The sequence below is a fragment of the Tachyglossus aculeatus genome, chromosome 2 (assembly GCF_015852505.1).
Source record: "Tachyglossus aculeatus isolate mTacAcu1 chromosome 2, mTacAcu1.pri, whole genome shotgun sequence".
NCBI classification, from domain to species: domain Eukaryota; kingdom Metazoa; phylum Chordata; class Mammalia; order Monotremata; family Tachyglossidae; genus Tachyglossus; species Tachyglossus aculeatus.
This window is the reverse complement of record NC_052067.1, coordinates 74,487,557-74,917,809: the sequence shown is the minus strand read 5'-3', so window position 1 is coordinate 74,917,809 and position 430,253 is coordinate 74,487,557. Positions and strand designations below refer to the sequence as shown.

The 430,253-nt window shown below is 42.7% G+C and overlaps 1 protein-coding gene and 2 non-coding genes across 7 annotated transcripts; 1 reads left to right on the top strand and 2 right to left on the bottom strand.

Moving 5' to 3' along the window:
- Positions 1 to 108,067: 108,067 nt before the first annotated feature.
- On the top strand, positions 108,068 to 416,790 carry AIG1 (androgen induced 1). Of its 5 annotated transcripts, none has more exons than XM_038768294.1 (6): positions 108,068 to 108,222; positions 187,924 to 188,079; positions 225,761 to 225,862; positions 364,098 to 364,213; positions 409,428 to 409,591; positions 414,913 to 416,790. In XM_038768294.1, exons 1-6 carry the CDS (start codon positions 108,082 to 108,084, stop codon positions 414,948 to 414,950), a joined length of 717 nt encoding a protein of 238 aa, XP_038624222.1. In that variant the 5' UTR covers positions 108,068 to 108,081; the 3' UTR covers positions 414,951 to 416,790. The 5 variants fall into 5 exon arrangements, 4 of the variants coding, with proteins under 4 accessions (XP_038624222.1, XP_038624231.1, XP_038624240.1 ...); XM_038768303.1 differs by lacking the exon at positions 414,913 to 416,790 and adding an exon at positions 411,275 to 411,597; XR_005456464.1 differs by lacking the exons at positions 364,098 to 364,213; positions 409,428 to 409,591; positions 414,913 to 416,790 and adding an exon at positions 161,900 to 161,928 and having other exon boundaries at positions 225,761 to 225,846.
- On the bottom strand, positions 219,803 to 219,940 carry LOC119924479. Its single transcript, XR_005449191.1, has one exon. It is a non-coding gene; the product is annotated as a small nucleolar RNA SNORA7 (small nucleolar RNA).
- Positions 373,890 to 374,027, bottom strand: LOC119924713. Its single transcript, XR_005449409.1, has one exon. It is a non-coding gene; the product is annotated as a small nucleolar RNA SNORA7 (small nucleolar RNA).
- Positions 416,791 to 430,253: the final 13,463 nt, after the last annotated feature.

Genomic DNA, 430,253 nt, shown 5'->3' with positions numbered 1-430,253 from the left:
TGATGGAGCGCCGACTGTGTGCAGAGCACTGGACTGAGGGGAAGTACAGACAGCGTGGCTCCGTGGAAAGAGCACGGGCTGGGGAGCCGGAGGTCGTGGGTTCTAATCCCTCTCCGCCACTTCATTCAATCGTATTTATTGAGCGCTTACGGTGTGCAGAGCTCTGTACTAAGCGCTTGGAAGCTGTGTGACCTAGGGCAAGTCAACTTCTCTGGGCCTCGGTTCCCTCATTTGTAAAATAGAGATGAAGACTGTGAGCCCCACGTGGGACATCTTGATTACCTTGTATCTACCCCAGCGCTTAGAACAGCGCTTGGCACATAGTAAGCGCTTAACAAATACCAACGTTATTATTATTATTATTATAGTAAGCGCTTAACAAATACCAACATTATTATTATTACAAGTCGGCAACAGATAGAGATGGTCCCTACCCAACAACGGGCTCACCCCCTCCCCAGCCCCCTTTTTATCCCTTCCCCTCTATTTTTCCACCACCCTGGGTGATAGGTTTTTTTTTTTTTAATTGTTTCTTGCCTGGTCAAGATGAAGTTATCCATCAGGAAGAGCAAATACGACCGTGGATGCGTTCTGCAACCAGTTTTCTCCCTGTTCCTGTTTCTCCCCCACTTCACCATCCAGAGGTCGATCGGGAGAGTGGGAGCCCACTGTTGGGTAGGGACCGTCTCCATCTGTTCCCGATTTGTACCCTCCCAAGCGCTTAGTACAGCGTGGCTCAGTGGAAGGAGCCCGGGCTTGGGAGTCAGAGGTCATGGGTTCAAATTCCTACTCAGCCGCTTGTCAGCTGTGTGACTTTGGCCAAGTCACTAAACTTCCCTGGGCCTCAGTTACCTCATCTGTAAATTGGTGATTATTATTAATAATAATAATGGCATTTGTTAAGCGCTTACTATGTGCAAAGCACTGTTCTAAGCGCTGGGGAGGCTACAAGGTGATCAGGTTGTCCCACGTGGGGCTCTCAGTCTTAATCCCCATTTTACAGATGAGGGAACTGAGGCTCTGAGAAGTGAAATGACTTGCCCAAAGTCACGCAGCAGACATGTGGCGGAGCCGGGATTCGAATCCACGGATCATGAACCAATAAATCAATCGCATTTACTGAGCGCTTACTGCGTGCAGAGCACTGTACTAAGCGCTTGGGAAGTACCAGTTGGAATGCCCTCCCTCCCAACATCCGCCAAGCTAGCTCTCTTCCTCCGTTCAAGGCCCTACTGAGAGCTCACCTCCTCCAGGAGGCCTTCCCACACTGAGCCCCCTCCTTCCTCTCCCCCTCGTCCCCCTCTCCATCCCCCCGTCTTGCCTCCTTCCCTTCCCCACAGCACCTGTATATATGTATATATGTTTCTACATATTTATTACTCTATTGTACATATCTATTCTATTTATTTTATTTTGTTAATATGTTTGGTTTTGTTCCCTGCCCCCCCCCCCCCCCCTTCGAGACTGTGAGCCCACTGTTGGATAGGGACTGTCTCTATATGTTGCCAACTTGGACTTCCCAAGCGCTTAGTCCAGGGCTATATATGTTTGTACATATTTATTACTCTATTTATTGTACTTGTACATATCTATTCTATTTATTTTATTTTGTTAATATGTTTGGTTCTGTTGTCTGTCCTTCGAGACTGTGAGCCCACTGTTGGGTAGGGACTGTCTCTATATGTTGCCAACTTGGACTTCCCAAGCGCTTAGTCCAGGGCTCTGCACACAGTCAGCGCTCAATAAATATGATTGATTGATTAAACATACAGAGACGGTCCCTACCCAACAGCGGTCTCCCATGCCCGACGAAGCCCTCTGCCCTGCTGCCACCCCGGCGGTGATGTTTTCGGACTGGGCTAGTGGGCAGCTTTCCGGGCCAAAGCCTCGGGGCGACGCTTCCTTGCCAGGTGGGCAGAGACAGATCCAAAAAACAGATCCAACTCCCACCCCCATCCAAAGAGGGGGGCGGTGGGGCTCCTCCCTATCGCAGTGTTTGTGCCCACCCCCCCTGGATGCTGAATTTGGGGGGACAGTGAATATTCCGGGGGGGCTTGCATGCACGGCTCCCGCTGCAGATCCCGGGTGTGGGCACCGTGCCCTCCCTCCTCCCTCCCGCCCTGCGCCCAGGGAAATAAACACGAGCTGCCCGAGGGTTGACCTGGAATGACCCGGCGTCCTGGCCGGGCTTCCCCCGAGCAGGTGACTCCGGGCCGCCCGCAGAAATCAATCAAGCAATCGTATTTATTGAGCGCTTACTGTGTGCAGAGCACTGTACTAAGCGCTTGGGATGTCCAAGTTGGCAACATATAGAGACAGTCCCTACCCAAGAGCGGGCTCACAGTCTAGAAGGGGGAGACAGAAAGCAAAACCAAACATACTAACAAAATAAAATAAACAGAATAGATAGGTACAAGTAAAATAGAGTAATAAATATGTACAAACATATATACACATATACAGGTGCTGTGGGGAAGGGAAGGAGGTAAGATGGGGGGATGGAGAAGGGGAGGAGGGGGAGAGGAAGAAGGGGGCTCAGTCTGGGAAGGCCTCCTGGAGAAATCAGGCGGGTGGCTGGCTTTCATCCCAGGCATCTCACCAAACGCTGCCTTTCGCCTCGAGCCCACAAATTCTGAGCAGTTCTGCCCCAAAGTGAGCATACGTTAAGAAAAAAAAAAACAGATCCAACTCCCACCCCCATCCAAAACAAAAGAATTTAGCGGGAATGGCCGGCGACTTCCATCACTGGGGAGTCGGCGTTCCTTTTCACTCCATGTTTCTATCCGGCTCCATATAAAGCAAGACCGAAGGTCTAGAGAAGCAGCGTGGCTCAGTGGAAAGATCACGGGCTTTGGAGTCAGAGGTCATGGGTTCAAATCCCGCTCTGCCACTTGTCAGCTGTGTGACTTTGGTTGTCACTTAACTTCTCCGGGCCTCAGTTCCCTCATCTGTAAAATGGGCATGAAGACTGTGAGACTGCTGTGGGACAAGCTGATCACCTTGTATCCTCCCCAGCACTTAGAACAGTGCCTTGCATATAGTAAGCGCTTAATAAATACCATTATTATTATTATTATTAAGGTTGCTTGATTTTAATGTGTTCAATCCAGTTTGGGGTTCATACGACCAAAGATGGTTCATTCATTCATAATAATAATAGTAATAATTGCATTTGCTAAGTGCTTACTATGTGCCAAGCACTGTTCTTCAATCCATCGTATTTATTGAGCACTTACTTTGCACAGAACACTGTACTAAGCACTTAGGAAGTACAAGATGGTTGGGTTGGGTTGTATTTTTTAAAAAAATCAGATTTGGGGAAAGTAGTCTAGGCAGTAAATTCCCCAGCACTCTTTTAAATAACATCAAAATTTGCGGCCTATGCCAAACTGACCCTCTGCCTCTATCCTATCGTCTTTCTAGCCCTTTTTAATGTGGGGACATCCCCATCTCTTCAGGTACCCCTTTTTGAAAATAAATCCGCTATTCCTTACACCAAAGATAGCTTTCGAAAGTGTTATTTTATTTTAAAAACGAAATGACTCACCTGACTCACCTGCCACCACCTCCCACATCATTTTTGCTTAATAGTTTAATTGGGAGGAGTGAACAGTTTCTTTTAAAAAATCGAATTTTGCCTCAACATATAATACAGTTAATAATATAACTGCATATAATATAATAATATGCATCTGCTACTGTTCCTAGTACTCTAGCAAGGGAAGACAGAGTCGTTATTTTTGCTCACCTGAGTGATGGTGAGCCAAAATCTTGAACATCACCTTTAAAAATTTTTAATTAAATGGTGTAGTCTGTATAACAAAACTATCGTTTAATTTTCCTAAATCCTTCTTGTTTGCAATAATTAAAAAGAAACCCAGCCACTGACCTGTGAGTTCCCGTGAGTGCTGGATCATCAGCGAGTTCAGCTTCCAGGGAAAGAGGTTTCACTGTTGTCCCACAGGGTGGGAGAATGTTTTAGGAATTTGGGGAAGGGAGACAAGCACTTTCTTCGGTCTCAGTGGAGGGAGTAGTTGAGATTTTTAATGTAAAATAAATCTGTGGCCAGAATAAAATGCGTTTGTGCTCTTAATGCAGTTTCAGGCTTCATCTCTCAGAAACCACCATCACGTTCAGTTGGCTTAAAAGGCAAAAACTGGCTTCTCATCTCCAACCACCATTATTCCAAGTTCAACCGTAGAATACACTGCCAATTTAGCATAGGGAAGCCGTAGCCTCACAACAATTCTTAGACTTTTGGAGGGGAGGAAAGGGAAAAACGGTTTCTGATTTTCATTGCTGTCAAGGAGACAGTTTTCATAAATCCAACTGTTTCGGGAATTTATGAGGGGAAAAAAACAAAATATCACACTGCTCGTCTACCTAGTGAATAACTCTGCAGAACCATGGAGCCAGCCCAATTTGGCACGGCATTCCTGCAAATAATTGCAGATTAAGAAATGAAATCAGCTAGATTTTTTTGGCAGGGAAAAGCCCAGCCTTTGGTGAGATGTGAGAGTGGTCTCCCTAATGTGATCTTGCGTAGGCACACCCTCTCCTTCATCATCAATCGTATTTATTGAGCGCTTACTGTGTGCAGAGCACTGTACTAAGCGCTTATTCCTTATCCTTTAATGGTTCATAGCCTTGTGAAAAATCATTGGTCCAGTGGAGCCCAATTCTTTAGAGGAAGATTAGGTTGGTGAAAAGATGGGCTTTGACCAATTCCCCAGCTCTCAATCATTCAGTGGAATTTACCAAGCACTTACTGTGCTCAAAGCACTAGACTAAGCATTTAGTAGAGTACGATAAAGTAGGTAGACACAATCCCAGCACTCAAGGGCCTCACATTCTACTTCCTACACAGCCCCCAGTGTCAAGCAGGAGACCAGAGCAGCACCAAACCAGTAATGGTCAGAAAAAAACTTCACTTTCTGGGGTTACCCCAAGGGATAGTGGTCCCAACAGTATCAGCAGCCTTCAGTGTAACTTCTCAAGGCTCCCAGCAGGTAGTGTCTAGCACTTAGAACAGTACTCCAGCACTTAGAACAGTGCTTTGCACATAGTAAGCACTTAATAAATGGCATCATTATTATTACTTAGGGTGACACATCACTGCTGGAAGTGATGCTAGGCAAGATTGGCAAGGTGGACCAGGCCCGGTCCCTAAATACAGGTTCTACTATTTTCCCGCACATATCCTTAAGCTCAGATGAGACTTTTGACCCAATGCAGAAGTAGAATTTTTTTTTATTAATACCTCATTTCTTAGTTTCCGCTAAAAGGAAGGCTTTTCCGGGAGAAATGTTTCTGGTTGTTGAGAATCAAGGTAATTTGCACGGGCTGACAGGAGGGGAGGGTGTAGGCACAACCATAGCAAAAATTATTTTTTCACTGATTTTGAAGGGGCCTCCATAAGTGCCACATGTCTTGATTTCTTGACATTTTCTTAGGGAAATAAAACCCTTTTAATGACAAAAAAGTTGGTTCTCACTTCTAAAATACTCCAGCCTTACAGAAATAGTTTTTCCATCATCTCTTGACCTGTCTCAACCTTTTACAGGCATTTTTCTCGAGTTTGATCTGAAAAAACTCAGTTAAGTAACTCCTAACCAGGGAATAAAACTCCCTTTTAGCAACAGTCTTAGTATTGTCACAGTAATGGGGGGAAGAAGAGAAAAATCCCCACTGGTGGAATCCTGTACAGAATATAGAACTCAAGTCACTAGCTCCCATTTCCTGTTTTGTTTCTGAAAACATATTTTTCCAACTGTTCTCACTGTGATGCATTGTTGTGACTGAAGATGTTAAAAATAATAATAATAATTGTGGTATTTCTTAAGTGTTGACACTATGCCCCACACCTCTAAGGTAGGTACAAGATAATCAGGCCTGTCCCTGTCTCACATGGGGCTCCTAGTCAAAGGGAGAAGAAGAACAAGTACATATTTACTATTCTACTTATTTTGTTAATGATGTGCATCTAGCTTTATTTCTATTTATTCTGATAACTTGACACCTGTCCGCATGTTTTGTTGTCTATCTCCCCCTTCTAGACTGTGAGCCTGTTGTTGGGTAGGGACCGTCTCTATATGTTGCCAACTTGTACTTCCCAAGCGCTTAGTACAGTGCTTTGCACACAGTAAGTGCTCAATAAATACGATTGAATGAATAATAATAACAATAATAACTATGGTATTTGTTAAGCGCTTACTATGTGCCGAGCAGTGTTCTAAGTGCTTGGATAGATGCAAAGTAGTCAGGTTGGACACATTCCCTGTCCCACATGGGGTTCATAATCTTAATTCCCCTTTTAGAGATGAGGTAACTGAGTCACAGAGAAGTGAAGTGATTTTCCTGAGGTCACACAGCAGACATGTGGTGGATCTGGGATTAGAACCCACATCCTCCAACTCCGGGGCCTGTGCCCTTTCCACTAGGCCACACTGCTTCTCAGCATGAAGATAGGTCCTAATAGGTAGCAATGGATTCTTAGGGAGGAAGGGGTATCTTTGTTCAGTGATGGCAACGAAATAAACCAGGGTAGGAAACTCCCGGAATCAATCCATCCTACACTGGGGATTTACACAGCATTTTCTCATAAAATTTGGCATTGCCGCTACATCAAGAATTCTGTGTTGGCTCAAGTTCATCACAAAGGAGCTCTATACTCAATTTCTCACTTCTTAACATTCTTGAGGAGTAAAAGAAGATCAAGCAAACTGGTAAAAACCAGTGTTCTTTCCCTCCAGCTTGATTATATTTGGCTGGAGTTGCAGCTACATACGAGCTATGACACCTCCACTAAAATGTGAGAAACTTTTTGGGGCAACTAAAAGGCGTTGTTGGTAGCCAAGGTAGCTATGGGTTAGTAGGATAAATACGTGGGCTCGACTATGCCACCTGGTTTGTATGTGATCTTGAACTTCCCACACTACAATCAATCATCAGTCCCCTATCCCCACCTACCATTGTTTGCCAATGGCTAGAGGTTACCACCCAAGGCACTTTGGGATTCCTACCCCAAGTCCCACCCACAAAGATCTAGCCAAGCCCATATACATGAGAACACACCCAGAATGGAATGCTGGGGTAACCCATGTTAGAATGCTGATGTCAACTGCTTGGGTAGAAACCTGGAGCTAAATTCCAAGATTTCGACCGGCTTTAAGGTAAAAATAATTTTCCTGAAAGAGGACAGACCCAGGGCCTCAAGCACAGTAAACAGCTCTCTGCTCTGGAGTCTTGAACTACTCGTTTCTGAAGAAAAACTATCACTGCCAAATCTATACCTTTACTTTAAACCTTAACCCAGAAGCAAATAACTTTTTCAAGTCTATTTACTACTTGGTGTGACTTGTAACTGTTTGTCAGGTCAGCTAGGAAAGCATTCCAAAAGGATAAAATTTTCTGAAAGCATAATTACATGTATTGAACATTTCAGAAGAAAAACAGTTTTTAAGGCCCTCAAATCCTGGAGAGGATCTGGGTAATGTGGTTCTACTCTTCACATTTTTCAAGGCTAATTAGTGAGCTGGGTAAGAAAATACACAATGCTGTCTATAAATCCTGCCAAACCAAGAAGTGCACTTCTAATTTAAGATAAATGAAGCCCTTGAATACTACCCCCCAGCTGGTCTTGGAGAATGCATTCACTCCCATGACAACAACTACCATATCTAAACTGATGATTCCCAAATCTACCTTTCAGTCAGTCAGTCAGTCATTCGTATTTATTGAGAACTTCCAGTGTGCAGGGCACTCTACTAAGAACTTGGGAGAGTACAGTATAACAGTGAACAGACACAATCCCTGCCCACAACAAGCGTACAGTCTAGAGGGCCTCTCATCTTCTCTGCAGTCTCACATCTCCTCCTGCCTTCAGGACATCTCTACTTGGATGTTCCCCTATCTCAAATTTAACATGTCCAAAACAGAATCCTCGTCTTTCTACCTAAACTGTGTCCTCCCCTTGTCTTTCCCATCACTGTGGACAGCACCACCACCCTCTCTGTCTCCCAACTTTGTGACCTTAGCATTATCCCCTACCCATCAATCTCATTCAACCCACATATTAACTCTGTCACTAAATCCTGTTGGTTCACCCTTTCCTCTCCATCCAAACTGCTACTATGACGCTCCAAGGACTTTATCTTACTCCACCTTGACTACTATATCAGCATTCTCACTGGCCTCCCTGCTTCCTGTCTCTCCCCATTCCAGTCCTTACTTCATTCTGCTGCCTGGATCATTTTTCCAAATAATGGTCATTCCATACCTCTTCATTCCTCAAAAATGTTCAGTCGTTTCCCATCCACCTTCTCATCAGACAGAAACTCCTCGCCATCAGCTTTATATCATTTAACTAGCTCGAGGCCTTTTAATTCACCTTGCTGGTTTCCTACTACTACCCAACCTGCACATTTCACTCCTCTAACTCTAACCTACTTATTGTACCTCAATTTCGTCTGTCTCACCGCTGACCCCTTGCTCAGATTCTCTCTCTGTCCTAAAACTCCCTCCCACTTAATATATAGCAGACCACCACTCTCCCCACCTTGAAAACCTTATTTAAATCATATAGCCAAGAGGTCTTCCCCAACTAAACCCTAATCTCCTCTACTCCCACTCTAATCTGAGTCACCTAGGTACTTGGATCTGTACCCAGCATGGCCCAGTGGAAAGAGCCTGGGTTTGGGAGTCAAAGGTCATGAGTTCCAATCCCAGCTCCGCCACTTGTCAGCTGCGTGACTTTGGGCAAGTCACTTAATTTCACTGTGCCTCGGTTACCTTATCTGTAAAATGGGGATTAAGACTGTGAGCCCCACGTGGGACAACCTGATCACATTATATCCTCCCCAGTGCTTAGAACAGTGCTTTGCACATAGTAAGCTCTTAACAAATGCCATTATTATTATTATTATTGTTATTATTATTATTATTACCCCTTAAGCATCCTACCCTCCCTTCCCCAGCACATTAACATATCTGTAATTTACTTTACTGACTGTGTCCCCTTCTAGGCACTAAGCTCCTTGTGGACAGGGAACGTAACTACCAACTCTGTTGTACTGTACTCTCCCAAGTGCTTAGGACAGTGATGTGCACACAGTAAACTTTCAATAAACACTAACTTGAGTGAAGCAGCTTGGCCTAGTGTAAAGATCATGGTCCTGGGAGTCAGAGGAACTGAGTTCTAATTCTGGTTCTGCCAACTGCTTGCTGCATGGCCTTGGGCAAGCCACTTAACTTTTCTGTGCCTCAGTTCCCTCAACTGTAAAATGGGGATTAAATACTTGTTCTCCCTCCTACTTAGACTGTGAGCCCCAGGTGGGACAGGGACCATGTCTGACCTAATTAACTTGTATCCCAGCACTTAGAACAGTGTTTGACACAGGGTAAGCGCTTAACAAATTCCATAAAAAGTTGTGGGGAGGATGGTGATGCTGTCTAATGTGATGGCAGAGTCAGAGTTTGAGTGAGAAGATGAGGAATTCTGTTCAGAACAAGTTAAGTCTGAGGTGTCGACAGGACATCAATCAATCAATCATATTTATTGAGTGCTTACTGTGTGCAAAACACGTACTAAGCACTTGGGAGAGTGCAGTATAACAGAGTTGGTAGATATGTTCTCTGCCCTTGATGAGCTTAAGTCTAGAGGGGGAGACAGGCATTTATATAAATAAATATATTATAGCTATGTACACGTGTGTGAGGCTGATGGAGGGATCAATAAATGGCATAAATCCAAGTGCAAGAGTGATGGAGAAGGGAGTGGGAGAAGAGGAAATGGTTTAGAGATGTCCCGAAGAAAGGAGGAAATGCAAGACTGCAGAGAAAGCAAGAGGTCAGGGTTGGAGATGGAGATTTGGGAATCATCGGCCTATAGATAGTAGTGGAAGTCATGGGAGTGAATGAGTTGTCCTAGGGAGTAGATGTAGATGGGGAATAGAAGGGGGTAAAGAACTGAGCCTTGAGGGGCTTCCACAGTTAGGGAGTGGGAGGCAGAGGGGGAGCCTGTGAAGGAGATTGAGGAGAAGTGGCCAGATTGATAGGAAGAGAACCAGGAAATGACAGTGTTAATGTCAGGTGATCTCCTTCTTGCCAAATCAAATGGCCTCTTCTCCATCCTAATCCTCCTCGATCTCTCAGCTGCCTCTGACACTACTGACCAGCCCCTTCTCCTGGAAACATCATCCAACTTGGGTTTCACTGACTGTTCTCTCTTGGTTCTCCTCCTATCTCTCTGGCTGCTCATTCTCAGTCTCTTTCATGGGGTCCTCCTCTGCCTCCTACCCCTAACTGGGTGTTGGGGGGGGGGGGGTCCCCTCAAGGTTCAGTTCTGGGTTCCCTTCTATGCTCCATCTATACCCACTCCCTTAGATAACTCATTTGCTCATATTGCTTCAACTATCACCTCTATGCAGATGATACCCAAATCTACATCTCCAGTAATGATCTCTCTCCGTCTCTGCAGTTTCGCATCTCTTCCTGCCTTCAAGACATCTCTACTTGGATCTCCTCCTGTCACCACAAATTAAGCATGTCTAAAACAGAATTAACCTTCCCACCCAACCCTGTCCTTCCTCTAACTTTTCCACCACTGTAGATGGCACCACCATCCATCCTGTCTCACAAACATGTAACGTTAGCATTCTCTTTGATTCTTTCCTCTCATTCATCTCACATATTCAATCTCTCACTAAATTCTGTTGGTTCAATCTCCACAACATTGCTAAAATCTGCCCTGTTCTTTCCATCCAAACTGCTACCAAGTTATTCCAAGTACTTATCTCATCCCTCCTTGAATACTGTATCACCATCCTTGATGAACTCCCAGCCTCCTGTCTTTCCGCATTCCAGTCAATACTTCAGTCTGCTGCCTGGATCATTTTTCAACAAAAACATGTTTCTCTACTCCATGTTCTCTACTCCATGTTTCCATGTTCTACTCCATGTTCTCCATGTTTCTCTACTCCATGTCTCCATGTTTCTCTACTCCTCAAGAACCTCCAGTGGTTGCCCAACCACTTCCTCATCCAACAGAATCCCCACCATCAGTTTTAAAGCACTTAATCACCTTGCCCCCTCACTGCATGGCTTAGTGGATAGATCATGGGCCTGAGAGTCAGAAGGTCATGGGTTCTAATCCAGGCTCTGCTATTTGTCTGCTGTGTGACTTTGGGCTAGTCACTTAACTACTCTGGACCTCAGTTCCCTCATTTGTAAAAATGAGGATTAAGACTGTGAGTGTGAGCCCCATGTGGGACAACCTGATCACCCTGTATCTACCCCAGCACTTAGAACTGTGTCTGGCACGTAGTTCACACTTAACCAATACCATAATTACTATTATTACCTCTCTTCACTACTCTCTTACTACAACCCAGCCCACACACTTTGCTCTTGTAATGCCAACCTACTCACTGTACCTCAATCTTGTCTATCTCACCGCCGACCTCTCGCCCATGTCCTGCCTCTGGCCTGGAATGCCTTTCTTCTTCATATATGACAAACAATTACTTCCCCTCATTCAAAGCCTTACTGAAGGCACATCTCCTCCAAGAGGCTTTCTCTGACTAAGCCCTCTTTTCCTTTTCTTCCATTCCCTTCTGCATCACCCTGACTTCTTCCCTTTATTCATCACCCACTCCTAGCCCCATAGCACTTATGTAACATATACATAATTTCTTTATATAATAATAAGGGTATTTGTTAAGTGCTTACTATGTCCCAAGCACTGTTCTAAGCACTGGGGTAGATACAAAGTAATCTGGTAGGACACAACCCCTGTCTCTCATGGGGCTCAGTCTTAATCCCCATTTCACAGAGGCAACTGAGGGACAGAAGTTAAGTGAGTTGCCCAGGGTCACACAGCAGCCACTTGTCAGAGCCAGGATTAGGACCCACATCCTTCTTGACTCCCAAGCCTGTGCTCTTGCCATCCACCTTCAGCATTAATGCATACAATATTAATTAATGCATACAATGTATACATTAATATTGGGAAGTAGTGTGGCTCAGTGGAAAGAGCACGGGCTTTGGAGTCAGAGGTCATGGGTTCAAATCCCGGCTCCGCCAATTGTCAGCTGTGTGACTTTGGGCAAGTCACTTAACTTTTCTATGCCTCAGTACCTCAGTTACCTCATCTGGAAAATGGGGATTAAGATTGTGAGTCCTCCGTGGGACAACCTGATCACCTTGTAACCTCCCCAGCACTTAGAACAGTGCTTTACACATAGTAAGTGCTTAATAAATGCCATTATTATTATTATTATTATTATTATTATTATTATTATTATTATTATATTAATGGAGAAGCAGAATGGCTGAGTGGAAAGAGCATGGGCTTGGGAGTCAGAGGACGTGGGTCCTAATCCTGTCTTCGCCACTTGTCTGCTGTGTGACCTTAGGCAAGTCGCTTAACTTCTCTGTGCCTCAGTTACTTCATCGATTAAATGGGGATTTTGACTGTGAGCCACATGTGGGACAACCTGATCACCTTGTATCTCCCCCAGAGCTTAGAACAGTTCTTGGCACATAGTAAGTGCTTAACAAATACCATAATTATTATTTATTGCACATATTCAATGATTCATATGGTCACTTCACCCCAATATACTGATGTTACTGACTATGACATCCTTGTTCTTTCTCCTGCTGTACCTACATGATTGACATCAGCTGTCCCTGCTATGTCCACAGCAGGGATCATGGTTTTTGCAAAGGCTTGCGCTTACCAAAACAGTAAGCACCAGAATATCATTGACCGATGATGGCATTTGTTAAGTGCTTACTATGTACAAAGCACTGTTCTAAGTACTGGGGAAGATACAAGGTGATCAGGTTGTCCCACATGGGGCTCACAGTCTTAATCCCCATTTTACAGATGAGGTAACAGGCACAGAGAAATTACGTGACTTGCCCAAAGTCACACAGCTGACAAGTGGCGGAGCTGGAATTTGAACTCATGACCTCTGACTCCCAAGCCCGTGCTCTTTCCACTGAGCCACGCTGCTTCTAATAAGACTGATCTGACTAACAATTATGTCAGTACAGACCAGTGCAGCCAGAAGGTCCTGCCTGGTTAGAACATTGCTTATGAACTTAATCTTTAAGATGTGTGACCTAGATAACACTGTAGCATTACTTTTAGTCACAGCCATTTTTCTCTTGGCCATGTCTTGGCAAAAATAAATCCCCAGTTTTCTCTTCACCCATCTATGAAGCCCGCTATGTTCAGCTCTTGGGTTTTATGCAGGTAGTATTAAGGAGCTTCAGACCTGACCTAAACTCCAGATGTGTGCCGCAATTAACGATGATGCTGATGATAATGGCATTTATTAAGCACTTACTATGTGCAAAGCACTGTTCTAAGAGTGGGGGCGGGGGTTACAAGGTGATCAGGTTGTCCCATGGGGGGCTCAAAGTCTTAATCCCCATTTTACAGATGAGGTAACTGAGGCACACAGAAGTTAAGTGACTTGCCCAAAGTCACATAGCTGATAATTGGTAGAGCCGGCATTTGAACCCATGACCCCTGACTCCAAAGCCCGTACTCTTTCCACTGAGCCAAGCTGCTTCTCCAATTAGCATCTTCTTGCTTTAGAGGACCAAGTCACAGCCCCTGGTGAAGGGAGATTTGATTGCCAGAAGCAGCCTTCCAACATGGCTCGGCAAATTCCACCAACATTCAATGGGAGCAAGATGACCTGCTGAAATAGCATACAACTGTTTTGAGGAGAAAGATCCTTGGAAGATGAGAGCAAATCAGCCACTGGGCAATCTTTCTACTTGTGTTGGACCCATCTTCCTACATTTGGAGGACACCTGGAGAGAGTTGAGTTGCCTCCAGAAAACCTATTCTTCCCAAGTTCCAATGAACCAAGGGACACCACTGACTGGAGCAGGTTCTCAGCCACTCAATGAGTGACCCAGGCTGGTGACCTGACGCAGCAAATTGATGGCCCTTTGGAGTTGGCAAGGTTTTACACCTCTCCACATACTGGTTAAAAGAATTGTAAACCTTACCCAAAGAATTTCTCCCCGAAGTGCACTGTAGTCTGACAGCTAATGCAGTACTGATATTTACAAACATCAACAGTCATTATGACTAGTGTAAACAACTTTACACTAACACAAACAAAAACAACAAAAGGCAGTATTGATAAAGATCAGCAGTCATTATGACCTATTGTATGCGTCTTTACACTAACCCAAACAAAAACAGCAGCACAAAAACCCACAGGTTGTTTTCTATGCCTGGATTGCAGATCTAGCCTAAAACTTAATGCCCCAAAGTGGTTGGTTTAATTTGAGTCATCTATCACACCACATCAGAGGTCACAGTGGAACTTGGGAAGCAAAATGACTTAGTTTAGTAGAAGTAGATAATGGATTTCTTCTTATTATATTTTATTGAAACCATAACATTATCCACAGGCCTCATAATTTGTTTCAAGCAGTGTTTAGTACAGTGCCTTGCACACAGTAAGCAATCAATATGATTGAATGAATGAATGCAAGATAAAGCCTGCCCCTCAAAAGAAGAACAGTTTACTTCAGATAAAGGCATTTGTTAGGGAGATCAATTAGTTTCCAAGCATATTTCACCTCTGGTGTGAAAGCATCCTTGGGTTGCTATTACTACTACTACTACTACTAATTATGGTACGTGTTAGCGTATTTTTTTTTTTTTACCAAGCACTCTGTATTAAGAGCTGGGGTAGATACAAGATAACTCGGTTGGACACTTTCCCTTGTCCCACATGGGGGCTCAAAGGCTAAGTAGAAGAGAGTAAACTTTAAATAATAATTATGGTATCAGTTAAGCGCTTACAATGTGTGCTGCACTGTACTAAGTGCTGGGGTGAATACAAGCAAAATCGGGTTGGACACAGTCTCTGTCCCACGTAGGTCTCAATCCCCATTTAACAGATGAGGTAACCGAGACCCAGAAGTGATTTGCCCAAGGTTACATGGCAGACAAGTGGCAAAGCCTGGATTAGAGCCCATGGCCTTCTGACACCCAGGCCCATGCTCTATCCACTAGACCATGCTGCTTCTGTAAAAATCCCACTACACCATCTGTATAAAGTCCAATTTACAGATGAGGAAAATGAGGCCCAGAAGTTAAGTGACTCATCTAAGATCCCACAGAAGTGATGGAGCAGGGATTATAATCCACATCCTTTGACTTCCAGGTCTGTGCTCATTCCACTAGAGCATGCTCCTTAAACAACTTGAGGAATTTGAGAAATTGAGGAATTTCCATAAAAAGGGGACTTAACCTACATAGAACAAGAGTATCAGTTATTGGCCCAGCTCCCTAGAGCATTTAACTGCAGAATTAACTTCTGTTATCTGCCAGATTTTAACATCTAATAATAATAACAATAATAATGGTATTTGTTAAATGCTTACTATGTGCCGAGCACTGTTCTAAGTACTCTAATAGATGCAAGGTTATCAGGATGTCCCACGTGGGGCTCACAGTCTTAATTCCCACTTAATTCCCCCTAATTCTGAGAATGATTGTGACTCACTTCTGATGGTAAATTATGAAATGGAACAAGGTTTCAATCCACATAACTTTGTTTGGTCCCAGACCTCCTGTGGTCCTGCCCTGTGTTTCATGATGAAGTGAGGCGGGGGCAGTCCTTATTGGTATTTTGAGCAGTCTAGCTTGGCCTTAAAATTCTCCTTCTCTACTCAAGGAATCTAAAAAGTTTACTGAGCCAAGTGCAGTTGTTCAAATACCTAGGTGCTTACCCAGTTCATCACTGGCACTGAGAAGATACTTAAAAATTCAAAATGAAATCACATAAAATTTCATATTTTTTTGTTACAGGAGGCTACCCACAGACAGGAATGTTATATTCCATAGACAATAGCCTGGGAAAGAACTGAAGGTTTGAACCCAAGCAATTCTAAATTGGATAGAGTTACTAACACAGAAACAGAGCCATACAAGCAAGAAAAATACAGATTCCTATGCATTGTGCAATATAGATGGTTTTGGCACAACCTCAGATGTTTCTTCTTAATTTTTGTGTTCCATGAAACGAATGGGCTCCTTTACCACTATTTTCTCTGCTTGTGTATGTGTGCATGTGTGTACACTTTCATCAATTAACTATAAAGTACAGAAGAAACTACCACAATTGTTGTCAAAACTTGTTAAACACTGCTAGACAGTTTCCTGTGGTTTTCTGCATCAAATTACTATGAACAATACATCGTTCCAACAAATAATTGAAACTTTTAACCTTTTGAATTGATAATGGCTTCCAAGGAAAAGTTTTCTGTCACCCAGAACTGTATCTTGTTCGGGCAATTTCAAAGTCTGCTCTTGGTCAGCTTTGAACAAACATCAAGAAGAGGCACTCAAAACAATTTTTCCTGAAGATAAATGGTAAATAGAGACTAAGTACTATTTTTAATACTGCTAGGTGACCCTTCTATGGGGACAATGTAGGTGGGGATCCTGCACCTTTTTGGGCTGGATTCCTAAGCTTGCTCATCCCAGGTTTCTGAGAGACTGAAAGTTTTCAAATCAGGATTGAAAAGATCCAGAATGGTGACTTGGTGATCTATTAGCCATTTAAGTCCTGTCTCTTCCCCACATAAATTTTCTGCCTCCTTTGTGCCCTCAAGGTCAAAATGAAAAGTTGGCTAGCGCACCCAGTTCTCTCATAACATGGGGTTATGTTCTTGAAAAACATCATGTCAGGGAAGCATCTGATGTTAGAAAAACCACGAATGCAGTGGCATTTGAGGCGCTGGTGGATACATGGTTTGAAAATAGCAACATGAATGACAGTTTGCAATACGAATTCCTGAATTAATGTTCAGAACACCATTAGCAGAACAGTTAATATTCTTGCCACTCCATTTTATTTTGCTGTATTGAATTTTATAAAGCCAAAACAATACAAAGAAACCCAAAGTACTGTACAGCACAATACAGTAAGGCTAAGTGAATTCATTCATTCATTCATTCAATCATATTTATTGAGCGCATACTGTGTGCAGAGCACTGTACTAAGCACTTGGGAAGTACAAGTTGGCAACATATAGAGATGGTCCCTACCCAACAATAAGCTCACAGTCTAGAATCTGCATCACATTGTGATAGAGGCCACATGCATGAGCACCAGTTTCTTCGTATACCACATGTACCTGAACCAAATTGTAAAGAGTGTTATACCCAAACAGGATTGTGTCGTGTGAAGAATGTTCCCTCATTCTTCCCAGACTGAGCCCCCTCCTTCGTCTCCCCCTCCTACCCCTCCCCATCCCCCCGCCTTACCTCCTTCCCTTCCCTACAGCACCCGTATATATGTTTGTACATATGTATTACTCTATTTTACTTGTACATATTTACCATTCTATTTATTTTATTTTGTTAATATGTTTTGTTTTGTTGTCCGTCTCCCCCTTCTAGACTGTGAACCCACTGTTGGGTAGGGACCGTCTCTATATGTTGCCAACTTGTACTTCCCAAGAGCTTAGTACAGTGCTCTGCACACAGTAAGCGCTCAATAAATACAATTGAATGAATGAATTATGTTTTAGTTAAATCATATAATGAAAATGTATTATAACAAATCCTGTAATTATGGCCATATTCGATGCTATGTGTTGGCAAATCCTGTAATTTGTGATTAGAAAATATGAGGATCTTTTAAGACTAAACACAATATTTCATCTCATCAACCTTCTAGCTACCTAAAATTGCAATGTTTTCTTTGGGTGACCTAGGGAAACAATAAGGTGATGTTAGCTTGTTTGATTGTCATTCCTAGAAAAGTGGCCAAAGATTAAATGAACCATGGAGATTTGCTCCTCACCCTGAAGACGCTTGTTCTAGTTCAAGGCAAAAGCATTTTCAGTTTGTTCATACTGAAAGTTTATCTTAATACTTTCCAAGCCCTGCTGCTTTGGGAGCTCAGTTCTCAGGAACTTCAGTACAAAACCTTTCAAGAACATTACATGCTGAGTATATTTTAAACAATTAAAACTCACTGGTGTCTTTTACCCAATACCATTGAGTCACAATTCTTACATGACTCACCCCAAGATAAGACTGCTGAAAACATCTTACCTCCTGGTTCAGCTGCCTTCTGTACCCTTTCCTATTACCTAGGGCACCAAAGGGTGCCAACTCTAATTCCTTGGAAGGGACAAGAATGCGGGGCTGATATTTATATGGATACTTTACATTTTTTAATGGTATTTCTTAAGTGCTTATTATTATTAGGCACTGTATTAAGCGCTGGGGTAGATACAAGATAATCAGGTTGGACACAGTCTCTATCTTACATAGGGCTCACAGTCTTAATCCCCATTTTACAGATGAGGTAACTGAGGCAGAGAGTAATTAAGTGATTTGCCCAAAGCCACAGAGCAGACAAGCAGCGGAACAGAGATTAGAACCCGGGTCCTCTGACTCCTAGGCTCATGTTCTTTCCATTAGGCAACACTGCTTCTCAAATCACATTAACCCCTGTGATTTGCTTAAACGGGATCTCTCTCATCTGAGCTGATTGCTAGAGTTACAGGCAATTTGTGTTCTGTTTGGTAAGTGAAACATAGAGTCACGGAGGAGCAAACTAATGCTTTAGGAAGTGAGTCCACTCACTTTGCAAATTCATGTGGATTGGGTAGGATTGATTTTTCCATCTTAAAAACGGACATTTATATCTGTAATTTATTTATTTATATTAATGTCTGCCTTCCCCACTCTAGGCTGAAAGCTCGTTGTGGGCAAGGAATGTGTCTGTTATATTGTACTCTCCCAAAAGCTTTCCATCTTAAAAACGGACATTCTGGTCTTAGCTGAATGCAGACATACTTCATAATTATCACCTTATCACTGATCTAAAACACACAGTTGCTTTTATAAATAACCAGAAAAAGATGACAGTGTTTTATCCTAGGTCCATTGGAAAGCAATTACATTTCTTTTACTGCTAAAAAATGTTATTATTTTCAATCCACAGAATTGTATAAAGTACATTACTTATTGGAAGAATGCTTTTACCCCCACAATTTGAACATTTTGTAAACATTTGGCCACACTGAATCCTAGTTTTACTGGGACTGCCTTTGTTGATCCATTTTCAAAAACCAAAATCCAAAATTCAAAATATTTTAAAAAGATAAAATTGGTTTAAAATATGAGGCACAAAATACCAACAGGATAGGCTTCAGGCATTCAGCTGTCCTGTGACAAAAAAAATAACCATAAGCAGTTGCCACTTTCCATAAAACAGGATTACGTTACTTCAAACTTTAAGGCATCGTAGGAAGCAGTATGCTATGTTTTGCAGAAAAGCAATTCTCCACCTCTTCCCACACAACCTCCCCACTCCCGCCACCCCTGCAGTTGCCTCTGGAATCAGGACCCTGGACATTTCAGCTCTGTAACCCCAACTTAGACCCTGCTAATGCAGCACTTCTGTCCCACCCTCATCTTCATAAAGGGCAGCAGAACTGCCATCTTTGAAATGGGCAACACAGTAACCATCTTTGTGAAGGGCCAGGCAGCTAACATCTTTCTGAGGAATCAGGCAGTCGCCATCTCTTTGAGGGGTGGGCTACCACCCTCACTCAGCGCACCCTGAATTTTTTCCTCTTCTCCCTCTCCATTCTGTGTCACCCTGACTGGCTCCCTTCATTCATTCCTTCTCCCAGCCCCACAGCACTTTATATCCGTGATTTATTTATTTATATTAATGTCTGCCTTCCCCACTCTAGGCTGAAAGCTCGTTGTGGGCAAGGAATGTGTCTGTTATATTGTACTCTCCCAAAAGCTTAGTAATAATAATAATAATGATGATGGCATTTGTTAAGCGCTTACTATGTGCAAAGCACTGTTCTAAACACTGGGGGGATACAAGGTGATCAGGTTGTCCCACGTGGGGCTCACAGTCTTAGTCCCCATTTTACAGATGAGGTAAGTGATGCTCAGAGAAGTTAAGTGACTTGTCCAAGGTCACACAGCAGACATGTAGCTGAGATGGGATTAGAATCCATGATCTCTGACTTCCAAGCCCAGGCTCTTTCCACTGAGCCACACTCCTTCTCTAGTACAGTGCTCTGCTCACAATAAGCACTCAATAAATGATTGACTGACTGACTGACTGACAGTTGCTTATCTTGCTTATGTCCAAAATAGCCAACTGATTGCAAGCCAAGATAAAGTATTCCACGTGAATTTTGTGTGTCATAAATACATAGTTATCCTTCATACTCGAAGGTGCCCCTGTCAGTGGAAGTTAACTATGCGAGTACCTTACATCTACAGTAGTCCCCTGGCATTCGCAAATTTTTGGTACACAGTTTCAGTGACTTACATTTGGTGGTAACCAATGTTTACGGCCCTACCTCCAACCCCTGATGCCAGCTCCCTTTGTTCACCTGCAGATGCAGCTCTTCACTGGCTGACTCTCTGGCCCTCCCTTTCCCTCAGGAAGCATGAATGACCCTGAGTGCTTCAAGTGTAGCTACCATTAGGTGCAGGTGGAATCTGTGGTTTCACCTCATTGGTGGGGGCGTCTCTAACCAATCCCCATAGACTAAGGGACTACTGTATATATATATAAACAAGTTTATTTATATATAAACTTGGAAGTGTCTCTATCTTGGTTATTATTATTATAATGGGATTTGTTAAGTGCTTACTATATGCCAGGCACTGTACTAAGCACTGGGGTGGATACAAGCAAATCAGGTTAGACACAGTCCCTGTCCCTCATAGGGCTCATAGTCTCAATCCCCATTTTACAGATGAAATAACTGAGGCACAGAGAAGTTGTGACTTGCCCAAAGTTACACAGAAGACAAGTGTGATCTTAATGTGACCTTATGTGTGATCTTAGTAATAAGACAAGGATCTTATGACCTCAGAGATTTACTCCAAATTAGTGCATTCTCCCAAGAGTTTAGAACAGTTGCTCTGCACACAGTAAGTGCTCAGTGAAGGCCTAGGACCCGACAGACAATGACTCTCCCCCTCCTTCAAAGCCTTATTGAAGGTGCATTTCCTCCAGGAGGCCTTCCCTGACTAAGCCCCCCTTTTCCTCTTCTCCTCCTCCCAACTGCATCACCCTGAATTGCTCCCAGTTGCTTTCTGCACAAGCTCTGATTGAATTGGTTAAGGTCCCAAGTAGTGACTGGCTGGTGGGGCACTTCTGCACCAGTTAGGGTGTTGGTGAATATATATGTATTTTAGTGGGTATTTGATCAGTCAATGCTATTTATTAAGCACCTGCTGTGTGAAGAGCACAGTACTAAGCCCTTGGGACAGCACACCAGGAGCAAACATTAGAGTACCTTTTTTCAGGGATCTTACAATCTAATGGGGGAAATGGGCAGACATAAATTACTTACAAATAGAGGGAGCATTATAAACAAGGATATAACAGGTAGTAGTGTGAGTATATCAGGATGAATTAGCTAAATAAATAACTGAATGTAAAATGAAAATATAGATTGTGTGTGTGTGTGTGTGTGTGTTGAGAATGGGTGTAAATACATGTGTCAAGGGGGGCTGTTGGGCTTGTGTGACTTCAGGAATTGTCTGAGTGAGTTCATGGGTATTGGTCTCTTTCTTTGTATATTTTTCAGAGTGTTCCTTTAACACACATAAGTTTGTTTCTCTCACATCTGTATGTTGCACTGGTCTTTTTGCTATTTTATATGATATAATACACGTGTAGTTTGGTTGTAATGAAGAAGCCTAAAAGGTTATATTACTCATTTACAAGAAAGTTGATAAATGGTCATGGGTAAACAGCTTGGCATAAGTAGCAATTTGTTACTCAAGTAGTGTTTAAGGGATAAATATGTTAATAGCAATTTTATTGCTTAGTTGCATGCTAAATGTTAAAGGTAAGCTATAATGAAAATTCATCCTCGCACACCCTGGTTAAATGTGTGTGGAGCTTTGGAAGGCCAGGTTGAAATCTGGGGGAAATATGTCTGCATCTTAACAGCATCAATAGCATAAACGGTACCTGATTTGTCAGCTAGTGGTAGGGAGATTTGCTTCCAGAAATTTTTATTGAAATTCAGCCTTAGGGTCATAAAAATGGTGGTTTTAGAGTGGGACCTTTTTTGTGGGCCTCTCAGCCCAGAAATATACCCAACTGCCACCTGTTTTTTGGAGGAGCTAGAAGACCTTCACTCCCCATCGTAGCTGCCATCACCCTTTGTGGACTTTGGGGACAGGCCTGAGGACCCTCAGGGTGACAGCGGGTGGAAGAAGACATTCCATGGTGAAATGCTCTTTTTTGATCAGAGACATGCTCACATCAATATTTTGGGGAGAGAGCGGTGATCAGATGTGGTGCCAGTGAAAAGGTATGTTTTGTCTGTCCATTTAAGACATGGCCGTAGATGTCAACTTTTTTTTATTTGGGGGATAAGGATCAACTTGGGTTGGGGATTCACGAAGAAGAGGCTTTAAGCATGCATGACTTGGTGTGGTCTGACCTGCCCTGACCCCCTAGCTAGTCCAAGAATAATAACAATAACAATGATAATAATAATAATAATAATAATGTATTTGATAAATGCTTACTATGTGCCAGGCACTATACTAAGCATTCATTCATTCAATCATATTTATTGAGCGCTTACTGAGTGCAGAGCACTGTACTAAGCACTTGGGAAGTACAAGTTGGCAACATATAGAGATGGTCCCTACCCAACAGCGGGCTCACAGTCTAGAACGGGGAGACAGACAACAAAACCAAACATATTAACAAAATAAAATAAATAGAATAAATATGTATAAGTAAAATAAATAGAGTAATAAATACTTACAAACATATATACATATATACAGGTGTTGTGCGGAGGGGAAGGAGGTAAGGCGAGGGGGATGGGGAGGGTAGGGGAGGAGGGGGAGAGGAAGGAGGGGGCTCTGTCTGGGAAGGTCTCCTGGAGGAGGTGAGCTCTCAGTAGGGCTTTGAAGGGAGGAAGAGTGGACATAGGAAGGAAGGAGGAAGCACTGGAGTGGACATAAGCAAATAGGGTTGGACACAGTCCCTGTTCTACATGGGGTTCACAGTCTTAATCTCCATTCTACAGATGAGGTAACTGAGGCACAGAGAAGTGAAGTGACTTGCCTAAGGCCACACAACAGACAAGTGGCGAAGTCAGGATTAGAACCCACGGCCTTCTGACGCCCCAGCCCAAGCTCTATCCACTACTGCCATGCAGCTTCCCATGCTACTAGACTGTAAGCCTGTTGTTGGGTAGGGTCCGTCTCTATATGGGGCTGATTTGTACTTCCCAAGTGCTTCGTACAGTGCTCTGCACACAGTAAGCGCTCAATAAATATGATTGAATGAATGAATGAATGAATGAATGAATTTACCTAAAGCCAAGAAGGACAGGTATTACAAAATAAAAGACCCCAGGCCTTGCCCCAGACCCTAGCCAGGGCCAGGAGCTATGGTAGGGTAAAGAGTTGCAACCCAGGCCCTGGAGCCTACTACAGCTAAAACAAACCTCCAACTGACTCCCTCGGGCCCCGACTCAGTTCCAGGGCTGGGTTGGGGTCAGGTCCCCCTAGGCTCTCTGGCTGGAGCAAGAAAAGAAAATCTGTGGCCTGGCTCACCCTCACCCTTGGCTTCAAGGCTGTCCATCACCTCGCCCTCTCCTACTTCACCTTCCTTCTCTCCTTCTCCAGCCCAGCCCGCACCCTCTGCTCCTCTGACGCTAATCTCCTCACTGTGCCTTGTTCTCGCCTGTCCCACCGTCGACCCCCAGCCCACGTCCTCCCCCTGGCCTGGAATGCCCTCCCTCCGCACATCCGCCAAGTTAGCTCTCTTCCTCCCTTCAAAGCCCTACTGAGAGCTCACCTCCTCCAGGAGGCCTTCCCAGACTGATCCCCCTCCTTCCTCTCCCCCTCCTCCCCCTCCCCATCCCCCCGTCTTACCTCCTTCCCCTCCCCACAGCACCTGTATATATGTGTATATGTTTGTACGTATTTATTTCTCTATTTATTTATTCTATTTGTACATATTTATTCTATTTATTTTATTTTGTTAATATGTTTGGTTTTGTTGTCTGTCTCCCCCTTCTAGACTGTGAGCCCGCTGTTGGGTAGGGACCGTCTCTATATGTTGCCAACTTGTGCTTCCCAAGCGCTTAGTACAGTGCTTTGCACACAGTAAGCGCTCAATAAATACGATTGAATGAATGGCTCAGCAGTCGAAAGGAGCTGGAGGACCACTCACATCACCTGCAAACTGGTCAGTCTTGGGGCAGGAGGAGTCTCCATCTTGTCCTCACACTCCCTGCCAGGTTCCAGGGACAGGAGGGTGGAAGAGAAACCACCATCTCCTGGCACGAAGGAGTGGCGTGGGCAGGAGGAGAGGGGCTAGAATGGGATAACAACAGCTGTTAACTGTGCCCAAAAGACCATCATGGCAAAGCTAAAAGCAATGCCCCACAGGCCAAATTCTGGGGAGCAAATGAGGTAATGACCTCCACTGCCCCCACGTTGTCATCTCTAGGCACTGATAACAGTAAGATGGGGGTTTGCTGGAAAATTCAAAAAACATACTTGCCTAAGCAGACATTTTCAGCATTCCCTCTGGACATTGGAACCTCCATCTTTTTGTATATTTACTCTTGTTTTCTAAAAGACACTAAAATAGGCAATGAATTACCATTGAAATTGCTTTTTCCTGGTTTTATAAGTGTGCTGAGAACATGCAATACTCCAGAATACATGTTCTGGGCATGCAAGTCTTTCATATGAGAACCTCAAGGCAGTTTGCAAATAATAATTAAGTATATTTTATAACACCTTTATGAGATATGAAAGGATTATTATCCCTATTTACATATGGAAGCACTCGGGCAAATGACTCGCCTAAGGCTACAAATCTAGCAAACAAGGAAAGCCTATAATCCAGCTCTACCTTCTCATTTAAAAGTGAACCATTCCACAGTCTGGCTAAAAGATTATGTGAAATGTTGTGTTGGTGCATGGACTGATACAGTAAATTCCCCTTCTTTCATCTTGGGAACAGCAAGTTTCAAATTAGGGTTTACAGGAAGCAAGAAAGCACTTAAAAAAAAGAACCTAGGAAATTGAAGTTCTAGTCCTGAGATTTCTGGTGCAAATGGACAGGTGCTTTAAACAGAAAATGTGTAGGTGGAGTGTATGCTTGTATAGGAGAAGACAAATAAAACAGGGTATTCTCCCCTGAAGGATCGCACAAATGTGTCTTGCATTTTTTACAGTGTTTTCATTCAGGGGGCACTTTACAAATCCCACTGATGGTGGTCATCATCAATGAATGAAGAGACACCAGAAGTGCAAGTGCCCTGCCGAACTGGAGAACTGGGCCTCAGAGAGAGGCCCTGGAGAGAATTCCCACTACTCCCCATGAGCCTGGGAATATTCATTCATTCATTCAATCATATTTATTGAGCGCTTACTGTGTGCAGAGCACTGTATTAAGCACTTGGGAAGTACAAGTTGGCAACATAGAGAGACGGTCCCTACCCAACAACGGGCTCACAGTCTAAAACGGGGAGACAGACAACAAATCAAAACATATTAACAAAATAAAAGAAATAGGATAGTAAATATGTACAAGTATAATAAATAGAGTAATAAATCTGTACAAACATATATACAGGTGCTGTGGGGAGGGGAAGGAGGTAGGGTGGGGGGGGATGGGGAGGGGGAGAGGAAGGAGGAGGCTCAGTTTGGGAAGGCCTCCTAGAGAAGGTGAGCTCTCAGTAGGGCTTTGAAGGGAGGAAGAGAGCTAGCTTGGCAGATGTGTGGAGGGAGGGCATTCCAGGCCAGGGGGAGGATGTGGGCTGGGGGTCGATGGTGGGACAGGCGAGAACGAGGCACAGTGAGGAGGTTAGCGGCAGAGGAGCGGAGGGTGCGGGGTGGGCTGTAGAAGGAAAGAAGGGAGGTAAGGTAGGAAGGGGCGAGGTGATGGAGAGCCTTGAAGCCGAGACTGAGGAGTTTTTGCCTGATGCATAGGTTGACTGGTAGCCACTGGAGATTTTTGAGGAGGGGAGTAACATGCCCAGAGCGTTTCTGCACAAAGATGATCCAGGCAGCAGTGTGAAGTATAGATTGAAGTGGGGAGAGACAGGAGAATGGGAGATCAGAGATGAGGCTGATGCAGTAATCCAGTCAGGCTAGGATGAGAGATTGAACCAACAGGGTAGCGGTTTGGATGGAGAGGAAAGGGCGGATCTTGGCGACGTTGTGGAGGTAAGACTGGCAGTTTCTGGTGACGGGTTGGATGTGAGGGGTGAACGAGAGAGCAGAGTTGAGGATGACACCAAGGTTGCGGGCTTGTGAGACGGGAAGGATGGTAGTGCCATCTACAGTGATGGGAAAGTCAGGGAGAGGGCAGAGTTTGGGAGGGAAGATAAGGAGCTCAGTCTTGGACATATTGAGTTTTAGATGGCGGGCAGACATCCAGATGGAGATGTCCTGAGGGCCGGAGGAGACACGAGCCTGAAGGGAGGGAGAGAGAGCAGGGGCAGAGATGTAGATTTGGGTGTCATCAGCATAGAGATGATAGTTGAATCTGTGGGAGAAAATGAGTTCACCAAGGGAGTGAGTGTAGATAGAGAACAGAAGGGGACAAAGAAGTGACCCTTGAGGAACCCCTACAGTAAGGGGGTGGGAGGGGGAGGAGGAGCCTGCAAAGGAGATTGAGAATGAATGCCTGGAGAGATAATAGGAGAACCAGGAGAGGACAGAGCCTGTGAAGCCAAGGTTGGATAGTGTGTTGAGGAGAAGGGGGTGGCCCACAGTGTCGAAGGCAGCTGAGAGGTGAAGGAGGATTAGGATAGAGTAGGAGCTGTTGGATTTGGCAAGCAGGAGGTCATTGGTGACCTTTGAGAGGGCAGTTTTGGTGGAATGTAGGGGACAGAAGCCAGATTGGAGGGGATCGAGGAGAGAGTTGGCATTGAGGAATTCGAGGCAGCGGGTGTAGATGACTCGTTCAAGGAGTTTGGAAAGGAATGGTAGGAGGGAGATGGGGCGATAACTAGAAGGGGAGGTGGGGTAAAGAGAGAGCTTTTTTAGGATGGGGGAGATGTGGGCATGTTTGAAGGTGGAGGAGAAGGAACCAGTGGAGAGTGAGCGGTTGAAGATGGAAGCTAAGGAGGGATGGAGGGACGGGGCGAGAGATTTCATAAGAAATCTCTTATAAGATGAGAGGGAATGGGGTCAGAAGCACAGGTGGCTGGAGTAGCCCGAATACTGAGGTAATAGTGGCAGTGTGGGGCCTTCTCAAACTGTGAAGGCTGTGGCTGCAGCTGTGGAACTTTGTGGCTGTGGAACCCTGAGCCATGAGAGCCTGTAACTCTCCCTCCTCTAACCACATTGCTCCATCACTCATATTGTATTTCTAAATGTCCTTGTCTTCTGTGTTGCTTTTATGATTTCACCTTTCCTTGTGTTGTCTGTTACCTAATTCCCCTGCATATTCTTAGATCATAAACCCCATGGGGACTGGGGGCTGTGTCTCATTTCCAAACTTGTACTTTTTCAAAGTTGTAGTTGTACTTGTCTTCCCCTCTAGACTGTAAACTCCTTTGGCCAGAGAATGTGTCTACCAACTGTATTGTATTGTACTCTCCCAAGCACTTTGTACAATGGCCTGCACAAAGTAAGCACTCAATAAATACCATCGATTGATTGATGGATTTTTTTCTCCCAGAACTCAGTACAGTGTCTTACTTCACATTATTACTACCACATCTATGATGGTAAGGAGGATTTTGCACCATGAAGGAGAATTTCTGTTCTGAATGTGAACCTCACCCTGCAAGGAAAGAAAATAAATTTGTTTCTATGTAGGGGGCTGATCCATCAAGAGAGGAAGATAGTGCGACGATGGGCACCCACTCCATGGGAGCTATGGAGGTCATGACCCCCATGGGCATAATAATAATTGTTATTATGGTATTATGTGCTTACTGTGTGTCAAGCATTGGACAAACTGCTAGGGCACATAAAAGATATTCTGATTGAACACATTCCCTACCCAACATGGGGCTCACACTCTAAATAGACAGAGTAGGATTTAATGCCCATTTTACAGATGTGGCAAAGAGAAGTTAAGTGACTTGCCCAAGGCCACACAATAGGTAAGTGGAAGAGCTGGGATTAGAACCCCGGTTCTCTGACTCCCAAGATCATACTCTCTCCATTAGGCCACACTGCTTGTTACAGTGGGGGCATTGCTTTTGGCTCAATACACAGTTTGAAACTAAACATATGCTGTGGGGATGGGGAAAGGGTGAGCACTCAAGTGTTTAAGGAGTTGATGCTCAAGTGCGTAGACAACACAGTAGGGAGGGATATGGGAGATTAGTAAGGAAAAACTTCCTGAAGTTCGTGTTATTTTAGTCCTCAGGTGATGAATAAAATTAGCCAAAATCCTGGGCTAAAATATTGCAGTGGTTATTTATGTTGAGCTTTACTTCTTCCCCAGAGTACAGGGAGAACAAGGCCACTTATAAACTATTCCTGGGGTAAATACCTTCAAAGCCATGCTTTAGTGATTTTAAGCTGATGTAAGTGGGAGGAAGCTCAGGATCACACCCCTTACCTAACCTCCTGAGGTAGTAGCCGGGGTCCATATGACTTGGATTCCTTGAGTCCAACTTGGATTCCTTGAGTCCATCAGGCACAGCATTGTCAGGGCATGTGGATGCATCTTGCACCTGAAAGGGGCTTCAGATTACTTGAATATTCTGGTTTGGGTGGCAGGTGCCCCCAGAGGGGATCATAAAAACTTAAGTAATGCCATACTGGGCCAGGTCAGTGGTTCATACAACTTAGTATTCTGTCTATATCAGAGCAACAAAGAATGTTTGGAGGTTCTCATTTCGATGATTAATGGTAATGCAATCATCATGTCTAAAGTTTCCTCATTGAATTTGGGAGGAGTCGAGCCAGGTAGAGCCATCTTCCATCTCTGATCCATTACCATTGCCTTGCCCTTACATAGAACTCCTTCCCGCTTCAAATTGGCCAGACTACATCCCTTCTCACCTTCCAAAATTTCCCAAGATCCCTCTTTCCCCAGGAAGGGAGACTAACTAATCCTGACATCCCCTGGTCATCCCATCTGTCATCCTTTAGCATGAACTGTACATTAATTTATGAATATGTATATATTAATATGTGCATGATATAGTTTAAATATAACAATGTATGTATTAATGATAATGGTATCTGTTAGGTGCCTAATCTGTACCATTAAAACCATCTGCTAAAAAAACAATTTAAGTGTGAGAACTTAATAACTTCCTCAGTAGAGACTGACATAAATATTTTGTTAAACTTCTAAGCCAGCTCATTTTCATCCCTGAGTGTGCTTTCTACACATCACCAAGGGAATCCACCAATTCTCTATCCAACTTCCTGCTTTTCATGTATTTGAAGAATTTTCAGTATTAGTTCTGGCATCCATTGTAAGTGGTCCTCCACAAACCCTTTGGACCAATTTAATTCCCCTCTTCATGGCATTTCCTACTCTATTCAAGTGGTCTTCCATTTTTGAGGGCTGACTTTTTCTGCCAATGACCTCTTTTCTTTTTTCAGTTCTCCATCTAGAGTTTCTTTTACATTACCTGTTTTTTTGTGATTTTTGTTATCATTCTGTGATACACATTTTAATGGGGGCTCAAATATGGTGTTTTTATTCAGTCACCAGGCTTCTTTGGTATTCAATTTGATTTAATATTCACCCCAGCCCCACAGCCCTTATGTACATATATTTACATGTATATATGTACATATATATATATTTACATGTATATATGTACATGTACATATCTTTAAATTATTTATTATAAATTATTTATTCATATTGTAATAATTATGATATTTGTTAAGTGCTTACTATGTGCCCTGGACTGTACTAAGCGCTGGGGTGGATACAAGCAAATCAGGTTGGACACAGTCCCTGTCCCACACGGGTCTCACAGTCTCAATCCCCATTTTACAGATGAGGTAACTGAAGCACAGAGAAGTAAAGTGACTTGCCCAAGGTCATACATCAGACAAGTGGCAGAGCAGGGGTTAGAATCCATGATCTTCTGACTCCCAGGCTTGTGCTCTATCCACTATGCCACGCTGCTTCTCCAATTAATATCTGTCTCCTCTCTATACTCTAAGCTCATTATGATCAGGGAATGCGACTGCTAATTCCATTGTACTGTACTCTCCCAAGCTCTAAGAAAAGTGTTTGGCACATAGTAAGCACTCAGTATATATCATTGATTGATGCATTGGGCTGAGTGGATTTTATTTTACCTTCTCCTTTCAGCTTTTTCTAAAATGAAGTTCACACTTTAAACTGCTTGCTATTTCTAAAATTTAATAATCGTTTGTTGGGTTGCTTTTGGCCCCTTACTAACAATAATGCTAAATATAATCATATTGACATTGCTTAATCTTCTATAAATACCCCCTGCATCAGGGTCTGCCTGTTTCGAATAATGAAATCAAATATGGTATCTGTTTTCCTGGTGGGTTCTAAGAATAGTTGTTAAAAAAAATCAGCTATTTATCCTATCCTTAAAACTTACCTATGCCTTACTCTGCTGAGTTATTCAGCCGATCAACTTCCCCTAACTTAGAAGCAGTGTGGTCTAATAGAAAGAGCACAGGCCTGGGAGTCAGAAGTTGTGGGTTCTAGTCCCGCCTCCATCACTTACCAGCTGTGTGACCTGGGGCAAATCAGTTAACTTCTCTGTGTCTCAGTTCCTCATCTGTAAAATGGGATTCAATACGTGTTCTCCTTCCTACTCAGAATGTGAGCTCCATGTGGGGACCTGATGATCTTGTACCTATCCTCAGTACTTTGTACAATGCGTGACACATAGTAAGCGCTTAACTAATAATAATAAATCTAACATTTCTTGTTTATATAAGGCCTATAGTGTAGTCTGACTAAAATCTTTTTATATAAGAATTAAATATCTACCCGTAGAGATTCTTTAGTATTTCTGGTAGAAATTTTGGAGTATTACTGTTCATAACTATTCTTCAGTGATATAGTGCTGACCTCCCATGTATCCACCATTTCTGTTACAGTTTATAGATTGGCAGTACTATATTTCATGGTTTTCTTCCCTCCAAGTCTCAGAGATATTAATTATATCAACATCCTCACTAGCTGTCATGCATTCTGTTACACCCATTTTAGTTTTTGGCTTTTAACTGCAATTTTCTTTCTCTCTCTCTCGCTTTCTTTCATGCTCTCTCTCTGCCTCTTTCTATCTCTCATTCTCTCTGTCTCTTTCTGTCTCTCTCCTGCTCTCTCTGCATTATCTCTGTTTTTCTCTTTCCCTAATAAGATGAGAAGCAGCGTGGCTCAGTGGAAAAGAGCCCGGGCTTTGGAGTCAGAGGTCATGGGTTCAAATCCCGGATCCGTCAGCTGTGTGACTTTGGGCAAGTCACTTCACTTCTCTGGGCCTCAGTTCCCTCATCTGGAAAATGGGGATTAAGACTGTGAGCCCACTGTGGGACAACCTGATCACTTTGTATCCCCCCAGTACTTAGAACAGCGCTTTGCACATAGTAAGTGCTTAACAAATGCCATTATTATTATTATTATTATTATTATTATTATTATTATCATGAGAGGGAGAATAAGTTGAGGAAAGGAAAAGAAGGTGAGAGGACAAATTGGAGATGTTAAATCTCTAAAGACATAAAACTAAAAACACATGCAATAATATCAGAATAGTTAGCACTTCTGTGGATAAAATAGATGTTTAAAGTTACTACACCATTAACAGTAATGGGAAATGGTCACATCTAAGTCAGCTGGTTTCCTGCATTTAAAAAAAATTTGCCTTATAGATATCCTGTCTTATACTGTCGAGTCATTTCCAACCCATAGCAACTTCATGAACACATCTCTCCCAGAAGACCCCACCTCCATCTCCAACCATTGTGATATTGTATCCATAGAGTTTTCTTGGCAAAAATATGAAAGTGGTTTACCATTACCTCCTTCTGCACAGTTAATTTGAGTCTCTGCCCTCGACTCTCTCCCATGCTGCTGCTACCCAACACAGGTGAGTTTTGACTTGTAGCAGATTGCCTACCATTCACCAACCACTGTCCAAGCTAGGAATAGAATGGGTATGCCTCTGTTTCACTCTCCCTCCTGTAGCCAAGAACTGGTAGAGTACTGGAAACTCTCCAAGTGCGATCCCGAGTGGAGGCTTATAGCTATAAAGTTGAACAAAATAAATTGTCTTCTTAATGCAGAAAAAACAAAGAATGATGTTTCAAGTTGAATAAGATTTCTTCTTCTAAAGAGGGAGTTTGAAGAGACAGATGAAAAGTATCAAATGGCCAGCCTCTTGATAAAGCAGAAGGCAGATGAAGGAGCCAAGCACCTAATCAAAACTCCCAAAACTCCTCATCTATATCAGTCTCAAATCAATTCTAAACTATCCCAGATTTTTATGGCAATATATGCCATTTCCTAATGACTTGGTTTGGAGTGAAAATGGAACAGGATATAGTTGCACCATTAAACCCTAGCTGCATTCTGGAATTAGGGGAAAATTAGTATTGTTTTTGACCCATACACACATCAATCAATCCATCAATCAGTGGTATTTATGGAGCACTTACTGTGCTCACAGTACTGTACTAGGCATGTGGAAGAGAACAATATAACTGAAGTGGTAGACAAGTTCCCTGCCCACAAAGAGCTTAGGTCATCTGTTGCCCAAAACATATTCCTTGAAGCTTAATTACTTTTGGCTGAGCAAGACCTAATGGAAAGAACATGGGCCTGGGAATCGGAGAACCTGGCTTCTAATCCCAGCTCCCCCAGTTGTCTGCTCTATGAAGTATGTCATCTAACTTCCCTGTGTCTCAGTTACTTTGTCTGGAAAATGGGAATTAAGTCTTCCTCAGTCCTCCTCCCTCTGACATACTGTGAGCACCATGTGAGTCAGGCATTATGTCCAACCTGATTATTTTGTCCCTACCCCAGCACCTAGCACAGTGCTTTACACATAGTGTTTAGCAAGTATCATTAAAAAAAAACACCCTAGTTGTTGCAGAGACCCTGCTGTGGTTCTAGTGGAAAGAACACTGCTCTAGAAATCAGAAAACCTGGTTTCTAGTCAAGGTTATTCCTGTAGCTGGCAACTATGGGTAAAGGCCAGTTGTACCTTTTTTAATGTGCTGCATCCCTAACTGTCTGATCGCTCCTTGCCCACTGCGCCTTGACAGGAACACAGACTGGCAGGATGGAGAAAGAGCGCAAATGGCACTCCACAAACCACTAAGACTATAATCAATTCCTCAGTGTAGGTTCTCAGTTCTGCAGTCTCAGGACTGAGGCTTCCCCACTGGTCTTGACAGGAAACCATATCATGGTCTTGACAGGAAACTGCATCAGGTGCTGCAGACACAAGCAGCCTCAGTGATCTCATTTGGCGGTCCTCTTCCTGTAAAATCAGTATTAGGACAGTCCCCCAGGGCAGAGATAGGAAGCATTTGGTAATGGGAGTGGCGTGTGTCAGACATAGTATTAAACCCACTTTCTGCTTATAAACTAGTCTAATACTATTTTGGCAAGAGAAGTGTTGCCATGGCTGTTTAAGTTGAACATCATTTAATGCAATTTAAGACTCAGGTTACCGTAAATTCCTTTCTGAGGCCTCAGATTACCCTTCCCTTTCCCTCTTAGTAAGAGTTGTTCAGCTGGTAGTATGAAAGTCAGCACCATCTTCCTAGATGCTCCAGGCTTTCCTGAAAACATTCAGTTGATAGATACTATTTCATTAATATACAATGACTGTTATTCATCAATAAGTATTTTATGGAGCTCACGATGAACGCTTAGGCTACAACGTTCTTTTTTTGAATGAGGGTGCTTTTTCCTAAAATGCCAGATCTGATTTTTAAAGACCCGAAATACTGCATGCTGTTTTTGAAATCGTAAGCTCTGATAAATCCAGGGAAGGTATGGATGTGTTTCATATTTCAAAATACCTAAACAACCGAATTTTTTCAAAAATCCCCTTTTTTTCCTGGAACTACGGATGGAAAACTTCAGTCCATGCCATACCAATTCAAGTAGCAGTAACCTTAGCCACTGAGGAGTTCCCCCTTCCAGGGAATGCTTCCCAGTGTGGTTTCCAAGCCTACTGAGATGTATGCAAATTTCTGACACACCCCGAAGGGCTTGGCAGCCCCAGTCAATGAACCAATGATACCTTCCGTCTATTTACATTGTTGCTTCCAGAAGACATTTTTCTTTCACTGTTCTTAGAGTTAATATTCTCTCTTGTCATATTTTGTTGCATTTTAAATTGGATTCTATCTTCAGTTTCAAAACCGAAAGGAAGCAAGGAAGCGATTATTTTTTCTTCCTTCGAAAAAAATGTAAAAGTAAATGAATTTCACATGAACAGTGATAGGGAAGCTAGCCAGCTAGATAGATTTACCCAATCTTTTGCTGGCCTAAATGACACTTGGTGACCTTGATGGTTATAATTTCCAAGCAAAATAGATACATTCACTAATTTGTTGTGTTCTGAATCGGGACCTGTACAGAATAAGCTTTGGGCCAAGATCATAGAGTTGTCCTTTGTACTTGAAGAAGATATCATGAAGCCGAAATACAACCCTGGATGCAACGAGGGACTGAAAAGGCCAATAAAGAGCTCCCACATCCCAGCTTCAGTGTGCATACAAAAAGGTTGTCCCTCGTTGGGTGGTCAGGCTTGATAATGATAATAACAATAATATTGGTGGCATTTGAAGACAGCTAGCTCTCTTCCTCCCTTCAAGGCCCTACTGAGAGCTCACCTACTACATGAGGCCTTCCCAGACTGAGCCCCTTCCTTCCTCTCCCCCTCGTCCCCCTCTCCACCCAGCATCTTACCTCCTTCCCTTCCCCACAGCACCTGTATATATGTATATATGTTTGTACATATTTGTTACTCTATTTATTTATTTATTTATTTTACTTGTACATATCTATTCTATTTATTTTATTTTGTTAGTATGTTTGGTTTTGTTCTCTGTCTCCCCCTTTTAGACTGAGAGCCCACTGTTGGGTAGGGACTGTCTCTATATGTTGCCAACTTGTACTTCCCAAGCGCTTAGTACAGTGCTCTGCATACGGTAAGCACTCAATAAATACGATTGATGATGATGATGATGATGATTTGTTAAGCACTTACTATGTGCCAAGCAGTGTTCTAAGCGCTGGGGGGGATACAAGGCAATCAGGTGGTCCCAGCTTGCAGCACTTGACTATGCTTTCTTCTTTGCCTTTTTCGTGGATGATCTTTAAAGGGCTTCAGCTCCTTTCCTAATTGCAATGGGCCATGCTGGTCTATTAGCTTTCAGCTATGATGTAGAGCAGCAGTGTACAGTAGTGGATAGAGCACGAGCCTGAGAGTCCGAAGGTCATGGGTTCTAATCCCTGATCCACCACTTGTCTGCTGTGTGACTTGGAGGAGTCACTTCACTTCTCTGTGCCTCAGTTCTTGTCTTGTCTTATGCCATCGAGTCGTTTCTGACCCATAGCGATACCACGGACACATCTCTCCCAGAATGTGATCTCCTTGGATCTATACCCTTTAATGACTTTTTGCTCTCCATCTGCAATCATTCTGGTAGTATTTCCATAGAGTTTTCTTGGTAAAAATATGGAAGTGGTTTACCATTGCCTCCTTCCATGCAGTAAACCTGGGTCACTGCCCTTGACTCTCTCCCATGCCGCTGCTGCACAACGCAGGTGAGTTTTGACCTGTAGCAGGTTGCCTCCCAATCACTAGCCACAGCCCAAGATAGGAATTCACTCATTCAATTGTATTTATTGAGTGCTTACTGTGTGCAGAGCACTGTACTAAGCGCTTGGAAAGTACAATTCGGCAACAGATAGAGACAATCCCTATGCAACAATGAGCTCACAGTCTAGAAGGGTATGCCTCTCCTTTCCTCTCCCTCCTTTAGCCAAAACTGGTAGAGGACTGGAAACTCTCCAGGTGTGACCCTGAGAGGGGGTGCCTCAGTGACCTCATCTGTAAAATGGGGATTGGGACTGTGAGACCCACATGGGACAGGGACTATGTCCAACTTGATTTGCTTGTATCCACCCCAGTGCTTAGTACAGTGCCTGGCACAAAGTGAGCACTAACAAATACCTTTTTTTTTTTTAAAAGCCCTCCATCCTCTTACTTACAAGGTCTCCCTGGCTTGGAAATCCCTCTTTTGCCCCAAATTTCATGGACCACAGCAATCCCCATGTTCATTAGCTCTGTTAAAGTCCCACCTCCTCCAACAAGCCATTCCTGATCAATTCCCAACACCCCAAGTCAACTCATATAAACCAAACAACCACTCATTTCTAAGACATATTTATGTATACCTATGCTCAACACTTGTATTTCTATGTTTATTCCAATTGTACATTCAATCATTTATAGTTTATTTGTAAATAGTGTTATGTGTTTTTCTCTCATTAGAGTACAAGTTCCTTAGGGACAGGAAAGGAACGTGTTATTTCTTGAAGAAGCAGCATAGCCTCATGGAAAGAGCACAGGCCTGGGAGTCAGAGGACCTGGGTTCTAATCCTGCCTCTGCCACACGCCTGCTATGTGACCTTGGGCAACTCACTTAACTTCTCTGTGCCTCAGTTACCTCATCTGTAAAATGGGGATTAGAACAGTGTACAACCTGATGATCTTGTATCTACCCCAGGGTTTAGAACAGTGTCTGGCATGTAGTAAGTGCTTAAAAAATACTATAAAAAATAGTTTCTTTCTGTTCTTCTTTCCCAATTGTTTAGCGTAGTGCATCGCACCTATGTCAAGTCTCCTACCTCCATTTTCATAGCCTCCATATCCCCCATATCCTCTACCTCCCACCTGTTCCTTTCACCCCTTTCCTTCCACCCAACTAACAGCTCCACTCACAAACACGGGGAAATATTTACCAGAGTCAAACCATTCCCTTGGATGGGGAAGAACAGCAACAGCTGGAGCAGGTGACATGAGAAAATGGCTTCCAAATCCCTCCAGGGCTATAAGGCCTGAGTAAATCACTCCCTTCTCACCTCCTCCTATCCAGATCTTTTAGTGGGGCTCCCAAGTTACTCTTGACTGTTGAACCTCCTCCAGAGCTTTGAAGTGCCCCTAGGGGTATCTTATTCATCCAATCGTATATATTGAGTGCTTACTGTGTGCAAAGCACTGTACTAAGCACTTAGGAGAGTACAATAAAACAACAAACAGGCACATTCTATGCCCACAACGAGCTCACAGTCAGGATGGGGAGTCAGACATTAATATACGTACATAAATGAATAAATAAATTACAGATCTTGTTGAAAATACCTGGTTTAGAATGTTAATGCCAGTCTGTTTACTGTGTCTCAATCTTGTCTTTCTTGTCACCTAACCCCTTGCCCAGATCCTCCCTCTGGCCTGGAACTTCCTTTCCCTTAAAATCCAACAGATCATAACTTTTTCCAACTTCAAAGCCCTGCTAAAATCACACCTCCTCTGAGAGGCTCTCCCTGACTAGGCCCTCATTTTTCCCATTCATTCTCCCTTCTATCTTGCCTATGCACTTGCTGCATCTCCAGCTCATCTATCTTGCCCCTGGCCCTTGTCCTTGTCATCCCTCTGGCCTGGAACTCACCTTCAAAGCCAACCTAAAATCACACCTCCACCAAGGGGTCTTCTATGACGAAGCCCTCGTTTTACCTAGTTGCTCTCTCTCGTGGCCTGCCTGTAGACTTGGATCTATAATCTTTAAAGACTTTTTCAACCCACCCGTAGTCCAACAGCACCTTTGCAAATATCCTTATAAGCTGTCATTTCCCCTATTTGTAATGTCATTTCCCAATCTGAAATTTTTTAATGTCTGTCTCCCCAACTAGAATTTCAAATCCTTGAGGATAGAGATAGTGTCTACCAACTCTGTTGTATTATACTCTCCCAATAGTTTAGTATTGTGATCTGTACACAGTAAGCCCTCAATAAATACCATTGATTTATTGATTGAATATGTTCTCCTGAAGAACTTGATATTAACCCTATGCCCACAGTACTTGAGTGCATACCCCTATTCACTCCCATTTCCCCATCAGCAATTTATTTTAATATCTGTCTCCTCCTCCAGACATTAAACTCCTTCAACTCTGTTGTTCTCTCCCAAGTGCCTAGTACGTATTCAGCATGTATGTGCTCAATAAATACCATTGATTGATAAAATACCATTGATTGGTGGTTTGTCTTGCCTTGTGAAGTACCACTGAACAAAAATTCCAACTCATTTAAAATACCAATCAGTCATTTGATAGCATTTATTGAATACCTATTGTCTAAAGAATCCAGTAGTAAATATTTTGGAGAGTACAATAGAATTAGTACATATGATTACCAGCCCTCAGAAAGCTTACAACCTAGTGGGGGACAGATGATAAAAATAAGTTGCAGCTAAGTGGAAGTAATGAAGTATGGACATAACCCTAGTTACAGCCACTCCGTGAAACTCGGAGATACAACTATTACGTATTCACAGCTTACCTCAAGTTAAAGCCACCCCACAGTGCATACAACCCAGGGGTACAGCCATTACTGATTGATATCTCACCAAGCTAATGCATCACTGCAAGATCCCGGGGCAGATATGGAATAATAAAGATAACTGAGGTAATTTTTAAGGGCTTACTATGTGCCAAGCAATATATTAAGCATTAGGGCAGATATAAATCAGTTAATCACTCGTATTTACTGTGCACTTACTATGTGCAGAGCACTGTACTAAGCACTTGGGAAAGTACAATACAATAGAGTTGGTAGACGCAATCCCTGCCCACAAAGAGTTAACAGTCTACAGGGGGATAAACGGTTGGATGCAGTGCTTGCCCCACATGGGTCAACAGTACAAGTAGGAGGGAGAACAGGTAACAAATTCCCATTTTATTGATGAGGAAACTTAGGCACAGAGAAGTTAAGTGATTTACCTAAGGTCACACAACAAGCGAGTGGCAGAGCTGGGATTAGAACCCAGGTCCTGTAACTGTCAGGCCTGTGCTCTTTCCACTAGACCCCACTGCTTGTCATGAGGCTATGATGAAGCTATGGTCTCTCCACCACCCACTAAGACTTGGGGATTAAACAATCTTGGATTCATTTTTAAAAAAAGCATTCAAATTTATAAAAAATGACTGAGAGAAATCTGATGGATAGAAGAATTCAAAGGTGTTCAGGATTCAGTGTTCAGGATTTGGTCTGGTTCAGTGTTCAGTGCTCAGGATTTAGTGTGCAACAAGATACATTAGAAAGGCAAAACAAAGGCTGATGTCCAGTCTAAAGCCAATTATTTACAAAAGTTGAAAAATCACCCTGACAGCCAGTCGAACAAGCTTCTATTTTCATGTCCACCTGCAAAGATTCTTAATTATACTATAACTAATTTAGTTAATATTATGTTTTTCTTTTAATTACTTATACCACGATTAAACAATAATTTAATTCTTAAAGTAACAGTTTATAGCACATAAATAAGTTCCATATTGTTTTTCCAGAGGTTTTGGAACTGACTCTAATTCATAAGAAGTAAGTGTATGGGAAAAACAGACCCCAGTGATACAGTCATCATGATAAAGCCATTCACGACACAGCCACATTTTCAAGGACCATAGCCCCACTATAATATGAAGGATGTCTACTACAACAGGGTAGTGGGGGACCTAGGGGAGGAGGGTGTCAGGTTTGGGGTGCAGGGGAACAAAAAAGCCCTTTGGATTAAGGGAGGAAAATAAATAATAACTATAGTATTTGTTAAGCACTTACTATATGACAAGCACAGTACTAAGCACTGGGATGGACAGGCAAATTGAGTTGTACAGAGTCCCTGTCCCATGTGGAGCTCACAGTCTCAATTCTCATTTTACAGATGAGGTAACTGAGGCACAGAGAAGTGAAGTGACTTGCCCAAGGTCATATAGCAGACAAGTAGTCGAGCTGGGATTAGAACCCATGACCTTCTGACTCCCAGGCACATACTCTATCCACTATGCCATAAGATAATATAAAGGGATTCACACTGCAATTTTTGCTTACCTATAGGACCCGGTCACCATGTCATGGCCAAGTATGCAGTAGAACCTAACAAAATGTACACCAAAATATATGGGAAAATGTACTCCATGATACAGTAGTTCATGATACATGTTTTCTAGAAATATGTCATGGCTGTATCACAGACTACATCTGAATAAATAGATGTATATAAGTGTCTTAGGGGAGTTGTGAATTCTTAAGTGCTTTGGATGGGACAGAAATGCTGAAGTGACAGTTGTGGGGCTATAATGTGGAAGATTAGAAATTTATCATGGAAGGTCTCCTGGAGCTGATTTGATTTCAGAAAGGATTTGAAGATGGGGTAAGTCATGATCCGCAGATATGCAGAGACAGGGAGTTCCAGGTAAGAAGATATTGTGAGCAAGAAATCGACAGCAGGAAAGATAAAAGCGGCAAGGGAGAGGACAGTGAGTTAGTTCATTTGAGTGGAATGGACCGTATGAGTTGGACCATATGTCCAGAGAGAAGAACAAGAATAAGTAGGAGGAAGAGAGCTGATTGAGTGACTTAAAATCAGTTATCAGTATTTATTACTTGATGCAGAGAGGAATAGGCAACCATTGGAGGCAGAATGATGTTCTAGAAAAATGATCCAAGTAACAGAGCAAAGTATGGCCTGAAGGCAAAGAAGACCAGGGAGGAGGCTAATGCGGCAATGGGCAGGGAACGTGTCTTCTAATTTCTCTTGTATTGTACTCTCCCAATCACTTAGAACAGTGTTCTGCACATAATAATAATAATAATAATAGTAATAATTTTAATAATAATAATAATTATGGTAGTTATTATGCACTTACTATGTGCCAGCAATGTTCTAAGCACTGAGATAGATACAAGTTAATCAGGTTGGACACAGTCCCTGTCCCACATGGGGCTCACACTCTTCAGACACGTGGCAGAGCCGGGATTAGAACCCAGATCCTTTCGACTCCCAGGCCTATGCTTTATCTGCTAAGCCATGCTGCTTCTGCACTCAATAAGCACCACTAATTGATTGATTGATTGATTGATTGAAATAGGTCCCTATACCCAAGGGGTGGATTCTAGAAATGTTGTGGAGGAAAAACCAACATGATTTGGCAACAGACTAAATATTGGAGATGGGAAAAGAGGGGAGGACCAAAGATACTGCCAAGGTTACAGGCTTCAGGTATGAAGAGAATGGTGATTTTGTTGACTAAGATGGGAGAGTTAGAGGGAGGAAAGGATTTGGGAGGTATGGTGAGGAGTTTAGTTTTGGACATATTGAAACTGTGCTTCGGGCAGGAAATCCAGGTAGAGATGTTCTGGAGGAAGAGGAAATTTGAGATTAAGTAGAGAGTGGTCAGAGCTTGCAAAGTAGATTTGGGACTCATCTGCATAGGGATGGTAGTTGAAGTCATGGAAGAGGGTAAATTCCACAAGAGGATGAATGTAGATGGCTAATATAAGGAGACCCAGAACTAAGCCACCTTCAGGGAAACCCCACAGTTAAGGAGTGGGAAATAGAGGATAAGCCAGCAAAAAAGACTCTGAAGGATCAGAGAGACAGGGGAACCAGGAAAGAACTCTGTCAGAACCACCATCGTGAGACAGTTTTTCCAATGTATGCGAGTGGTCTAGTGTCAAAGGTAGCTGACAGATTGAGGAGTATTAGGACAGAGTAGTGTCCATTAGATTTTACAAGAATGAGGTCATCGATGACGTTGGAGAGAGCAGCCTCAGTGGAATGGAGAGAGCGGAAACTATATTTTAGAGGTCAAGAAGGGAATTGGGGGAGAGTAAATGAAGGTAGTGGATAAAAACCATATGTTTGAGAAGGATACTTGAGCATGAGACATCCCACAAAGCTGAAAAGAATGCTGTTTTTTTTTCTTTTTTTTTCTTTCATATCTCCTTGGGGAGAGCTGGGCAGACCAAAAGACTATGTAGAGTAGGAATTGTTTTTTATTTCTACAGGGCCTGAAAATGATGCTTTGTAGAGCAGCAAAAAATCATCTAAATCAGTGGTATTTATTTAGCACTTACTATGTGCTTTTAGACTTTTAGACTGTGAGCCCACTGCTGGGTAGGGACTGTCTCTATATGTTGCCAACTTGTACTTCCCAAGCGCTTAGTGCAGTGCTCTGCACACAGTAAGCGCTCAATAAGTACGATTGATGATGATGATGTGCTGAGCACCATACTCAGCTAAGCATACTGAGCACCATACACCATAGCTGGTAGACATAAACGCAGCCCTCAAAGGGCTAAAGGTCTAGTGGAAAAATTTACAGTCTATACTATACCATGAATCTATTTAGGAGGAAAAGCTGAAACTGTTGGTATAAATACAGCCTGGGAGGCCAAAAATGGGACTGATTTACCTTAGGTTATAGCTGCAGTCAGTTAGGGATGCTCCAAACAAACAAACAAGAGAAGTGTAGCTCACTCAGTTCACTCTCACATAGCACCTGGTAAATCCAAATCCAAATTTCATCCAACTTCCTCCTCGGTGGCTCTCTTTTAATGGTGATGGATGACGGGGCACCTGAAATATGTCAGGGGAACAGATGGAGCAGCAGGAGAAAGGGGGACTGAAATGGAAGGGGAAATAGTGCTCCCTAAAATCTCCCCTTTCCCTCCCCAATCCCTCCCTCCTCCTGCTTCTCTTTCAACTCTCCCATCTTTCCCAGTGGTATATCAAGAAGAGATCTCCTGCCTTCTCTCAAAATCCATCCATCCACCTACACATCTGACCCCATCCCTTCGCACTGTATCAAACCACTTGCCCCTTACCTTTCAAGCTTTCAAGATTTCAAGGCCCTACTGAGAGCTCACCTCCTCCAGGAGGCCTTCCCAGACTGAGCCCCCTCCTTCCTTTTCCCCTCGTCCCCCTCTCCATCCCCCCCGGCTTACCTTCTTCCCTTCCCCACAGCACCTCTATATATGTATATATGTTTGTACATATTTATTACTCTATTTATTTTACTTGTACCTATCTATTCTATTTATTTTATTTTGTTAATATGTTTTGTTTTGTTCTCTGTCTCCCCCTTCTAGACTGTGAGCCCACTGTTGGGTAGGGACTGTCTCTATATGTTGCCAACTTGTACTTCCCAAGTGCTTAGTACAGTGCTCTGCACACAGTAAGCGCTCAATAAATACGATTGATTGATTGATTACCTTCTTCCCTCCCTAACCACCATATTCAACTGTTTGCTCTCCAATGTCTTCTTCCCCACTGCTTTCAAACATGGCCATGTCTCCCCATCCTAAAAAATCCCTCCCTGCACGCCACGACTCCCTCCAGTTATCATCCTGTCTCCCTCCTACCATTCCTCTCCAATCTTCTTGAGCAAGTAATCTATACCTGCTGTCTCAAGTTCCTCTCCTCCAATTATCTCCTTGACCACCTCTAATTAGGCTTCCATTCTCTTTGCACCACAGAAACCACCCTCTCAAAGGTCACAAATGATGTCCTTCTTGCCAAATCCAAATCCATTCTAATCCTCCTCCACCTCTCAGCTGCCTTCAACCTCACTAACCACCCCTTTCTTCTGGAAATATTATCCAACCTCAGCTTCACTGACACCGTCCTCTTCTGATTCTCCACCTGTCTCTCTGGCTGCTCATTATCAGTCTCTTTCGCAGGCTCCTCCTCTGCCTTCCACCCTCTAACTGTGGATGTTCCTCAAGGTTCAGTACTGGGTCCCCTTTTATTCTCTAACTACACCCACTCCCTTGGAGAACTCATTTACTCACATGGCTTCAAATATCACCTCTATGAGGATGATCCCAAATCTACGCCTCCAGCCCTGGCTCTGCCATTTGTCTGCTATATGAGCTTGGGCGAGTCACTTCATTTCTCTGTTCCTCCGTTACCTCATCTGGAAAATGGGGATTGTTATTATTAATAATTATTAGTATTGTTATTATAATAGTGGTATTTGTTAAGCACTTACTATGTGTCAGGCACTGTTTTAAGCACTGGAGTGTATACAAGCAAACAGGGTTGGACACAGTCCCTGTCCCACATGGGGCTCACAGTCTTAATCTCTATTTTACAGATAAAGTAATTGAGGAACAGAGACATGAAGTGACTTGCCCAAGCTCATATAGCAGACAAATGGCAGAGCCAGGATTAGAACCCAGGTTCCTCTGACACCCAGGCCAGTGCTCTATCCACTATGACATGCTGCTTCTATATGGAATAGAAGACTGTAAGCCCTATGCGTGACAAGAACTGTGTCCAACTCAATTACCTAGTATCTACCCCAGCACTTAGTATAGTGCCTGGCACATAGTAAGTGCTAAACAAATACCACAATCATTATTATAATTATTATTATCATTACTTAGATATCCTGCCACTACTTAGAACTTACCATGTCAAAAACAGAACTCTTTATCTTCTCTCCCAAACCCTAACCTTCCCCTAACTTTCTCATCACTGTAGACAACAGCACCATCCTTCCCGTCTCACAAACCTGTAACGTTGGCATTATTCTTGACTCCTCTCTCTCATATAACCCCAAAATTCAATCCATCACTAAATCCTGTAGGTTCAACTTCCACAACATCTCTAAAATCCATCCTTTCCTCTCCATCCTAACTGCTACTATGTTAATCCAAGCACTTATCCTATCCCAACTCGATTACTGTACCTGCCTCCTTGTTGACCTCTCTGTCTCTTGTCTCTCCCTACTCCAGTCCATACTTCACTCTGCTGTCCGGATCATTTTTCTACAAAAATGTTCAGTCCATTTTTCCCCGCTCCACAAGAACTTCCAATGGTTGCCCAACCACCTCCACATCCAACAGAAACTCCTTACTATTGGCTTTGAAGCACTCAATCACCTTGCCCCCTCCTACCTCACCTCACTACTCTCTTTTTTTATGGTATTTGCTAAGTGCTTACTATGTGCCAGGCACTGTTTTAACCACTGGGGTAGATACAAGGTAATCAGGTTAGACACAGTCCCTGTACCACATGGGGCTCGCAGTCTTAATCCCCATTTTATAGAAGAGGTTAACTGAGGCACAGAGTAGTAAGGTGACTTGCCCAAAGTCACACAGCAAATAAGTGGCAGTGTCAGGACTAGAACCCAGGTCCTTATGACTCCCAAGCCCTCGCTCTATCCACTAGTCTCTACTGCTACTCTTTTACTACAACTCAGCCCACACACTTCACTCCTCTAATGTCAAACTACTCACCATACCTTGATCTCATCTATCGCTATCCTCTAATCTGACAATTACTCTCCTCCCTTCAAAACCTTATTGAAGGCACATCTCCTCCAAGAGCCCTTCCCTGACTAAGCCATCTCTTCCTATCTTCCACTCCCTTCTGCATCACCCTGACTTCCTCCCTTTATTCATCACCCCTTTCCAGCCCTATAACACTTATGCACATATCTCTAATTTATTTATTTATTTTTATGAATGTCTGTCTCCCCCTCTAGACTGCAAGCTCATTTTGGGCAGGGAATGTGTCCGTTATATTGTTATATTGTACTCTCCCAAGCACTTAGTACAGTGCTCTGCATACAGTAAGTGCTCAATAAATACAATTAATTTATTGATTCAGCACCAGCAAAGTAATAGGTATGGATATTGAGGGAAAATGATAGAACAAAGGACACAAGAAAGGGCCAAATATGGAGGAAGAATGAAAAGAAAAGGCTTAGGCAGCCTGGCTTAGTGGAAAGAGCCCAGGCTTGGGAGTCAGAGGTTGTGGGTTCGAATCCCAGCTCTGCCACTTGTCAGCTGTGTGACTTTGGGCAAGTCAGTTCACTTCTCTGGGCCTCAGTTACCTCATCTGGAAAATGGGGATCAAGACTGTGAGCCCCACATGGGACAACCTGATAACCTTGTATTCCTGTCTACTTAGCATTTCAATTCCCTGACTCTAATAGGTTCAGTACATTTGTGAGTTTGTGTTTCTTAACTGCTGATGTTTAACATGGACTGACTGTTCAAAATTTCCTGGGCACGACATGTAATGGACATAATTACACGGACCTTGCTCTCTAGGAACTTTTAGTCTAACCCTTGAGAATGATGAGATGAAACAAGGGAAACATAATAAAAAAGCGGGGGAAGAAGTTGAGACAGGAAAAAAACAATAGAGAGGACACACCAGCCGTGGGAAACAGACATCAAGAACATAGAGGCTGGGGGAGAGGAAATAATTTGGAAAAAAAAGAGAACAGGAAAAGAACCACATGCAGCTGAAGAAAAATGGGATGAGAGAAGAAGACAGTGGCTACCTGATATTATTTTTTGTATCTTCCCCTGCACTTAGCACAGAGCTTACTACATGCTTAAGAAATATACCTGTTATTATTATTATTATTATTATTATCCTACATGGCTTTACTGGCAGCATGATTAAATCATCAGGGTAAAGATGATGTTTCAAGAAAAGTCAAAATGAAAAAGGCAGGCATGATAGGGAATGGGCCAATCATTTGATCTATACCAAGACAACTGTAAACCATGAAGGCAGAAGGGAATATCACTGTAACTTCTGGCAAGAAAACAAAAGAAATGTCTTTTAGGGTCTACCTCCCCTGCTAGATGGTAAACTCCCTGAGGATCAGACTTCGTACAAGAGCATGAAGGACAGTATGAAGGACAAGCACTTGGTACAATCCTGTACAAAATGTGTTTTGTGCTCAATTAGTGCTATTGATTGATTGCCCAAGTGCAGCAATTGTTCAGATTTGCAAGATGGAGACCCCTTAGAGATTATCCATTCCCTCCCCCACCCAAGTTTCAGCATGAAAACTCTAGGAAATTCATTTTTTTTTCTCTTGGCAGCCCTTCTCTTCTCCATCCACCCCCACACATTTCCCATTTCATCTATCTGTTCTAACAAGAATCTTTATTTCAAATCCTTGATAAACTCTTCCAAAAAAAAGATTATAGTGCACAAGTGTTGACTTCCAAAACTCAAAAAAAACTGATACATTTTATTCAGAATGAATAATTAATTAAAAGTGGCTTTCCATGACAAAACATTTATGAAAATGGTTTATTTCATGAAGAAACTCTTGACAGATGGTCTGAGGAGTGGTTAGGCATTCAAAACAGTACAAAGTTTCCTACTGTTCTGTCAGATGTTTCCATGCTCTGTTCCATCCATTAAATGCTGACTTTTTTTCTTCCACAAACTTCAGCTTGGCCTTTTAAAATAAATAGTGCTTTGGTTATGTGTTTCAGATTTCTTTCTCTATGCAGCATTAGAAACTTTATTCTGACATCTACCCTTAACAGGGCATGGAACGAAGAGGTCTGAAAAATTTCCTTCTGCAAGACATTTAAATACTGAACAACATGTTATAGATAGGCAGTTCATTGTCCAGGGAGATATAATTAAATTCACCTCGGCCATTTAAAAATATTAAATGCAAAGTATGCTTGGCACATAAGCATTATGTAATGATTAATAAATGAAGTTCAATAAAAAATTCCAAATATCCAATCATGTTAGTAATGGTTTGCTAAAACAATACTCATAAACAATTATATTACTTGAGGGATTAGGTTATATGCAGTCTTTTGGTATACAGTAAATGGCATTCTGACATACATAATTGAGATCAATTGACAAGCAGAATGTTTTAAACTGCAGTATTCATAAAAGGTTTTTTAGGACATTGGCATTAAACTGTAATTATAATCAATGGTTAACTTTATCTTTACCATCTTTTATGTGTTCCAGATTTTCCAAATACTTAATCCTCTCCTACTGTGAAGTTTGTTTTTGTTAATTTCTGCTTTTGTATGTTTTGTATAACATATTGGATTGAGAAACAAACATTAATGTCTATCAGAAAACTTCCTGAAAAGGGGAAAAAATGATTTAAAAATTCTCATCTTCCTTCCTAATGCCTCCCCACAACTTGCCCATCTCCATTGTCAACCCCACCATCTTTCCTGCACCTGAAGCCCACAACCTCAATAAATATGATTGAATGAATGAATGACTCTCATCCTTCACTCTTCATTGTCATTTAGACTGGATCAACAAATGCAGTCCCAGTAAAACTAGGATTCAGTGTGGCCAAATGTTTACAAAATGTTAAAATTGTGGGGGTAAAAGCATTCTTCCAATAAGTAATGTACTTTATACAATTCTGTGGATTGAAAATGAAAATATTTTTTAGCAGTAAAAGAAATGTAATTGCTTTCCAATGGACCTAGGATAAAACACTGTCATATTTTTGGGGTTATTTATAAAAACAACTGTGTGTTTTAGATCAGTGATAAGGTGATAATTATGAAGTATGTCTGCATTCAGCTAAGGCCAGAATGTCCGTTTTTAAGGTGGAAAAATCAATCCTACATGAATTTGCAAAGTGAGTGGACTCACTTCCTAAAGCATTAGTTTGCTCCTCTGTGACTCTATGTTTCACTTACCAAACAGAACACAAATTGCCTATAACTCTAGCGATCAGCTCAGATGAGAGAGATCCCGTTTAAGCAAATCACAGGGGTTAATGTGATTTGAGAAGCAGTGTTGTCTAATGGAAAGAACATGAGCCTGAAGTCAGAGGACCCGGGTTCTAATCTCTGCTCCGCTGTTTGTCTGCTCTGTGGCTTTGGGCAAATCACTTAATTACTCTCTGCCTCAGTTACCTCATCTGTAAAATGGGGATTAAGACTGTGAGCCCTATGTGAGATAGAGACTGTGTCCAACCTGATTATCTTGTATCTACCGCAGCGCTTAATACAGTGCCTAATAATAATAAGCACTTAAGAAATACCATTAAAAAATGTAAAGTATCCATATAAATGTCAGCCCCGCATTCTTGTCCCTTCCAAGGAATTAGAGCTGGCACCCTTTGGTGCCCTAGGTAATAGGAAAAGGTACAAAAGGCAGCTGAACCAAGAGGTAAGATGTTTTCAGCAGTCTTATCTTGGGGTGAGTCATGTAAGAATTGTGACTCTTAATGGTATTGGGTAAAAGACACCAGTGAGTTTTAATTGTTTAAAATATACTCAGCATGTAATGTTCTTGAAAGGTCCAACCTGATTAACTTATATCTACCCCAAAGCTTAGAACAGCGCTTGGCATATAGTAAGGGCTTAACAAGTACCATTATTATTATTAGTGCTTTATTGGTTTCATCATTCCTTAGGGTAAGGTGAGGACTTCTTCATTTTTAGAAATGTGGTTGTGGTCATGGCTGAATCCGTGAACTATTGTGACTGTTGGACTTCATATATCATGGAGCTTGAAATTCTGCTCCCCTAGACACAGTACCCTATAGCACATGCCATATTTAGTTTTTGGTTTTACTGTTTTTCTTGTCTTCTATGTGGTCTTTTATATTTTTATTGTTTCATCCTACCTCATGTCACAATCCACCCTCCCACCCCTGCCCATTTATTCGTAGATTATGAGTCCCTTCAGGTCTAGGAACTGTGTCTAATTTTCAAATTTGTAATTTTTCCCCGAACTTAGTATAGTGTTTTGCACACAGTAGGCAACTAGTAAATACTATTACTAAGACTGTCACTACTACCACAGTAAGTGGGCAATAAATTCAACTGTTGCTATTATTTAGAATGGAATTCCAGATGAAAAGGATATCTTGTATTTATCCTTCCTGCTGAGATAGAGCACAGCTAGAACTGAGTGACTGAACATATGCTGACTTGCTAAAAGTGGCTTGGGTTTAGATAGATACTCTGAGGGATTTGCATAGGAGAGGTCAGAGAGGATTTTTTAAAAATCATCTTTAAGGCAACATATCTCCCAACTATTAGAAATCAAGGTTATTAGGAAAACAAATTGGCAGTTTTTGGCAGTTGTCATGAAATGGAAAGTACTGCAATTTGTACTGCCAATTTTCTTGTGTGCAACTGCCCGATGTTAAATAGGAACCTTAAACCAAAAAATTCTGTTTTGAATTTATCATGCTGATGAGAAAACCAATATACATGAGTTATTTTATTTCCTACCATAGAGGCACGAACTATTTTGATGCCAATAGCTTAATTTAATTGTGTTTTGCAGTTTGCAGTAGCACTGTAAAGTAATTTTGCTTGGAAAAGATTCTAATTACAACAGTCAAACCCTGTAAAAAATCAAATAATTAGGATTCAAGTCACTTGAAACTATGTTCTAAGAGAAGTTGCAATAAAACCGTGGGTCATTTACAACTGGTTTATACTAAACTCAGTTTCCAAATTCATACATTCTAGATACGTTATTTGAAGTTGCCCATCTATAGTTTTCCAAACTGTCCAATTTGGGATGCAATTATTCAGAATAATTACAGTTTGTGATCAAGTTTATGTTACAATAAAAGTTTGGAAACAAGCAAATCAAAAAATGTACCTTGGCTGTATTAATAGGTGGGTATGGTTTCGATTGCTGTGATTGTTGCTGTGTGGTGAGATTTTTTAAAAATGAATACTAAGTGAAATTTAGTTTGTGAATTCTTCTAATTGCTTGGTATTTGTTCAACCCATAACCCCAATCATTCATCCTTCCCACCTTGCCAAATGCTATATGCTTAGCACTTAGGGGTACGCCTTTATGCAGCTGCAGTTGGTTTTGTATGTGTTTATGATTATACACATCAGAGGGGGCCCCCACAACATTTTGAGCCAGATTTTCAAACTTTATCATCCCAGGTCTCTGCCAGGATTTGAAAGTTTCCAATCATGGCTGAAAGACACAAAATAGTGGCTTTCAGGGCTATTGGTTCTTTGAAGCTCATTTCTTCTCAATACTCACAGAATCCTCTCAATCCAGGAGCAGCATGGCCTAGTGGATAGAACATGGGCCTAGGTGTCAGAAGGACCTGGGTTCTAATCCCAGCTCTGCCACTTGTTTGCTGTGTGACCTTGAGCAAGTCACTTAACTTCTCTGTGCCTCAGTTACCTCACCTGTAAAATGGAGGTTAACACTATGAGCCCCAAGTGGGACAGGGACCATGTCCAACCCCGTTTACTTGTACCTACCCCAGCGCTTAGTACAGTGCCTGGACATAGGAAGTACTTAACAATTACCATAAAAAACCCTAAAGTTGCTGTTTCCTTCTCAAGCCTAGGCTTAAAGTGAAAAGTTGGTACCTTCGAATAGAAATTAGCAAAATCCTCTGGACTGAAGACAGAGCTCAAGCTGGAGAAAAACAGTGGGATTACAATAAGAAGTAGGGTGCCTAGTAAAAAGAGCACGAACCTGGGAGTCAGAGGACCTGAATTTTAATCACAGCTCTGCCACTTACCTGCTGTGTGACCTTGGACAAGACCCTTCACTTCTCTGTGCTTCAGTAAAAGGGATTCAGTGCCTGGTCTCCCTCCTATTTTGTTATCCTTTATCTCCCACAGTACTTAGTCAGTGCTTGGCACATCATAAGCATTTAACAAGTAGGTTGGTAATTATTAGAACTGGGACTAGAATCCAGGTCTCCCGATTCCCAGAGCAGGTGTGACAACAGCAGGGCTGCCACACCAAACGGCTAACCGGCTGGTACTGTCAATAGGATGGACTTCCAGGGCCATCGGGAAGTCTTACAAAATTCCTCTGGGTGCCCAAGCTCAATTTGGGATTTTTAAGTCCTTCACCTTGTGGCATTTCACCAGTACTCTAAATCACCGCCCTGCTGAGGTTATCCAATGTCCAAGTGCCCTCTGTTTATTTAAAAAAATTTTATGACTGAGGCTGGGATTTTCTTCGAGGCTCAGACTAGAACCCAGAGATGGTCTCTGAAGTGAGCTGCCACTATCCCCTCATGGCTTTTGGACTTTACGCCCCTACGGGACATGGGAAGCCCCCGGGACCCAACTAGCCAAGCCTGCTCCCTCAGGGCTGCTTGCTGACCCTTGAGAAAATGGAAATTCTCATTCCCAGTCACCAAAACAATCTCTATGAGGCTCCCAAGTTACACACATACACCACCCCCCACCACAAGACAATAGCATTGTTGATTATAACCAGAGAGCCAGTATTTACTAGTCTAAAGAATCCACGATAACATTAATTGGGCAACAAATCATTAAGCAAATCAGGGATTAATCACTTTCCTTAATACTAGAATTTATTCCAGGAGTACCTTCTTTTTTTAAATGGTATTTGTTAATAATAATAATAAGGGCATTTATTAGCACTTACTATGTGCAAAGCACTGTTCTAAGCACTGGGGCAGTTACAAGGTGATCAGGTTTTCCCACGGGGGGCTCACAGTCTTAATCCCCATTTTATGGATGAGGTAACTGAGGCACAGAGAAGTTAAGTTACTTGCCCAAAGTCACACAGCTGACAGTTGGCGGAGCCAGGATTTGAACCCATGACCTCTGACTCCAAAGCCTGTGCTCTTTCCACTGAGCCACGTTGCTTCTTTCAGCTCTTACTGTGCTCCAAGCACTGTCCTAAGCGCTAGGATAGATGAAAGCTAATTTGGCTGGATAAAGTCCCTGTCCCAGATGGAATTCACAGTCTAAGTAAGAGGGAGAACAGGTAGAGAATCCTCATTTTTAGTTGAGGAAACTGAGGCACATAGAAGTTAAATGACTTGCCCAAGTGCACATAGCAGACATGTGAAAGAGTCAGAATTCAAACCCAGGTCTTCTGGCTCCTAGTCCCATGCTTTGTCCACTAGGCCACAATGCTACCCTCCTCCAAAACCAACTGTACTTCCCTGCAAGTAGCTCTTCTGGGGTCACCGCATTCAAAGATCTTCCTGGGCAGTTCTCCCTGCCAATTACAGCCTGCTCTATGAACTCTGGCTTGGTAAATCCGTTTCCTGGTTCCTTCCCTCAGGATCCCAAGATGGTGACTGAGCTCTGCCTTCAGTCTCACCTTTTCCCCATCTTTGGCATGCAATTAAAATCATATCTCCTCCAAGAAGCCTTCCCTGATTAACCTCTCCTCCACATTCTATTTGTCCTCTCTATGCACTTGTCCATACCCCCTGAGCACTTTGATACTCACTCCTCCCCAAACCCCTAATACTTATACTCTGTAACTTGCCCTATCTGTAATTTATTTTAACATCTATATCCCCCATTAGATTGTAAGTTTCTTGAGGGCAACAATCAGGTCTACTCAAAAGCACAAAATGCTCTGTGCACAGTAAGCACTCAATACAAAACACTGACTGACTGATTTGCCTCACAGGTGCCCAAAATGGCTCTGAAACTTCTTCCCCATATTGCTAACCCCACTTTTCTTGCCCAAATCCCCTATAATTGGCTATGGTTCAACTGATATCGACAGTTGAGTGATTGACACCTGTGTAAATTAGCTTTCCCTTTGAAAGAAGAATACTAAGGAGGGGATTCTAGAAATTTCTGTGCTTGCCCCTGCTTCTCTAGGGGTGAGATTAGCCTCACTTGACTGTCAGAACAAGTCAAGCAGCATGGCTAAAGCACGGGCCTGGGAGTTAGAAGGACCGGGGTTCTAATCCTACCTCGGCCACTTGCTTGCTCTGTGACCTTGGGCAAGGCACTTAAGTTCTCTGTGCCTCAGTTCCTGCATCTGTAAAATCAAGATTAAGACTGTGAACCCCATGTGGGACATGGATGTGTCCAACCTGACTATCTTGTATCTACCCCAGTGCTTAGAACAGTGCCTGGCATAGAGGAAGCATTTAACAAATAGCATTTTAAGGAAAAAAAATGACAAAAAAACAAAAATCACTCTCAGTTATGCCATTTTGTGTGTTTTTACTAAGCATTTTAGTTTGAATGTGATTAGAAAATTAAGAAATGTTCTTCTGACAGGACAAGCCTGAAATCACCTTATGACTTCTCCAGTTACAGTCTAAGCTCCTCTAGAGCAAGGGTCATGTCTTTAACCTCCATTTTACTCTCCCAAGGTCTAAATAGTGTCCTACACACAGTCAGCTTTTAATAAATGCTGCTGATTAATTGATGTTCTGCATTATCGAAGTGCTTAGTACAGTGCTCCGCACAAAGTAAGAGCTCAATAAATACCAATGATCGATTGCTCAAAGAAATGTTTATGTTCCCTAGCTCTTGAGCTATGTGGCAGAAAGGGTAGATAGTACAGCGTGTTTTCTTGATTTAGATTTGCAAGAATGCCATCCCTGTGTTATAGGAGACCTGGGTGTTCTGGTAGTTCCCGGGGAACAAGTGCCATTAAGAGATGGTGGATTCTAAGAATATCTGTTAGGATTTCCTTCTGCAGATGTGGCCTTTTGACATGGATTTCCATGTTTTTCCTTTCTGGTAATTTTCATAAAGATTTACAAGACATGGCTCAATTAACCTATTGTTACTGTTTCTCAGTGTTCTAGCTACATCACATTGCCCAAGGCTGTGTTTCAGGGATCCTTAGTGTTCTTCTTATGGCCATTATGTTGGTAGCCACATCACTTTAGCTATTTGGGGTTCTTATGCCCAGCCCAGCAAAGTTGTGTTATACTGTGTAGCATTTGCAGAACCTGGCTATTGGAGATCCTATCTTGCATTTATTGCTGGATATTGCTCCTAGGTGACCAGAGTAAAACTGATCAAGTGCGACACTAGTAGCAATAACAAGTCTCACAGTCTTCTAGAGGGCATGCTCACTGTTTTTTTATGGTTTTTTATGGGTATTTGTTAAGCACTTGTTATGTATTAAACACTATTCTAAGCTCTGGGGTAGATATAAATTAATCAGGTCGGACACAGTCCCTGTCCTATAGCCAGGGCTCAGAGTCAAGTTGGAGGGAGACCCTGTGTTGAATCCCCATTTTACAGTTGAGGAAACTGAGGCACAGAAAAGTTGTTAAGTGACTTTTCCAAGGCCCCACAGCAGGCAAATGGCAGAGCCAGGATTTAAAACCCAGGTCCTCTGGCTCCCAGGCCTGTGCTTTATCCACTAGGTCATGCTGCTTCCCTAATCTTCTTCATCTTGGATCCACAATGTATGCATGTCTCCCAGAGGACATCCTGTTTGTCTTAATTTAGTTTCTAGTCCTTTGACCATATATTATCAGACAGCAAAATTTAGTGATTGTTCAGTTCTATATGTCATGTCTGGGATTGCTCAGAACCTACTGGATCATTACTTTCATCTCCTTTAAGGTTATTATCAATCTAGTGAACCAAAACTGTGATGACTCGGCAATGGGTTCCAGAATTTTCTGTATACACTTTTCCATTCATTCATTCATTCAATCGTATTTATTGAGCGCTTACTGTGTGCATAGCACTGTACTAAACACTTGGGAAGTACAAGTTGGCAACATATAGAGACGGTCCCTACCCAACAGCAGGCTCACAGTCTAGAAATACTCAGGGACTCCTAATAATAATAGTAATTATGGTATTTGTTAAGTGCTTACTATGTGCCGGGCACTGTACTAAGTGCTGGGATGGATACAACCAAATTGGGTTGGCTACAGTCCCTGTCTCAGTTGGGGCTCCTGCTTTCAATCCCCATTTTGAGGATGACGTAACTGAGGCACAGAGAAGTAAAGTGACTTGCCCAAGGCTACACAGCAGACAAGTGGCAAGGTTAGTGCCTGGAATTGGTTCTGTGACAAGAGAGTGGAAGAACTCTGAATGGTGGGCCTTTGTCCTGTCTTTTCCACGTGGAGATGTTTTTATGCTCGTGTCACTGCCTACTTGGTGGGGCTCCTCAAGGATGATGACCCTCCGCTCCCCAGCGTGATTCTCCAGTGCTGCGCTGCCCACCCCCATGGCTGCCACAGTTACATACAGTGCTAAGTGTTAGCTTAGTACAGTGCAGTGTGGCTCAGTGGAAAGAGCACTGGCTTTGGAGTCAGAGGTCATGGGTTCAAATCCTGCCTCCTCCAATTGTCAGCTGTGTGACTTTGGGCAAGTCACATAACTTCTCTGGGCCTCAGTTCCCTCATCTGTAAAATGGGGATTAAGACTGTGAGCCCTCCGTGGGACAACCTGATCACCTTGTAACCTCCCCAGTACTTAGAACAGTGCTTTGCACATAGTAAGTGCTTAATAAATGCCATCATTACAGTGCTCTGCACACAGTAAGCTCTCAATAAATAAGATTGAATGAATACCCCGATTATTTCCTCTGTTGCTTCCTGCTCCACCCACCACTGGAAGCACTGCTGTCAATTGCTCCAATCAGCACACTAGGGATGGAAGATTGAGCATTATTGCAAAGTGAACAAGTGCTGTAAGAAGTACTGGCACTTAATTTTAACAGTGCTATTGAAAAAGAGTATTAAAAAAAGAGCATTATAATAATGGTATTTGTTAAGCGCTTACTATGTGCAAAGCACTGTTTTAAGCGCTGGGGTGGATACAAGGTGATCAGGTTGTCCCACATGGGGCTCACAGTCTTAATCCCCACTTTACAGATGAGGTAACTGAGGCACAGAGATGTGAAGTGGCTTGCCCAAGGTCACACAGCTGACAAGTGGCGGGCTGGGATTCAAACCCATGACCTCTGACTCCCAAGCCTGGGCTTTTTCCACTGAGCCATGCTGCTTCTGAAAGTATTATAGCAGGGGATTCACATATATCCTAAGAGGGTGGCTGCATTCAGCAGTTCCTAGATTTAGTCTCAAGCACTCGAGGCATTCCCAACCTTCTGAAAAGAACAATCTCCCAGAGAAGCAGAAGCAAACTCTAATAATAATAATAATAATAATGATAAGCATTTGGTAAGCACTTACTATGTGCAAAGCACTGTTCTAAGCACTGGGGAGGATACAGGGTGATGAGGTTGTCCCACGTGGGGCTCACAGTCTTAATCCCCATTTTACAGATGAGGGAACTGAGAAGTTAAGTGACTTGCCCAAGATCACACAGCTGACGTGGCGGAGCCGAATTCGAACCCATGACCTCTGACTCCAAAGCCCGTGCTCTTTCCACTGTGCCACGCTGCTTCTCTGCAGTTTCCAGTTTCCAGCAGTTTCCAGTCCCTTTACTTGTTTAAAATGCATTAAATACGCCCAGATTCATTATATTACCCTGCTTCATTCAGGGGTGATAAGAAATGGGTTGGACAGAGCTCCACAAATTCTCATGTGAATAGACAGTTTTATCAGAATTTATGGAGCTCTGTTCAAACAGTGCAGATCTTGTGAGTTTCTATGAGTGCCTTAACTTGCTAAGACATTGCTTGATCCCTGGCCTACTTACCGGCAGGATCAAACACTTTTGGGAGACAGATTCACATATTGTAGAAGGCATGTTTTGATTGCATCCCCTATATCTACTTTGCCAAAAAAAAAACCCAGCGTGCTAGTAACTGAATGTGGCCAGAAAAAGCCAACTAAATTAGAGCAAAGTCCACATTGGCATATATCTTGAAAGGCTTGCCACTCAGCCCATCTGTGTTGGCAGTTGGTTGGCCGCTTCATCATCAGGAAGTCCCATTTCACTCAGTACAAGGATGTTAACTCCATGACTGGACTGTTTGTATGTGACCACCACGGTGCCCTTCTTCCATCCTGATGACTGTTGTTCTCATTGTTTCATAGTGTCCTGATGTTCCGTAACACAACGTGTTCTATTCTTTGTGTACATAGCTCTCCATTTGTTTTTACAAAGCCGAAACCTATTTGGCACGGCAAGCCCGTGAGTCTGATTTGGTGTGAGGCAGGCAGATTTTAGGAGAACTTTTCCTAGCTCCTTCCCTAATCGGAGCGAGCAATGCCGAAAGCATTAATCATTTGCTAGATGGCCGTTTTGTCGTTTGATGTGGAGGAGAGGGGAAAGGAATAAGAGCCAAATGAGAAAAGTTATGAAAGAGATGATGTGGCCAGAATCGTAAGAAAGAGTAGAAGGAGACAGGTGATTACTGGTTAGATAAGGCCAACATAAATGTGGACGAGGAATCGGTGGGAGTGAAAGAATCCATTCATATGTTGTCAGTTTGCAGATTCCTGGGGCAAATGCCTTCTACATGTTTGGCACATTAGTCGATAAAGCTATAGATATAGATTCATCATCTCCTTGTATAAATTAATCACCCACATGTTCATGGCACTGAGCTAAGTGCTATACAAAGCAAACTAGGCAGCCAAGTTCCTATCATCTATTACTGTTCATTAAACTTTCAATATTCATTCGGTGAACACAGTTTGTGTCATTTACTACCGGCATACCAATTACCCTGCCCTCCAAAAAATAGATTCTCACTTGTATTTCAGTGTAAAGCTTAATTAGTCAAATATTTTCAAGTGTCTCCTTTCTTCTAAGAGATATATAATATATACTATTTTTTCTCATTAAGAAAAATCTGCGACAGAAAAGTAAACGTACGATTGATTGGTCAAATAATAGAAAAGGACTGGTTTAAACAGATGAGGGGTAATACTGACTACAACCATTATTGGGTCTTATTGGAGCAAACCAACTCATTTATCTGGTTTTACATCATCTGTTATAATCAAAGCCTCATATGCATGGCCAGATTAAGGCTCTAGTGATTTAGTACAGATGTTCCCCTGGCTAAAGCTCACTTTCTCTTGACCTCCCCACAGTGTAAGCATACCTGAGGCTTTTTGTCTCCTCCTTTCTCTACATCTGTGAGGCTATATCTTATCCCAGAAAATGGTCACAGCAGAGGTTAAGCTGGGAGCCATAGAGGGGGTGATGGTGATGTTGAGAATGCAGAGCTGGGGACCCTGAGAGCTATGGCCCTGGACCAGTCCCCCATGTTGCCCAATGTTCAAGCAGCCCAGAGATTAGCAATATTATCAATTCAAATCTTAATTGCCCAGTTGTTTTTTTTTACTCCTCTGAATAATTTTGAAAACTGCTACAGACTCACAATACTAACAACCTGACACTCTCAACTGAATTTGTAGGACTAATTCACAAACTTTCTTAAAGAATTTTAGTGGTGGGCAAGGAAGAATTGTTAATTTTCTTTCTCCCACCACTGCTGCAGCTCCTTGGATAGTAAGGAGAAACTCCCAAAATGCCCACTTTAGCTTCCAGTAGACAAGAGGGCACTGTGTGGTTAGGACTTCTTCTGAAAAGAGTTAGCCAAACCCATCTGTGAGAACATTTTAAAATGAGACACTGCAAATTCACACATACATACAGACATGTACACACGTACATACACACAGAAGCAGCCTGGCCTACAGTATAGAGCACAAGCCTGGGAGTCAGAAGTACCTGGTTTCTAAGTTCCATCACTTGTTTGCTGTGTGAGCTTGGGCAAGTCATCTAACTTCTCTGGGCCTCAGTTAACTTATCTGTAAAATGGGTTTAAGACTGTGCGCCCAATGTGGGAAAGGGATTGTGTCCAACCTGATTAGCTTGTATCTAACCCAGCACTTACAACAGTGCTTGACACATAGTAAGCGCCTGTCTACTTGTTTTGTTTTATTGTCTGTCTCCCCCTTCTAGACTGTGAGCCCGTTGTTGGATAGGGAGCGTCTCTATATGTTGCCGATTTGTACTTCCCAAGCGCTTAGTACAGTGCTCTGCACGCAGTAAGCACTCAATAAATACGATTGAATGAATGAATGAATGAATGAATGAAGAGCTTAACAAAATCCATCATTATTATTCCAAGCAAACACAAATGCAGAGGCATTTCTGTGGTACCCTCATTGACTAATCCACCTCTGCCCAGAGCTAGTGGCCACCATCACTGACTGTACTGAGACTCAAAGCCTCTTCTCCAGAGAAGAAATTGCTTGGATCTGAAGGGAAAGAGATCAGGAACCATCATCTCCTGGACTTGATGTCCAGCTATTGACAGATCTGCAGGTACTTGATAGGGATTGCAATACTGTACCTATTCCTTCTTCTCCTGTGCTACTGCTGCTTATACCTTTGTTCTTCCTCCTGCTCCTTCTATTATAAATCATTCTTCTATCCCTCTCTAGACTGTAAAGTCCTTGTGGGCAGTGAACATTATTAATAATAATAATAATTATTATTATTATGGTATTTGTTAAGCACTCACTGTTCTAAGAGCCGGGGTAGATACAAGGTAATCAGGCTGTCCCACAAGGGGTTCGCAGTCTTAATCCCCATTTTACATATGAGGTAACTGAGGCACAGAGAACTTAAATGGCTTGCCCAAGGTCACACAACAGACAAAGTGGCAGAGCCGGGATTAGAACCCACATCCTCTGACTCCCAAACCCATTCTCTTTATGCTAAGCCACGCTGCTTCTCTATCAACATTCCTATCAACTCTACTGTACTGTTATCTCACGAGCACCTAGTACAGTACATGGCTCTAGACTGTAAGCTCATTGTGGGTAGGGAATATGTCTGTTTATTTTTGTACTGTACTCTCCCAAGAGCTTAGTACAGTGCTCTGCACTCAGTAAGCTCTCAATAAATATGATTGAATTAATGAATGAAAGGGTTTGGCACACAGTAAGCACTCAATAAATACCATGTAAACTCTCTCTAGACTGTAAACTCGTTGTGGACCAGAACCATGTCTACCAACACTGTTATATTGTACCCTCCCAAGCAGTTAATGCAGTGCTCTGTACATCGTAAGCTTAATAAATATTGGTTGATTTATTCTACCTCCCCATTAGATTGTAAGGTCCTTGACAGTGTAGAACATGTCTTTCTAAGTGGTACACAAGTATTTGATTCAGTGCTTTGTACTCAGTAGGTGCTCAATAAATACCATTGATGTATGGACTGTACCATAATCTGTGATCTCTGGGTCACCAAACTCTTACCTTCTTCTTCTTTCTTTTTCTTTACTCCCTGCCTCTTAGGCCCACTGTTCTCTAGAACCAAGAACCTGAGGCTAAATGACATAACTTGGAGCTGAGAAAGGCATGGGGGGAGGATGCAGAAGAGATTAATGATCCTGGGTGAAAGTCTGAAAATAGGGAGTTGGAATGAGGAGAAGAGAAGGAATTTCCTTCACAATGCCTTTCCTCTGACATGGCAGATTTTGGGAGTGCTTTACTTGGAGGATGTCATTTCCCAGTCCTGAAATTCAAAAGGAAATACCTGCGTTTTTTCCCCCCTGGGAACTGACTGGGAGGTTTGTAGTCTCAGAGTGGGACTGTGGGTTATTATTATTATTAAGTGACATCGAGTCATTTCTGATTCATAGTGACTCCATGGATATACTTTCTCCAGATCGTCCTGTCCTCTGTCATAATCCACAACTTTTCTAATGGTTCTTCAGTTATTGTTGTCATGGTCTCTATCCATCTAGCTGCTGGCCTGCCTCTTCCACGTTTTCCCTGGACTTTTCCTAACATTAGTGTCTTCTCCAGAGAATTAGTCCTCCTGATTATGTATCCAGAATATGCTAATCTAAGTCGAATCAGTTGGCCTTCCAAAGACCACTTTGGTTTAATTTGCTCCAAAATCTATTTGTTTGTTTTTTGGGCAATCCATGGAATTAGCAAAAGTCTTTTCCAACACTGCATTTTAAAAGAATTGATGTTCTTTCTATCCTGTTTTTTCACTGTCCAGCTTTCAGATCCAAACATTGTCATTGAAAACACCATAGAGTTGACAATTCATATTTTTGTGGCATACAAATTTTGTGGATTGTAGGTAGGTTGGTGTTAATATCCCTGTTTGTCTGGGGTTAATGAATTTTATGCTGGGGAGCGGGGAGGCAAATGACACGATGTCACTATATCATACTGCATATGTTAACATTGTAACCAGCTACCTGGTTTAATTGATTGAACCCAGCAAGGAGCCACCCCATTTCCATGCTGGCATCCCCACATCATTCTCCCACACCAGCCCGATCCCAAGTGGTTAGTACAGTGTTCTGCACATAATAAGTGCTCAATAAATATCATTGATTAATTGATTTCATATATCACCTTGGCATGGATATGTACCCCTGTGTTGATCTCATTAACAATCACCAATCTCCCTCAGTTAGCACTTGCTAATTCCTAGGGTTATTAGCTAATTACCTATCAGAGAAGCAGTGTGGTTCAGTGGAAAGAGCACTGGCTTTGGAGTTGAAGGTCATGGGTTCAAATCCTGGTTCCACCACTTGTCAGCTCTGTGACTTTGGGTAGGTCACTTAACTTCTCTGGGCCTCAGTTACCTCATCTGTAAAATGAGGATTAAGACTGTGAGCCCTCCATGGGACAACCTGATCACCTTGTAACCTCCCCAGCACTTAGAACAGTGCTTTGCACATAGTAAGTGCTTAATAAATGCCATTATTACTATTTATTATTATTTATTACTAATGGGGTTATTAGCATTTCAGCCCTGGGGCAGGGGTGCCACAATGCCTGGGTCAGGTCCCTCACTGCTAAGGGTTTGGGGGGCCAAGGAAGGGAAGAAGGGACAGATTTGTGAGGAGAATCCTTTGACCCCACTGATCTCCCTTCCTCCAGTCAGGTAGTCAGTCAATTGCATTTATTGAGAGCTTACCATGGGCTGAGCACTGAACTAAGTACTTGGGAGAGTACAATATAATAATAACATCTGGGGCTCTCTCCCCTTTCTTAAGTATCAAAGTGGAGCTGGGTTGACCTGGACTTCAGTTCACCGCATGACACCTGTAATGTAGGACGTGTGGCTCACATGACTGGGAGTTGCAGTTCCCATAAAACTCCTGCATGCTGTTTCAGACAAAGGGGCAGAGTTGCAGGGAGGGGAGGGGCAGTGATTGGGGTTGAATTGTGCTCTCTCAGGCTGCACTGGGGGATGGCTTTTGGTAATAATAATAATACTGATGGCATTTTTTAAGCACTTACTATGTGCAAAGCACTGTTTTAAGCACTGGGGGATACGAGGTGATCAGGTTGACCCACGTGGGGTTCACAGTCTTAATCCCCATTTTACAGATGAGGTCACTGAGGCTTAGAGAAGTTAAGTGACTTGCCCAAGGTCACACAGCAGACATGTGGCAGAGCTGGGACAGCTTTTGGTAGGGACAGAGGTTGGGGCGGTGGTGATACATTTCCACTCCTTTAATCTAGGGCCCCTGGACTCTAACCCCAGAAGCCCCTCTGTTAACCCAAACCATTTTGTGAAGTTGGGGGATAAGTCCCAAGAAGAATGGCCTAGTGGAAAGAGCATGGGCCTAGGAAGCAGAAGACCTGTATTCTAATCCCAACTCTAGTGGGTGACCTTAGGAAAGTCACTTAATTTTTCTGTGCCTCAGTGCCTCATTGGTAAAATGGGGATTAAATCCTTCTCCCTTCAATTTAGACTGGGAGCCCCATGTGGCACAGGGACTGTGTCCAACCTGATTATCTGGCATCTATCCCAGTGCTTTGTACAATGCTGGGCACATAGTAAATGCTTAACAAGTACCCAAAAAACAAAAAAAAAGGAAAAACCCTACCTTATAATAATAATAATGGCATTTGTTAAGTGCTTACTATGTGCAAAGCACTGTTCTAAGCGCTGGGGAGGATACAAGGTGATCAGGTTGTCCCACATGGGGCTCACAGTCTTAATCCCCATTTTACAGATGAGGTAACTGTGGTACAGAGAAGTTAAGTGATTTGCCCAAAGTCATATAGCTGACAAGTGGCAGAGCTGGGATTAAAACCCATGACCTCTAACTCCCAAGCCCGGGCTCTTTCCACTGAGCCACGCTGCTTCATAATTGCCTATATGTATTTTGGGGAAAATAGGATGTCTATATTATACTACTTGTCTCTTCACACGAGAATTTCTGTGTGTGCATACTCATACTCCTTGCAACTACTGAATCTCTTCCCCTGAAAATATACTTTTAGATTAAAAAGGAAGAAAGATAAAATTCACACACCCTATATCATACCTGCTTAATTTTTCCCTAACAGTGCAAAGATCTCTTCTTCACTACAAACTTCAGAGGTCCTAAAATCTATAATTTAGCTGAAGATAAAATAGGGAGACTTGTACGTAGTACTTAGAGTTAATACTGTTGTCAGAAAAAGAAAAAAAAAATCCATTTAATCCCAAACCTTTTCTTTAGAAGCACAGAAGCACAGACTTCAACCAGATATGCATAGTACAAAATGAAGGTTAAGAGGGAAAAAAACAAGCCAAATATCTCATTTTTTATTTTTCTAACTGAATTACCCAGGAAATTGCAGTTCTTTACACCTGGCCTTGATTCATAGCCAGTTTGGGTCTTTTTATTTCATTTTCATTGAAGTTCTTTCAGTATTTAGATTCTGAGAATTCATTTCTATAGTAGCATCTACTTGTTGTAAACTAACAATACAAGATAACTGTAGTTAGATCTGGGGAGGTGAGAAAAGGGAAAGGAAAAATCTGAAATGCCATCATATTCATTCATTTAATCGTATTTATTGAGTGCTTACTGTGTGCAGAGCACTGTACTAAGCGCTTGGCAAGTACAAGTTGGCAACATATAGAGACGGTCCCTACCCAACAGTGGGTTCACAGTCTAGAAGGGGGAGACAGACAACAAAACAAAACATATTAACAAAATAAAATAAATAGAATAAATATGTACAAGTAAATTAAATAGAGTAATAAATATGTACAAACATATATACATATATATAGGTGCTGTGGGGAGGGGAAGGAGGCAAGGCAGGGGGGATGGGGAGGGAAAGGAGGGGGAGAGGAAGGAGGGGGCTCAGTCTGGGAAGGCCTCCTGGAGGAGGTGAGCTCTCAGAAGGGCTTTGAAGGGAGGAAGAGAGCTAGCTTGGCATATGTGTGGAGGGAGGACATTCCAGGCCAGGGGGAGGATGTGGGCCGGGGGTCGACGGCGGGACAGGCGAGAACGAGGCACAGTGAGGAGGCTAGCGGCTAAGGAGTGGAGGGTGTGGGCTGGGCTGTAGAAGAAAAGAAGGGAGGTGAGGTAGGAGGGGGCGAGGTGATGGACAGCCTTGAAGCCGAGAGTGAGGAGTTTTTGCCTGATGCATAAGTTGATTGGTAGCCACTGGAGATTTTTGAGGAGGGGCGTAACATACCCAGAGCGTTTCTGCACAGAGATGATCCGGGCAGCAGCGTGAAGTATAGATTGAAGCGGGGAGAGACAGGAGGATGGGAGCATAGGGAGCAAATGCTTATTTATGCAGTGGAAAATTTTGCCTAATTTTTGAGAGTTTATGAATCTGGGACAATTATGAAATGTGATGGTTTTTAAGAAAATCAATAGCATTACCATGAATGTCCAAGGCAAAATCGTGCAACTGCATAAATGCCCCTTTTATTCATCTTGAGAGGAAAAATAGATTGTTTGCTTGTTACATGAACATCAGATTACAATAGTGGATTTTATTCTTATTTGTATATGTCATGAAAATCTTCTAAATGAAATTTAACTTTTTACCCAGGATACTGAGGACTGAAACAAGTGACTTTCTATTTCTAGTCTGCACCGTAATTTAAAAATTGTGTATAATGAACTATATTTAGATATGACTATGAACTAACCTATTAAAAAGTGAAATGCAGTGAGAATTTGAATGCTGTGAACATAGTGTGCTACAAAATTTGAAGGAGTTGTTTCCCAAAAAAGTGTTATGCAAATATAAACCTTTTTCTTGTTGCTTTAATGTCACACTATTGTTCTCATAACACGAACCTCAAATATTTTTGACCAGCTTTCCATCTCATTGAAGTCTGGAGACTATAAGCAGTACACTTATAAATACCCAGGCCCTAGGTTCTAATCCCAGCTTCCCCACTTGCTTGCTGTGTGACACACAAATTTGTGAAACGCTCCATATTTTTAAAACTCCTCACCATTGGCTTTAAAGCACCCAGTCACCTTGCCCCTTCCTACCTCACCTCACTACTCTCCTGCTACAACCTAGCCCACACACTTCACTCCTCCAATGTTAAACTTCTCACTGTACCTCTATCTTGTCTATCCTTCACCCATGTTCTATCTCTGACCTGGAATGCCCTCTCTCCTCTAATCTGACAGACAATTACTCTCCCCTCCTTGAAAACCTTATTAAAGGCATATCTCTTCCAAGATACCTCCCTGGCTAAGGCCTCCTTTCCTCTTCTTCCACTCCCTTCTCCGTCACCTTGACTTCCTCTCTTTATTCATTCCATCTCCCAGCTCCACAGCACTTATGCATATATATATATATACATATATATGTAAATGTATATGTATATATATATATATACATTTATTTATTTATTTATTCATTCATTCATTCATTTATGTTTATCAATGTCTGTCTCCCCCTCTAGACTGTGAACTCATTGTGGGCAGGGAATGGGTCTGTTTGTTGTAGTGTTGTACTCTCCCAAGCGCTTAGTACTGTGCTTTGCACACAGAAAGAGCTCAATAAATATGATTGAAAAATCTGTAATTAATTTATTTATATTAATGTCTGTCTCCCCCTCTAGACTGTAAGCTCACTGTGGGCAGGGAATTTGTCTGTTTATTGTTATATTGTACCCTCCCAAGTGCTTATTCTCTACCCACAGTAAGCACTCAATAAATATGACTGAGTGAATGAATGAATGAATGAGTGACCTTGGGCAACTCACTTCACTTCTCTGTGCTTCAGTTATCTCATTTGTAAAATGGGTATTAAGATTGAGTCCCATGTTAGACATGGACTGTGTCCGATCTGATTACCTTGTACCTACTCCAGTACTTAGTACAGTGCCTGGCACAGAGTTAGCACTTAGCAAATAACAGAAAAAACAAAACAAAATGATAAAACCTTATAAATAGGAGCCCATGAAAAAAGTTTGCTTTTTAAATCATTTTTTCAGCTACATAAATGCAAGTAGAAAAGATGTTCTTTCATAAGAATAGGCAAGTCCATATAATAATAATAATAGTTATAATATTTGTTAAGCGCTTACTATGTGCCAGACACTGTACTAAGCTCTGGAGTAGATATGAGCAAATTGGGTTGGACACAGTCCCTGTCCCAAATGAGGCTGAAACCACTGAGGGAGGGAGAGGATGGTCCAACCTCACCCCGTAGATTTACGACAGTGGACTTTTATTTTTGAAATTTTCGAATGGCAATTTGGGGAGGTTTGAAATTCCATTGGAATTTGTCAGGAACCCATAAGAGATGTAAGGCTTTCAAAAGGTTCCCAACCTAGTATCGCAAAGCCTTTAGGAGTATTTTCCCCTGTCTGATGATATTTCCAATCCTGGGATCCCTAGTCTTCTGGAAAAAGGAAAAGTAGGCCAATTGCCACCTTTGGACTAAGAGAGGTCAGCTATATGGACCTGCTGACAGGCCTGGGAGAGCCCATTCCAGGCTGCAGGAGGGAGCGTGGCCTAGTAGATAGAACACGGTCCTGGGAGTCGGAAGGACCTGGGTTCTACTCCTGGCTCCACCACTTGTCTGCTGTGTGACTTTGAGCAAGTCACTTCACTTCTCTGTGCCTCAGTTATCTCATCTGAAAATGGGGATTAAGACTGTGAGCCCCCGTTTTGGACAGGGACTGTGTCCAACCCAATCACCTTGTATCTACACCAGCACTTTCATTCAATCGTATTCATTGAGCACTTACTGTGTGCAGAGCACTATATTAAGCACTTAGTACAGTGCCTGTCACATAGAAGGCACTTAACAAATGCCACATTTAGATATAGCTACAGCTATATTGTGGAACAGTGATTACAGTAACAGAGATGATCAGTGCTGTCCAGAGCTCCCCAGAGTGCTCTTATCATTCATGGGGGAGAGGACCAGTCAGGGCAAGTTCCTGTTGCCAATTCCCAGAGCAACAGTTCCCAAGTTCCCAGAGCAATTCCTCCAAATCTGAAGCTATACTGTGGACCTGGACGTGACATCCCCACCCTGGAAATGCCTAGTGATGCTCTTTCCGTGGCCAGGCCTAGTGATGCTCCCTCCATGAGCAGAGGCTGGTGCACCAACCAGAATGGCTCAGTGAGATGATGCTAAACCTAATTTGTGCCTTCCTGAGCCTCTCTGAGGTTAGTCTCTTCTCCTACCAAACTGAAACCAGGGAAACAGTTCCACCTTGTTTGAAACAAGGGACATTCTTTCCTCTTTGGAAACCTGCTGCAGTATAATACTGATACACCAGAGAAGCACCACTATGGTGCAGTGACTGTGCCCCTTGACAGACCCTTCTCCTCCCTGGGTCGAGCCCCCTTTCTGACAATTTTTCATTCAGGTATCAATCAATCAATCAATCAATCAGTTAATGGTATTTATTGAGCACTTACTGTGTGCAGAGCACTGTTCTAAGCACCTATGGATATACAACAGAGTTGGTAGACACATACCCTGCCCACAAGGAGCTTAGAGAAGCAACGGGGCTCAGTGGAAAGAGCACGGGCTTAGGAGTCAGAGATCATGGGTTCAAATCCTGGCTTCACCACTTGTCAGCTGTGTGACTTTGAGCAAGTCACTTAACTTCTCTGTGCCTCAGTTGCCTCATCTGTAAAATGGGGATTAAGACTGTGAGCCCCATGTGGGACAACCTGATCTACTTGTAACCTCCCCAGAGCTCAGAACAGGGCTTTGCACATAGTAAGCACTTAACAAATGCCATCATTATTATTACAGTCTAGAGGGGAATAGACCTTAAAATAAATTAGGGATATGTACATAAGTGCTGTGGAGCTGAGGGTGGGGTGAATGCCAAAGGTTTAAAGGGTTCAGTTCCAAGTGTAAAGGTGATGCAGAAGGGAGAGGAAATAGAGGAAAGAAGGGCTTAATTGGGGAAGGCCTCTTGGAAGAGATGTAATTTTAATAAGGCTTTGAACTTGGGGAGACTGGTGGTTTGGGGTATGTGAAAAAGGAGGGAGTTCCAGGCCTGAGGAAGGGGCCTGGGTAAGCAGCAAGGCAAATGAGATCCAGGTACAGTGTGAGTAGTTTGGTAATAGAGGAGTCAAGTGTGAAGATTGGGTTGTAGTAGGAAATTAGCAAGGTAAGCTAGGTGGGGATGAGCTAATTGAGTGCTTTACAGCGGATGGCAAGGAGTTTCTGTTTGATGGGAAATCCATGGAGGTTCTTGAGGTTGGGAAGATGTGGGGTGAATGGTATAGGAGAGAGGGACAAAGAAAGATACATTCTTTTTCTTGAAAAACATAAATACATGTAAGGATATGCACTCACCCTTAACACCTTTCCACTGGCTCCTCCCTCCGGGCCTGGGGGAAAGAGAATTAGACCCCCCAAGTGTAATAACATTTTTGTAGCTATATGCAATTGATTCTTTTAAATATTTATAGATTTTTTTTTCTACTTCAATTTTCGTTTGTTTTGCCCTGACACTCTACTTTTGTTTTGCCTCGAAGGGCTTTATGTAAATGTTTGGGCAGATAGAGATTTTTATTCATTTTTATGTTGTTTTAAATTCAGTTCTCATTCCCCCATACACAGTTTTCATTACTCCCCTGAATATCATTTTCCCAGAACGTTCCCAGAAATAAGTAGGCAGTCTGAAAGAGAATGCTCAGTAGCATGAAGAACAATCAATCAATCAATCAATCGATCGTATTTATTGAGCACTTACTGTGTGCAGAGCACTGTACTAAGCGCTTGGGAAGTACAAGTTGGCAACATGTAGAGACAGTCCCTACCCAACAGTGGGCTCACAGTCTAAAAGGGGGAGACAGAGAACAAAACCAAACATACTAACAAAATAAAATAAATAGAATAGATATGTACAAGTAAAATAAATAAATAAATAGAGTAATAAATATGTACAAACATATATACATATATACAGGTGCTGTGGGGAAGGGAAGGAGGTAAGATGAGGGGGATGGAGAGGGAGAGGAGGGGGAGAGGAAGGAAGGGGCTCAGTCTGGGAAGGCCTCCTGGAGGAGGTGAGCTCTCAGTAGGGCCTTGAAGGGAGGAAGAGAGCTAGCTTGGCGGATGTTGGGAGGGAGGGCATTCCAGGCCAGGGGGATGACGTGGGCTGGGTGTTGACGGCGGGACAGGCAAGAACGAGGCACGGTGAGGAGATTAGTGGCAGAGGAGCGGAGGGTGCGGGCTGGGCTGTAGAAGGAGAGAAGGGAGGTGAGGTAGGAGGGGGCGAGGTGATGGACAGCCTTGAAACCCAGGGTGAGGAGTTTCTGCCTGATGCATAGGTTGATTGGTAGCCACTGGAGATTTTTGAGGAGGGGAGTAACATGCCCAGAGCATTTCTGTACAAAGACAATCCAGGCAGCAGCATGAAGTATGGATTGAAGTGGCGAGAGACAAGAGGATGGGAGATCAGAAAGGAGGCTGATACAGTAGTCCAGACGGGATAGGATCAGAGTTTGAACGAGCAGGGTAGCAGTTTGGATGGAGAGGAAAGGGCGGATCTTGGCAATGTTGCGGAGCTGAGACCGGCAGTTTTTGGTGACAGCTTGGATGTGAGGGGTGAACGAGAGAGCGGAGTCGAGGATGACACCAAGTTTGCGGGCTTGTGAGACGGGAAGCATGGTAGTGCCATCAACAGTGATGGGAAAGTCAGGGAGAGGGCAGGGATTGGGAGGGAAGACAAGGAGTTCAGTCTTGGAAATGTTGAGTTTTAGGTGGCGGGCAGACATCCAGATGGAGATGTCCTGAAGGCAGGAGGAGATGCAAGCCTGGTGGGTGGGGGAGAGAGCAGGGGCAGAGATGTAGATTTGGGTGTCATCAGCATAGAGATGATAGTTGAAGTCGTGGGAGCGAATGAGGTCACCAAGTGAGTGAGTGTAGATCGAGAACAGAAGGGGACCAAGAACTGAACCTTGAGGAACCCCCACAGTAAGGGGATGGGAGTGGGAGGAGGAGTCTGCAAAAGAGACTGAGAATGAACGACCGGAGAGATAAGAGGAGAACCAGGAGAGGACGGAGTCTGTGAAGCCAAGGTTAGATAGTGTGTTGAGGCATGTTGTGTTGAGCTTAAGCCACCACAACTGTAGTTTCATTAATCAGTTAGTCAACTGTACTACTTACTGTGTGCAGTTGTACATATTTATTACTCTATTTATTTATTTATTTATTTATTTTACTTGTACATTTCTATCCTATTTATTTTATTTTGTTGGTATGTTTGCCTTTGTTCTCTGCCTCCCCCTTTTAGACTGTGAGCCCACTGTTGGGTAGGGACTGTCTCTATGTGTTGCCAATTTGTACTTCCCAAGCGCTTAGTACAGTGCTCTGCACATAGTAAGCGCTCAATAAATATGATTGATTGATTGATTGATTGATTGCAGAGCACTGTATTAACCACTTGGGAGGGTGCAATAGGATGATTTCTGCTCTCCAGGAATTTATAATCTAGTGGGGGAGAACCGCTACTCAAATAAATTTCAGGTAGAAGGAGCCACAGGGTATAAGAATCTATATTTAAGTATTGTGGGGTAATTAGAATAGAATGTCTCAAAGTATATCTGGTTTTTACAACTCATCTGGCATAGGGAAAATGGGACCACCACCTCACGGAAAGCACGACACTGAGAATCAGGAGACCCTAGTTCTATTCCCAGTTCTGCAGCTGGCCTGATGCATAACTTTGAGGAAGTTACTTAACTTCTTGGTGCCTCCTTTGTTAAATGGGAATAAAATACTTGTCCTCTCTCCCTCCCTATCTCTTGGGCTGAGTTCAATGGGACAGAAACTAAATCTGATCTGATTAGCAAATCAGATTAGAGAAGCAGCTTGGCCAAGCGGATAGACCATGGGCCTGAGAGTCAGAAGGACCTGGGTTCTAATTTGACTCTGCCACTTGTCTGCTGTGTGACCTTGGGCAAGTCACTTCACTTCCATGTGCCTCAGTTACCATATCTGTAAAATGGGGATTAAGAAAGACTGTGAGCCCCATGTGGGACAGAGATTATGTCCAACTTGATTATCTTGTATATATGTACCCCAGCACTTGACACATAGTAAACACTTTACAAATCCCATTATTATAATTATCTTGTATCAACCCCAATCTTAGCACAGAACTTGGCACCAATGCCTAATAAATACTTGTAAATATGAATACCATTCTTATTAGTATTAATATTATTATTACCACTTAGAGTGCAAGAATCTGGAAATGGTGTAACACCCCAATAAAACAAGGTTTGCCAAATTCATGCATATGGATTAGGGGTGGCAAATTGTTATTTGATTGTCAAGTTGCAGCAACTCTGTGGGTTTATTTCACATCACTGTGGTCTAAGGGATTCATGTGGGGAAATTTCAAGATTTTATTTTATGATTCTTTGCCTCACCCAGGGAGGGCTTTCTTCTACTGATGAGGATAAAAAGGGGTGGAAGCAGCCATGTGGAGTTTCATGAAAATTTCTAGCCACCTAAAATTCAAATGAAAAAAGTTGAAACCTTGGCTAGGATAGCTTTTTCAAAGGGAATTATAGTGAAGCAGCTGATCTCTGTCTCTGTCCAATAACTTCAAAATAAAACAGATACCCCATTTCAAGTCCAAGATTAACCATAGTTAATAACAATAATAATAATAATAATGGTATTTGTTAAGTGCTTACTATGTGCCAAGCACTGTTCTAAGCACTGGGGTAGATACAAGATAATCAGGTTGTCCCAGGGGCTCACAGTCTTAATCTCCATTTTACAGATGAGGTAACTGAGGCCCAGGGAAGTTAAGTGACTTGCCCAAAGTCAAACAGCTAAGTGGCAGAGCCGGGATTAGAACCCATGACATCTGACTCCCAAGCCCATGCTCTTGCCACTAAGCCAAGATGCTTCTCAAGTTAATTTAAGTTAATACTTACAAGTTATCAAAAAATACCAGGCTGGAATCTTGGGTCTGAAGGGGGCATCTCTCCATTCTGGTGAATCCTGATAAATTTCAAATCTGTGAGAGAACTACTCTGGAGATAGTTTATTGCCTGTTCCCGAAAATCCCTCTTTATATTCCTGCCTGAGCTTCAGTGAGATGAGAGGAGAAGAGGAAAGAGTATGTTGTAATATGAGTAGTGGCAAAGCTGCAGAGATGCTTGAACTGGCAGCCAGTAACTGGTCTTGCAGTGTAATTGTGGTCTGCCTTCATCTTCACCCACTTAAACGTACCTGATGCTTTAAGTTCCAGTAAAGGGCCACTGAAGACAAGAACCCTATACAGGGGTAATTGGGGCAGGGCCCTGAGTTAATTTAGAGTGGTGTCTTGCTGGCTTCTCCCATAAATTTCTCAGACATTAATCATATGTGAGACCACACTGCTAAATTGGATCCATAGTAAAAATCTGGGCACAGACTATTGGGAAGAGAAACTGACCTGCAGTGAGTCAATGAGTGAGCTACTCGATGCCCTGTTTGACCTGCTAATAAGGAAATAGCTCATAAAAAGACATGGCAGAGACCTGGCTGAAATTCAGCATCTCCTGAATGTGAATCAAGCCCAAGCTCTTTCTTCAGTCTGTTTTTCACGGGCCCTGAGGGATGAATTTAGAGTGCTAAAAGGTCTCTTCTCTTTCTAACGTCTAAGATTCTGTCTGTTAAAAAGCGAAATTTAGTCAGGACCAATTAAAAGAATGACTATCAGGTGGACTGTTTAGCCTGGCACAGGCTCAATTTTCAGTACCATAGAGCTGCTCTCAAGTGTATTTTTTCAGGGTTTTAAAGACTATTTAAAGGTAATCCAAATCCTTTCAGCACTGAAGTGCGCATTAACATTAAGATTAGTATCTGCTTAACTGGACTTACATGATGGGACCAGTTCCGTTTTTACTTCCGTAGCAGTTGTGCTGGGCCTCTGTGGAGAACAGAAAGTACTCCTTAGAAGGGAGGCTGTCCAAAAGCCAGCTTCATTTGGACCCCAAGCTGGCCCAGGACATTAGGAGGAGGAGCCTAATCAGTGTAGAGCAGGAGGCCAGATATGTCATGTTCTTATCCCATGACTCCCCTACATAAGTTTCCTGGACCAATGGTTCTCAAGTCTTCGGGAGAAAGTGTGGCCCAGGGGAAAGAACGTATGACTGAAAGCCAGGAAACCCAAGTTCCAGTCTCAGCTCTGCTGCTGCCTGTGGCATGACCTTGGGTAAGTTACTAAACTATTATTATTTTTCATTATTAGGATATTTGTTAAGTGCTTGCTATGTTTCAAACACTGTTCTGAGGGGTGGAATAGCTTACAAACTAATCAGGTTGGACACAGTTCCTTGTCCTGCATGGGGCTCGCAATCACCATAGGAGGGAGAACAGGTATTAAATCCCCATTTTACAGATGACTTAACTGAGGCACAGAGAAGTTAAATGATTTGTCCATGGTCGCAGAGCAGGCAACTGGCAGCCTCTCTGAAATTCACTACTTAAAATGAGTATGATGACACCTATTTCCTTTACTTCCTGGGCTGGACCTCTTGAGTTGCTTACAATCTAATAGGAGAAGGTAAGAAGACAAAAATTGCCCATATTAATCCATCAGTAACAAATAAATCAACATATATGCCCAAGACTGCAGGGATGGCTGAAGGGTTGACGTGACCTGGATGGTCAGAAACTCCACCAGCGTATGCTTCATGGAGGGAGAGACATTTTAGAAGGTCTCTGAAGAGGGAGTTCATGGATCATCAAGCCTGAAGTGAGTCACAAACCTGATACAAACGTATGGGTGAGCAATGGATTGAAGGCAAGAGTAAGTGTTGCCTAGTAGAAAGAACACAGGGCTGTGAGTCAGAGGACCTGAGTAGAGAAGCAGCATAACTTAGTGGAAAGAACACACGCATGGGAGTGCGAGGGCATGGGTTCTAATCCGAACTCTGCCACTTGTCTGCTGCGTGACCTTGGGCAAGCAACTTAACTTCCCTGTGCCTCAGTTCCCTCACCTGTAAAATGAGGATTAAGACTGCGAGCCCCAAGTAGGACAACCTGATTACCTTGTATCTACCCCAGCGCATAGAACAGTGCTTGGCACATAGTAAGCGCTTAACAAATACCATTATTATTATTAATCCTGGTTCTGTCACTTACCAGCTGTGTAAGCTTGGGCTGGTCACTTAGCTTCTGTATCCCTCAGTTTCCTCATCTGCAAAATGGGAATTAAATACCTGTTCTCCCTCCTACTTAAACTGTGAGCCCCATGTGTGACAGGGACTGTGTCTAATCTGATTAACCCCTGCATTTAGAATCGTGCTTGACACATAATAAGTGCTTAAAAAATACCTTTTTTAAAAAAAAAATGAAGTTAAGAGCATGGGATGGGTGGGATGGGATGGGTTGGGAGACTTGCTAGGTATAAACAAAGAGCACAAACTGGGGTGGGGCAGGCTAAGGGACCGCCACTGGAGCACATTGAAACCATTTGTCAGGAGTTCATAAAACAGCCAAGTATAAACAAGAGTAGCCTGGTTTTGTTTTTAACCCCATTACATCCTTAATGGCATAAGATTTTTCTTCCTCTGAGTTATCTGCCTACTGAAAAATAAACTGCTTCTAATGCTAAAATCTTGAGAAATATGTGGTCCCAGCAGCAAAATGAAATGCCAAATGATTTTTTTCACTGAGTTACTCTGCTCATGGGGAGTTTCCAGCAGGCTAGAAGTCAGCCATCCCCTGGGAACTTACCACCAGTTCTCTTGAACAATTAATAATAATAATTGTAATGATGATAATGAGATTATTAAGGGATTACCATGGTCCAAGCACTGGCTTAAGTCATGAGATACATTCAAGTTCACCCCTCTCCCTTCTGGGTTATCTATGAATTTGGATCTAGTGATGTGTCCAATGATTTGTACACAAATCATTGGATTTGGATTAGTGCCAGGCACTGTTTTAAGTGCTGGGGTAGATACAAGGTAGTCAGGTTGTCCCATGTGGGGCTCACAGTCTTAATCCCCATTTTACAGATGAGGTAACTGAGGTACAGGGAAGTGAAGTGACTTGACCAAGGTCACACAGCAGACAAGTGGCAGAGCCAGAGTTAGAACCCATGACCTCACTCCCAGGCCCATACTCTATCCACTGTGTCATGCTGCTGCTCTACCCAGAACCCTTTGGGCACTTGGTATTCACCCAACCCTTAGCCCCACAGCATTTATGTATGTATTGGTAATTATTTATAATGCCTGTCTTCTCCTCTAGTCTGTAAATTGTAGACAGGGAACGTGTCTACCCACTCTGTTGTAGTGTACTCTTCCAAATGCTTAGTATAGTGCTCTACACTCAGTAAGTGCTTGACTATTTATTGATTGACTGTTAAAAAAACCTCCTGCCAGCTTTCAAAATATTCCAGCTCCAACTTTATCTCTGACCCTATTCCTTTGAACCTTCTAAAAATACTTGTGTCCACTCTTCTTCCCTTCTTTATCTCCATCTTCAACCATTGACTCTCTGATGGCTCCTTCCCTCTGTCTTCAAACACAACCAGGTCACTCCTACCCTAAAATAAACCTTCTTTGGTCACACTCCACTCTCTGGCTATCACCTCATCTCCTTTGTCCCATTCCTGTCCAAATTCCTCTAACAAGTTACATAAAGACACCCCTTCCACTTTCTATACACCCGCCACTTCTACTTCCTCTGTTCTAACTCCCTTCTTGACCCTCTTTAATCTGATTTCCACCCCCCTTCATTTCATTTAGTCCACGCTATCCAAGGTCACTAATATTTCTTGCCAAATCTAATGTTCTCTACCCTGATCATCCTCAATCTCTTGGATACCTGCAATTCTGTGGTCCTCACCTTTATTCTGGAAAAACTGCCCAAGTTTGATTCTAAAGACAAAGTTCTGTCTTCATTCCTCTTTCACGTCTTTGGCCTGACCACTCATTCATTCATTCATTCATTCAATCATATTTATTGAGCGCTTACTGTGTGCAGAGCACTGTACTAAGTGCTTGGGAATTACAAGTTGACAACATATAGAGATGGTCCCTACCCAACAGCGGGCTCACAGTCTAGAAGGGGGAGACAGACAACAAAAAAACCATATTAACAAAATAAAATAAATAGAATAAATATGTACAAGTAAAATAGAGTAATAAATATGTACAAACATTATACATATATACAGGTGCTGTGGGGAGGGGAAGGAGGTAAGGTGGGGGGAGGGGGAGGGGGGGAAAGGAAGGAGTCTTTCTGCCATCTCTTCATCTGCCTCTCATCCTTTTAGTGGGAGTATACTTCAAGGCTCTGTTCTGAGACTCCTCTTTTTTACTTAACACTCTCCTGGGGAGTCCATCTGCTCCCATAGCTTCAAGTACCACCTTTAAAACTATTTCTTTAGCCCTTGTTTCTCTCTTTCTCTGCAATCTTACATTTCCTCCTGCCTCCAGAACATCTCTACATGGATCTCCCCTGACAGCATCTCAAGCTCAGTGTTTAAAAATGAATCCCTCATATTCTCTCCCAAGTCTTCTCTACCTAACTTTTTTTTAAAAATGGTATTTGTTAAGTCCTTACTATATGCCAGACACTGTACTAAGTGTTGGGATACATACCAGTTAATCAGGTTGGACACAGTCCATGTCCCACATGGGGCTCGCAATTTTAATTCCCATTCTATAGATGAGGTAACTAAGGCACAGAGAGGTTAAGTGAATTTCTCAAGGTCACACAGCATCCAGTTTTCCCACCACAGATGACACTGCACTAATCTTGACCTCTCCTCTCTTCTAACCTCCATATTCAATCTATTGCTAAATGTTGTCCTCTACTTCCCCAGAATCAGCCCTTTCCTCTCCATCCTGACAGTCAACACACTGGTCCATGTATTTGTCATACCCAAGCTTGACTACTGCCTCAACTTCCTCACTGACCTTCCTGCCTGAAGTTTCTCCTCTCCCCTGCCTGGTTCATTATTCCAAAACATCATTCTGCATACATCCCCTCACTCCCTAAAAACCTCAAATGGTTCCATACCTCTCCTTGTAAAGCAGAAACTCTATTATTTGTCTCAAGCTTACCAACTCACTGTGCTTCATTCTCTACTCTCTTCAAGCACACCCATGTCTCTCCTTCCTTGCAATAAACCTTCTCTGGATCCCATGGCAATTTTAAGCTTTCACCCCATCTCCTGTCCAAACTCCTCTAACAAGTTGTTTTATATATCATTCCAACCAGTACCTTCATGCTCACTCTTTCCCCTCCTTCCTGGAGCTCTCTCCCACTTCAAATCTGACAGATCTCAGCTCTCTCCATCTTCAAAGCCCTTTTAAAGATTATATCTCCAGTAGACCCTTCCCTGATTAATTTCTAATCTCCCCTACTGCCATTTCAACACTCCCCAAGCACTTAAATACTCACATCACATAGCACTTAAGTACATATTTTACAAACCCCACTTCTTAAGCACTAACTCATGCACATATCCCCCTTTCCTTCTTTCTCTATCTGTAATTTCTTTTAGCATCTGTCTCCCCAGGTTGACTGTAAACTCCATGAGGAAAGGGATCCTGTCTATTAATAATATTGTAACTCTCCAAAGTGCTTGGTACATTGCTGTGCACATAATAAGCACTCAATGAATGCTATTGATTGATTGATTGACTATTGGATATGGACTTTCTCTAGGCATGTCTTAATCTCTACCAGAATTTTTTCCACCCACTTCACAGAAACGGTGACTTTAGGCACAGGGAAAAGGGTAATGTTGCTCTGGGGAACGTGCAGAAGAAGCTCCACCTATCAACTTTGATGGCTTCCTGAGATGGAACTGTCTATTTCTGCCTCTAGACTGTAAGATCCTCCTCTAGACTGTAAGCTCTTTGTGGCCAGGGAATGTGTCTACCAACTCTGTTATATGGTACTCTCTCAAGTGCTTCGTACATGGTCTGCACACAGTAAGTGCTCCATAAATGTGATTGATTGATTGATTGATTGCCTAAAGTCTACTACTGACCATCAATTCTCAGGGTTAATTTCCATTTTGGGGGTTTTGGACACCATCCATTTCAGGCTTCCAGGGAACTGGTGACTAAAGGTGACAAGCTTCATCCAAAACTTTTGGGAGGCAGAAGAGGACCCATCTGTGGTCTATAGTGAGAAGCAGCATGGCTCAGTGGCAAGAGTAGGGGCTTGGGAGTCTGAGGTCATGGGTTCTAATCCCGACTCCGCCACTTGTCTGCTGTGTGACTTTGGGCAAGTCACATCATTTCTCTGGGCCTCAGTTACCTCATCTGTAAAATGGGAATTAATACTGTGAGCCCTACGTGGGACAACCTAATCACCTTGTATCCCCCCAGCGCTTAGAACAGTGCTTTGCACATAGTAAGCACTTAACAAATGCCATCATTATAGTCACTCATTCCCTCTCCCTAGTGCTGCCTCCATGTGTCCTTTCCTGGATTACTGTCTTGATACCATAAGGGAAAAATAGTTCTTTTGGTTTCCTAGTACCTAAGATAACTTTTTTTGAATCCATCTTTGTCATTCCTTCACTATTTATCTCCTTGCAGATGCCCCATTTCTAGTTCGTTATTCAATTCCACAGGAAATTGAAGAATATTTTTATGGTATTTAAGTGTTTAATATGTCTCAAACACTGTTCTAAGCACTGGGATAAGTAACAAGTTAATTAAGTCGGACACAGTCCCTGTCTCACAGGGGGCTCAGGGTCTAAGTGAATATTGAATTCAATGTGCCTATGCCTTGGGGTTTCCTAGAAGGCTGAGGAGTTTAAGTTGATTGCATCTGCCTATATGCCTTTATGTTTCATGACAGGATGGGCTAGAAAGGGTTTGACCTTTACTGGGGATAAAGTGGAACAGACTTGGGAGTAATAGAATTAATGGGTCAGCAATAATAATAATGATTATAAAGGTATTTGTTAAGCACTTACTATGTACCAGGCACTGTTCTAACAGCTGGACCCCAATCACGAGACCCATGTTTGCTGCTTTTCAGCCCTGCTTGGAAACTACCACCTCTTTACAGCACTGTTCAGGTCTTGTTGAAGACCAGGGATCAGCAAGACTGAAAGTCCAGTAGAAGTTGAAAAAACACTGAACATCATCATCATCATCAGTTGTATTTATTGAGCGCTTACTATGTGCAGAGCACTGTACTAAGCGCTTGGGAAGTACAAATTGGCAACATATAGAGACAGTCCCTACCCAACAGTGGGCTCACAGTCTAAAAGGGAGAGACAGAGAACAAAACCAAACATACTAACAAAATAAAATAAATAGAATAGATATGTACAAGTAAAATAAATAAATAAATAAATAAATAGAGTAATAAATATGTACAAACATATATACATATATACAGGTGCTGTGGGGAAGGGAAGGAGGTAAGATGGGGGGGATGGAGAGGGGGGCGAGGGGGAGAGGAAGGAAGGGGCTCAGTCTGGGAAGGCCTCCTGGAGGAGGTGAGCTCTCAGCAGGGCCTTGAAGGGAGGAAGAGAGCTAGCTTGGTGGATGGGCAGAGGGAGGGCATTCCAGGCCCGGGGGATGACGTGGGCCGGGGGTCGATGGCGGGACAGGCGAGAACGAGGTACGGTGAGGAGATTAGCAGCGGAGGAGCGGAGGGTGCGGGCTGGGCTGTAGAAGGAGAGAAGGGAGGTGAGGTAGGAGGGGGTGAGGTGATGGACAGCCTTGAAGCCCAGGGTGAGGAGTTTCTGCCTGATGCGCAGATTGATTGGTAGCCACTGGAGATTTTTGAGGATTAATACTGTGTGCTGAGCACTGTACTAAGCATTTGGGAAGTAGAATAAGTAGAGGGCAATGCCTTCTCTTGCTCCATGTAATTGGCACATTTTGTTACATCTTTTTCAGATCACTGGAGCAAGACACAAGTTCAAGCTCTTGTGAAACTTTCATCGGAACTTCATCAGATGAAGTTCTGATATGATCTGAAGTTAAATTTCTGTTGCCCCTTGAAGGACTGAATCTTCAATAAAGTCTCACTGCTCTACCCACTCAGAGCTCCACTTCCAAATCTGGAGAACCAGTAGTAATCACTCAGTGAGTGGTATTTGTTAAACACTAACTGTGTCCAGAGGACCATACTAAGTGCCTGGAAGAATATAATATAACAGAGATAGTAGACATGATCCCTGCCCAAAAGGAGCTTACAGTCTAAAGGGGGAGACAGACATGAAAATAGATTATAGATAGGGGAAATAGTAGAGTATACATTTTAGTTAAATAGCTAGGAGTGGAGGAGAAAGGGATGTATGTACATAAAATGTTTTATGTTATCATTTTACCCCACTACCTGACAGAACAACAAATATGTGAACCACATCTACCAACTCTGTTTTGGTGTACCCTCCCAAGCACTTAGTAAAGTGCTTTGCACACAGTAAGCACTCAATAAATACAATTAATTCTGTGGAATTATACTTTATTTGAACAGAAACTGGTCAGTGACCTTGATATGCTAATCAGAGGCTACCAATAACAGATTCTGTTCCTCAAAACATCATAGAATCATAGAGCTGGAAGGAATCTGGAGAAAATATGGGATTGAGTGCTTTGCCTGTAAGAGGTGCAACTTGAAACCCCACAGTTCGGAGAGTGGCCTATCCTTTCCTTAAAGCTCTCCAAATAGTAGTAGTAGTACTAATATCAGTAGTATTTACTGCATACTATTACTACTACTGCTATTATTAATTTGAGAGGAATGTAATAAAGGGCTGGGAAAGAATACCAGGAAAGAAAGGGGTCTCCACAATTTATTTTGGTGTCCTATTTCAGTATTTTATCACCTTGACAGTCAAGTCAGCCATTCATCCTCTTCAGGCAAAACAAGTCCCAATTCCTTTAACCTTTCTCATAGCACGTACTTAGCTCTTCTTGAATAATTTTCTATGCTCCCTTCTCTAGTCCTTCTGTTTCTCAGTAGCCTTTTTAAAGGGTAGTAAACAAAACTAGACACAATTCTAACTTCTGGCCTCTCAAGTGTGCAGAGTAGAACAGAAAGATTAATTCACAACCTTTGCATGTTATACTCTTATTGATCCACCACAGTACTGTGTCAGCACTGATAGCCCTGTTATTATATTATTGCTCCATATTCAGTATATTGCTGACTCGGAGCTCCAGGGTTTTTTTTTTTCTGTTGTAAAATGTTACAAGGTATTAAAGACAGCAATTTCTGTGAGATTCCTCCCTCATCCCACTCATTGTTCTGCTTCCGGACATAAAAGTACTTTAGCATCTCCTGTCACAGGAGGACAAACTGTCATCCTTGCCCCCAGAATGTAGGTTCTACCCCCAGCACCCCCTATCAATCAGTCAGTAGTAAAATACTAAGCACGTACTATTTGCAGAGCACTGTACTAAGAGCTTGGGAAAGTATAATGCAGTTAGGGGAAACAATCCCACGCCGCCATTCCCATGCATCATGCCTGGCTGAGCTGCTTGATTTCAGGACAAGATCAGACTCCTTTCCTTTGAACCGGGGATGGCTGGATTAGACTTGAGTTATTCCTGATCCCAGGGAACCAGATTGGTCCTGTGGCCTCCCTAGGATTCAGATCCTGGCCTCCACTGATTTGATCTGGGATTCCCTAGGACAACTTGGGCTTATCAAATCCCTAGTGGAGGGCACCAAGATGAGACGGGAAGGAAGAATAAACCTTTAGGAGAGCCCCAGAGGCCTCTTCGTTCCCACAAGTCTTTGGCACCACTGCTGATTAGAAGTCAATCCCTCTGGAGTGCTGCTGCCGTCAGCTGAGCCAGAGCCTCAGGGGTGCATCTGGAACGAGAGAATCTTTGGTATTTAATCACGTTTTTCTCATTGGACCTATCTATCCTGTCTCATTAATGCAAATGATGGAAATCAAGAAGGGATGGTATCGCAAAATATCTTCAGAGTGCACTGGCTCCCAGCAGATGCAAGCTTTTATTTTCTCCCAGTGTATTTGTGAGATGATGAAAATGATCCCATTTGAAATTGATCATGGAACCCCATTCATTTTCATTTAAGCAATGCAAAGTGCAAGAGACCAATGGGATAAGTGCTAACACAAGAATGGAGAGTATATGTAGTGGAGAATCAATCCACTACATTAACAGCTAATGGCACACTAAGTATTTATCCATTATTTATCACATAAATGAGTGCACACTGTCTAGACTGAAAAGAGGTACTTTTATAAAAGGAGGTCGATAATTACACAAAAAATTAAAGGAGCTAATTTTAATAAATGACCCCAAATTGTGGAATTTGAAAAAGGCAAAGTGTAAAAAGGCTTCCAGTTTATATATTCCTTCCAGTGAGAAGCAACTTATTATGGCTTATCCCTTGCTCAGCTGCTGATAAATCAGAGTTTCTGGAATTATTCAATGAAAAACACTTCAATTTCAAACTTCAAAAATGGTTTTTCAAATGGGAGACTAATTAATCTTATAACTACTGATATTTTTTTCATGAGCTAGACCCTTTCCTTCCCCCCAGTTTGCGTTGACTGGCTGTGTGTGTGTGTGTGTGTGTGTGTGTGTGTGTGTGTGTGTACACAATATATGGATACTGTGAAATGCAGTTTCCTAATGGAAATTAGGAAATTGTCTTCATCTGCTTTTGGCAAATCCAGTGTAGTTGACAAACTAAAGGTTATGGAGTATTGTTTCTTTCAGACAAGTTTAACATTTTGGGAACCTCATAACACTAGTCCTGCCTTTCATCTTGCCTTGGGAACCCTGACATTAGCCCATCAACCTGAGGGACAGACAGTGATTCAGGCTTTTTTCAGTCTGACAGCCTGTTCCTTTGCTCTACCCTGGAGAATCATTGGGGGATGTCCTCAGAGTCTGAGCACTCTAGAGGTGCATGAAGGAGACAGAGAGTTGTTACAGCCTGAGCAGCACTATGTGTTGGTAATAAGTTTGAAGAAGACGGGTCATTTATGTACCTGCACCACAAAAACCCCACCTGCAGCTATGGAATTATGAAGGTAATCCAAACCAAAAACCAGTCACCAACTTCTGATAGCTGGGCAGCACATCACTAGCAAAAAAGAGTGAAATCACAGATAAATGGATCAAGAAAGAAATGGGAGGGGTATAGATGAAAACAAGATAGGGTGCGTTCAAATGGGAAGAATGCAAACAATCTGTCCTCTAATAATTTCTTAGATCTGTCAAGCAATGATAACCTGCAGCTGCCATTATATCTGCTAAACTGTAAAATCCTTGAGGTCAGGGATCATGTACGCTAATTCTACTGTACTCTCACAAGCACTACAGTGCTCAGATGACAGTAAATACTCAGTAAATACTACTGATCAATTTCAACTTTATCATCTAGGAGTCAAATAGATTTTTATCTTAATCCTTATTGCACTAATTTATAACCCACATAAAAACAAGCATTGAGAACTGCTGTGGATTATTTTACTTGAATGTTGGCACTATCTAGTAAAAATAGTAAAAATAGCTTTCCAAAGATATGCCTTCCCAGCCTGTAAATCCACATACAGATATAATATACACTAAAACTTTACCAACTCATCCTTCTCATCAGAAGAAGCAGAGGTAGTAAGATTACACAAAATCAGCATTACTTACTACTCGGTTGGCACAAATTGGCACAACCCTGGATGAATGGCCAAATGACTATTAGTAAGATTGCTTTGATTCCATGAGACCTGAAGTTCAGAACAAACATTTATTGGCCTCTGAAGAGGAATGTGGATTAAGGCCAGTCACAATTTTTGTGGTGAAGTTCCAGGAAACCTGAACTTTTTAACTCTGTGGCCTTACCTGTAGTCATCCTACTTACTTTTCATTTATATGTTATATATTCATTCATCGTTTACCTTTTTAAAAACTGAATCCTTTTTTGACTAGTCTTACAAATATACTGAATACTAATAATAATAATAGTATTTGTTAAGAACTTTCTGTGTGCCAAGCACCATGCTAAGTGCTGTGGTAGATACAAGATAAAACAATCAGATGAAGTCCCTGTCCCACATGAGGCTCCAGCCCAAGTAGGAGGAAAAAAAGATATTTATAGATGAGGAGGCTGAGGCACAGAGAAGTTAAGAGACTTGCCCAAGGTCACAAAGCAGGCAAGTGGTGCCGGCCTTAGAATCCAGATCTTCTGACTCCCAGGCTCGTGCTTTTTCCACTTTTTGTGCAGTACGTTAGACCCGAGAATCATCCCATTTTAAAAATCAACTCAGACTGCACTAGTAGAATGCTAAAAGATCCTTTTTAGAACAATCAAACCAGATATTTCCTCAAACAATTTCCTGCTTTTGGAGAAACTAAAAGGATCTAAAATGAGGAAGTACAGATTTCAGACCAATATAGCATATAGTATTACAATTTTTCAGGGAAAGAAAATGCAATTCTGCCAGTTTTTAATACTTTATCCAGTTCAAATAACAAGAGGCAGACTCTCTCTTTGTTCTCCTCTCAATATTACTTTGGCTTTTTTGTCTTAATTCCAGGGGTCCCTTTAGGTTAATGAAGTCATGCCACCTACATACTTCCTCACCCACATTTTCACTGAACAGCCCTTGCAGCTATTTGTAAAACCACAAGATTGCAAGGCTAATTGCTCCTCATATGGCGAATGGTATGAGGTTTTCAAGAGAAATCATTAAACACAAGCCTGGTCCTCCAAGACAGCCAGGTCCCTCCTGTTCTGGTTGGGTGTTGCAGAACCCTTGTTATTCTCAATCCACGTAAAATTTTGCTGTATTATATTAAATCAGAAATATCACCCAGGGGTAGAGTCACCAGACAACAAATATGCATAAGATTATCCCCGATTTCACTGCCTTACCCCGTTTCCCCAAAAAATGTCTGTTGCAGAACTGTCCCACAGTAAGTCCCTCATTGACAAAGCAGTGTGGCTCAATGGAGAGAGCCCTGGCCTTGGAGTCAGAGGACCTAGGTTCTAATCCCGGCTCTGTCATTTGCCTGATCGGTGACTTTAGACAAGTCACTTAACATTTCAGTGCCTCAGTTTCTTCATTTGTAAAATAGCTTCAATACCTGTTCTCTCTCCCACTTAGATTGTGAGCCCCATATGTGACAAGGACTATGTCCAGCCTGACTATCTTGTACCTACTTCAGTGCCTAGCATAGTGCTTGGCACATAGTAAATGCTTAACAAAGACTACTGTTGTTATTATTATAATTATTGTTATTTTCACAAGCTGTCTCTCCACAGGAGTGGAAACTGGAATTGATGACCTTCTAAGTCCTATGATAATAACAATAATAATTGTGGTATTTGTTGAGCGCTTACTACGTGCCCTGCACAGTACTAAGCGTTGGCGTGGATACAAGCAAACCGGGCTGGACACAGTCCCTGTCCCACATGGGACTCGTCTCAATCCCCATTTTACAGATGAGGGAACTGAGGCCCAGACAAGTGAAGTGACTTGCCCAAGGTCACACAGCAGACAAGGGGCAGAGCCGGGATTAGAATCCATGACCTTCTGACTCTCAGGCCTGTGCTCTATGCAGTTTGCCACACTGCTTCTCCAAAAAAGTCAACTTCACGACGTGACATTCCCTGATAACTTCTTTCACTTCCCCAGACCTTGTTATTCCACCAATAACCTGAGCATTCATGTATTTCTCTAGTTATTTGTTTTATCCACCTATTGTATTGTTTTTAAATCAAGTACCCATCAACCCGTGTTTGTTCTTTCTTCTTTTAGAATTTCCATTCTCATTCATTCATTCAATTCATTCAATCGTATTTATTGAGCTCTTATTGTGTGCAGAGCACTGTACTAAGCGCCAATGGTCTTTATTTGGTGCAGAGCACCAAAGAGTCGGTAGACACGGTCCCTGCCTTTCTTGCAGAGTGTTAGGGAGGGGTGTTACAGAAGGAGGGGCCTCTTCTTTCTGTCAGGTATTTGGGTGGAGTCTCCTTGAGGGTCCATCTCCTTGAGGACAGAAATCATGTCTTCTTTATTTGTATAATCACCAAATGACTAGTTCAGTGTTTTGCACATTAAGCACTCATAGTACTACTGATACTAATATTGTTAATATTCTCAAAAGAGAAATCTTGCCTTATATAATGATGATGATGATGATTGTGGAATTTTTAAAATGCATAGTATGTGCCAAGTGCTGTACTAAGCACAGGGTTAGATATAAGATAGTCAGGCCAGAAATAGTCCCTGTCCCAAATGGGGCTCACAGTCTATATAGGAAGGAGAATGATATTTAATTCCCATTTTACAATGAGGAAACCAAGGCACAGGGAAGTGACTTGCCCAAGGGGTGGAGCCAAGATTAGAACCCAGGTCCTCTAACTCCTTGGCCTGTGATATTTCTACTAAGCCACACTGCTTCTTTGTACCTATCGATCAATCAGTAATATTTATTAAGCACTCACTCTGTGCAGAGCAGGGTGCTAAGTGTTCTAGAGAGCACATTAGAGTTAACAGACATAATTTCTGTCCTTGAGGATTTTATAATATAACAGGGGAGAAATATTCAAAACTACATTTCAGGTAAAGGGAAGCATAGAGTTTAAAAATGTGCACACAGGGAGGGACGGACACACACACACACACACACGCACACACTCTTGATGCTAATGTTGCTAATGATGACGTTTCATCCATGGGTTGTGAATGTAGCTAAAAAAAATCTTTTGTGTGGATCCCAGTTCCATAAATTCCTGCCGACCGCCCACAACTTTCAGAGGTGCTGAGGGGAGCCAGCACGCAGTGGTAGCTGAGGTGACTGCAAATGCACCTGCATTGAACCTGCTGTGAGGAGCTTGTCTCCCCTTTTTGCTGTTGGCAGTAGGCCAACTGCCTTGTTTTTCCTTTTCTTAAGGAAGGTGTCCATTCTCTAGTCATGCTCTCTGTGCTCTGAAATTGGTTCCTAACTCTCCCTACATCCTACACTTAGCATATAAGTAGATGCAGAGGCAGACTAAACTAGAGCGTCTATATTCAAAGCTGTTAGACAAAATGATCATTACAATATTTTACTGGGGGAAACTGAAATCTGGTCAACTGGCACATTGTAAAGTGCTTATGCAGAAACCCAAGTGCTGATTTCTGAGGCTCGCATTCTAATTAGCTAGCAAGGAGCATATAGAAGAAATTTATGAAAGTTTAAAAAATGCAATATGCAATGTGAGATAGAAGAAAAAAGCCTTTTGAAAAAGAATAGCCAACTAATCAATTTACATATAACAAAGAAAATTATACAGTTTGGGGGAGGTAAGGTGAATCATCCTTGTGAATCTGGTAGTAATTTTAAATTCCTTCTGGAGGGATAATGAGGAAATAGCACTTAACACGATATTGGATGATTTGTGTATTTTGATGAGGACCCAGCGTCTAGAGAAACGATCGTTTAAGGCCAAATAAATTTATTTTTAGAAGTATAAGTTAAATGTCTCTGTGGAAGAATTTGAAGGTCATCTGTTTACTTGTGATAATACTAGAAAATGCTGCCTTAGATTAAAAAAAGATGTTTGGTTTTGGATTTTTTTGCAACATATATTTGGTAGTTTTCCTTTAAACTAAAAATGTATGTGATACTCTGAGGCATTTTCCACTTAGATTATATAGAGTCAAAACCTCCTAACCGATATATGACCAATTTCAGAAAAATCAGGCAAAACCTCATGGTGGTTCCATAAAGATTAGATAATTGGATAATTTCATTTTTTACAAATTAAGTCAATTCATTTATAACTCTGAAAAAACACACTTTTGTAAATTGACAAAAATTTCACAACTCCAATGAAAACGTGCTAAGTGAAGAGCCGTCTCTTTTCCTTCCCAGTCTGGTCCAGAAGAGAGTCCAATAATATAGCAGCGTGGCTCAGTGGAAAGAGCACGGGCTTTGGAATCAGAGGTCATGGGTTCAAACCCCAGCTCTGCCAATTGTCAGCTGTGTGACTTTGGGCAAGTCACTTCACTTATCTGGGCCTCAGTTCCCTCATCTGTAAAATGGGGATTAAGACTGTGAGCCCTCTGTGGGACAACCTGATCACCTTGTAACCTCCCCAGCGCTTAGAACAGTGCTTTGCACATAGTAAGCGCTTAATAAATACTATTATTATTATTATAGCGTTAGTTTGTGACCAATGAGAGACTCTGGAATCATCACCTGAAATAAATTTCAGCCTCTTCTCCCATTCCCTGTCTGCCCTCTAGTGGAGGTGCTAATGATCCGGAAATGACCTTGGGGTGGGCAAATGAGGAGAAATGAGAATAATAATAATAGCGAGGAACCTGACAAATCCCTAAACTGGATAATTTACTCCTGAACAACTGAGTTGTTTGGGGGTAGTTTAAGAATCGTGCCAAAACTCAGTCCAATAAATAACCACCGTTCAAATGTTGTTTGTCCAAACGTTGGCCCAACTCGAAGTTCTGGAAGTGTCAAAAATCAGCTGCGGAACACAAGCAATGCAACAGCTAAAAACTGAGAAGGCAGAGGACTTGGGCTAGTAAGGGAAATGGATAAAGTTAAGGTTAGAACAAGGGCCTATACCTTGACCCAACTGGAGGTCATCTAGAGGAGCAACATGGTGTAGTGGATAGAGAAGGTGCTTGGGAGTCAGAAGGTCATGGACTCTAATACCTGCTCTGCCACTTGTCTGCTGTGTGGCCTTGGGCAAACCACTTTGCTTCTCTGTGCCTCAGTTACCTCATCTGTAAAATGGAGATGAAGACTGTGAGCCCTGTGTGGGACAGGGACTGTGTCCAACCCGATTTGCTTGGATCCATCCCAATGCTTAATACAGTGCCTGCCACATAGCGCTTAACAAATGCCATAATTACTATTATAATAATTATTATTATTATTAAGTGATCTCAGTGTCTAGGCAGACCCAACCCTCTTCATCAGAGAAAGGGGAAGAAAAGAGTGGAGAGGCATGGGTTGAAAGAGGGACGTGGCAGACATGGAGACATGGAAAGAAATTGGGAGGGCTATGGGCATAAGTGCCATTGTGAGTGTAGAGGCAAAATGGGGACCGGGATTTTAGAGGGCTGAGGTCTGAGAAAAGGTAGGATTTAAATAACAACTGGACTGGAGAACCACTATTTTGGCTTCTTCAGCCTTTAATGAAAATGCAAAGGTCTTGTCAGAGAACTGGAAAGAGCAAATCTGGGAGCCTGGTTTAGAAAGCTATGGAAGCATTGTTCCCAGGAAGTGGAATACCTGCGGCTATTAGATGTGACAAGATCAAGGTGAGACACAGGCAGACAGTGAAACAGAGATGGATAGGGGAGAGGCTTAGTGATAGGTGGGGAGGTAACAGCAGAAACATTGGAATGTATAACCCTTTCCATATGGGCCAGGCAGAAGAATTGAAGCAGAAACAGAGTACAAGCCCCCCAGTGCAAAGGGACTGCTTTCGCCTACACTTACCAGAAGCTATTGGGACATTCTGGGAGGAGTTTAGCTTGTCTGCCAATGCTGGGAGAGATCCACCCCCACTATGGAAGGGGTAAAATTTTTCTCAGGGAGAGCTTAGAGAAGAAGGCTGAGTTTAATCTCTTTTGTTGTGCTATGCTCAACTGTCTGCTCCTCTGGAACTTCATTCATTCACTTATTCATTCAATTGTATTTATTGAGCGCTTACTGTGTGCAGAGCGCTGTACTAAGCGCTTGGGAAGTACAAGTCGGCAACATATAGAGACAGTCTCTACCCAACAACAGGCTAGAAGTTCCACATGGTGAGGTACTTTCTATTTGCTTAAGGTCTATCTAGGGTAAAAGGGAAGCTAGGCTGTGTTAAATTAAGGATGTTTTGTCTAAACTCTTTTCCAGCTACTTTCCGCAAGAAAAGATTTAGGGTGAACATGCAGCCAGGCAATTGGTGGCTTCTGGTAAACAGGGTATCAAGCTTTGCATTTGTAGCTTTAAACCTCGGTGACTTTAGATATCATTTATAAGCTTCATCTTTTGAACTTTCTGTTGCTATTCTTTAAAACTGGTCATACTGATTAAATCTCATTGTTGGCCAGTATTCTGTTTGAAATCTGGTTTGGTTATGCTTACTGGGAACTTCACAGACCCTCTTGGCTGGAGGGTCTAATTCATTCATTGATTCCTTCAATCCTATTTATTGAGTGCTTACTGTCCCACACTTTCCTTGGACTACTCCATCTGGTCCATCTCTCAGGTCTGCAACCTTAACATTTTCACTGATTCCTTTCTCTTTCAACCGTATATTCAGACAAGTCACCAAATCCTGGCAGTTCTGTTATCTCAACATCTCCAGAATCCATCCCTTCCTCTCCATCAAAACTGCGACCCACTCATCCAAGTTCTTGTCATATCCTCCTCACAGACCTCCCTGCCTCCAGCCTCTCCTTTCTCCAGTCTATACTTCATCCTGTTGCCCAGAACATTTTTCTAAAATATAGTTGGCACACATCGCCCCACTCCTCGATATTCTCTGATGGTTGTCCATCTAGCAGACAATCCTGACTACTGGCCTTAGGCATTCAATTAGTTCTCTCCCCCTATTTACCCTCACTCAACTCTCCTTAGAGTCCCTTTCACAAATTTTGCTTCTCTAAGTCAACTTCATTATGCCTCATTCTCATCTCTCTCTCTGTTAACCTCTTGTTCACTCCCTCTCCCCTCTCTGGAACTCCCTCCCACCTTCACATCCAGCAGACAACTAATCTCCCCACCTTCGAACCTCTTGTAGAAATCACATTTTCTCCAGGAGGCCTTCTCTGATTAGTCTCTCATCTCTCCACCTTATCTCCACTCCAGCATTTCTGGGTCGTCACCTAAGCACTTGGGTTCTCATCCACGTACCTCATAGCATTTAGGTACATATCTTTAAACTCTGTTGCTTTGGCCTACCTGAATTAATTTTAATATCTGTATCCGTTGCTAGACTGTAAACTCTGTAAGGGCATGGATCAAGTCTACTAACTCTAGTGTACTCTCACAAGAGCTTAGTACAGTGCACATTCAATAAATGCCGTTGTTTGCTAGATTGCTCTGAATACAAGATAGTGAACTTTAGTCCTAGCTTGGCGTTATGCAGCTATGGGGCCTCAATCTCAATTTGTGCTTCTAAGACTGATATTTATCTTCTAAAGTTTTTTTCATTTGTGACTTTCTGTGAACAGTAATGTATATTTACAGCCTTTTAAAGTATCAATCGTTAAGCACAAGTGTAACTTTTCAGATGGCTTTTTGCCATGGTAGCCAAAAGTATAATGGATTTACTGCACACCTATATAAACACAGTGAATAACAGACCTAAATATAGTTAGAGTTCAACCTGGAGCATGAATCTCAGGCCTGGAACCTCTTTTAGCCATTGTTTTTTGAATTTGAATAGTGCCTTTATTTTCCCAAAACATCTTTGTTTAACTTTTCTTAGTCCTCTGAAATAGGAATAGGGATTACATTCCCCATTTTCCAGCTAGAAAAACTGGGGCTCCGAATGTTCAAGAGGCTGTCCTTAAGATACACAGCAGCTCATTCTCAGAACAGGGAGTAGAACACAAGTCTCCTGACTTCCAGCCTTGGGCACTATGCATTTGGCCATATTGCTTCACGGGAAGGAGGGGCTAGGAAATAAATTGGTGGAAAAAGGGATTCAGACCCTACCATTTTACCAATAAAGCCATAGCATGGCTCAATGGAAAGAGCACAGGCTTAGGAGTCAGAGGTCAGGGGTTCAAATCCCAGCTCCCCCAACTGTCAGCTGTGTGACTTTGGGCAAGTCACTTAACTTCTCTGTGTCTCAGTTACCTCATCTGTAAAATGAGGATGAAGACTGTGAGCCCCACATGGGACAATCTGATCACCTTGTATCCTCCACAGTGCTTAGAACAGTGCTTTGCACATAGTAAGTGCTTAACAAATGCCATTATTATTATTATTATTATTATGTGCTCAGTGAAAGTAATGATGGGAAGCAGCATAGTCTAGAGGAAATAGCATGGGCCTAGGATTCAGAGGACCCGGTTCTATTCCCAGCTCCTCTGTTTGCTGTGTGACCTTGGGCAAGTCACTTCACTTCTCTGTACCTGATTCCTCAGCCGCAAAATGAGGATTCAATACCTGTTCTCCCTCCTACTTAGAGGGTGAGCCCCCTGTGGGAGAGGGACTATGTTCAACCTGAGTATTTACCCCAGCATTTATAACAATGCTTAACCCATTTGCTTAACAAACATAATAGTGAGAATAACAATAATACTAGCGCACGTCAATCAATCAGTGGTATTTAATGAGTGCTTACTATGTGCAGAGCATTGTACTAAGTAAGCGCTTGGGAGAGTACAATAAAGCAGAGTTGGTAGACATGTTCCCTGCCCACGACGAGCTTTCAGTCTAGACAGGAAGACAGGCATAAATATAAATATTTACGGATATGTACATACATCCTGTGCCAGGCAAATGGGGAAGAATATAGGTTTCACTTTATTTCCTCTCTTTCTAGAAGTAGATGTACTAGTACAATTTTTATGGACAGGAAAATATTTTGCACTGAACAGTTTTTTTAAAGTCCTGAATACCAACAGTCATTTAAACAGTCATTTATTTCCTCCCTTCAAGGCCCTACTGAGAGCTCACCTCCTCCAGGAGGTCCTCCCAGACTGAGCCCCCTCCTTCCTCTCCCCTTCGTCCCCCTCTCCACCCCCCATCTTACCTCCTTCCCTTCCCCACAGCACCTGTATATATGTATATATGTTTGTACATATTTATTACTCTATTTATTTATTTATTTTACTTGTACATATCTATTCTATTTATTTTATTTTGTTAGTATGTTTAGTTTTGTTCTCTGTCTCCCCCTTTTAGACTGTGAGCCCACTGTTGGGTAGGGACTGTCTCTATATGTTGCCAACTTGTACTTCCCAAGCGCTTAGTACACTGCTCTGCACACAGTAAGCGCTCAATAAATACAATTGATGATGATGATGATGATGATGATTTATAGGGTCCCCTCTAGGCTGTGATTTCCTTGTGGGTAGGGAACATATCTTCCAACTCTACTGTATTGTTCTCTCCCAAGAGCTTAGTGCTCTACACACAGTAAACACTCAATAACACTCAATAACACTCAATAAGTTGATTGAGGCCATCCTATCTCTGTACTCACTGAACTTGGCAAAACCAAATGCATTGTCAATCATGAATTACTTGGAGTTTTATTATTCTGTTTGTGGATTATGTATGTCCCTTGCTTCCCTTCCTTTTCCTTCCTCTTGAAGCATTTTAACCGTTGCTCACAGCTCCAGCAATAATATAGGGAAAAGAATGGAAAAAAAAAGCTGTGAACTCAAACTTGTTAGTTTTGCTAATTGTAAATTATGTTAATCAAAATTTTATTGTGGAAAGAGATTGAAACTCTCAGTTAATTTTTTTTAGTTAAAAGTGTACTGTAATTATCCATAATAATAATAATAATGGTATTTATTAAGCACTTACTAAGTGCAAAGCACTGTTCTAAGTGCTGGGGAGGTAACAAGATGATCAGGTTGTCCCATGGGGGGCTCACAGTCTTAATCCCCATTTCACAGATGAGGTAACTGAGGCACAGGGAAGTTAAGTGACTTGCCCAAAGTCACACAGCTGACAATTTGTGGAGTAGGGATTTGAACCCATGACTTCTGACTCCAAAGCCCAGGCTCTGTACACTGAGCCACACTGCTTCTCATGATACATTTCCACAGTTACTGCTAAAAGATCAGAGATTGAGTTGAATATATTTTCAAATTTCAAGCTACTCCTTACTGGGGGAACAAAAAACCAATCTAATTCACTTTATTTTTCTCCATGTTCAGTTTAATTGTTCAATGCAATAATTAATATCCTGACTTTAGGAGCTCTAAAATACTAAGTCCTCCTTCTAAGAGCACATACTATGGTTGAAGCTAGCCTTTTCTCTACTCATTTCCCAACCCTCAATCCCAAACCCCAATTACTATTTTAAAAGGATTACTAGTGCTCAATTGATTCGCTGCAGTTTCAGAGTAGGGGAGAATCAATCAATACTATTTACTGAGCACCTACTTTGCATTGAGCACTGTTCTAAACACTTGGGAGAATACAATAGAGTTAATAGATATGATCCCTGCCCTCAAGGAGTTTACAATATAAAATCTAAATTTTAGATTGTAAGAAACATAAAAAGGAAATATGTACATGAGTTAGTATTAAAATAACAGGGTATGTATGGTTATGTGGAAAAATGCCATAGGAGAGAATAATAATAATGATGGCATTTATTAAGCGCTATATGCATAGCACTGTTCTAAGTGCTGGGGAGCATACAAGGTGATCAGATTGTCCCACGTGGGACTCACAGTCTTCATCCCCCATTTTACAGATGAGGTGACTGAGGCATAGAGAAGTTGTGACCCGCCCAAAGTCACACAGCTGACAATTGACGGAGCTGGGATTTGAACCCATGACCTCTGACTCCCAAGCCCACGCTCTTTCCATTGACCCACGATGGTGGAGAAGTGTTGATCAAGCAGAAAGGGGTATATAAACAGGGGAGCTCTCTGTGGGTAGGGAATATGTCTACCAAATGTCTGCACGTAGTAAGGGTTCAATAGATATGACTGATTGGGGAGATTAATTTCAGGAAAGGCCCACTGTAGGAGATGGAATGTCAGAAGGGCTTAGAAAATGGGGGGAGTGGCGGGGGGGAGGAAGGGTGTGGGTTGTGTCTCCAACTTTGTTACTTGTGTCTCCACCCTCCCACCTTCCCTTCCAGCCTTAGCAAGCAGAGTATGTGGTGCAGGGGGAGGGAGGGAGAGAAGGGAGGCAAGGAGAGGTGTGATAGTGGTAATTGGTTCCTGCCTAATTAGTCTTCCCCTTCCCTACATCTTTTTCAGGAGATGGTCTTCTTCAGAGAGCCAGGGAAGGCTCTTTGCCACAATTTCCAAGTCTTGTCATGGCTATGGACACCCGCCTCAGGAACATAACTGGACACCAGAAGTGGAAACATCAAAAGTATCGACAGGAACTCACACTGTAATGAAGTCTTTCTTTCATTTTTCCCTGAATTTAAGTAGGTGAGTCATTCTTTGAAGGCTGTGTCTTTGAACATCACACATAATGTACATATCTTCCCATTAAGGCATGCTTTCCTTTTAAAGTAAAAGAAGTCACCTTGATACTGAAACATAAAATCCATCTGCAAAAACACTGACGACTCATTTAGCTGTACATGCATTGTACCCCAAGAAAAAGGGAACAAAATGACGAGTGAATTTCAAGAGCCGAAAACACAGTTGCTACTTCTACAAGCTTTGTAACTGTATGCCTATGTTACAGACATAGCTACCTCTACACATTGTAAAATTACTCACTTTAAGCAGAAGTCCATCTTCTTAAGGACAATATTGTTGTTCAGAAATATGAGAACAAGACTATTAGAAATGAGCTAATAAGCAGAGAAAAATACTGCCAAATTTTTAAGATGTTACTGGGAAGTTGCACAACTGTAAAACAAGTGACATTCTGCCACAAAACAGAAGCTACATATTTTATACAGATGCTCTAGTTTATATCATGAAATTTTCCATTTTCGAACAGCTGGCAAATTACAGCATAAAAGCAAAAACAAAGATCAGAAAACATGTATTCACCAAAATTACATGTGCTTAAAGAAGAGATCACTTGTGTAATAAAATGTTGAATAAGGTGTTTTTGGAAAGGAATCAACCCATAGAAAATGTTTTTTTTTAATTTCCATTATTGAAACCATGCTATATTTCAACACAGGAAGAATGCATTCAACATTTTTTTTATTTTACTATAATACTTTTGTGGATGGTAAAATATAGAGTACATTTAGGTCTTAATACCTGTACCAGTAAATGCAAGTTTGTCTGATTAACAAAGAAAACTATTAGGTGCAGAGGAAAGCCATTACCAGTTATTTGAAAAGCGGACCCTAAAATTTAATGCAATTTAGCTTAAAGAATCATTCTCTGTTTTTTATAATGGAGGAGTAAGATTCACTTCATCAGTCAATCAATCTTTTTAATTGAGCACTTACTGTGTGCAGAGCACTGTACTAAGCAATTGGGAGAGTACAATATAAATTAATCTATTTTTTATTAATCTTGCTTGTTAGTAGTACTGAAAATGTGTTCACTTTAAACTGTTTTTTGTTCCACTGAAAAAAATGCAAGTTTTGTCTAAGAATAAAATGTTCTTCAAGAATGTTGTGTCCATTATTATTCATTTTCCCAAGAATTTTTCTATATGTGTCCTGCCTTCCAGAAGAGGGTACATTTCTCAGAGGCAAGGGCCATAATTTGCTCTGTAACATCCCAATACCCTTCTTTATGTTAGGCACTCAAATTACGTTGACTCACTGACTTCTGCCGTTGTTATTTCCAAAGCAGTCTCTTGCTCCAAAAAGAAAATAGATTGGGTCCCTATTTTTAAAGTGTGTAAAATTTTCATATTTTCACTACACAATACATTCCACTGCTCTTAAAAGGAGAGCAACAGATGTTTGATCTTTCTTGGTTCACATGAAAAATAGCCGCGTGAGCCTTCTGCTCTAACAGATTTGAGAACTTGAAATTCCAGAATGCTCAGATCTGGGCTTTATTTTCCCAGACTTCTGTATAAGGTATGGCCAGGCATATAAACCTATCTTCAGTAGCAGCAACATCCCCCACACACATAAACCTTCTCTCATCCTCTCTTACACACATATACATTCCCACACCCACGTACATATTTTCCCCTCTCCCCTCCAGCCTCTTCCTGTCTAGCCCTCATTCCCCTGGGATTTGAATCGTACGCTGGGTTTTCACTCGCTCACTGTTCCAGTTGGCAATGAGCTTCAAAACCACAGAGATGGTGGGCGGTGGCGACAAAATTCTGACACTTCATGGTCCCTGGTGTGGAGTGGCCAGGGCACTGTGGGAGCCAACGCTCTGACTTTCTGTCTACTCATCTTTTGCCTGACAACAATTCTTGTAACTGGACCTGGACCTTATTTTTCTAGATGCTTTTTCTGCTTGACTTTTATCTGTTACCTGACATTTCCCCAGGGTCAAGCGCTTAGTACAGTGCTCTGCACATAGGAAGCGCTCAATAAATGCGATTGATGATGATTTCCCCGGGGTCTCTTCTCTCCCCGACTTGTTGGTGGGTGGATGAAAGAGGGAATGGTCGGTCCTTTTACCAGTCCTACTACACCTGGGGATGAAAATGACTTCTTGGGTCATGCATACCAGGTTCCCGCCCATCACAGTCTTTTAGACTGTGAGCCCACTGTTGGGTAGGGAATGTCTCTATATGTTGCCAACTTGTACTTCCCAAGCGCTTAGTACGGTGCTCTGCACACAGTAAGCGCTCAATAAATACAATTGATTGATTGATCAACTCATTTCTGAAAAGGGAGGGGCTTCCTCCCTGGTGGGAGATGGAGAATGGTTCAGGTGAGAAGCAGCATGGCCTAATGGGTTCGGGATTGGCAGGATTTGAGTTCACACTTGTTTGCTGTTTGATCTTGGGCAAGTCATTTAACATCTCTGTGCCCATTACTTCATCTGTAAAATGGGGAGTAAGACTGTGAGCCCCATGCGGGACATGGACTGTTTCCGGCTTGATTAGCTTCTATCTACCCCAGCGCTTAGTACAATGCCTAGCACATGATAAACACTAAAAAAATATTTAAAAACATCCACTGCATGGGGGAGGCAGGAGCTTCATTTATGAATTTAGTTAGAGCCATCATCAGCATTCTTGAATGTTCCATTATTCAATTCGACTATTCTGGTAAGCATTTTTATGTTTATCTCCCCTGTTAAGAGTGTAAACTCCCTCCTGCTTAGACTGTGAGGGACTGTGTCTGACCAGATTATCATGTACGTACCTAGCGTTAAAAGCAGCATGGCCTAGTGGGTAGAGCACGGGCCTGGGAGTAAGAAGGTGATGGGTTCTAATCCCAGATCCACCACTTGTCTGCTGTGTGACCTTGGGAAAATCACTTCTCTGTGCCTCTCTGTTCCCTCATCAGTAAAATGGGGATTAAGACTGTGAGCCCTATGTGGGGTGGGGTCTATGTCCAACCCGATTATCTTGATTATCTAAGCGTTTAGAACAGTGCCTAGCACATAGTAAGTGCTTAACAAATACTATTACAGTGCTTGGTACTTAGTAAGGGATTAAGTGCCATTAGAAAAAATGCTCCTTGCATGAAGGAAATGTATCCTTTTTTATTCTATACTTCTCAAGTGGCTAGTACAGCAGTGTGGCTCAGTGGAAAGAGCACAGGCTTTGGAGTCAGAGGTCATGGGTTCATATCCCAACTCTGCCACTTGTCAGCTGTGTGACTTTGGGCAAGTCACTTAACTTCTCTGCATCTCAGTTCCCTTATCTGTAAAATGGGGATTAATCAACCAATCAATCAATCGTATTTATTGAGCGCTTACTGTGTGCAGAGCACTGTACTAAGCGCTTGGGAAGTACAAGTTGGCCACATATAGAGACAGTCCCTACCCAACAGTGGGCTCACAGTCAAGACTGTGAACCCCCTGTGGGACAACCTGATCACCTTGTAATCTCCCCAGCGCTTAGAACAGTGCTTCGCACATAGTAAGCGCTTAATAAATGCTATCATTATTAGTACAGCGCACACCCCCTCTAGACTATAAGCTTGTTGTGGACAGGGAACGTGTCTACCAACTCTGTTATAGTGTACTCTCCCAAGCATTTAGTACAGTGCTCTGCACACAGTAAGTGCTCAATCAATATGATTTATTGATTGATTGAAGTGGGCATTCAGGAAATGCTACTGCTACTAGTATTTGGAGGGGAGTGGTCCTCTCAAACTTCTGCCAGGGTTAAGCAAATAATTGGCTCCTCCATCTCCCATTCCCCAGCCACTACAATGGCTTCCCAGACTCCACCTTCCTTGTCATTTGGTTGCTCTGTTGGGACAAGGCGGAGGGCACCGCACCAGCATACTATTGGGAGTCCAGACAGCAACCTAGAATTTTTATACCCACTATAGTTCAATCCCAAGCACGACTTCTGTGAGTATGATTACAATACAATGTCTAGGCCTCATTGAAATCATCATCATCATCAATCGTATTTATTGAGCGCTTACTGTGTGAAATGAAGGTGATAGAGTCTCTCAGGGCAAACAACTGCTGAGAGGTGGCCCAGTGCTGAACAGTAGGATCCAGACTTGGGGGAAGGAATGGATTTTCTGGTTAGTTTGCATAGCGACTCTTGCGGTCTTTATGTCTGTCCATGGTAATCCCCCTGGAACGTGGAATGCAACCAGCCAGTCAGTGGGTAGAGGCCGAAAACTATTCAATCCTGCATTTTTTTTTTCTAGCTGCTTTTCTCCCTTATATCTTCTTTGGGCCGGATTTTTTTTGAAGGGTCCCAAAGGGAAAAATCGCCATTCTACCTCTACTTTCCCTCCCTCATCTATTTCCTCTGACTCAGAGATTATTTGGAGAGGACACCTGTTTTAAATGGGTCCACAGGAAATATCTACGTCGGCTTTTCATAATTTGATCCTGCATCTGGTTAGGTGAAACTCGATCTCCTGGCTGAAAAAAAAAAAATGACAACCCACAATCCGGAGATGTTGCTGCCCACAGTCTGATGCAATTTCTTCTGCGTGACGGTGTTTACTGGAAGGCAGAGTGCATTCAGTTCATGTTTTCCTTCCATGAAAAAAACCTAGTAGGGAATCTAACAAAATAAACAGTTCATTCAAAACTCCAAACACTCCGATTTAACGATGGTATTTGCTAAGCACTTACTATGTGACAAGCACTGTTCTCAGCGCTGAGCACTGTTCTAAGAGTTTGCAATTTGAGTTTTAACGCCCAAATCTATGAAAACCTTCAGCAATTGTTTTTAAGTGACGCGAAGCCCTGGGCAGATATTTCCAGTGGCTGACTCAAGACATCTGCAATATTCAGGTAGTCAGAGAACACTTTTTTCAAATGATTTTTGACCTCACATAATACAATTTCCACAAAAGAAAGAAATCTACATTTTAAAAGAAAGGTCTGATAAATATATTATTACAGTGTTACTATACTTCTTGAAACAATAAATTATTTTACTTTAAAGCTCAAACTTGGAACACTAATCTGCTTAAGAAAATACTGAGTTTCTTAACAGATACTACTCAGTTCAATTAGCTACTAATGTTCTTCTCTCTATGTTTTGAACCAAAGCAGCATGGCTCAGTGGAAGAAGCCCGGGATGTGGAGTCAGAGGTCATGAGTTCAAATCCCAGCTCCACCAATTGTCAGCTGTGTGAATTTGGGCAAGTCACTTAACTTCTCTGGGCCTCAGTTACCTCATTTGCAAAATGGGGATTAAGACTGTGAGCCCCCCCGTGGGACGGCCTGATTACCTTGTAAACTCCCCAGCGCTTAGAACAGTGCTTTGCACACAGTAAGCGCTTAATAAATGTTATTATTATTATTATTATTATTATTATTATTATTATTATTATTATTATTATTATTATTATACACCGGCTATATGACGGAGTTTGGGCACATCATCAGGAGGACTAATTCTCTGGAGAACACACTAATGCTAGGAAAAGTCTGGGGAAAAGGGGGAAGAGGCAGACTGGCAGCTAGACGGATAGAGACCACGACAATGATAACAGAAAAACCATTAGAAAGGTGGTGGATTAAGGCAGAGGACGGGACGTTTTGGAGAAAGTCTACCCACGGAGTCGCTAGGAATCGGAAATGATGATGATGATGATGATTATGGTATTTGTTAAGCGCTTTCTATGTGCCAAGCACTGTTTTAAGCGCTGGGGTGGATACTCGACGGCACTTCATAATAATATGGAGATGACCCGATAGCCTAAAACAAGACGATTGAAGCAGCGTGGCTCAGTGGAAAGAGCCCGGGCTTGGGAGTCAGAGGTCATGGGTTCTAATCCAAACTTCACAACTTGTCATTCATTCATTCAGTCGTATTTATTGAGCGCTTACTGTGTGCAGAGCACTATACTAAGCTCTTGAGAAGTACAATTCAGCAACATAGGTCGGCTGTGTTACTGTAGGCAAGGCACTTCACTTCTGTGAGCCTCAGTTCCCTCATCTGTAGAATGGGGATGAAGACTGTGAGCCCCACGTGGGACAACCCCCCGGTGCTTAGAATAGTGCTTGGCACAGAGTAAGAGCTTAACAAATACCTGCAGCGTGGCTTAGTGGAAAGAGCCCGGGCTTGGTATTCAGAGGTCGTGGGTTCTAATCCTGCTCTGCCACTTGTCAGCTGTGTGACTTTGGGCAAGGCACTTCACTTCTCCGTTCCTCAGTTACCTCATGTGTAATATGGGGATGAAGACCGTTAGCCCCATGTGGGACAACCTGATTACCTTGTATCTACCCCAGCGCTTAGAACAGTGCTTGGCATATAGTAAGAGCTTAACAAATCCGCCAAACTAGCTCTCTTCCTCCCTTCAAAGCCCTATTGAGAGCTCGCCTCCTCCAGGAGGCCTTCCCAGACTGAGCTCCCTCTCCTTTTTCCTCTCCTCCTCCCCATCCCCCCACCCTACCTCCTTCCCCTCCCCACAACTCCTGTATATATTTGTACAGATTTATTACTTCATTTTACTTGTACATATTTACTATTCTATTTATTTTGTTAATGACGTTCATATAGCTATGATTCTATTTGTTCTGACGATTTTGACGCCTGTCTACATGTTTTGGTTTCTGTCTCCCCCTTCTAGACTGTGAGCCTGTTAATAATGATGGCATTTATTAAGCGCTTACTATGTGCAAAGCACTGTTCTAAGCGCTGAGGGTGTTCAGGTTGCCCCACAGGGGGCTCACAGTCTTAATCCCCATTTTACAGATGAGGTAATTGAGGCCCAGAGAAATTAAGTGATTTGCCCAAAGTCACACAGCTGACAATCCAGGTGGAGCCGGGATTTGAACCCATGACCTCTGACTCCAAAGCCCGTGCTCTTTCCATTGAGCCACGCTGCTTGAGTAGGGACCATCTCTATCTGTTGCCGACTTGTACTTCCCAAGTGCTTAGTCCAGTGCTCTGCACACAGTAATTGCTCAATAAATATGATTGAATTGATAGAGAAGCAGTGTGGCTCAATGGAAACAGCCCGGGCTTTGGAGTCAGAGGTCATGGGTTCTAATCTCACATCTGCCAATTGTCAGCTGTGTGACTTTGGGCAAATCACTTAACTTTTCTGGCCCTTGGTTACCTCATCTGTAAAATGGGGATTAAGACTGTGAGCCCCCTGTGGGACGACCTGATCACCTTGTATCCTCCAGCGCTTAGAACAGTGCTTTGCACATAGTAAGTGCTTAATAAATGCCATTATTATTATTCTCTGTGCCTCAGTTACCTCATCTGTAAAATGGGGATTAAGATTGTGAGTCTCCTGTGGGACAACCTGATCACCTTGTATCCCCCAGCGCTTAGAACAGTGCTTTGCTTGTAGTGAGTGCTTAACAAATACCATCATTATTATTGAAAGAATGGATTCATTCATTCAATCGTATTTATTGAGCGCTTACTGTGTGCAGAGCACTGAACGAAGCGGATGGGAAGTACAAGTTGGCAACATATAGAGACGGTCCCTACCCAACAGTGGGCTCACAATCTAGAAGACTGGAGGCCATCCCAGACTGAGCCCCCTCCTTCCCCTCCCCCTCTTCCCCCTCCCCATCCCCCCCGCCTTACCTCCTTCCCCTCCCCACAGCACCTGTACATATGTATATGTTTATACGTATTTATTACTCTATTTTATTTGTACATATTTATTCTATTTATTTTATTTTGTTAATATGTTTTGTTTTGTTCTCTGTCGCCCCCTTCTAGACTGTGAGCCCGCTGTTGGGTAGGGACCGTCTCCCATCTGTTGCTGAATTGTACTTTCCAAGCGCTTAGTCCAGTGCTCTGCACACAGTAAGCGCTCAATAAATACGATTGAATGAATAGAAGATGAACACATGGATGGATGAACAAACACCCTTTATTATTATTATTTTCATTAAATCGTATTTATTGAGCGCTCACTGTGTGCAGAGCACTGGACTAAGCACTTGGGAAGCACAAGTTAGACTGTGAGCCCGCTGTAGGGTAGGGACCGTCTCTATATGTTGCCAAGTTGTCCTTCCCAAGGGCTTAGTATAGTGCTCTGCTGCACACAGTAAGTGCTCAATAAATACGATTGAATGAATGAATAGAAGATGAACAAATGGATGGATGAACAAACACCCTTTATTATTATTATTATCCATTCAATCGTATTTATTGAGCTCTCACTGTGTGCAGAGCACTGGACTACGCTTGGGAAGCACAAGTTAGACTGTGAGCCCGCTGTTGGGTAGGGACCGTCTCTCTACGTTGTCAAGTTGTCCTTCCCAAGCGCTTAGTCCAGTGCTCTGCACACAGTAAGCGCTCAATAAATATGATTGAATCATCATCATCATCATCATCATCAATCATATTTATTGAGCGCTTACTATGTGCAGAGCACTGTACTAAGCGCTTGGGAAGTACAAATTGGCAACCTATAGAGACGGTCCCTACCCAACAGTGGGCTCACAGTCTAAAAGGGGGAGACAGAGAACAAAACCAAACATACTAACAAAATAAAATAAATAGAACAGATATGTACAAGTAAAATAAATAAATAAATAGAGTAATAAATATGCACAAACATGTGCTGTGGGGAAGGGAAGGAGGTAAGATGGGGGGATGGAGAGGGGGACGAGGGGGAGAGGAAGGAAGGGGCTCAGTCTGGGAAGGCCTCCTGGATAGAAGATGAACAAATGGTTGAACAAACAAATACCCTTTATTATTGTTATTATTATTCATTCCACCGTATCTATTGAGCGCTCACTGTGTGTAGAGCACCGTACTAAGCGCTTGGGAAGCACAAGTTAGACTGTGAGCCCGCTGTTGGGTGGGGACTGTCTCTCTATGTTGCCAAGTTGTCCTTCCCAAGCGCTTAGTCCTGTGCTCTGCTGCACACAGTAAGTGCTCAATAAATACGATTGAATGAATGAATAGATGAACAAATGGATGGATGAACAAATACCCTTTATTATTATCCATTCAATCGTATTTATTGAGCTCTCACTGTGTGCAGAGCACTGGACTAAGCGCTTGGGAAGCACAAGTTAGACTGTGAGCCCGCTGTTGGGTGGGGACCGTCTCTCTATGTTGCCAAGTTGTCCTTCCCAAGCGCTTAGTCCAGTGCTCTGCACACAGTAAGCTATCAATAAATACGATCGAATGAGTGAATAGAAGATGAACAAATGGATGGATGGATGAACAAATACCCTTTATTATTATTCTTCATTCAATCGTATTTATTGAGCACTCACTGTGTGCAGAGCACTGTACTAAGCACTTGGGAAGCACAAGTTAGACTGTGAGCCCGCTGTTGGGGGGGGACCGTCTCTCTACGTTGCCAAGTTGCCCTTCCCAAGCGCTCAGTCCAGTGCTCTGCTGCACACAGTAAGCGCTCAATAAATACGATTGAATGAATGAATAGATGAACAAATGGATGGATGAACAAATACCCTTTATTATTATTATTCTTAATATTATTGTTATTATTATTATTCAATCGTATTTATTGAACGCTCACTGTGTGCAGAGCACTTTACTAAGCGCTTGGGAAGTACAAGTTAGACTGCGAGCCCGCTGTTGGGTAGGGACCGTCTCTGCATGTTGCCAAGTTGTCCTTCCCAAGCGCTTAGTCCAGTGCTCTGCACACAGCAAGCGCTCAATAAATACGAATGAATGAATGAAGCTGAACAAATGGATGGATGAACAAATGCCCTTTATTATTATTATTATTATTCATTCAATCGTATTTATTGAGCGCTCACTGTGTGCAGAGCACTGGACTAAGCGCTTGGGAAGCACAAGTTGGACTGTGAGCCCGCTGTTGGGTAGGGACCGTCTCTTTATGTTGCCAAGTTGTCCTTCCCAAGCGCTTAGTCCAGTGCTCTGCGCACAGTAAGCGCTCAATAAATACGATTGAATCATCATCATCATCATCATCAATCGTATTTATTGAGCGCTTACTATGTGCAGAGCACTGTACTAAGCGCTTGGGAAGTACAAATTGGCAACATATAGAGACAGTCCCTACCCAACAGTGGGCTCACAGTCTAAAAGGGGGAGACGGAGAACAAAACCAAACTTACTAACAAAATAAAATAAATAGAACAGATATGTACAAGTAAAATAAATATAAATAAATAGAGTAATAAATATGTACAAACATATATACATATATACAGGTGCTGTGAGGAAGGGAAGGGGGTAAGATGGGGGGGATGGAGAGGGGGACGAGGGGGAGAGGAAGGAAGGGGCCCAGTTTGGGAAGGCCTCCTGGATAGAAGATGAACAAATGGATGAACAAACAAATACCCTTTATTATTATTATTATTATTATTATTATTCATTCAATCGTAACTATTGAGCGCTCACTGTGTGTAGAGCACTGTACTAAGCGCTTGGGAAGCACAAGTTAGACTGTGAGCCCGCTGTTGGGTAGGGACCGTCTCTCTATGTTGCCAAGTTGTCCTTCCCAAGCGCTTAGTCCAGTGCTCTGCACACAGTAAGCTATCAATAAATACGATTGAATGAGTGAATAGGAGATGAACAAATGGATGGATGGATGAACAAATACCCTTTATTATTATTCTTCATTCAATCGTATTTATTGAGCGCTCACTGTGTGTAGAGCACTGTACTAAGCGCTTGGGAAGCACAAGTTAGACTGTGAGCCCGCTGTTGGGTGGGGACCGTCTCTCTACGTTGTCAAGTTGTCCTTCCCAAGCGCTTAGTCCAGTGCTCTGCTGCACACAGTAAGCGCTCAATAAATACGATTGAATGAATGAATAGAAGATGAACAAATGGATGGATGAACAAACACCCTTTATTATTATCATTTTCATTCAATCGTATTTATTGAGCGCTCACTGTGTGTAGAGCACTGGACTAAGCGCTTGGGAAGCACAAGTTAGACTGTGAGCCCGCTGTTGGGTGGGGACCGTCTTTCTATGTTGCCAAGTTGTCCTTCCCAAGCGCTTAGTCCAGTGCTCTGCTGCACACAGTAAGCGCTCAATAAATACGGTTGAATGAATGAATAGAAGATGAACAAATGGATGGATGAACAAATGCCCTTTATTATTATTATTATTCTTCATTCAATCGTATTTATTGAGCGCTCACTGTGTGCAGAGCACTGGATTAAGCGCTTGGGAAGCACAAGTTGGACTGTGAGCCCGCTGTTGGGTAGGGACCGTCTCTATAAGTTGCCAACTTGCACTTCCCAAGCGCTTAGTCCAGTGGTCTGCACACAGTAAGCGCTCAATAAATACGATCGGATGAATGAATACGGGAGCGTTTATTTTATTTTATTTTATTTTATTTATTTCTCTCCTTTCCTCCTTCCCCCCTTTCTTTCCCTCCCTCCCTCATTTCCCCCTTTTAGACTGTGAGCCCACTGTTGGGTAGGGACCGTCTCCATACGTTGCCAACTTGTACTTCCCAAGCGCTTAGTCCGGTGCTCTGCACATAGTAAGCGCTCAATAAATACGATTGATGATGATGATGATTTCCTCTTTTATTTATTTTGTTAGTATGTTTGGTTTTGTTGTCCGTCACCCCCTTGTAGACTGTGAGCCCGCTGTTGGGTGGGGGCCGTCTCTCCATGTTGCCAACTTGTCCTTCCCAGGCGCTCAGTACGGTGCTGTGCACACAGTAAGCGCTCAATAAATACGACCGAATGAATGACTGACTGACTACGTATTTATTACTCTATTTATTTATTCGTTTATTTATTTTGCTTGTACATGTCTATCCTACTTATTTTATTTTGTTGGTATGTTTGGTTCTGTTCTCCGTCTCCCCCTTCTAGACTGTGAGCCCACTGGTGGGTAGGGACTGTCTCTGTGTGATGCCAGTTTGTACTTCCCAAGCGCTCAGTACAGTGCTGTGCACATAGTAAGCGCTCAATAAATACGATTGATTGATTGATTGACTAAGGGAGCGTAGGAGGCCTCCACGGCTTCCCCCACGCCTCGCTGGTGCGCGTGCCCGCGGATCCCTCGTCCGACAGCAGCGTGGCCGTTGCCATGGCAACTCCCCCCTCCCCCCCCCCCCGCTCCGCGCCCGGATTCGGCTCGGGGCAACGGCACGAGCGGCCGCGACGACGTCGACGTGCGCGCCCCCACCCACGTGCGCGCGCGCCGCCCTCCCACCAGGCCGGGCGCGCGCCCCGGCCCCGGTGTGCGCGCGCCCGCCCGCCCGCCCGCCCTGGGAGCGGCGCTGGCCCCCGTCGGATCATGGCGCTCGTCCCCTGCCAGGTGCTGCGGGTGGCCATCCTGCTCTCCTACTGCTCCGTCCTCTGCCACTACAAGGCCATCGACATGCCCGCGCACCAGACCTACGGCGGCAGCTGGAAATTTCTCACGTTCATAGACCTGGTAGGCAGGCCGACCCGACCCGGCCCTCGCGGGCGCGCGCGCCGGTCTGTGCCCGTCCGTGCCCGTGCCCGTGCCCGTGCCCGCCTGCCTGTCCCCGGCCTCCGGCTTCGGTCCCCTTCCCCCGGCGGGGAGACGAGCGGGGGGCGGAGCCGAGCCGAGCCGGGGGCGGGGCCCGAGGGGGGTGGGGGCGGGGCTGCACGGGAGGATTCCCTTCCCTTCCCTTCCCTTCCCTTCCCTTCCCTTCCCTTCCCTTCCTTTCCTTTCCTTTCCTTTCCTTTCCTTTCCTTTCCTTTCCTTTCCTTTCCTTTCCTTTCCTTTCCTTTCCTCCCCTCCCCTCCCTCCTGCCCTCCTTTCCCTTTTCTTTCCTCTCATCCTCCCTCCCTTTCTCCTTCTCTCCTTTCTTTCCTCCTTCCCTCCTTCCTTTTCCTCCTTCCCTCCTTTCTTTCCTTTCCCTCCTCCCTCCTCCCTCCTTCCTTTTCCTCCTTCCCTCCTTTCTTTCCTTTCCCTCCTCCCTCCCTCTTTTCCTTCTTCCCTCCTCTTTCCTCCCTCCCTCCTTTCCTCTTTCCCTCCCCTTCCTTTCCTTTCCTTTCATTTCCTTTCCTCCCTCCCTCCTGCCCTCCTTTCCCTTTTCTTTCCTCTCATCCTCCCTCCCTTTCTCCTTCTCTCCTTTCTTTCCTCCTACCCTCCTTCCCTCCTTCCTTTTCCTCCTTCCCTCCTTTCTTTCCTTTCCCTCCTCCCTCCTCCCTCCTCCCTTTTCCTCCTTCCCTCCTTTCTTTCCTTTCCCTCCTCCCTCCCTCTTTTCCTTCTTCCCTCCTCTTTCCTCCCTCCCTCCTTTCCTCTTTCCCTCCCCTTCCTTTCCTTTCCTTTCATTTCCTTTCCTCCCTCCCTCCTGCCCTCCTTTCCCTTTTCTTTCCTCTCATCCTCCCTCCCTTTCTCCTTCTCTCCTTTCTTTCCTCCTACCCTCCTTCCCTCCTTCCTTTTCCTCCTTCCCTCCTTTCTTTCCTTTCCCTCCTCCCTCTTCCTTTTCCTCCTTCCCTCCTTTCTTTCCTTTCCCTCCTCCCTCCCTCTTTTCCTTCTTCCCTCCTCTTTCCTCCCTCCCTCCTTTCCTCTTTCCCTCCCCTTCCTTTCCTTTCCTTTCCTTTCCTTTCCTCCCTCCCTCCTGCCCACCTTTCCCTTTTCTTTCCTCTCATCCTCCCTCCCTTTCTCCTTCTCTCCTTTCTTTCGTCCTACCCTCCTTCCCTCCTTCCTTTTCCTCCTTCCCTCCTTTCTTTCCTTTCCCTCCTCCCTCCCTCTTTTCCTTCTTCCCTCCTCTTTCCTCCCTCCCTCCTTTCCTCTTTCCCTCCTTCCTTCCCCCCTTTCTTTCCTCCCTCCCTCTCTCCTTTCCTTCTTCCCCCTTTCTTTCCTCCCCCCTCCTTTCTTTCCCTTCCTCCCTCCTTTCCTCTTTCCCTCCCTCCTTCCTTCCTCCTCTTCCTCCTTGCCCATCCGCCAAGCTAGCTCTCTTCCTCCCTTCAAGGCCCTGCTGAGAGCTCACCTCCTCCAGGAGGCCTTCCCAGACTGAGCCCCCTCCTTCCTCTCCCCCTCGTCCCCCTCTCCATCCCCCTCATCTTACCTCCCTCCCTTCCCCACAGCACCTGAATATATGTATATATGGTTGTACACATTTATTACTCTATTTATTTATTTATTTATTTATCTTACTTGTACCTATCTATCCTATTTATTTTATTTTGTTGGTATGTTTGGTTCTGTTCTCCGTCTCCCCCTTTTAGACTGTGAGCCCACTGTTGGGTAGGGACTGTCTCTATGTGTTGCCAATTTGTACTTCCCAAGCGCTTAGTACACTGCTCTGCACATAGTAAGCGCTCAATAAATACGATTGATTGATTGATTGATTGATTCCCCACAGCACCTGTATATATGTTTGGACATATTTATTACTCTGTTTATTTATTTTACTTGTACATATCTATTCTATGTATTTTATTTTGTTAGTGTGGTTTTTGTTCCCTGTCTCCCCCTATTAGACTGTGGGCCCACTGTTGGGTAGGGACTGTCTTTATATGTTGCCAACTTGTACTTCCCAAGCGCTTAGTACAGTGCTCTGCACACAGTAAGCACTCAATAAATACGACTGATTGATTGATTCCTCCTTCCCCCTTTCTTTCCTCCTTCCCTCCCTCCCTCCTTTCCTCCTTCCCCCTTTCTTTCCTTTCTCCCTCCTTCCTTCCCGTCCTCTTTCCCTTTTTTCCTCATCTCTCCCTCCCTCTTTCCTCTTTTCCTCCCTCCTTCCCCCCTTTCTTTCCTCCCTCCCTCCTATCCTCCTTCCCCCTTACTTTCCTTTCTCCTTCCCTCCCTCTTTTCCTCCCTCCTTCCCTCCCTTTCTCTTTCCTTTCCTCTTTCCCTCCTTTTCTCCTTCCCTCCTTTCATTCCTCCTTCCCTCCTTTCTTTCCTCTTTCCCTCCCTCCCTCTCTTTGCTCCCTCCATCCTTTCCTCCTTCCCTCCTTTTCCCCCCTCTTTCCCTCCTTTCCGCTTTCCCTCCTTTCTTTCCTCCTTCCTCCTGCCCTTTTTCTTTCCCTAATTCCCTCCCTACATATGTATATATGTTTGTACAGATTTATTACTCTAATTATTTATTTTACTTGTACATATCTATTCTATTTATTTTATTTTGTTAATATGTTTGGTTTTGTTCTCTGTCTCCCCTAGACTAAACCCCCCCTTCTAGGCTGTGAGCCCGCTGTTGGGTAGGGACTATCTCTATAGGTTGCCAACTTGTACTTCCCAAGTGCTTAGTACAGCGCTCTGTGCACAGTAAGCGCTCAATAAATACAATTGATTGATTGATTTCCTCTTTCCCTCCCTCCCTCTCTTTGCTCCCTCCATCCTTTCCTCCTTCTCCCCCCTCTTTCCCTCCTTTCCACTTTCCCTCCTTTCTTTCCTCCTTCCTCCTGCCCTTCTACTTTCCCTAATTCCTTTCCTATATATGTATATATGTTTGTACATATTTATTACTCTATTTTACTTGTACATATCTATTCTATTTATTTTATTTTGTTAGTATGTTTGGTTTTGTTCTCTGTCTCCCCCTTCTAGACTGTGAGCCCACTGTTGGGTAGGGACTGTATCTATACATTGCCAACTTGTACTTCCCAAGCGCTTAGTACAGTGCTCTGCACACAGTAAGCACTCAATAAATACAATTGATTGATTGATTGATTCCCCCCTTCTTTCCCTCCTTCCATCCCTCCCGCCCGCCCCGCAGATCCCCTTCATTAATTCATTTATTCAGTCATATTCATTGAGTGCTTACCTATGCAGAACACTGTACTAAGCACTTGGAAAGTATAGTTCAGCAATAAAGAGAGAAAATCCCTGCCCACACTGGGATTACAGTTCCCTGTCTGGACGGGGAGATGGCCCAGAACTGCAACCCCAAAATTGGCATCATCAGCAGGACCTGCAGACCACTAAAGTTAACATCACGGCGGCAGCAAGGACCCCGGGCCTGGGAGTCATGGGTTCTAATCCCGCCTCTGCCACTTGTCTGCTGTGTGACTTTAGGCAAGTCACTTCACTTCCCTGGGCCTCAGTTCCTTCATCTATCGAATGGGGATTCAGACTGTGAACCCCAGGTGGGCCCTGGACTGTGTGTGACCTTGGACAAGTCACTTAAGGGGCCTCAGTTCCCTCATCTGCCGATGGGGATTGAGAGTGTGAGCCCCATACGGGATAGGATCTAGGTCCAACCCCATTTGCTTGAATCCACGCCAGTGCTTAGTACAGTGCCTGGCACATAGTAAGCGTTTAACAAATACCACCATTATTATGATCATTATTATTATTATTAGAGAAGCAGCATGGCTCAGTGGAAAAGAGCATGGGTTTTGGAGTCAGAGGTCATGGGTTCAAATCCCGGCCCTGCCAATTATAATAATAATGTTGGCATTTGTTAAACGCTATGTGCAAAGCACTGTTCTAAGCGCTTGGGGGGATACAAAGGGATCAGGTTGTCCCACGTGGGGCTCACAGTCTTAATCCCCATTTTACAGATGAGGTAACTGAGGCTCAGAGAAGTTAAGTGACTTGCCCAAGGTCACACAGCAGACATGTGGCGGAGCCGGGATTCGAACCCATGACCTCTGACTCCAAAGCCCGTGCTCTTTCCACTGAGCCACGCTGCTTCTCAGCTGTGTGACTTTGGGCAAGTCACTTCGCTTCTCTGTGCCTCAGTTACCTCATCTGTAAAATGGGGATTAAGACTGTGAGCACCCCGTGGGACGACCTGATCACCTTGTAACCTCCCCAGCATTTAGAACAGTGCTTTGCACATAGTAAGTGCTTAGTAAATGCCATTATTATTATTATTATTATTATTATTTCCCGGTCCCCAGGAGCCTCCCCAGAGAGAGAGGAATGCAAAGGCCGATGGGGCAATCCTCAGCCAAATCCCATTCTCGAGCTTGCCCGGGTTCCCCCGGTTCCCGCCGCGCCCCCCACTTTTTGTAATTGCATTTGCTAAGTACGTACTATGTACCAGGCTGGGGTATCCACTTAGAACAAGCACTAAATATCCACTTGTGATACAAGCAAGTCGGGTTGGACCCGGTCCCTGTCGCACGTGGGGCTCACAGTTTCAATCTCCAGGTTACAGGTGAGGTCACTAAGGCACGGAAAAGTGAAATGACTTGCCCAAGGTCACGTCCCTTTCCTCTCGCACCTTGTATCCTCCCCTAGGGGTCTTCTGCGACCTCCCCAGGAAACACATTTCTGCAAGATCCTTTTACACATAACCTTGGGGTTGACAGCAAGTTAAATCCAATGTACTCAGCGGAATCTATAATGGGTCAGTCGTCGGGTCTATATGGACCCTTGGCTTGTTGCAAGCCCAAGGAGCCCACTTGGAGATGAAAGACCATGGCTAGTGGGAAAGTCCTTGCCTCGGGTTGATGCTCCAGGTTTGCAGGGTGAAACGTGTCAGCCAGTCAGTGGCATTTATTGAGCGCTTCCTCTGTACAGAACACCGTTCTAAGCGCTTGGGAAAGTACAGCGCAGTAGAGTTGGAAGAGATGATCCCTGCCCACACGGAGCTTACAGTCCAGAGGGGAGACGTACATTAAAAAATAAATTATAGCTAGGGGAAATGGCAGGGTGTAAAGACAAAGACTGAAGCAGCGTGACTCAGTGGATAGAGTATGGAAGTCAGAAGGACCCGAGTTCAAATTCGGGCACCACCACTTGTCTGTCACTTCACTCTCGGCCCAGTTACTTCATCTATAAAATGGGGATTAAGACAGTGAGCCCCTTGTGGGACGGGGATTGTTGGGGATTAAGACTGTGAGCCCCTTATGGGACAGGGACTGTGTCCAACGTAATTGACTTGTATCTACCCCAGCACTTAGTATAGTCCCTGGCACGTAGTAAGCACTTAACAAAGAGTGTTTCCTTAGTCATAGGAAGAAAGCCAGATCCGCAGCACCCACCTGTCATTCTGGAAATAGGCATTCTTTACTTTAATCCTTGGTTGCCAAAGAAGTGTTCTTTTGGGCCGAAGGGAAGAATCTGGGAATCTGCTAACAGAAATGAATTAAATTCCCATATGTTGAATTGACATATGGGAGGAGTGCAGCGTACAAAGCACAGGGAGAAAATGCACAGGCAGGAATAAATGCCATCCCTTTCCTCGTGGGGCTCACACTGTACAAGGACAAGTGCATGCCCAAGGTCATACAACCAGTTGCACTTAGAATTTTTAAGTTCCTTCCCTCTGCTGTGCCTGCTACTGCCCAGATATTCACATATGGTGCATGTTTTCCTTTGTGCTTCTTGTATCATGTTTTACTAACATCTGCTAAATTCTTATGTTTTGTGGTGGGGACAACCCTTTCATCTTAATTGCCTTGTTTGGGTTTTTCTTTTGGCACAGTGTATGTTTTTGTAGAGGAGTAATATTATGAAAAGCCTACACGCATCTACGATGTCTTTGTTTACCGTATACTAAAACTTTAACAATAGCATTTTTAAAAGCCATCTGATCAACAGATCTGAAGTGGCCTACATCATCTTGTATTGGAAATCTTGCTAGATCTCCTAAAGCAAGCTAAACTGAAGAGCGTTTGTTTAATTATTTTCAAGAATGGCCTATATGGAACTTTTCCACCAACAGACAAGAAGAAGCATTTTGGTTTTTTCTGCCTTCCAGGAGGCACAGTCCTTTGTAAGTCAGCCGGGTTTTGGGGCTTCTGCTGTCAGTGTGAGTGTAAATTCAAGATGGGATGTGTTAAGAATCAATTCTACTTTTCAAATTTTTCCTCCGCAGTTTCCCATTTGCCAGGATCAGTGGCCCCGGAATGAAACACATTATTCCAGTCAGTTTTCTGCTGCTCCAGTGGGAGAAAAGGGATTAATGTAGTACAGTAGTCGTATTCTCTACCCCAACCGCCTGGAACACCACTGGGTTCATATGAGTTGTCCTTTCTTTTCTGCTTCCCACTGTTGCTAGCAGCGTTGCAGATCGGCACTATGCTTCCGTTGCTTGTCTTAACATTAATTTCAGAACAGGAGCAGCAGACAAAAGCCATTGCCTAGATTTACTTCTCTTTCCAGTTCTGCAGGGGCAATAGGAGCATAATATGGTTGTGTAATTCTAGGGGAGAAAAAAGGCAACCCCTTGCAAAGTATTTTTTTTAAGTATTTTAAAAAATACTATATATATGTATATATTTATACATATATATAGTGGCATCTATTAAGCGCTTACTATGTGCAGAGAACTGTTCTAAGCACTGGGGAGGTTACAAGATGTTCAGGTTGTCCCATGTGGGGCTCACAGCCTTAATCCCCAGTTGACTGGTGAGGTAACTGAGGCCCAGAGAAGTTAAGTGACTTGCCCAAAGTCACACAGTTGACAATTGGCAGAGCTGGGGTTCGAACCCATGACCTCTGACTCCAAAGCCCAGGCTCTTTCCACTGAGCCACGCTGCTTCTAGAAGCCGCGCTTCTATAGTATAAATACTATATATTTATATGTAAGTATTGAGAAGCAGCGTGGCTTAGTGGCAAGAGCACGGGCTTGGGAGTTAGAGGTCGTGGGTTCTAATCCCGCTCCGCCACTAATCAGCTGTGTGACTTTGGGCAAGACACTTTACTTCTCCGTGCCTCAGTTCCCTCATCTGTAAAATGGGGATGAAGACTGTGAGCCCCATGTGGGACAACTTGATTGCCTTGTATCTACCCCAGCGCTTAGAACAGTGCTTGGCACATAGAAAGCGCTTAACAAATGCCATTACTATTATTATTTTAGGAATTGTAGAACCCAGTCTTTAAAAGGAGTCTTTAATGCTCTTGACTCCTGAGACATATTGAAAGCCTCTGAAATTCCATTTTGAAAAAGATGCCCATTTCTAGGAAGTAGAATAAATAATGGACATGAAGTTGTGCATTTGGATTTATCTTTGCACTTTAAGGTAAGAAAAAAACTATTCCATTTATAAGCTAAAGGCTTCATCTGAAACCGAGTAAAACCAATCCCAAGGTAAATGCCTCGGCCATGATGTTATGTAGCTGACCATTTCTTCTCCGAAAACAATGGTGACTAGGATACCCAATTGTACTCTCCCAAGCACTCAGTACACTGCTCTGCACAATTTAGAGACTCTGTAAATGCAATTAATCAATTGAGTGATCTAAACTATGCTACCATGAAGGAGGCAGGAAGCCTCAGTAACAATTTAGTGGCTTCTCTAAAAGTCTGTGTGGATCTAAAAGGAGTATATGGGCCTTGGGATGGCTGGACTCAGTGATGCTTTACTCAGGCATTCCCTTGCCTAGAGGCCAATGTTACTTAAATTGCAGAGCTTAAACTGAGTATTGGTTGAGGTTTCCTCTCTCCCTCTCTGTATGTCTAAAGTAACATTTAGACAAATTGGTAGGTGCATTTTAAGGTTTTCATTTGTTTTTCCTACATTCACTTGAAGTGCTCGCTGTTGCTACTAGAAACGAGAAACTGGTAGAGATTAAACAATGGTATGATTTTTTCCCTATTGAATCACATGTTCCAGGGCCCTTGGCAAGCTCTGAAAAATCCTGCTGCCCGGTTTTCTAGGACACGATGGAGTTGCTGGGAAGAGCAGTGCTAAAATAGTGCTGGGACCCTTTTCTCAATTGGTGGATCACCTATGCCAAGCTAATGCCAGGATAGCTCCCTTTGAAATTAAGTGCCTCCTTGGCATAGAACAAGATGCAAGGTAGGCCCTTGAGTGGATGTAACAAATTTCATCTTTGGGTGGGTTGATATCTGCCAAATATTAAGATATTGCATATATCCTTGTTAGGATTGCTTTGGGCCGCTATCACTTCCAAGCAATCAATTAATTATATTTATGGAGTGCTTACCATGTGCAATGCCATGTACTAAGCTCTTGAGAGAATACAGTATAACACAGTTAGTAGACATGTTCACTGCCCATAAGGAGTTTACAGTCTGGAGAGGGAGACAGACACTGAAGTAAATTATGGACCTATGCATAAGTTCTGTATGCTGTGGAATGTAAGAATTAAGATTGTATTTTCACAATAAACTATGGTCTGGGGGTAATAAAAATGATTAATATTGGTATGTTTGATCATGTATCAGTGTTTTCAACAAACTGAGTATTGGTAGAATAATGGGAAGCATTTATTAAGAATCAATCAATGGCATTTATTGAGTGCTTATTCTGTGCAGAGCCCTACACTGAGTACTTGGGAGAGTACAAAGAGTTTACAGTCTAGTGGGGGAGATAGAAATAAAAATAAATTACGGCTAGGGGAAGCAGCAGAATATAAGGATATGGACATATGAAATGTGGGGCTGGGGTTGGGATGGGTATCTGAGTGCTTAAGGGGTACTGGCCCAAGTGCATAGGCAATGCAGAACTGAAGCCAGATATGGTGGGGAAATCAGAGGTTAGTTAGGAAATGCCTCTTAGAGGAGATAGGATTTTCCAAGGGCTTTGAAACTGGGGACAGTAGTAATCCGTCGGAGCTCCCCGAGGGCAGGGAACGTTTCTACCAGCACTGTATTCGTACTCTCCCAAGCACTCTTCCAAGCTCTGCACACAGAAAGCACTCAATAAATACACACACGTGATGTAATGAATGAATATTGCTTGCAACTGATAGCAGCCCAGAGCAGTTCTAACAAGCATATATGCAATTCCTTAATACTTGGCAAATATCAAACCGCCCAAAGATGAGGTTTGTTAAATCTGTGGAGGGAGGATGGAGTTCTTGGCCAGAGGGAGGTTGAAAGCAAGGGGTCAGTGGTGAGAGAGAGTAAGTGGGTCCCTGGACAACTGTATTCAAATCATTCCTAGGTTTCATGGTTACCACCAAGTATTATGGCTGAAAATCAGAGTTCTGCTTTTTGCATCTCAGATGTTCAGGTTCCTATTAAAACAAGTATGGTTTCATTCCATTGGCTGAAAATGGTCCAAACCTCCTCCTTCTTCATTTCCAAAGAATTCTCTTGATATCAGCAATTCTTTTTGGGCAATTTGACTCTTTGTTTTTTAGCTAATTAAGTGGCAGGAGGGCACCAAAGAGGTAAACGCCCTCCCTCTTTGTTCTTTTGGTTTATTCTTTTTTTCTTTTGACCGCCGTGGCCCTCCACTGCCTTAACCCAGGAAAAGGGCAGGGTGATTTCCTGCGTCTCATGTTTGCTGGTTAAGATGAAGAAGAGCATGAAGTTGCTCACAGATTCCACTTAGGTTAAATTCACGTTTTGCTTTTACACCCTTTTTACTCACTGCAAACAGTGCCTCCATGACCAAAATCTGATTGATTTTCAAAAGTTAATACATTGCAAGGGATAGTCTCCCTCAGTAATGTATGAACTGGACACAGGAACAGGACATTAGGCAGGCCGAACCACTTACATGTTGGTGTCCTCTCAGTGGCTTAACCCACCGGAGGGAATTTGGGGGAATTGTGATTTCCCCCGTTCCTGGCTTCCCCTCTGCTCGTTAAATGTCTACAACAGGCACTTCCAGATGCCGCCTCTGGCTGGGGCAGGGCATGGTCATGGAAATGTAATCTCCCAGAAACGATGGCACAGACTAGCCTGGTGTGGAATTGATTTCATAGTGCTGACGGGGGCTGGAAAGGGTGAGTGAAGAGTGGCTCATGGAGACAAGATCTGGAAGTCTTGTTTCAGAGAGGTCTGTGCACACCAGAGTGGACTCTGATGTCCGGGCGGCCTTGCAATCAGGTGATTTCTGAGACTGGATTTTCCAGACCTGGCCTGAGATAAAGATTCAGACTGAGTGCTCCCTGCAGCAACCTCCTCGCTCTGATGCTCCTGCTCTCTTTGAACTCCCATCTATCAAGCTATGCAGAGGACAACTGTGTATTTTACTGTTACTGTTGTCCTTTTATTTACTTTCCATTCCTTGTTTTTTGATTTCCCCCGCCCCACCCGGTTTTGGCAAGAAAGTGGAAAAGACCCTGTTCCAATCTTTACTAAGCCAATCCTATTCAGTGATGGCTTAAATGAGAGAGAGATATAGTGGTGTTTGCTGCTGTTGAGGTCTCAGAGATAGTCTGTTCTAGGCTGACAACAGGCTGTACCCATCCTTCCTACCACCTGTTTCACATTGAGTCACCCCTGGGCAAAGAGGAACCCAGTGAAAGTGTGGATGATGTGTACAAACCAACATCACTACTGCAAAAACAACTCAAGCCCAAGTCCTGCTGACAGTAGGATTTTTACCTTTCCCCTCTTCATCATTGGCATCGAAGCAACGCTTGCCCAAATGTCCAGGAGCCAGAATAGGGCCATGACTGTACTTCGTCAACAGAAGTCAAGAGATTCTCTCCCAGTGACATTGACACTCACAGATGAAGTCTTACCAACAACAATGTCCTTCTTTGAACTGTTGGATAAACTTCTTTTTGCTATTCCAAGTGATTTTTTTTGACAATCAAGTTAGCCTCAAGTAACCATAAATAGTATGTCATCTAGAAATGATGGAGTGTTTCTATAAGAATGTCAGTCAACAGAAACTCTCTTTTAGTTTTTGTGTGCCAGAAAGGGATATTAGCTATAGCCCTCAATTCAGTATTGGCTGAGGTACTAGGGGTACCCTAGGTGTGGCCAGTTGGTACACCATTGGAATTAAGTAGGATGGTAGAGTGAATCCTGAATTATTCCATGTATTTGACAGCCAGGCTTAAAGGGATGGAGAAATAGAAAGCTCCCAAGACTGGAGATGCCCTTATGATATTTGCCCTACCATCCAGGCTTCAGATCCTCATGTACCAGACTGAAGAACTCCTCCCCACCAAATGATCAGTTGTCCCTGCCCCTTACTTAAAGAAATAGGTGAGATAAAAAGACCTCCCAAATTTTGGAAGATGTGGAGGCTGTGGCAGTTGGCTCCTGGGATTCTCTATTGGATGGTTGCTCTCCTTACTTTTCTTCCCTCCTTCACATCCCTGTTCTTCCCTCTCACTGCTGTCCCACACCTCCCATTCTCCAAAATACCATTTAGCAGCTCACCTCATCCCTTTGTCTCCACCCATTATTCTTCCACTTCCTTTATCATTTCTCGAATCTCCATTTTGCTGTAGGGTATGGACACCCTGCCCTATCATGGATAAACTTCCTTTCATCCTTGACCTGTTCCTGGACCACTCATTGTTCCTCCTCTTCACTATCACTAGGATCTGGCTTACACCTGATGACCCTTCTCCCCTGCTGCTCTCTCTCAAAGGCGCCTTGTCTTTCTTACTTGCCCCTCCTTTCTAGAAAAGGAGGAGGATTCGACCGGGTTCTTGCCCAACCAGTGTCATTTTTGCTGTATCTCACTCCTTCCTTCCTCTTCCCCGGCCACCCCTTTCTCCCTTCTTAATCCATAGCATCCATTTCAGTCACCCCACACCCCCGTGCCACCTCCTCTTCTGCTTTCTTGCTGTTTCTCAGGAAGATGTCGCCCGACTGCTCTCTAAATCCACTCCCTCCTTCTGCGTCTCTCTGCTATTCCAGAAACTTGTCACATTGCAACTAGACCATTGGGTCAGCATACTCACTGGTCTCCCTCCCTTTAGCCTCCTCCCTGTTCAATCAGAGCTCTACTCTGTGTATGGATCTTCTTGAATCATTGTTTATTTCTCATCTCCCCCTTCCTGAAAACCCTCCATTTGCTCCCCCTGTTTGCCTTCACAGTAAGTATAAACTCTGAATGATCGGCATCGAGGCTTTTCACCAACTCTCCCAATCCTACATATCAGCTTAATCAGCTTTCTTCACCCACTACCTCTGAGCTCACTACTCCTTGTTTCTTCATTACTTCCTGAACCAAGGTATCTAACTGTACCTTGTTCTAGGCTTGTCCATCTCTGTTCTTCTCCTTCACATGGTTTCTTCCTCCTGCCCCAAGTCTGGAATACTCCCCCTACCCTAATTCTACAGTCCACAGCTCTTCTCACATTTTAAAGCTCTCCTAACTCCTATCTCCAACAGTTAGTCTTCCCTGATGAAATCCTAACCTCCTGAGACATAACAGCCCATTAATCACCACTAGCATTTAAATATGTACTTGTACTGTTCCTCAACATGTATGCATATATGTATGTATAATCAGTCATACAGTCCATTCTTTATGCTGATTTATTTACTCAATTTGTTACCATGTTTATGTCTGTCTCCATCAATATTAGAGTACAAGCTGTTTGTGGGCAGGGAATATTACCTTGTGGTTCTGTTGTACTCTCCCAAGTGCTTAGTACCAGTGCTATGCCTTGTGCTTGCTCAATAAATACCATTACTTTGTCAGCTACATCATATGGTACCTGAAAAGTGATTTTAGAATGTACTTTCTGACTAGAATCTTCCAGCAAAGCAGAATACAAATATTGTCAACTACTTTTGATTGTCATCCAATAGCCTTCTATATTGATGACTTACTGGGAAAGGGAATGCTCAAGAAGACATCCAAATGATCAGTAACTGCTATGCGGAGTCACTCCAATGTAATGGATTGACTATGAACTTGAAGAAGAAGGAAGCTCTGCATCATTCTGTGTCAGGGAACCCCTGCATGCAGCCAAAAATGGGCAAAAATGGAGCACACTGACTTATCGATGCCCCAGTTGACAAGTAGAAAATTGAATCAGTACTGTCAGCCCATCTTTTTGGGTATTGACACAGAGTGGGGCCAGTGTGGCATCAATCTCCAGTTCAAGCTGAGAGTCAAAACAATAGTGGTGTCCACTCTTCCATACTGAGTTACATATAGCCCTATCGTAAATGTTACATCAGACCTACTGTGTGCTTTCATCAGTGTGATCTACAAGCTGTGCTCGGCAGGAAATGATAGGACAAGATGACCAACAAATTCCTAGAATTTAGCCAGTCCCCAACCATTGGAGCATTGCTTGTTTTGACAGAACTCGTCCAGGCAGGACGTGTGAGAAGAATCAATGATTACATGATGTCCAAATAACTGATGTGAAACAACTGCAAACAGGACTAGCTGAAGATACCAACAGCAAACAATGCAATAAAGATATGGGTTGCTAGGAGACAACTAAAGACAGACCTGTTTTGGGTCAGTCAAGAATGGTGAGAGACTTTTTTGGCGTAAAGACTTTGGATAGATCATCGATGAACAAAAGACAAGTCCAAAACCATGCTGGACAGCAGGATCCAAAAAGCAGAGCAGTCTTAACATCTGCACAGCACGAGGAAACGTTCAGTCATTTCAGGCCCATATGCATACTCAGTTTCACTGTGGGTCAACTTTCTCCACCAATGTAGCTCTGTTCTGACTGGAAAAAATCTGAAGTAGTAATTGAAAATCCTGTATGTCCAGATCACATTGGAAGAAAATTAATATTAAAATTAAAATTACTATTTTAAAATTAAAAATTACCATTTTAAAGTTAAAATTGATATTAAAATTACTTGGTGTGATTGGGTTCTGAAAATCAAATGTGTCCTGGAACCCCTGAAAAAGTGTGTATTTATGGTTTCCTTTGGAAAGATTAATTTTTCAAGGGGCCTCATTTTAAACTTCTAAATCTCTCATGAAGTAGGCCCAGAATGATTTGAAAGATGCTTTTCTCCACAGTAAGTTTTGACAGTAGATTTTTGAACTGAATTTAGTGTTAGGACTAGAAAACCAGGTATACATAATTCTCATAGCAGGTGTACTCATTTAGGCATTGTGGGGGGTCAACAAAGACCTGGAAATATCAAGTGTGGTAATCTCCTTTAAGGACTTCTTCCTTTACATAATAAATCTTCCTCCCTCTGTGGCTCCTCCTATCTCTTGCTGCCGTTTTCTCCTCCCCCACCATACCACCCTCATCACTTACCTCTGATCTTCCACCTTCCAGCTTCCCTTTGCTCTGTCAAGGTCTCAAGTGCCATGGCCAAAGCACTTATCAGTAGCAAGTGCCAAACAGTAGTTCGATAGTTCATCAGGGCACTATATCCATCATTGGTACTAACTGAACATTTGCTCTGTTAAGAGCACTGTACTATTCATTCATTCATTGTCGTATTTATTGAGCACTTACTGTGTGCTCAAGTACTAAGCACTTGGGAAATACAAGTCGGCAACATATAGAGATGGTCCCTACCCAACAACGGGCTCACAGTCTAGAAGGGGGAGACAGACAACAAAACAGAACATGTAGACAGGTGTCAAAATTGTCAGAACAAATAGAATTATAGCTATATGCACATCATTAACAAAATAAATAAAATAGTAAATATGTACAAGTAAAATAGGGTAATAAATCTGTACAAATATATACAAGTGCTGTGGGGAGGGAAAGGAGGTAGGGCTGGGGAGGGGAGGAGAGGAATAAGGGGAATAAGTTACTAGGCACTAGGGAGAGTAGTTGCATTTTACGATGAAGCTGTTTGAGCTGTCCCATATCAGGACACTTTCAGGGGATTTCAAGGGCAGGTTCAAGAAGCTTTGCATTCCCTAGGAAGATGAGGTATAAGCTTTTTGTCAGTTGAGGGGTAACAACCCTTAGCCCTAAACTCTGTCTATTTGGCAGTTTGTGATAATTTTAACTGCTGTAATGTTAGGATACTTGTGATTGCCAGCCTCAGTTCGGACAATGTTATTTATAAAATGAATGAATGAATGAAGGAATGAATAAAAGAAGTATCATAAGGATACGTATATAAAAATAAACATTTTCAAGGGGATAAGTAAAAAAATACCTGGATTTTTGAAGGTTTCTTTGTCTTTTTTATCCTAGAAAGTAAAATTCTTAGTGTGTAATGATCCCACCTGTCAGAGCATCTGGGTACAATGAAATCAGAGGTGATATACAGGTTCTCTAAAAGGTAATAAAATATATTTCCCCACCAGAATTCCTACTAGTGAGTCATTATCCGTTCCATTCATCAGTTGCAATCCCCCCTGCATATGTGCAGGCTGTTATTTTTCCATCTTCATTCCTTTTGAGCATTCCTCCCTCAAAATAAATGTTCTGTGGAATTTGAAGTGGAACATCAATCAGTGGTATTTAGTGAGCACTTACTGTGTGTACTGGCCGCCACCACTGCACTCTCCCACTAGCCATGGGTGCAGGGAGGAATGGATTAAGATAGTCATTTAATGATATTTATCGAGTGCTTACTCTGTACAGGACTGCACATAAGTAATTGGGAGCATACAATAGAGTTGGTGGACACTATCCCTGACTAAAAGGAGCTTACAATCCTTGTAGAGGGGGACCAACTCACTTGTGACCAAGGCCTACTGCCTTTATAACAGCCCACTGGTGATGGAGGACACTCCCTATATTAATTCCTCTTTTGTGACTACTGTTCTGAGTTTAGAATTGTCTCTGGCTCCTCAGAGCCAATGTTCCTTCCTTGGGTTTGAAGCCACTATTCATATTGATGTTTAGCGGGCGGTGGAAATAACCAGAAGAATTAGAGTAATGAAAGAAGAAGCTGAGGGAAGTGCCGCAGATTCATGGGTGATTATAGACGTGCCACATACATAGCCCCACACCCACCTCTGGCAACCTTTATAGTTTCTCTTTCCAATTTTCCAGATTGTATTCATTTTGTTTGGGGGAACTCGCAGGCCTGACTTTGTTCCAACTCTGGACTTAACTGCATGTTACAGAGATGGAAGAGGAGGGAAGAAGTTGAAAAATAAAGGCCTTTGTATTTTCCATTCCTCTTCCCTCTCTGCTGAAACATTATGGACTCCACTCACCTCTGACCTAGAAGTGGCTGACCCACGAAGCCATTTTCGTTCAGGAAGAAAAACCTTCTCTTCTTTCTCTTCATTGTTTCCCCACCTTGTGTCTCCTCTCCCTTTTAATTCTCTCTGGACTTCATCTCTACTTCTCTTTTATTTCCCTTCCCAGGGTACACGATAAAGATGTACCATTGCTAAGCTACATTTGATTGATCTACGTGTGTCTCCAGATGACCTCTGATTGTATGCCATTCAATTGAAGGGATTGATTTACACACATTCACAGGCCAAACTGTGATTGGTTTCTGCAGACCAGATCTGATTGGTTTGGAATTTCTGCCACTCTTTTGATCTGATGCAGATTTATTTATATTTGTGTCTGCTTATTTGTATTGATGTCTGCCTCCCCACTGCCAGACTGTGAGCTTGTTGTGGGCAGGGATTGTTGCTCTTTATTATTGTATTGCACTCTCCCAAGCACTTAGTACAGAGCTCTGCATACAGTAAGCGCTTAATACATTTGATTGATTGAATGAATGGGATGGGGGATCCAGAATCTTGGGGCTGACTTTGTTCATTCTTTCATGATTTCCCACAAATATTTTCTTTTGCAGCTTTATTTCTTCTGTGTCCGTATCCTCTGCTATCCACCTCTTTTCTCTCTGTCCATCTCTGTCTCTTTCTTTTCATTCTTCTCTGTTTCTTTTCCCAAAAGCACTATTGCCTTCCAGGAGTTGGGGAGAGGGGGGTGGTAGGTAGACCCACTCTGTTCACCAACTGAGGTCTTGTAATAATAATAATTATGGTATTTGTTAAGCACTTACTATGCGCCAAACACTGTTCTAAGCACCAGCGTAGTTACAAGGTAATCAGGTTGTACCACGTGGGGCTCACAATCTTAATCCCCATTTTACAGATGAGGTAACTGAGGCACAGGGAAGTTAAATGGTTGCCCAAGGTCACACAGCCAACGAGTGGCAGAGCCAGAATTAGAACCCACGTCCTCTGACTCCCAAATCCGTGCCATTTCCACTAAGCCATACTGCCTCAAAACCCTGGGGATTGGTGGCCTAGTCAGGCCAGGCAGAAGCCATGGACCTCTGTGTTTTGGATTTTGTGTATTTCAGAATGTCATGTAGAACCGTTATACATAACAGGTTAAAAGTTACCATCTGGGAGATTATTTTGAGGAAGTTACTGCTTATGGTGAAGGAACTGTGGAAAAATTCATAGTCACTCCAGACATTTTCAGAACATGCAGTAGTCATAGACATGGGAAGTCTACAGGGAGAGAAAAAGAGAGGCTAAATTCAAGTTCTTACAATTTATTAATTAAGCAAATTTGCTTTATTGGGAACACCTGTGCCTAGATGTTTACAGTTCTGCCACGTAGAAGAGACCCATTGGCATAGGGAAAGGGAAGAGTGTGGGCACTAGCTCTAGCCTGGTACTCATTAGTGGAGGTCCTTCAACCTCCTGTTGGTGAGACTCCTTTCCTTCCAGAAGGTTCCAATTCTCTGAGGATTTTGGGAACTATAGTCCCTAAAAGAAAAGAGTCGATGAAAGAGGTGTCCTGTTGTGAAGGAACCAAGCCCTGCCTGTGGTCTATTTCTGATTATATAGTTGCCATGGCTCCTCCTTCTGGGAGCTCCCTCAATTATTTTCTCTGGTCTGAAACCCACTGGGGATGCTGAAGAGGTGAAACCCAGCCTGTCGCCTTTGCTGTCTCCTGGCTCTTGTGATTAGTAGGTTCTGCTAACGGGGAGGCTTTTATATCTACCCTTGAGCTGATTCTGTTTTCTTTCCTCCGCTGAAGATGTACTGGGCTAAATTCTGGAGCAGAACTGTTTTTTGTATCCAGTGACAGGGAATTCTTTGTGGGGTGTGCAGGCAGATTTCCACAATTGTCAGTGCGCCTTAGCTGTGGTTAGCAGGCTGGGTTTCTATTATGCATAGGCTGTTCCATTGGAGGAACATTAATTCTGCTCTCCAGGCAGAAAAAAATCACTGGTCACCGGTGATGACCAGATATCACGCCCAGGACATAACACTGTATAAGGTTATATATTTTTTCATTTTCATTTTCTTCCACATTCATAGAAGAGAAAATTCCTACAGTCATTTTTGTGAGCTGCATAACAATAACATTCAATATTATTTAAAGTGTGAATAGCCACTATAAATTTTACAACAAAAATGGGAATTTACAGGCAGTCCACTGCCTGCCCTTTAGGCCTTCACACTATAATGTCATTTTACCTGCATCAAGTAAAAATTCCTGACCATTGGCTTCAAAGCTATCCAACAGCTCTCTCCTTTCTACTTATCTGCAAGCAAAGCAAGCTCCCCAGCAAAACTTTTCATTGTCCCTACTCTCACCTTTCCTGTGTCTTGCTCCTTGTTTCTGCCCTCTCCTGCTACTCAGAGATCCCTCCCCTTAAATCTGTCAAACCACAGCCCTTCCAATTATGAAAGCCCTCCTGAAATTCACCTCCTCCAGGAGTCCTTCTTGGATTAACTTTCCTCTCTCCGGGGCGTACTCTCTTCACTTCCACCTCAGCATTTATGTACTTGAGGCCACCCAGAGCACTTCTGTATTTATCAGTTTAAATAAACTCGACTATTTACAGACATATTTATTCACATATTCATTCCACATTTTTCCTCCTAACTCTAATTTTGTATTTTCTTCCCCTTTCAATTATAAATTCCTTGAGGGTAGGGATTCTTTTTAATCCCCTTGTACACTTCCAAGTGCTTAATATAGTGCACTGTGCATAGTAGGCACTCAGTAAATGCTATTGATTGGGTGACATATTCTGGGATTGGGAATTAATCTCCATCAAAACTGTTGTGGGCAAGGAAATGTGTCTGTTTATTGTTTTATTGTACTCTACCAAATGGTTAGCACAGTGCTCTGCACACAGTAAGCACTCAATAAATATGATTGAATTAATTAAATGGGGTGGGATGGGATGCACAGACTGAGAGAGACAAAGAATGTGTGGGCAGTGGAGATAAATTGTAGCTGAGAAAGAAGGGCCTCTAGCACCTTTTCCCCCAAGTGCTTGGATGGGAGTGAGGGGAGGAAATGGGGTGGCTTTTCAATTTGATCAGTGAGAAGCTCCTCAAGCATTGTTGTCCATGATAGATGACCGTGTGAGAAGAAAGGACTCGCATAATGGATGTGAGGTCCTTGTGGGCAGGGAACTATCTACCAACTCTACCATATTGTTCTCTCCCAAGCGCCTAGAAGGGCTCAGCACACACAGGCACTCAATAAATCCATTAATTGATTGATTGATCAAGTGTTCTTCCCTGGAGGGAAGTGGGGATAGCATAACCTAGATTGGCAGGTGAGTGATAAGGGGAATGAAGAAATCATTAGCACACTTTTCAGTCTTGAGGAGAGAAGAAAAGAAGGAAACTTGTAGGAAAAGACAGCCAGAAGGGAGGGGGAAACACCCAAAACTGTTCTGTGAGAAAAGAAATGGTGAAAGAACAAAAGAAGGAGAAGTTTGGATTTCCTCACTGTGTGTCTTTCAGGAAGTCCCAGAAAGGATAGAAGGATGCCATGGGAGAAATGGACAGTTTATAAATTATAATACTAGATGCTTGGTGCAAGTAGTGAGAAGCATGAATAGGACTTATTTGGGATAAACCTTGACATGGGTAAGGAGAGGAACAAACACAGATGAGCTGAAGAAGGTTAGAAGAGAATGTAAAAGTTTTAGGAAAATGTGGGTGAAAAGAGAGACTATGGAGATTAAGCTCATGAGCTTGAAAAGGGAAGGGGTGATATGGATGGAGGAGAAGGTAAAGAATGAAGGATAAGCGACATCATAGTTGGGAGGAACTTGGGAAATCATAGGCTTGAACCAAATATATCTCATTTGCAAGTCTTGACCTCGACTATTTAATTCTCCTCTCCCAATATCAATATGTTTCTACTATATTTGTGCTGCCAAATATGTCCTCTGTACTGGCAAATTTACATGAAAGGGTCCTTACTTGGCTCTGAGAAAAACTCTGGGTAGCTTGTTGAATAAATTTGTTTATTTTGGTCTGGAGGAATGGTTGAGTTCTGTTTTCATTAAACATGTATTATTCATTTCTGTGTTTTCCTCTCAGTGTGATATGGATAGAAATGTCATCACTTATTTTCTAAAGAAACCAAAAAAAATGACATTTGATCAGAGCTTTAATGTACAATACGAAAGCAGTTATGTTAGTAAAGAATAAGGTCAGCATTATGAAAATGTGATCACAGTAGGATGCTGAAGCTGTAGTCAAAGGGCCTTTAGGTCCTTCATTACAGAAGGCAAAGTGTAATGGTTTTTGCTTAGGTTTTACCATCTCTTGGGAGGCATCTTGGTCTAGTGGAAAGAACACGGGCCTAGGAATCATCGTCATCATCATCAATCGTATTTATTGAGCGCTTACTGTGTGCAGAGCACTGTACTAAGCACTTGGGAAGTACAAATTGGCAACATATAGAGACAGTCCCTGCCCAACAGTGGGCTCACAGTCTAAAAGGGGGAGACAGAGAACAAAACCAAACATACTAACAAAATAAAATAAATAGAATAGATATGTACAAGTAAAATAAATAAATAAATAGAGTAATAAATATGTACAAACATATATACATATATACAGGTGTTGTGGGGAAGGGAAGGAGGTAAGATGGGGGGGATGGAGAGGGGGACTAGGGGGACCTGGGTTCCAATGCCACCAATGTCAGTGGCCTGTGGTATGACTTTGAACTGTGCGTGATTTCTATGTACCTCACTTCCCCATTCGTAAAATGGGGTTAAAATATCTACTCTCCTCACTTCCGGGACGTAGGCCCCGTGTGGTACAGGGACTGTGTCTAATCTGGTTATCTAGCATCCATCTCAGCTTTTAGCGCAGTGCTTTGTCACGAAGTGCTTAATAATTACTGTGGTTATTGTCCACACTTGAGTGGACAATTCATTTGTCTCATTCAAATGTGAACATTCAGGTAACCTGGTGGAAAGAATGTGATCATGAGCCTGAAAGTCAGGGAACCTAAATTCTAATCCTGGCTCCTCCACGTACCTGCTGTGTGACCTTGGGCACATCACTTAACTTTTCTGTGCCTTGGTTCTCTCATCTGAAAAATGGGGATTTAATACCTTGCTCTTCCTCCTATTTAGACTGCAAGTTCCATATGGGATCTGATTATCTTGAATCTACTCCCAGCACTCAGTACAGTCCTTGGCACATAGTAAGCACTTAACGAATTCCACGGATATTATTAAAGACATTTATCGGTTCTACTATTTGCCCAGTGGCGCTATTTCAGTGTAAATAGCATTACACCGAATTAATAAAATGTGCATTTTATTTTCATAATTCTCATTTTACTAGTAGTACATTGGAAGTACTATGTGAAGCATTTCTAGCAGAATGGTGGTTTTAAGTATAATATGATCAGAAATATTTTGTAGAGGAATATTGCTACTTTAGGGATTTGGGTAGGACTGTTAACAAGTGAATGCTGTAGCAGGAAAAAATCAATATACTGTAAAAAGCATATCTGCATTCATTTTATCCTGAATACTTAAAAGAAGGGCATCCCACATAAAATAATGTTTTTTTGTTTTGTTTGGTGTGTGTGTGTGTGTATTGGTGGGTGGAGGATGGTTTGGAAAGTACAGATTAAGTGTGTCTGATAGGTAACAAATTTAAAATCCCAGATATTGTCTAGGACACACCAACAGAGCTGTCTGATGCTGTAAAGATAATAGGAATTGTACATTTTGCTACACTTCACAGGAGATTTTATAGTTGACCTAATTTATTAAAAGGAATGAGTTACAAATAATGTGTTGTGGCATATGTAAAAACTCTGTACTAACTGTGTATTTCATCTTACAAAGAAATTAAAATGCCATATTCCCAAAATGGGCTCGTTTTCATCCTGCATTGCCATGTGAGAAGTTATGACACAGGACGGTCCAGATCTCACAACCATGAAGAAGGTTGAACGCAGCCATGGTTTTGTGGACTTTCAATTTGGTATGAAGTTTAATGACCATTTATCCCTAAACTCTGACTGTCCAAAAGACATGCTGGCCTTCTATACTTGGTTATCTCAGTGGAAAGAGCACAGACTTTGGAGTCAGAGGTCATGGGTTCAAATCCCGGCTCCGCCAACTGTCAGCTGTGTGACTTTGGGCAAGTCACTTAACTTCTCTGTGCCTCAGTTACCACATCTGTAAAATGGGGAGTGAAACTGTGAGCCCCCCATGGGACAACCTGATCACCTTGTAACCTCCCCAGCACTTAGAACAGTGCTTTGCACATAGTAAGCACTTAACAAATACCATTATTATTATCTATTTTTGCTACTTTTTCATTGCTAGATGCTTTTCATATCTTTTCAGCCACGTTGCTGGTCTCCATGCCTCCAGCCTCTCCCCTTTCCAGTCTATCCTTCACTCTGTTGCCCAGATCATTTTCCTGAAACGGCATTCTGCACATCTCCTGAAATGCCTTCAGTGGTTACACATTCCTCTCTGCATAAAACAGAAACACTAGAATTTTTGATTTAAGGCACTGAATCATCTCTCTCACCCCTATCCATGCTCTTCTCCCAAACAACTCACCTCAAATTTCATTCCTCTCAAGTTAACCTATTCAGTTTCATTCATCATTCAGTCATATTTATTGAGCTCTTACTGTCTGTAGAACACTGTACTAAGCATTGGGGAGAGTACAATACAATAAACAGATACATCCCCTGCCCCCAGTGAGTGTACAGTCTAGTGCAGGGGAGAAAAACTTCAGTACAAATAAAATTACAGATATGTACTTAAGTACTATTCAGTTTGTCACACCCACCCTTTCCCCTACTCGGAACTCCATCCCTCTTCATATTTGCCATACCACAGCTCTCTCCATTTTCAAAGGGCTCTGAAACCACATCTCCTGGAGACATTTCCCTTTTAATTTCTCCTCTCACTTGTTTTTTTCTCCCCAGCTACTACCATGCACTCAGGTACTCACAGAAAGTTGAAACATTTTTATAAATGCAGTATTAGTTAAGCATTTAGGTAAATATCCACTTCCTTCCTTCATTGTACATATAAATTAGTAATATCCTCCCTCCTCACCAGATTGTAAGCTCCTGGGAGGGCAGGGATTGTCTAATTATTATGATGATGATGATCAATACTATTATTGTTACTAACTGCACTGTATTCTCCCAGACATTTAAGCACAATACACCGTAGGCTCTCAAGTAAACTTTATCACGTTTAAAATGAGAGGAGAATGGATAATAGCAGGGTACCCATGACAAACGGGGACTTTGTCAAGCAGGAAGGACATAACAAATGTTTTAAAGGCATTTTGTAACCCAATCTCCAGCAGTGGGCTTAATAGCAGATTTCTGGGAGAAAACATCAGCAGACAGACCAGCCTGGCAGGTAGGAGAGGGGTAGCTCTCCTCGAACAGATACTTCAGGTTAATCAGTAGACCAAGAAACCAAGCAACAGGTAAAAGCAGCAAGAGATAATGCAAGAGTCAGACACATCAGTGGGGCAGAGGACTCCATAGGCATGTCGTGTGAAGGGAGTATTAGTAATTGTAGTATTTATTAAGTGCTTACTGTGTGCCGGACACTTTACTAAGCGCTGGGCTGGACGCAAGCAAATCAGATTGGACACAGTCCCTGCCCCACGTGGGGCTCACAGTCTTAATCTCCATCAGTAGTCATGTCTAGGCCTTTACAACTATATCCCCAAATAGATAGGGGCTCTCCATTAAAAGCAACTTTGAATACCAAGGCAGCTATATATAGAACATCTGAAGTCCTAGAAGTGTGCAGGTATGTTACATAAGGCACAGGTACTTTTAGTTATGTTTTCAAGAAATGAGCTCTTAGTGTACATGAATCACAAGAAAATTTTTCCTCCAAATTTGGCCCAAGCAGCATGTGTTCAAACTGGCACTTAAGAAGACTAAAAATGGCTGGCAACTTGTGTGGCGGGTGTCACAGAACACTCGTGCCTCTCTCTAATTATATGGCAGATAGTTATTAGATATGTTCCACATATCGGGATCATAGAATCACTGCTCAGAAAGGGACCTTGCAAAATCATTTGGGGCATCCCCCCTGCCTCCATGATCATTCAAGACTATGTTTGGACAGATGTATTACTCTATTTTACTTGTACATATTTACTATTCTATTTATTTTATTTTGTTAATATGTTTGGTTTTGTTGTCTGTCTCCCCCTTCTAGACTGTGAGCCCACTGTTGGGTAGGGACCGTCTCTATATGTTGCCAACTTGTACTTCCCAAGCACTTGGTACAGTGCTCTGCACACAGTAAGCGCTCAATAAATACGATTGAATGAATGAAAGACTAATGGCTGGCTTTCCTTAGGGAACTTCAGGAACGGAAGCTCAGCAACTCCCTTTGATAACCTTTTCCATTATTTTAATCCCTGAGAACTGTTTTTTTATGTCCAAATGAAGTTGCATGGCCTAGTGGAAAGAGGGCAAGCCTGAGAGTCAGAGGACCTGGATTCTAAGTAAGATTCCGCCACATATCTGTTATGTGACCTTTGGCAAGTTACTTAGCTTCTCTGTGCCTTTGTTACCTCATCTGTAAAATGGGAATTAATAATAATAGTAATAATTATATTTGTTAAGTGATTACTGTACTAACTCTACAGGCCAGGCACTGTAGTAAGCACTGGGGTTGATACAAGCAAATCGGGTTGGAAACAGTCCCAGTCCCACATGGGGTTCGGCAGTCTCAATCCCCATTTTACAGATGAGTTAACTGAGGCATAGAAAAGCAAAGTGTGAGCCCGATGTGGGACATAGATTGTGTCCCACCTGATTAGCCTGCACCTGTCCCAGCACTTAGTACAGTGCTTGGCACATAGTAAGTGCTTAACAAATACCATTAATATATATATAAATATATTTATCTCACCAGTGTTAATTTAAACCCATTTCCTCTTTTTCAGTCCTTAGAGAATTTGGAGATGAACTGGTCAGTATGTTTCATGTAAAAAATTTCATAAACTTGAAGATCATTATTAAGCTACCTCTTAGTTTCTCTTCTCTAGGTTAAATGATTTTAGTTCCCTTAACCTGCTTTGTAGAAAATGTCTAATGTCCCTTCACTCATTTTTATTGCTCCTCTGTCCCTCTTCTAATAAGGGACTGAATTGTGTAAAGGTATAAAGAAATTACTATTACATTTAAAATGGAAATTTTGATAATACCAGTTATTTTTTAGAAAGTAAAGGTTATTATAGTTCATTAAAGGGAAAGTTGAAACATATAGAAAAATAAGGAATCCAAAAAGTCAGAATTGCATACACCCACACCGTGTATATTTGATCCTATTACTGAGGAAAAAGTACATAGTTCATTCCAGAGGTTCACTGTTCTTTTTATGCCTGTATGGTACCCTGTTCATTCAATCGTATTTATTGAGCGCTTACTGTATGCAGAACACTGTACTAAGCGCTAAACACATATGTGTTTAACACACATATGCAAGGCTTCACCCGAGTCCTACAAAACCAGGTCATGAATGACTTCAGACTTCAGAGCAGCAGGAAACCATTTGGAATATGTTCAGATAGCTCCCTTTGCCAGTTAACACAAAAATAGCGACTATGTGTGGCTTCAGACCTGTCCATAACAAGAGGCGGTCTTCTATTGGTTAATCAATCAATCAATCAATCAATCAATTAATCATATTTATTGAGCGCTTACTGTGTGCAGAGCACTGTACTAAGCGCTTGGGAAGTACAAGTTGGCAACATATAGAGACAGTCCCTACCCAACAGTGGGCTCACAGTCTACAAGGGGAAGACAGAGAACAAAACCAAACATATTAACAAAATAAAATAAATAGAATAGATATGTACAAGTAAAATAAATAAATAAATAGAGTAATAAATATGTACAAACATATATACATATATACAGGTTATTCATCTTCCCAAATCCCCTTGAGACACATGGTAAAAGTTATCAGTGATCCTGTGCATGCAATGAGGAGGGTCCCAGGAGCATCTGGCTTACTTGTACTTATTTTGTTAATATGTTTTGCTTTGTTGTCTGTCTCCCTCAGACCAGGAACTGACTCGATGCACAGTCAGTTTCCCCATAAAATGGGGTTTTGTTCTTGAAGACGCTCACATTCAGCCTGATCAACGCTGCAGGCATGCACAAAATAATTTCTTCGGGCACTGTAATGCCCCGACAGACAACTGTTATAATAATAATAATAAACATGGTATTTAAGTGCTTACTATGTGCCAGGCACTGTACTAAGTGCTGAGGTAGACACAAAATAATTGGGTTGGACACAGTCCCTGTCCCACATAGGGCTTTCCAGTCTTAATCCCCCTTCTCCAGATGAGATAACTGAGGCACAGAGAAGTGAAGTGACTCACCCAAGGTCACACAGCAGACCTGTGGCAGAGCTGGGATTAGAACCCAGGTCCTTCTGACTCCAAGGCCTGTGCTCTAACCAGTAAACCACACTGCTTAGCATTCTATCCACAGCACTTACGATGAAACATACATTATAGAAGAACAGACTGAATGTAAACTCGTGAAAGTGAGCTGCCATTAAGTAACGGAAATCAGGAGGTTCTGTGCAGAGGATTAAGCGTGGAGCGAGTTGCCATTCAACAAATGTAGTAGGGAAGAGTGAATCAGTATTTATGATGATCAACTGGTGCCTTTAGCCACTTGGGAGTCCTCTGTATTTGCCCCTAATTCAGCAGAATTTGAGAGGGAATGAAAGCATAAGAATGGCAGATAGAGTTCCATGAAGTAGGCTAGACATTTCCACTTGATTTTTGTCATTCCAACAGCCATCCTTCCCATTATGTAGGGAGCAGTTTACTTACCATTTATTCATTCATCGTTCCATCCTTTTGTTATTATCATTGCTATGCTGCTGGCTGCCGCTCTATGTATACAATTTATGCCTGCCAATTTTAAGCTCTTCAAGGACAATAACTGTGACTTCTATTGTATGCTCCCAAACACCTAGTACAGTAGTCTAGTGGATGCTTAAAAGAATCAAATCTCTCGAAGATTAAATTTTGCAACATTGTCCAGAAGGATCCATTTGTGCACATTATTAGAGAAATGGAAAAAGTAGCAAGATTCATAATAATAATGACAATCACTGTGGTATTTAAGTACTTATTATGTGTCAGGCACTGGTCTGAGTGCTGGGGTAGATGCAAGATTGTCAATAATAATAATAATAATGATGGCCTTTATTACTTGCTATGTGCAAAACACTGTTCTAAGCACTGGGAAAGTTGGACCTAGTCCCTACTCCCCATGGGGCTCACAGTCTAAGGGGGAGGGAGAGCAGATATTTAATTCCCATTTTACCGTTGAGGAAATTGAGGCATAGAGAAGGTATGTGACTTGCCTAAGGTCACACCGCAGGCAGATGGTGGAGTTGGGATTAGAATCCAGGTCCCCAGACTTTTAGGCCCATGCTCTTTTCACCAGGCCATGCTGCTTCCTTAATTTACCTCTGCCACTAAATAAAATCGGCTAATCATTTAACAGCGAATTACAGCAGGAAAGAGACATGTTTAAGTGTAATAAAATTACACTTTTATTTATAAAAGTGCATATATATATTTATATATATTATATATAATATATATGTATATATATTTATATATAATTTATAAAATTACAAAAGCAGCATGACTCAGTGGAAAGAGCACGGGCTTTGGAGTCAGAGGTCATGGGTTCAAATCCCAGCTCTGCCACTTGTCAGCTGTGTGACTTTGGGCAAGTCACTTCACGTCTCTGGGCCTTAGTTACCTCATCTGTAAAATGGGGATTAAGACTGTGAGCCCTACATGGGACGACCTGATCACCTTGTAGACTCCCCAGCACTTAGAACAGTGCTTTGCACATAGCGCTTAATCAATGCCATCATTACTATTATTATTATTCTTATAAAATTCAAGCGCAGTGTTGGAGCAAGCTACTCCTGAGGAAAAAGTGGAGTTGCTCTTCAGCCTTTGGTGATTTAACTATCACAGGCCTCACCTCCATCGGATGAGCCCAGGGGTGAGGGTGTGGGGGCAGTGGGAAGAGGATTTTTTTGAGCAGCCATAGCTAGTTTGCGCCGTGGAACTGAAAGTGACTAGCAGGAGGAACACGCCACAGCCACCACTGCCTTTCTCAACATCACGGGACTCCAAGGCAGGGCTCTAGCCTAGGTGTTCAAAAGCAACGAGGCTCAGTGGAAGCAGCCCAAGGCTGGGAGGTAGGGGACCTGAGTTCTCATCCTGGTTCAGCCATTTGCCTGATGTGTGTACTGGAGCAAATCGCTTACCCTCTCTGGGCCTCAGTTACCTCATCCGTGAAATGGGGATGAAATATCTGCTCTCTCTCCCCACGTAAGGTCGTTGTGGGCAGGGAATGTGACTGTTTATTGCTATGTTGTACTCTTCCAAGCGCTTAATACAGTGCTCTGCACACAGTAAGCTCTCAATAAGTACAGTTGAATGCATGGAATTAGACCATAAACTCCATGTGGTACAGGAATTATCAGCTCCTGACTGTTTTAGCACTTAGCAGTTGACCCATAAGTGCTTAACAAAAACCGCAATATGATGATAATAATAATTATAATGGCATTTATTAAGCGCTTCCTATGGGCAAAGCACGTTCTAAGTGCTGGGGAGGTTACAAGGTGATCAGGTTGTCCCCCGGGGGGCTCACAGTCTTAATCCCCATTTTACAGACGAGGTAACTGAGGCACAGAGAAGTTAAGTGACTTGCCCAAAGTCACACAGCTGACAAGTGGCGGAGCCGGGATTTGAACCCATGACCTCTGACTCCAAAGCCCGGGCTCTTTCCACTAAGCCACGCTGCTTCTCGAGGTGGTCCATGAGGACAGGCCTTCCCCCTGCCCGGACCTGGGAACTCTGCGGAGAATTGGATGGGGGTTGTGGCTGAAGCAGCAGGTAACTGGGGCAGCTGGCCAGCCAACCAATTCTGGGTGTTCTGAGGGGAGGGGCTCAGATAAGTTGGCCTTAATGCTGCAGACTTTAGAACATTCATGAATTTGTGAGTTTAAAATATATTATTACGTTACAAAAAGGAATGGAAAGTGAGCCACATAGGGTTCTTTAGTTATCACCTTTTTCTCCTGGATATTTCCATATTTTCCTTTTTCTTGTGAAATGTGTTTACTCCGGACTGGAATTGAACATCTAAAACAGCTGGAAAAGGGAACAGCAGTACCACAAAGCCGACTAGAAGATAAGTAGGAAAAAGCAGTTCATTGCAGGCAGGAATAGTTTCAAGAGCCTTCTGAGCCTGGTACCTCAGTATCTCCAAGTCACCGAGAATCTAGCTCCAGGGAAAGGGCCATGGAGAGAGACTGGAAATGTATTATCATGGGCTAAAGATGTCCCATTTCCTTGGGACTTCAGACTCAGCTCTAGGCTGGAAGTCTGCAGGTAGGAGACCCAGGGGATTGGCTGAGCCTCTAAGGGGAAGAGAATGAACAATGGGGGACTTCATAAGCTTCAGGAGAGCCAGCCCTCCTAATAATAATAATAATAATAATAACAATAATGATAATAATGATGGTATTTGTTAAGCACTTACTAAGTGCCCCGGTGGATGCAAGCCAATCGAGTTGTACTCAGTCCCTGTCCCACACTGGCACTCACATTCTTAACCCCCATTTTACAGATGAGGCACAGAGAAGCGAAGTGACTTCCACAAGGTCACACAGCAGACAAGTGGTGGAACCAGGATTAGAACCCATGACCTTCTGACACCCAGGCCTGTGCTCTATCCACTGTACCATACTGCACCAGTCAATCAATCAATCAATCAATCGTATTTATTGAGCGCTTACTGTGTGTAGAGCACTGTACTAAGCGCTTGGGAAGTACAAGTTGGCAACGTATAGAGCCGGTCCCTACCCAATAGTGGGCTCACAGTCTAGAAGGGGGAGACAGAGAACAAAACAAAGCATATTAACAAAATAAAATAAATAGAGTAATAAATACATACAAACATATATACAGGTGCTGTGGGGAAGGGAAGGAGGTAAGGAGGGGGAAATGGAGGGGGGACAAGGGGGAGAGGAAGGAGGGGGTTCAGTTTGGGAAGGCATCCTGGAGGTGGTGAGCTCTCAGTAGGGCCTTGAAGGGAGGAAGACAGCTAGCTTGGCGGATGGGCAGAGGAAGGGCATTCCAGGCCAGGGGGAGGGCGTGGGCCGGGGGTCGACGGCAGGACAGGCGAGAACGAGGCACAGTGAGGAGATTAGCGGTGGAGGAGCGGAGGTTGCGGGCTGGGCTGGAGAAGGAGAGAAGGGAGGTGAGGTAGGAGGGGGCGAGGTGATGGACAGCCTTGAAGCCGAGGGTGAGGAGTTTCTGCCTGATGCGTAGGTTGATTGGTAGCCACTGGAATGCACCACTCATTCAGTCACATTTATTGAGCGTTTACTGTGTGATGGGCATAGCACTAAGCACTTGAGAGACTACAATACAACAATAAAGAGACATATTGTAGTCCAGCTCTGCTGAAGATGAGTCCCTTCTCCCATGTTCATTTACTTCTGAACCTCTGAATTCACTAGTTTTATCACTGCTGCCAAAGGGACCAAAGACAGTTGAAATATTCATTGGTAAGAGTGAGACTTACCTGATTTATTTCATTCGTTCATTCATTCAATCATATTTATTGAGCACTTACTATGTGCAGAGCACTGTAATAAGCGCTTGGGAAGTACACGTTAGCAACATATAGAGACCCTACCCAACAACGGACTCACAGTCTTTAGAAGGGGGAGACAGACAACAAAACAGAACATGTAGACAGGTGAAACATGTATTGTTCAATCTACCATTACTACAGTAAAGAGTTTCTAACTAACCAACATCCAGCCAGCCAGCCCTGTTCCCTGGAGAGAAGAGAACCAGCTGGGGGAAGTTTTGAGGAGGAATGGTAGGGAGACCAGGGAAGAACCTCCCTGGGAATGATAGATGGAATAGAATATAATACTTGAGGCCAAAAAAATCCCAACAATCTTGCCCAATTCAAAATGACCTGGAATAGTTTTAGGAGTCTTGAAGTACTCCTCATCCCTCCTCTAACGATAGTAGTGATTAATAATAATAATAATAATTATTATTATTATTATTATGGTACTTGTAAAGCACTTTCTGTATGCCAAGCATTGTTCTAAGCAATGGGGTAGGTACAAGTTAATCAGGTTGGACGCAGTCCCTGTTCCACACTGGGCTCACACTCTTAATCCCCATTTTTTACAGATGAGGTAACTGAGGCACAGAGAAGTGAAGTGACTTGCCCAAGGTCACACAGCAGGCATGTGGCAGAGCCAGGATTAGAACCCAGGTCCTTTTGACTCCCAGGTCCTAGGTCTATCCACTAAGCCACGCTAATCCTCCGTGTACCACTTCTGTATGTATTTTTCATCCTCTCTTTCTTTTATATGTAGCTTATTTTACTTTGACTATGAGCCCCGTGTAGGACAGGGACCATGTCCAACCTCAATATCTTGTTTCTACCCCAGTGCTTGGCACATAGTAAGCACTTAATAATTACCTTTATTAATCTTTACTCTCTCCCTGCTAGACTGTAAAGCCCATGAGGGTTTAATATGGTGCTCTTTGCACATTAGGCACTTAACTCATAATATTGATTGATCAATCACACTTAAAAATAATAATGATGGCATTTGTTAAGTGCTTACTATGTGCAAAGCTCTGTTCTAAGCACTGGGGAGGATACAAGGTGATCAGGTTGTCCCGCATGGGGCTCACAGTCTTAATCACCATTTTACAGATGAGGTAACTGAGGCACAGAGAAGTTAAGTGACTTGCCCATCGTCACACAGCTGACAATTGGCAGAGCCGGGATTTGAACCCATGACCTCTGACTCCCAAGCCCGTGCTCTTTCCATTGAGCCACACTGCTTCTTTACAAATCCGTATTTCCATATATCCATTTCTTATCTGTAAATTTTGTTTGTCAATCAATCAATCAATCGTATTGAGCACTTACTGTGTGCAGAGCACTGTACTAAGCGCTTGGGAAGTACAAGTTGGCAACATATAGAGACAGTCCCTACCCAACAGTGGGCTCCTTTATCCTAGATTGTAAACTCCTCAAGGGCAGGGGTTTTGTCTTCCAACTCTATTGTAAAAATAATAATCGTGGTGTTTGTTAAGTGCTTACTTTGTGCCAGGCATTTTACTAAGTGCTGGAATGGATTCAAGCAAATTGAGTTGGACACAGTCCCTGTCCCACATGGGGCTCAGTGTCTTAATCCCCATTTTGCAGATGAGGTAACCGAGGCACAGAGAATAATAATAATAATGATGGTATTTGTTGGCGCTTACTATGTGTCAAGCACTGTTCTAAGTGCTGGAATAGATAAAAGTTAATCAGGTTGGATGCAGTCCGGGTTCCACATGGGGCTCACACTTTTAATCCCCATTTTAAGATGAGGTAATTGAGACACAGAGAAATAAAGTGAGTTGCCCAAGGTCACATAGCAGACAAGTTGGAGAGCTGGGATTAAAACCCCGGTCTTTCTGACTCCCGAGCCCATTCACTAGGCCATTTTGCTTCTCCTTATTCTGCTTCTCTCTATTGTACTCTCCCAAGTTTTAATTGCACTGCTCTGCACAATAGATGCTCAATAAGTAATAATCAAATGAGTACTTACTCTGGTTGGGAAAGTACAGTAGAGTTAGACACAATCCCTGCCTTCAGGGAGTCTGCAATCAAGCAGAGTTTAATGGTGAATATTTCAATGTACAATTGAGTGATTTGTTGATGAATGGACTTCTTAAGGTGTCTGAGACACAAATATTCTTTGGAGTTGTCTGGCTTCAGTTGAATTTTCCAAGTTGGGATTTATAAAGATTGTACAATTAAATCCCTTACACTTTTTTGAAGGAGAGAAAAATGTAAGACAACCATCCATACAAAAGCCATGACCAGTCTAATGGCTAACATGGTTTATCGTGAGATGCCTTTCACATGAAAACTCATTTGCTTGAATTCACTGTGGTTTTAACTTGAGTTACATGTTTTGCTTAGATGTTTAGCCTGGCAGAAGGGGCTTTGCACAAAAGCTTTTATGCCAAATTGCATCTTGCAACCTACAGTTAAGTAAAAAGTGTTTTAAGTGCGTAGTTTAAGCTATGCCCTGGGTTGGAAAAGAAGAGTTTGGGCAAAAAACAGTCATTTACTTATGTTTAGTTGCTGCAGGCACACTATATGTGTGGTAATGAGCTAAAGTAAAACCATGGATTTAAAGCTATGTATACTTAACATTTTTAAGAAATTTTATCTTTATTCTTTCTAATAAAGTTAGAAAAAAAGTCCTCTTAGGGATCTGGGAGCTTAACAAGTTAAAGCTTTTTTCTCATGATATTTTTAGGTGAGAGCGGAGAAAAGTGTATGAAAGATGGCTTCGTGAACGCCAGTAAGCACTGAAACAAAAAACCTAACTGTGCCCAAGGTGTCAGAGTTTTGAGGGTCCAATTCATTCATTCAATCGTATTTATTGAGCGCTTACTGTGAGCAGAGCACTGTACTAGTGGCAAGAACATGTGCTTGGGAGCCAGAGGTTGCGGGTTCTAATTCTGACTCCTCCACTTGTGTGCTATGTGACCTTAGGCAAATCACTTAACTTCTCTGTGCCTCAGTTATATCATCTTTAAAATGGGGATTGAAACTGTGAGCCCCATGTGGGACAGGGAGTGTGTCCCAAGCGCTTAGTACAGTGCTCTGCACACAGTAAGCGCTCAATAAATACGATTGAATGGATGAATTTGCCTTGTATCTATCCCGGTGCTTAGAACAGTGCTTGGCGCATAGTAAGCACTTAACAAATACCATACTTATTATTATAATGGGAATTCAATCCCTGTTCTTCTTCCCTCTAGTCCTATATGGTACAAGGGATGTGTCCAATATGATTTGCCTGTACCTATCCCAGCACATAGCATAGTGCTGGCACATAACAGGTGCTTAACAAATACCACAATAATTATTATTAGAAAGCTGTTATTAGTAATAGCAGAGCCTAAACCTGCCGCCGGCCAAGGGATGGGAAGGGACCGTGTCCTGTTCCGAGCAGGGGTGGACAGAGAGTCTCCTGTTCCCTGCTGGCAGGTCTGGCAGACTAGGGAATAATAATGATAGCATTTATTAAGCGCTTACTATGTGCGAAGCACTGTTCTAAGCACTGGGGAGGTTACAAGGTGATCAGGTTATCCCACAGGGGGCTCACAGTCTTAATCCCAATTTTACAGATGAGGTAACTGAGGCCCAGAGAAGTGAAGTGACTTGAAACCATGAGCCCCACATGGGACAGGGACAGTGTCCAACTTGATTTGCTTGTATCCACTCTGTCATGCCTGGCACGTAGTAAGTGCTTAATAAATGCCATTATTATTATTACTATTGCTATTATTATGAGTGACTGAACTGCCCAAAGAGCAAAGATCCAAGGGCAGGATATCAAGTAGAAACTCCTGAGCACTGGCTTTGAAGCACTCAGTCAGATCTCAGCCGCCTGCTTCTCCTCACACCTCTCCCACTATAACCCAGCCCACACATTTCTCTCCTCTGACACCAACCTACTTACTCTGCCTCCATCTAGCCTCACTTGCTGTCGACCACTTGCTGATACCCTCCCTTCTGCCTGCAACTCTATTCCCTTTTGAATCTGACAGAATGCCATTATCCCCATCTTCAAAGTAATAATAATAATGCAATTTGTTAAGCACTTACTAGGTGCCGAGCACTGGGGTAATAATAATAATAATAATGGTATTTGTTAAGCGCTTACTATGTGCCAAGCACTGTTCTATGCAAGATAATCAGTCTAAGTAGGAAGGAGAACAGGTTTTGAATCCCCATTTTGCAGATGAGGGAACTGAGGCACAGAGAAGTTGAGTAACTTGCCCAAGGTCACACAGCAGACAAGTGGCAGAACAGGGATTAAAACTCAGGTCCTCTGATTCCCAGGCCTGTGCTCTTTCCACTAGGTCATGCTGCTTCTCTAAAATCAGATGCTATCCCAGAAGCCTTCCCTGACTAATTTTTTCCCTTTATCTTGTATGTCCAGGGTGGCTTCTTTTCTAAGCCAGAACTAATTGCAGTTGCTAGCTCTACATCTCTGGGGTGCACAACCATCGTGCCAGTTGATTGTCCATAAAACTTCCTTTTTGGCCACCCTGCTTTCCTGCACTACTGCATCACTAGTGCATTTGAGTCTTCACCCCCTAAGCATTTAGCTGCTCACCCCACCCTTAGTTCTCTCAGCACTCATTGTTATTATTGTTGTTGTCAAGCACCGCCAAGTCATTAACATATCTTTAAACTCTGTGACTTTCACCTACCTGCAGTTTATTTCAATGTGTGTCTCCCCTCCGCTAAATTCTGAGGTCCTCAAGGGCGGGGATCATGTCTACCAGCTCCGTTGTTCACTCCCAAGTGCTTAGTATCGTTCTCTGCACAGAGTAAGCACTTGCTAAATATTAGTGATAGATTAATCGAGTGAGATGATGGCATCCATCACAGTCAGTTTTGTGTATCACACAGATGAACTGTTAAAAAAATGAAAATGCCTTCAGAGGTGATGAATAGATTTTTCATTTACTTGATGCCATCTTGTTCTGCACATTCTGATAGAAATATCCCTGTGATGGATAGAAACATGAAGAAATGGTACAGAACCTCACCCCTTCACCTTGGGTCACAGAGAAGCACTGTTCTGGACATGCTGCTTTTGAAACTAGAAAGAGGAAGTGCCCTCGCATGCCTGAGTAGGATATGTATATTTTTGTTGGCTGGAGAGAAGTAAGGTACAGTATGTCATGTCCAGATGGAATCTTTGGAATATGCTCAGTGGCAGATGTGTGTGGGAAGGATAACTTTAAGTGTGTTTGAAGAGGAAGCTTGTTTTCTGCCTTCCTGCAACTACAAAGTTGAATGGAGAGACAAATGAGCACATTTTAGATTCCTGTAGTTCTTTCTAGCACCAGTGGACAGTTGACTGTTCCAGAGAAATTAGAATGCGTCCATGACCTTGACCCATAAAACCAGTAACTGGAATTTGAGTAAAGTGAAATGGGTGTTTTTTTAAATATATATATCCATGAGATAGTTACCGAAATAAATAACTAGGACAATTCTGTAGGGCATGTCTCTTTTCAAGACAGATCAGAGTTCTCGTTAAATAGTAAGTCACCCGTACAAAAGTTACACCCAGTTTTCTGAGGATAAATTGTTTTGCGGATCCTGGTGGCAGAAGAATTTCCAGTGCACACCAGAGAATAGGATGATGGAAAGTCTCTTGTGGGAATAATATGTTAGAGTTTAGTTGCAAAAAAAATCCCAAGGGATTTTGAAGTGAATGTTAGAATCACTTACAGAGCAGCAGATGAGGGTAGGAAGCTGTTACCGCAGTATGCCACGTGCTTGAGATCACATAGACAGCAGAGTCTTCCCCAAAAGCTTGCTTTTTGGCTGCATTTGCTTTTGGGTTCCAAGGATACGGTTGGAAAGTTGCTGAGTTTAAGATGGGGCACGGAATCAGGGATTAGTGTCTACACATCACCAAGCAGGTGCTTGTCATAGGCACATGTTGAAAGGAATGTAAGATCAATGTTTCCAGTGTTCCCAGTGGAATGAATGAATGAATCTCTGGAGTGCACAACCGTTGTGCCGGGTGATCGATCAGTAAGTCAGTTGTATTTATTGAGCACTTACTGTTTGCCGGGCACTGTATCAAGCACTTGGGAGAGTACAACACAACAATATAACAGGCACATTCCCTGCCCACAGCGACTGTACAGTGCCCTGGGGCTGGGATGGGGGGAGAGGGTGGTGAATAAAGGGAGCAAGTCAGGGCGACTCAGAAGGGAGTGGGAAAAGAGGAAATGAGGGCTTTGTTAGGGAAGGCCTCTTGGAGTCACACAGTAAGTGATCAATAAATATGATTCAATGAATGAATGAGGAGATGTGCCTTCAATAAGGTTTTGAAGGCAGGGAGAGTAATTGTTTGTCAGATATGAAAAGGGAGGGTTTCCAGGCCAGAGGTAGGATGTGGGCGAAAGGTCGGTGGCAATGTAGATGAGATTGAGGTACAGTGAATAGGTTGGCATTAGAAGAACAGAATGTGTGGGCTGGTTTGTAGGAAGAGAGTAATGAGGTGAAGTAGGAGGGGCAAGCTGATGGAGTGCTTTAAAGCTGTTGGTGAGGTGTTTCTGTTTGTTGTGGAGGTGGATGGGCAACCACTGGAGGTTCTTGAGGAGAGGGGAAACATGGCCTGAACATTTTTGTTGAAAAATGAACCAGGCAGCGGAGTGAAGTACGGACTGGATTGGGGAGAGACAGGAGGCAAGGAGATCAGCAAGGAGGTTGATACAGTAATCAAGATGGGTTAGGTTAAGTGATTGGATTAAAGTGGTAGAAGTTTGGTTGGAGAGGAAAAGGCAGATTTTAGTGATATTGGGCAGGTCGACCTGACAGGATTTGGTAAAGGATTGAATGTGTGGGTTGAATGAGAGAAAGGAGTCAGAGAAAACACCAAGGCTTGTGAGCCAAGAAGGATGGAGGAGTTATCTACAGTGATGGGAAAGTCAGGGGCAGGATATGGTTCAGGTGCGAAGATAAGGAGTTCTGTTTTGGACATGTTAAGTTTGAGGTGATATCAGGATATCCAAGTAGAGATGCCTTGATTGCTTGTTTGATTGCCCGTAAAACATCCCTTTTGGCCATTATACTATTGCCTTGCCCATGATTGCTTAAACAACTCAAACATAAGGGTCAGCAACCGTGGAAATTTCAGCATGGGGAAAATAACACCCTGATTTAGCGTTGTGTCTAAGTAAGATACTGCTGTTATTCCTAGAATCATAGGTGTCACATTCAAACACATACCATTAGGCTTCACTGTTCTGTCCTTTCCATCTAGTAGTATGGATGTGCTGTAACTGCTAACTTTGGTTCCCTGCCAAATTTCCTGAAAGTCAAACAGAGTTTCCCTTCCCTCTTCTAATTCCCTCCCATTCCAGCTGTTTACTGCCCATCTCTTCCCCAAACCATAAGGCACTGTTAGTCTCTCTATCCAGAAGCAATTTCAGCCTTGGAGAGGTGCATTTGAGCCATAAATGATGACAGTTTACTACCAAAGAAGAGTGCGTAGTTACAATGTGTTGAAGTTTCTGTTTTGGTGGAAAAAGTAGTCTGTTTTCGTAGGTTTTCATTTTTTAATCTGTACTTTTTTTTTACAAAGAATTTAGAAGAAAAAAACCCAAATCCATTAAAACTTTGTATATAGCTATGTCACTTACAGTAAAATACCAAAATGAAATTATAGCTGTTTAGCTATCAGATAAAGTGATAATAAGATCATATTCCCATGTGTGGTGCCTCTGATAGCATCATAAAGAGTACATGAGATCGAAATCTGGATTATATATATATATAAAATTCTTTAGACTGTGAAAAAAGAGTGTGGAAATATCTCCATGATGCTGAATATTTTGTTTTAACTGTGGATAAATATACCATGAGCCTTTGTATAAATCTGAAAATCTGAGAATTACCCAAAGGGCACTCAAGGGAAGATATCTGTGGTAACAACTTCAGCATTTCAGCGAGTTTAGGTTTGAGGGTTTTTGTTGTTGTTCTTGCTATTATTGTCACTAAGAATGAGGAGAGGGGAAAATTCTTTTATTATTTTGAAGGGAAAAAAGTGCAATTTTGAACTCAAGAAAAAAGCTGCTTAGAATTTTCCTAAGTGCAGAACTATAGGAAAGCATCCTTGTCATTGGACATTGGTGAAAATGAGCCCAGATCCATGTACCCAGGACCTAAAAGAAATAAAGGTAGATCAGAAGGACATCAGGCAACAGGAGCCTTAGGAGTAATTTAGCAGTCTTTGGCTCACCTTTGTATTTACTCTTAGCATATTTTCATAGGAATTTGTGTTTCTGGGGTAATTTAAGTATTTTTTTAAGAGCATAGTCCTTTTCTCCTACTTTTCTTCAGTTGACTAGGGAAATAGAGGCAGGAGGGAAAGGGGAGATAATTAGTAATTGTAAACGAGGTCAGGCCAAATTCAGTGGATGGTTTTGGGAAACTCTTTCCAAGACTAGCGCAGATTAAATACAGGTATGTTATCCAACAAAGACTACTGGGGCAAAAGGAGCAAAGAGCAGTTCTGCACATTTTCCAGATATCCATTTATTTCTGGAGCAGTTCAAGTCAATCTTTCTGTTGTATATTGACTGCGTACTGTGTGGAGATTACAGTAGAAGACGACGTTAGGGAAGCAGCATGGCATAGTGGAAAGAGCACAAGCCTGGGAGTCAGAAGACCTGAGTTCTAACGCTGGCTTTGCCACTTCTCTGCTGTGTGACCACAGACAAGTCACTTAACTTCTCTGTGCTCAGTTTCCTCATCTGTAATAATAATAACGATGGCATTTGTGAAGCACTATGTGCAAAGCACTGTTCTAAGCACTGGGGGATGCAAGGTGATTAGGTGGTCCCACGTGGGGCTCACAATCTTAATCCCCATTTTACAGATGAGGGAACTGAGGCCCAGAGAAGTGAAGTGACTTGCCCAAGTCACACAGCTGACAAGTGGCAGAGCCAGGATTAGAACCCACGACCTCTGACTCCCAAGCCCAGACTCTTTCCACTGAGCCACGCTGCTTCTTGTGAAATGGGGATAAATTCCTCCCCTCCGACTTAGACTGTGACCCCTATGTGGGACAAGGACTGAGTCCAACCTGATTGTTTTGTACCTACCCCAGCACTTAGAACAGTTCTTGACACATGGTAAGGGCTTAACAAATGCCATTAAATAAGTAATGCCTGCTCGCAAAGTGCTAACAATTTATGGGGAAAACAGGCATAAAATAAGATAGAAATAAGGAGGAATATGTGCTCAAATAGAATATGTAAAATGATATGTACAGAAGTGCTGAGGTGATAGCAAGGAGGATGTGACCTTGGGTGAAGAAAAATTAACCAGAAAAAGCCTCCTAGAATGGATATGAGTTTGGAAGAGTTTGGAAGATGGGGAGTGCTATGGGCTGACAACTTGAGGAGGGAGGAAGTTCCAGGCAGGAGGAAGGTTTTGAGCCAGTGTCAAAATTAGGAGATTTGAGAATGAGGCATGCTGAGAAGATGATCTTGGGAGGAACAGAGAGTGCGAGCTAAGAGCTGACACTATATGTTGGTTGAAGCATTCCCCTGCCCCTCACATGCGTGGTGGACATTTTGGTACCGTGGTGATGGGATGTGCCCCATTTTAGAATGCCCCAAGTGATGGTCATCTTGGGAAAGTCAGGGGGCATCAATGACCCCTGCCATGCTCTGCCCTGAGACAGTTGTTTACTTTGATTACCATTGGAAGTTGGCTGTGGGAAAGATATGGTTCTGTAGAAAAAGTATGGCCTAGGGAAAAAAGCATAGGCCTGGGAATTAGAAGACCTGGGACTTCCCTGCTCTGCCACATGCCTGCTCTGTGCAAGTCACTTAACTTCTTTGTGCCTCAGTTTCCACATCTGTAATATGGGGATTCAATACCTGATCTCCCTCCCACTTAAGCTGCCAGCCCTATGTGAGACAGGAACTGTTTCCGATCTGACTATCTTGCATTTACACGAGTATGTAGTACAATACTTGGCACAGAATAGGCACTTAACAAAAATACAAATATTATTTTCTGTTGGAGCAGAAACTTCATGGCGATTGTGAACCAGTGAGGCAAAAGTGACAAAAAGCAACCTACACTGCAAACAGCATGCAACCACAAGATTCAGTCTTTGTATGTGCCCAATGCAGTTGGGCCTAGATGGTCCTTATTGACCTTTTCAATCAAATTCACACCCCTGGGTGAATTCCACTGCTTGAGTTTCTCATGGCCTTAAAATGGCTCGTGTGAGTCCCGCCCACAGACTGGGATTAATGAGGTTTTCCTCACCTTCTTCCTCCCCTCACGCTACCCTCACACCTTGCAGCTGGGGAAAGGTCAGAGGCACTGCTGCCCCAAACTTTCTTCATGAAGTACTGAGAGAGGCAGAGGATGAAAGAGCTTGAATCTGCATATTATTAAGTTCCCATAAGTTCCCTCCAACCCTGCCCTCCCTTGCTTGAAATATCCCTCCTGGGAAACTGCTTTTTGCTGTTTCCTCTTGCCCCTCCTCTCTACACTGTATTCATTCACTCATTCAATTGTATTTATTGAGCGCTTACTCTGTGCAGAGCACTGTACTAAGCACTTGGAAAGTGCAAGTTGGCATCATATAGAGACAGTCCCTACCCAACAGCGGGCTCACAGTCTAGAACTTCTGTAGTTAATTATGAGAAGTTGCCTGGAGATGTAGTCACTCAGCTTCCAAATTATGATCCTCTACACTTTCAAAGCCCTCTCAAGGAGTTATTTCTCTAAGAGGCAGCCCCTGGTCATGCCATCCATAAGCACTTATGTGTAAATATGATGATTTACTATCTATACACGACTTTTTATCATTTGCATCTATCATTTTATATTGTGTATTTAACAGTTTCTGTTCGTTTACTTCCCCTGTGAATTTGCAAGCTCTGTGAGGGCAGGGATCTTCTCTTTCATTTCTTTTGAATATTCCCAATAACCTAGTGCTGAACAGTGCTCTCTACATAGTAGATGCTCAATAGATACTTTGGTTAATAATAATGATGTTGACTTGACACCAAGGGGAGGGAGATTGCAGCAGACATGTTTCAGGGCTCGTAGGCTGGCTGTTTTCCAGAGCCTCATTGTTGATACCATGGTCAGAATGTCTCTAAATTGACAAAGAAGAAAATTCAGTCAAGAATTCCAGTATTCTCTTCTGGGAGTCTGGCAGAAAGCGTGTGGCAGTAATATCAAGGCCTAGTGAAAAGTCTGTCAAGTGGTGACAGTGTCCAACCTTCCATTTAGCTGCAAGATCAGAACTACTAAATACATCTTCACATCTGGCTTCTTAAGCATATTTACCAGCATTTCCTATGCCAAGACTAACATTAAATGTCAACTCTAATCCAACAGGCCATTCCATGTTGGAACAGGTTTAAGGTTTTTGTGAATTTTCCTGTACTACCGAACTTGCTGATGGACTATCAGAATAGCAGGGTGCTATTTAGCTTGGGTTTAATCAGTGAAGACATTATAGGGTTCACATCGCCGTTTTCAGCATTCTCCTTTACCAGGCATATTGCAGAAATCAAGACAGCTGTCTCAGAACCTAACTTAAAATCCACAGTTGGATTCTTAGTTGCATGGAGGGCAGAGGAATCCAAGCCAGCATTTACCAGAAATAGATGAGGTTGTTGCCAGAGTCAACAGTCTAGAGGATTGGGCGCCGGAGATGGTGATATGGAGCCTAGGCTCCACCGGGGATCACCGTCAATCATATTTAAGTACATACTTCTGGGAGCGGGCACTACTGGGTGCTTCAAGAACACCCTGAGGCTCCTGGCTATTTGGGAGAAGGGGCATGGGTGAGAGAAGCAATCAATCAGTGGTATTTATTGAGCACTTACTGTGTGCAGAGCATTGTACTAAGCTCTTGCGAGAGTACAATACAACAGAGTTGATAAACGTTCCCTGCCCAGAATGAGTTTACTGTCTAGAGACAGAGAGTAATATGAATAAATAATTTATAGGTAAGTGCAATGGGACTGAGGGTGGGGTGAATGAATATCAGTGCCAAAGTGCATAGGCAACGTTCATTCATTCATTCATTTAGTCATATTTATTGGGCGCTTACTGTGTGCAGAGCACTGTACTAAGCGCTTGGGAAGTACAAGTTGGCAACATATAGAAACGGTCCCTACCCGTCAACGGGCTCACGGTCTAGAAACACAGAAGGGAGATGGAGCTGGGGACAAGAGGGCTTAATTGGGAATGACCTCTTGGAGGAAATGTGTTGGACTGTGTCCAACCCGATTAGCTTGTGTCTTAGAACAGTGCTTTGCATATAGTAAGCGCTTAATAAATGACATTATTATTATTATTATTATTACCCCAGCACTTAGAACAGTGCCTGGCACATAGTAAGGGCTTACAAAATACCGCAATTATGTGACTTTAATAAGACTTTGAAGGTGGGGAGAGTGGTGGTCTGGCATATATGGAGTGGGAGGGAATTCCAGGCCAGAGGGAGGATGTGGAAAAGGGGTCTGTGGTGAAATAGATGAAATTGGGGTACAGTGAGGAAGCTGGTGCTAGAGGAGCAGAGTGTGCAGGCTGGGTTGGAGTAGGGGATCAGTGAGGTAATGTAGGAGGGGATGAACTGATAAGAAGCAGCGTGGCTCAGTGGAAAGAGCACGGGCTTTGGAGTCAGAGGTCATGAGTTAGAATCCCGGCTCCGCCACTTGTCAGCTGTGGGACCTTGGACAAGTCGCTTAACTTCTTTGGGCCTCAGTTCCCTCATCTGTAAAATGGGGATTAAGATTGTGAGCCCCACATGGGACAACCTGATCACCTTCTATCTCCCCAGCACTTAGAACAGTGCTTTGCACCTAGTAAGCGCTTAACAGATACCATCATCATCATCATCATCAAAAGGAGGGGTTTCTTCAACCGTTATGGCCCATTCCTTCCCCAGCCCCCCAATTCTAACCCATCGCAGTGGCAGGGTGGGGGTATGATCAACCTTAAGTATGGGAGAGCCTGCTGGGGTAATGCCATCAACTGCAGCAGTTCCTGACTGAAGAACTACCTGGGCCATTTTGCATGGAGGAAGTTCAGCAGGAACCTTGGAAAATAGTTGGCTGGCTAGTGTAGGAGGTGAAGAGCGCAATGGCTACCTTGGCTGCTGCCTGCCTGGTTTTTGTTGCTATGGCACAGCTTTGGCACTCTCCTGTGGTCAGTTTGGCCATGAATGAGTTTTGTAGTCATGGTAGTGATATTTGTTGGGCATCTATGCCAACCATTTGTCCTGGAAGCAGAGGCACAGGAGGAGAGGAGGTTTAGAGACAGAAAGAAGGAAGCAAAGGCTCCTTGTGGGCAGGGAATGTGTCTACCAACTCTGCATTGTACTCTCCCAAGCGCTTAGTAGGGTGCTCTGCTCACAGTCAGGTGCACAATAAATGGCATTGATTGATTGATGTGACAAAGAGTAGCCTTCTGGCCACTAGGTGTAGACAGCTATTTTTCACAGGTTTAATTTTAAGCATTTGTTCACAATATTATGTTTCCAAATATATCAGAAATATTGACAAAATACCCTCTTGTTCTGTTTTTTTTTAAAAGAAATTATTGGGGATGGTGTTTTTTGAAAGGCAACAAAATTCTCATAAAACTATGTCCCAGTTTGAAAAGCATGCTGACCTCTGGAGCAGAAACAGTGGCCTGCTATTCAGGCTACTGGAATCCAACCAACAACTACTTGTCTTCACTCTTCCCAAGCAGCTGCTAACAGACTCATGTCCACATGTTTGCAGGCAATTTGTTCTGAAGGGTTTTCCACCTGGGGATCAAAGGGTGTCTGGGCATTTTTGCACTAGTGGCCTAGCCCTGATCGTACCCCGCTTCCTTACACTTCCTTACACTGAGAAGCAACAAGATACAGTGACCTAGCAGCAAGGGCCTGGGAGCCAGAAGGACCCGGGTCCTAATCCTGGTTTCATCACTTGTCCGCTGATTGACCTTGGATAAGTCACTTAACTTCTTTGTGCCTCAGTTACCTCATTTGTAAAATGGGGATTAAGACTGTGAGCCCCATGTGGGAAATGGACTGTGTCCAACCTAATTAGCCTGTAACTACCCCAGTACTTAATACAGTGCCTGGCACGTATTAAATGCTTAACAAATACCATTTTTTTTTTAACAAAACAACAAAAACAAATAAACTCCCTCCTGGCCTAGTTTAGTACCACAATGTCCAACTGGACAGCGGCATTCTCAGTGTCAGAAGGAAGTTAAACTGATGTGAACAGCATCATAACTCTCCCCTTTTTCTCTAGCAATGCTTCTCTCTTGTGCCCAGCAATGATTTTAGTGGACAGGAGGAAGAGGGAGTGTGCTAACAGCCATGGCATCTGTGGCACTGATGTTGCAGTTCCTTACATGCAAGGATAATTTGACATCCTTTGGCCGTATGGTTAGTATGCTGTTCATATGTGTTAAGGAAGATATACTGTCCCGAGAGTGAGAAGCATGATTAGCCCCTCTCCAAACAAGGTAATCAAAAGGATTAAAAGGGATGTGGAATCTGGCCAGAGCCTGAAAGGAGACCCTGCCTGCATACTTTGAAGAACTAGAAAACTTCAGTTAACCATGTCTCCTAACAAATAATATTTTAATCTGAGATATAATTGCAAAGGATGAAAGAAAGTAAATATTATAAGAAAAAATAAAGTAATAGTATAAGAAATTGGAAGAAAGAAGAAAGAATACAAAGACTTAAAACCACAAACTAAGATTTTTTTTCTGGGAAAACCCCCGAATTCATTCATTCAATTATATTTATTGATGCTTACTGTGTGCAGAACATTGTACTAAGTGTTTGGGAGAATACAGTATAACAATAAACAGACACACTCCCTGCCCACAATGAGCTTATAGTTTAGAGGCAGGGAGACAGACATTAATATAAATAAATAAATTACAGGTATGTACATAAGTTCTGTGGGGCTGGGAGGGGGGATGAACAAAGGGAGCAAGTAAGAGCGGTGTAGAAGGGAGTGGGAAAAGAGGGAAGGGGACTTAGAGGAGGCCTCTTGGAGGAGATATGTCATCAATAAGGTTTTGAAGGTGGGGAGAGTAATTGTCTGTCAGATTTGAGGAGGGAGGGCATCCCAGGCCAGAGGCAGAACGTGGGCTAGGGATCAGTGATGAGACAGATGAGAGATCGAGGCACAGTGAGAAGGTTAGCATTAGAGTGGAGTGTGTGGGCAGGGTTGTAGTAGGAGAGTAGAGGTGAGGTAGGAGGGGGCAAGGTGCTTGAGTGTTTTAAAGCCAGTGGTGAGGAGTTTTTGTTTGCTGCAGAGCTGAGTGAGCCACCACTTGAGTTTTCTGAGGAGTGGGGAAACATGTCCTGAATGTTTCTGTAGAAAAATGATCGAGGCAGCAGAGTGAAGTATGGACTGGAGTGGGGAGAGACAGGAGGCTGGGACGTCAGCAAGGAGGCTGATGCAGTCATCAAGGTGGGATAGGATGAGCGATTGTGTTAATGTGGTAGCAGTTTGGATGGAGAGGAAAGGGCGGATTTTAGCGATGTTGTGAAAGTGGGACTGACAAGATGTAGTGATGGATTGAATATGTGGGTTGAATAAGAGAGAGGAGTCAAAGAAAATGCTAAGGTTACGGGCTTGTGAGACAGGAAGGATGGTGGTGCCATCTACGGTGATGGGAAAGCCACCAACCCTCTGTTCCTTGGCTCACCTTCCCTTCAGCTTAATTAAGGGATAGGAATGTGTGGAACCACCCTAAAGATGTGTCTCACTCACCCAGTATCAGAAGGAAAAGAGACAGAGCAGAAATCCTTGCCCATCCCTATCAAGGTAACTCAGGGTCTTGGATCCTTCTAGGACCCCTCCCTACAGTGGTGCAGAGACATCAGGAGTCAGCCATGATGCTTCCTGGGAAATGTCATTTCTTCTTCCCTCCCATACAGTTCCTTTGCCAACCTTCAGCCGGATCTTTTGGATGACCCCTTGGAGGCAAAAGATTTACTACAACAGCGCTTACACTAAGCCATCGTGCTGTGAGTCTTTATAGGAAGTTACCATTTACCCATTAAGAAAGTAGATGTTCCTGTGGGTTTTTTATGGTAATTAAGCACACACTATGTGCCAGGTACTGTATTAAGCCCTTAGGTTGGACCTAGTCCTTGTCCTTACATAGGGCTCACGGTCTTAATCTCCATTTTGCAGATGAGGAAACAGAGGCACAGAGAAGTTTGGTGACTTGCCCAAGGTCACACAGCAGACAACTGGCAGAGTCAGGATTAGCTGTGCTTTCTCCATTAGGCCACACTGCTTCTCTTGTTCTAGGAAGGAAGTAATACTAACGAATTACTTTTTCCCTAGCATCTTTTATAATAGTAGTAAGATTAAGTGCATACTGTGTGCAAAGCATTGTGCTAAGCACTGGGGAAAATATATGGATGAGAATTTAAAACAGTCCCTGATCTTCAGGGGGCTGGCTGGTGTCTTCCAGCAGCCATATGGTTGAAGAGAAAACTATTGCATGCTTACAGGAGCGTATAAGAAGTTTTAGACTTATTTTTTTACAAGAGGTTAATATTTACTTCATCAAGTGCTCGAAGAACTTTAACTTTCTCCAAGACATGGGCAGAAGGAACAGCTGTATCATTGAAAATGCCTGTTCTCCGACGTTCTTTGATTGCTGTGCCATGCTCTGCACACAGTAAGCGCTCAATAAATACGATTGATGATGATGATGATGATAAACAGGAAAGAAAATAGTCTGGTAGAGAGCCAGGATGGTCTCACCTCAAACCTGGGGATGAACGTCGACTGCTCTTCAGTGTTTTAGTCAAAGGGACGGAATCTCACCCTGAGCACCGAAGTGCGTGATTTCAGTCAGAGCTTAGGGAACAGAAGTGTTCAGTCAAGATTTTTTTCTGAGCTCACCCTCCTCCTTGCCTCTTATTAAAGGGAAAGAGTCTTATGGGCTTGTTCCATGTCTCTTGCTTCTATCTTCCCAAGTGCTTAGTACTGGACTGCTCTCAGTAGGTGCTCAAAAAATACCATTACTACTACTAGTACAAAACCCAGAATCGGTACTAGTAAGTGGAGATTCACAAATAAATATAAATTGTAAATTAATTTCTCAGATATCTAAACAGTGAGGTAACTAGTGAACTCCTTTAGGGTATGGAACATACCTGCTGTTAACTTTCTTTAGTCTCTTTCAATTCAGAGTTTCGGAAACTGTATTTCTGGCCTAGAAGCAAGTCTGCTATCAAATTAGCCATATGAGCACTTTGGGGAAGCTATTAAAATCCACTTACTAGAAGCAACCCCATTGCAGTTCTTCTTAGCTAGGAAGAAATATAAAGACTTCTTATCTGGCAAATTTAGAAACATTCCCTCATAAGAAAACAGGACATGTACAATTCTGTACCTTACCACACATAAAATATGGATACCCATTTGACTTTTTATTGATAATTGTCTTGGAAATGTCCTACATATATCATCTTCGAGAAATGCCACTGTTAATAATCTTGTTTATTTGAAAATGTACTTCTCTTGAAAATCAAGAATTAGAATCCCTCAGGGACTTGGGAATAGCATTTGATTAAATTAAATGTACACTGGATAACATTTCTTCAAAGGCTTATTCTTAGTTGTCATTTGAATTTAGTTGTGCAACTTGTAGATTCTTCTCAAAATGGGAATTACCTTTATTTGCTCCTAAAAAGAAATATATCAGTTTTCAAATCAATTTCTCAATTTGTAAAACAATCTAAAGTCTTATTTTCTATTCCCTGGGTTTTAATGATGACTTCCTAGAACTCTGGGAAAGCCAGATCTCTTAATCATGGTTGTGTGTATAAACTATATAAACTATATATTAGTTTAGCTAATTTAACTTACTTGGTTTTTGCTAAATCCTAGATTGGCATTGAGTTAAAGAAAATCCAGCCTTTTGAAAAGATCTGACAAATTAAAGAACTCCTTCTTAAGCATTTTGAGTTTGCCTTTCTCCTAGAAGAAATGATCATCAAAAGGATTTGAGTGTTCTGTCAGTAAACAATATTGGTCATTGGCATTTGTTCATTTTTGTGAGCATTTAAATTCAACTTTCAGATTCCCCAGTAGAAAAATGATCAGAAGACAAGAAAATAGTGAAATCTAAAATAAAATGGGATATGCTTTTCCCCTGTTCATTATGGTCAGAGTATCCCACTATCAGTCACAGTTTTTTGTACATTTTCTTTATAACGGTTCATTTGCTTATTTGGTAAAATTTCCACTGCATTGAAAGTTTCTGATATTCTTTATGTAAAGAGGCAATATTCATTTGCATTTTAATTCAAGTTCCTCAGCGAATTTTAGAACTACTAAAAAACCCCACTTAGCACTCTTAATTGGTTCCATGAAAATAGTGTTCAGAGAAAAAGCGTTAAACCAAGTATAGTTTTCCAGAGGAAATATAACGTAAGTTAAGGAGGAATAGAATAATTTCCAAGCCGTAAAGAGAACTGAATTCTAACAGGTCAGAATCCTCCAGAGAGCTCACCTCCTCCAGGAGGCCTTCCCAGACTGAGCCCCCTTTTTCCTCTCCTCCTCCCCATCGCCCTTCCAACCCTCACTCTGCCATACCTCCTTCCCCTCCCCACAGTACTTGTATATATTTGTACATATTTATTACTCTATTTATTTTACTTGTACATATTTACTACTCTATTTTATTAATGATATGCATATAGCTATAATTCTATTTATTCTGATGGTTTTGACACCTGTCTACATGTTTTGTTTTGTCGTCTGTCTCCCCCTTCTAGACTGTGAGCGCGTTGTTGGGTAGGGATCATCTCTATATGTTGCCGATTTGTACTTCCCAAGAGCTTAGTACAGTGCTCTGCACAGAGTAAGTGCTCAATAAATACGATTGAATGAATGAATATAGCTATAATTCTATTTATTCTGACGGTTTTGACACCTGTCTACATGTTTTGTTTTGTTGTCTGTCTCCCCTTCTAGACTGTGAGCCCGTTGTTGGGTAGGGATCATCTCTAAATATTGCCGATTTGTACTTCCCAAGCACTTAGTACAGTGCTCTGCACACAGTAAGCACGCAATAAATACAATTGAATGAATGAATAGCAAGTGGTAGAAGTCTGTCAGGTGCCTGTACTTTTATCAGTAGTGTTCAGCTCCACCATGGGTACAAGCTGAGGAAATGAGCTATTGGGAAGATCCAAGACTGGGGACAGGAGACAGGGGTGTTGAGTTTGGTGGAGAAGGCAGAGTTAAAGGTATGAACCCGAGCTCCAAGCAGTGGGAAGCTTAGCAGGATGTTCAGGAAGGGTGTGGTAGCCCAAGGAAGCTGTATTGGATCCAGAGTCAGGAGGTCATCCTGGGAGGTGAGGACAGAACTTGGGAGAGGCGGGATGTGGAAGTAGTAGGTTTGAAGGTTCATTCATTCATTCATTCATCAATCATATTTATTGAGCGCTTACTGTGTGTAAAGCACTATACTAAGCACTTGGGAGAGTACTATTTAACAAAAAACAGACTCATTCCTGCCCATAACTAGCTCACGGTCTAGAGGAGGAGACAGACATTAATGTAAATAAATATGCAAATAGATAAATAAGTAAATTACAGATATGTACAGTTATATACGTATGTGCTGTGGGGATGGTAGGGAGGATGAATGAAGGAGCAAGTAAGAGCAGTGCAGAAGGGAATGGGAAAAGAGAGGTGGGCTTAGTCAGAGAAGGCTTCTTGGAGGAGAGGTGCCTTCAATAAGGTTTTGAAGTGGATTTCATTCATTCATTCATTCAATCATATTTATTGAGCAGTTACTGTGTGCAGAGCACTGTACTAAGCGCTTAGGAAGTACAAGTTGGCAACATATAGAGATGGTCCCTACCCAACAACGGGCTCACAGTCTAGAAGGGGGAGATAGACAACAAAACAAAACATGTGGATAGGTGTCAAGTCGTCAGAATAAATAGAAATAAAGCTAGAAGCACATCATTAATAGTAAATATGTACAAGTAAAATAGAGTAATAAGTCTGTACAAACATATATACAGGTGCTGTGGGGAGGGGAAGGAGGTAGGGCCAGGGAGATGGGAAGGAGGAGAAGAGAAAGGGGGCTCAGTCTGGGAAGGTCTCCTGGAGGAGGTGAGCTTTCAGTAGGGCTTTGAAGGGAGGAAGAGAGCTAGCTTGGCGGATGTGCGGAGGGAGGGCATTCCAGGCCAGGGGGACAACGTGGTCCGGGGGTCGATGGCGGGACAGGCGAGAACGAGGCACGGTGAGGAGATTAGTGGCAGAGGAGCGGAGGGTGCGGGCTGGGCTGTAGAAGGAAAGAAGGGAGGTGAGGTAGGAGGGGGCAAGGTGATGGACAGCCTTGAAGCCAAAAGTGAGGAGTTTTTGCTTGATGTGTAGGTTGACTGGCAGCCCCTGGAGATTTTTGAGGATGAGAGTGGTAACATTCCCAGAGCGTTTCTGCACAGAGATGATCCGGGCAGCAGCGTGAAGTATAGACTGAAGTGGGGAGAGATAGGAGGATGGGAGATCAGAGAGGAGGCTGATGCAGTAATCCAGTCAGGATAGGATGAGAGATTGAACCAGAAAGGTAGTGGTTTGGATGGTGAGGAAAGGGCGGATCTTGGCAATGTTGTGGAGCTGAGACCGGCAGGTTTTGGTGACGGATTGGATGTGTGGGGTGAACGAGAGAGTGGAGTAGAGGATGACACCAAGTTTGCGGGCTTGTGAGACAGAAAGGATGGTAGTGCTGTCTATGTGGACGGGTAAGTCAGGGAGAGGGCAGGGTTTGGGAGGTAAGATAAGGAGTTCAGTCTTGGACATATTGAATTTTAGATGGCGGGCAGACATCCAGATGGAGATATCCTGAGGCAGGAGGAGATACAAGCCTGGAGGGAGGGAGAGAGAGCAGGAGCAGAGATGTAGATTTGGGTGTTATCAGTGTAGAGATGATAGTTGAAGCTGTGGGAGCGAATGAGTTCATCAAGGGAGTGAGTGTAGATAGAGAACAGAAGGGGACCAAGAACTGACCCTTGAGTAACCCCTACAGTAAGGGGATAGGAGGGGGAGGAGGAGCCCGCAAAGGAGACTGAGGATGAACGGCCGGAGAGATAAGAGGAGAACCAGGGGAGAACGGAGTCTGTGAGGTCAAGGTTCTTAAGGAGACTGAGAATGAACGGCTAGAGAGATAAGAGGAGAACCAGGGGAGAACGGAGTCTGTGAGGTCAAGATTCTTACAGTCTGGCAAGGATTGAAAATCTGAAAGTCTAATCTTGCTCAAGGTTAACACTGGGAATGTGGGATCCATTCCCTAGTCCAGCAGTCACCAGGATGCAGTTCATTTGTAGGAATAAGTAATCCACAACACTTGGGCAGTCGGTGCTGTGTGCTCTCTGGGACTTGTAGTCCCAGTGGCAACTAGTAACCGGCATCATGCTCTTTAGTGGATCCATAAAATCTCAGGGGTTAGCCCAGCTGCCACACTTGCCTACCGAAGACCAAAATCTCCGCAGTAGGCCCACGCAGGAGCTCTTTATTTGACGTCCCCTTGGCTGGAGGAGTGAAAAGGCAAGATGGCAGAGGGAGGAGAGACAGAATGAGCTGGGGAGATTGATGAAAGGGAAAATGGGACTGTAATACAGAGGCAAGAATACACAGATTTGGAAATCAGGAGATCTGAGGCCTAGTCTCAGTTCTACCACTGTACTGCTGTGGGATCTTCATCAAGTTACTGCATCTTTATGTGCCTCAGTTTCATCATTTGGAGAATGGGGGTAGTCCTGTCTGTCATCTCACGGGATAGAATGAGCTCATTCACATGAAAGTGTTTTTGAAAAATAACTCCTAGAAATAGCCAATGATGATAATTGAGCTAGTAGGTGCTGACTTCATTAATAAAACCCAGAATGAGGAATATGAAAGGCATCTTTGTGGTTGGACAGTGAACAATGAAATGTGTTAAACTGAGGAGTAAAGGTGATGAGGGGAAAAGTGACAAAGGAAAGAGATAAAATGACGTGAGTGAAGATTTAGAAACATTGCAGATATTGAGGGATGAGTGAAGACTGAAAAAAAGGGAATTTAAAAAGATAAACCATGAAAGTGTGTTAGATTAGGGTGGCCTGAAGAAAGGGATTAGTGAAGTAAATACAAAAATACACACACATAAACACACACATCTATTATATTACGATTAGTACTAAAATATTCTGATTTACATGTAAACATCTGCTTTTCTCTGGGACAGTGAGAAGGTTAACAGGAAATTATGGAATCTCAATATTGAGAGCATCTGTTTTGGTATGCTTGGTTTGCAATGCTTTTTATTACATTTTCAATAAAACTAAAATGTCGGTGGCCAATATTAACGAGCTGAATCAGGAATTGGTCATTTCAACATTGACGCATCCTCTGTTGATCCAGAGACATCTTAATTTTTCATGTAGGTGTTGAACAGGTAGGTTTCAGAAAGAACTCTCCTGAGCAAATCATCCCTTTACTAGCATAATATATCTATATTTGGATATATTTTAGAAGTCAGACCTTGGGAGGTTTAAGAGGAGAATAACAAAGATTAAATTATTGGAAAGTACAAAAAGACCTTTGAAAAAAGCATTTTTAGTCTAAAGTAGTATGAGAAGTGACTACTTTACAATTTTTTATTCTAGGGTGCATTTCTGTGGAGGAAGAAAACCAGGTGAGCCCCATCACCTCTAAGGTTCAACTTTATGCCTTTTAAATAAAGAATAATATCCTAGTAGTCTAGGGAGAAGGGCCTTTTCAAAGGAAATTATGATATCTAAAACTAAGATCGAATCACACTTACCTGGGATGCTCTAACAGGTTGTGTCTGAAGATAGGGAATTGTCTAGACACCCTCTCGGGGTACCCTTCAGTCTGAGTCTATGAAGATGACCGATGACTTCTAATTTACAGGGTTTTTTCATTTTTGTTTTTAAACTTCAAACAACTCGTTTCTTTCAGGAGAGTTTTGACAAGTTATTTTTAAGAGTTAGGCAAAATTGACTGACTTTAATCTTAAATGAAAGAGGAAAAAGTCAATTATCAATCATTCAGCAGCTAATTATCTAGTTTGAGGTTTATTTCTGACACTTACTGTCGCTTCATTTTCAGCCATTTTTCTGCCATTGGCACCTCCACCAGATGGTGTGCAAAGGAAACAACAAAAAAGATGAAACTCAACCCAGGCAATTTTACCACTTGTTAATACATCTGATATTTTTGGTGAGGGAGGAGATAGAAATTTTCTGACGAAAATGGGATTTTTGGATTCTTATGGATTTTAGTTAACCTTGTTAACCCTGAGCCCAATAGTCAGAGATAGTGGTTATAGTTTTTTGTTCTTAGTTGCATTAAGTAACTGATCCTCTTTTTCCATTCTGACATACAGCAGGTCTAGGGCAAATTCCCATTTGACTGACTCTCATGCATAAAAGTATAACTTGATTTAGTAATATCTAATTATGGTGAATTTTCCTGCATTTCTGGTATTATCAAATTCTATAATTTATTGCTTTCCTTATTGCTAAGTAAAGACAGTAGTTTTTAGGTTTCATTTTGTGATCAGAAGCTATTTATGCCACGTACAACATTATGATCTTTCTGTTCTAATACATTTTTAGGGAATATCATTGTTTTACATATATTCATGTACTTAAATGAATAAATGAATGGCATTTGTTAAACACTTACTATGTGTCAAGCACTGTTCTAAGCACTGGGGTAGGTACCAAGTTATCAGGTTTCCCATTTAGGCTCATAGTCTTAATCCCATTTTATTCTTCATTCATTCAGTCATTTATTGAGTGCTTACTGTGTGCAGAACACTGTACTAAGCTCTTGGAAAGTACAATTTGGCAACAGATGGAAACAATCCCTACTCAACAATGGGCTCACAGTCTAGAAGGGGGAGACAGACAACAAAACAAAACAAGTAGACAGGCATTAATGCCATCAAAATAGATAAATGGAATTATAGCTATATACACATCATTAATAAAATAGAGTAATATGTACAAATATACACAAGTGCTGTGGGGAGGGGAAGGGGGTAGGGCAGAAGGAGGGATTGGAGGCGATGGGGAAGGGAGGAGGAGCACTTAGTATAGTGCTCTGCACACAGTAATCACTCAATAAATACTATTGGGTGGATGGATGAATGAATGAATGAATGAGGGGCAGAAGAAAAGTGGGGGCTCAGTCTGGGAAAGCCTCCTGGAGGAGGTGAGCTCTCAGTAGGGCTTTGAAGAGAGGAAGAGAGCTAGTTTGGCGGATATGTGGAGGGAGGGCATTCCAGGCCAGAGGTAGGACGTGGGCCAGGGGTCAACGGCAGGACAGGCAAGAATGAGGCACAGTGAGGAGGTTAGTGGCAGAGGAGTGGAGTGTGCAGGCAGGGCTGTAGAAGGAAAGAAGGGAGGTGAGGTAGGAGGGGGCAAGGTGATGGAGAGCCTTGAAGCCGAGAATGAGGAGTTTTTGCTTGATGTGTAGGTTGACTAGTAGCCACTGGAGATTTTTGAAGAGGGGAGTAACATGCCCAGAGCGTTTCTGTAGAAAGATAATCCGGGCAGCAGAGTGAAGTATAGACAGGAGAGACAGGAGGATGGGAGATCAGAAGGGAGACTGATGCAGTAATCCAGTCAGGATAGGATGAGAGATTATATCAACAATGTAGCGGTTTGGATGGAGAGGAAAGGGAGGATCTTGGCAATGTTCTGAAGGCACAGATGAGGTAACTGAGGCACAGAGAAGTTAAGTACCTCACCCAAGGTCACACAGCTGACAAGTGGCGGAGCCGAGATTAAAACCCACGATCTCTGACTCCCAAGCCCGGGCTCTTTCCACTAAACCATGCTGCTTTTCATATAAATTGGAAGTTCATAATTCGTGCCCAATAAGAGTCTGTCAGTTTTTATTGTGCTAGATGTTTAAACTAATCATAAGCATGCTGTGGGCAGGAAACATGTCTACCAAGTCTATTATATTGTACTGTCCCAAGTGCTTAGAAGTGCTCTGCACATAGTGAGCTCTCAATAAATACAACTGATTGATTAAACTGATGATAATTGTGCAGAGTGTCAAATGAATTGTTTAGTACATTTGGTCACTATTCCTAAAGCTGAAGTTTTGGTGGTAGAGAATTGGGCCTAGTAGTTTGAACCACAGTTTTGAAATAGAAGCACAAGTTTCCATATCCAAGTTATCCCCTAGAAGAAAGGTAACACAGGTCAGATCGGTGGGGATCATATTTTTCACTGAGATTTTAAGTGATACCTCATTGATGTGAAAGAGTTACTGCAACTTTCTCCGCAGTTACCAAAATTCTTCAAGCCTGCAGCCATTTTCAGAACTGGATGCAGAAGGTAGGATAGTTTGGGTTACTATGAAAATCTATTGTTTTATATGATCAAAGAGCATTTTTTATGAGTCCTCAAGCACTTTAGCAGTTAAAATACATGATGTTGCCTGCCCTCACAATTCTAAAATATTTAGAGTATGCCTGTAAGTATAGCACCAAGAGAACAATGAACTATCAAGCATTCTATGGATATTTTAAATTATAATTCGTAATTTTATAGTTAAGTGAATGTTTTGGATCATGGATCTCCACCCACATCACCAGATGTACTCAATCATAAAGCCACCGGCCCGGACGTTAGTGGCAATATAATAATAATAACAATGATGGTATTTGTTGAGCTCTTACTATGTGCCAAGCACTGTCCTACAGTACTGGGAGTAGATACAAGGTCATCAGGTTGTCCCATCTGGGGCTCACAGTCTTAATCCCCATTTTTCACATGAGGTAACTGAGGCACAGAGAAGTGAAGTGACTTGCCCAAAGTCACACAGCTGATAAGTGATGGAGCCGGGATGAGAACCCATGACCTCTGACTCCGAAGCCCGGGCTCTTTCCACTAAGCCACGCTGCTTCTCTATCAGTACATTCAGATCAAGAAAAACCCTCTTTAGGGAATCCGCATGAGTCTGCCAGTTTAATTGATTATGCATAGCATTCATTACCTTTTCTAGCGATTTCTGTAGCTAATCCAAATACCTTCTTTAGATGGGTGCTCTCCTTGCTAGTTATATATTGAAAAGTCTCATGTGAAACTGTAAAGAATCTAGTTGACGAACTTCGCCTTTCAAAGCTTCGTACTTTAAGTGCATTATTTCGGACCGAAAAGCTTATTTTTCTTTTTTTTCCATCTGTACGGATTGCTTGCCAGCAATGACTTATGGTTTACTTTATTGATTTTAGTAATAAGATGGAGCAATAGAAGTCAAATTTCTATGCACATGGGTGTATTTTCCAAAATTATATTTTGAAACTCGAAAGCTTGGTGCTGTAATTAGTCCGTGTTATCAAATCTTCTGCGGTAAAGTTCCCCTGTATTAAAGCATGAAACCACATCACTTAAATGTGACATTTAGGAAAATAGTCATACTAATTAGAGACAGAGAGGCATATTCACTTGTCCGGTCTAGTGCCAACAAGGGCAGGATAAGATCATTCACTGGCTGGCAGTATCTGGAAAGGAAAGCCTCAAGGGGAGAGGGAGACAGAAAGCCGTCTGAACTTTTAAAGCACATTGATTCCCCGTTGGAATAGTAGCCTAATTCCAAACTGGCCTTGTGCCCTCCTGGTGGCTGAATAGGTACAGAATGTTCAGCTGTTCCTTCGGGAAGGAAGGCCCAAAGTACAAGTGAAGGGGAAATCCTGACAGAATCTACTTAGGCTCATCTGATACCCTGAGTCACTGTCTCATGGTACTGAGAGTACCTCTGGCACACAGCCCTGGCACACATCTTTGAACTGGAGAAGGAAATTTGCCCTATTTAAAAAAGGAAGATTCTGTATTCACGGAGAGGACGGGGAGACTCCTTCTGAAGATTGACTTTTATGGTACTGGAGTGCTTTAGCTGGCCTGTCATTTTCATGTGCCATTTCATTCTTTCAGCCCAACTGACATTTCATGGGCCAATAAATGTTGATAAGCTACATGTTAGCAAGTACAGAATTTTAACTGGTTTATACTGGAAATAAAAATACCTTGTTTGCCCAATGTAGTGAGTGTGGCTGTGTCAGCGGTGGGAAAAAAGAAAGCAAATTTTCAATCTTGAGCCCCTCTTTTCCATTATTTTGCTCTCTAAATGAACTAGTTTTCCTTAGGTTTCCTTTAGTCGAATTGGGGTTGATAAAACACACAGCCCTGGCACACATCTTTGAACTGGAGAAGGAGATTTGCCCTATTTAAAAAAGGAAGATTCTGTATTCACGGAGAGGACTGGGGGGACTCCTTCTGAAGATTGACTTTTATGGTACTGGAGTGCTTTAGCTGGCCTGTCATTTTCATGTGCCATTTCATTCTTTCAGCCCAACTGACATTTCATGGGCAAATGTTGATAAGCTACATGTTAGCAAGTACAGAATTTTTGCTGGTTTATACTGGAAATAAAAATACCTTGTTTGCCCAATGTAGTGAGTGTGGCCGTGTCAGCGGTGGGAAAAAAGAAAGCAAATTTTCAATCTTGAGCCCCTCTTTTCCATTATTTTGCTCTCTAAATGAACTAGTTTTCCTTAGGTTTCCTTTAGTCGAATTGGGGTTGATAAAACACACAGCCCTGGCACACATCTTTGAACTGGAGAAGGAGATTTGCCCTATTTAAAAAAGGAAGATTCTGTATTCACGGAGAGGACTGGGGGGACTCCTTCTGAAGATTGACTTTTATGGTACTGGAGTGCTTTAGCTGGCCTGTCATTTTCATGTGCCATTTCATTCTTTCAGCCCAACTGACATTTCATGGGCAAATGTTGATAAGCTACATGTTAGCAAGTACAGAATTTTAACTGGTTTATACTGGAAATAAAAATACCTTGTTTGCCCAATGTAGTGAGTGTGGCCGTATCAGCGGTGGGAAAAAAGAAAGCAAATTTTCAATCTTGAGCCCCTCTTTTCCATTATTTTGCTCTCTAAATGAACTAGTTTTCCTTAGGTTTCCTTTAGTCGAATTGGGGTTGATAAAACATAACTAGCTCCTTCAGGATTCTTCTGTGAATTCGTTAAAGGGTTGTGCAACATTTTGAAGATGGAGAGTACATCTTAAGTGGCAGATATCCGCGGGGTCATTTGTGTTGTTTTGGCTGAAGTTCATCCCTTACATTCATTCCAGGAATTTACCCCTAACATTTGACAATAAAAATAAGCAGTTAAGGTCTTCCCAAAAATAAGAACCCGGCTCTATATTTTATCGTTTTGTCGCCGTTCTAAGGAATGAATCCTTCTCTTTCTTTTTAATATAAAAAAGTGTTATTTTCTGAGGATTATTTTCTGAGGACTACAGCTTCAATTGGAGAGAGTCTGCAATTTTCAGAAGCAACACAAAGCAGCCTTTCCGTTTGTGTATAGAGAAGAGCACTCATGTTGGGCTCTGATGGTGTGTGAACTAGGTCACAACAATATGTTTCCAGTTACCTTATCTGTAAAATAGGGATTAAGACTGTGAACCCATATGGAACATAGACTATGACCAACCTGGTTAGCTTGTGTCTACCCCAGCACTTAATACATTCATTCAGTCATATTTATTGAGCACTTACTGTGTGCAGAGCACTGTACTAAGCGCTTGGGAAGTGCAAGTTGGCAACAGAGATGATCCCTACCCAACAGTGGGCTCACAGTGCATGGCTCACAGTAAGTGCTTAGTAAGTACCATGAAAAATGTTTCTTCTTTCTGTCCTTTAATTACATGCTGTTTTACAGAAAAAGTTTTTAAATGAGAAACTGTAGCAAGGCACAGTGCATACAGCACGGGCCTGGGAGACGGAAGGTCATGGGTTTTAATCCCGGCTCCACCACTTGTCTGCTTGGTGAACTTGGGCAAGTCAATTCACTTCTCTGTGCCTCATTTACCTCATCTGTAAAATGTGGGTTGAGACTGTGAGCCCCAAGTGGGACAGGGACTGTGTCCAGCCCGATTTGCTTGTATCCACCCCAGTGCTTAGTACAGTGCCTGGCACATAGTAAGCATTTAACAAATACCACGTTTATTATCATTAGTTTGCCAAGTTAATTAAAAAAGGGAGTAATTTCAAACTTCCATACCCAAATTAGAACTCCAGTGTCATCACTTGAGACTGTAAACCCATTGTTGGCAGAGAATGTGTCTGTTTATTGTTTTACTCTCCCTAGCGCTTAGTACAGTGCTCTGCAAACAGTAAGCGCTCAATGCATACGATTGAATGAATGAATTAATTAATTCAATTTTTTTAGGGAACTCCTGTAGGCAGATCTCTGTAGTAGGTGCTTTGGGAAAGTGCAAAAGAAGTAACAGACATAGTGCCTGCCCTCAAAGAGGCTGCAATCTAATGATCACTAATGAGCTTCAAGTGAGAATCCAAATTGCCCCTAATGTTGAGTTCCTTATTTTAGAGTCAAAGTCAGAATGCTCGAGACAAGTAGGTGAACCCAACATTTTATTATTAAAAGGAATATTGACAGTACTGTTAAGCATGAGAATTGAAAGCACCCACAGCACAGATATAGCGTGGCTTAGTGGAAAGAGCACAGGCTTGGGAGTCAGAGGTTGTGGGTTCTAATCCTGACTCCACCACTTGTCAGCTGTGTGACTTTGGGCAAGTCATTTCACTTCTCTGTGCCTCAGTTACCTCATTTGTAAAATGGGGATTAAGACTGTGAGCGCCAAGTGGGACAACCTGTTAACCTGGTATCTATCCCAGCACTTAGAGCAGTGCTTGGCACATAGTAATAATAATAATAATAATAATGACATTTATTAAGTGCTTACTATGTGCAAAGCACTGTTCTGTAAGTGCTTAACAACAAAGTGCTTAACAAATACCATCACTATTATATATATGGATATTTGTAATTTATATTAATGTCTGTCTCTCCATCTAGATGACAAGCTCATTGTGGGCAGGGAACGTGTCTACTAACTCTGTTATTTACATATATTGTACTCTCCCAAGTGCTTAATATAGTGCTCTGCACATATTAAATGCTCATTGATTATTGTAATACAGGGCTCAGGGGTTGTCATTGGATATAAAGAACTCTTATAGCAGGTTGATTTGAATTTTGTAAACTTTCAATGTATTTTCACTTGTTCTTCAACAGCGTAAGACTGAATAGTCATTGGAGATAGTTATTAACAATTTTGTTAATACTGACCTGTAAGCAGGAATCTATTCAACAGTTGAAATTTAGAAAGATCAGGTCAGAAAAATGCCTAGCTAATCCCTGAATTACGGATGAAAATAACTGAAGCAATATTTTGTAGTTCATGAACAGTTCTACATCGAGTCCTTATTTTCATGTAAAAAGACAAATTGTACAGTAAGGGGAAAGAATACATACTTTTTATACGTTTGCAAAGGTGAAAGAATCTTCCCTCCTTTCTACCTAGAAATATCAAAGGAATTCAATAGAACAGTGGGGCCTAGTGGAAAGACCCCAGTCCTGGGAATTAGAGAATTTGAGTTCTAATCCCTAATCCGTAATCCCTTCTCTCCTTCTACAGCCTAGTCCGCACCCTCCACTCCTCTGCTGCTAACCTCCTCACTGTGCCTCGTTCTCGCCTGTCCCGCCGTCGACCCCCGGCCCACGTCCTTCCCCTGGCACAAAATGCCCTCCCTCCACACATCCGCCAACCTAGCCCTCTTCCTCCCTTCAAAGCCCTACTGAGAGCTCACCTCCTCCAGGAGGCCTTCCCAGGCTGAGCTCCCTTTTTCCTCTCCTTCTCCCCATCCCCCCGCCCTACCTACTTCCCCTCCCCACAGCACTTGTATATATTTATACAGATTTATTACTCTATTTATTTTACTTGTACATATTTACTACTCTATTTTATTAATGAGGTGCATACAGCTGTAATACATGTTTTGTTGTCTGACTCCCCTTTCTAGAGTGTGAGTGAGCCCGTTGTTGGGTAGGGACCATCTCTATATGTTACCGACTTGTACTTCCAAGCGCTTAGTACAGTGCTCTGCACACAGTAAGCGCTCAATAAATATGATTGAATGAATGAATGAATGAATAATCCCAGCTCCCCATTTGCCTGCTGGATGACCTTGGGCAAGTCCCTTAACTTTTTTGTGCTTCAGTTACTGTGCCCAACCTGATTGATTATCCTGTATCTATCCCAGGGCTTAGTTCACTGAAATGAGGGAATAATTGGGATTTTTTCTCTTCTTTGTTTTTAATGGTACTTATTAAGCTTTTGACAAGTACAATTAAAAAAAGAAAAAGCAAAAAAATCCCACTCATTCCTTCATATCATTTTTTACCAATATCACAATAGCCTCCAGGCCACAGACTCCTTGTTAACTATTTATTTTCTCATACTACACTCTTTCTAGTCTTTGGTTCTCCTTTGCTTCTCTCCCATTGCTCATATCTTTGTTCCCATTCTGGAATGCTCTCCCTCCTCAACTTTGCTAAACTGTGTCACCTTCCCTTACAAAGCCACCTTCTCCAGGCATTCCGTGATTAAGCCCCCACCTCCTTGTCACTTGTGTTTTTACCTACTTATTTGTTATTTGATTATTCATCCATCTATGATTATATATATAAAAGTATATTCTTATGCTGTTAATCAATCAGTGGTATGCATTGAGCACTTACTATACAGAGCACTGTACTAAGCACTTGGGCTAGTACAATAAAACAGAATTAGCAGAAACATTATTTTATTCATTCAATCATAGCTATTGAGCACTTACTGTGTGCAAAGCACTGTACTAAGTGATTGGGAGAGTACAATATAACAGCAAACAGACACATTCCTGCCCACAACGAGCTCACAGTCTAGAGGGAGGTTACAGTATATTAACTATTGTATGTCCTTTAATTTGTGTCTACTTGTATTTCCTTTTTAATTTTGAGTTTTTCGAAAGCAGGGATCATCTTCTATATGTGCTTTCTTTGAACATTACAAAAGTGCTCAGAACAGTGCTCTGCCTTCCAGCAGCCACTCAGTAAGCTAGGGACGATAATGAAAATGTACCAATCATAAAATTCCTGGATATATCTTCCTGTTTAGCTATTACAAATCAGTTAAGGCCAAAAATGGGACACTAGGTTGAGTTATCAAATAAAAAGTTGCAGTTTGGCACTTTTCTCAGAAAAAGCATAAAAGAAGAAAAAACTGTGGAACTCTTTTCTTCCTACTCAGGCTGAAGTCTTTAGAACCTTAGTCTGGAAAAAAGACTTCAATTTTCTTTTGCATTTTTAGATCTGTAAAAATGCTACAGAGAGGTGTCATACTAGAGCACTTCTGAATGCAAAATGACAGGCAAATCGAGTGTTTTATGAATCCAAATAAAAGAAAAAATTTTGATCCTCTATTTTTCAATAGTCTGAAAGCATTTTTGCCTTTTTACTTTTTACCTCTGACCTGATTGTAGCTTGGAGGTTCATTTTAATAGGATGGAAAACCTTTTGAATATTCTTGTAGGAGACATTTCATGCTTGCAAAGTGACCCACATTTTTGTGCATGCAAGGTCTCTGAGTTTTTTGTGGGGATGTGGCTAAAGGACCGGGGAGGGCAGAGTGGTAGATTACTGTGGTTCATTTTGTAGTATGTGGATGAGGAAGAAAGAACCATGCCCAGGGGACTTTCCCCTCCCAGCCATTGGGATTCCAGACATTTCTTATTGCACAGAACAGTGTACAAAAGAGGCTTGCCTGCTAGGGCACCGTAGCCAATTACTCCTCTTCCCATACTGTCCTATACAGCAGTAGTTCTCCAGAATCCTGCTCATTGGAAGGAAAATAGCTTAGAACCAATCAATCAATCAGTGGTATATATTGAGTGCCTGCTATGTGTAGACTACTGTGCTAAGCACTTGGGAGAGCACAATACAACAGAACAGCTAATAGCTGTTCCCTGCCCACAATGAATTTACGGTCACAGGGAAGGAGAAATTTAAGAGCGGAACTTGTGCTCTTTTAACCACAAACTCTGCTCGCATTTACCCCAGACCTTCCGGGCCTCCCACTCCCCCAAGCCCACTCCTGTGTTGAATGAAGCAGTACTTTTTGTAGTATCATAATTTTCGTCACTCCTGTTGAAAGATATAGAGAAACTATTGTCGGCTACAGGGTTTCCTTAAGCGCTTCCTCTCACCTCTTGGAAATCACCTTCTTGTGCTCACATTTGTATTTGTGCCCGTCACTCAAACTTTACATGCAACAGTCCTTTACTTTTTTTCTTTCCGACTTCACCTCCTGGCTATCTCAGGGCCCCTCATCACTGTTTTGTCCCACTCCTTGGCCTTCCTGTTAGTCCTTATTGCACCACCTTGCCTCCTCCTCATCTCTCTCCCTCATATTTCTCTCTTTCTCTCCCCTCCTACCTCTCCACCTTTTGCCTCCTCTTCCATATCCACATCCTTCCATTCTCTATCCCTCACCCTCCTATCTCCATTACCTTGTCTCTTTTGTCCATCATTCCTATAATTATCATAGAAATCTTTCCTAGCTTCATAAGGGCTTTTTCTTCAGGGCTCGGTATGTGAAATTTTCCAAGGCGAATCTTAAAGAGGTGAAATCAAAACTGTTGCACAATATAGATGCCAAAATACAGTAATTCACTTGTCAAGATTCAGGGACTTTCCAGTCATTGGAAACCTCATTCTCAGGCTCTGATTAGCACAGGCAGCTGCAGTGCAAGGGTTTTTTGCGTGTTTTTTTTATAACCCTACTTAACTAACTAACCCAGCTCTTGCCTAATGTACCGCCTTTCCTACTGCTCGTTCATTTGGGGCCTGAAGAGCCATCCAGCCAAGCTTAAATGTGTAAAATTAACTGTTAAAAAACTAATGTCAGAACCTATGCACAGACTATGCTCTGATGCAGTTAACTTTAAAAAGAAAAACACAAAAGTTCTAATCATAGAAAATCAAAATCTATTGCGGATAAGCCGTATTACACATGTTTGCTCAAAAGGTGGTAGAAGTCTAGTGAAATTACATTGCCTTATAAGCAGAGTATGAAGAGCCGTAATGGCTGCGTGCATTCCCGAGAACAAAGGGAAATGTCAGTAACAGTACAAAGCAAATTTAATCAAAGCTGCTCACCTGTAAAAAGATAAAGATGTGAATGGCATTTTAGTGCCTTTCCATATTTGTGGAACTGAAGCCCCCAACCAGAATCCCTGCTGTAAATCAGGTTTGATTTCTTGGAGGTGAAGGGAGGGCAGTGACATTATAGGAGAAATCTTAGAGGAAAAATAATTCCATAGAGTGCAGTGCTTTCCATTTTCAGCATCTGGTCAGCCCTTATTTCTATTTCTATGAGGGATACTATATGTGTGACCACTTCATTCTTACATTTGATACAGCGAAAGAGATTCCAGGCTGTTAACACGTCAGAGCCAGATGGTATATACACTTCTGACCTGCTGAGGTCATGGCTGGAACGGCCATCTCTGCAAAACAGCTGAGGTACAGTAGTGCATTGAAATTAATGTCCCAGGAGAGATGCATAGCTACCGCTTAACGTCGTTGTTATTGTGTGTAAGTGCAGTGGCCACAGCCAATGTAACTTGTTAATAATGAACTCAAAGGAATCCTATTGGTATTTAAGGAAAACTAAAGTGGTTTATCTACAGCAGCAAATAGTTTCCATAGCCAAGTTAGCAGATCTTTGTTCTCCTTTAAGAATTATTATACCTCATCTGTAACAAAGCAGAGAGCCATGGTCTTCAACAACTGTACTAACCTTGTAAGCCCCTTGATGACAGAGGCTATGTCTTTTGCTATTGACATACTACTACTACTAATAATAATAATGATGGCATTTGTTAAGCGCTTACTATGTGCAAAGCACTGTTCTAAGTGCTGGGGGGGATACAAGGTGATCAGGTTGTCCCACGTGGGGTTCACAGTCTTAATCCCCCATTTTACAGATGAGGTACCTGAGGCCCAGCGAAGTTAAGTGACTTGCCCAAAGCCGCACAGCTGACAAGTGGCAGAGCCAGGATTTGAACCCATGACTAGTACTACTAGTATCCTAGTATCCTTGGGGTACTAGAACTAGTATCCCAAGCACTTAGTACTGCACTCTGCCTCCAGTAGGCACCTAATAAGTACTGCTCATCAACTAAACCAAGGAGGATGAAGCATCAGTCCATTAACTTTCCATTTCCAAATGGTGTCAGTGAAAAATGGCTTTGGACCACAGTGAATGTCTGTATGCACTTGGAAAGAGTGGGGCATAGTTTTAGTCCATTCCTGGACTTTTCCTCTGAAAATGAGGCACCAAAATGAGCCATCTTCCCTTATCTGAGGGAAGATGGCTCCTGCAGTTAGGGGGGCTGCCAGCCTTCACCCTCTCCTCCCATGTGCAGATGCTGATATTAGACCCCCGTTCCCCTCAGCGTGCAGGAGCGCCTGCTATTTTAATTGCTGTTTTCTGAAAAGGAACTGGGCTGGCCACAGGAAAAGCTGTGGGGAGGATCACAAGGAGATGTTGTGAAAGTCACAAGGAGTCAAAATCAATTGCAGAAGGAACTACCAGAGGGGACAGGGAGAGAGGAGAGGAAGGACATGGGGGTGCAGGCGGAGTGAGAGACCCGTGTCAGGGAAGGAGAGTTGTGAAAGAGATGGGAGAACCCGAGACACAGAGAGATGAGCCAAACTCTTCCAAAATGGTACTGCCTGGGTTACAGGAGGGGGATCTTTGGCATGAAAATTTGGGACGCAAAACTGGTCATCCTTGTGCTCCTTAACCACAATTTTTCTTTATGCAAGTTCCCACAAGTGGAACATCCTAACCATAAGGATTGTGAAATCAATTAGCCAGCAAAGTTTTGAAGCCTTCTTTTCTGGAGATTTTAAAGGAAAGGACTGCAGGCTCTATCTTACAAAATGGTTTGGGCTCAGGTCTAGCCGGAGTAGCTGTAGTAATAGTATTCATGAAGTGCTTACTGTGTGCAAAATTGAAACCATCAGGAGTGATCTCCCTAAAATCTCTCCTTCCCTTCTCCTGTCCCTCCATCCTCCTGCCCCTTCTTCTACTCTCCCATCTTTCCCAGCAGTATCTCAAGAGGAGACCTCCTGCCTCCTCTCAAAATCCACCCCTTCCACCTGCACCTCTGACTCCATTCCTTCACCCTTCACCCTTCTTCCATCCCTGACCGCCATTTTCAACTGTTTTCTCTCCAGTGGATTCTTCCCCACTGCTTTCAAACATATTCATGTCTTCCCTGTCCTAAAAAGCCCTCCCTTGACCCCATGACTTCCTCAAGTTATCACTGCCTCGCCCTCCTACCATTCCTCTTCAAACTCCTTGAGTGAGTTGTCTACACCCTTTGTCTCCACTTCCTTTCCTTGATCCCCTCCTATCTGGATTCCACCCCCTTCGCTCCTTGGAAGCAGGCTTTTTGTAGGTCTTCAGTGATCTCCTTCTAGCCAAATCCAATGGTCTCTACTCCATCCTAATCCTCCTTGACCTCTCAGCTGCTTTTGAAATCGTGGTCCCTCCCTTTCTCCTGGAAGCATTATCCAACCTTGGTTTCACTGACACTGTTTTTTCCTGATTCTCCTCCCATCAGTCTCTTTCACAGGCTCCTCCTCTGGCTTCCACCCCCTAACTGTAGGAGTCCCTAAAGGCTCAGTTCTGGGTCCCCTTCTGTTCTCCATCTACACCCACTCCCTATGAGAACCCATTCGTTCCCATGGCTTCAACTATCATTGCTATGTAGATGATTCCAAAATCTACCTCTCCAGCCCTGACACCTCTTCTCTCACAGATTCACACTTGCCCACGGTCACACAGCAGGCCAGTGGTAGAGCCAGAACGAGAACCAAGGGCCTCTGGCCCCCAGGTCCATGCTTTATCCACTAGGCCACACTGCTTCCCTGTGGGCCCCTAGGGTACATGTCTACCAAGTCTTGTAATGTTGTACTCATCCAACCACATAGTACAGTGCTCTCCACATATTAAGTGTTTACTAAATATGATTGATTGATTGCCAAACACTATGCTAAGCACAGGATGTCTCTTAGTGTTTAATGAATGCAGTAATGATGTGGTAATCACTGGGTTAGATACAAGGTATTTTATATCTACCATAGTGCGGCCTAAAAGCAGCATGGCCTAATGGAAAGAGCACAGGTCTGGGAGCCTGTGGGCCTGAGTTCTAATCCCAGCTCTGCCAACTGCCTGCTATGTGATCTTGGGCAAGTTATTTAAATTATTGGTGCCTCAGTTTCATCAACTGTAAAGTGGAGATTCAGAACCAGTCTTCCATTCAACTTAAACTGTGAGCCCCACTTGGGACAGAGACTGTGTCCGACATGATTATGTTGTACCTACCCCAGGTCTTAGAACAGTGCTTGACACATAGTACACACTTAACAAATACCATTATTATTATTATTTTTGTTGCTATTGATATTGTTATCAAAAAGATCCCTGTGGTGTAGAAATTTGCAGTTCTGTCTGAACATTTTGATAAGCTACGCAGTACAGCCTCTTGACTGCTGTCAGACCAGGTTATTGGGAGCATAAGGTTTTAAGCTGCACATGTGTTCTGTTTAGCATTTTAGAGTAAATTGGATGGGAGAAACAGCAAAATTGGCCACCAATGGTGAGGAAATTGTCTCGTGAGAAGATGCTTTGCCTTTCAGTGAACTGGAGGATAATTCCATCTTTTCCATGGAAAATCAAGTGGCCAGCCCACACAGGGTTTTACCAGCCCACCCATGACAGTACAGAAGTAGTAAAATGAATGAAATGAAGCATCTTTTATGCTCAGCTGGTACCGATTGTTACTACTCATCCAGAACAAAGAGATCAGAAGCTATTTCCAAGGGTGAAGAAAGGATTCTTCTTTGGCTTGAGGACTGTCTAGGCTGAACAGTTAGTACAGTTTACTGTGGGTCTCACCATTCCTGGATATTGCAAATAACCTTTTCTGCAGTGCGTGTCTCCTTTCTATGATATTCCACTGTTCGAATCCCAGAGGGTCCATCCAAATAGGCTGGGACAGAACAGCTATAGTTATGGCTTTCCTGGTTTATCTTCTAGGTGGGCAAGAGATGAATCAGAACCCAGGTCTTCTGATTCCCAGGCCCATGCTCTTTCCATTAGGCCACTCTGCAGCAGGCCTTCAACTCGGTTACCTACATGCCATTTAATCCTATGCTCAAGTACTTGGAAGAAAACCCGTGGCTTTATTTTTACTTAATTCTATGCAATTTCAATTTGTAAGCCCCTTGTAGACAGGGAATATGTCTACCAACTGCGTTATATTGTGCTCTTCCTAGTGCTTGTAACAGTGCTCTGCACACAGTAAGTTCTCAGTAAATGTGATTGATTGATTATAAGATGTCTTTTGAATGATGGGAATGGTTAGCAGTGATGGGGAGGGCGGAAGTTATGCCAGTGGGAACTGGGGAAGGAGGTAGCCTTAGTGCCCGGAGGGGTGGCCCTAGAGAAGCAGTGTTTGGAAACTTGGGGAAGAAGAAACTTGATAACTGGGAAAGACTTGGCCTCCGTCCACTTCTCCTGATAGTGTTCCTTGGCTAGCTCTCTTTCCCCATAGTTCTGCTGCTGGGTGTTGACACATATGTGGGAATTTCTGTGGGAACTAACCATAAGGCCTTATATTTGAATTTGAGGATATATGGTAATTGGGAGCAACTATCAAGGCCTTTCTTGAGAAGCAGTGCTGCCTAATGGATAGACCACAGGCCTGAGAGTCAGAAGGACCTGGTGTCTAATCCCGGCTTGGCCACTTATCTGTTGTATGACTGTGGGCAGATCACTGCACTTCTCAGTGTCTCAGTTTCCTCATCTGTAAAATGGGTATTAAGACTGTGGGACTTGTGGGACAGGAACCGTGTCCAATCTGGTTTGTTTATATTCACCCCAGCACTTTCTACAGTGCCAGGCACATAGTAAGCACTTAACAAATACCACAATTATTGTTTAGGGCTATAACTTTATCGTTGTGGGCAGGGAATGTGCCTTTCAACTTTGTTGTATTGTTCTCTCCCAAGTGTTTAGTACAGTGCTCTGCATACAGTAAGTGCTCAATAAATATGATTGGTTTTCCTTTTTCCCTTCATCCCATGTGGTCTTTGTGATTATATTGTGTTCCCAAGATGCTGTTAAACAAGTAGCCACAACCTTCCACTAGAACTCTAATTTTTAGAGGAAGTGCTAATAATCAACTCTAGGAATCTAGCATGTCACTCTCCAAAAAGGTAGCTAGCAAAATCATTAGTTGGAGTGGGCAAATGAAGTGCTTTTAGTGGTATTTGTTAAGTGCTTACTATGTTCCAGGAACTGTACTAAACCTTGGGGTTGATATAAATTAATCTGGTTGAACTCGGTTCATGTCCCACATGGGGCTCACACAGTTTTCTTCCCCATTTTGCCGAGGAGGTAACTGAAGTACCGGAGTTACACAGTAGACAAAGGGCAGTAGACAAAAGGCAGAGGCAGGATTAGAACCCACGTCCTCTGACTTCCAGGCCTGTGGTCTGTCCTTTAGGCCACACTCCTTCCCGGCCTGGAGTAGGCTTTTACACCCACTGACCTACCTTAATTTGTTCAACGCTGTTTTTTTAAATTATTATTATTTTATGTGGTATTTGGTAAGCACAGTGTTCTAGGCACTGTACTAAGCACTGGGATACAGACAAGCTAATCAAGTTGGACACAGTCCCTGTCCCACATGGGGCTCAAGGTCTTTATCCCCATTTTACAGATGAGATAACTGAAGCACAGAGAAGTTAAATGACTTGCCCAAGGTCACATTGCTGACAAGCGGTGACCTTCGGCAAGTCACTTAGCTTCTCAGTTGAATCTGGGGGTTTGTCTTCAGATTCTTTTGCATACGTAGACACCAGTGCCTTTGGAAACCAGCAAGATCCTCACCATGCTGCCTGCAAACAGACCAAGAGTCTGGCCTAAATTGCTTCAGGGTGCATGAAACCACAGTGTCATCTAACAGTTCCAGCATATTACATGAGCACACCACCAGATTATGTTCCTGATCCATTGTGGTGGGAGGCTGAATGACTGAGTGTAGCAGTGCCAGGAGGTGACAAACTGTGGTAACCATAATCTGTAGCAATAAGCCTTCTGAATGCCTGGTACCCAGACTGGGCTGTGGATCTGTTGTGCAGTGAGAGCAATGGAATACCCATTCACATAGTACAACTTTTTTTATATAATAATAATGATGGTATTTGTTTATTGGTATTGTTATTTGTTATTGTTATTTGTTTTATATGATCTGGAACTGTAGTTTAGAATGAGTTTCAAGCTGCCCAGGGCCAGGAGAAGGGACAGGAGACCCAGGGAGTCTGGAGCATGCAAAATGGGGAAACCCCAGTGGCTGGTGTCAGTGGGGGCTACTCTGGGTCACATGTGGTTTGAGCAGCTCTTCATGTGCTTTGAGAGAGCAAAGAGCCATTTGGAGCAAGTTAGACGAGCCATAGACAAATGTAGAGTGGCCCCCCTCTCCTCAGACTTCCAGTTCCCACTATCAGGCAGCCTTTAGCCAAATGAATTCCCTGAAATTGCCTTTCAGGTATGTGGCATTTCATGACTGTTAACTCACTGTGGGCAGGGAGCATGTCTACCAACTCTGTTATATTGTACTCTCCCAAGCGCTTTGTACAGTGCTCCGTAAGTGTTCTGTAAGTGCCCAAGGAATATGATTGATTGATCTTCATGCCAGAGTATCTTTGGAAAGCTTTTTGCTCCTCTTTTCAGAGTCTGAGGAAAACAGACGAAACATCCTGAAAGTTCTGAGATGTTGTCACCGGGCAGAATCAGCCCACTGGTAACTCATGAGCTCACGGATTAGAGGTTGGAAATGGATTTACAGACTCAAGGGTTATGGTTAACGGAAGCAGGTTTATTAAGGCGATAGTACAAAGAACCCACGATAGGTAACCCTCAGAAGCAAAGTTATTCCTAGGCTCATAAGCAATAAGTACACTGGTCAGCAGGCTATCCGCACCTGGTAAAACTGGGAAGGAGACACCTCACAAACCACCCCAAATGGGCTTCCTTTCAAGTAACCCCAAATGGGCTACCTCTCGAACAAGTAGCCCCAAATGGGCTACCTCTCAAACTACCCCAAATGGGCTTTCTTTCATGTTCCCGGATAAAGTACCTAGAATACTCCAAGCGCTTAGTACAGTGCTCTGTACACAGTAAGCGCGCAATAAATACGATTGAATGAAATACTCAATCCTAGATCTAACAAGGAAGTCCATTCGGTCTCTTGGTGCCACACAGGGTCTGACAGAGTGGGCGATCCCGACTCTGGGTAGAGGCGAATCTCCATGTCAGTGTGGCAGAGTTCCAACCTACTGCCAAGAGTTAGTGGAGACCCCCTCCTCAGATATACCTTGCTTCTTTCTGATCCTTTTCCCTTCCACTGGCCATATTTGCGGTGAAAAAGGATCGTGGCTGACAACACCCATCGCGGTTTTCTCATTCCAGGTCTAATTGTTCGGCTTTATTGGGGTCGGAAGTACCGGGAGCTATGGGAAGTGTTAATGCTTCCTATCACCGCCTGCCAGCCCCTTCAGTGCTAGTGAGCTAAGCTCATTAGCCTGGCCAGGTTGTGACGGGTCACAGATGTGACTTCTGCTAAGCACAATCAGCATTACCTAAAGAGCCATAAACTTGATAATGATGATTATGGTATTTTTTAAGTAATAACAATAATAATTATGGTACGTGTTAAGCACTTTCTAAGTGTCAAGCACCGTTCTAAGCGCTGGGTTGGATTCAAGATAATCAGGTTGGACACAGTTCCTGTGTTACATGGGACTCACAGTCTAAGTAGGAGGAAGTAGCATTTAATTCCCATTTTACAGGTGAGAAAACAGGCACAGAGAAGTTGAGAGACTTGCTCCAGTTGACACAGCAGACCGGTGGCAGAACTGGATTTAGAACCTAGGTCCTGTAGCTCCTAGGCCTGAGCTGTTTCCACTAGGTCACACTGCATACTGTGTGCCAAGCACTGTACTAAGTCCTGGGGTGAATGCAAGATAATCAGGTTGGATACAGTCTCTCTGTCCCACAGGCTCACACTGTAAGTAGGAGGAAGACCAGGTGTTGAATCCCCAGTTTACAGATGAGGAAATCGGAAGTACAGACTTGCCTCAGGTTACACGGCAGGCAAGTGGCAGAGCTGGGATTAGAACCCAGTTTCTCTGACTCCCAAGGCCTGTGCTCTTCCCACTAGGCCATGCCGCTTTTTTAGGCCAAATTTGAATCCTCTCAGTTATTAGCTTGGTACTCGAACAGCCACATGGAGGTAGCATTAGAAAAGCGAGCTTAATCAGAAGAACAATCTTCTGATTGTAGGCAATTTGTTTGGACATTTGGGCCCAGTGTTTAAATTACGTTAACACATTGTTCGTACAGCCCTCTCTACTTTTCACATCTAGTAAGGGCTCCAACAGCGCTTAAAATAATAATAGTTTTAAAATGAAGAGACCGGAGTCTTTCAGATGCTGCAGCTTCAGATAGAAGGAATCCCCCAAATATGATTTGATTTAAGATAATTTTTGGTCATCCTTTCTGAAACATTATTGCGGCTATTTTCTGTTCAGATTGATGATACATTAGTACTAGACTTATGTCTTCTGAAGACTTTTTGAGCCCGGTTTTAATGGGGTATTTTATTTATGTACAAGTCTTGTGGCAAGGCCCCAGACTATCCAGAAAATATTTCCAGTGTGTTGTCACCTCTTTTTATTGGAAAGCATAAAGAACTTGTCTGGGGACCAGCTCTTCTAGACCTAATTCTGCCTATGTGGGGAGCTTCTGCTTGAAAATGTATTAGTGGAAGACAGTTTTGGAGATGGATCATAAAATCCCTATTATTATAAAGAAATCCCTTTATCATAAATAAGAGGAGGCCCAGGAAAAGAAGCAGAAATCAATGAAAGCATCTAGAACGCAAACTCCAGAAGCCCAAAAATATAATGGCCTCAAGCATAGCTATTTCCCATATTTCATTATGACGGTATGTATAGTTGCATTATGTATAGTTGTCTTTTGTACCTGAAGACTGTAAGCTCATTGTGGGCAGAGAATGTGTCTGTTTATTGTTACATTGTACTCTCCCAAGAGTTTAGTACAGTGCTTTGTGCACAGTAAGTGCACAATAAATACGAATGAATGAATGAATGAATATGCCACTGAGGTAGCATTCACATGTGAGTGTGAGCCCTCTGTTGGGTAGGGACTGTCTCTATGTGATGCCAATTTGTACTTCCCAAGCGCTTAGTACAGTGCTCTGCACATAGTAAGCGCTCAATAAATACGATTGATTGATTGATTGATTGATTGAGTACTTGTGTGACTGAAAAGGTCAGTTAGTATCCACAGTCCTGATTACATTGTGTGCATGAAACATCTGGCCTTTGTTGTGTTGTCATTTTTTTTTTTTTTTTTTGCTTTTTGATGCTTTCACTTTTGCTCTTACTCAAAAAGACTAATTTCTTTCTTAATTGCGGTACTCCAGGATGGTCTGTCCTCAGCGATTGACTCCCAATTTTCAGCCAGGATGCAGTCTTCTATGAGGCTTTGTTTTACCATGTCCTTAAAACATTTTTTATGTCTTACTTTAGGTTTCCTAATTTCAGTTCTCCATCCAGCAGTTGCTTGGATATCCTGCTGCATTAATTCTCCTCCTATGTTTGACATAGTGTAGCTGTGTGGAGGTGAGCACAGCTTCAAGGCTAGGAGACCGACCTTGTTCCAGAACTTCATTTTTTGCCTTCCTGTCTTATTATCTGATGCAAATAACACTGGTAGATGTGCTCAAGAAATGTTTATGTCACCTGTGTGGGGTCCAGGTCTCAGCTGTAGAAGGGGTGGGACAGCACTGCCTCTCTGTAGTTCTATCATCTGTTTGACAGTGTCCCCAAGACTGGGGCCTTCTTGATTTTGTCTCCTACCACCTTGTCTATCATTGTATTGTTGATCTGTACAGCCTGGGTAACTGAATTCTCCGTTATGCTGATAGTCATTTTTGGCGGTGGGCTTCCTGGAAGGACTGCTCTATCACTTCAGTTTCCTTTAGCCCTTTTGTCAGCCCATAATGCCTCCCTAAATTCTGTGAAGAGGTTTGCAATCATTTGCATGTCTTCATGGGTGTGTGTCTCTAGGGCAATCTCCCAAGCATACAGCAAATTCTGACTGGTAGTCTCTGGGACATAGCATGATGTTTGATGTCTGTAGAGAAAGAGCACAGGGCAATAGAAGTGATGGGGCCTGGTTCTATTCCCAGCCCCATTTCTTGTAAGCGCATAACAAATTCGATCATTTTGCCCATTATGTGACTTTGAGCAAGACATTTAAACTCTCTGTGCCTCAGTTTCCTCATCTGTAAAGTGGGGTGAATTAGCTTTCTTCCTTTTAGACGGTGAACCCTGTGTGTGATCTGATTACTGTATATCTACCCCAATGGCGAGCACAGTGCTTGTCCCATAGTAAGCCCTTTATAAATAATGTTTTATTATTATTATTATTATTATGATGTTGGAAGTTTCCCAGAGGTGTGGTAGCATATTCCCAAAACTACCTCCAGGTCTTTTATAAGGCCTAGGAAAACTGTGTAGAGGTCTTTGTGTTGTTCTCTGCATTTTTCCTCAATCGGTGGTATTTATTGAGTGGTTGCTCCATGCAGAACACTGTACTAAACACTTAGGAGAGTTCAACAGATTGGGATAACACAATTGCTGCCTTCCAAGGAACTCACAATCTAGAGTTAGCTTGATCCTGGAACTGAAATGAGGCAAAAATCATGACTGTTATGCTATTTGGTGGTATGAAGCTATATTGTTGTTCTAGGATCACTCAGCTGACAGTATTCTTTAGTAGCTGATCTAGATTACTGGCCAGCTATGGAAAGTCATGAGATGTCACAAAAATTGCAGCAATTCCACCTTTTCCATTTCTTCTTGATGAAGTCACTGTGGCACTACCTTTAGAAGTAATGTTAGTATTAAGTGTGTGTGGTGTGCAGAGCATTGTGTTAAGCCCTGAGAAGAATACAAAGGTAGAGATCTGCTCCCTGGTTCTCAAGAGGCTCACAATCTAAGAATAGAAGGCAGGAAAAGGAGACTGGCTGCAGACAAAAGAGGAGATGAAACAGAATACCAAAACAACATAAAAAACAAGGAGAAATACATAAAATCAGATCAATTGATCATTGGTATTTATTAATTCATTCAATTGTATTTATTGAGCACTTACTGTGTGCAGAGCACTGTACTAAGCGCTTGGGAAGTACAAGTTGACAACATATAGGGATGGTCCCTACCCAACAAGGGGCTCACAGTCTAGATTTATTAATAACTTATTGTGTGCAGAGCACTCTACTGAGAGTTTGAGAGAGTACTGTACAACAGGATTGATAGACCTGTCCCTGCCAACAATGAGTTTACAGTCTAAATGGGGAGACAGGCATTAATACAAAATGAAATGAAAGAGCAGCAGGGTTTTATAATAATAATAATGATGGTATTTGTTAAGTGCTTACTATGTGCAAAGCACTGTTCTAAGCGCTGGGGAGGTTACAAGGTGATCAGGTTGTTCCATGGGGGGCTCACAGTTTTCATCCCCATTTTCCAGATGAGGTAACTGGGGCCCAGAGAAGTGAAGTGACTTGCCCAAAGTCACACAGCTGACAGTTGGTGGAGCCGAGATTTGAACCCATGACCTCTGACTCCAAAGCCCGGGCTCTTTCTACTGTGCCACGATGGCAGGAGGAACAGCGCTTTGAAGCTCAGAGTCACCTCTGCAGCTACAGCCTTTCCAAGGAAGGTTATGTGAAGGCCATGTGCTGTGGCTGCTTTCTTCCTCCCCATCAGGGTGGTGGGTGCAAGGCAGGTAGGGATGGAGGTAACATTTTAGCTGCCATGGTTGTGTCTTCTGCTCCTTCTCAAAGCTCACCTCTATGCGTGGCTCAGTGGAAAGACCCCGGGCTTGGGAGTCAGAGATCATGGGTTCTAATCACGGCTCTGCCGCTTGTCAGCTGTGTGACTTTGGGCAAGTCACTTAACTTCTCTGTGCCTCGGTTACCTCATCTGTAAAATGGGGATTAAGACAGTGAGCCCCACGTGGGACAACCTGATTACCTTGTATCCTTCCCAGCGCTTAGAACAGTGCTTTGCACATAGTAAGCGCTTAACAAATGCCATTGTTATTATTATTACATGACATCTAAATGGGGTGAAGAACAGCCTGAAAAGTGGCCAGAAAAGGCTCAAGAGGTGGAAGTGGCTCCAACATCACCCCCAGTCGGGATTTCCTAGAGTGGACTTTTTGGCCTTCTGCTTCCAGGTCTCTGAGGCCTGGGTGGATTTTTTTTTTTAATGTTCTTTAGACATAGTGCAGGTTTAAAGAAATAATCTCAGCCCAGAAGGGAACCAAACACAGGGCCAAATTCAGCCAGCATACTTGGCATTTCAGCTATAGACTCTACAGGAATATTCAGAAGTCCAAAGGTGGAGAGATCCACCACGTGCCATATATTTTCTTTAGCTTAAGCCCCATGTTTATTTTGGATGAATTATGAGGAAACTTGAGGCAATGTATAGCTGCAGTTAGTGCTTGGGTCCCTGTGTCAGTCTCGTCAAAATAGTACTAGTGGTGTCATCATCATCATCATCAGTATTTATTGAGGGCTTAATGTGTGCAAAGCACTGTATTAAGTGCTTGGGAGAGTACATTACAACAGGGTTGGTAGACTCGTTCCCTGCCCACAACAAACGTACTGTCTAGAGGGGGAAACATTCATTAATATATAATACATCATAATATATAATATAATATATAATAATATTAACATATATATAATATGTATGTTGCTGACTTGTACTTCCCAAGTGCTCAGTACAGTGCTCTGCATACAGTAAGCGCTCAATAAATATGATTGAATGAATGAATATGTATATAAATCATTTATAACATAATTTATAGATATGTGCATAAGGGCTCTGGTACAGAGAATGAGGCGAATATCAAACGACCAAAAGTCACAGATCCAAGTGCGCAGACGATGCAGAAGGGAGAGGGAGACAAGGAAAAGAGGGCTTAATCAGGGAAGGTCTACTGAAGGAGATCTGATCTCAGTAAGGCTTTGAATGTCAACTAACAATGCTCTTTGTCTGGCTTGCCTAATGTAAAATATCAGAAATGTCCATTATTGCTGTTCATGCATTTTCTTTCACCCATATGACGGTTTTGAGGTGGTCACAAAACTTCTTAGCGGTGTCCCAGCTCATACACATGTGTATAGATTGTTTTTCGCTTGTTTGCTGTACCTTATTTAGGGACAGAGTCCTATCCAAAGCATATGAACCATCAGTGATTTATTTCTAGTTGAGGAAGCCAGGAAAATTTCCCTGTGTGACCTCCACATTCAGAGTGTTGGGTGACTTCTAGCCATGGGAATGTGCATTTTCCACTCCTTTCTATATTTTTTTGTGGTTTGCATGATCGTTTCCTAGCTATATTACAACATTCCATGAACTCAGCTCTGAGTCTTTTGTGTAGCTTTTACCTCCTTTAGGAATTTCATAAACACTGTAAATCATTGTGCATCCATGTCACTGCATTTTTCTCCCTGTGAAGTTGTCCAAACCAAACAAAGCTGATACAACCAGTCCAGCCATGATTGATTAGGGAATGTACCACTTGCAGCCTTTCAAAAAGTGGGGCGTGTGGGTTATCTAAGGTTTCGTTGCTGTGGTAGATTTTGTTTCAAGAAAACGTAGAGCTGGAGAAGGTCTATTAGGTCATCTAGATTGGTCTTACTGATCAGAGAAAGTGTTCCCTTCTATCAATCAATCAATCAGTCATATTTATTGAGTGCTTATTGTGTTTAGAGCAATCTACAAAGCACTTGGGAGAGTACAGTATAACAATACGGCAGAATTTGTGGACACATTCCCTTCCCACAACAAGCGTACAGTCTAGAGGATTTTGAATATTTTCTTTCATAGTGTTCTGAGTGACACAAGCACTGGGGCTCCCACAGCTTCCTTAAGGAAGCCCCCTCCCCACAGTCCTCTGTCTACTAGCTTTATTCCTGGATTTATATTTAGCTCATATTGGGCCTAACTTCCCTCCATTTCACTTCATCTGCTTAGTCCAAAGGAGTACTTGGACCTCCATGAAATCTTTCTATTCTTCTCTGAAATTTGTGTCTTTCACTTTGTGACTCAAATTGTTGACTAAGCCAGTTCAGTAATTCCTGTTGCTTTTCTATGATGTTTCCAGAGGTGCAACCTGCAATCCAGACAGATTTTCCCTTCGTATTCTACCAAGTTGAAAAAAGCCCACGCTTTTTTTTTTTTAGTGGTATTTGTTAAGTGTGTACTGTGTGCCAGGCTCTGTACTAAAATACAAGTCAAACACGTTGGACACAGTCCATGTCCCAATTTTAATCTTAATCCCCATTTTACAGAGGTAACTGATGCACAGAGAAGTTAAGTGACTTGCCCAAAGTCACACTTGTTTGGAAAGTGGTTCTCCTGCTTTGCATTGGTTTACCCTGTATATTGCAAATGCATGTCTAACTTGTTGTCCCATTACATCGGTTTCATACCTATTTAAGTCTTGTGGCTAACATTGGGTTGTTGTTCCTCTGTAGGTTATCCAGGCTGTCTTTTTTGGGATCTGTGTACTGACTGACCTTTCCAGCCTTCTGACCAGAGGAAGTGAGAACCAGGAGCAAGAAAGGCAATTAAAGAAACTCATTTCTCTCCGTGACTGGATGTTGTCTGTCTTGGCCTTCCCTGTCGGTGTTGTAAGTATGATGATAGGTACTAATTTTAGAATGAGAAGTTTTGCTTCCAGTAATTTGTGCCGAAGATTAGGGTTTCTGGAAGAAAAAAAAACACGTTTGTTTTCTATAGAAAGGGATCAATGTCCTTCTCAAAGTCAAAACTTTATTGACCAGAGTCCAAAATTTACATTCACCAAGCCCACATTTGATAGTGCCAGATTTAGCCTGGCGGGAGCCAGTCCTGGGAAAGGCATTTTGGTGCACACCTTAAATTCTGAGTCCTGCCTCTCTGGCTCTGACCTGTTCTTACTTGTTCTTACCTGTGAACTTAGGCAAGGGAAGAACAGTAGCCCACTGTGTTGGCTGTCCTGTGAGCCTGTGGTACAGGCAGACAGAGCCAGAAGGCTACTGCCCCTTTTAGACTGTGAGCCCACTGTTGGGTAGGGACTGTCTCATTGTGTTGCCAACTTGTACTTCTCAAGAGCTCTGCACACAGTAAGCTCTCAATAAATACGATTGACGAGCTCTGCTTCTGGCTCTGCCCACACTCTGCCGTCACCGCCCATGCCAGCACATGCCCTCCAAAGGCCAGCCCTGGTTTCCCGCACTAGGAAGTAAGAGCTCTTAGGAGCCTCCATCAGTCTATCAGTTACCAGGCTGCAGTAGGATTCTGAGCTCCCTCCTGGTATCTGGTTTAGAGAAACTTGGCTCTCCTCCAAACATGGAATAGAAAGAACCTTGTAGAGTCCAGGTTCACCTCAGGTTTGTTCTGAAATTGGGTGAGCCTCATCTTGTCCTCTTAAGTTCTGGGTCTCCTCAGGCCAGGAAGCCTATGGCCCCAGGAACCATGGCAGCTCTGAAACTGCTGTGCATACCTGATAAATCATGCCAGCCCCGAAGTGTCTGGGTTTTGGCTGGGGTGACAAATGCTAGCAGTCAATAGAGGTAACTGGGTAAGTGCAAGTGAGAAGCAGTGTGGTCTAATGGCTAGAGCAGGGGCCTGAGACTCAGGAGGACCTGGATTCTAACAGTGGCTCTGCCACTTGTGTGCTGTGTGATCTTGGGCAAGTCACTTAACTTCTCTGTGCCTCAGTTACCTCATCTGTAAAATGGAGATCATTATTGTGAGCCCCATGTGGGACAGAGACCGTGTCCAACTCTGGCCATTCATTCTCAGTCTCCTTCACGGGCTCCTTCTCTACCGCCCACCCCCTAACTGTGGGGGTCCTTCAGGGTTCAGTTCTGGGTCTCCTTCTATTCTCCATCTACACTTACTCCCTTGGAGAACTCATTCTCTCCCATGGCTTCAACTACGACCTCTATGTTGATGATACCCAAATCTTCATTTCCAGCCCTGACCCTGCCTTCAGTGCCTTATTGAAGGCACATCTACTCCAAGAGGCCTTCCCTGACTAAGCCCTCTTTTCCTTTTCTTCTACTCCCTTCTGTGCTCCCTTTATTTGCTCCCTTTATTCACGCCCCTTCCCAGCCCCACAACACGTATGTACATATCTGTAATTTATTTATTTTTATTGTTGTCTGTCTCCCCCTCTAGACTGTAAGGTCACTGTGAGCAGGGAATGTGATGGTTTATTTTTGTATTGTAAGCTCCCAAGTGCTTAGTACAGTGCTCTGCACACAATTCTCACTCCCTCTCTGCAGTCTCGCATTTCCTCTTGCCTACAAGACATCTCTACTTGGATGTCTGCCTCACCTCAAGCTTAACATTTCCCAAACTGAACTCCTTATCTTCCCACCCAAACCCTGTCCTCCTCTGACTTTCCCATTACTGTAGATGCCACCACCATCCTTTCTGTCTCACAAGCCCGTAACCTTGGCATTATTCTTGACTCGTCTCTGTCATTCAACCCACATATTCAGTCCATCACTAAATCCTGTCAGTCCTACCTTCACAACATTGCTAAAATCCACCCTTTCCTCTCCATCCAAACTGCTACCATGATAATACAGTCATTCATCCTGTCCCGCCTTGATTACTGCATCAGCCTCCTTGGTGACCTCCCTGCCTCCCGTCTCTCCCCACTTCAATCCATACTTCACTCTGCTGCACGGATCATTTTTCTACAGAAATATTCAGGACACATCACTCCGCTTCTCAGAAACCTCCAGTGGTTGCCAATCTACCACTGCATCAAACAAAAACTCCTCACCATTGGCCTTAAAGCAGTCCACCACCTTGCCCCCGCCTACCTCACCTTGCTACTCTCTATCTGCAATCCAGCCTGCATACTTGGCTCCTCTTGTGCTAACCTTCTCACTGTGCCTCAGTCTCGCCTGTCTCTCCGCCAGCCCCTGGCCCACATCCTGCCTCTGGCCTGGAATGCCCTCCTTCCTCAAATCTGACAGACAATCACTCTCCCCCACTTCAATGCCTTATTGAAGGCAGTCTCCTCCAAGAGGCCTTCCCTAACTAAGGCTTCTTTTCCTTTTCTTCAATTCCCTTCTGCATCACCCTGACTCACTCCCTTTATTCACCATGCCCCCTGCCCCACAGCACTTATGTACATATCTGTAATGTATTTATTTGTACTGATGTCTGCTTCTCTGGGCCTCAGTTAACTCATTGTAAAATGGGGATTAAGACTGTGAGCCCCCCCCCCCCCCCATGGGACAACCTGATCACCTTGTAACCTCCCCAGTGCTTAGAGCAGTGCTTTGCACATAGTAAGCACTTTATAAATGCCATCATTGTTGTCTCTCTCCCCGCTTCTAGACTGTAAGGTCATTGTGGGCAGGGAATGTGACTGTTTATTGTTGTATAGTACTCTCACAATTGCTTAGTACGGTGCTCTGATAACAGTAAGCTCCCCATAAATATGATTGAATGAATGAATGAATTACTTTGTATCTTATCCCAGGACTTAGACTTGTGCCTGGCACATAGTAAGCACTTAATAAATACTATTAAAAACAAAAGACAATCTCCACCTCCCCTCCTCCCCGCAGGAGTGAAGTTAGGCAGGGCTGAGTATTGGTATAAGTATAAACCTCCCACACTTGCTCAGGTGACATGACCCGAATTTCAAGCCAGCGCTCTAGTGCAGAAGCCTCAGTTCATTTCAGCACATCAAAACATGGTGACCTGTAAAAGCCTCCAGACTTTGGGGCAGTATTAGACTGGGCACATTGTCGGTGCACAGGCAGGTCTCCTTCTTTCTTACCCTAGTGTCCTGGATGTCTGCCAAGTTAGCAGTCATCCAACAGTTGCCTCACATCTTATTTATGGATGTTATTTCTTCTCCTCCTGCTCTTCCTTTTCTTTTCCTCTTCTTTCTCCTCCTCCTCCTCCTGTTTTTTCTTCTCCTCCTTTCTCCTCTTCCTTCTTTCTCCTCATCCTTCTTTTTCTCCTTCTCCTCCTCTTTCTCCTCCTCTTCCTTTTTCTCCCCTTTCTCCTCTTTATCCTCTTCCTTTTTCTTCTCTTCCTCTTCTTTCTGCCCGTCTTCCTCAATAGCATTTACTCTCTGCTGTATGCAAAACAGTGTAATAGGCACTTGGGATAATCCATTAAAGGGTTTTGACATTGTGGAGCTGGCAGTTTAATGAAGGAGACATATAGACAGAAATTGTCAAGCAGATTCTGGAAAAAAGAGTAACAGCATAGTTACAAATGGTAAAAACAAAAGTAAGCAATTAAATAGTATACCAATATACACAGGAGTTTCTTGACTAGGAATGTGGAAATTCATCAGGAAAAGCCTCCTGGAGGAAGTAGACCTTGAGCCCGTTGTTGGGTAGGGACCGTCTCTATATGTTGCCGACTTGCACTTCCCAAGCGCTTAGTACAGTGCTCCGCATACAGTAAGCACGCAATAAATACGATTGAATGAATGAATGAATGAAATGGCTTTTAAGGAGGATTTTTAAGGTGCGAACATGTAGTTTAGGGGATTTAAGGGAGCAGGGAATTCCATGTAGGAGGCAGAGAAGCATGAGCAGTTGACAGTTTTTATTGAGTACCTGTGGTTTACAGCACTGTACTAAATGCTTTGGAGACTACAATAAGAAGAAATAGACATGATTCCGGCTAAAAGGAGCTAAAATCTAGCAAGAGGGAACAGATAGGATATAGACTGAGCCCCCTCCTTCCTCTCCCCATCCCCCCCACCTTACCTCCTTCCCCTCCCCACCGCACCTGTATATATGTTTCTACATATTTATTACTCTATTTTACTTGTACATATTTACTATTCTATTTATTTTATTTTGTTAATATGTTTTGTTTTGTTTTCTGTCTCCCCCTTCTAGACTGTGAGCCGGCTGTTGGGTAGGGACCGTCTCTATATGTTGCCAACTTGTACTTCCCAAGCGCTTAGTATAGTGCTCTGCACACAGTAAGCGCTCAATAAATATGATTGAATGAATATAATGCCCTGACAGGAGAGAAAATAAAGAGGGGATATGTATATGAGCTAATGCTTAAGTAATAGGGCATGAAAGACATGTATGTAAGTGCTGCAGGCAATTGTGAGTAAAACAGTGCATCAGTGCTATGCAGGGGGGTAGGCTCTGCATTGCTGTGAGCGGGATTCAGTTGGAACAGCTTTCTGCTCTTAAACGGACCCCTGTTGCTGCTCTGACTGAGAGTTCTGTCATATCTTTCAAATTTTGAGAAAGGTCACTCGGGACAACTGCTTGTTTTAAATACAATTAATTCTCATTCAGAGGTTGACGTAGTTCGGGTGCATCTGCAGTGACTTTTCTTGCCTCTCCCTCTTTGCTTCAGGGTAAGTGGTAGAAAGAGATTTAACAGCATTGGCATCCTCCGCTCCCTTTTTTATTTGGCTCTGCTGGTAAAATGTTAATGCTCTGTGTCATCAGCAGCAGTATTTCCTGCCATTCTTTGCCAGAAAGCAGCCTCCAGTTTTGTAGCATCAGCATTATCAGTGGTATTTATTGGGCACTTACTATGTGTAGAGCACTGTACTGAGCACTGAGAAGCAGCATGGCCTAATGGAAAGAGCATGGGCCTGGGAGACAGAGGACCTAAGTTCTAATCCTGCCTCTGCTGCTTGTCTTTTGTGTGATCTTGGGCAAGTCATTTAACTTCTCAGTGCCTCAGTTACCTCATCTATAAAATGGGGATGAAGACTCGGAGCCCTATGTGGGACAGGGACTGTGTCCAACCCAATTATTTTGTATCTACCCCATCACTTAGTACAGTGCCTGGCACATAGTAAGTGCTTAACAAATTCCCATCCCCACAGCACATTCCCATCCCCACGGCACTTGTGTATGTATCTGTATGCTTTCCACACAGTAAGTGCTCAATAAATATGATTGAATGAGTGAGTGTATATATCTGTAAATTATTAATTTATTTAATCTATTTGTTTAGATTAATGTCTCCCCCTCTAGACTGTGAGCTCGTTGTGGGCAGGAATGTGTCCCTTTATTGTTATATTTTACTCTCCCAAGTGCTTAGTACAGTGCTTTACACGGTAAGCACTCAGTAAATGAATGAATGAAGTACCATTTAAAAGCACACACACACATACATTCGGGAAAGTACAGTATAACAGAATTGGTAGCCATATTCCCTTCCCACAGTGAGTTTACAGTTTGAGTTTTGTAGTGCTCCTGAGAACCAGGTAGACAATCCCTATACTAAAATAAGCCCAGCCTGATCTGTAAGCAAGAGGACGCTGCTCAACAAAGCATTGTACCTGCTCCGAGTTCGCCCAGGCAAACACAGAGTCGTTTTTGTCATAGCCGTGTGTCCTGATGCCTCTGGTACTCTAGGGCAACTTTTATCAGAGACACCCTTGGGACTGTACTCTCCCAAACCATGGAGTCCCCTGATCTCTTCAAAGCTACTATGATTCATGTGCAATTCATACACAGCACTCTGAAGAAATTTAAACGTTTAACTGTGCAAATTCTTGAAAAATTGAAATGTTGTGATTTGATTTCTCTATAAGCAAAAATAGTGAAATACATCAATTTGGTTGACGTGGATCAAAATTCCATGAAGGTAAATTCTTAAATTTTCCTTCCCGTTACCTGTGACAATGATGTTGGTTTGGAAATTCAAGTAATTAGCACTACGTTAGCATTATTTTTAAGTGCTTTAACTTGTAATGAATCAGAAATTGAGCTATCTGAACAATTTAAATAATAATAAAAAAATAATAATGGTATTTGTTAAGCGCTTACTATGTGCAAAGCACTGTTCTAAGCGCTGGGGAGGATACAAGGTGATCATGTTATCCCACGTGGGGCTCACAGTCTTCATCCCCATTTTACAGAGGAGGGAAAAGAGGCCCAGAAAAGTGAAGTGACTTGCCCAAGGTCACACAGCAGACATGTGGGGGAGCCGGGATTAGAACCCATGACCTTTGACTCCCAAGCCCGTGCTCTTTCCACTGAGCCACGGTCTTGGGATTCACTATACAGAGAGCATATAATGGCAATGAAAAATTCTCATCAGCTATAACTAGAGTTACAGCTAGAGAAAACAATGTGGGCTAGTGGCTAGAACATAGTCCTGGGAGGCAGAATGGCCTGGGTTCTAATCTCAACTCCACCCTATGTCTGCTTATCTGCTGTGTGACTTTAGGCAAGCCACTCAACTTCTCTGTGTTTCTATTATCTATTCTGTAAAATAGGGATCAAGTCTGTGAGCCCATTTGGGACAGGGACTGTGTCCAGCCTGATTAGCTTATATCCATCCCTGCACTTAGTACAGTGCCTGACACATAGTAAGCACTTAACAAATACCGGTAAAAAAAATGGATAAGATGATGTTTTCTGCAAAACCTTGATGCAACTGAGAATTTTTTGAATGAATGTAAAATTTATCATTTGTGTTTATGTCAATCAATCAATCAATCGATCATATTTATTGAGTGCTTACTGTGTGCAGAGCACTGTACTAAGCACTTGGGAAGTACAAGTTGGCAACATATAGAGACAGTCCCTACCCAATAGTGGGCTCACAGTCTAAAAGGGGGAGACAGAGAACAAAACCAAACATACTAACAAAATAAAATAAATAGAATAGATATGTACAAGTAAAATAAATAAATAAATAAATAGAGTAATAAATATGTACAAACATATATACATATATACAGGTGCTGTGGGGAAGGGAAGGAGGTAAGATGGGGGGGGTGGAGAGGGGGATATGGTTTTTCACATAGATGGAGAGCTGATCTCCCTGATGCCAATGGCAAGAACCTCTATTTTTTATGGTATTTGTTAACCACTTACTATGTGGCAGGCACTGTACTAAGTGCTGTACTTAGGTACAACATAATCTGGTTGGACACAGACCCTGTACCATACATTTTTAGTCTGTATTTTACAGATGAGGTTATTGAGGCACAGAGAAGTTAAATGACTTGTCCAAGGTCATGCAGCTGAGATTAGAACCCAGATCTTCTGACTCCTAGGCCCATACTCTTTCCACTAGGCCACACTGCTTTCCTATTCTCCAGAAGCTTGATATTTAGGCTTCTTGAAGGTCTCTGAATACTCTTTTCTACTGCATTACTTAGGAGAAGCAGCGTGACTCGGTGGAAAAAACCTGGGCTTTGGAGTCAGAGGTCATGGGTTCAAATCCCGCTCCGCTACTTGTCAGCTGTGTGACTTTGGGCGAGTCACTTAACTTCTCTGTGCCTCAGTTACCTCATCTGTAAAATGGGGATTAAAACTGTGAGCCCCCCATGGGACAGCCTGATCACCTTGCAACCTCCCCAGCACTTAGAACAGTGCTTTGCACATAGTAAGCGCTTATTAAATGCTGTCATTATAATTATTATTGTATTGATAGTTGAAGTTTGGAACATATGAGCCAATGGTCAGTCTATATCTTTGTCCCTTGCCTAACTATAGTGATCAGTACATCTTTCAAATCCCATTGACAAGAGAGGCTTTCTCATCCACTCACTCTTTCATCCACTCACTCTTTCATCCTTTTCAGCTCTCAAGAGGAGCTATGCTTGCCTCATTTCAGAATCCACCCCCTTGTACCCTATTCCCTCTCACCTTCTGAAAACACTTGAAGGCATTCTTCTTTCCTGTGTAATCCCCGGCTTCAACTGCTTAGTTTCTGTAGGCTCCTTCCCATCTGTTTTCAAACATGCTTCTCCATTAAAAAAAAAATGCTGGATCCAAGTTAAGCACATTTACTTAGTGAAGAGCCCTGTACTAAGTCTTTAGGAAAGCATAGTACAATAGAGTTGGTAAGAATGATTCCTGCCCATAATGAGTTTACAGTCTACAGGGGAAGACAGACATTTTAAAAAATTGTACTGCATTCTGTAGCTATTGCCCCATCTCCCTGCTCCCATTCCTACCTAAATTCCTCAGACAGGTTGCATTCATTTTCTGCCTTCCTTCCTATCTGCCAACCCCCTTTTTGACCCTATACAATCTTTTCACCTCCTCTAGGATGTAATGAGCATGGGAGAGGACTGTGTCAGGACAAAAACAAGGCTAAAATAGTGTTTCATTTGGGAAATGAGTGTGTCCCACAGTGTCACAGAGAGCTGGTACATCCAAGAAGGTTAAGGAGGAGTACAGTCTATAAGATGGCAAGAAGGTTATTGATGACCTTGGAGAGAGTGAGTTCAGTGGGGGGAATGGGGTGGAAATTGGATTGCAAAGGGTCAAGAAGGGGTTGGAAACAGGTGTATATACAATCCGTTTCAGATGTTTGGACAAGAATAGGAGGAGGATGACAGGGTGGTGGCTGAAGGGTGCAGTGGGGTCCAGAGAAGGGATTGTTAGACTGTGAGCCTGTTGTTGGGTAGGGACCGTCTCTATCTGTTGCTGAATTGTACTTTTCAAGTGCTTAGTACAGTGCTTTGCACACAGTAAGCTCTCAAAAATATGATTGAATGAATTGTTAGGACAGGGGCACATAGATGTGTCTTGAAGGCAAACAGGAACTATCAGAGAGGGCAGTGCACTTAGTCCTAATACAGTGAATAGCTGTCTGTTGTGTGACCTTGGGCAAGTCACTTAACTTCTCTAATAATAATAATTATGGTACTTGTTAAGCGCTTACTATGTGCCAAGCACTGTTCCAAGTTCTAGGGTAGATACACGTTAATCAGGTTAGACACAGTCCCTGTCCCACATGGGACTCACACTCTTTTAGACTGTGAGCCCACTGTTGGGTAGGGACTGTCTCTATATGTTGCCAACTTGTACTTCCCAAACGCTTAGTGCAGTGCTTTGCACACAGTAAGCGCTCAATAAATACGATTGATTGATTGATTGATTGATTGATTAATCCCCATTTTACAGATGAGGGAACTGAGACCCAGAGAAGTTAAGTGATTTGCCCAAGGTCACACAGCAGGCATGTGGCCAAACCAGGATTAGAACCCAGGACCTTCTGATGCCCTGGCCCATGCTGTATCCACTAAGCCATGCTGCTTCCACCATTTTCAGTTTCCTTATCTGTAAATAGGGTTTAAATCTTACTCCTTCTACGTAGATTGTGAGTCCCAGGTAGGATAGGGACTGGCTCCTCCACCCTTGTTATCTTGTATCTACCCCAGTGTGTCATACGGTGCTTGGCACATAGTAAGCACTTAACAAATACTATAATCACTATATTTGGAGTTTGGGGTGAAGAAGGCGTTAAAGTTGGGTTGAGACGAGAATTGTCCCAGGCATTTCAAGCTGCTGGTTTAGTGTCTTCCTGAGCATCCTCTTCCTCCCTTCAAGGCCCTACTGAGAGCTCACCTCCTCCAGGAGGCCTTCCCAGACTGAGCCCCTTCCTTCCTTTCCCCCTCGTTCCCCTCTCCATCCCCCCATCTTACCTCCTTCCCTTCCCCACAGCACCTGTATATATGTATATATGTTTGTACATGTTTATTACTCTATTTATTTATTTATTTATTTATTTATTTTACTTGTACATATCTATTCTATTTATTTTATTTTGTTAGTATGTTTGGTTTTGTTCTCTGTCTCCCCCTTTTAGACTGTGAGCCCACTGTTGGGTAGGGGCTATCTCTATATGTTGCCAACTTGTACTTCCCAAGTGCTTAGTACAGTGCTCTACACACAGTAAGCACTCAATAAATATGATTGATTGATTGATTGATTGATCCTTTTGGACTGACCGTCCTGGGGGAGAAGGGTGGCAGGGGACTATCAAGACAACAAGAGTCTGGGGGAATTCTCCTAGAAATTAGTTTTCCCAGTGAGTCTCAAAATTGTCTCCATTTTGCAGTATGCATCTCTTTGAGCGGATATCTTTGCAGTTACTCTAATTGGGCTTATAAATTTTGAATAAAAATTTTATATGCTAACCTGGGGCCGAATTCATTAAAATTAGAGGGATCATGTAGGCCTCTAATGTGGGATATTATCGTCCCTCCTTCATTTGACAACATTGACGTGTCCCTCTTTAGGCTCTCAAATGCAAACCACGTGAAATGGAACCAATAGATATTTTCCAAGAGCTATTCCCAGTAGATTTCATTAAGTGACATGTCAGCTCGATCTAGAGAATCCTAGGGGATAAGTTCTTATATGCACGTAGATTTGCAATTCAGTAATATTCAGAAAATGAGATTGGGATCCAGCCCTGGGATTTGAAATAGCTGCAATTTTCCGGTTACTGTATTTGAATATGAGTAAATACAAAGCAACTTAACTTCAAATGAAAACCAGACAAACCAATTAGCATCTGTTTCTAATCTGTGAATGCATGGAGTATAAATGTGACAAAAATATAAGTTGTGAAAAGGAATAGGAATCAGATAGTATTTGTGATTCTACAAGGAAGCAGAGGCTTTTTCTCCTATTTTTGTGGAACTGGAAGGAATCTTGAATGATCATTTGGTCCAGCCCTCTGCCTCCAGGCAAATGAGAAACTAAATAACCTACAACAGATGCTTGTCTTTTCCTTAAAGAGCTCTGGAGTTCCTTAAAGGAAGAAAAGATGACAAACTTTTTCATTAGATTGTAAGCCTCTTGAGGAAGGGTTCATATTTTTAATTGTTTTGTGTTCTCAAGCAGGTAATAAGGTTCCCTATCACAGAAGGTGCTCAGTAAATGCTTCAAAGAGTATGCTAATGAGAATCTGACCAATTAGTCAATCCATCAGGAGTAATTATTGAGCACTTACTGATACAGAGTACTGACTAAATGCTTGGGAGAGGACAGTGCAACAGGGAAGTACAATTGAACAGAATTGGTAGACACAATCCCAGCCCACAATATGCTTATAGTCTAGATGGGGAGACAGACATTAATATAAATAAATAAATTACAGATGTGTACATAACTACTGTGGGGCTAAGGAAAGGGTGAATAAATAGTACCAATCCAAGTACAAGGGTGACTCATTCGCTCCCAAGGCTTCAACTATCACCTCTACACTGATGACACCCAAATTTACATCTCTGCCCCTGCTCTCTCTCCCTCCCTCCAGGCTCGTATGTCCTTCTGCCTTCAGGACATCGCCATCTGGATGTCTGCTCTCCATCTAAAACTCAACATGTCCAAGAATGAGCTCCTTATCTTCCCTCCCAAACCCTGCCCTCTCCCTGACTTTCCCCTCACTGTAGACGGCACTAGCATCCTTCCCGTCTCACAAGCTCGCAACCTTGGCGTCATCCGTGACTGCTCTCTCATTCACCCCACACATCCAATCCATCACCAAAACCTGCCGGTCTCACCTCCACAACATCGCCAAGGTCCACCCTTTCCCCTCCATCCAAACCGTTACCTTTCTGGTTCAGTCTCTCATCCTATCCCGACTGGATTACTGCACCAGCCTCCTCTCTGATCTCCCATCCTCCTGTCTCTCCCCGCTTCAGTATGTACTTCACTCTGCTGCCCGGATTATCTGTGTACAGAAACATTCTGGGCATGTCACTCCCCTCCTCAAAAAACTCCAGTGGTTGCCTATCAACCCTCAAATCAAGCAAAAACTCCTCACTTTCGGCTTCAAGGCTCTCCATCGCCTCTCCCCGTCCTACCTCACCTCCCTTCTCTCCTTCTTCAGCCTAGCCCACACACTCTGCTCCTCTGCAGCTAACCTTATTGTGCCTCATTCTTACCTGTTCCACCATCGACCCTTGGCCCACATCCTACCTCTGGCCTGGAATGCCCTCCCTCCCAACATCCGCCAAGCTAGCTCTCTTCCTCCCTTCAAAGCCCTACTGAGAGCTCACTTCCAGGAGGCCTTCCCTGACTGAGCCCCCCTCTTTTTTCCTCTCCTCCCCACCATCATCCTCCCCTCCCTCTGCCCTACCCCCTTCCCCTCCCCACAGCACTTGTATATACTTGTATATATTTATTACTCTATTTTATTTGTACATATTTATTACTCTATTTATTTTATTAATGATGTGTACATAGCTATAATTCTATTTATTCTGATGGTATTGACACCTATGTACTTGTTGTATTTTGTTGTCCATCTCCCCCTTCTAGACGGTGAGCCTGTCGTTGGGTAGGGACTGTCTCTATATGTTGCTGATTTGTACTTCCCAAGCGCTTAGTACAGTGCTCTGCACATAGTAAGCACTCAGTAAATATGAATGAATGAATGAAAGGAAATGAGGGCTTAGTCAGGGAAGGCCTCTTGGAGGAGGTGTGCTTTTATTAAGGCTTGCTCGATGAGGGTGTCGCCTAACTAGTTTTATCTTTCTTAAGGATCGTTTTTTTAATCTTGCTGATTTATTTCCCCTTTTCCCCTTGAAACCGATCATCCCGTGATTGTTTCCCTTAAGGTACCCATGCTCTTCTGTATCCTTAATGACTTCTTCCCAAGTGCCCATTCTGGTACTCCAGGTGCCATCCTGGACTGTATGTACCAGGGACCTTGGCACTGACTGAGTAGTAGTTGTCGTGACCACTGAGTGCTTACTGAGACCAATGTAGTGTATGCACTAAATGTTTGGGAAAGTACAACAGAAGCTAAACACAGAGTCCCTGCCCACAAGGAACTTACACCCTAATAGGGGAGACCTATATAAAAATTATCTACAAAATGCGGGAGCAGTACGAAGACCAATATCAGGTAGGTAGGCCAGGATGAAGTATCAGAATACATAACTGAGGGCACAGCTGCAGTTAACATATGTACATGTTGGTAAATATAAGAATATTTATCACTTACTCTGTGCCGTACATTGCACTAAGCACTTGGTAGGGAGCAGTAGAGTTCAAAGACAGGATATAGACGGGTGTAGAATGGTTATTCATTCAATTGTATCTATTGAGCACTTACTGTGTGCAAGGCAATGTGCTAAGCATTTGGAAGAGAATAATGTAAAAGTAAACAGACACAATCCCTGACCACAACGAGTTTACAGTCTAGAGATGGAGACAGGCATGCATAAGTGCCATGGGGCTGGGAGGGGGGATGAATAAAGGGAGCAAGTCAGTTACATACATAAGTGATAGGGAGATGTATAAATGCCTATTCTATAGGAGCCCATGCCCCACATTGTCTACATATACAGTCATGGAGAACCTCAAGCAGGAGAGTTCCCAGTGTGCCCCACCCAGGAATGAAGGGGCCCTGGGACCGGCGCAGCCCCCACCACCATCACACTCGCCGAACCCACGCTATCCATGGAAGTGGCCAGTAAGGTGATTCTCTCCCCCTCGTCCCCCTCTCCATCCCCCCATCTTACCTCCTTCCCTTCCCCGCAGCATCTGTATATATGTATATATGTTTGTACATATTTATTACTCTATTTATTTTACCTGTACATATCTATTCTATTTATTTTATTTTGTTAGTATGTTTGGTTTTGTACTCTGTCTCCCCCTTTTAGACTGTGAGCCCACTGTTGGGTAGGGACTGTCTCTATATGTTGCCAACTTGTACTTCCCAAACGCTTAGTACAGTGCTCTGCACACTTTAAGCGCTCAATAAATACGATTGATTGATTGATTGATTGATCGATCGCCATTCTAATTGATACGGGGGCAACCTTTTCGGTCCTTTTATCCCATTCAGGCCCTACCTCTGTCTCCCACACCCCAGTAGTGTGGGAGACTTGTACTTCCCAAGCGCTTAGTACAGTGCTCTGCACACAGTAAATGCTCAAGCTATAATTCTGTTTGTTCTGACGATTTTGACACCACCGGTTTGCATGTTTTGTTTTGTTGTCTCTCTCCCCCTTCTAGACTGTGAGCCCGTGGTTGTGTAGGGACCGTCTCTAAATGTTTCCGACTTGTAATTCCCAAGCGCTTAGTACAGTGCTCTGCACACAGTAAGCGCTCAATAAATATGAATGAATGAATGAATAGAGAAGCAGGGTAGCTCAGTGGAAAGAGCCGGGCTTTGGAGTCAGAGGTCATGGGTTCAAGTTCCAGCTCCGCCAACTGTCAGCTGTGTGACTTTGGGCAAGTCAGTTAACTTCTCTGGGCCTCAGTTACCTCATCTGTAAAATGGGGATTAAAACTGTGAGCCCCCCGTGGGACAACCTGATCACCTTGTAATCTCCCCAGCGCTTAGAACAGTGCCTTGTACATAGTAAGCGCTTAACAAATACCATCATTATTATTATTATTACCTGGGAGCCAGCGATCCATATAGATGCAAATGTGGATATAAAAGATATTGCAAGCAAGCATTCTTGACAGTCTGGCACTTCCCATACGCTCTGCCTTACCTCCCAGATATTTTAACATCCTCTTTCTTTTCCTTTTGCTTAAAGAGTTAGCAACAGTTCAAACAAAAGAGAAAGAAGTCCAGCTATTTAGAATTATTGACCTTGTTTACTTTGAATGCTCCCATTGGTTAATAGCAACAAAATCAAGCCATGTCTTCCCAGCCTTCTGATCTTCTCTAGTTTTCTATTCCAGAGTTACACTGTCACGTACTGTACCCACTCAACCCTGCCCACATTTAGTAGAAGATGATTCTGAGTATTACTGTGGATTTCAAGATTTTTTCTTGAATTTTAGGCTCTCTCAATTGCTGGACGAAACCTTCATTCGCTCATTTGTTGTAGGAGAAAAGCCAAAGCTCAAGAAAGAACTCCCACTGTTTTCAAACACACCTATGTACCTCCTATCTTATAATAAAACCTCCCTTGACCTCATGACACCCTCCAGTTATCATGCCCCATCTCCTCCTACTATTCCTTTCTAAGCCTCTAGATCCAGTTGTTTACACCAGCTGCCTTCACTTCCTTTCCTCGAAATCTCTCCTTGCTGCCGCTGGGTCCTAATCTCGGTTCTACCATTTGTCTGCTGTGTGATCTTGCTCAAGACACTTAACTTCTCTGTACCTCAGTTACCTCATATGTGAAATGGGGATTAAAACAGTGAGCCCCATGTGGGATATGGACTGTGGCCAATCTGATTACTTTGTATCTACCCCAAAGCTTAGAACAATGTCTGGCATAAGCACCTAACAAATACAACAAAAAAAAAAAATAGAAAACAATCCATCTCTAGATTCCGCTCCTTCTTCTCCATCCATCTCATCTATCTCACTGCCGGCCCCTTACTCATATCCTCCTTCTGGCCTAGAACCCCCACCCCCTTAATATATGCAGACCACCCCTACCTTCAAAGCCTTATTAAAATCACATCTCCACCAAGAAACCTTCCCCAACTAAACCCTCATCTCTCGTACTCCCTCTCCCTTCTGTGTTGCTGCTGCACTTGGATAACAATAATAATGATAATGATGATGGCATTTGTTAAGCGCTTACTATGTGCAAAGCACTATTCTAAGCGCTGGGGGGGATACAAGGTGATCAGGTTGTCCCACGGGGGGCTCACAGTCTTAATCCCCATTTTACAGATGAGAGAACTGAGGCTCAGAGAAGTTAAGTGACTTGCCCAAAGTCACACAGCTGACAAGTGGCGGATTAGAACCCATGACCTCTGGCTCCCAAGCCCGGGCTCTTTCCACTAAGCCATGCTGGGATCTGTAGGCTTTAATCACTTGATAGTCTCCTGCAACCCCGTAGTATTTTATGCATCTCCATACTTTATTTTAATGTCTGTAAGCTCCTTGTGGGCAGGAAATTCATTCATTCATTCATTCAGTCGTATCTATTGAGCGTTTACTGTGTGCAGGGCACTGTACTAAGTGCTTGGAAATTACAATTCGGCAACAGAGACAGTCCCTGCCCAAAAATGTGTCTACACATCTCTGTTGTGTTGTACTCCCCCAAATACTTAGTACAGTGCCCTGCACACAGTAAGCACTCAATCATCATCATCAATCGTATTTATTGAGCGCTTACTATGTGCAGAGCACTGTACTAAGCACTTGGGAGGTACAAATTGGCAACTCATAGAGACAGTCCCTACCCAACAGTGGGCTCACAGTCTAAAAGGGGGAGACCGAGAACAAAACCAAACATACCAACAAAATAAAATAAATAGGATAGATATGTACAAGATAAATAAATAAATAGAGTAATAAATATGTACAACCATATATACATATATACAGGTGCTGTGGGGAAGGGAAGGAGGTAAGATGGGGGGATGGAGAGGGGGACAAGAGGAATAAATGAATATCATTGATATTTATTTTAAATATCATTGATTGATTGATCCAAACTGCCACCACCCTGCTTGAAGCACTTATATCCTGCCTTGACTGCCATTTCAGCCCCTTTGCTGGCCTTCCTGCCTCCTGTCTGCACTCCGCCAGTCCTTATTTCTCCTTATTTCATCTGTTCATTTTTCCATCTGCATTGTCTACCCATTAAGAACTTGATATTCACCCCACCCTCAGCCCCACTGCACTTATGTACTTATCCTTATTCTCTGCCATTTCCCCTGTCTGTTATTTATTTTTATGTCAGTCTATCACTCTAGGCTGTAAGTTCCTTGTGGGCACAGATCATGGCTACCAACACTATTGTAGTGTAGCAGCATGGCGTAGAGGATAGAGCACAGAAGTTCAGAAGGCTGTCAGAAGGTCATGGGTTCTAATGCTGGCTCCACCACCTGTCTGCTGTGGGACCACGGGCTTCACTTCACCACTTCACTTCTCTATGCCTCGGTTACCTCATCTGTAAAATGGGGATTAAGACTGTCAGCCCCGTGTGGGACAGGAACTGTGTCCAACCCAATTTGCTTGTATCCACCCCAGCGCTTAGTACAGTGTCTGGTGCATAGTAAGCACTTAATAATTCCACAATAATTATTATTAGTTCCCAAAGCACTTAGTATAGTGCTGTACCCACTGTACGCACTCAGTGAATACCATTGATTAAACCCCACTTGAATCCAGATGATAATGCCTTTCTCCTCCTAAAATGTGTAAAATTAAATGTAAATGAGGTCACTAGAAACTGATTCTAATAAATTAAACTCTGCCTTTTGGGGCAAACCATCATCAGCCCTTCACACTTCATCTACTGTTCTGTAAACAGAAAGTTCTTTTTCTTGCTGTTAGGAGAGTTCTTTAAAAGGTAGGACTGCTTGCTGTCACTAATCTTACAAGAGTTTGATTAGCAGTTTCTTCAGGTTTCAGGGCAGTTTTGCCGAATGGGAGGAGCTTATAATAATAATAAAAATAATAATAATTATGGTATTTGTTAAGTTCTTACTATGTGTAAGACACTGTACTAAACGGTGAGGTGGATACAAGCAAATCAAGGTGGACACTCCCCCTGTCCCACTTGGGGCTCACAGTCTCAATCCCCATTTTATAGATGAGGTAACCGTGGCACAGAGAAGTCTATCCACTAAACCACTTAACATCACTTGACATCACTTGACTTCTCTGTGCTGCAGCTCTCTCATCTGCAAAATGGGAATAATGTAAAATACTTTCCCCCTTCTTCTAGTTTGAGCCCCATGTTGAACAGGAACTGTGTCTGAGCTGATTGTTTTTACCCACGCCAGTACTTGGCACATTATGCTTTATAAATACTGTCTTCATCTTCACAAGAATCCAGGTCAAATCATAGCATAACAAGTCCCAGTATAAATGTAGCAGATAAGGAATGGATGTACTTCTCCTCTTGAGTTGGATTTAAGCTTTCTCTATGTTGCCAAGTGGTCGTATCACAAAATAGAGAGACAGTAAATTAACATTGATCTTACCATGGTTGTGTAGTATAAAGCCATCGTACAGCTGCACCTGGAATAGTGCGGGCAGTTGAAGTCGCTGCATTCTAAGAAGGACATCATTGAGATTTATTACTCTATTTATTTTACTTGTACATACTTACTATTCTATTTATTTTATTTTGTTAATATGTTTTGTTTTGTTGTCTATCTCCCCCTTCTAGACTGTGAGCCCGCTGTTGGGTAGGGACCGTCTCTATATGTTGCCAACTTGTACTTCCCAAGCGCTTAGTACAGTGCTCTGCACACAGTAAGCGCTCAATAAATACGATTGATGATGATTGAGCTAGAGAAAATATGGAACAGCAAAGATTATTAAGGGAGTGGAAAAAGTTTCATTAAGAGGATTGATTGAAAGAGATAGATACGTCTGTTCAGCCTAGGCAGTTATGAGTTGAGGGAGACATGATTGAACTCTACAGAGTTATCTAGGGAGTTGACAAAGTGAATGTGTATACATAAGTTATTCCCCCAAGGGATAAAGTATTCCATAAACTTTCATTTATTTCTACACTCTACCCAAGTTCTCCGTTAGGCAAATCACTATAGGGAAAAAAAAAGTGCTAACCAGAGAAGCTAATAATCCTAGATACAGAGTTACTCCACTTGGACTTGACTTTGGTTATGTTGTTTGCATCTTTGTGTCTATTTCCTGTATCACCATTACTGCTCCAGTCATCAATATTACTTGAGCAAAACACAAAACTAATCGTCATTGATGAACCCCCTTCAGTGAATATGAGAAGCAATAAATATCATCTTCAATAAATATCAGGGGCAATATGAGGAATAATAATAATGAAATAAAAAGAAACACAACCCTAAAGTTCTAAAGGAATCGATTCTATATATGACAGAATAGCAGTGATGAGGTTTCAGTTGTTAAAAAAACAGCCCAGACACGTTTAGACAGTTTCAATTAAGCAGTCCATTTCATTTCAGTCTCGTAGTTTCTGAGCTATCAGAAGATGAAATGAGAACAAAGACTCCTGCTCATTGTCCAGGAATGAAAGAAATGATGTTTGACACTCCAGAGGTCTTTTTTCTTTTTTTCCTCAGCCTGGCCACACATTTCATTCTACCTTCCCTGCCTAAATATCCTCATTTCCTTCCCACAGCCAAAAAAATCATAGTAATCCAAGAGCATGTGAAATCTCCTTGGGTGGCTTGGTGACCAGGAAAACCAAAGGCTTGCTTCCATCATGTTATGTTACTCACTGTGTATATCCAGCTGCCCAAATAAAGCATGAGCTGACCTAATAGTTTCATTTAAAAGCATCAAAAAAATAAACATGGAGTTAGTTATTGGCAGATCCAGGAACTGTGCTTGGCTGCTTGTGTCCTTTTTTTAATGCAATCTGTAACCACAGGTTTTATGGTAATGGCTGTACAACTAGGGATCTATATTTTGTGTTTATCTTTCTCAGTATCCTTTTCTTGACTCTAAGCTTGTTGTGGGCAGGGAATGTGTCTACCAACTCTGTTATATTGTACTTTCCCAAGCACTTACCGCAGTGTTCTGCCTGCAGTAAATGCTCAAAAAATATGATTGATTGATTGACAGTAAGCTCCTATGGGCAGGGAACGTATGTGTTTACCAACTCTGTTGTATGTATTTTACTCACCCAAGCCCTTAGTTCAATGCTCTTCACACTGTAAGTGCTCAACAGATACCACTGACTGATTGATTCTCATAGCTCACAATCTAAAGAGTTGATGTGTCTAATGCATATTTTCTGAGAACTACAAAATTTGGCAAACCCATAGACAAAGAAATAAATCTTCTCCTTTGCTCCTTCTCCCCAAAATAGATTTAAGCCCTTACAGGACTCCATGATACATTTGTTGTTGATGTGAGAAAACAAGGATTTAGCAAGATTATATGCTCTTTTTGTTAAATGATTACTATTTATCCAGTACTTTCAGTAAGAGGTAGTCAGTTGGTCATCTCTAGTCTTTCAGGGAGTCAGTGGTTAAACTCAGTGAACCTAGAGGCAATTTCCAGGTGAAGAGTGAAAACAGGAAGTTTTTGCAGTGCCATTAACAAATGAATATACAAGTAAGTCCATTTAACACAGAACTAGGTGAAGTAAATTACAGTTCTTTTTTAGACTTTTAAATGTTTCTCATTTTATATAACCATCATTGGGAAATTTAATCTTCTTTCACTCACAAAGATGTTTACAAATTATTTATTCTTCCATGCCTCCAAATCTGAGATTTCATTTTTAAAAATCAAATGTTTACTCACACTATTTTCACCTCTCTCTAAAATGAAGCAGTGGTCCACTAGAAAGGGCAAAAATCGCGAGTTTGAACATTTATTGTTTCCATCACCTGAATATCCTATTTTCAGAAGATTTATTAGACGTAGTAATAATAATGGCATTTATTAAGTGCTTACTATGTGCAAAGCACTGTTCTAAGCACTGGCGAGGTGACAAGGTGATCAGGTTGTCCCACGGGGGCACTTTTTAGAATTTGGCAGGAGGTCTGGAGTTCCTTCAGGCATTTATCACAGCCTAAAACATGTCACTCAGCATAAACTTGAGTCTTAACCTTGCAAACTCATTAAATAAAGCAAATCTACCACCTCTCAAAATATGCATCTGGGCCACTTTTAATGAACCTTTTAATTTGTTCATGACCTGGTTTAATTTTAGGACCTGGCCCTTCGGCCGTGTTAGTTCCCATGGCTGTAGGTTTTTTGCCTGTTTTGTGGATTGCATAAATCTTTGATAGAGAGCAAAGAAAGCCTGGGGTAGGCATAGCAGTATTGTGGCACAACTCCTCTACCCCGATTAGAAAAGTGTTTGCCCATCCATCTCCCTTCCATTAGGTTGTAACCTCCTTGGGGGCAGAGTATTTATGACTTGCTTCTGTTATATCCTCCCAAATGCACAATGATCCTCAAGTTAGTAGGTGCTCCATAAATACTGTTGATAATTAAATCTGTCTTCTACTGATAGGCCATTATTAGACATTGTCCCTTTTAAATACTCTACATTTCCTTGAAATGTAGCCTCAGAATTTGTCTACATTTAACTAGAAATATGAGCTTAAAGTTAAAAAAAAATCCAGTTTCCATCAATCAGTGGTATTTGTTGGACATTTACTACGCGCAGAGCAGTGTACTGAGCGCTTGGGAGAGTACAGCATAACAGAATCGGTAGATAAGTTCCCTGCCTACAAAGAGCTTACAGTCTACAAGGGTACATTTAGCAACAGGAAAAGCCCCAGGAAGTCATCCCAGGAGGCCTGGAGGAATGAGTGTGGGGCCAAGATGGGGGAGAGTTGGGGAGTTCTGGGGGGGTTTTAATGGTATTTGTTAAATGTTTACCATGTGCCAGGCACTGTTCTAAGTGCTGGGGTAGATGTAAACTAATTGAGTTGGACACAGTCCCTGTCCCACATGGAGCTCACATGTGTAATCCCCATTGTACAGATGAGGTAACTGAGGCACAGAGAAGTTAAGTTACTTGCCCCAGACCCCACAGCGGACAAGTTGCGGAGCCAGGATTAGAACCCAAGTCCTTCCTTCTGACTCCTAGGCCGATGCTCTATCCACTAGGTCATGCTGCTTCTCATGAACCTGTATTCTAGTCCCGGCCCAGCCCCCAGCCCACTGTGCAACCTGGAGCCAGACAGTGGGCCTCTCTGGTCCTTGGCTTCGTCATCAAGCGATAGGGATAAAAAACCCTGCCTCTCCCTCCCTGATGGGGATAATAATAATAATAATAATGGTATTTGTTAAGGGCTTACTATGTGCCAAACACTGAAGCGCTGGAGTAGATACAAGGTAATCAGGTTGTTCCACGTGGGGCTCACAGTCTTAATCCCCATTTTACAGATGAGCTAACTGAGGCACAGAGAAATGAAGTGACTTGCCCCAGGTCACACAGCAGACAACCGGCAGACCTGGGATTAGAACCCACGACCTCTGACTCCCAAGCCCGTGCTCTTTCCACTAAGCCACGCTGCTTCTCTGCCGAGATTCTGATGTGAAGGTGCCTCTTGGTAGTCCTGTGCCTCTCTGCAGTCCTGCCTTGGAGCCCAAGCCCTTGTTTTGGAATCTGAGAACGGGCAGGGCTCGCAGACCCTCCCCACTGCAGCCCTAAGCACCCCCTGCTCCCCTCCCCAAGCTGGCGATGTCCAGCCCACGTCAACACTCTGGGTTAGTCAATCAGTCAATCAATTGTATGTATTGAGCGCTTTCTGAATGCAGAGCACTGTATTAAGCACTGGGGAGAGTACAATACAACAGTCCCTGCTCACAACGAACTTACAGTCTAAGGGGTCCTGGGCCAGTCAGTGTCGGGACCCCAGCACTGTGGCCTGAGTGGCCGCCATATTCAGCACTGAGCATTGACTGAGCAACGGGCCACTGAGGCGTTGTGAGCCTGGGCAAATAATTCTCCAGTCAGGGGCAGGGAAGGAATCAGGGTCTGAGGAAACCTATAATAATGATGGCATTTGTTAAGCGCTTATTATGTGCCAAGCACTGTTCTAAGCACTGGGGAGGATACAAGGTGATCAGATTGCCCCACGTGGGGCTCACAGCCTTAATCCCCATTTTACAGATGAGGTAACAGGCACAGAGAAGTGAATTGACTTGTCCAAAGTCACACAGCGGACAAGTGACAGAATCAGGATTAGAATCTATGACCTCTGACTTCCAAGTCCGTGCTCTTTCCACTAAGCCACGCTGCCCTACCGGGAGGCCTGGGGCTCGGCTCATCCTTGCTTGCTGTGTGTCCCGTATTGAGGTCCTTAACCTCTCTGCACTTTCATGTCCTCATCTAAGTCTTTTTGCCGACATTTTTTTGTGCCTTTCTATGCTAGGGAAAGTGTCCAGGAGAGGAAAGAAGAGCACCCCTAGATGAGTTGTAGCTCTTGCGGGGAGTCTGTATCGAGCCCTCAATTCACCAGTGACTAGTATTGCTGGAATGCTCACCCTGTACTGAGCACTGTGTAGAGGGAGGGAGGGGCTGACTGGTCTACCTTTCCTCAACAATGTGAGTTCCACCTCCCAAACAACGCTGGAAGGACTGCGGCATAGTGGAAAGGGCCCGGGCCAGAAGTCAGGAGACTTGGGTTTTAATCCTGGCCCTGCCACTTTAAAAAAAAAAAAAATTATTTATTTTGATGGTACTCATTAAACGGTGGGATAGATAGATACAAGATAATTGGACATAGTCCCTGTCCCATAAGGGGCTCACAGTTTAAGTAGGAGGAAGTAGGATTTAATTCTCATTTTACAGATGAGGTAACAGGCACATAGAAGTGAAATGATTTGCTCAGGGTCACACAGCAGATGAGTAGTGGTCTGTTCTGCAACCTTGGGCTCTGGGTGTGGGAGGGGAGAGGAGCCCAGGGGCCACCGAGGGAAAGGGAAAGGAGGCCAAGGACCACAGAGGAGAGTTTCCATTGCATTTATTGCGTAGTTCCTAAGAGGTTTTGGTTGGAGGACGTCAGCATTGAGTTATACTGCTGTCTTTTTGGTCGTCTCCTTTCTTTTCATCTACAGGGTTGGCCAAAATCTTTTTTTGCTTCCCATGTGATAAATCAATCAATCACTGATATTTATTGTTTACTGTGTACAGGTAATTGTGCTAAGCATTTGGGAGAATACGATACCATAGAGTTGATAGATATGATCACTGTCCATGTTACTACAATCACTCATCCTATCCAGCCTGGATTACTGCATCAACCTCCTTTCTGACCTCCCAACCTTCTGCCTCTCCCCACTCTAGTCCATACTTCACTCCACTGCCCGGATTATCTTTCTACAGAAACGCTCAGGGCATGTCACCCCCCTCCTCGAAAATCTCCAGTGGTTGTCTGTCTAACTCCTTGTCAAACAAAAACTCCTCACTATTGGCTTTAAAGCTCTCCATCACCTTGCCCCCTCCTATCTCACCTCTCTTCTCTCCTACTGCAACCCAGCCTGCACACTTTGCTCCTCTAGTGCTAACCTTCTCACTGTGCCTCAATCTCGCCTGTCTCACTACCGACAACGCCATCCCTCCTCAAATCTGCCAGATAATCACTCTCCCCTCTTCAAAGACCTGCTGTAGGCACATTTCCTCCAAGAGACCTTCCCAGACTAAGCCCCACTTTTCCTCATCACCCACTCCCTTCCGCGTCACCCAGACTTGCTCCCTTTGCTCTTCCCCTCTCACCCTGCCCCACAGCACTTATGTATGTATCTGTAATTTTATTTATTTATTTATATTGATGGCTGTTTACTTTTATTGATGTCATGATGCCTGTTTACTTGTATTGATGTCCGTCTCCCTCCCTCTAGATTGTGATTGTGGGCAGGGATTGTCTCTTTATTCCTGTATTGTACTTAACCAAGAACTCAGTCCAGTGCTCTGCACACAGTAAGCATGCAATAAAGAGGGGCAGACAGACATTAATATGCATAAAATGTATATATAACTTATTGATATGTACCTGATATAATGATTATATAGATATAATGGATATATAAATTATAGGTATATTATATAATAATAATAATAATATGGTATTTGTAAAGCGCTTACTATGTGCCAAGCACTGCTGTAAGAGCTGGGGTAGATACAAGGTAATCAGGTTGTCCCACGTGGGGCTCACAGTCTTAATCCCCATTTTATAGATGAGGGAACGGAGGCCCAGAGAAGTTAAGTGACACAGCTGACAAGTGGCAGAGCTGGGATTAGAACCCATGACCTATGGCTCCCAAGCCCGTGCTCTTTCCACTGAGCTATGCTGCTTCTGTTAATATACATATATATTCATATATATATATATACATGCATAAGTGCTGTGGGGCTGAGGGTAGGGCGAATACCAAATGCCCAAAGATCATAGATCCAAGTGTATAGGTGATACAGAAGGGAGAAGGAGCTGGGGAAAAGAGGGCTTAATTGTTCAAGGCCTCTCGGAGGAGATATGACATTAATAAGGCTTTGAAGATGGGGAGTTTGGGGGTCTGGCATATATGGAGGGGAGGGAGTTCCGGGCAAGAGGGAAGACTTGGAAAAGAGGTCAGCAGTGAGATTGGTAAGATTGGGGCACAGTGAGGAAGCTGGCACTAGAGGAGTGAAATGTGTGTGCTGGGCTGTAGTAGATCCATCAGGTAAGGTAGGAGGGGGCAAGATGATTAAGTGCTTTTAAGCCAGTGATAAAGGACTTTCTGGTTGATGTGGAGCTCGATGGGCAACCACTAGAGATTCTTGAAAATTGGGGATACTAGATTGAACATTTTTTGGAAAAATGACCCGGGCGGCAAAGTGGAGGCAGTAGGCAGGGAGGTCAGTGAGGAGGCAGATGCAGTTGTTAAGATGAGATAGGATAGGAGTAGTGTTTGGTTCAGCATGGTAGCAGTTTGGAGGACAAGGCAGATTTTAGAACCAAAAGGATTTGATGACAAATTGAAAATGAGAAGCAGTGTGGCTTAATGGAAAGAGCACGGGCTTGGGAGTCAGAGGTCGTGAGTTCTAATCCTGGCTCCGCCACTTATCAGCTGTGTGACTTTGGGCCGGTCACTTGTCTCTGTGCCTCAGTTACCTCACCTGTAAAATGGGGATTAAGACTGTGAGCCCCATGTGGGACAACCTGATTACTTTGAATCTACCCCAGTGCTTGGCACATAGTAAGTTTTTAGTAAATACCATGGTCATTATTATTATCATTACATGTGGGTTGAATGAGAGACATGAGTCGAGGACAACACAAGGTTACAGGCTTGTGAGTTAGGAGGATAGTGCTATTGTGTGAGTCAGAATGGAATCTATGCGTTTTGCATGTTCGTTTTTCATGTTGCCTTTTGAAACTTTACAGGTGATTATGTAGGGAAAAATTGAAATAAATCATTCTTTTTCCCCTCATACAAAGGAAGGAAGTGGTTTCTCAGCTATCAGGTGGTAATGCTGCCGGTGCTGTTCTGTTTAGAGTAATTTTATAGTGCATATTGTAATCGACTTTTTCATCTCTTGAAATGGTGCCCAAGGCCACTTAGAAATGTGAAATGCCCACTTGTCTCAAATGTAGGTGATTAACAAGGAGAACGTGTCATTCTGAGTGTTTCAGAAATAGGGATCATTCCTACCCCCCATTTCTTTTTATACAATTAAAATTCCTTCAAAAACAACCTCTTAAACATCAATTTCAAGGCTTTCAATTAGTTGGTTCCTTCTTATATATCTGCTGTCCTCTCCAGCTGCCCTCAGCTCACACTCTTCACTGTTTCATGGCAGACCTATGACCACCTCTTGTCAGCTCTCCTTCCTCAATCAATCAATGAATCAATTAATTGTATTTATTGAGCACTTACCATGTGCACTGTACTAAGTGCTTGGGAGAATACAGTGCATGTTCCCTGACTACAACAAACTTCCAGTCCATCGTTTACACCTTTCCTCTCACTTTAGTGCCTTCTCCAGTCAGCTTTATCAAACCACATCTCCTTCAACGTCCTCTAAAAAGACAGGTCCTGCTGGCAGCCATTTTCTGATTCATCTCTCCAGTTTTCTATCACACCCATCCTTCAACCCCTCAGCATTATTATGCATGAGATGTATTTGTTATTGAGTTATATAGCTCATTGTTTTTTTCATTTATAGCTCACTCCCTTTATTGTTTCATCAATTTGGTAGCTTATCTTCCCTGTTAGATTATGAAAATAGAGGGCCGGGATTGTCTTATTTTCTTCTGTAAAGATTTAAAGTATCCATTACAGTTCTCTGCACGTAAGAGGTGCACAGTCAGTACTGGTGATGATAAAAATTAGTCCTAGTCTCTGCAGATAAAAAGGAAATCTTAAGGAGACATCAATGGAAGAACCCTTCATCCATTCAATATTATTTATTGAACACCATTCTGTGCTTGGGAGAAAATATACAGTCCTCAGACTTACAACATAATTGGTTCCAGAAAATGGTCACAAATCAAAACATTATAGCTCATAACTAATTTTTGTTTGGCAATAATGCTATAGATGGGGTGGCTTTGCACTGGGCCTGCCTAGCTGCTACTTGAATCTTTTATTCACTTGTTTCATCGTCGGGAAAGCCGACCCCTTTCCAGCTGCGGCCTCTTCTCACCCCTCTCACCCTGCACCCAGAACTGCCAGGACCACTGGGAGTGGGCTAGGCTGGACTAGGTGGGGTGGGGGACGCTAGGGAGAGGACTGAAACAAGTAAAAAATTTAAAATAGTAGCATCGGCTTGGGGAGGTGAATAGGAGTGGAAGTGGCTTGGGGCGATTATCTCCCATTTATAACATTGCTTCCCTCCCCCCATAGACTATTTCTATTCTTCCAGCTTTCATTGGTTTAAACAGCAGCTACCACTACTGGGTTTTTATTTTATGGTATTTCTTAATACATCTGTTGAATGATTACTATGTTCCAGGAAGTATACTAAGCCCTGGGGTAGATATAAAATAATCAGGTTAGACACAGTCCATGTCCCCCATGGGGCTGACAGTCTTAATCATCATCATCAATCGTATTTATTGAGCGCTTACTATGTGCAGAGCACTGTACTAAGCGCGTGGGAAGTACAAATTGGCAACATATAGAGACAGTCCCTACCCAACAGTGGGCTCACAGTCTAAAAGGGGGAGACAGAGGACAAAACCAAACATACTAACAAAATAAAATAAATAGAATAGATATGTACAAGTAAAATAAATAAATAGAGTAATCAATATGTACAAACATATATGCATATATTAATCCCCATTTTACAGATGAGTTAACAGCATAGAAAAGCTAAGTGTCTTGTCCAAGGTCACACAGCAGAAAAGTGGTAGAACTGGGATTGGAATCCAGGTCCTCTTTCTCCCGGGCCTGGACTTTTTCCACTAGACCACACTGCTTTCATCGAGGAACCTCACTTTTCCTGCCACCATTGCCAGTAGCCGTTTCTGCACCTTGTAGTGCCTGTTCTCTGGGCTTCAAAGTCAGGGAACTACAGGCTGATGGAGGGGAAGGCACTTGATGGTAAAATAGGGGGAGATGGCTGCCTCGGGAACTGTGGCCTCAGACTCCTTCCCTGCTTCTTCTCAGTGCCTGAGAGGGCTACTGGCAGTGAATAGCTGTGGCAGTTAAAAAATATAAAAGTAAAAAAGAATAGACATAGGCTAGACCTTGGGACTATGGGAGTGGGCCAGGTAAGTTGGGTTGCAGAAAGTTGGGGCAGGGGTCCCAAAGGCTGGGACTATTTCCACTAATCTATTTTAATATCTCTGTCCCCCAGACTGTAAATTATTCAGTCGGTCAATCGTATTTATTAAGCTGTGTGTGCAGAGCACTGTACTAAGTGCTTGAGAGAGCACGGCTCTATCTGAGCGGTATATGAGAGCATAGGGTGTAGGGAAGCAACATGGTTAGTGGATAGAGCAAGTGCCTGAGAGTCAGAAGGTCATGGGTTCTAATCTCTGCTCCGCCACTTGTCTGCTGTGGGATCAACTTCACTTCTCTGTCCCTCGGTTACCTCATCTGTACAATGGGGATTGAGACTGTGAGCTCCACATGGGGCAGGGACTGTGCCCAACCCGATTTGCTTGTATCCACCCCAGCGTTTAGTACAGTGTATGGTGCATATTAAGTGCTGAACAAATGCCATTATTGTTATTATTATCATTATTACAATATAACAGACACATTCCCTGACAAGCATACAGTCTAGAGGGAGAGACAGACATTAATAAAAGGAAATAAATTACAGATATGTACATAAGCGCTGTGGGGCTAGGAGGGGAGATGAATAAAAGGAGCGAGTCAGGATAATGAAGAAGGGAGTTGAAGAAAAGGAAAAGAGGGCTTAGTCAAGGAAGGCCTCTTGGAGATGTGCCTTCAATAAGGCTTTGAAGGGGAGGAGAGTGATTGTCTGTCAGATATGAGGAGGGAGGGTGTTCAAGGCCAGAGGCAAGATGTGGGTGAGAGGTTAGAGGTGAGATAGATGAGATTGAATTACAGTAAGAAGATTGGCATTAGAGGAGTGATGTGTGTGGGCAGTGCGGGCTGGGTTATAGTAGGAGAGTAGCAAGGTGAGGTAGAAGGGGGCAAGATTATTGAGTGCTTTAAAGCCAATGGTGAGGAGTTTCTTTCGGATGTGGAGGTGGATGGGCAATTACTGGAGCTTCTTGAAGAGTGGGGAAACATGAGCAGGAATCATGTCTACCAACTCTTGTGTTGTACTTTCTCAAGTGTGTAGTACAGTGCTCTGCCCACAGCAAATGCTCAATAAATGCTATTGAGTAATTAATCAGGGCCAGGGAGGGCTGAGTTGAGGGGAGGAAGAGATGGGGTTAATTAACGGTGAATCCCCAGATGATTCACCAAACAGAAATCACCTTGAGAGGAAGTGATTTCCCTTGGGCTTTTGTGGAACCAACAGAAGTAGTATCATGTACAAGGCAACCTTGTGAGTTTGAAATGAACACTGAAAAGTTAAAATACAGTGCTCATTTAAAAACTTCAGAAATACTGTTCACCATAGCTCAGACATCATGTAAGTGAGGACAGCCTGTACAACAGAAGTAAAAGAGAAATGTTTCTTGGGCTCAAGAGGCTTACAATAGAATGGGAGACACAGGCACTGCCTTAAAAAGGAAACAAAGTGACTAATTGGATGGCATTGAAAGGAAATTCTTAGGAGAAAAATTCAACTTCTTTTTCCCCAGATTTTCACGGGGTAACAGACTCTTTTAGTTGATTGCCCTTCATAGAGTTTTGCTAGGAGTCCATGAACACTAGTACTGCCTCTGGCTAGGCCTCATAGATGGACACACTTTTTTCTTTCCTTTCTGTGGCTGGGCAGGACCTGGTGGCCTCTCCTTTTTTCTACTGCCTAATGGCAAAATAATTTCTAAGAATAGAAAAAATGCCATTACTTTGTCAGATCACCAGTCCATCCATTCCAGTAATCTGTCTGACGGTGACAGCAGGATGCTTGGAAGGTGGTAAGATGGTTGCTTTCCCCAACATCTGTTTGTTCTTCTGTCCAAAATAGAATGAGGTAAGAGGGACCTTCCCCTCTTAAGGTCCCAACTGGAGAGTTTCTAGTACTCTACCAGTCTCGACTATGGCAGGGAGAGTCAGAGGCATAGCCATTCCATTCCTAGCTTGGGCAGTGGCTCGTGACTGGAAGGCAGTCTGCTACAAGTCAAAACTCCCCTGTGCTGGGCAGCAGCAGCATGGGAGAGAATCGAGGGTGGAGACTCAGGTTTACTGTGTGGAAGGAGGCAATGGTAAACCACTTCTGTATTTTTACCAAGAAAACTCTATGGATACACTAGCGGAACGATTGAGGTGGACATGGGGTGTTCCGGGAGAGATGTGTCCGTGGCCTCACTGTGGGTCGGAGACAACTCAACAAGATAAGACAGGACAATGGGGACCCAATGATTTTCCTCCTAGCAAGGATACCACATAGCAGCCAGTGGGCCAGATCTGGCTGGTCATACATTTTAGAGATTACACTCAGCTCTGTAGTCAAAAATGGGTTGTAGCTGCTTGTTAATTGAATTTATGTTTGATCTCCTATGGAAATAAGGCTTCTTTTTGGAAGAGCTTGCCAGATGATGTATTTCAGTGCCTAGCAATTGCACTTAATTCTTGTTGCCATCGAACTCTGGATTCCACTATCCCAGCTGTGGTTTCTAGACCAACAAACCTAACTCTTCTGCTGCATTTCCCTTGGCTCCACCACTTGTCAGCTGTGTGACTTTGGGCAAGTCACTTAATTTCTGTGTGCCTCAGTTACCTCATCTGTAAAATGGGGATTAAGATTGTGAGCCCCATGTGGGACAACCCGCTTATCTTGAATCTACCCCAGCGCTTAGCACAGTGCTTGGCACATAGTAAGTGCTTAATAAATACAGTGGTTATTATTATTATAATCCCAGAGTTGTTAAGAGGTTCTTGATATCCAGCTGCAGTGCTGCAAGAACATCCAGAAAAACCTGAATAACTAGAGCTGACTCATGTTGTTTAGGCTAATTTTTATTTTGAATCCATCCTTCACGTACAGTATGCAGATTTTTGTTTGGCAGCAGAAAGACAACAGGTGTGGAATGAGGGATGGGAAGGCGGTCCTACTGGCACGGAGAAGGGACTTCTTGTAGAATACTCACACTATTGGTTTGTCCGTCCACTGGGAACTATTTTCATCCAATCTCCATAACCTCAGAAGAGGGTTCAGACTTATTTTGAGTAGGTACCAGGGCCTGTCCTCACAGAAGGATCTGTGTGTGAGAAACCAAGGAACAACATTCTCTGTGTTTATCGGAGGAACAGCTTACTCCTCTCAGTCACCCCGAATAACAGGACATCTTAGTGATCCGTGTTTACAGTTATAAGGATGGGCCATGACCGCAATATATGTTTTAAAAATCTGGCTCTAGAAATATAAGAAAAAACTTACTACTGTTTAGGAGAAGAGAAAGCAACAAGTCTCTCCTTTCAGTGCCTTGTCTTATGCTGTCGAGTTGTTTCCAACCCATAGTGACTCCATGGACGCATCTGTCCCAGCATGTCCCACCTCCGTCTGCAATCATTCTGGTAGTGTATCCAGAGAGTTTTCTTGGTAAAAATACGGAAGTGGTTTACCATGGCCTTCTTCCACGCAGCGAACTTGAGTCTCTGCCCTCTACTCTCTCTTATGCCGCTGCTGCCCAGCACTGGTGAGTTTTGACTTGTAGCAGATTGCCTTCCACTCGCTAGCCACTGCCCAATGTAGGAATGGGATGGGTATCCCTCTGCTTGACTCTCCCTCCCGAAGCCGAAACTGGTAGGGTACTGGAAACTCTCCAGGTGTGATCCTGAGAGGGGTCTCCTTTCAGTACCTCCTCTCAATACCTCTCCTCTCAATACCTCCCTCCTACTTAGACTTTGAGCCCCATGTGGGACCTGATCATTTTGTACCTACCTCAGTGCTTACTTAGTACAGTGCTTGGCACATAGTAAGCATTTAACCAATATCGCCATTATCGTAAAATATATAACAAAAATAATTAAGAACACACAGACCTAAGGAGAAGTGTTTTACTCAAAAGAAGCAAAAAGAGAAGGATTAAAATCCTATTAACATTAATATTTGGTTGATTTTTAGAACGTGGGTGTTGAGTGACTCTTCAAACGCTGGTGGTGAGGGAAGGATAGGAGGAGAGGAAAAGAGTCAGCAGTCAAGAAAAAGGGTTTAAGGCTCTTCAGCTGTCATGCCAAACTCATTCCAATGGGTGTGCTGCATACATGGTTTTACATTCTTAGGCAGACCAGACTTTTAAAAAGCTGAAAATTGCTAATAAATTTTTTATGAAATTATTAGAATCTTAATGCATCCCACACATATCCCTAGTTCCCCTCCCTCTTTTTCTTTCTCTCTTTCTCTCTCTCTTCCCTCTCTCTCTCATCATTCAGATGATCTCCCCCTTAGATGGCCAGCTGGCAGCAAGAATAGCAAAAGACACAGCTGAGCCTGCCTTATTCCCACCTCTGCTGGAGCCCAGCTCATTGCTTGTGCTCCACTTGAAGTATTGGCTGCTATCGCTGCTTCCAAGGTTTGCTTGCAGAGTATCTGGCATTCCAGGAGACTGAGTGCACAGAGGCTCCTCTGAATCCCTGGAAACCCCAGAAAGTCTGGCAGAGTGGTAGCAGTGGTTCCTTCAGCTCGGAATAGGAGCAGGGAGCCAGACTGCTGGCAGAAACAGGGGAGAGAATGGGGAGCAGGGGGAGACAGAGAGAGAGAGAAAAAATAAATGAATATGGTTGTGTGTTTCTCTTTCCAGCTTTCTTGATGTCTACTATGGGCCATAGATAACCCGACAGTGGACTACAGGTTTGATCTGACTTATATGGAATCTAGCTGATGAAGAAACAGACTTCTCTGCTAATTATATTGGGCAGTTCATCATGTGGGTGAATGGCTGAGTCGGCCTCTCCTAGCCATCACAGTGAGGCTTCTCTGATTCCCCAAATCCCACGGGGTGAGCTGTTCCTTGAATTAAAGATATGAACTCTTAACTTCATTTTTCCAGTCTTCCTCTTCTTTTTCCAAATGAATTTCCTGTCTCATTCCTAGATATTCTTTTATGGACCAGGACGCCTCCAGTCATTTGGCTGTCTTTAGACAGGAGACTTTTGCCACCTCTGCCCAGGGTAGCCACCCCATCACTGATACTCCCTTGCTTACACTCTTTTCTCCTTCCAAGCCCACTTCTGACCCCTTGCCCCCATTGTTGCTGGGGCATGGAATGCCCCTCTCCCCACATAACATCTACACTTCACCCCTTCCCCAACTCAAGGGCCCTCCCAAAATCCCACCTCCTCAAACAAGCTTTCCCCAACTAATGAATCTTATCAGCTTCTCAGATGCCTCTTTCATTCATTCATTCAGTCATATTTATTGAGCACTTACTGTGTGCAGTTACATTTATATATTGATTTGTTTATGACCAACCTCTGCGCTCGTGTATACATCTATACTTTTGAGTGCTCAACTTTGTTTTTTTCGACCCCTACTGCTCGAGAATATTTCTGTGTCTCCCATTAAAGGTATGTTTCTTGAGGGAATGGAATGTGCCCTGTTGCTTCTGTGGTAAGGTACTTAGTTCTCACTCAGTAGGCATACAAGGAATATCCCTATTCTGATTACATGATGCTACGGATGTTACACCAACACAGAATAACATAATTCCATCCTCCGGAACATTTTGCAGAAGTCCGCCCGAACCTAGGTCCTGAATAGGGAAAGATGTATTCTACTTACCATCCAATGTTCTAATTAGCAGGTCTCAAAATTAGTAACAGGGAAAAGTGCAATCTTCTAGTCATTTAATCTTATTATTAACAGTTCTCAAAATTAGTGTGCTTCAAAAGTTGTCATAGAAAATCTTCACTAGGTATGAGGTGAAGCTGCCTGCCAGCATTCTAATGGAGTGTCCTGGGGTGACTGCCTCTCTTGTCTGCTGAACCCACCCTAATTAGAGAGTTACTCTGCTTTCTCCTGATGTCCAGGACAGTTAAATTCTTGGTCACTCCTTTCCTCTTTTATGACAAATATAACTTACCTACAGAAAACTTGGTACTACCTGTTCAAAAAGCAACAAAAAGTTGTATGTTTCTCACCCTGAGAAAATGGGTTACATATTGCCTTCTCGCTTTAAAATTTGAATCACTTCCTGTTGTACCTCGAGAATTTTGTTAGCTATTTCTGATATAGAAGAACTTACAGAAACATTCTGGTAGCTCTCAGCATTTCTTCTATTTCAGTTCAATTGTGGGAGCAGGGTGGCTGGGAACCCTCATAGATTTAGAGGATGGATGCAAAATAGTTAAGGGTATAAAGCCAACAGTCTTCATGATTTGTTGACCCTCTGACTTGTGTTTAATTTGCGATGTCCTGGAGATCAACCTATCCTTCTGCCATCTTCTCCATCTCCATCCTCAGCCCCATTATTTCGGAATCATATTTGGTCCTCTTATGGATGCTTATTAAAAAGGGGAAGCCACTTATCCACTGTGTGCCTCTGATTTGAGAATATTGTTTGGCCTGCTTATTCAAGAGCAGGATTTGGTCTTGTAGTTCACAGTGGTAAAACAGACCCCTGTGATCCGGTCCTACATCAGACAACAGAACTTCTCCATATCCCCTTGGCTAGAAATAGTAGACTGATGCTCTTTTCTTGAGGCAGTACTAAACAGAAAATAGAACGGGCAGCAAGGAAATTAGTACCTAGATGAGAAGTCCCTAGCACTCCACAGCATGTGCAAGAAGTTGCAGATAGGGACATGTTTCTAAGTTAAGGTCCAAGTGTAGTAATGATTAACCTGCTCTTGTCAGGCAAGCAGAGATGTAGAAGCCCAAAGGTTGGCTGTGAAGCATGCCTACCACCACTTCCTAAGCTCAATGTGGGCAGGGAATATGTCTGTTTATTGTTATAGTGTACTTTTCCAAGCACTTAGTACAATGCTGTGCACACAGTAAGTGCTCAATAAATAGAGAAGCAGCATGGTTCAGTGGAAAAAGCACAGTTTTTGGAGTCAGTAGTCATGGGTTCAAATCCCGGCCGTACCAATTGTCAGCTGTGTGACTTTGGGCAAGTTACTTAACTTCTCTGTGCCTTAGTTACCTCATCTGTAAAATGGGGATTGACTGTGAGCCCCCCGTGGGACACCTTGACCACCTTGTAACCTCCCCAATGCTTAGAATAGTGCTTTGCACATAGTAAGTGCTTAATACATGCTATTATTATTATTATTATTATTGAATGACTGCACCAAGGCAGAAGAACCAAGCAGTAAAACGAAGAGTGATAGTGGGTCTCTGAAAAGTTAACTAATGTTACTCCACTGTAAATACTAAAGGATCTGGGAATGTGTCTACCAACTCTGTTGTACTCTTGCAGGAGCTTGGTACAGAGCTCTGCCCACAGTAAGCACTCAGTAAATACCATTGATTGATTTTCAGACAGACAGTGCTGGTTCTGGATGATATGGGTATAATCAGACTCAAGACAGTGAGGTGCCACAAGAGTGGGGCTGACTGGGTGTCCGGCACTCACAAAGGAGTCAGTCAGTCAATCGTATTTATTGAGCACTTACTGTGTGCAGAGCAGGAAAATGTGCTTTAGGTTGGAAGTGAGTAAAAAGGCCCAAATCAACTAAACTTAAATGTAATAGTGCTTAAATTAAAAATGCTTCCTTGAGGACCCACTCTATAAATGCACTTGAAAAGTTCCAGGTAATTAATGGGTGTCTCCCTACCCTGCCTCTCCCCTCCTCCCCCTTAAGCTGTTTTCATGGACCCTAAAAAGAAGTGTGTTGCCAAAACAGTCATCCATAGGAGAACCTTCAAAAATGATTTCCAATATAAAAGGGATTTTCTGAGATGACTGGACCAAAAAATAGCTCTAGGGAATAGTTAGTAATGAACAGCCATCAGCCATGTGAAATAAAATTAAATTCACAGCTCCCAAGGGGCCTTTTAGGTCTCATCTGAGGTGAAACAGAGTCTCCATCTCCAAGGTGCTCCCTGGATTTGAACTCACTTACAGAAGAATGCTTCCTAAGTGAATCACAGTCACTTAGCAAAGCACCTTGCAAGCCGGTACAGCTTTGCAAATATCTTTCAGGAAAATGGATCTGTCAGCAAAGGCTGGGAGAAACTGAAAGGCAGAAGAAATAAGTGACTTGCTGAAAGTGACAGCTGACCATTTTAGAGAGGGAACTTCTGAGGCTTGACCCTAGCCCTGTCCTGTTAATGCTAGCTTTGCTTAGAGAAAAAGTGGCTAGAAACAATGCATTTGTTGATCCGGGGTTGGGATTTTTTCATGTTTGGTTCACATTTTTGAATAAATGAAAAGAAACACAATATTTCTGTTCTTTAATGTGGGTCCAGTATTTTGTATAACATTAACATTTGCCCAAATACAGAGTTGGGTTGTTTGTAAGTGCTCAGTGGGAGTTTGAGGCAGTCTCCTTTTTGACTTTATCAGAACCAATTTGCTTCTCAAGGGTTTGGAGAAAGGTAAGCCAAAAACTTGAGTGAGCTGCCGGTTCCTTTGTGGCTTATGGACCAAAACCAACTTCTGGAGCCAACATGAACAGTATCTAAGTAAGCAAGAGGGATGTTAGCCCTCTCCTTCCATCCTTGTGCATGTTACTTCTTGCAAACAGGGCTTACGCTAGATGTCCTTTTATAACTTATGTTTTAATGCTGTTAGTACTGAGGTGAAGTAACTTCAATGTGTGAAGAATGATTCAAGTCATTGGAGGTTAAGTGGGGAAATGAGGTTTGCTCCAGTTTATTGTTCATCTCCTGACCCTTTTTTTGAAAGTGGTATATGTGACAGGAGAATCGATAGCCTCAGACTAAGGGGTGAAAGTCCGCAGGTTGCTCCAGAGTAGAGATGAGTTCAGCCAGCAGCTCCCTTCTGTTTCCTTGGCACAGGGGACCAACAGAACAGAGAGTTTATGTTGCTAGGCCAGATCTGCAGGGAAGCCTGATTTATTCCAACCACTAGTGTCCAACAGAGTAGAGGCAGGAATATTTTTCTGGTCATTGTATGTTGGCCTTTTAGTCCATGCAATTCTGTTGGATCTGACCTTTCATATTAAGATCTGCGTTCAACAAATGAATCAATCAATCGTATGTTCTTACTGTACACAGAACACTGTACTGAGGGCTTGGGAGAGCACAGTATACCTGAGTTTGCAAACATGTTCCCTGCTCATAGTGAGCTTATGGTCCAGAGGGGGATATAGACATTAATGTAAGTAAATAAATTATAGATATGTGGGCCTGAGGGATGAATAAAGGGTGCAAATCCAAGTGTGAAGGCATCGCAGAAGAGAGTGGAAGAAGAGGAAATGAGGGCTTTGTTGGGGAGGGCCTCTTGGAGCAGATTTGCTTTTAAAATAGCTTTGACGGTGAGGAAAGTGATCGTCTATAGCCTGTCCAGAGGGAGGGCATTCCAGACCAGAGGCACGATAGGGGCGAGAGGTCAGTGGTGAGATAGATGAGGTGGAGGTAGAGTGAGTAAGCATCAGAGGAGGGAAGTAAACAAAGATAAGAGCTCTGTGTTTTATTAAGTGGAGAACATAAAAATTTGCTTAGGGTGAAATAATGTTCTTTCCATTTTTTTCCTCCAGTTTGTCGTGATAATGTTTTGGGTCCTCTATATCTATGACAGAGAGCTGGTTTACCCAAAGTTGCTCGATAATTTTATCCCGGCTTGGCTGAATCATGGAATGGTGAGTAAAATGAAAAATAACATTGTTAAGTGATTAATTTTCTAATGCTAGGGTTTCTATGGACTCTTCATCGGTGACTGTTAAATGCTTGCCAAAGAACGGATGATAATTAAGGAAGAAAGCTATTAAGTGAATATGAAAGCTCTTACCATTCAATAGTCAAATTGAATCAGGATTAGGCTTATTAAACAGATTGACCCCACTATATATATAAGCTTTTTACTTATATGTTTTTTGTATTGCAATAAAATCTCATTAAATGAGATGATGGATAAAGGTATCATTGTGTTCAAGAGGTGAATTTAATCTCCGTACATTCAAGAGCCCTCATAACATCACAAATCAACATTGGTTCCAATTCCTATTGTTCCTGGGTTCCTGTGGGAAGCACTTGGAAATGGGAGAAAGTCTGGAAACAAATAGTTGACATGTTCTCTTTGAAATATTATGGCAGGCATTTTGGGATGTCTATTGAAATGTCACTGTTTGCCTTGTCAATCACTAGCTATCCACCAACTCTTTTGGGTGAATCACAGGACAGTGGGGCTTTTTTCCACTTTTCAGTTTAATTCTTTCTGATTTTTTAGAATTTGAATTACCCTCTTCAAGCTTTCATTGTAATTGTTTTAGAGAATATAAATATAAAATTTTATATTTATATAAATATAAATATAAAATATAAAAATAAATATAAATTTTCAGGGATTTTTTTTTCTGCAGAGACGTAGGATCTTCTCTTAAAGCCTCTTGAGGCTGAGCATTGTTTGTGATTTATTAGCAAGTCTGTTTCTGGTCCAACCCCTTTCAGGAATGTCACAGGATGCTCTCGGTGAAAAGGGCAAAGCCGCACAGAAATTATAAGTGGATGAAAGAGCCAAAAATCTTGGGTATTGCAACCAAAAAATAACATTTTCCCAAGTTTTTAGTGAATTTTTAAGGTGAGTGGTTTATAAAAAAAAAACCAAACAGCTTTAAGCATTTTTATGCCGGGTTGGTCCCACCAAGGCTTTCTAAACCAACTGTGCAAAGTCTTAGGAGTTAGAGCTTATGACATTTTGAAGAATCAAGATTCACATCGAGGGTCTGATTCTTTAGTCCATCCAAAGGTGCGTAAACATCATCATCAGTAGCATGACCTAGTGGATAGAGCACAGGTATGGGAGTCAGAAAGACCTGGGTTCTAATCCTGGCTCCACCACTTGTCTGATGTGTGACCTTGGCAAGTCACTTCACTTCTCTGGGCCTCAGTTCCCTCATCTGTAAAATGGGGATTGACTGTGACCCTGATGTGAGGCAGGGACTGGGTCCAACCCGTATTGCTTATATCCCCCTAACGTTTAGTACAGTGCCTGGCACATAGCACTTAACAAATACCATAATTATTATAGTTGTTATTATTGAGTGCCTACTATGTGCCGAACAAATTTGGGATTGAAGTGTTGAAGGAAAAGACATGGTCCCTGGCCTCAAGAAGTTTATAATCTATTGGAAGCGACAGGCCGCCCTAAAAAGAAACAGATACCGAATGGTAATTCCTCCTCCTGCTTGAGCCCACTGTTGGGTAGGGACCGTCTCTATATGTTGCCAACTTGTACTTCCCAAGCGCTTAGTACAGTGCTCTGCACACAGTAAGCACTCAATAAATACGATTGAATGAATGAATGAATGTCTTTCTCCCTGCTAGACTGTAACCTCCTTGAGGGCAGAGATTGAGTTTACTAACTCTGTTGTATTCACTCATTCATTCAATCGTATTTATTGAGTGCTTACTGTGTACAGAGCACTGTACTAAGCACTTGGGAAGTACAAGTTGGCAACATATAGAGACGGTCCTTACCCAACAGAGGGCTCACAGTCTAGAAGACTTACAAGCACTCAGTGCAGTTCTGCACCAAGTAGACATGCAGTACATGATGTTGATTCATATGCAGAGTTTGGAAAAACAAGTAAGTAGAGTACCCTCAGTCCCACCATTGCATGTGTCCTCACTGCACATTTCAGCTGAAACATTGTTAGGGAATTAGTAAATGTTCATCTGACAAGACAAGCCTGTTTGAATAATGAAGTGCACTGTTGTGTCAAAAGAAATGCCTCAGGTGCAAGTGCATGGCATTGGAAGAGGTGAGTACTTATAAACTGAGATTCCCTTAATGTGGAATTTTGCAGTATTGGGTAACTGAGTATATTCCAATTGATATTTATCTGAGTGTTGAGGATGGCTGTTTTTGTGACCTTTGCGGAACAATTGAGATGAGACCACCTGACCAAAATCACATATTTTATCTGTATCAGGTTGATTCAGGTACAACAGCCTTGCCTAGCTCTCTCATATCCTGGTCTCTGGTGTGGAAGCTTGATTTGCAACCACTAAACCAATGCCTCTGATCCCAAAAATAGACAACACTTCCCCTTGATTCCTATTTTGAGATTTTTATTTTTAAAGTTGGTCCAGGACAGTCTGTCCTTCACAATCACATTGTGGAATACTTCTTTTTTTTAATGGTAGTTGTTAAGCGCTTACTATTTGCCAGGCATCGTACTAAGTCCTGGGGTAGATGAAAGCTCAGGTTGGACAAAGTCCATTTCCCACATGGGCTCACAGTCTCAAGCCCCATTTTACAGATGAGGTAACTGAGGCACAGAGAAGTGAAGTTTCTGCCCAAGGTCACATAGCAGACAAGGGGCAGAGCTGGAATTAGAACCCTCAGTAGCCCCAGTGTTGCCTTAGTAACTTTCAGTACAGTCTACAGTACAGTTCAGTACAGTTATAGATAGAATTTTCCATCCCAAAGAATTTGAAAACAAAAAGCGGTGGGGTGTTGAAGAAGCAATCATCTTCAAAATAAAAATTCTCAAAATCTCAGACAGCAGTAAAAGGGTTCATCCTTATTTATTTTTAATAATGGCAGAAGTTTTGTTTGATCCATTTCAGAAGTTGCCATTCTGCAGTCAGCTGGGTTAGATGTAGTCTAGGATTGGCAACTGTGTCTCTCATTTTCCTAGACTTGTGAAAGCAATGGAAATACATCACAGGGAGATAGTGATCTAGTTACTGAACTATTTGGTTTATTTCCTAAATCTCTGAACTGGGTGTAATATTATCAAATTGCAACATTTTAAAATCTAGTTAATTTTTTTATAGCATAATGTTTCTATCAGAAAATGTACTGGCTGAGTGTCTGACATCTACACCTTAAGATATCTGAATCCTATTTTGAAAATGTTCCTCCCATCCCTGGAACTTATCAGAGTCCTCAAAGCATCACAGGTCTCATTTCGCTCAGTTTTCCAAAGCAGAATTCCTTGGACAGAAAGGAAGACTGCATTTATGTAACAGTCTTTACTGAGTGCCTACATAAACTGCAATGCAGTGTACTTAGAACTTGAGGAAGTACAAGAGAAACAAAAAACAACTTCCCTGCCCACAAGGAGCTCACAGTGGAATGGGGGAGTCCGACATGAAAATTTTACAAATAATACGAGTGAGAGGAAGAACAAGGATCAGACAAGGATGAAGTATCAGAATGAAGATTGAATGTACTTCAAAAGGTGGTATAAAGAAGTACACAGTAATAATGATGATAATAATAGTAGTATTTGTTAAGCCATATACACCAGACCACAACCCTCTCTACCTTAAGCATTACTAAGGTGCATTACCTTAGACATTACTAAGGCCTCCTCAAAGAGGCCTTCCCCAATAAAGCCCTCTTTTTCACAGCTCACTCTCCCTTCTGTGTCGTTTGTGCACTTCAATCTGTGTGACCTTTGGACGTTTGCTATTCACCCCACTCCCAACCCCATAGCACTTATGTACATATCTTTATATATTGTAAATTATTTGTTTATTTTAATGTCTATCTCCTCCTCTAGACTCTAAGTGCATCATGGGCAAGGAATGTGTCTGCTAATTCTGTTGTACTGTACTCTTCCAAGAGCTAATCAATCAATCAATCATATTTATTGAGCACTTACTGTGTGCAGAGCACTGTACTAAGCGCTTGGGAAGTACAAGTTGGCAACATATAGAGACAGTCCCTACCCAACAGTGGGCTCAAGTGCTAATTATAGTGCTCTGCACATAATAAATGCTCAATAAATATGATTGGTTGAGCACTTACTATGTTCCAAGCACTGTACTTCGCTCACAGTGTAAGTAGGAGGGAGAACAGGTATTGAATCTTCATTTTGCAGATGAAGGAACTGAAGCAGAGAGAAGTTAAGTGACTAGTCCAGGGTCACACAGCAGGAAAGTGACAGAGCTGGGATCAGAACGCAGGTCTTCTGACTGCTAGGCCCTTGCTCTTAGCACTAGGCCAACCTGATTCCCTACCTAAGTGACAGAGGTTGAAAATAGGTTGATTTGATTCAGAGTTGGGTATCAGTTACGAAAGATGAGGGAAAATAGAAGAATGGCCCAGAGAAAATGGGACTAGCGCCTCTGAGCCACATTCACCTTGCTCTTAGCTATCCACTACTTCTAGAGGGTAATAATTGTGTTTATTTGTACTCCTCCAAGCACATAGTATAATGCTTCACACTAAATAGGCACTCAGTGAGTACCATTGATTATGATGGTCTGATGGTATAACAGGAAGTGCCAAAAAACATTCTTTGATTAAAGCCAACACAAGTTGGGGAGGAAGAAATTGTCCCCTAAACTTTCAGTATGGGCGAGTCCTCTCTCTCTTGCAGTAGGGTGAATCAATCAATAATAATAATTATATTTGTTAAGCACTTACTATGTGCCAAGCACTGTTCTAAGCACTGGGGCAGACACAAGGTAATCAGGTTGTCTCACTTGGGGCTTACAGTTTTAATCCCCATTTTACAGGCGAAGTAACTGAGACACAGAGAAGTTACATGATTTGCCCAGAGTCACACAGCTGTTAAGTGGCAGAGCCAGGATTAGAACCCACATCCTCTGACAACCAAGCCTGTGCTCTTTGCACTAAGCCATACTGCTTCTCTATTCATTGAGCACTTACTGTGTATAGAGGTTGGGAGAGTACAATGTAAAGTACTTTCAGAGTACAGAGTACTTTCCCTGCCCAGGGTTCACTGAGTCAACATCACTGAGGCAAGCAAATAATCTTCCCACCTATAGCCATTCTAGGACCTGCCTGCTCCTACATGGGAAAAGGAGGTTTTTTTGCTCCCTTTCTGAATGTTTGAAAATAGCATTCATTTAATGTTAGCTCTTTCTCTTCAGTTAAATGTACTCCTCGTGGCCAGAAACAGTACCCATAACTTTAGCAAAAGTCTAATGTACTTTCTTCTTTCAATTAGAATCAGGCTTAATGTTTGCCTATCAGTCAGTCAATCGATGGTATTGATTGAGTGCTTATTTTGCATATGCCCAACAGTCTCCGCTAAGGACCCTGGGGCCTTTTACCACAGGTTGCGATGTTATTTATAAATCATTGATATTTATTGAGCACTTACTGTATGGAGAGCAGTGTACTGTGCGCTTGGGGGAATATAATAAAAAAAAATTGGTAGATACAATCTCTAACCTCAAGGACCTTCCAGTCTATGAGTTAAAATGAGTTATTAAAATAGCGGAAATGGCAGAGTATAAAGAATGATTTATAAGTGTAGTGGGGCTGAGGGTGGAGTGCAAGTCAAGTGCCTCAGGGGTACAGATCCATGTGCATAGGTGCTGCAGAAGGCAAAGTGAGTAGGTGAAATGAGGACTTAATCAGGGAAGGAGGAGGAGTGGTAATTATGATAAGGGTTTGAGGATGGGGAGAGTGGTGGCCTGTCAGATATGAAGTGGGAGGGAGTTCCAGGCCAGAGGGAGGATGTTGGCAAGGGCTCGGTCCCAAGATAAACAAGATGGAGGTACAGTAAGTGGGTAGATTACTGTATGTTGGTGGTAGAGGGGTAAAGTGTGTTGAGTGGATTGTAGAAGCAGATGAGCAAAGTAAGGTCAGAGGGAGAAAGGTTATTGAGGGCCTTAAAGCCGATGGTAAGGAGTTTCTGTTTGATGTGGAGGTTTTTGGGGAGTGGTGAGGTAAATATGTTATAACACCACTTCATTCCAGAAGACAGCAATGAATAGAAGTCTTGTGTAGATATAGCTAAAATTGCCAGCCATGCAAACAATTAGAAAATGTAGGGGCACCCGGAAACAGAATAAAGCCTCTAGTTGTAGGCACAGGATTCATATTGCTTCTAAAGTTAAGTTATTGAAAGCCAAAAGTTAGGCTTTATTCCATACTGTAAGCTCCCTCTAGACTGTAAGCTCACTGTGGGCAGGGAATGAGTCTGCTTACTGATATATTGTACCTCCCAAGTGCTTACTACAGTGTTCTGCACACAGTAAGCACTCTATAAATATGATGGAATGAATAAGTGACTTGGAAGTATCCCCACACAGCCCCTGAGGATTCATCCCCAAGAAGGAATGGGGAAGTCATCATCATCATCATCAATCGTGTGGATGGAGAGTGCACTCCAAACATTTCGGGAGAGTAGAAGGTCCTCCAACCACTTTGCTAAGGGCTCAAGAAGAGCCATGCAAGCCAAAATCACAAGGTCAGTTTCCTCTCCCTCTTGGCTAATTAAGCAAAAGAAAAATGCATTTTTCAGTAACAAACTGACTAACCCATTGAATAAGCCCTGAGCGACATTGGTACTTGTGTGGGAGGCTGCAGGAAAGAGAACCTAATGGGGAACTGCATGGGATGTAGGAGTCTGTAATTGCATTTTCGAAAATGGAATCAGTGAAATGGAAGAAGAAGGAGAACAGATGGACTATTCTAGATAGCAACTGCTCTCCTACATAGAAGAACCCTGTTATTATTACTTCCCAGCCTAACTACTAAACCCACTCCATGTTGTTGAAATAAAGTACTGGGCCTTCAGCTTCTGCTGACTAGAATTCTAAAGCACTGTCACAGAAGTAAATAAGCATTTGAAAAATAAATACCTATAAATATTTAAACTCTGAGAAGACAGTAGGCTATTAGCCTGGCTGTATCAGGAAGCACACCACAATGAGACAAATGTCTCTGATTCGGGGTAGAACTAATTAATGTTTATAATGTGCTTTGAGATCTTGAGTGAAAGCTGCAGCAGAAGGACAGGGTGTAATTAGCATTCTTATTATTACTATCATTATTATTGCATAACTGTGGGTAGATATAGCCTACATTCTCAAAATCTCAGCAGGGGCTGTCCATTCCTCATTCAATTTCCTAAGAAAAAGCCGGAAGTCAGGAAAGCTTCTATTCATTCTTCATCCCTCAGTACTCCTATTATATGTAATTGAAAGTCCAACTAACCTTAATTTAGCTGAGTATTTAGTCCTTTCAGAATTATTTGGTGATTGGGTAATTACTAAAATCTTTGCTACAAGCCGTCTTCGTAGGAAAAGAGGGTGTTAAGCTGCTTCTGGTTGATCAGTGGTTTTGCTGAAACTCAGAATTAAAGTTACCCTTTTGGCTGATATTATGACTTATGGAAAATTTCCAGCTCAGGATGATACAGTTCAAGCATTTCATTATACAAAGAGTCCATCTCTGCCTTCTGATCATCCTGTTATGAATTATAAGCTCATGGTTGGAAGAACTTCAATAGAAACATCAGTTGTGAAGGACTTAGCCTTGCTGCTTTTGTCCTCCACCAAGAAGTGTTTATTTAAGGATGGTGACCCACACCTGAAAGCTTCAACAAAGTAAGAAATCCCAGTAGAGGGTAGAAGCTTTCAGAGAGCATCTGACGAGGAGGTAGCAGACAGACTGGGCCATTATTGCAATGCCATTTCTCTGCCATTGAAATTGAGAATGCACACTAAGGGACTATATTATTGGGACTCCACGTCCATTTCGGATGATAACAGTGAAGAGGTAATGGAACACTTCCCAGGTTTGTAAAACTGTTCTGCACACAGTTAAGTGCTTGATAAATTCCACTGATTAATTCAAGGCACTCCGCTTCCTCTCACTGTGTCCCATTCTTCATTCTTCCACTTACAACCCCTTTCTCACAGCTTTATTCCTACTTAAAACTCCCCATTTGCGCAGCATTTAGGAACCCCACCTTCACCGGGAGGCATTCCCTAAATATAGCTTGAGAAGCAGTGTGGCTTAGTGGAAAGAGCACGGGCTTGGGAGTCAGAGGTTGTGGGTTCTTATCCTGGCTCTGCCACTTATCAGCTGTGTGACTTTGGGCCAGTCACTTAACTTCTCCGTGCCTCAGTTACCTCATCTGTAAAATGGGGATTAAGACTGTGAGCCCCACGTGAGACAACCTGATTACCTTGTTATCTACCCCAGTGCTTAGAAACGTGCTTGGTCCATAGTAAGCACTTAACAAATACCATTATTATTGTTATCATTTCACACTGAGTGCACCCAAAAGCTACTTTAACACTTAGGTGTGTCTTCAATATATTAACTCACACTTTTTCATTCATCTATTTACATTCCATACTTTTGCTTTCGACTGTAGCATTTTCTTTGTTTTGTGCCTGTTGGTCTCCCTATTAGATTGTGAGCTTCCTGAGGACAGGACCCAGGTCTTTTACTCATCTGTAGTCTCTCAAGTGCTCTATATAGTGCTCCATTCACAATAGATGCCCAGTAAATTATATTGATTGACTGCCATGATGCTAGAAACAGCAAGGCCTAGTGGATAGAGCATGAGCCTGGAAATCAGAAGGATCTGGGTTCTAATACCAGCTCTGCCACGAGTCTGCTGTGTGACCTTGGACAAGTCACTTGATTTCCGTGTGCCTCAGATACCTTATCTGTAAAGTGGGGATTAAGGTTGTGAGCCCCATGTGGGACAGGAACTGTGTCCAAACCTATTTGCTTGTATGCACCCCAGTGCTTTGAACAGTGCCTGCAACTTGGTATGTGCTTAACAAATACCACAATAGTAGTTAGTAGTAGTAATAGTATTGAGTGCCCACTGTAGTAGTCAAAGTCTTTATTGAGCACCCTCTTGTTAAAGAGGCTACGAATAAGTTCATAAGTGCTAGAGTTTGATGATACGGCCCAGGGGTGTTGGGAAATTAATTGGGGAAACCTTCTTGGAAAAGGTGGGATTTTTAGGAGGAATTTGAATGTGACAAGAGATGTGGACTGCCTGTCTGGGGGGAAGGACAAGAGTTCTAAGCCAGAGGATCAGCGTGAGTCAGGAGGACGAGGTGAAACAGGCAAAAAGGAGGTACAAATAGACGTTTGTTTGGCTTTGGAAGAGCTAAGACAGTGAGCTGGGGGATAGCGGGTGAAAAGAAGCAGCCTGGCATAGTGGAAAGAGCACGATCCTGGGAGTCAAAAAGTCGTGGGTTCTAATCCTGGCTCCATGACTGTCTGTTTTGTGACTTTGGGCAAGTCACTTCACTTCTCTGGGCCTCAGTTCCTTCATCTGTAAAATGGGGATTAAGAGTATGAGCCCCATGTGGGACAGGGACTGTTTCCAACCTGATTAATTTTTATCTGTCTCAGAACTTAGAACAGTGCTTGGCACATAGTAAGCACTTAGCAAGTATTCTTATTATTCTTATTATTTATTATTATTACCAAGACAGCAGATAGGTATGGTGGGGTCAGATAGTGGAGAACCTTGAAACTGATTGTGCATTGTTTTTAATAATAATTATGTTATTTAAGTGCTTACTATGTGCAAGACACTGTACTAAGCACTGGGTGGGTACAAGCAAATCGAGTTGGACACAGTCCCTGTCCCACATAGGGCTCACAGTCTTAATACCTATTTTACAGATGAGGTAACGGAGGCACAGAGAAGTGAAGTGACTTGCCCAAGGTCACAAATCAGGCAAGGGGCAGAGCTGCAATTAGAACCCAAGACCTTCTGACTCCCAGGCTGGTGCTCTATTATCTACATCATGCTGCTTCTTCTTTTGTTTGATTCAAGGAGACACAGGAAGCCAATAGTGGGTCTGTGGAGAGATGTGTGTTGAGCAGTGCTTTAGGAAGAATTCAGTGCAGGAGCATGCAATATAGTTTGAAGCTGGGAGAGGCTGGAAGCTGGGATACCAGTGAGGAAGCCAAGGCAATACTGGAGCTTGTCCCAGGATGTTAGTGGAGAGGAAGGAGTGGATCCGGGAGATGTTGTGCCGGAAAATCAGGCACTAGACATTGTGAGAGTTTGAGAGAAAAGAGTTGAGGATAACACCAAGTTTGCTGATTTCCCAGGAAAATTATGGTGCTGTCTGGGTGCTGTGCTCATGGCACTAATTGTAGTATGTGTTTGAAAAGTTCAAAAAAAAAAAACTAGTGACACTTTGCCTCCCCCATTATTCTCTAATAGGGGAACGAGGTGTGAAAATATTTGTAAATAGAATAATCAGAGGAAGTAATGGAAGGTATAATTGAAATCATGCATATTCACATGGGTATAGATAAGTGCTGGAGATGACTGGCGGGTTTGTAGGTGCCTTTTGGAAGACCTGAAGGGAAGGCCTTTTCTAAGAAGTGAGATTTAAGGAGGGCATTGAATGTGGGGAGTGCTGTGTTCTGTTGGAATTGCAAGGGAAAGCGTCTCAAATCATCATCTTTATGCATTCAATTCCCTTCTCTTCTCTAAATCCAGTGGAGAGAGCTGCCCAGAGGCAAAAAGAATGAGGAAGGTACTAATTGTTTCACTTTCTTTGTTGTTGCTTTTTACCTGGTAAATGACACATTTCTATTACAATCTGAGAAGACTTTCACTGATAGCCAAAAAAGCAACAAGTGTATCACTGTAACTCTAAGCATGGTGTCCAGGTCAACACAGTGGAAAAGCAAGTTAATAATTACCAAAATCATGTTTTATTATTTGCTTGTGTTATACATTCATTTTTCAGTCCCTCTGTAACCATTTCTTGATCCCTGCAGTAAAAATATGTTTTTTTGTCTGGTTGTTTTTTTATGTTTTATGTTTTGTTTTGTTTTTTGATGAACTGCTTCAGACCTGGGAACAGTAAGAATGACCCCTGTAAAAATGATCTCAAAGGCAAGTATAGGATTCAAGGCCAAAACCATTCTTTGGCTTTTGTGGTTTTCTTTTTTCTTGCCTAACATTAAAGATGGGCAAACCCAGTCATATTTTGGGTTCATCATAAGGTCCGTAACTCAAATTCAACATTTTGGGGTCAGCAAATCCCAAAGAGTGGTTTGCTCAGCACTTTTCCCCTAATCTTTAAACCCATACGTTTTTTCGAAGTAAACGTATCCATATGTTTCTCATTCATTTATTCATAGTACTTCAAGATGTTGTTTTGTAACAGCTGCACCAAGTCCAGGAATCTCTGAAAAGAGTTGGCCTGGGTTGCCCGACAAGGAGGTTTTTTGCCTGGTGTTCTGGCTGCCTGCTTCCCCGATGCTTCCTTCCCCGCCTTCACCAGACAGCTCTTCCGTTACACGCCAGAATTGGCTCTCTAACAGAGAGCATGTCCAGTGTCCTTCCCGAGTTCCTTTAAATGCCTTTTGAATTGGGAAGTTACCAGGGTCAACCACAGTCAAAAGAGAGAGGTGAAGATCCGTTCGAAACTCAATCTTTTCAGAGCTTGTCAGGTATGAGGTTGAAGAAAAAGATTCCCTGTGCATTCCTAGTTAACAAGGGTTATGCTGAGTCAATATCCATTTGTAAATTTTTTCTGTTTAAGTACGTTTCTTCAGGGACCAGAATATAGGCACCTATTCCAATATGATGATGTTTAATTATCACTGGGCAGGCTTAATCTTGGTGATTATATGGTTATATCAAGCATTTAGCCTATCCCACCTTGAATACTGCATCAGCCTCCTCACTGACTTCCCTGCCTCTTGTCTCTCCCTTTTCCAGTCAATACTATTGCATTTACCTAAAAAAAACACAGCCCACATCTTCTCCTCAGAAACCTCCAGTGATTATCTGGCCATCTTCACATTAAACAGAAACTCCTTACCATTAGCTTTAAAGCACTCAATTAGCTCTCCCTCCTATTTTACCTCCTTAATCTCTTACTACAATCTCACCACACACTTCACTCCTTTATTTAGTTTGGTCCCATTAGATAATGGGACCAAGAAGCAGTGGTTTCTTAAGTGGCTGCTTCAGAGAAGCAGCATGGCCCAGTGGAAAGAGCACAGGCTTTGGAGTCAGAGGTCATGGGTTCAAATCCCAGCTCTGCCAATTGTCATAACTGTGACTTTGGGCAAGTCACTTACCTTCTCTGTGCCTCAGTTACCTCATTTGTAAAATGGGGATTAAGACTGTGAGCCCCCCCCCCCCCCTCCGTGGGACAACCTGATTGCCTTGTAACCTCCCCAGCACTTAGAACAGTGCTCTGCACATAGTAAGCACTTAATAAATGCCATTATTATTATTATTATTATTATTATAATGAAGTTTGGGGCAAAGAATGAAAATCATTAACTGAAAGAGTCCACTACAGCATTAATTCAGACTTCTGAAAGGATGTTCATAGTTTCACATGCGTTCTGAAACCAAAGCTGCTTCTAGTACCAAATAATTGGGATAAAATTAGCATTTGGTTCTAATGTTGACCCTTTCAGTGAATTGCTATCATATGTTAATCCTGAATAATCAGTTTAGAACACTGATAAGATACCACATCTTATTTGCAGTTTTTTATGCTCCACCTTCCCACCAGTATTACTGCCAATTTATCAAAAAGTGGAAATCAAACTGTCAAGGTGGCTTAATATCAAGCTCCTAGAGAACGAAAGCCAGACACTCTGAGACATCACAGCAGCCCCACTGGAGCAGGGAACCCCAGCTGCAACTATTAGTGTAGTGAATTGACGCATATCCAAGATCACCAGGAGTATTTATTGAGTGTTTTCTATGTACAGAACTACGAACTTGGGGGAGATACAAAAGTTAAAGACATAATTCCTCCTCTAGGTTTATCATACAGTAGGGAAAACAAACATTGTGCCCTAGTGGAAAGAGCACGGGCCTGGGAATCAGAAGGTCATGGGTTCTAATCCTGGCTCTGCCACTGTCTGCTGTGTGACCTTGGGCAAGTCATTCACTTCTTTGTGCTTCAGTTACCTCATCTGTAAAATGGAGATTAAAACTGTGATCCCTACATGGGACAGTGACTGTGTCCAACTCGGTTTGCTTGTATCCATCCCAGCACTTAGTACAGTGCCTGGAACATAGTAAGTGCTTAACAAATGCCATCGTTATTATTACTTACGAAGGTACAATTGTTAAAGGAATGTGAGAACAGATATAAATAATACCTAGAAGTGACTGAGAAATTCAGTAGCAAATATGGAAACAGATAAATAGAAAAGCAGCTTGGCTCGGTGGAAAGGGCACGGGCTTTGGAGTCAGCGGTCATGGGTTCAAATCCCGGCTCCACCAACTGTCAGCTGTGTGACTTTGGGCAAGTCACTTAACTTCTCTGTGCCTCAGTTCCCTCATCTGTAAAATGGGGATTAAGACTGTGAGCCCCATGTGGGACAATCTGATCACCTTGTATCCCCCAGCGCTTAGAACAGTGCTTTGCACATAGTAAGTGCTTAATAAATGCCATTATTATTATTATTATAAATTCATGAAAGTAATGAGACAGTTGAGGGGAAAACATGTTTGAGAGGATGAGGAGATTAATTAGAGAATAGCTCCTGAAGAAGGTGATTTTTTAAGAAGCCTTTTGAAGGAGGGGTGGATACTGTCCATCAGACAACCATCAACAGTGTAGGGTCAGTCTAACGGACACCGCACAAAAATTTATTCAGTGAGGATTTCAAAGATGAATAAACTCTTTGCAGCAATGCAAGAAATTCATGGTTCTATTTTAGTTCTTTGCGAGTATATGAAAAAGGGAAGCCTCACACTACAGAACATACATGACCAGTGGTGGAATACCAAAGGTTAAGAGACCTAGAGGTACATCGTTTGCCATTCAACCAAAGACTTTATTCAGCACAAAAAGCAACTCCTGTCAGCTCTTCTGTAATGTGAATGTGATGCTGTGGAAGAATTAGGAAGCATTATTTTTTCCAAGCATTTCTCTCTGGCTTTCAGTAAATCAGTCAATAGTATTTATTGAGTGTTTACTGTGTGGAGAGCACTGTACTAAGCGGTTGAGAGAGTACAATACAACAGACTTGGTTGTAACTTTCTCCACCCACAACGACCTTACGGTCTACAGGGAACCCAAGGTAGTGGTGGAAGAAACTATTTTGCACCTATTCAAGGTGTCAGTCAAGGTGTGATTCCTGAGCTCCATTAAGCTCAGGGCTCCAGAATCTGCCATTGGTAGGACTCCGTGGGCTGAAAGGCAACCTTTACAGTCCTGGGGAGGTTGCATGGTTTTTACTAAGGACTATTTAGAATTAAGAGCTTAATAAATACAACTGGGAAGTCTGAGTCCTCCCACCTCTCATCTGCAAGATCCATTCTTCTACTTGTCTTGAAATTGGAATCTTGGCTTGTTGCCTGTGTTATTTGTAATGTTAACAATCCATTATTACAGTGGATATCCAGGTATCAGTCTGACCTCAACCACCTCAAGCTCATCCTTGCCTGCCTTATCTCGGTCCTCTCCTCTGCCCAGCAATAGTATTTTAGAGAAGCAGCGTGGCTCAGTGGAAAGAGCCCAGGCTTTGGAGTCAGAGGCCATGAGTTCAAATCCTGGCTCTGCCACTTGTCAGCTGTGGAACTTTGGGCAAGTCACTTAACTTCTCTGTGCCTCAGTTACCTCATCTGTAAAATGGGTATTAAGACTGTGAACCCCCTGTGGGACAACCTGATCACCTTGTAACCTCCCCATCGCTTAGAACAGTGCTTTGCACATACTAAGCGCTTAATAAATGCCATCATTGTTATTGTTATTATTATTTTCTCCACCCTTATTGACTCACATGCTGATTGCCCTAGCCAGGTTCACACATTTAACTCCCTCCTCAAACCCCCGTCCCTCCACCTCCCCGATATCTGGCCCATAATGACCTGGCCACGTAATTTATTGAGAAAGTTGAAACTATTAGGCGAGGTCTCTGTAAAATCTGTCCTGCTCCTCTCCAAGCCCTCTACTCCTTCCCCTTCCTTCAACTTTCCCATCTTTCCCAGCGGTATCTCAAGAAGAGATCTTCTGCTCCACTTAAAATCCACGTGCTCCACCTATGCTCCTGTGCCTGTGACCCCATCACTTCACACCTTATCAAAGTTTTTGCCCCTTTCCTTCTTCCCTCCCTGACCACCATCTTTAACTGTTCACTCTTCAATCACTTTTCCCCCCTGCTTTCAAAAATGCTCATGTCTCCCTTATCCTAAAAAAAAACCTTAATCCCATGACTCCCTCAAGTTATCACCTCATCTCCCCCGTACCATTCTTCTCCAAATTCCTTGAGTGAGTTGTCTACACCCACTATCTCAAATTCCTCTCCTCCAGTTCTCTCCTTTACCCCCTTCATCTGGTTCCTACCCCCTTTACTCCACTGAAACTGCCCTCTCAAAGGTCATCAGTTATCTCCTTCTTACCAAATCCAACAGTCTCTACTCCATCCTAATCCTCCTCAGCCTCTCAGTTACCTTTGGCACTGTGGATCACCCCAGTCTCCTTGAAACATTATCCAACCTTGGCTTCACTGACACTTTCCTTTCCTGGTTCTCCATCTATCTCTCTGGTCTCTCCTCACTTTCTTTTGCAAGGTCCTCCTCTGCCTCCCACCCCTTAACTTTGGGAATCCTTCAAGGCTCAGTTCTGGGTCCCCTTCTATTCCCCATCTATACCCACTCTAATTTGCTCCCATGGCTTCAACTGCCATCTCTATGCAGGTGATGCCCAAGTCAACATCTCCAGCCTTTTTAGTAACTTTGGTGCTATCCTTGACTCCTCTCTCTCATTCAACTCACATATTCAATCTTTCACTAAATGCTGTCACTTCAACCTTCACAACATTGCTGAAATCCATCCTTTTCACTCCATCCAAACCGCTACCACAATAATCCGAGCACTTATCCTATCCCACCTTGATTACTACATCAGCCTTCTTGCTGACCTTCCTGCCTCCTGTCTCTCCCCACTCCAGTTCATATTTCACTCTGCTGGCCCCATCATTTTTCTACAAAAACATTCAGGCCATGTTTCCCTACTTTGTTTCCCTTCAGTGATTGCCCATCCACCTCTGCATCAAATAGAAACTTTATAGCACTCAATCAGCTTGCCCCCTTGTACCTTCCCTCCCTGATTTCCTACTAGAACCCAGCCCATATGCATCACTCCTCTAATGCTGACCTACTCACTGTACTTCAGTCTCATGTATCTTCCCACCGACCTCTTGTCCACATCGGGCCTCTAGTCTGGAACTCTCTCCCTCTTCTTATCCATCAGATGATCACTCTCCCCACCTTCCAAAGCCTTATTGAAAGCACGTCTCCTCCAAGAGGCCTTCCCTAACTAAGCCCTCATTTCCTCTTCTCACATTCCTTTGTGTCACCCTTGCCCTTGGCTTCGCACCCTCTATTCACCTCTCCATCTTCCCCACAGCACTTATGTGCATATCCATAATTTATTTATATTGAGGTCTGTGTCCCTCCCAAGACTGTAAGCTTGTTGTGGGCAGGAAACCTATCTACCAACTGTGTTGTATTGTACTCACCTAAGCATTTAGTACAGTGCTCTGCATATCGTAAGCACTCAAATATGACTGATGGATTGATCTTCATCTGTCCATCCCCACCTTGGTTGTGAACCTCTTGTGGCAATAAGGCCATGTCTGATCTATTAAGTTTGTATCTCATACGCTGTATGGGAAGCAGTGTGGCTCAGTGGAAAGAGCACGGGCTTTTGAGTCAGAGATCATGAGTTCAAATCACAGCTCCGCCAATTGTCAGCTGTGTGACTTTGGGCAAGTCACTTAACTTCTCTGGGCCTCAGTTACCTCATCTGCAAAAATGGGGATTAAGACTGTGAGCCCCCCGTGGGACAACCTGATCACTTTGTAACCTCCCCAGCGCTTAGAACAGTGCTTTGCACATAGTAAGTGCTTAATAAATGCCATCATTATTATCATCATTATTATTATCTACCCCATCCCTTAGCACCATGCTTGGTACATAGTAAGGACTTAACAAATACCATAACTAAATATAATGCAAGTTTTCGTGAAGTCTTTTCCATTAGAAAATTATAACCAACTTGTTTTATTTTACTCTCAAGCACTTAGTACAGTGTTCTGCACACAGTAAGCACTCAATAAATATGATTGATCAATTGATTAGATTACTCTAGTGGTTTTGCCAAGACAGCTCAATTTGAAAACATCCTTCTCTTCTTTGCCAATGAAACCATTCATCTACCTATGAAGCTTCATAAGGAATTTAAACGTGGTTTTCTTTTAGTAACCAGGTGTCTAGTTTTTTTAAACAGTGTTCTCAGATCATCACTGCAAGTGCTATTCACTTCAGTGAAAGTCATGAGATGTATCTTAGTGCAGAATTCAGCCTTAAGAAACTGGTTGTGATTACAAGAATCAAACCAGGATAAATTATAGCTTGCAAAAAAACTATCTTACACCAGAGTTCTGTAATTCTAGTATTATAAAGCCTACTTTTTAGCTAGTTAGCCCTTAAACAGAATCTCAGAAATGGTGATTGCAATCAAATTTCCTCTTGGTATGTTAATTTCAGTTTAAATTAGTTCACCATGTAAACGAACATGTGCATGTGTAAGTTGTCTGTGGCAGAGTAGGTTTTTTTGCAACAAGTGCATTTTTGGAGTGCTTACATTTCATCTGGCTTTGATTAGAGGGAAATGACTGAACAGCTATTTGAGTGATAGAAGGCATATTTGTATCGATGGATAACAATCTTTTCAACTTTCCACTTATCTTAAAAGAAAGCACTCATGTTTTTTGAATCTCTTGACATCACAGATTTATACATTTCCTCTTCATGGTCACGTATTAACTTTTTTCAGAAACCTCATTCAGTAGTAACTGTCAATACCTTAAATTAAATATTTCCTTTTCCAACTAGACGTGCTTCACATCATCCTTTCAGGATTGCTTAAGAAATAATTCCTGGTTAGAAGTGCTAGAAGCTAGAGGCAAAGCACAGTAGCTCAAGTGACTGTTAATAAAAATCACTTCTGTTAGCTACTTTTTCTTGCTTCTGCAGAGATTTAGACAAACTCATCGCAGGAATGCCCACAACCTGTAGATGCATTATAATTAGTGATTTCAGTGTCAGAATTAGAAGCGATGCCCATTCCTTGAATGATGGCATTTGTTGAGTACTTACTATGTACCAAGCACTGTACTAAGGGCTGGGGTGGATATGAGCAAATAATAATAATAATAATGATGGCATTTATTAAGCGCTTACTATGTGCAAAGCACTGTTCTAAGCGCTGGGGAGGTTACAAGGTGATCAGGTTGTCCCACAGGGGGCTCACAGTCCTAACCCCCATTTTACAGATGAGGCAACTGAGGCACAGAGAAGCTAAGTGACTTGCCCAGAGTCACCCAGCTGACAATTGGCCGAGCCAAGATTCGAACCCATGACCTCTGACTCCAAAGCCCGGGCTCTTTTCCACTGAGCCACACAAATCACAGTCTCTGTCCCAAATGGGACTCACAGTCCCAATCCCCATTTTACAGATGAGGTAACTTAGGCTCAGAGAAGTGAAGTGAGTTGCCCAAGGTCACAGAGCAGGCAAGTGGCGGAGCTGGGATTAGAACCCATGGCCTTCTGACACCCAGGCCCATGCTCTGTATGTACTACACCATGAAATCATCAGGCTACATGAGATCACCACACTCACCTTTGCTGAGTAAGTCCAACAAACACCACCTCATGATCACAAATACCATCTTTCAACAGCCAATCAAAAGAAAAACATCCTGGATACCTCTGCCGTCTAAACAGTGGCATCCTATTGATTACCTCCCAGTGAGGTAGAGGCGTCTCAAAGATGTACAGATCACGGCACCCGTGCTTGAAGCAGATTGTTGGATGGACCTTCGTCCCACACGTTACAAGCTCACATTGTCCTTAGAGCCAATTTATCTAAAAATGACCTCCAAACCACCAGAACAGCTGAACATCTATGAGAACAAAGGCAGCCACAGGAAACTCTGCATCGGCATCAAAATAGCCACTGCCATTCACACCCTGATGGACGTCCTCATGGTGCCCACTGCCTTCCCACCAGACAGATGTCCTTGTAGTGCCCGCTGCCTCTCCATTTTGGCTCTCCGGGCTCTGCTCCTAGTATTCCCTGTGCACCTGTGGGGAATTAAGCCACTGCCGATCTCATGCGGGACCTCTCCATCAGATGACTGTGCTATTCCAGGAGCCTGCCACCCCCACATGACAGCTCCCAGGGCCCTAGCTATCCTCCTCTACTGGACCACTATGTTCTGTGACTCCTCAGGATCCCCCACTGGCTTTCCTCCGCATCACTGAGGAACCTCAATCCCGCACTACCCGGCGGGGCAGAGATAAGCAGCCACGGCCTGGCGCTGCCTCCACAAAAACTCAGGTAGACAAAGCTGGAACGCCCCACTCTGTAGCGCTTGGTGCTGTGGATTCTGCCCCTGTAGCCACAGTGTCCCCCTGAGCTTTGTTCTTGTCTCTGTGTTGTCTTAGTGTTTTGTTTCAACTCTCCTTAGGTGTCACCAGTCCTGTCTCCCCCTTTGTATTTTAAGATTGTGAGCTCCCTGGGGGACAGGGATTGGATCTGATTCCCAGCTGTATATTCTTTCCGGCACTTAGAACAGTGCTTTTCACACAGTAAGTGCTTAATAGAAACTACTACTACTATTACTACTAATACTACTACTGCATTATCCCAACGGACCTTCTGAAACAAGAAAATGAAGCCACAGTCCTCAACAAACACAGTGAATGAGCATTTCTGCTCAACACAGTATTCTAATTAGCCGATAAGCCACCGGGCATGGCTGAGCAAATTCACCAATACTGGTTCAAAGCAAATGTCCTGGAGAGTTCATTAATTCAATCATATTTATTAAGCTCTTACTGTGTACAGAGCATTAAGAATTAAAGCCGAGAGACCTATACCCCCACACCAATGTCATACCCCCTCCCTGACCAGTTTCGTAAGTGTCATTTACAAGCAAGCACTTGAAATTCATCCCACCTTCGGGCCCCTAGCACCTAGGTACCTATCTGGAATTTATTTTAATGTTGGTCTCCCCCTCTAGGCTGTAAGTTCCTTGTGGATATGGACTGTGTCTAACATTTCTTCTTGTCTTGTTCTCTCCCAAACACTTACTACAGTGCTCGACATACAGTAAGTGCTTAATAAATACTATTGTTTGATTGATTATACTCAACATCTGTTGAGAATATAGAATCATTAGCAGTGAAGTTATGGGATGAAATCAGTATCCTAGCATTGAAGCTATTCTCCCCTAACACACTTATACGCAGCTAGGCAAGCAATAAATCAGTCAGTGGTATTTGAGTGATTAATGTCAATCAGTCGTATTTATTGAGTGCTTACTGTGTGCTGAGCACTGTACTAAGTGCTAGGGAGAGTACAATATAACAGAGTTAATAGGCACGTTCCCGGCCCACGGTGAGCTTACAGTCCACAGGTGTAGAACACTATTCTAAGTGCTTGGAAGAATACAATGCAACAGAGTTAGCGGAGGCATTTCTTGCCCATAATAATCTAAAATCTAGAGGGGGAGACAGATGTTAATATAAATAAGGAAATAATTTATAGGCAACATGACCTAGCGGAAAGTGCATGGGCCAGGATATTGGGGAACCTGGTTTCTAATCCAGGCTCTGCCACTTGTCTGCTTTGTGACCATGGCATAACTTCTTTATGTCTCTGTTTCCTCACCTGTAAAATGGGAATTAAATACTTGTTCTCCCACCCACTAAGCCTGTGAACCCTAAGTGGGACTGAGACAGTGTCTGGCTCGATTACCTTGTATCTACCCCAGTGGTGGGTCCAATTTATCTCACTTCACTGATCTACTATAGCCCAGCCAGGACCCTCCGCTCCTCTAGCAGCAGCTTACTCCCTGTGCCCTGATCTCTCATCTGTCTCACCATCGATGCCTTTTCTACATCCTCCCACTAGCCCAGAACTCCCTTCTCCTCCATATATGCCAGACCACCACTCTCTCCACTCTCAAAGCATCATTAAGGTCACATCTTCTCCAAGAGGCCTATCCCGTTCAAGCCCTCTTTTCCTCATCTTGCTCTCCTTTTTGCATCATCTGTGCACTTGAATATGAGACCTTTGGACATTGGATACTCACCCCAGCCCCACAGCACTTATGTACACATCTTTAAATCATACATTATAAATTATTTATATTAAGACCTGTCTCCCCCTCTAGACTATAAGCTCATTATGGGCAGGGAACATGTCCGTTAATTCTATTGTATTGTACTCTCCCAAGTGCTTAGAAAAGTGCTTTGCACATAGTTAGAGCTCAAATACCATTGATTGATTGGTTTGCATAGAGCTCAGCATATAGTAAGCATTTAACACATGTGTGTTATTGGTATTATTATGACATGTGAGGAGAAAGAACAACAGTGGGAAGCCCTAAAATCTGCTGTATGGAAAGCTGACATTGAGGAAGCAAGGGGACGCAGAGGAAATGTTTTAAGGACACAGTAAAATAAAGTTTTAGACAGTACTGCATCTCTGATGAAACCTGTGAGTCAAGTACTGAGGGTAGACCAGCATGATGTATTGCATTTGAAAAATAGCATATTTTATGGGGCTCCAGAGCTTCATAAGGATCAAGAGACAAGGAGGTAATAGTGAAAATGAAAGTATTAAAATAATAATAAAATTCAAGGTTACTGATGCAGGATAATGATATGTAAAAAAAAAACAAGATTAAATGTACTAGAGTAGGGACAAATAAACCTACTCAGGAACAAGATGGGGAAAGACTGGCTGTCCAAAGGACAGCTGAAAAATGTAGTCATAATAAGAGTATTTGTTGAGTGCAGTGCATTGTACTAGGTGCTTGATGGTCTCAGAATCAGTGTCCCATTAGCTAAGGGAGGTAGCAGTGCAGTGTGGTTATTTTACCAATTACCATAATCCGGGTTTTAAAAACAGGACTGTAATATGCAGAACTGGGAGGAAATGCCTTATTACTATTGGTCAGGCCACTTTTAGAGGCCACGAGGGATGTGGAAAAGAAGACCGACTTCAGATGGGTGGAAAAGAAGACCGACTTCAGATGGATGGAAAATGGTCCTTGGAGAAAAGAAAGCAGTTAGGTTTGCTGAGTATAAGAAAAAGCAGGCACTGTCATGGGTATTCAAACTGGCTCCCAAGCTGTGTAAGACTCTTATCACTGTATTGAATCTCCCTTGTGGTAACTTGAAGGGGTTCTGAGGCTAAGGAGCAGATAAAGTTGAGAAGCAGCTTGGCCTAATCCCGGCACCACCACTTGCTGGTTGCTTGTCTTTGGACAAGTCATTTGTCTGTGCCTCAGTTACCTTACCTGTAAATGGGGATTAAGACTGTGAGCCCCATATGACACAGGGTCTATGTCCCACCTGATTAGCTTGTGTCTATGCCAGTGCTTAGTATAGTGCCTGGCAAATAGTAAGCACTTGATAAAAACCATTAAAAAAAGTTTTTATGAGGCTGTTGATAGAGTCAACTGAGCTAGTCCTTCTGCACTTCTGTTGAACGCCAAGGCAGAAGGAACTCTGTAGGACTGTCTTAGTCTTGGTGCCTAAATAATGTTCCAGGGTGAGGGGCCCCCAGACCCCCCAATCCTCTGGTTTCCTCAGCCGCCAGAGATATTGACTTAGTACAGTGCTTTGCACACAGTAAGCATTCAGTAAACGCGGTTGAATAAAGGAATGAATCGGCCCACCCGCTGGCTGGAAGCCTCACTTCCAGACATGGCACTCTGGGACCTCATTTGCCCAGGCAGGAGTATCCTGTGCCATCTGGGAACATTCCTCCACCAGACACTGGCAGCAGGGATGGGAAAGGGGCTTCTGGGTTGGTCATCCCTGAATTGTCAGAATGGGGTAAGATGAGAAAGCTGACTAGTTGTGTTTCTTATGCCCAGGTGGTTGAATCAGAGGGAATATGCTTCAACTGTGGCAAGACAGTTCAGACAGAAAAGGAAGAATTCCTTTCCTACATGTGCGTGGGAGTTAGGGGGGAGAGAGTGTGTGTGGAGAGGGTGTGTGGAGGGCAGTCACCACCCCCACACCAGGGCCTTCAGGGTTGGATCTCCCTGACAAATGCTCAAAAAGAAGCTGTCCGCCTCTGGTTTCTCTTCCCTCCCCAGATCCAAGTCACAAATTTTCCTCCATCTGTCCTGGGTCTTGGGCAGCCCTTCCCCAGTCAGTCAGTCTGGCAATTGTATTTGTTGAGCTTGCCACCCACCATGTGCAGAGCACTGGACTAGGCGCTTGAGGGAGAGCAACATAACAATAAATTGATTCCCTGCCGACAGTGAGCCTTCAGTCTACGTGAGTCTACAGTCTAAGAGTCTACATTTCTCACCGAGGCCAGGCCGCTTCCAGAGCCTGAAGAAAATCAGGGAAGTCCAGGGAGCTGTTCCCAATTCAGCTGACCCTCCCAGTTGGACAGAGCCTGTGTCCAACCTGACAAACTTGTATGTATCCCACTGCTTAGAACAGTGCTTGTCACATAGTAAACACTTAGCAAGAACCATAATTATTACAAGTATAAAGCCTATTGAAACTTTGTGCACAAGGCTCTCAAGAAAAAATGTGGAAGCGATCATTTAGTGAGCATCTGTTAGGTGCCAAGTGCTATACTAAGTGCCTGGGAGAGTACAGTTTTTTGAGAGGGTTACAGTCCCTGCCCTCAAGGAGTTTAAAGTCTAAATAAGGGCAACAGGTGGGCACAAAATCATCTGCAGTTTAGACGGAAAAGAGGGCTTCAACTGATTGTAATGAAAATGGAAAGATGAATAAGTAACCTTAATAATAGAGTTAATAAATTAAGAATTAAGTAAATTCTATCGATGGCTATAATGGCAGATGTGTTGAGGTGGTAGTTGGGATGATACAACCTGGGAAGAAAATTAAAATTCATATATTAAAAGTGAGAGTTGGCATCTGCATCCCTAAAAATGTTCGAGAGTAATGTACTCTCCCAGAGGTTTAGTACAGTGCTCTGCACATAGCAAGCACTCCATAATTACCACTGATTAATTGAGTGGAACAGACAAACTTGTCTATCTTGGGTGAATTAAAATGAGCTCCCTGGCAGGTGACCATTAGGAGTTCAATCCAGGTCTTTGATTTTTAGGATTCTGTAAGAAAATCATGTGCAAATAGATTTAAATATTATTAAGAATAGAATTATCAGAGTTTAATAGTTTAAAATATCCCATTAGCAAATTGCTTTAGCTCCTAATTATTTTAAGTGGCAATAGTCAACTTTTGCATAACGCTCAAAGGGAAAGAACCAGTGTAAAATACTTTCGTTTTTAGTAAACGTTTAATTTGCAACATTGCTATTTCATTGTTTTAACCTTCAAACACAAAATTTTAATAAAAAGGGGATTGCAACCAGAAACCTTGAAACCAGAAACCAAACTCTCTTCACTTTTTACTAGGGAAGATAGTTTAAAAAAAAAACTGGGGAAGACATTATTTCGGAAATATAATTGTGCGACATTGCACCCATTGCAATGAACCGTGCTTAGTAAGCTATAATTTGACTCTTAATATTCACACATGTGGCAAATATGACCTAATCAGACCACAAATATTTTGCTGCATTCCATGGTATCTCATTTATTTGTTTAATTTGCAGCTATAGCAACTGAATTCCACCCGCTTAGGTTTTTTCACAGACCTGCTGTATAATCAACTTGGCTTAAGTTTGGCAGCCAACATCACATTCAATTGAAGACACATGGACAAACCCAGGAGAACTAGAATTTTTACCTGTTTTTTTTTTTCTCTCCCAGAATGATTCTCTGGTAAACTGTATAGGAAGCAATTTTCTGTAATAGTTTTCGAAGACAGTTAGCAGGTTTCCTTCTTCATTTCTTAGTTTTAAGTTTTCCTGGTGCTCCAAAAAAAAATGCTGCCTGACTTTAGAACAGGTACATCGCCACAGAAAACACATTCTAACAATGACTAATTCAGTGACCTGGTGCCAAAGCAAGGTAGTTCAATGCATGCTGCTCTGTGAAAGGCCAGAATTTGGAAGTGACCTCGTGGTTGTATTTTGCCAAGATGATAAAATATGAATATTCAACAGGATAACTTCAAAGAGGATTATTCATTCATTCATTCATTCAATTGTATTTATTGAGCGCTTACTGTGTACAGAGCAGTGTACTAAGTGCTTGGGAAGTACAAGTCATCAACATATAGAGATGGGCCCTACCCAACAATGGGCTCACAGTCTAGAAGGGGGAGACAGACAACAAAACAAAAGATTAGTGGTCCCAAACACCTTAATTTGACATTTAGCGTTAATTTGACCCTTCAGAGCCTCTATTGCAATTTTTTACAAGGCTTATCTACATTTTTCCTGTTTTTAAGCTATCAATTTACTTTATGGATCAGAGTGAGAACCTCTTTATAGTGAAAATACTAGGCCCTATTCAACGACAAGTTGTGTGGAGGGCTCACAGCTACACCTGTCTCCTTGGCAGTGACAAGTGAAAAATCAATGGTGAGGGACAGGCTGCCTTCTTTAATCCTGTGTGTAATTAGCAAAACTTCAGTGGGCAAATGAGCAGATAAGTAGAGGCAGAGAACATCTGAGAAGTGACAATTTTGTTTGACAGATGAACTATCCTGGTTATATATCTTTGGATCTAGAGCACACCACTTTTTTGAGTTTCATTTGTAATCATCTCCCGACATTGTCCATTTAAATAATGTAATTAAGAAGACTGGCATTACCCATCTGCTCTTTCCCTCAAACATTTATATCCATTCTCTGAAGAAAGAGGGCAGGGGAAGTGTTTGTGGGTAAATAATAATAATAATGATGACATTTACTAAGCGCTTACTATGTGCAAAGCACTATTCTAAGCACTGGGGCGGTTACAAGGTGAGCAGGTTGTCCCACGGGGGCTCACAGTCTTAATCCCCATTTTACAGATGAGGTAACTGGGGCACAGAGAAGTTAATTGACAGCTGAGATAGAGATGAGGTTGTGTTTTTGCCCAAGTAAGACAGGCTGCTCAGGTGCGATAAAGTGGAGAGAAGGGAAACAAAATAGTTATTCAAATATTGCCCCCCACACACTTCAGGGGTGAAGGGCCATATTTTCTTTAAAATGTATACCCTCTCAGTAATACCTAGTATGTTGCCATCCATCTTCTAGACTGTGAGCCCACTGCTGGGTAGGGACCATCTCTATATGTTGCCAACTTGTACTTCCCAAGCACTTAGTACAGTGCTCTGCACACAGTAAGCGCTCAATAAATACGATTGATTGATTGATCCATCTAGTTATTGATTAATAAGCAACATTATTTGACAGTGTCAGTAACAGTGAAGATTACATTTCTCTCCAAAATATAAGGATTTTATGTAACAGAATGAGCATGATTAGACATGGCTGGGAGGCAGTGGATCACCTTGTAACTTTGGATAAACTTTTTATCATATTTTCTTATCACTGCCTAAGTCCAATGCTCTGCACACGGTAAGCACTCAATAAATATTACTGATTGGTAGATGGGGGAATTATTCACAGCCTAGAATGGATTTTGAGCTTTGCTGTGACTGGAAAACTGGGGTTCAGAGCAGTTTGTGGCCTTTTCCTTGACCTGTTCACAGTTGTTTATGTAAAATCAAATTATACCTTCCTAATAAAAACACAGAATTTATTGGCTATCCTTCAGTTCTCTGGAACTAAATTTAAAAATGTCTTTAACTGTTTGTACAGTATTTTCAAGGGTCGCTAATCCTCAAAAGCGATCAAGGAGAATATATATGAATATTGCCAAGCCTGCTTACTGTCAAAGTCTGTTTGCCAGAACTTTTTGGTTTTTTTTTAATCTGGGATTTTCCAATAAGTAATCTGATCTTCCTGGAAGCTGAAACCAAAATCACTGAAGTGGAGGCCCTTATTTTTTCCCTTTCGTTAATTCTTAAAAAGTGAAATCATCTCCCAGTCTTCCAGTGTCATTGTTTCGCATAGTTACTTAAGTAAACCATACTTCTCAACTGAAAATGTGAAATTATACAGTGTATGTAAAGTATATGCATTTTGTGTATATAGTTGCATAACCACTTGCTTAGCAGGCAGCAATTTATATGGAAGCTGTTTGAAAACTGAATTTGGTGGCTTTTCATTTGTCACTTCAATCTCATTTGAAATGAAATAGGCGTGGTTGCACTTAATTTCTCTTCGTGATTTAGAGAAGAGAAAAACATTTTCCATAAATAGGAATTTGGGGAGTGTTCCCAGTCATTCATTCTTTCAATCGTATTTATTGAGTGTTTACTGTGTGCAGAGCACTGTACTAAGCACTTGGAAAGTACAATTCGGCAACAGAGACAATCCCTACCCAACAACGGGCTCACAATCTAGAAGGGGGAGACAGACAACAAAACAAAACAAGTAGATAGGCATCAATACCATCAAAATAGAGAAATAGACGTAGATATATATACACATTATTAATAAAGTAAGTAGAGTGATAAATATGTACAAATATACACAAGTGCTGTGGGGAGGGGAAGGGGGTAGAACAGAGGGAGGGAGTAGGGGAGATGGTGAGGAGGAGGAGAGGAAAAGGGGGGCTCAGTCTGGAAAGGCCTCAGTCACATTGTGATAATAATAATAATAATTATGGTACTTGTTAAGCACTTACTATGGGCTAATCACTATTCAAAGCACTGGGGTCGATACAAATTAATCAGGTCGGACACAGTCCCTGTCCTACATGGGGCTCACAGTCTTTACAGATGAGGTAACTGAGGCCCAGCTCTATCCACTAAGCTACTCTGCTTTTACAGGCATTGGTATCAGTGCACACAAACAACTGATGTTTTGTTAGTCCTCCCCTACATATCTTGGTAGCTTCGGGGATATCTTGGGCTTTGGCAATTATCCACATTTGTTTTATTCTTTTTCAAACTGCTTAGATTTATGACTTTTAAAATTATTGATTTCAAAAATTCACAATATTATCACTTAGTCCTATGGGCAATAGCAGTTTTCTACTTGGATTCCTGAACTCTGGATAGTCTCTTAAATGGTAAAATTATCCTTTCTCTTTTCCATCCTCCTACTCCATGTATTTTTTACCAAGCTAACCAAAAAATACAAAAGGGAATACACATTGCTGGCAGCCAAGGATAATCAGTAAGTACTATTTTATGAGTGCCTACTGTGTGCAGAGCACTGAACCAAGTGTTTTGGGGAATATGATGAGTGTAATCCCTATTCTTGAAGAGTTAACAATCTAAGAAGATTTTTAAACAAGGTGAAGGACAAGAGGAATATGTACACCCTACTCAATTCAGTACAGTGCACCAAATGAGTGCTCAATAAATCCTACTGCTACTACTACTCTGTGAAAGCATTTCCTCATTGTAAATAGTACTTATCAGCCAGTTAATAGGAAGGAATCGAGTTGAGAACAGGACCCATCTGAGAGAGATGGAAGTTGGTGTCACCTGTCTCAGTTCCCATGTCTCTACAATGTGGATAGTACCTCTTTTCCCACAAAAAGTATTTTTACTTGTTTGTTCTCCTGAACTTCAGCACTTTTCCATAAACCCTATGCGTAGAGTTTCAATAATTTAAATCACAAACTTACACATTTTTGTGGTTTCTTCTGCAAATACAGTAAGAAGGATATTTTTTATGAAGTCTTTGGGAATCAAAGTGTTTTCATAATAAGAATAAAAGCAATATAAAGCATTTGTTTGATTAAAATGCATGTAACGACAATAGGAAATTATAGTTTTCTGTACATTCATTCATTCATTCAATCATATTTATTGAGTGCTTACTGTGTGCAGAGCACTGTACTAGGCGCTTGGGAAGTACAAGTTGGCAACATATAGAGACGGTCCCTACCCAACAGCGGGCTCACAGTCTAGAAGGGGAGACAACAACAAAACAAAACATGAGAGACAGGTGCAAAGCTTTACTTATTCCCACTGACTCAGTTATGTATGATAATGATAGATGATCTCTGACAAACTGTTCCTGGGCAGCAGTGAATTTGGGAGGACAGGGCCACCGCATTATGTAAGTTGTAGGTTGACGGTAGTTCTCAGGGATTTTCCTTGAGGAGTTTTCCAGGGCTAGTGGTTCTGCCTGGACAATCCCCAAGAATGAACTGTAAAATTACTAAAACCCCGCAGGAATAATTAATTAATTACAGCATTTGTTAAAGCATTCACTATGTGCCAAGCACTGTGCTAAACACTAGGGTAGATACAAGGTTACCAGTTTTGACGCAGTCCCTGTCTCACATGGGGCTCACAGTTTAGGTGGGAGGGAAAAAGATGTAATCCCCATTTTACAGATGAGGAAAATGAGGCCCAGAAAAGTTACGTGACTTTCCCAAGGTCACACAGCCGACAAGTGGAGGAGCTGGGTCCTCTAGGTCCTCTGACTCCCAAGCCAGTGCCCTTCTACTAGGCCATGCTGCTTCTCAAGGCACAGCTCTTTCTCCTCTTCCTGCATACCTCTCTCCCCATCATTCTTCCCCAACACTCGCAGTTGTTGCCACCCAAGGAAGCTGGTGAGGTAGTCTGTGGATCCTCTGGTGACAAATTGTCATGGCCTTAAGGATGATTGCACAGATAATTTAAATCCACACACAATCTAAAAATCTCATTTAATGAATTTTCAACTTTTAGAGCTGTTAGCATAAAACAAAATGGACTAATTGGAGTTTCATCTCCATTTCACCTACCAACTTTCTGGTGGGAGTGCTAATGAACAACAAAATGGCTGAAAGGAAGGCCACTTGAGGGCAAAGAGGGGCATGGATAATCTATATTGGAGAGTCGGAGCACAGACTGCATATTTGAAAATTGGTGATATAGCTAGGGTGGCCATCAGAGTTTTCCATCAAAAAGTCTGGTTTTCAGCTGGCCTGTCCCCAGCTTGATTCGGAAATAATAATGGAAACTTTCATGTGCATCTTTGTTTTGCTTTTTCCATTTTGTGTGTTGGCTCTCCCACTGCTCAGATGCTGTGGCAGAGTTCATACAGAGAGAAACACAAAGCCTTAGAGCATCAGGGATGGTAGGAGGAGAGGCTGAGCCTTTTGTCCAGATCTATACTCCTTAAGTATTTTTATCTCTAGACTGTAAACTCATTGTGGGCATGGAATCTGTCCGTTATATTGTGTTGTGGTCTCTCAAGCGCTTAGTACAGTACCCTGCACACAGTAAATGCTCAATAAATACAATTGATCGATTAATATTTATTACACCCCCCAGTACTTATGTACATAACCTTACACTCTGCCATTTCCCCTATTTGTAATTTGTTTTAATGTCTGTCTCCCCATCTAGACTATAAGCTCCTTCTGGGCAAGGATCATGTTTATCAGTCTAACAACTCTATGGTAGTGTACTTGCCCAAGTGTTCAGCACACAACGCTTAATAGGCACTATTAATCACTGATACCCTGGAGAACCACTCTAGTATTACATGATAGCATTTTCTGCAGCTACGACATCACATTATGCCGCATACCTAGTTTAACACATGTGACACCATGTGCACCTCTCCTTGTCTGGTACTGCAAGGGTTATCGGTAGCCTCCTAAGTATAGCTTCTCAAAATAATCATTTTTGTGAAGGGAGAGGAGGGAGAGCCTTTACTTTTGTGGTGAAGGAAATAGGAGATAAGGAATAGGAACACCTGAGGGGAGGAAGAGGGGGTTTTCAAGATATTAGCCCCATCTCATAATGAAATGGTTTTAACCTGATGCTTTGCTAAGTGCTTTCCTGAAGGAGATGCTAGCATTTAAAAGGGGGTTGTAGGGTACCTTCATTATCTCCACTAGGGGATTCTGATTCTGAACATATGGCCTTTGTGGAGCCTTTTGAAGGTGTTTTAGAATTTCTGGAAACAGCCCTGTTTGAAAAGTCTTTTAGAATATACAAATCCAAATATTTGTATTTAAGGCAAAAGAGGAAATTAAACCATTTTGATAATAATGACAATCATTCAATCAATGGCATTTATTGAGCACTTTACTACATATGTTCTAAGTGCTTGTAGACTTAGAACATAAGACTAAGTCCTTTTAGACTGTGAGCCCACTGTTGGGTAGGGACTGTCTCTATATGTTGCCAACTTGTACTTCCCAAGTGCTTAGTACAGTGCTCTGCACACAGTAAGCGCTCAATAAATACGATTGATGATGATGATGCTTGGGAGAGTACAGTATAACAGAATTAATTGACATGTTCTTTGCCCATAATGAACTTGCAGTCTAGACTGGGAAAGAGACATTAATATGAATAAAGACATAAAACAGTTGCTCGTTTTGGCCTTTGCCAGGAGAGGAAAGAAAAAAAGGAGAAGTCCAAATCTTTCTGATAGAACCTTAAAACCCAGATTGGGAAAGAGGATGGAGGCAGCTGGATGATGATTAGGTAACACGGAAGAGATACTAGAGTTTGGATTGCTTTCCTTAAAGAGTTCTGAGACTACTGATTCATTGGTTCAATAGTCTCTTTAGAAGATTTAATGCAAGTCCAATTAGAGATAAATCATTTGTTTTCATGGTGATCTGGAAAGGAAACATAATTAAGAACATTGAAATAAAAGATGCTTGGCATGGAAAGATAAGATTCTCTAATCAAACACCTTTGAAATGTACACCATCATAGCTGGTTTAATTATTGGCTTTGATCTTTGTTTCTTGGGATGAATTTCAGTGTGGGAATTTTAAAGGGGCAATGTACAAGGTGCCCTATACTGTAGTGCATGCTACTATATGAATATATGAAGTGTTTGGAGGAACCAACCATCAAATGAGGAACAAGTAATGCTCACCCGCAGTTCTCAAATCAGTTCACACCAGCTCAACTGCCAATAATACATATTCACAGCTGTATAAAATGTTATTGAGTTCAAAATAGTAGTCATGGTTACCTGCATACTGTCATTACTCTTGATGTTTCACTCCTTTTATTTTTTCTGGAAATACCATTAACATAGCATAATGCAATACATCTCAGGGTGAATCTGAAAGAAGTTTTGATGAAACTTGTTGTGTCCGTACTACCTGTGAGCTATTGATTCGGTAAATCCTGCATCATTAATGAGGAAAAGACAGTTGGAAATTAAATTACTCTTGAGAACTATTTGGAAAGTTTAATGTTTCTCAAAACAAAAGTGTTCATTATTTTTTCATAGAAAAGCACTCAAAATGTTGTGCAAGAGTACCTTTCTATCTAAACTACTTTGGATCCTCTTGCATTATAATCTTTCTTTTTATTTTGATTTATGTTTCAGAGCTTCTTTGGACGCTCAACGGAATTTTTATATTTTCGCTTTCTCTAGTCATGATCTCCCTCCCCAAATCCTTCATTAGTTTCTCAATCTATATCTCTTTTGGAAATGGATGTAGTTTTTGTGGGGTTTTTAAATCAATGCCAACAATTACTGTCTGTTAATGACAAACCCCAGTCCCTGCAAGAGGCTCCCCCTGCCCCAGCATCCCAGTAGTTTCCCACAGAACAAGCCGATAAGTCTTGAAAGCAAATTGAAAGCAAAGCCGTTTAATGGAAACAGAGGTATTGGAGCCACCATCCTATCAGTCAGTCAAAACATTCCCCCACCGGTCCCCCCAAGCCAGTGGTTCCCTTCAACCTAGTGGGTTTGGGAGGCCAGGTCACCCCAGGCTCTCCTTTTACCCTCTCCAATATCCCATGTCCCTCCTTGGTTCGTCTATCCTGGAAGTGAGTTTCCTTGTCTCTGACACCACTTCAGGATGATCTGTGGCCTCCCTTTGGTGTCTGCATATTTTGGGCTGTTCCCTGGTTGAGAGTCTACACAGTCCTTTCAAGAGGTTATGGCCACTTCAGCAGGGCTGTCTTGACCTCAGTAACCCCCCTGTCTGATGATCAGGAGAGGTTAGAGAGTCATCTTATCACTCCAGCTCTCCCTTTGTTCCTTTGTATCCATGTTCTTCTTTTATTTTGTTTTTGTTGTTGTTGTTTATGATATTTGTTATGGTAGGTTTAAAATACTGTTCTAGTGACAGGAGTAGGTATGTGTTAATTAGTTTGGACACAGTCCCTGACCTGCATGGGGCTCACAGTCTAAGTAGGAGGGAAAACAGGTATCCCCATTTCACAGTTGAGGAGACTGAAGCACAGAGAAGTTAAGTGACTTGCCCAAAGTCACACGGCAAGCAGTTAACAGAGCTGGGATTAGAACCCAGTTCCTCTGACTCCAGGCCCATGCTCTCTCCATTAGGCCACAGCGCTTCCTCCTTATATTCTTTTGATACCCTTTCTGGAGATGAAACGTTCATGTTCTCGTTGCAGTCCAGTTGTCCTTCTCTGCTGTTTTCTTTTTGTTTGGCTTTTTAATGGTATTTAAGTGCTTGCTATGTGCCAGACACTGTATTTACTAAGCCTCTGGGTTAGATACACGCTAATCCATTTGGACACGGTCCCTGTCCCACATGGGGCTCACACTCTTAATCCCTATTTTACAGATGAAATAACTGGGACCCAGAGAAGTTAAATGACTTGCCCAAAGTCACACAGCAGATAGTGGCAGATCGGGATTAGAACCCAGGTCTTCTGACTCCCAAGCCTGTGCTCTTTTCCATAGGCCATACTGCTTCTCAGTCAGTGCTCTTGCCAGTAACTGTCTTAATCTCATCATCCTGCCTTTGTTCTTCTTTTTCCTCCTGTGCTGCTATCTGAAACTGCCCCATGCTGTCCCCCTGCTCCTTCCCATATTTCACCCCTACACATTGAGTACTCTAAACTTTACACACACACACACACACACACACACACACACCTGCTGCCCCCCCACCCCGTTCATATACTCCAACTTCAATGTCAGCCACCCTAACAATTGTCATTGAAGCGGTTGGCACCAAATTTTTCAATCATGCTGTCCGTCTGCCCTTCTACTGGAGAAAAGAAAGAAGGCTCAAAAAAGTGATCTTGAAACTGAAATTGCCTGTGATCATCACCTCTTGAATCAACTGTGTGAATTCTTGAAGAAAGTCTTATTACAGTGTTGATTTCGGGCACTGTGTGAAGGTCTGGAAAACAACCCCAAAGCTTTGTTCCAGTTTCCAGTTTTTTTAGTTTAAATGGAAAAGAAATCGACTATCTCAATGGAGGGGGGTCCCTGAAGAACAGCTGAACAACCACAGAGTTGGTTTGGCAAGCTCCTTGAGAAGCCTTGTTATACCCTCATTGACCCTCCCTTCATTCTTCACTCTTCTCCCGTCATACAGTTAGCAGTGATCATGCCAAACAAAGTTCTGCCCCGAGAAACCAGAAACAATAAACCATTCTGGGGTTCTTCTACAGAAAAAAATCCTAGAATGAAAAAATTAAACTCACGGATAATCAAGAGATTTACTGTATAGCCTCCTTCTTTGCTGAACTGCTTTCTACAGCTGCTTTCAAGCAAAAAAAAATTAGCTGATTTTAAATTCACCCCTTCTCTGGCTCAGTGCGGGGAAATGACATTGGGTGTGTCTTAATAGACCACGGTGAAAATATTTGCTTGACGAGCATACAATTCCAAAGGGTAAATATTTGTTTGCTCAAAACACTTAGGCCATTAGGATGGCGAAAATTCCTTGAAAATATCGTTTTTGCAAAAATACACTTTCACCCACAGGGAATACTAAATATCCATCATCCTATACTCTTTATTCAATCACTTGTCACCCAATTTGCCAAGCGGTTTTTAGAACCCCACAAAGGTCAGACACAGTCTGAATTCAATGTCCTCTTGTTAAGAATTCTAAAACAACTGAAATATCTCATGTCTATTTTGCTGAATTCAGGGAGAAAACATCATATGGCTTGATAAGCATATATACTAGATACTCGATTCCAAGCCAGCCATGGACAAGGAACCAGAAGGCATTAAGACAATAATTCGGCATGATATGCCCATATGGTCATTGTAGTAATAATTTGGCTCATTTTATGTAGCTACAAAACTGCCAAGTTGTAGATATTTTTAGAAATTTGCCATTTTCTGTGTGTTGACACGTTTAGAAGTGTGAAAGGCTTTAAAATGTTTCTTTACTTCATTTACCATTATTTTGTATTATATACTCTGGCCTATATTAGGGTGGTGAATGACACATGCATAGACATGTTTCCTTTGCTGCCACTTCTCTGTTGTTGATGTAGGGTGTGCATATAGGATTACATAAGTGATTAGGAAAAATCCGATAAAGAATCTGAAAATGTTCCAGTCATAATCTGTTTCCTGTTTGACAAACATGGATGTTCCTTAGTTAATGGCAAAACTGTAGGTTTAATTTTCTTCAGTGTCATTATTCAATATCAGAGAAAGTATATCTTCTGTAGTTCTGACATTGCAATAGACTCTTCTATAACAAATAGATCTTGCAGGAGGTGCAAGTAATTCCTTAATTCTTTAAAGTGAATACAACTTGCCAATATTACAATGGGCAAAAACCTCAACTCTGGGAATTTCTGAATCTTACCAATGCTTGAGGGGTCATTATTTTGACTAACTTCCCAGTTAAAATGAAATGGACATGTTATATAGTTCATTTCCTCTAAAATCGTTAGTTAACATTCATTAAGTTTTTATTTTGAGAAGCAGCATGGCTTAGTGGAAAGAGCCTGGGCTTGGGAGTCAGAGATCATGGGTTCTAATCCCGGCTCTGCCACTTATCAGCTGTGTGACTTTGGGCCAGTCACTTAACTTCTCTGTGTCTCAGTTCCCTCATCTGTAAAGTGGGAATGAAGACTGTGACCCCCTTGTGGGACAACCTGATCACCTTGTATCTACCCCAGCGCTTAGAACAGTGCTTGGCACATAGTAAGCACTTAACAAATATCATTATTATTATTATTATTATTTTAAATGATAAAAGTTAACACAAATGTGATGAACCAGGATCTCTGTTGAGAGTACACCTGTTTGAGTTCATTATTGCCATATCTCAAACTCCAGGAATTGTACGCAAGCATGAGAGTGTGTTTGCAAGTGTGTATGTGTGTGTCTGTATGTGCACGTGTGTGCATGCACGCACACACTTGAATATATGCACACACTCAGGAGCTTACAAAAATAACAGTTGAGATCAGAGCCCTGGCCACTGTAAACAGTAGTTTGTCAACTTTCCCAACTTATTCGCTAGTATGGCCAAGTCTGTCCAGGGTAAAGGGTATTTTTGGAGAGGAATTTCTAAATGGAAAATTCCTCCTTTGGCTTGACACTGCACAGGGTAAACCTAACCTTTGGTGCCACACTATACTCTCAGGATTTGCTCTGGGCAAATGAGGGAAATGCTTTGGGGGCCATGTAACATTATTCCTCCCTATTAAGCTGGCTCTAGAAGCCTTGTCATCAGTAAGGCCTAATGATTGATAGACTGCATTTCAGGCGGTTGTATACAACTTCTCAGCCCCATCCCCGTGACCCACCACCATCCTGCGTAGACTCAGGGAGATCCCTGGACTTCAGGCGGGATGTGTGGTGGGGGAAGAATAAGAGAAATCAGGAAAGACAGGGAGGTAGAGGAATCTGGGCTCTTTCTTCTCAGCATAGAATCCTCTATACTGTAAACTCATTGTGGCAGGGAACGTATCTGTTATATTGTATTCTCCCAAGCGCTTAGTACAATGCTCGGCACATAGTAAGCCCTCAATAAATATGATTAACTGACTGACTGATATAAAGGCAGAATTGCAGAGAAGCTGTATGGTTTTGAATACCACAGTTCTTTATGGTGTTTGTTAAGCACTTACTATGTGTCAAGCACTGTTCTAAGTGCTGGGGTAGATTTTACAATAATAATAATAATAATAATGTTGGTATTTGTTAAGCACTTACTATGTGCCAAGCAACATTCTAAGTGCTGGGGGGATACAAGGTAATCAAGATTGTCCCACGTGGGGCTCACAGTCTTCATCCCCATTTTACAGATGAGGGAACTGAGGCACAGAGAAGTTAAGTGACTTGCCCAAAGTCACACAGCTGACAAGTGGCAGAGCTGGGATTAGAACCCATGACCTCTGACTCCCAAGCCCGGGCTCCTTCCACTGAGCCATGCTGCTTCTCATATAAATTAATCAGGTTGGATACATTTCCTATCCCCTATGGTTCTCTCAGTCTAAGTAGGAGGGAGAACAGGTATGTAATTCCCTTTTTGCAGTTGAGGAAACTGAGGCACAAAGAAGTTAAATGATTTACCCAAGGTTACATACCAGACAAGTGGTGGAGCCAAGGTTAGAACCCAGGTCCTCTGGCTTCCAGACCTAAGCTTGGTCCATTAGGCCCCAGTGTGTCCACATTTCCTCTACCCACAAGATTTCTCTTGTTTCCGTTTGGACCCTGGAGAGCAAATATAATTTGCAAATCTCTCATGGAGACTCCTTTGAAAATGAGCAAAAGACTCAGAAACCCCTGGTATCATTGGGGGAGACTCAATCAATCATGTTCATTGAGCACTTTCACTGCAAAGTGCTTGGCAGCACAGCCTAGAGGAAAGAGCACATGCCTGGGAGTTAGAAGACATGGGTTCTAATCCCAGCTCTGTTACTTGCTTGCCGGCTGATCTCGGGCTAGTCACTTAACCTCTCTGGGCCTCGTTTTCCTCATCTCTCAAATAGTGATTAAATGTTTGTTTCCATCCCCCTTCGACTGTGAGCCCCATGTGGGACAGGGACTGATTCCAACCATATTATCTTGTATCTACCCCAGTGCTTAATACAGTGTGCTTGGCACATAGTAAGCATTTAACAAATGCCACAAATATTATTATTATTGCTATCATTATTATTTTATTTTTAGGAGGGTACAATAGAGTTAATATTACTAGAAAAAAATCACTGACTTCTGGAATTTACCATCTGCAGGTATTGAATCCCTAAACTAAGCTAAAATAAACTACAGGTTGGGGAAAGCAATAGAAAAAATCTATGTATATGTATGTGTATAGAAATATATATTATGTATATGCATAAGGCTTATGAGTGATGCAGGGGAGTGAGCACCTAAATATGTAGGTGATATGGAAATACTGAAGAGGTAGTTGTGGGTGAAATAAGATGGAAAGATGAAATTTAATCAGGGAAGTCATCCTTGAGGAGATATGATTCCATAAGGTATTCGAAACTGGAAAGAGAAGTGGTCTACCAGATGTGAAGGGGAAGGAGTTCTGGGAGAGTGGGTATAAGCAAGAAGTCAACAATGAGATTGCTGAGAAGGAGACCCTGTGAGTAGTTGGTATTAGATAAGTGAAGTCTGCCATCTGGGTTATACTGGGAGAAGAGCAAGGATAATGGGCTGGGAGAGAGCTGATTGAGGGTCTTAAAGAGTTGCTACTCTTAAAGTTCTGCCTTTAAGTTGCAGAAGTTGCTACTTGATCAGTGGAAGAATGGGTAACCATGGGAGATTTCTGAGGATTGGGGAGATATGTGAAAAGTAGCTCCTGCCCACATGGTGCTCACGGTCTTAATCCCCATTTTACAGATGAGGTCACTGAGGCACAGAGAAGGGAAGTAGCTTGTCCAAGGTCACACAGCAGACATGTGGCAGAGCCAGTAGTAGAACCCAGGTCCTGCTGGCTCCTAGGCCGGTGCTCTATCTACTAAGCCACGCTGCTTCTCTGGTTTGGATTCTGGTGTTGTACAGAAGAGAACCAAAAATCTGGGGACTGATGTAATATGGGGTTGGAAAAGAGAGAGGATTCGAGGACAATGCCAAGGTTGTGTGGGCTTGAGAGATAGGGACAGTGGTGGTTGTTAACACCAATGGAAAAATTAGGAAGAGGATTTGAGAGGGAAAATAAAGAATTCAGTTTTGGACACGTTGAGCTTGAGTGCCAGCAGGGCATTCATGTAGAGATGACGGGGAAGCAGAAGGAAATGCAAGATTGTGGAGGAGGGGAGAGGTTGCTGCTAGTGAGCTAGATTTAGGACTCCTCCATGTAGAAGTGTATCTCCTCCTGCCTTCAGGACATCTCCATCTGGATCAATCAATCAATCAATCAATCGTATTTATTGAGCGCTTACTATGTGCAGAGCACTGTACTAAGCGCTTGGGAAGTACAAATTGGCATCACATAGAGACAGTCCCTACCCGATAGTGGGCTCACAGTCTAAAAGGGGGAGACAGAGAACAGAACCAAACATACCAACAAAATAAAATAAGTAGGATAGAAATGTACAAGTAAAATAAATAAATAAATAAACAGAGTAATAAATATGTACAACCATATATACATATATACAGGTGCTGTGGGGAAGGGAAGGAGGTCATCGACCCCCGGCCCACATCCTCCCCCTGGCCTGGAATGCCCTCCCTCCGCACATCCACCAAGCTAGCTCTCTTCCTCCCTTCAAAGCCCTACTGAGAGCTCACCTCCTCCAGGAGGCCTTCCCAGACTGAGCCCCCCCTTTCTCTCCCCCTACTCCCCATCCCTCTCTGCCCCTACTCCCCCTCCCCCATCTTACCTCCTTCCCCTCCCCACAGCACCTGCGTATATGTATATATGTTGGTACATGCTTATTACTCTATTTATGTATTTATTTTACTTGTACATATTTATTCTATTTATTTTATTTGGTTTATATGTTTTGTTTTGTTGTCTGTCTCCCCCTTCTAGACTGTGAGCCCACTGTTGAGTAGGGACCGTTTCTGTATGTTGCAAACTTGTACTTCCCAAGCTCTTAGTACAGTGCTCTGCACACAGTAAGTGCTCAATAAATATGATTGAATGAATGAATGAAGTGACATTTGAAGCTGTCAATGCAGATGAGCTCACCAGGTCAGAAAGAGCCACAATTGAGGATGAAATGCTTAGAAAAAAATGAACAACAGTGTGTCTGCATGGCCTTAATATAAAATTCTGAATCCATTATGTGCTAAATGGCAGCATAGTTTTTAAGTATATACTAGTTTAGCAGTCCTTCTCGGTTTGGAAGTTAGTACTAATGACAGTGAAATTTTATTTGCATTTGTAGGTGTGTCTGAAAATTCTACCTTCCACGTTGCACATGTAAAATTCATTCATTTGCTTCTTGCAGGGTTTGACACTATTTTTCATTCTGCCTTTTGATTTCAGTATTCCATCAAACCCACCCCTTGTGTGACATTTTTATGGTATTTGCTAAGTGCTTACTGTGTTCTAGGCACTGTACTAAGCACTGGGGTGGGTACAAGCAAATCAGGTTGGACACAGTGTCTGTCCCACATGGGGCTCACATTCTCAATCCCCATTTTACAGGTGAGGTAACTGAGGTACAGATAATTTAAGGGACTTGCCCAAGATCGCACACAGTTCATGTTCCTCTGGGCACAGTGCATCTCTGCCCCTGCTCTCTCTCCCTCCAGGCTCGCATCTTCTCCTGCCTTCAGGACATCTCCATCTGGATGTCTGCCTGCCACCTAAAACTCAACATGTCCAAGACTGAACTCCTTGTCTTCCCTCCCAAACCCTGCCCTCTCCCTGACTTTCCCATCACTGTTGACGGCACTACCATCCTTCCCATCTCACAAGCCTACAACCTTGGTGTCATCCTCGACTCCGCTCTCTCGTTCACCCCTCACATCCAAGCCGTCACCAAAACCTGCCGGTCTCAGCTCCGCAACATTGCCAAGATCCGCCCTTTCCTCTCCATCCAAACCATTACCCTGCTCATTCAAGCTCTCATCCTATCCCGTCTGGATTACTGTATCAGCCTCCTCTCCGATCTCCCATCCTCCTGTCTCTCCCCACTTCAATCCATACTTCACGCCATTGCCCGGATTGTCTTTGTCCAGAAACGCTCTGGGCATATTACTCCCCTCCTCAAAAATCTCCAGTGGCTACCAATCAACCTACTCAAAAACTTCTCACCCTTGGCTTCAAGGCTGTCCATCACCTCACCCCCTCCTACCTCACCTCCCTTCTCTCCTTCTGCAGCCCAGCCCGCACCCTCTGCTCCTCTGCCTCTAATCTCCTCACTGTGCCTCATTCTCGCCTGTCCCGGCCTTGACCCCCGGCCCACGTCATTCCCCTGGCCTGGAATGCCCTCCCTCTGCCCATCCGCCAAGCTAGCTCTCTCCCTCCCTTCAAGGCCCTACTGAGAGCTCACCTCCTCCAGGAGGCCTTCCCAGACTGAGCCCCCTCCTTTTTCTCTCCCTCTTCCCCCTCCCCATCCCCCCTGCCTTACCTCCTTCCCCTCCCCACAGCACCTGTATATATGTATATATGTTTGTACATATTACTCCATTTATTTTATTTGTACATGTTTATTCTATTTATTTTACTTTGTTAATATGTTTTGTTTTGTTCTCTGTCTCCCCCTTCTAGACTGTGAGCCCACTGTTGGGTAGGGACCGTCTCTATATGTTGCCAACTTGTACTTCCCAAGCGCTTAGTACAGTGCTCTGCACACAGTAAACGCTCAATAAATATGATTGAATGAATGAATGAATGTCCCACATGGGTCTCACAGTCTTAATCCCCATTTTAGATATGAAGTAACTGAGGCACGGAAAAGTTAAGTGACTTGCCCAAGGTTACATAGCAGATCTGGGATTAGAACCTAGGCCCTTCTGACTCCCAGGCTCAGTTTCTATCCACTAAGCCACACTACTTCTCAGCGATTGCCACTGTTGTCTCTCAACAGTCTGCATCTTTATTGCATCATTTGAGGATGTGCCTTGAAAAATTTCTTCTGTGGTTCCCACTTCAGTTCCCCTTTTAGCAGCTGCTTGGGAATCACATGAAATCCACTGTCGTCACATGACTACCCCGGAAAACTGTAATAATAATAATGATGGTGTTTGTTTAGCGCTTACTATGTGCCAACCACTGTTCTAAGCGCTGGGACTGCTTTGATGCTGGTGTAGTTGCCATCCAGGACCTGTGATCCTGGGTGCCGTTTGATATTTAGAATGGTCTTAGTGATAATAATCATGGTATTTGTTAAGTGCTTACTTTGTGCCAGGCACTGTAGTAAACGCTGGGGTTGGTTGATACAAGCAAATCAAGTTGGAACACAGTCCCTGTCCCATTTATAGGTCCATGGACCTACTGTTCGTCCTTACTTTAAGCAAATGATAGGGAAATCTTTGGGTTGCTTCTGCCTGAAATGGCCAACCTATCATCATGGAGATGCCATAGGAGTTTGATAAACTTAAAGATAACCAACCTGCTTAGTACCGCAAAAGCCAGGGCAACTAATGGTAAAACGTTTCCATGACCTTCAATAGAGATTGTATTGGCTGTTCAACATTGCTACAATGCAAATGAAAACCAGGTGGTGATTCTGTAATTTTGGACACCCCTAGTTAAATTGAAGATGGAACAAGTAATGCTGTTAAAAGCACATGACTAATATGTCTGTTTATTTTCATGAGGGTTTTTATTTAAATGAAGATATGGAGTCTCAACAAATTAATGCAATATGGTGTCATCTGTGTTTTCTAATTTTTTCAGCTCTTGTTCTTCATTCTAAATACCTGAGGTAACCTTTTTCAATATCAGTAAACTTTGATATAAAACTTAGCTAAATGCAATATTCTGAATAGTAAGTAAGCCCAGATACACTGTTCTTGGCTTGGCCATTTTCTATCTCCAAGCATTGTGAAAGAAATAAAAACCACAAAATGCAAATCTTGGTTTCTAATGGTGAAGGAGTTTTGACTTTGCAGATGACTTGTAATAACAGGCAGTAATATTTCTCTTTCTACTCTTTAAGTCTTATAAAACCCACAGTTGTACAAGCCATAAAGGTTATGAAATAAGATGAATACACAATTAAGGAAATAAGGCAAAGATAGTCAAGTAATATGGTATTCATTTATTTAGCCTGAAAAGCATTTTCTGTATCCTTGCTATTGCAAGCCAGCACTTTGGATGTAAATAATTTACAACAGTAATAGTAGTATCATCAGGTTTGTGCATGCTGAAAATCACGTGGTGCACTTCACAAAGACCAAGATAGACACACTTAGGAGGAGACATGTCCCTCTTAATAACTTTACCACCCAACGTCTGTTCTCAACTGGCTCTCAGAAAGTAGATGAAGAAGGTTAATATTGGCTATTTCCCTTTTCCTTTGGGTACCCCTAAATCTGGAAATTTTTGCAGAGATTATTGGAAAGCACAGGTCAGTCTGAAATTTGAGGCTGGGGATTGGGGGCTGGGGATGAACAGGAATGTGGTGTGGGGCTAGTAGTTGTTGTTTGTCCCGCTGATTCCCAAATATGAAGGACTAGGGGAGAAAATAAGAAGCAGAACTTGCTAAACTGGGAGTTAGTCTCCACAGGGACAGAAGATAAAGTGGAAAGCAATTTACCAAGGTTGTTTCCAAGTTGATGGGACCTTGATGGGAATATGTAGTCTCAGCAGTCCCCTGTGAGGTAAATAAATATTTGTTTAGGGCTCCAAGCTATAATGCCGATTTTTCTCTTTAGACTCAACTGCTATGTAGTTTGCATTTTACTGCAGATGCCCTTTTCCTGAAACTGACTAATGGATTTTAAAATTCTGTCCCATTTAATCATCATCTTTCCACTTAGCTACCTTCCTCACAGCTTGGTGTTTCTTTGGCTTTTTCTGTCCCATAGTTGCAAAGAAAAGACATATTTTTAGTGGCAGAGTTTGTCTTTACCCTAAAGATCTGAGACATTGTTTCTGCTCGTCTCAAATTTTCCTTAGCTGCAAACTGTGATTGTGCAAAAGCAATGTTTGCCTCAAACTGGAAATTATAATTACACAGTCAAGTTTTCATTGGCATTTTACACACATATCTATGCCTCTATCTCCCTCCCACCCCACTTTTATGTAGAATTTTCAGTAAAGAGGCCTCAGTTTGTTTTGAGAGTTTTTTTGGAGTATGAACTTTCCAGTTATCAAGTACAGAAGTACCTCTGTCACTAAGTAAACTTGTGCTATCGTTTGTTTCTAAAGCCAGGTCCGATGTAAAACACAAGTGTAGAGGGAAAAGGAGTTATTATTTTAACAGTTTTATTTTGGAAAATGTAAATCTTCCCTGAATAGCATTTTTTGCACTCATGGTTCCTAGAGAACACGTCTTCTACAGACTAGTGCATAGAATCAAGGCTGTGTAGTGGGAAATTGATATTTTTCTTTGCAGCTGCAGTACAAGTGCCTGGATTGAGGTGAAGTTATGTTATGTTATGAAGTGGTACTCAAGGAAATTTTTTAAGTATGTTCAGCTGCAACTTGAAATAAAACTAGGTTTTTCCTTATCCCTATGTGTATCAGAATGCTTCTGCTTCTTTCTCACTGGCTTGACCACTGGAAAGGAAAGTTTTTCCCACCTTTCCTCTTCGTCATGTTTGAGGCTTCAGCAGGAATTATTTCTCACTAAATATTGTCAGTGGGCACACTACAGCTTATAGTGGTTTTGGTTGATCCACTTTCTGTTCCTAAATGAGGAAGAAGGAGGGACAAACCAGAATCTCCACTTCAAACTTTTTAATTTAGGAAATAAGAAATAAAGAGTGGTCAGTCAGTCATATTTCTTGAGCGCTTACTGTGTGCAGACCACTGTACTAAGTGCTTGGGAGAGTACAGAGGTCAGACATGTTCCCTGCCCAAGGTCGCCACAAGATTGTAAGCTCCTTATGGGCAGAGATCATGTCTACCAACGCCAACTATATTCCTCCAAATGTGTAATACAGTGTGCACAAGCCACTTGTTCACTGTCTTAATCCAAACAGGTTTGCGTTGTCAGATGAGCATTCCTTAATTCCCTAACAACATTCTAGCCAAAATACTTTAGAGAAAGTTCAAGTTTTGGTAGAACTAAATATATCTCCTAATAATGATTAATAATTATGGTATTTGTTAAGCACTACACCAAGCCCTGGAGGAGACACAAATAATCAGATTGGACAGAGTCCTGATCCCAATGTGTCTAAGAGGGAGAGAGAACAGTTATTGGATCCCCATTTCACAGGTGAGGAAAGCACAGAGAAGTTAAATTACTTAGCCAAAGTCACACAACAGGCAAGTGGTGGAACTGGGAGCAGAACCGAGTTCCTGTAATTCCCAGGCTTGTGATCTTTCCACTAGACCATGCTGCTTCTCCAAAATGCTCTTGAGGCCACTGATTTCTTTTGGACTGGCCCAACCTCCATTCGCTTGCATTTGTCAGGATTTTACTGAGGTTGATTAAACAGTGGGTGCCACAGGCCAATGCTATTTATGGATTTAAATGCTTGAGCCATCTGGAGAATAGAAATTAGAATCAAATGAAGTCTCCATTTGCAGTTCTTTCCCTCCACTCTCCACCCCCTCAATTCAGAGATGCAGAATTACGAGCCCCCTTACCTTCACATCTGCCTATTACACCTCTCTAATCGTTTAATCAAGTCTGCGTGTGTGTGTGTGTACGAAAAACACACTAGAATGGTGAGAGTTAAAACAAGAGAAAGAGGTAGCCTTTACACAGTTCAGTTTTGTTCTTTTAAAAACTCGGCCTGCCAGATGACTAAAGGAGAGTGTTCTTACTCTATTTTCATCAAAAAAGAATAAAAATGAAATGGATTAAAACTTTCATTATGGTAACAATGCTTACCCTGGTATGATAGTTCATACATTTCCTGCTTAGTATGAATATTTGTCCACAAGACTTTCCAAGATTTATGACACCAATTCTTGGGTGGAAAAAGAATGAAATCAAAGATCTTAGATTGCTGTCTCTGGAGTGCAAGGGCCTTGACATGTTATTATGAATTGTACTATTCTCCCGGTCCTCTGTACTCAGTACTACATTGGCACAGTAGGCACTCAAGGAAAATTTTTTTATGGTAATAATATTTTGGTAGATAAATCATATTACTAGTTGGTGAAGATTTTAGATTTCTCATTTTACAACATCCTCATCCACTTTGCATTTTAATTTCTCCTGAAGGTCTGGTTTGTGTAGCAGTGCCCTCAGGAGCAATCACAGCATTTCCATTCTCTAGCTGGGCCCCACAGTTTTAGAATGGAAACCCTTTGCAGGGGTTACATGGGTTTTAGTGGGAAGAGAACAGAAGAGACTTCGGAATAGTAGACATCCAGTGAAAAAGGAAATATTTTTTCAAAGGAAGGGTGGGGGCATAACATTAAAAATGAAGAAAATTCCTGTCTGGGGACAAGAGGTAATCCTTGATTTTACCTCATGGATGGAAATATTTGTAGTACAGAAAGCTTTATAGATATGTTTACTGAGTTAAATCTTCACATTCCAGGAGAGGGATTTATTCAACTACATACCCTAGTTTTTGAAGTCTATGTGAATAGTTCGATTCTTCTTTCAATGCTAACTTTTCAGGATTCTACACATGATTTGGTTTCTTAAATTTCTATGTTTCTGGATGTCCAGAAACTTTCATTTTGTAGAACAAACTGAATCATAGCTAGGACATACGTTGCCAACTTGTACTTCCCAAGCGCTTAGTACAGTGCTCTGCACACAGTAAGCGCTCAATAAATACGATTGATTGATTGACTTCTCTATGTTCCCTTCTATTTTAATTTATTCAAGTTGCCCAGAAAACAAGTGGAACATTTGTCAAGCAAGCTGTAGAGAGGATAAAGAACAAAACGTAGGTCTAAAGAAGTAGGATAAGGACCTTAAAACTTTTTTTTTCAAATTTACAGTTTTTGAAGTGTTCAACAAAAATCTACAGACTGACTGGCTATTTGTACTCTGCCCCTGGGGAGAAATTACAGGGTAAATTGATGTCCTACCAGTAGGTTAAGAGATTGTGTAAGAGCTTTTCTTATGCAGAGACTCTGCTTGTGCCCTTTATGATTTCCATGCCTTTGTAGAACTGAATTTTCTGCAAGAGACTGTTCTTTACACTTTTACTAGATTAAAATTTAAACTATATAAATTTCCAAATAACTTTTAAAATTTATTGTTGATTTCTTTGGCATTTTGTGCATATCTGAAGAGCCAAGTAATTTTAAATGAAAGCCAAAAAAGTGTGTGTGTGTGTGATTTTTATTTGGCAGGATTTTTTACAATTTTTAAATTTTGCTTGGTACTTTCCAAAATGAAGAATAGGTTTTTTTTTGTTTTTTGGGGGGGAGGGGGAGTTGGTATCTGTTAAGTTCTTACTGTGTGCCAGGCCCTCTACTAAGCACTGGGATAGATTTAAGCTAATTAGGTGGGACACAGTCCATGTCCCACATGGGGCTCACAGCTTTAATTCCCATTTTATACACTGCAGTTATGAGTCTGTGGTATTGACTTTTAATAATAATAATAGTGATGATAATGGCATTTGTTAAACGCTTACCAGGTGCCAAGCACTGTTCTAAAGACCTTATAATTCTATAGCTATAATTCTATTTATTCTGATGGTTTTGACACCTGTCTACGTGTTTTGTTTTGTTGTCCGTCTCCCCCTTTTAAATGTGAATAAAAAAACCAATCCTCTGTTGTCTGTCTCCCCTTTCTAGACTGTGAGCCCATCATTGGGTAGAGACTGTCTCTATATGTTGACGATTTGTACTTCCCAAGCGCTTAGTACAGTGCTCTGCACATAGAAAGCGCTCAATAAATACGATTGAATGAATGAATGAATTTTACAGATGAGCTAACTAAGGCACAGAGATGTCAAGTCACTTGCCCAAGGCCACACAGCAGACAAGTTGCAGAGCCAGGATTAGAACCCAAGTCTTCTGACTTCTAGACTCATGCTCTGTAAGCCAATAATTTTTAACAGACCAGGACACAAGTTTTGTCATTTTTCCAAAAAAATCAAATAGTCAACTTGGGAGGGTAAGAGTATCATTTAGAATCTATGAATTAGGTCTAGAGGAGCCCCTGTACCCGGATTACTGAGTTCTAGATTGTTGTGCACAGGAAGACACGCAAAAAAGATTCAGCTCTGCTTTCGGGAATCGGCAAGTCACTGTTCATTGACTCTTAGCCTAACCAGACCTGAATTTTATACCAACCAGCATCATCATCATCAATCATATTTATTGAGCGCTTACTATGTGCAGAGCACTGTACTAAGCGCTTGGGAAGTACAAATTGGCAACATATAGAGACAGTCCCTACCCAACAGTGGGCTCACAGTCTAAAAGGGGGAGACAGAGAACAAAGCCAAACATACTAACAAAATAAAATAAATAGAATAGATAGGTACAAGTAAAATAAATAAATAAATAGAGTAATAAATATGTACAAACATATATACATATATACAGGTGCTGTGGGGAAGGGAAGGAGGTAAGATGGGGGGGATGGAGAGGGGGACAAGGGGGGAGAGGAAGGAAGGGGCTCAGTCTGGGAAGGCCTCCTGGAGGAGGTGAGCTCTCAGTAGGGCCTTGAAGGGAGGAAGAGAGCTAGCTTGGCGGATGGGCAGAGTGAGGACATTCCAGGCCCGGGGGATGACGTGGGCTGGGGGTCGATGGTGGGACAGGCGAGAACGAGGTACGGTGAGGAGATTAGCGGCGGAGGAGCAGAGGGTGCGGGCTGGGCTGGAGAAGGAGAGAAGGGAGGTGAGGTAGGAGGGGTCGAGGTGATGGACAGCCTTGAAGCCCAGGGTGAGGAGTTTCTGCCTCATGCGCAGATTGATTGGTAGCCACTGGAGATTTTTGCGGAGGGGAGTAATATGCCCAGAGCGTTTCTGGACAAAGATAATCCGGGCAGCAGCATGAAGTATGGATTGAAGTGGAGAGAGACACGAGGATGGGAGATCAGAGAGAAGGCTGATGCAGTAGTCCAGACGGGATAGGATGAGAGCTTGAATGAGCAGGGTAGCAGTATGGATGCAAACAAGGATCTCTCCTCCAGTAAGGCTGTCATGGAACTGGGCATTGTCACTGGGTAATGGGATGCCAGGATAGGCAAAGTATTAGAAACCCAAATCAGGCTAGCACACCCAGTTGATGTTTTTTTGTTGTTGTTGTTGTTCTTAATGGTATTTGTTAAGCATTTCACTTACTGTGTATCAGGCAGTGTACTAAGCGCTGAGGTAGATACACAGCTAATCCGGTTGGACACAGTTCCTGTCCCACGTAGGATAACAGTCTTTATCCCCATTTTACAGATGGGGTAACTGTGGCACAGAGAAGTTAAGTGACTTGCCCAAGGTCACACGGTAGACAAGTGGCAAAGCTGAATTTAGAACTTTGTGAGTCCCAGGCCCGAGCTATATCCATTAGGCCATGCTGCTTCTCAGTTCTACTACAAAGTAAGGATTGCACTCTTACGAAACTCCATATTAAGCAAATGTGTAAGCAGCGTGGCTCAGTGGAAAGAGCGAGGGCTTGAGAGTCAGAGGTCATGTGTTCAAATCCCCGCTCTGCCACTTGTCAGCTGTGTGACCTTGGGCAAGCCACTTAACTTCTCTGTGCTTCAGTTACCTCATCTGTAAAATAGGTATTAAGACTGTGAGCCCCAGGTGGGACAACCTGATCACTTTGTAGCTCCCCCCCAGCACTTAGAAAAGTGCTTTGCACATAGTAAGCGCTTAACAAATACCACCATTATTATTATTATTATTACTCATTGTAGTACTCACTGTGTCCAGTGAAGGGAATGTGTGCAAGTAATAATAATAATAATGGCATTTATTAAGCACTTACTATGTGCAAGGCACTGTTCTAAGCACTGGGGGTATACAAGGTGATCAGGTTGTCTCACAGGGGGCTCACAGTCTTCATCCCCATTTTACAGATGAGGTAACTGAGGCCCAGAGAAGTTGTGACTTGCCCAAAGTCACACAGCTGACAAGTGGCAGAGCCAGGACTCGAACCCATGACCTCTGACTCCAAAGTCCGTGCTCTTTCCACTGAGCCACGCTGCTTCTCTAACACATCATTCCTTACAATGCTGCATCGTTTTGCATAAAAACAGGCTTAAATTGCCTGTAGGATGTTCAGTACTAATAATATGAATAACAACAGTGATATTTGTTAAGCGCTTACGGTTTACCATGCTGGGGAAGCAACGTGGCTCAGTGAAAAGAGCACGGGCTTTGGAGTCAGAGGTCATCGGTTCAAATCCCAGCTCCGCCACTTGTCATCTGTGTGACTTTGGGCAAGTCACTTAACTTCTCTGTGCCTCAGTTCCCTCATCTGTAAAATGGGGATTAAAACTGTGAGCCCCACGTGGGGCAACCTGATCACCTTGTAAACTCCCCAGCGCTTAGAACAGTGCTTTGCACATAGTAAGCACTTAATAAATGCCATCATTACTATTATTATTAAACCCTGCAGTATGTACAATATTAGCAGACTGGACAGAGTCCCAGTTCCATATAGTGCTCACAGTCTAGGGAAAGCTAGCTGTGTTCTCACCAAAATATGTGATAGAAAAATACATTATGGCATAACCGAAGAAAATGACAGAGCGTGGCATCAATACAACTTCAGTGTCAGACCCAACTGAAAGTCTGCAGAGCAGTTGTAGCAGCCTTCCTTGCATCAAGTTGTGAGACCTGGCTGGTAATTATAATTATATAGCTTTTATTTATTAGATTTGTTGGCTGCTCAGTTTGTACACAGCACTGTTGTCAAGTACTGGAAAAAGATACAGGGATGAAAATTCCTACAGAGTACCTACCCCACAGAGAGCTTATAGTCTAAAATGAGATGCACTGAAAACAGACTGACAAGGAAAGAAACAACAGGAGCAGTGTGCCCTAGTGGAACGAGCCCAAGCCTAGGACTCAGAGGCACTGGGTTCTAATCTTCTAGATTGTGAGCCCGTTGTTGGGTAGGGACCGTCTCTATATGTTGCTGATCTGTACTTCCCAAGTGCTGAGTACAGCGCTCTGCACACAGTAAGCTTTCAATAAATACGATTGAATGAATGAATGATCTCAGCTTTGAAGTGCCTGCTATGTGACCTTAGGCAAGTTACCTAACTTCTCTGTGCTTCTACTTCCTCGTCTGTGAATTGGGGGTGCAATACTTGTGCTCCCTTCTACTCTGACTGTGAGCTCCCTGTGTGACAGGGAGCCAACTTGTTGCCAACTTGTACTTCCCAAGCGCTTAGTATAGTGCTCTGCACACAGTAAGCGCTCAATAAATATGATTGATGATGATGACAGGGACTGTGTCTGACCTAACTAACTTGTATCTACCCCAGTGCTTAGACCTAACTAACTTGTATCTACCCCAGTGCTTAGACTAGTACAAGCAATTAGCAAATGCCATAATGATAACAGGACAAATACAACAAAAGCAGTACATTACCCCAAAAATAGTACAGTATTATTTGAAAGTACCTATTTTAGGGTCTTTCTTAATCATCCCATCCTTAGTCCATCCTTAGTCCTAGTGAAAATTTGAATGTTATATTTCCATTCTACATTTTAAGATGGTTTGATACAATTTTGTAGGTAAGGCTAGCATAATGCAAATCAAATGGTAATGCAGGCGCTACTGTCTATTAAAATAGTTGATATGTATTTCAGTTATATTTTATATAATTGCTTAAGTCAGATGCATCTTCAGTGACTGAAGATTTTTAGTTTTGGGCACTGCACTTGGCTTAGGTAGTGTTCTCCTCTAGTGATATTGTCTTCGGGGTGAGTATTTTGACTAAGCCCTCATTTCTCATACCCACTGTCCCCTTTTAGTCAACTGTGCACTTGGGCGTGTACCCCTTAAGCACTTTGATACTCATCTCAGCCCCATAGTACTTATGTGCTTAACATTATGTTCTTATTTCTCTTATCTGGAATTTATTTTAATGTTTGTCTCCCCCTGTAGACTGTAAGCTCTTTATGGGATCTCATCTATCAACTATATTGTATTGTTCTTTCCCAAGCACTTAGTACAGTGCTCTGCACACAGTAAATGCTCAATAAATTATATAGATGGATTGAAGCGTACCTACCCGGTATTCTCTAACAAAATGGCTTCAAGGCTATAGGATGCAATGCTGTTTGATGCCTCTATCCATAATCTATATAATGGATATTTTATTTTTCTAATTCATCTTTTACCCCATTCCACGAAAACAACAGGAGAATGTTGGTGTCTGTAATATGTCAGGACCACTGAACATGTGCCTTTGTGCCTTGTGGTAATCAAGGGGGCAGGGAATGTGTCTGTTGTGTAGTACTCTCCCAAGCGCTTAGTACAGTACCCTGCTCACAGTAAGTGCTCAATAAATATGATTGATCAAATGAACCTGCCATTCTTAATACGAAGTAGCAAAGCCCGATCACAAGTGGAGATGTGTTTCAGAGCAGAGAAGAAATGCTTATTGAATCACACATTTACTGAGCAAAACATGTGAGTGGAATGGACAATAGCAGAATACCAAGATGGCTGCTGAATGATGAGGTAATGTGACTGTAACCTGGGGAGACAGAATTAATAGACCCAGTGGAAAAAAAACCTCAGATACTGTGGCAGAGCTGTAGATAGATGGGAGAAAACACCCTAAAGCAGACAACCAGTGTGTCACAGATCAATTAGAAATGGGGTGACTCCTTAAAAGCAGAGGCTTCTAAAAGATTCATATTCAGAGAAACTAAAATGGTCCTGAGCACTGTTGGAGAAATTGTGACATTCCTTCATGCACAATTATACAGAAGAGATGACCACACATAATCTTATCTGCCATTCTCATAAACCCAGATAAATTTTCAACGTCAGTGTGTTTCTTTTCAAACACTAAAGGACAAATAAGCTATATTCTAGGTGGGTGCAGAGTTTGGTTAGCTTTTGTCAGTCCTTGCTTATCTGATTTTGAAGTTCCTGGCAATATTTCAAAAGGATAAGAGATAATGGCCTAATAGCAAAGATTCTGAATGTGAGAAGGAAGTAAATCAATCTTCCTATGAAGGTACATTAATTCTTCCAGGTCAATAGGCTGCAGATTAGTGCCTAGAATATATAATTTACTAAGAAAGCCCTAAAGGCATGAAAAATGTCATTCCCCTAGAAGAGGAAGCAGTTTATTCCCACTCAAGGGCAGATTCAGTTGTGATGAATTTAATCTATTCTGAAAACATGGCAATACTCTTTAAAAGATAACTAAGGATTTAGTGGGATGATTTAAACCAGAAGGCATTGTACTTTTTCTCCAATATATTTGTTAGAAATCTGGGTATTTAACAATACAGAGTAAATATCCTCTAGACTCTAAACTCCCAGTGGGTAGGAAACATATTTACCAACTCTGTCGTACTCTCCCAAGCACTTAGTACAGTGCTCTACACACAGTACACGCTCAGTAAATACCACTGATTGATCTGGTTAAATCTGAACATTTGGGTTGGTCAGTGGCTTCTTCAGAGGTCATTCTTTTACTTGATTAATTACGTGACAAAATATTGGGAACTTTATCCAGAAGACCAGACACAGTATTGTGAAATTTGGAGAAACATTCCTAACATGGATCTACGTGCAGTAACTCAGAAATGGGAAAAAAAAAAAGAAAATCTTAGCATGAGTCTGTCTTCTAACTTTGAATACAGCCATTTTACAATGTGAATAGGATTTTGGTTTTTATCTCTGAAAAATGTTTTTCTTCCTCTCAGCCTTACAATTAGTACAGGCCCATAAATACAGGGCAGGTTTTAGGCCAAGTATCAAAAAAAATCAGTCTTCCAAAAGTAAAAATTTACACAACATTGAAAATTTACATCACACTATTTTCTTTCCTCAGGATAATTCTCATTTCTCCCTGTTCTCCCTTTTTCTTAGTGAACTCCATTTTTAGTAGGGACTGCATTTGCTTTGATTATCTTGCATCTGCCCCAACACCTAACACAGTGTTTAGCACATAGCAACTGCTTAGTAAATATTATTGTTATTGTCATCATTATCATTGCAGTGATTTTCCTGAATGACTACTATCAATACTATCAATAATATATAGGTCTTGGTCAAGTTGAGACTCAGTTTGGGAGAGTATATGTATATGGCTTTCTGATTTTCCTTAACATCATATTGCTTTGTTTCAAACAAGTCTGTCAGGTGTCCACTTCACCTACAAGATATGTGGCTTTCCATTAGTCCTAGTTACTGTGTACATTAATTTTCACACATACTTATATGTGTGAATATAAGTCCTATAAGTGAATATAAGTCATATATAAGGCTTATATATGAGCCCCTTCCTTCCTCTTCCCCTCGTCCTCCTCTCCATCCCCCCATCTTACCTCCTTCCCTTCCCCACAGCATCTGTATATATGTATATATGTTTGTACATATTTATTACTCCATTTATTTATTTATTTATTTATTTTACTTGTACATATCTATTCTATTTATTTTATTTTGTTCGTATGTTTGGTTTTGTTCTCTGTCTCTCCCTTTTAGACTGTGAGCCCACTGTTGGGTAGGGACTGTCTCTATATGTTGCCAACTTGTACTTCCCAAGCGCTTAGTACAGTGCTCTGCACACAGTAAACGCTCAATAAATACGATTGATTGATTGATTGTAGTTTATAACTATAGGTGCATGTAATTGTATCTCTCAGTGGCAAATTTATGAATTTGCTGCCCCTGGGTACCAACAAAATTTTCCCTACTAATGTAGACTTATGCTTCAGTCCACTGTATATTATGTGAGAGTGGAAAGGACGGGATGGAAGGAAATAATAATAATAATTATTATTATGGTATTTATTTAACACTTACTGTGTGCCAAGCACTGTATTAAGCGCTGGGGTGGCTACAAACAAATTGGGTTGGACACAGTCCCTGTCCCACGTGGGGTTTGCAGTCCTGGTCCCTGTTTTCCAGATGAGGTAACTGAGCCCCAGAGAAGTGAAGTGTGTTGCCCAAGGTCATAAAGCAGACAAGTGGTGGAGCCCGATTAGAACCCATGACCTTCTGACTCCTAGACCTGTGCTCTATCAGCCCTGCTGGGAAATGTCTGCCAGAATGGCCCCGAATAACAGCAGCGACAGTTAGAAAATCTGCCACTCCCTTGAACTGGAATCCCTCATTTCATTGTTAATGAATTATGATATTTGGTAAGCTCTTACTGTGTGCCAAGCACTGTACTAAGCCCTGGAGTGGTTACAAGATAATCAGGTCAGACACGGTTTCTGTTCCAAATGGGGTCACAGTCTAAGAGTAAGGGAGAACAACTATTGAATCCTCATTTTACAAATGAGAAGACAGAGGCCCAGAGAAGTTAAGTGACCTGCTCAAGGCCACACAGCAGGCAAGTGGCAGAGCTGGGTTGTTCTCTAATGAGGGTGGCCAACATGTGAGCCGTGGGCCCCACACCCGTCACACCAGAGATTTTTAGCAATTTTTTTTAAAGTTAGCTAGCCCGCATGAACTAATCCATTCATTCAATCAATCATATTTATTGAGCGCTTACTGTGTGCAGAGCACTGTACTAAGCACTTGGAAAGTACAATTTAGTAGCAAATAGAGACAATCCCTGCCCACAGTAGGCTCCCCGTCTAGAAGGGGGGAGACAGACATCAAAACAAGTAAACGGGCATCAATAGCATCAATATAAAGAAATAGAATTACAGATATATGCACATCATTAATAAAATAAATAGAATTATAAATATTAATTACTAGGCCATAGATGCCTAATTGAAATTTCTGAGATGTGTCCTTCCTGAATAAACGTCACAGTTCCCAAAAATAGTTCAGTCTTGCAAATACCAGTGTTCTCATTGACTTGTTCAAAATCAAACAGTGACATAAGCGTAAGCGTTGATTAAACTGTTTTTTAAACTTTTTATCGCTGCATAAATAATCTGTACTTTTGTATACATAAGTCTCTACTTCACTTTTGTTATCCATTAAAAATTCACACAGCATGATTTCCGGTCATGTGACCTACTGTTGAAAAAACATGCATGCCAATTAGGGATTAGGTCTGATAATAACAGTAATAGTAATAATAGTACTTATTATGTGCCAAGCACTGTTCTAGAGTCTTGGGTAAATACTCCACTTGGGGCTCACATATAAGGAGAGAGAACAGGTATTTAAACTGCACTTTACAGATGAGGAAACTGAGGCCCAGAGAAGTTAAGTGACTTGCCCAAGGTCACATAGCAAGCAAGTGAAGCAGAATGGCCTTGTGGATAGAGCACTGTTCTAGGAGTCAGAAGGACCTGGGTTCTAATCCCAGCTCCGCCACTTATCTGCTGTGTGATCCTGGGTAAGTCACTTCACTTCTCTGTGCCCCAGTGACCTCATCTGTAAAATGGGGATTGAGACTGAGCCACATGTGGGACAGGGACTGTGTCCAATCTGATTTGCTTGTATCCACCCCAGCGCTTGGTATAGTGCTTGGCACATAGTAAGTGCCTAACAGATACCGCAATTATTATTATTATTATTATTATTATTATTATTATCATCATCATCATCATCATTATTTGGCAGATCAGGTATAAGGATCCAGGTTACCTGACCCCCAGTTACTTCTCTGATCTATTTTATCTATCCAGCACATAGCGTAGTGCTTGACAATCAATCAATAGTATGCCATTGAGCACTTACTCTGTACAGAGCTCTGTACTAAATGGTTGAGAGGGTACAGAAGAGTTAGGTGACATGATCCCTGCCCTCAAGGGATTTACAATCTAGGGAGCAGACACAAAAATGAAATTAAAGGTAAGGGAGAAGCAGCAGAGTTTAAGGATGATTCAGGAGGGAGACGAAATAAGGGAAAATAAAATTAGTCAGGGAAGGCATCCTGGGGAAGAGATGTGACTTTAGTGGTGCTTTGAAGATGGAGAAAGCAAAGGTCAACTGGATGTTGGAGAGGCCGGGGCTGGGGGTAGTGGAGCTGCACAGTGCAGAGCAGAAACCGGGAAGGAGAGTGGACATGAGAAGCAGCATGGCATAGTGGATAGATCACGAACCTGGAAGACAGAAGATAATGGGGATTAAGACTGTGAGCCTCACGTGGGACAACCTAATCAACTTGTATTTACCCCAGCGCTTAGAACAGTGCTTTGCACATAGTAAGCGCTTAACAAATACCAACATTATTATTATTACTAATCCCGGCCCTGCCATTTGTCTGCTGTATGACCTTGGGCAAGTTACTTCCCTTCTGTGTGCCTCAGTTACCTCATCCATAAAATGGGGATTAAGACTGAGAGCCCCACGTGGGACAGGGACTGTGTCCAACCCGATTTGCTTGTATCCACTCCAGCGCTTAGAACAGTGCTCGGTACATAGTACGTGCTTAGCAATTACCACAGTTATTAGTATGAGGAAGTGGTCTCAATGATGAGAGATGAGAGCAAGGCACATTGAGCAGGTTGGTATGAGAGGAATGACATATGCACACTGGGCTGTAATGAGAGAGGAAAAGAGAACTGACTGAGTGACTTAAATCTGATGGTCAGGAGGTTTTTTAGTGGGTTCTTTTTCTAATGGCATTTATTAAGTGCTCACTATGTGTCAAGTATGTTCTAAGTGCTTGAGTAGATATACGCTAATTATATTAGACACAGTCCATGTCCCACTTGGGGTTCACAGTCTAAGTAGGAGGGAGAACAGGTATTGAATCCCCATTTTACAGTTAAGGAAACTGAGATACAGAGAAGTTAAATGACTTGCCCAAGGTGACACAACAGATAAATGGCAGAGCCAGTAGTAGAACCCAGGTCCTCTAATTCCCTGGCTCTTTCCACTAGGCCACACTGCTTGAGTTATTGTTTGGTACGGAGAGGGATGTAAGCATTTAATACATATGATCATTTTTAGGTATTATTAATGTTAGTACTTATTTTTTCACTCGTGTTTGTTCATCTAGCAAATGCCTTAAGATTACACTGTGCCCTACAGTGAATTAAATTTACCAGCCAAGCAGGAAATTTCTACTCTAACCCAGAGATCTCTTCCTTGGAAAATTGTCCTGTGCTGGAGATGAAATAAAGTCCTTTCCAGAGTTTTTATTTGACTAGAAACGTGATTTAATCATTTGACAGTTAAAATAAATTCAGATCTAACTCCCTAAGAATCAGGTCATTAACTTAGGCAGATTCTCGCCTTAAAATATATTGTATTATATAGTAGGTCTGTAGCAGAGGGCTAGTCCTATGATGCTTTCCTCAACTACAAACCACCTTTTATTTTTATTCATGTAGTGAACTTGACATTTATTTCCAGAAGTCTTGGGACAAATGCTCAAAAGTTCAGATCATAGATGTGTTTTAATGGCTTACTTAGAACCTAGAAATAGGAAGATTCATTACTCACCCAGAGTCATTCCTTGGTAAAGAGTAAAATTTATAAGTATACTCAGCTCTTCCCTAATGCGTAATTTCACTATGCGCTGTGGATAAAATGCTACTAGGGAATCAAGGAATATTCTTCCAACAACAAGGGCCTGTTTGGATACAGCATTACATGGTGTCAGAAGAAATGGATTATGAGCTCAGTGTTGGTTAGGGTGAGTACTAAAATGTGAGCTTTAAAATGGGGATTTGCAAGAAAGCAAACCTACCCCAGGTATAGGAGAACTAGATGAATGTACAGTTGTTAATGATTACATTTTCACTAAGGTTTACACAGACTTTACTCCATTCTAAACCTCTTTGCCCATTTTTTTTGTTACATCATCAATTGGCTCTTTTTTCACTCTCAGTTTGCTTACTCTCTTAGTTCTCTTACCTTTTCTACCTGCTGTTCCAGCAACTTACCTTTCTCTTTCCTCTTCCATCTGAAGCAGACTTCTGTTTTGGGGTTCTTTCCTTGATATGGTTTCCCTGCCTCTCCCAACCTCACAGGGATTTTTATGACGATGAATGAGATTTGATATGAAAACCTCATTATATCTTCCGCTTTCATAATGATATGACTATATACATACACACATACACATATCTGTATATGGTTTGTGCAAACAACTCGTAGATTCAAGGGCACCTTGCTGCAAAACATATTTTATGGACCACCTGCACCTGAAACCTCGGTTAAGAGTGAGGTCTTCAGAAATCTGCATTGTGATTTACAAATCCAATTAAAAAGCATGTACCACTGGTGGGCCGATGCCAGAGCAGAAGAGATCCGGGACTGTGAAGATTGTCATGCAATCAAAATCTTACACATCACTTGAAAAGCTCTATAAGGCTCTATTCTTGCATTATAATATCTCTGAAGAGTGAAGAGGGATCCAGTCTCAACACAATCAATCAATCAATGCTATTTATTGAGGGCTTGGATAGAGAGAAAAGGGTGGGTTTTAGAGATGTTGTGAAGGTAGATCCGATAGGATTTCAGAACAGATTGAATGGGCGGGTTGAATGGGAGAAAGATGAGTCAAGAATAATGCCAAGTTACAGGATTGTGAGGCAGGGAGGATGGCGGTGCTGTCTACAGTGATGGGAAAGTCAGGGGGAGTATAAATTTTGGGTGGGAAAATGAGGAATTCTATTCTGAACATTCTAAATTTGGGATGCCAGCTGGACATCCAAGTAGCAATGAACTAGAAGGCAGGAGGAAAGGCAAGATTTCAGAGAAGGAGCAAGGTTAGGACTGAAGAGATAGATTTGGGAATCATCTGTGTTGGGATGGTAATTGAAGCTGTGGGAATGAATGAGTTCTCCAAGGGAGTGGGTATAGATAGAGAATAGAAGGAGACCCAGACCTAAGCTTTGAGACACCCCCACAGTTAGAGGGTTGGAGGCAGAGAAGGTGCCGGTAAAAGAGACTGAGAAGAAGTGGTCAGAGAGATAGGAGGGGAATCAGGAGAAGATGATCGGCGAAGCCAAGATAAGGAGGGAATCGTAAGGAGATAGCAAGAACATTTTAGAGTTCTCCTCATCATTCCTTCTATGACTGAAGACCAGACCTTGTAAAACATTCAGACATCTACCATGAGAAGACATGGTACATCCCAATTATTGGAGAAATCAATACAGCAACCAGTCATGAAAAATGGAAAAGCACCTGGACCTGATGCCATATTGCCAAGGGCTACAAGAATGGAGGAAACAGCCTGCATAAGCAGGTCATTCATTCATTTATTTAATAGTATTTACTGAGTGCTTACTGCATGCAGAGTACTGTACTAAGCACATGGGAGATATAATATAACAATAAACAGACACATTCTCTGCCCACTTCCACATGCTCTTCAACAACATGCTACAGGATCTCAGAGACGCCACCATCTTCAAGAAGAACAGCCCTCAGAAAGGTGGTAGTTGAAGCCATGGGAATGAATGAGTTCTCCAAGGGAGCAGTTGTAGATGGAAAATAGAAGGAGACCCAGAACTGAACCTTGAGGGAACCCCACAATTAGGGGGTGGGAGACAGGAGGAGCCCACAAAGGAGACATTACTCTAACTGCTGGCAAAAATCTTAGAGAATTGCTGGATTCACTGCTTAAGAATACTGTTGACTGAATGCCCCCAGAATCAAATGTGCTTTTGGGTCACATAGCGTGACATAATGGACACAGTGTTTTCTGTGTTTCTGATGTAGGGGAGGATTCTGACTTCTCCATTGGCCTTTTCAATGGCATCTTCTTCAAGCACAAATGTGCAGATTCTTCCTCCTCCTCACCAAAGGTATTTCCTGAGGACTTACTCTGTGCAGAGCACTATATTAAGCACTTGGGAGAGTACAGTATAATAGAGTTGGCTGAAACATTTCCTTCCCAAAATTAGCCTGCAATCTAAGCAATAGTCTCTCTCGCTCTCGCTCTCCCTCTCCCTCTCCCTCCCTCCCTTTTTAAGGCCAATCCAACCTTGTCCTGTCATGTCTATCACATCACATGGCAGAGACAAAATTTGCTTCTCTCTACAGCCTTGACTATCTAACCCATCACAGATGAATAATATTATCATCTGTAATCGGAAGCACTGTAGCCTAGTGGAAAGAGCTTGGGCCTGGAAGTAAGAGGCCTTGGGTTCTAATCCCAGATCTGCCACTTATCTGCCTTATGACTTTGGACAAGTCTCTTAACATCTCTCTGCCATGGTTTTCTTATCTGAAAAATGGGGATTAACTACCTATTCTCCCTCCCCTGTAGATTGCGAGCCCCATGTAAAACAGGGACTGTATCCAACCCATATATATTGTGTCTACCCCAGTGCTTAGAACAGTGCTCAGCACTTTCTATGTGCTTAACAAAAGCAATTATTATTATCATCTGTCTGTTAAACCCCAAACCCTGGAGGAAACCCTGATTCAAATCCCAGCTCTGCCAATTGTCAGCTGTGTGACTTTGGGCAAGTAATTTAACTTCTCTGTGCCTCAGTTACCTCATTTGTAAAATGGGGATTAAGACTGTGAGCCCCCTGTGGGACAACCTGATTGCCTTGTAACCTCCCCAGTGCTTAGAACAGTGCTCTGCATATAGTAAGCACTTAATAAATGCCATCATCATTACTATTATTATAATGAAGTTTGGGGCAAAGAATGAAAATCATTAACTGAAAGAGTCCACTACAGCGTTAATTCAGACTTTTGAAAGGATGTTCATAGTTTCACACTTGTGTCCTGAAACCAAAGCTGCTTCTAGTACCAAATAATTGGGATAAAATTAGCATTTGGTTCTAATGTTGACCCTTTCAATGAATTGCTATCATATGTTAATCCTGAATAATCAGTTTAGAACACTGATGAGATACCACATCTTATTTGCAGTTTTTTATGCTCCACCTTCCCACCAGTATTACTGCCAATTTATCAAAAAGTGGAAATCAAACTGTCGCGGTGGCTTAATATCAAGCTCCTAGAGAATGAAAGCCAGACACTCTGAGACATCACAACAGCCCCACTGGAGCAGGGAACCCCAGCTGCAACTATTAGTGTAATCAATCAATCAATCAATCAATCGTATTTATTGAGCGCTTACTATGTGCAGAGCACTGTACTAAGCGCTTGGGAAGTACAAATTGGCATCACATAGAGACAGTCCCTACCCGATAGTGGGCTCACAGTCTAAAAGGGGGAGACAGAGAACAGAACCAAACATACCAACAAAATAAAATAAGTAGGATAGAAATGTACAAGTAAAATAAATTAATAGAGTAATAAATATGTACAACCATAAATAAATATGTACAACCATATATACATATATACAGGTGCTGTGGGGAGGGGAAGGCGGTAAGGCGGGGGGATGGAGAGGGGGACGAGGGGGAGAGGAAAGAAGGGGCTCAGTCTGGGAAGGCCTCCTGGAGGAGGTGAGCTCTCAGCAGGGCCTTGAAGGAAGGAAGAGAGCTAGCTTGGCGGATGGGCAGAGGGAGGGCATTCCAGGCCCGGGGGATGACGTGGGCCGGGGGTCGATGGCGGGACAGGCGAGAGCGAGGTACAGTGAGGAGATTAGCGGTGGAGGAGCGGAGGGTGCGGGCTGGGCAGTAGAAGGAGAGAAGGGAGGTGAGGTAGGAGGGGGCGAGGTGATGGAGAGCCTTGAAGCCCAGGGTGAGGAGTTTCTGCCTGATGCGCAGATTGATTGGTAGCCATTGGAGGTTTTTGAGGAGGGGAGTGATATGTCCAGAGCGTTTCTGGACAAAGATAATCCGGGCAGCAGCATGAAGTATGGATTGAAGTGGAGAGAGACACGAGGATGGGAGATCAGAGAGAAGGCTAGTGCAGTAGTCCAGACGGGATAGGATGAGAGCTTGAATTAGCAGGGTAGCGGTTTGGATGGAGAGGAAAGGGCGGATCTTGGCAATGTTGCGGAGCTGAGACCGGCAGGTTTTGGTGACGGCTTGGATGTGAGGGGTGAATGAGAGAGCGGAGTCGAGGATGACACCAAGGTTGCGGGCTTGTGAGACGGGAAGGATGGTAGTGCCGTCAACAGAGATGGGAAAGTCAGGGAGAGGACAAGGTTTGGGAGGGAAGACAAGGAGCTCAGTCTTCGACATGTTGAGCTTTAGGTGGCGGGCGGACATCCAGATGGAGATGTCCTGAAGGCAGGAGGAGATGCGTAGTGTAGTGAATTGACACATATCCAAGATCACCAGCAATATTTATTGAGTGGTTTCTATGTACAGAACTACGAACTTGGGGGAGATACAAATGTTAAAGACATAATTCCTCCTCTAGGTAATACAGCAGGGAAAACAAACATTGTGCTCTAGTGGAAAGAGCACGGGCCTGGGAATCAGAAGGTCATGGGTTCTAATCCTGGCTCTGCGACTGTCTGCTGTGTGACCTTGGGCAAGTCATTCACTTCTGTGTGCTTCAATTACCTCATCTGTAAAATGGAGATTAAAACTGTGATCCCTACATGGGACAGTGACTGTGTCCAACTCAGTTTGCTTGTATCCATCCCAGCACTTAGTACAGTGCCTGGCACATAGTAAGTGCTTAACAAATGTCATCGTTATTATTACTTACAAAAGTACAATTGTTAAAGGAATGTGAGAACAGCTATAAATGATACCTACAAGTGACTGAGAAATTCAGTAACAAATATGGAAACAGATAAATAGAAAAGCAGCGTGGCTCAGTGGAAAGAGCATGGGCTTTGGAGTCAGCGGTCATGGGTTCAAATCCTGGCTCCGCCAACTGTCAGCTGTGTGACTTTGGGCAAGTCACTTAACTTCTGTGCCTCAGTTCCCTCATCTATAAAATGGGGATTAAGACTGTGAGCCCCATGTGGGACAACCTGATCACCTTGTATCCCCCCAGCGCTTAGAACAGTGCTTTGCACATAGTAAGCACTTAATAAATGCCATTATTATTATTATTATTATCATTATTATTCTTCACTGTGCTTTTCCATCATACCCATATATGACGAAGGCTTTGTTAAATCTTCCTGAGTCTTCTTGTGTGCTGAACCAGATTCTCTTAGTGCTGATGCACTAAGGTTGTGAGATTATGAGTTAGGCATCTTTGCCTAACTCAGGGAAGCAGCATGGCTTATTGGACAGAGCAGGGCCTGGGAATCAGAAGGTCATGGGTTCACGGGTTCAAATCCCAGCTCTGCCACTTGTCTGCTGTGTGACTTTTGGCAAGTCACTTACCATCTCTGTGCCTCAGTTACCTCATATGGAAAATGGGGATTGAGACTGTGAGCCCCACGTGGGACAACTTGATTGCCTTGTATCTACCCCAGCGCTTAGAATAGTGCTTGGCACATAGTAAGCGCTTAACAAGTACCAAAAGTACCATAAGAAAGAAGTACCATGTTTTGTTTTGTTGTCTGTCTCCCCCTTCTAGACTGTGAGCCCGTTGTTGGGTAGAGACCGTCTCTATATGTTGCTGACATGTACTTCCCAAGCGCTTAGTATGGTACTCTGCACATGGTAAGCGCTCAATACATACGATTGAATGAATGAATGAATAATTATTATATACTCTTTCAGTCTCTCTGGGCTTTTTGATTTACCACCATTCTTTGAAGAACTAAAAATTCTTCGTATTCTTTAATACAGGCAACCCCAAATATTTATTGTCCTGTGTTCCTTTATTTTGTTCTTCAGTTTTTGTTTTCTGCTTAAATTTTCACTTGGTTCTTTCTGGTTCTCCCTTTGACAGATATCCCGATTAAAAGCAGAAGGGGCTGAAGCTCCCTGCTTGAAAGAGAGGTGTACCTGGTCTAGTGGTTGTAATTAGTCATCAATGTTGAAACTGGAATTGCAATGGTTCACTATTAGAAAATTAATTTTAGATTGTATTTTTCTCCCTGAAAAGTAAATTTAGCCAACATTGAGAATGAGAAGGATTAGGCAGAGGTAAATGAAATGTACAAATAACCTAAAAACACAGTTCACTCCAATAATTTCCACATCTCCTCCCACTAAACTTTTAATAAGGCATCTAGAAAATAGCAAAATTCATTGATTTCATTTTTGTCCCTATAATTTCTATTTGCCCAAATTCTTTTGAAGCTAAAGCAGGAAAACAAAAGGAAGCAATACAAGAGGCCTGGATAGTTTGTTAACTTGAAAACGAGACCTCGTATAATTGAGAATTGATTTATTGAAAATGGGGACTCTAGTTGAGTAATTCTTTACCTCCTCCATCCGGCTACCAGGCTTAGGGAAAAGTTAAAGAAGAATGCATTGAGATGCTACTCTGAGTGCATCTCATTGACCTTTGGCCTGTGACATCAGCTTTTTCAGATGTGTGTATATTTTAAAATCCAGGCTTTTAAGTGCTCCATTTTATTTAAGTGGAATGTAATATGCAGAGATGTATCCGTGCCATGCTTAGAAAAATCAGCAACAATAAGTGTTGTTGAGATCTCATGAAAAGTGTTATTATTTTCACTGGTGATCAGAGCAGTAAACCTTAGTTAAAGAATTTGGATATTCTACTCTTGACTTTAACAGTCCTTTTCGTTAACAGAGGACAGTGACACTTTTGACCGTCTTTCTTTACTCCAAGAAACGTTGTCAAGATTATTGAGGATAAGTCCACTAGACATTCTGAACTCTTTAATATGCAGGGAATGTAAAAACAAATATTTTCATTTTGTGGTCCTTGATTCTTTTTATCTCATTCATGAGAAGGTACCAAGTAGCAGATAAATCTTCCAGATAGCTTAACTTCCATAAGACAGAGCAGCTTTTTGTTATCCCCATTATAAATGGTGACAATCAATGGTACTTATCAATCAGTCAGACATATTCATTGAGCGTGTATTTTTGCAGAGCACTGTTCGAATCCCGGCTCTGCCACATGTCTGCTGTGTGACCTTGGGCAAGTCACTTAACTTCTCTGAGCCTCAGTTACCTCATCTGTAAAATGGGGATTAAGACTGTGAGCCCCACGTGGGACAACCTGATCACTTTGTATCCCCCCAAGCGCTTAGAACAGTGCTTTGCACATAGTAAGCGCTTAACAAATGCCAACATTATTATTATTATTACTAAGTGCTTGGAAGAGTACAATACAATAGAATTGGCAGAAACATTCCTTACAGTCTAGAAAGGGAAGCAACATTTCTAGACTGTGAGCCCATATGTTCTGGGCTCTATATGTTGCTGACTTGTACTTCCCAAGTGCTTAGTACAGTGTTCTGCACAGAGTAAGCGCTCAATAAATATGACTGAATGAATTAATCTGAATAAATAAATGATTTATAATATATAATTTAAATATATGTACATATGTGCTGTAGAGTTGGGGGGGCATATATTAAATCAATCAATCAATCAATTGTATTTATTGAGCACTTACTGTGTGCAGAGCACTGTACTAAGCGCTTGGGAAGTACAAGTTGGCAACATATCGAGACAGTCCCTACCCAACAGTGGGCTCACAGTCTAGAAGGGGGAGACAGAGAACAAAACCAAACATATTAACAAAATAAAATAAATAGAATAGATGTGTACAAGTAAAATAAATAAATAAATAAATAAATAAAGTCATAAATATGTACAAACATATATACATATATACAGGTGCTGTGGGGAAGGGAAGGAGGTAAGATGGGGGGGATGGAGAGGGGGACGACGGGGAGAGGAAGGAGGGGGCTCAGTCTGGGAAGGCCTCCTGGAGGAGGGGAGCTCTCAGTAGGGCCTTGAAGGGAGGAAGAGAGCTAGCTTGGCGGATGGGCAAATGTTCCCTGCCCATAAATTAAATTAAATGTTCAAAGGTCACAGATAGAAGTGCATAGAGGATCGATGCAGAAGGGAGAACGAGCCAGAGAAAAGAGAGCTTAATTGGGGAGGCCTCTTGGAGAATATGTGACCTTAATAATGCTTTGAAGGTGGAGAGAGTGGTGGTCTGGTGTATATGGAGGGGGAGGGAGTTCCAGGCTAGCACGAGGACATGGAAAAAGGGTAGGCGGTGAGAGAGACAAGATGGGGGCACAGTGAGTAAACTGTAGGCTACAGAAGCTGAGTGAGTGGGCTGGGTTATAGTAGGAAAGTAGTGAGGAGAGGTAGGATGGGCAAGCTGATTGAGTGCTATAAAGCCAATGGTCAGGAATTTCTGTTTGATGTGGAAGTGGATGGGCAGCCATTAGAGGTTCTTGAGATGTGGGGAGACCTGTACTGAATATTTTTGTTGATAAATGATCCGAACAACAGAATTCATTCATTCATTCAATCGTATTTATTGAGCACTTACTGTGTGCAGAGCACTGTACTAAGCACCTGGAAAGTACAATTCAGCAGCAGAGACAATCCCTGCCCACAACGGGCTCACAGTCTAGAATATGAAAAATGGATTGGAGTGATGAGAAACAGGAGGCAGTGAGGAGGCAGATTCAGTAGTCAAGGTGGGATAGGATAAGTGCTTGAATCAGCATGGTAGCAGTTTGGATGGAGAGGAAAAGGTGGATTGTAGCAATGTTGTGAAGGTAGAACCAACAGGATTTGGGGGCAGATTGACTATGTGGCTGAAATGAGAGAGATAAGTTGAGGATAACGCCAAGGTTACAGGCTTGTGAAATAGGATAGTGGTGCTGTCTACAATGGTGAAGAGGATGGGGTTTGGATAGGAAGATAAGGAGTTCAGTTTTGGACTTGTTTTATTTGAGGTTTTGGTGGGACATCCAAGTAGTCTTGAAGGCAGGAGGGAATGCAAGATTGCAGGGAAAGAAAGAAGTCAGGGCTGTAGATGTAGTTTTAGGTACCAGGTACTAGTAAGAGATGGAAAGATGAATGAATAATAGATGTACCTGTATATGAATAAATCTCCCCCATAAACCGACCCCTTAACACGGCAGTGCTCCGCACACAGGAAGTGCTCAATAAATACAATTGATTGGAAGTTGAAATAAATATATAAGTGCTTAGGATGAGTATAAATGCACAAGTGCTAGTATGGTAGCTATCAGTTTGGTATAAAACTCAGCATATTGGGCAGGGATTCCTGAAGGGAATGGGACTCTCCGAGGACCTGAAGATTGGGAGACCAGGGATTTAGCAGAGCTGAGGGAAGGGAGCCAGGGGAGCAGGCCAGGCCAGGGGAGCAGTGGGAGCCTAGTGGGGAATGTCGAGAGCAAGATTCATTATAAATTGGGCTTGGGAGAAGCACATAGTGTTGGCTGTCAAGTAGCAGGTGAGGACAGCTGATGCATAAGGTAGGGACAGGTGTTGTTGGCACAGGTTCTACACTCTTCACACTCACTCCCACATTGTCATGCTGTTCAAGTGCTGTGGTGGTGGGATGGCGGGGGGGTCGGTAATTTTTCTTCTGACCCCTTTGCAGTTTTTGCCCTTAATCATAGATTCTAAAAAAAAATAAAAGTGAGAGACATACTCCAAGGGGGCAAGGAAAGTTAACTGTGAAGTTATTCTTGTGATTTCTACTCCTGTGATACCAATTAACTATATTGGTTGTAGGGAGTTCAGTGAAAGTTTCCATGCTTTTTGCTCAAAAAAAGCACAGGCTTATTGCCAACCCAACCCAACAATTATCCAGATAATCCAATTCTAATCTAATGTTTTGGGTGAAGGTTTTAGGCCCAATATAGTTTGTCTTTATTTTAAATCCAGAAAAAGTATTTTTAAACTTCTGTTATCTGGATAAAGAATAATTTCATGCTTTGAGTCACCTATGCCCTGAGGCCATTTTGTTGGGAAAACATAGCCTTTAATGTGAAGTAGGACTTTCCTCTCCCTTGAGATCTACCACCTCAGGGTACCAGAGTCCTGTTTGTGCTAAGGGAAGGGGCAGACCAAAATGCAGAGTGTACGACAGACACTAAGAACAGAGTACATGATTTTTCCAGATCTCAAGCACTGGCCACTTTCTTGGAACGGCCTTGCTACTTGATCTTGGCAAACGTGTCTGCAGTTCAGTGGTAGATCATATGATCTTGGTTCATACTGGTAAAATACTTTGAGATCTGTACAGATTGAAAATGCAGAATAAAATGAAAAGTAATGAAAACAGATTTTTCTCCCCATTAGTTAATGCTCACCATCAGTTTAGGCTTTTACTGTGTTTTGTGAGACAGGATTTGGGAAATTGGGAGGTCAGCCGTCTCGGGGGTAAGGGGAGTAGAAAGAGGGCTTTACCCCAGATTTCTCCATTTTATACAGCTCTTTCTATTCCAGATATTTCCCACCTCCTGCTCTTCTTGTCCCCTAAGCTAACCTTCTAAATGTACCTCGTTCTCATCTCCCCCACCTTGGTCTCCTTGCTCAGAACTATTCGCCTCCCTCTTCATACAGTTCTTCCCATCTTCAAAACCTTTCTGAAATCCCTCTTCCTCCAAAGAAGCCTCCCCCTATGTTGTTAATTCCCAACACCCCAGGTCATCATCATCATCATCAATCGTATTTATTGAGCACTTACTATGTGCAGAGCACTGTACTAAGCGCTTGGGAAGTACAAATTGGCAACATATAGAGACAGTCCCTACCCAACAGTGGGCTCACAGTCTAAAAGTCAATCCATCAACCACCATTAGCCCGTAAGTTTGAACAACAATTCTTTCTTTTTTTAAATGGTATTTGGTGCCTATTATATTCCAGGCACTGTACTGAGAGCTGGGGTATGTAAGGTAATCGGGTTGGACATAGTTCATGTCCCACATAGGGTACACAGTCTTAATCCCCATTTTACAGATGAGGCAACTGAGGCACAGAAAAGTTAAGTGACTTGCCCAAGCTCCCACAGCAGACAAGTGTGGGGAAACGGAAGCAGCATGGGCTAATGGGTACAGCATGGGCCTGGAAGTTAGAAGGACCTGGATTCTAATCCTGACTCTGCCATTTATTTGCTGTGTGACCTTGGACAAGTCACCCAACTTCTCTGTCCCTCAGTTACCTCATCTATAAAATGGGTATTAAGACACTAAATCCCATGCGGGACAGGCACTGGGTCCAATTTTGTATCTACCCCAGTGTATAGTACAGTGCCTGGCACATAGTAAGCGCTTAACAAATACCATCTTTAAAAAAAAAAAGTGGCCTCTGATTCCCAAGCCCATGTTCCTTCCACTAGACCACACTGCTTCTTGGCATTTATTCATAATCTCTTCAAAATGCTGTTAAGTTGTTTCTGCCCCATAGTGACTCCATGGACACACCCTTATCGGAACATCCCATCTTTTCATTCATTCAATCGTATTTATTGAGTGCTTACTGTGTGCAGAACACTGTACTAAGCGCTAGGGAAGTACAAGTTGGCAACATAGCGGTATGTGTATCTGTAGGGTTTTCTTGCTAAAGACCCAGAAGTGGTTTACCATCGCCTTCTTCTCCACAGTAAAAACTTGAGTCTTTGCTGTTGTCTTTGATCAACATTTTGATCACTTGATCATCCACCTTTGACTCTTGTCCATTCCACTGCTGCCCAGCACAGTTGAATTGGCTTTATCTGATGCTTCAACTTAGAACTTAACATTATGGGTAGCCTTATGGCATTGCTCTTAGCTTCATCAGCATATGCAAACTCCCATGCCACGTTAAGGGGCAGTTCATGGAAGAGAGTTAGTCATATACAGGTACATCTATCATTCATTCATCTTTCCATCTCTTAGTATTACCAGGTATATCATTGTTCTTCTTCCAGGTCGTACTCTCCTTAAAGAATTTATGGCTACCTTCTCCCACCACTAGATAATAAGTTCTTTGGGTTCAGGGACCTTGTCTTTGCTTGAACAGAGCTCTGCACATAGTAATCAGTCAATAATCAATCAATCATGTTTATTGAGTGGTTACTGTGTTACTGGTTACCATGAGCAGGGCACTGTATTAAGCATTTGGGAGACTACAACACAAAAGTATAACATTCTGTGCCACAGCGAGACTTAGTAAGTATAGTTGATTGTACCATGGGGGAATTGGATTGACTATACCAGTGGGAATCATCTGTTGATTTACATTTATTCCCTGCAGAACTCCTCTCTGAAGCCATGGTCCTTCCAAGAACAGTGCTGCCACTACCTCTCAGCTCTCCCACCGTGAGGCCCAGCCAGGTGGGGTTGGCTGTGATGGGCCCGGCCTGCCTCTGGTGCAGCACACTTAAGTACTGTGCCCCAAGTGGGAAAGGGACTCTATCCAACCCCAATAACTTGTATCCTCCCCAGCACATAGAACAGTGCTTGACACATAGTAAGCGCTTAACAAATACCATAATAATAAGAATAATAATGACAAAAGAAGGCCAAATTCAAGAGCAAAAGGTCAAAGTTGTCTTCCCCCATGGTACTGTGGGCCTATTGGGATTAGCTGAGATCAAGCCACTGGGACTTGTGTCTTGTTTATATGTCTCCCCCCTTTTAGACTGTGAGCCCACTGCTGTGTAGGGACTGTCTCTATATGTTGCCAATCTGTACTTCCCAAGCGCGTAGTACAGTGCTCTGCACACAGTAAGCACTCAATAAATACGATTGATGATGATGATGTTGATGTCTGAGCATGAGGCAGACCCATTTCCAGACCCTAGTGCCAGCTCCACAACTATGACTATTATTTCTTCTTATCATTATTATTATTATTATTACCATAGGCACCGTTGGCCCCACTCTAGATGTGACTATAAGACCCATAACTTGGCAGTGTGTTCGGTGACATCTTCTAAGAGGAAAAGAAAGACCCACTTGCCCTGAGCTTCCACAACCCTGGCAACTCCAAGAGCCTCTAGGAGTTATTTGGAGCAGTTCTTCCTCTCCCATCCCCACCTCCCAAATAAAAGTGCCTGCCCCCTGCAGTCTTAGAACTGTTAGAATGTGGGAAGACCAAGCTGTTCATTTATTGATTCATTCATTCAGTCGTATTTATTGAGCACTTACTGTGTGCAGAGCACTGTACTAAGCGCTTGGGAAGTACAAGTCGGCAACATAGAGAGAGGGATGCTACCCAACAACGGGTTCACAGTCTAGAAGAAGTTCATAACAAAGAATGCAGCCAGGAGCAGTGAGCCACCTTAGCATCCTCTTCAAAAACAGTCTTCCCATATAATGTCTTAATTTCTGCACCATTTACACAACTTTCCTGTTTTTCTATGACTCTGTCCTCCCTCACTTAGAGGGTGAGACAGAGACTGTGTCTGAGCTATTTATTTATATCTACCCCAGCATTTAGCATTGTGCTCAGCACATAGTAAATGCTTAATAGATAAATTAAACAGTCAATATGATTGAAAGACATTCTTCATTTGAGAAGGCATGAGTCTTAAAGGATGGCATTGAGAGAAATATTTTTTGCCTATTCCTTGCCCGTTTTTCTGCCAGCATTAATGAAAGTTTCTGTGGAAAAAAATTCTGCTGCCGTGAAAAGGTTCATTCAGCCTGTTTTTAATTGTTCAAATGGCTGGTATTTCTGCTGGCTTCTGAAATACATTACAAATCACAATCTGGAAAAACTTCTTAGGCAGTTCCAAGTCTTGCTGCTGAATTTGGATACGTCTTGGGGTCTTACTCTGTAGCTCATCCTTAACAACTGACAAAATATTTACTTTGCTCAGTACCAAAAAGGGGAACATTTTCCAAAATATTAGACTCGGTTGGATTCAGAACACAGACAATGAGGCAAAAAATTGGACCTCTGCGCTAAGCCATGTAGTTGAATCATTTTCCAGAGTGCCATGAGACCAGAGCTTTAGTGAATATTTGTGCTGCAGAATGACTTCTTGAAACCCCGAAGAGAGCCAGTTTCTGACTAGTATATTCGGTATTTTGTGCCCTGAAGCCCCAGCTCAACTCATGAGAGTAGCAAGGTGAGTGACTGTTGCTGTTGTAGCAGTGCGAGTGACAGTTGCTGTTGGTAATGAATCAGTGACGCTATATACCAGTAAATTATTTTTATCAAGATGTCCTCTTCACATATATCATTAATACAACTATCTCAATTCCTAAAATTGTGATGGTTTCATGCTTTAATAAGTCTATCAACCAATCATATTCATTTAGCGCTTACTGTGTGCAGAGCACTCTATGAAGTGTTTGGGAGAGTACAATATAACAGAGGTGGGAGACAGGTACCCTATCCACAATGAGCTTACAGTCTAGATAGAGCTTTATTTTCAAAAATAGTCATCTTTTTTTTGATGCCTGGGAGTTTTGTAAAATAGTAAAAATATAATGCAATCCAAGCGTGGCTCAGTGGAAAGAGCCCGGGCTTTGGAGTCAGAGGTCATGGGTTCAAATCCTGGCTCCGCCACTTGTCAGCTGGATGACTTTGGGCAAGTCACTTAACTTCTTTGTGCCTCATTTACCTCATCTGTAAAATGGGGATTAAGACTGTGAGCCCCCCGTGGGACAACCTCCTCAACTTGTAACCTCCAGAGTGCTTAGAATAGTGCTTTGCACATAAATGCTTAAAAAATGCCATTATTATAGGGAAGCAGCATGGCTCAGTGGAAAGAGCACGGGCTTTGGAGTCAAGGGTCATGGGTTCGAATCCCAGCTCTGCCAATTGTCAGCTGTGTGACTTTGGGCAAGTCACTTAACTTCTCTGGGCCTCAGTTCCCTCATCTGTAAAATGGGGATTAAGACTGTGAGCCCCCCCGTGGGACAACCTGATCTCCTTGTAACCTCCCCAGTGCTTAGAACAGTGCTTTGCACATAGTAAGCGCTTAATAAATGCCATTATCATTATTATTATTATTAAACTTACCTTATTTCACTATAATTTCAAGGTCATTAGAAACCCCTGTAAAATATTGTTTTATCTTTGTTTTCCCAAAAATTAAGATCATGAAAATTATATTCTTATTATCATCATCAGCAGCAGCATTCATTGATTGATACAGTAATGATAATAATAATTGTGGTATTTACTAAGCACTGGGATAGATATAAGATAATCAAGACCCACAAGGGGCTTACAGTCTAAGTAGGAGGGAGAACAGGTATTGAATCCTCATTTGTCTCCCCTTTCTAGACTGTGAGCCAGTTTTTGGGTAGGGACCGTCTCTATATGTTGCTGACTTGTACTTCCCAAGCCTTAGTACAGTGCTCTGTACACAGTAAGTGCTCAATAAATACGATTAAATGAATTTAACAAATGAGGAAACTGAGGTACAGAGAAGTAAAGTGACTTGCCCAGAGTAACACAGCAGGAATGTGGCAGAACTGGTATTAGAATTCAGGTCCCCTGACTCCCAAGCCTTTCCTCTTTTCACTAGGTCATGCCACTTCTCTATCAATTAATTCATCAATCAATTATATTTATTGAGTGCTTACTGTGTGCAGAGCACTGTAATAATGCTTGGAAGAGTACAGTATAACAGAGTTGGTAGACACGTTCCCTGACCACATGGAGCTAAGAGTCTATAGGGGGGACAAACGTTAGTATAAATAAATAAATTATGGTTATGGACATGAGTTCTATGGGGCTAAAAATGGGGTGAATAAAAGGTGCAAATCCAAGTACACCCATGGATTTGCACCCTTTAAAGATACAGATGGAAATGGCCCTGAAGCAGGATTAGATTCGAGATTGTAGAACTGGGGAAAGAGCAGGTCTGGACATATAGATTTGAGTCATCCATACAGAAGTTGAAGCTGAAAACTTGGGAGTGAATGAGCTCCCCAATAGAATGGAAGTCAGGCAGAAGACCTGGATCTTGTGGTGTGCCCACAGTTAAAAAATGAGGAAGGGACAAAGAACTAGCAAAGAAAACAGAGGAGTGGCCAGAAAGGCGGGATGAGAACGAGCAAAGTACTGTGTTGATAAAGCAAAAAGGGAGAGAGAATTTCTAGAAAGATGGGGAAGTCACCGGTATCCACGGCAGTTGAAGCATTGAAGGAGATTGGGACAGAATAGAGCACATTAGATTTTACCATTTCAAACTTGATAAAATCTAAAACCCTAAGGTTTTGACAACTTTGGGAATATTTGTTTATGTCTTACCTAATCTTTCATTCATTCATTCGGTCGTATTTATTGAGCGCTTACTGTGTGCAGAGCACTGTACCAAGCACTTGGGAAGTACAAGTCGGCAACATATAGAGATGGTCCCTACCCAACAATGGGCTCACAGTCTAGAAGGGGGAGACAGACAACAAAACAAAACATGTATACCGGTGTCAAAATCATCAGAACCAATAGAATTAAAGCTATATGCACATCATTAACAAAATAAATAGAATAGTAAATATGTACAAGAAAATAAATAGAGTAATAAATCTGTACAAATATATACAAGTGCTGTGGGGAGGGGAAGGAGGTAGGGTGGGGGGGATGGGGAGGAGGAGAGGAAAAGGGGGGGCTCAGTCTGGGAAGGCTTCCTGGAGGAGGTGAGCTCTCAGTAGGGCTTTGAAGGGAGGAAGAGAGCTAGCTTGGTGAATGTGTGGAGGGAGGGCATTCCAGGCCAGGGGAAGGATGTGGGCCGGGGGTTGACAGCGGGACAGGCAGGAACGAGGCACAGTGAGGAGGTTAGCGGCAGAGGAGCGGAGGGTGCGGACTGGGCTGTAGAAGGAGAGAAAGGAGGTGAGGTAGGAGAGGGTGAGGTGATGGACAGCCTTGAAGCTGAGAGTGAGGAGTTTTTGCTTGATTCGTTGGTTGACAGGCAGCCACTGGAGATTTTTGAGGAGGGGAGTAACACATCCGGAGCATTTCTGTACAAAGATAATCCGGGCAGCAGAGTGGAGTGAAATCTTTCACAGGACAGCCATTTATATCATTAGCTTAGTTCTCCCATAATCTGAAGGGTATGTACATCATTTCTGCAGGTTTATGTAGTCAATCAGTCATATTTATTGAGTGCTTAAAAGTCTGGTAGAACCACCAAATTTTCACCTTTTTCTAGTGTACAGCACCTTTGTCCTGCCTAATCCCATACTCCTGGACAAAAAATTGAGAATTAAGCTTGCTTTTGTCATGAAGAATAATTTTTAAAGAAAACTTCAGGCAATATTACTCAAGATGCGTTGTTCTCTAGGCAATACTTCCAGCAAACAGATATCTTATTTGGAATTTTCCATATACATATAGATTATCTCTGTATGTAAGCGATGCCCTTATATGTTTTTGCAAAAAAAAAAATATCTTTGAAAGTGCAGCAGAGACATTTAGCTGTTTTAGTTATGTATTCACAGATTGATTTGTCTTTCTCACTGATGAGGATAAGAGACCCAAGCCCCGATACTTCCAGGGTATAAAAGCCAAGGCAACTCTTGGGAAATATTCCAAATGGAATTCTGGTTCTTTTTTGCAAAACTGAAAACTGAAAACTCTGCTTTTTACAAGCAATGTGGCCTCATAGAAAGAGCATGGGCCTGGAGGTGGCAGGACCTGGATTCTAATCCCAGCTCCACCACTTGTCTGCTGTGTTGCATCAGGCAGATCAGTTAACTTCTCTGTGTATCACTTCCCTCATCTGTAACATGTGAATTAAATCCTACTCTCTCCTATTAAGACAGCAAGCCCCATGTGGGACAGGAACTATTTTCCACCTGTTTATCTTGTGTCTACCCAGTACTCAGTACAGTGTTTAGCACATAATTAGCACTAAACAAGTACCATAATTATTATTTTCTCTTGGAACTACATTCAGTTGTTCTATAACACTTGTCCTAATTGTGCATTTTGAATAAATATTGACGGAATCTTCTGCCTTCTTCCTCGACCCTCTCTTAAGATGAGGCCCCCATGTACTCCTTAACTCTAGCTCCTTTACCTCTGCCTCTGACCCATCCGCTCTCCCGTTCTAAAAGCAGTTGTTCCCCCTCTTCTTTTCCTTTCCTTTACATCTGTCTTCCACCTCTCATTCTATGGTTATTCCTTTAACCCTGCTTTCAAATGTGCTTAAGTCTCTCATATACTTCAAAGAGCCTTCTCCAAGTCTTGCACCATTCCCCTGATCCCGTTCCTGTCCATTTGGTTGTATACAGCCATTACCTTCACTTCTGCTCTACCATCTCTCTCCTTGGGCCTATTGCAGTCAGGTTCTTGCCCCCTTCAGTCCACAGAGACTGCACTCACCATGGTCACCAATGATCTAATCCTCCTGTCTGAGACCTCTAAACTACTTTCTGCTTCCTTGAAAGCGTGACTTGCCAACATAATTCACATCAGGTTCTCCTCCGACCTATCTGATAGTTTCATCTCAGGCTTATTCTTTAGCTTCTGTTCCACTTCCTCTTTCCCCCTCAGGTGGTTGTCCTCCAGGGCTCTTTTTGGGGTGTGTTACTCTCCTTCATTTACAGGCAATCCCTCAGTAAGCTAATCCACTTAGGTGACTTCATGTGTTAATGACTCTGTATTTACCTCTCTACCCCCCAGTCTCTCGCCTATTTTACAATAATAATAATAATAATAATAATAATGGTATTTGATAAGTGCTTACCGTGTGCAAAGCACTGTTCTACAATCTCCACTTGAGGGTTCTGCTGGCACTTCAAATTCAGCATGTCTAAATTAGGACTTTGTATCTCACCTTCCAAGCCCACTTCTCCTGATGTTACCATCAGCCAACAACAGCACCTTTGTCCCTGAAGACTGCTTGATTTCAGTATTCATATTCCATCATCTCAATCGCATTCCCCAGATTGGCATATTCCTCGACACCTAGGTGGCCTTCATCTTGGTTCAAAATCTTGTTGCACCCTCCCTGACCTTGATCTCCTATCATTCACTTTCTAATGACTCCTTCCCCACTGTTTTCAAACATGCTATGTATCCCCTATCCTGAAAAAACCCTCCCTAGATCCCCCAGCTCCCTCCAGTTATCTCCCCATCTGCCTTCTATCAGTTCTTTCAAGTCCTTGAGTAAATTGTCCACCCCGGCCGCCTCCACTTCCTCTCCTCCAGTTCTGTCCTTGACACCCCCAAATCTGGCTTCTGCCCCGTCACTCCGCGGAAACTGTCTTCTCCAAGGTCACTAATCGTCTCCTTCTTGCCAAAGTCAAAGGCCTCTACTCCTTCCTTGTTCTCTCAACTGCTCACTGTGCTAGGTGTGGGGTAGATACAAAATAATCAGATTAGACACAGTTCCTAAATCATCTAGGGCTCAAGGTAGGGGCAGATCTAAGGTTTGAAAAGTCCCAACGTGATAAAGATGACAGACTGACGTCATTGTTCCCAAGGTTGGTTCCAGGGTTAGGAAATTGCGATTGGTTCCAAACATGTTCCCTCTGTGTGTACATTACTCTCTCCATCCTCAAGCATTCGTTTTGTGCCAACAATTTGTTCTGCCTCCTTCAAATTCCAAGAAAAATTTTACTCTGGGAAAAATCCTTCTGAAAATACTTTTTCCCCCATGCATATCCAACCCTTATATAATTGTGATGTGAAACAGCGTGGCTTAGTGGATAGAGCACAGGCCTGGGAGTAAGAAGAACCTGGGTTCTAATACCGGCTCTGCTGCTTGTCTGCTGTGTGACCTTGGACAAGTCGCTGAAGTTCATGGTGCCCCAGTTACCTCATCTGTAAACTGGGTATTAAGACTGTGAGCCCCTCATGGGACATGGACTGTGTGCAACCTGATTAGCTTGTAGACATTCATTCATTCATTCATTCAATCATATTTATTGAGCGTTTACTGTGTGCAGAGCACTGTATTGAGCAGTTGGAAAGTATAATTCGGCAACATATTGAGACAGTCCCTACCCAACAATGGGCTCACAGTCTAGAAGGGGGAGACAGACAGCAAAACAGAACGAGTGGACAGGTGTCAATATCATCAAAATAAATAGAATTATATATATATATATATTCATAATTAATAAAATCAATATAATAATAAATATGTACACATATACACAAGTGCTGTGGGGAAGGGGAGGGGGTAGGGCAGAGGGAGGGAGTGTATCTACCCCAATGTTTAGTACAGTGCCTGGCACATAGTAAGTGCTTAAAAAATACCATTAAAAAAGAAAAAATGCCCTTCTCACTACATCATTCAGTCCTTTGTTGGCTTCAGGGATGACCTCAACCTTCAGTTAAGGACATGCTTTCCCAGTGCATGAATCGTGTCCCCTTTCTTGAGAATGCAAAGGAATATTTTATATATATTTTTATCATCACTAGATACATTCTATAAATTCCTGCCAGCATCTGAAGAATTTCTCTCATGACTAACCTTAGAATGGAAAGGCCAGACATTTGGATATTAATAAGTGATCTTTAATTTGGTTGTAGGAGAGCCTAGTCAGCAACATATCCTTCCTTGCATATAGAAATTATGAAGAATTTTTATACATGGTTCCCTGGCAAGTAGATAACGTCTATTATTCTTTTTATTAACTCCATTTTTGCAAGACGCAACAGACAGGAAATAACTTCATGTTCAAATTGAGTTTCAAATGCTAATCCCTGCAGAAAGCAGAGGTCTCTCTGTGACCACATCAGGCATTACTGGGAAAGAGTTTCTGCCCGTAAAGTTTTTGGCAATTAATTGTGGTGTTTGTTAAGTGCTTACTATGTGCCAGGCACTGTTCTAAGTGCTGGGATAGATACAAGAAAATTAAGTTAGAGACAGTTCCTGTCCAACACAGGGCTCATAGTCTTTATTCCCTTTCACAGATGAGGGAACTGAGGGGCTCATAGTCTTAATTCCTTTACACAGATGAGGGAACTGAGAAGTTAAGTGACTTGCCCGAGGTCATAGAGCAGACAGGTGGTGGAGCCCAGATTCAAACCCATGGACTTCTTACTCCAAGGCCCATGCTCTATCCACTGGGCCATGCTGCTTCTCTGCAGCAACATTGCAACTCAATGATACCATGATAGCCTGCTCAAATTAAAAAGCCACTCAAGGTTTTGAAACCAGAAGAAAACTACCTATCCTGCTGAGCGTGTGTCCTGAGTCTCCGATAGGGAGACGAACTAGATTTGGAGTTTCCTTGAATGTAGCTGGGAATTTGCATTGGGAACCATGTGAAGAAAAGCAGTCCTGACATCTCATGTGCTTTCTAAAAGGAGTACTTAGCCCAGAAACCATTCTTACTTGCCATTCAAACGTGAAGACCTTTGGATGCAGATGGAATGGTTCTGAGGGGAATCAGTTTCTATTCCCGGCCCTGACCCTAACATGTTGTGTAACGGGGGGCAGCTTGCATAGCCTCTCTGTCACTCAGTTTCCCCATCTGTAACAAACACATCATCCATGCCAAGATGGTTTGCACCAGCATTCCACAAGAACATATTCTCACAAACAACCCTGTTGTCAGCCCTCTCCCAATGCTTCTCCCACACAGCGTACCCATGTGCAGGCGTACACACACATCCTGTTTTTGCTGACATTACACAAGGCCTAAGACGGTAGCAACTGGCCTAGAAGAAAATGGAGAGAAATTTGGGAGCGTCAAGGGTGGTGGAAGGTGTTGTAATATCCAAAATTTCACACATTAAACTGCCTTAGATAAGAGGATTTATCCATAACCACTCCAGAGAGTCTCACCACTCCATCTGAATTTTCTCCAAGATTCTTGAGTTGTAAATTCAGTTGGACGTACTGTTGACCCCGTCAGCAGCAGCAGCAGCGTGACGTGACTATGCGTTTAACTCATTATTATAACAATAATAATAATGGTGTTTGTTAAGTGCTTACTTACTAGCGCTTACAGAAGCAGTATGGCTTAGTGGAAAGAGCACGGGGTTGAGAGTCAGAGGTCATGGGTTCTAATCCTGGCTCCACCACTTGCTGGCTTTGTGACTTTGTAAGTCACTTAACTTCTCTGTGCCTAGGTTACCTCATCTGTAAAATGGGGATTAAGACTGTAAACCCCACATGGGACAACCTGATTATCTTGTATCTACCCTAGAGCTTAGAACAGTGCTTGGCACATAGTAAGTGCTTAACAAATGCCATCATCATTATTATTATTATTGTTATTATTATGTGCTAAGAACTGTTCCTTGAAAATATTTAATCTGATAGTCTTTCCTTGGAAGAAAATTTGTCCTACTGCCAATTTTGTTTCTTTCCTTTAGTCTCAAAAGGATAATCCTAGTCAACACAGTTTAGTGGAAGAGAATGGTGTCCCATCTTCTCTCACAATGGGTTAGATCCTCTCACTGTGTGTAATTTATTTATATGGAATAATGTCTGTCTCCCTCTCTAGACTGTACGCTTGCTGTGGGAGGGGAACGTGTCTGCCAACTCTGTACTCTCCTAAGCACTGAGACTATGAACCCAGTGCAGGACAAGGGACTAATTAATTTGTATCTGTTACAGCACATAGAACAGTGTGTGACACATAGTTAATTCTTAACAAATACCATAAAAATAAAACAAATAGGATTGATTGATTGATCTTCAGAGCTCAACAGTAATGGCATTATGTTACTGTTTAATGGTAGATCATTCCACCAACTATCTATAGAGAAGCAGAAACAGCGTGGCTCAGTGGAAAGAGCCCAGGTTTGGGAGTCAGAGGTCGTGGGTTCTAATCCCGACTCCGCCACTTGTCAGCTGTGTGACTTTGGGCAAGTCACTTAACTTCTCTGGGCCTCAGTGACCTCATCTGCAAAATGGGGATTAAGACTGTGAACTCCACGTGGGATGACTTGATTACCTTGTATCTCCCCCAGCGCTTAGAACAGTGCTTGGCACACAGTAAGTGCTTAACAAAAGCCATTATTATTGTTATTGTTATTATTATTATCTGTAGTTTCCATCAGCACCAAGCCTTTGTGCTCAAACTGCTTTCCTTGGTCTCTCCTACCCACTGAAAAATTGTACTGCTTATTTGTCTCCTGTTGTATTTGTGCACACTTTTTCAACCTCTCTCCACCCTGTCTCATGTCCCTGAGGAAGCTGAACCCAACCTTCATAGCCCTTAGAAACCTGGACTTCTTATGATTGTGCTGCAGTTTCTGCCAGAGAAAGTTGGGGCAGTTAATAATGAATTATAAATCTTCAGGTTAACACTGGAAATGACCCCAGGGTAGCTAAATGTTCCATTACCTGCACACGGAACTGCAGACATACATTGGGATTTTTTTTAAGAAGTATTCTTTTGAATTCCTTAAAAAGTGAAGGTACTGTGTGCTAAACCTCAAATGCTGGCATTCCTAAAGGAGTTTGTTGTCTAATTGTTGTTTTTTGAACCTCAGAGCCAATGCAAGGTGCAGAAAACAACAGTTACATTGGACTAGAATTCACTGGCTTTTGTTAGCAGCTGTTCTAAGCCTCAGTCAAATTCCTAGGGCACTGAAGCATTTTTGGCAAAGAAAAGGTGGATCTGTTTTGTTCCACTCTTATTGCTTTCTCTCACCCCAGCAAATTTTGTACTAGGGTCCACTCCTTCTCTTAGTGGTTTTGCAAACGCAAATGTCAGAGGTAGGGGAGGAAAATATCCCTGTCAGGTCAGTGTTAGAGATGGATATGGATAAATATTTCTCCCTCCACCCATTCTCAGGAGGAGCAACTCAGTGCTAGGCTCAGCAAAGTCTTCTGGGTCTCCCCTTCTCCCTTTTCTCCCCCTGTTCCCCACATTCTTTCTCTCCCCTCCCTCCACCCATTACTATGTTTATTTTTGAGTTCTCCCTAACCTACAGGGAACATGGATTTCTATTCATTTCACTAACCCAGAGCCTCCTCAGCTTTTCCCCAACCAGCTGTGCTGTTAGCTTGCAGTAAAGCTGTCCCTCCTACAAACCCAGGGGCCAGCCCATGGTGGCTGGAGAGTTAACTGGCTGCAGAGTAAACATCTTGGAGACTCCAAGACTCACACCCCCTGTCATCCCACCTCCTGCCAGCTCTGCCTGGAACATACGAGAAGGATGTTATTAATAAAAATAATAATAACAATATTTGTGGTATATGTTAAGCAGCACTTAGAACAGTGCTTTGCACATGGTAAGCACTTAACAAATGCCATTATTATTATGAGCCGGGCACTATACTAAGCACTGGGGTGGATATAAGCTAATTTGGTTGGACACCATCCCTGTCAGTCATTTGTATTTATTGAGCGCTTACTGTGTGCAGAGCACTGTACTAAGCACTTGGGAAATACAAATTGGCAGCTTATATACACTACATTAAACTACAACAATATAACAGACACATTCCCTGCCCACATTGAGACTAATGAATGCTCATAGTTTTATTAATCAACCAATTTCTTGGCAGACTTGAGCTTGTGGTGATACACAACCAGAGCTGTCCCTCGTGGGGCTCACATTCTCAATCCCCATTTTACAAATGAGGGAACCGAGGCTCAGATCATTGTCTTGCCTAAGGTCTCACAGCAGACGTGTGGCAGAGTCAGGATTAGAACCCAGGTCCTTCTGACTGAGGCCCGGGTTCTGTCCACAACACCATGCTGCTTCCCCACACAGTGTTGTTCCATTGTGCCCAACACGTGTCTGTGAAAACACCTCCTGGTAGTGTCACAACCCAAACTCTCCAAGTTAGGAGAGTAGGGGAGAGGATTGGGCCTGTTTGGGTTTTTTTATGGTACTTGTTAAGTACTTACTATGTGTTGAACACTGTTCTAAATGCTGGGGGAGATACAAGTTAATTAGGTTGGACATAGTCCCTGTCCCACATGAGGCTCACAGTCTCAATAGGAAGGGGGAACAGGAGAACTGAGGCACAGAGAAGTAAAATGACTTGCCCAAGTTCCCACAGCAAGCATTTGGAGAAGAAGCTTGGCCTAGTGGATAGACCACAGGCTTATAATAATAATAATGGCATTTGTTAAGCGCTTACTATGTGCAAAGCACTGTTCTAAGCACTGGGGAGGTGACAAGGTGATCATGTTGCCCACGAGGGGCTCACAGTCTTCATCCCCATTTTCCAGATGAGGTAACTGAGGCTCAGAGAAGTGAAGTGACTTGCCCAAGGTCACACAGCAGACATGCGGTGGAGAATCAGAAGGTAATGGATTCTAATCCTGGCTCTGCCACTTGTCTGCTGTGTGACCCTGGGCAAGTCACTTAACTTCTCTGTGCCTCAGTTCCCTCATCTGTAAAATGGGGATTACGATATGAGCCACACGTGGGACAGGGACTGTGTTCAACCTATCTTATATCTATCCCAGCACTTAGAACAGTGCCTGGCACATAGTAAGCACTAACAAATACCTTAATTATTATTATTACTATTATTTGGCAGAGCCAGGATTAGAACCCAGGTCCTTTGCCCCCAGGCCCATGCTAGTTCCATGAGGCCATGCTGCTTCTCTGTAGTTATGAAATGCCCCTACTTTCCATCCAGCTCTGTCATTCTGAATGTGTTGCATGGTTTTCCATTCCATTTCTATTGTGAAATTGATCCCCACATATGATGAAGAAGGGGAGATGGGGGAGAGTGAAGAGAATAGAATACCTTTGCAAATACAATCAGATCTCTTATAGCATGCATTTTCCTTTCATGGTTTGGGTAGGACACTGTTGGGAAGTGGGCACTATCTTTTTGACAGTGACGGTCCACATGCAGAGAACATGATGGGACTAGGAAAGAAACAGTTGTGCCCAGGTGCTTGGCATTGGTCTAGGTGGGTGTATCACAGAGCAAGACTTCCTTAAGACAGGTTCTCCAAGAACACAAGCTCCATGTTATCACACATGACTGTAGTTTTAAAAATCCATAAGCTCTTAGAAACTCCATGTGACCTGCACATTTTATGTCACCTTCTCCACCCAAAACCATCCTCATCTAGTTCTACTTTTCCCCATATAAGAGTCTTTGTGAGGCAAACACATGGAAAGTAGCCCCATGAGCACAAATTTCCAAGCAAATCAAACAAAGGACTCTCTAAGGAGGCAAAGAAAGGCTATTCAATTTCTTGAAGTCACATTCCCCAATCTGTGTCCCTGAATTCCTTCAGGCCCAGACATGAGACGCAGTGCTTATTTTTCAGGGAAGAAGTAGGAAAAGGCTCTCCCAAGAGATCATGTAGTAATGGGAATGGAAAAGGTCATGATATTATCTACAGTAATCTTCAAGTAACTATTACTCTCCAGTGATGGTGTGTCGATCTCACTCACAATTTAGAAAATTATTTAATAAGCTTCAGCTGTTCATGTGTCTGCTAATTTTGTTGTATTGTACTCTCCCAAGTGCTTAGTTCAGTGCTCTCTGCACATAGTAAGTGTTCAATAAATACCATTGATTGATTTATCGATTGTTTACACTGAAGCCTGGAATAGAGGTCCGGAGGAATTTCCAAGGGAAGAGAGCGAATGGTTAGCAGTTTGATTAAGTGAAGAACAGGATTATTCATGTAGATAGAAGAACACTTCAACGTCATATCACCATATGTTCATAGGGAAAAAAGAATCAATCAAACCTACTATCATAAACAGCATCCAGCTCAGTAAATATTTCCCTTCCAGCTTCCCATTTTCCATTTTCCCAACAATTTCTATATTCTTTTCAGTGTCTTCTATTTCAATGATGTCTCCCCTGCTAAATTATCTGAACATTAACTCACGAGGATAACCCCTTTTTCTCCTGCCTCCTGTCTGTAAATTATTTTAATGTCTATCTCCCCGACTAGAATGAAAGTTTACTGAAGTCAGGTACCATGCCAGTTAACTTTTTTGCACTCTCCTTAGCGCTTGCTACAGAACTTTGTGTTAAGTGATCAGTGAATACTATTAGCTGATGGATTGCTTCCTTTGACTTTTCTTTCTGCAACTTTCCCCAACTAGCATTTCTCTTTCTCAGAAGGCCAGAAGGGAGCCTGAGCCTTTAACGAATTTTATTTGAAAAGCAGCGGGGCCCAGTGGAAAGAGCACGGGCTTGGGAGTCAGAGGTCATGGGTTCTAATCCCGGCTCCGCCACTTGTCAGCTGTGTGACTTCGGGCAAGTCTCTTAACTTCTCTGAGCGTCAGTCACCTCTTCTGTAAAGTGGGGATTAAGACTGTGAGCCCCACGTGGGACAACCTGATCATCTTGTATCCCCCCAGCCCTTAGAACAGTGCTTTGCACATAGTAAGTGCTTAACAAATAGCATCATTATTATTCTCGGTGCCTCAGTTACCTCATCTGTAAAATGGAGGTTAAAACTGTGATCCCTACATGGGACAGTGACTGTGTCCATCCCTATTTGCTTGTCTCCACTCCAGCGCTTAGTACAGTGCTTGGCACATAGTGAGCACTTAATGTATACCTTTAGTATTATTATTATTATACGTCACTGTACTGCCTGAATCATTTTTCTATAAAACTGTTCAGGACATTTTTCCCCATTCCTCAAGAAACTCCAGCATTTGCCCATCCACCTCCACATCAAACAAAAACACCTCACCATTGGCTTTAAAGCACTCAATCACCTTGCCCCCTCCTATCTCTCCTCGCTACTCTCTGACTACAACCCAGCCCTCACACTTGGCTCCTCTAATGCTAACCTTCTCACCATACCTCAGTTTCGTTATCATCATCATCATCATCATCAATCGTATTTATTGAGCGCTTACTATGTGCAGAGCACTGTACTAAGCGCTTGGGAAGTACAAATTGGCAACATATAGAGACAGTCCCTACCCAACAGTGGGCTCACAGTCTAAAAGGGTTATCTCACCGCCAACCCCTCACCCGTGTCCTGCCTCTATCCTGGAATGCCCTCCCTCCTCAAATCCAAAAGACAGTTGCTCTCCCCTCCTTCAAAGCCTTATTAAAGGCTCATCTCCTCCAAGAGGCCTTCCCTGACCAAGCCTCCTTTCCTCTTCTCCCACTCCTTTCTGTGTCGCCCTGACTTGCTCACTTTATTCATCCCCGCTCCCAACCCCACAGCATTTATGTACAGAAGCAGCGTGGCTCAGTGGAACGAGCATGGGCTTTGAAGTCAGAGGTCATGGGTTCAAACCCCGGCTCTGCCAATTGTCAGCTGTGTGACTTTGGGCAAGCTACTTAACTTCTCTGTGCCTCAGTTCTTTCATCTGTAAAATGAGGATTAAGACTGTGAGCCCCTCGTGGGACAACCTGATCACCTTGTAACCTCCCCAGAGCTTAGAACGGTGCTTTGCACATAGTAAGCACTTAATAAATGCCATCATTATTATTATTATATGTGTAATTTATTTATATTAATGTCTGTCTCCCCCTCTAGACTGTAAGCTCATTGTGGGCAGGGAATGTGTAGGGAATGTGTATGCTTATTGTTTTATTGTAATCTCCCAAGCACTTAGTACAGTGCTGTGCACCCAGTAAGCACTCAATAAATACAATTGAATGAATGAAAGAATGAATAGTAAAGCACTTAACAAATACCACAGTTATTGTTATTTAACTATAGGAAATCCTTGCTCCTTATTTTTACCTTTGCCACTTCCAACACCTCCAATCTCCCTCCTGATGACCGCGGAGCCATCTGCCTCGCTGTCCCTGAGCCTACCCTCAGTCCCAGCAGGAGGAGGGGCTCTGTTGGGCTCATGCAGCTGCCTCACCTTGGCTCTGTGTCCATGACACAGAACGTCTGTGGCTCATTTGTTGTCTCCCTCGGGGGAGGTTCAAAATGTCTAAGCTCTCGGGTGACTCCTGATATTTACTCGTTCCCTGCTACCTTCTGACAGTCCATTTTCGATCCTTCCTTCGGTGAAGGCAGAGTACTGATAGCCAGTAGATAGCCAAACTGCTACCTGCTGTACACAATTGACCTCACCCCCAGCACTCTGGTGCTCCGCACACCGAGTCCCTGCCCCGATCGAGCCAGTTGCACTCTTCCTAGGACACAGTTGAAATTCAGCCAAGCTGGCAGCCACAGGATTCCATTTTTACACTCTCAAACAGCAATGGGCCGCAGTCCATTGTGTCACTGAACCATCTGCTTCATTTTTCCTCTCCTTAGCTCACAAGATAGAAATACACACTACAGAAAAAAAAACCCAACTAGCTACCAACAAAAATAACAAACACCCTACTAAGCCACTAAAAATGATGCAGGTTCATCTTTTCTAACCCTTCCATCCTCTGCCTTCTTCTCCAACTCCTCTTTTTGCCCCTGCTTCCTCCAGATGGAATAGAAAATGCATTCAGTGCTTCAAATTTGAATGTTGTTAGCTAACTTAGATGAATTGTCTCAGGCCCGGTGATGTAGGCAGTTACTCAATGGCGATTTCACCTGGAACCTTAACATGATGGTCTAGTGTTGCTGTAAGCTTCATGATAGTTCATTGCCTCAGAGCTTAGTACATTGCCTGGCACATGGTAAGTGCTTAACAAATACCATAATTATTATCAAAGAATTCATAATTCCCTAGGTACTGTAAGAAACACAAAGAAGGCATGTTTCTTCCTTAGGAACCTATATTCTAAGCACAGACCATGCAATTGAGACATGAAAGATGCCAGCTAGAAGACAGGGAAATGTGTAAAGTTATCTGGCCCTGGGGGTCATTTCCTTCATGAGCAGAGTGGGCATAACAGTTCCGTGATTGGGTCTGACTAATGCCCCATCCAGCCCTCCTTTCCATCCCTATCATGGACAGTGGGATGCTTGAAAGAACCACGTGACTGTTGCCACCTTGAAATTCATCCACACGCTTAGGGATGAACCACCTAGCATCCCCAACATTCTCTCCAATAATCTATATTGAACCTCTTGGCCCGCAAATTCTTACAAACCTCTCTTGAACCCACTGACATTTTCAGCTCACACAACTTTCTGTTAATAATAATAATAACAATAACGATGGTATTTGTTAAGCACTTACTATGTGCCAAGCACTGTTCTAAACTCTGGAATAGATACAAGGTAGTCAGGTTGTCCCATGTGGGGCTTACTCTCTTAATCCCCATTTTACAGATGAGGTAACTGAGGCACAGAGAAGTTAAGTGATTTGCCCAAAGTCACACAGCTGACAAGTGGCAGAGCCGGGATTAGAACCCATGACCTCTGACTCCCAAGTCCATACTCTTTCCCCTAAGCAACGCTGCTTCTCTCAAATGTTGTATGCTTATCCCGTGCAGCGGGTGGGAAGAATTTGGAGTGCCAATGAGGAATTGTAGCTCCAAAGGTTACCCAGATGCCTTTGTGTGCTGGAAGTTATCGTGTTATTCAGCTGCTGAATTTGCTTATGTTAAAAGTGAAGCCGCATGTAGGCATGCTAGGAATAAACTTGCCCTGAACAAGAACGAACATGCTTTTGTAACGTAAAAATTTTATAAGTTTAAGTGATGGGAGTTTGAGAGCCAGTAAGATTTCTCTTTTGTACTCTACCAAGTCCAATACAGTGCTCTTCATACAGTAAGCACTCAATAAATACAATTGATTGAGTGATTGATTCCAATTTTTTTTGTTCCCTTGGCGAAACAACTCATTCTCATTGCTAATTCCCTTTCAAACGTTTATCTCTGTTTGATCTGGAAAAGCAGTGTGGCTCTATGGAAAGACCCTGGGCCTGGGGAGTCAAGAGACCTAGGTTTTTATTTTCAGCTCTGCCAGTTGCCTACTGTGACCTTGGGCAAGTCATTAATTTCCCTGTGCCTCAGTTTCGCCAACTGTAAGATGGGGATTCAATACCTGTTCTCCCTCCTACCTAGTCTGTGAGCACCATGTGGGACAGGGACTATGTCTGATATGATTAGCTTGTGTCTACCCCAGGGCTTAGTACAGTACATGGCTCATAGTAAGCACTTAAAAACTACCAAAATTAATATTTAAAAATTGGATTTTTTTTATGTTTTCATCACTTCTTCCAGTAGATTTCAAAGAAAATGGTTACTTCTTTAATTATCCACTCACAAGAATTTAGTTCTATATGCGCCAAGCAATATAGAACTTCCTCCCAGTACATACTTTCTCTTTATCACTTCCACCCTACCCTTTTTTAAAAATGGTATATGTTAAGTACTTACTATGTGCCAAACACTGTATTAAACACTGGGGTAGATACAAGATAATCAAGTTGGACACAGTCCATAAGCCATATGGGGCTCACAGTCTTAATTCCCATTTTACAGATGAGGCAACTGAGGCACAGAGAAGTGAAGTGACTTGCCCAAGGTCACTCAGCAAACAAATGGCAGAGCTAGGATTAGAACCCAGGTCCTCTGGCTCCCAAGCCTGTGATCTATTCCCTAGGCCCCTCTGCCTCCCAAGTGTGACTGAATCTGGAAATTCTGGCTAGAAGGGATCAAAAGAAAAGCTGTGTCTGGACATGTTGGTTCCTCCAGTCACTGAAAACCTTCAAAATGACTCTGGATATTTTCCTGATGTTTTTCAACCTACCTAAAATGTCTTCTACCAAAACAGGTCAACCTATTTCCCCAAAATAAATTCATTTAGACTTCTTAAGAATGTAGCTTATTTTTTTCATAAAATGTCATTTACTCTGTTTTTGTATTACTTTGAATTTTTGTGTAGCGATTATTGATATTGCAGATGTCAATTGGTCTTTGTCCATTCTACTCTCTACCTTTTTGAACAGAGACTGATTATTTTTTTCTCTGTCGATTGAAGCTTTTTAGGAATTGTTTGAAATATACCCCTTAAAAGTAGTTAAGTAATTACAACCATAAATAATTACTGGTATATACCAACTGGTGCTACCAGTAGTATTTGGATCCTAGCTACCATTTCAATATATATTTGCATAACATCTCCTGATGAAGGTTGGAATAAAGCTGTTCTAAGGAAGTTGGAGCATTTGCAGACCTTGTTAAGGAACCGTTTCCTTAACTCCGCCCTCCCTCAACATTTATTTTTAAATCCCACCAATGTTATTTTGCTTAGTTGGCTCGTCATTTCAATGAAGAAAAGCCTTTTTTTGTTGTTTGGTTTTAGATTATAAACTGCATCAAGCTCACAGGAAAATTCACACCAGAGGAGCAACACAGCTCCTCAGATGTGAGGAAATATGTTCACCAGGCTGCCACTTTTGTACCTATGCATTTCAGATATCATCCCTCCCCTGATGGTAAAACCTTTCATATTGATGGTGGAGTGGGAGTTCAATCAGAGAAAAGACAAAATATGATCCCAGGAAAGGCAGTGTGATGTCTGCCTAGATCTGCCCAGCAGAGATGAAGCCATTTGGGCAAGCTAGATATGATTCAAAACAAAACAACAAAAGCATCACAGAATGTTCTCGGGCCCCCTAACAATCTGCAAGCCAGGGTCACCCAAAAGTTTTTCCAGAAAAAAAGCCACACAGTTCTTTGTGAAATGTCATTCACTGTTTGTTAGCTCTCTGCCCGGTTTGAACCTATGCTTTCAATGCCTTGCTTTAACCACTGGAAGAATGAAAAATGAATTACAACTTTAAAAAACTAAAAGGGAAGAGGCGGAGGTGGAAATTGACGGTGAGAGACTGGGAGGGAGAGGAAAAGACAGAGACTCTAGATTCAGGAGAAAGATGGAGTGGTTTGATGTGGTGGGTGTATAATTAGTACAATCCCGCAAAGGAGAGGCAATTGCAGGATGTGTTGTCAGTTCTTTTTCTAGACAACATTTTGATTATGTACAAAAGTGAAGTGTTCACAAATGGCGTTTATTCATAGAGAAGTAGTTAAAAAAAATTTCACAGCTCCCAGAGAAGATGCATGGAATATAATGGAAAGTGGTCTTTTTCCAGAGTGATCTTTTTCTTGAAGGTCTGCACTAAATTTAATGCTCCTTTGGTGTTCCTGATCATATCAATCAATCAATCGATTACTGGTGTTTTTGAACATTTACTGTGTGCAGAGCGCTGTACTGAGGACTTGGGAGATGTATTTCCTACCCACAGTGAGTTTACAGTCTAGAGGGGGAATATGATGGTATTTAGAACTCTTGTGTTAAGGGAGAGGCCCAATCAAGTGTAAATTTTGTCCTTGACAAAGCTATATCCACAGATAAAAATTGCATGGACAAAAAAGCCTGATTTTTTTTAATTTGGCTGTTTGCTGTCGAGTAGGTTTGTCTGAACCAGTTTCAAAAACTGGGCTCAGAAGCCAGTGACTCTTCACTTAAGTATTTCGCACAGAAACCCCCTGGCAGGAAAAGGTGTAATTTCTGGGTTGAAAAAAAAAAAACAACAAAAGAAACCACGTGGATAGCATGGTATTTCCTTCATTTTCATGACAGATGTGTTCTCGTTAATAATCCAAAATATATGTCCTGAAATGACTATGGCCCTTGCTGATTTTACGAAAAGTTCATTAGACTCACGTAGAAAACAGAATTCTCTGGCGTTTTGCCAGTAATATATTGCTTTGGATCAACGAAGCAACAACAACAGCATAGGTGAAAATCAAGAGGCAGGGTTTATCGACTGGTGTGTGGCAGGAGTGCATTCACAGAAAACACAGAGCCTACAGCTGTGAGGGGGAGGCTCCTGGGTTATGTAAGCAATAGCACACTCTAGGGCAGTGCTTCCCTACCAGTGTGCCAAGACGCACTGTTGTGTCTCAGCAGGTTGTCTGCTCTGCCCTGAAATTTGGGGTAATTATGGTTGCCTCACCGAGGCTCAGGCTTTCAAGGCCACGTCTCGGCTGCCTGTCAGGCTTACAGGGTTCGGAGGAGGATGGTGGGCGGTGAAATGCACGTCACCGACACCCTCAAATAGCATCTTTCTTCAGTGCTGTTGCAGATGGGGGCGACCATTGAGGAAAGTCAAAGGAACAGGCACTTCCTCCCCAGCTAATTTGCCCAACCGGTGTACATGCTCAGATTGGTCAATCAATCAATCGTATTTATTGAGCGCTTACTGTGTGCAGAGCACTGTACTAAGCGCATGGGAAGTACAAGTTGGCAACATATAGAGACAGTCCCTACCCAACAGTGGGCTCACAGTCTAAAAGGGGGAGACAGAGAACAAAACCAAACATACTAACAAAATAAAATAAATAGAATAGATATGTACAAGTAAAATAAATAAATAAATAGAGTAATAAATATGTACAAACATATATACATATATACAGGTCATTAAGCTAGAAGCTGGGCTACACTTCCCGGTGTTAGTGGGCTGAATTAGGACTTATGTCCACCCTGGCAACCCCAGAAGCCCACCTAGGATAGAAAATTAATGTCTGCAGAAGATTATAGTGAATAAGAACACGGGCCTGGAAGTCCAAAGGACGTGGGTTCTAATCCCGGCTCCGCCACTTGTCTGCTGGGTGGTGACCTTGGGCAATTTACCTAACTTCTTTTTGCCTCAGTTACCTCATCTGTAAAATGGGGGCTAAGATTGGGAGCCCCTTGTGGGGCAGGGACTATGTCCAACCTGATTAGCTTGTACCTGCCCCAATGTTTGAATGGTGCTTAACCCACAGCACTTAACAAATACTATTTCTATTATTATTATTATTACTATTATTATTATTATTATCATTGTAAGCTTCCCCCACCAGACTGTAAGCTCCCCCACTAAATTGTAAGCTTCTTAATCAATCAATCAATCAATCGTATTTATTGAGCGCTTACTATGTGCAGAGCACTGTACTAAGCGCTTGGGAAGTACAAATTGGCATCACATAGAGACAGTCCCTACCCAACAGTGGGCTCACAGTCTAAAAGGGGGTAGAGGTCATGTCTCCTAACTCTACTGTACTCTCCAAGCACTTAGTACAGTGCTCTGCCCATTGTAAGTGCCCAGTAAATGCCATTGATTTATAAAATCAGAGGCAATGGTAACCGTGAGTGCAAATCACCCATCCGCCACTGAAGTTGGATGGGAGTGTACTCCCAGTCTGTAAACAATAAAAGTGAACCAATATGCAAATAAGATGTTCTCTCAAAACTAGTGACTTTCCATCATTGTAGGGCAAGTTGAGAGTTCCTTGTTCAATGGACAGGTTGATGAACCAGTCTTACCTTTTTTGCATTGGATAACATGGAAGAAACATTAAGTGTTTCTGCAAACTAGGAATGGACAGTCTGGGCAGGATAGATGAGGTAGCTAAAAGAATAAATGTCCAGAAAGGCTGCTCACACTGTGTTCTTCAGTTCATGCAAATGCCCTAGTCGAGGTGCAGAAGGATGAGATGTAACTTCTTCTTCAGTGTACCACAGAAATTCAGGAATTGATGGATGGGAACACAGTCCTAGGACTGTGTTCTTGCAGTTATAAAGTGGTCTCTCCTGTTTGACCTTTTCGTAATTGAATGAAAAAATAAAAATAAAATCATCAAAAATAAAGCCAGCATTTAGAATGTTCCATGGTGCCCATTTTTTAAACTGGCCTCTTTTTAATCATTTGTAATTGCCAAGCCCAGCATACCACCCTTAATCCGAGCTCCTGGTTGGGAAAAAAATTGAATCTCATGGGATCTCATGGGATCTGAATCCATCTCTTAAATCAGAATAGCAGGATCCCCCTGGTGTAAGGATAGAAGAGTTTCTGTTCCATAGTTTAGATTCCTTCAAGACTCTGGTTCTTCACCGTTTTTGAAAATCTGAGCCTGCTTCCTAAGCACCTGGGCATGTCCTGAAAACAGTGCCCTGTGACTCCATTTCCTCTGCAAAGGCTTTGTGCTCCCCTGAGAAAGGACCAAGTGCCTTGTATTTCTGCTTCACAATGTGTCTGTTAGAGCATCTGGCTCTTTTCTGAGGATTACTGAGCATCTATTGTGTGCTGAGCACTGTACTAAATGCTTGGGGAAGAACAATGATGGTTGCATCCATGATGCTTGCCCATAAGGAGTTTGCAATAAAGCAGGAGAGACAGAAATAATAATAATAATAACAATAATGATGGTAATTGTTAAGCACTTACTATGTGCGAGCACTGTTCTAAGTGCTGGGGGGGATACAAGGTGATCAGGTTGTCCCCCTTGGGGCTCACAGTCTTCATCCCCATTTTACAAATGAGGTAACTGAGACTCAGAGAAGTTAAGTGACTTGCCCAAGGTCACACAGCAGACATGTGGCGGAGTTGGGATTAGAACCCACGACCTCTGACCCCCAAGCCCGGGCTCTTTCCACTGAGCCACGCTGCTTCTCTAATAAAATAAATTAATAAATAACTGAGAAGCAATGTGGTCTAGTGGATAGAGCATGGGAATCAGAAGGACCTGAGTTCTAATCCCAGCTCTGCCACTTGTCTGCTATGTGACCTTGGGCAAGTCACCTCACTTCTCTGTGCCTCATTTGCCTAATCTGTAAAATGCAGGAGAAGACTATGAGTGCCATGTGGGGATATGGATTGTGTCCAACTTGATTATGCTGCACCTATCCCAACACTTAGTACAGTGCCTGGCACATAGTAAGCGCTTAACAAATACCATTTAAAAAAAGAAACAACATGCAGACACGAGAGGCGGCATGGCCAAGTGGAAAGAACACGGGCATGGAAGTCAGAGGACCTGGGTTTCTAATCCCAGCTCCACCACTATCTGTTGTGAGGCCCTCGGTGAGTGTCACCTGCCGTCTGGGGACGGGTTCGTTCAGCAGTCGGTGCGGTGAGAGAGAGAGAGAGAGAGAGGCCAGGGATGGAAAGCCTGAGTTTTATATAAAATTTATTCCGTGAGGCGAATTGAATTATTTAATTGTTTAGGCTCAATGAATTGAACTTCCCTTTTGGGAGGAATGTAATCAATTAGTAATATTAAAGTTTCCCTAATGGGAGGAACACAATCATGCGTTAATCACGCGTGGGTGAGGCTCTCACCCATGTGCACTTCCCACTCGGGATGAATCCACTTATTTTCCCACATGGGAAGAACCCATTACATTACCTGCGCACGTGGTGGGCGGCTAGCTCTCACTGTGTGCTCTCCGTACATGGGAGGAATCCACTTATGTTCCCCATCCGCAGTGGGGCACCTGACTCCCACCCACGAATGTTCAGCGAGACACTTTCCCATCCCGCGGCCCTTGCCTCAGTGTGTTGGTTCTGGTTGCAGAGAGAGCATATGGCTTTCTGGACAGAGAAAGACCCGTGGGCCACTGCTGCTGCTGTGTGTCTGAGGCGACAGGTATTTATAACCAGTGCTCCTAGGCCATTCCAGCTTCCAGCCTCAGTTTATCCAATCTCTGCCCTCCCCCCTCCTCCATACCTAATTTGATTGGCATGGGGGCGAGGGATACCTTCTATATTCCTGGCTTGGGCTGTCAATCTAACAGTTTTGGTTGTGGGGGCGGAATCCCTCCCTCACTTCCTAGTTCTGCCTGCTGGCTCAGGTGGTCACAAGATAGCATTTGACCTTGATATGGCCAGTACCCCAGGGTCACCTTGGGACAGTGAGTCACTTAACTTCTCTATGCCTCAGTTTCCTCATCTGTAAAATAATAATTATAATTGCAGGTATTTGCTAAGTGCTTACTATTTGCCAGGCACTGTACTAACGCAGGGGTGGATGCAAGCAAATCGGGTTGGACACAGTCCCTGTCCCACGTGGGGCTCACGGTCTCAATTCCCATTTTTCAGATGAGGTAACTAAAACACAGATAGATGAAGTGACTTGCCCAAGATCACAGAGCAGACAAGTGGTTGAGCTAGGATTAGAACCCATGACCTCAAGACTCCCAGGCCCATACTAAAATGGGGATTGAGACCTTGAGCACCATGTGGGACATGAGCTATATCATCAATCGTATTTATTGAGCGCTTACTATGTGCAGAGCACTGTACTAAGTACTATCCAAACTGATAGAACAAATAAGGTATGTGCAAATCAGTCATGAGTATTTATTGAACACCTACTAGATACAGAGTGCTAAACTATGTGCTTGGGAAAATGCAATAAAATTAATAGACATGATTCCTACCTTCAAGGAGCTTACAATCTAGCAGAGAAAACAGACACTCAAAGTAAAAAAGAAGAAGTAATAGAATATAAATTAGTGTTATCAGTCAATGCAGAGCACAGTACTAAGTGCTTGGGACAGTAGAATAGGGTAAGTAGGAAAACCTCTGCCCTCAAGGAGTTTATATTCTAGTGGAAAAGCAAAAGTATGTTCCATAAGTGCTAGGCAAGAGGGAGGGAGGGACTACAGAAGTTTTTAGGAGTGGCAAAGAGGCAGTGGGTGGAGGGGAAGGATTGGAAATTCAGTGGGGAAGGTCACTTGGAGGAGATGAAAGATTGAGGCAATCTACAGGAGGAGGCAGACATTAATATAAATGAATAAAATTACAGTTATGTAAATAAGTGCTATGGTCCTGGGAAGGGGGTGAATAAAGGGAGCAAGTCAGGGTGATGTAGAAGGGAGTGGGAGAAGAGGAAAGGCGGGCTTAATCAGGGAAGGCTTCTTGGAGGAGAAGTGCCTGCAATAAGACTTTGAAGTTGGGGAGAGTTATTGCCTGTGGGATATGAAGAGGGAGGGTGTTCCAGGCCAGAAGAAGCAGGACATGGACGAGAGATCCTGAGGTCCGACTCAAAGAATAGATTAGCTTGAGAGGGGTGACAGGATGGATGACAGGAGGCCTAAGAAGTGTGGAGAAGATGTTAAAGCCCAATGAGCAGTTTTTTCACTCATTATTTTTGTTGTATATTTAATGTGCCTTGATCCCCACTAGGCTGCCAGTTTTCTGCATCCCAGCCCTTAACAAGGAGGGGCTGAGGAAGGGCCTTTCAGGTGCAAATAGATGCCCCTGGGCCAACAGTCAGGCTCTCAAAGAGTCCCAGAGGGCTGGCAAGCAAGGGAGAAGAACATTCATAATGGAAAGGTCCAAATTTAGAGCAGCCTGAGGAATTTAGTGAAATGGGTTTTGCCCCCTGGCATGTAAAAATGGTCTGAGCCTGTCACAGGATATGCCCCGAGGCACCTAGATGATGCGCTTGCCCTTCTGACAGTTAGACTCCCTCAGGAGTCTTTCTCCACCTCTCCCCTTAACATGTGGCATCCTGGGTGGTTTGGATTTTATGCCCCTGATTCTACATTTAGGTATTGTTATTTCAAGCCTAAGGAAAAAAAAATCTCTAATGTCAAAATTCTAGGAAGTGCTCTGAGATTGCACCTTCTCAATTTCATAAGATGCCTCTTGGAACAGAAGAATCCTTAGATTGCAGTGCTTATTGCGTTGTTGGAACAAGGTAAATCTTGCAAACCAAAGCATCAAAAGCAATGACTACATGGGATATTATCTCAGCGTCCTTAATTATACAGAATTCGGATATATATAAAAACTATCCTATGCAGTTGAGAAATAACTGGCAAGGCATGACCATAGTTTTAGGGGAGAAACCTGTTCATTCCTAAAGGATGTGCTTTACTCTTATTGCTTGGGTTGGGTGTTAGGTGCACCCTTTGAATTAGACTGTAAAACCATTAGTCCAACCTAGCTTAAGGCCATGGACAGATACATTCTTTTTTTTTTTTTTCAGAATCTAGGCCAGTTGGATATTAACAGAATGGATCTTCTGCTCTTCTGATGTGTTTTTTATTTATTTTATTCTCTTAAAATTGACTTTAAACACCTCCAGGGGCACTTGAGAAAAGAGTGTCAGATTTTCATCAATCAAAAGAATACAGTATGTGAACCAGCCATGTAGCATCCTCCTGTCAAAAAGCAATCCTGCCATCAGAGTTTGCAAATATGCATGTGTCAAGGAGGGTCCTCAAGGAAAACCCTCCCCAATGTCCAGAATCTGCCAGGCCTGTGTGTTCAGAGGAGAATCCGCACAATGTCAGCATGATAGAGAAATTGGCCCTAGGTGGAAAAAAAACCCCACCCCCACCAAATTTTAGATTGAAGATTGAAAAGAAATTTAATAGTCTCCAAATATGTGTTGACAGTGGCTTTTAAGTGCCTAGTGAGTGGTTTTTGATGGTGATGCTGATGTTATACTGGAGTTGGGGTAAAGCTATTCTCCATTTCCCTTGAGGACAGGTCAAGGGGAAATGCAGCAGGAAGAGCTACAATTGACATTAAGAAGAAATTCCCGCTCCCAGCCTCCCTCCCCCCTGACCAAGTTTGTACAGTCCAGGAATGCATTATCCAGGGAGCCTGAGGGATTACCTTTCTAAAGAAATTCTAGGCCTCTGTTTGCAATAGTTCATTTGTATTCAAGGAGCCAGGAAATGTACTGTTTGAGTAATAAAGGACTGTTATAATAGTATTTTTTGAGCACTTACTACTAGGTGGTAAGCTCCTTGAAGGCAGGAATCATGTATATTGACTCCCCCAAGAGTTTAGTCTCTCCTAAGAATTGACTCCGGAGAGTTTGTGTGCACTTAAGGAAGCTTAGAGCTATGCCATATGGGGCTACCTATAATGAAAGGTCTAAGCCAAAGTGTCAGACAAAGTCTATTCACCCGTGCTGAGCAGCAGCAGCATGGGAAAGAGACAAAGGTGGATGATCAAGTAATCAAAATGTTGATCAAAGACAATGGCAGAGACTCAAGTTTTTACTGTGTGGAAGAAGGCATTTGTAATCCACTTCCTTATCTTTACCAAGAAAACTCTACGGATACACATACCAAAAGGACTTTATGACAGAAGGTGAGATGTTCTGAAGAGAATGTGTCCATGGAGTTGCCATGAGTTGGAAAGTACTGGATGGCATTTGAAGAGCGAAGAAGGATTTAGTGCAGTACTCTGCATACTGTAAGTGCTTGATAGGGACCATTGATTGGGTAAACATTGTGCTAAGGTAAATTCAAAGTAAAACTGATTAGACTCCCCTGTCTCTCAATCTAAATGTGGCCACATTGATAGAACAGTAATGGTGAAAAACAAAACAAGATAAATTACAAAATTGACAATTCAAGGTAACATTGTAAGACAAAATAGTAGCTAATGGCAGTTCTTGGAGGGAGAAGCCTGCAAATTGATCTGAAGAGGCCTATGACCCAGGGGAGGAGAAGACTTGTGCCCTAGTCAATAGAGCATGGCCCTGGGAGTCAGGTGGCCCTTGGTTCTCGTCTCTGGCTCCACCACTTGTCTGCTGTGTGACCCTGGTCAAGTCATTTGATTTCTCTGATCCTCAGTTACTTCATTTGCACATTGGGGGCTATGACTGTGAGCCCCATGCGGGACATAATAATAATAATAATGGTATTTGTTAAGTGCTTACTACGTGCAAAGTGCTTTTCTAAGCACTGAAGGGATACAAGGTGATCAGGTTGTCCCACTTGGGGCTCACAGTCATAATCCCCATTTTACAGATGAGTTAACTGAGGCACAGAGAAGTTAAGTTGAGAAGCAGCGTGGCTCAGTGGAAAGAGCACGGGCTTTGGAGTCAGAGGTCATGGGTTCGAATCCCAGCTCCGCCACATGTCTGCTGTGTAACCTTGGGCAAGTCACTTAACTTCTCTGAGCCTCAGTTACCTCATCTGTAAAATGGGGACTAAGACTGTGAGCCCCACGTGGGACAACCTGATCACTTTGTATCCCCCAAGCGCTTAGAACAGTGCTTTGCACATAGTAAGCGCTTAACAAATGCCAACATTATTATTATTATTATTATTAAGTGACTTGCCCAGTCACACAGCTGACAAGTGGCAGAGCCGGGATTAGAACATGACATGGACTGTGTCCAACCTGATTAGCTTGTATTTACTCCAGCGCTTAGTACAGTGCCTGCTACGTAGCAAGCCCTCAGCAAATAACATTAACAAAGGATGGATTCAATCCAAACCAAACAGTGCCACCAGAGGGAAGGGTCCCTTTCAGCTCTTGGGTAGGCAGAAGGCCGATGTTGTTACCCAAAGTTGGAAATCTGGGACCAGTGCCAAACTGTTTGAGCTCCAAGTGTGAAAGGCTAGATTAGTCAATCAATTAATTAATCAATCATATTTATTGAGCACTTACTGTGTGCAGAGCACTGTACTAAGCACTTGGGAGACTACAATATACATGTTTCCAGCCCACAACGAGCTTACAGTCTAGAGGGGGAGACAGACATTAATTTGAATAAATAAATTACGTATATGTACATAAGTGCTGAGGGGCTGATAAAGAAAGTAAATCTAAGTCCAAGGACGATGCAGAAGGGAGAGGGAGTAAAAAAAAAAAATGAGGACTTATTCAGAGAAGACCTCTTGGAGGAGATGTGATTATAATAAATCTTTAAAGGTGGGGGGAGTGATCTGTCTTCTAGACTGTGAGCCCACCGTTGGGTAGGGACTGTCTCTATACGTTGCCAACTTGTACTTCCCAAGCTCTTAGTACAGTGCTCTGCACACAGTAAGCGCTCAATAAATATGATTGATTGATTGATTGATCTGTCTGATATGAAGGGGAAGAGAGTTCCAGACCTGAGGCAGGACATGGGCAGGGGGTTGGCAGTGAGAAAGACAAGATCAGTAACCTCTCAATAAATACGATTAATTGATTGAGTGAGGAACAGTGAGTACAGTGTACAGAAGTACAGTGGCATTAGAGGAGCAAAGTAAGCATACTGGGTTGTATTAGGAAATCAGTGAGGTAAGATAGGAGGGAGCAAGGTGGTTTTTGAGGAGTGGGGAGACCAGGACTGAATGTTTTTGTAGAAAAGTCATCCAGGCAGCAGAATAAAGTACGTACTGGCGTGGGGAGAGACAGGAGGCAGGGAGGTCAACATAGATGCTAATGCGGTAATCAAGGTGGGCTAGGATAAATCCGTAGATTAATGTGGTAACAGTTCGGAATGACTATGGAAGGGCAGATTTTAGTGATGTTGTGAGGGTAGAAGTGACAGGATTTGGTGACAGTGTATGTGTAGGTTGAATGAGAAGGATGAGTCAAGGATAACGCCAAGGTTATGGGCTTGTGAGACAGGGAGGATGGTGCTGCTGTCTGCAGTGATGGGTAAGTCAGTGGGAGGACAGGGATTGGGGGAAGATGAGGAGTTCTATTTTGAACATAATGATTACATGATCTCTTGAAGTCCCCTAAATTCTATGAATCAGTATTCCCATCATAAAATCACTGCACCAATCCTCTTACACAAGCTGATTTTTAGGAGCCAAACACTTGTTAAAGATTCAGAATCCAGCTGAAGCATCAATTTAATATAGCTCCCTAAAATTCACATGGGAAATCAATCAATGTATTTATTCAGCACTTACTATGTGCAGAGCACTGTACTAAGTGCTGGGGTGAATACAGTACAGTGAATACAGAGTTGGGAAACATATTTCCTGCCCACAGTGACATTACAGTCTAGAGGATTTTAATGGTTTAAAATTTCAATTCTCAATCCAAATTGCAGCGAAGGAGGGAAAAAAAAATCTAGATGAGCTGGTTCACTTACAAAACCTTCCAGAGCCCATAAAAAGTTTCCTCAAACAAATCTGACAGACCCTTGAAAGCTAAATGAATGGGAAGGGCTAAGGCTAAGATTTGGCTCATTTGGGGAATTTGGTTAGAATTGGAAGTCTTCAGCCTTCCTCTAAAACTAGCATGAGAAAGTGCAGAATTTGCTTAAGAGCTTGAAAGAACGTGTTGTGGTGTGATATTGATCTCTTTGTGGAAACAAAATAGAAGTAAGTGTCTGGATTCCATCATATTTATCCTCCAAAATAGCATTTCCTACTGGCAACGAATATTACTAATGCAGCTATGTGCAGGGATCATGTCTACCAACTCTGTTATATTGTACTCTACCAAGAGCATGGTACAGTGACATGCACACAGTAATCACTCAATAAATGCCATTGATTGATTGACTGAACCACCTAAGAAACATTTTTTACAATTATATCTCGACAGATTTGCTGTCCCACATTAGCAATTATGTGTATACACACACACACACACACACACACACACACACACACACACTCAAATTAATTCACAACCTTAAAACAAATACCACTCACTAAATAGTCTCTGACTGTACCTGTACATGCTACTTTGACTTATCTGTTTTGGTTCCTCCAATACCTTATTTCTATTCCTCTCTGCCTCTTGTCTTGGATTTGCCAGTTACATATAAGATTACCCCTTCTTCTACCTTTATTTTTCATTTCTCAACGACAAAGAGGTAAATGTATGTTTTAGCCCTGGATGTGGACATTAATATATCCTTTGGCAACTCTTTCAAGCTAAAGGAGCTGAGAACAGAATAAAAAACTCTGAACCACTCAGTAAGAGCCCCCGTATCCTGATGGCTGTGCTTTGTCAGTAGAGACCCAAGTACATGCAGTTGTTATGAACCACTTAGAAAAGTACTGTGAATTGACATTTTAGCATGAAAAAATCCAAAATTACATCCAGGTCTGTGCCTGACAAACCTTACGTAACCAAGATTCTCCTTGGGTTGTACTGCTGAATGTTTTCTTTGAATTTTGCTACGTAAGAAGGACATTGTCCGAAGGTACAAAGCTGAACAAGAAGTGAAAAACCCAATGAAGAATGCTAGAATTATCATTTGGTTGACATCATTTGGTGATCAGTCATTCAATCACTATTGAGTGCTTTCTGAGCGGAGAGCACTGTACTAAGCACTTGGGAGAGTAAAATACAGCAGATTTGGTAGACATGTTCCCTACTCACAACAAGCTTAGAGTCTAGAGAGGAAGACAGAAATTATTATAAATAATTAATCATTTATAGGTATGTATAGAAGTTCTTTGAGGTTGAATCTGGGGCTAATACCAAATACCCAAAGGTCACAAGTCCAAGTGCATAGAGGATGCAGAAGGGAGAGAGAACTGGGGAAAATTGGGCTTAATGGGGAAGGCCTCTTTGACACGATGAAACACAGTTTGGTAACAACATTGCATGAAAATGCAGACTAAACTGAAGGTATTTAAAGCAAAGGTGAATCCAAGTTTCTTTGTGACTATTAAAACAAGGATTTAGTTCACATGGCACATCAACTTCTAAAGTGGTTCAACCATACCAATTATGTGCAGTTTTCAACAATAATTGGCAATACAGGGTCACAAACAGTCTTAGAACAAGTCTGCCAAGGACATCTTCAGAACATCATGAATCCTGAGGTGTGAGTCTGTAATGCCCCACCACATAACACATGATGTAATGATTTCAGGATGGTAGGCATACATGTGCAGAGTTGAGTTGGACTTAGTTTCAGTGCTGGGGAGAGGATCCCCAGGTGGGCAGAAGCCATTGGTGAGCAACAACAGAGAGTAGAATCTGCCTGATGGACCTATTTAAAAAACAATAGTTTTAGAGGATTCCTTTATTTTATACGGGGTTGTTACGGGGATGTGGGGAAGCGGAGGTTCTGTAGTAGAGAAGACTGATGAAGACTTCCACACGTTACTAAAGGAACACTGCAGATGCACATCAATGCGCTTAAAGAGGTGGCTGGTACAGGTACCATTTTGAATGGTCCATTCAGTAGCCATCTTGCAGAGGGATGGGCTGGAAGGGGTTGGGTTATGCATCACACTGACTCCTGCTTCAAGCCGCCCTGAGGCTGCAGCTTCCCTCCCTTGTTCTGTAGTTGGAACAACCATATTGAACCAGTGCTTTGCATAGCATGTCTTTCCTGAGCGGGACACATGATATAGATGAATAACAGTGGGATATCCAAACAGTACTACAGAAGTGAAGTAACTGTAAACAAAGGGTGGGTAAAGGGAGAACTTTAAAAACACAGTAAAGCAAATCTCTAGGGAGGTGGCATAGCAGTGGACAGTTGAGAGACAACAGCAGAAAGCAGGCTGTTTCCCCAAAGCTGATTTCCAAAAGGGAAAACAACAACAAAAAAATCAAGTCACAACCCTAAAGTAGCAATTGCATCAGTGCAGGAAGGGAATGTCAGCCACACCAGACCCAGCAACAACAATCAAGCAATCGATCATATTTATTGAATGCTTACTCTGTGTACAGTCCAGTACTAAGAGCTTGGGAGAGTGTTCCCTGCCCACAAGGATCCTACAGTCTAGAAGGGGAGACAGGCAATAAAATTTATCAAGCCAGTGTACTTATTGAGCACTTATTGGGTGCAGAGCACTGTACTAAGTACTTGGGAGTGTACAATATAAAAATATAACAGACTTGGTAGACATGTTCCCTGCCCATAATGAGCTTACATCTAGAGGGGAAGACGAACATTAATGTAAATTAATTATGGATATGTACATACATGCTGTGGGGCTGAGGGAGGGGTGAATAAAGGGAACAAATCCAAGTGCAAGGGCAATGCAGAAGGGAGTGGGAGAAGAGGAAATGAGAGCTTAGTCGAGGAAGGCCTCTTGGAGGGGACGTCACTTCAAATAGGACTGTAAAGGTGAGGAGAGTAATTGTCTGTTGGATATGAGGAAGGAGGATGTTCCAGGCCAGAGGCAGGATTCATTCATTCATTCATTCAATCGTATTTATTGAATGCTTACTGTGTGCAGAGCACTGTACTAAGCGCTTGGAAAGTACAAATCGGCAACATATAGAGAAGATCCCTACCCAACACCAGGCTCACAGTCTAGAAGGGGGAGACAAACAACGAAACAAAACAAGGATGAGAGCAAGAGGTCGGCAGCGAGATACACAAAATTGAGGTATAGTTACTTGGTTGGCATTAGAGGAGCAACGTGTGTGGGCCGGGTTGTACTAGGAGAGTAATGCGGTAAGGTAGGAAAGGACAAGGTGATTGCATGTTTTAAAGCCGATGGTAAGGAGTTTCTGTTTGATGCAGAAGTGGATGGACAACCATTGGAGGTTCTCGAGGAGTGGGGAAACATGAACTGAAGTTTTTTGTAGAAAAATGATCAGGACAGCAGAGTGAAGTATGGACTATGAGCCCGCTGTTGGGTAGGGACTGTCTCTATATGTTGCCAGCTTGTACTTCCCAAGCACTTAGTACAGTGATCTGCACACAGTAAGCGCTCAATAAATATGACTGAATGAAAGAATGAATGACTGAAGTAGGGAGAAACAGGAGGCAGGGAGGTCAGCAAAGAGGTTGATGGAGTAATCAAGGCAGGATAGGGTAAGTGCTTGGATTAACAGCGTGGCTCAGTGGAAAGAGCACAGGTTTAGGAGTCAGAGGTCATGGGCTCTAATCCCGGCTCCACCACTTGTCAGCTGTGTGACTTTGGACAAATCACTTCACTTCTCTGTTCCTCAGTTACTTCATCTGTAAAATGGGGATTAAAGACTGTGAATCCTACATGGGACAACCTGATTACCTTGTATCTCCCTCAGCACTTAGAACAGTGCTTGAAACATAGTAAGTGCTTAACAAATACCATCATTATTATTATTGTGAACGTGGTAGCAGTTTGGTTGGAGAGGAAAGGGCAGATTTTAGTGATGTTGTAAAGGTTGAACTGACAGGATTTAGTGACAGATTGAATATGTGGGTAATTTGAGAGATGAGTCAAGCATAATGCCAAAGGTTTTAGGGCTGTGGTGGGGCCTTCTACAGTGAAGGGAAAATCTGGGGAAGGACAGTTGAGTTTGAGGTATCAGTGGGGCATTCAAGTAGAGATGTCTTGAAGGGAGGAGGAACTGTGAGACTGCAGTGAGGGAGAGAGATCAGGACTGGAGATGTAGATTTGGTAATCATCTGCATAGAGGTGGTAGTTCATTCATTCGTTCATTCAATCGTATTTAATGAGCACTTACTGTGTGCAGAGCACTGTACTAAGTGCTTGGGAAGTGCAAATTGGCAACATATAGAGACAGTCCCTATCCAACAAAGGGCTCACAGTCTAGAAGGGAGAGATTTGAAGTTATGGGAGCAAATGAGTTCTCCAAGGGAATGGGTGTGGAAGCAGAACAGAAGGGAACCTTGAGGGACTCCCACAGTTAGTGGGTAGGAGGCAGAGGATAACCTCGCATATGTACATAAGAGCTGTGAGGCTGAGGGTGGGTGAATATCAAGTGTTTAAAGTGTAAAAATCCAAGTATCAGGTCAACACAGAAGGTAAATGGAGTAGGAAAAAATGAGGGCTTAGTTGGGAATAGCCACTCGAAAGAGATGAGATTTGAATAAGGCTTTGAAAATGGGGAGAGTGATGGTCTGTTAGTTATAGAGGGGGAAGGAGTTCCAAACCAGAGACAGGATGTGGACAAGGGGTCAGCAGCGAGGTAGGCAAAATTGAAGTGAGTAGTTTGGCATTAGAGGAGCAAAGTGAGTGTGTTCGGTTGTAAAAGGAAATTATGTTGTCATGGAAACTAGAGGACAGCTACATATTTGTGAAGCGTTCCTTATTTTTCACACTCCGCTCCTGTGCTGCAAACCTCCTCACTGTGCCTCATTCTTGTCTGTCCCGCTGTCGACCCCTGGCCCACGTCTTTCCTCTGGCCTGGAATGCCCTCCCTCCACACATCCTCCAAGCTACCTCTCTTTCTCCCTTTAAGGCCCTGCTGGGAGCTCATCTCCTCCAGGAGGCCTTCCCAGACTGAGCACCCCCTTTTTCCTCTCCTCCTCCTCCTCCCCTCCCCATCGTACCCCTCCCCCCCCTGCCCTATCCCCTTCCCCTCCCCAAAGCACTTGTATATATTTGTACATATTTATTACTCTAATTTATTTGTACATATTTACTATGTTTATTTTATTAATGATGTGTATATAGCTATAACTCTATTCTGATGGTATTGACACCTGTGTACTTGTCTACTTGTTTTGTTTTGTTGTCTGTCTCCCCCTTCTAGACTGTGAGCCCATTGTTGGGTAGGGACTGTCTCTATATTTGCCGATTTGTACTTCCCAAGCACTTAGTACAGTGCTCTGCACACAGTAAGCACTCAATAAATACGAATGAATGAATGAATGAATGAATATTGAGATTTTATGTATATATGTATATGCATATATGTACACATATGCCCATTGAGTTCGAAGATGGTGCTGCTGATGGCTATAATTTATATAGGTAAATGAGGTGGAAATGACCCATATTCTTCATGCATCTATGGCCTGTGGTGCAGTTAGTATTTATAAAGTTGGTAACTCTGTCCCTTGGACTCCTGAGCTACCCAAAGCCCTTGCTCACTTCAGATATCTGTGCATCAGGATAATTAGTCTTCCACTGATGTTTCTCAACTGGCTACCACTTTGGCACATGATTTGAGGTTGGGCTTCAAGATGTATCCTTAAATCCCTTTTTCTGCCCACCCTGCCCTTCAGTTCATCATACATCAGCCAGATGAACATCTACTGTCTTCTATTCTCTGCACATAATCCAGACTAATGGAATTGGAGTTGTGTAGCAGTAGGCATTGCTTAGATATCAGTGGACTGGCTGCATTCCTCGGCCTCTGCTTGATGATCCTGGGTTGCCATTTAATTGTAAGTAAGAGTTAAAAGTGGCATTTAATGGGCCAAGAAGTCAAGTAGTAATAATAATAATAACAATAATAATAATAATCATAACAATAATAATAATGCTGATGGTATTTGTTAATCGCTTACTATGTGCCAAGCACTGTTCTAAGCACTGGAGTAGATACAAGGTAAACAGGTTGTCCCACTTGGGGCTCAGAGTCTTAATCCCCATTTTACAGATGAGGTAACTGAGGCCCAGAGAAGTTAAGTGACTTGCCCGAAGTCACACAGCTAAGTGGTGAAGCCGCGATTAGAACCCACAATCTCCGACTCCCAAGCCCATGCTCTTTCCATTTAGCCATGCTGCTTCTGATCACCAGAAGTCTGACCACCACGGCAAGTTGGACATGGCCTCTACTTTGTAGGACCTCAGTTTGATAGAGAGCTTTAATGCCATGCTGGTACTTCACACTCTAGTCTCCCCAAAACATTTTGACCTCATACAAGGTAACAGAGGTACATTAATTCAGTGATGGCCTTCAAAATTACTAGTGAAAATTTTTAGCTCTATGTAGGATGTGGGTTGTCTTTGGGTTTATCAATCCATAGTGGTGCACTATGAAAGATTTTTCGTTGTTTGCTGGTCTTTTGCAAGTGTGCTCCAAGTGCTCATCAAAACCAGCAGCACCTGTCTTTCTTGAAGACTTTTGATAATATCTTTGGATTGAAAAGTTGAAAAAGGTTCTCAACATACAAAAGAAAGAGCCTACACCATTCAACAAAATGCAGAACATTCATTCAATCAATCATATTTATTGAGCACTTACTGTGTGCAGAGCACTGTACTAAGCGCTTGGGAAGTACAAGTCGGCAACATTTAGAGACGGTCCCTACCTAACAGTGGGCTCACAGTTTAGAAGGGAGAGACAGACAACAAAACAAAACATGTACACAGGTGTCAAAATCGTCAGAACAAATAGAATTAAAGCCGTATGCACATGAACATGAAATGGCATGCAAACAATCTGGGTTCCAGTTGTTTACCAGCAAACAATCTGGGTTCAGCAAACAACATGGTTTCTAAATAGAAATAATATTCACTCCACAAATAATAATAGTAACACAGCACTTGCTGTGTGTCAGGCACTATATTAACCACTGGGATGGATACAAGAAAATTGTGTTGGACACAGTCTCTGCCCAACTTGGGGTTCACAATCTTAATCCCCATTTTACGGATGAGGTAGCTGAGGCCCAGAGGAAAAAGAAAATAATGGTATTTGGTAAGCACTTACTATGTGCTAGGCACTGTACTAAGCGCTGGGATGGACACAAGCAAATCAGTTTGGACAAAGTCCATGTCCTACGTGGGGCTCACAGTCTTAACTCCTCATTTTACAGATGAGATAACTGAGGCACAGAGAAGTAAATTGACTTGCCCAAGATCACAGTGCAGGCAAATGGCAGAGGCTGGATTAGAACCCAGGTCCACCTGACTCCCAAGCCCATGCTCTATCCAGTACGCCACACTGTTTCCCCCAACAGAGGTGGGGGTGGGGAGGATGTGAATATTAAAGGAAGAAATGAGACAGACGAAAGCATTAGTTTTGATAATTAACCCTTACCATGGGGGAAGTTGTTTAGAGTTTTGAGGAGGTATTTCTTAAAATCTTAATCGGCAGTTTAAAAGTTCATCATGAATGAATTAAGAAACTAGACTTCAGAGCAGCTTTGAGATTCATGTCAGTGTATGGTCCTTTTCACCCTCGCTTTTAATTTTGGTAACATGTAGTCACCCAAGTGTAGCCTCACAGTTCCCCCGTTTTTCTCCCCCACTGCTCCACCCACAGACCCTTTGTAGAGTGTTAGGAGGAAAAGACACACTTGATTCTCCCTCCCCCTATATATGAACCTTAAAACCAGCTTTGGAAACATTTCAATCTTGGGGTCTCTTGCAGCTGGAGTCAGGAAACCAAAGCAGATTTCACAGATACAGTTCCAACTCTTTAGTAAGAAGCTATTTTTGGAATAATAATCTTAAAGCCTCCACACCATTTCTGCTGAAGTCAGTGCATCCGTTTCAGCTGGCAGCTTCCAGTTGTGCCCCAGCATGCTTGATGGCTGTCAGAAACGGCTCCGGGATCCAAGAATCCCAACGGTTCGTAGAGTCGGTAGTACTTGAATCATGCAAATGAAATAGACTTTAGCATTTACTGTTTACTCTTTAGAAATCTTTTCGTTTTAAATTTCCTGGTGATTCACCCCCTGCCAAAAAAGGCTCTTTATCCATCTCCCCAGCAAGACAGTTAAAAACCAAATTCGTAATGTGAATTGCTCTTGCTGTATACGCCAGCCCTTATGTACCCCAGTTGTAACCTGGTTTCATTAGGTTTGTGTATTCATAAGTGAATCTTCTTTAATTTAATAAGCAGTGTGGCCTAATAGAACGAACACGGGCCTGGGAATCAGAGGACCTGGGTCATAATCCCAGCACCGCCATGTTCCACTGTGTGACCTTGAGCAAGTCACTTTCATGCTCTGTGCCTCAGTTTCCTCATCTGTAAAATGGGGATTGAGACTGTGAGCCTTATGTGAGAGAGGGACTGTGCCTAACCTGATGATCTTGTGTCTGCCCCAGTGCTTAATACAGTGCATGGTGCATAATAAGAGTTTAACGAATACCCTTAAAAAAAAACCTTATTGAGCCAGTTTAACAAATTGTGATTTCTCCTCTCTACTATTTTTCTCCTTCCCCAAATTGTAAGCACCTTACTAAATTGTAAGGACCTCACAAAATTAATTATAAGCTCTCCGAGAGTGGGGATCCTATATTCTAACTCTATTGTGTGCTCTCAAGCACTTAATACAGTGCTCTGTGCACAGAAGGTGCTCAGAAAACACTAATCAGTGATAGCAAGTATTAATTGATAATGAAAGAATGAAGCTGAAGCACAATTATGTGACTTGCCCAAGGACACCCACTACTGTTGTCAAGGTCAGAACCTAAGTGGGCGTTCAGACTGATGAATTTCTGACTTATTGCTTAGCCTTTTTCTTTACTCCTCTAATTCTGCAGGAGCTGCTGGGCGGGGGAAGGAATTCAGAGTTGTCCAGAGCCTTTTGTTGGGAGGATGGAGTCAGCCAAGAGGAGAAAGGAGTTCAGGAGTTTCAGACCCATACTTTGTTTTGTTTGGCTTTCAAAATTGTATCCTCTCCCAAGGAAATATCTCTCTGGCATTGTGGGGAGAGTTTTATGTTTTATGCTTGACTAAATGTAGCTCTCCCAGGATGTGGTTGGTGTCCCATTGGCCCTGATTAAAGCTGGTATATATGTCTCCAGAAATAAACATTAGTTTAGAGATTTGGGCCCTGAACTTCATTAAAAAAAAAATACAGTGTCTCAAAGTAAATCTTAAAATGCGATGAGTTGAAAATGGGAAAAGAGGAAATGTTACTATCGCAGAGGGTGCTAGGGCTCACCTTTTAGAAGAAAAGAAATAAAAATGGAGGAGCTACTTCAGAAAGCTTTCCAGTGAAGGAAAGCGAATCGTCAGTTAACAAAGTATCTCAAGATAAATCAGGAATTTGCTTGTCTCTTACCCCCTCCCGATTCTTGCTGCATTGAATTAAAATTGGCTGATAATCCTTTATGTTTCTGGGAAGAGCAAATGGTTAGTTATGGTCAATTCCTCCCCAACGATTACCTATCAGAAAAAGTGTGAGTTATGAGATAACCAGCATCGAACATATCTTGCATTTGAAAAATGGAATGGGAGAGCCTTTCCAAGGTGCAACTGCTAAGAGGCTTTCAGCAATTACTGCAGCTCTGCCATGGATGTGGAGTGAGATAAATAACAGAAGTCGGTCTAGGAATTTGCAAGAGGAAGTGTTTTGATAATATTGCTTAGCAAAAAACATTGGTATATTAAATCCACTTGTAAATTTAAATTCCACCGGGAGAAACTAAATGGTCTTACATAATCCAAGCAGCATAGGAAGTATTAAAATAAATACTGTATGTTGGTTAAATAGGATGACATCATTTCAGAGGCATTTTTCTCTTAAAGAAGCAGGCTACCTCTATACCAATATTTAAGTGGCTCAGACTGTGAAAAGTTAAGCGCACTCACCAGTAGGTCAGCTCTTGCTCCCTCTTTTTTGTGCAACAGGGCATAAGAGCTCTTCTGTTATAAATAATGATAATAATAATAATTAAGGTATTAAGTGCTTACTATGTGCCAAGCACTGTTCTAAGCACTGGGGCAGATACAAGGTCATCAGGTTGTCCCATGTTGGGCTCCCAGTCTTCATCCCCATTTTACAGATGAGGGAACTGAGGCACAGAGAAGTGAAGTGACTTGCCCAAAGTCACCCAGCTGACAAGTGGCAGAGTGGGGATTCGAACCCACGAACTCTGACTCCCAAACCCGTGCTCTTTCCACTGAGCCATGCCGCTTCTCTGAATTCACTCATTCTTTCAATATGCAAATTAAAGAGTTCACAGGAGGGTGGAAGAGGAGTAAAAGCAGAAATCACATCCATTAAGCTCTTCCAAGGTGTGAAGCTCTGTACAGTAGTCAGGCCTCGTGGGAAATAAATGGGCACTGAATTGGACCCAGCCCCCTGACCCTCACAAGAGCCTCATAGTCCAAGGGGATTATAGGGAAGAGGACTGACTCGTAGGAAGGCAATAACAGGATAAATTCGGCAAAAACAATGGTAATTAAACAAACAAGGAGTAGCAGTACATTACACGCTACAAACTGTCGCAACCTTTCCATCATTTTAAATGATGGGAATGTAATCTCCTGCCCTTGTGACCATAATTTCCACCCTCAGCTTCTGCAGGGGAGGGCGGTCTTCTTTCTAGCAATGGCAGGCAGGGCGGGGAAAACTCGGAACAAATCTTGGAAGTCCTTGCCTGAAGGCAAATTTGAAAATAGCTTTCCAGCCTAGCGGCATAGAAATTTTCAGTTTGATCACATACTGATGGGAGGTTTCTCAAGCAGAATTATAAAAAGCTAAATTGGGCCAGTAAGCATCAAAAACAAAGCCATACTCCAAAATCTAAAACCCCTACAATATTTCACTTTTTAGTAAGTAGCAAAGTTTAGGAAGCAAAAGTAATAGACCTGAAATGGTGGTTCCCACCAGGACTTTCCTGAGGGGAAATCTGTGGGTGTGATATAGTTAACAGGGTCAGATTTATTAGATATTAAATATTATATATTTTCATTTTATTCTACACTGGATAATACATTTTCATGCAATTTCAAGATGGGATTACTGTACACTCTTTTATTGTAACCCTATCATGAACCCCTACCCTTTTCCCCCCAAAAAGGAAGCCTAACTGATTGCAGAGATTGTGGGAGACTAGAGGAGGAGTAGAAGGCGATAAGAAAAACTGCCAGAAATCAGAAGTTTGTGCTGAAATGTACTGAAGGAAGCCAAATGAGGAAACAGTGCTTCCCTTTAACCAACAGCAATTTCATATTTTCAAATTACCTCATTTTAGTCCATTTAAGCTATTTCAGAGTAGCTGAACTCTAAGTTGCTGAAAATGCCATTGAGCTTTAACCCAGTAACTCTGTTATACACTGAGAAAAACAAAAACTCGGGATGGGGGGGTCTTGCTAGGGGAAGTTGATGTGCAGCAAGAATGGGCAGGACTGATTTTACAGATCCAGTTTTAGGGCACTATCCGTCTGGAGCTAGATTAGCTGTGCAATCCAGGGTGGGGAGAGTCTGGGCAGGAAGGGAGAGATGTAAACAGAGTGGGAAAACTGCACCAGCAATTATTCCTGCCCCTTATAAACCATCCCTTTCTTCAGTCCAAACTCAGAAATGGCCAGGGAAAGACTAGGGCACCATGAGCCTCTGTGATCTGCTTAGTGCCAATAAATCTGTTGACCTGTCTCCAGGAAGAAGGGTAAAATGGAAAAGATGGGATGTAGGACAGGTTAAGGATAGACAGCCCATCCTTCAGCCCCAGAGCCCATCTGACAGATACACTCAGTTCTTCCATAACATGTTCTGGGTAGAATCAATCAATCAATCAATCAATCAATCATATTTATTGCGCTTACTGTGTGCAGAGCACTGTACTAAGTGCTTGGGAAGTACAAGTTGTCAACATATACAGACGGTCCCTACCCAACAGTGGGCTCACAGTCTAGAAGGGGGAGACAGAGAACAAAACAAAACATATTAACAAAATAAAATAAATAGAATAGATATGTACAAGTAAAATAAATAAATAAATAGAGTGATATGACATAGTGCATAGGGCACGGGATTGGGAGTTTAGAAGGTCATGTGTTATAATTCTGCTTCCACCACTTGGCTGCTGTGTGACCTTGGGCAAGTCACTTCACTTCTCTGGGCCTCAGTTATCTCATCTGTAAAATGGGGATTGAGACTGTGAGTCCAACATGGTGCATGGACTGTGTCCAACTCGATTTGCTTGTATCCACCCCAGTGCTTAGTACGCTGCCTGGCACATAGTAAGTACTTAAAAAATACCATTATTATTATTATTATTAGAACTCTGCGAGGTGAAATAAGGAATGGCTTTCTGGCAACACTGGGATGCAGTGTCAGAAGAATGTGTTCAGGCGTGTGGCATCAATCAAGGTGCAAATACTATGCCACCAGGTTTACTTCATACTGGGTTAACCTAACTCCAACAGCTCCACCGCTTGCCTGCTGTGTGAGTAAGTTTGGGCAAGTCACTTCACTTCTCTGGGCCCCAGTTTCCTCATCTGTTAAATCATCATCATCATCATCATCAATCGTATTTATTGAGCGCTTACTATGTGCAGAGCACTGTACTAAGCGCTTGGGTAGTACAAATTGGCAACATATAGAGACAGTCCCTACCCAACAGTGGGCTCACAGTCTAAAAGAGGATTAAATGAGGATTAAATACCTGTTCCCTCTCCCCCTTAGACTGTGAGCCCCTTGTGGGACAGGGACCATGTCTAATCCAATGATCTTGTACCATCCCCAGCATTTAGTACAGTGCTTAACAAATACCATTTAAGAAAGCTGAGTTTATTCTCTACTTTTCACCCCTTAAACTCTCATTGCTTTTTTTTTTTTTATCATATTTGTTAAGCACTTACTATGTTCCAGGCACTGTTCTCAGGTTGGACACAGTCCCTGTCCTAAGTGGGGCTCACAGTCTCTCTCCTCATTTTACAGATGAGGTAACTGAGGTACAGAGAAGTGAAGTGACTTGCCCAAGGTCCCACAACAGACACGTGGTAGAGCTGGGATTAGAACCAGATCCTTCTGACTCCCACGCCTGTACTGTATCCACCAGGCCTCGCTGCTTCTCGGCTTCCTCTGAATCCTTATATTACTACTCAGCTATCCTTATGAACTGTTCCTCTCCTCCGGCAGCCATTTATCTGGCTTTATACCAGTTCATTCTTCAGTTGGTCTGTCCCCTATCTTGTATAGATGGGACACTGGATGCCTTTACGTCTGGTATTTTTATTATCAATGCCCAACCGTCCTCTGCCTTGGCTCCTGCTACTGTAGCTCATGGCTTGGATGTAGTGCCTGTGCCTGGGAAGGGAATGCAATAGCTCTGGGGCAAATAGGGGAAAGGGAGAAAGGGGCCCCCGGGGACTGGCTCTAAGTTCTGCAGATTTCTGGAAGGGTTTCCAAATGACGTTACATTGTGGAACCTGCCTAATGGACATAGAATAGCATACATCTTCTACTTCTGGGTCAGCAGGGCACATCTGGTATCCACAGGGCCATCAGTAGTCACCCAGTCCTTTATCCCTCTCTATCCTGAGCCTCTTGAAGACTTTCTTTCCTTCTGCTTTATTTCTGCTCGAGAGCTATCTTCCCCCATTGCCTTCTAACTCTGACTTTTTGGCCCCTACCCTTTGGAACTCTACTTTGAGCCATCTGTCTTTTCACTCTCCTCTACAATCCCCTTTTCATTCTCTTAATCCCCTTGGTCTTCAATTATCTTCTTCCCTCTCCCCGACAATATCAGCCCCTTCCCCATGCATCCATGCATCCATATTATACTTTTTCAATTCTTTTTACTTCTCCTGGTGCATTGTGCAAGCTCCCCCCTCCCTTCCATGACCCTTCCAGATTTATAGGTTCACTTTCCACACCGGAATCAGTGAAATAAATACTGCCTCTTGGGAGCCGTCTGGGATGCATATTCCTAGCGAAGGCCGGTTTGAGGGCCTGCCTTGACAGGTGAGGGCACCTTCAGTACCTTATGCCCTCTTTCTGCTCTCACTGTGAAAGACCTGAGTGGCAGTTGGTGGAGGGCAGAGAACTGCTGCCCGGTGCTTGCACGGGGCACTGCAGGAGGCCAGTAATGCCACGGGAGGGAAGGGCGACCCAGCCAGCACAAGGTGGGTGACCAGATGTCTCCTGATTACGTGCCATTGAGCTCCAAACAAAACCCCAGCTCCAGCATCATTTCTTCTTGGGACTGCCTAGGGGGAAGCTGGCATTAACCCAGGACTCCACAACAGCTGGTCACACCATGCAAGAATAATTGTGAAGTTTTACCTGTGCACATTATTGATTGGTTTCCATGAAGCCCCCGGAGTGCATTGAAAAGGCTCCAAGTAGACCACAGTCCAATAAAAACAGAAATGGGCAGGATGACAGTGACACACCAGCAGTATTATTATAGGCATGGGAGCTCTGAGAAGGAGGACATTTTGCCTTTTGTTTATTAACCATATTAACCTTGAGGCTGAGTTACAGATGCAGCTTTCCGATTATAACACTCCACCCTCTGTCCAAAGACTCGGTCCACCCATTGGAAATAAATAGTAATAAAACAGAAGAGGTTGGATTTCCACTCCAGCTTGCAGATGACCCCATTGAATGAGCAAGTGTGCTTATTTAAGTCTGTCAACAGGAGTTATTAAGTACCACTTGTGTGTGGAGCACTGTACTAAACACCATTACGTAACTCTCCCATTACCCGCTCTGTTGCTTGAAAGCCTTTCCCTGAAAATCTCATTTATTTCCCATCATTTAGGTAGCTTGTGTTGTCCTTTTTGTCTTTGTTCAGCCTTTAGAAGGTGAAATGGTCCTGATCAGTGTCTGATACTTTAGCAAAAAGCTACTCTAGTATCCTGAGCTGTTGGGAGATGGTTTTTCTTTAAAAATGAAAACAAGCAATCATTTTATCCCAAAATGAAAGGGTCATGAAAACATTTGTATTCATGTCATTTTTGCTTAGACATTTATCACAAATATAAATCTGGGGCCTAAATGACAGGTGCTGACTTTATCTCCGGCATCTCCCGCCCTTCCAATCACCAGATAAAGTCCCGTTAGTTAGCAACTGGTCATGGGGCCAGATTTCCAGACCTCCCATTGAGATTTTTGAATCCAACCCTCTCCCATTAGAAATCAACAAAGTAATTATTTCCATTCGCCAGAGGAATACGTTCCAGCCTTCCCCTGTGAGCGTGAAGCTCCATTTCCGTTTGGCAGTAAGTATGTGCGATGTACCTTACTCAAGGGAGAGAGTTCTGACCCAGAACCCTTTGGATTGCTTCCTTCATTCTCCCTTGTGACTTGAAAAAATACTAAACCTGCAGTAGGAAATACCATAAGGAACATGGGCATCCCTAATGTCCTAGTTATCTCTGAATCCCCCTCGTGCCCCCTGCTACCATCGATGGTAGCTGGTTGAAGAAGCCTCCTTGGTGGAGGAGCTGAGCTCATTCATGCATTTATTTGATGCCACAGTTGGCCCATTAAAGTATCTAGAATTTCATCTGATGATGATGTTTGCCTTCATTATCTGATGAGTGCTCAACATCTCTGTATTCCTCTATGAGTAGTAGGTAAGTGGAGTTACAGTCAGCCAGCGATGACAAGAAGTCATGTAACACAAATGGATTAGACCTCAAGAATGAAAGGCTAAAGCCCCTCTATTAAATACTCCTCAAAGGATTATACATTAATGCAAGAACAAAAAGGCTATTTATGCTCAGCTCTTCCTTTCCTGGTTCTTACCAGTGTTTATACTCTTTATATGCTATTATTTCTGCCAGGCTGTAATTTATTTTAGTGTCTGCCTCCCTCTCTGGATTATATGCAGCATGGCCTAGGGGAAAGAACTACAGAGGACCTGGGTTTTAATCCTGGCTCTGGTGCTTGTCTGCTGGCTGACCTTGGGAAAGTCACTTAACTTCTCTGTGCCTCAGTTTCCTCATCTGTAAAATGGGGATTGAGTACCCGTTCTCCCTTCTACTTAAATTGTGAGCCCGATGTGTGGCAAGCTCTCTGTCCAACCTGATTATCATGAATCAGTCAATCAGTGGTATTTGTTGAGCACTTACTGCATGGAGAACACAGTACTAAGCACTTGGAAGAGTATAGTACAATAGAGTTGGTAGACACGTTCCCTAACTGTAGTGAGTGTACAGTCTAGAATGTACCCCAGTGCTTATTACAGTGATCTGCACACAGGTGGCATTCAGTAAAGACTGTTGATTGATTGACAATCCAAAATGAAGGTCCTCCTCCATCCTCTCCTCCAGCTTTGACAACAATTTTTCTAGCATATGTCTCTAAACACTGAATGCCAGAGCTGGATTCTTCTGAAAAACTCCACCCCAGCTAAGGGAAAGAGGTATGTTCTGAGGTCTGGGAATATAAGACCCGTTGTTGGGTAAGGATTATCTCTATTTGTTGCTGAATTGTACTTTCCAAGCGCTTAGTACAGTGCTGTGCACACAGTAAGCGCTCAATAAATACGAGTAAATAAGACTCTTACTTGAGTCCCAGAGTGAATCACTACTGGGGAAATGCACCCCATTAGGAACCGGATAGAACATCCATATTAACTGTTTCAGCTGGTGTAGTGATAGAAAGGCTATGAAATGATATCCTGTACCCCGTGTTTTTGGGTTAATAAGCAATCTGTTGTCATTTCAAGAGCAGTAGGATTATCAACCAGGCACAGTTGTATATTATACCACCTTAATAGATTTAATCACAACAAAGCTGGGGCCTAGTGAAATGAAGTGTGCAGGTGAAGACCAGCCTCTTGAAATTCTTCAAAATTTCATAATAATTGTGGAATTTGTTATTCAGTCAATCAATGGTATTTGTTATTCAATCAATCAATGGTATTTATTGAGTGCTTACTATTTGGAGAGCACTGTAACAAGTGCCCTGGAGAGAACAATACAAAACAGACTTAGCAGACACGTTCCCTGTCCATAATGAGTTTACAAGCTAGAGGAGGAGAGATGTTATTATTAATAATAAGAATAATAATAACGGCATTTATTAAGCACTTACTATGTGCAAAGCACTGTTCTAAGCACTGAGGAGGTTACAAAGACATCAGGTTGTCCCATGGGGGGTGCTCACAGTCTTAATCCCCATTTTCCAGATGAGGTAACTGAGGCACAGAGAAGTTAAGTGACTTGCCCAAAGTCACACAGCTGACAATTTGCAGAGCCGGGATTTAAACCCATGACCTCTGACTCCAAAGTCCGGGCTCTTTCCATTGAGCCACGCTGCTTCTCTAATAGAAATAAATAAGTAATTTATAATATATACTTTAAAGATACGTACATAGTGCTGTGGGGTTGGGAGTAGGGTGAATATCAAATGTCCAAAGGTCACAGATCCAGGTGCATAGGCAAGGCAAGAGGGAGAGCAAGCTGAGGAAAAGAGGGCTTAATTGGGAAAGGCCTCTTGGAGATGTGACCTTAATGTACTTTGAAGGTGGAGATAGTGGTGTTCTGGTGTGTATGGAGGGGTAGGGAATTCCAGGCAAGGGAAGGATGTGGGAAAGGGGTCGGAGGCAAGATAGACAAGATCAGGAAACAGTAAATTGAAACTGCAGGAGCAGATTGTGCTGTAATAGTGAGGTGAGGTAGGATGGCATTGAGCTGACTGAGTGCTTTAAAACCAGTGGTAAGAAGTTTCTGCTTGATGTGGAGGTGAATGGGCAGCCACTGGAGGTTCTTGAGGAGTGGGGAGACATGAACTGAATGTTTTTGTTGATAATAATCTGGGTAGCAGAGTGAAGTATGGACTGTAGTGAGGAGAGACAGGCAACTGGGAGGTCAGCAAGGAGATAGGTGTAGTATTCAAGTATTCAATGAGAGATATGAGTCGAGGACAACACCAAGGTTAGAGGCTTTTGAAATAGGGAGGATGGTGGTGTCTACAGTGATGGGAGGGACAGAGGGATGGGATTTGTGTGGGAAGATAAAGAGTTCAGCTACGGACATGTTTAATTTGAGGCGTCAGCAGGACATCCAGGTAGATATGTCCTGAAGGCAGGAGATTGTAGAGAAGGAGAGAGGTTAGGGCTAGAGATGTAAATTTGGGAATCATAAGTGCTTACCGTGTGCCAGGCATTGTACTAAGCTCTGGGATAGATATAGTATAATCAGGCTTCATGTGGGACTCACAGTCCGAGTAGGAGGGAGAACAGGTATTGCAGATGAGGAAACTGAAGCACAAAAGGCATTAAGTGATTTGCCCGAGATCACAAAGCAGACAAGTTGTGGAGCCAGGATTAGAACCGAGGTCCTCTGACTCTCAGGCCTATGCTCTTTCCACTAGGCCATTGCTGCTTCTCATAAAACCAGATTTCATTAATGCCACATCACTTACAGACTTCTGGTTTGATGGCCTAAAGCCGGCTATACTTGGGGGTGCGTGGACCAGAAGCTAGTTGAGAGCCAGCAATATATTGTTTGAGTTAGATAAACATGTGTGCCCTTAGGATGGGTCTTAATCCGCGTGGCTCAGCGGAAAGGGCCCGGGCTTTGGAGTCAGAGGTCATGGGTTCAAACCCCGGCTCCTCCAACTGTCAGCTGTGTGACTTTGGGCAAGTCACTTCACTTCTCTGGGCCTCAGTTCCCTCATCTGTAAAACGGGGATTAAGACTGTGAGCCCCCCGTGGGACAACCTGATCACCTTGTAATCTCCCCAGCGCGTAGAATGGTGCTTTGCACATAGTAAGTGCTTAAGAAATGCTACTATTATTATTATTATTATTATTATTATTATTACTATTATTATTAAACAGAAGAGTAGCTGTTGAAAAAACCTCCCTTTGACACTCAGATTTGATTGAACCCTTGTTAGCATAATGGGCTCCTCCGACTTAAGCGTGACGAGGACGGGGGTCTAGGCGGACAAATTTAAATAGGTTGGAAAATAAGGTCTGTGAAGAAAGGCGTGGGAATTGGCAGTACTAGGCCTGTAGAAGAGAAGGCTGAGAGAGAGAAAGGGAGAGGAATGGGGAGGAACAATTAACTTTTCTTCAAAGTCTCTGTCTCAAGAAATATTGGGCAGATAGTGGTGAGCGGCTCTTCATTTTTAAAAGGGCAGAACAAGAGGGAAAAGGATTAAATTGCAATAGGAGACATTTAGGTTAGATAATAGAGAAGCAGTGTGGCCTAGTGGAAAGAGTGCAGGCCTGGGAGTCAGAATCCATGGGTTCTAATCTTGGCTGTCAGTTGTCTACCGTATGACCTTGGGTAGGTCACTTAACTTCTCTGTGCCTCAGTTACCTCATCTGTAAAATGGAGATCAGCTCTTCCTCTGATTAAGACTGTGAGCCCCATTTAAAAGGATTGTGTCCAATGTGATTATCTTGGGTTTTTCTTTTGTTTGGTTTTTTTTTTTTGTATTTTTGGTTTTTTTAATGGTATTTTTTTAATGGTGTTTGGTATTTCCCCCTCCTTCCCCTCCCCACCCGCCTTACCTCTTTCCCTTCCCCACAGCACCTGTATATATGTATATATGTTTGCACATATTTATTACTCTGTTTATTTATTTATTTTACTTGTACATATTTATTCTATTTATTTTATTCTGCTAATATGTTTTGCTTTGTTCTCTGTCTCCCTCTTCTAGACTGTGAGCCCACTGTTGGGTAGGGACCGTCTCTATATGTTTCCAACTTGTACTTCCCAAGCGCTTAGTACAGTGCTCTGCACACAGTAAGCGCTCAATAATTAAAAGTGAATGAATGAATTTGTTAAGTGTTTACTATATGCCAGGCACTGTTCTAAGCACTGGGGTAGATACAAGTTAATTAAGTTGGACATAGTCCCTATCCCACATGGGGCTCACAGTCTTAATCCCCATTTTACAGATGAGGTAACTGAGGCACGGTGAAGTTAAGTGACTTGCCTAAGGTCACACAGCAAATAAGTGGTGGAGCCGGGATTAGAGCCCAGGTCCTACTGACTCCAAGGCCCGTGCTCTATCCATTAGGCCTTGCTGCTTCTCGTCTGTATGTACCCTAGCACTTTGAACAGTGCTTGACACACAGTAAGTGCTTAATGAATACCATTTTTTAAAAATTAGGCCTTCTGAATCATGAAAGCACCTTCCACTCTGGTCTGAGATATACTACCCATTTCTAAAATAATTTCTCCATTTGGTACAAGCACCCCCTCACCCATTGTGCAACAAGGGCTATTATTGCCTCACAAACTGTCAGATAAAGTGCATGTTAGTAGTAAGAGAAATATTGAGAAATCTTGAGTGTGCCTATTACAGAATACTCTAAAACAAAGGTCCCTGTCCTTGTGAGGCTTATCTTCTAATGGAGTGGAGAGAGACGGAGGCAGGGACAGCAGTACGTCACAGAAAATGGATCTGTCAATTTATGGATGTATTACAGTACTGGGGTAGGTGCCCAAGAATGAGCCCAGGGAGAGGGACTGTGTGGGTTTCATTCAACTAGGATTCAAGAACTCTGTTTGCATGCTAACCCTTCTCCATCGCTCAGGGACCCTGCGATAGGGTCGTTTTCCATTCCCTCATTTGTAAAACCAAGATGATTGTGAAGGATGACTGTGTTGTAACTGTTTACGAATGTTTATTAACGAAGCTTATCAATGCCTGGAATTTTTTTTAGAAGGAGCTGATTAAGCAATCCCTGCAGATTGAAACTGAAATTTCTCTCTCTCACAACATTTATACTCATGCGCGTGTGTGTGCTGTGAAATGTGGTGCCGTTTGCTAGAAACGTTTCACCCTCGTGAGACTCTCCTGGTTATCTGTTTTCGATTACACATGGGGTTTCAAAAAAGTCCCCTGTTCTACTCCTAATCAACTTGGAAGCCACCGAGCTCAGGCCTGAAACTGTCAGATGTGAATGGTTACACATGTCAGTGCCTGGATAGCAGCAATTCAAGAAGATAGATCAAGGCTTAGTCACTAAAAAATACATGCCAGGACATCTCAGCTCCGTAGCATCATAGTACCCCATAAGGAAAGCGTGTCATGACAGTAAATCAATAACCTCTTGGAGACAATCCGTTTCTGAAATTTTCTTGATTAAGTATGCCAGTGCACGTTTGGCAACATTACTTTGCTCTAGCATTAACCTAATGCTTTTTGCAAGAAGCTGGGTTGTAACTGGTTCTCATAAGTCAAATTTGACAGTTCAAATCAGGCTTTAAAGGTTCAGGTTATAGATTTTATAATGTCACCATGTCAAACATAATTGCCTTTATTGCTGCTTGTAGACTTTGGCCAATCAATCAAAATAACATTTATTTTATCGTAAACAATTGCAAATTAAAACCATCTCAAATCACTGCATTTGGCGAATAAGCTAGGAGTCATCTTTGGACCAAAGAGGTTGGCCTTGTATATACACAATGGAGGAAGTGTGATAAAAGTGTCGAGTTCTGTAATAAAATAATAATGTATTACCTTAAACAGCCCTGCTGTTTGTTCAGTGGAAAGAGTGCTGAGCTAGTATCTGGATACCTAGGTTCTAGTCCCACATCATCAACGGTGAAGGGTTCCGATTGAAAACTTAGCTAGGGCATTTGGCAAAGTGGACAGGCCCAGGAGGAATCCTGAAAAAAAGCTGGTTAATGTGGGCCACAAAGTCTCCCCTCTAGACTGTAAGGTCGCTGTGGGCCAGGAATGTGTCTGTCATATTGTTATATGGCACTCTCCCAAGCATTTAGTACAGTGTTCTGCGCACGGTAAGTGCTCAGTAAATACGATTGACTGACTGACTGCCTGCCTAGTCAACTGTCTTCTGTGTCACAGCCCATTGGCATGATTATCAAGCACTTAGTACAGTGCTCTGCACACAGTAAGCACTCAATAAATATTGAATGAATGAAATAATAATAATAATAAAAATAATAATGTCAGTATTTATTAAGTACTTACTACATGCAAAGCACTGTTCTAAACAGTGGGTAGATACAAGGTGATGATTGTGAGGCACAGTCCCTGCCCCACATGGAGCTCAGAGTCTAAGGACGGAGAGCTGGTATTGAATTCCCCTTTTACAGGTAAGGAAACTGAGGCCCAGAGATGTTAAGTGCTGCTGCTGGGATTGAACCCCTGGTCCTATCACTCCCAAGCCCATGTTCTTTCCTCTTGGTCACTTTGGCCATAAATGAGTCCTCCACATAAAGAAAACTTTCACATGTTGCACTGTTGCCTGCTTGCTCTCTCAGTGCACTATATGCCCGGGGGAACATGACTGGGTGAGTCTATCAAGTATTTGCTTGATTTCAAAGAGGAAAAACTTAGATATATTTAATGCAAATATAGCGTGACTACATTTGTTATAATGCAGATTATTATATATATTATTCACCCCACCCGCAAACCCGCAGCACTTATGTACATATCTTTCAATTATACATTATAAATTACTTATTTATATTAATGCCTGTCTTCCTCTCTTGACTGCAAACTCGTTATGGGCAGGGAATATGTGTGCTAAGTCTGCTGTACTCTCCTAAGTGCTAGTACAGTGCTAGCTGTAGTGAGAAGCAGCATGGCTCAGTGGAAAGAGCACGGGCTTTGGAGTCAGAGGTCATGGGTTCAAATCCAGGCTCCACCAATTGCCAGCTGTTTGACTTTGGGCAAGTCACTTAACTTCTCTGTGCCTCAGTTACCTCACCTGTAAAGTGGGGATTAAGACTGTGAGCCCCCCGTGGGACAACCTGATCACCTTGTAACTTCCCCAGCACTTAGAACAGTGGTTGCATATAGTAAGCACTTAATAAATGCTATCATTATTATTATTATTATTACAGTGCTCTGCACCCAGTTAAGTGCTCAATAAATACAATTGATTGAATAAATGCAATTGATTGATTATAAATTCATAAGTACCTATTCTCTCTCTCTCTCTCTCTCTCTCTCTCTCTCTCTCTCTCTCTCTCTCTCTCTCTCTCTCTCTCTCTCTCTCTCTCTCCTTCCCTTTGGTATTGTAAGGCAGCATTTCACCTGGTTCCATGTAATACCAAAGGGAAAAGGCAGGCAAGCTTGCTCAACAAACTCTCCCTTGAGAATTGACAGTTTCACAGTGGAATCCCTATACACGAATTTGTTTTGATTGTTCCATCTGTGCACGCATTCCACTGAAATCTAGAAAATAAGCTTCCCAGCTCAGTACCATGTCCAGAAGCAAAATTTTGGAAAGCTAAGAACAAATGGTGCTGGCCTTTTATAGTCATAGTTGTTCATTTAGGATAGAAATCTATACCAACTCTCATGGTTCACCAACCTATTATCCGTTAAGTGAGAAAGTGAAGACCCCAGAATGAAATATTCTCTGAGATGTAGTTTAAATCGTAGAGTTGAGATTTCTATGGATAGTGACCAACCTCCCCTCCTAAACCAAATTCTCCTCTCTTAAATTCCCTTGGGAATTCCTTGATCCTTGATTCCTTGATAAGCCCTCTGCCACTTGCAGTGCCTGTTTCGCACCCAGCTTTGGTTCTCCAGATCAATTAATCAATCATATTTATTGAGCGCTTACTATGTGCAGAGCACTATACTAAGTGCGTGGGAGAGTATATAACAGAGTTAGTAGACACGTTCCCTGCCTGCAACAAACTATTAGTCTAGATAGGGATACAGACATTTGTATAAACAAATAAATTACAGATATGAACTTAAGTACTGCGAGACTGACAGGGGATGAAGAAAGGGTGAAAGTCCAAGGGCAAGGGCAACGCAGAAGGGAGTGGGAGAAGGGAAAGTGAGGGCTTAGTCAAGGAAGGCATCATGGAGGAGATGTAACTTCAATAATTATTTGAAGGTGGGGAAAGTGATTGTCTATCTGTTACAAAAAGGGAGGGCATTCCAGGGCAGAGGCAGGACCTGAGCAAGAGGTCAGTGGTGAGATTGATGAGATTGAGGTACCGGGAGTAGGTTGGCAGTAGTGGAACAAAGTGTGTGGGCTGAGTTGTAATGGGAAATCAAGGAGATAAAATAGGAAGAGACAAGATGATTTAGTGCTTTAAAGCTTACGGTAAGGAGTTTCTGTGTGATTCAGACGTGAGTGGACAAACAACTGGAGGTTCTAGAGGAGTGGGGAAACATGTACTGAATGTTATTGTAGAAAAACGATCTGGGCAGCAGAGTGAACCATGACAGGGTTGGGGAGAGACAGGAGGCAGGAAGGTCAGCAAGGAGGCTGATGCAGTAATCAAGGCAGGATAGGGTAAGTGCTTCGATTAACATGGTAACTGTTTGAGTGGAGAGGAAAGGGCAGATTTTAGCTATGTTGTGAAGGTTGAACCTACAGAATTTGGTGACAAATTGAATGTATAGGTTGAATGAGAGAGATGAATCGAAGATAACGTGAGAGAGATAAATTGAGGATATTGCCAAGGATACGGGCTTGTGAGACGGGCGATGGTGGTTCCTTCTATAGTGATAGGAAAGTTAGGGCAGGGGACAGAGTTTGGGTGGGAAGATAAGGAATTCTGTTTTGTATAGGTTAAGTTTGAGGTGTCAGCAGGACATCCAAGTAGAGATGTCCTGAAGGTAAGAGGAAATGCAAGACTGAAGAGAAGAAGAGAGATCAAGGCTGGAAATGTTGATTTGGAAATCATTTACATAGAGATGTTGGTAGACATCATAGAAGTGAATGAGTTCTCCAAGAGAGTGGGTGTAGATGCAGAATAGAAGGGAACCCAGAACTGAACCTTTGAGTGACACTCACAGTTAGGGGGTGGGAGGTAGAGGAGTAGCCCACGAAAGAGACTGAGAATGAGTGGCCAGAGAGATAAGAGAACCAGGAGAGGTCATTGTCAAGTGAAGCTGAGGTTGGATAAAGTTTCCCGGAGAAGAAGGTGGTCAGCAGTATCAAAGGCAGCTAAGAGGTCAAGGAGGATTAGGATGGAGTAGAGGCTGTCAGATTTGGCAAGGAGATCATTTGTGACCTTTGAGACAGCAGTTTCTATGACGAGGAGGTGGAAGACAGATTGGAGAGTGTCAAGGAGAGAGTTGGAGAGGAACTGGTGACGTCTGCTCTGAATCTTTTGACAGAGGATTGGAGGAGATTCAGACCACCTATCTGCAGCCCAAAAGATCTCACCTTTATCTTCTCACCTTGGGCTTTCGTCTTCCTTTTGTCTCCAATATCCCCAGGACCTCAGCTGTTTTAGTTCTCCCCTGTCTAAGTCTACCTATCCTCATGGGAGGCCATCCTGGGGAGGGGTAACTAAGAAACCCCCAAAAGAACAAACTGTTGTTATTTTGTGTTCCAGACAGGTTTGGCCTCCTTTTATCTGTAAGGAGACTCATTTGTGAATTAATGCTTATCCCAATCTAAAATCCTAAGGATTTTTAGATTTCTTCCTACCTGCCTCCCTGTGCTGAAACAGTTTGATGTCCTCTGTCCTGGGCCAGGTGAGCCTATGCCTCTCATTTTTTACCTGACCCCACCCCAGATCTGCCCCCTTGCTCAAAATGGAAAACTGCCCTGAATGATATTGTGGAAATGAATCCAATTCAGGAGTTGCTGAATAAACCCAGATAATTTGGCTGTGTTCCATGGCTACCAGACACTGTCATCGTGAAGATGAAAAGGTTATAGGAGCAGTGCAGCCCCTAAGGGCCAGGTGGCCATTTCCTTCACACTAGCTCCACAGCCCCAGCTGGGTGGGCGGCCTTTATTATTAATAGTAATAATAATAATGACATTTATTAAGCCCTTACTATGTGCCAAGCACTCTTCTAAGCACTGGGTTATATACATGGTAATCAGGTTGGACACAGTCCCTGTCCCACATGGGGTGCCCAGTCTTAATTCCCATCTTATAGATGAGGTAACTGAGGCCCAGAGAAGTGAAATGACTTGCCCAAGGTCAAACAGCAGACAAGTGGCAGAGCCAGGATTAGAACCCACATCCTCTGACTCCCAAGCCCTTGCTCTTGCCACTAAGCCATGCTGCTTTCTCCAACAAGAGGAGGTATCTGCTTTGATGTGGCTGCCTTCTTACAGGGCAAGTGGCTCCCAAGCAGTGAGGGTCAGAGGAGAAAGTGGAGGTGTGTGGGTTGCGGGAGAATGTTGGGGATAGAGAGAAGAGCAGGAACAAGAGGAAAGTTAATTTTAGATAAATTTCTGGGTAGCAGGCCCAGATAGGGCTACCAAAGAGGAAAGTTAGGAATGTTGTTTGGAAATCCATGCGTGAGGAGCCACAAAATGGTAATCCCACCCTAAGCGGAGTGTCTATCAGGCTGCTCCTCCAAGAATCCTTTGATGCCAGTGTTTGAGACAGGATGCCCCATTGGTCTGAACCAGTAATGCTATTGCTTAGGTTCTTATGAAAATAGATCCCTATCAAAGTTTGTAATAATAATCTGTAAAATCTCTTCTAGACTATGAGGGCCTTGTGACTACGAATTCAATCATATTGTACTCTCCCAAGTGCTTAGTGCAGAGCTCTGCACACATTAAATGCTCAATAAATATTACTGATTGATAACAGTAATTGTGGAATTTGTTAAGCACATACTATGTGCCAAGCCCTGTGCTAAGCGCTGGGGTAAATGCAAAATGACTGGATCAGATACAGTCCCTATTCCACATCAGACTCACCATCTAACATAGGGCTCACCACATCTAGACTGTAAGTTTGTGGTGGGCAGGGAACATGTCTACCAACTCTGTTTGTATCCTACTCTCCCATGCATTTAGTACAGCACTCTGCACACAGTAAGAGTTCAATAACTACCATTAATTAATTAATTGATTGAGGGAGGAAGGATAGGTATTTAATCCCCTCTTTATAGATGAGGAAATTGAGGCACAAAAAAGCCAAGGGACTTGCCGAGGGTTCAGACAGCAGGCAAGTGGCGGAGCTGAGATTAGAATCCAGTGATATTCTCTGTTGGTTTTAATTGATAATGATTTTATCTTTGGTAAGGTTTTGATGAAAATGCCAATAGGTCTTCAAAAGAAAAATGCTCAGCAAAATGCAAAGCACAATCCTGTCCTCAACCTCATGTTCAAATCTCAAAAAATTTACATGGACAGAGTTGGTCATCCCCAACATGTTTGCAAAGGACAAAATGAGTCAGGAGACAGTCTAGGTTAAGTGCAGTTTCTCCTGAAGAGGGTCAGTTAGTGTTAGCAACAGTGGGTGGGTGTGGGTTGGGAGGAGTGAGAGAGGAAAGCTTGCTCTCTTGTTCCTCTCCCTGTGTTTACTTCATGGAGAGACAAAGAACTTCAGTCTTCATGGCTGTCAATCTAGCACTCTGCTTAAGCCTTTAAAAAAAATAACTGCCATCATGACAGTGGGGAATTGTTCTAACAACCACTGCACGAAACACCTCGAGCAAAGTACTTAGAAAGAAGCCACACAGAAAGACTGACTTCGCATCCTGCTCTCCTAATTCTATGTGATCCCTCCTCAGAAACCAGACTAGAGCCATTGTAAGCCAAAATGTGGGTTTGGGGAAATCATGAGATCTGAGCCTGATTTTATGTGTCTGACAGCTTCCATCCCGGTATCTAACACTCTGGCTGTGGTTAACTGAGAAGCAGCGTGGCCTAGTGGAAAGAACACAGATCTGGGAGTTAGAGGAGCTGGGTTCTAATCCTGGCTCTGTCACTTGTCTGCTATGTGACCTTGGGCAAGTCACTTAACTTCTCTGTGCCTTATTTATCTCATCTCTGAAATGGGGATTAAGACTGTAAACCCCATGTGGGACATGGACTGTGTTCAGCCTGGTTGTCTAATATCTACCCCAGCGATTTGTACAGTGCCTAGCACATAGTAGACACTTAACAAATGCCATTAAAAATAAACGGCAACTACTCCTATGTAGGGCTGATTTAAATTGCAGATTTTGCTTTCAGTTAATATTCTGAAACACCATACGTTACGTGAGTAACAGAAGCTGTTTGGGTTTGTTTTAAGTCAAGAAGTTTTTGTTTGTCTTGAGAGTTAACCAGCCAATGGTGAACCCCAGCAAATTGACATGTAATGTCCTGTTCCGCTCCACTGCACACAGATTCTAGAAGGTTTCTTCAGTCTCTTTCACTCAGACTTTTTACAGACTCATGGAGAGACCCTCAGCCAGCTCATTCACTGATGAATGATCACTAACCAGTTCATTCATTCATTCAGTGGTATTTATTGAGCGCTTACTGTGTGCAGAGCACTGTACTAAGAGCTTGGAAAGTACAATTCAGCAATAAAGACAATCCCTGCTCACTAAGGGCTTGAAGGCCTGCCCTTCAAAGTCTAGTCAGTCAACCAATCAATAGTATTTATTGAGCACTTATTATGTGCAGAGCACTGTTCCAAGCACGTGGGAGAGTACAGTACAGCAGAATTAGCAGACACGTTCCCTGCCCATAATGAGCTTACAGTCTAGAGAGCCACCTAACAGAAAACTTTCACAAAGGCTCTTATGCCTGCCCTCACAGTGTATCAGCAAGTTGGATCATGTGCTGGCACAAACAGATAATTTTCAGATGGAATCTTTGACTAAGATGCAGTGCATAAAGAGAGATGGAGATTTATTTTGTCCTTGTCATCACATACTTTATTATATCCCTACCATGTGTAGGATACTGTACTAGGTACTTGGGAATTAAGATGAGTATAGTCCTTACTCTTGAGGAGTCCACAATTTAATCGGGAAGACAAGTGAACGCATATTTACAAACATGTACTAAGTAAAATAATCTGAACCCAGATATAAATGATGAACAAAAGAAAGCAAATAAATAGAAAATAACTATGCACAGGACTGCTAAGGTAGTTAATTGGGTGACATGACTTGGAAGGAATGGATAAATCTGGACATGCTACTTGATGGAGATGAATTTAAGGTAGGAACAAATTAATTAAATATAAAATAAATATACACAGGATGGTTAAGGCAGTTAATAGGATGATATGACTTGTAAGGAATGAATAAATCTGGACATGCCACTTGATGGAGATGACTTTGCATGTAGGAAGGGACAAGGTTAGGTTGATTTGAGTGGGAGGGAGGTCCATGCAGGTTGAAAACCATGAGCAATAGGAAGAAAACGGAAGAGTTGTGAGGGAGGACCAAGTTTGAACTTTAGATATTTGATATGGGGCTCCTAGTTCATTGACTTTATTCTTGAGAAGATGCCCCATCATTATTATCAAAAAGTATTCTAATTTAAGTTGTTGATTGGGCACTTATGGGCATTTATTTTAATGTCTGTCATCGTCTCCAGACTGTAAACTCCTTGTGGTCAGCAAATGTGTCTACTAACTCCCAAATGCTTAGTACAGCAGTGCTCTGCACACAGTAAGCACTCAATAAATACCACTGATTGATTGATTGTGCATAGGACCCCATTCCTTGGTACTTCATAAAAACCCTCACCCCTTCCCTTCTTCCCTTCTCCTCAACACGCTATCCGACCTTGGCTTCACAGACTCTGTCCTCTCCTGGTTCTCCTCTTATCTCTCCGGTTGTTCATTCTCAGTCTCTTTTGCAGGCTCCTCCTCCCGCTCCCATCCCCTTACTGTGGGGGTTCCCCAAGGTTCAGTGCTTGGTCCCCTTCTGTTCTCGATCTGCACTCACTCCCTTGGTGACCTCATTCGCTCCCACGGCTTCAACTATCATCTCTACGCTGATGACACCCAGATCTACATCTCTGCCCCTGCTCTCTCCCCCTCTCTCCAGGCTCGCATCTCCTCCTGCCTTCAGGACATCCCCATCTGGATGTCTGCCTGCCACCTAATACTCAACATGTCCAAGACTGAACTCCTTGTCTTCCCTCCCAAACCCTGCCCTCTCCCTGACTTTCCCATCACTGTGGACGGCAGTACCATCCTTCCCGTCTCACAAGCCCGCAACCTTGGTGTCATCCTCGACTCTGCTCTCTCATTCACCCCTCACATCCAAGCCATCACCAAAACCTGCCGGTCTCAGCTCCGCAACATTGCCAAGATCCGCCCTTTCCTCTCCATCCAAACCGCTACCCTGCTCGTTCAAGCTCTCATCCTATCCCGTCTGGACTACTGTGTCAGCCTTCTCTCTGATCTCCCATCCTCATGTCTCTCCCCACTTCAATCCATACTTCATGCTGCTGCCCAGATTGTCTTTGTCCAGAAACGCTCTGGGCATGTTACTCCCCTCTTCAAAAATCTCCAGGGGCTACTAATCAATCTGCGCATCGGGCAGAAACTCCTCACCCTGGGCTTCAAGGCTGTCCATCACCTCGCCCCCTCCTACCTCACCTCCCTTCTCTCCTTCTCCAGCCCAGCCCGCACCCTCCGCTCCTCTGCCACTAATCTCCTCACCGTTAGGCCTCGTTCTCGCCTGTCCCGCCATCGACCCCCGGCCCACGTCATCCCCTTGGCCTGGAATGCCCTCCCTACTAACACCCGCCAAGCTAGCTCTCTTCCTCCCTTCAAGGCCCTACTGAGAGCTCACCTCCTCCAGGAGGCCTTCCCAGACTGAGCCCCTTCCTTCCTCTCCCCCTCTTCCCCCTCTCCATCCCCCCAGCCTTACCTCCTTCCCTTCCCCACAGCACCTATATACATGTATATATGTTTGTACATGTTTATTACTCTATTTATTTATTTATTTTACTTGTACATATCTATTCTATTTATTTTATTTTGTTAGTATGTTTGGTTTTGTTCTCTGTCTCCCCCTTTTAGACTGTGAGCCCACTGTTGAGTAGGGACTGTCTCTATATGTTGCCAACTTGTACTTCCCAAGCGCTTAGTACAGTGCTCTGCACACAGTAAGCACTCAATAAATACGATTGATTGATTGATTGATTAATTCCCTCCCTAACAGCCATCTTCAACCATTCACTCTCCAATGGCTTCTTCCCCAGTGCCTTCAAACATGCCCATGTCTCCCCCATCCTAAAAAAACCCTCCCTTGACCCCACAGCTCCCTCCAGTTATCACCCCATTTCCCTCCTACCATTACTCTCCAAACTCATTCATTCATTCATTCATTCATTCATTCAGTTGTATTTATTAGAGAAGCAGCATGGCTCAGTGGAAAGAGCTCAGGCTTGGCAGTCAGAAGTCATGGGTTCTAATCCCAGCTCCACCACTTATCAGCTGTGTGACTTTGGGCAAGTCACTTAACCTCTCTGGGCCTCAGTTACCTCATCTAGAAAATAGGGATTAAGACTGTGAGCCCCATGTGGGACAACCTGATTACCTTGTATCTCCTCCAGTGCTTTGAACAGTGCTTGGCACATAGTAAGCGCTTAACAAATACCAAAATTATTATTATTATTATTGAGCATATTTATTGAGTGCTTACTGTGTGCAGAGCACTGTACTAAGCACTTGGAAAGTACAATTTGGCAACAGATAGAGACGATCCCTACCCAACAATGGGCTATCAGTCTAGAAAGGGGAAGACAGACAACAAAACAAAACAAGTAGGCAGGCTTGACCCCATTGCTTCCCCTCCCTCTCTCTGCCCTTCCCCCTCCCCCTCCCCACAGCACTTGTGTATATTGTACATATTTATTACCCTATTTTATTAATGATGTGTATATAGCTATAATTCTATTTATTTATTTATTTATAATTCTATTTATTCTGATGGTATTGACACCTGTCTACTTGTTTTGGGTTTCTTTGTCTGTCTTCCCCTTCTAGACTGTGAGCCCATTGTTGGGTAGGTACCATCTCTATATGTTGCCAATTTGTACTTCCCAAGCGCTTAGTACAGTGCTCTGCACACAGTAAGAGCTCAATAAATATGATTGAATGAATGAATGGAATGCCTTCCCTCCTCAAATCTGCAAGACAGTTACTCTCCCCCTGCTTCAAAGCCTTACTGAAGGCATATCTCCTCCAAGAGGCCTTCCCAGGCTAAGCCCCACTTTTCCTCATCTCCCAATCCCTTCTGCATCACCCTGACTTCTTTCCTTTGCTCTTCCCCCCTCTCCCAACCCCACAGCACTTATGTGTGTATCTGTAATTTTATTTATTTGTATTGTTACCTATTTATTTGTATTGATGTCTGTCTCCCCCTGCTAGACTGTGAGCTCATTGTGAGCAGGGATTGTCACTCTTTATTGCGTCGTACTTTCTCAAGTGTTTAGTACAGTGCTCTGCGCATTGTGAGTGCTTATATTCATTCATTCATTCATTCAATCGTATTTATTGAGCACTTACTGTGTGCAGAGCACTGTACTAAGCGCTTGGGAAGTACAAGTTGGCAACATATAGAGATGGTCCCTACCCAACAGCGGGCTCACAGTCTAGAAGGGGGAGACAGACAACAAAACAAAACATATTAACAAAATAAAATAAATAGAATAAATATGTACAAGTAAAATAAATAAATAGAGTAATAAATATGTACAAACATATATACATATATACAGGTGCTGTGGGGAGGGGAAGGAGGTAAGGCAGGGGGATATGGAGATCTGGCTTCTTGTAAAAGGGATTATTTGCTATATCTTGCCACTGGAAATTACTTTAGGCCATTTTTAACTATCTGTGCCATTGTATCTAATTGGAGAAGTTAAAGTAAGAGTAATCTGATGTTGCTAAGGAGAAAAAACACAGTTAATTCAAGATGACAATGGATATGTTAATAGGTCTTTGAGATTCTAGTAAGTGCCTCAGAGATCACACCCGAGTAATATGATTTCCTTGGAAGCTAATCATACAATTGAAAAGCAAAAACAATCCCAAAAAACTCTGAGAAGCCCTGAAAAGATGAAGCAATAGAAAGCTCCCCAAAGTGCCGTATTATTCACCTGACATTCTCTGAATGCCAGGCATTCATTACTAATGTACTGAGAATTGAAACAGCTATCCAGAGTTGTATACGGTTCCTCTTCAAGCAGACATTTTCCACAGTTCTATTATTTCCTATCCAAATAATTCACTTTTTTTTGTATTAAAATAGACTTTCCAAAGCTTTGCTTTTTGGGCATTATTAAATCTGTTTTGCCTGACAAGGTGTATATCTCCCGCTTGTTTCCATCCTGTTATAATCCCAACTCATGTTTGAAGAACTTCACTGAGCAAATATTAAGCTTTGAATTCCTCCCAGGGGTGGGCACACGTGGAATTAAAACAAGAACAAAGGTCCTTTTCTGGCTCTTCAGCAAGTTCGATTGAGAACTGAAACTGGTGGTGGTGGTTTGGAGGGGTAGGGGGGTTAGTGCTCAGAACAGGATTTATTCATTGATTCATTCAATTGTATTTGTTGAGTGCTTACTGTGTGCAGAGCACTGTACTAAGTGCTTGGGAGAGTATGGTATTACCTTCCTGTCAATGAAACCCTAGCTAGAGCTAGGCTCTAGGGCAGGCGAAGGTCCAAGAGTTATTTGGAGTCACCAGTATTTCCTGGGTCTTTGAGATGTCACAGAATCACATTTAATTCCCAAATCTCAATTTTCAGGACTATGCCCTCTGCTAAGTCTAAAGAATAGACCGAGCTAGGCTTCTTGAGTGTACTCTAAGCCTCATTTTCCCACCTAAACTAATGGAGTAATAGGGTGCAGTCTTTGTTTAAATAAAATGCGGGGAGTTCTATAACATGAGGGCTGTCTTCTTGAAGAATCTCGTGTTATGGGATAATCAGGTTTAGAAACCATTGATCCAGTGGGAATCAGTAGGTTAAAGCATAGATGATTTGAAGATACTTTGACGCTATCTTTTTCCAATACAGATTGATATGGTATGCCTGCTACTAGTTGAATACTTTGGACTCTTGCCGTTTGTTGCTATTTGCTCTATTGAATACTGTATGACTGCAAAAACCCAGAAGTACTATATGGCACAGTGCCAGAAAGTTCAGGCAGAAATTGGGAAGTTTCAGCAGAATCACACAATCATATCTTGACCAATGTCCTGCACACCATTTCTTCCTATAGCAAATTACACCAGTTAATCAGTGGTAATTATCACTCCAAGCGCTTAGTACAGTGGTCTGAGTACTTGAGAAGCAGCTTGGTTTAGTGGGAAGAGCATGTGGGAGTCAGAGGTTGTGGGTTCTAATCCCCACTCTGCCACTTGTCAGCTGTGTGACTTTGGGCAAGTCACTTAACTTCTCTGTGCCTCAGTTACCTCATCTGCAAAATGGGGACTAAGACTATGAGCCCCACATGGGCTACGTTGTATCTACCCCAGTGCTTAGAACAGTGCTTGGCACATGGTAAGTGCTTAACAAATACCATCGTCATCATCATCGTCACATAATAAGTGCTCAATAAATACAATTGACTGATTGTTTGATCCAGCTGACCACAGCTCTCTTGGTCTTGAAAGCCCTACTGAAATCACATCTCCTCCAGGACTCCTTTGCAGATAAATCTCCCATTACTCACCCTACATCCTATACAACTGCCACTTCAGCATTTCTGTGTTACATACACATATGGGTACTCAGAAGCCGTCACCATAGTGATTATATATATTCCTTTACATTTATATATTTATTTTAGTGCCTGTCTTCCTTGCTAGACTATGAGTTCCTTGAGAGTTGGGGTGGTACATATGAGTTGGGGTTATATGTACCAATTCTATTGTATCTCTCAAGTACTTAATAACATGCTCTGCACAAAATACATGCTCAATAAATATTAATCAATCAATCAATGATATTTATTGATTTAGAGTAAATCAATTTACTCTATCAATCAATTTTAGAGTAAAATTTATTTTACTCTATTTTACTTGTACATATCTATTCTATTTATTTTATTTTGTTAATATGTTTGGTTTTGTTCTCTGTCTCCCCCTTCTAGACTGTGAGCCCACTGTTGGGTAGGGACTGTCTCTATATGTCGCCAACTTGTACTACCCAAGCGCTTAGTACAGTGCTCTGCACACAGTAAGCGCTCAATAAATACGATTGATTGATTTATTGAGAATTTACTGTGCGCAGAGCACTATATTAAGCATTTGGTAGAGTGTTAGTAGAGTTGGTAGACTCAGGGAATGTAAAGGCAGCATGGCTTAATGGGTAGAGCACAGGGCTGAGAGTCAGAAAGACCCGCTTCTAATCCCAGTTTCACCACGTCTGCTATGTGACCTTGAGCAAATCATTTAATTTCTCTGGGCCTCAGTTACTGCATCCATAAAACGGGGATTAAGAGTGTGAGCCCCATGTGGGACAGGGACTGTGTCGAACCTGACTAACCTGTGTTACCCCAGCTCTTAGAACAGTGCTTGGCATATAACAAGCTTTTAAATTATAATTGTTATTAATAATAATAATCACAATAAAACCTAGAAGGGGAAGCATTCATTTCATTCACTCAGTCATATTTATTGAATGCTTACTGTATGCAGAGCACTGTACTAAGCACTTGGACAGTACAATCTGGCAACAGAGACAATCCCTACCCAACAACAGGCTCACAGTCTAGAAGCAGACAGTGATTGATTGATTGAAATTGGATTTAGAGTGCTCGAGTCTTCCCTGAAGAGTACAGTGATCTACTTGGAGGGTCATATAAAATTTCTCTAATTGGATTAAGTAAACAGCTTCAGCCCACTGGTAAGTTCCTGAGTTTCTCTTAGGAGGTCTATTCCTGAAGTTTCAATGTACCCTGATGGCTGGCCTGATCTTGCAATTAGCAAACAGCACCTTTCCTCTGCAAGGATGTCTCCCTAACTGATCAGTAAATACTTGGCCTATGCAATCAATCAATCTGGCTTGCTGAGACATCTGCATATTTAACTGACAACAATAAAACTTGAACTGAATATGCCCCACCTGCCCTCAATAGAAAATCCTAAAGCAAATAAAACAGTGGTGTCAACTGGTGCAATAGCTTAACTATTGGAAGCAGCATGGCTCAGTTGGAAAGAGCACGGGCTTGGGAGTCAGAGGTCTTGGGTTCAAGTCCCAGCTCTGCCAGTTGTCAGCTGTGTGACTTTGGGCAAGTCACTTAACTTCTCTGTGCCTCAGTTACCTCATCTGTAAAATGGGGATTAAAACTGTGAGCCCCACGTGGGACAACCTGATCACCTTGTAGCCTTCCCAGCACTTAGAACAGTGCTTTGCATATAGTAAGCGCTTAACAAATGGCATTATTATTATTAACTCTATTTAGCCTCTCTAGAGAGCCATTCAGGACCAAATAGCTTCTGAATAATTGTTTCTTACTAGAAATGTGTGCCACTTGGTCTCCCACTGAAGGACAACCAACCACTGAATTGAAATGAGAATTATTTTGCATCACCTGATTTCGTATTTTTTTTCTTTTTTAGCATACAACAGTTTTGCCTTTTATATTGATCGAGATGAGGACATCACATCATCAGTATCCCAGCAGGAGCTCTGGACTTGCTGCTGTATGCACCTTTGCTGTTGGCTATATATTATGGTAAGGACTCTGCATGCTGTGTTTTCAGATTGTATTAAGTTGTGCATTGCTAAATTTGGGCACATATTTCATTATGGATATAATCACTAACAGATTCACACTGCGAGCCTCATTGGGTCCAAGACCTGGGCTTTGTTCCCCAGTTTCCCCAGATGCTTATATTTTTAGAATGTGCATGCCAAACCTCACACAACAGGAATTTGTTGAACAATCCCATGTAAGCAGTGATCTTTCCAAAGCTACATTTTTCAACCTTTTTTGAAACTAAATGTTTTTCTTGGACACTGGTTTTATTGCTTAGTGTTTTTTGTTTGATTCTTTTTTGTTTGTGTGTTTTTTCTTGTTCTGCAAAATGAAATGGAGAGCAGGCAAATGATTGCCTGCACTATGATTTTATGCCCACCTGGAAAAATTTAAAAACATACTATTTCATTGATTTTTTTTTCTAAAATCAGAATGATCAAGCCAACAAGCAACACTCCCTTCCAGTACAAATAGAGTCAATCCCCCTAGAATGTGGACAATACATCCCCAACCATCCTCATGTTAGGAAAGGTTGCGACTTGATACTCTTGCTATGTGGGCATGTTCACAATATTTTCTAGAGCCATTGCTGATTTGAATGATGTGTGTTGCCAGAAGAGTGATCGCTTATTCTGCCATTATATTGATGTTTTTAATTCATTGAATTTTCTGAAAGATTGTGTTTAAGATAGTCTCACTCTTGTACTTGTTCATCAAGTCTGTAGTTTGGAGCAATATGCTGAGGTCACATGTCTACATGTTTTGTTTTATTGTCTGTCTCTCCCTTCTAGACTGTGAGCCCGTTGCTGGGTAGGGACCGTCTCTATATGTTGCCAACTTGTACTTCCCAAGTGCTTAGTACAGTTCTCTGTACACAGTAAGCACTCAATAAATGCGATTGATTGAATGAATGAATGAAAAATGGGTCCCACACAGTCGATTTGGGTTCCGGTGGGTCCATTTCTCTTCAGTCCTTAAAAACCTCCAGTGATCGCCCTACCTCCTCCATGACAAACAGAAACTCTGTACCATCAGCTTTAATGCACTCAGCCAGATCTTTCCTTCCCAAGGTACCTCACTGATCTCCTTCCACAACCCAGTTCAAATACTCTACTCCCCTAATGCCAACCTACTCTCATTCAGTCGATTGCTGAATGGTATTGTGAGGGCTTACTGTGTGCAGAGCACCGTCCTAAGTGCATGGGAGAATACAATAGAATAGACTTCGTAGACATGTTCCCTGCCCACAAGGAGCTTACAGAATAAAGGAGGAGGTCCTCTCTGTACCTCAGTCTCATCTATCCTGCCAATGACCCTTTGTCCACAATCTCCCTCAGGCCTGTTCATATCTGACAGCGCTCTTCTCTCCTCACCTTCAAAATTCTCCTAAAATCAATTCTCCCCCAAGAGGCCTTCCCTGGCCAAGCTCTCATTTCCCCTGTCTGACCTGTCTTCTGCATCACCACTGATTGTATTTATTTTCCTTAAGCACTTTGATACTCACCCCAGGCCCACAGCTCTTCCGTACTTATCCTTATACTCTTGTCTTGTCTTATGCTGTCGAGCCATCTCCGCATGGACACATCTCTCCCAGAACACCCAGCTCTCCACCTGCAATCATTCTGGTAGTGTATCCGTAGAGTTTTCTTGGTAAAAATACGGAAGCGGTTTACCATTGCCTCCTTCCGCACAGTAAACCTGAGTCTCCACTCTCGACTCTCTCCCATGATGCTGCTGCCCGTCATAGGTGAGTTTTGACTTGTAGCATATTGCCTTCCACTCACTAGCCACTACCCAAGCTGGGAATTTAAATGCCTCTGCTCGACTCTCCCTCCCATAGCAGAGACTGGTAGAGTACTGGAAACTGCAGAGTGAAGAGTCAGAGGTCATGGGTTCTAATCCCAGCTCTGACACTTGTCAGCTGAGTAACTTTGGGCCTCAGTTACCTCATCTGTGGAATGGGGATTAAGACTGCGATCCCCATGTGGGATAAGCTAATTACCTTGTTTCTACCCCAGCATTTAGAAAAGTGCTTGGCCCAATAATAAACACTTAACAAATACCATCATTAGTATTATTAACTCTCTAGGTGTGATCCTGAGGGGAACTTATACTCTACTGTGTCCCTAATATGTACTTTATTTTAATGCCTGTCTTCCTCCGTAGACTGAAAGCCCCTTGAGAGCAAGGATCACGTGTACCAACTCAAGTGTACTGTTTTTTCCCGAGCTCTTAGCACAGGGCTCTGAACACAGTGATAGATAAAGACTATTGATTGATTGAGTAATTGGTAAAAAATACTTTTGCATGCATTATGTTGCCTACTTAGTCATTGCACTCCTCTTCCCAAGACAATGCAAGTGGCACTTTGCAAATCAGTGTCACTAGCGTCAGTTCTTCTGCTCAGGTTTTTGATCCTGAACTCTCAAGATTAAGGCTTGCAGTCAGTTGAAGAGAGACTCCCATCATCATGATTCTTGGGATAAGAAAACGCCTGCTGAATGAGCCTCCTCCTTTGGGAGCTGCTGGGTAAAGTGAGACTTCTCAGGCCTTCCTTCGGATTTACAGAAGGGATGCTCATCTTCCTAGAGCTCATAAGTCTCAGGTCTATCTTAGATCCAAGAGGGGACACTGGGATGCATTGTAAAGGTTCCCTTGACTCTGGAAATGACCTGGAAAGGTCTGCCCGAAGGAATACTTCTGCTGCCCGAGGAACACAGGATGAAATGCTGGCCTAAAAGAGATCAGATAACACCAGAATGCCAAACCAAGCCAAGCTGGAGGGAAATTCATTATCCAGGAGGCCATGGAGTCAAACAGTAAGATGGAGTAATTTTATAACCCAAAAAGCAAACCATATGTATTTATGCCTTCTATAAGAAAGGTAATCAAATCTCCGGCTTCATCACTTCTGCTCAAGCTTCATTACTGAAACAAAACAAATTCTCTTTCCATTTTCTCCTTCATAGGCTTTGCACAATTGTCTTGTCTTTATTTTCCCTCAAGCTGAAGCATAAGGTGTTAGACTCCTGTCCCAAGCTGAAATCTAAATGATGACAGTCCATTAACACAGGTAGCAAGCCTCCCAGATGCATTGGTGTCAGTCGGTTATAGATGGCTGCACTGGTGTCAATCATTTACGTACTCTTAGAGGGTCCAGGAGCCTTTTCCTCCAGCTTCCAGCCCTGCTTGCAGACAATCAACTCCACAGGCTGGAACAGAGTTGGTAGAAATGTTCCCTGCCCCTGATGAGCTTACAGTCTACAGGGGGAGATAGACATTAATACAAATAAATTAGAAGTGTGTGCCTAAGTGCTGTGGGGACCCTTGGCTAATAAGCACTGTTAATATTTTTCATGGGTAGAATTGAATGGACTAGAATAGTCCATGCAAACATGGCAGCTCAATAGTTGTTGCAGCTGAGCCATAGTTTAGTCTCATTGCCATAGTGAGACAACATCTAACAAAATCAGTGCTGCAGGGTGCCGACGGGGGGTATCCAGTAGGTCCTCATGACTCAGTGACCAGCGTACTACTTCATTTCTAAAGGTTGACCACTAATTTGGTCTCTCAATAGTAGGACTGAGTGCTCTACATGATCACATATGAACTGTGGGTCTTTACTTCTAAAACACATTGTTGAACCAGAAAGAATCATTTTGCTCTTTGCAGAAAGCTTTAGCTAATGGCAGTTGACCTCTGAGTCACTGCCAGTTCCATCTTCCTAGAAGAAACAGCGATGAGCAGCTTTACATCAGCCACAAAAAATATTGTAAGGACATGAATGGCATAATTGGAAAAACACAGTACCGTGTTTTGACTTTGCTTAGATTGCATGCTGATTTTTGGAGTGTCCTTCACTGCCCTCAACACTGGACACCCTTCTTAGAAATAGGAGGGGAGAATGACTTCCTCTGCTTGATGATTTCCAAAACATAAGCATCTTTCAAGACAAGTACATCTTGAATTTATTATTAACAATGAGAATAATACTACTAATAATAGTATTTGTTAAGTGCTTACTATGTGTAAAGCAGTGTACTAAGGGCTGAGGTAGAAACAAGATCATCAGGTCCCACAAAGGGCTCACAGTCTAAGTAGGAGGGAAAACAGGAATTGAATCCCCAGGTGACTTGCCCAGCCCAAGATCACACAGCAGACAAGTGAAGGGGCCAGGATCAGAACCCAGGTCCTCTGACTGACAGGCCTATGCTCTTTCCACTAAGGAACACTGCCCAAACTCACCTTTTAGAGAGCTTTATCTACGTTCCCTAATTTATCTACTGTAATATAGCTGGAACAATTCTCTATTTTTATTGTCATGTTTTACTTGAGAGAATTTCAGGGGTGGAGAACTCCTGCTTTGTTTCTCACTTATACATATCTTTTCACTTCAAAAGTAGACAATTATAGACAACAAAAGCATAGTAGTTTCTGTTAACTCATAAAGTAATCTTAATGATAAAGGATTGGGTAAGAAGACCCAAGAGAATCTGAGACTCACAGATATTTCTGGCTTGTGATCTTCCCTGATGCTGGTACAAGAAAGCCGCTTTTGCTTCCTTTCTTTGAATTTAATGTGACACCGTAATAATGGGAGTGGGAGTGAGCACTCCACTCTCTCCTATGGGGAGAAAGCAGTCTCTCTGTCAGTGCCCTGCTGCTCAGCCCCCCTTCCCTTCGCCTCCTCCCCACCCCCACCCAATCCATTAGTCACTCTTCCATCCAGGACCATTATGCACTTCTCCTACTACCTTTTCTCGTCGACTTGCATTGGTTCGGAAGTTCAAGGGAGGATTTTCAGACTGCAGAGCTAAGAAATCACCTCAGATCAATAGGAAAATGTCTTAATTGTTTTTCAGAGGCTAAAAAGTCTGCCCCAAACAGTTACGTTCTGGTACGAGTCTCTCATGGGTGAAGATGTGCTCTTCCCACCCCTGCTTTCTGCTTTCCGTGCCCGCCCTCTTGCCCCCACCCCCACCACCATTGGTTTACTCATTCTATAAAAATCAAAGTAAAATCTCAGCTGTCATGCATAATGCATCCTTAGCAACCGCATGCAAGAGGAATTCCTAACAAGTGGGTTGTAATTAGGTAAAGAAGAAGTCTGAGAGAGTGGAAAAGAGAAAGCAGGAGTGCAGAGTGGTCTAGTAGACAGAGCGTGGGCCAGGAGTGGAGGGGTTCAGATGGACTTGGGTTCTCATTCTAGGTCCACCACTTGTCTGCTGAGTGACCTTGGGCAAGTCACTAAACAGCTCAATGCCTCAATTACCTCATCTGTAAAATGGAGATTAAGACTGTAAACCCCAATTTGGGACAGTTACTGTATCTGATCTGATTTGCTTGTGCCTACCCCAGTGCTTAATACAGTGCCTGGAATGCTTAACAAATGCCACAATTATTATTATTATTATTGTTTTCCACTGAGGGTCAAATCTGAAATTACTGTGTGCAGAGCACTGTACTAAGTGCTTGGGAAAGTACAATACAACAATAAGCAGTGACATTCCCTGCCCTCAATAAGCTTACAGTCTAGAACCAGGGAGACAGACATCAATACAAATAAATAAAATTACTGATATGTACATAAGTGTTTTGGGGCTGGGAGGGGGAAGAACAAAGGGAGAAAGTCAGGGTGACGCAGAAGGGAGAGGGAGACGAGGAAAAGTGCGGCTTAACCTGGGAAGGCCCCTTAGAGGAGATGTGCCTTCAACAAGGCTTTGCAGGGGGCAGAGTAATTGTCTGTTGGCTTTGAGGAGGGAGGGCATTCCAGGCCAGAGAGAGGACATGGGTAAGGGGTCAGCAGAGAGACAGGTGAGATCGAGGCATGGTGAAAAGGTTAGCAGTAGAGGAGTCAAGTGTGCGGGCTGGGTTGTAAAAGGAGAGAAGCATGCAAACGTCGAAGGTCTAAGCATGAAAAGGTCTAATAAAAGGTCTAAAGGTCTCCACCTTCTAGACTGTGAGCCCGTTGTTGGGTAGGGACCGTCTCTATATGTTGCCGATTTGTACTTCCCAAGCGCTTAGTACAGTGCTGTGCACACAGTAAGCGCTCAATAAATACAATTGAATGAATGAATAATATGAAAGAAAAGCAGCATTCCAGATCAAACAGAAAATCCTTTCCATCAGCTTTAAAGCACTCATCAGCTTGCCCCATCCTACCTCACCTCACTAATCTCATACTACATCCCAGCCCGCACACGCTGCTCCTCTAGCCCCAGCTTACTTGCTGTGCCCCAATCTCATATATCTCACCATCAATCTCTTTCCCACATCCTCCCCCTAGCCTGGAACTCCCTGCCCCCTCCATACATTCCAGACCACCTACCAGTCTCCCCACTTTCAAAGCATTATTAAGATCACATCTCCAAGAGGCCTTCCCCAATTATGCCCTCTTCTTCCCTGGCTCCCTCTCCCTTCTGCATTGTCTATGTACTTGGGTCCATGACCTGTGGACATTTCATGTTCACCTCATCCCCACCCCCACAGCACTTAATGTACATATCTTTAAATTATGTTATAAATTATTTGCATTAATGTCTGTCTCCCCCTCTAGACAGTAAGCTCCTTATGGGCAGGGAACGTGTCTGCTAATTCTGTTGTATTGTACTCTCATAAGTGCTCAATACAGTGCTCGGCACATAGTAAGCACTCAATAAACCTCCTTGATGATTGATTTTTCATTTGACCAAGCGTAATTTTTTCCATTTGTTTTGTTTTTTAAATTCATTCATTCAATCATATTTATTGAGCACTTACTGTATGTAGAGCACTGTACTAAGCACATAGGCGAGTACAATACATTCCCTGCTCACAGCAAGCTTACAGTCTTGTGGGGGGAGACAGACATTAATATAAATAAATAAATTACGGCTATATACATAAGTGCTGTGGGGCTAGAAGGGTGGAAAGACAAAGGGAGCAAGTCAAGACTGTGCAAAAAGGAGTGGGAGAAGAGGAAAGGGGGCGCTTAGTCAGGGCAGACCTCTTGGAGGAGATGTGCCTTCAATAAGGATTTGAAGTGGGGGAGATGAACTCACTAGATTCCATTTTCCCCCAGGGCAAGCCATAAGAACACTTCGAGGCACTGTTCATATTCCCCCAACCTCTCACTTATACGCGCAGGAAAAACAGATCTACAATTCAGTGAGATCCTTCATGTTCCAACCTATGTCCCAGGCTATAAGAGTAGCAACTTCCATTCACCAAGATTGGCAGCGCCAAGCCCAATGTTCAGCCCATAGTGGGAACCAAATAACCATTTGTTTTTGAGGAGAAAAAAGAGGACAATAACATTCATAACTGTGGTTGTGGTTAAGCACTCTTCCCCAAGCACTGTATTAAGCATTGGGATAGATACAAGATAATCAGGTCAGACATAGTCCCTGTCCCACATGGGGCTAAGCCTAAGGGGGAAAAGAGAGCAGGTATTTATTTACCATTTTATAGGTGAGGAAACTGATGCACAGAGATATTAAGTAGCTTGCCCAACCAAGCAGGCAAGTGGCCCCCAGGCCCACGCTCCTTCCTACAGACCACAAATTAGCCAAGGGGAGTCTGCAGTTCCATAGTGCTGACATTGACCACCCAAGTGGTGAGAGTTGACTGTCTGCGCGTCTGAGAATTGAGTACTAAATGATAGGTAAAATAAGGCTGCAATCTAACAAATCTACTGCCCCGTTATCCCCCTCTATTTTTCTCTTATGGACAGTGCTTTCGTTTGGATTATTGAGCAGTGTGATTAATGTGTGTCGTGAAGCGTCACGCCAGGCGTGAGTAATAAAATTCTGGAAAAAATGAACTTTCTGAATAGTAGCTCTGAGTTCCCTTGGAGTAGTCTTGGAGTGGTCCCTTGGAGTGGTCCTGGGGCCGGGGGGCAGGTGGGGGACGGGGCCCTGTATGCGCGTCGGTGATGTCGTACTCTCCCAAGCCTTTCGTAAAATGCTCTGCACGCAGTAAGCGCTCGGAAAATACGAACGAATGGCCCTGCCGCTTGTCTGCTGTGTGGCCTTGGGCAAGTCACTTCACATCTCTGTGCCTAAATCAGTGAAATGGGGATTGAAACTGTGAGCTGTCTACGTTTGGTTCTCTGCCTCCCCCTTCTAGACTGTGAGCGTGCTGTTGGGTAGGGACCGTCTCTAGATGTTGCCGACTTGTACTTTCCAAGCGCTTAGTCCGGTGCTCTGCACACAGTAAACGCTCAATAAATACGATTGAATGAATGAATGAAACAGAAGTAAAGCTAGATGCACTTCATTAACAAAATAAATAGAATAGTCTCCCCCTTCTAGACTGTGAGCCCGCTGTTGGGTAGGGACTGTCTCTATATGCTGCCGATTTGTACTTCCCAAGCGCTTAGTACAGTGCTCTGCACACAGTAAGCGCTCAATAAATACGATTGAATGAATGAAATGTGAGGAATGTGTGGGTAAAGATACATGAAAATCCTCATCAACAACTTCTCCTTCCTACTTGAATTGTGTTTGACACATAGTACACACTTAATTGCCATAAAAAAGCTTCTGAGCACCTATCAATCAATAGATAGTATTTAGCATTTACATTGTAAACCCTTGGGAGAGTGCACTACAACGGAGTTAGCATACACATTCCCTGCATACAATGAGCTTACAGTTTTAGAGACAACAAAAGTGCAGAGTTACCTTGGGTATGTGCAATAGAAGTAAAAAATGGTTAACCTTCCTTCAAGGAGGTATCAAATACGATTAAGAAGGTGCCAATCGAGCGCTCTCTAACTTCCTAGAAAAGAAAAAAGGAGGGGTGGGGGGCAGGGCTATTCAAAAAGAGCAAATTTGAGAAGCCCAGGAGTAGAAAGATTTTATAATGATACATTCATGGGAAATAGGAATATCCAATTGGTCAAAAATACAGATTATTGAAAAGCCAATATTGCCCTGTAAGGGATTTTGGATTTTTCACATAGAACTCAAAGCAAGTGAAGTCTCTACTGCTAAAGCCGATATCACAGCAAACCATGGCCCTTTAAATTTGGGTACTCAAGTGGGACATTTGCATTTCCAATTAAATCACCCTGAGGCTGAAACTGATAGAAAGTACAGTTCCCTAAACATTAGTAGACCAGCAAATGGGAGAACTTACAGCCTGAAAAAGGAGGAACAGACATATGGATGTTCCTGATCAGAGGAAACTGAAGCTATTCTCATCAGATTAGGAAAGAGTTGATTGTGCAAACCCTCCAGTAGAGCTGGGATGGGAAGGTGGTGGTGGGAGAGGAGGAGGCTTCAATCATTCCAAACTCCTTCACGGAAAGGGATCAGTCCCACAGATTTTCCTATTTTGGGAACCTCTCCACAAGGGTTAGTGAATAGAGTTTTCCACTTGGTTAAGGGGCTGGTTAACAAAGCTTTCACCAAGGTAGGTGATTTGACCTCTAGCCTAGTCTCGTCTTGTCTTATGCTGTCGAGTCGTCTCCGACTCCTAGTGACTCCATGGATGCATCTCTCCCAGAACGCTACACTTCTGTCTGCAGTCATTTTGGTAGTGTATCCATAGACTTTTCATGGTAAAAATAGAGAAGCGGTTTACCATGGCCTTCTTCCGCATAGTACCCTTGAGTCTCTGCCCTCTACTATCTCCCATGCTGCTTCTGCCCAGCACAGGTGAGTTTTGATTTTTTAGCAGATTGCCTTCCACTCACTAGCCACTGTCCAAGCTAGGAGTGGAATGGGTAGGCCTCTGCTTGACTCTTCCTCCCAAAGCTGAGACTGGTAGAGTCCTGGAAACTCTCCAGGTGCAGTCCTGAGAGGGGTTTAGCCCAGTATTGCTTCCTAAATGGTGTCATTTGTGTTTGTTTTACTTAAATGTTTCCACCGTTTTATTTGGAAGCCTATTCCTTGGTTAGGCAAATTTGGCCCTTGTGAAAACAGTCATATATATATTTTAACGCTTTACTTCTTTCATCAACCTATGCAGTTCCACTCAGCTATTGATGTTTACTGTCTTTAAATATCAACTGCCCATCAAACCAGTTTTCCACTTTAGTTTAAAAAAAAGTGGCAGCAAGGTTAGTTTATAGATTTTGGAAGCTAAAGTATGTAGCACAGCCTTAGTCTAACATCCTGTGTCAAATAATTTAACTTTAAATAGTATGTACTCTCATACTTTTGTAAATAAAGTGCTCTGCATTACTTGTCTTTGAAATGGTTGTTATACCAAAGCTTCCTGCTTCTTGTAGGGAGACATTTTCCTACACCTTGGGGGCAAAAAGATAACAGCTGTATTGAAATTTTTTTTATAAATATTTGATGTTAGAGAGATCACCTGATGGTCTGCAGTGGAGTTACAGGGAAGTAATTCACTTCTAATATTATTTTTTTTACCCTTCCACAGCTCCCTTCCTCCCAGAGCAGTTCACAAAACATGCGTGCAAATGTGATGCAGCCCCACCCAAACTGGAAGCTTGTTGTGGGCAGGGAATGTGGTTGTTATATTGTACTCTCCCACACGCTTAATACAGTGCTCTGCCCACTGTAGGCACTCAGTAAAACAATTGTCTGACTGACTGGAAGGCAGCAGCCAGGCTGTCACCTGGAGTAAAGCAGGAGGCACGGAGTAGTAAAGCAGGCAGGCTGCTTCTTCAGCATTCAAGGACAAAAGGACAAACTCCCAGCCATCAGAGAATGTCTCAGAAGCATAAACTCCTTCTTGCAAGAAGTTCCTAGTATTTTTTTGTTTGTCTAAGCCGAGGGTGGGCACAGACTGGCTCAGTCAATCAATTGTATTGATTTTTTAATGGCATTTGTTAAGTGCTTACTATGTGCAAAGCACTGTTCTAAGCGCTGGGGAGGTTACAAGGTGATCAGGTTGTCCCACAGGGGGCTCACAGTCTTAATCCCCATTTTGCAGATGAGGTAACTGAGGCACAGAGAAGTGAAGTGACTTGCCCAAAGTCACACAGCTGACAATTAGCAGAGCTGGGATTTGAACCCATAACCTCTGACTCCAAAGCCCTTGCTCTTTCCACTGAGCTATGCTACTTTTCAATAAGCACTCGATTGAGTGCTTACTGTGTGCAGAGCACTGTATTAAGCCAGTCAGTCAATCATATTTATTGAGTGCTTACTTTGTGCAAAGCACTGTACTAAGCCCTTGGGAGAGTACAGTATAATAATATAATAGGCACATTCCCTGCCCACAATGAGGACAACACAAGAGTTGGTAGACACATCCCCTGCCCACAGCAAACTTCTGTCTAGAGAACCACCAACAGAGTCTATCTGACCTACTACTATTTCCAGCAGCAGTAATAAGGATAATAATTATAATAATTACAATAATCATAATTTTGCACAGCACTTACTTAGCACCAAACATTGTGCTAAGTACTAGGACCGGTACAAGATAATCAGGTTGGGCACAGTCCCTGTCTCACATGGAGCTCACAGTCTCAGATTCATGTTTATTCCAATCCTTCACACTTGGATAGGGGCCTGAGGCCATGAGGGCGACAACATGTAGCTATTCTGTTCCACACACCATACCACAAGAGATTGGCCACCAGTCATCCTTCATGTGGCCCCCAAAACCCACTGGGAATAGTTGAGGGTTCAGAGCCCAAGACCTAGGCCACCATTTAAAGGCAGAGTCACGTTCCTGCACATAATAATAATAATAATGGCATTTATTAAGTGCCTACTGTGTGCAAAGCACTGTTCTAATCGCTGGGGAGGTTACAAGGTGATCAGGTTGTCCCATGGGGGGCTCACAGTCTTAATCCCCCATTTTGCAGATGACATAACCGAGGCACAGAGAAGCTAAGTGACTTGCCCAAAGTCACACAGCTGACAATTGGCGGAGCCGGGATTTGAACCCATGACCTCTGACTCCAAAGTCCGTGCTCTTTCCACTGAGCCACGCTGCTTCTCACATCACAGACATGCAGGGAAAAGGGCACTGTGGAAAGGATGACATTGATGGCCCAACTGCCCTTTTCCCTTCTCCGAACCCCAGCCATTGCCATTAGAGAAACAGTGTGGCTTTGTAGAAAGAGCCCGCGCTTGGGAGTCAGAGGATGTGGTTTCTAATCCTGGCTCCACCACTTGTCTGCTGTGTGACTTTGGGCAAGCCACTTAACTTCTCTGTGCCCCAGTTACCCCATCTGTAAAGTGGGGATTAAGACTGTGAGCCCCATATGGGACAACCAGATTACCTTGTATCTACCACAGTGCTTGGCATATAGTATGAGCTTAACAAATACCATACTTATTATTATTATTATTTCCAGCCCCATCCACCCAGACCATCACTTGTTCACACCTTCCCCTTCCCCTGAACCTATTTCAGGAGGTCAGGAACAAGGGAATGAGCAAAGCAATAACTTTGTTAGGTCTTTGGACAAAGAGGTCTTTTGGACTAAGAGCCGTAAATATATAACAAGTATATGTATGTATCAATCAGTCCATCGATATTATTTATTTGAGCATTTACTGTGTGCAGAGCACTGTACTAAGCACTTGGGAGAGTGTAATACAACAGAGTTGGTAGACAAGATCCCTGACCATGAGGAGTTTACAATCTACAGGAGGAGTTAGACATCATAATAAATAAATTATGGATATAAACCTACGTGCTGTTGAACTGAGGGTGGGGTGAAAATCAAGTTCTAAGTGCATAGGTGACACAGAAGGGAGAGGAAATACAGGAAAAGTGGGATTCATCAGGGAAGGGCTCTTAGAGGAGATGTGATTTTAGAAGGGCTTTGAAGGTGGGATGAGTGGTGGCCTGTGGTATACAGAGGGGAATGGAGTTCCAGGCCAGAGCAAGGACGTGGGTGAAATAGACAAAATCAATCAATCAATCAATCATATTTTTTGACTTCTTACTGTGTGCAGAGCACTGTACTAAGCACCTGGAAGAGTGCAATAAAACAGACATATTCCCTGCCCAAAACGAGCTTACAGTCTAGAGGGGTCAACAGACATTAATAAAAATAAATAAATTACAGATGTATACGTAAGTGCTGTGGGGCTGGGAGGAGGGATGACTAAAGGGAGCAAGTCAGGGCAGTGCAAAAGGGAGTGGAAGAAAAGGAAAAAAAGGGCTTAGTCAGGGAAGGCCTCTTGGAGGAGATGTGCCTTCAATAAGGATTTGAAAGCGGGGGGAGTAATTGTCAGATTCAGCTGTGTGACCTTGGGCAAGTCACTTAACTTCTCTGTGCCTCAGTTACCTCATCTGTAAAATGGAGACCCAGTACCTGTTCTCCCTCCTACTTAGATTGTGAGCCCCATGTAGGACAAAGACTGTGTCTGATCTGATGATCTTGTATCTTCCCCTGTGCTTAGAACACTGCTTGACACATAGTGAGCACTTAACAAACACCGCAGTTATTATTATTAACCTCTGATGATCTCACATGACTACTTTAAAATCCTTCCAATGCCTCCTCAGTGCTAAGCCCTCTCTCCTCCTTCCCAGCTATACCTGAAGAGGAGGTCTTCTGCCTGCTCTCAAAATCCACCTCCTCAATCTGTGCCTCTGACCCCATGTCCTCTCACCCTTCAAATCAGTTGCTCCCACTCTCCTCTCCTCTCTTACTACCATCTTCTACCACTTACTCCCTAGCTCCTTCCCCTCTACCTTCAGACACTCAAGCCTCTCTATTCTGAAAAAGCCTTCTTTGGAGCCCACCGCCCTCTCCAACTATCGCCCCATCACTTTGTTCTTATTCTTGCCTAAATTCCTCAAGAATTATGTATAAACCCTCTACTTTCACTTCCTCTGCCCCAGCCCTCTTGTTGACCCATTGCAATCTGGTTTTTGCCCACCCTACTAAGATTACATGCTTTCCGTGGTCAAAAATACCAGTGAGCTCTTCACCATTCTAATTCTTCTCACTCTCTTGACCACCTTTGACTCTGTGGGTCACACTATCCTCCTAGTAACACAGTCTTGTCTTGGTTTTGCCAATATGCCTCTCATCTGGCTCTCCTACTTCTGTGATGGCTCTTTCTGATCTTGGGCAAGTCACTTAACTTCTCTGGGCCTCAGTTTCCTCACCTGTAAAAGGGGGATTAAGATTGTGAGCCCCATGTGGGACAGGGACTGTGTCCAACCCGTTTTACTTCTATCCACCCCAGCACTTAGAACAGTGCCTGGTACATAGTAAGCATTTAACAAATACGACAATTAATTATTATTATTAGCTTCGAGGCTTTCATTCATTCAATCATATTTATTGAGCACTTACCATGTAAGGGCTTGGGAGAGTACAATATAACAATAAACAGACACATTCCCTACCCACAGCTAGTTTAAAGTCTAGAGGGGGAGAAAGATATTAACATAAATAAATACATTACAGATGTTCATTCATTCAATGTGAGCCCGTTGTTGGGTACTGACCGTCTCTATATGTTGCCAACTTGTACTTCCCAAGCGCTTAGTACAGTGCTCTGCACACAGTAAGCGCTTAAGAAATATGATTGAAAATTTATTGAACAATATGTACATAAATTCTTGGGGCTGGGAGGGGGATGAATAAAGGGAGCATGTCTAGGTGACGCATAAGGTAGTGGGAGAAGAGGAAATGGGGGTTTAGTCAGGGAAGGCCTCTTGGAGGAGATTTGCCTTCAATAAGGCTTTGAAGGTGGGGAGAGTAATTGTCTGTTGGATTTGAGGCGGGAGGGAGTTCCAGGCCAGAGGAAGAATGTAGGCGAGGGGTTGGCAGTGAGATAGGTGATACATTGAGGTACAGTGAGAAAGCTACCCACCAGCTTTCTCCACATTGCTCCTCTCAATCTCACTTTCCAAGTGTATCTCACTCTTGACTCTGCTCACACCATTCCTCCTACATGGAACTCCCTCCCTCTTCTACCAGACTACAGTTTTTTCCAACTTCATGCCAAATCTATATGCATTGCATCAAAGGCCTCATGAAGTTATCTGGTTCTGCAACCTGGCTCCAGGCACCTGAATATTTAAAGTATCCAGGAGAGAGCCTAGTTTATTTTTAACGAATGAATGAATCAATCAATCATATTTACTGAGGGCTTAATGTGTGCAGAGCATTGTTCTAGGTGTTTTGGAGAGTACAGTATAACAGAGTTGGTAGGTGCATCCCCTGCCCACAACGAGCTTATAGTCTAGAGAGGGAGAAGATATTAATATAAATAAATCAATTACAGATTCATTCATTCATTCATATTTACTGAGTGCTTACTGTGGGCAGAGCACTGTACTAAGCGCTTGGGAGAGTACAGTACAACAATAAACAGACACATTCCCTTCCACAATGAGCTTACAGTCAGAGATGAGCTTCATAAGTGTTGTGGGGCTTAAGGAGGGGTGAATAAAGGGTGAAAATCAATTAACCAGTTTCCAGTGTTGGAGATAGCAGAACCTACATGGGGGTGGACTGCCGCCAGAGTCTTGTAAGGACTGGACCTAGGAGCAGGATGCATCTTCTTCTCCTCATCCCCGTTTCTTTAAATTCTCCTACAATGACCTGTTTCCCCAGCTTAAATTAAAAAATGCTGTAGTTGCTCTCTCAACTTCCTTCACATTCTTTCTTTCAATGCTGTAACAGAATGGAGTATAATACTCTATCATAAGGATTGGCTTGCTGCAGATTTTCATTTCCCTGCCACAGTGGAACAGCATTCCTGACTCAGTCATTTTATGGCCCCTCATATTTGCCCCATTTTTCTCTGTCCTTATGTCTGTTGCCAGGTCTTCTCTCACCCTGTACTTGTGTACCTTAATCATGACTTTACTTTCGAGAATTCATATCACTAAATTAGGTTCTTTTGCTAGCAACCCCCCAATTTATTATCATCTGTTCCTCTTTGTTTTTTTCATTGTATCAATATCTTGATAAAGATACTGAAGGACAATGGAACCAAGACTGAATTCTGTCTGACAATGCCCAATTGGTATTCTCAAGGTGATGCGGAGCCATTTAAAAGCCATCCACTGGGTGTTACCCTCAATTCAATTAGGCAACCACTAGACACAGTTTGGGTATAGACTATGGGACAGGATTACTTCACAAGCCTGCTCCAGCAGACCACAAAAATGACATATCTGTCTTTTCTTCTCCAGGCTAAGATCCCCCAGTTCCTTTGCTCGTTTCTCAAAGGTTCCATTGGGATGGTTATTTTATAATAATTATATTCTGTAATTTACATCCTCTATTGCATATAATAATAATAATAATAATAATAATTTTGGTATTTGTTAAGCGCTCACTATGTGCAGAGCACTGTTCTAAGCGCTGGGGAGGATACAAGGTGATAAGGTTGTCCCTTGTGGGGCTCACAATTCTAACCCTCATTTTACAGGTGAGGTAACTGAGGCACAGGGAAATTTAGTGACTTGCCCAAAGTCACACAGCTGACAAGCTGTAGAGCTGGGCTTTGAACCCATGACCTCTGACTCCCAAGCCCGGGCTCTTTCCACTGAGCCACGCTGCTTCTCTCTATATAAACCATTTACAAAGAAGCCTCATTATCTTTAAATGGAGTAAAAGACAAATTCAAATAGAAATAGATTTGTTTTCATAGATATTCATTCATTCATTCATTCAGTTGTATTTATTGAGCATTTACTGTGTGCAGAGCACTGTACTAAGCGCTTGGGGAGTACAAGTTGGCAACATATAGAGATGGTCCCTACCCAACAGCAGGCTCACAGTCTAGAAGGGGGACACAGACAACAAAACAAATCACATTAATAAAATAAAATAAATAGAATAGTAAATATGTACAAGTAAAATAGAGTAATAAATATGTACAAACATATATACAGGTGCTGTGGGGAGGGGAAGGAGGTAAGGTGGGAAGGATGGGGAGGGGGAGGAGGGGGAGAGGAAGGAGGGGGCTCAGTCTGGGAAGGCCTCCTGGAGGAGGTGAGCTCTCAGCTTTCTCCACATTGCTCCTCTCAATCTCACTTTCCAACTGTATCTCACTCTTGACTCTGCTCACACCATTCCTCCTACATGGAACTCCCTCCCTCTGCTACCAGACTACAGTTTTTTCCAACTTCAAATTTCTCCCTAAATCGCAGTTCTTCTAGGAAGCCTTTTCTGATCAATTCCCACCATCCTAAGCCCCACCTGCTGTTATTTCCCAGCTGTCAATAGCAATGTTGCATTCATAAATTTAAAAGGGTCATCTTGTCCAGCCCCTGCCTCCAGACAGGCCAGCAGTCAGATCATCCCTTGCAGATAACCGTTGACCCCTTTCTGAAACTTTGCTTCAGCTGTTTCATCTGACCCCCCTGTGAATATGTACCCTCCTTCAGCTCACTATAAATAAAGTTATTTAGAGAGTCTGCTGGCATCAGTTTTCCTCATGTGCCTTGCCCAATTTAGCTGAGCTCACACTGTCATTGAATCTTTAATATAAGCATAGGCAGGACCCCAGTTTGAAAAGCTTCAAATGACCTATATCTAAGGAATACTATTGTGCACAATTTATCTTTGTTAAAGGGTAGAAGGACTAATTGACTCTGCTGGAATTCCAAACTGTGGTTCTGGATAAGCCATGTTTCAAGTCTTCAGTTTCAGCCATGAAAATATCGCCTGAATAATTAAAATTTGGCTTTACTTCTTAATTAAGTGTTCTCTCTACAGTTATAAAATGGAGTAGCCTAATCCCAAGGCAAGGATGCACAGAAGTTTTGCAGGATAGGTCAGTGGAGAAAACGAAGTCACAGACTTCTTTCCAGGATTCAAGATTAAGATTTTATTGCTTTCTCATATTCACTCACAGGATAATGGACCTGTCAGTGACAATACATTCTTTTATCCCATTTTTTTTGGACTCTGAATTTTCTTGGTTTATAATTGTCTGTTTTCTCCCAAGACATGGAAAAGAATAATAATAATAATGATGATGATGGTATTTGTTAAGCACTTACTATGTGCCAAGCACTGGGGTAGATACAAGGAATCAGGTTGTCCCTCATGGGGCTCACAGTCTTAATCCCCACTTTACAGATGAGGTAACTGAAGCACAGAGAAGTCAAGTGCCCTGCCCAAGGTCACACAGAAGACAAGTGACGGAGCCAGGATTAGAACTCATGTCCTCTGACTCCCAAGCCCGTGCTTTTTCTTTCTGTAGTCCAAGCAGCTTCAAGTTCCAAGCCAAAGAAAAGAAAACCAAGAACCTCCTAAGCAAGTGTGAATAAGTGTACTTGCTGTTCTAAAGGCCATTTCTGCTCTGAATGTTCCAATGGCAAACGGTGCCCTCACCACTAAACACACCCACAAACCAAACCCACTTTCCTTTATAGCTTAGGGGCCTATTTACTGAAAATGTAAATAGAGAAGCAAGTGTGAACAGGAACAATGGAATGCCCAATAATCTGCTTTTTTCGCTGGGGGGTGGGAGGGGGTGGATCAGCTCTCCTCTGCAAAGGCAGAGCACCCAACCAGGAAAGGTTGCTCAATTTCAGGCAAATCAAAACAACACAAAGACCCAAAGGGAACTGAACAAGCTACCTTCACAACTCTTCCCAGTTCACGACCAAGATGAGTTACTGTGCAAGTTTTTCACATGACACATTTTGGGGATTTCAGGATTGGATGAAGGAGGACTCACCAATTCTCACAGAGCAGGGAAGTGGAGCAGATTAAGGTGTGGTTATGTAAGGTGGTCCGGAAGCCTCTGGGACACCCTGTGCACATTCATATTCAGCTGACTCACTTCCCAACCCTCTGCCAAGTGCCGGTGCACCCTTAATGGCAAAGAGGAGTTGTTCTTCATGTGTTGATGTGATGAGTTGGCCACATTCCCAGCTAACCAAACAACCAGGGTAGGGACTCCTAGCAGGTCAGAGAACCCAATAGGTCCAGTGATAAGCCACATCCTGAATTGCCGAGGCTCAGAGGGTTTGCAGAGGAATTCCCACAAGATCTTGGTCTAGGCTGCCCAATCCATGTTTGTTCTTAAGCACGGGAGAGAAGGGGATTCATCCCAGGCTGGCCTTTGACCTCCCTCCTTGAGCTGACATGTTCCGGGGGTCCCTGTGGGAACAGTGAACAAAGTGGAGAGGTTCTCCAACACTTTGGCAGAGCCTGCTTTTTTATGGTATTTAATAATAATAATGATGATACTTGTTGAATGCCCACTATATGCAGCATAGCTTAATGGAAAGAGAGTGGGCTTGGGAGTCAGAGGTCATGGGTTCTAATCCCAACTCTGCCACTTGTCAGCTATGTGACTTTGAGCAAGTCACTTAACTTCTCTATGCCTCAACTGTAAAATGGGGATTAAAACTGTGAGTCCCATACGGGATAACCTGATTACCTTGTATCTACCCCAGCACTTAGAACAGTGCTTGGCACATAGTAAGCACTTAACAAACACCATCATTATTATATGCCAGGCACTTTTCTAAGCACTAGGGTAGATATAAGTTAATCAGGTTGGACACAGTTCCTGTACCATATGGAACTCACACTCTTCATCCCTATTTTACAGATGAGGTAACTGAGACCCAAAGAAGTGAAGTGACTTGCCCAAGGTCACACAACAGACATGTGACAGAGCCTGGTCTTTCTTACTCCCGGGCCCATGCTCTATCCACTAAGCCACACTGCTTCTGTTTGTTAAGCACTTCCTCTGTGCCTGGCACTGTACTAAATGCTGGAGTAATAATAATAATCATAATAATAGTAATAATGCCGACTTGTACTTCCCAAGCGCTTAGTACAGTGCTCTGCACACAGTAAGTGCTCAATAAATACGATTGAATGAATGAATGAATGAATAGTAATCATGGTATTTTTTAAAATGCTTACTTTGTGCCAGGCACTGTTTTAAGTGCTGGGTTGGATGCAAGCAAATCAGGTCCCACACAGTCCCTGTCCCACATGAGGCTCACAGTCTCGATCCCCATTTTACAGATGAGGTAACTTAGGCACAGAGAGAAGCAAAGTGACTTGCCCAAGGTCACAGAGGAGATCAGTGGCAGAGGCGGGATTAGAACCCTTGACCTTGTGAGTCCCAGTCCCGGCTCTATTCACTATACCATGCTGCTTTTGTTTGTAAGCGCGTACTATGTGCCAAGCACTGTACTAAGCGCTGGGGTAGATACAAGCTAATCAGGTTGAACACAGTCTTGTCCCACATAGGGCTCACTGCCTTAATGATATAGGCAGGAGAAGAGCTGGACAGTCCTGTGGTACCCAAACAGCTCAGGGCATCAGGGGCAGTTCCCATTCCATATACATAGTGAGCTCCACAAGGAACAGGGACTGTCCAACCTGATTATCTTGTATCTACCCCAGTGTTTAGTACAGTGCTTGGGATGCAGAAAGCACTTAAAAAAAACCAGTCAATCAATCAGTGTTTTGTATTAAGAGCTTACTTTGTGCAAAGCACTGTAATAATGATGATAATAATGGCATTTGTTAAGTGTTTACTATGTGCAAAGCACTGTTCTCAGCGCTGGGGAGGATACAAGGTGATCAAGTTGTCCCATGTGGGGCTCACAGCCTTAATCCCCATTTTACAGATGAGGTAACTGAGGCCCAGAGAAGTTAAGTGACTTGCCCAGAGTCACACAGCTGACAAGTGGCAGAGCCAGGATTTAAACCCATGACCTCTGGCTCCCAAGCCCATGCTCTTTCCACTGAGCCACGCTGTACTCAGTCCTAGGGAGAGTACAGTACAATAGAGAACAATACAGTACAATCAAGAAGCAGCGTGGCTTAGTGGAAAGAGCTCAGGCTTGGGAGTCAGGGTACATGGGTTCTAATTCCGGCTCCACCACTTGTCTGTTGTGTGGGCTTGGGCAAGTCACTTTACTTCTCTGTGCCTCAGTTACCTCATCTGTAAAGTCGGGTTAAGGACTATGAGCCCCACGTGGGACAACTCGATTACCTTGTATCTACCCCAGTACTTAGAACAGTGCTTGGCACATAGTAAGCACTTAACAAATGCCATAATTATTATTATTATTAGAGTTGGTAGATAATATTCCTTGCCCACAAAGCTCACAGACTAGGAGGGGAGACAGACATTAAAATAAATACATTATGGATATGTATGTAAGTGCTGTGGGGCTGAGGGTGGGGTGAATATCATGTGCTTGAATGGTACAAATCCAAGTTCCTAAGCAAACCAGGAGGGAAAGGGAGTAGGGGAGATGAGGGCTTGGCGTCTTGGAAGATATGTGATTTTAGTGAGGCTTTGAATGTAGGGAGAGTGATGGTCTGTGCATAAGAAGGGGGAGGGAATTCCAGGCCAGAGGGAGGATTTGGGTAAGGGGTCAGCGGTGGGATAGACAAGCTTGAGATACAGTGAGTAAGTTGGCAGTAGAGGAACAAAGTGAGCATGCTGGATTGTAGTAGGAAAGCAGTGCGGTAAGGTTATTATTATTACTAAGTGCTGTCGAGTCGTTTGTGATTCATAGCAACTCCATGGATATACTTTCTTCAGAACGTCCTGTCTTCTGCCATAATCCGCAACCTTTCCAATGGTTCTTCCGTTAGCGTTGTTATGGTCTCTATCCATCTAGCTGCTGGTCTGCCTCTTCCCCATTTTCCCTGGACTTTTCGTAGCATCAGTGTCTTCTCCAGAGAATTAGTCCTCCTGCTTATGTGTCCAAAATATGCTAATCTTAGTCGAGTCATGTGGCCTTCCAAGGACCACTTCGGTTTAATTTGCTCCAAAATCCATTTGTTTTTTGGACAGTCTGTGGTATTTGCAAAAGCCTTCTCCTACACTGCATTTTAAAAGAATCGATGTTCTTTCTATCCTTTTTTTTTCACTGTCCAGCTTTCAGATCCATACATTGTCACTGAAAACACCATAGAGTTGACAATTTGTATTTTTGTGGCAATTGCTACATCAGCACAGTTCATGACTTTTTTCAAGCTCTTCATACCAAGTCTTCCTAACATTAATGTTTGGTGTATTTCTTCGCTACTGGTTCCTTTATTATTGATTATCGATCCCAGGAGAGAAAAATTGTCAACTATTTCAGTCTTCTCTCCATCCAATACAAATGTGTTAAAACTTCCAGTTGTTATGATCTTTGTTTTCTTGACATTCAAATATAGGCCCATCTTTTTGCTCTGTTCCTTAACTTTTAATAATAAGCCCTTTAATAATAAGCAGTAAGGAGGAGGAGACAAGGTGGCTGATTGCTCTAAAGCCAATGGTAAGGAGTTTCTGTTGGATGGGGAGGTAGACAGACAACCACAGGAGGTTCTGGTGGAGAACAATTATTATTACTTTTATTACACTGTTGTTAAGGAACCCAACAAAATAACTGTCCCCAGGTGATTAGTTAGAGACAGGCATTTTAGGTGAGAGGTACACATTCCAGAATTTGACAACGAAAGACCAAGGTAATGTACTTAAGAGATTCAGTGGGGAGAGGAAAGTTGGGGCAGGTGCTCTGTGACCTTGGACAAGTCACTTAGCCTCTCTGTCCCTCCATTTCCTCATCTGAAATGGGAATTAAATTATGTTTTCTCTCTTAGCAAGGACTCTATCCATTCTGAATATCTCATATTTACTCCAGAGCTTGGTATAGTGCTTAGCAATTAGTGAACACTTAAAAAATATCATCAGTCTTATCATGAGCTCGTTGTGGGCAAGGAATGTGTCTGTTAATCGTTGTATTGTACCCTCCTCAGTGCTTAGTATAGAGTTCTACACATAGTAAGCACTCAAATACAATTGATTGAATGACTGACTTTCAGAGGCAAAAGAAGAGCAAGGTAACTGAAAACAAGCTGATTGTCTTGGGAACAAGAAAAAGAGCAGTTAGAGGGCTAGGAGAAATGGAATTCACTCTTGCAGGATCAATAAAACACTCAATAGGGTAATTGAACCCCCGTCCATCAATCAATCAGTGGTATTTATTCTGAGGGTATTGACACCTATCTGCTTGTTTTGTTTTGTTGTCTGTCTCCCCCTTCTGGACTGTGAGCCTGTTGTTGGGTAGGGACCGTCTCTATATGTTGCCGACTTGTACTTCCCAAGCGCTTAGAACAGTGCTGTGCACACAGTAAGCGCTCAATAAATACGATTGAATAGATGAATGAATGAATCTATTGAGCGCTTGCTGTGTGTAGAGCACTGTACTATGCGTTTGGGAGAGTAAGATATACATGTTTGTACATATTTATTACTCTTTATTTATTTTACTTGTACATATCTATTCTATTTATTTTATTGTGTTAGTATGTTTGGTTTTGTTCTCTGTCTCCCCCTTTTAGACTGTGAGCCCACTATTAAGTAGGGACTGTCTCTATATGTTGCCAACTTGTACTTCCCAAGCGCTTAGTACAGTGCTCTGCACACAGTAAGTGCTCAGTAAATACGATTGATGATGATGATGATAACAGAGTTGACAGATATGTTTCCTGCCCACAATGATCTTATGGAAGAACTCATCCAGGCCAGTGTCAGTACCATCACTTTTCTCAGCTCCTGCTCCCAGCTGAGCCCATGGGTGGGGTTAAATCCTGCCCAGATCATTGCCTGGCACATCCATGGCACCGGAGACTATATGAGGCCCTGGGGCTAATCCAGGCCATAACACGGACTCAGGCCCTGGAATATCCCATGGCCTGTCCAGACCAGAGCATTTTCTCCCTTCCCACCCACACCTCTAAAGTCAAGCTGGTGGAAGAAGAACAGGGTATGGAGAAGAGATTCAGTCAGATGATCATCTTTATTGAGTGCTTACTGTACTGTGTGCGGAGCACTATACTAAGTGCTTGGGAGAGTACAGTACAGCAATAAATAGACACATTCCCTGCCCTCAACAAGTTTACCATCTAGAGATCATCATCATCATCATCAATCATATTTATTGAGCGCTTACTGTGTGCAGAGCACTGTACTAAGCGCTTGGGAAGTACAAGTTGGCAACACATAGAGACAGTCCCTACCCAACAGTGGGCTCACAGTCTAAAAGGGGGATCTCTCGGCATGCCTGACCTCATGGAAAGAGTAGAGGTCTGGGAGCCGTCAGACCTGCGTTCGAATCCCAGCTCCACCACTTACCGGCTGTGTGACCTTAGGCAAAGCACGTAACTTTTCCATGCCTCAGTTTACTCATCTGTAAAATGGGGGTTAAGTACCTGTTCCTCCTCTGCCCTACGCTGTGAGCCCCCTGTGGGACAGGGACTGTGTCAGAACTATTGATCTTGTAACAACCCCAGCACTTATTTCAGTGCCTGGCACATTCATTCAATCGTATTTATTGAGCGCTTACTGTGTGCAGAGCAGGGCACATGGTAAGCACTTAACGAATATCACAATAATTATTATTGTTATTTATTCTTTTTCATACTGGGTTTCCAAGGGAGGGGAAGTCTTTCAAGGTGGGAGAGATCATTTGAAGTCTTTTCAGAGGACAAAAGAGAGGATTTACTTATTCATTCATTCATTCAATCATTTATTGAGCTATTACTGTGTGCAGAGCATTGTACTAAGCACTTGGAAAGTACAGTTCGGCAACAGATAGAGACAATCCCTATCCAACAACGGGCTCAGAGTTCTAAGAGTTAATATGAACATATGTTGTTTTAGACACTACATCAATCAAAGTGTCAGGAAAACTGTTCTTAAGATAGATCACTCAATAAGGGAAACTGTGACAGGTGTATGAGTCTGAAATATAAGCAGGTCATGTAATGAAAATGAAACAAATACATAACCCAATAGATAAAGTATTTACAGAGTTCCAGCATCACATCCCCAGTATTGGGTTGCTACCAAATTGTCCTTTCTCTTGACATTTCAAATGACAGACCTTAATTCATTAAACTGTAAAAGGAACTTTCCACACCAGGATCATACACTGCATGATCCATTTCAAGTGAGAAAGGTTTTCCACAGGTGCTCAAATATATTCATGAACAAAAGTAGCACTACTGATAGTAACACCTAACGAACAGCCTATTTTAAACTTTTTTAAAAATGTATTGATTAGGGAAGGGTCGAAAAACCATGTTTCCATCTTCATTATGGCTCTGATTCCATCAATTAATTTACACCTACAATTGGCCTTTTCTACTACCACGAAGAAAAAAAAAACATTATAGATAATTTGGCAGCAGCCAAAACTGCTCAAAAATGCAGAATATCATCACAAGGGCATAGAAAAGAAAACAATCCTCCTTATACTGCTCTTATTTCAAACAGCACTACTGAATTTTAATTTCTGGCAGAATGGTCTCACTTCAAGACAGCACTGCAAAGTTTACCGCTTAAGCACTTCTCTTCCTCTTTCTTAAAAAGTACTTTGATAGACTCGAATAGAGTGATTGTAGCCCATTTTAATGGATAGGAAATAACAGACCTGTGTAGCATTTGTGCTGATATCTCTAGTGTAATAACACAAGGTGCCTTTTTGCCAAATAGGATAGTGAAGATAACACTTGAAAAATAAGCAAGCACTGTTTATATCTGTACATCCAAAAACAATGAATTCAAATAATTTTGTTGTTACACAATTTATATTACTATTTGAGCAGTTTTTTAATCACTTTTATAAATACACCTATATTGTTTGGTGTAATTTTTTGGAGTTTGGAAACACAGTAGTGAGTTTTACAGTACTTCCAATGGCAAGCTATACATTGTTTAGCATACTTATACTTAATGCTCTGTTTTCATGGAACCAATTGTTAGTCAATCGTGTTTATTGAGCACTTACTGTCTGCAGAGCACTGTACTAAGCACTTGGGAGAGTACAATATAACAGTATAACAGACACATTCCCTGGCCAAAACAAATTTATAGTCTAGAGGACTGTAAAGAGCTATTTAGAGTATAATGGTCTATGAAGCCATGTTACATCCACCCCTAGAACACTGCATACAGCCAAAGATGATCCAGAGGACAGCTAAAATGATCATGGGTATGGAATATATTCTCTGTGAGAAAAGACTTAAAAAGATTAAGAGTCTTCAGGCTGGAAAGACAATGGCTGAGAAGGGACATGACAAATTTACTAGATCATGAAGGTTTGACTAAGACAAAGAAAGAATGAGTTCTCCCAGTCCCGTAAAATCAGCATAAAGGGGTCAGCACCATTGAAGTTTAAGGGTGATAGATATGGACAAAAGGAAACTATTTTTCACACAGGCAATAATAAGTACATTGTCACCATGGGAAATAGTGCAGGATGAAAGAATCAATAGGGTCAAGAAAAATCTGGATAAGTGAAGGGGTCATGATAAGCTACTGAAGCAAAACACAGGGCTGCCAGAGGGGAAGAGTTGGGGGTGCTAGATAATACATCCCTCACCATTAGGATCATCATCATCAGTGGTATTTACTGAGCGCTTACTGTGTGCAGAGCAGTGTTTTAAGTGCTTGAGAGAGTACACTACACCAGAGTTGCTATACACATTCCCTGCCCATAAAAAGCTTACAGTCTAAAGGGGGGGACAGGCATTAATATAAATAAATATCTTATATGTAATTAATAGATATGTACATAAGTGCAAATATCTAATACCCAAAGGTCACAGATCCAAGTGCATAGATGTCATGGGATGTTTCCTACAGTCTTATTTACTTATATGTCTAGCAAAGAAGGCAAAGGATCTCCTACCTGGACATATATTACATAAATCAAAATCTTTCAGGGCAGGATCCGACTTCCATGGTTAGGTGGTGTTTTAACATAGACATATTTCATTCAATCATATTTATTGGGCGGTTGCTGTGTGCAGAGCACTGTACTAAGCACTTAATTTCCTTAGATAGGATGTGTAAGGGGGTAAGGAAATAGAGAAGGTGATTTTTCAAAGTCTCTTCCAACACTCTGACTCTCACAATACTCTCATTGAAATGTACTTTTGTGATCCACTTAAGAGTAACCTTTGGCTTCAGAACTAAAAATTAGTCTGTAAACACCAGTGCATTAGTCCTTCCAGCATTCCTTTAAATGTACTGATTGAAAATCCCTTTTTACATCTATCTACCTGATTTTAAAATCTTTATACCATGGTGGTCTAACTGTTAAGCTCATTGTGGGGAGGGAACATGTCTACCAACTCTGTTATATTGTACTCTCCCAAGTGCTTGACTTCTAGACTGTGAGCCCATTGTTGGGTAGGGACCATCTCTATGTTGCTGATTTGTACTTTCCAAGCGCTTTGTACAGTGCTCTGCACACAGTAAGCACTCAATGAATATGATTGAATGAATGAATGAAGCACTCAATACAGTGCTCTGCACAAAGTAAGTACTCAAATATAATTGATTGGTAGATTGATAAAAAGCTTACAGTCCAAAGGGGGAGACAGGCATTAATATAAATAAATATCTTATAATATGTAATTTATAGATATGTACATAAGTGCAAATATCTAATACCCAAAGGTCACAGATCCAAGTGCATAGATGTCATGGGATGTTTCCTACAGTCTTATTTACTTATTTACTTATATGGTGGGTAAAATCTTCTAAGGGAAGGCCTAGTACACTGGGATTTCAGGGGCTGCAAGACACATCCTCCTCAGTTCCACCCTAATCTGGCCCTGATTGTCAATCAATCAATCAATCAATCGTATTTATTGAGCGCTTACTATGTGCAGAGCACTGTACTAAGCGCTTGGGAAGTACAAATTGGCATCACATAGAGACAGTCCCTACCCGATAGTGGGCTCACAGTCTAAAAGGGGGAGACAGAGAACAGAACCAAACATACCAACAAAATAAAATAAGTAGGATAGAAATGTACAAGTAAAATAAATAAATAAATAAATAAACAGAGTAATAAATATGTACAACCATATATACATATATACAGGTGCTGTGGGGAGGGGAAGGCGGTAAGGCGGGGGGATGGAGAGGGGGACGAGGGGGAGAGGAAAGAAGGGGCTCAATCTGGGAAGGCCTCCTGGAGGAGGTGAGCTCTCAGCAGGGCCTTGAAGGGAGGAAGAGAGCTAGCTTGGCGGATGGGCAGAGGGAGGGCATTCCAGGCCCGGGGGATGACGTGGGCCGGGGGTCGATGGCGGGACAGGCGAGAGCGAGGTACAGTGAGGAGATTAGTGGTGGAGGAGCGGAGGGTGCGGGCTGGGCAGTAGAAGGAGAGAAGGGAGGTGAGGTAGGAGGGGGCGAGGTGTCACCCCTAAGAAAGATTTGAGAGTGGTGAAAACCTTTTGGAAGCAGTGTGGCCTAGTAGATACAGCACAGGCTTGGGAGTCAAAGGACCTGAATTCTAATCCTGGTTCCGCCACTTGTCTGCTCTGTGACCTTTGGCAAGTCCTTCATTTCTCTGCGCTTCAGTTACCTCATCAGTAAAATGGGGATTAAGACTGTGAGCCCCATGTGGGACATGGACTATGTCCAATCTGATTACTTCGAATCTACCCCAGCGCTTAGTACAGTGCCTGGCACTTAGTAAGTGCTTAACAAATACCATAAAAAAACAGACTCCTCTCCACTGTGGTTCTTTTAAAAAGGGCTTATTCCTTGGATATGTTGAAAGGGGAGGAGCTTGAGAGGGCCATCTCTTTAAATAACTGGGGCACACTTATTCTTGTAAATAATTAAAAGAGAGAGGAACTTCCAACACACTTAAATAAGTGAGCTTGCTTCACTGAAATATAGCCAGCAGTGGTAGTGTCTCAGTTTATTTTTAAATATTTCTAAATATATTTGTCACCAAACTAACACTATATCTTATCTTTATTAGCCAGAAAAAGTCAGGGTCTTAAAATGGCTTTGGCTTTGCACTCCAGAGGGTACCTTAATACATGTTCCCCCATGTTTATCTAATAATGAGATTGGACAAGAATAATGATGCCCAGAATTGCAATCTTCAAGGCATTCATTAGAGTTACTAATCGGGCGTCTTGTGTAAAAGCTTTATGCCTACAGTTGATCAGCCTTTTTATTGTGTTGTGTTGAGTTAGCTTGGATTCAAGTAGGAATGAACTCACTTACAAAGGCTATCAGGTAAGGTTTCCATGGTAGCAGTCCTACTTTTGCTATTCACATTGGTAAGAGAGACAATGTTAGAATACTTTGCTGCGTCACTGCTTGGTGAAAAGAAGTAGATCATTAGTAATGCCAATATAGTAAGCTGGTCTGTGGCCCTGACTATAAATGAGGTCAAGCTGACTATTTCCTCAGACAAGTGTGCTTTTGAAGTGACCCTTTTTTGACTTTCAACCTATCATCTTAGGCCCTATCACTGACCTACTGTTGTCTCACATATTGCTTTGGGGAAAAGTGCAACTAACTAATGAAAAGTATCATTTCATCCTTGGGAGCCCCATGTGGGACCTGATTATGTTGTATGTACCCCAGTGCTTAACACAGTGCTTAGTGTATTGTGAGCGCTTATCAATATTATATTATAATATATAATATATATAATATAATATATATAATATATAATATATATACTATAATATATAATATATAATAATAACAATAATTGTGGTATTTCTTAAGTGCTTACTGTGTGCCAGGCACTGTACTAAGTGCTAGGGTGGATACAAGCAAATTGGGTTGATGCAGTCCCTTTCCCATCTGGGGCTTACAGTCTCCATCCCCATTTTGAGGAAACTGAGGCAGAGAGAAGTGAAGTGACTTGTCTAAGGTCTCGGCTCCGCCACATGCCTGCTGTGTGACCTTGGGCAAGTCACTTAACTTCTCTGAGCCTCAGTTACCTCATCTGTAAAATGAGGATTAAGACTGTGAGCCCCACGTGGGACAATTTAATCACCTTGTATCCTCCCCAGCGCTTAGAACAGTGCTTTGTGCATAGTAAGCGCTTAACAAATGCCATCATTATTATTATTATTATTATTATAAGGTCACACTGCAGATAAGTGGCAGAGCCGGGAGTAGAACACGAAACCTTCTGGCTCCCAGACCCATGGTCTATCCAGTACGCCATGCTGCTTCTCATTATTATTATTATTATCGTCATCATCTGAGCCCCCCTTTCCCAGACTGAGCCCCTCCCTTTCCTCTGCTCCTCCGCCTCTCCCCATCACTCCCACTCCCTCCCTCTGCCCTACCCCCTTTCCCTCCCCACAGTACTTGTGTATATTTTTACATATTTGTTAGTCTGTTTTATTAATGTGTATGTATCAATAATTCTAGTTATCTATTTGACATCTGTTGACACCTATCTATTGACACCTGTCTACTTGTTTTGTTGTGTTGTCTGTCTCCCCCTTCTAGACTGTGAGCCCGTTGTTGGGTAGGGACTGTCTCTGTTGCTGAATTGTACTTTCCAAGCACTTAATGCAGTGCTCTGCACACAGTAAGTGCTCAATAAATACGATTGAATGAATGAATCATCATCATCCCATTAATTGTACGTAACCAAAGACAGTAGTCTCTCACTCTGGCTTGTTACTAGGGTAGAGCATTCTAAATTTTTTCAAAACCTAACACCACCCCAATGGCCATTCAAGGATTTTTGTAGTTTCATATTGTTTTCAGTGACTCCACAGCTGGATTTGAGCAATGACTTTGGTATCCAGAATTAATGCACTCTAGTAAGTGCCACTTCCAATTCAGTCATTAATCAATTACAAGGTCCCACAGCAAAAGACTGAGGACTTTATTGTGTTGTGTGCTTTGTTGAACCCTGGGCAGCAGAGGGGACATCCAGTGAGAGGCAGTGTTTTCAAAAGCAGTGCCAGAAGGAATTTTGAAAAGCAAAAGTTAGGCTCAGCAATGGACTGCAATTCTTTCATTATGCCTTAGTTTAATAACCTCTCTCTTACATACCCAAGTTAAGTAGCAATTTGTCCTGGATGAGTAGTAACTGTATATTTCATTTTTCTTACTGCCCAGGTATCTCCTGAGGAACTGGTGGGCTCATTAAAAATTTTGATGAAAAGAATTTGGGCATTGCCTGAGCAACCTAGGAGATCAGTTGCCCCTGAGGTATTCTCCCAGGAATTGGAAATTAGAGAGCCTCTGGCATGCCCCTAACCCTCCCCGCAGTGATGTCATACAAGATGACATCTTTCCCCGAAAGCCTTGGCTCTGGAAATTCTGACCAGGGTCAAATATTTGCAAGAACATCAAGGGAAGCTGTGTTGCCTGATGGAAAGAGCAAGAGCTTGGGATTCAGAGGACCATGGTTCTAATCCTGGCTCTGCCAATTTTTTGCTGTGTGACCCTGGGCAAGTCATTTAACTTCTCTTTGCCTCAATTACCTCATCTTTAGAATGGGAATTAAATCCTCTTTCCTCAGACTTACACTGTGAACCCCATGTGGCACAGGGACTGAGACCAACCTACATTATCTTGTACCTGCCCTAGCAGTTAGTAGAGTGTCTGGCACATAGTGCTTCACAAATACCATTTAACAGAAAAAAAAATCCCCAAATTTTTGGAAACTTCGTTTACAAAGTCTCCCTATTCAGAATTTATCATCAGAGACTCCTCCCATAGTTGTGACATCATGGAGATTCAATAGGCTTCCCTATCTGTGCAATTTAGAATAATAATAGTAATAAGGATGGCATTTGTTAAGCACTTACTATGTGCAAAGCACTGTTCTAAATGCTGGGGAGGATACAAGATGATCAGGTTGTCCCACTTGGGGCTCACAGTCTTCATCCCCATTTTACAGGTGAGGTAACTGAGGCCCAGAGAAGTTAAGTGACTTGCCGAAAGTCACACAGCTGACAATTGGTAGAGCTGGGATTTGAACCCATGACCTCTGACTCCCAAGTCCGTGCTCATTCCGCTGAGCCACACTGCTTCTCTAGAAGACTCTTTCTTCTCCCAATTCCAGGGAGAAATATAAAATGTTTGGATCCAGTTAATTCTCCTGTAGCCCTTATCATCACTTCTCCCTTCTGCACTAATGATGTGTGTGTGTGTGTGTGTGTGTGTGTGTGTGTGTACATTAAATAGTATTTGTTTAGCTCTTACTATGTGCCAGGCACTGTACTAAGTGATGGAGTAGATTAGTATAAGCTAGTTGGGTTGTGACATAGTCCATGTCCTGTATGGGGTTCACAGTCTTAATCCCCATTTTCAGGTAAGGTAATTGAGACAGAGAGAAGTTAAGTGAGTTGCCAAAGGTCTCAGAGCAGACAAGAGGCAGAGCCTGGATTAGAACCCAGGTCATTCTGACTCCCGAGTCCAGGCTCTAACCAGTAATATATGTAGCCATACAATTTATAATATGTATTCCTTAAGGGCAGGGAGCATGTCTACCAAATCTGTTATATTGTACCCTACCAAGCACTTAATACTGTGCACTGTACACAGTAATCACTCAATAAATACCACTGATTGATTTATTTATACTTATATATTTATATATACACACACATACATTGTTTTTCATGCTTGAAGTCTATGCAATGACGGTGAAGTTCACCTATGAATGCATCTGTGAGTGGATTGTAAACTCTTTGAGGGCAGGGACTCTGTTATACTCTCCCAAATACTTAGTACAGTACAGTGCTTTCGTCATCATCATGGCATTTGTTAAGCGCTTACTATATGCAAAGCACTGTTCTAAGCTCTGGGGAGGATACAAGGAAATCAGGTTGTCCCACGTGGGGCTCACGGTCTTAATCCCCATTTTACAGATGAGGTAACCAAGGCACAGAGAAGTTAAGTGACTTGCCCAAAGTCACACAGCTGACAATTGGCGGAGCTGGGATTTGAACCCATGACCTCTGACTCCCAAGCCCGTGCTCTTTCCACTGAGCCATGCTGCTTCTCCATCATCATCAATGGTATTTACTGAGCACTTACTATGTGCAGAGCACTGTACTAAGTGCTTAGGAGAGTACAATCCAACAGAGTTGGTAGATATGTTCCCTGCCCACAATGAGCTCATAGTCTAGTGGGGGAGACAGACATTAATATAAATAAATAGTATAATATATGTCATTTATAGATTTGTACATAAATGATGTGGGGTGATAGTGAGGCAAATATCAAATGCCAAAAGGTCACAGATGCAAGTGCATAGAAGACAGAGAAGGGAAAGGGAGCTGGGGAAAAGAGGGCTTAATCGGAGAAGTCCTCTTGAAGGAGATGTGACTTTAATAAGGCTTCGAAGGTGGGGAAAGTGATGGTCTTGTGTATATGGATGGGGTGGGCCTTCCAGGCCAGAGGGAGGATATGGGAAAGGGGTTGACGGCAAGACAGACGAGATCAGGGCACAGTGAGCAAGCTGGCGCTAGGGAAGCGAAATGTGCAGGCTGGCTGAAGTAGGAGATTAGTGAGGTAAGGTAGAAGGAGACAAGCTGATTGAGTGCTGAAAAGCCGATGGTAAGGAGTTTCCGTTTGATGTGGTGGTGAATGGGCAACCACTGCTGGTACTTAAGGAGTGGGAAGACATGGACCAAACATTTCTTCAAAAAAGTGATCCGGGCAACAGACTGAACTATGTACTGAAGTAGAAAGAGACAGGAAGCAGGGAGGCCATCATCATCATCATCATCATCATCGATCGTATTTATTGAGCACTTACTGTGTGCAGAGCACTGTACTAAGCGCTTGGGAAGTACAAGTTGGTAACATATAGAGACAGTCCCTACCCAGCAGTGGGCTCACAGTCTAAAAGGGGGAGACAGAGAACAAAACCAAACATACTAACAAAATAAAATAAATAGAATAGATATGTACAAGCAAAATAAATAAATAAATAAATAGAGTAATAAATATGTACAAACATATATACATATATACAGGTGCTGTGGGGAAGGGAAGGAGGTAAGATGGGGGATGGAGAGGGGGACGAGGGGGAGAGGAAGGAAGGGGCTCAGTCTGGGAAGGCCTCCTGGAGGAGGTGAGCTCTCAGTAGGGCCTTGAAGGGAGGAAGAGAGCTAGCTTGGCAGATGGGCAGAGGGAGGGCATTCCAGGCCTGGGGGATGACGTGGGCCGGGGGTCGATGGCGGGACAGGCGAGAACGAGGTACGGTGAGGAGATTAGCAGCAGAGGAGCGGAGGGTGCGGGGTGGGCTGTAGAAGGCCAGCAACAAGGCTGATGCAGTAGTAAGGTGAGATACGATTAGTGCTTGGATCATTCATTCACTCATTCAACCATATTTATTGAGCACTTACTGTGTGCAGAGCACTGTACTAAGCACTTGGGAAGTACAAGTTGGTAACATATAGAGATGGTCCCTACCCAACAACGGGCTCACAGTCTAGAAGGGGGAGACAGACAACAAAACAAAACATGTGGACAAGTGTCAAGTCGTCAGAACAAATAGAAATAAAGCTAGATGCACATCATTAAGAAAATAAATAGAGTAGTAAATATGTACAAGTAAAATAAATAGAGCGATAAATCTGTACAAACATATATACAGGTACTGTAGCCATTTGGATAGAGAGGAAAAGGTGGATTTTAGTGATGTTGTGAAGGGAGAACTGACAGGATACTTGGCAACAGACTGAATATGCGGGTTGAATGAGAAAGATGAGTTGAGAACAAAGCCAAGCTTGTGTGATAGTCTACAGGAATGGGAAAGACATGGGGAGGACAGGTTTTGGGTGGAAAGAGAAGGAGTTCTGTTTGGGACATGATAAGTTTAAGGTATCAGTGGGATATTCATTCATTCATTCATTCAATTGTATTTATTGAGCGCTTATTGTGTGCAGAGCTCTGTACTAAGCACTTGGGAAGTACAAGTTGGCAACATACAGACACGGTCCCTACCCAACAGCGGGCTCACAGTCTAGGAGGGGGAGACAGACAACAAAACAAAACATATTAACAAAATAAAATAAATAGAATAGTAAATATGTACAAGTAAAATAAATAGAGTAATAAATATGTACAAACTATAGCTTGGCGGATGTGCGGAGGGAGGGCATTCCAGGCCAGGGGGAGGACGTGGGCCGGGGGTCGTTGGCAGGACAGGTGAGAATGAGGCACAGTGAGGAGGTTAGCGGCAGAGGAGCGGAGGGTGTGGGCTGGGCTGTAGAAGGAAAGAAGGGAGGTGAGGTAGGAGGGGGCGAGGTGATGGACAGCCTTGAAGCCGAGAGTGAGGAGTTTTTGCCTGATGCGTAGGTTGATTGGTAGCCACTGGAGACATGCCCAGAGCATTTCTGCACAAAGGTGATCTGGGCAGCAGCGTGCAGTGGGGAGAGACATAAGGATGGGAGATCAGAGAGGAGGCTGATGGAGGAGGATATCCAAGTAGAGATGTCCTGTAGGCAGGAGGAAATGTGAGACTGCATAGGAGAGAGATCAGGACTGGGGTTGTTGCTTTGGGAATCATCCGCAAAGAGATGGTAGTTGAAACTGGGGAGCAGATAAGTTCTCCAAGGGGGTAGGAGTAGATGGAGAATAGAAGAGGGCCCAGAACTGAGTCTTGAAGAACCCCCACTGTCAGAGGGTGGAAAGCAGAGGAAGAGCTAGCAAAATGAGAATGAGAATAAGCAGAGAGATAAGAGAAGAACCAAGCGAGGGCAGTGCCAATGAAGCCAAGGCTGGATCAACTTTCAAGAAGAAGAGGGTGTTTTGCAGAGTCGCAGGCAGCTGAGAGGTCTAGGAGGCTTGAGATCATCATCATCATCAGTCGCATTTATTGAGTGCTTACTGTGTGCAGAGCACTGTACTAAGCGCTTGGGAAGTACAAGTTGGCAACATATAGAGACAGTCCCTACCCAACAGTGGGCTCACAGTCTAATGGAGTGGAGGCCATCAGATTTGGTGAGAAGGTCATTGGTTTCCTTAGGGAGAGCTGTTTCAGTGGAGAGAAGGTGACAGAACCCAGATTGGAGGTGGTCAAGGAGAGAATTGGAGGAGACTTACTGCACATAGTAAGCACACAATAAATGTCATTGATTGATTTGCAAAGGCAGTGCAGGACCCAAAGTCCTGACCACACTATTTGCGCTCTCTCTCTCTCTCTCTCTCTCTCTCTCTCTCTCTCTCTCTCTCTCTCTCTCTCTCTCTCTCTCTCTCTCTCTCACACACACACACACACACACACACCCCTCCCTCCCCCTCCCATCCCTTTTACAAATGTTTTTTGTTTGCTGTTTTCCCTTTTGCTGCTTGTATTGTGGTCCAGAAGAGCCACCCCATTCTCTAGTACAGTGCTCTATGATGATCTCTCAGTTTTCAGGTGGGACACAGCATTGTCTGAGGCTTTGCTTTACTATATCCTTAAACCATTTTTTCCACCCTCTTTGTTTCCTGTTTTCCAGTTTCAGCAGAGGTTTGGGTATTCTACTGTCATCTCTTGTCCTCATATGTCCCACACAACACATGCTGTGTTGAAGTGAGCATAATTTTGATGCCAGGAGACTGACTTTGTTTCAGGATTCCATTGTTTGGGATCCTCTCTTGCCGTTTGATGGTGAATATGGCCTGTTAAGAAATGCTGATGGAATTGTTCAAGGAGAAGCAGCCTGGCCTAGCAGATTCAGAGGACCTGAGTTCTAACTCTACTCTGCCATTTTCCTGCTGTGTGACCTTAGGCAACTCACTTAATTTCTCTTTGCCTCAGTTTCCTCATCTGTACAGTGGGGATGAAGTACCTGTTCCCCCTTCTACTTAGACTTTGTCTGATTAGATTGTCTCGTATCTACCCCAGTGCTTAGTACAGTGCTGGCCACACAGTAAGCATTTAACAAATACCACAACTATTAGTATTCATAACAATAATAATAATGGCATTTATTAAGCACTTACTATGTGCAAAGCACTGTTCTAAGTGTTGGGGAGGTTACAATGTAATCAGGTTGTCCCACGTGGGGCTCACAGTCTTAATCCCCATTTTACAGATGAGGGAACTGAGGCACAGAGAAGTTAAGTGACTTGCCCAAAGTCACTCAGCTGACAATTGGCAGAGCTCGGATTCGAACCTATGACCTCTGACTCCAAAGCCCATGCTCTTTCCTCTGAGCCAAGCTGCTTCTCATGTTGTTGTTATTGTTGTTATTATTATTATTTTTATTATTATTATTATCCTGAGGCTTCAGTTGGGAGTACAGTTTTCTCAGCCATAGAGAAGGATAGACAGCATTATAGCTCTATAAACCTTTTTTCAATTTTTTTGTATAGTATTTGTTCTGTCTGGTGCCTAGTACCACACTGCTGCTACATTTTGTTTGACCCACCCACTTGCAGCCCTCTTTGATTTTCACTTTTCTACTTTATCTATTGTTGCAACATTGATCAGTTTACTGCCTAGTAGTAGAATTCTGGAGTAGTGTTTAGCCCTGTGATGCTATTATAGACTTTTGCTTGTACGAATGGCTTTCTTGGTACAGGTTAATGCCTAACTCAGCTTTCTGTGGGCTTCTAATAATAAGAATAATTATAGTATTTGTTAAGTCCTTACTATGTGCCAAGCTCTGTTCTAAGCGCTGAGGTAGATCAACAACAAGGTAATCGGGTTGTACCATGCAGGGCTCACAGTCTTAATCCTCGTTTTACAGATGAGGTCACTGAGGCACAGAGAAGTTTAAGTGACTTGCCCAAGGTCATACAGCAGACAAGTGGTGGAGCCAGGAGCATATAATGCCTGCCTGTTTCACTGAAGTGTTCTGCAATCATTTGCATGTTTTCTTGGGTGTGTGCTTCTAAGGAACAGTCATTTCCATATAACATGCTTTGAATGACTGTCTCTAGAGCACTGGATGATGTTTGAAGGTCCTTGAGTTGAAAGACTTTCCCAGGGAAATGGGAATTGTATTCTACACCTGTATCCAATGACTCTTGACTCATAAATCAGACTCTGGAGATCTTTGGTTGATGTCTCAGCTGTGTGTCAATTATCCCTCTCTAGACTGTAAGCTTACTATGGTCAGGGAAAGTGTCTACCAATGCTAGTAAACCAGCTGTGTGTATTGTACTCTCCCAAGTGCTTAGTACAGTACACTGCATACAGTAGCGCTCAATAAATACCATTGGTTGATTGTGCCTTAAACTGTTTAGAAGATGGTCTAAGAAATTATAATTAAAAAGTCCAGATAAGATTTTTAAAAAGGAAAATTTAGGATGAATTTCAGGAAAAAGGCAAAAGACTTTAAGAACACGTAGATCATAGAACTTTGTCACGTAAAGCTCATTTCCACTCACCAGGATTGCAGTTTAAATGGGAAAATTTTGCAGGAACAGGAGAATTGCCTAGAAGACTGAACGGCCTGTTCCCAAATCCACTTATCTGCCTTACCCTTTAAAGACTGGTAGAAAGCATTATGACCCGGAAAATGTTTTGGTTTCTGGATGAAGTGTAAGACTGAAGAAAGAATGGGAGGAGAGAAAGGATAACTCGCTGTTTGCTCCTGGATGCTTTGCACCTGAGATGAGATGAAAATATTGCATTAATTTTCAGTATTATTATTTCAGTCAGTCAATCGTATTTGTTGAGGAACAGTATTATTTAGGGACAGTCCTCTAAAAAGTTAACCATGTGAAAAGAGTTTAGCTTGTCCATTCTTTAGCTGGTTCCCAACTGGTTCCCGACACTGCCAGCATTTACTCGTGGGTTGGCAAAGCCAAATGCCTTGGCACCACTCTGAACACTATTAGGGAGGAATCATCCTCGGGCAAACTTAACCAAGATTTCATCTTGGGTCTCGGGGCACATTGGAGGCTGTTGACATCACATGCCCTGAAATTTATGTTGAAGAAGGTGACACTGAATGCTAGCGGGATGACCTTTCTGAATGGTTCCCTGATTCTCAGGAAATGGTGGTGCAGTATGCCCTGGAAGACCCAGCCCATAAAGGATATTTGTATTTCACTTGGGTCGGTCACAGAAGCAGGAACTAAGTTTTCTAAATCACTTTGCAGATACTCAAGCTTCATCTAAGAACTTCATAAAGCTAGCTATTGATTTGGAGGTAGGAAAAAATGGAGTTGAGGAGGTAGAATGCCATAATTCATACCTAGCATAAAAATTGTGACCCTGGCAGTACTTAAATTGTGCCAGGTGTGTTGAGACTCAGCCCTAGGACCTGTGGTGTCCTTTGGAGAGTCACGTTGGCCATATTAGCTAGATGAGGAGCAGTGTGGCCTAGTGGAAAGAGCACAGGCGTGGGAGTCAGAGAACCTGGCTTATAATTCCAGCTACGCCACGTACTAATTCCAGTAAGTGCTGGAGGGGATTCGAGACAATCAGCTTGGACACAGTCCATGTCCCACATAATGCTCACAGTCCTCATCTCCATTTTACAGATGAGATAACTGAGGCACAGAGAAGTTAAGTGATTTACCCAAGGTCACACAGCAGATAAATGACAGACCAGGGATGAGACCTCAGATTTCTGCCTTATATACCCATGCTCGTAATCTGTGCCATGCAGCTTCTCTGAGATAGGGGGTCTATTTTCACAGCACCCCAACACCTCTCCAAGTATACACCATGTTCTGGGTCAGACAAATGGTCCATTCAGTCCAGTGTTCTCCCTCCACCTAGGGCAACAAAGATGCTTGGAGAGACGGTCTGATGGTTTGGCCTTATGGCCTCATCCAGTCTCACGGTCGGACATCCAGCTACACCACCTAACAAATACAACTTTTTCTACTTATGGACCTGATTGCCCATTCATCTGTTGAATTATTCTTGAACCTTGTAAACATCCCTAATTTTCCTTCTCATAGTCTATTTTGGACCACTAATCCGTGAGTATATTCAAACCTTTCCTGCAGTTTCTACCTCACGGCTTTATGTGATAACACTTGATTGTAAATGCCTTCAGGACAGGGGTCACATGTCTACCTACTATCATGTACTCTTCCAAGGACTTAGTAGAGTGCTCTGCACACAGTAAGGACTCAGTAAATACTCTGATTACTATCTTATTGATAATGTATTCCATAGGTTTATCACCTGCTATGTGAATGTTTTTCCTTGTTTCAGAACCTACTGTATTCAAGATTCCTTGAGTATTATATCTTTGTGCAGAAACACTCTGGGCATGTTACTCCCCTCCTCAAAAACTTCCAGTGGCTACCAATCAACCTACACATCAGGCAAAAACTCCTCAATCTCAGCTTCAAGGCTGTCCATCACCTCGCCCCCTCCTACCTCACCTCCCTTCTTTCCTTCTACAGCCCAGCCCGCACCCTCCACTCCTCTGCTGCTAACCTCCTCACTGTGCCTCGTTCTCACCTGTTCCACCATCGACCCCCGGCCCACGTCCTCCCCCCTGGCCTGGAATGCCCTCCTTCCGCACATCCGCTAAGCTAGCTCTCTGCCTCCCTTCAAAGCCCTACTGAGAGCTCACCTCCTCCAGGAGGCCTTCCCAGACTGAGCCCCCTCCTTCCTCTCCCCCTCCTCCCCCTCCCTATCCCCCCTGCCTTACCTCCTTCCCCTCCCCACAGCACCTGTATATACATTTGTACATATTTATTACTCTATTTTACTTGTGCATATTTACTATTCTATTTATTTTATTTTGTTAATATGTTTTGTTTTGTTGTCTGTCTCTCCCTTCTAGACTGTGAGCCCGCTGTTGGGTAGGGACCATCTCTATATGTTCCCAACTTGTACTCCCCAAGCGCTTAGTACAGTGTTCTGCACACCGTAAGCGCTCAATAAATACGATTGAATGAATGAATGAATGAATATCTATGAAAACGAATCTATTTCTATTTGAATTTGTTTTTTACTCCATTTAAAGGTTAAGGTGGCTTCTTTGTAAATGGTTTATATAGAGAGAAGCCGTGTGGCTCAGTGGAAAGAGCCTAGATTTGGGAGTCAGAGGTCATGGGTTCAAAGCCCGGCTCTACAGCTTATCAGCTGTGTGACTTTGGGCAAGTCACTTAATTTCTCTGTGCCTCAGTTACCTCATCTGTAAAATGAGGGTTAAGATTGTGAGCCCCACATGGGACAACCTGATCACCTTGTATCCTCCCCAGCACTTAGAACAGTGTTCTGCACATAGTGAGAGCTTAACAAAAACCAAAATTATTATCATTATTATTATTATTATTATTATTATATGCAATAGAGGATGTAAATTACAGAATGTAATTATTATAAAATAACCATCCCAATGGAACCTTTGAGAAACGAGCAAAGGAACGGGGGGATCTTAGCCTGGAGAAGAAAAGACAGATATGTCATTTTTGTGGTCTGCTGGAGCAGGCTTGTGAAGTAACCCTGTCCCATAGTCTATACCCAAACTGTGTCTAGTGGTTGCCTAATTGAATTGAGGGTAACACCCAGTGGGTGGCTTTTAAATGGCTCCACATCACCTGGAGAATACCAACTGGGCATTGTCAGACAGAGATCAGTCTTGGTTCCATTGTCCTTCAGTATCTTTATCAAGATATTGATACAATGAAGAAATCCAAGAGGAACAGATGATAATAAATTGGGGGGTTGCTAGCAGAGGAACCTAATTGTTAGTGATATGAATTCTCAAAAGTAAAGTCATGATTTTAGACTGTGAGCCCGCTCTTTTAGACTGTGAGCCCACTGTTGGGTAGGGACTGTCTATATGTTGCCAATTTGTACTTCCCAAGCACTTAGTACAGTGCTCTGCACACAGTAAGTGCTGAATAAATACGATTGATGATGATTAAGGTACACAAGTACAGGGTGAGAGAAGACCTGGCAACAGACATAAGGACGGAGAAAAATGGGGCAAATATGAGGGGCCATGAAATGACTGAGTCAGGAATGCTGTTCCACTATGGCAGGGAAATGAAAATCTGCAGCAAGCCAATCCTTATGATAGAGTATTATACTCCATTCTGTTACAGCATTGAAAGAAAGAATGTGAAGGAAGTTGAGAGAGCAACTACAGCATTTTTTAATTTAAGCTGGGGAAACAGGTCATTGTAGGAGAATTTAAAGAAATGGGGATGAGGAGAAGAAGATGCATCCTGGTCCTAGGTCCAGTCCTTACAAGACTCTGGCGGCAGTCCACCCCCATGTCGGATGTGCTATCTCCAACACTGGAAACTGGTCAATTGATTTGCACCCTTTATTCACCCCTCCCTAAGCCCCACAGCACTTATGAAGCTCATCTCTGACTGTAAGCTCATTGTGGGAGGGAATGTGTCTGTTTATTGTTGTACTGTACTCTCCCAAGCACTTAGTACAGTGCTTTGCCCACAGTAAGCACTCAGTAAATATGAATGAATGAATGAATCTGTAATTGATTTATTTATGTTAATATCTGTCTCCCCCTCTAGACTATAACCTCGTTGTGGGCAGGGGATGCATCTACCAACTCTGTTATATTGTACTCTCCAAAACACCTAGAACAATGCTCTGCACACATTAAGCCCTCAGTAAATATGATTGATTCATTCATTCATTCGTTAAAAATAAACTAGGCTCTCTCCTGAGTACTTAAATGCTCAGGTGCCTGGAGCCAGGTAGCAGAACCAGATAACTTCATGAGGCCTTTGATGCAATGCATATAGATTTGGCTTGAAGATTGATACGTCAGTCTCTAGGAAGCAGCTGCTTCATTTGCCAGGCAGAGTAGGGTATCTTGCAGTAACTTATCATCTGTCCAAGTAGTTCCTGTTCTCCATTCTGGACTTTGCATTTCACTCTCTCCACCCCTTTGCTCACTTCTGTGAGCTCACTTCCCTTTTTATTTTTTTCTTGGGCATTTGGTCCCAGCAGGATAAGATTTGTGGCTCAGTGGAAAGAGCACGGGCTTGGGAGTCAGAGGTCATGGGTTCTAATCCTGCCTCTGCCACTTGTCACCTGTGTGACTTTGGGCAAGTCAGTTAACTTCTATGTGCCTTAGTTCCCTCATCTGTAAAATGGGGATTAAGACTGTGAGCCCCATGTGGGACAAACTGATGACCTTGTATTTCCCCCAGCACTTAGAACAATGCTTGGCACACAGTAACCACTTAACAAATGCCATTATTATTATTATTATTATTACTCACAATGATGTCCTGGAACACAATCAGTTCACCACCATTGAGGCAATTCTCTTCTTAACACCATGTCACTGAGTGGGACACGTGAGGGGAATGGAAGATAGCAAGTTACCCAACACTGCTGCATGATGAGCTGAAAGGGACCATACTTCATGCAGGGAAAAGGAAAATACACAGGGAATCACATTCTCAAACAATGTGACAAAGTAGTGACTTATTGGGGAACACCAGCAACAAAACAAGCCTGAAGGGTGGCAATTGACCAGTGAATTACTTTTCATGAGCAGAAGCTTCAGGAAGATTGGGATACCAAGAGCCAGGTTCAGAAGTAATGATGAGGTTGACAAGAGGCAAATGCAGCCCCAGAACAATAAATCAATCAATCATATTTACTGAGCAGTTACTGAGTGCAGAGCATTGTACTAAGCACTGTACCTACCCACAAGGCTGTCCTTTTAGGCTGATCTGGTACAATGAATTGTTGGTCCCACCTGAATCTTCTCAGCCATACCATGTTCTTGAATAGGGTCTCAGCCATCAATAACTCCACCTTCCCAAATGAAGGACAGTTTTATTTAGTGAATGTGTCTAGACCCATATTGTCGCATTTGAAATATATGTTCCATGTGAGGAGGGACTGCATCTTGCTCTATATGTCAGTTTTAGCCCACTAGTGGAGTATGGGATTTGATAAATGTTCAAAAATATATATTTTTAAATTCCACTGTTTCCTTAAGCCCATGAGCGGCAGAGTCCAGCATTGCCTTGCAACCCAGTGATCTAATGGTGGAGGGTGAGTGATAGCTTAGTTCTAAGGGCCTGCTGGAGGGGAAGCCTTATTCAGAGCACTGAGGAAGGACAAAGGGAAGCACAAGGCATGTTTCTGGCACTCAAGGAGATAGACATAGACATGTTCACAAGCAGTGGAATCAGAAAAAACAAAATGTTTACATATTTAATAAAATAGACATATAGAAACAAGGGTTGAGGATGGGCATAATAAATACATATTTAGGCACAAGAAGGGTTACTTCTTGAGAGTATTGATCATTCATTGAGGAAGGCTCATCAGAGGAGGTGTGATTTTCAAAGGGTTTTGAAAGGAAGGTCGGAAAAGCCAAGCTGCTAAGAGCTGCTAAGTAAGTCAGAAACAGCTGATGCAGAGCCGTGAAACTGAATTGTAAGGAGTCTTCTCTTGACAGAGGACAGAGATGGGCAATGGTTGGAGGATTCTGAGGAAAAGAGAGATGTGTGCCGAGCAACGCTTTAAGACAGTAATCCAGGCAGCAACCTGATGTTTCAACTGAAGTGCTGGAGGCAGGGAGATGAGCCAGGAGTCTGATATAATAGTCTGGCCATGATATGATAAGCACTGAACTAGGGTAGGAACTGCATGGGTGGAGAGAAAGTGGCAGATCTGCAAGAAAGTTTTGAAGAGAAATTGGTAAGTTTGAGCAGTAGCTTGGATATAAAAGCAAAATGACGGTGAAGAGTCAAGATTGATACTGAGGTTGTGGACTTGGGTCACTGGAAGGATGACAGTGTTGTCGATGAGGATGGGAAAGTTGGAGGAGGGAAACGTTTAGGATGTAAGATGAGAGGTACCATTTTGGAAATGTCAAGTTGGATATCTCGGAGGCAAAAGGAATTTTGGGATTGCATAGAGTGGAAGGAGGCAGGGCTAGAGAGGTAGATTGGTCATCCGCATGTTGATGGTAGCCGAGCAGTGCCAATGGATGGGTTTCCCTTGAAAGGTAGGAAAGAGGGAGAAGAGCAAGGGGCCCATAACAGAGCCTTGCAGGACACCCGCTGTTAAGGAATGAGAGGTAGAAAAGGAGGCAGCCAAAGCGAACAAAGGAGTGATTGGAAGTGTAGGGGGAGAACCAGGAGAGTATCAAAGTAGTCATACCAAGATAAGGTAAGATTCTAAAGAGAAGGGAGTGCTCTACAGTGTCAGAGACAGTCTAGAGGTCCAGAAGGATTAGGACAGAGTAGAGTCCAGTGGGCTTGGTGTGTGGAGGCAAATGGTGACTTCGGAGTTTGCGGTCTCGGGAGTAAAGAGGCAAAAACTCGACTGAAGGTTGAGAAGAGATTTGGTTGTGAGAAGGTGAAGGCAGCAGGTGTATACAATCCCTTCAAGGAGTTTGGACCGGAAGGGGAGGAGAGAGTCAGAGTGAAAGCTAAAGAGGGCTGAGGGATTCAGAGAGGGTATTTTGGAATTGGGGAGACTTGAGCATGTCTGAAAGCAGAGGTGAAGGATCCATCTGTGAAAGAGAGAGGTTGAACATCATCGTAAGGGAGAAGAGCAGTGAGGAAGCAATTTTTTAAAAGTAAAATCTGCATGCATAAGAAACTAGCACAAAAACAAAACCTTTATTTATTTCTGTTTTCTTCCATTTTAGGGTGTGCTGGGTGCATCATGTAACAGGGATTTGGGTCTACCCTTTCCTTGAACACATTGGCTCAGGAGCCAAAATGATCTTCTTTGGCACTGCAACTATCTTAATGAACCTTTTATACATCCTGGGAGAAGTCCTGAACAAGTACATCTGGGATACCCAGAAAAGTAAGTATTTTTTAGGAGAGCATTAATGAATCCATCAGTGATACTTACTGAGCGCTTACTGAGGCAAGAGCACTGTACTAAGCACTTGAGAGAGTGTAATACAATAGAGTCGGTAGATACTTTCCCTGGCCACCAAATTCCTGTCTAAAAGAATATGGTGCCAGAAATGGAAGCAAAGTTCCACTGGAGTGTCTCTTTCCCTTTGTCCATAACAAATCAACTGAACTAAATATCTGCCAGGTCCTATGACCATTTTAGCAATCATTTTTCAGTTTTATAACTACTAATGCTAATTTAAGAGCTGCTAGCAATTACCTGAAAGATTTACTACCCATTTGGCTTTTATTAGTAGGGAGCCTTCACAATGTAGCAGGAAAGACCTGTCATTCAGTGAATTACTATCATTTAAGGAAAAAGGAGGAGGGAGTTTTAAAGAGTTTTAGGAGGTGCCCATCTATTTGAAAAATGTTTTTCTTAAACTAAATCTGCATAGCAAACCAACCAATTATAAGGCTATAGAAGGGTCAATCACCTTTAGGAATATGTGGCTTCTTCTTCTCATTCAGCCCTTTGTTCATCATCTAAGTGGGTGAACGAACATGGGGAATGTTGGGCCAATTCCCCAGTTCCGTGATTCTTTCCAAGGCCCAGGACATAATAAAATCTGCAATGAGGGTAGCACAAGGACCTTGGGCTGCTGCCTCTTCTTGCTGGGGATAGCAAGTGTTTACTCACCATGAACACTCACTGGGGATACTTAATAAAAGCCAGAACCCTTCCTTAACCTGTGATTTCATTGATTTGATTTGTTTTTCTACGTATAACAAGTCTGCCCCATTTTGGCAAGGCAGACACTCTCCACCCAGCTTTCCAAAGACTGCTTCCCTGTTTATGATAACATTAAAAACTAGAAGGTGAAAAAATAAAATGCATGACCGATCCTTACCAAATTTTGGTCCTGCAGGAATAATTACCTATGGGCCAGATTAAAGATTCGGAACCTCAAAAAGTGATCTTTTAAATTCTAAGGAGCCCTTGGTTTCTCCGGCAATATATTCTGTAACTGGGGAGCTAGACTGTAGGATTCTAAGGGCTGGTCTCTTGCTTTCTTACTCTATTTCATTCTCCCAAGTCCTTAGTTCAATTAATCATATTTTTTGAGTACTCATTTTGTGTAGAGCACTGTACTAAATGTTTGGGAGAGTATACTACAACACTACCACAGAATTAGCAGGCACATTCCCTACCCATAATGAGCTTAGAGCCTAATTCATACTCTGCAAACAGAAAGCACTCAATAAATGTGATTCACTAATTAAATAGGGGAGGCTAGTGGTGTCTGGTCTGTGGATCCTGGCAACTTCCCTATAAGAGGTTTCTCTTTGGTAACTCTACAAAATAATATGCATCACGGAAGGAATCAAAATCATCAATCGTATTTATTGAGCGCTTACTATGTGCAGAGCACTGTACTAAGCGCTTAGAGCACTGTACTAAGCGCTTAAAATGAAATGAGAAGGGGAAATGGAGGAAATTCAGGGTGCATTATGAAGTCACAGAAACATTGTGTTATTTGGTTTGATGCGAAGGGACTTGTGCTAGAGGTTCAAGTTTGCTACTAAATGAGCTTCTTGGGAAGGTGTTTACAGTACTTATTCTCTACTCTCAACTCTTATCCTTCAGGGCTGGCTTAACTCATTTGAGGACTATCGTGGCCCCAGACTGCTCCTCTTTCCGCCTCCTGCTACCAGTCCTTGGCCATTTCAGTGCTCATTCACTCTTCCCTCTGAAGATGGGCAGGGGAAGATGAGGGAAGGACAAAGTTTCAAACTAAAATGAGATTTTTCGATTATCCGTGGATTCCATTTAGCCAAGTTACTCTGTCCCAGAAATTCTAGGAAGGAGAAGTGAATAAATGTTTCCTTTCTGTTCCATAACCAAGCTATTGGAGACGACTGTGAGCCCGCTGTTGGGTAGGGACTGTCTCTATGTGTTGCCGACTTGTACTTCCCAAGCGCTTAGTACAGTGCTCTGCACACAGTAAGTGCTCAATAAATACGATTGATTGATTGATTGATTATTTTGTCCAGTGGATTGTGCCACACTGACCCAGATTGGCTTCTAACTTTAAGAACAAATGGCAAATCCTATCATCAGATAGAGTCTCCAACAACACATCAGTAAGGAGGATTCCTGTCTCCCAGGTGCCTGAAAGATTGGCTTATCTCTCTAGTTCCTACAATACTCCCAATCAGTTGCGAGAAGCGGAAAAAATATGTTTGAAAAATGAGCCCCAGAATGGCCTTTAGGCATTTGGTAATTTAAAAAATCCTATCTGAGGTAGCTTTGTTGACTCATACGGTGCTGGATAAATGCCTTTGTTGTTTAGGAAGTGATTTATAGCTTTATATTTCAACCTGAGACACCAAACAACGTGAACAAGGCGCGGTTTGCCCTCTCCTAGCCATCTCCTCCTCCGTCCAGTCTAGCCTGCTTCTCCACTAGACTGTAAGCGCCTAGAGAGCAGGGATTGGGTCTTTCAGTTGTATTGAACTCTCCCAAGTTCTTAGTACAGTGCTCTGCACAAGTAAGTGCTCAATAAATACCATTAATTGATTGATTCTTTAAACATGCCTTGTGATTTGATACAAATTGTATCAGGCCACTTTATTTTAAAAAAAGAGAGACATACAGCTGAAAAAAGCAAGACAATCAGCTTCACTTCACTCCTGGAAAATGTTTCCCATAGAACAGGGACTGTGGAACTTTTGATTGGCTCAGCAGCAAGCCCTTAAGTCAAAAGCGCTGTTTGATTTTGTTTTGATTTTCAGCTTTTGCCCGTGGCTAACTCATGAATCCTTAACTGTCAGGCACACCCAGCCCATATTTAAACTGCTGGCAACATCCAGATTCTTTTTTTCCCCCTTTCCCCAAGCAGGGTCTCACTCAGAGCTCTTGATTGTCCATGGCTTTCCCAACCCTTTCCCTGATGGGCATTCCCTGATGGGGTTTTGACAAGGGTGCTGGGGAGAAAGGAGTGTCTATTTGCATGCAGGGCTGTGGTAATTATAATAATAATAATAATAATGGTACTTGTTAAGTGCTTACTATGTGCCAAGCACTGTTCTAAGCGCTGGAGTAGATACAAGTTAATCAGGTTGGACATAGTCCAGGTCCCAGCTCAGTCTTCAACCCCATTTTTACAGATGAGGGATTTTTTACTATTCTACTATTTTACTATTCTATTTATTTTGTTAATGATGTGCATTTAGCTTTAAATTCTATTTGTTCTGATGACTTTGATACCTGTCTACATGTTTTGTTTTGTTGTCTGTCTCCCCCTTCTAGACTGTGAGCCAGTTGTTGGGTACGGACCGTCTCTATATGTTACCAACTTGCACTTCTCAAGTGCTTAGTACAGTGCTCTGCACACAGTAAGCACTCAATAAATACGATTGAATGAATGAGGGAACTGAGGCCCAGAAAAGTTAAGTGAATTGCCCAAGGTCACATAGCAGTCATGTGGTGGAGCCGGGATTAGAACCCAGGTCCTTCTGACTCCCAGGCTGATGCTCGATCCACTAAGCAAGTTCTTATCTCTTCTTTCCTACCTGCCCAGAGAACATATCTCCTCATGTACCTTTTCCAAAAAGATCAGAGAGTTGTGGAAATTAGGAGATCATGTCTAGTGGAAGCCCCACCTGCAGGTTCAGGGAAGCAGAATGGTGTAGGGGAAACAGGACAGGTCTGGGGGTCGGAGGCTGAGGCTGGAGTCCCAGCCCTGCCACCGGCCTGCTGTGCAACTCTGGGCAAGTCCCTTAAAATGCCCCATGCCTCAGTTTCCCTCATCTCTAAAATGGGGATAATAATACCTGTCTTTCTCTACCTCTCAGGGATGTTGTGAAGACTCCCTTCCTCCTAGTAATAATAATAATAATGATGGCGTTTTTTAAGCACTTACTATGTGCCAAGCACTGTTCTAAGCGCTGTGGGGGATACAAGGTGATCAGGTTGTCCCACATGGGGCTCACAGTCTTCATCCCCATTTTACAGATGAGGGAACTGAGGCCCAGAGAAGTGCAGTGACTTGCCCAAAGCCACACAGCTGACAAGTGGCGGAGCCAGGATTAGCACCCACGACCTCTGAATCCCAAGCACGGGCTCTTTCCACTGAGCCGTGCTGCTTCTCTCCAGTCTCCCATTAGTCGTTAGATGTTTCTCTTTTGTGATACAATGATCTTGGAAATCCTTGAAGGAAACTTTTTTTTAAGTTTTCAGAGATTATTCAGAAGTGGCGAACAGTTAAGTGAGGAAAAAACAAAAGGACAAAAAGTGGAGTGTTTGCCAGACTGTAACAATCATTCATTACTCAGGAACAAGCGTGTGAAAGATTGGAGCATTTTCATCACCAGGAAAATGAACTGTGTTGCCCAACCCGAACTTCTTTCAACACAAACACAGTGGATTATGCAGGAAGCCTTTTGGGAGATTATATGTTCATTCTACCTAGGTTAAGGGAAGCAAAGTAAATTAAAGTGACAGACCTGGGTTCTAATTCTGCTTTTACCCCTTGTCTGCTCTGTGACCTTGGGCAAATCACTTCGCTTCTCTGTGCCTAAATTACTTCATCTGTAAAATGGGGATTAAGACTGTAAAGCCCCATGTGGGACATGGGCTGTTTAATGTCCAACCTAATTATCTTGTACCTACCCCAGTACTTAGTGCCTGGCGCATAGTAAGTGCTTGACAAATACTGTAAAAAAGTAAAGTACATTTATTTGCAGATATATAAACAAGTAGTAGAGATAATTTGTTGGAGTGTTTTGAAAAACAACTGGACTTGTTTTGCCATTTGATGATACCATTGATTGATGGATGGATTGCCCTGGCTTTGAAAATAATGATAATAATGGCATTCATTAAGCGCTTACTATGTGCAAAGCAGTGTTACCATCAGCCACCTGGCTCCTGTTGCTAAAAGCCAGGTAAAAGCCAATCTCTTTGACTTCTCTGACACTCTAGGAGCTCCTGAGTCAACCTGCCTCTCCCCCTGCTCCCCGAAGCAGTAGGAGTCAGTCAGGGTGTGCCCCAGAGGTTGCTTGGTCCTGATTCGGGGAAAGGGTGGAGAGAGAGGTCACTGAGTTGATTTCAAAGAACTACTGACATCAGTGCTACAGATGGCTTTTCTTCCTCTCCCAACAAGTGAAAGAAAGAAGGAAAATAAAATTATGTAATGAGTTGATGTTTAAGCAAAGTTGGCAGGCATTTCATATTTTATTCAACCGTTCAAGTGATAAAAGCTACTCTGCCTGTTTCCCTAGGTATGGAAGAAGGAACCGAGAAGTCTAAATTGGAATGACCATTGATTCCCCCCAGCAAAAGAGCTAGGGAGTGTCTCCAAAGAAGACTTCTCACTCCCAATAAAGGGTGGCAACAAAGGGGAAGAAGCATAAGAAAGAAGGCTGGGAGTTTGGCCTCCAGTCCAAAATGAGGATCTTTATTTTTGTATAGGAGGAATGGAAAAATACAATTGATTGTGAAATTACTTACATACATCATGTTCTGAACATACCTTTCCGTGCATATCATGATCATTTTCAGCTTCTAAACCTTTGAATAATTATTCTGATTTCTTCTTGTGTCACTTTCCCATTTAAACTGGGAAGAATGAGCATTTCTTTGTATTTCTTGTTCAAGAAGAATCAAAGCCAGGGGGAAAGCCAATTTAATGTAATTAAATTGATAAAAGCTTTATTGAAAGGCCACAGTATATGCAAAGGAGGAAAATAACACTGGGAAATTATGGTTGTCATTTCCAATTGCATTCATGACACCAAATATAGCAGTTGCCTTAGATAGGCAGTGCTAGTCATAATATATCAATTCAATCTAGTTATAAATGTGATTGGACCCTATAGCATATTCACATGTGGAATTTTTCTTACCTGAAAAATGTAACACGAATAAAGATAAAACTTTCCCTATCCTGTGCTTCTTAGAATCCCATATGAATCGATTATTCCATTTCTATTTAGTCTCCATCACCTATAGAAACAGAATGTCCAAGGCTGGACCATTTTGCCCATTTCTTATATGAAATTATCTCCCGTTTCCGTGAACCAGAGAAAAGTGCACAAATCCTAAAGAAGACATTTTAGGTTAGAAACCCAGTACCCCAGTGATTAAAAAAAGTACTTAAATCCAGGAAGAATGAGGCAGCATTTCCAAATAGAAAATGAAGCTGATGATGCTGGTACTTGTTAAGTGCTTACTATGTGCCAAGCACTATGTTAAGCACTGGAGTGAATACAGGATAATCAGTTCAGACAGATTCTGTATCCCACACAAGGCTCACCAGTTAAGTAGGATGCTCTCATACAGTTTTTGCTTTACACATCTATTGCACCTGTTATGGGCTGCTGTACCATCAGGGACTAGATGGTCTCATCTCTGTCTTCTTTGTTCCCATTACGGTCAGAACCTTTAACTCATTCAATGCTTCTCCTGGGGACCAAATGCTCAAATCCTGAAAAAAGAAACAACTCCTTCCCAGGGAATTTGTGAGAAAACCATTTTTGTTAGAAGAGACTCAGATTAAAAAAAAAGAGGTCTGGGGATTGGTCTCCTTTGGATAAGAAGGCAACTCATTTCTTACGATTCCCCTTGAAAATTTAATTTAAATACTGCCTTGCAAATTATATTCAAAACTTTTGCCCACAGAAATTTTCACTATACTCACCTGTCTCTTCTATCCAAGAAGGGATATCTACTCTCCATAACCCTAACCTAAGACACAGTAGATAAATACACTGACTTCACCTCCAACGACAACTTGAAAGACAAACAAAAGGGTCATAGGGAAATCAGAGATTTTTGCATTGATTTTAGGTTCACTGTTTGGTTTTTCTCAGTCATGTGGCCTGGTTCAGTACATAAAAATTGTTAAGCCATTGCAAATAAGGAGATCATATAATAAGACTTGTTGAAGGCTTTAGCCCCAGGCTATCGCTCAGTCCTTTAAGGTGAGGTAGTGTGCCTTTGATCAAAGCTTTCATTCTATGGGGAATTCTCCCATCTGGTTTCATTGCTAAATGGTTGGGGGACTTGGGGCAGAGGGAGAGTACAGCCGGGTTTGGTGTTGGATAAGTTACTGCAAAAACCCCAATTTCACTAAAGGAATAAAAATTAATTTTATTTATTCTGGGATTCACTTTCTGCTTTTAATTGTTCACTTTCCTGTTACTGAACAGTGATCAGATTGCTGGGAAAAAATAGCATATGGATTAAGTCCACAAGGTAAGATTGTCCAGATGGGATCACCAACAAAGTAGGTCACATTTTAAGCACAGGAAGCAAACATATGTCCTTTTCAGGGTTTTCTGGTGATGAAAATGTGAGAAAGCACACTGTATTCCATAAGTTAGTACCTTAATATATAGAAGGACAAAAATACCCTAACTGAGGAGCCTAGTGCTCTATTCTGTTGTCTCAAAAGAGAATCCTACTAAAAGAAAGGACTGGTCCATTAATGATAATAATTATAATTGTTAAACCCTATGTTCCTATGTTCCAAACACTGTACTAAGAACTGAGATAGGTACAACACAACCAGGTCAGAGACAGTCTCTGTCCCACAGGGGCTCAACAGATTTAAGGAAGGGGGTGAATCGGTATCTTATTCTCATTTTACAGATGAGGAAATGGAGGCCCAGAGCAGTTAAGTCACTTGCCCAAGGTCACAGAGCAGGCAAGTGGCAAGTGAACACAGAATAAAGTGGTCCAGCCTGTATACTGGTCAGACTCCTAAATTCAGCATATTCTGGTTACAAAAGGAATATAGGATTGAACTCTGCAAACTGGGCACTGAAATACAAAAGGGTTTTGTTTTCACCTCTGATTCCCACCCTATTTACCATATTCTCTTTTTACTGGCAAGGGCAGAAGGTTGCCATGAACAGGAGTCAATCACAGTTCAGTATTCAAGACAAAGGAAACGCTTCCTTGTAATTCCCTCACAGATCCTGTGCAAACATAGTGTCCTGAGCATACTTTACCCTGTCAATTTTCTTTTCAAGAAGAAATTCAACAGGTATAAAAATGCTTTCAAGATGGGGCTAAGGGGATAGGAACCTGGGTTTCCAGGACAGGGGCAAGGTGAAAACGCTCTCTCTTCTTTTTCCTGCCTTTTTCTGTCCTTTCTCAGAGGCCGCCTACAGACATTTGGCCCCCCTACAGTGAGAAAATAATTTCTGCCTCGGCTCTACTTTGCAAATCCGGACAACCAGACGCTACATGCATTTCTCTGGTGATGCAATGTGATGTAATGATGTCATATCAAGTCTGCCCACATTTTCCCAAACTAGAGCCTCTCTCCAAGGGGATAGAATCTCAGGTTGCAAACTAGAGAGTTACAAATTCAGAGTTTGCAGAACTGCAGAGTTGCACATTTTTCCAATTTTCATCCAGGAAGCAGCTGCCTTCCTGGCTAATTGGCTGATGTTGGCCATGCCTGCCACTTTCCATATCACAGTGATTTACCATCTTCCCTTTTTCTATTCCCTAGTAATCCTATCTCCTTTCTCTCTTTCTTTCTCTCTCTCTCCCCCTCCATTTTTCTCCCTATGAACCATTCTGAATTTTCCCCAGTTTAGTAAAATTCCTCTCCTGACTGAGAATCCAAAAGTCATTCACCTAAGCTTTCCTAGAATATCCCTAATTGTCCAGTACAGTTAGACTTGACTTTCATATACCGTCCTGGAAGATAAAATCACAGAGGTATTAGCTACTGCCATATTAAATGAGAACATAAGGAAGGATTCAGGGGTAACATAAAATGATCAGTACAAAGTGGTCAATATTAATAATAATAATAAATAATGTTGGCATTTATTAAGCACTTACTATGTGCAAAGCACTGTTCTAAGCGCTGGGGAGGTTACAAGGTGATCAGGTTGTCCCACAGGGGGCTCACAGTCTTAATCCCCATTTTACAGATGAGGTAACTGAGGCACAGAGAAGTTAAGTGACTTGCCCAAAGTCACACAGCTGACAATTGGTGGAGCCGGGACTTGAACCCATGACCTCTGACGCCAAAGCCCATGCTCTTTAGTGCTTTACCCCCAAATAAGGTAAGTGTATTAAGCAACTAGAAACTGTCTGGAGAACTACTTTCCAGACTTCCTGTTATATGACATAGTCTTATTTAAAGGTGACCAAAGAAATGGAACTATAAAGGAAACCATGTATTTAAAATATTTACATAGCCAAACTGGTTTTGGCCCTCAGTATTATGGATAATTGAATTTCTACTGTCACCTTAATCCCTCTTTTCAAAGAGATATACAGTGAAGCCAGTCCATCTTCATGACTTAAAATTGTAGATGACTGAGCTATTTTTGTGAACCCAAGCTAAAGAGGGATCTGGCCAGGGGGATGGGGAGGACAGTCAGGATTTATCCAGGTCTTCTACTATCTGTGAACAATGTCCTTCATGCCTTCACTTGTTCAGGGGCAGAAATGGAAACACTTTAGGAGACTAGATTAATAATAATGACATTTGTTAAGTGCTTACTATGTGCAAAGCACTGTTCTAAGCACTGGGGGGGAATACAAGGTGATCAGGTTGTCCCACGTGGGGCTCACAGTCTTCATTCCCATTTTACAGACAAGATAACTGAGGCTCAGAGAAGGTAAGTGACTTGCCCAAAGTCACATAGCTGACAAGTGGTGGAGCTGGGATTAGAACCCATGACCTCTGACTCCCAAGCCCTTGCTCTTTCCACAGAGCCATGCCGCTTCTCTAAAAATGGTGATGGCACTTGTTAAGTGCTTACTATGTGCCAAGCACTGTTCTAAGCACTTGGGGTTGATACAAAGTAATCAGGCTGTCCCCCGTGGGGCTCACAGTCTTCATCCTCATCTTACAGATAAGGTCACTGAGGGACAGAGAAGTGAAGTGGCTTGCCCAAAGTCACACAGCTGACAAGGGGCGAAGCCAAGATTCGAACCCACATCCTCTGACTCCCAAGTCCGGGCTCTTTCCCCTGAGCCACGCTGCTCACTGTTGCTACTATTGATATTTATTAAGCACTTACTATGGGCAAAGTACTGTCTTAGATACAAAGATAATCAGATCAGACACAGTCCCTGTCCCATATAATATCCCCAGGATAAGAGGGAAGGAGAAGGAGAATAGGTATTTTATTGCCATTTTACAGATGAGGAAACTGTGGCTCAGAGACATGAAGAAACTTGCCCCAGATCACCCAGCAGGTAAGTGGTGGAGTCAAGGCCAGAACCCAAGTCTCCTGGCGCCATGCTCTTTCCACTGGACCACTCTGCTGCCCCAAATTAAATCATTTAAATTTAATTGAGAGATTATGGGGCTGAGAGAGCCCAGGGTACCAGTACTTTAGATTGTAAGTTCCTGAAGGCAGGGGCTGCCTCTATTCCTTCAGTTATATGTTCCCAATCGCCTGGGACAACGAGCTCCTATCAGAAAATGCTCAGCAAATCTTGTTCATGCTTATGATCTCCCTGCATCACCACTTCTCCATTCTGCAAATCTACCATTCCTCTAGCCAGCAGCCAGTGAAAAGGAAAAGACCCACTGAATAACATGGGAAAGGAGTGGTGAGTAGGAGACAAAGTTCATCAACTTTGTGCAAAATTCCTAAACCTGCCAGAAGGCCAAAGTCTAAGCTCTTCCTAATACAAAAATCGATTAATTAAATAAAAAGATGGCTGGCTATAAATATGTGTGAGATTGAACTGTGGCCCTCTCTCCTTCACCCCCAAATCTCCCTGACTCCATTCTCGTTAACTGAAGAGTGACTGTCAGGAAAATGGGACAGGACTAGGCTGTAGCTTGTTGTGGGTAAGGGATGTGTCTACCAATTCTGTTCTAATGTACTCTCCCAAGCTCTATGCACACAGTAGGCACTCAAAAAATACCACTGATTGATTGAGGACTGAGGCTTTGTCATCCCTTAATTTAATGAGGGTAAAGGTTAAAATTGCCACCATCAGCTTTGATGTCAGTCAGTCAGTTAACAGTAATGGTTGAGCCTTGTTGTCTGGAGGAAAGAAGCACAAGACCCAGTTTCTAATCCCAATCCTGTTACTGACCTGCTCTGTGACTTTGGGCATGTAAATCATTTAATCCCTCTGCGCCTCAGTTTCCTCATCTATAAAATCTCCCTTTTAGAGATTAGAACAGGATATTTACTCTCCCTATCTCTATGTCCAATCAGATTGTGTGTATCTAACAAGGTGCTTTGGCACATAAGTGCTTAATAAATACAGTAATTACTATTTACTCTGTGTAGCTCATCATGTGGAAATATATAGGAAACCCCTCCCCTTGACGAACTTATAATCAGTGAGGAACACAAGTGACAGCCGCGTAAAAGCTTAGAAAATATATCTACCACAAGTAAATAAATCCTGTAAACATAATTCCAAGAGACCTACAGAGTGCTACAGGAGTGATTGAAGAAAGGCCTCATGAAGATTGTACATTTTTGAGACACTTGGAACCTTGGTGAGGGAATCCCCAGATTCCCAAGGAACAGCCCAAGAAAGAGGAAGAGGCAGCAGGAAAGAATGTGGAATGGTGCTTTCCCTGCACAGGAGTGAGGTACGGCAGGAAGTGACTGCTGCAGTTCACCCATCACTCAGGTTCTCAGGAGACCAGCTGTTCTTGGACAAATTTCTGAATGTAAAGTTTACTTAAAATCAAAACCAGCAGGCTCTGCTCAATGACAGAGAGTAATTATCCCACAAGGGGAATTTTTAATTCCTTTCTCACTTTTACTCTGAAGTTGTCTTCTGGATGTACTTCATTTTTATTTTTAAAATTTGATTTTTGCCATTTGTCCATTTGCATAGCGTAGGTTTACTGTCAGGAACATATATCTGCAGATCCGGGGGAGGAATGAGCTGTTTTCCACATTTTAGGGGGATGGAGAGAAAACAATTTGAAGAAAAAAAGGGAGGGGTGAAGAAGGCATTTTCATTAAAAAAAAAAAATTGAGTAAGAAAAAATGAGAAAAATATGTCAATCAGAAAATCTTTTCTCTGTATTAACATCAAAAGTACAGAAGTTCACAGGTCATGTGTGTGTATGTGTGTGTGTGGTGTGTGCGTGCATGCTCGCATGCCTCCTTGGCTGGGTGCTCTGCATGACATATGTCATAAGATGGAAGGGTTGCTATGGTAATGACTCTCTTTACTGAATATTTCAAGTAACAAACTGCCTATACGCCTATGAGCAATTGTGCATGTTAACTTTTGAACTCTCCTCATAAATGGCTGTGTGTCATTTCAGCAAACACAGGCAATAGCAGAAGAGGGATTACCCTTTTCATCGAATTATTAATATTAAGACAGCCTACCCAGATAGAGGCCCTCTGTTTATCTCTTTTCACCCCACAAATCCCTTCAATCTCTGAGACAACAGGTGGGGTTTTTTTCTACATTCAATCTGGGTCTCTGCAGATGATCTACCTTGAACTGCAATGCCTCCGGGAAAGGGACTGGAGAGGCAAAGCCACCACACAAAGCCATGAAACCCATAGCAACTATCTCTACTACTACCCACTGCAATAGAAATTAACAGAGCATCTAAAGTGCCTCTGTGTGCTCATACTAATAGTGCTATTTGTTAAGCACTTTCTAAGTGCCAAGCACTGTGCTAAAACTGGGGTAAATACAATACAATCAGATAAGACATAGTCCCTTTCCCACATGGGGCTCTGAATCTAAGGTGGAGGAGAACAGGTACTTAATCCTCATTTTATAAAGGAGGAAACTGAGGCTCAGGGAAGTTAAGTGACTTGCCCAAGATCCCATAGCAGACAGGGGGAAGAACCAGGATTAGAACCCAGGTCTCCTGATTCCCAATCCCGCGCTCCTTCCTCTAGGCCATGCATCTCACCTGTCTCCCACTGAACTTTTTGTCAGACCTTCAGATAAGTAGCACAATTCTTCCAGCCCCCTTCTGGTGTGATAAATGATCAAAAAGTGGACAGTGTAGGGAAGAAAGATTGAGCAAGGAACCCCTAGAACTAGGGGCTTAGATCTAGGAACATTTTACAGATTTATTACTCTATTTATTTTACTTGTATGTATTTACTATTCTATTTATTTTGTTAATGATGTGCATTTTGCTTTAATTCTATTTGTTCTGATGAGTTGACACCTGTCCACATGTTTTGTTTTGTTGTCTGTCTCCCCCTTCTAGACTGTGAGCCCATTGTTGGGTAGGGACCATCTCTATATGTTGCCAACTTCCCAAGCACTTAGTATAGTACTCTGCACACAGTAAGCGCTCAAAAAATATGATTGAATGAATGAATGAACATTTGAATCAGTAATCATATATTGGCTGCCTGTGGACTGCGGGAATTCGCAGAACTGTATCACTGCCCTCTGCTACCTGCTTCCTCAAGGAAGCAGCACCATTATTCAATCATATTTATTGAGCGATTACTGTGTGCAGAGCACAGTACTAAGCACTTGAAAAGTACAATACAGCAATAGAGACAATCCTGTTAGCACTCTCTACCACTGAATATACACCACCCAATCAAACTATGGTAGTTATTGAGTGCTTACTGTGTGCAGAGCATTGTCCTAAGTCCTTGGGAGAGTATAATAGAGTAGGTAGGTATGATCCCTGCCCAAAGGAGTTTACAGTCTAGAGGAGCAGACAGACATTGAAATAAATTACTGCAAGGGGAAATGGCATACAGATAGGAGAAATGGCAATGTATAAGAATATATCCCTAAATGCTGTGGGGCTGAAGTTGGAGTGTATATCAAATGTTTAAGAGCCATACATGCAAATGCTTAGGTGACAGAATGGAGAGAGAATAGGGGAATTGAGGGCATAGTCAGGGAAAGTCTTTTGGAAGAAATGTGACTTTAGGAGGGCTTTGAAAGAGGGGAGAGTAGTGGTCTGTCAGACATGAAGAGAGAGGGAGTTTCAGGCCAGAGGGAGAATGTGGGCATGGGGTCAGTGGACCGAAAGGTGAGATTGATGTACAGTGAGAAGTTTGGCCTTAGAGGAGGGGTGAGGTAAGATAAGAGGAGGAATACTAACTGAGCAAAGAGATGTGTTCAGAAGCTCAGGTGGAGGGGTTAGAATTTGAGAGGAGGTGGGAGATCCTTTTAGGTACTGCTAGGTAGGGTGGGAGAGTCCAAGAGAGGGCAGGAGGAGGGGGACCTGATTTTAGGGAAATCATGGCTGATTATTTTAACTTTTCAGAAGAAATAGGTGGCAAGCTCATTAAGGACAAGGTATTGGAAAGGAAGGGGGTGAGGGAGGCTTCCTGTAACCCATACTTATTTATTTTATCCATCCTATAATTGAAAGCCTCTACTAACTCAGATGCTGTAATTTCCCCCCAAATGACTCCACTGGGCCTAGTGCTGTAGCAGGTGATTTGCTATCTCCCCTCAAGGCCACATTTTGATGTCTTTGGTTTGCCAACTAAGCACTGCTGTCCTCAAAGTGAAAAGTCAACCTGAAATAGCCCTAGTTGTTGTGCTCCTCCCCACACTGTATACTGCCAGTGAGATTTCAATATGATTATCCTTAAAATCCATCTGTGCACTTACTCTAATGCAAAGAGACAGCTTGAGCTCTCCCAGAACTTTCAGAACGTGCTTCTCAGAGGGCCTAACTGAAAATATGCTGGGCCAGCCTCCTTTGTGGGGTAGAAAAGGGTATGAGGAATGTGGTTTATTCTGGTCTCTCTTGAATGATCCCCGTACAACATTCAACAATTCCCCCAACTCTCTCAGGCTGTGACTCGTTGACTCCAGATGGGGGAGAAGGTGTAATCACTAACACCTGGGTAGACTCACCTTGTTCCATGAGTCAGAGAAGATGGGGAGGGCTCACCAGGATTACCACAGAGTGACTCCATCCTCAAGGGGGCCAACACTTAAGTCTTGTGTAAGTAGTACCCTCTTCTTTCTGAAGGCTGAAAAGGCAGCCAGGAGAGCTGAAATTCTCCCTTTACTGAAGGTGAGAGAGAGAGAGATCAGCTACATTAGGCAAAGTCTAGGGGGCTTGAGAAAACTGCAAAGGAAATTGCCTGGAGCCAAAAATTGTGAGCTACTGTATTAAAACAAGGTATTCATTATTCTTTGCTTTCATGAGTAGATTTTTGTTTATCTTCCTGGAATATGGTTGGAGGGAGAAGGGACAGAGACACTGCCTAAGGGAATGGGAAAATTGGTGTGTGAGGCAAAACAGTAGTGAGACTAAACTATTTTTTTTGTAATGGTTGTTGTTGATGTAATGTTCTTGTTTTCTTAATATTCAATCTCAAAATCTTTTAAATGAAACAAAATATTTATTTATTCCTTTGAATGGGCATAGTCTTGCTTTTCAGCTCCAGGCTTCACAGGCCCAGAAAATCCTCTCTCCCGTCCAAGTTTCCAGGCTGGTTGAAGGTTTTATTGGATCTTGTCTTTCGTGACTCAAGGGTAGTCAACTTTCTCTCAGGCTGAAGCCAGGTAGGACTGGAGAGATTCACTCACATTCTGAGTACCTCAATGTCTTACAAACAATAAACATGTTTTTAAAGCTTCATTATGGCCAAGAATGAAGTGTCATACCTTCTGGACTCTTTGTTAGGATCTACATGTCATTTGGAGAGAAAGGATTGTTCAGTCTCACAGTTGGGTAGAATTTGCCCCCAAAATAAGTTTTATGATTTCCATATTTCCATTATATGGCTCAGTGGAAAGAGCCTGGGATTTGGAGTCAGAGGTCATGGGTTCAAATCCCAGCTCCGCCAACTGTCAGCTGGGTGACTTTGGGCAAGTCACTTAACTTCTCTGTGCCTCAGTTACCTCATCTGTACCTCTGTACATCCGCCAAGCTAGCTCTCTTCCTCCCTTCAAGGCCCTACTGAGAGCTCACCTCCTTCAGGAGACCTTCCCAGACTGAGCCCCCTCCTTCCTTTCCCCCTGTTCCCCCTCTCCATTCACCGCAACTTACCTCCTTCCCCTCCACACAGCACCTGTATATATGTATATATGTTTGTACGTATTTATTACTCTATTTATTTTATTTGTACATATTTATTCTATTTATTTTATTTTGTTAATTTGTTTTGTTCTCTGTCTCCCCCTTCTAGACTGTGAGCCCACTATTGGGTAGGGACCGTCTCTATATGTTGCCAACTTGTACTTCCCAAGCACTTAGTACAATGCTCTGCACACAGTAAGCGCTCAATAAATACGATTGAATGAATGAATGAATAAAATGGGGATTAAGACTGTGTGCCCCACGTAGGGCAACCTGATCACCTTGTATCCCCCCCAGCACTTAGAACAGTGCTTTGCACAAAGTAAGCACTTAACAAATACCATCATTATTATTATTATTATCATATGGGAAAAAAAGAGCAGTCTATTAAACGAGAGTACGAATCCAATCTAAGAATTACTTTGGGAGTTGCAGGTTGCCAAAGTTTGCTTTCAGCACCTTTAGAATCAAGATTTTTTCACTGAGTTAATGCATTAATATCACCCCATCATGGTTATTTGCACTTTCTGAAACTTGTTGAAAAACAGCAATGTGTTAGGCCCTGTGCAAATTACAAGCTTTTTTTCCAGTCTGGAGTTTTAGAATACCAGATTAGGACCTCCCCCAGTTAAACAACTATTCAGAAGCAAGAAGAAAAGAGTGAAATGGAGTCATTTGTTCACTCCTTCAATCATATTTATTGAGCACTTACTGTGTACTGAGCACTGTACTCAGCACTTGGAAAGTACAATTCAGCAATAGAGACAACCCCTGCCCACAATGGGTTTATAGTCTAGAAGATTGCATAAGGGACAGGTTAACATGGAATTTCATTCAAATCTTGAGCCAAATTATCTGGCCCATTCTTTTCCCCCATCAACACGAGTAGCCTGATTTGTTTTGAGAGATTTTTTTGGGTGGTATACTTATTTCCAATGTGCTGAAAGGGAAATTGGGGGTTGAAGGGATGAGAGAGAGGAAAACAAGGGTTTCAGCAGGTGAAATTTTTAGCCTGAACTCTAGACCCAAAAGGCCTGAATTATATTAACTCCAGTTTTAGTGGTGGATCTTTGGAAGCACTTTGTTAGGGCTTGCCAAAGGTAACTGGAGCAAAGCAAAATGTTCCCTGACAAATCCTGTGGGCGATCTATTCTCTAGAGTATATGCAGTCCTGCACCTTAAATCTCTCACATTCAAGGCACCTGGGGTCAGAACTGAACTCTTTCATTTCATGCTGATATGGTGCTTCTCTTATGCAAATCATTAGTATTTTCAGGAGCCATTTTCTAGTTCAAACACTGATGGTGGTGGCAAAAAATTCTAATGAAAATGGTGGTTATTGTTGAGGACCCTCTGGGAAAATGGTCATTTATATCTTAAGCTTCAGGGTGCTGGAAGCGCTTAGTACAGTGCTCTGCACACAGTAAGTGCTCAATAAATATGATTGATTGGAAGTGACCCTCAGAGATCACTTATTCTTCCTTCTGACCAGACAGGCTGTTGAGTATCTCCCCGTGTCCTACATCCCTCATGATCAGGAAATTCTAATTCTATTTTAATGTCTGCCTCCTCCTGAGGACTGAAAGCTCCTTATTGGGAGGACTCACATCAGGATCTACCAACTATTGTACTTTACCAAGTGCTTAGTACTGTGCTCTGCACAGTGAGCACTCAAATATCAATGATAGATCTCCAACAGTAAAATTTGGGAAGATGGTAGGGATTGTGCAGTGGCTGTAATGTGATCCCTTGAAAAAATAATGGATTTCATGCATATAAGCGGACTGTTCTCAACTAGGTATTTTTGCACACCCTCATTCTTCCCAGGCCCCCGAAAGGTCATCTTTAATCCGGAAACCAGGAGAGTTCTAATGCCAGTTATCCTCACAGTAAACTTCAGCCAGAACCAGTACCCCACTCTACATTATCACCCTCATGGTTTCTTGTAGTCAGGGACATTTCTACCAACTCTTGTATTGTACTCTCCCAAGCACTCAGTACAGTACACTGCATACAGTAAGCACTTAAGTATGATTGATTAAGGGGAGAGAGTGCAGGCCACTCAACTACCTTCATGGAGGTGAGGAGACAAGAGAATAGAGTGATTAATTCAAACATTCCTCTCCCCCTGTCCCCTCCACAACCCACTCTTCTTTGGCACACAAGCTTCTACTTTGCCATTAGGCTAAAAAGAGGCCCATCAATGTCAGTGAGGGGCTAAACCTGGAAGGGATAATAATGACAGCATTTGTTAAGCACTTACTATGTGCCAAGCACTGTTCTAAGTGGTGGGGTAATAATAATAATATTGATGGCATTTATTAAGCACTTACCATGTGCAAAGCACTGTTCTAAGCACTGGGGGGATACAAGGTGATCGGGTTGTTCCACGGGGGGCTCACAGTCAATCCCCATTTTACAGATGAGGTAACTGAGGCACAGAGAAGTTAAGTGACTTGCCCAAAGTCACACAGCTGACAAGTGGCGAAGCTGGGATTTGAACCCATGACCACTGACTCCAAAGCCTGGGCTTTTTCCACTGAGCCACGCTGATTCTCTAGTTACAAGGTAATGAGGTCATCCCACCTGGGGCTCACAGTCTTAATCCCCATTTTACAGATGAGGTAACTGAGGCACTGAGAAGTTGTGACTTGCCAAAGTCACATAGCTGACAAGTGGTGGAGCTGGCATTAGAACCCATACCCTATGACTCCCAAGCCTGGGCTCTTTCCACTAAGGGATAGAAGAAGCTGTCCCATCTAGATACCTGTGATGGACTCTGTTATGCTGTTACCTTGCCCCCAACAACAAACCCAGGGAAGCTTCATCTCTTGCCTAATGAGGGGGGAAAAACACTGCCAAAAGAAGAGGGGAACTGCACCATTTGATGCTTCAAGTCCTTTGATCATTGAAAGGAAAGTGTCAGCAAGACACAAGAGTGGAGAAAAATCAAGAGAAAGGAAATGGAAAGGCTGAGGAGCTAGGTTTTTCTTTTTAACTGCTGGTATTGTTGGCTGAAAATGTATGATGCAAACACTATACACAGAGTAATGAGGAACATGGTAAAAAATCTCCCTTTGCTGAATCATAGAGCAATTTAAATACTTCTGTAGTTCAGTCAGGCAAGAGACCTCGTTTAATTGACTCAGGGTTAGCATTAACCTCTAATTCTGGAGGCAGAAGACATTCAGCTTGGAGGGTTGACCCCAGTGAGGCCAGATGATTTTTTTATCAGGCCTACCGGATATTGAGAAATTGGATTTAATGAGGCAATAATGCTTGAAAAAGCCTTTTGGGGGAGGGGAAGGGAAAATGATCAGCCCTTTTCCACGCCTTCTGGAGCTACACAAAATCAGTATTCTTTACAATTTGCCTGACAATATATCATTACTCGCCTTTGGCTAGCAGATGAATTTCTATCTATCTGCAAGGCTGTACAAATATACATGATGAGCCACAGATGGATAAAGAAACCACCCTGAATGCTTACCACTTACCAGGTTGAGACAAGCAAGAAGCCAAGGGAGACAACCACCATACTGGCATAATTCCACTGTTCAGGCTCATAATCGGGTTTGAATAGTGGGGCCGGGCTTAGGGCCACATGATGTGGAAAGTGAAGCCAGACTGGACCAGAGGCAGTAGATGCTGGGACAAACAGGAATGGAACTGGTAGCATCATCTTTGGGCTCCAGGTGTCTGAACACGTAACCGCTCTGCCTTCCAGGCCAAGTCGAGGGGTGGGAGGGAGTGTGTGTGAGAGAGAGAGATCAGTCACACTCTCTCCTCTCACATTTAGTGCTGAAAAGTAGAGATCTGCATGTGTGATTCTGGCTAAACACTTAATGCTCACAGACTCGACTCTTCAGTGCTGTAGTGTTTGTGCAGAAGCTGATGAAGTGTAACACGTGCTTGGATAAAACCTGAAGTTGCAGTATATTTTTAGGATGGTAGGGACCTAAGCATTCTCTGAAATGAGTGAAAATACTGAGGGATGATTTGGAGTACAACAGAAACAGTTTGGAAGAAAAGAAATCCCTAGTAGTCCCAGGAGTATTGCCCTGAATGGCAGAAGCCCTTTGGGATAATAGCCACACCGGCACCCTCCTGTTTGAGGAATTAGGTCGGGAAGTGGATTAGTCCCCTGACTCTGGAAATAGGCAGACTTAATAATAATAATAATGGTATTGAAGTGCTTACTATGTGCCAAGCACTATTCTAAGCACTGGGGTAGATATAAGGTAATCAGATTGTCCCACATGGAGTTCAGTCTTAATCCCCATTTTACAGATGAGGGAACTGACGCATGGAAAAGTGAAGAGACTTGGTCAAAGTCACACAGCTGACAGCAGACTTGGCAGAATGGAGGCCCCCCCTTCCCATCCCCCCCACACCCCCACACCCAGTGCCAAATGGTCTGAGAGCTCCCTGAGGCTGCCCCATTCATCAGGTCAGCCCAGGGCTTGGGGGTGTTGACTCAGAGCCCACCTCACACTCAAGCATCACATCTGAATCAGGCTGCTGCTTCTGTGTTTCTTCTGGGTGTCATGTTGTTCCCAGCAGCCACTGATTCTGAAAGCAAAACAGGATTCCTCATTACTTTCTTGCTTTCCAGGA

Coding starts and splice junctions, on each gene's coding strand:
- AIG1 (XM_038768294.1), top strand. CDS start 108,082: ATGGCGCTCGTCCCCTGCCAGGTGCTGCGGGTGGCCATCCTGCTCTCC. Junction 225,863..364,097: donor CTTGGCTGAATCATGGAATG/GTGAGTAAAATG, acceptor TTTCTTTTTTAG/CATACAACAGTTTTGCCTTT. Junction 409,592..414,912: donor CATCTGGGATACCCAGAAAA/GTAAGTATTTTT, acceptor CTGTTTCCCTAG/GTATGGAAGAAGGAACCGAG.